The sequence below is a fragment of the Lissotriton helveticus genome, chromosome 4_1, assembly GCF_964261635.1.
Source record: "Lissotriton helveticus chromosome 4_1, aLisHel1.1, whole genome shotgun sequence".
Classification (NCBI taxonomy): domain Eukaryota; kingdom Metazoa; phylum Chordata; class Amphibia; order Caudata; family Salamandridae; genus Lissotriton; species Lissotriton helveticus.
In genome coordinates this window covers 962,408,331-962,985,046 of record NC_136063.1, presented here as the reverse complement: position 1 = coordinate 962,985,046, position 576,716 = coordinate 962,408,331, and the positions used below count along the sequence as shown (strand labels likewise).

Below are 576,716 nucleotides of genomic sequence, written 5' to 3'. Positions count from 1 at the left end.
TGCTTTCTGTTGCTTCTTTCTGCACTTATCTTGCTTTTTTCTGCACCTCACGTGCCTCTTTCTGCAGTTCTCTTGCCTCCTTCTGCACTTCACTTGCCTCTTTTTGCAACTCTCTGACCTCTTTGTGCACCTCTCTTGCCTCTTTCTGCACCTCACTTGCTTCTTTCTGTACCCCTTTTACCTGTTTCTGCACCCCTCTTCCGTCTTTGTGCAACTCTGTTGCCTCTTTCTGTACCTCTATTCCTTCTTTATTCACATGTTTTGTCTCTTTCTGTACGCTTCATTCCTCTTTCAGCACCTCTGTTGCTTCTTTCTGCAGTTCTCTTCCTCTTTCTGCACCCCTCCTGCCTCTTTCTGTACCCATCTTGCCTCTTTGTGCACCTCTCCTACCCCTTTCTGCATGCCTCTTTTTCTAGCTCTGATGGTTCTTTCTGCACCTTATGCTTCGTTCTGCACTTCGCTTACCTCTTTCTGTACCCCTATTGCCTCTTTCTGGACCTCTGTTGGTTCTTTCAGTACTGCTCTGGGTTCTTCCTGCACCTCTGTTCCAAATTTCTGCATCCCTGTTGCCTTTTTCTGCGCCCCTCTTCCCTCTTTCTGCACCTCTCTTTCCTCAGTCTACCCACCTATTCCCTCTTTCTGTACCTTTTTGCCTGTTTCTGCAACTCTCTTGCCTCTTTCTGTAGTTCTCTTGCCCGCTTCTGTACCTCACTTGCCTCTTTTTGCACCTCTGTTGGTTCTTTTGCACTGCTCTTGTTCTTTCTGCACCTCTCTAGCACATTTCTGTACCCCTCTTGCCTCTTTCTGCATCCCTTTTACCTGTTCCTGTACTTCTCTTGCCTCTGTCTGCGCCTCTGTTCCCTCTTTCTTTACCTCTTTTGCCTGTCTCTGCAACTCTCTTGCCTCTTTCTGAAGTTATCTTGCCTCATTCTGCACCTCTGTTGCTTTTTCTGTACTTGACTTGCCTCTTTCTGCACCCCTGTTGCTTCATTCTGCACTTTCCATGCTTCTTTCTGCACTCCTCTTCCTTCTTTCTGCACCCCTTGTGCCTCCTTTTGCACCTCTGTTGCCTCTTTCAGCACCTCCGTTGGTTCTTTCTGCACTGCTTTTTCTTCTTTCTGCACCTCACTCGCCTCTTTCTGCACTTCTCTTGCTTCTTTCTACACCTCTGTTGCTTCTTTCAGCAATTCTCTTGCCTCTTTCTGTACTTCTCTTCCTCCTTTTTGCACCCCTCTGGCCTCTTTCTATACCTCTATTGCCTCTTTGTGCACCTCTCCTACCTCTTTCTTCACCCCTCTTGCCTCTTTTTGTACTCTGTTGGTTCTTTCTGCACTGCTCTTGCTTCTTTCTGCACCTCACTTGCCTCTTTCTGCACTTATCTTGCTTCTTTCAACACTTCTGTTGCTTCTTTCAGCATTTCTCTTGCCTCTTTCTGCACTTCTCTTTCTTCTTTCTGCACCCCTCCTGCCTCTTTCTGTCCCTCTCTTGCCTCTTTGTGCACCCCTCCTATGTTTTTCTACACCCCTCCTGCCTATTTTTTCACCTCTGTTGGTTCTTTCTGCACCCCTGTTCCCCGTTTCTGCACCTTTCCTGCCTGTTTCTGGACCTCTCTTGCCTCTTTCTGTACCTCTGGCTTCCAGATAGTTTAAATCCTCTTGCCCTATTATGTACTAGGGCCTCACAGAGGAGGTCATGCCAATCACAGGGTTACCCCACCCATAGTGTACCCTAGTGTATGTAGGTGTTTAACTGTATTTTAAGTGTCTTTCAGCATAGCACTGGCTCTGGGCCTGGTTAGTCAGAGTCAGTTACCACCAGTACCAGTCAGTAAAAAGTTGGGGGTACAGGATGACTTTGCAACAATGCCTTTTTCTGCACCTCTTTTGGTTCTTTCTGCATATCTCTTGCTTCTTTCTGCACTTTTCCTCATCTTTCTGGAATTCTGTTGCCTCTTTCTGCATTTCTCTATCTTCTTTCTGTGCCTTCCTTCATCTTTCTTCAGATGTCCTACATCTGTAGGCATAGTCGAAATGATCATTTAAAAAAACCTTAGAAATTCAATTAAAAACCATAGATTTCAGAGATGTTATAGTTAGAAATTATCATTTAAAAAAACTTTGAAATTCACTGAAAAACATAGGTTTCAGGGATGGTATAGTTAGAAATTAGCATTTAAAATTCCTTTGAAATTCACTGAAAAATCATAGGTTTCAGGGATGTCATCAGTGATGTGATTTGAGATGTCATCAGTGATGTCACTGACCATTTCATGAATGATGTAATATGTGACGTCATCAGCAGTGCATTGCGGGAGCGCGAGTTATAGTTAGCTCAACTAACTATAACGTCCGAACTTCTCTGGTTTTGTATAAGTGAAATGTCCAACCAACTATAACGTCCCTAAAACCTATTATGCAAGATTTCATGTTTGCTGAGGCAGAATCCACCGGAGGATTACATCAAAGGTGTGAGTAAACTACGAGTCCCAGATTTCTGACAAGGAGAACTTACGCTTCAAGAACAAACCCACCAGAGGGCGTAATCTAATTGAAACATTAATTAAAGAAGTGACTCGTTGGATGTGAATCGGTCCAGGCCACGGGTCCTAGAAATAATGAGAATCTTTGGCGAAGTCTCGGGACTGTACCTCAACCCGCGGAAGTCCACACTTTGGATGCTGGGTGACCACATTGAGCTCGAGCCGTGGGCCTCGACATTACAAAGGGCGGCTGGGGGTCTTAAATACCTGGGGGTGTTTTTGACGACCTCACCAGCTATTGCTTGGGAGCGCAATGTAATCCCGGTGTGGGATAAGGTGCAACAAGAAATGAAATGCTGGTCCCGTATGCCCCTCAATCTATATGGCAGGTCCGCTATATTTAAGATGGTTGCCCTCCCCCGCCTGCTCTACCAATTGCAGAACCACCCGTACCCAATCCCGCCGCATTGGTTTCGGCAGGTCAACTCTGCTCTAGGCCAGTTTTTATGGGCTGGGGGTGCGTCGCGAGTAGCCCTACGGGCGTGTTTTCTGTCCACATACTGTGGGGGATTGGCGACGTCCGATATGTTGTCCTATTACCAAGCATCACATCTTGTAGACCTGAATGACTGGTGGTACAGTGACAGGGGGGACCCGGCATATGACCTTGAAAGGTACCTGATAGAACCGGACACCCTGTACACCGTTCTCTACTCGGCGCGGCTGAGAAAGAGACTGCCTCAAGCAACACAAGTAGTCTTCCAGATTTGGCGTCAATCGCTTCGTCGTATGGGATGGTGGGGGAAATTAACGAGGGAGACCCCACTCTGGCATAATGGGCAGCTGCCGGCACTAATGTCGCTGCGAGGCTTCGGACACTGGGACTCGATTGGAATTTCTGCATTAGGCCACGTCCTGAGAGGCACCACGCTTAAATCTTTTCAGGAACTTAGCAAAGAATTCGATGTGCCCTGCACACAGTTCTTTAGATATCTACAGTTAAGACACGCCCTTACACCCACACTTGTGGGTTTAGACACTGTGCCTGAATTTAGCCAGATAGAGGCGAAGGTGTTTATGGGGGACCTAGAAGACAAGAAAATATCTTGTATCTACCAGACACTGGTCACACATTGCTCTTCAGATTTGCAGCCACTCAGAGATCGCTGGGTGAAGGACGTGGGAGAGCTAGAAGAAGAGGATTGGAGGGAGGCCCTTGAATCCCCCAGAGGAGCGGCTATAGCTGTACGCCTACGCCTAATACAGTTCAAATATTTACATCGTGCCTATTATACAAGAGAGCGACTGTGGAGGGCAGGCCTGATTGCATTCCCGGCGTGCTTGCGTTGTGGCCACGAAATGGGTGATCTCCTACACACGGTATGGGACTGTAGTGGTCTGGTGAGATTTTGGACTGGTGTGTGGGATTGTCTGTCGGAGATGCTGGGATGGGACCTTCCCCGTACCCCAAAATTGGGCTTACTTCATGTATTGAAAGGGGTGGGAGGCAATATCTACAAAAGACACCTACTCCTACTAGGCCTTACACCAGCAAAAAGAGATGTGGCACAAGCCTGGAAAGACCCCAGGGCCCCCAAGGTAACTGGGTGGAAGAAAGGACTGGACTTTTGCATGGGACTGGAACGGCCGGTATTCGAGGCCAGAGGCTGCCCCAAAAAACATTACAAGATATGGAAAAGGTGGGCGGATTACAGGGGCCTGTGGCTGGAGCCTCCAACATCAACGGGAGGCGCTTAGGGGCAGGTGTGATGGGCATGAAGAGATAATGATATATACACAGATACTCATATGGTTAACATCCACAGTATCGAAGAGACGTTGTGCACGGGGAGGGAGGGGGAGGGAAGGGATATGGGAGTTGGGGAGAGGGGTTGGGGGTTGTAGAGACAATTTTCTTTAAGTCAATTAAATCGCTGATTCTGATGTATTGTAATTGTTACAGCTCCTCCGGGGCACGGAGTGCTGTGTCTTCTGTGCGATTTCTCAAATAAAATAAAAAGAGTTTTGAAAAAAAAAAAGAAGTGACTCGTTACCCACCTTTTTCCGCCTGCTGACATTGCAATTTAGCCCGTGACCAAGGCGCAGGAGCGCTGAAACGCGTAGGGCTGTTTATTTTAAACAAGCGCAGTGATGTCTAGTTTTGAAGAAAAAAGGATGCTGTTAAAAGTTATGGTATTCGCCTGATTTTTAAGTGCGTTCTCACCTGGGGGACACCTCTTTTTTTTTGCATAGATATATATATATATATATATATATATATATATATATATATATACACAAATAGATATTACCTAAAGGCGGTTGCCACTAGGTAGTTATAGTTAGGTCTGTTTTTCCATAGAAAGAGTGTTTTTTGATTTGGCAATACCTTTGGCCCCGTTTGATCAATGTTTAGAAACCATTGAAAAAACAAGTTCATCCACCTCAGCTCCTTCCTGGAAAGTTTTGGGGTGATCCATCAAGCGGGGGACGAGAAAAAAGGGGGGGTCGCAAAACACAAAATCCATAGACTTCTTTAGGCAAGGCTGCAACAAACACTGGAGAATGGAATTACACTTAATTTAGCATCAAGTCAGTGTAAGGTCCGCAGATTGTGCTTTTTGTGATTTAGTGTAAATCTGCTCAGTAGTTTTTGATAAATCAAGGGGAAAAAATGATTCTATATATGAACGATTCAGTCCGGGAGAGTCTCGAGAGACTCTTGCAGGAGCACTAATTTAAAAATAGAGTGTTCTGATTGGACTAAGGAGCTTTATTTCCCTTGGTGATCTCACTCCCATGGGAGTCAAACTCCTGCATGAGCGAGTTCTCTGACTGGCAGCCATTTCAGGGTTCGGGGACCTAGTCCCCTGTCCTGAAGTTAAAAAAATGTAGGAAATAGGTAGGGATTCCCTAGGCCCCATGGGGGGGCCCAGAGGGAGCCCCCCAACCAGCCCATAAAACAAAGCAACATATTCTGCAATCCCACGGGACTACCGCTGGAACGGAAATAAAATGCCGGGCAGGTCGCATTCATAAAGCTTATGCCCAGTGGAGTACTCCCGCAGGGACTGCATTCACAAAGGGGAGAGGGACTGTGTGACCCCCTTCCTGAGCCTCGAGATGCCTCACCTTCGGAGCGGAATTAGTTAGAACTGCAGCAGTTATAGTTAGAGCTATCTCAAGTAACAATAACTTGCGCCATCGTCATGCACTAGTAATTATCCCACTTATTATGTCACTCATGATATCTTCTATGGCATCATTGATATCATTGCAACATTTGATGTAAAACTATTGATAATAAAGCTGGAAAGCTGGGCATGGTGGGCAATATATATATATATATATATATATATATATATATATTTCGCTCACACTTCTCTCAGGTCACAAGAAAAGCAGCACTCAAGGGAAAGAGATGCACGGTGATTTATTCTTTCAGGGGAAAAGCACAAGATATATATATATATATATATATCCATACTAATATAATAAAGAGAGAGCCCAAACCTTTGAGGCGGGTAATCTCAGGAACCACAGCACCAATCACAACACCCAATACAGCGTTGGAAAGGGCAGTTGCAGCAGAAGGACATAGGCTATGCAGACGCCCACCGTATACATTTAAAAGGTAAAAGAACCGTGCCAGCAAAGTAGTCCCTTTTGGGCGTGTCTGCGTTGTGCTGTGGGCGTGTGCCGGGGGCGTGACAAATGCTGGGGGAGTGTGGTACGTTCCGCCCTTCATGCCATGTCTCATATCCTGTGCTGTGGGCGTGTTCTGGGGGCGTGGGCGTGTGCGGGGGCGGGAATACGGAGGAAAAAAAAGCGAGCGCTGTACCCAATATTTGATTGTTTTTTCTTCCCAGGTTCTGTACATTCCAGCTCCGGGTGTCCACCCTGCTCCCTTTAAATACCCTTGCACCCCATAATCATAACCCACCCTTACTCCTTAAAATACCCCAACACCCTTAAACATTAACCCATCTTAACCCTATAAATATACCCTGTACCCCAAACCCCAAACCTATCCCTAAACCCTAAAAATACCCCGTACCCCAAAACCCAAACCTAGCCCTGAACCCTATAAATACCCCTGTACATCAAAACCCAAACCTACCCTATAACCCTAAAAATACCCCTGTACCCCAAAATCCAAACCTAGCCCTGAACCCTAAAATACCCCTGTACCCCAAAACCAAAACCTACCCCTGAACCCTAAAATACCCCTGTACCCCAAAACCCAAACCTAGCCCTGAACCCTTAAAATACCCCTGTACCCCAAAACCAAAACCTACCCCTGAACCCTAAAAAAAACCCTGTACCCCAAAACCCAAACCTAGCCCTGAACCCTAAAAATACCCCTGTACCCCAAAACCCAAACCTGCCCTGAACCCTAAAAATACCTCTGTACCCCAAAACCCATACCTATCCCTAAACCCTAAAACTACCCCTGTACCCCATAACCCAAAACTATATCTGAACCCTTAAAATACCCAAACACCCCAAAACATATACCTCAGTACCCCAAAACATATACCCCTAAACCCATACGTACCTTATCCAAACATTAAAAAAAACATGCTTTTACTATTCATGCATTTACTACGAATTTCGTTGTAAATGTATGCGTGGTAAAAGCATATAAAATGTAATGCCATGCGTTATAATGGCATTGCGGAGTCATGGTACTTTCGAAATGAAAGTATGCGGAGTGATGGTATGCGGAAAGAAAGTTGCGGAATAATGGGTGTTTACCCTCCCCCGGTAAGTACATTGGTGGCACGGCGGCCCACATCTCCAGCAACATACTCATATTTTTTCACCACTGATTTGAAAAATGCACAGATCTCTCTCATTGATGGCCAGCACCGACATACACTTTTAGACACACCTCCCACCACAAGTTCTAGAATTGCGAACTTTAGAGCTGGGGAGCTACGTTCGATTCTCAGCATCAGCTCAACATCCTGTGATTCCAGGCAAAACGCTTTGTCTCCCCGTGCCTACCACAAATGAATGTGTTCTTCTGTAATGTAAATTGTGCTCATGCCATGTTGTCGAGTTCGCGCTATATAATATTGCAAGGAAAAAGAAAGTAGGGAAACTGGAGTTCACACACTACTGAACGCGCACTCTTAAGTGCATCAGCAGTGCACTGTGAATCGGAGCGTTTCACAGACCTGTCACAGATAAGAAATGCTATCAAAACGAAATCCTACAAAACAATATACTACTGGCCGGCAGCAATTCATACCCGGACAACGTTGGGACGGGCTGCTAATATATATATATATATATATATATATATATATATATATATATATATATATATATATATATATATATATATATATATATATATCATATACACATGCAATTACCCAGGTTCTCAAATATCCATGAATGGGCAGGAAGGGCCAACTATGAACAGAACTATAACGATACATTTTGCAACTCACATGTGGGTATCTAAGCCCTCCAAAAGAGGCCACAGCACATTACATCAACAAGGTAAGTTCAACACTAACCCTACTCCTTGCTCCTATACTTAACCACCCCTTAATACTGCTTTTTCCATATTATAACCTGCCCCAGCCCTAACAGTAACCTTACCTTTAAACCCCTAATATGACATATTGCAACACTCAAACCCAATCATTTATTTTACTTGAGCCCTAATCCCAAACATGTCACCACCCTTTACCGTAACAGTATCCCTAAAACACCACAAGCCCTAGCCCTACTGTTTTACCCTAACGTGTTACCCAGACATATATCTGTAGACTTACCATAGTAGAGATAGTGATATTCTCATTCCTTATATTTTGATACGGTGCTTACGATTCAGAGGGCCGAGGTTATGTAGTCGTAAAAGGAAGAGCAAGGAACAGTGCCATATGTACAAAGAACGGGTTCGTGCCGGTTTACATCACTTTTTGTGACTCTGCACAGGTTGAAAGTGTTGATAAAACTGGGCCGAAATTTAAAAAACGAACCACACTGCAATAATCAATATGCATCACTCACCTGAGAAAGTTTCAGTGGTGTATAATAATTAGCTGTCACCGGGCTGCGCAGTCTCTGAATGAACACGTCACGTGTGATGATCTTTACTTGGAAAAACGAATGAAGTCTAAAGAGTGGTGTCACCCAGATTTTTTTTTCTAAGCTGTGGCTGCGCGGTGAACAGCTGCCAGGCGAACAGGTTTTTTTCTGACGTTTTTTTTATACCCGAAGGTACTGACTGGAGCGCTTCACACGAGCACGAGTTACATTGGACAAGGAAACAATTTCTGCTGATTACTTACAAAGTCGGCGAGCTCCTGCGGGGTCCTGGGGTCGGTGTCAGCCATGCCGATGCCGGTGTCTGCGCTGTCTGAGTGAGGGCTGGCCTCGTTTCTCGACAAGGATCACTTTAGTCTCCTACCTTCCTTGGACTTCCCGCCTCTCCACGCTGTCTTCCCGGGGAACGAGGTCAACTGGCGGCAACCACCAGCGCCTCCCGCAAACAAACAAGCACAAGCACTCGGCAAACAGGACACAAAGGCGAGATCAACTGTCCAGGGAACGACTAGGAGTAGACCGACTCCATCCCCACCCAGCCCGACACATTCACAGGGAGGCACCTGAGAAGAAATGTAGAAGAACAGGACCGCCCTGTTCTTCGGCGTCGAGAACAAATGAATGAGGGAAGCTAAGAAATTAAAGAGGTCACCCATCCAGGAAACAGAGCATCCTGGCAGGATTAACATGGTGACGCATGTAGCAACAAGCAAATACCGTTGGTTGACACAAATAGCTTCAAACTACACATTGCCTGTTGGCACATAATATGCTGAACCGTCACACGTCAGCTAGGTAATAGTTGGTACTTACATCATCATGCTTAGTATCTGAGAGGGTTAAGTGGTTCTTGCTGGAACTCTAACCCATCAGACCTCCATAGATCCTGAAAGTAAGAGGTGAGGACTAAACCCAAAGACCCATCAAACTAGCCCTCAACAAGTGTGTAGAGATACATCCCTTTATTTTTCTTCTAGCAGTTTACATGAAACTCTACAAAGACTACTTTCCTTAATGTGACGCTCATACGCCCACCTGGGCATTGGGAGGCCGTAGTTGCAGGCAAATTCTCCAAGGCCTGGTAATACAAGGACAAATTCTTCTACCGTGTTACTGTGTTGCTGTTGTAGCAGGTAAGAAAGATACAAGAAACTGCTGCTGGCTCACTGAATGAAACTGACCACACTGCACGCAGATCAGCATTTAGGAAGTCAGTATTTTAGTACTGATTTTTCATGCCATGTGGAATTTCCACAGCCCCATCTGGTGCATTCATTTAGGAAGAGATGGCATGGGGAAGGGGATAGGCTTTCCCCCTCATCAACCATCATCACTAACAGGTTGGCAGCTGTCTTGGGGGGTCTATTTAAGCTCTGAGCCCCTGAAGCTTGCCTAGTTATATTCTTTTTTTGGAAACAACATTTTGGTCAGTGAGTTGCTACGCATCTGTATTGTTGGGTTATAAGGTTTGTCAATGTCCCCACTGAGTTTTCCACTCCTTGCAAAGCCATCAAGTTACATGGACCGATGGTACAGTAACGCTATGAGGGATGCCACCAGCCAATCGTCTGATTAGTAGGAAAGTGAGAAACACTGCAACACTGCGGAGGCAATACACTGTGTAGTAGAAAAATACAAACCTAGATATGATTAAAATCAATTTGAGAGGGTTTGCATACATATGGAAGATACAACAATTAACAAAACTTTATACTCACCAATAGAGCTTACAAGGGCTATTGACCCTGTGACTCACTCTCTGCTTCCAAGCTGAGTGGTCGCTCCCTGCTCCCTGCTGCTGAGGTATCGCTTCTGCAGCGCTTACGCTATAACTTGGTCTGCATTTAACAAGTACTGCCTGCTGTGTGCCCTCATTACCGCTGCTTGCTAGAACCGCCGCTTTGCACATTTAATAACTGAATTTACCGACTTGCCCTTTTAAAGTGCGTTTCTGCTAGCGTGACTCTGTTGCTCATTGTGTTTTGATCTCGCCGCTTTACCTGATTAGCATTCGTTTCCCCCCTAGCGCTCCTGCCGCCCTGACCCCTCCACCTCCATTTTGTCGCATTTTGTTGTTGTTGTCGTCGTCCTTTGCCCGCCCCGCCTCCCAGCTGAAGCGCCCTCGCCCCTCCCCCCCACCATCCATTTATGGCCAATGCCCCCACGCGCAGCGTCCACGCGCTTCGTACACGCCGAAGGTGCGCCAAAGGTAAGCCCGTCTACGCCCGTCCGCGCCTGGACCGCGCCCAGCGCCAGACCCCCTGCCCCTCGCGCTGCCCAGCCCCCCCGCATTACCTACGATGCCGCCACCCTCCTAGCCCTTAACCCAGGTCGCGCCCCCAACTGCGTCCAAGCCGCTCCTGGACGCTTCCATGGACCGTTCTCTTGCCTCTCCTGCAAATATAGCGGCACTGACAACATCTCCACTGCGACCACAACACAGATTACCGACCCCAACCACCTAGAATGCATCCTGCTCAACACCCGCTCGGTCCACAGGCACGCCATTGACCTTTGGTACTTACTTGACACCATCTCTCCTGACGTCGCCTTCCTAACGGAAACATGGATGAACGCTTCCTCCGCCCCTGACATCGCCATCGCTATCCCTGATGACTATAAGATCACACGCAAAGACCGCACCGACCATACAGGAGGAGGAATCGCTATCGTCCACAAGAAATCAATCCGCATCTCAACCAGCTCTGACGACAACCTCGCTAACTCCGAACACCTTCACTTCCAGATCCACATCGACCCCAAAACCACACTCCGAGGCACCCTCCTCTACAGACCACCAGGACCCCGCGCAAAATTCAGTGAAGACATCACGGACTTCATCACCCCACACGCGCTCCCCTCCAAAGACTACATCCTTCTGGGAGATCTCAACTTTCACCTTGAAAAGAACAACGATCACAACACCGCCACCCTCTTGGACAACCTCGACAACCTCGGACTTAAACAACTGGTCACTTCCCCCACCCACATCGCAGGTCACACACTCGACCCCATCTTCACCTCTAGCAACCATGTCTCCTTCAGCCACACTACGAATCTCCTCTGGACTGACCACAGCTGCGTTCACTTCACCTACAACAAGCCGAAACCCACCATCCACCTCCAACCAACTCTACAAAGAAACTGGAACAAGATCACCACCGACCAGATCTCCACATCACTCCTTCAAACCTCCCCAGCCCTCTCTTCTAACGTCAACGAAGCCGCCTCCAACCTCACCCTCTGGCTATCCAACACCGCCGACACCTTAGCACCACTGAAAAAACGTCAACACAAACCTGGTGTCAAGAAGGCCTCATGGTTCAACGATGACCTCAAGAATTCCAAGAAACTGTGCCGCTCCCTTGAAAAGGCCTGGAAAAAAGACCCATCCACCAACACCAAAGACGCCTTCAAAAGCGCCATCCGTACTCACCACCAACTGATCCGAAAAGCCAAGAAAACAGCATTCAAGGATCGACTTGACAACAACGCCCACAACAGCAAGGAACTTTTCAACATCGTCAAGGAATTTTCCAACCCCTCAGCCAACTCCAACGACATCACCCCCTCTCAAACCCTCTGCGACTCCCTAGCCTCTTTTTTCCACAACAAGATTGCTGACATCCACAACAGCTTTGACAACCAACCCGGAAGCCAACCCACCCTACCATCAGCCGACCATCCTCCCCTCGTTAACACCCTTAACGCCTGGAACCCAATCTCCACTGAGGACACCATTCGCCTGATGAATTCCATCCACTCTGGATCCCCCACAGACCCATGCCCTCACCACATCTTCAACAAAGCAGACTCCGTCATAGCTCCGCACCTCCGAGACGTCATCAACTGTTCCTTCAACTCCGCTACCTTCCCAGAAGACTGGAAACACGCTGAACTCACCGCCCTTCTGAAAAAACCAACAGCAGACCCCACCGAACTCAAAAACTACCGACCCATCTCGCTTCTTCCATTCCCGGCCAAAGTCATCGAGAAAGCTGTCAACAACCAGCTCGCCGCCTTCCTCGAAGCCAACATATCACTCGACCCCTCACAATCTGGCTTCCGAGCCAAACACAGTACTGAAACCGCCCTCATCGCAGCAACAGACGACATTCGAACTCTACTGGACAATGGAGACACAGTCGCCCTCATCCTGCTCGACCTCTCTGCAGCCTTCGACACAGTCTGCCACAGCACCCTTTTACAACGCCTCAGAAACATCGGAATCGAAGGAAAGGCACTGGAATGGATCACCTCGTTCCTCACCGGAAGAACCCAGAAAGTCCGCCTCCCACCATTCAAGTCCGAAGCCTCTGAAATCATCTGCGGTGTACCACAAGGATCCTCACTCAGTCCCACCCTCTTCAACGTATACATGAGCCCCCTCGCAGCCATCGCCCGCCAACACAACCTCAACATCATCTCTTACGCGGATGACACTCAACTGATCCTATCTCTCACCAAGGACCCCAGCACCGCCAAAACTAACCTACACGAAGGAATGAAAGAAGTCGCCGAATGGATGAAACAAAGCCGTCTGAAACTGAACTCAGACAAAACAGAAGTCCTCATCTTAGGTAAATCCCCCTCTGCATGGGACGACTCCTGGTGGCCGGAAGCCCTCGGAAATGCACCCATCCCGACAGACCACGCACGGAACCTGGGCATCATCCTGGATTCTTCACTGTCTATGAACAGACAAGCCAGCGCCGTATCCTCCTCCTGCTTTAACATTCTTCGCATGCTCAGAAAAACCTTTCGCTGGATCCCCACCGAAACAAGGAAAACAGTCACCCATGCCCTGGTCACGAGCCGACTGGACTACGGAAACACCCTCTACGCAGGTACCACCGCTAAACTCCAGAAGAAACTACAACGAATCCAAAACGCCTCTGCCAGGCTCATATTAGACATCCCACGCAACGAACACATCTCTGGTCACCTCAAAGACCTCCACTGGCTACCCGTCAATAAGAGGATTACTTTCCGTCTGCTTACCCACGCACACAAATCACTCTACGACATCGGACCAGATTGCCTCAACTCTCGACTGTCCTTCTACACCCCCTCCCGCCAACTTCGCTCTTCCAGCCAAGCCCTCGCCACTGTACCTCGCATCAACAAGACCACCATGGGAGGCAGATCCTTTTCTTACCTGGCTGCCAGAACATGGAACTCTCTCCCCGCTCACCTTCGCCTCACCCAGAATCACCTAGCGTTCAGAAAACAGCTTAAAACGTGGATCTTTGACAAATAATTCATCCTCCCCTTCCTAAGCGCCTTGAAACCCTCTGGGTATGTAGTGCGCTATATAAATTTTATGACTTGACTTGACTTGACTTGACCCATAGCACGAGCCAGATTGGGCTCCAGGCAGTACTGTCAAGGTGGGGAAGAGGAGCAGCAAGTAGGTAAGTCTTTAGCAAACCCAAGGAGATGATGGACGTGGCGCTGAATCACAGATCTGGGTTGAATCCATCATCGTTCTTTACATTGCAGCAGCAATTGAGGATAAAAATGAAGGAGCCTGAAAGGGAACATAAAAGTAAAAATTGTTCTTGGAAGAAAGGGTTGTGATTGTACAAATATGAGAATCCCAACAAGACCCCCAGTTGACAGCCGTCCGGGTGCTGTGATTACTTGTTATTCCATACCTAGTCTAACTGTTCTGACCGGAGGATCCTTTAGGGGTCTCCATATTTGTTTGGGAAGCCTAGGTCTGAGCACACAGAAAATTTGCTGTATTGGGCTGGGACTAATTCCATATCAATGCCACCAATGGAAAACTGGACACCACAGACACCATGTTCTTATTATTCTATGCTTGTGGTCTTTCTGACCTCAATACCAGGATCTTCTGCAACTCTGTAAAAGTAATTCTTGACAAGAAGGATGCTGACTCAATTGCCAGTTGAGGTGCCCCATTTTGATAGGTGCCAATTATGGGTCTCCTAACAAAGGTGGGTAGGATGAATCTATGACATAATATCGACAGACATAATATCTACATACAAAAATATCGACACAAAAATATCGAAGTCAAAAATATCGGAGTTATATCTTCATACAGGTAAGTACAAAAATATCGAAAATTTAATATCGTAGTACACAAATATCGAAATTAAAAATATCGTTTTTTTAAATGTATTAATAATAATGTAAAAATATTTAAAAAATACATATAATTTTACAAATATTAAATAAAAACATTAAAACATATTAAAAAAATTATAACTAAAACATATACTTTTAAAATAAATTAAAAACTCTACATATAAATTAATATATAAACGTACTCTACATATTGCAACAGTAGGAAAATCGTTGGACAGCGTAGGGGTAAAAATTACTATTCCCACTCCAGAGGGTGCAACAGTAGGGAAAGCGTTGGACAGCGTAGGGGTTTAAATGACTATTCCCACTCCAGAGGGTGCAACAGTAGGGAAAGCATTGGATAGCGTAGGGGTAAAAATTACTATTCCCACTCCAGAGGGTGCAACAGTAGGGAAAGCGTTGGGTAGCGTAGGGGTTTAAATTACTATTCCCACTCCAGAGGGTGCAACAGTAGGGAAAGCGTTGGATAGCGTAGGGGTAAAAATTACTATTCCCACTCCAGAGGGTGCAACAGTAGGGAAAGCGTTGGATAGCGTAGGGGTAAAAATTGCTATTCCCACTCCAGACGGTGCAACAGTAGGGAAAGCGTTGGATAGTGTAGGGGTTTAAATAACTATTCCTACTCCAGAGGGTGCAACAGTAGGGAAAGCGTTGGATAGCGTAGGGCTAAAAATTACTATTCCCACTCCAGAGAGTGCAACAGTAGGGAAAGCGTTGGATAGCGTAGGGGTAAAAATTACTATTCCCACTCCAGAGGGTGCAACAGTAGGGAAAGAGTTGGATAGCATAGGGGTAAAAATTACTATTCCCACTCCAGAGGGTGCAACAGTAGGGAAAGCGTTGGATAGCATAGGGGTAAAAATTGCTATTCCCACTCCAGAGGGTGCAACAGTAGGGAAAGCGTTGGATAGCGTAGGGGTAAAAATTACTATTCCCACTTCAGAGGGTGCAACAGTAGGGAAAGCGTTGGATAGCGTAGGGGTAAAAATTGCTATTCCCACTCCAGACGGTGCAACAGTAGGGAAAGCGTTGGATAGTGTAGGGGTTTAAATAACTATTCCCACTCCAGAGAGTGTAACAGTAGGGAAAGCGTTGGATAGCGTAGGGGTAAAAAATTACTATTCCCACTCCAGAGGGTGCAACAGTAGGGAAAGCGTTGGATAGCGTAGGGGTAAAATTACTATTCCCACTCCAGAGGGTGCAACAGTAGGGAAAGCGTTGGATAGCGTAGGGGTAAAAATTACTATTCCCACTCCAGAGGGTGCAACAGTAGGGAAAGCATTGGATAGCGTAGGGGTTTAAATAACTATTCCTACTCCAGAGGGTGCAACAGTAGGGAAATCGTTGGATAGCGTAGGGGTAAAAATGACTATTCCCACTCCAGAGGGTGCAACAGTAGGGAAAGCGTTGGATAGCGTAGGGGTAAAAATTGCTATTCCAACTCCAGACGGTGCAACAGTAGGGAAAGCGTTGGATAGTGTAGGGGTTTAAATAACTATTCCTACTCCAGAGGGTGCAACAGTAGGGAAAGCGTTGGATAGCGTAGGGCTAAAAATTACTATTCCCACTCCAGAGAGTGCAACAGTAGGGAAAGCGTTGGATAGCGTAGGGGTAAAAATTACTATTCCCACTCCAGAGGGTGCAACAGTAGGGAAAGAGTTGGATAGCATAGGGGTAAAAATTACTATTCCCACTCCAGAGGGTGCAACAGTAGGGAAAGCGTTGGATAGCATAGGGGTAAAAATTGCTATTCCCACTCCAGAGGGTGCAACAGTAGGGAAAGCGTTGGATAGCGTAGGGGTAAAAATTACTATTCCCACTTCAGAGGGTGCAACAGTAGGGAAAGCGTTGGATAGCGTAGGGGTAAAAATTGCTATTCCCACTCCAGACGGTGCAACAGTAGGGAAAGCGTTGGATAGTGTAGGGGTTTAAATAACTATTCCCACTCCAGAGAGTGTAACAGTAGGGAAAGCGTTGGATAGCGTAGGGGTAAAAAATTACTATTCCCACTCCAGAGGGTGCAACAGTAGGGAAAGCGTTGGATAGCGTAGGGGTAAAATTACTATTCCCACTCCAGAGGGTGCAACAGTAGGGAAAGCGTTGGATAGCGTAGGGGTAAAAATTACTATTCCCACTCCAGAGGGTGCAACAGTAGGGAAAGCATTGGATAGCGTAGGGGTTTAAATAACTATTCCTACTCCAGAGGGTGCAACAGTAGGGAAATCGTTGGATAGCGTAGGGCTAAAAATTACTATTCCCATTCCAGAGGGTGCAACAGTAGAGAAAGAGTTGGATAGCGTAGGGGTAAAAATTACTATTCCCACTCCAGAGGGTGCAACAGTAGGGAAAGCGTTGGATAGCATAGGGGTAAAAATTACTATTCCCACTCCAGAGAGTGCATCAGTAGGGAAAGCGTTGGATAGCGTAGGGGTAAAAAATTACTATTCCCACTCCAGAGGGTGCAACAGTAGGGAAAGCGTTGGATAGTGTAGGGGTTTAAATAACTATTCCTACTCCAGAGGGTGCAACAGTAGGGAAAGCGTTGGATAGCATAGGGGTAAAATTACTATTCCCACTCCAGAGAGTGCAACAGTAGGGAAAGCGTTGGATAGCGTAGGGGTAAAAATTACTATTCCCACTTCAGAGGGTGCAACAGTAGGGAAAGCGTTGGATAGCGTAGGGGTCAAAATTACTTCCCACACTACTCCCCCTTTAACACACAACACACTAAACATACAAAAAAACACAATTAATATAAATTTCTATTAATCAATTAATAACAATTAATATTACTAAATTGATGTAATTATAAATTAACTAATTAACACATATTAATGACTAATTAATTAACAATAAATACCAACAAATAATTACAATCATCACACCCTATCACCCTATAAACACACAACCCACTACACATAAATAAATCACATCATTTAATCACTTAATAATTATTAATTACCAATTAATTATGAATTAACAATAACAAAAACAGTCAATATATTAGCACATTAACTCTAATTAATTTAATTAAATAATTAATATTATTTAATTACCAATTAATTATTAATTAACAATAACAAAAAATTAAATATATTAGCACATTAACTCTAATTAAGTTCATTTACTAATTAATATTATTTAATGACCAATTAATTAATTAACAATAACAAAAATGTATATATATTAAAACATTAACTCTAATGTAATTACCTAATTAATATTAATTAATTACCAATTAATTAATAATTAAACATATTTACAAAAATATATTAATTAATTAATTATTATTAAATTACTTCCCACCCTATTCCCCTATAAACCCACAACCCGCTCTGATACTAAAACGCAAAATGTAAACAAATATACTAATTTTCAAACATACATTACAAAACATATTTAACAAACATATAAACAACATAATAAAGTACATAACAATAATTTTTTTTTCGATATTAGTAAATTTCGATATTTGTAACATACATACCTTAAAAAAACGATATTCTGTCTGTCGATATTTTGGACATCGATATTCTATACCATCGAAATTAAAACATCGATATTATTGTATATCGATATTTTAATTTCGATATTTTGTCTCACTACCGGGTAGGATACCTACATGCTAACTCCATTTAAGCCTTTCATACATGATTGTTCCACTCACTCCATGCAGTCACCACCCTAACTGCTTCAAATGGCGGCAACCCAGCTCCCAAAGAAAGTCTGGAAATATCATATACTATTGCAAACTCACTAAAATGGCAAGTGTCTCCTCCATGACTATTTCTAAAGAGGGTCTGGAAACGCCAGATATTACTGCAAGCTCACAGAATTGGCAAGTGCCTTCTTTTTAGTCACTGACTTTCTGGGAGCCGGGTGGAAAAGTGGAACAGTCAAGACTCCCACGACAGTTGGTGTGGTGTAAATACTTCCAGTTGAGGCAGCATGCATTATTTATGTTATGGTTATTTATATCAAATATAATATATATACAATTCAATTAGTATTAATCTTTTAGAAAATGCAGTATGAATTTGATTTTCATTAAGGATACATGCTCAGCAACTTTAAGAAGTTCTTTGTGATATCAATTAATCTTCTGCAACAGTAAGTCAGCAACTCTGTAACTTTGCGAGAACCTTGCCTTAAGACCAATAATCAGGGGGTACATTTAGCAAGGGCGTATATCAGGTAATACTCAGGCACACGCGTGTTTCAAGAGTGATCTTGTAGCAGAGTTCGAAACCTGGTTTCGGTGAAGCTACACATGAGCTGGGAATGGGGAACCCACTTCTTGACTCAGACAATGGCAGTCTTATGGTGCACGGGGAGTTTGTCGGCAGCAGTGGCATGTGATGGGGTGCTCAGTTTCCCAGTTACAGACAAGGAGGCAACATTGCAGTGGATTTTGAGCCACGTTAGTTTCTCATGTTGTTTGAAGAAGTGATGCTATGCTATTAGATTTGTAGAGCACGCTATGACTTTTAAGGGCATCATAGCCCTGGTAAAGACTGTTGAGAAGGAGGCCCGATCAATTAATTTGCCGCTGGTAAGAGATGGTCTTTCAGAGCCTTGCAGACAGCTGGACGATTGCCAATCAGTCGAACATGGAGAAAGAGAGAGTTGCAAGCTTTGGAGTTGGGCACCAATGCCTATTGAATGCTAGGTGCCTTTTATGCTCATCAATGTTGATTGAAGAAAGTTGAGGGGTAAATGTGAGATGCAGGCACATAAACCCCCAGGGCCGTAACCAAGGGCATAGGATTTGGGAGGAATGGCCCCCAGTGATGAAAACAACATAAAGTAGAAGATAAATTATTCATGAGCTATGTTGATCAGGGTCAAGGGGTCGGGGACTTTCACATGCAGGGTTGTGTAAAAAGATATGCTGCTAAATGTGGTTAGATTATGGCTTATTCATCAAATATGAATGTAATGATGTAATGCAACATAAAGAGAAAATATGTACTCGGTAAATACAGATTCGGTATTTTATAGATTCATATTTTCCGATTCGGTACATTTTTGACTCCTACATCTCATTTTCAAAAGACTGGTCGGTAACGGCCGATTTTCCCGATTTCGGGCAGTTACCGACCGGTGTTCGCCTACCTACATCTGGCCTTTAGTGTGTTAATAGGAGTAACAAATATACATGCTACATTGCAGGGCTTGTTCTACCACTTTATTCCTGTATAGAAGTATTTCATTACTTACCTTGCATTCCTCCAGTATAAAGAGAACAGGTACATTTATACAATTACACTTTTATACATTCATACAGAAATTAAGAGGGACAAAACATATAAGTGTTCTTTATTTTTATAGGAGACGGTTAACAGAGGAACATTTGCTCCCAGGACTACCAGCTATCTCCTCCGTGCCAGAAAAGCCTGTGTTTCCCCTCCTTACCTTTTTTTTTTTAACAGAGTTTTATATAGCGCGAACTTGACCCGAATCGGGTATCAGAGCGCTTTACATAGCACCAGTTGCATTACATGAGGACACATTCATTTTTTTTAGGCACGGGGAGATTAAGTGATTTGCCCAGAATCACAGGATGTTCAGCGTCATTGCCGAGACTCGAACCCAGTTCCCCAGATTTGAGGTTGACCGCCCTAGCCATTAGGCCAACTCCTCTCCTCTTCGGGTCAAGCTGGGGGAAAACTATGATCCCCCAACTGGCAACGACTTGGCATTTTCATGGTCTGTGGGTGGTATATGCTGCTGACAACAAATCAATCAATCAGGATTTGTATAGCGCGGCTACCTTGTTTTGTTTCCCTTCTTTCCCCTTGCTGGCATCACCCTCTTGTTATCAGTATATATCTTCTGACATAAGGTGAACCAGTGAGTGGGAGTTGAGGACTGGGCATCACTCCGTGGTACTTCCGAGGCAACATCAGCTACCAGCCTGACAGTCAGGACTCACTCCAGCAGAGGCCAGAAGCTGGGCACAGGTAGGTCCAGGTGAGTCTGAGCAGCTGGGCAGATGCAAGACGAGTCTCTGGAGCTTGTTATGCCCATTAGCTCAGAACAGGAGGCCATTCAGTTAGCCCTTGGAGCCACTCTGGTGGTTCTTGGTTTAATGACCAGGTCAAGTCTTCCTTCCCCAGGCAGCAGGGCAATCCTTCTTGCAGCAGGGCATACCTTCCAGCAGCAGGCCAGGGCTTCCTGCAGCAGAGCAGTCCTCTTTCTTAGACTTCCACAGGTCCAAAGATGATCTGAAGAGTTGAACTAAGGGGGCAATATTATATTTATACCTGGTGCCATCTCTCAAGTGGGAGAAAATTCTACACTCCCCCCCACATCTGGTTCTGGAATTTCCTTCCTTACCCTGTCCTGGCTGCAGTCTGGGGGGATGATCGACTAATGTGAAGTCCTTTGTGAGTGTGCTGAGGCGGCTCTTTGACGTGCAAGTGTGGTACGACAGCTCTACCTTTCTCATCAGGTCAAGATGGCCCACCATACCAACACCCAGTCTCCCTATGTAACACTGTCTGAGAGAAATACACAAAGGCCAACTTCAAACACACCAAATCATGTAACTGTGGGCCCAGGCCACAGGTGCCAAATGGTTAAGACAAGAAAATGCCAACTTTCTAAAAGTGGCTTTTTCAGAATTGTGATTTAAAATCCTACTTTACCATTAGAGAGGGATTTCAATTACAATTCATTTGAGACCAAACTTGACATTCCTACTTGCTCACAATCAAATGTCATCACTTATTAAATGCAATCAGATAACAAGTTATACTATTCGAGAGGTAGGTCGTGCAATAGTGAAAAATCACTAACAGGACATGCAGAACTTAAAAGTACATGGCCAACTTTTAAATCCACTGCACCCTGTCCTATGGTTTAGAGCCTACTCTAGGGTTGATTTATATGCAGGGTCACTGTAATTATGCAATTGCGCAGCTGCGGTGATTTTCCCAAAATTAAGATTTGGCGCATTTACCACATAATCCACAATCTGAGGAGTAATAATTTTCAGATTTTAACAAAGACAAATTTGGTTTCTAGCTCAAACGGTTCAAAAGTAACAAAAATGATGCAACACATGTTCTAGAGCAATGTAAGGCCCTTTTCCAAACTTGAATGGTCAGCTTTCTGTTGCGTATTGCTATATTCTTGTGTTAACCTGGTACTAATGGGGGTGCAACCAATGCCCAGACAGTGTTACAAAGTTTAAAAATGATGAAATAATAAAGTAAAGTAAGACTATTACAAAATGTTCTGCACTGTGCTGCATAATTTGCCCCTTCATGCCACCTAATTTACTCAACCCTGCCACATAATTTGGCCATTTCCTGCCGCATAATTCCAGTGGCCCGACTTCTATGTATTAAAATGGAAGGATTAGGGCAGCTCACTGTCTGCCATGGCAGGCCTGAGACATTTTTTAAGTGTTTCTTCAGTGTGTGGCACAATAACTGCAGTAGGCCCTCAAGTAATATTTAATTTTCACACCCTGGGGTACACATAGTACCACTTAACTAGGGACTTACAAGTAAATTAAATGTGCAATTGTGTATATGCCAATGTTATCATGTGTAAAGGAGAGAGCACAAGCACATTAGCTCTGGTTGGCAGTGGTAAAGTGCGCAGAGTCCTAAAGTCAACAAAAAGAAATTCAACAAAAGAGTCGTTAAGGCAAATTGTTTTGGGGCGAAGCTACAAAACGCGAAAGGTCCAGCACTCCCTTACCACTTCCTACTCCAGACCTTATTCTGCTGCACCTCTGAATGCTAGAAAATCGATTGAAATAATCAAAAGTAAAGTAGCCCCATTAAAGGTAATTCCATATTATGATGCCAATTAACATTCTAAAGACCAAAATATATTTTTATAAAGTTTATGCATTCAAACCTAATGATTTGCAATTATAAAGACTCAAAAGCAATGGCTTTCAAGTATTTGTTTGTAACCTTTAATTTCACTGGACTTCTTAGCACTACGGAAGCATTCACATATTAAATGTCCCAGACATAAGTCCTTTTGAGTAATACCACGTACAGGCCTAGGTAATACCAAAAATAGCAAAGTATTCTAAAACACTGTACTTCACAGAACCTCAGCTTTTCACTGGTGACCAAATTAAGCATTAACGTTATTTAATATGATAGGCAATGTTAGCTGGAAGATACAAATTAGCAATCACTTTGATTACAGAAATGGCTGTGGCCTACCGCGCACTCAAGAGTGAGAACTGTAACTTTTCAGAAAGCCATCAGCTAGCAAAAAGTCAATGGCTGCCTGAAATAACGAAAGAAAACCTGAACAAATATGACGACGGTTAACTTTGGCCCATCAACAAACCATGGCCCCAAGGCTTGTTTGACACCTTCAGTAAGTCCTGCCTTTTTAATCCAAACGCACTTTGCAGCCAGGCCTGGAGCTTGACAAGTTATATTTAGAAAAGCGAAAGAGGGCTCCAAGTCCAGAAAGGATGGGGATGTTGGCAAAATGCCTGAACTGGCCAAAGCAGTCGCACATGATATGCGGTCCTAGCAGCTATGCACAAGTCAAACGGATGCTGGCACAAGTCCACGATGTGGGTTAGAGGAAGTTCAGCTGCAGTGCTGTTGTTTTTATGGTCTGTCTTGAGCATTCACCTTCCACTCCAAAAGACACTTATAAAGTTACACGGGACAAACATTATTTAAAACATGTAGGTGCACATCGAGGCCAACCAGCACAAAGACCGGCAACATTTCACCTACACAGTATCAGTAACATTTAGGTCTGCATCTGTGGATATGTTATGTTATGTTATGTTATGTTATGTTATGTTGTGTTGTGGCGCAACGACTCACTCTCGAAGGAGTATTGCGGCACTTGGTACTGGACAAGTGGCTCAAAAAAAGTAAAACAACCATGATTTTATGAGTTGTTTTTAAACGTGGAGTAGTCAGGACAGGTGCGGATATGAAGGGAAAGCGTGTTCCAGTAAACTGGGGCGAGGTAAGAAAAAGATCGACCCCCAAATCTGGCTGCACATATACACAGGAGTTTGAGGAATGCTTATTAGCAGACCTAAGGGACCTGGAGGGCTGGTATCAGCAGAGTCTGGAGTGAAGATAGGTAGGTAGTTCGTACCTGAGAGACTTATGGGTTAAACAACAAAGCTTGAAACTGACACGTTTCCTGATGGACACCAATGTAGAGCTTTTAATGGCCCTTTCATGTTTTCTGGTCTTCAAATGCACTGAGGTCCTTGTAGTAGTGTACAGCTTTGTGTTTAGACAACACTGTTTTTAAAACTATAACAGTTCACGAATATAAATCTTTTTAAAAGGGCACTTCTGAAACAGAAATTATTCATACTTGTTAAGCAAACTTATAAGGGCCAAACAATGCATTCTGATAGGTTACGGACATCAAAATCATTACATAATATTATTAGGTTGATTATTCACAAAAACAAATTATTTAATCAAAGCAGCTCTACATTATTTTGTCACAAAATCATTCAGTGTTTCCCTGTCTGCAGTTGCAAAGCCCCAGTTCCTGTCAAGGTCAACAGATACTTGTGTGGAGAGATTTTACCTTAATGGAGCTATTGAAACTTTCTTCTCGAGTTAAACTATTTCATATATACTTAGCAGGTTCTCAGACTACTGAATATACTGGATTCTCTTACCTGTCAGTTCTACTGTCTGAAATGCCCCAATCACATCTGGCAGGTTGAGGGATACAATTGGGGTATGAGTCAATAAACCAGCACCAGCCCACCACCTGAACTCATGATGCACCTACAGTTATGCTGCTGCCCTCTCTGGTGCGAGCTAGGCATACCCAGCAGTGTAAAGAATGAAACCAGGCCCGGACTGGCCGTAGCGGGCACCGGGCAATCCCCCGGTGCGACGCACGGGTGGGGGCCGGTTTTGGGCCCCTGGGGGCCGTTTTTGCAGCATAGCTGCAAAATCGGCCCAGGAACAAAATCGGCCGAAAACCGGCCCTTGCAAAGCGCTCGGCGGACTCCCTCTGGGTAGGCGGGGCCGGCCGAGCACTTTGCCAGGGCCGGTTTTGGTTCCCAGTCCGGCCCTGAATGAAACTGAAAGCATGTTGCGTGCTGTCTTTGCACGCTACTGCTTAACTGAAAGTGAGGCAGCAGACAAGCTCAGCAGATAATGTGGGTGTGGCAGCAGACAAGCTCAGAAGATAATGTAGGTGCAGCAAAAGGCGCCACAGGAATGCAGACACGTTCGTTTGGGATGCTGCTGGGGCCACACTCACCTCATAATGAAGGAGATGAAAAGGGAATCTAAGCAAAATTTCAAAAACTCACATTTCACTATGTGGATCTGATTTGGAGGGGCAGACTGAAATATGGGCTGGCCACCTGGCCTTCCCCACCCCTGGGGCTACGACCCTGCCCACTGGGCTGCAAGCTAGAAGGCTTCCTTGCGAGCAGGATGGGCTGTCATCCACCAACCAGGGCCTGCTTAACACCAGGGCTGGACTGGCTGTAGCTGGCACCGGGCAATTCCCCGGTGCGCCTCACGGGTGGGGGCGGTTTCGGGCCCCTGGGTGCCGTTTTTGTTACAGGGCAGTTGCAAAATCGGCCCTGTAACAAAATCGGCCGAAAACCGGCCCTGGCAAAGAGCTCAGTGGCACCAACAACTCCCTCACCGGGGGGGGGGGAGTGGAGGGCGGCCGAGCACTTTGCCAGGGCCGGTTTTGGTTCACAGGCCGGCCCTGCTTAACACACAGCCTCCAGCAAAGTGGGGCTGGTTTGACTATTTTTGAAAGGGTTGATTATAGTTTCCTACCATGCCCTGATTCTTGCGTAGGCTGCCATTGTACATGTATGGGCTTTCTACTCCTCAGTAAGCACAAAATGCAGCATAATTCAAACGTATACATGTTTTATTGTTGCAAGAGTAATTGGCCAGGCCCGTTGTAGAGGGTGAGATAGGCCCTCCAAAGATAGCCCTGTGACCCACTCAAGGCCATTAAAAATCAGAAATCCATTCTCCTTTTTTAGGTCTTGCCTAGGCAGCGCATGCGCACTGTTTCTTCAAGACATGCTGTATCTACAATATGGGCTTCGAGCACCACCTTTCTTTCTTAATTGATTTCTCTTACTGTCTTTCATTTCGGACTTTTATAACCTCTCACGTGGACTACCCCTGTTACATGTGCTCTTAATCTTCATGTTATATACAATACTTTCAAGGCACTCTTTTTTTGGTTGGCCTGCCTCGTGTTAAGGTTTGTGTTTTGTTTACTTTGTGCATTCATGACTGCTTCATTTGCCATGCTTACCCTTGTCCTCCGTTACTGCTTCCCCTCCCACCCACCGTTTCTCTGCATGCTGTCTCCTTCGACTCACCCCAGGCGGCATGCTTTAGGTTTCAGCATGGTGCCTGCCTTCATAAAATGAGGCCACTTCAGTGTGCACTGCGTAAAAGTTTTATCTACACGGGCGCTGCACTTCATTTTTTCAGCCTGGCTCCCGCTTTCATGCAATGCAGCCGCTTCAGTGGGCTGCACGCTTTTCTTTTTTACTGCATGGTATAACTTTTATCTACACAGACGCCATGCTCCAATTTTCAGCATGGCACCCACTTTCATGCAATGCGGACGATTCGGAGGCTGTGCACTTTTCTTTTTCACTATATGGCATAAAGCCAATAATTATATGCATTACTTTCTCCTCCTGTTGTATTTTCTGGTTTACTAAAGCTTCGGTAAATGACGTATTTACAAACATGGCGGCTGCTGAATGCTGGTCTCCACATATCAACAGCAGGGTGAAACAGTACTGCTTTGTTAGAAGTATGGCCCGATCAACGTGGCCGAGTTTAGGAAGTGCTATATCTGCTCCGATCTGGACAGTGGTCTTGTATTACCACACATAGGATTTTTAGTTTAAAAACACACAGGTTACCTTGATTGTCTCTGCTCAGCTTTTCAGAATTGTATGTCTTTCTAAAACAAACGCGCTCTGCTGACGGCATTTGTATTTCGGAAACACACATGGCATTCACTGATTTTTGTCTGTCTGTAGGGGGCAACCTGTAAATGCTTGAGAATCAGGGCCAGACTGGCCGTAGTGAGCAGCAGCTTTTTCCCGGTAGGCCGGAAGGGTGGGGGCTGGATTTGGACCCCTGGGGGCAGGTTTTGTTACAGGGGGCGGGTTTTGCAGCAGTGCTGCAATAGCGGCCACCTGTAACAATAGCGGCATCAGGAGTGGTGCTTCCCAATCGCAGCCCCACCTCCCTAGGGCCTGTTGACCTGATTGACATGGCTGGTTTCAGTTCCCAGTCTGACTGTGTTAAGAAACTGACACCTAGACACCTTTCCCTAGGAAAATCAGGAAAAAACAGGGCTGTGAAAGAGGCGTCTTAGTGAAAGACATAAACACAGCCGCTGAATTGCTACAAAGCTTACCCAGGGTCCTAACTGAGTTATTTGCTTTATATGGCTTTCCTGGGGTTCTCAAAAATAGAACTGCTGCAAGCAGGCCTGGTGGTGTTTGCAACTCCAACAGCCAGTTCTATTTTTTAACTTTTTCTACTGAGATCAGTTTGCATTATGGGATGACTTTATTTAAATCTTAGGATTGTAAGTGGGATCCAATAGGTCTAGCATGTGAAGTGCTGTCTATGTAAAACTGGTGTCTGGTGTGACGTGACTCACTTTAGAGCTATAACTCATTTACAGTAGAGTACTGTAAGCAGTCTGGTCGAGTAATGACCTCAACAGCTCTTACATTCCGGCCTTTGGCCCCAAATTCCACTGTTTGCCCTGCATACGACCGCCAGAAATGCTGGCACAGCTGGGATTGCTGCAGTTCAGATGTTGACAATAGACGCCTATTTTGTTTTCATCAAAACGGAAATTCCACAGTTGGTGATAATGCAGTGTTTTGTTTGCAGTCTAAGGCTGTGCTGACGTACCGCCTTAACAGCGGCCGCGATTTTGCGGAAGTGTGGCCCTTCCGCAAAACGGGCAGGGCCGCGTCGGCCATTGGCCGACTGCAGCACTGGGGAGGTAGTGCTGCCCGACGGCAGCACGGAACGGGTTAATTAAAAGGTCTCTCCAGTGGGTCCTATGTGTGTACTCTTTGACGTTTCAATGTTTCTCCAGTATGAACAGTTCTTTTATATCTCAGATTTGAACCTAGTCATGTACCTAACATGCACGCACACAAGCACTCTCTCTCTCTCTTTTTCTTTGTCTCTCTCCCACTCCCTCTTTCCCAATGACACCACCTTCCCCTGTCACATCCAGTTTGCTGTCTGTATTCGGTCTCCACAGGCATTAGGTGCCACATGTACCTTTCTAGGTCATGCTGCTCCTGCTTCAGTAAAACATATTCTCAGAAACTCATTCAAGGTATGGATGTACCCAGGGGCGTAGATTGGTCATTAAGATTGGGAGTGTGAGCTTCAGATTTTCAAACAATCAGTGTGGTATATAATGTTAAAACATATTAGACAACAAGCGGGGTTACAAAAGGGGCTTAAGAGGCAGTGGGAATGGAGAGGAATGCTGATTGGTAGGAGTACCAAGTGAGAGAAAACACATGCAGAATGCAGTCCTATAATGTGCCTATTAGTGACAAAGCTTCCACGTTAAAAAAACACTAGATGTTGCAGGACCCAGGATAATGTGCTGCCTGGCTAAATACTTATGTGGTCCCAAAGGAGAGCTCTATTGGCTATGCCAATGCTTGTCTTAATGAAAAAATCACATAGCCCAACAACTTTCACCTGTAATGCTATTGGCTTGGGCTGCTTTAAATGCCTGGGGACAGGTGAGGACACGGGGGATGTCTGCTGTTACTGTGCTCATGTAAACAGATGGGGTACCTGATACACCCCCACTATATCGAGACCGCAAGCTCTCCTCACACAGTAATTACAGCCGCGGCCGGTAGTGGGAGTACTGGCCGGGCGGTGACGTGGGAGGGGCAGGGTGGGGGGTAGTAATGTATGGATTACGGACTTTTAAACGTAAGTAAACATAAAAATAAATCAAACAAATTTCGTTGCACACACTGCATCGCATTTGGTGATGCAGTGTGTGCAACAAAATTCGTTTTATTTTTTTATGTTTACTTACCTTTAAAAGTCCGTAATCCATACATTACTACCCTCCACCCTGCCCCTTCCCCTCCCCATGTCACCACCCGGCCGGTACTCCCACTACCGGCCGCGGCTGAGTAATTAAGAGATCAAAACAGTTTTATGGCAGAAGCAGTGTGAAGAATTTGCCCATTGCAAGAAAACTAAGTGAAAATGATCATGCACGCAGGATGTGTATGTAAGTAGAGGTTTAGTTATTTTTTCTTCCTGCTATGATTCACACTGTCAGTTATGGTCAGGGCCAGGGAATTATGCGGCTCTGGAAAACCAAATTATGCGTCAGGGTTGACTAAATTATTTGGCAACAAAAGGCAAATTACTTCGAACAATGTGACACGTTTTGTGATAGTATTACTTCATTATTTCTACATGTTTACATGTTATCACTGTCTTGGGAAAGGTTACACCTCATTAGTACCACTTAACACTGAAATACAGTAATAGGAACTGAAAGGTGACCAGTCAACCTTTGTGAAGGACCTTCCACAATGTAGTGACACGTTTCGCTGTGTAACTAGGAACTGTGAATCCGTTTCAGCTGGAAATAATACTTTGTTTTTAATAAAATCTACAAATTATGAAGCAGATAGTGGATAATGTGACAAACGTGGTAAACATATAAATATGCGGAATACGCTGCAGAATCTCATAATTCCAGTGGACCGCTTATGGTACCATATTAAACAAAAAACACTGATAATTGCAAAGTTTTGCACATACAGAAAGGGAAGGAGAAGTGCAAGTGCTCATTATACAAAGAAAAGCACTGGCAGCAGTCCCATGGCAGCACTGGTAACATATGCTGCAACTGTCCTGCCTACTTCCGGTCTTTTGAGCTGCTCGGAGACGGTGGAGCTTGCTAATATAATAAGAAGGAACTTAAAGAACAGACACACGACTTTAGGGCACTGGTGACTGCATTTATGCTCTCCTAACAAATTCTCTCATTTTGTCACATGAACAGACAGAAATGGATTATAGTCAAGGTCGCTGGAATTATGTGATTCTGTAGACGCAGTATTTTGTGAGTAATTATGTACTTGTCACATTACCACATAATCCATCATCTGCTGCATAATGTTCAAATTTTAATACAAAGTCATTTTAAATGGATCTAAAGTTACTAAAACACAGTGACATGTTCCTGCATAGTTTCAGGCAAAATAGATGGTGTAAGGGGTGGATGAAGTAGGATGAGAAAAAAATGTGAGAAAGTAGGATAGATGGAGCAGGGTATTGATAAGCAAAATGAGTGATGCGAGTAGGGGATGGTTAAGCATTCACTGAGTCGGGCACAGTAAGCAGTGAGCAAAGGGAGAGGCATACAGAAGGGTGAAGACAGAGAATTACGCTAACTAAGGACGACGATGATGAGCAGTAGCGGCTCCTCAAGGGATTTATTTATTTATTTATTTATTTTAGAGACTTATTAAGCGCGCGAATACCCATGGGTGTCTTGGCGCTGATGGCGATGCAGCGTGCGCAATGTAATTCCTTTTATTTCTTTATTTCGTTACTTACCTCTGTTCAGCTGTATGCCGGAGTTTACTACCCCCACCCTACCCCTCCCCGCCCCACCTCCCTCGAGGAGCCGCTACTGATGATGAGAAAGGAAGGTGGTCACATAGGGGGGTCATTACCAGATAAGAATGGTGAGGTAGTGACCAGAGAAGGAGTGTGAAGCAACAGGAGGATAGTTGTAGAACATAAAAGAGAGACTGATGGACAGGGTGGGTGATGGCTAAAGAGGAGGTGATGGAAACGGGAGAGACTGGTAGGAGGCAGGAGAATGGGAAAGAAGAGGAAGAATACTAGTCATTATTTAGGAGAGACAGCTCAATTTTGAGGTGCATACATGAGCTGTGTGTTTCTTCTCTATTCCCTTTAAGATACATTCTGCTCAAAAGACTGACAACAAAAGAGTGGTTGAGAAACTACTTTATACTGATCTCACAGCGGGTGACCGAGGTTTACCACTATGAGAGAGGGCAGAGAGGAAATGGGTAGGATACATCCTCCCGCATGAACTGCTTACATACCAACAAGTATTAGAAGAAATGGTTAGGGGTTCTGCCCACCTTACCCTCCCGTACCTGAGCAGGAGACATCCAAGGATGAAAAAGTAGCAACAAAAAAGTACTGAAGGGATCAATCTACTTTTAATTCTCAAACAAGAAACAATCAATTATCTTGTGATACGCGAATTATACGCAGCATAGGTATATAGAAATTCATAAACACATATATGAGCAAACAGCCAGAGAGGCACAATATCACAAAATGATACAATCTATATACAACACATCACATCTACAATATGTACAAATACACAAAGCACTATACAATACCAAACATACTTCTCTGTACCCTTGAGAAAAAAGAATATATACACCAATTTACGTATGTACCTCCTCTCAATTTGGGGTGGAGTATACAACAAAAAGGTAGTCCCAAACACAGAAAAAAAACCAGGGGGTAACTTATCAACCCAGCATACATTTGTGTTGGTGTGCCTTGGAAAAATCCAATCTTCATTAAATTTTTACAAGGGGCTCAGTTCAGAACATAAGGTGTTGACGCAGTCACGGTCGCGTTTCAGCCAGATGATATAGGCTTCATCAGGACATGGGTACTCTAATAACAACAAATACATATATTCACTCTATCTACATAAACAAAAAAACATTTTACAGCTGCTAGAATACAATAACTTAGTCTCCCCCACATGTGGAAATGCAGTGTCAATGGGTGATTCAGTCATGGAAAGAAAGAAACAATATAACCAATAAATGAAAATAATAAATGATCAATAATCAAGGAGACTATCAAAAAGACCCCAACCACACCTCCACGTGAACAACTCTAGTGTGCAACAAAATGTAAATGCCAGTGCCAATCCAACGAATCACCTTATACCCCAGATTGACAATGCATATAAATGCCACATACTATCAACACTAAGCACGTGTCCAAAGAAAAGTACCTATTCTTTAAGGCCCAGTCAAACCTCGGGCTGGTATCGCCGGCCCCCCACCACAACCACAGGAGTGGGTGGGGTAGGAACCACCATCTATACTCTATTCCAGCGGACTCTGCAAGAGGGGGACATATAAAGAGGCAATCAATCAATCCCAGGAGAGGAATAACACGGGGGGGATGTCACCACACCACCGCCATAACTGACAACAGGGTTTCTCACACACAGCAAGGCACACCTACCTTCAATCTTCGCGATGTCCACCCAGGTAGAAAAAAACTTTTTGAGGTGGCTCGGGTCACGCAATCTTTGTATAGTCATGCCACGGCCCCAGAAGAAAAGAAAAGACAGGAACAACACACCGTCAATCACTAGGCCCTCTCTCCTCATTTCGCCTACACCAATCTCCTCATGGGGCTAACTACAAGTCATCCTACGTGGCAGAGTGCCGGTCCAAGGCGGTTCATAAACCGAATGGCACTGGCCACTAAAAATACCTATATAGTACGTGCCTGCCATACTTAGAAAGTTTTCTTGCTAAAGGCTGCATATCGGCCTAATTCAGACCGCTAAACAAACAAATAAGGCCTCTCGAGGTGGAATAACAGTCGGGACATAGCCTATCATTCACTCCACTGTCGTCGGCACCAACCCCCCTTAATATTCTGCTCTAAGTAAGTACGAAGGGGACCTCACTGCCCGTACTGCGAACTCGCATAATTATGCGGCGAACCATGACGAAAATACCTTCAATTTATCCACAGGGGCAGTGGCACGTTCACTCAATGCTAGTTCCAACGCCTCTCCAGTCGAATCACCAGAACATCCGGGCCGGCTGACACCGCGCATTCTAAATATGCGTGTCATACGTCAGACTGCGCGCCCACCCCATAGATAACATAAACAAAGGACTATCAATCCAGAATGTTACCGGTACTTATCCACCGGCGCTCGAGAATCACAAACACTCACAATATTCCAAGTTAATGGCCAAGATCACTTCGACCATATAATGAAGAAAAGGAGGAAAAACAAATAAAGTGGAAATAAATCAAGAAAAAGGCAAAGAAATAAAACAAAAGGACCAGATGACCCAAAGTGACATCCACAAATCATCATACACCCATTGTTGCTCTTGCTCTTGCCTTTCCATTCTAATTACGACATCGTGACTATACATCCCAGGCCAAACCCACAATGGAAGGACCAGTATCAAACAGGATCAAGCAAGGTACAGATCCCTCATGATAATGTCTGGCAAAGCACGATAATTACAAATGGTACACATTAGAAAGACAAAACCAGACCACATATATACAGTGTGTGTAACAACAACATATGAACATATATTTCAATATTCAGTATCCAACCTTATCACAATTCATACTCATTCCAAAGAAACTCGGCAAAAGCGATATACAGAGTACAGTAAACAATGAAGTAGATCTAGGCATTCAGATCAATGCCCAAATTTCATCCCGCTCATTAAGTCCTTTATCGGAGGTGTGATACCTCTCTATTAATCTTGCTTCTGTGCGGTTCAGCTTGGTCTCTAATTCTGTTTTATTTTTAGCCGTGATGGTAACTAGCACTGCCCAAGTCAACTCCTCTTTATTATGGTTTGCCTCCATGTAGTGCTGCACTAGAGGGGCCCCAATGTACCTACACCTAATGCGTGATTTGTGCTGTCCGATCCTCATTTTAACTGCTTGTGTGGTTTGCCCAATGTAGGACAGGTCACAAGGACATTTCACTACATAAATAACGTTCTTGGTGTTACAATTAGAAAAGGTGCGCATCGTATGTGTATGGCCATTGATTTCGATCTCTTTCAAGTCCATAGTGTTAGGGCACACAACACAGTTCATACAGCGGTAGTGTCCTATCACGGGTGACAACCCTAACAGGCTCCTAGTATCTTTTTTGCTTGTCACCACCCTACTCGCCTTTACCAAATGTTGCTTAAGATTTTTCCCTTTTTCGAAATGCGAATAACGGTTTTGGAATGTTCAGATGTTCTATTAATTTCCAATTCTTTGAGATGATCTGTTTCACCTTATTAGCCTTTGGATTGAATGTTAGGACACAGGTTAACATTGTGCCCTCTTTCTTATCTTTGGGTGTCAGTAAACTTTCCCGAGGTGTGTACCAAGCACGTTTAAGTGCTGTTCTTACTAACTTCCTGGGGTATCCTCTATTACAGAGTTTTTTCATTAGAATTTCCGCATTATCAAAATAATCGCTTTTGTTGGAACAATTGCGACGAATACGCAGAAACTGCCCATAGGGCAAATTTTCTTTAAGGCTCCTGGGGTGGCCACTACTGAATTCTAAAAGAGTATTCCGATCAGTGGGCTTGGTGTAAAGATTAACCCCCAGGTGTCCCTCACTGTTGTAAATCCACACATCAAGAACATTTATTTTATCATTGCTTGAACTCATTGTGAATCTCAAATCAGATGAGCACGAATTCAACCAATCATGAAACCTAGTGAGTTCCTCACTGTTCCTATCCCAGATTAGGAATATGTCGTCGATGAAGCGCACCCACCTCGACAGCAAGTGCCGAAATGGGTTCGCTTCACCGAAGACATACACCTCCTCAAATTGGTCCATAACCAGATTGGCAATCTCCGGAGCAAAGCAACAACCCATTGCGACTCCCTTAAGTTGTAAGTAAAGGGAGTCTTTAAAAGTGAAGAAATTATTTTTCAGACAGATTTTAGCCAGTTCCAAAATGAATTTAGTTGGGACCTGGTGAGGTCTACTTCTACAATCTAACACTAACCTCATTACCAGCAGTGCTTCATCCTGCGGTATGTTAGTGTAGAGACTCTCGATGTCGAAGGTGACCAACAATTGCTGGCCACCATCGAACACCGAGATCTCCACCTTTTGAATAAAGTCCATAGTGTCACGCACAAAGGCCCTGGTGGTACAGGCAAATGGCTTCAGGAATGTATCGATATATTTGGCTAATGGCTCAAGCATTGAGCCACATGCCGCAATGATCGGGCGTCCCGGAGGTTTTTGGGCGTCCTTATGTACTTTCGGAAGTACATATATGGTAGGTGTCTTCTGTTCCGAGGTATTTAGGAATTTATATTCCTTTTTGCCAAGATATCCCATGTCTAAGGCTTCGGTAGTCAGATGAAGGATTTTAGCTCTCAGCATGGGGGCAGGGCTGTTGTCTATTTTGCGATAATGTGCCGGGTTACTCAGCTGTTTCAGTATTTCACTGTCGTAATCATCACTATCCCAAAGTACAATTCCCCCACCCTTATCAGCAGGTTTTATCACTATTAAGGGGTTATTCGCTAAACTGATAAGGGCTTGTTGGACTTCTTTCCAAAAATTGAGTCTATAAGAAAGTCTCTTTTTATTCAATTTATCCAATTCCCTTAACACCTGGTTCTCAAAAAATATCACTTCATCTGGCATACTAGCGGCGTAAGGGCAAAACGTGGATCTAAGTTTCAGTCCACTAACATTCCATTCTGTAGGTTGTTCTGGATCCAGAAAAAAGTTTTCAACCTGACCTTTCTGAGGAATTGTAGGACCTCCGTTTTTGTATCTACAGGATCTTGTATAATTAAAGGAACAAATGATAATCCTTTCTGGAGAACTCTTGATTCCACTGGGGTCAAAGATATTTTAGACAAGTTATAAATAGGTATCGGCTCCGAGTTCATGGAGCCATCTGTATGATCACCACCAGGGCCCCGGAGGTTGCCAGTCATATTCAACGTGGATATACTCGTTGTCGTGTCCGAAAAAAATTAGGGTCTTGCGCTTGCGCTGGCTGTGGAAAAGTTTGGAAAGGTTGGTATTGGGGTTGTCCCCACCCTCGTCTATATCCCCTACCACGCCTCCCTCCTCTATCTACAAAGGGTGGTGGGTTTTGATAGTGAGGCTGGTATTGCGGATAAGGAGGATAATAATAGCCTCCGTCACTTTGATCTGAGTCAGATGAGGAGTTAGAGAAAGTCAAAAATCTTGTTCTCGATCTTCCCTTATACTGGGTATTAAGATTCCCCGGATTAGTGTTCTTAAAGAAATCGTCCTTTAAGTAGGGATATACCAATTCTTGTTTAAAGTTTTTTATATCCCTACTTAATTTAGTTGTTTTCAAATTTACAGTATGAGGTTTGAAGTCAAAAAGAGTCTTGTCAATACTATCTAATAAAGCTTTAGTATCAACTATAGTGGAGTCACCCTGTATCTCTTCCACCAATTTTTCAATCTCCTTTAACTCTTCCTCACTGATACGTAATGCTGTGTTAATCGATAGAACTATCCAGTCCTGTGAACATTTCGTACCAACCCCACTGAAGTCAATCAAGTAGGGTTTATCCTGAAGGAAAATTACCGGAATATTTCTCACCTGTAAACCAACAGGTATCGTGTTGGATTTCAAGTGCCCTAACAGTACTTTCGCATGTAACTGTGTGCGGATATTTTTCTTCCGCAATTGAATCAACCTTTCTCCCTTGTCTGAGTTTAGTGGTCTATCTCCAGCCAAATCAGCTCCCAGTAAATATGGGATCCTTTTCAATCTATCAATTTCCTCTTCCGTGTAACTTACCAAATGAGGTTCAGACATGTTTCAAATAACACAAGAAAATTCTCAACAAAAATGATATGGAAGGCATGAGGGGAGACACAGAACAATTACGCAGCTGTACTAAGTGTGCAACAACCCCACAACAACAAACATATATAAGGCAATAAATGAAAATAAACCCTCCCTAGCTACGGACCCACATACGTGAAAACATTTAGTCATACGAAGAGCAACCAACAATGCATTATACAAGTTGCAAGAAATATGTAACCCTCACACTTGACAAAGTGTAAAGCAAAGATTAGAAGAAATGGTTAGGGTTTCTGCCCACCTTACCCTCCCGTACCTGAGCAGGAGACATCCAAGGATGAAAAAGTAGCAACAAAAAAGTACTGAAGGGATCAATCTACTTTTAATTCTCAAACAAGAAACAATCAATTATCTTGTGATACGCGAATTATACGCAGCATAGGTATATATAAATTCATAAACACATATATGAGCAAACAGCCAGAGAGGCACAATATCACAAAATGATACAATCTATATACAACACATCACATCTACAATATGTACAAATACACAAAACACTATACAATACCAAACATACTTCTCTGTACCCTTGAGAAAAAAGAATATATACACCAATTTACATATGTACCTCCTCTCAATTTGGGGTGGAGTATACAACAAAAAACAAAACAAAAAGGTAGTCCCAAACACAGAAAAAACACCAGGGGGTAACTTATCAACCCAGCATACATTTTGAAAAAATCAAATCTTCCTTAAATTTTTACAAGGGACTCCGTTCAGAACATAAGGTGTCGACGCAGTCGCGGTCGCGTTTCAGCCAGATGATATAGGCTTCATCAGGACATGGGTACTCTAATAACAACAAATACATATATTCACTCTATCTACATATACATACCAACAAGTATCCTACACACTAACAATGCCAAAACCCTTAGTGGGTGGAAAACTTGACCCTATATGGTAGACGCAATTTCTTTTTTTCATTTGTTAGACCGTCACCCCCTCTATTAGTAGCATGCTTCATCATCCTGGTCCCTAAAAACCAGGATGGGCTCCACCATATTCCAGGGAGCACTTTGGATAATTTCCTACCTTGGTCTTTAGATAAAAATACCTCATAACACCTAGGTATTCCTTTATTGGTGGTGTTCCTGGTAAGACTGAAAAGAAGCAAGAACGGGGGGCAAAATGATCCTGCACCCTATGTGGAGTCGACATGTGCTCATGGGATACTGGGCTTTCATCAGGACTTAAGCAATATAATGCCTTTGATTTAATGTCTCATGCAGTTCAATCAGTTCAGCCTAACTAGAATTGGTCACGGCATAGACAACACATGTGCATAATTAAACATGCACCATACATGAGGCTTACTCGCCCTTCTCCAATGACTTGATTGTCTTGGTCCCTAAATTTTAAGGACATATTCTCTAAATTTTAAGGACATATATGTCAGATAGAAGGAATAGGAAGCATGTTGCTGTAGTCACTCATTCATCAAAGATGCCATGTAACCTGCAGTACCTAATCTTACCCCATCTCCTCCCAAATGGCTAAGCTTTTCACCCACTATGGGTTTTCGCTTTGTTATTGTGTAGGATACCTTTTGGTATGTAAGCATGGTCTAGAAACTAGCCATAAAATTATAAGCCTGGTCATCAATCCTCCCATACTCTCGGCACAGTGGGCCGATAGGGTAGATACCAGCCTGCATTTGATGTCACTTTTGCTTTAGCTTCTCAGGTTGCTATCTTTTATTTTTCTTCCAGTTATTACCTTGCTTGTTTAGTTAACATACGCATGACTGCAGGTCTTTGTAGAATTCATATATGCTCATAAGTATGCACTATATAATCAAAACCTTAGTACTTCCACTAGTTAGAAAGTAGGATAAGATGGAAAGAGAGGAGGGTGAGGTGAGAGAAATAGAAGTATGAAGTAGAGAAAGAGACAGACACAGCAGGGAACCAGGTGGAATAAGGTGGAGAGAGAGTGGGATGAGGTGAAGAAAGGAGCGTGAGATTGTAGTATGTAGAGGGTGAGGTTAGCGGGACATCAAGGTGAGGTGGAGAGAAAGGAGGATGAAGTTGTGAGAGAGGAGGGTGACACAGAGAGAAAGGAGGGTGAGGTAGAGACAACAGTAGACATCAAGTCCATAGGTTTATGCTCTAGAAAAACACAGTTAAACCTAGTAGACAGAACCCTGCAGTAGATGTAGGTGTCAGCCCCGTCATCCTTAGGGTGGTCTTTGATAAAAGCTCGGAAGCAGGTAAAGTTGTAGAAGGAGCTTTATTGATACAACCATCAACAAGGAAAGACAGCAACTGACTCTTCAGTAGAAAACCCAACATTCTGATAATGATGTCAAGAAGGCAGAGTTAGTAAAGTTCCATTAAAGAGACAGTAAGCAAAGAACAGTAACCACAACACATCCCCTTTCCAATAAATAAAACAGAAAGAAAAACGTATAAATCTTCATAAGAATAAAAACAGGAAAGGATTAAGCTTAAGTCATGACATAATCATTGAATTTCTGAGGAAGGTGAGAAGTCCTCCCAGAAACAGGTCTTTGATAACGAGGAGAAGAAGAATCACTAGGACTGCAGGAAGAACTGGAACTGCTGTTGGGATAGAACTTAATAGCATCACACTTGGCCAATTTAGACATGTTCCAAGTGCAATTATTGTCTAAAGTGACAACATTCTTCCTGATGGAAACAATGGTGAAAGAACCAGTGAAGTTTGAAACACCCTTATGACCACACTTGGATTTCTTCACCAGAACACGATCACCCACATTCCAGTTCCTGAGTTTGACATGCATCTTAGTATCATAACGTTGTTTATATTTCTGCTGATAATTTGTCAACACTTCCCTCCTTCTCACCTCTCTTTCCACACTGTCATCACGACCCTTCTCGGGAAGCCAGGTAGGATTGAGTTTAGAACAAGCTAACCTACCCCTCAAGGCTTCAAAAGGGGATCGCTGCATGACAGCATTGGGAGTCGTGCGATGCGCCCACCACGTCTGCCTCAAGACACTGCTAAAAGAAGTTTTGGATTCCAAAGCCCTCTGTGCACAACTCTTCACAACTCTATTCATCCTCTCCGTGAGACCATTAGGTTGTGGAGAGTAAAGAGCTGTCTTCTGATGAATAATGCCAAGGTCTTTCAAGAAATCATCCATCTCTCTGGAGGTGAATTGCACTCCATTGTCAGTGAGTAGGAATTTAGGAACACCCTCTGACACAAATACTTCTTTCAAAAACTCAATCACCGTTCTAGAATTGACCACACTCATGCATTTAGAAACAACCCATTTAGAAGTAAAATCAACTAATAGTACAACAAATCTTTCATACGTAGGCTTAAGCTCAAACGGACCTGCAATGTCCAGGCCCAATTTAGTCCACACGGCAACAGGAACTTCAACAGGAGACAAAGGGGATTGACTAGTGGTGCGTGATTTGTCATTGACAGCACACAAATGACAATCTTTGACAACAGTCTCCACCATGCTATCCATACCGGGCCACCAGTACCTCTCTCTAATACGAGCCTTCGTGAGATTCTTACCTAAATGCCCTTCATGAGCTATGTTAATGACCCTCTCTCTCAAGTCACCAGGAGGTACAACTCTGTCACCTCTCATCAAATTGTCTTGAATGAAAGTCAAATCATCCCTTACTGACCAATAAGGCTTCAAAACACCCTCCAGAGCATTATAGTTGGGCCAACCATCTCTAATTACACCTTTTAGTAGTTGAAAACTAACGTCATCAGCTACACTCCGTGACCATTCCTCCTTGGAAATGCTAGACTCCAAAACCCAATTCACACAAACACCCTCAGTGACACAATCCCCTACAATAGGAAGACGAGAAAGACAATCAGCAGGTTTATTGTTCGATCCAGGAATTTACTGTACCTTAAAGTTGAACTCTTGCAATCCTTCACTCCATCTTTTCAACCTAGGCGTCATATGATCACTTTGATGACATGAAAAAATTTGTACCAGGGGACGATGATCAGATTTTACAACAAAAGGAATCCCCCAGAAATAAAATTTAAAGTGGAGTACCGACCAAAATACCGCCAAAGCTTCTCTTTCAATACAAGAATAATTAATCTCAGCTTCTCTTAAGGCCCTTGAAGCGAAAGCAACAACAACTTCTTCACCATTCACCACTTGTGAAAGTACAGCACCCAAACCCTTAAGGCTGGCGTCAGTTGTGAGAATCGTTTTGAGCTTCGAGTCAAAATGACCCAAAGTAGGCATTTCACCAATTTCCTTTTTTACCAACTCAAACGCCCTTTTACAATCAGCAGACCAAGAAAAACGTACACCCTTCTTTAAAAGAGATCTAATGGGTTCCACTAGACTGGCAAAACCTTTGACAAACTTGGAATAAAATTCCGCCATCCCTAAAAATGACTTAACCTGATCTTTGTCCACAGGAGTTGGTGCTCCTACAATACTCTCAGCTAGCTCCAGTTTGGGCTGAATTCCATTCCCAGAAATGACATGTCCCAAATATGTAACTGACTTTAAGCCAATGCGACATTTTTCTTTTTTTACAGTAAGCCCACTCTCTTCTAACTTGCTCAAAACAGACCTTAGTACTCTATCATGTTCACCCTCATCCACTCCATATAACAAAATATCGTCCTGAAAAAACATGACATTTGAAAGACAACCCAAGACCATCTTCATTACTCTTTGAAAACACGCAGCAGCTGAAGCTAAACCAAAAGGCATACGTAAAAATTGATAAGCACCCAATGGCGTGACAAAAGATGTAAGATGTCTGCAATCTTTATGTAATACAACTTGATGGTAAGCTGAAGAGAGGTCGAGTACACTAAATACTTTCGCACCTTTCAAGGTACTAATGCTTTCAGTTATATTGGGTAATGGTTGCCGATCCACCCAGATCCACTCATTCAATCCGCTTAAGTCCACACACATTCTAATTGACTTTCCACCATCCTTGGGTGCTAGAACCACTGGACTCAACCATTCAGATGATTCTATTTCTTCGAACACTCTTAAATTCAACAATTTCTCAATTTCACACTTAAGTGGCTCAAGCATCATGTTGGGTACCTCTCTCACCTTGTGCACACATGGCTTGGCAGATTTTTTAAGAATAATTCTATGCTCAAAACCCTTTAACATCCCAAGGTATCTGTGAAGACTTTTGGATAATCAGCAAAATATGTCTCAGAACTAGACACATAATCTACTTGAGGAGAAGTAGAAACATGAAGGTGCGCAGCAAGAAAATCTTCCTTCAACATAACTTGATTTCTTGGATCCTTTGCTCCTGGATCAAGAATAATCCCCAAATCATGCTGATGTCGCCATCCCAGAAGATTATCACCTCTGACAGCAACATAAACCTTACCAGAGATACATCTTCCTCTGAAAGAAGTGTTAGCTACAGTATAACCTAGTACCTCTATCTTTGACTTGTTATAACTCAAAGGAGAGATATCAGAAGGCAAGAGTTTAACATTCCCTAGACCAACCTCCTCATCCCAATTTTTTTTCCCAATTAAGGTAAAAGGAGAACCAGAGTCAGCCATAAGTTTGAATACAAATTTGTCAATCGCTATATCACAAAATGGCATAAATATGTGTTCAACATCAACCATACCTTTGCTAACACTAGAAACCACAACCGTACGTACGATATCAAAAACAGGTTCATTACTTTCTTTCTTTTTACCAGACCTGCAAACACGAGCATAATGCCCTTTGATACCACAATTATTACAAATGGTGTCCTTAGCAAAACATTGAGGAAAATTGGAAGTGTGAAAGAAACTTCCACATCTAAAACAACGCATTTTTTGATTGGTGAAGGAACATTGTTGACGAGAATCATGTTCTTTAGAAATAGTGGATTCTCTAGAGGAAGAAGGGCGTGTTTCAGAAGAACCTTTCTGAAAAGATGGATTCTTTTGAGAGGATCTACCCTTAGGTCCAACACTAACTTTAGCAACATCTTGATGACATTCAGTGAATTCATCCTCTCCTAACATATGTACAGTCAGGAGTTTTCTTTTTTTGTTCACTAACAGTTTGACTCTCATCTTCTTTATTTTTCCTTATTTCTTTGACCCATGTAGAGGTGTTCTCCATACCTTCTACAATATCCATTGCATCTTTTAGTGAAGGATTTCTTGCCAATAATTTTTCTTGCACTCTAGAACTGTTCGTGCATCGAACAAGTTGATCTCTGACAAGAGATTCAGAAAGATCACCAAAATCACAAGTGCGTGAAAGAGTTTTTAAGGCAGCAACATATGTTCCCACACGCTCACGAGCGCCTTGAATTCGAGTAAAAAATCTATGTCGCTCTAAGACAACATTTATCCTTGGACCAAAATACTGTTCCAACATAGTCATAGACATTACGAAAACATCTGCAGGTTCACCATCAGCTCCACCCACAGGTATAGTGTCCATACTATCATATGTATGTCAACCCTCAACACCCAAATTGTGTAATAAAATAGCTTGTTTTCTGAAAGCTGAATATTTCTCTCCCCCAATAGCAACCAAATACGAGTCAAACAAGTTCCTCCATCTCTTCCAAGGGAGAATGGATTCACCTTCCTCTGAAAGGAATGGAGGTGGCTGTGACATGCTAGATGTAGTAGCCATTATGAAAACAATCAAATAATGAAAAGATGTAAGTAAAACAAAGTATGACAACAGGTGAGAAAATTGTGCAAGTTCTCAAAGTTTCTAGTAAAAATACTGCTGCTTGATATATATTAATAAACTAATGTAAAATTTAGCAATAACTGTTCAAACCTTGGGTGAAAATAGTCAAAATCTTGAAGGAAATGCACATAAGAAAAAATTGACCAAAAATTAGAAAATGTTGTGCACATCAACGAAGAGAAAGAAAGTTTTGTTCTTCTTTGAATATTGCGTTGGAGTTGTTGTGCGCATCAACGTGGTAGACTGAAAATTACAAATGCGCTGCCGTGCACATCTGCGTTGTTGTCACGATAATCCAAGTAAATAAAATGCGCTGCCGTGCGCATCGGCGTGGTTGCTAAGGAAACCCAAAATGGCTGCTGCGTGATGACGTCACGCGTAGGACGTCAGTCGTCAGACGTCAGAAAGTCAGAGTTCAAATGGAGCTGCCGGAGCGTAGAAGAAAGGCGGCACTCGCGCAATGGCACACGTTTTCTGGAGTGAGGAAAAGAACGAGGCACACGCTCACCTGAAGCTGCTGGAGCGTGGAAGCGAACGAGGCACTCGCGCAGTGACAGGCGCGAAGATGGCACACGCGAAGGCAATTCAAACAACAACAGGTAACGGTTGCCTCAAGGCATTACCAGTGACTGTACCTGTTTTGTGAAATTTCGCAAGTTTTCCATTAAATCGGGAAGAAGGCACTGCAAGGCCTGCCAATGTAGAATAAAAGCAGTATGACTTCAAGTGCAGTCCAAAAAAACGAAGAGACAGACAGTCAGCCAATTCAGTGCACAGGGTCTCAGTAATGATAAATATAAATCCAATCCAAGAGAGGCAATAAAGTCTGTAGATTAAAGATCCAGACGATAGAAACCAAGTCCAAAACAAATACACTGTATCCAATGTAATCCAAAGGCAGAAAAATGAAATTTTTGAAAAAAAATTCAAATCCAAGTTAAAAACGAAATTCCAAAGGTAGGAGAATTGATGGTTGCAGGTGCTTGTCTCCAATCAAGCCTTGACCCTCGTCGCCAGTGATAAAAGCTCTGAAGCAGGTAAAGTTGTAGAAGGAGCTTTATTGATACAACCATCAACAAGGAAAGACAGCAACTGACTCTTCAGTAGAAAACCCAACATTCTGATAATGATGTCAAGAAGGCAGAGTTAGTAAAGTTCCATTAAAGAGACAGTAAGCAAAGAACAGTAACCACAACAGTCTTCCCCCAACTTTTTACCTGCTTTCTTCCACTTTTTGCTCTATCTTTTTGTTGCCCTTAGGACTCTGAGCACTTTACCACTGCTAACCAGTGATAAAGTGCATGTGCTACTCCCCTAAAACATGGTGAAATTGGTACATACCTGACTTTAGTTTGCTTATAAGTTTCTTGTGAAGTGGCATACCATATTTCAGGTCTTGTAATCTAAATGCTACTAGTGGGCTTGGCACCCACACATGTAGCCTTCCAAACCTGTCTCAGGCATGTCATTGTAAGGCCTGTGTGTGCAGTTTACTGCCACATTGACTTGGCATTTAAAACCACTTTTTCAACGCCTTAAACTCCCCTTATTATACATAAGTCATCACTAAGGCAGGCCCTAGGTAGCCCTATAGGCAGGGTGGGGCATGTACTTCTAAGTTTTACATGTCCTAGTAGTGGCAAACGGTTGCATTTGTTTTTCATTGCTGTGATACCTACTCCTCTCATAGGCTAGCACTCGGAATTCCTTAAAACACATTAACGCTGTAATTCCTGATTAGACAGGAGTAGCTAAATCATGTTTCATATCTTTGGAATGGCAATGATGAATCCTCTTTACTCGTAAAGTTGGATTTGACATTACTATTTTAGATATGCCATTTTTAGAAAGTGGACATTTCTCTGCTCTTGCTTAGCTCTGTCTGCCTGCAGCATGTCTCCAATACACATCTAGGCTGGGTGGCAGCTACAATGTGTGAATTCCCTTTAGACAGCTATGAACACAGGAAGGTTGGGAGTTGTAGTGAACTCATCTGCACTCATCTGCATTCTTATAGCCTGTCTAGGCAGGAAGGGGGAGAGGGAGCTGACACTTACATCTGATTAGGCTGTGTCCTGGCCCCATGCAAAGGGCTGCTTAACCCCACAGATAGCTTGGCAGACAGGGCTGGGATGAAAGAGGACCTGTGCACTTCGAGGAGCTGCTTTGAAGTTACCCCCACTACAAAGACATATTTGGGTATAGGTACTGGGGCTCTGACCCTAGCAAATCAGTACACTACTAGATCTGTGAAGAACTCTGCCCGGAGAATGGACCTCTGTGCTACAATCATTGCCACTCTGCTTGGCTGACTGTTCTAAGGAACTGCTTCATTGCTTTGCTATTCGGTACAAAAGGGGGGGTGATGGACGGAGCATCTGAACCAATCAAACACTCACACCCAGTCAACAGATCTGGGTTTAATCCATGACCGTTCTTTAGCCCACTCTGCCACCCCAGTTCAGACATGGCCATATGCAAATCAGTCTGACCCTGTGCCTCATGGGAACAGTCCAGCCCGAACTGCCAAGCCATGCCTTCCCTGGACCGTACAGGGCTGATAATAAACAGCCGTGCGCCCTGATTCTCCTGGAACTGTAAGCAGCTTTCGATACGGTCAGCCATGCCATTCTGCTGAACCGTATTTCGAAACTAGGGATAACAGAGCAAGCACTCAAATGGCTTGAATCCTTCCTTACTGGCCGTACTCAGAGAGTGCAAATGGGAGACCAACTATCCGGTGCTTGTGCCGTGACCTGTGGCGTTCCCCAAGGGTCTGCATTGTCCCCTCTGCTATTCAATATCTATCTTCAACCTTTAGTGGAGGAACTTACGCACAGGAACTGCCAAGTTTTTAACTATGCGGACGACACTCAACTGTTAGTCCAGCTCGAGAATACCAGCCAGGCACAAGACTCTGTAAAGAATCTGCTTAGATTCACAGTTAACTGGATGACAAACAATCTTCTGAAAGTCAACGCAGAGAAAACTGAGGTGTTGGTCATCACTAAACAAGAAAGTCCCTCGTGCGAGCTCTTCTGGCCCGCAGAATATGGGGAGGTGCCAACCCCAGGAAGAGTAGTCAAAAGCTTAGGACTAAAAATTGACGCAGACCTGTCTATGGCCCCTCAAGTCTCTGCGGTGGGAGGCTCCTGCATTGGCCTGGTGAGGCAACTCCGGAAACTGGTACCTATCCTTTCTGTCTCCACATTGCAATCTATTGTGTCCGCCACAGTTATTTCTCGGCTGGACTATGGCAATGCTCTTTATCTAGGTCCGCCACGGAAACCTCTGAGAAAACTGCAGGTAGTGCAGAATGATGCGGCCAGGCTGATTTTTTCTCTACCGAGGAGAACCCGTGTGACGCCTCTTCTCTTGAAGCTGCACTGACTACCTATCGAACATAGAGTGCAGTTTAAATGTCTCTGTATAGCCCATAAAGCCATCTATGGAGAAGCCCCTGAGTACATTAAAGACCGTCTGAGGAAGTACACCCCGGGCAGAGCTTTGCGCTCTGGCAAAGCCTGTAAACTAACTCAACCCCGATTTAACCTTAAATCCAAGGGTGGCAGAGCTTTGTCGGTACTCCTTCTGCAAATCTGGAACGAGCTACCTGCAACCTTGCAAGGGGAGTCAGCGTTACTGTCTTTCAGAAAGGAGTTAAAGACCCACCTGTTTAAAAATATAACATCTAATTGTCTGATTTGATGGCGGATGGCCCTCCGGTTGTAGCATGTTGTGTACTTTTTCTGTGAAAGCGCTTAGAGACCAGTGGTGATTTGCGCTATACAAAAACATAGTAATATAACATAACATAACCTGGGGTGAAGCAGATTGTGCATACAGCTTGCTTCTCCCGGCTCATTCGCTTTAGTCACTTTGAGGTCAGGTAGGTTGCATGTAAGAAGGTAATTTGGACCATCTGCAACCGCTAGAAGATAGCTAGTTCCCTTGGGGCCAGTCAGGCTTCCCTCCAGTCTTCATCTTCAAGATCTTCAAGATCACACACCCAGCCCTCAACTTTACAAAGGAGATGCGAGAAGAGATCTGGCACGTTGATCATTAGGGAGCGATAGATCATAGAGATTGCACTTTTGCTCAGGTGGCCTGTCATGAGTTTTACTTCACAAGGCAGTATTCAGGGACCTGTACTTCCGCCAAGGGGTAAGTCAAGAGAGCATGGCACAGTTGTAGATAGTGAAAGAATTGTGTGTGGATAGGCTATATTGTTCCTGTAGTTTTTGAAAGGACATTAGGAGCCCGCCTCAATGAACTTCGCCCAGGTTTGTAATACAGATGCGGTCCCATTGAGAGAAACTCACATGGCCAGCCACCTGGTCCAGCCAGGTTCCCCACTACAGAGGTAGTCTGTGAGGCGGCCCATACAGCGAGTGAGGCATAGGGTTGCTCTCCAGCAAAACACCATCACTCGAGTCCAGGATGGGACCATAGAGGGCAGAGGGAATCAAAAAGCCACTCGAAACCTATAGGATGTAGTTCAAGGCGGTAGGCAGGATCATCCCATCCCCCGGCAAACAATTTGTTTGCAGGGACTATGAGAGTGGCGAGATAATACCCATAAAGGTAAGGAGTGCGGAGGCGTCCATCGAACTGAGAATTTCCGGGCTAATGTGAAGGCCACACGATGTCACTCACCCACCCAAATGAAGGAGGTTAATTTTGAAGTGATTGAGCGGAACCATGCATGGTGAATAGGGTGAGGATAATTCTCTAGGACATAGAGATACCGGGACAAACACATCATTTTAAACAGAGTAATGCGTCCCATCGGGTTAAGAAATAGGTGGCTCCATTTACGTAAATTGTGTTCCATCGTCAAAGTCAGAGGGCGAAAATTGAGAGACCAGTCTGCAAAAGATAGGTTCAAAGACTGCTCGTTAAAGTACGGCATCAAGGAAGGACCAAGAGACCGCCTTGAAAGCCTTGTGGAAGTCAGTCAGGAGGAGTGCCAGCCCTTTGTACAGGTGGAGTGCCTGAGAGAGAGCCTGCTGCACTCTTCGAATACATTGGCGGGTGCTTCTACCCGGCATAAAGCCACACTGGTCAGGGTGCACTACCTACCCATTTTTCTTCATGGCCCTCCCATATCTCAAATCCTAAAGCTGGGTTTGTGGTGGCCTTTAGGGAAACAGAGCGTGTTCCTGACAAGGTGACATCATTGTAAGGCAAGAAGGGCTGGGGTGGAGCCAGACACAATTGAAGCCTGTTAGTCATCCGACTGGCTTCTCAGACACAATGAAAGGATTGTAGGGAAACAGGTTTCATAAAAGCAGGGCATCCAACTGTGCTCTCGTCCTTTAAAACAGTGCTTTAGTCCTAATGTACCTTCAAACGTGAAATAGTTTTCACCTTTCAAAGGATGTTGGCAGAGCAGGACTTCCGCTTCCTGCTACTGATTGTCGTGGAGCGCGAGGCACTCCCTGCAAACGCCATGGCAACCGTTCGAGTCTAGGCATCTTATCTAGAGTTTACTGTGAAGGTGTGTTTTCCTCAACTGCCCGATCTGTCTGGGTTGATAAGATCAAAGGCAAAGCACCCAGGAAAACGTTTAGCAGGAAGTGCAAATATATTTCAGCTGTGCTTCGAATAACGAAAACCCTTAAAGTTTGTATGTGCTTAAAAAAAAATATATTACGTTGCACTGGCCTATATTTATACAGCTCCAATCCGGAACTTTGACACCATGGAGCAGATAATGTAATGCAGGGGTTGAGTCGTCACAGCCAACCCTACGATGGTGGACGAATACCATTTAGGTGATGTCACTACGACATTCTTTGAAATAATGGTAAACAACATCACTATTTATTGTACTGTAATTTAATTTATATAGCACTTAGTACACCTGACAAGGCATTGAAGGGCAGAACACTGTTCTGGAACCCAAAGTTAGGGGATAGCCCAGTTTTATTAGTTATTGTGGTCTATGGGGATTAGTCTCGTGCACTCAAAAAAACATTCTATGTAGTCAGTTTCATTTGTGGTAGATTAAATTAATACGATTTAGGTGTGAGCATTAGTTGGGGTGGGTGTATGTGAGCTCATGCAAACGGTTGTTGGGGCTCAGTGATGAGCTACAACAGATTAGGAATTTCTAGGTTTCATGGGTCTGACTGAAAGGAGGAGAGTTGTAATCCTGTAAATGAGCTGTGGGTAATTTGCAGAAATACAATAGTAGAGAATAAAGTAAACATTCATGTGAAATGGTAGTGTGTGCTCAACCACATGAGTTATGCAAAGTACAGAAGCCAAGGAGAGGGCTAATTGAAAGAACAAAAAAGAGGTGACAATCAAAAGTTTTTAAGTAACGTTCAATTCACGTGACAGACTTTATTAATATAGAGGGAGGGGCATATTATCAAGGGGGTTTATCTCTGCTTTTTTGGCTTTAAAAGCCAAGAAAGCGGAGATAAAATTATCTCCCTGTTACCTAGCTGTCGCTAACACCAGTTAGCGACAGCTAGTAGGAGATAGCAACCATCTTGGGCCCAGCTTTGCATGTCAGTGAAATTTATCACTAATGACATGCAAAGTGGGCGTGTCAAGATGTTAGCGACTGGAAGCAGTCGCTAACATCGCTATCTCCTATTACCAACTTTTGGAGATATTCGCGCTAAGCGCGATTATCTCCAAAAGCTAACACCTGCCCCTGAGCAGTTCTTAGCCATGTTATCCAATGGTAGGTGGATAACATGGCTAAGAGCATTAGCTCGGTAATGCATGAATATCGCTGACTTTTCAGCGATATTCATGCATTTCGGCTGATTTTTATCGCTTAGGAGATAAACCTTGATAATAGCAAGGTTCCTAAGCGATACAAATATTGCCGCTAAGCCAACATAGCGATAATTATCGCTAGTTGTTGGTAATATGCCCCGGTATTTCTTCGGTCAGCGTATAATTTAAGGATACAAGACTGTGGAAAGAAACATTATTTGCATGTACAGATAGCGCTGCATTAGCATTTTGATAGGCATTAGAATCAGGATGTCTACTGTTAGATCGCCTCTCCTACTAGGTCAGCGGATCAGCTCGGTGGTTGGAAGTGAAAAGTAATACTTGGACTCATATGCAGTGAAATATTGAGAGTTGTGGGCTGCACTCAAAGGAAGCAGTAACCTCAAGATCATAGGAATGTGAGAAAATATGTGGGTAAATAATGCAAGCATTGAAAAGGAGGTTCTACGTATGCTGGAGTGAATGACTGCCGACATGAGTCCTGAACTCCTGATGTGCTATTGTGCAGACAATCACAAGTAGGGTGAGGGCAGCAAATCGGTGCAATCCAAAACAAGGATGCCTATATGTGGTGAGAAAGGCTCTGTTTAGGCACCAACATCACAAAGTCTCACCCCTCGGTTCCAGATTGCACCTTGCTTGCTCTGCATGTCTGGTGACAGGCAGAAGTTCTGAGAGGTGTTACAATGGCAATTAACAGGATGTCCCATAGGTTGGAGCTAGAGGCACCCACCCCCGTATTGTTTCAAATGAACACAGACCACTAGGTGGAAGTAGCACACAGCTGATTCACCTGCAAAGTGTAATTGTATATCATATATTAATTTAATTAAACAGCCAATGTGCAATACGTTTTAGTGACGTTCTAGTACTAGATTTGTAGATTCTCATTGGACTACCCTGAAAATAGAGTAAATAACTGTCATTTATTAAAAAATTGTGCACACTTTTGTTACACCTGCCACTTTGGCATGTTTTCCCCTGGCTTGTTTGCTTCTGACCTCCTGTTTTTGACTGTGTGCTACATTTTGTTTTGCTGATTTTACGACTCTGGGCACTTCATCACTGTATAAAATGTATCTGTAATTGATTTATCCATGATTGGCATATTTGATTTACAAGCAAGTCCCTAGTAAAGTGCTCCAGGTGTGCCTAGGGCCTGAAAATCAAATGGGACTATTGGGCCTGCAGCACTGATTGTGTCACCTACATGCGTAGCACTGCAAACATGTCTCATCATAAACTTTATTCGACAATTAAGTCATAAAAGCAATACATCAAATACACATTTCCCAATAAAAACGTCATTAAAATGTATACAATAAATATTTAAAAAGAGATTAAATTACAAGGGACTATTGCCGAATATCGAATATCGTGTATCCTTAAATATAAAATACATAAAATTCATCAAATATACAGTCCAGGGTGATATTTACACAAAGCTCAAATAGCTGATATATCCCCTATATTTACAACTACGCTAAGCAAATGGAATAGAATTCATATTGCTTTGCCGTAATTCTTTTGCCTGAATTACCCATGCTCATTTTAAAAACTTGGCCACAGCTATAGCAATTGGGGGGCTAGGGTCTGTGCATAAAATTCTTAATGCTTCTTCATGTCTGCGGGTGGCAATTAGTTAACATATCGGTTTAACCCACATCAGTCTAAGACCAGCATAGAGGGGACAAAAAAAGAGAAAATGACTTATAGACTCTTGTTCGTCCTGGCACCTAGGGCATTCGGTTGTTCATTCAGGTCTTACATAATTGTTTCGCTGGGAGATTAGGTCATCTGTCAATCTCTTATCTTGTCACGCCTTCCTCATATGCATCTCCTCAGCTCCAGTATATCGAGCATCGGACCCAGTCATCTACCTCTCTTAGCTAGGACCAGACCAATCATTAAGATTTTTCTGCTTAATTTCTTTGTCTTTTTTTAAGGGAGTAGCCCCAGCAGGCTGTATTTAGTTGTGAGTGCGATGGTCCAGCCCGTGGCTCTGTTGAGCTGTCCCAGCATCTCTTCCCAGAATTTTTCAGTTATTGGACAGTACCCCACCACATGAAAAAAGTCAGCTATAACACACCCACGTCGTACACACCCCGGGTGCTTTGCTGGGTAAATATTATGGAGCAGTTTGGGGGAACATTGTACTGTGTTGGCTTAAATCGTGCATTAATCAACACCTCCCGTACCCTCCCGTACCCCACTATGTATTTTGGTCCATTCCTTAATAGTAATCGGGTAATAGCAAAACAACGGCCATGCGTCTTCAGTTTGCAAAGATGTCACAGGCTAATAGGCCCATAGTGTCTGATATAAGTGCCTGATTAGCTTCCAGGCCCCCGCCATAGAGAGCATAGTGACTAATGTATGCGTAGGCTCAGGGGCCTCAGGGAATGAGGGCCAAAGCCTGTGCCATGGCAGCAATTTTAGCATACTGGAGAAACTGGCCAGGTTTCCATAGTCCGCAAACTTGTCATGCATAGTGATAAACATAGATGTGGGGTACAAATCAGACAGTGTAGCATATCACCTGTCAGGGCCAGCTTTAGCGCTCGTGGCGCCCTGTGCAACATTAATTTTTGGCGCCCCATGACCACCTTCTCGGATTCTCTCACTACCACTGGGCAAAAATACACCTCATCTGTCCAATCAAAAGTTAGTGCTAAATGCAGTACCCCACCTTGAGGTTGCCGCCCTCTCCACAGGTCAGCGCCCAGTGAGGCCGCACCAGTCGCACTGCCCTAAAGCCGGCCCTGTCCCTCCAGAGGTCAACAGCCATACGTTGGTCAATCAGTGCAAAGGACCTCACTTCCTATATACCGAGATCTGGCGCAAATGGCGCCCTTCTTTACTTATGCATCTTGATGGACATTATGCAACTCTGATTGTGGTCAGGCACAGCTATTATCTTTACCCCCTTCATAGTGCACCAAGTCTGTGCCTGCTGCAGGTTTGCATTGTGATCGCAAATATAATTATCAGCCCCCTATTGGTGGACCGAGGGCCCTATGCACCCTCTGAATGGAGACTACCTTACACAATCTCACAAGTCTTAATGTTTTAGGAATACATTTTTGTATGGAAAGTTCATCTGATGGGACCAATGCACATTGTGAAACCCAAGAATCTGAAGGTTGTTCCACCAAACCCTCCCTTGCACATCTTCCACTCTAGCCTCAAGTCTGTGTGCTGGCTCTTGGGTATCCAACATAGTGGGCCACAACTCTGACACATTCTTTGGTATGACTGCAACCACTGACTCATTGGCTTCTGTGTGATCAGAAATCTTGTGATGGTCAGCAACATAGTATTTATTTTGGTTTCCAGTGCCAAGCGCAATTCTCTGATTGCCCATCAAGTCAGATGAGGTTGGTTCAATGCCAGTGATTCATTCCGTGTCCTGCGCTCCATTTTCTTGGTGCTGTCGATCCTGCTGCAATGGAATATTGGACTATTTTATTGTGTTGCACTACCTCCATCTGCTCCTTTGTGACCATGTTGGTCACAGATACCAAACTCACCTCTAGGCATAGTAACTATGGGTTTGTGCGCAAAAATGGTGTGAACCTGTTAGTCTCCAAAGGTGGCAAATCAGGTGGTCATGCTGCATGCCAAGTAAAACTGTACCACCAGTTGTCAGTGCCCATTTCATTGCGAAACTTTGAATAATGGCCAAAGACTTTGGGTATGCCAGTTATGGCATATAAATATATGGCAAATGTATTGCTGTGTCCTGAGGGAGCGTTACGAAGGAGTGAGACAGACATTGAAGGGATTGACGGAAGAACAGGTAGATCCAGGAATTTGGAAATGATTGCTAGGTATGTATTAGGAATGGTGGTGGACTGTAGGTACAAGAAGTAGGTGACTAAAATTAAGGGATCATATTACTAACCGGGTATATTTCTTGCACAAGCAGAAGCAAAGGAGGTTTTTTTGTGCCCCAGATAGGGAGGGGTCTTGGCGGGAACAAGTGACTGGGTCACTTAGGAGAGAAGGTTGAGGTAAGAGATGATTCACGTTCATGTTTTGGTTAGGTTTAATTTGTAAGACTATGGGGATTTATTGCATTTATATTATAATTTGAAGACCTGTCTCATTAAAGCTGCCTTTTGCACACTATGGCCATCCGTACAAGGGCCTTGATAATGTGTCTAGGAATTCCTGCCCTTCCCTCAGCGTTATCAATGCTGGGAATACTGGTACTACAGGGTGGAATTGCCAATCCTAATGGACCCCTTAGAAATATAAGAATTATCAGGGTATCAGAAATTCTTGTTCTGATTCCCTTGGTGATTCTTCTTCACCTTGAGGTATTTCACCCAGAGACTCTACCTGCTTTTAGGAGGTGGAGTCTTTGGTTGAAATTCGCCAAGTCAGTGGTGTTAACACCAGACGCTTAATTACAATGGGGGTCTGTAACACCTCTTAAGTGGCCACGCATAATTAATTACATTGACACTCATAACTAGTCCCTTTGTGGGGTCTTTAGTGGATTGCAGTTCGGCTGAAGGAAGGAACAATACAGATTGAGCAGTATCAAACAAGGAGAGATGCAGTGAACAAAGGAGCAGTGGAAAGCGATGGGGAAGAACCACAGAATCAACAATAAGAGTAAGAACTCTAGAAAAGGAGACACAAGGCAAAGGGAGGCTGTGGACTGGAAGCTAGAAAGCCAAAGACGAGATAAAGGAGTAAAAGGAGTAGTAGCAATGGGGGGCTGGGGACAGGTGACTTTGGAGCAGGTGGTGCAGTTCTGGGACTACTCGGAACATTACTGGGTAGGAGAATGTAGGAGTATATAGGGGCGACGTTTAGTGGGTAAATAGCAAGGGTCAAGGTGACTGAGGTCTCTTTTGTGGTAAGTGGGCCCATCAGCTACATGGGGATAGTGCGCTGGTTTGTTTTAGTTTGAAAACTAAATGCTAACACAACAATGAGGGTCACACCCTGGTGTGCACTGGTGAGTATTCTCAAAATATATAATACTGATACTGCTTCTGGATCGAAACGCTCGACTTCCTATGGCCCACCGTCAAGACCACTTGCCTTCAAGAAATATAAATATTGAAGAAGAAGTGCATTCATTTATCACATCAATCAACAATTAATTATTGTAGTCCAATAATGATCAAATCCCGATGCAAGCTTCCTGTTCCTGTTCTTTATTGGCAAAACTTTTTCATATTGTTTAAATGCTTCTCAACCAAAATAAACAGAACAGTCAATGAATAGCAAAGGCTACGCGTTTCGTCCCCCTTAGGACATCATTAGGGCTCGTATTGTGTCGCTCAGCGGAAGTAGTGGTGGCGGCAGTTTTAGCCTGCTCAGTGCCTAAGAGTAAAGTAAGAAGACAAAGAGTAAAGTAAGAAGACAAAGGGTAGAGAGCAAGAGTTCTGGTAATAATGGAGCTTGGGCAGTTGAAGATGTGGGGAAGAGGACAACTCAGGACAATCCAAGAAACCAAAAAGGGGCTAGTAATGGTCCAACCCTCCAGAGGAGACTGCTACCACAAGGCTTTGATAAGGAGTGCAGGTAGAGCGGGGGCTTTAAGGTGGTACAGTGGTGGCAATGCCAGTCTCGCCTGTGTTGAGCAGCAAACAGGATATGAATAGTTGGGTCGGCTGGAGAGGGAGAAGTTCACTCTCCCATCAACGTGGGCCGAAATGTGGGTGCAGTTTCACTGCTGGGTGCCAGGAGGTGTTGTTCGAATCCGCGCAAAGGTGGATGGTGTCTATACAAAGAGGAGAAGGTCTTAAGGCAGCTCATACAGCGCTCATGGCAATTAGCGAGCTATATGAAGAGGCAGGTCAAGATTTTTACGAGCAATGCACAAGGAAAAAACTACAGCAGAAGTAAAAGGGCCGGAGACACAGAGCAAGAAGGAAGTGCAGACCAATCAAGGGTGTGAAGGGGTAGGGGGCAAAGGTGATAAAGGAGGATGGAAAGAGGGGGTTAGGATGTACAAAAGGGAGTTGACCGGAAGGAATAGGAAGCGTAAAAGTGTAAGCAGGGACACACTTGAGGAGGCTGAGTGCAGAGAGATGGAGGGAAGGGGGACTAGATATAGTGCCTTTCATGACGCAGACAGTTAGTGGCCTGCTAGGGATTTATGAGCCCTTCCAGGACGGCCCTCCTGAGGAGGGGTATGTAGAGCAAGTAAAGGGTAGGCAAGTAAGTGAGCTGGATAAAGGGGGCACAATAAGGGATTCTGCAATAAGGAGTAGTGAAGGTTTTGACATGATTGCTCAAAATATGGGGCAAGCTGGTGGAAATAGAATTTTGTGGTAAGTTGTTATTGGGATATGAGCCATTGACTGGAGAAAAGAGAAGAATATTTTGGAAGATTGACTGAGGGTAGAAGTAAGAGGATGAGTAAACCAATAAATATGATGTTGTTGAGGCGGGTTGTGCCAGCATTGAGGGAGGTGTGTCTTGATGCAGAAGTGGTACTGTTTTCCAAGGCGATGTTGTTTTTTGGAGACTTTACGGGTATCAGAGATTTAGTGTGTAGGGACAGACTTTGTGCTTGTCTGATGTGTGCAAAAATAGCAATGTGATTGAAGTATAGGTAAAAAAATATAAAACAGACCAAAGCGGGTGAGGTAACTTGGTTTTACTGAGGCAAAACCTTGTGTAAGAAATGTGTCTGCTTCAGGTGTGGCAGTTTCATTAACTTGGGTTGGACATGGTGTGATTGGGTTTTTCCACACTGGGATGGTTCTTGACTGTTGAGTTGCCAGTTGTTGGTGATGATGAGGAATGGGTTGAAGTGTTTGAATTTGTCGATGGAAGAATTTGGTACTCATTCATTTAGGATAGGGGTGGCAACAGAAGGGGAAGCTCTGAGAGAATGTTCAGGAGTTTGGAGAGAGGGAGTTTTGAGTGATTAGGTGCTATGTCCATTCAGAGAGGGTTCTGTAATAATGTTCTAGAGTATAATATGTTCTTATTGCTGTTTGTTTCCAGGTCACGTGCCACAACAGCAGAGAGGTACAAAAGGGGGTGGTGATGGACGGAGCATCTGAACCAATCAAACAATCACACCCAGTCAAAAGATCTGGGTTTGATCCACCACCGTTCTTTAGCCCACTCTGCCACCCCAATTCAGACATGGCTATATGCAAATCAGTCTGACCCTGTGCCTCATGGGAACAGTCCAGCCCGAACTGCCAAGCCTTGCCTTCCCTGGACCGGAAACAAGCTTCCGAGGACCGGTTTCTGGCATTACAGCCGTCTTCAGCCCGGCTTGCTTGAATTCAGTGGCAAAGTGAGCAAGGGACACATGTCTGAGCATACCCTGCCACACTTATGGCGGCCAAAGCGGTACAAAAGGGGGTGGGCATGGACGGAGCATCTGAACCAATCAAACACTCACACCCAGTCAAAAGATCTGGGTTTGATCCATCACCGTTCTTTAGCCCACTCTGCCACTCCAGTTCAGACATGGCTATATGCAAATCAGTCTGACCCTGTGCCTCATGGGAACAGTCCAGCCCCTTTTGTACCGCTTTGGCCGCCATAAGTGTGGCAGGGTATGCTCAGACGTGAGTCCTTGCTCACTTTGCCACTGGATTCAAGCAAGCTGGGCTGAAGACTGCTGTAATGCCAGAAACCGGTCCTCGGAAGCTTGTTTCCGGTCCAGGGAAGGCATGGCTTGGCAGTTCGGGCTGGACTGTACCCATGAGGCACAGGGTCAGACTGATTTGCATATAGCCATGTCTGAACTGGGGTGTAGAGTGGGCTAAAGAACGGTGATGGATCAAACCCAGATCTTTTGACTGGGTGTGAGTGTTTGATTGGTTTAGATGCTCCGTCCATTACCAACCCCTTTTGTACCGCTTTGGCCGACTCGGTGGAGAAGTGTGGCTCAATGGTTAGAGCGGCAGACCCTGATGCAGAGGTCTGGCCCAGGACCAGGGTTCAATTCCCCGCCTTGGCGGGTCTTGGGCTAAAAAAAATTCCACGGACCTGATAATTCTCGCCTCGGTGCCTATTCCAATCATGGAGTCCCACTCTGCAACTCTGGGCAATAGCTTGCTTAATCTCCACAACGGCCCCCACAACGCTAAGGATGCCTGGCCTCCACCTTGGGGGTGCCCAGGAGTGGACACCTCACAGGGAAAGCCGGGATGGGTTCCACAGCGGTATTCGTACAAGCACCTTGAGACCCTTGCGGGTGAGTAGTGCGCTATACAAATATCAATTTACATTTTTACATAAGTGTGGCAGGGTATGCTCAGACGTGAGTTCCTTGCTCACTTTGCCACTGGATTCAAGCAAGCCGGGCTGAAGACGGCTGTAATGCCAGAAACCGGTCCTCGGAAGCTTGTTTCCGGTCCAGGAAAGGCATGGCTTGGCAGTTCGGGCTGGACTGTTCCCATGAGGTACAGGGTCAGACTGATGTGCATATAGCCATGTCTGAACTGGGGTGGCAGAGTGGGCTAAAGAACGGTGATGGATCAAATCCAGATCTTTTGACTGGGTGTGAGTGTTTGATTGGTTCAGATGCTCCGTCCATTACCAACCCCTTTTGTACCACAACAGCAGAGGGGCTTCATTTCAGTTTGGATAAGTTGAGCTCTTCATAATAGGGACAGTGAGACAGTTTTAGCGCCTGTATTTTGGATGCGGTTAGGATTCAATGTCCTGAAGGTGCAAAGAAAATGGTGGGGGAAAAGTGGGATGAGTTGGGAGAACTATTGTTCACACCAGCACTGTGGAAATGTGTAATATTTTACTTAGCATAAGCTACAGCCATTTTGGCTGTGGTGTCCATTTCGTTTCCTTCGTAATTCTCCTGTCCTCTGCTGCTCGTATTTTTACTCTGCTTGTGTTATCTATTTTAGTTAACTTCCTGACTCAGCTAAACGCAATGTACGTGCTGAGGGTTTGTAGCTGCCAGTGCACCTGTTAACTGTCAATCATTGACTGCTGCCATAAGCATTTCTGCTCTCCCTCCCACTTTGCTGACCATGTAGTTATTCATCTGCCCTTGTTTGTTGATAACTATTTCTAAAACTTGTTCTTCCTATTTCTGTTCACATGCTTACAGTGCAGAAAACTAGTATAAAAGGGACGATGGTTTGTGAATTCAGTGTACTACCTCCTGCAGCACTTAAGAGTGCTGTGTGGATGTGGTCCCACTCATGAGTGATTATTAAATAGGGCTCCTGGTTTTATGGTATTTATTTTTTTAGCATTTCCGTCTGTGTTTATCCACATTTTTTTTTGCCCACTTTATCTGTATTTATCCAAATTTATTTTGTGTTTTGCTGTAGATGAAGTGGTAAAACTGTACATTTGCATTTTTATTTAACTCATAGATGCGCACACATACTTTGATGTCTGTCTGTTTTAGTTGTTTCAGCTGCCGCATATTATAGAACAAAACATCCACTGGTAAATATTAGCATTATACCACAAATGTATGTTGACACATGGCTTTATTTAATTAAATGTAATCCTTTCTTTTATTTCCCGGGCTGTCCATCTGCTCAGCTGTTGGCATGTAGTTCATGAAAGGTAGCACAGAGTGATTTAAAAAGAGCTAAATTTTCTGTACTTATCCACTTTTAAAAATAAATGCAGACAGAAAACAAAACGGAAAACCGGGAGCCTTATTAATAAACTTGTTATTTATTCCAAATCCAGTGCTGATCTTTATTTTGTTGGTCTTTGAACCCGTGGACAAAAGGGTGACCCTGAACCAGTGTACCCAGAAAAAGGTACATTTCCACAGCACTATGGTTTAAATACTAGGGTCGCCCGGACTTGCTGTTGTGTGTTTGATGGAAAATTATTTGGGTCTGCAAAAACATTTAGCACTGTTGAAAGACATGAAAAAAAGTCTTGAGGGAGGTGAAGAGGTAGAGTTCTTTAATATGGACTGAACTGAATACAGGAAGAGAATGGTGGCACTTAAGAAGCCAGCAGCAATTGACAGAGCAAGAAGTAAAGTCAACTGTGAAACGAGGCCTTTTTGCACCATGTTCGGGATGAATTGGATTGTTCATTGTGAGATTAAATAAGGAGAAACAGATGTTTCAGGAAGATGGTGTTCACCTTTCACTCATGAGTGTGGAGATGTATTTAGTACAGATGAGAAACATATAGGCAATTGTAGTAATCCCTTCACCGGCTTGTGCTTGTTTTCTTATCCATTTTTAGAATGTTTTGCATGTCACAGTGACAGACATTCCATCCAGTTGCTGCCAGCCCTTTCTGAGAACGATACTGCTGCTGCACAGCACCTGTTTAAATAATAAATATTCTCAAAACTTATTATTGTAGTCTCCAAATTACTACAATAATTTTGGCGACGATTGTGGCAGGTGTCTACAGGACCCACTTACCTTTGAGGAGGATCTCGGTAAACTCAGCAAAATCGGCACGTTGGAAGATGTACAACGGAGTTGCATGAATTACCGCATGATTAAAGGGCGTGTAAATCTTCTAGCTTCACAATGTGAACAAGGCTGAGGTACTGTTTTATATTGTAAGCGGCAGTAGTGTGCGTTGTTTAAGGAGCGTACGTCATCGTTTTGGGATGACTCATGGTTAAACTAAAGGAGACATCATACGTCAAGTGTGTAGAAGTCAGTGTTCGAGGCTCATTGGATGATGTCTGGAGGTTTCTGATTGGCCAAGCTTCCCAACGTCAAGTGTTGATGCGCGACGTATCTGTACTTTCAGATATCTGCATTTCGTCGGCATTTCAACGTCTTCGTCTGTCAGTCAGTTTCACGTCATACTCCATCGACATAGTGTTGTGTTCTTACCCGAACAACTGGCTCTTATAATTTTGGCAGCGTTACAGTGAACACTTGCCTGTAACTCATTTTCACCTATGGACTGCTACGGACCTGCTGGCGCATTAAAGCTTTTTCACGAGGCGGTAAAGCGGAATTGTTGCTGACACTATTTTAAAATTTGTTTCCTTTACAGGGCATTCGTTTCTTCATGTACAACATAAAAAAGTATTAGATTAAGATATGTTTAACAGCAACTGACAGTTTAAAGAAGCTGTTCTCAATTTTGGTGGTTTACCTTGCAGGTTGTTTAATTTTATTGTGTCAAACAACACTTATCAGTGCTTAAGGGAAAAGTTATATATATATATTTATTTATTTTTTTCAGCATTTTCACTTTGCTTCACATATTTCGAGGCAAAACTGTTGCATGTTTGTTTAGGTGTATGCTGATATTACTGCACTTATATTTCCCATACAATTTAATTTGCAGGTTTCTATTATCTTGTGACTTTTCCTTTGTACATTATGCAATCTGTTGCACCTCCCCCCCCTTTTTTAGAAACACCAGGTGATCCTCCAATACAATGGAAAAGGTGGTATGATGCCTTTATTACATACCTTGGCGCTATTGGGGGTTCACGTTATAGGGCAGAAAGAAAAAAATGTTTATTACTTAATGCCTTAGGATTTGAAGGAAGGGAGATTTTTAAACATTTACCTGCTTTGATTCGAACAGCTGATGATACTGAAGAAGACGAATTCTCTGAAACTGTTAAAAAATTAGAATTACGATTTGACTTTCAGCCTAGTTTAGTAGTTATTAGGCATAAGTTTTTCAAAAGAGACCAAAGAAGTGGAGAGAAAATAGAAGATTTCATTTCAGCTTTACGCGTGTTGAGTGCGGATTGTCAATTTGAAAATTTCAGAGATCAACTGATTAGGGATCAATTTATCTGTAAGTGCACTGATGAGAGCATTCAACAAAAGTTACTCTCTTTAGGGAATCCCACTCTTGAAGAAGCAATCAAAATAGCAAAAAGTATAGAACTTTCTAAAGTTTCTGTTAAGGAACTAGATGAAAAGGGTGCGTCAGGGAATACTAAAGATAAATCTGTTAATGTTGTAAGATTCAAAGAAGGTAAATCCGGTAATTACCTACGCAATGATAATACGTTTTTCAAGCAAACAAATATTTGCTTTAAGTGTGGTAATGCTCCTCATTTTAGAACAGGTCGTCCTTGTCCCGCTAGGAATGTTAAATGCAGGATTTGTGGTAAATACGGTCATTTCTCAAAAGTTTGTCAGAACGTCAAGAAGAATTCTGATCTTACATTTGATCAGAAACAAAATAACAGATCATACTCTTCATCTTCTGTTGCAAATGTGTGGACTGCAGAATCTAAGGGCGATGCTTTAGAAAAAATTGAGGATGATCTGAGAGACATGGTTGTTGTAGTTACAGATGTGAGTGTTGCGAATGATGAGTCTTCAAAATGTGTTGACCCTTATGTGGAGATTGGTATTGGCACCAACGTTTTGTTTTTGCTAGTGGATTCTGGTGCAAGAATCACTATGATTGACCAAGATAAGTTTCGTGAAGTTTGGGGGTCAAAAACGTTATTACCTCCCGATAGGTCCACTGTATCATATGAAGGTAGAACTATCGAACTTGTTGGATATTTTGAGGATACCTTAGAATTTAGAGGCAGGAACATTTTTGGAAAAATATATGTTGCCATTAAGGGACTGAATATACTTGGTTGGTTCCATCAAGGGTTATTCAAAATGGTTCTTAGACCTGGCACAAAAGATCAGGTATCCATTATCAAGTCAGATGAGTTTTGTGATGTATGGTGTGAAAGGTTTCCTTCTGTTTTTAGCAAAAGACTAGGTAGAATTAAAGGCTTTACTCATTGTATTAAAGTCAAGGATGGAGCTGTCCCAGTCAAGCATAAACTTAGAAATGTACCTTTTAGTGTGAGGGATTAGTTGGAGAAAGAACTGAAAGATTTGTGTAGTAGGGGTATCATTGAACCTATTGAATCTTCATTGTGGCTCAGTCCTTTGGTCGTCATTAAGAAGAAAAATGGCGATCTTCGCGTGTGTGTGGACTTACGCAGTCTAAACAAGAACATATGGATTGATTCTCATCCTCTCCCGAAGATATCAGATATGTTGTGCATGATTAATGGTTCCAAGTGGTTCACTAAGTTGGATCTTGCCTCAGCCTACCATCAGGTTGTTTTAGATCCGGCTTCTAGACATTTGACAGCTTTTGTTTCACCAATTGGATCTTTCCAGTATTGTCGAATGCCTTTTGGCCTAGCCTCCGCGGCTGCGGTTTTTCAGAGAATCATGTCTAATCTTCTAAAAGACATAGATGGAGTTGTTGTTTTTCAAGATGACGTGTTAGTTCATAGTGAAACATCAGAGGGCCATGACAGGGTGGTCAGTTGTGTTCTTAAGACGCTGTGTGAGGCTGGTGTTGTTTTGAAGAGGGAAAAATGTGTTTTTAAAGTACAGAAGATCGAGTATTTGGGGCATGTTGTGTCTGAACATGGTGTGGAGCCTAGACCAGGTTTAGTCAAAGCTATTGTGGATTCACCTGCACCCAATGACAAAGTTGGTTTGAAATCCTTCATTGGGTTGTGTGAGTTCTGTGCAACGTTTTTTGCCAGATTATGCTTCTAAGGTCCAACCGTTGTCTAATATGCTTAAGAAAAGTGTTCCATTTGTTTGGAACAAAGAATGTGACTCTATTTTTAGGTGGATCAAAGAGTGTTTGGTCAGTCCCATCATTTTGAAACCTTTTGATCCAAATGTTCCATGTACTATTACTGTAGATGCCAGTGGGGTTGGTTTGGGTGCCATTCTCACTCAAAATGTTAAGGGTCAGGAACATACTATGGGCTATGCTTCAAGAGTGTTGCATGGCTCAGAATTGAATTTTTCAGTTATTGAAAGAGAGTTGCTGGCATGTTGGTGGGCCATAAGAAAATGTTCACCTTATGTGTGGGGCAAGCATTTCAAATTATGCAGGGATCACAATCCTCTGTGTCAATTCTGTCTGGAGACAAATTGAAGGAGCATACACCTAGAATCGCACGTTTACCAACCAAGCTGTTACAATTTGATTTTGAAGTTTCGTTCATTCCAGGATGTAAAAATGTTAGAGCGGATTATTTTTCGAGGCATCCAATAGAGTGTGATGAAGGTCTCGTTGATGACTATGATGGGGATGATTGTTTTGTTGCGGCTGTTGTTTTGGACGAAATGTGGGCTGTAAGTGAAGAAGAATGGAGAAGAAAATTGTCTGAGGACATTCTTCTTGGCGAGGTTATCAAATGTGTGAGAGCTGGTTGGCCTAAAGAAAAGAATGCTCATATTGCCCTTCAGACTTTCGTGAAGGTGGCTAATGAGCTTTCCATTAAAGATGGATTGTTGATGCGTGGAGATAGACTGCTTCCCCCTTTTTCTCTTAGGTCTAGGTTGATTCTGAGAGCTCATGAGGGTCATTTGGGCAGTACGTTTACTACAAAAAGATTGAGGGAACATTTCTGGTGGCCTCAGATGGGTAAGGATGTGGATGTTTTCGTTGGAAGTTGTGTTATTTGTGCCAATTCTGAGAAAAGTTTGAAAGGTCGCACACCTCCTCTCCAATCCATTGATCTTCCCAGTAGACCGTGGGAGAAAATTGGTATTGATTTGTTAGGGCCTTTCAATTCTCTTCCCATGAATGCAAGGTTTGCCATTGTTGCCATTGATTATTATTCAAAATGGCCGGAGGTTCGTTTTATTAAGGAGCCCAATTCAAGTAATGCCATCGACTTTTTGAAAGACATATTTTTACGAGAGGGGTGCCCAACTACCATTATTAGTGATAATGGTGTACAATTTGTTAGTCAAGAGTTTGAAAGCTTTCTTCTCCAAAGTGACATTAAACATTGTAAAAGTGCTCTTTATCACCCACAAACAAATGGTTTAGTGGAGCGAATGAACCGTGGTATTAATAATTGTGTACAGTGGGCGTTATCTAGTCAGTGCAATGTTCAGAATGCAGTGAGATCCATGTTATGGTTTTATCGCACCACCCCTCATACTTCTACCAAGGTATCTCCGTTCGAACTTCTCAGGGGTAGGAAACCATGTTCAAAGATTTGCCCTGGTTGGATGGCCAGATGGGTTAAGATGAACACTTTGGATAACATAGACAGTTTTGTTAGAAGTAATGTTTCTCATGCACAAACTCGACAAAAAGAACATTTTGATCTTAGAAAAAGTTCAGTTTCCCAAGTTATCAAAATTGGTGATTTGGTGAGGATCAAGATTCCCACACATGCGAAGAAAGGTTTGTCTAAATTTTCTGTATCATTCAAGGTTGACAAAGTGTGTGGAAATGCGGTAAGGGTTAATAATAAAAATTGGTGGAATTTGTCAAGAGTGGTTAAGATAAATAACCAAACAGGCCTCAAGGTTTATGATCAATCAGAACACAGCCTCAAGGATTATGATCAATCAGAATACGTGTCTAGACCTGTTTTTAATGATTCTGTTGTTTCTCCTTCATGTAACGATCCTTATGACACATGTGATAATACTGTTGATGCTCTTTCTTCTTCTAGTTTACGGAGGAGTGTGCGTCCACGATTCTTACCTATTAGATACCGTTAATAGTTCCGCTTATCACCTGTGCACCTGGAACTGAGTTATTGTTCTCCAGACTTTGCTTTCTTTCTTAGGTTTTATTTTCTTTTTGTTCTGTTAGAGGAGGAGGATAATGTAGTAATCCCTTCACCGGCTTGTGCTTGTTTTCTTATCCATTTTTAGAATGTTTTGCATGTCACAGTGACAGACATTCCATCTGTCACTGTGCTTTTAAAATACTGTCAGTTGCTGCCAGCCCTTTCTGAGAACGACACTGCTGCGCAGCAGCACCTGTTTAAATAATAAATATTCTCAAAACGTATTATTGTAGTCTCCAAATTACTACAGCAATGTTGTTGGGAAAGAAGTTGTGGTGAGAATTTGGGGAGGTGGAGTGGCATAAAAATACTTCTACAGAGGATTTTTCTGAGTGGCAGGTTTGGAGAATATGTTTGGACAGAAACTTGGTGGGAGGGTGTGTGGATAAGCTCGTGGGTGGTTGACAGAGTTCAAACTTCAGTCAGGGGGTTAACAGCTTAGTATTAGGCAAAGATTTTGACTTACGTAGAGCCAAAGGGTTTGGTTCTGGGGCTTACAGTTGAAATTAAATGAAGGCTAGAGGTTTAAGGAGGCAAGGGGGGACAGGCATTTTTTATGTATAAGTTAGGTATTAGTGAGGACCTAACATTAGTCTGTATGGCGTCTGCCAAGAGTTTTGTTATGTGACGCCCAAGTGTTTCATTGAAGCCGCCTTCTTCACACACATTAATGGTGCCAGATAGTTCTTTGAGTGCACCGTTCTTGCACTGCGCTGTCTCACCCGATGGAGTGCATTTGACAAAATAAGGAGAAACAGAGAACAAAAGCATCAAACAGAAGAAGAGAGCCAGTGGAGGAAGATGAGCACTGAGCAAAAGGGCAGGATTTGAGAGAAAATAGGGGGAAGTGGAGGACAAAAGAGAATTTAGAGGAGGACCATTAAAGGGAGGATCTGTGACTAAGGAGGAGTTTCCTGGCAAATAGAGACAGCAATGTAGTGTAGGCAGATCGGAGATGGACTTAAGATACTAAGGAGAATCTATATGTGTTGTTTATTTTGCAGTTTTATATAGAGCAAACTTTTACCAAAGGTATGAGAGAACTTTGCATGAGCACCAGATTACATTACTCAAGCTACGAATTAGTAGGTCAAAGCCTACCGGACAGAGCAGCTGTCTGTTTACAAAGATGTATTGGGACATGCTGAAATGGATGTATGTCATTACAATGATGGCTTTTACAATGCATGCCTTTACGACGCAAGTTTTACAACGCAAGTCGTTATAACAACTTGCGTTGGGGGCGCTGGATAGTGAATAGTTTAATTTACTATTCCAACTCCAGTCCCCGTGGATAGTAGGGAAGGTGTTGGATAGTAAATTAAAACTATTCCCTATCCTAGAGCGCCCCCCAGCGCAAGTCGTTGTAAAAGTTGCGTTGTAATGGTTGCGTCGTAAAGGTACTACGTTGTAAAAGTTGCATTGTAAACGCTGTTCCCCGCTGAAATGCATTCCACCGATTGCTTACCATTGGCTTTTTCTGTTGTAACTCACATTTGCTTGCATTCTTTATTCTGGCTTTGTTTTGAGGCTGCCTAGCATTTCTTTGCACCTCCCATGGAGCACAGGCTCTTTACTACCTCTCTGACTGGCTCCTTGTATTCATCCACGAGTGCTCGCTTTCAGACACTGTTTTTTTCTTTTTCGTGAGACACTCCTTGCGAGTGCTTGTGTTTTCAGCTATCACCCTTGTATGCTAGTTCTATGTGGGTTGTACAAATGTACTGTATTTCTTTGAAAATGTTTCCTTAATCCTATGTGCAAAGAACTTCTCTTTTCGACTCACAGTTATCTTTCTGCAGGACTGATACTACTTATCTCTGGCACTTCAAGGTCATCAATCACACATGCCTGTGACCATGCTGGTGTCCAGAAATAAATGACAAAATAAAGAGCCCTTTAAATTTCATTTTAATCTTGACTCATATGCTGTGCACACAAAGACAGAAGTCTAATGTCAGGGTATGCCTCCTGACAAATTGGTGGTTATTCTTTCAAAAGGGAGATTGATATTTACCTTTCTTTCTCTGAATGTAAAATCGAGGATTTTGAAAAGTGAACTATGTTGCAGTTTTGCTGGGCACAGGGAACGTGAAAGGAAAGGCTGCAGTATGTATTTTTTTTCTAGCACTCATCAAAACTTAAATACGTGTTAATGAACTGTACAAATATTTCATGATATATTAGCTGTTAAGAAAGCACAAATAAAGTGTGGTGGAAGCAAAGATTTTATTAGGAAAAAAATTAATCACACACTTGGCGATGAGCAAATGAAATAATTGCTGAAACCAGATTTGCACACAATATTGTTTGTGCGCTGCATAGTTTTATCAATAAAGATGAATGTCTTTCCGAACATCCACAACATACCAGTAGTGATGATGGGGAAGAGGAGGGGATTTCTCCAGGAAGGGTCCCTGAAATATAAAATCACTGCCCAATCCTATAGGTGCGGACTGGACCGTATGGAACTCTCATGTATGTGCAACATGATGAGCCGAGACTAGTTTAATGAAGGAGACTGCTGAGAGGGGAGATCTTTTCCCCCTCCCTGCCCATACCCCTGTGCGACCCCCCCAAATTACTGATACCTCAGTAACAAACAGATAGACGATAACATGCTGCCACTCCTCTGCGCCAGTTTAAGTTTATGTTTAAGGTTTTGCAGTTTATTAAAAATAAATCCTTTCATTTAGGAGAATGATGATGCTCCCTACAGTGTGCCTGAAAGCCGCCCAGCTATATATATATAAATATATATATATATGTGTGTGTATATATATATATATATGTGTATATATATATATATTCACTGAAAAAACCATAGGTTATAGACCATATATAGTTAGGAATTAGCATTTAAAAAACCTTATTTTACTCACACAAAACCATTGAAATTCCATATATAGTTAGTTGCACTAACTATATATCGCGCACCCGCAATCCACTGCTGATCATGTCACATATTACATAATTCATGACATGGTCAGTGACATCACTGATGACATCACTGATGACATCTCAAATGACATCACTGATGACATCACTGATGACAACATCCAGTGACTGTATGTTTCTGTAAAGTTAAAATATGTCTTACATATTGAAGAATGAGTGGATGTATAAGTGTCTGGATGAAGGATTTAGTAGGTGCGTGACTGACTGTATGAGTGAGTGATTAAATGTGTCTCACTGAATGCATGGGTTAGTGACTAAACTGTCTTAATTTGTGCATCATTATGTCTGTTGTGATGTAAACTGCTGCATGTGTTGATCATTAGCTATACGAGAGGCTATATGTGTTATTAATTGGTTGCCCAAGTATTTCTATGGGAGATTGAGTTTGTGTGGGGGTGGCTGGAAGGTGTGTGACTCTGTGCATAGATGTGTGAGCAGTTTATTCACTAGGTGTATGAGTTCAAGAGTGCATGTGGAAACAGCTACATGGGCAGTTGGCTGTGTGCATGAGTGTATTGATGAGTGAATGGATATCTCAATGCTACATGTCATAGTAATTACATATGTAAAACACAGTACATGTGAGAGTTGGCATATATAAATAACTGTGCATGAGAGCCACTGAATGAGTGAGTGGTTGTATCGATCATTGTGAACTTGTATCAGGGATTGTATAAGAGAGTAAATATGTGTTAGTATATGTTTCAATAAGTAAGGTGTGTATAACTGTATAGTTGAAGAAATGGAGGTGAGATTGTTTCTTTGCATGACTGACTGGGTGTGTGAGTAACTCCATGGATGAGTGGCAGTGTGTGAGTGTCTGTATACACTGAGTGTATCTAAGGTTATATTAGAGTCTGAAGAGGTTTATCGTATTAGCACAAGAATGATGGCAAATGAGACGTCATCAGTGATGTCATCAGTGATGTCATTTGAGATGTCATCAGTGATGTCATCAGTGATGTCACTGACCATGTCATGAATGATGTAATATGTGACATGATCAGCAGTGGATTGCGGGTGCGCGATATATAGTTAGTGCAACTAACTATATATGGAATTTCAATGGTTTTGTGTGAGTAAAATAAGGTTTTTTTAAATGCTAATTCCTAACTATATATGGTCTATAACCTATGGTTTTTTCAGTGAATTTTCAAGGTTTTGTAAATGCTAATTCCTAACTATATATGGTCTATAACCTATGGTTTTTTCAGTGAATTTCAATGGATTTTTAATAGCAAATATCATAAGCTGTCGAATGTCAAGTACGTGGTAAGTGAAAACATTTTCGTGTTTATGCACACTGATCTGCTTTGAATGGTGCCCCCCCCCCCCTCATTTCTATTAGGAGTACTCTCTCTTTGCAGATAGTGAAAGGTAGTTAACGCAGGCCTTTGCCCCCGTTGTAATCCGTCGTGCCTGCTTCTCTCTCCATTTGATTGATTGTTATCCAAGTATTTACTGTTTTAGAATTAGTTCTCTTTGGTTCATTCTCTATTTACAAACAAACACAGAGTCGCAATACTCTGTTTAGTCTTTGCAGATAACGAAAAATCGTGTAAAAAAAAAGAAAAGGAATCGAGCAAAATCAGTAGGCCACTAATAGGATCTCTTTTTGACCTCGCTAAAATAGAAACATTAGGAACAACCCCTCATGACAAATACAAAACTAGTGAGATGAACTGAACTCCACACAATGATGGCTGCAAAACAGCTCGGCTCCGCCACCCACCCCGCCCAAAATAACGATAAAGAGCGGCTGCCATGATTGGTTGCGGAATGGCCACGACGGAGCTACGAAATGGTGCTGCTCTCATGCTAACCCCAGCTTCAGTCTGAAACATCCAGAAACACTGTAGACTACCAATTCGATCAGTTCCGGTAGCGACCCAATGTAACCCGGTAGAGAAGAACTAGCCCTCCCCTCTTTGACTGATGGTTCTTGTTGCCTGTCCCTTCTGTTGTCATTTAACAGAACTATTTAGCCTGCTGAAAGGGGTTGTGTTCCGACCGCTGGTTGGTGGAGACATTTTGACTATATTCTGGACCTGCGTTGTCGCGTAATGCGTCATATGACGCGCCGTGTTAGCGCATCCGGAAGTCATCCGGGGCGCGCAGCGCGTAACGTAAGCATAACAAGTCATGTGACTTGTTAATAAAACTTTTCATTGGTTCATTTTACTTTTCTTATTGTAATGATGAAAGGCTTGGTCATATGACCTAAAAATTACGCTTTTCATTACTTCCGAACATTATTTTTTCTTAAATATATGTTATAATGTTCCAGGCTAATGTACTTTCCCGGAAATTTTACAACTGTCCTGCAAGTAAAATATATTCTTTTTTCGAGAAAAAGAGCGTTTCTTCGTCCCATGACGGAGCCGTTGAGCAAAAGAGGGTCGACCTGCTGTCTTAGTCGCCTATACGCCTGAATATGAGATTCTTATCGATCACTTTATGTTGCAGGAATAGAAAACACAACAGCCCTTGACCATTTATCTTTACTGCGTTCCTTCGTATTATACCTTTTACCCTTCATGTAATTGGTCTGCTTTATTTCACTTGCCTTTTAATGATTCTAAAACAGTGACTATTATTAAAAACTTTACCAATGTATATACTACTACCATGTTTTCTTTTAAAAACCTTTATTGTGAAAATTTCATTATACAAATACGAGCCTATAACCACGTGGGCCTGCCACGGAGCAAACTGTAATCGTATATGATGAATAGACATTTACACTGTAGAGGAACGTAACGGGCGGGCCATTAGGTTGCAAGAACTAAGGTGTCTAACAGTTACGGAATCGGTGGACGTACATTTTATAATTAAAATACGACAGGGCCAGTTACAATAAAATTATCTAGATATACATTTGCGGGCAAGTACCATGGGTGACGTTAATTCGAACTTTCAACAGTACAGTAATCAATAACACATCAGAACTTAATATCAATAGGGATGTCGAAATATTCAATCAATTCTCGTCCCCGCCCGCCATGTGCTTCAAAACTGCATACGTATCTCGTGATTTCAAGGTTCTGCAACCAGTACACAACAAGGAGTTACGAGTCCCATTTATTCCGGCGCCATTTTGGGCGAGGACGGGCAGGTCCAGGATATAGTCAAAATGTCTCTACCAACCATCGACTATGATGATGTTCATATGCTGTATTTATTAGAGTAACACTCATCTGTCCACATGAAATTAATTTGCCACAATCTAAACATGTCATTTTAATCTTTCCAAAGTTCTTCTAAATATTTGGGACCGTTTTTCTTGCCTCTGAAGCTCTCAGTGCCACTTCTTTGATGAATGTACTAGCAGGTCAGGGGTTCTCCTCCAAATCTCTCTTTTATGCAGCACTATAATTAATTGGTGCCACCTCTCCATATGACGATGCATGGTATAGTTACCACAACTATATTTTTTTTCGGTTCCTCTGGAGAGTTCATCGTGGCAGATGAAGCGTGTAACGTACCGGGCATTTACCTTTTTTTGCATGTACAGGAAAGGAAAAAAAAATCGAGCGTCCGAGTTCTAAGGTGTCCCAGGGCCATTTTAGTGGACCAGGCCCAAATCCAAAGAACAGGCCGCCATTTTGAGAGTCCTCTTGCAGCCGCCTGTCGCTGTAGCATCAAGAGCAGCCGAAACTCAGCTGAATGGCAACTGAAACGGTAAAAGGGCGCCCCACTACAGCAGACGAGCCTCCACCTAGGAAGGCCCATTCACGCCGGCTCCCCCCCCCCCTTCGGGCACCCCACGCCGTTATTCGGAGCAGTATTGTAGGATGGCCACACCAGTGCGGCAACTTGCTAGACATCACCTCGGTGGTAACCGAATCTCAACGCCTTGTGGTGTCTTCTATTCAGAAAACATTGTTATGCTGCCTTCGACCTATTCGCCGCAAGTGCGCACACAACTCAACTGCATAGCTTGCTAGACACCACCTCGGTGCCATCCGGATCTTGGAATGTCAGCGCCTTTTGGTGTCTTCTCTTCAGAAAATATTGTTGCGCTGCCTTTGGCCCCATTCGCACATCAGTCCGCTACTGACGCCATCTCACAGGCTAATGGGGCGCCCCACGCCGACTTTCAGCATTGTAGGATGACCACACCAGTACAGCAACTTGCTAGACATCACCTCGGTGCCATCCGGATCTCGGCACCCCACTGCAGATGAAGTGCCTCTCAACTATGAAACCACCACGGTGACATCCGGATCTTGGCGCGTTGTGCTGCCTTCGGCCTATTCGCACATCGGTCCGCTACTGACGCCATCTCACAGGCTAATGGGGCGACCCACGCCGAGTTTCAGCATTGTAGGATGACCACACCAGTACAGCAACTTGCTAGACATCACCTCGGTGCCATCCGAATCTTGGCATCTCAACGCCTAGTGGTATCTTCCATACAGAAAATATTGTTACGCTGCCTTTGGCCCCATTCGCACATCAGTCCGCAACTTAGACATCACCTCGGTGCCATCCGGATCTTGGCATCTCAGCGCCTTGTGGTGTCAGTCAGAAAATATTGTTGCGCTGCCTTTGGCCCCATTCGCACATCAGTCCGCTACTGACACCATCTCACAGGCCAACAGGGCGCCCCACGCCGACTTTTACCATTGTACGATGGCCACACCAGTGCCACAACTTGCTAGACACCACCTCGGTGCCATCCGGATCTTGGCATCTCAGCGCCTTGTGGTGTCTTCAAATCAGAAAATATTGTTGCGCTGCCTTTGGCCCCATTCGCACATCGGTCCGCTACTGACGCCATCTCACAGGCCAACGGGGCGCCCCACGCCGACTTTCAACATTGTAGGATGGCCACAGAAGTGCGACAACTTACTAGACACCACCTCGGTGCCATCCGGATCTTGGCGCGTTGTGCTGCCTTCGGCCTATTCGCACATCGGTCCGCTACTGACGCAAACTCACAGGCCAACGGGGCGCCCCACGCCGACTTTCAGCATTGTAGGATGGCCACACCAGTGCACCTTACTAGACACCACCTCGGTGCCATCCGGATCTTGACGCGTAGTGAAGCTGCAGCAGCTGCAAATAAGCTTCAGACAGTGTTACAACCGCTGCTCAGAACTCTCAACTATGACACCACCTCGGTGCCATCCGGATCTTGGCATCTCAGCGCCTTGTGGTGTCAGTCAGAAACTATTGTTGCGCTGCCTTTGGCCCCATTCGCACATCGGTCCGCTACTGACGCAAACTCACAGGCCAACGGGGCGCCCCACGCCGACTTTCAGCATTGTAGGATGGCCACACCAGTGCGGCAACTTGCTACACACCACCTCGGTGCCATCCGGATCTTGGCATCTCAGCGCCTAGTGGTGTCTTCTATTCCGAAAATATTGTTGCGCTGCCTTCGGCCCCATTCACACATCGGTCCGCTACTGACGCCATCTCACAGGCCAACGGGGCGACCCACGCCGACTTTCAGCATTGTAGGATGGCCACACCAGTGCGGCAACTTACTAGACACCACCTCGGTGCCATCCGGATCATGGTGCGTTGTGCTGCCTTCGGCCTATTCGCACATCGGTCCGCTACTGACGCAAACTCACAGGCCAACGGGGCGCCCCACGCCGACTTTCAGCATTGTTGGATGGCCATACCAGTGCGGCAACTTACTAGACACCACCTCGGTGCCATCCGGATCTTGGCGCGTTGTGCTGCCTTCGGCCTATTCGCACATCGGTCCGCTACTGACGCAAACTCACAGGCCAACGGGGCGCCCCACGCCGACTTTCAGCATTGTAGGATGGCCACACCAGTGCTGCAACTTGCTGGACACCACCTCGGTGCCATCCGGATCTTGGCGCGTTGTGTTGCCTTCGGCCTATTCGCACATCGGTCCGCTACTGACGCCGCCTCACGTGCCAACGTATTTTCTCCGCATTTTATACCCTATGCCGCATAACAGGTCATGTGACTTGTTTATAAAACTTTTCATTGGTTCATTTTACTTTTGGTTTCCTAATGATGGAAGGCTTGATCATATGACCTAAAAACAACACTTTTCATTGGATGAAAACTTTTTTTTTTTCCCAAACGATGAAAGCCCCACCTTGTTTCTGGATGTTTCAGACTGAAGCTGGCGTCAGCATGAGAGCACCACCATCTCGTGGCTCCGTCGTGGTCATTCCGCGAGCAATCATGGCAGCCGCTCCCCACCGGAAGCCTGCGGGAGTCGGGGCTCCCAAAACTTTTGATGAATTCTCAAGGCGGAGGGGACGCTTTCGAGAATGGGGTCCAAGACCTAGCAGACAAGCGTCCGATTTCCAAGGTGTCCCAGGGCCATTTCAGTGGACCAGGCCCAAAAAGGAAACAGCCTGCCGCCATTTTGAGAGTCCTGTGACAGCCGCCTATCGCTGCACCGCAAGAGTGGGCGCAACTCAGCTGAATTGCGGCTTTTGACACAGTGGACCAAAAACGGACGGAATGGCAACTGAAACGGTAAAGGGGCGCCCCACTACAACAGATGACACTCCACCTGGAGAGGCCCGTTCACGCCGCCTCCCCCGGGGCGCCCCACGCCGTTATTCGGAGCAGCATTGTAGGATACCAAAACCAGTGCGGCAACTTACTGGACATCACCTTGGTGCCATCGTTCTGCTGCCTTGGAACTATTCGCACAACAGTTTGCTACTGATGACCCACCCCCCGCGACGCCCCACGCCGTTATTTGCTGGGTGGCAACTTACTAGACATCACTTTCGTGTCATCTAGATTTCAACGCGTTCTGCTGCCTTGGAACTATTCGCACAACAGTTTGCTACTGATGACCCACCCCCCGCGACGCCCCACGCCGGAAATCTGGACGTTGTGCTGCGTTGGGACTATTCGCACAGCCGACCGCTACTTCGTTGTTTTTCCCTAAAAATGTTTATATGTTATTACTATTTTTGTTTTCTTGTATATATTTATAAATTATTAAAGTTTTATAATCTTACTACTTTGTCGGAGTGCTATATATTTTTAATGTGACACATAATTGTAAAAACTTTGATGTACAAAGAGTCATCCCTGGAATCTTCCGCTTCAGGCTCGGTCCCCTCCCCAATCACAATACAGGATGGTTTTCAGATAATAGCAACGCTTCTGCTGTGACGGATCTCATCGAGTGTGGGCCTTGATCTACTATAACTCCTTTGAAGAGGGGTGATTCTTTACAGCTGTGGCCATAAACTACATCTGCAGGGCTAGCTGATACCCTAGGACCAGCCTGGACAATCGGACACAGAGGAAAAGGAGTGTCAGAGGGTGCGGTAGTGAATAGGGCGAAAGGGAGGTGTCGGGCGGGCACAGGGTGTGATTCTCAGGGAAGAGCAGCGCAGATGGGGGGAGGTTTATTACCCATGCATAAGACAGAGAGCGGGGGTGACCACTGCCTGGGGGAGATGCTTGCGAGGGTGGGGAGCCATGCTAAGGATCGACAGCGTGCACAGAGTGGGTCTGGTCAAGGCATCTAAAATGGCTGCCGTGCACGACAAAAGTGTGGCATTTGAAAAAAGACAAGATGGCGCAGACAATGTTTTTCAACACTTCCTGATTTCCTTCGAATCGAACGTTAACAGACGTTGGGGCATATTACCAAAGTTAAGCGATATTTATCCCTAACGATGCTTAGCAACGATTTTTTTACCGTCAGAAATTATCGCAGATAAACCTTGCTATTATCAAGGTTTATCGCAAATACGATAAAAAACGACCGCAATGCATTAATATCGCTGAAAACTCAGCGATATTCATGCATTACCGAGCTAATGCTCTTAGCCATGTTATCCACCTCCCATTGGATAACATGGCTAAGAACTGCTCAGGGCAGGTGCTAGCTTTTGGAGATATTCGCGCTTATCTCGAATATTTCCAAAAGTTGATAATAGGAGATAGCGATGTTAGCGACTGTTTCCAGTCGCTAACATCTTGGCATGCCCACTTTGCATGTCATTAGTGATAAATATCACTCACATGCAAAGTGGGGCCCAAGATGGTCGCTATCTCCTACTAGCCGTCGCTAACTGGTGTTAGCAACAGCTAGGTAATACAGATATAATTTTATCTCCGCGAAGCGGAGCGCTGTTACAGATATATATCTTGTTTTTGAACGTTAATTTCTCAAAATGCACTGAAGCACATATATTGAGACCTAGCAAAGGCACATCGGGCTACCAGTCCCTAATATTTTACCAAGTTTCGTGCAAATCCATTCAGCCGTTCGATTATTATTATTATTTTTTTTTTTGCCCCGCGGGGCCCTTTTAAAACCTCCACATCAAACCTAGGGGGTCAGCGAGGATCTACTATGCCCCCTTATGGTCATTTGCCCCTTCGCTTTGGCCTCCTCTTGTCTCTCGATCCTACCGAGAGACAAGATGGCGGCCGCTACGGACTGTTTGGAATGTTTACAGACACCGGAGAGCCAATCAGCTTCGCTTCGCAAAGCTCCGTAACGCGAAAAGTACGCGAAGCGGTGCGCTGTTACAGATATATATCTTTTTTTGAACGTTAATTTCTCAAAATCCACTGGAGCACATATATTGAGATCTAGCAAAGGCACATCGGGCTACCAGTCCCTACAATTTTGCCAAGTTTCGTGCAAATCCATTCAGCTGTTCGATTATTATTATTTTTTTTTTTTTTGCCCCGCGGGGCCCTTTTAAAACCTCCACATCAAACCTAAACGGTCAGGGAGGATCTACTATGCCCCCTTATGGTCATTTGCCCCTTCGGTTTGGCCTCCGCTTGTCTCTCGATCCTACCGAGAGACAAGATGGCGGCCGCTACGGACTGTTTGGAATGTTTACAGACGCCGGAGAACCAATCAGCTTCGCTTCACAAAGCTCCGTTGCGCGAAAAGTACGCGTACTGGAGCGCTGCCCGGTCCGCTGTTACAGATATATATCTTTTTTTAAACGTTAATTTCTCAAAATCCACTGGAGCACATATATTGAGACCTACAAAAGGCACATCGGGCTACCAGTCCCTACAATTTTGCCAAGTTTCGTGCAAATCCATTCAGCCGTTCGGGCTAAAAGTGAGGCCAACCGCCCTATGGAAAACTCAATGTTAAAAACACGTTTTGGGACCCCCCTTTTTTCTCGGCCCCCCCTTGACGAACCCCCCCCCAAATTTGCAAGGGCTGCTCAGAAACAAAATGTGCCATTTTCCTGAAAATTTCAGCCAATTCCGTCCACAAACGCCAAAGTTATTAGACATAGAATTTTCAAAAATCCCATAGAGAAAAAATCCTAACTATATATACCTACTGGCGACCGCCAGTAGGTAATATATATATATATATATATATATATATATATATATATATATATATATATATATATATATATATATATATATATATATATAAATTTCAAATTTGCCTGGCAGCCGCCAGGCACCGCTTTCCTCGAGCCTCTTTGCGAGGGCGGTCCGTGTGTAGGTAGCGAGCCTGTGTATTAATTCAAAATCCTGACTCCCTTCTCGGTAAGGAAACACACGGACAACTTCTTGCTGAAGACGCGTTTTATTGCAGATTCAAAGCAAAATTACTCGACGCGTTTCAGGAGTTCACCTCCCTTTCTCACGAGTAAAAGTGTCAGTGATTCCGATACGTTTTTTAAACAAACATGTGATTAAGTGAAAAATAAACATAGAAAGCAGACTCCCGCTGCTACCAAAACGTGATTTGATAATAAGAGGAAACTTATATAGTTAAATTCTTTTGTTCAGCCCTTTTATACATTCCTGATAATTCTCATTGCTTGGTGACAATTAATAAACGCCATTTGCATGTTTTACAATCGGTTCATGACACAATGTCAGATTAAAGTTAATAACGTTAATGTTCAAAACCCTAGACTATCGCTAGTCCATATACAATGTTATTTCCAAATTTCTTTAACCTTTCCTTATAGTCCAAGCCAAATTATTTTTGGTCCATATAATTTCAATAATTTATTCGTGCTAGGCATATTTCCTCTTTCTCGGTTTCCCGGCTTTTACGTATCCTCCTACCGACCCTCACTGTAGGGTGTATACTACTTCTTAAAACTAGCCATTAGACTAGCGTGCCTCCTTATCTATGATACTTTCGTCCTGGGAATTCCTTCCTAACCGTACTTTTGCCCAAGTGGGCTTATATTGTCAATATCACATTATGTATTTTATTTTATCCATCTACGTTCAGGCTGATACTTTTCTTCATGTCTTCCTCTTCTTCATTTCATAGGTATCTATGTTAAAACAGAAACAATATATATTAACCCCTTATCAAATAATACTCCAACACCCTGTGAAAAATGAAAAAACTGTTTCAATCATAATAGGGATACAAAATTTATGCACATCAGCCTCTAAATCCTCATTCCTAGAGTGGTTCGTATTTTGTGGTTATATTGTAAATTGGCTTCAGCACATACATTCTCTCAAACATCTGTTAGCTAAATTATCATTAGTTCTCTTTCAGAATATGAGTTAACATAAATTATTTCTCGTCCCCTTATACATCTAACCCCTCTTATTTTTCTCCTTGTTGTTCCAGGTCAATAGTGTTCCAATGTGACAATAACTCTATGCTTTAGCCTAGATGAGTTTCTAATTCCTCATCGTAGTTATGCCCAATTGGCGCTGTCGTTTGGTATTTGATAATCAACCTGGACTCCAATCTACGGAGTCTTTGTATTTTGTTGCCCCCTCTGTCATCATGTTTGATCATGTCCAGGACACAAAATCTCAATAAGTTTGGGTTCTGATGATGTTCCTCCTGAAAATGCCTCGCCATAGGATAAGCTTTGTCACAGTTTTTTATGGCTCTCAAATGTTCTAAAATTCTGATTTTGGCTTTATGTTTTGTACTGCCTATGTAGGCCTTATCACATGGGCAAAACAGAGCATATACGGCGAACTACGTATTACACGAAGTGTGTTCCTGTATCACAAAAGGTTCCATTTTTGGGGAAAGTCTTGCCTCCTTGCAGTTCTTACTATTCTTGCAAGCTTTGCAACTCCTACATGGAAAAAATCCTTGTATTCCTTTTACTCTTTCTTTCCCCGTTGTGATAGCACTGCACAACATGTCCTTCAATGATTGTGTTTTTTTGAAAGTTATTTGAGGATAAGTCTCCACATATTCTGCAATTTCTGGATCAGTCTGCAGAATTGGCCACAATTTTTTTAGGCTGCGTTTGATCATAAAAGCTTGATTGCTATATGTGGTGATGAAACGTGTTTTGTTATTTACACTGTCCTCCTCCATTTTATCTTTGCAGATTAACAGAGACTCTCTGCTTCTTTCTGCCACAATATTTTTGGCTCTGGTGATTATTTTCTCAGTATATCCCCTAGCTCTAAATCTTTCAACCATCACACTTTCTTCGTTCTTAAAACTTTGAGCAGTGCTACAATTTCGTTTTGCTCTGAGGAGTTCTCCTATTGGTATGCTTTGTACCAACGAGCTTTGGTGACAGCTTCTGGCATGTAGCAGGCTGTTGCCTGCTGTCTCTTTCCTGTGGAGGGAACTTTCCAATTTATTGTTTTTAACACTTAATCTAAGATCAAGGAAGTCTAGGCTATTCTTGGCCCATTGGCTTGTGAATTTCAGATTGAATACATTGCAGTTGAGCTCATCTACAAAGTTGTTAGCTTCCATCTCTGAGCCTGACCACACAATAAAAATGTCATCAATGTATCTGACCCATTTGATGACCTTTTCTTTGTACCATGATGACCTGTACACTACTTCCTCCTCCCAATGTCCCATGAACAGACCAGCAAAGCTGGGAGCAAAGCAAGTCCCCATAGATGTCCCAAGGACTTGCCTGTAGATTTTAGAATCAAAGAGGAATATATGTGCAGAAAAACTCCTTCCCAAAGAAAAAGAGCAGAGACCCAAGGGGAAACAGTTGGAGGCTTTTAATTGCGGTAAATGGCGGATGCATTTCTGGCAGATGATAGCCTTCGTCAGCGCCCAAAGCCTCCACGAGTGATGCAACACTCTGCTGGTAAGTCCCGCCCCTTTTTTTAAACCTGTTGTTACAAGTCCGCACCGCCCCCTGTATCTTGAATCAGCACACCTGTGTAGCGCCCAGTCAGTGAAGGGAAACTACAAGTCCCAGAGTCCCTAGTAGTAGGTCCTTGGAGATGTGGCTGGGGGGATGAAGTGATGGCTTTATCATTGTGCGTGCGTGGGGGAAGCAGGGTGTGCACTCAAAAACGAAAATCAAAATGTGATGATTTGTTAGTTCAGCTTTGCAGTCCACAAAAAAGCGCCTCCTCAGCTCCCCTGTACCGCTTCAGCTTCAGAGTCTAGGGATACATGCGGCAGGGGCTAACATGACAGTACACGCTGCCCGGCGCGAGGTTTGGATGACCTCGCAACTACCAAATTTCTTCCCGGGCTCCAAGGCGGGCTTCAGACCATCCAAACAACTTTGGCGACACAAGGAACTGCAGCAGTTCAAGCCAGTAAAGTCCAAGCCCAGGGTGAGGCGGGGGTACTCTGTGGTGCGTCTCTGGCCGACGCATAGGTATGTGCAGAAAAACTCCTTCCCAAAGAAATATATATATATATATATATATATATATATATATATATATATATATATATATATATATATATATATATATATATATATATATATATATATATATATATATATATATATATATATAAATATATATATATACATGAAACTGGGGAAAAAGTAATAGGGAAAGGAAAAACCCAGGTAGACAGTAGAATGAGCAACAAGATTTATAACAGAATGTGGTAAATTGGTCGACTATGTCAAAGCAGCCTAGGACTAAGAAAATACGATTGTTGCTGTTTAGCTATACCCTGGAAAATACTTGAGTAACAACTTGTGATGTTATACTGTTTATAGATACAAACAAATGTCTACGGTTGGTGGATTGTAATGATGTATACAAAATGCCAATAAAAATAACTATAAAAAAAGATGTGTCTCTTTCCAAATTTACTGGTCATTTCAGTGGAAAATGTGTTGTCTGTGAACAACAGTGCACTACCAAACCTTGCTTTATTTGTGACAGTGTGCTTCAAAATGTAGCATCAGCTACATACTACACACTTACCACTCTCCTGCTGAACATGTGCTACACTTGTTCTTTGTGTAATGCCTGGATTTTTCCATGCATTTCATTTTTCACTATTGTAAGGCTATCTGTCCCCATAGCAAAGCGTGGGAGTTCAATTATAACATCTTATAAATATAACTTAGCATTGGGACCAGATAGGAAAATGAAGTTTGGTATGCCTGAACTCAGAATCTAAAGATGCATATTTTAGAAAAAGTGATATTTACATTCTGAGTTGAAAATACAATTTTTAAAAAGTGTTGTTCAACCATCCTGTGTGCCTCTGCCTGTTTGTGCATTGCCTGTCTGGCTTTGGAGTGCCAGGGGCTGGGGAGGTGCAGTGGTTCCAGGAGTCTGGATGAGTTTGCACTAGGTTGACTAGGCCTGATCTGCATTTGGAGTGGTGTACCTGAATAGGACTGTACATGCCTTCCACAATGCCGGCTCCACCCCTCTGTGGTGTGTCTGGAGTCAAGGCTCACACTGACAATGGATGTTGTTGTGGACTTGCAGAGTGCCCTCCAGAACTGGTTTGAACTGGGCTCAGAGCCCCTTGCACAAAGAGAACAAGACATTTTGGGGTATAAGTATCAGACCCAAAACCCCTGAACTTTAGACTACTTCTGGAATCAAGAGGAACCTTTGTCAAGGAGAAGAGCTGGAGAAACTGAGGAGAAGTACTGCCCTTGCTGTGTGTCTGGGGCTGGCCTGCAGTTGCTGTTCCTGCAAAGAAAGGAGAAGGACTTTGCTGTGTGCTGTGTCCTGTGCTTGAGGAAAGTCTCTGGGGGCTTAAGTAGAACTTGCGTCCTGTTTTGAAGTCTAAGGAACACAAAGACTTCACCCCCAGCTCCCCTGAACTTCCTTGCTGGGAGTTCTGACCTACCAGGAGTGCCTGTGGCTGTGTGCGGCCTCTGGAGGTTGTTTCTGCTATTGGGAGCTGTAAGGCAACGCAACAACAAGAAAATCGGTGCATCGCTCTTCTTGCAACAGTTTTTCTGATGCAACGCCGCGGTGCGTGAAGAATCTCCCTGCACTACCATGCCACTGCTGAAGCCGACGCTGCAAGAATCGATGCATCGAGGGATCACGGCTAAAGAAATTGACGCAGTGCCGCTCGAAACCGCTGCATTGTTCAATGACGTATCCCGGATTTCCACGCATCGTCCTGTGTTCGCTAAGTTTTCCCAGACGGATCGGAGTCATCTCAGAATTGACGTATTTGCTTCCCCCTACAGACCGGACCTGACGCATCGCTCCCCTGTGTCCAGCGGAACTGGTGCATCGCATCCACGAAGGTCTCAGGAATCTATGCATCTCTTTGTTTTTCGACGCTTCCCATCGCTGCAGCTGTTTGGCTTGGTAAATTTTGTCACAACGACAGGTACTTTGCAAAAAATCACGCAACCATAGTTTTTCTATGGACTCAGTTGCTAAAACCTTTTGAAAGTCATATTTTTTACTGTGTATTTTGGTCTTGTTAAGTTTAGATAAAGATACTTTATTTTCTAAACAGGTGTGGTGTCCATTTGTGGTGTTATCACTGGTGTTATCACTATGTCAGTGTGAGTGTTGGTACTTATACTGTACACATTGCCTTTGGGATAAGCCTGTCTGCTTGTGCCAAGCTGCCAAGGGGGTGAGCAGGGGTTATCTAAAGTGTGTATCCCCCTTACCCTGACTAGAAGCAAGGGTCCCTATTTGGACAAAGTTACCTAATTCTGCCAACTAGAGACCCCCATTTCTAACACATGTCAATTGTGACATTTCGTTCACGCTTGAGCCCTCGTTGGTACTCTTCTTTTTATCAATCCTGTTTCTATGCTGGTCTTGAAAGAAGCAGCATACTGTAATTTAAAAATAGAATTTGCTCAAATTACTGCTGCACGCTTCTCAGCTTTTACTCCAGTATAAAGTGTTAACACCCAAGTGCTGAAAGAGAATAGTCTTCATCAATAAAGCATTATACTGTTTTATCATCTGTAATTAACAGTTCAACAAATCGTATAAGATGTTTATAAGACTCACTCAAAACAGTGCATGGACACATTCAAACGACTTTTGACAGGAATCAGACAAATACAGTGATATAATAAAATTCAATAATGCAAGTGTGTGAATAGACTTTACAAACAACAACTAGGAGAACCGACCAATATACTGTTTAGCAGCAACACTTGTAGTATTAGTCTCGACAAAGCAGGGGGGTCTTTGTCAATGACTTTTTAGGTCTTGCTGAGCCAATGCTCCGGCAAGATTCTAGTAAGCGGTCCGAAAAGTCTGCCAAAGCGGTTGATTAGACACAGTTCATGCGAGACAGGCGCGTGCACGTGGCCAGCCACGTCACACACCACCATTTGTCTGTGCCTCGCCATCAGACTTCAAAGGCTGCCGCTCCCCCCCAATCAGACTTCAAAGGCTGCTGCTCACCCGCATCAGACTTGAAAGGAATGTGCTCCCGCTCCCCGCCCCCCCCACAGCAATGCCGAGAGCTTGTTTGTAATTGCTCACATTACCAAACTCACCGTTTGCACGATTACTGCCTGCGCCTAGCCGCAACACCCTCCCTGCCCGCACTAAACTATTACTCCCTCTTAGAATAACCTCACCTTCTACACGATCCCTTTTAGTAAGCTGATTATACAATGCCCATACCTAGCCGTTATTCTTGCACAAATGCGCCTACCATCACGGCACAAAATCCTACAAGCCCAATATTTGACTTGCCTTCTCACGACTCTATTATAGCAGCACCCTTTTGGAATTCCTCGTTAAGATACCGCATAACAACCGTCGCTCACAAAAATGCACCCATAACACTTACCTGAACAATCTACCACTCGGCTTTGATAATTTAACGACAGCTTGTGCATGACTCCTGCACTTATGTGTTTTAAACGTTTGTGATAGTTTTATTACACTATCTCTCTGCCCGCAAGTGCACCGTGGATGCTTGAGGAGTGCTCCCTTTCCTTCTTCGTAAACGGCATATTGTTTACGTATCCCGGCTCATGCATGACTCCTGCACTTATGTGTTGTTATAAGCCTTTGTGATAGTTTATTGACACTATCTCTCTACCTGCAAGTGCACCGTGGACGCTTGATTAGTGCTCACTTTCCTCCTTTGTATACGGCATAGTGTTCACGTAACCCCGTCTAAATCAGTCTCGCTCTTCTTCCCCTTCTCCCATCTCGATGCCCACCCCGCCCACCTTTGGATCCTACATCGGGAAAACAATAAACTGTAAATATATGGCTATGTCCGTTTAAATTTCTGCTTGTTATGCCACATGCTGCATCTTTTCTGACATGCTCTTTCTCTGAAACACTTCTATCTCTTGTCACCAAAGTTTTTATTGATTCATTGTAACCAACTGTTGAATGTGATTACTGCCGCATATTGCTTCCCTCTCTTTTTTCCTCATGCTCAGGCACAAATGTTTTATCGCGCCCCTTCCACCCCATGCGCTTGGAAGACCTCTTGAACCTTATATGAAATATGCCGCACTCCTAAATAATTTCTTTGCGACCACTCGCAACACAAATCTTGGGGATATATATTATCAAAATGCAACCTATGAATGTATAACCTTAATGTAATGTCAATTGGTTTTTCCGTCATGTACTTTGTTGCTGTCCATATACCTCCTTCTGATGTTGTCTATATAACTTCTACATGGTTGAATGCCTATGTCACTCTATCTTCACACCCAATATTCCATCCGATAACGTTTGCACTCTCCTGTACCTTCCGTTTCCTTTCAAATTGACCTGATCAAATATGTACTATGATACACATGTCACTACTGTTCTCATGCTTCCCACCACCACCTCTCCACATCTCTTTACTCTCCTCACCCCCTCACCCTCACACACCCTCACCCTCACACACCCTCACCCACACACCCGCTCACCCTCACACACCCTCACTCACCCTCACACCCTCACCCACCCTCACACCCCCTCACCCTCACCCCTTCACTCTCACACACCCTCACTCAACCTCACACACCCTCACTGACCCTCACTCACCCTTACTCACCCTCACTCACCCTCACACCCCCTCACCCTCACAACCCTCTCATCCTCACACATCCTCACCCTCACTCACACTCACCCTCACTCACTCTCACACACCCTCACTCACCCTCATACACCTTCACCCTCACTCACCCTGACAACCCTCTCACCCTCACAACCCTCTCACCCTCACCCTCACTCACCCTCACCCACCCTCACCCCCTCACCCTCACACACCCTCACCCTCACACCCCCTCACCCTCACACCCCCTCACACCCCTCACCCTCACACCCTCACCCCCCTCACCCTCACACCCCCTCACCCTCACACCCCTCACCCTCACACACCCTCACCCCCTCACAACCCTCTCACCCTCACACACCCTCACCCTCACCCTCACTCATTCTCACTCACCCTCACACACCCTCACCAGCATAGCATAACAAAACATAGCATAACAAAACACAGCATAGCATACCATAACAAAAAAAAGCATAGGATAGCAAAACATAGCATAGCATAACAAAGCATAGCATAGCATAACAAAACATAGCATAACAAAACAAAGCATAGCATAACATAACAAAGCATAGTAAAACAAAACATAGCATAGTATTACAAAACATAGCATAGCATAACAAAACACAACGAAACATAGCAAAACAAAACAGCATAAGATAACAAAACATAGCATAACAAAACAAAGCATAGCATAACAATACATAGCATAACAAAATATAGCAAAATACAACGAAACATAGCATAGCATAACAAAACACAACAAAACATAGCATACATAATAAAACATAGCATAGCAAAGCATAGCAAAACATAGCATAACAAAACACACCAAAACATAGCATAGCATAACAAAACACAACATAGCATAGCACAACAAAACAAAGCTTAGCATAGCATAGCATAACAAAACATAGCATAACAAAGCATAGCATAGCATAACAAAACATAGCAAGGAGCAGGAGTTTGTTCGCACTCACCCTTGGGCACTGCTGTTGCTTCCTGCTTGCTGCTGCTGGGCGCTGGGCTCCTGACGCCGTTAGTGATCCCCGTTGACGGCGCCACCTACCACCTTGGCTGCCGCGGGGAGGAACTACGGTTCCCAGCATCCCTAGCGGCCGGATACCACCACCACTTCCTGTACCGTGCACCAGGAGGTGCTCAAAATGCCGGAGCTCCCTCGGTGGAGCGGGGACCTTTGCAGGAGTTTGTTCGCACTCACCCTTGGGCACTGCTGTTGCTTCCTGCTTGCTGCTGCTGGGCGCTGGGCTCCTGACGCCGTTAGTGATCCCCGTTGACGGCGCCACCTACCACCTTGGCTGCCGCGGGGAGGAACTACGGTTCCCAGCATCCCTAGCGGCCGGATACCACCACCACTTCCTGTCCCGCGCACCAGGAGGTGCTCAAAATCGCGGAGCTCCCTCCGCGTCGCGGACGCGCGCGGACGGCGCCGGGCGGAGCGGTCTGCAGTGGTCGGGCGGGCCACCCCCCTAACTTCGCTTTCCAAAGGTGAGCTCCTTACCCGTTACCATATCGGGTGATTGTGTGGCTACCGGCATGAATATTGATGTTGCAAACCATGGTGTCGATACCCCTGCTGACCTCATCACATCTTTTGAGACTCTGATCGACTCGGCTTTCAATGAGATAGTGGAGACCGAGAGGAGGTTCTCCATGGGTCCTTCTTCTATTAATATTAAATCGTGTGTTACGAACAGCACAAATGGGAATACACATGTGACCCCCGCAGTTACTGTGGTCAAGCCATCCTATCCCTCTGTAAATGTACCTATCGTCTCTGATGACGAAAATACTGTCACCTACATTGCTTCAGATTCTACCTCTTTACCACCAGTTGTGGCTCTCTCAAATATGGTTTTGACATCAACATCTTCTGTTACTCCAATGTGTGATGTCATACCTACTATCGCCACGACTTCCCAGGTCGATGTCATCACCCTGGATAGCCCGGAACATAGTAACAAACAGGAAGGGGGGAAACGTAAAAGAGGTGCTGTTAAGCAAGGTGCTAATAAAAGGAAACAACCTTTTACCCATAAGAATCAGCCCACCCCACAAAGCTTGTGGACCAAACATAAAACTACGGGGGGCTCAACAGTTGTCATTACGGAGGTTCAAGATTTATTACCTATGGATGGATCTGCTGCAGTTCCCACTGTTCATTCAAGTAGGAATTCTAACACTATATGGACCCAAACCACATTAATGGGGGATAATTATAATCTCTCAAGACAAAATGTGAATCTCATTGAAACTATAGTGGATACTGTTTTTAATCGGTTAGAAAAACAGATGATCGGCCAATTTAATAATGTTTTTAAAAGACTTGACAGATTGGACAACCTGGTTAAAAACGGAGAAACAAAAAGGAAGGGGTCTGTCATCTTGGATCAAATTAGAGCTGACCGCCTCCTAAAAGAATTGGAATCTGTAAATAATACACTGTCACAGAAAAAGCAGGAAATTACCACCATCTTGGGTGGGGCTATGAGTGTTTCTGGGACCTTAATTCCACCTATTGTCCTACCTACCACTCAACCGCTAACAATTGATGGGGGGTCACAACGGAGTAAGTCTAGTCTACCTACTGTATTAACTAGACCTACCCCTACACCTGCCCCAAGAAAAAATATTAATCCTACGATTAATAACAGTAACATCGGTCCAACTCAACCCACAATAGCATCCACAATAGCATCTAGACCTGCGGTTGCTAACAATAATAATGAGGGTAAAGGCCGTCAAGGTACAAGCAAACTGTTTAAACACCAAGGGCCGGCTTTACATCTGCCGCCGGATGCATGCCCTTTTGTTTTGGTCCTTGCAGGCATACCACCACTGAGGGAAGACCAGGGGGAATCATGGGTGCAACTGCGTAATAAATGTATTGACTGGCTGACCAAACATAAGGGTGTTGGATATGACATATCCAGAGAGATTCTTTCGGTACGCAGGGTGTCGTGGGTCGGGCCCTTGACCAAAGACAAGGAAGGCGACTGCATAGTCCTTAATTTTCAAAACCCAGGGACTGTAAGAAACCTCCTTAACAGGCATAGCAACTGTTCTGCCATTTCTACTGTTGTTACTATGCTACCTCTGAGTCACTTTTACAGGCAAATGCCAACACAACCCCGGCCCCTCCCCATGCGACCTCAGTTTTACCCAAGTCAGTTTCAAGCACCGCCTACGTACTGTCAGCAACCACCCATGCAATTCCAAACTGCTCCATTTCAATTTAAGATGTTTAATAGATATGCACCCTTGTCGGACCTGGATATGCAAGATTGACCTTCTTTGACTAATCTTGCTGTATCACCCTTGACACCTCAATTAGAACCCCAGGCTGCTCCCCAAGACGTGACGCAAGCTATGTCACGAATTGCTCCAAGTAAAAAAACCCCGATTCAGGAACAATCGTCCTTGGTCTCTGAACTATCTCTTGTCAGCTGGAATATAGCTGGCTTGAAATCCAAGTTGAAAATTGGGGAATGGTTAAATTGGGTCGATTGCAACTGTGATATACTGATGTTACAAGAAACCTGGTGTTTAACGGACCCGATGAAGGAGGGATTTTGCTGTTATAATTCAAAGGCTTCACCTTCTCATATGGGTCGGCCTAGCGGGGGCCTATCTATTTGGTCAAAAATAAAATCCGGGGTGCAAACTAAACTGATCCCCACACCGGGCAATTGTTTTATGGCAATGACGTACATTAACAGAGTGAAATTGTGTATTATTAATTTTTATAATAACGATTTTTTAACCCGTCCCAATGTTAATTTTATTTTATTGTTTGCATTTATCGATGATATCATGGAAGGTCATAAGTATGGGGTCTATGATGGCATTTGTATTGGAGGGGACTTCAACGCCCACATGTATCGTGGGAGCCCACCCTGTAAAAACGGCGAGGAGCTAAAAAACTTCTTAGCATCCCGCGACTTAGTAAACTCAATAGAAATAGCAGGTTCTATTGGAAATAGTCCAACAACACCTACCTTCATAGGTCATGGTTGTGCTTCCACAATAGACTACATTTTTACTTGCCCCAAATTAAGTGATATAACATTAAAAGCAGAAGTAATCTGTTCCACTTATAGCGATCACTATCCGCTTAGAATATATCTACATATTCCACAAAATTTGAAGGTGGTAGGGAAGCTAGAGTCCGGTCCATATAATCTGGTATTGTCAACTGACAGATTAAGATTAATTTGGAAAGGGGTTGACAACAACAATATTCTCGCAAGAGTAATTAAAAAACACCCCGAGATTGTAGAGACATGTCTGTCATATACGAGTTCTGGTAGTAATGTGGTTGACGCCTTTGGCAATTTATGTGGGGCCATTAAAAAAGAATCCTCCAAACCATTTAGGCAGAACACAGCACATGCCCCTCGTTGGTTTGATCTGTCATGCTCTAGGGCCAATAGGGACCTGAGGGCTGCTTTGAAAACTAACCCCAGGGACGTGGCAACTGTGAGAGAACTAAGATCAAAATACAAAATTGCCCTATATACTAGATCTGAGGCTTTAGTGACCAATTACTGGGAATCTCTCACGCGTACTGCCAAATTAAAGGATACTGCAGGTTTTTGGAGAGAGGTTAAGTCCTTAAGATCTTTTGGCTCTAACATTAACCCGATAAATTGTAACATAACGGGTGAGGCATGGGTAGAACATTTCTCCCAAATCTATGCTATATCTGTAACTCCCTTGGATATTGTCTCTCTACCCAATAACACTGAACCTCTTACCTTCACATTAATGGAGGTCGAGGAAGCTATAATGGACAGCGCTAGCAATAAAGCCCCTGGCCCAGATGGTCTTTCTATCGACCAAATTAAATCAGAAATTAATTTTTGGGCCCCCCTGCTATGTAATTTATTTAATAATCTGTGTGATAGATCCATCCCCGAATCCTGGGCGAACAGTGTCATCGTTCCGATATTTAAAAAAGGTGACAGGTCGGATCCCGCCTGTTACCGCCCGATCTCACTGATCGACAACACGCTTAAGGTTCTGGGTAGGGTGATTTTTAAACGGATAAGGAATTGGGCTGAGGACAATAATGTTCTCCATTGTAGTCAATTGGGCTTTAGAAGTCAAGTAGGCACAGTCGAACAATGCCTAAACTTAAACTTAATTATGGCCAAATATATCATTGTTAAAAAATCCCCTCTTTATTTAGGTTTTATGGATTTGAGTTCCGCGTTTGATTTTGTTAATCGTTCTCGGTTGTGGTCACTTCTGCTCGATTATGGTTTAGATGATTCACTGGTGTATTTTCTTTCTGATCTCCATCGGGACTTAAAAGCCAGAGTGCGAATCAATAATGATGGTGATCTGTCCAACGATGTTTTTATTAGTAGAGGAGTTAGGCAGGGCTGCGTACTCGCCCCACTGCTTTTTATTTTATACATTAATGGATTGAGCAGCACTTTGTGTAGGATTTGTAAGGATGTCCCAATTATAAACGGATCCCCCATTACTACGCTACTTTATGCGGATGACGCAGTACTAATGGGGCGTACCCCGAATGCTTTACGCATTTTAATTTCTGGGTTTGTAGCCTTTATGTTAGATCTTGGTTTAAATACCAATTTTAAAAAATCTTTCATCATGAATTGTGGCCCAAAAAGGTACAATATTACTTCAATTAAATCTGGTAACAATATTCTAAAATGTACCAACACTTTTCCTTATTTAGGGCTGATGTTCTCCAATTCGGGCTCTTGGCAGCCTCATGTTGCGCATGCTAGGAATAAAATTAGTAAGTCTATTAATTCAATTTTGTCTCTCCGACAACCTAAATTGGCTGATGTTGTTACACCCCTGCTTAATATTTACCGCACCCAATGCAAGCCAACGGGGACGTATGGTGCAGAAGTGTGGGGTTATTGTAACAGTAAGGCTCTCCAGTCAGAGGAAAACAGATTCTGCAGAAAGGTGTTGGGGGGAGTACTCAGCGCCCCTACATTTATTTGTCATAATGAACTGGGGTTGCCTTATATTGCTGATTTTATTAGGTCTAGGCCTGCTCTTTTTTGGATTAAAATCTGGTTAAATCCAGCAGCATCCCTAACGCGCAGCATAATATCTGACTGCTTGTCAAGTGATAGATCACAGTATATTCCCTGGCTAACTGCAGTTAAGAATAGTCTGGAAAGTGTGGGGCTTGGTTCGTTATTTAGCACCCCTAGTTCTATCATCCCTGCCCATAAGAATAATATTAAACAAGCATTGCTTGCCCTCTATAAAGAAGAACGTATGAGTTCGGAATCTATCAAACCTGCTGTTATTAGATATCTAAGCATTTTAGATTCTGGCGGCGATGGCATGGGTAATTTCTATAGATACCTATCACTACCTTTGGGAAAGTGGAACCGGAGCCTTCTGTTTAGGTTTCGGGATGGAAGCATAGTTAATTTGCTTAGCTTCCCCCTTGGCTACAATACCGGACTGGAAGAGCGGGACTGCCCATGCCCTCATGGTGGAAAACAAAGTCTGTTGCATTATCTTTTTTTTTGTGGTCATTATAAACTATATACTTGTAAATATTTAATCCCGATTCTTCGCAAATATAACATCAGAGATCACAATTTGGCATTAAAATTTTTTCGAAAGTTACATTTTGATGATGTTATATATACCTTAAGCTGTTTTATAAAAGCTTGTGTGAGATCGAGGGCAAGTATGGAACAAGGATAATGGACAATAGTTTTATGTAATCTGACGTATTTTTTTTATCGCATTTATGCACTTCATCAATTCATAGGAAATTGAATTTGACTTGATTGCACATGTGTTTTGCTATAAACGATTGTTTTTAGAATTTTGTGATTAAATAACCCAGTGGTTAACGTTTTACCCCCATTATGTACTCTGCACTTTATATTGGCACACCGCACTTTATGACACATATGCTGCTTAAGATCTGTATTTTATAATAATTTTTTTAAACATGTGTTTTAATCTGTTTTAAATGTATTCATTCTGTATGTACTTTTATGGATGTATTCAAAATCCGAATAAAGATCATTTGAATTGAATTGAATTGAACAAAACATAGCATAATAAAACATAGCATAACAAAACACACCAAAACATAGCATAGCATAACAAAACACAACATAGCATAGCACAACAAAACAAAGCTTAGCATAGCATAGCATAACAAAACATAGCATAACAAAACATAGGATAGCATAACAAAGCATAGCATAGCAAAACACAACAAAGCATAGCATAGCATAACAAAACATAGGATAGCATAACAAAGCAGAGCATAACAAAACAAAGCATAGGACAGCAAAACTAAACATAGCATAGCATAACAAAACAAAGCATAGGATAGCAAATCAAAACATAGCATAGCATAACAAAACATGGCATAACATAACAAAACATAGCATAACAAAACACAACAACACATAGCATAACAAAACATAGCAAAACACAACAAAACATAGCATAGCTTAACAGAACACAACAAAACAGCATAGTAAAACAAAACATATAATAGTATAGCAAAACATAGCATGGCATACCAAACACAACAAAACATAGCATAGCATAACAAAACATAGCATAGCATAATAAAACACAACAAAACATAGCATATCATAACAAAACATAGCATAGCATAACAAAGCATAGCATAGCAAAACATAGCATAGCATAGCAAAACATAGCATAGCATAGCATAACAAAACACAGCATAGCATAGCATAACAAATCAAAGCATAGGATAGCAAAACATAGCATAGCAAAACAAAACATAGGATAGCAAAACAAAACAAAACACAGCATACAAGATCACTCACCGCCACCACAGCATCCCTCAGGGGCACCACAACATCACTATACGCTACCACAGCATCACTGAACGCCACAGCATCACTCGTTCGCCATCACAACATCACTCAGCGCCACCACAGCATCAATCTGTGCAACCATTCAACAACAAGTGGTTCAAATATGTTCTCTCAATGTTTCAAGCTTTATTGCGAATGTAACAAAAAGATGTTAATATTTCACTTCTGTTCTTGGATTTTCGTCACAATAAAATACACTGAACATAATCTTCACAAAAGTTATATACAAAAGTTTAAGCTATTGCCATAATAAATTACAATAACTTTTATTTAAGTATTAATTATTTAAAAAAATTAAAAGCCATTGTTATTTGTAATATCAAAACATGGAAGTCACGTAAATACAACACATATTGCATTACAAATGCTATAGGTGTCACATTTGCGAAAGTTATAACTATTGGCACTGTAAATGACAAAGCTATTAATTTCGCTATTTTCAAAAACAAAACATAAATAAAAATGTGTCATTTACAATACCAATAGCTCAAACGTTCCTAATGCGAGACCTATTGTATTGCAAATGCTTGTTATAGCATTTTCTACTTTAACTGAGGCTGTTTCTAAGCATTCCTAATGGTTACAGATAAGAGACTTAGGGCTAGATGTACAAACATTAGTAATGCCGATTTCCTAACTGGGATTCTCCCTGAATCACAATTAGTAATTCATTATTTGTCATATATCTGAAACTCATTGAGTTTCATTTAGGGATTCCTTGTGGGTCACAAATCGACCTACCTCATGAATATTAATGAGGTAGGTTGCAGTTTGCGACATATTAGGAATCCCAGCCATAAAAGTGACAGTTACCTTCTGAGGTCAGCAGACCACCATGTCTGTACTTGCTTTATAATAAAGCAATCTTTTTGTTTTTTAAATGCAGCCCGCTTTCCTTAACGGAAAACGGAATGTGTTTAAAAAGAAAAAAATGAAACTTTGAAGTTTTTATTTTTTAAGAGTAGGCAGTGGTCCATGAAACCACTGCCTGCTCTTAAAAAAATACTTTTTCATCATTCTTAAAAGGGAAGGGGTCCCAAAGACCACTTTTCCATTTGCAAATTGGTTACCACTAGTTTTGAAATGGTGGTAAAGTATTACTGTTTCGCAACTGAAATTCGGTTGCAAAATAGTAATACATACCATACCGATTTGGTATTTGAAGGGATGCCCCTTTGAAATTCCGAAGTGCAAATGCAAACTGTGAATCATGAACAAGTTACCAAATTGCATTTTTTACATTAAAAAAATAATTTTTCTGGTTGCAAATGGCCTGGTTTTGCAAATTGGGCCCTTTGCTGCCAAAAAGATGCTTGGTACATTTGCCTTAAATGAATAGGGAGATTGTGAGACCAAACGTATTTCATTCCAATTCAATACTCAAGTTAAATGCTTTGCACACTTGACTCGCTAAATGTAGTGATAGTGAGAAAGTTTTATATTTATGAAATATGTTCACTGACATAACATTAATACACAGTCACACTTATATCGTTAGTAGATAAAATTATGTTTATTCACATATGAATTTAAATATAGCTAATGTGTGGCCTGAATTTCAAAATGAATAAATGTTTAGTTACCACCTTTGCTTTGCAACAATAACATTTTATTTCCAGTGAAATTGAAGTTCAAATGTTGTTGAAAACTATATTCTTTTTCTAATCTCTCCTATGTGAAGAAATGTTTTTCTCTTCTTTGTAATTATCATCGAATGTTGTTTTAATGAATAGCACATTGAAAAGACACCTGCAGTGTGCAGACTTGTTCCTCTATCTTATCTTGTTACAGATAGTGTAAGTTTGAAAGACACAGTGAGAGAGGCTTGTACTGTGAGAAACTTTGATAACCTAATGAGTATGTATTAGTATGTTAGGTCATTTTATGTTATGTATATTTGTAAAGTGCATTATCAGCTACAAGGATATCCTGGTGCTGAGGAGGTTTGTGTGCCTAGTTCTGCCTTTGGTGAGTTGGTTAACTGAAAATCCAGGTCTTCAGCTCCTTGCGGAATTCAAGAAGACAGGAGGATGCTCTGATGTGGAGCGGAACGCCTTTTCATGCTTTAGGAGCGATGGAAGAGGACTATCTACTCATGATTTTCAGTCAGTCATTAAAACTTTATCTGGGTTGTTACAACCTTAAAAGTATACACTACACATGTATAAAAACACAATATTTAAAAAATTTGTAAAATTGCAATTCAGTCTTTTCCCGGAGGATAACCACAACAACTTTGTTAATAAACAGTATCCTTCTAGGTTGTTAAAATCACATGGGTAAACATGAATAAACATATGTAACCAGGCCTTCCAAACACAATACATACATTAAGGTGCAATCTTATTAACATACGCCTATACCTCTATACTCTGGAGAAACCCCCTAACTCTACTCATGTATTTCCCCACAGCGCAGGCTATATCCAGATTTATCATCCCCGCCAGGAGATCTGCAGCTTGCTTCCTATTCATAGTCCTGTATTTTTTGAATAACGGGCCTAAAATCTCCATACGTATATCAAGGATCATCCTACAGTCTAATAAGATATGGGTAATATCACAGGGGGTACCTAGCGTGCATATGCAATTGCCATTACTATTTATCATGATTTTTTTTTAACCCTGGTGTTTACATAACAGGGAGTTATACCCATTCTCAGTTTTAAAACCTCTCTTCTTAAGTGCTGGTTCGGCAACCTATCCAAGTAAGGGTAGGAAAGGTCTTCTGAAATCCATGCTTGGATCATATGGGACACCGATATTTTTTGCCTGAGATACTCTTTATCGCATATGCGGAACACATCCGCTCCCAATGACCGTAGTTCTTTTTTGCCTATATTGGTGTGTCCTAACTGGGTATCTAATTCTATTCCAAGCTTCCCATAAGCTTCCTTTAGTGAGAATCGTGTTTCTTTTGCCCAAGATAACTCACTAGAGGCAATTTCCTCTCTACACCACTGTGATATTTTTCTGGGAGGCTCCCCTGTCTCCAGACGCTGCCAAAAAAACTTATTAGTGCCATCCTAGTTGTAATTGCCCAGGAAGTGACTCCCATCTCCAGTCTTGCTGCTTGAACCATTGCGGATTTTGGCAACGAGAACAAGCTTTTCAGGATCATACCCTCCTCTTTATCCCAACCTTTTTTCCCACTAAGGAGGAGAACGTCTGATCCATATAGGAATTGCGCAGGGACCATTGCCAGGTAGGCCTTTATAACCGGCCCATCTGACATGTCTCCGTAGAAGCTATTAAATCTTTTTAAGCCCTTTATAGAAGCTGTTGCCTTAATTTTTGATTTGGTTCTGTATATGGGTGGGATGTGTATGAGTAGGAGTTGTGCAGAGTAGAAGTGTCTGGGTGATTGGTGGACAGAGTTGCAACTTTTCAGTTAGTTGGGGCCTAAGCTGTGTAGTGTCTTGAAAATGTGTGTGAGGAGTTTGAAATGAGTGCTTTTGTGTATCGGAAGCCAGTGGATCTCCCTGAGGTGTGGTGAGGTGAATTTTGTGTGGGAGGTTGAAGATAGGTCTTGCTGCCCAATTCTTTGTAGCCTTCTAGTGAGTTGCTTGTTGATCACATCCTAGAGAGTGTTCCCGTACTCGAACTTGCTGGTGACTAGGATGTGAGAGACAGTTTTTTCTATTGGGAGCCATTAAAGCTCTTCTTCAGAACCTTCGGGTGTAGAAGCAGGATGCACTGACTGTGTTTACTTGTGCAGTCATGTCCAGTTTCCTATTGATGATTATTTCGAAGTTCCTTGCATGGGTCCTGGTTGTGGGGCTGAGTTCAGCTGGTCACTACTTGGAGTCCCATGTTAAGATTGTTCTTGCTGAAGATCACTACTTTTGTCTTGTTGTTGTTGAGCTTAAGACTGTTGACTTTCATCTATTTAACAACCTTGGCCATGCAGGTGAGGAACTTGTCTCTTGTTTTAGCGGCCTTGTCTGAGAAGGAGAGTATCAGTTGTGCCTCGTTGGCATAGGAAATGATGTTCATGATGTGTACGCAGATGATGTTGTGCAGAGGGATCATGTACATATTGAAGAGGGTGGGGCTGAGCAGTGAGTCACTTTTCAGATCAGTTTGCATGCTTTCAAGAAGTAAAGTGCCAGGCTGACAGCTTGTGTTCTTTCTGTTATGGAGCAGAACCAGTGGAGAGCATGTCCTTGGATGCTAATCTCCGAGAGGCTCCTGATGAGGATGGGGTGTGAGACTGGGTCAAATGCAGCAGAGAGGTCCAGGAGAACGAGGGCTGCCATGTCTCCTCTGTAAAGGATCATGCGGATGTTGTCTGTGGCGGTGATGAGTGCTGTTTCTTGACTGTAATAGGACAGGCTGCAGAAATGTATAAGACTAAGGCTAGGGGCTCGGCACTGTATGGTGCAGAACTATGGGGCCAGCTCCAAGTTGCTTCTCCCTCAATGGCAGAGAACTCATTTCTCAGGCAAGTGCTGGGTCTTCCCACTAGTGCTCCACTAATACCGCTTAGGATTGACCTAGGGATTAGCCCTTTATCAGATGTAGTTTTCTCTAGACCCCTGCTTTTTTGGCGACGCCTCTGGAGCACTCCAGAAATAGCGGATTATAAGGAGGAGTTAAAAGGCGTTATGAGGCTCCATGGTGCAGGAAAACTCCTATGGCTAGATTACATCAGAACCATCTGCCAGGCCCTATGGAGGGAAAACATGTGGACATCCCCAGAAGAGATCTGCTCTATGACATCAAGGAAGGCACTGATTGAGTCTTACAGAGAATTTAAACTGGTTCAATTATGGAGGGGGACCAAGCAGGGCTGTCTAACCTTTAAGTTTCTGGAATTAAAGCAGCAATATAGGCTTGAAGCGGCCCTAGTCTACATCCAACCGCTCCTGGCATAGAAACTTTTTCTTAAATTCAGACACGGGTGCTCCCGTTTCGATCATTCACTAACAAGTGGCAGGGCTCCCACACATTAGAGTGTCCAGGTTGTGACCGAGCTGAGGAAACTGAAATGCACTTTCTTTTCTTTTGCCCTGCCTATGGAAAGATAAGGTTGCAATAGTTACTACAATTGTGCAGGAACATGGTAATTAGACACTGTACAGAGCCGTTTAGGCTCCTTAAGTATGAAACCCTCATCCCCATTGTGTTTTCCATCTCGAGGTTTCTATACTCCATGTGGTGCACTCATAGAAAACTCTTAAAGGAAATTCTTAGTCTACCAATGATTAGACTGACGCCACTTTATGTACCTACCAGATGCTAAGTGGTATGCACTAACTGCACTGTATGTTTACCCCCACTGCAATTAATTCTACTATGAGGTGTCTTTTAATGAGGGGGTGTGGCTAGCCAGCCAATATGGCGGACGTGTCCGAGTAAGGCTCCGATGTTTAGCCCCTAATTATCCTGAAACTCACCCTGCGGAGACGCTTCCATGCCGTGTTGTAGGGGGCTGGTGACGGGATACTGCGGGGAGCCTGCGGAGAGACGCAAATCCTGCCTTGGAGCTGCGGCAGTGGCTGAGGCCGCGGAGACTGCCGGCGGCCGGTGGCGCCGCGGCCCGCAGCGGAGTGACGCGCAAAAGGCCTGGTGACCGTTAGTGACATTGAGTGCCCTCGTGGGGCGTCAGGCGTTGCTCTGAGCTCTGGCGCCCAGTGAATACCGCTCCAGTGCTGCAGGGGGATCCGAGAGGCATGACGGCTGGCAGAGATAGTTGTGAGGAGCCTCGCGTGGACAAGAGGTGTGGCGGCCTCTGCGGCTGGAGGAGGCGGAGGCCTGGTGTCATCCCATGTGGCGCCTAGGATCGGCGGAATCCTGCTGCCGACCCGTCGTGGTGGGATTGCCAGCCGGCGGCGGGCGACAGAGCCGGTGAGGAGGGAAACCGGGGTCGGATCCGGGGAGCCCCGTGGCTGTGTCCCACCGGCCTGTGGGGCCGCAGCGGAGGCGGGCAGCCTTTGATGGTTACCTGGGTGCTTGGGGACCACCGCTTACAGTGCGTGTCCGCCAAGCAGCGCAGCGACTGGTAGGCCGCACTGCCTCCAATCGGCGGCAGAGAAGAGGGCCTTGTGTCTGTGGCCTGGCACCTGGACCATTCTGCCCCGGAGTGGGGGCCCGGGAGCGTGGATAAGGCAGCGGATTGCCCCGGAGGAGGCCGCATGGAGGGAATATCCAGGGGGCCGAGGAGGGCTGCGGTGCTCACCCCTGGCCTAGACAACGTGCTGCATGTGACAGTGGGCTGTGGGGCTAGGATGATGCGCGGCGTATTTTGACTGGCAATGCTTGACACCTCTGCGCTACAGTACTCTGGACGGGGCTGTGTGTCTGCTAACTGCCGCATTGGACCTGGGCGCCATTTTGTCGCCAGCGCCATCTTGGCTGCTGTGGACCCTGGGGTGGCCGCTCTGGAAGCGTGATTGGCGCAGCGCCCGGGTAGGGTGCTGGGTGCCTAAGTTTATGCGAGGACCTAGGCCCCGCGGCGGCCCTAGCGGCCAAGATGGATACAGTGTTGGCAGCGGTGGAGCACATAGGCAACACGCTAGAGCAAACAAAGGTGCCCCTGGAGGCCCAGATAGACAAGGTCACGTCGGACTTTACTCTACTCTATGCCGATCACCGCAAACTGGTGGAGTCCGTTGATGAGCAACGCCAGTCGTTTCAGTAATTGCAGCCCGTGGTGCAGAACCATGCTTCGGCACTTCAAGATATCATAGGCCGGGTCCATGTGCTGGAAGACCGCATGGAGGACGCGGAAGGGCGCTCCCGGCACAACAACGTCCGGGTGGTCGGGCTGCCGGAAGGTGAAGATGGGAAGGACCCGGAGCGGTACACCGAGAATTGGCGGAAGGACCTCCTGACCCCGGAGGTGTTGTCACCGCACTTTGTGGTAGAAAGAGCGCACAGGGTGCCGGCGCAAAAGCCCCGACCCGGAGCCCGGCCTCGCCCGTTTCTCTTCAAACTGCTCAATTATCGCGACCGGGACGTGGTGCTGCGCGAAACAAGGAAGCTGGATAACCTGACTGTGGGGAACAGCCGGGTGTTGTTTTTCCCTGATTATACGGCGACAGTGCAGAGAAGGAGGAGCACGTACCTGGCGGTGAAAAAGCAACTGAGAGAATTGGGACTGCCGTACTCCTTGCTGTTCCCCTCCCACCTCCGAGTGATCCCCAAGGAGGGAGCCCGTTTCTTTGACGTGCCGTCTGGTGTCTGGGACTGGCTGGAGGAGACAGGGCAGTGGAAAGGCACACGACCCGTGGGCACGGAGGAGGGGGACTGGCAGGTGCAGAGAGCAAGGAGACACAGGAAGCTGGGCGCTCGCCGTGGCCGGGGCCCCGGCCCCGCTGCACCTAGCCCGGAGAAAATGCGGCTGGAACGGCAGGAAGCGCTTGAAGCGGTTGTGAACCTGTGAGCAGAGCAGGGTGCGGCCCGCAGGGCCTCTCAGACGTGCAGCGAACCAGACACGAGTGGCCCGTTGTCCCCATCTACAGTGCTCTCTGAAGACACGCCATGCCTGTTGTGACGTCGCAAACAGCCGACCTCCTCATGTGATGGAATTCGTGGCGGGCATGCAAAGGCCTTCATTTTTGATTATTCAATTGACTGTGATGTATTTCCCATGTGATTCCTGTGTGCGCTGAGGTGCTATGTTTGCTTCTTTCCACACGCGCATGCGCCGCTGCGGCAAGCTGCGAGGTGGGTTGACCGCAGGTACTGTCACAGTGCCGGGGCTAGCAGGTGCTGGGTGCTTGCTCCACTAGCGGTCTCCCTTGCAGGTGTCCCGTACTGGCCGGATATTGCTATAAGCCCTAGATACCCGGAGCATCTTCCGCGCTTCTAAGTGCTATGAATTAGGGGTATAGGGTACTGCGGTTGTTGGCAGCGCACGCACCCAGACAGCAGCTGCGCTGAGTTAGGCCTCCATTGTGAGGGGGATCTTGTTGAGGTTTGGACGTAAGCCCTGTTGGGGACTCGCCCTCCATGTTATGGTGTTTGCGATTGTTTACACGTTTCAGTTGCGGCACACTGACTTTCCCTTCCCCGCTGGCGCTTGCTGGGCCCCCCCACCTGTGTCCCTCCCTTGCCCTGTGCTCGTGCAACACGGCTTGACACATGACACACACTAACATCATGACCTGGAACATCCACGGTATGCACACCCCGTTGCGGCGCTAATCTGTGTTTTCCTACCTACAACGTCATGGGGTGGGGACTGCACTCCTTCAGGAGACGCACATGACACTGACCGAGCTAGAGAAACTGCGCAGGCGTTGGCGGGGGCAGATCTTTGGCAAAACCTTCTCCGCCCATGCGCGCAGCACTCTGATTTGGGTAAGGGCGGGTGTCCCCTTCATCTGCACGGAAACATTGGTAGATCCTGCGGGCAGGTACTCTTTAGCGGGGGGCGATTGAATGGTCAGGAAATTCTGCTGGGATCCCTTTATGCCCCGAACACAGACCAGCCTTCCAATCTTGAAGGCCTGAACCACATCCTTCATCCATATACTGGTCTCCCTTGGCTGCTTGGCGGGGATTTCAACATGGTACTAGACATGCATTTGTACAGGTCCTTCCCTCCTCTCCGAGCTGCGACAGTCGCATCAAATGCGCACGCATTTAGTGATTGGCTTGCGCACTGGGGGGTGCATGACCTCTGGCACATGCAGCACCCCATAGCTAACATTTTCTCCTACTACTCCCCAGTTCATGATTTGCATGTCCGCCTAGATCGGATAATAGGTACCCAGTCGCTGCTCCCACTCCTTGTCAGAACAGAACACTTAGGGAGAACGCACTCTGATCACAATCCCCTATGGTTTCGGATTAGTTGGGAGGCGGAGCGCCCACCTGTACCCACATGGTATTTGCAGCCTGCTGCGCTAGACGATGCTGAGTTCCGATTCTTGCTAGGCATGGCCATCCTAGCTTACTTTGAGGCCAATGAAGGGACTGCGAGTAGCGCCTCGGTGGAGTGGGAGGCACACAAAGCAGCTATTCGGGGACACTGCATGGAGGCCACATGGAAGATACGTAAACCGCTATCGGCCTCCCTGGCGCACCTGGAGTTGGAGCTCCTCCGGTATGAGAAGGAGGGCGAGGGGTCGGGTGAGCACTCGCGCAAGCTAGGTGACCTGCGCACTCGGCATGCAGAGCTTATGGAGTAACTGCGCTGCCATAATTATGCGGCTCATACGGCCAGGACTCATGCCAAGGCGGACAGGGCTGGTCGGCTTCTAGCCTGGCTGGTGCAGGGAGATGGACACGGAGCCCCCATAGGAGCTCTGCACATGGCAGAAGGGGGAATGGTATACACGCAGCGAGAAATCCACCGTGCTTTGACGGACCATTAGAATCAGTTGTGCGCTAGGTGAGTTCCTGGACGCTGTCATCTTACCGGTGGCGTCGGAAGAGCACAGGGGTGAACTGGATGCCCCCTCACCCTGGAGGAGGTGGGAGATAGGATCCGGAAAATGGCGGCGGGAAAAACTCCCGGGCCGGATGGCCTCCCCGCCGAATATTACAAAGCAAATAGGGATATTTTGGCGCCCCTGCTTCTCCAGCTGTACAACACCGCTATTGGTGACGGCTCGTTCCCCCCGTCTCTGCGGGAGGCGTTCCTGGTGTCCTTATCCAAGCCTGACAGGGACCCTACTGCTTTAGGTTCGTACAGGCCGCTGACAATGCTTAATGTGGACTATAAGGTCTTCGCCAAAATTCTTGCAGAGCGGCTTGCGGCAGTGGTCCCCCATCTAGTGCACTCGGATCAAAACGGGTTTGTGCCGGCGAGATCCACATCCCTAAATCTCAGGAGGTTCTTTAGGGTGGTGTCTGAAGCAACCAAGGAATGGCCCCGAGCGGGGTGCCTGCTAATAGACCTGGAAAAGGCCTTTGACTGCCTGGAGTGGGGTTATCTAGCTGAGGTGCTCTCGCGCTATGACCTTGGTGTGGGTTCCCTACAGATGGTTCAGCTCCTCTACACCAATCCTTTGGTTCGGGTGCGGCTAGGCCCATACATGCTTCCCCAACTCCTGTACTATTTTGTCAATTTGCCCCTTTATGTCCCGGCCTCCTTCTTTTCATCGCTCAATGCGACAATTGGGACTTCATTTGGGGCACGTCCTGGCACCGATTGGCACTGGTGAAGCTGTTCCTGCCGACGGATGGGGGTGGGCTGGCCGCCCCCTGCTTTGAGCATTACTACCTGGCTGTGCAGCTCCAATGGATTGCCCGCTGGCTGACGGACAGAGGTAGAGATGACACCGCCACAGTTGAGCCGCCGTATTCCCTGTAACGTGTCGTCAGGCTTTTTCACCCTCCGGTAGCCCCTGCGAGGCACACTCCGCTGCTGCTGGCGGTGGCGTATAAGTGCTTCCGCAGAGCCCTCTTCCTTACCCGACGGGTGCATCCATACGTGCCGGCGGTACCTTTGGAAAGTTTTCTGGGAGGCGAGGGGGTTCTCACACGCCCTATGTTGGAACACTGGAGAGAAGCGGACATCCAGATGTTAGGTGACCTCTTTAGAGATGGCGCGTTGGTGGTGTATGAGACGCTGGTCTCCAAAGATGGGCTTCCCCCTGGGGGATTCCCGTTACATCGCTCCATAGCGGCGAAAGTGACTGCCCGGTGGGGAGACGTGACCTCGGAGCCTGAACAGCACTTAACCATGCAGTACCTACACGTCATGGGGAGGGGCAAACATCTGGCCCGTTGGTTAGCCGGGTTGATGAGGACTCACACAGGGGTTCTTTTGGCTCTGCTCAGGGGTAAATGGAAGCGAGATTTGGGCCGGCAACTATCCGATAAGGAATGGGAGAGACTTCTTAAAAGCCCGGTGCGCATCCCCAGAAATCTGTGCTTCCGCCAGATACAACTTTATGTTGTTCATAGGGCCTACCTCACGCCTGCGCTCCTTAATAGATACTTTCCCCGCGCAGATGCATCCTGCCCCAGATGCGGAGAGTTAGATGCAGCGATTCTTCACCTTTTATGGCATTGCCCTAGTTTGGGCTCCTACTGGAGCGTAATAGGCGAGTTGCTCCGCAGGTGCACTGGACTTATTATACCCTTTGACTGGCCGGAATACATTCTGCATCAATTTAAGAGGCCGCCCAAAGACAGGGCGTCTTCCCGTTTTTTAGACTTGGGGATGGTGGTGGCTACGCGCCTCCTCACAAGGCGTTGGAAAGCGGGTGACCCACCAAGTGTGCAGGTGTGGACCTCCTCCATGCAGGCATGGGCCCGGGCGGAATGGATGGCCATTCGGAGGGAGGAAACGGTGGGACTCCGCAAAGAACCTATGGCCGAGCGCTGGGAGCGCATGCTAAGCATCTTGCAGTCATCTGGAGAGGCTGGGGACATGGTGCTGTGGAGAGCTAGGCAGCGCCCTCTAGGACTGAGGTGTACTGTGGGCTTTTCTCCTGGTTAAATAGGCGGTTGGTGCTGTCTTCACCTTCTGGGGTCATGTTGGTTTTGGTTGTAGGCCCAAATGTGATTGAAATGTGTGCGTGCGCGGGGGGAGGGGGTCGGCGGTGGCGGGGGTGGGGGAGGGGGGTAGGGGACTACCATGTAACTGTGTTGTTGAATATGCCGCCATTGTTTTCTTCTTTTTTTTTCCTTTTGTTGCTTATCTACAGTTGTTGTAGTAAAGTCATGTTTGTGCACAAGTCGGGTGTTGGGATGATCCACCCCCAATTCTGCCAATGCCAACAAGCTTAGTGCGTGGACAGTCATGGACCTAATTTGGGGCGGCTGCCCCGGCAATTTGCGCCTACGCCAGTATTGGGCGGTTATCCTCCCTACCCATCACACACGTGACATAGTATTCCTCACTTGTATGTTATAATGCCGCTGACTGTGCATTCACCATGCCCACTTACTGAGCTGACACTGTTGAAATGTCTAATGTACTGTGCACTTTTTAAAAAAATGCTAATAAACAGATTTGACTAAAAAAATGAGGTGTCTTTTAACCTAACAATTTTAACTGTTTTTTTTTTACCTAGAACTTCTTAACAATGCTTTTTATATCTACAAAGTTTTCTTAGTAACAAATATGTGTTTTAATATTTGATTATAATAACCATTTGCTATAATACTTGTCTCTCCTCTCCTTTCCTTACTCAATCTAGAAGTTATATTTTTTTCTCTCTTATATTGCACATTGCACTTTATCCTGCAATAATATTGTATTAGGCTTAATGATGTAATTATATATTCTATTTAGCATTGCACTATATCCCACTAAAGGACTTTGAGTAGGCACAGGGAAGTTAACTTGAGAAGGAAGTCAAAGCTTGCTTATTTGAAACGTTGCAATTTTATACTACAAAAACATTGTATATAGTTTTTTTATGATGAAATCAGGCGTCCGGGAATGTGGATGAGTCGATGGAGGCATTGTGGATGGCTGTTAGTGCTTCACTGATTGGTAGGATTCCTTTGGTGAAGGCGCAGAGGGGGCAAATTCAGGTCAAGCCCCGGAGTGGGTGGTCTTCCTGGAATCGGTGTGTTTTATACCTATTGGACAGTTTTCCTGTGAACTGCCTGTAGTTGTGCAAACTGTTCAAATTCTTTGTTTTTATTACGTGTGCTCTTGCAGAGAAAGTGTTTTTCATTTTTGCCATTCCCCTTACCTTTTGGAGATAGCCCTATACTGGATCATCCTCTGATTTATAAGACTTTGATTTAACATGATTTGCGTATTATTTGTTGCTGAAGCATTCTGATTTTTAACTGTCAACCTGATTTTTGCTTTCTGTGAGTCATTAAATTTTAATGAACATTTATGATTTGATATTAAAATATTCCCTGCCCTTTTAGTGGAGATTAATGTTCTTCATATAATATTTAATGTATTGATTTGTTGACCAGGCTCAGGTGTAGCAGCGGCTCCTCCGCTAAGGCGGAGGCGCGTTGCCCAACTGCTTTTCCAGTACAAAAAAGGAAAAATAAAATGATAATAACACGGTGATTTTATAATTCTATTCTTCCGTGTTGAAGCCTGTTTTGGGGACGGGCTTGGCTGTTGTCACAGCCAGCAGAGGGAGGAGTAGGAAATGTAAACTTAAGTGTGCATGACGGTTTGGGCCGGACAAACAGTCATGCGCACTTATCATGTACCACACCAGGCTGAATTGCACAGCCTGGGTGGAGAACGTGCACAGGATCCCAGTCCTTGTCTGAGTGCTGAACCACGGTGCTCAGACCATGCTGGTGACAGCAGCATCGTATTTGGGTTAGGGGAGCCTGTGTGTTTCTTGCTTCTGGGAGGAAAGACGATGGACAAGAGACAGCAGCATGCAGAGGTGAGTGTTTTTTTTCTTTCTTTTTCACCCCACGCCCCGCCACCCCCGTCCCATATCAGACGCCACTGCTCAGGTATGGAAACCAAAATCCTTAAAGGATTAACACTGCTCGCGGTCCATCCAGAGAAGCACTTAAGGGTTCTAAAATATGCGTAAAGAAAAGCACTCACAATAGCAAGTAGAGAAGGCTTACCCCAAGGTGTGGTAGATGGTTAGGGACTAAGTTACATTTTAACTCTGTATTGCCAAAACTGTGTCTTTTCTGAGGTTTAGGGTATAATTTAGAAGGTAATATTGCATGAAACCCTCAAAATAACTCCACACCACTCAGGGACCAATTTATGAAGAGTCTCCGCACTTGCGGCGGGATCTCAGTAATGAGAAACTGCAGTGCGGAGATATTGCTACGATTGCGGAGCAGCTGCCAAGAGTGCTGGGATCCTACCACAACTGCGGAGCTTCTGTCACGAGTGCGGAGGCTCTTTTTGAATTGGGCCCCATGTCTACAAAATGTACATGATTTGCTCCACCTACACCATGCATGCCAACCCACCCGATACATACAAAAGGGGATGATGGACGGAGCGTTTGAGCAAATCAAACACTCACACCTAGTCAACTGATCTGGGTTTAATCCATCACCATTCTTTAGCTCACTCCACCACCCCAGTTCAGACATGGCCATATGCAAATCAGTCTGACCCTGTGCCTCATGGGAACAGTCCAGCCCGAACTGCCAAAGCCATGTCTTCCCTGGACCGGAAACAAGCATCGTGGGACCGGTTTCTGGCATTCAGCCGTCATCAGCCAGGCTAGCTTGAATCCAGTGGCAAAGTGAGCAAGGGACTCACGTCTGAGCATACCCTGCCAACCCACCCGATTCAGGCAGGCAACTACCGATTTCAAGGTTAGTCTTCCGCCTCCCCATCCCTGCATGCAACGACCCGATTCTCGGGCGGGCTTCAGACTCTGCAGGGACTAGTCTTGTGTAACTCTGGTTATGCACTGCCAATAACTTGCACCTGCAGGCAAGTAAGTGCACAACATTTTTGCCACAATCTCTCTGCCTGCCGTAGCGATTTAATTCTGCACCTGAAAGGTAAGGAAAAAAAGTACATTTGCATTTCTGATGACCAATTGACCCGATGCAAGCTGCAACAGAAGTTAATGGGAGAATACATTCTCCCAAATATTTTTTATAAATCGCCCACTTTCTGCTTCCAAAATGTTTTTATTCACCTCCCTAATGCCCCCCCTCCCCACTCACTCTGCTGGCATGAAAGTAGCAGCCCTCAGCTACACCTCAGACTATACTTTTGTTCACCGGGAGAATGTTTGTATCACTAAAAACCATTGGCAAAGCCAATACTACCTCGCACGTTTTGTTTGTTTTAGAGACTTGCACAAGTGCCACCTTTGCCTACGTAACGTTTGTTATTGTGCTGGAGTGTCTGCCTTCTATTGCAGTATTATACCTCTACTTGTATTTTGTACGTTTTTGTAACCTGCACCCTTATCACTTTTTTCTCCTATATTGCACCGATTGCTACCTGATGTATTTTGGTTGCTCGCTAGTGTCACTTTTGATCCATGTAACTTATTGTTTGCTTTTGTATTTTGTTCCTGTATATCATTATTGGTCCTTCTGTGAAGCGCTCTGACACCTTCGGGTAAAGTCCTCGCTATATAAAATTGCATAAATAAATAAATAAATATATATATATGTCACAAATGTGTGAGCTATTGGCCTTGCCAATGCTTGGTTTTTTTTACAGCAAGGGGCGATTCAATGGTTCAACTAGGATCTAGAATGTTGAACGGACGCTGGGACTAGACCACACATCTCCTCAATCAACACAACCCTATCATTCGTTCACAGTCTAACGCGAAGGCCACCTAATAGGAAATGAACAGAGCTAACAGCAGCCAGGAGCAGGGGGGGGCAGAGGGGAGGGTCAGGCACCCAGAGGGGAGGGGCCGGTGGCAGAGGGAGGCGGGGCTAGGGAGCAAGAGTTGCAGAGCAGGAACAGGGCGCTGTGTGCAGATGCGAAGCAGAGGAGCCGGATCTCTTAAGGACGGTGTCCCTTCCTCTCATCCCCCGTGCACCCCCTCTTCAGAGGCAGCCGGACAGGCCACCCCCGAGCCCCGGGTTGAAAGAGAGGTGAGAATACGAGCAGAAGGAAAAGGGGCGATGCCTCCACTGCCCGGGGAAGGAGAATTGAGGGCGCCCCGGGTGCTGTTGACTCTCTAGACAAAGCTGCCACTGCGATAATCCCCCCTACACAGCCGCTAGCAGCTGGCCGAGCCCCCCCCCTCCCCGGTCTGGGCACTGCTTGTAAAGCCTGCGGCGGATAGAGCACAGAGGCGGTAGCAGGACAGCACTGAACCGGCATTACAGCCCCGGCTGAATGTGCGCGCAGCCCCCTGCTCCGCATTGTTGTTGTTTTCCTCTTGCACCCAGGCGCGCGGCTGCCGACCCTTCCTTGGACACCCCCGCTCCCACCACGGTGCCTTCATTCACGGTGCCGTCTGGCTGTCATGTGCTGGCTGTCATGTGCGTAGCGCGAGATACATTCTGTCTGTGCTGGACATGTCGCTGGTGCTGCCTGTGTGTCATGTGGCTGGTGTGTGTGATGTGGCAGAGGCGCTGTGGGTGAGTGTGTGGGATGTGGCTGGCTGGCCCTGTGACGTGCGGCAGGTGCCTCTTGGCGTCTCAGTTGTTAACTCTGTGGTGCAGTTCCTGCTGACTGCTTCGTTGTGCCTGCCTGCTGCTAGGTGAGATGGTGACCAGTGGGAGCTGTTCACATTGACACCGGCACGTTAACTTAACTGTTGTGACGTGGTCCCCTCTGATGGGCTGAGCCGGGAAGTCAGATCACACCCTTCGCCATGGGGCTAACTTTGAATATACAGCGCGCAGGCGTTGCGTGGGCTGGTTTCAGAGAAGGACAAGCTTGGATAACTTTGATTGAAAGTTGTGAGGGCAGGGGACTGACTTTCTGTGGACGGCTGAGCCCACTTCGAAATGCAAGGGGCTTATTTCTCAGCATTGGAATATACTGGAGTGATGGTTTGTGTTTGAACTGGGCAGGCTTCACCCGTTTGAATACATTATCAGGGTTTCTTGTGACTAAGGGGATGTTGAAGTGCAGATAGAGACAGCAAGGTAGCTCTGTGCGTTAATGCTCCGTTAGCTGAGATTTTTTGTGGAACCTACAAATCTAAAAGATTGAATCTTTCCAGGGCTGTCATTCTATCAGATTTATGAGGACAAGAAAATCTGTGTTGTTGACTTGGGTGATTGAGTCTAAGGTGAGATGAATAGAGTGGAAAAAGAATAACTAGGTAGGATGAACGCCTTATTCCAGGTCTCCAAGAACATTGCTTTCAGCCCTGAACTGTTCACTTTGCTACCATGTGCAACGGCATCTCCTCCATTTAGGGTGGAGGAGTGTCGCCCCATTGCTGGAAGTGCAGCAAACATTAAACATGAAATGGTAATTAAACCATTTTATTCCCATTTTATTTTTCATCCTACCAGCCAAGCAGAGTCAAAGGGTGGAGAGGGGGCCAATTTAATGGTGACGGATAGCAGCAGGGATGAGTGGTGGGTACAGGCGTCCTGCGACGGGCAGTCTGACATGCACACTTTATTTCTCTCCATCCCGATCTGTGTTGCACAGCTGGGTGGAAAACCGGCACAGGCTCCCAGTCCCTTAGTGAGCGCCAAACCAGTCTGCTCCAACCAATCCTGGCAGTTCTCTCATGCTGGTTAATAGTATTACCAGCATGAGAGCAGCATCTGGATTGGTTAGAAGAGTTCACTAGACTCTAGGAGCCTATGCTGGAGCCATGGACTGCCAGGACGGAAGCTGAGTACCAAGGCTTTTAATTTTTTTTTTGTTTTATGTACTGACTCACTGACAGGAACTGTACAAAACTCTCAAATCCAGAGCTCACATTTATGGCCCGTTAAAAACACTGTTTGGAACAGACTATGATTGAGAGATTTGGCACTGAATCCAAAGGCATTGCAGGTTTCTGTCAGTGCCTGTCACTGGGACAAAATTCTCCACTGTGCTGCCCTATCAATTTAGTTTGACAGCAGCCACCACTGACCAGATGTGTCAAACTAATTAGTTTGATGGAAGCAAACCAAGACTACAACACCAAGAATGCATTAAGTTGGCACATAAAAGCCCAAGACTGGAAACATTGTCCATAATGACATGAAGTGAGGTGGGTGCCCTATATATGGGAGGACACCCACCTCACTTTTCAAGTGATCTTTCCCCAGAGTTTCTTGTCCTGCTGAAATATATACCTTTTCAATAATGATATCTTGTTTCCTAAAAAGCATTGTATGGCTTATATCTGTTGTTTCTAAATGCTCCAATTAGCTAGTATAATTTTGTACCCAATATATTGTACAGAGGTGGGGGAGCCAACAAATTAACAGGGAGAGAGCTAAGGTCATGGGCCATGCTCGGGTCTAAGAGCCTGTGCATGAGCTGAGACCTGAAAATAGTTGGGAGCCAAATCATGCAACAAACATCATGTGATTTTTGATTCTTTGCTGATGATGTTAGAGGGTGGGTGGCAGGAAGAAGCCACATTAAAACTTAGCTTGTTTCAGGCTCAAAGGTCCGAGAATACTTGAAGGTGAGAAAGGCCCAGTTCAGTTTAATAATAGTGCAAATTGGCATCCATTGTACCTTGGGGGTAAGGAACTGTAAGAGGAGAAAATTAATGGGACATATAATAAGGTTCTATATTTTAATAAAGGTTGAGAACCACTATCGGAACCCGCAAGCAGGGGCTACTGGGCCTGAACTTCAGAGTTGTGGCCTTTTCCTTCCGGGACCTGACCTACTACTGTCTCTGAGTAATTGGACCAAATACCCCTTCAGCTCTTGACTGTTAGTGGTAGCACGGGTCGAGCAGTCCAAGGCTCCTCATGGGAGGTAACTGCAAGGTATGAAGGCTCACAACTCAAAATACCCAGTGTCCCCAATAACTGGATTTTCCAGTACTAATATTAGTATAAAATCAGTATTTATTATTTATGCAAAATGCAACACATTAAATAAGTGCACAGTCTCCTCTTAAGGGGAGCACCCTTGCTCTGAACTGGACCATATTCCCCCAGCCAGTCCCTTCACCTCTCTCCTTCTCTCCACTCAGATTCTGCACCCCCAGGTGGAACTCGGGAGGTGTCCCCAAGTAGGCCTAAACTAGCATGCACATCAAGGGGTTTCTTTAGCTATAAAGTCAGCTCTTGGGTGCAACACCGGCCCTTTAACACAAGCCTATACAAAGGGCATTCAGCCCTGTTTCATTCTTACACAACTGTGGTCTCTTAAGTGCCTGGGAATCAGAGGCTCTTCTTCCACAGCGAGCAGTGTTAACTGCGTTCAGTGGGGGCAACGCTTATGAGACTGCCACTGTTGGTGGCAGCCTTTTGGTGCAGAAGTACCTTCTTCACGTACCTTTGAGTTAATTGGATGAACAGCAGCTTTTGGTAGAGAGACTTGTGGTCTTGTTCCTGAGTTCGGCAAGGGTCCCAAAAGTCCTTCTGGCCCTTGTCTGGAATCCGAGGTTCACAGACATGGGACACGGTCCCGTTCTGGATGGATCGTCCAGGCAACGGCCCCTGCAGTCTTCAGTGGCCCCCCTCCTTGCACAACAGGATGGAGGTGAGGTCACAGACAATGGCACCAGCCCACAGTCTCAATTTCATGGACAGTGACCCACACAGTCTCAATGGCGAGGGGGCCGGCCCTAGCAGTCTTCGGATGGCCCCGTCCTAGCATATGGGCGTTCACAAACACAAGCCTCAGCCCCAGTGACACAGGGAGCCAGCTCCCAACTTCGTTGCAACCCCATAGGGTGCTACCAACTTCCTCCAGAGAGCAGATGTCTCTCTTGAAACACAGGTCCCAACTGGACCGGGCACCTCACACATTGCTCACCTGGATCCACTCACCAGTATCCCGGCTAGGCCTCCCTCGCCCCAGGCTTTCTCCTCTTCCTCACATGATCCACTGGTCTTGGTAGACGGCATTCTAAGTCCTCTTACCCTCCTAAGAGGCCCCTGGACTTGGCACAGGCAGGCAGAATGCTGGTGCTCCAGGTACAGCACAAGTTTTCTTGGCGATGGTCCCTCACCCATATGGGAGACTGATAAACCTTGGCAGACCTTGGTCCCCAGTCCTGGTTCCAGCAGCAAGAAAGTCTTGGTAATCTTCCCTTTCCTGATGAGACAGTGCTGTTCAACCAAGTATGCGGCATATGTTCGCACTTTTATAGTCCAAAATCAGACATATATGTGCTTTAGTGTCTGGCCTTTGGAGTTCATGTTGGGGTGTCGGCTCCTTTCAGGCACCTTCTCCTCTCCATTGTCCTTTGTCAAAGGGACAGTCTGCCACAGCAGGAGAAGCTCAAATTCTGATTGACCCCCATCCTTGTTCAAGGTAGTAAACTGGGATGACACCTAGCTACCAGCCTCCTCTGAAATATGACCCATAAAGTTTCAAAGGACTAAGCCATCCTCTCTACCAGGATCCCTGATAGTGCCAACTTTATCACTCCCATCGTCTCCCCGACCCTGAGCCCATTCCCCACTAACTATTCCTGTAATCAAAGAGAACTTTGATGTGCACAGAGATTGTTCTGCTCTTCTTCCTTCAGCATGTGTCTCTCTCCAGCCCTCAGGAATTTCAGCAATATAGATCTCTTCTCTGGAGGTTGCAGTCCACACCTCTCAAGCCTCTCCAGGCATTGAGGTTCCAAAATGGAACCTACAGGCCTAAAAGTTATGTACCATTCACAGGGCGACTCATGCAACCCAGAACACGCACACCAGTATCACATGCCGTACGGCGCTACGTGCACTTCATGAAGGCCAATGGTGCGTTAAGTACACTGCCACAGAACGTGCACAAGTGGGCCAGTGGGCACCACTACAGTGATACAGGTAAAAAGGCCTGTTCTCATTACACATTCTACTGAACACAAAGAAGATATGCTGCCACCACTATGCGCTAGTCATTTAACACCAGTTAAGGGCAATGGGCCTCTATCTTCATGAGGGTAGCACTTGGTGTGCCCCTCCCAGTCTAAAGAGACTGCGTTACCATGAGAGAGGCCTAGGTCATGACTCGCATGCTTAATCTGTCTTTGCCCATGACCAAAAATTATTAGGGATCCAGATACCATTGCAGCTGGGGCCTTCAGGGCAGAGGTGCTCGTCTGTCACCATGCAGGGGACATTTCCGTTCCAACAGCCACAATCTTCCTGGGGTGCCATGATCCACAGCTGAATATATGGACACTCCAGTTTGGAGAGTGCCATATTTGTCTTTGTGAAAAAGAGTGATCAGACAATCACGTTAATCACAACAAAATAGTAACATCCAAATATTCTGTCATACTCTAATTCGGATTTCACTCTAAAGAAACAGCCCTTTAACTTTTTATATTTTCTGCTAATGACAGCTGCCTTCAATAATTTCCCACTCTGGATAGGCTATGTCTCAAACACACACAAGGAGATGGGAGGAATGCTTGCAAATCATCTCAGCCACTGACTGGTGCTCTGGGTAGGATTCCAACCCTTTGTTTTTTGCCTGCTGTGCGACTCTCGACAGAGGTAGCTTTATGCTATATTCAGTGCAGCTCTTGGGAACAGTCCATGCCAAACTGTTAGACGAGGCACCCTCCAGAAGTGAACGCAAGCAATCCAGTTCCATTATCTTTCCTCCTCCCTGTCCAATGTACCAGTCTGGTAAGATGAAAATTCCTCCACAAAATTCATGTAAGAGTTGCAGAGGACTTCTGGGTCCTGTATCTGCATTTCTGAACTTCTTGGGCTGGCTGCAAGTTTCCATATATTCAGGGTCTGCTGCAGGACTGGCTAGCAGAACTTCAACAGTTCGTTCAGGATTGTTCACAGCCAAGAGAAACAGGCAGCACTTAGCTCCATTTTACGAAAGCACCGCAGCAGCAGGGTCCTTCCAGCTCTGGCTCAGTGAAGGTGTTCAAAGAGCTGGGTAAGAGCTCCAACTTATATTACCATGTCCTGACAGTTTGGGAGCAGCCAAACCAAAATACAATGAACATGTCTGTTGCAATTTGAAAATCCAACTAAGTAGCTGTAGAAGATTTAACTCTTCAGGGGGACGTTTGAGAATATGCATGCAAGAAAACAACTACTAGCTCAGCATCAAGGCCTATTCCTAGTTGAGTCAAAGGAAACAACAGCCTTGACCCGCCACTACAATTACGTATCCAACGCCCGATATCCATGCTTTACCACTTCATGAATAATTTCCCAGATCGTTGTCAATGTCCGCATGAGACTCTTTGCTAAATGGACCTCCACCTGAATCTGTGCTCACGCTTGACACGTGATTTGCCCTGTGTATGTGTTAAGAATATTCTTCCTTTTTTTCTAGTGACATCCCTAGGTATCTGTTCTTCTCGCAGCGGAAAATCTGCTGAAGAGTGTCTGCCCAGCGTCGTTGTCCAGTGCTGGGGCATGGTTAGTCGGTGATTGGTCACATAGACACCTCCTTGTGTGTCCTTTCTAGCTGAATCTGGGTCCTCCTTGTTGATCTAAAATAGTTCCCAACATGTCTACAAGCATGATTGTCTTCTGCCACTCCCCACTTGAGCACCCCACATATTCGATTGTAGTTACGACAATTACGCTTATTTCTCATGCAAGGCAGTATTTGTTTAGCCACCACTGTTACTCTGGCCCAACGTTGTTCTAGTTCGTTAGTCCTTTCTCTCCGGGCATCTTCAGGACCCCCACTCTCTCACCTGGTTCATTAACGTCCTTATAATTCTCCAGCAGGGCTTTATTGAGTTCTGTTCTTAGGGAGCACATTTGGTGTCTTTTAGACCATTTTCCATGTCATCTGTATTAATAGCATCCATGTGGTTTGCAGACACACCTGGCTGTTTCTATGTTGTGCTCTGCATAGATCGTGGCCGAGCTCTAGTTGTTGATGGGTTTGGATGCAGCCTGCAGGAGCATTTACTTGAACGAGGGTTCCTACCTTCCTCTCCCTCCCTCCAGTCATGATAGATGAGAGCCAATTCACCCCGCTTAGTGACGCACCCTGCTCACTCTCAGTACATTTGCACCTCTCACAACACCCCTCAAACTCACTAGACATTAAAAATCCTCAACAACCTACTACTATTGAGTTACCACCTGTATTTGTTTTGCTGCTTTTGGAGTGCAGTTGAAATGTCCTATTGGCTTGTGCCACCGTCGTCCCAATCCTGCTTGATCCAGTCTCTTGGGATAGGCCTTAGCAATGTTTCATGCCTGTTTCAGCACTGCCCTGGTAGTAGCTGACTTCTATGTCTTTGACTATGATGACCCTGGTCTCCAAAGAACCCCTCTTCAGGCTTGCATCTGCTCTGTATCTATGCCCGCTTCTGTGGTGTTTGTCTATCTAGTTCTGCAGTCTTGTATTTCCTTTGGTCCTCAGCATCTTTTTTTTTTTTTTGACACTGAACCCTGTCTTTTAGTAGGTTTGGATTCGTCATTGTCTGGTATTTTCTTCAGAATGTTATGGACGTGTCCAGTGTGCTAGGGCTATTGATAGCTATGGGTTGAGATAAGAGACTTGTATGATTCCAGCTGCCTCTGGATACATATGTGTCACCAGGCCCCAGCTTTTTCGGGTTCTTCTGCCCAACATTCTCTGCTGTTGCTGGAAGACTATTGATGGCGCGAGATTACCAGTTTAGGATATTTCTAAAACACCATACTCACCTGGGCCCATAAACACACACACACACACACATACACATACACATTAAACCAGTAATCTATTTTCTACCTATCAGGAGTTTTATTTTCCTTATTATGGTCTATACCTGTACACCATAACTTACCAACTTCTTGTCACATCTAAAATTTCTATTTCCTGAGGCCAACGGATCAGGTAGTTAGAACAATAGGTATAAAATAACAATTTTACTTTTTCTCATGGAATAACCACAGACTCGGAAAAGTTTTAAACACTTTATCTATGCAATATTTTGAGAGTCAAATACCAGTACAGATCAGTAAATAATTTTTCAAGTAGAAATATAATGATCAAAGGAACACATCTTTAGAGACTTAGCAACATTTCTAGACATTGGTACCTGAGAAGGCTGAGAAAGGGAAAACAGTACATACCACACAGATTTATATTTACCTAGAATGTTGCGAGGACCAACCCCTGGCCAAGGGCTGGACAAAGAGATGGGCTCCCGACTAATCCGGTGCCAACAGGTCAGGACAGGTGCAGGACAGAACAGGTACCCTCCACTAAGTGCAACGCCAGCGTCACACCCCTTTCTGCAGCTACTCTCGTTCCTGTCTAATGGACAGAGTCTTCTCCTTCAGCAATCTCCCTAATCTTCATCAGAGTGCTCAACTAGCCCTCTGATTTCCGTGGTCATCCACGATCTTCTTCAGCGTACGTTGGGTCAGTGACAAGTCTGTGACTAGTCTGACAAACAAATTGACTAAGCCTTCCGTAGTTATACTATTTTCCAGGGTATGTACCACCCCCCAAATATTGCAATTTCTGTGTATTCCCTTCATTTGATTGGTCAGTAGGACGGGGAATGGTCATCACACCATACTAATATGAAGTAATTTCTTTTTAGTTTAAAATTGTTCTATGTTCCCACCCATAAATTACTTTCCCATGCCTTTATTCCTCCCAGCAATATTCACATTATTTGATATACAATGTATAACAATTTATTGAGTCTTCTTCCTTTGTTCGGGTCAAAAGGTAAAGTTCCCAAGCGTTTGGCTGGTTAGGAAGTCCTTGGCAGTGGTTCAATGTCGCGGCATGGAGTTTCAGGAATCCAAGTGCGCATGTGTAGGGTTCAGACAAGATGGAGAATCCAGTCACCCTTCAGGCCCAAATACGAGCTAATAATAAAGTCAAAGAAGGACAAGTTAGAATACGAAAATAAATGAATACGCTTTATACCACTTATTCCTACTCGAAACCCATTATTTTATTTGAACTATAGCATTAATAGATTAGCAAAGCATACGAGGTTTAGTTCAAGCAAAGCATATGCATTAGCATGTGACATTTAATGCGGCCATATTAGGCACTAATGCGCAGCTGCAAAGAATTCCTACCAAAAGCAAAGGACGTCTTACTACGTAGATGCAGTAGACGCATGCTCAGAAGAGTTCCCCCGTTTTTGGCAGCCATTTTAAGACACTTGAGTTACTTGTTAGTTAAAGCACATAGACAAGCTTTCCCTACATAAAGTAAATGTTGTGTGGTGCAATTAGTAGTACTTACAAAACATGTTGGTTAATTTATTACACGTTATTTCGAGAGGAGTGAATCCAAGCAAGTTTCTTTACATATGAAACCTTGCTCCATCACTACTTTATGTTTATCAGCAGTGTGTAGCAGTGAGTGAGCGAGCAGTCCCTTTCTGATTTATTGTTCAGATTGGGGATTCTCATTCCTGTTTGCGGTGTTCTCTGGCGTGCCACTGGCTCACCACGACCACTGGCTCTTTTGTCCGAGCCTGGCCAGTCGCAGCTGCTCTCCGTGGGCATTGTCTGCTTTCTCACCAGTAGTAGCCTTCCTTACGATGTTCAGATCTCATCCCTGGCATCGGTGCAGGTTGTTCATGTAAGCCAGCGCAGGAGGGTACCTTCTTTCTCAGGCGATTGAAAGTGATTTCTTCACTGATCCTCACTATATCTCTTCACTTGTAGGATCGCAAGAAGTTCAGATGCCCAGCAAGCGAGACCGTATCATTCAACTTATTGCCTTTCTGTTTACTTTTCTGTTTGGGTGGGAAAGAACACAAAGGAGATATGTCCTAGGTCACCTTAGACCTGTGCACGCCTGTAATAGTTCCATATTACAAGGTTTTTGCAGTCTGAACCTTATCACTCAAGTCGCTTGGATACACTCTGTGTAGGACACAGCTTACTGGAGCAAATTCAAGCTATAGCCCGTAACCAACCGGAACTGTTGGTGAACTGTTGTTGAAAACGCATAAAGTGAACCCTTTTCAGGCACTTCTTGATCATGTCACCTTCAATAGCTCAGCAGAAAGCACAAATTTTAAATACCATTTCTCAGTGGTCTTTACCAGGAAAAATATTTGTTTACTAGACATTGTCATGTCAATTTCAGCAGATTTTCACCTGATCTGTTTAGGTGAGTCTCATTTGTTCTGTTTATTAATTTTATTGACTTTTCCTGAATATTTTATTTAATTTGACAATATATGATGGACAAATAAGCAATGTTAAAAAAGAAGGATCATTACATTTACGACTTACAGTAAAATATGAAGGAAGGAAGAGATAAAGGAGAATGGCCAGAAAAGAACATCTAGAATAAATGGAAATAATATATAGTGTAGTTGATTGTATAGAAATGAACAAAGAAGGAAATTTTCATCAACATTGCTGCAAAAATCAAAAGTAAACCAGTGTCTGATAAAGTTAAGGATAGTAAACAAGCGGTTGGTAAAAGTCTTGATTATTTTGTGAAATTTGAAAATAATTTATGCCAAAGAGACTACTATATTCATGACCCTGACCGAACAATCAGTTTCTTGTGTTTGTTGCTTTTCCAGTCTTTCAGGTTTTTTATATTGCCTACTGAGACGCCTTTGTAAATCTAAAGGTCAAGCTATTTATCTTGTAATTTTAAGTGACTTAAGTTGTTTAGAAAAAGAGAAATAGGAACAAAATAAAGTTGGCTCCCACATGTTATTCCTTACTCTTCTTAACCTCTTGAGACCAATCACTCATTATCGGGCATGAAACAAACCTAGGCAGGTAACTGGCTTCGTTTTAAATTGATCTCCAACAAGGAAAATCATTTTTGTAAATGTATCCTGAATAATTTCAGTGGGACTAGTCATTTATTAAAAAGATTGGTGAGCCTGATTTATCGGCCAAACTACAGTTTTTTCGAAACCCAACTTTATCTTTCCTCAGAAATCTTTTTGGGCAACTTAAAGCAGCTCTGTGGACAAAAAAATGCCAATGGGAATATGCTTGAAATTGCCACACCTTGTGCTACATAGCCCAAGTTTGTCGCGGGCGAGCAGCATCTCAATAATCAAGTCCCTCGAGATCAGTTTGTTGCTCAATTGGTCCACCTCTTGATAGCCTTAATTCCAATTTCTTATCATAGCACATAATCTTAAGGTGATCAAGTGAGGGTAGGAAGGGAAAGGAAGAGCGAGGAAGTAGACCTGCAGAATAACATACATTCCTTCTTCACAATTTGGATCTGTAACAATTACGTACTATATATATACTGGATACTAGATCTCCTAGGGGTCTTAACACCAGTGTGGATTTCCACACACACTTATTATCCTAATTTTGCCTTTATGTTTTTCCTTCTAACTTGCCAGGTTGTCAGCGGTCAATGTACAACCCAACTGTATCCTGCTTAACAGTTGTGGGTGTTTGATAACATGACTCTGTCTTTAGGGCTCCCAGCAATCAACATAGGCATAGTTAAGCCATCCTGATGAACTGAAAATTCCAGCTTGCTAGTTGTTGCAGTTGACCCGTGTTTGTTAAGATTAGTTCATTAAATCATGAAATTGTAGCCCAAGTTTACCATCGTAGGGGCTTGTATTACAACACTTTAAACTTATGTGTTTACACTTTGACACTTATATTTTCTTCTCTTGTTTCACTTTAATTTACATGAATTGGTGGGAAGGTGGGATTTTAAACCCACTGGTTATTACAAGAGTTTGAACAGTTTTCTTGTGTCAGGTACAAAATATATATGAGCAGGTGATTTTACCCACTTGGGTTGTATCATTGTTATTATATTTTTTTACACAGGCATTATGACATTATCCAAAAATGCGAAAACACGGGGAAAATCCATTATAGAGTGTGTGACACTTGACAGTATTGTTTTTTGTCTTAAGATCACTGTGATTGTCTCCGTTGTTTTTTAAGGTTTTTTTTTATAAATGATTTTAATAATTATGAAATCAAATATTCCCTTCTAGCATTGTTGGTGTTTCTGCTTGTGTAAATACTGCTCGTGTACTATGACTAAAACTGTTTACTATGTCTATTACCTCACATTGGGAACCACCTATCATGTTTCACTATTCCTTGCACTTGCACTTTAAAAAGGTTGTGTCGCTCCCTTAACATCATGTGATCAAGGCCTCTGAGAAGGCCGAAACGTTATGCTGGTGGCGATTCTCGAATCCCCAAAAATATTTATTCACCTCAGCCTGGGTCAACTTTCGTTTTCTGAACTGGTGGTACCTGGTGGCCACGCGGGTATGCTGGTTCGTATGGGACGAGTGCGAGTCGTGTATATATCGTGTACCACTGACAAAGGCAGTAGCCGAAACGCGTCTGGTGCTCTGAGGGTCTAATATAAAACCTTTGATCCTCCTCCCGTGAGTGCTGTTTCTTCTTTGGGGAAGGCAAGAAGGAAGTAGCTACGATATATATATATATATATCTGTATTTATATTTATATATTTATATTAAAATAACCATGGGTTGACCTTTGACCACAGAGAAAGACCAGGGCCCAGATGTAGGTATCCAACTACCGATTTTCGGCCGTTACTGACCGATATATGGATACCGAGATGTAGGTCAGCTTAAAATACAGATTCAGTAATTTTACCGAATCGGTAATTTTACCGAATTGGTAAAATTACCGAATTGGTAAAATTACCGAATCTGTATTTTAAGATGTAGGTGGCACTGTGAACAGTGTCACAGGGCTTTAAGGATTCGTTATTTACCACCAACTATTAGTTGGGGGTAAATAACGAATACCTGTGTATATGCAAATCTGTGCATGTACACCTGTGCCATGTGGCACACATACATGCCCTTAGGGAATGTATGTGTGCCACATGGCACACAAGCCCTAATCAGGGGTGCAACAGGGTGTCAAAGTTACACCCTGCCACCCTTGAATTTTTCGGTATTTACCGAATCGGTAATTACCGATTCGGTAATTGACATTCATTCCTATGGGCCTCCAGGCCCATAGGAATCAATGGCAAATAACGATTCGGTAAATACTAAATCTTACCGATTCGGTATTTTTTACAGAATTTTTATCTAAATTGCAATTACCGATTCTAAAATATTTAATCGGTAAAATTCGGTATTTTAGAATCGGTAAAAATGATTTACCTATATCTAGCCCCAAGTATTTTCACTGTTTCTCTAACATTCCGATTGAATACTGCAATACAAAAGGTTATCTTTCTGAGCTTGTAGTACTATTTTCCACCTCCACTCACAAAGAAATAAATACCTACCAAATAAACAAAGAAGCCTAGCCTCACAGGGATTGAACCAAACCAAGACTGAAAGTACCCCTGTTTAGAATATCGAGAAGAAAGAAATAGATTAAGCACTCTCCTAGACAATATATTCCAAAAGGTGAAGACAATTATCCCTTCGTATGCCATTCCGGCAACAGCTTGATGAGCGACTTACAAGGAGCAATCCTTCACTCTGGTGCAGTCTCAAAGATTTAGAAGATAACAGAAGCTTACGTGGTGCAAAGCACCCCAGGACCTCTGAAAAGACGGCAGTCCGAACTCCTACATCAACACATGTATATTCTGCCTTGTGCTGAAAGCAGAAGCAGTCTTTACTGTTACCGGTTCAAGTGAATGCTCATGAGAACTGTAGTCCTGCATATCTGATCACTCGTATCTTGAGGTTTTCCAGTTAATTACAGAATGATTATTCAGATACCCACATTACGCCTCCTCCCACTAGGCATACCCATCCCACTTAGGGCAAAAAGTGTTACAGCAAAGAAACTGGGGTGGCTTAGTGGGCAAAAGAACAATGGATTTAACCCAGATCTTTTGACTGGGGGAGAATGTTTGCATTGCCAACATTCTTTCCATCATTTGTTTGCTGTAACACTTTTCGCCCTAAGTGGGATGGGTATGCCGTTGCATCAATGAGCAAGGGTGTCGTCCGCAGTAGCTGTGTTGCATTGCACCGCAGAAGCGCCTTGCATCCACGGAGAAGCGCAGCCGCTGTTGTCGCATCACTGAACAAGGGTGTAGCATCGAACGGAGCGTCTCGGATAGTCGGAGAAGAGTGTCATCGCCAAAGCCGCTGTCGTCGCATCGCTGAACAAGGATGTCGCTGCTGCAGCTGTCGCAACGAGTCGAGACATCTCGCAACATCGGAGAAGCGTGTCTCATCAAGAAGAAGACGCCATCTTTGTTTCATCGCACCGGATCTTCATCGCATCATGGCATTACTAGCCGCACGCCACGGAAGCGCAGTGAGAAAACGACGCATCACCATTCCTGCGAGCCAGTAACTGACGGATCACCTTCCCTGCAACTCTTTCGTTGAATAACATTACGCATCCAAAGGTACATTGACTCAAAGTCTCGCATTTTAAGATCTAAAGAGAATTAAGCTAATTCTACCATTTTTAAGTATAGTATTGTGGATTTTTGTCGTTTGTGGTCTTGTGTTAAATCTATATAAAAGATACTTATTTTTAATATACAACTTGTGTGGTGTTCATCTGTAGTGTTGTCACTGGGTTACTGTATGTGTTCGCAAATGCTTTACACACTGCCTCTGAGATAAACCTGTCTGCTTGCGTCAAGCTACCAAGCAGGGGTTATTTTAGGAGTGTACCCCCTTACCCTGACTAGACGCAAGGGTCCCTATTTGTCACAGGTACCTACCTATGCAATTAGAGACCCCCAAATCTAACACCTGCTCACCTCTTTATCGGTAGGCTGTAATCAAGGCCGTTCCAATCGGAGGGATGGGAGAGATTACTGATATCTACAGATGGCGGAACATGTAACTAAGCTTATGTCATAGAATGTCCGAGGTATTGCCAAATTTGAAAAGCATAGATGCATATCTGAAACGCTACAAGGTGTCCATTGAATTATTAACGAAATTCTCATATGGGGAGAATGCACACCCTGCCTCCGAAATTGTTGGAGAGGGCCATTGTATGCCACCTCGTACTCAAATTACGCCTGTGGTGTGTGGATTTGGGTGGCCTCTGGGGTGCCCTTTCTTCATACGGATCAAGTTCTGGGTTGGGAGGGTTGGTACATAATATTACTTGGGACCCTAGACAGCTGGGAAGTCTGCCTAGTAAACGTTCATGCACCTAATAATGATTGCCCCAACTTTTAAACTAAGGTTGTGATGGCTGCCAAGCCCCATCTTGCTGCTGACATTATGATGGTTGGTGACAGCAATTGTGTCCCAAATGGTGCTCTGTACCGAAATCCATCCAGACTGCATACTAAACCCCATCTGACTGGAGCTTTATGTGACTTAATATGAGAACTGCAGTTTCATGACATCTGGGGGGACCGACATCCACAAGAAAAACAGTTTTCATGTACCAACGCTATTGTGGGAACCTTCAGCCGACGTGACCATTGTCTGGTCTCCAGTGATATAACCCAAACGGTGTTAGGGATCTCATACCTGCCCCGATATCGTTAGGACCATTCCCCTGTCCTTTTAAGTTTTGGGAAGGCGCATAAACGTCCGGCGATACACCTCTGGCGGGTTCAGGTGAAGGTGTTGATGGATCCTCCATTCGAGGCCATGGTCTTCGGCACACTTCCGCATTACTTTCATAAGAACTGGGCCCCTTGGGAAGTAGGATTATGGACTGGGAGGCGAAGAATTATGTTCTCTGTGGGGTTTGTCTCAAGACAGCCGACCTATGAGGTCAAACAACAATTAGAAAGGGACATTAGTGTGTAAGCGCGATCTGGGAGACATAGTGTAGACTTGAAAAGCACATACTCACAGCGTATTGCCAACTCCACACAGAAGGAGATAAAACTGAGGCCTTGTGGGCCTGCTTGGTGGAACATGAAAATACCTGACAATACATGATCATGCAGGACGCCTAGTCTGGGCGCAATGGTCCATGAACAATGCCTTTTAGTCTTATTTGAGTAAAACCTATGCTAGACAGTTAGCATGTCAGTTAGATGACGTCAGGGACTACCTGGTGGAGGTCTCAGTCCCATACCTCACCTCTGATGACCGCGACACACTGGATAGGTCCATCATCCGTGAGGAGATATTCGCTGTGATCCCTGATTCAAAAATGGCAAAAAGGCAGGGTAGCAACTGCCTTCCAGCTGAGTTCTACTGCTTATACACAAGCCGATAAACTCATTGAGTTTTATGAGGAGGCCCTCCAGAGGGGTTGCCTCTCACCCACACTGCGCAAGTCCCTGATAGTGATGGTTCACAAGCTTGGCAAGGATCGGACAGTGGCCCCTGCATACAGACCTATCTCCCTCTTGAATGTCGATGTCAAACTCCTTGCCTCCTTCGTCTCTCCCGTCCCTCATAAATACAGATCAATTGGGATTCATCCCACAGAGATGCACTCCATATAATTTGATTTGATTTTGGTTTTGTATAGCGCTTGAATGCCCGAAGGCTTCTTGGCACTGCTGCTCTCTTGAACAGTGCTAGAGGGACATTGTTGCTGCTGATTACTCAAGTGTGAACATCCAGTTTTTTATAAATTTCCTGAAGGCCAGGAGATCAGAGCATTTGCGTATGTCCACTGGTAGACTGTCCCAGAGTGTAGTTGCTTTCAATAGAACGCTCCTACCACCTTAGGTAGCACGCTTTGCTCTTGGAAGGGATAACAGAATTGCGTCTGATGATCTGAGCTTTCTGCCTGGAGAATACCAGGCAAATTTTGCAAGAAAGTAAGTTGGTCCTAAGTTATGCAGTGCTTTAAAGCTTATGCATAAGGTCTTAAACTCTAGTCATTTTACTATAGGTAGCCAATGCAAATTGACCAATGTTTGTGCCGGCCAACTTACATTTGGGAATTCCGGAAAGAAGTTGCGCTGCCTCATTTTGCAGTGTTTGAAGTTTTTGTAGCGACTTTTTCCGGATGCCAATCAAGAGAGCATTTCCATAGTTCAACTTGGCCAGAATCAGTGAAGTGACAACTGTGTTTTTTAAGCTCATTCGGAATATATGGACAGAACTTCTTTATAAATTTTAGTGTGTAAAAAAGCAGAAGACGAAAGTGCTTTCACTTGATGGTCATCGAAAATAACTCCCAAGTTCCTTCCTTTCTGTTCTGGCTTTGGTAAGGGTCCCATATTCTGAGGCCACCAAATTAGTGACCAAAGGGATCTGTTATCACCGAATAATAGGACCTCTGTTTTACGACTTTTAATTTTAGGCAATTAGTTTTCATCCAGTGATCAATTTTGGACATACAGGAGCCGAATTTATAACCCACTTCTTCCTGTTCTTTGGAAATTGACACCACAATTTGGGTGTCATCGGCATAGGACACTACTGAAAAGCCTAAGGACATTATCAGTTTGACCAAGGGGCCGACATACAGGTTGAAGAGGGGGGGGGGGGGGGGCTCAATGAAGAACCCTGCGGAACCCCACATGGCAAGTTGAATTGTTTTGCGTGAAATTGCCCAAGGTTACATCGTTTGTTCTGTCTGTTAGAAAGTCTTTAAGTAGGGTCAGAGCTACGCCTCTTATTCCCAATTCCATTAGTCGGTTGGTCAAAATAGTATGGTTGACTGTGTCAAAGGCTGCTGAGAGATCGAGTAGGATCAGGACGGCTTGACCACCACCGTCCATGATCCACCTAAGTTCTTCTGAGGCGCTAAGCAAAGCTGTTTCTGTGCTGTGAGCCTTCCTGAAACTGTATTGGGAGGGGTCCAGCAAATTGTTGCTATCAATACAAGCCATTAGTTCGTTATTTAGAGCTTTTTTCAATAGTTTGGCCGGGTAAGGGAGTCTCGAAATGGGACTATAACTGCTCAGTTTCTTAGGGTCAAGATTGCTTTTCTTCAATAGGGGCAGGATAGATGCTGCCTTCCATTCGGAGGGTATTTGTCCCATACTGATCACTTTATTCAGGATTTTTGTGAGTTGTTTTTCGAAAACCCAGGGGGCTAGGTTTACAATTTGTGGGAGGGAAGGTTCTAAAGTGGACTCCGATTTGCATGACATTATACGTTTCAGAACCTGCTCTTTGTTAAGGGAAGAGAACCTATTCAAAATTGTAGGGGAGTTGTTCAGTTGGGGCATAGATTCTTCACTGTGATTTAAGATGAATGAATCAAAGACATTTGTGACTTTACTTTGAAAGAAACTAGGGAGGATATCACAGAAAATGTTATCTGCTGTGCCATCAGTTTTTGTGATCATTTTTGATAATTTTGTTATTGTACTTAACGGTTCTTTAGTTGAATTTTCTACTAGGGGAATTTTTTCAGTGTAGTACTTTGTTTTCTCTTTTTGTATAAGGGTCTTTTATTCGGCCATGGCTCTTTTATAAGTCTCTCTATCTGGAGGATCATAATTGGATCTCCATGTTCGCTCTAGTTTCCCGCATATAAGTTTTTGAGCCCTCAGGCACTCGGAGAACTAGGGCTCAGACGGGGTGCTATGACAATTTTTATGCACTTTTAGGGTCCTAAGATATCAGTAGCCTTTTTACCCAAGTGGTGTATCTTTGTGTGGCTGATTCAACATCATCATCGGCTCCATTTATGGTGGGAAGTGTGTCTAGTAGGGTCTTTTCGAGTTTGTCTCTATTTATTTTACCCCATGCACTGAACTTTTGGGTCCCTGAGGATGTTACCATAGCTGCTTTTTGTGGTTGTAATGGGTTGATGGAGAAAAATACAGCCTTATGGTCTGACCATAACAGGGGAAGAGTATTTGTACTGCCAGGTAAGAATTGTTTGTGAAAATCCGTCCAATGTATGTATGTATGTATGTATTTGCATTTGTAAAACGCTCTGTAACCCTACGGGCATCCTGGTGTGACCCACTGTGTGGGGCCCTCAATTCTTTGGTCCAGTTTCAAGGTCTCCATGACCTCTAACAGTTGGATGGAATCATTGTCCTTTCTGTTTTCTAGGTGGAAATTAAAGTCGCCTAGTACCAGGTAATCCGAGCTAGTGACACTGTGCTCTATCAGGGTGCTGGGGGGGGGGGGTAGCCTGATACAGTAATGTTTTTATTTATTTATTTATGTGTTTTATAGAGCGTGAACTTGACCCGTTAAGGTATCAAAGAGCTTTACAGGAAAGCAAAGCAATATACAGACAGACTTAGAATCAACCAGTAACAGCTCGAGTAGCAAGGGGGAGGGGTGCCGGATATATAAGGGAAAGAGAAGCATGTATTTACAGTTTACAATACCAATTACTCAAGACAAGATACCATATTTACAGATTACGTTTACAATTATTCAAGACAGGCCCCAAGTTCCTGATGGGGTAACAAGGTAGTCCGAAGGGAGGTAGTGGACGGCCATAGATCGGGCCATAGTGGTGGTTGAGGCAATATTTAGCTGAGAAATTTGCCCATAAGGAAGGTTTTGGCATCCTTTTTGAAGAGAGTCAGAGGGGATTCTTCTGATGTCGTGTGGGAGAGAGTTCCATATTCTTGGAGCAGCCACTGAGAAGGCCTGATTGTAAGTTTTTTTCCCCCCAAAAGCGTGCAGGTTGGAGCAAGAGGTCTCAGGCAGATCGGGAATTTCTGGTTCCTACGGAGATCACAAGTTTCTGTGTTAGATATGCAGGGGAGTTAGAGTATAAAGCTTTGTGTGTGATGCATGCTAGTTTGAGCTGTCGTCTTGCCTCCAGGGGAAGCCAGTTGAGAACTTTCAGGTGTGGGGAAATATGATCGTATTTCCTTGTGCCGGTATGTAGTCTGGTGGCCGCATTGAGGCAGGCTTTAAGAGGTGCCAGGGAGATCTTGGGTAAACCCGAGAGGGTTGAGCAGCCGTATTCCAGTCTAGAGATGACGAGTGCTTGGACTGCCATTTTTAAGTCGGGAGCATTGAGGAAGGGTTTCAATCTCATAAAGTAGCTCAGGTGGAATCTGGCTGTTTTGACCATCGAATTGATGTGGTCCCGCATGTTCAGGTTGCTGTCAAGGGTAATTCCCAGGGATTTAGCCAAGTTCGCAATGGTCGCAGGGCAATTTAAGGCTGTGATAGCCTTAATCCATGATTGAATCTCGATGTTCTATTTAACGAGTAACTTTTGGTTAATTCAATTTGAAAGGAGATGTTTTCGCAATTTGCGACATTCGTGCCTGGGGTATACTTTATTGTTATTCAATCTCTAATGATGATGGCTAATCCCACACCTCTTTTTATCTTCCTCTCAACTTGCACTATTTTATAACCTGAGGGTATGGCTTCAATCAGGTCTGGGCCTGAAGCTTCATCCACCCATTTTTCTGTAATAAATTTTATATCTGATTTATGAGTATCGACATGGAGCGCAAGTTCGTGTCTATGCTTGACTAGGGGCCTTGCGTTTATTAAGGAACATTTAGAAAGATTACTTTTCTGAGTGCCTTCTTTTGTCTTGTGTTCCCTAATCCTGAACTGCCTGATTGGTAGCTCCGTGAGGGATAGCTTGCAATTGGGGCAAGTGGTTGTGTTTAGGTCATGGTCCGACTCTAATATAGAGCAGTCTGGTTGTTTACCTGCTGCTCAAAGTGCTCAAAGCTCTCCACTTGTATAATGTATTGAATGCCTCCTTCCCGGGGCAAATTATGCAGGGTTTCCGGCCCTCGACGCGATCTGGTTGCGGATGGGCGCGGACGGGATTGCGTTTGGCGCGCCAGTGGCGTGCGTCCACGACAGGCTGCTCATTAGTAGCCCTCCCTCCCCCACCACTAGTTCGCTGACTAAGATGGCGGACCCGCTCTTACTTAAGGGTAACATCACCGCCACATGTAAAGAGTCAAAGTGCAATGTTCAATAATTAATTCAAACAGATTCATATCAGGCAAGTTTAAAAATGTATAAAAGCTTTAAAACTGAGCAAGTTTCAAAACGCTGTAATCGCAATCAGGGGCAGGTTTACAGTCTCCCTGGAGATTGGGCCGAGACTGCGCTGCGTGGACGCGACAGGCTACTCATAAGTAGCCCTCCCTGCCTCACCACTAATTTGCTGACTGCTATGGTGGACCCGCTCTGACTTATGGGTACCGTCACCGCCACATGTAAAGAGTCAAAGTGCAATGTGCAATAATTAATCCAAACGGATTCTAATCAGGCAAGTTTAAAAATTCATAAAAGCTTTAAAAGTGAGCAAGTTTCAAAATGCTGTAATCACAATCAGGGACAGGCTTACAGTCTTCCTGGAGCTGGCTGCTCATAAGCAGCCCTCCCTCTCCCACCACTAATGCGCTAGATGACTTTACCATGTCCATCATGCCTCGCAGCAGCTTAACCATGCATTTGCCTTAGCTTAACATTGTTAGATATTGAACAAGCGTTCGACTCCCTAAGCTGGACGTACCTCTGGCATGTGTTGAGGAAAGTAGGGATCGATCCTAAATATATACAGTGGATCCAGCTGCTATACACTGACCCGTGTGCATGAGTGCGCTTTGGAGGAGAGGTCTCTGTCTTGTTAAGCCTGTATAGAGGAACCAGACAGGGATGTCCTCTGTCACTGCTCCTGTTTGAGCTGGAGATGTGCAGGACAATTGGTCCCCTGGAGGATTACAGTAGGGGAGACCACTCATGTCTCTCCCTTTACACAGATGAAACCTTGATTTATCTCAGGCAATCAATATACTCTGTACCCATACTTCTACAAGTGATGCAGGAATTTGGGGAAATCTCTCGATTCCATGTGAATCAGACAAAATATAATTTGTTCCCGCTGGTTTCCCTGACTGGGGTGTCGATTTAGGGGCTCCAGACAATAGGGCTTCCTTGGGAACTGAACATAGTCTGATATCAAGGGATCCGACTGGCGCCCACTGAAGGATCATTCTTGGAGCTTAGTATCTGGGGTGAAGGGACTGCATGCATCCGTGAGGATTTCGGGAGATCTACCTCTCTCCTTCATGGGGAGAATCGCACTTGTATAAATGATAATGCGCTCTAGATGTCTCTATGTGCTCCAAGGTATGCTGTACTCAATCCCAGGGCCTAGGCAGTACTTTCGCTGGCCTCATTGTTGATCTGCTGTGGGCTAATAAATGTAAACGTGTAGTGCTCTCTACTTTGAACTGGACATGGAACCTGGATCTGGAGGTTCCCAACATAGAGCTCTAATTTATGGTGGTGTATGTACAACACAGAGTTCACTGGCTGGACCCTGGTGACTCATGGGAAAAAAAACGACTGAGGCACACCCTTGTGGACAATGCGCTTCCTGTGTTGTTGGGGTCTCAGGTTCCCCTGACACGCCTTATTTTATACGACAAGTGTGAGAGATATGGGAGGAAGCGGTCAAAAGACCGATCCGGTGCACGCCTTATGCCCCGGACCTTCCACTATGTATTCTGCAACCATTTCAGAAGTTAGCGAGTCTATGTTGGTACAGAGATGAAAGGATGGGGCGTGTAATACTTTAGGACACTTGTACCCTGAGGGGAGCTTCGTCCCATGAAACAACACCGTGGAATCCTTTACCCCTGGCACAGTACAATATCTACAATATGCTAAAATCTCTGCCACAGCACAAGAGATTTGGCCCACCTTTTCGGGCACCCCATTGAGTTCCAACACCCTAGTAACACTGTTGTGAATGGCAGGGGGCTGGCGCTTGATTTCACATTTCTATAGGGCTCTGCGCAGCGACCTCCCGATGGTGCCCCTCTCCATCCAAAATAAATGGTCTAGGATACTAAATGAACCAGTGACGAGAAAGGAATGGATACGTATACACGTACGGATTCGCATTGAATAGCTCCAATGCTAGATTTAAATTAATCCAATATATACTTCATTCACCAGATGTATCTCTCCCCAAAAACCTTGCACGCTATTTACCCTGTCCAATCTGATACTTTCCCCTGCGGAAGCCTGGTGGCAGACTTTATACCCATGGTACGGTACCGCACGGTCCTATCTCCCTATTGTCAGGCGGTATTAGAATATCTGAGTAAGGCTATCGGCTGGCAAATACAACTGGAAATGTGATAGCCATTTTTGGGTCTGATCCCTTTCCCTTCCAGCAGGCAACTTAGTAGGAAGTTTGTTTTACTGGGCTTAATATTAGCAAAACGCGGAACAGCTATAAAGTGGAGGAGTGCAGAACCACCTAGATATGTGGATTGGCTTAGAGACATCTCTGAATGGGCGATGGCAGAGGAAATCCAGATAGAAAATGTCTGCAAATATGAAAAAACTAGAAGAGGACTTAAGAGCATGGGCTGCCACGATAGCTGACTTGAGAGAACCTCCTAAAGAGATTTCTCCTAGGGAACCGATTGAAAGAGAACATGTCTGAATGGTGGATTAAAATATTTAAATGCCCCTGCCTGTATCGTCCTTCCGGAATGTTGTGCATTTTACCGTCTAGAAAAGGTTTACTCAAGAGGCGGGGATGTTGGGTACGTTTATTTGGTCTTATTGCTGGTTTATTCATGTTGACTTTTAAAATAACTTTGATGCCTTGCACTATTAACGATTGTATTCTTTGAAACCACAATAAAGATAATTTAAAAGTTCAACTTTGTCGCACACTGTTTTTAGAAGGGTGCATTATATGTGCACTTAGGGTTCTTACAAGGGACATCAAAGAGGAAGCCGTAGGAATAAGAACTATCCTGGCCACATTAAAAGTTCCAGATAGTAGTTGTGTTAGAAGCAAGAAAAAACAGTGCACAGTCACACTATGAAAAATCACCTTCACTACTGTGATAGGAGGTTTAGATTTTATTAAAGACACGGAGACGAAGATTACAACTGTTCTTTAGTGAGGAACATAAGCAACAAAAACCGTAATAAACTTGTATGTTGAAATCTTTCTATTAATTACGCTTTTGTTACAGGGGGCCGATTTTTTATCTATGCTGCAAAACCGTCCCCGTAACAAAAATAACAAAAACAGCCCCCCAGGGGTCCGAAAGCAGCCCCACCCTTGCGGCCATCGGGAAAATGCCCGGTGCCCGTTACAGCCAGTCCGGCCTTGACTTAGAGTTGTGTTGAATAGCCCAACAATGTCCCGAACCTTCTCTGCATCAGAGGTTTCTTCACCATCACAATTCCATCTTTCGTGCCAAATGCCAGAACTCCTACCTGGAAAGCACAAAGGTCTGATTTCTACCACAATCACCATTTTATTCTGATTGGCTGAGACTGTAGCACCGCCATTACGTCCCTCCGACTCCTGCACATCCCACACCACCGCCATGTCTTGCGAGCAGCATATAGACTTTTCTGGCCACCAAAGCAGCATCGCCCTCCTGCATACCTAACAAGTCACCCAGGACAGTTTTAACTAATCGTGGAGAGAATCAGTCCGTATTGCTTCAGGCACTCGCAGCACTCTAAGGTTAGCTCCTCTGCACATGTTCCCGGTCTGCTGTAAAGGGTCATTTTTCGTCCTCTCCACCTAGAGCTTCCCCTCAGACATGATGCAACTCCAAAGACTCCAAAAATCAAGATATCCTCCAGTCTGCTTACAGGGAAACCTAGGCATTGCCTAGCAGATAAATAACCCTTTGACTCCAACCACAAATTATGGGGCGATTCAGTGACTGTCCAGATGCACCTGCCTCATCTGTGAATTCCATTATTTGCATAAGAGGTCCCATAACGTCTACAGGTTTTTCTTGGCACCTTTTGACTTCCTCGTCTATCCTGTTCATATGATTCTGTCCCTATTCTGATATAAAGGTAGCCATGGAAGGTTTAATGTAAGTCTGTTCGAAGTTTTTTTTTTATGGTAGGGATTGGTACTCAGATGTTTACTTATTTCATCTGGTCCATCGGATTGTGAATTCAGTGGTCAACAAAATCAGCAATAGTCCGTAATGGAGTTCATGCCGCAGACCTCCGATTTGTGATGCCTTTTGTGCTTCTATAGCACAGGAATGACATCTGACTTAGCACTCCTATCAGGATCTACAAAAGTGAAAAAATGTGCTATAGCCAAAAAATTGATAATGTCATCTTGGAGCACAGGGATATTGATGCCGCCTTCCTGAATTTGAAAGGGTATATTTCCTGTAGGATCTCTTAGCAACTTAGAAGAGACCTGCTTCACAGCTGTCTTGCGCTTCCTGATCAAGCATCAGAAAAGGTCTATGTCTAAAAAATGAGATGAAATAATTATATGTTTCTTCTTTTTTTAATCTCTTTTTGCCCCCTTGGTTGAACTAGATGACTGTACTGTGGCTTATACATGCGCGTTTACTGCCTGTTGGTCTTTATTTCCTCCACCCTTTCCAGGAAAGAGCTAGAGGAGGAATTACTAGAAGCCACCCTGGGACCAGTCATACTCTGCTTTTTGAAGCCATTCTTCTCAGTGCTTTCCAGTCTTAGTATTGAGTGATGGAATGAGGCCACCAACTATAATAATCGGCATTGAAAATCATAATTCTGAACACCTAACATTGCGTGAGCCTCCCTCAGTCCCCAAATAAATAAATAGTTAGCTTAGATAAAGTCTGTGCAGCTTCAAATGTATTAGCAAAACAAAGAGACAAACGACAGATCAAGGTGCAGCTCAACCAGTCCACAAGTACAATCAATAATGAAGTGGTGCAACAAACTTCCTGCACCCTTCGTCCAAAGGTGCAAAACACAGTCACAGTTTTTCAGAAGAAGGCGGAAGGTGCACTCGTTGCAAAGTCACACACATAAGCAGTAGTTCCAAAAGGTTCTTCTTTTATTAAATCAATCCTTAAAATCCGGCACTCAGCCAACACGTTTCGTTCCCAGTAGTGCCAAACGAGAACTTCATCAGGGCTCTTAAATGTCCAACCAATCGGAAATGGTAGGCTATATGCTTGAAGAAGTGGAGTCCTAAAGGGCACAATTCGCCTGGGACAAAGTAGATAAAAATCTTATACCATAAAGTTTGAAGAAAGGCTGTAGAATGGTCGTAAGGGTAGTATGTTCAAGTCACCACTTATTTGTCAATAAATCCTAACTAGTGCTCTCTCAGATAGGATTTCATACAACGGCATGATAACCGGCAACGCAGCTTCAAATGTGTCTTTCTTTGAATCATATAAAGAAATAACATTGACCAATTTGCTACTAAGAAATTTAAAACAAAATGTAAACAGAAATCAAGAAGGAAAGCTGCCCTGCACAAGACTGGTACATGCGGAGGGATCTGAATTCTTGACACCTAGTCACTTGATTTTCAGCCAGTAGGACAACTGCTGCAACTGACCGCTTGTGATTTGTCAAAGCGCTTGTCGCAGGCAATACCAGGTCTTCGACAGGGTGAAGGCTCACTACTGCTGTACTGTGTGCGCTGCTCCTGATCGCTAAATCAAAACCCAAACACTCCTTACAAGACAGAAAAACTACAATTAGACAAAAAAGAGCATGCAGCAATCAATAATTAATATGCCTCCCCGTATAATGGGCTAACCCATTCAAACCAATCGTGCTGAGTGCTGTGACCGCAAGTCTGAAAGGACGCTCGCTATACCATCTAGTTGAAGGGATATGCCACTGAATAAATGTGCATATAAAACATATTCATCTTAAAAATGAAACACAAAATAAAATTTAACAAAATGTTCGTTTATTAAACGAATACAACAAGGTCCTCATTTTGTAGAGCAGCAAATAAGGTGACTTATACAGGGAGGCCTGCTACATGATCGATGGACTGCTTGCGACATCATAGACAGGAAAGCACTAGTGCTTACATAGAGTTCTTAACTGTGGAACAATTTAATTTTTCTATGTTAAAATTTTCATTACTGTTATTGCTGCTAGTTTATGGAATAAAAAAGAAGTAAAGAGGAATAGCTTGATTTTGAATCTCAAATCCTGCCTTATTATGTTATAGTCCCCAGGTTGGGTCAGCCTATTCAACAGAGAAATCCGGTAGATGTTGACATGCTTATAAGTATGGAAGGCGAGCATCTATATATGATTTACAGAATCTGGTGTATTGAGCGTTTTACAGGAGGACAAGACTTTTCTAATTCTCAAAATCAAAGAAGTCATGAGATACTTTCCTTGAGAAGTCTAAAATGGTAATATATGAGAACTCTAGTTGCCGTAAGATGGTGATTTGTGAAATAAATAAGTAGGCATGGAAAGGTGAAGTGCTTATATTTCCAGCGGTCGTGTGGACATGGTAATTACTAGAAGACTAATGGCGGTTTACAGCCCCAGCTCAAATGTGATTAATCGCTTTCTTCCCTCCACCCCTCCCCACTATTTTCCCATGTTATTCCATGAGCAGGTAAAAGGAAGATGTTAAATGGCTGTGATGTAAAGGAGACCTAAAAAGAAAACTGTCTTTTGAGCTAAGTCTTTCAGAGGCAGAAATTTGCATACCTTCTTTGTTCAGGAGCTAAGGACTTTCCTATAAAGATGCAGGCATCTGGGAAAATATTAAATGCCCATTACGAATTTTGTTTAACAATATCCCGGTGAAAAAGCGGAGGGTGGATTGGCGGTTCCTGACCTGGAACTTTACTATATAGCAGCACAATTACAGGTTCTTACACAGGCGGTTGCAATAGAGTTTCGGGGGCCTGAGTCCTTGAGAGATAGAGGGATACTGAGGCATGTCCTATCTTTTATCATATTGCAGCAACAATTGGACCTTAGAGATCGCTCTTTGGAAGAGAAAACACTGAGGTTGTGCTGGAATCGGAGTCAGCGAAGTTCAGGTGTGCTGCACCCATATGCGCCTGAAAATCCACTCGGGATGGTAACAGCATTACCCCATGGTGGAGACTGGACGTCACTGTTGGAGTGGGAGCAGTCAGGGATCCAAGTACTCGGGGACTTATATGAGGATGGAGAGCTACTACCAAGTATTACAGGAGAGGTATGATCTCCCTAGGGGAGGATTCCTGGTGCACGCCGCTCTGGTGCGTGCCATTCAGAAGCATTGGAAGGGGGGATTGATAGAGCCTAAAACAACTATGGCATGTCAATATGTGGTGATGGCAGCAGGAACGTTTAAAGCAGTTACATGCCTATATTCGCGAATGCTGAACGAGGGATTAGCTCCACTTGATACACTACGACTAAAATGGGAGGCGGGCATTGGAAAGCCCATACCGTAAACTGTATGGGTGAAATTGCAAAAAACACAGTTGATGGACAGAATGTAGAACAATGTCATACATTCACCCCAGTACAAGGATCTGGGCCTAAATCCATCGTTTTTTTGCACTCCACACCACCCTGGTTTAGACACTGGCTATATGCAAATCAGCTCTGACCCTGTGCCTCATGGGAACAGTCCAGTCCGAACTACCAAGCCATGTCTTTCCCAGACCGGAATCAAGCATCCAAGGACCGGTTTCTGGCTATCAGCCTTCATCAGCCTGGATAGCTTGACTCCAGTGGTGTGGAGAGCCTGGGACTCACGTCTGAGCATCCCCAGCACACTCAGGGTGAAATTGCAAAAAACACAGTTGATGGACAGAATGTAGAACAATGTCATACATTCACCCCAGTACAAGGATCTGGGCCTAAATCCATCGTTTTTTTGCACTCCACACCACCCTGGGTTAGACACTGGCTATATGCAAATCAGCTCTGACCCTGTGCCTCATGGGAACAGTCCAGTCCGAACTACCAAGCCATGTCTTTCCCAGACCGGAATCAAGCATCCAAGGACCGGTTTCTGGCTATCAGCCTTCATCAGCCTGGATAGCTTGACTCCAGTGGTGTGGAGAGCCTGGGACTCACGTCTGAGCATCCCCAGCACACTCAGGGTGAAATTGCAAAAAACACAGTTGATGGACAGAATGTAGAACAATGTCATACATTCACCCCAGTACAAGGATCTGGGCCTAAATCCATCGTTTTTTTGCACTCCACACCACCCTGGGTTAGACACTGGCTATATGCAAATCAGCTCTGACCCTGTGCCTCATGGGAACAGTCCAGTCCGAACTACCAAGCCATGTCTTTCCCAGACCGGAATCAAGCATCCAAGGACCGGTTTCTGGCTATCAGCCTTCATCAGCCTGGATAGCTTGACTCCAGTGGTGTGGAGAGCCTGGGACTCACGTCTGAGCATCCCCAGCACACTCAGGGTGAAATTGCAAAAAACACAGTTGATGGACAGAATGTAGAACAATGTCATACATTCACCCCAGTACAAGGATCTGGGCCTAAATCCATCGTTTTTTTGCACTCCACACCACCCTGGGTTAGACACTGGCTATATGCAAATCAGCTCTGACCCTGTGCCTCATGGGAACAGTCCAGTCCGAACTACCAAGCCATGTCTTTCCCAGACCGGAATCAAGCATCCAAGGACCGGTTTCTGGCTATCAGCCTTCATCAGCCTGGATAGCTTGACTCCAGTGGTGTGGAGAGCCTGGGATTCACGTCTGAGCATCCCCAGCACACTCAGGGTGAAATTGCAAAAAACACAGTTGATGGACAGAATGTAGAACAATGTCATACATTCACCCCAGTACAAGGATCTGGGCCTAAATCCATCGTTTTTTTGCACTCCACACCACCCTGGGTTAGACACTGGCTATATGCAAATCAGCTCTGACCCTGTGCCTCATGGGAACAGTCCAGTCCGAACTACCAAGCCATGTCTTTCCCAGACCGGAATCAAGCATCCAAGGACCGGTTTCTGGCTATCAGCCTTCATCAGCCTGGATAGCTTGACTCCAGTGGTGTGGAGAGCCTGGGACTCACGTCTGAGCATCCCCAGCACACTCAGGGTGAAATTGCAAAAAACACAGTTGATGTACAGAATGTAGAACAATGTCATACATTCACCCCAGTACAAGGATCTGGGCCTAAATCCATCGTTTTTTTGCACTCCACACCACCCTGGGTTAGACACTGGCTATATGCAAATCAGCTCTGACCCTGTGCCTCATGGAAACAGTCCAGTCCGAACTACCAAGCCATGTCTTTCCCAGACCGGAATCAAGCATCCAAGGACCGGTTTCTGGCTATCAGCCTTCATCAGCCTGGATAGCTTGACTCCAGTGGTGTGGAGAGCCTGGGACTCACGTGTGAGCATCCCCAGCACACTCAGGGTGAAATTGCAAAAAACACAGTTGATGGACAGAATGTAGAACAATGTCATACATTCACCCCAGTACAAGGATCTGGGCCTAAATCCATCGTTTTTTTGCACTCCACACCACCCTGGGTTTGACACTGGCTATATGCAAATCAGCTCTGACCCTGTGCCTCATGGGAACAGTCCAGTCCGAACTACCAAGCCATGTCTTTCCCAGACCGGAATCAAGCATCCAAGGACCGGTTTCTGGCTATCAGCCTTCATCAGCCTGGATAGCTTGACTCCAGTGGTGTGGAGAGCCTGGGACTCACGTCTGAGCATCCCCAGCACACTCAGGGTGAAATTGCAAAAAACACAGTTGATGGACAGAATGTAGAACAATGTCATACATTCACCCCAGTACAAGGATCTGGGCCTAAATCCATCGTTTTTTTGCACTCCACACCACCCTGGGTTAGACACTGGCTATATGCAAATCAGCTCTGACCCTGTGCCTCATGGGAACAGTCCAGTCCGAACTACCAAGCCATGTCTTTCCCAGACCGGAATCAAGCATCCAAGGACCGGTTTCTGGCTATCATCCTTCATCAGCCTGGATAGCTTGACTCCAGTGGTGTGGAGAGCCTGGGACTCACGTCTGAGCATCCCCAGCACACTCAGGGTGAAATTGCAAAAAACACAGTTGATGGACAGAATGTAGAACAATGTCATACATTCACCCCAGTACAAGGATCTGGGCCTAAATCCATCGTTTATTTCCACTCCACACCACCCTGGGTTAGACACTGGCTATATGCAAATCAGCTCTGACCCTGTGCCTCATGGGAACAGTCCAGTCCGAACTACCAAGCCATGTCTTTCCCAGACCGAATCAAGCATCCAAGGACCGGTTTCTGGCTATCAGCCTTCATCAGCCTGGATAGCTTGACTCCAGTGGTGTGGAGAGCCTGGGACTCACGTCTGAGCATCCCCAGCACACTCAGGGTGAAATTGCAAAAAACACAGTTGATGGACAGAATGTAGAACAATGTCATACATTCACCCCAGTACAAGGATCTGGGCCTAAATCCATCGTTTTTTTGCACTCCACACCACCCTGGGTTAGACACTGGCTATATGCAAATCAGCTCTGACCCTGTGCCTCATGGGAACAGTCCAGTCCGAACTACCAAGCCATGTCTTTCCCAGACCGGAATCAAGCATCCAAGGACCGGTTTCTGGCTATCAGCCTTCATCAGCCTGGATAGCTTGACTCCAGTGGTGTGGAGAGCCTGGGACTCGCGTCTGAGCATCCCCAGCACACTCAGGGTGAAATTGCAAAAAACACAGTTGATGGACAGAATGTAGAACAATGTCATACATTCACCTCAGTACAAGGATCTGGGCCTAAATCCATCGTTTTTTTGCACTCCACACCACCCTGGGTTAGACACTGGCTATATGCAAATCAGCTCTGACCCTGTGCCTCATGGGAACAGTCCAGTCCGAACTACCAAGCCATGTCTTTCCCAGACCGGAATCTGTATGGGGACATATTCTGCGCAGGGCGTGGAAAAGCACCAGAAACGCACGATTCCAACTGGTGCATTTCTTTATAATACACAGAGCATATTCGACACCTGGTAAGATCATGAAATATTTTAACGTTGATAATGCGGTATGTCCTAGATGCACTAGGGTGTGAGTGGAATTAGAGCACATGCTATGGGAGTGCCCGAACTTGGGGAGCTACTGGGGTGAAGTGGGTGAGCTATTGAATTTAGTTACAGAGCGCCAATTAGACTTTGACATGGCCACATGCATATTACATTGGTTCCCTCATACCTCCAAGACGAAGGTGACAAGTACGTTTATAGATATGGGGCTGGTGCTGGCAAAAAGGGAAATAACAATGCACTGGAATTCAAACGAGGGTCCCAGCAGTAAGAGGTGGAGGGCTGAGCTGGTTAAATGGGCTAGTAGTGAGGGGGCTATTCGCTTTCAACAGGCGCAATGTATGAATAACGAGAAGGCGCTGGACGCGGCAAGAGCTTGGGAGGAGCTGGTTCAATCACTGACCGGCCAACAGTCAAGGGATGACCGGTAAAAGAGTGATCAGGCACACGGAGGCCACAGTAGCACCCAGTAGGGGAATCCTGGCTTTCAGTCAACACGAGTCCTACGCACTATACTATGCAGATACATGGAACACACCGGTGAAAAGGGGGGGAGGGTGAGGGAGTTATCATTTTCATTAGGTTAGGAATAGTTTATAGGCAGGATTGGTTAATGTGATGCTGAGCAAGTGGTAATTGCGAAAATGAGCAGAATGATTAATACACTGTAATGTGAATGTTGTGAAGGACCGTTAACCAGCAAGTTAGCTGATATCGTAATTGGGCCAACTGATTAATGTTGAAAATAATAGATGGGTATTTGTTGATTGCATAGAGGATTACTTGATTGACGAGATGTAAAACAATAAAATATGTTTTTTTTAAAAACCAATATCCCGGTGAAGGATCCTCCGGGTGCTGGATTGAACCCGGCAAAACCGAATAAGTTTCCGCTCACATTTCTCCCTGCTAAAAGCAAAAGGAAAAGTTATGCATTTATGGGCGCGGAATGAAGGGAAACCTGCAGACCAGATCAGGTAAATCTGAGTTGTGCATATTTCCCATGATTCTGGGCCTGGAGGCTCCTAAAAGCTTGTGATTGGGGTAGAGTTACCAACTGGATACTATATTTTCGACCTAGGTATTTCCAACTCCAATTACCTGGTCACTTGTTATGGGAACCTTAGAAGTTAAGCCAAAAAATATTGCTATAATTTGCTGCTAACGTGGGAGTAGGCCCTAACTAGGCACATAGTGTGGTTTATGAGAGCAGCACACAAGGACCTCAGAAATCGTAGATCTGTGAAGTGGCATTTGTTTCGCTTCTTCGTCCACTGCATCCTCATCTTACTTCTCTTTTGTCCACTTGCCCTTTCCAGCTTTTCCCTTTTTTTTGTAAACAAACTTTATTCAGTTTTCCTTTACCATATGCATGACCTTCCATATTTCTTGTGCATATTACCTTCAAGTATACAGCATTGTGTAATTTTAAGGATACAGTATGTCATATTCACAACCCGGACTACTCCGTCCATGTCTTCATCCCTGGCTTCTTCAGCATTATTGTCCACAAAGTACATTAATCTAAGACGTTACAACCTTTAACTCTATCCCGTAGGTCAGAGCCACGCTGCTCTAAGGTTGTTCATATTTGGACTCCTCCCCTCCCCTACTAAGGCCACTAAAAACAACAACAACTCCCCCCTTCCCTGGTCCCCCCTCCGTCCCTTCCTCCCCCCTCCCTTCAGACATGTTGCTCTCCCTTATATCTCTCTTGTCGCCCAGTATGCATTCCTACCACCCTATTGAAATCCTTATGTCAGTAATCAGGGTTCCATCCAGGAGGATGCTCTCACATCAATTGCTTCACCCAACATCCATCCCATCCACGCACCAGAGGCAATATTCCAGTGCTGGAGGGTGAGTTCCCCACCCGCAGAAGGTCAGTCATCGTCATCAGCCGGGCTCTTAAGTAGGTCCACCATCGCTATCCAGGCCCTCGCCGTTTCCAGTAATTTATCATTGTTGGTCCTCCGGGCCATCTGTAGTTGGAAAATCCCCTCACAATCCGCCCACTTTATAAATTCCCGCAGCCATCATGCTGTATCAGGAGTAGTGACTGCTTTCCAATGACTAGTAATCTCCCTTTTAGCTAGGACTAATCCTAAATCTAAGAATTTACTGGTGATCTTGTTACGGGCAGTGTGGGGAAACCAGTGTAACAGGCAAACACCTGGAGTCAGCTGCAGCTCCCTATCTGTCACCTCCTTTAGTCTGGTCAGGACCTCACCCCAAAACCTGTGTAGTAGTGGACATTCCCAGAGCATATCAACAAACGCAGCATTTCCAATTTGCACCGCGGGCAAGCTGTGTGAGATCCGAAAAACTCATTTATTTTGAGAGGAGTGAGGTACGCCCGATGGAACGCGTAAAATTGTATTAGCTGGAATATCGCATTCCGGGAGCATTTCCATGCCCGCTCCATCAACATCCCCACGGCTTTTCCTCTATAGGTGTCCCCAAATCCGCCTCCCACTTAATACGCAGCCCCTCTAAGGGAGTCCTAGATACCTGTGTAACTTTCTTATACAGGCAGGTAACCGCCTTGATCTTCCCCGCTGAGGTGACCACATATTGACAGGGGAGGAAGGTCTGTGACTCCTCCATTCCTTTCTTCCAGTATTTACGCATGGCTGCCGTCAATGCTGCATGCAAGAGAAAGTCTTGGGCGGGCAGTTCATATCTTTCCATGAGGTCTTAAAAAGGTATGAGGACACCATCTTCATAGAGATCCCCAATATTGGAGATCCCCAGTTCTTCCCAGTCCGCAACCTCTGCCAATCTCCTCCAATGCGCTAATGCCTCAGAGAGCCATACTGGAATCTCAGGCGCGTACGAGGGACCCACCTTAACTCTCCTATTGGCTCTATTGTCGCACTACCCACAGATCCCTCGGTACCTCTCTTTCGCGTACTGGCAGCTGGAGTAGAATCCAAGCAAGTTGGCGAAGACCCAGGTCCATACCCCTCTGGTCCGTCTCTACCCTCAACCTCCCCGCCATCCACTGGGCGAGCCATTGAAATTGGGCTGAATGGTAATATGCCTCAAAATTAGATGCTGCAAACCCTCCCTCCTGTCTAGGGTGCATCATAGTATTCAGCGCCACTCTGCACCTCCCTGGGCCCCACAGAAAACTCGTTACCATAGAATTTAGTTGGACAAAATATTTTCCAGGTACCCAAAGTGGTACCGCACCAAAATAGTAAAGTAGACGAGGCAGAGTTATCATCTTTAGCAACGCCACTCTCCCCGCTACTGATAAAGGCAGAGTCCCCCAGAAACCAAAATTACTCAAACCTCCAGCTTTTCCCTTTACGCTTGCCATTACTACTGTCATTGTTTTTCTACCCTTTTTCAATGTTTACCTCTCTTTCTTCCCTACCTGCTTAGCTAGTTACCCTTTCTTATCTGCCCACCTCGCCCCCTCGATTGCCTCTTCTTCCCAGCCCATTTCTGTTAAATCCCTCCATTTCTGAATTTCCCCCCTGCATTCTTTCTCAGTTCTCCTACCTTCCTTCTTCTTAGCTGCTTGTTTTCATACCCTTACTGATGTGGCTGTCTAAGGCATCGCTGAGCAAAACACAATTAAAGTGAATTGATTACTGCTTAAGATGCCAACTTGGAACTGAGCCCTTATGTGTGATCTAATTTTATAAATGGTTGTGTAGAGGTTTGACTGAGATTTCCCCCTGACTCACCCTTTCAACTTCCATCCAGTCATTATGCCTCTGGTAATTCTTAGTATTTTGTAGATGACTTATGTTCAGCAGGAAACTAAATGTTGACCACACCTTCATCTCACATTCACAATGGATTTGTTTTTTTCAGCTTGCAGTAGGATGATGTGACAGCCATGGCAGCAGGGTGACATTACAGTCACCTGAAGAAGCCCTCCGCAACTGATTGTTCCCTGTCTGCGGCATGAAGATGGAAGACAACAGCTGGGAATGGCTTGTAGAGATGCTGCACCAGCTGGTTTCCTGGGGAGCAGCTGGAGCCATGATGTTTGGTGGAGTGGTACCATACATCCCACAATACAGGGATATTAGAAGGACTCAGAACACGGAAGGCTTTTCGACTTATGTCTGTCTTATGCTCCTGGTCGCCAATATTTTACGAATACTGTTCTGGTAAGTAAGAGTTATTTATTATTTTTTTTTGTATTGTGTTTTATTACAATATTTTTTTACTGTATTGTGCTTCTTTAGTCACTGTCATTTTAATAAGTAAGTCAAAGAAATGTGGTCAGTCTCCATTCCTTTCCAAACTAAAAAATGTACACACAATTAACATGCATTGATTTTCAAATATAGTCCATTGAAATAGACTTTGGGGCAGAATAATAGTCGAAACAGCACGGACAGAATATCTTACCATTTCTAGCTTCTTATGAATACAAATTTGGCACGAGGCCAGTGTTCCTTAAAGTGTGACTTTCAAATGTGCTCCTCAAAATAAATTAACCTACACTATGCAAATAAATCTGAGGACCAATTACTGGTATTACCCAACAATATAAGTATCCATTTTTATTTGTATCCGTTTGTTCATAAAGTTCTACTTGAAACATGAGCTCCTCTTCCTTGTATTAACAACTTAAAAAATATATGACAGAAAAAAAAACATGAACCACAGCATTGATTAAAATATATACCTTCAGTTTCCTGTCCCTACTTTACTTTGTGTAATAAGGGGAAAAAAACTGGACCACATACAGACGTCTACTCCCAAACCCGCTCCTTTGTGAAAGCCTGAAACGTCTTCCTTGACTGAAGGGCTAGAGGGCACAAGTCTCAGTCCCAAGTTACTCCATCACAAACATTACGGAAATCCTGACCAATGTATTACCATTATTTCCTATGGAACTTGTAATGCAGCGGACAAGATATCAGTCACCTTTGTGATGGAGTAACCCATGTGCCAAACTAACTTAGGCCCTAAATTAGTTGTAGTGAGCCACCCTAAATATATCAGTATTTCAAGGGTACTATGACAAAAGGAGCCCTCTCGTGTTTCAAGCATGTCTCTTTTCATACCAACAAATTTCACGTCACATAGATTTGAGAGATTCACTTAACTGAATAAGTTCCTATATGCATTATGTTTATTTTATGATGCTGTGTAAACAAATTCTAGCTTAACTCAACAAGGTTTGCTTTCCCACCCACAGATGCCTGAACATTCAGTGCACCAATGCTTGAACGTGACAGTACAGGTTATTGTAGCCCCACACAACCCCACTCAGTACATAGTTGATATTCTGTCTGTGCTTCCTGGGTTACTAACAGTCCCTTAAAAAGGGATCAGGGACACAGTGGTAATTCAAACCCAATTGCTTGCATTACAATATCATACACAAGTAATGCACTAAGGGAAGGACACTTTACATTTAACTTGCATCCAGAGTTTCTTAGGAATCGGCACGCTGCACACCTGTTTACAGCAAGATCCTGATATTATCAGTAGCTGGGAGAGTGGTCCTTTGCCCCAGATTATTGCTCAAGATACTGTCAGAAGATTCTGACGGAGAATGGCAGATTGCTGTACTGCTTCAGTATTCAGTACTTTGCCCTATGCAAAGTAATGACATTGGGCCAAGTCTGATAGGAGAGGAGCTCAGCCCAGGTAATGTTTTTTTTTCCTTTTGAGGGAATACTCTCTCCCTGCTTCTGATAAATACATCGTCTTGCTGTACACAGGTATGCAGTGCGCTGATTTTATGTGAAGACATGAGGCTAGCATTATACATTTAACTTTTATTTACTCCTTCTGAGTAGCAAACTGTTGGACCTGGGGTCTCCAAGTCACATAGGGTAGCTTGGCACTAAGTAGGGAGGCCTAACTCAAAGGTACATGTGTTAAGCTTGCGTCACACCCTTCAATAACATAACGTCCATCCACTCAAAAATGACACTACACCTTGATTTTGTTATAAAAGTAGAAAAGCTTTATACTCTCTTATGGTAGTTCCTCGTCTTCCTTTTAGACGCCTTTATGACCACATTTACAACTCAAACAGTGCAATTACATTACCTGTTTTACAAATCACCAAAATCATTCTTGACTCTATAGTTCACTATTTTAACCCCACTCAGGTAGGATTATTAAAATCCTTTCCGCTTCAGTTTTCAATCTACCCGAGCATGAACAGTTGACATTTATTACATTGCACACTTATAGTTATTCTTGGTCTTAATGATACACTTGTCCCTCAGTCGTAAGGAACCCAGTGGGAATTCCCCGGCCTTTAGCTCAGTTATTCTTTAGATTCCCGTGAAGCAGGTCACAACTAGACAGGACCCCCGTCAGGTAGTCAGTTCACAACAACCCCTTGGGTACTGAAAGGTCAATTGGGCTGATCATCCTATCAAATAATTTTGAATAGACAGGACAATGTGCACTAGATAGAATTCTATAACTGGGGGGGAGTTTACACGCCCCAATTTACATTTGAAATGGTTAACAAATTGTACAGTAGTTATGCAGGTTTTAGAGCCAGACTTCTCATTCTCCTATACGTTAACAGTACATACAGTTTCATGGAGTAGCTTCTTCTAGTGAAAAGTTCCTATTAGCATTTCATTTCAACCCTGCCGCCTCGTGCCTGAATTCAGACCCCACTCTCACTTTCAGCACGAGACAGCAAGTAAAGCGCTTTGGCACATTCCTATGCGACAATCATTCACCAAAGACGTTATGCTTTAGCTTCCAGGAACAGTCACGGTCTTGATTCACCTCCTGAAAGGAGGAGGAGCCGCTCCCTCTTTCCCTCCCAAGCTTTCGCTAACGCGCTGAATCTGTACCTTCACTTTAGCACGGGTTCCCAGAGCCTCGCCTGTGGGTTCCTCAACTCGCTAACCCGCGGCAGGCTCTCACAAGAGTAACAAGTCTCACCGGCCCTGTCGCCTCACACTCTGACCTCTCCCTGGTCCTTGTGGTACTCAGAGCCGGTAATGCGGAGGCGGAAGCTCGGCGCACAAAGGCGGAAGCCTCGGACTCCAGGCAACCCCGCCCCACGCCTTCCCCGACGCTGCCTCAGTTTCCTGCCAGCATGAATCAGCTTCATCTCGCGGCACCAGCGGCTCACTCAGGTATCAGGCCCCTCAGCCGCCACACCACAGAACCCTATTCCGGCTTCCCGCTCTCAGTAAGTGGACCGGGCGTCCCTGTGGTGAATGTTACGGACTGTTTGTGTGAAAACAGGGGGGAGTAAGGGTTAAGTTCCCGATCTGCCTGTGTTTAAACAGTAGACCTTCGGAGTCCCGAGCAGGGCCCTGTGACTTTAAGGCTGCGCGAGGGTCAGTCGGATTCTCCGTTTCTCCAGGCCACTGTAGGCATTAAGGGTCAGTTTCCCCAGGCTATCCAACCGCACTCACCGCCTTGGATAATGTCCTGACTTCCCTCCCACGTTCTGGTTAGTGCCATCTCCCTCCTGTGGGATGAACAGGGGGGAGGAGGGGGGTTCGTAGCTCTCTTCCGAATTGGGTCAGGTCAACAGAAAGAAGGGCAGCAACAGCCGGAGAGGCAGCAGCCCCTGGAGACAGTCAGCTTCTTCCGTGTAACAACCTCCTCGTCCTGCAGCCTGGACTCCAGTTCCCTTCAGTGTCCACTAACTCTACCTTCACAAATGGCTGCCCAACATTCCGCCTTATATAGGCTGACCCCAGTTGGTCCAGAAGATTCTGGAATGTCCCTATACTAACCTATGGGTCCGTTCTCTGAGGTGGAGGTTGTGGCAGATACTGGCCACCATTTTGTGGGTTTTCCTAAATCTAGTCAGAAAGGCACCCAGGCCTCAGGGGAAAAGGACTATGAGGTCAAAGAACACCTAACCCCTAGGTCAACACCTCAAAAATTCAGTGGGCATAAAAAAATGAAGGGTCTTGAGGGGCAAAAAGGGGACATAAATAAATAATTAGGAGGGACTACCCAAAGGCAGACAGGTCTAACACGCGTCCCCCCCCCCAGCTGAAAGTGGGGAGAGCTACCCAACCCCTTGGGAGTCCTCATCACTAAGGCGGAAATACCTAGAGAGACCGTCTGCATTGGCATGGTCCACTCCAGGCCGATGTTCCACCCGGAAGCCATTCCCTGTAGGGAGATGGACCATCTCAACAGCTTGGGATTCTCCCCCCTCATTTGCATCAGCCAACGAAGAGGTCGATGGTCAGTCTGAACCAGGAAGTGCGAGCCAAACAGGTATGGCCGCAACTTCTTCAGAGCCCATACCACTGCAAAGGCTTCTCGCTCAATTGCACTCCACTTTTGTTCCCGGGGAAGCAGCCTCCTGGACAAGAAGACTACAGGCTGATCCAGACCCTCTTCATTGAGTTGCGATAACACTGCCCCAATGCCATGCTCTGATGCGTCTGTCTGGACAATGAACTCCTTGAAGAAGTCTGGAGCCCTCAGGACCGGTGCTGCACACATTGCCTGTTTCAATTTCACAAAGGCTTGCTAACAAGCCTCTGTCCAGACTACCCGTCGAGGTTGTTTCTTGGATGTGAGCTCTGTGAGGGGCGCTACAATAGTGCCATACCCCTATCAAAGCGACGGTAGTAACCTGTGAGGCCCAGGAAAGCTCGGACCTCAGTCTGGGTCTTGTGGGGTTCCCAGGCCATGATTGCCTCAATCTTTGCCTGGAGGGGCTGCACTGTTCCCCTACCCACCAAGTGGCCTAGGTACACAACCGACCCCTGCCCAATCTGACATTTACTGGCCTTGATTGTCAAGCCAGCCTGTTTCAGGGCCTGGAGAACAGCTTGCAAGTGACGCAAATGGTCCTCCCAACTGCTGCTGAAGACGGCAATGTCATCCAGGTAAGCAGCGGAGAAAGCCTCCATTCCAGAGAGGACCTGGTTCACCAGCCGCTGAAAAGTGGCAGGGGCGTTCTTGAGCCCAAAGGGCATCACACAGAACTGGTAGTGTCCCTCAGGCGTGGAGAAAGCTGACCTTTTCTTTGCTCCATCTGTAAGGGAGATCTGCCAGTACCCTGAAGTAAGGTCAAAAGTACTCAGGTATTGGGCAGCTCCCAGCCGGTCAATCAATTCATCCGCCCTAGGGATCGGATGACCATCAGTCTTGGTCACTGAGTTCAGTCCCCGGTAATCCACACAGAACCTTAGTTCTGGAGTGGTGCCCAGTGGGGCAGCTTTTGGTACTAAAACCACCGGACTGGACCAGGGGCTACTGAAAGGTTCAATAACTCCTAGCTCCAGCATCTTGGTAACCTCACCGTGGATGCTGGCCTTCACCTTGTCTGACAGCCGGTAGGTCTTTGACTTCACTGGTGGGCTGTCTCCTGTGTCCACATCATGGGTACACAGGTGGGTCCTTCCCGGGACAAGGGAGAACAACGAAGAGTACTGCTCCAATATCTGGCGGCAGTCCTCCCGCTGCTCAGGAGTTAGGGATGGGGAGAGAATCACTCCCTCCACCGACCCATCCTTTTCCTGAGACGAAAAAAGGTCAGGTAGAGGCGCGCTTTCCGCTTCCTCTCCTCCATCAGTCACCATCATCAAGATGACCTCAGGCCTCTCATGGTGGGGTTTGAGGCGATTAGCATGCAGCACCCGTAGGGGCTGTCGAGGGGTCTTAAGATCCACCAGGTAAGTGGCCTTACCCTTCTTCTCCAACACCTCAAAGGGGCCTGTCCAGCGATCCTGGAGAGCACTTAGCTCTCCAGGCTCCATCACCCACACTTTCTGGCCAGGCTCCAACTCCACCGGGTGAGCGTTGTGGTCATACCACTCTTTCATTACTGCTTGGCTGGCTTCCAAGTTGTAAGAACTTGCTTCCACAACTTTGCCATTTGGCTCCGGAAAGCCAGCATGTAGCTCACCACATCCTGGGGAGGCTTCCTGGGAGACTTTTCCCATCCATCCTTCTCCAGGCTGAGAGGTCCACGTACAGGGTGCCCATACAGAAGCTCGAAGGGGCTGAAGCCCACTCCCTTCTGCGGCACTTCCCTGTAGGAGAATAGCAAACCGGGCAGGAGGACGTCCCATTTCCTCCGCAGGCTCTCAGGCAGACTTCTTATCATGCCTTTCAAGGTCTTGTTGAACCTTTCTACCAGTCCATTGGACTGGGGGTGGTACGGAGTGGTGAACCGGTAGGTCACTCCACACTCCTTCCACATTGCCCGCATATATGCTGACATAAAGTTGGTTCCCCTGTCGGACACAACTTCCTTGGGGAAACCCACTCGGGTAAAGATCCCCATCAGGGCCCTAGCCACAACAGGTGCAGTGACAGTCCTCAGAGGAATTGCCTCTGGGTACCGCGTGGCGTGATCCACCAGAACCAGGATAAACCTGTGACCAGCGGTAGTTGGTGGATCCAATGGCCCCACGATGTCGATGCCCACCCTTTCAAAGGGGGTGCTAACGACCGGAAGTGGTTCCAGGGGAGCTTTCAGCTTCACCCCTGTCTTCCCACTGGCTTGACAGGATACACACGTCCGACAGTATGTGTCAGAAGCCACTTTCATCTGAGGCCAGTAAAAGTGGGGGACAAGCCGGGCAAAGGTCTTGTCCTGACCTAAGTGTCCTGCCAAGGGAATCTCATGAGCCAATTCTAGAAGAAAGGCTCGGTATCGTTGAGGGACTACCAAGGCCTGGGATGAACCGGGCAGAGGTACCTTGGGTTCACTGTAGAGGAGTCCGTCCTCCCAGTAAATATGGTAGTGCCCTGCAACGTTCCCTGCTGCCTGGGCTTCGGCCTGTCGCCTCAGTCCCTCAAGGGTAGGGCACTCCTTCTGGCCCTTACAAAACTCCTCCCTGGTAGGCCCTCCCTCCACATGCCACTCAGCAGGGATGGGTAGGTCCTCCAAGGAGACTACTGTCCCCTCCACGGACTCCTGGCCCACCACCGCAGGTGGCCGATCTGTCTCATGGGGCGTGGAAGCCGAAGCAGGCTTCTCCTGACTTCGGGTCTTTCCCTTTTTGGCAGCGGGCTGGGCCATTGTTCCAGGCTCCAGCCCAGGCGAACTCCCTCTCCGGGCCGTCGCAGACCTTGTGCTTGCACAGGCCCAGTCAGGTGTACCCAGCATCTCCGAATGAGTCCGGTATTCCACCTCCTTCCAAGCATTGTGCTCCATGTCATTTCCCAGCAAACAATCGACTGGCACGGCAGGGCTTACGGCAACTCGAAGTGAACCTGCAACCCCTTCCCACTCAAAGGGAACCTCGGCCACAGGGTAGTGGCCCAATCTGCCGTCAGCCATCGCGGCGGGGTGGAGTACATGTGGAATCACCTGCTCTGGAGACACCAGTTGACTCCTTACCATTGTCATACTGGCTCCTGTGTCTCTCAGAGCCTCCCCTCTTTGGCCATTGATGGTGATCCATTGCCCATACTTGGTAGTATTTGAGGGCACCTAGATCTTAGTAACCATCTCCCGATCTCCCAGGGACACTAGGGTGACGCCCGCCCACTCACCCCTCTTATCTAAGGGCAACTCCTCCCCGAGCACTACACTAGCTACTCCCGGGGCTTTTCCTCCGGTGGGAGGGGGTGGTCTCTTTGGGCACTTGACATCTCCCTTATAATGTCCAACACCACCACACTCAAAGCAGTGGACAACCCTTGGCTGCTGGCTTTGGCCAGGATGAGGGTTTCTGGGCTGGTTAGCCTTAGGGGTGAATCCTGTTCCCTTTCCCTGGAAACTGTTTTGGGGACCTTTTGAGAACTCCCGCTTTTTATCTCCCCCCCTCCTTTTTCTGGGGGGCGCTCTGTCCAGCCCTTTGGGAATCCCCTCCAGTCCCCTTTGAGGACACCCGGGTACTTGCCCAGATGTCCGCCTCCTCTGCAAGCTTCCTGGGGTTGGTCAGCTTGCTGTCCACCAGGTGTTGATGCAGCTCGGGAAAACATTTCTCGAGTAGGTGCTCTTTGAGAATAAGGTCGTACAACCCCTCATAGTCCCTCACCTCGCTGCCTTGTATCCAACCCTCTAGGGCCTTCCTTGCATAGTCCAGGAAATCCACCCAATTTTGTGTGCCTAATTTGTGACTTCCCCTGAACTTTTGCCGGTACTTCTCTGGGGTCAGCCCAAACTTCCTAATTAGCGCCACTTTCATGGTGGGGTAGTGGGTCTGCTCTTCCTGTTCCAGGGCCAATAATGTGTCCCGTCCAGTAGGAGGCATGTATTTGTACAAACCACCCCCCAGTGTTTTTCCTGGATCCCATGGGCTCTTAAGGAGACCTCATAGGCAGCCAGCCACTTGGCGATGTCATCCCCTGGGCTGTAGCTGGCAACTATATCTTTAGGCAGGTAGGGTCTGGATTCCCTGGTCAGTTCTTTTGTTTCGCTGCCACCATTTGGAGAATTGGAGGGCCCTAACAGTAGGGCCTTGAGTTCTAGCTCCTTAAGTTTCAACTCATGAGCCATCCTCTGTTCCTCCCTCTCCTTTTCTAACCTGGCTAATTCCCATTTTAGCTGTCTTTTTTCCTCCTGTCCACTAGTTCAGCTTCGGTTAAGCTTCTCACTGAGACACTGCTGCCCTCCCTTGAGAAGGTCCTAGGTCCTGGGAGTAGGTTTTCCATCTCAGGATGGAACAATCCCTCTACCCCTAAAACTGTGTCCCGATCCGTCCCCTCTTCCTCCTCCTTTCCCTCACCATGTGCTGCCACCCAAGCCCTCAAACTGGTCTGGAGTTCCCCCTTCTTGGCACCACGCTTAAAAAACACTCCCATCTTCAGGCAAAAATCTCTAAGCTGGGCTACAGAATAGGTTTCCAGTTCCTCCAGATCAAATTCCATTTTGCTTATAAGAGATATAGGGACAACCACTCGGGAAGAATTGGTTTAAAAGGGCAATTTGAAGCTACCTCCACCCACCACCAGGAGCCAATTTGGAAAAAGCAAAAGAAGTAATTGGGAAGTCCGCCAAGAGAAAACTCCAGGTGTAGGCCTGTGGAGTACACTTTGCTACTTCAGAGTGGACGCAATCACAGTTCTGATCCCACCGCTAGACACCAATTATGTTGGACCTGGGGTCTCCAAGTCACATAGGGTAGCTTGGCACTAAGTAGGGAGGCCTAACTCAAAGGTACATGTGTTAAGCTTGCGTCACACCCTTCAATAACATAACGTCCATCCACTCAAAAATGACACTACACCTTGATTTTGTTATAAAAGTAGAAAAGCTTTATACTCTCTTATGGTAGTTCCTCGTCTTCCTTTTAGACGCCTTTATGACCACATTTACAACTCAAACATTGCAATTACATTACTTGTTTTACAAATCACCAAAATCATTCTTGACTCTATAGTTCACTATTTTAACCCCACTCAGGTAGGATTATTAAAATCCTTTCCGCTTCAGTTTTCAATCTACCTGAGCATGAACAGTTGACATTTATTACATTGCACACTTATAGTTATTCTTGGTCTTAATGATACACTTGTCCCTCAGTCGTATGGAACCCAGTGGGAATTTCCCGGCCTTTAGCTCAGTTATTCTTTAGATTCCCGTGAAGCAGGTCACAACTAGACAGGACCCCCGTCAGGTAGTCAGTTCACAACAACCCCTTGGGTACTGAAAGGTCAACTGGGCTGATCACCCTATCAAATAATTTTGAATAGACAGGACAATGTGCACTAGATAGAATTCTATAACTGGGGGGGGAGTTTACACGCCCCAATTTACATTTGAAATGGTTAACAAATTGTACAGTAGTTATGCAGGTTTTAGAGCCAGACTTCTCATTCTCCTATACGTTAACAGTACATACAGTTTCATGGAGTAGCTTCTTCTAGTGAAAAGTTCCTATTAGCATTTCATTTCAACCCTGCCGCCTCGTGCCTGAATTCAGACCCCACTCTCACTTTCAGCACGAGACAGCAAGTAAAGCGCTTTGGCACATTCCTATGCGACAATCATTCACCAAAGACGTTATGCTTTAGCTTCCAGGAACAGTCACGGTCTTGATTCACCTCCTGAAAGGAGGAGGAGCCGCTCCCTCTTTCCCTCCCAAGCTTTCGCTAACGCGCTGAATCCGTACCTTCACTTTAGCACGGGTTCCCAGAGCCTCGCCTGTGGGTTCCTCAACTCGCTAACCCGCGGCAGGCTCTCACAAGAGTAACAAGTCTCACCGGCCCTGTCGCCTCACACTCTGACCTCTCCCTGGTCCTTGTGGTACTCAGAGCCGGTAATGCGGAGGCGGAAGCTCGGCGCACAAAGGCGGAAGCCTCGGACTCCAGGCAACCCCGCCCCACGCCTTCCCCGACGCTGCCTCAGTTTCCTGCCAGCATGAATCAGCTTCCTCTCGCGGCACCAGCGGCTCGCTCCGGTATCAGGCCCCTCAGCCGCCACACCACAGAACCCTCTTCCGGCTTCCCGCTCTCAGTAAGTGGCCCGGGCGTCCCTGTGGTGAATGTTACGGACTGTTTGTGTGAAAACAGGGGGGAGTAAGGGTTAAGTTCCCGATCTGCTTGTGTTTAAACAGTAGACCTTCGGAGTCCCGAGCAGGGCCCTGTGACTTTAAGGCTGCGCGAGGGTCAGTCGGATTCTCCGTTTCTCCAGGCCACCGTAGGCATTAAGGGTCAGTTTCCCCAGGCTATCCAACCGCACTCACCGCCTTGGATAATGTCCTGACTTCCCTCTCACGTTCTGGTTAGTGCCATCTCCCTCCTGTGGGATGAACAAGGGGGAGGAGGGGGGTTCGTAGCTCTCTTCCGAATTGGGTCAGGTCAACAGAAAGAAGGGCAGCAACAGCCGGAGAGGCAGCAGCCCCTGGAGACAGTCAGCTTCTTCCGTGTAACAACCTCCTCGTCCTGCAGCCTGGACTCCAGTTCCCTTCAGTGTCCACTAACTCTACCTTCACAAATGGCTGCCCAACATTCCGCCTTATATAGGCTGACCCCAGTTGGTCCAGAAGGGTCCAGAAGATTCTGGAATGTCCCTATACTAACCTATGGGTCCGTTCTCTGAGGTGGCAGTTGTGGCAGTTACTGGCCACCATTTTGTGGGTTTTCCTAAATCTAGTCAGAAAGGCACCCATGCCTCAGGGAAAAAGGACTATGAGGTCAAAGAACACCTAACCCCTAGGTCAACACCTCAAAAATTCAGTGGGCATAAAAAAATGAAGGGTCTTGAGGGGCAAAAAGGGGACAAAAATAAATAAATAATTAGGAGGGACTACCCAAAGGCAGACAGGTCTAACACAAACCATTAAAAGCTTCCAGTTAGAACTTTAACAACATAACAATGGTGACAAGAAGTTCCATCCTCCATAAACAGTGTGACCTCCATTTGCTCCTCTTTTGTTTGGCGCTTCTGAGCAGATAAGTATATGATGAAAATATTCACTCTAGATGTTAGTTAAGCTACTCCATTCCCCCATAGTATAGCACATAGAAATTGGCTTTAGGATGTTAGGTTCTCCGATGATATTTCAACAATGGTGGAAATGTTCATATTATTCTCATTGTTAGCAACGTGCATTAGTTTTGTTTTAATAATATTCTTTGTGGTTATTTTACATGTGCTAAGCAACAGGATCAGACTGTTGAAATAAAGGACCTTTAAATATAAAGTGTCTTTCTATTAGTGCAATATTGGTGTGTGATATTATAAAACCCCAAATTGGTGTTGAATTACCACTGCGTTCCTCACCCCTTTTTAAGGGACTTTTAGTAACCCACAAAGTACGAACGCCACACCAACTATATATTGAGTGGGGTTGTGTGGGGTACAATAACTTGTACTTTCGTATTCAAGCATTGGTGTACTGAATTAACTTTAAAAGACACACAATTGATGGACGGAATGCAGAACATATCAAAACATTCACCCCCAGTCAAGAGATCTGGGTTAAATCCATCATTCTTTTGCTCACCATGCCACCCCAGTTTAGACCTGGCAGTCCGGGCTGGACTGTTCCCATGGGGCACAGGGTCAAGACTGATTTGCATATGGCTGGGTTCAAACTGGAATGGCATGGTGAGCAAAAAACCGATAGATATAGGCCCAGATCTCTGTACTGGGGTGAATGTATGACATTGTTCTGCATTCTGTCCATCAACTGTTGTTTTTGCATTTGTCACCCCGAGTGGGACGGGTATGCTCAGACGTGAGTCCGTGCTCTCCATGCCACTGGAATCAAGCTATCCTGGCTGATGAGGGCTGAAAGCCCGAACCCGGTCCTAGGATGCATGTTTCCAGTCCAGGGAGGGCCTGGCTTGGCAGTTCGGGCTGGACTGTTCCCATGGGGCACAGGGTCAAGACTGATTTGCATAAGGCTGGGTTCAAACTGGAATGGTATGGTGAGCAAAAAAACGAAGGATTTAGGTCCACATCTCTGTACTGGGGTGAATGTGTGACATTCTTTATTCTGTCCATCAACTGTTGTTTATGAATTAACTTCAGGCATCTGTGGGTGGGAAAGCAAACCTTGTAGAGCTAAGCCAGATTCTTACTTTGCCCATTAATATTTGTTCGTAAATTTACATAAGATAATAAATAGAAGCTAGAACATTTGCTTTATATGCAAGCTTGTAACCCCAGGCCCACAAGTTTACTGTTAGATAACCAAGTCTCAGTTAGGTTCTTTCTAAAACAGCTGCTTTGATTGGTTAGAAACATGTTTTGTTAGCCTTCTTGACGCCATTATTTTTATTTTACTATTGTTTATTTCTAAGGAACTCAGTTTAGCATAACTTGCAAAAGTATTTTATTGTAATTTGTAGATACTAAGAGTTCATGGCAAACATGCATCATTGGCATATGAAAGAATGCTGGTTAGTTACATTGATTTGGGACCTGCTGTGCATTAAGAATCTATTGGATTGAGTAAGAATTTGGTACACCTAATATGTGGAAGGGGCTGTTAAAATACACAATTTAGCTTTCTGTGCCTTTCCTCATTTTCTAAATGGCAAAGCTGACCATGTAATCACCCCTCTGATGGTCGTATTATTTAATCTATCCTTTTACACTTACTATATCCTCAGAGAGCAAAAACACTTACTTTAACTTGAATAAAAGACACATCTTGATAGCACAAAGGTGAATAATTAATGACTACATTTTGGATAATGTGATAGTATGACAATTGCTATATATATATTCTTGGTTCCCTTTGTTGATATTCATATCTAGTTATGATGAAGACACACTTTGGTTGAAATTTTAATTGACAAACCGGGTCAGTCAGATGAACGATCCCTCGTCATACTCTTGTTGCTTGAACTATTTGTGGCTTTAGACATTGTAGAACATGCTCTTCCCATGCTCCGTCTAGCTTAATTGTCCTGCATGCAGGGCATGGCATTTGAATGATTACAATGTTTCCACTATCATTGGGAACAGCATCTGTGGATGGGACTTTTTGTTTCAAATCTAGTGCATTTGGAATGCTTAAGTGCACAGGACTGGTTAAGTGTCATGAACCTTGAGTTCAAATGAGGGTGTCGCCAGCAACCCCTGCAGCAAGGTGTCATTCGTTGAGCTCCATCCTGGAGGGAAGCCATCTCCACTCATCTGAGGCTAAACTGGCTTGTAACTTCCCCCAGATCAGATCATGGTAGTGGGGGCAATGACGCAAGGGGTCCAGTGGCTCTAACAAACTTTTCAGGTAGAATTTAGGTAGAATTCAGGTAGAATCAAAAAGGCAGAGCCAGTCCATGCAGCACCTCTCCAAGCCTCACAATTGCAGCCACATTGGCTTTGGCAGTACCCTGTGACCTGCGACCTGAGGATTTATCATGGCCCAGAGCAAGCTTGTGAAAACGATGCAGCATGCTGAGTCCCCTCAACCACCACTTTCTCTGACCCCAATAGGCCTACAGCGAATGAGGCGATTTCCGGCACTGACACCAGTTGCTTCCTGAGCAAAAAACTGGTTGGCTTTTCAAACTGGCAAGAGAGCGTGACTCCTCCCAGAGGTAAGACTGCGTCCAACACCAGAAGAGATGCGTGACCCTGTGAGGAGGGCACACCCGGCGATTCCCCTTGTAGTAAATGGAGAAGCCTAGAGCTCTACAAACCTGGGGAATGAGAAAGTGACACTGCCTGGGCGGCCTCGGGTGTAAGTGGGGATCTGTAGAAGCAGTTTATACATTTTGTCCCCTAAGCCTAAGATGAAAGCCGGCATTAGTGGACCCCCAAATAAGTGTTGATTGGAGCATGGATTTCACCTTAGAGGTGAATTCTGGAAGGCTCACCCCATTGAAGTGGCAAATGACGACGTATGAAGTAGCGATCTCTTGTCCTGAACATAGAAAATACTTAATGCTTGTATAATGATCAGACAAAATTAAATTACTGGTATTGTATTTTGTATTGTAATTGCATTTACATAGCGCTTACTACCCCTGATGAGGCATCTAAGCACTTTTTCGGTGAGTAGCATGCTACTCCGGGACCCATAGAGGATTAGTGTTGAATTAGTATAGTGAAACATGCAAGTACATTTTAAGTGGTGGATAGGTTAGTCAGTTATTTGGATTTGGAACGATAGCAGAAGGATAGAGGAGGAAAAAGGTTTGTATTTATATAGCGCTTGTTACCCCTGATGGGGTGTTGACGCACGTTATTCAGGAAGCCCATAAAGGATTAGTGGTGAATTAATATGGCGAAATATGAAGTCATTTCAACGGTGGATATTAGTCAATTATTTAGTGTCAGAACCACAGCGGAGGGATAAAAGGGGAAGAAAGTTTTGCATTCATATAGCACTTGTTACCCCTAATGGGTGTTGAAGTGCTTTTCTGGAGAGTAGCCCGCCACTCCGGAACCCATAAAGGATTAATGTTGAAAATTAGTATAGCAAAATATGAAGTAATTTGAGTAGTGGATATGTTATTCAGTTATTTGGATAGAGAAGGGTATGTGGCGGGATAGAAGAGGAAAAGAGGTTTGTATTTATATAGCGCTTGCTACCCCTGATGGGGTTTTGAAGTGCAAGTAGCACGCTACTCTGGAACCCATCAGGATTAGTGCTGAATTAGTATGGTGAAACATGAAAGTAATTTTAGTGGTGGATATGTTAGTCAGTTATTTGGATTGAGAAGGGTTGTGTCATCCCTGTCGTGTACACGGGTGACTGTAATACACGATAAAGCAAATTTTAAACTCTGACCTGCATACCGGCCAATTGCTATGAAAGATGTGGTTGGCAATGGTTGGCTAATGTAGATACTGGGACGTTGGAGCATGCGCAGTTTCCACGCATGCGCAGTTGTAATGTGTTGCGAGACTTAAACCCGCCCCAAACGCTCAGGAAATGCTTCGCGTTTAGCCAGCTGTATCCTGTCTCGTTCCGGGTCACGGTTAAGGCGTCCGAGGAGCTAGCGGTCCGTTGGGGAAGGAGTTTGTGTCTTCCCGCGTTGTTGAACCTGTGCGTGGTATCGTAAGTCTTAAGAAGCGGCTTGCTTCTTGGCTAGTGTTCTAATTTAGTTTCGTTCTCTATTTGTTTATACCGCTTTGGATTTATAGCGGTTTTGCAAGCCATAAGGATTTAGCTTGCCTGGTGTGTACGCCACGTTTCTTACCACTTTGCTCTGAGTGGTGTTAATTTGGATATTGCTTTACCGTTCTTGGTGAGCTTTGATGGTATTTTTGTACAGCGTTCATAAACAGTATTACTGGTGAGTTTCACAGAAAGAAGAGATTCCTTAGTTACCGTATTATTTGGGCTTTACTGATAGTGTCCTCTTGTATTTAGATTTATGTTGCATTGGATAGACCATATCAAGGCTGATATTGGAGACCCAGATTTTTCCGCTTTATTTCTTTATCATCTCCTTCCACTGTCTAGAAGGTAAAGGTACATCACATTACTATCATTACATTGGGAACAATAAGGGAGGGGATTGTTTTCACTCCTTGTTATTATATTTTACTACAGAGCCATTCACAGAAGATAGACCCTCCTCTGAGTGGAAGAAGATTGTGGAGTAGTATTGTTCTTCCCCTTCTTACCCTTGTTTTGTTCCCCTGTTTTCCCCCTTGTTACTTTTTGGGTGTTGGTGTTTCGTCCTGACTCCCGGATGGTGACAGGGGGAGGCTGGGTGCATAGCATCGTGACTCCAGGACACTTCCGAGACAAAGAAGGAGCGTGCATGACAGAACGCGAAGCCTTTATCGAATTGTCTCCCAAGTGTCATGGAGCTCACGTTACAGGATGTAGCGAATATGGTGGGAAATCTCCAGCGAGAAACCCAAACCATTACAGACAGATTAGAAGCATTAAGCGTACATAGAGGAGAGGGTGCAGGTACCAGCAATCAAAACCCTGTAGTTCAAGTAGTTACACCTCACACTATTCCTCTGGCGCCCCCTGAGAGATTTTATGGGGATCCTTCGAAATGTGCAGCATTTTTAACACAGTGTCAGCTGCATTTCCTATACAAATCCCCCTGTTTTCCAACCGATCAGGCTAAGGTAGCCTTTGTTCTATCATATTTAGGAGGTTCAGCAGCAAACTGGACGATTCCCTTAATAGACAAAGATGATCCCTTATTATTGGATTATGACGCCTTTCGTAGAGAATTGCATAAGATGTTTGTTAAACATTCATTTACTCATGCAGCGGATACGGAGTTGTTAAATTTGAGACAGGGCTCAAAAGATCTTATCACCTATATTTCCACATTTAACAGATTAGTTGTAGAGGCTGACTGGCCTGCTGATAAACGTAGTGCCCTTTTTTATAAAGGCCTACGAGATGACCTTAAGGATGCGTTAGCTCACGTAGTGGATCCTCCTGCTACATGTCCCGAATTAATTGACCTGGTGGTGAAACTAGATCATAGGCTAGGTGAAAGACATAGAGACAGAGTACGTTATGAGTACCCTAGATTTAACCCTAGAGAAAGGAAAGTGGAGACCTGAAGCAAAATCCGAGGATCCAGAACCAATGCAAATAGGCAGTATCAAAGGGACTTTGAGTGAGACAGAGAAACAAAGACGTAGGGAGAACAGGTTGTGCCTCTATTGTGGCAAGGCTGGACATTTCCTAAGGGAAATTCGCCCAAAAAAACTCAAACAGTTCCGCAAATCGGAAAACTAACAGACCCGAAGGTAACCGAGACCTTACCGCCGGGTCCATTGGTTCACATGGTCTCATCATTAATGACAAATGAAGGACACTTCTTTATCACTTCCGTATTGTCATGGCTTTCTAATTCAGTTACACAACCCATCATGATTGATTCAGGAGCTTCAGGCAACTTTATGGACTATCAATGGGCAATTACCTATGACATTCCTAAGGTGCAAAAAGGAATCACAGAGGAAGTGTATACCATAGATGGGAGTCCGTTGAAATCTGGGCCTATCACGCATTCTAGTATCCCTTTGGATTTGAACATAGATTCCACACACTGGGAGACTCTTGCTTTTGATTTAATTGAATCACCTCAATTTCCAGTGGTGTTGGGGCTTCCTTGGTTGCGTCTCCATAATCCCCAAATAGATTGGCAAAACACTAGAATCACCTTTGGGGTAGGGTGTAAACAACACACATGCATCAGTAATACAGACCTTCATGATTCCTCTGCCCAAAGTATTGCTATGCCCATAAAAAAGACGATTTCATTGGTCTCAGCCACCCCCGAAGAACCATATTTTCGGTAGTACAGCCTGACAACGTTTTACCCCCTGTGTATCAGGAATACAAGGCAGTTTTTGATAAAGAACAAGCAACCATCCTGCCTCCCCATAGAGTATACGACTGCCGTATTGATTTGCAGCCAGGCGCACGTATACCGACTAGTAGGGTGTACTCACTTACGGAAAAAGAAAATCTGTATTTAAGGGGATACCTTGATACCATGCTAGATCTTGGTTACATCAGACCCTCTAGATCTCCAGCTTCATCAGCATTATTTTTTATCCCTAAAAGGGAGGGAGGTTTACGCTGCTGCATTGATTATAGACCATTGAACGCCATTACTATTAAAAACAAGTATCCCTTACCACTCATCACCTCTCTACTCGATCAAATAAAGGATGCGAAATGGTTCACGAAATTAGATCTACGTGGGGCCTACCACCTCGTCCGTATTAAAGACGGAGATGAGTGGAAGACGGCGTTCTGCACCAAGTTCGGTCTGTATGAATACTTGGTAATGCCCTTTGGGCTTTGTAATGCTCCTTCAGCATTCCAATATTTCATTAATGAAGTGCTGAAGGAGTATCTTGACAATAGTGTTATCGCATACATTGATGACCTACTAATCTATTCCAAAACCCTTGATGAACATATAGGTCATGTAAAAGATGTCTTACATCGGTTGCAAAGCAATTACCTTTTTTGCAAACTAGATAAATGCTTCTTCCATCGCCACCAGGTCGCTTTTTGGGGTTTCTTATATCAGAGCAAGGTCTGAGCATGGATCCACAAAAGGTCAGCGCTGTTTTAGAATGGCCTCCTCCCAAGAATGTAAAGGAAATCCAACAATTCATTGGATTCTCGAATTTCTATAGGCGCTTTATACACCAGTTCTCAGATCTTGTAGCTCCTATCACTCGCTTGCTGCGAAAAGGAGTCCCTTTTCAGTGGTCAGAGGAAGCAGACAGGGCATTTAACACGTTGAAAGAAGCGTTCACGAGGGCCCCCATTCTGAAACACTCTGATCCGTCTTGTCCATATGTGGTGGAAGTGGACGCCTCGCAAGTAGCTGTAGGGGGTGTCCTTTCGCAAGCGGATGCTAACACTGGAGAACTTCATCCAGTGGCCTACTATTCACATAAGTTGACTCCAGCTGAGGTGAATTATACCGTAGGGGAGAGGGAGCTCCTAGCTATCAAGAAAGTGTTGGAGGAATGGAGACAGTATTTATTGGGCACAAATCACACGGTCACGGTATTAACAGACCATCGCAATCTACAGTATCTAAAGTCTGCTAGAGCTTTGTCCATGCGACAACTAAGATGGACACAGTTCTTCAATGAGTATGATTTTAGTATAGATTTCAGGGCTGGCAGGCAAAACGGTAAAGCAAATGCTTTATCTCGTCTGGGGTTTGAGCCATTTCCTAGTGAAGATACGCCTCCTTGTATCATCGCTCCTCAAAGAATAATCGGAGTACTTACTACGGAAGAGGACTTTCTTCTACAAGTAAAGAATGCCCAACAAGAACCTACCTCTCAAGCAGTGTTACACCAACAGCAATCTCTGGTTAGGTCGGACCTTCATTATGTGCAGGGAGGATTGTTTATCCCCACGATACCCCTTCAAAGGCAGGTGATGGAGTGGTGCCATTCTCATGGTATCGCAGGACATCCAGGATATAAGAGAACATTAGAGTTAATCAAAAGATACTGTTGGTGGCCTCATATAGCTAAAGACGTACAACAGTATGTTCAGACTTGTCACGTATGTGCTCAAGGGAAGGCATCACACGAAGGCTTAGTGGGCCTGTTACTTCCCCTTCCCACGCCTTTAGCTCCCTGGCAGTCTGTATCTATGGACTTTATCGTAGAGCTACCACATACACAAAGGGGGAATAACACTCTCTTAGTCGTAGTGGACATGTTTACCAAATCGGCTCATTTCATCCCATTAAAAGGTTTTCCCACATCTTCTGTTCTAGCAGGTGTCTTTCTACAAAACATAGTCAGACTTCATGGTCTTCCCTCTATGTTAGTCACTGATAGAGGCTCTCAATTCATATCCAACTTTTGGAAACAGTTATGTAAGTCTCTGAAGATTGAAGTCCGCCTCTCATCGAGTCATCACCCCCAGACGGACGGACAAACAGAGCGGGTGAACCAAAGCCTTGAGGAGTTCTTGCGTTGTCAACTACTGCAAGAACAGAAAGAGTGGGATGAGCTGATTTGGTTGGCAGAAATGTCATACAACAATAGTCATAATTTTTCTACACTATTCACCCCTTTTTATGCTTCATACGGTTTCCATCCTAAAGTCCTGCCCTTTTCTCCTTTGAGGCCTTGTGCCATTCCAGCTGTACAGGATTTAGTCACACACCTTCAAACAGTGCATTCTACCATCCATGACAACCTAGATAAAGCCAAATCCGATTACAAGAAGGCAGCAGACACGCATAGACATACAGGACCCACTTATCAAAAGGATGATAAAGTCTGGCTTTCTACCAAACATCTTGCCTTAAAGGGAGCCTGTAAATTTAAGCCTAAGTTCATTGGTCCTTTCCCATTATCCAAATCATCAATCCTGTAGCCATGAAGTTGAAACTACCGCCATCAATGAAGCTACACTCTGTTTTTCACGTTTCCCTGTTAAAACCTGTAGTGCCTGATACCCGCCTTCCGACAACCCCTCTTCCTGCTGTGGTAGACGCTGGTGATGAATACGAGGTGGGAGCTGTTATTGACTCCAGAAGAGTGCGTCGTCGCCTCCACTATCTGATACACTGGAAAGGTTATGGCATTGAAGAACGATCTTGGGAACCCGCCAGCCAAGTACATGCGCCTAGTTTATTGCGAGCTTTCCACAGGCGATTCCCCCACAAACCCAAACCAGTGGGGGGCATTGTGGGAGGGGTATTCTGTCATGCCTGTCATGTACACGGGTGACTGTAATACACGATAAAGCATATTTTAAACTCTGACCTGCATACCGGTCAATTGCTATGAAAGACGTGGTTGGCAATGGTTGGCAAATGTAGATACTGGGACGTTGGAGCATGCGCAGTTTCCACGCATGCGCAGTTGTAATGTGTTGCGAGACTTAAACCCGCCCCAAACGCTCAGGAAATGCTTTGCGTTTAGCCAGCTGTATCCTGTCTCGTTCCGGGTCACGGTGAAGGCGTACGAGGAGCTAGCGGTCCGTTGGGGAAGGAGTTCGTGTCTTCCCGCGTTGTTGAACCTGTTCGTGGTATCGTAAGTCTTAAGAAGCGGCTTGCTTCTTGGCTATTGTTCTAATTTAGTTTCGTTCTCTATTTGTTTATACCGCTTTGGATTTATAGCGGTTTTGCAAGCCAAAAGGATTTAGCTTGCCTGGTGTGTACGCCACGTTTCTTACCACTTTGCTCCGAGTGGTGTTAATTTGGATATTGCTTTACCGTTCTTGGTGAGCTTTGATGGTATTTGTGTACAGCGTTCATAAACAGTATTAGTGGTGAGTTTCACAGAAAGAAGAGATTCCTTAGTTACCGTATTATTTGGGCTTTACTGATAGTGTCCTCTTGTATTTAGATTTATGTTGCATTGGATGGACCATATCAAGGCTGATATTGGAGACCCAGATTTTTCCGCTTTATTTCTTTATCATCTCCTTCCACTGTCTAGAAGGTAAAGGTACATCACATTACTATCATTACATTGGGAACAATAAGGGAGGGGATTGTTTTCACTCCTTGTTATTATATTTTACTACAGAGCCATTCACAGAAGATAGACCCTCCTCTGAGTGGAAGAAGATTGTGGAGTACTATTGTTCTTCCCCTTCCTACACTTGTTTTGTTCCCCTGTTTTCCCCCTTGTTACTTTTTGGGTGTTAGTGTTGCGTCCTGACTCCCGGAGGGTGACAGGGGGAGGCTGGGTGCCTAGCATCGTGACTCCAGGACACTTCAGAGACAAAGAAGGAGCGTGCATGACAGGTTGGGGAGGGGTAGAAAAGAGGGAAGAGTTTAGAAAGGTTTGTTTTAGGGGATCAGTATAGTAAAACAGGTGTCAGATGATGCAAGGAGGGGTAGAGTAGGAGAGGCTCTGGAAAGGGTTATTTGGGGGATCGTGGTAGTGGTATGGGGTTTGGGATAAATGAGAGAGTGGATGTAGAGGATATATTGATATATGTATAGGATGAGAGATTAGGTAATGCATTGGAAAGAGTAGTAGAAAGAAGTTTGAGATGAGTCAGAAGGTTGGGCTAGAAGATATATTGAGCGAAGGATAGGCTGAGAAATAGGATAGTGCATTGGAAATGCTAAATTAGAAGAAAGTGATAAATATATAGATCCATAAGTACATTGAAAGTATATAGATACATAAAGGAGGTAAGTATATTGGGCAGCATTTCTGGCCCAGGTCCTGGTCAGTCTCGAACAGGCTCAAACAGGCAACTGACCTTGTCCTCTCTGTCCTAGGCTCAAACGGGCAACTGCCCTTGTCCTCTCTGCCCTTAGCCTCAACGCCTGGGCTGAGACGCCCTAACCCTGGCCTTTTATAGCCCAGAATTTGTAAAGCACGAACAATTACCCGAAGCCCTAGTAATCAGGTGACCCCTTCAGCCAATGGGAACCCTAGCCCTAACACTATCCAATCACTACACTAGCCCTAAAAGCTAGAACCAATAGGAGGCCAGGACCTTACAGTCAATCTTAGCCCTAGTCCAAGCAACCAATCAGTTCAAAAACCCTGATCTCTACGTCCAATAAAGGCCCTAGCTCTACCAGTAGTCCCAACACAAGTCCAAGCAACCAATGGCACAGGAAGCCCTAGTCCCTACTTCCAATAGAAAGCCTAACCCTACTCTTAGTCCCACAACTAGTGCAGCAACCAATCGCACCAGAAGCCCTAATCACTAATTCCAATTAAAGGTCTAACCCTAGTCCCACCCCACTCCCAACAACCAATTACATAGGAAACCCTAGTCCCTACTTACAATAGAAATCCTAACTCTAGCCCTAGTCCCAACCCTACATTGATTGAATGACAGACCCAGAAACCCATCAGAACCCTCAAATAACCAACCAATGTGGACACCAACCCTAATCCAATAGAAACACCAGATACAACCACCAATCAGTGTACACAAGTACCAACCACTAGCAGACCATATACGGTCCCAGCGACCTCAACCAAGGTTTGCTGGCCAGGGAGTTGGAAGCGGCTTCTCCTGTTCAGAATCTCCTAGGAGACAGACAGGCTCAATCCACACTGGGCTTCTGCAGATAAAGGCCTCACTAACTTGAAATATAAGATTGCTGTTTGAATAAAACTTTACTCCCTCTCCTGGCCTAAAAACGAAGTGCACAGTCCCTAGTAAACACAGTTTAAACCGCTCACATAAGCACCCTCTGATGTAGAATATCACTGTTGCTGGAGGGGGGGGGGCAGGGGGGCTGGTTTCACTGGCTTCTTAACACAAAATGGTGGCTGGGGGTGCACTGTTTTAACATACAGGTCTTAGCATTGAGCAAAGGAGAAATTTGGAGGGAAAACTGAATTGTCATCAGGATTGAGAGGGATAAACTACAGAGTTTGGACTACAAATCCCACAATTCAACACGTTAAATGGAACCAATCATGAGCAGGAAAAAAACAAGTTTAAAACACAAAACAAGTGATAAAATATGCAATCACAGGCAGGTTAAAACTACAATTTTAAACTGTAACAACCACAGCCTAATTAGACTCCCAAGCCTATCATGGGGGTGAGAGAGAAACTGAGACCCTAAAATATATCAACAACAAAGAGGGATGCATAAAGGGGGTCAGTGCAATACCAGGTTCAGGGATAGCTTACGCTCATGTGCCAGAGACAATGTGTGAACTAGCAGAGGCCTAATGCAAAAGCGCTGCCATACACAAACTAGCTCCCCTTTGGGCAAATTAGATTAATTTCTGTCTGCGATTATAGCCACCTGGGATGCACTAGAGGGTATGGTTAATGCAGCTGCTGTGGTCATGGACTGCTGCGAGAAGACCAGCTGTAAAAGATGGAGAGGGTCAAAATGATAGAAGATGCCATCGGTGAACTGCGCCCAGCCTCAGACATAGATTGTAGAACTTGAAGAGGGAGTGAGATTTCTGGAATATAGAGCAGATGAGTTGGAAGGCTGCTACAGCTGTTGTGGCAGTTCCTGAGAGAGCTGACAGAACTGACCTGGTGTCATTCTTCGAAAGTTGATAACAGAGACAGGGGCCATGACTGCCATTGGGTGCTCCCTTCCAGCCATTTGTAGTCCTTATCAAGACAGGAACACAAGTTTCCAGAAAGCTAGACTAACAAGTCCTTTTAATACGAAAAACCAGTCTGTCCTGATATTTCCAGATTTTGGCCCAAAAAAGACAACCACCTTGCAGTCAGTACCAGTGTCAGGATCTGGGGGCGAACTGTAAAGCAGCTTATATTCCTAAACAACTTGAATTCCCCAGTGGTTTCACCTTAAGAATATATCACCACTATCCCGCCAAGCCAGACCCTCCCTGAATTAAAACACAAGCAACCCAGGATCGGTTTTGCCCTAGTTAGGAGTTCATCAGCAGGGTACTGCTTGGTTCCAGTGACAGTGTGCACGGGACCCACGCCTGGGCATACCCGTTGCGCAGTTTACAGACACTCTGGCCTGCAGTGAGGAATTTGCTGAAAACCTTACATTCATAGTGCTGAGCCCAGACCCCCTTCCTGCGGGTCTTCCGCCCGTCTCTTTTCTGTGAGGATCCCATGCAGTCTCAGGTATTCTAGGAGGACTTGCAACAGATCTATTCCCTTTGCTAAGATGGACAGGGTAGTGTGTGGAGGAATATGATCCGCCTCCTTTTCTACACCTGGAGCTAAGCATTATGGGACCACCTTAGATCTGTGATGTCTGCTTTGGGCCCTTCTTCCTCATCCCACATCGAGGTGCTGCTGAGGGTTTCAGCAGCAAAGACTAATACAAATTTAGTGAGTGTGGCCCCTGTGACATGGTTTCTTTTCAATTCCTTTAGCAATAGTCAAGTGCAGCCTCCTGTTTTGCTTAAGATGCTCCATGGTGTTCACTTCTGGGCAATGAGTTGTGACCTCATCCCCCACCCCACTTAGGAAGGACCTGAAGTAGATGTATAGCTGCTTGGTACAGCTTGGTCGGTTTTGTTACCACTACCTACTGTCTCCACTCTGTGTTCTGAACTGGCATTCAGTGCTCTGTGTTCGTGATTCTGCCATTTATTGTCAGCAGGATAGCAACCATGCTAGGCGGCCTCAAACTTCAGGTGCCCTGGCTATCGTAGCGTCAGCTTCACTCATCAGCCATTTTCGTCTCTGTCTTTAAACGACATTTCACCTCTTAAGAACGCAGAAATTACCATTTCGGTGAACGTTACTATTTGTCCAAATTATCCACAGTACAACAAAAAATACTTGCATGTCCAGTTGTGGTCACTAGATCTCAAAAGCTGTTGATAATCGTGCAAAACCTTGCAGCAGACTGATGATTCTAAATTCATTTTTATTCTCAAACTTTACTTTCAGCAACTAATTTGACCATATGTATTTATTTCAAACAGGAATGGTGCGCGGTTCCCCAGTGCTCCAGGCAAAATAGCATTTTTGCCTGCATAAAGCGCTCTCCCTGCAGTAATGCAACAAAAGGTCGGAAAATGGCCTTATATTTTTCTTAAGCACCAAGTTTGCTGTCTTTGTTCTTGTTTAATGTAGGTGCCCCTGCTCTGAATCCATATTGTTGAAATAAGTTGCAAAATGTCAAATTGAAGGAAAAACCTATTTTATTGTTCTTTTCGTAGAAGTGTGCCTGCACAGCTTTCATGCAATATTTTACTGATAATTCTGTCTCCGCTTCTCTGCCTACCAGCCAAAACCTCATCCTCATCTCCAAATGCATACAGGGCCGCCATTCAAAAAGCGCCGGACACATTTTGGGGCACTTTTATAGTTTCCACCTGGTTACCACCTAATCAGAATCAATTGTAATTGTATTTCCCAAAATGCCCTTTTCTTGTGACTAGTCCCAATTAGGAAATGCTATGTTCATGCAGTTAGCGAATCCCAAATAGTAAATCCCAATTTGCGATTTCCTATTTTTTCAATTTCCAAAATGTGATTTCTACAAGGTAGAAATCGCATTTTGCAGCACTCCAAATGCGTTTCGTACATAGAAAAATGGCGTTTGCATTTCTTAAGAGGCTGAAATAGCGATTCGTACCATTAAGAAATGCAAAATCCATTTGTACATATTGGCCATAATATTTTAATTTATCTAGCATATGTTGTTGAGTTTGTGTACGTATTTTATTTTGGTTGTCAATGGGGGAATGCAAGAATGAGTTAGTGGCTGGCTGAATGGAAGCATGAGTGCAAACATGAGTGATACAGTGTGCATAATGAGTTACTGAGTGTCTCAAACCATAAATGACAGAAAAGGAACTTTCATTTATAAACCAGACGCATTGTTAACGCCAATGCAGTTGTAGATTTCACATTAAATAATTTTTCACAGTAAAGCGCCCTAATACCAGAGGTCCAGGTGCACTGTATAAATCTTAAAATAAAATAAAAGCTTAGGGGTCCATTAGGATGGTGGGCGGATTGCCCACGCCAGGCTGGCGGTAGCCACCGCCAGCCTGGCGGGGGCAATCCGCCCGCCATCCTTCCCTGTATTCCCCCCGCCATATTAGAATGGCGGGGGGGACCACGGTGGAGCAAAACACCTCCCGCCACTTCTCCGCCCCGGTCGCATTGCGGCCGGGGCGGAAAATGATTCATATGGTGGCGGTGTCAAGCAGACACCGCCAGACATATTACGATGGGCTGAGGGTGATGCCTTTCCGTGGCGGCAATGCCGCCACGGAAAGGCATGCGATCTTCACTCTGGGGGCACCCTGCGGGCCCCCAGAGTGAAGGAGGGGGGGTATTGCACATACCCCCCTTCATTTGCATTAACAAAGTGGCAGGCACCGCGCGGTGCCTGCCGCTTTGTTAATGCAAATGCAGAAATGCATTTCTAGCATTGTGGCGGGCGGTGCTGAGAGCACCGCCCGCCACAATGCTACAAATGCAGGATGTGCCCGCCACTGTGGCGGGCACATCCTAATGCTGGCGTCGGGACCCCCGCCCTTAAGGCGGGCGGTCCCGTTTACCGATAGGGTGCCGCCCGCCATCCTAATGGACCCCTAGGTCTCTAGTTTAGTAAAGAACCTGTCCAATCACCTGCTTGTAAGACAGTGTGGCTTTTTGCTGAGGGGAGAGTGTTGTGGAGTCACTGAAGTTAACCAAGATAAAAGGCATAAGACCTGCAGAGTTCCGAAAGAAACAGGAGTTTGAGTTGAGAGTCAAAGGTAATGTTTAAATTGTTCAGTGACTTTGAGGAGATGTGGAATAAATAATGTATTGGTATTACTTTCTTAACATCAAGAGACCTTTACTTGCGAAAAAGCGCTTTATGAAAATCTTGGAACATAACATTTCATGATGTTACTGATGTATTCAGTTTATAAAGCATTGGTGCAGGGGTTGAGATGTAGAAGGTTTGCTCTGCTTCCTCTGGAGTTGAACATGTTCTACTTTGAAGAGGTGCTCTGCCGGTCTTACATCCCAGTGGGTTTTGGTTGCACTCAAAGTACACAAAGCCCTCCCAAGCCAGTGAAACAGAAGGTTCTTCTCACCGCCCACAACCTATAGGATTTTGTTTTGCAGACTTTAAATGGTGTCCAGTATTATATTTGTAGTCTTTCTGCTTTATATAGGATCAAGAATAAATGCATTGGCATAATGGCCGGGCATGATTGTGCTTCAAGGTGCTGCTTAACAGTTTACTTTCACTTCATTCATGCAGTGGTTTAATACTTTCACATTGAGTATTGTTAGATATGACATGGTATTTTCTTGCCAGAAGCAGTGGCAGTATTCTTGTAATGTCACAGCGAACTCTTTTAAACTTCACCGACTTTTTTCTATTGTAGAAATAAAAGCTGGTTTTGCCAGACTGCTAAATAGATCATTTAAAATTCCTTACATTACATTAACATTGTATAGCCCTCACCAAATATAGTAACATTTGAATCTTAAATCCTGGGAACTCAATACACATTCAAACTTTGTGTGTCGGTGTGGGGTGACAGGGGGACGTGTGTAAGTCTTTATTCACTGAAAAAAAACCAAAGGTTAAAGTGGCATATAGTTAGGCTGAAATTCGCCTGTAATAATTTACTGAACTAAGTGTAACTTGCGCCTCTGCCATGCACTGCTTATGACCTCACATATTACATCACTCATTACATGTTCATTTTTCACAGATGACATCTCAAATTTTAGGACTCGCAGACTCAGTTATGCGTCCCGAAAAAATCATTAGGAAACCATATAGGTGACAGGGTAGGGATACACTGGTGCCCGTGGCCTGGGGTCCTCTGGGGGACGAAAATGTTTTGTTTTTTTTAAAACGGTACCGTGGATCAGAAGAATAAATCTGCAGATCAATAGCAAGATTAGCAAAAAAGGACAGGCTCCTGTCTTTTTCAGATAAAAGCTCATTCACAGTGGGCCCTGGCCCAGAAGGGGGTAAGTTGGCACATTGGTTTTTTTTTCGGGGTGGGTTTGGGCCTGGTTTTTTTTTTCGTAGTGGGTTTGGGCCTGGGTGTGCACCCCCTCCCACGCCTGAACCATTTAAAGGCACCCGAGACCCTATTCCTTGGACCAATGTAATTTTTGTGGGCAGGGAATTTCAGACCCCCCACTCCCTGAGCCATTTAAAGGCCACTGGGAACCTACCCCCTGGGGCCTATGCTCTTATTTTAGAGAGCGGTGTGCATCCCCCACTCCCTGGGACCCCTATATATATATATATATATATATAAGTGAATAACTTTAGCACAGAAGGAGATTTATTTCAACAAGGTAAGACGCGTTTCGGCGGCAGGACCGCCTTGTTCACTACACCCTACTCCCTGGGACCCCAATATCTATCTATCTATCTATCTATCTATCTATCTATCTATCTATCTATCTATCTATCTATCTATCTATCTATCTATCTATCTATCTATCTATCTATCTATCCCACTATTAAAGCAGCGGGCCTCTCATAAATTATTCACGGCTCCTTCCTTGGAGCGCCCCATAATGCCATGCAGGGGTGTTTTTTAAAGAAAAATGATAGTTGCTGTGGTGTTGCCGGACTGCAAGGAGCACAGCAGCCCCACCAGGACCTTTTTAGGTTTCGTCCTGGCGTTGCAACTGCGTAGCAGTTGCTCCGCCCAAGGGCGAAATCTAATGTTAGCTCTATAGTGGCGACTTGAAACCGCCCCTTCTTCCATTGGCTAGCTCCATAAATGGAGGCTAGCCATTGGAAGAGATTGGCCGTCAATCACGTTTTCCAGAGAAAACGCGATTCGGGGGCCTTTCTGGGTCTTTTTTTAAGCGCCGCCCCTTGTTGCCGTGTGTCCCGGGCCGCGCTGTGATTGGCTGCAGGCCCGGGACACCCCAGTGACGTCATTTCCCGGGCCGCGCTGTGATTGGCTGCCGGCCCGGGACACCCCCGTGACGTCAGCCAATCACAGCACGGCCCGGGACCTGACTTGACTTTTTTTTTTTTGTAATGTCGCACTCCAACGGGGAAACCTACACTTACCGTGATAACAAATGTTTCTGTTTCCTAACACAATGGTGCCTATTTTGTCCATTTCAGAAGAATCGGCTGGTAAATTGGGCGTTCAATTAAAAGATTAGGAGTTCGATCCTGTGAGATATAGGTTGCACACAGGTCCCTGCAGTTTTCTCTTAGAGACTCGACCACAGATCTATGACAATGAATAATAGTCTCCCATAACCACTCTCGTCTTGTTGCAAGCCACGTTAGGAGTCACAGAAAACGCACGTCATCTCACCAGTGGCGTAACGAAATTTGAAGCCTCCCCCCGCAAAGTACACGGAGATGACATCCTCCGACCTCACTTCGAAGCTCTCCCCTGGAGCTGGAGGTGTGTTTGTTACGCCACTGTATCTCACCCACTTTATTGTCGCTTTATGTTAGGCATAAATAAGAGTGTTTTTATTTTGTGTGTTTCATGTTATGTTAGGTTTCAGTTGTATGGTACTTTTTTTTAAATCAGTTTCACGGTCTCGTGGCGCTATTAGCAGTGTGGCGACGTTCAGACTGGTTCCGGTGCGTGCCCGCGCAGGCCGTGAAGCCTTGTACTCGTTATTGTTGAGTCTTTCTTCCAGTTATGTGATGGAATTGAAAATTCCTAAACCGTGTGTGTGTGATTTTGTGACCATGCTGAGGCAGCCTCGCTGGGGCGCAGCCGTCCGGCCGAGCCTTGAATCTCGAGGGAGGTGGTGGATGCAGGGGGGTAGCTTGTGCGCCATCTGTGCCTCTCAGATGGACCCTGCATTAGGTGCCTCAAAGTGCTGCGTTTCCTGGACGCAGCTGCAGCACCGGTGGAAGCTGGAGGCAGTTTAGCTCTCCAGGGAGGAAGAGGGAACGCATCTGTGGGGGAACCTTTTCGGGAGGTGATGTCTTTCTACGTTAGATTTTAGAGCTCCTTTGTGGAATAGTATCTGAGCTAGAACAAAATCGTTCGGCCGAGCCTTGAATCTCGAGGGAGGTGGTGGATGCAGGGGGGTAGCTTGTGCGCCATCTGTGCCTCTCAGATGGACCCTGCATTAGGTGCCTTAAAGTGCTGCGTTTCCTGGACGCAGCTGCACACCGGTGGAAGCTGGAGGCAGTTCAGCTCTCCAGGGAGGAAGAGGGAACGCATCTGTGGGGGAACCTTTTCGGGAGGTGATGTCTTTCTACGTTAGATTTTAGAGCTCCTTTGTGGAATAGTATCTGAGCTAGAACAAAATATATCGTTTTCCATTCGGTTTCTTAAAGCATGATGTTGGTTGGAGTGAAGAATATATTTATTAAAGTACCACGTACTTTCGGTTTTGTTTTTCAGTAACACAATTGTATCTTCTCCAGACAGTGTGTGTTGTGTATCAGACATTCTGCCCTTGCTAAAACCAGTGGTCGAAGTGGGGGAAAAAAGTAGGGGAACTGTGGGTGGAGAATCGGGGGGCGGGAATAACCGAAGATTGGATCAGTGGGCGGAGTCAGAAGTGTGGCTAGAAGTAGCAAAACATACCAATTTTTTGTACGTTTAGCATTTCACTGACCAGTTACAGCTTATAACGTTATTTAATTCAAACAATGGATAAGAAGTAGGGGAACGGACTGAAATATTTTTTTAAAGTAGGGGCACGCCGTGCCCTTCCGTCCCCTCCCACTTCTACCACTGGCTAAAACATCATAGCAGCTTTCGAGATCGCGACTTTCCTCGTGGAACCGAGGTTACCATCACAGACTAGTGTCTGATTCACCTTGTGCTGATGCATACTCAAGCTACAGAAGACTCCAAAAGGTGCATGATGTCTAGTTGCACGCGCTGTAGTCGAACCAAGGTTCTAATCCCAATTAGAATGGCATCCTGACATACGACTGAGTCATACGACTGAGTCATGATATGCTCAGTAGTTTTCTGCCCTAACGTAGAGTATCTTTCACAGGCTTGTGAGTTTCCCGATTGTTAATGACTGGTCTCGAGAACTAAGCCTCTGCCCATGTGATAATCACTCAGAACAAACCACAATTCATGTGATCTTTTTCTGTAAATTTTATAGCCATTTAAGGAAAGTATGGATTGTCCCAATACTAAAAGCGCTTGGGCTGAGACAATGCTGTCCAGCTTTTCTGGTGTTACAGCTTCTGGATGATATACACAGGGCTTGGAGAGTAGGAATGTTTTTTTAAAAAGTATATAGCCACAGGAAAAGTATCATATTTTAATTATGTAACTCAATATTATGATTGCTTGCATTGTGACATTTTATTGTATATAGGCCCTGTATATGATATTTCTATCATATCTTTTGTATGAATTGTCTTTTTAATGTACTTTTATGATTGTCTTAAAAAGCAATCGAATAAAGCGAATTGAATTGAACTCCACAGAACATTCAATGAGAGTTGACACATGCAAGTGTCTGAACGCCCAAAACCTACTATGGAAATGTTTCTTCAACTTAGTTTTTGACCCTGCTCTTGAAAGATCCCATCATACCACGAATCCATCACTGAGAGCCGTAAACTACTGCATGGAAGCACAAGGGCTGGTGGATGTGTGGTGGGCAACCCAACAATATTTATAGTCATACACTACTATTCGTCCATTCCTGGACCCCTTAAAAGAATAGACTTTTGATTATGGTTCAGACTCTTACTGAACTTGGGATTTGAGATGCACCATTTAACAGGAACATTATCTGATCTTGAGCTACATCTTGAACTTCCACTGAAGTCAAGGATCGAAAACCACTGCAGATTTCCACCATAAGCCCTTAGAGAAACGATATTTAAACATGAAATCTCCTTTGCAATAAATGAATACTTTGGCCTGAATCAGGTCACGGTGTCACAGTATTACACTTTCTTGAAAGGCGGGCGGTTATTTTTAAGCAGGCAGTTATATTAAAGGCATTGCAAGGTCAGCTGGCCATGCAAGAGGACCAGATAGTTCAACTGGAGAGGGAAGTTGTGAGACAATGCTTGGAAGGCAGAGGTGGATCTAGAAGATGCAAAGGCGGAATTTACAGAAACCGTGATTATGGAGGTGACTTTCCTGGGCAAACATGCATGGGTTAGAGAATGAGAGAGATTCGGGCGCCATTTAGCCTGGTCCATTGAGCAAGGTGTTATGCAAATATGGTAGCAGAAATTCATAATGAAAAAAAGTGACAAACTGAACACATTTTGGAAGTTTTCACTGTGTAGCATGAATAGCTTTTCTCTCTGCAAGCAACAGCTGCCTCCTAGAACATTGTGCAATAATATGTCTCCCCATTGGTGAGGGTAAAGGTTAACATTTGCTTGTTTTGGTCATTCTCAATATGCAAAGGCACTAGCTGGGGTGCCCCTTGTGTCTCCTCCTCTTTGAAATTGCTATAGAACCTCTTACAAGTACCCTCCTCATTGAGGGTTGACCTTCACCACCACAAGACTGAAACTTCTATGTATGCAGATAAAATATCGCTCTTCATTGAACACCCTGCAGTCAATCTCCCACAAGTGAGCTTTAAGATTGCGAAATCAGAAATAGTGCCACAGACTTCCATTACCTAGCCTGTTGACTTGGTTATTCACAGATTTTGTTTGTTTTACCTAGATTGAAAGACACAGATCAGAGACAATTATGATCCAGCAGTTGAAAAGCTCTTTATACAGATTGATCAGTAAATTCTCCTTTCATTGTTGCCTGCAAATTCCAATCTCCCTCCTTTCCAGATGAGTCTCCCTAAATCTATACTGTTGACTGGAATCATACAACTGGAAGAAACCCGGTGTCGGTGGCCAAACTGTGCGATTGTTTAATATGACTCAAAATGATGCTCTGTTCCAAGCTATGAAAAATTGGGAAAGAGATATTGGGTACGTCTGACCGGCAGAAAAGTGGCATATTGTTGCTCACAAACTACTCATGCATATCCATGGTTAACAGACACAAATTATTGGATTTTCGATTTCTACACAGGCTGCGCTTTACTCCAGCTTTGTCCATGAGATTGACATGAACACAGAGCACGAGGGTACAGATGTAAGGCTGCGCATGTTAATTGTATTAATCTTGCATCGAACTGCCCTGAAATAAAAAACTTTGGGATAGAAGTCACTCAGATGATATTGCAGATTGTGGTTACAACGTCACGTGAGTTTTGGAGTATGGAGTTGATCATCCCTGCTTGGTGAAGATGCTAACAGTTTACTGTTACAACTAGCAGAGCGGTAGGTAGCAAAGGGTGCAACCCCAGAGATTGAGAGATCACTGTATGATGTAGCATGTTGCAAAACGAACCCCAAAATGTACACTACTCTGCATTCAGGCATATGTGTAGCATTCAGGCTTCAAGATAAGTAAACCTCTTTCTGGAGATCTTTTAAGGCTGGGGTAACCAGTTGCCTCAGGGGCTCCATCCAGTGTTTAGTGCTATCATATGGAAATGGTGTGCGCTGATTGAAGGAGAGTGATAAGGATATTGTAGTTTTTTTTTTTTTTTAAAAAGGCTGACTCAGCACTGCTATTCTTTCACAAGATAACACAGATCTGCTGGTGACCACATACATGAAGCATGTGATTGTTGTCATTGTTGTATCATAAGATTGGGCTAATTATACCCTGCATGCTCTAATGGTTGTGAATCCATGAAATACAGTTGAAATTATAAAAGCAGCCATACTACAGAACACTTTTCAAAATAGATCTGTCGCACCCATGACCATGTATCCTTGACAAAGTTACTCAAACATGGCTCTTCCCAAAACCACAGCAATGGAGCCATAAGAATCCAGCAGCTAACCTATGACGACGTGAGGACAATCAACCACCCTCGCCCTAAATCTGCTCCTACCCAGATCTCTATTTACTTGGACTTTCTGTCCAACTAAGACCAAGGTTTTGAAGAACATTAGGACAGAGTCCATCCCTTACACCATATAAACCCACAACACAACGATGGAGGGATAAACCTTCACTCCTGGATAACAGCAAAACTTTCCACAACCAGAAAACGGATGGACATAGACGTTCAGAACGAACACAGTCATAACTGTACTCCTTTACGGTTGCATTAATCTAACTCTTAAATTCCTGCTAACAACAGAGTGCAAGTCCATCGGTTGAGCATATCCAGCACATGAACATAAAGCCCAAATATCCCAGCCCAGGTGCCCATCTGTTGATCGCTCTCCATTCAAACAATATAGTTAGGGATTTAGCTTGTCCCTCGCCTTTAGTTTCCCTCTACTTACTGGGACAACTCTTACTTTCCCAGGGGAAACATCCGTTACACCGCAGTGTTTACACCGCGGGGCCTTCACGACGCAGCCATCACAGCGCAAGTTGTTACGACTTGCGCTGGATGGCGCTCTTGCTCAAGGAATAGTTTAATTTTCTATTCCAACACCTTCTCTACTGTTACGTGGGCTGGAGATGGAATAGAAAATTAAAATAATCCACAATCCAGCGCAAGTCGTTGTAACGACTTGCGTTGTGATAACTGCGTTGTATTGGTAGCGCGGTGTAAACACCGCGTCGTAACGACATACATCCCTTTCCCAGCCAAAAAGACCAGGACAATACTGCGGCTTGCAGTGCATACTTTTTCAACAAATGTAGCTGACTCCCAGTGACTTCTTAAAGGGAAATTCCTTATCCTGCTATCACCATGTCTTCATAAACCTACTTGGACTCTGGTCTATGATAGAGAACTAAGAAGATTTGTTTGGAAGACCATCTCAGGATCTAAGCATGAGTTGCAATGTCACACCACTGTCAGATCTCGAACTAAGTGCCAGTTAACAATCACCAGTACCAGTCTTTAACTGTTTAACCCCAGTCACTTTTTTAGTTCTCAACATAAAAGCCACCTCTACTCCAAGCCCTCCAGATACTTTCAGAGTGACTGGTGACTCTGTCGAAACCACACTCAAAAGTGACTTGACACATTACCATGTGATTGAATGCTAGGTTAAAGGGCAAATCGCTGCATAAACATAAAACATTGACTCTCATTTAGGCCTTTAATGTCCTGACTAGTTCAGTACCATCATAACCTACACAAACTACCAATATCATCTGGGCTTCTGATCAGACCCGGGATCCCAACAATATGGAATAGATAGGCTTGTGAAACTAAACGAGGGAAAGGTAAGACCAGCACCCTCACCAAATACACATATCTGCATGCTATTGGGATGATTCTGGCCACAGCGAGGAATGCTGTGCATATTTTTGTGTGACATGTACTCGTGTGTACAATGTGATTAAATCGTAATGGGCATCGACAAATTTCAAAGCAATTAAAGAATATATATATATATAATTTCAAGTGGGAATACCAACTGCTGGTCCCTTAACATCCCACATTGCCGAAAACTGCACACTTCAGGTAGGCATTCTACACTTCGCTTGTCTAACATGCTACAACGGTTTTCTGTGCCGTTTTATAGCTAGGACAAGTTTTTAGGTTTCTCCTCGTCGAAAGCTGCGCCGCGCAGCTTTTCGGCGCAGGCGAAATCTTATGAGAATAATATGTGGGCTTTGTTCCGCCTCTGTCTTCCATTGGCTAGCTCCATAAATGGAGGCTAGCCATTGGAAGAGAGAGGCGTCCGTCATTGTGCGAGGCGATTGGTGGGCGTTCCCGGCGATTTTTTTCTCATCCTGCCCCTGTCCGTGCCTTTCCCGCCCCCCCTCCCGCTGTCCGTGCCTTTCCCGCCCTCCTCCCGCTGTCCGTGCCTTTCCTGCCCCCTCCCGCTGTCCGTGCCTTTCCTTCCCCCCCTCCCGCTGTCCGTGCCTTTCCTCCCCCCCTCCCGCTGTCCGTGCCTTTCCCGCCCCCCCTCCCGCTGTCCGTGCCTTTCCTGCCCCCCCTCCCGCTGTCCGTGCCTTTCCCGTCCCCCCTCTCGAAGGAAGTTCCAACGGGACCTCGAGCTAAGACAGGTTTGAGCCTGCTCGTGCTTTCAAAAAATCGCCCACCTCAAATATTAATATATATCCTCAATGTTTTCACTGTAGTCCTTCAAAAATCACGGGTATGGGCAGTGAATAAAACTAGTCCTATTTTTCTGTCTATGAATGACCGTCCCTATTATTTGGCACGAAAATCTGTTCACTCTTGTCATGGGTCCGGTTCTACTATGGAACCTAAATAGAAAGTGTAGTTCCTCGAGAAACTGACTTTATTTTTGAAGCCTAAGTTAATATTTGTTGTCAATTAGGTGCACGGTACGAGGCTGCAGCGCAGTCTCCGTCCTACATAGGCAGATTTGGAACTTTAGTACTTTCGGCCGTTTAATGAACTTTATTAACTGCCCGTTTAATTAACTCTATTAACTGTAGCCCTTTATGCGAATTAAAATGCCCTCGTGCCAAAACTAAAAACAAAAGTTTAAAACGAAATGCAGTCAACACAGCCTTACTCGAGCTGCTTCTGCAAAAGCCAATTCTAGCGCCGCAGGACCTCAATGGCAACGAGTGAATCGATCCTCGAAGCACCAGTCCAGCCCTCCAGCTCTCCAGCGCTCCGCCTCCAGTCACCAGGCACGTCTCGCACGCCACGTTCTCGCTGCTGGAGCTGTCTGTTCTGACATTTGGCATAGCTCACTTCCGGTTGAAGATGGCGACTTCCATGGCAGGTCAGGCAGTAAAAGTTGCCCGTAACTTAGCAGCAAGGAGGTGTTTTTTGAGCAGTAGACAGGTAAGAAAAAGCTCCATCTACATAGACCGTGCTGCACAAATCTATCTGCAAGCAGCAAATCACAGATTTAAATCTCAAGGTAGTAGGGGGGGGTAAGGCAGCAGCTTTGGGGGTGCAGGGGCACTACGTGAAAATGTCGGGCTAGGACTGGCCAGGAACCCGGAGTTTAGGCAGCTCTGGCTGTTACGCCACATCATCTCCCCTGTATGATTTGTGCCGGGGGACACAGGCATCTGCTGGTCAGTAATGCCCTCCAGCTTTGAGAGAGGCTTATCGGGGCGAACAGAAGGGTCTTCTTCGGAGAAAGGTGATGGTACAGCCATTTAATGGGAACGACGTGGGCAAAATCAAACGACCAGGGCAGCCTTACAGCCTGAGACCAAAGACAGAGCTGGACACCAAGTAGGATTCTGTTTCAGAAGATATTTTAACTATTCTTAAAACGGTCTGCCCAATGCTCCAAGTCTTTTCAATTGTAAACCCTATAACATGATTATGTTGTGCAAATATGTGGCATTTTTTTATCAATTTTGAGGCTGTAAGTGTATATGCACCTCCAGTTTTACAAGCCATTGCCTTTACGCAAGTTTGAGCTATTGCCAATGTAAATGACAATGTCATTTCATTATCTGATTTCAAAACCAACACATAAATACAAATTTTGTCATTTACAATGCCAATAGCTCTATCTTTTCCAAAGGCGAAACCGTTGCATTGTAAATGCTTGTTTTTATCTGTAAGTCTCCTGTTTCACTAAAATTATGACCCTGGGAGAGCTTACCATTATTTTTAAAGCAGTCCGAGCTGGAACTTTATGCTCTACAGCTGGTGAGCGAGGACCTCTTGTGGTTGGTTGTATTCATTTTGTTGCCGAAAGAGTGATAAAGAAAGTCTCATAGCTCATGCATACATTTTAGAGGTTTTTTTTTTTAGAATAAAAATGCGCCATTTTGAATATTTTTGTGAAATAATTGATATGCATTACCATGAGTATATTTATAAGGATTACTATGGAATATGGTTTTTGATAAATTATTGGGGGGGCTTTTGGACAAAGCCAACAGGTCAGCTTTATATAGATTAACGTGCTGGCTTAGGTTTAGATAGTCTGAGTGCACATCTATTGGCATTGGCTGGCTATAACATACATTCATAGTAAATCTCCCTTAGATCGCAGGCTCAATGTCCTAAGTGCTCTTACAAACCTATTTACCTCTGTAGCAACAACCTGTGGGGGCCTTGTATCTCGTAATTGACATGCACTTGCTCCAGATCATCCTCAGGGTCACATGGCCTGCTGCTAGAATCAGCTGACTGTGTGCAAAGCAGCCCCTTGCAAACTGTCGTTAAATTCTTTCTTCTGAACACTTTTCCTGACAGTTCGCTTTTATTAGCTGTAAGGAGTAAGCATGGTCGGATTTTGCGGATCCGCGGATTTGCGGATCGCGGATCCGCAAGATCCGCGGATTTGGGCAGATGAATGAGTCACTGATTTTGAGCTTCAACTAGTTCCAGCGACCATGTGTGTGTTATGCAATCGCCCCGAGGGGCGCAGGGGTCCCTTGGGTGAGCTGTCCATCATAGTGGGTCAATGGCGGGAAGACGGTGCACACCGCGAGTGTGTGGGCGGGGCTTCCATGCGAGTGCACATGCCTCTTGTGTGTTTAAAAGGTCTGAGACCGATCAGAGCTGTAGATGAAGCGACAGAAGCTCCTGGTCACAGGAACAGTAAAGGGATTGCGCTCGTGAAAGTCAAGGATGCAAAGGCCTCTATCCAGCATCACAGCTGATTTCCGACGGTAGATTTGGGAAGAAGGCACACCTGCCCAGCCTCGATGACGCGCACGACTGTTTTTGGGCTGATGAATGAGTCACTGAATTTGAGCTTCAACTAGTTCCAGCGACCATGTGTGTGTTACTATGCAATCGCCCCGAAGGGCGCAGGGGTCCCTTGGGTGAGCTGTCCATCATAGTGGGTCAATGGCGGGAAGACGGTGCACACCGCGAGTGTGTGGGCGGGGCTTCCATGCGAGTGCACATGCCTCTTGTGTGTTTAAAAGGTCTGAGACCGATCAGAAAGCAGTAGATGAAGAGACAGACCCTCCTGGTCACAGGAACAGCAAAGGGATTGCGCTCGTGAAAGTCAAGGATGCGAAGGCCTCTATCCAGCATCACAGCTGATTTTCGACGGTAGATTTGGGAAGAAAAGAAAGCACACCAGCCTGGCCTGTTGTAACTATTTTACGATGGCGCCAGCGCCATCCTAAAATAGTTACTAAATTAGCTTCAACAGGAAGCTCTAATAGATAAAATCGAGCACCTACTTTATTTTATCTATTAGAGCTTCCTGTTGAAGCTAACTTAGTAACTATTTTAGGATGGCGCTGGCAGCTTGCCGGCGCCATCGTAAAATAGTTACAACAGGCAAGGCTTCAACTTTTGCCCCCGGATCCGCCGCTCGCGGATTTGCGAATTCTCGGTAAATTCGCGGGAGTTCGCGGATCGCGAATTTACCGAAAATTCGCAAAATCCGCAAGCGGAACGGATTTTGCGCTCATACCTAGTAAGGAGTAATTTGGAATTTGTTCATTTAATGTATTGCTAGAGTTTAGTGAAGGTGGGCTCGACTCTAACTGCATGTTACCACCAATATAAAAACACAAGGCTGGCTTTGAAAAAGTGGCTTTCCTTGAACAGTCTACTCTATAATGTTTCTGTGCAAAACATTACAGGCTATATGTATTTCCACATTTCCCATTTTAATTCCACACACCTGCAACCAAAAGACCTCTTATACGAGGGTGAAATGTTGAATGTTGGTCCAGGTCTTAGAAGGTATACAGTACCCAATTTACATACACATAAAACATATTGCGTGCTACCTGGAAGCATCATCAAATTAGAAAGGAATTTGATAGTCAGCCCCCTGCAGGTAACTCCTCATTGGTAGGCAATATTAAGCAAAGATTATTTTCTTACTCCTGTAGTGAACTTTCTTACACCACAGAGAGATGCACTACTTAATAAAATAATGCACATCCTTTGAGCCAAAAACACAAAATGCAAGGGTTCTACACTTACACCACCCACAGTAAGAGCCCCCGCCTGACCCTTGGCATAACTCTTTCGGCATCTACACCTTTTTTTCCTTAAATTAAATTTTTTTTTTTTTTTACCTGTAGATGTGTTTTTCCAACACTTTGCTTCCCCAGAACCATGTGGCTTTCCTTATTAGGAAGAAAACTTGTGGTTGCTCCTTTTACTTCATTGTGCCTTTGCGCTGTGGTGTTTTTATTGCAATTCCCCTAGGAAGGTTTGTCCTGAAGAGATACACCAACCTAAGTAAATTCTGTTGCTGCCGCCAGCTTGCCTCCACGAGGTCATTGCCTTCCGTGTTGTGAATAATTATTTCTCTAACCTCACTCAAAGTTCAAAGGTAGACTGTAACCATAGTGGAAAAAAACAATGTAAACACACCAGGAGTGCGCTAAGTTCATGCTGTTACGCGGTCGTTTTTGCCAAGAAAATGGAACACACCATTAAGGCTAAACATTGATTTCCTCCCAAGCCACATTTTTTTCCAAATGTATTTTATTTGTAAGATTGTCACACATTAAATATGAATTTGTACTAAGATATGCAACCGCTATCCAGATCTCACAAAAAACAAGATACGTGTTGAGAAATCGAAATCTCAGCCACAACTTAATTTGTCAGATTTAGATCTTTCTCCATATGCCACCCAATGTGCTTTATTTACTAATCACTCAATATCTTTAAGATAATAAAGATGAAGAATTAACATCAAATGCTAGTATATTCATAATACCCACCTGAGAATACATTTGTAGGAATTATAGTAAGGTTCTTAAGTAAATGACAATCCTCAGAATGGGTTTTATTTGCAAATTATGAGTCTATGCGATATTTCTCTGAAACTTGTTGAGTATATTCATGTAACTTAAAGTGCAGAGACTAGACAGAGCCATGTTTTCCAGTGCTTTATGATGCCATTTTCTGCCAGATTTCACTTGATCCTGAACATGATGCAAGTTTATTTTTAAGCTTCCTCTTCTATTTTAAGACTATGTGTAGTTAATGCAGTGCCCATTTTGTCGACCTGATTTTACTGATGGGTCAGCAAGTCAGTCCAATGTACAGTTGAATATGTCAAAATATAATAACTTTGCTATTATCAGGCTCCTGTGAAAATTGATTTTATATGAACAACAATAAAGGATCCCCTTACAGGGAGGCTCCGAGTTGTACTTTGTCTTACTAAATATTTGCAACTCTCAGTTTACCCTAGGAAATACTCTCAAGCCACACTGTGCCATAATGAATACTGGTACGTTACATGCTACACTATGAATGCTGGTATCAGCACACTGGCATAACTTTGCTCGTCCAGTGTCTGCATTTTTTATATCCAAGTGAGCCTGAAAATTGACTTATTCTGTCTCTATTAGAGCTAAAGTATTGCACCTGATTTGGAGTAGTAAAACTCTGTCTATGGCCAACTAGATCAAATAAAGCAAAATTCCTGACAGTGTTTCCTTACATTGGTGTTCCGTAGAGACATTTAGCTTACTTCAAACATAAGCAAGGCACCCAGAGGGGAGTGAAACCAAATCACTCAAAACTTAGCTTGACATATACATACCCACCTGGACATTGTGAAAAGGTTGCTGTCGGCCCTGCGCTCGGAGTCTGACCTGTTGCCGGGTTGTGCCTGCTCTGCTTGTTCTGCCGCTACCTCTCGCCGCACCCGCTCCGCGGGTGCCGCTTCGCGGCTTGGAGGCTTGGAGGAGGGAGAGGTGAAGGCGGCACGCTACATTGGGAGGCGCCTGGAAGGAACAAACTCGCCGGCGCTAGCAGGGACTCAGAAGACCAGGAGTCCCTGCTTCCCCAGCCCTGAGAGCGGACGTGCCCACCTTGAGACACGCCCACCGCCTGTCCAGCTGAAAAGGCGCGTGTCTGCATTAGCCGCTGGGACCCACCTGGACATTGTGAAAAGGTTGCTGTCGGCCCTGCGCTCGGAGTCTGACCTGTTGCCGGGTTGTGCCTGCTCTGCTTGTTCTGCCGCTTCGCGGCTTGGAGGCTTGGAGGAGGGAGAGGTGAAGGCGGCACGCTACATTGGGAGGCGCCTGGAAGGAACAAACTCGCCGGCGCTAGCAGGGACTCAGAAGACCAGGAGTCCCTGCTTCCCCAGCCCTGAGAGCGGACGCGCCCACCTTGAGACACGCCCACCGCCTGTCCAGCTGAAAAGGCGCGTGTCTGCATTAGCCGCTGGGACCCACCTGGACATTGTGAAAAGGTTGCTGTCGGCCCTGCGCTCGGAGTCTGACCTGTTGCCGGGTTGTGCCTGCTCTGCTTGTTCTGCCGCTACCTCTCGCCGCACCCGCTCCGCGGGTGCCGCTTCGCGGCTTGGAGGCTTGGAGGAGGGAGAGGTGAAGGCGGCACGCTACATTGGGAGGCGCCTGGAAGGAACAAACTCGCCGGCGCTAGCAGGGACTCAGAAGACCAGGAGTCCCTGCTTCCCCAGCCCTGAGAGCGGACGCGCCCACCTTGAGACACGCCCACTGCCTGCAACGCCCATTATAAACAAACTGCCTGTCGCTCAGCGGGACGCGAGCAGGACGCCGAGCGAAGCCCGGGCAAAGGGCGGGCCGTCTGTGGCCGTCCGGGGCAGGAGGGGGCAGGGCCACCCCCCTTACATCCACTGTACAGGTCTCAGCTCGTGGTGCTTCACTGTGGGCCCGGAATCCAGCATGTCAACCCGTTCCGGTAAGGCCTTGAGGGGTGGCGGTGAAAGTGCCCCAGGGGGTGTCATGTTCGGCTCTATGGACAAATTCCTCACCAGGGTGGCGGCTGTTATTGACAATGAGATCGCCATATCAGAAAGGCGCCTCTCTTTTGACTTCCCCCCTTCCAAAAGTCCTTCTTCGGTATTAGCGATGTCCTCCGCAGTCTCCATTTCCCCTGCACCCTTGCTTGGGGATTTAACTGGGGATTCACATATTGTACCACTAGAGGTTGGAACAGATGGGGCTGAAAGTTTGCTGATTGATCCTCACCTCGTCAGCCCTTGTACCGTGGTTGTGGAGTCCCGCCCCGACCTTTCCACAGCCAGCTCTCCTGGCATTCTGTCCCAATCCAGCTCTGACGCTCCCACACCCGATCCACAACTTCTGTCCAAGACTCGATCTAATCAGGGGCCAATGAAAAGGAAAGGGAAAAGGGCGACCATCATTCGAAAGGGCTGTCACTCCACGCTTATTAAGCACGCCAGGTATCAGCCCCAGAGGGGCCCTACACTCTCAGGTGCCGGAGGACCTGCATCACCTGGGAACTCTAATGCCCCACAAATTGTAGCTGATGCAGTGCTACCCCCCCTGCTGGTCCCAGCAGTACCTGACCTAGCCAACGAGGGCTTCTCTCTGGAGCCGATCGAGAAACTGGTCAGGTCTCTTTTGGTACCACTTATCGACCAAGTCAAAAGTTTGGGGGACAGGCTTGACCGTTTTGAACAGGTTACCAGGGACAATTTCTTTTCCCTGAAAACCCTGTTCAAACTACAGCCGAAGCCTAGCGAGGATAGGACAGTTAGGAACACTGGGAAAGAGGTTTTAGTGAGTCATCCTCCTGGAGATCAGTCGACACTGCCGCCCAAGCCACCAGCCTCTGAGAATGCTTCTTCGGTCGCCTCCCAGGCTGGTCCGAGGCAGACAAGGCCGAATGTCTCCACTCATGCTGCCCAACTGCATGCTATTCCTCCCCCAGTTGTAACAACCCCTGTGCCTAACCTGGGTCATAAGAAACATCAGAAGGGAGGGACGGGGCCAATTTCACAACCTGGGGCCACTTCACACGCCAAATCCGGTGGTGCAGCGACAACCCTTAAGGCTAAACCCACCACCCTTCCGCCCAAAAACCCTTCTCCACTGGCTTTTTCGCAGAAACCAACACGTAAGTGTCCCCCAGTCAACCTCCCCCCTGAGTGCCACCCGTTTGTTGTTGTCCTCACCAAAGTCCCCCCTATTAAGGATACCCAGCAGGAAAATCATCAGGCGCTAAAGAACAAGGTCATCCATTGGCTGAAAATCAACAGGCCCCTCCCTCCGGGAGTGGATGGCCTAATTCTTGGCGTACGCAGGGTGGGTTGGATTGGACACGGGAAAAAATCTCTTGAAGGGGATTGTGTGGTGGTTAATTTCCAAGACGCAAGAGTCACCCATTTGATATGCTCTCAAGGGCGATCCGCGGCTGGAACGGGTGTTGATGCAGTCGACTTAACATTCTTCTACCCACGGACCATCACGACCACTCCTCCCATCCATCTTGGACAACTCCCCTATAATAGCATTCCTGGGGGTCAATTTTTCTTAGGTAATACCGTAACGCAGGCGTGTACAAGCCCCATTCTACCCTTTTGGGGAGCGGGGGGTTGTTGACTTCGTGAGGATGTCCATGAGCTTTTCGCGAATAGGAGGGCCGGAGCCGCTCCTCCTGTCCCTGCAAAAGCTCACAGCCCTTCGCCAGTATTAGAAGACCAGGTTGATGACGAAACTTTAGGGGAATCTGGGGAGGTGAGGGTGCCACCCGACTTCTTAGTTGGGCTATCACTCGTGGGTGCCATAGGATCACCAGCTCCCGTCGAGACCTGCGGCATTGCAGCTGTGACGGACCCACTCATCAGGGTTCTCAGCTGGAACGTAGCAGGCCTTGAGAGAAAGTTGGCACTGCCCAACTGGGACTCACTTGTGGAGCAATACTCCATATGCCTGTTCCAGGAAACATGGTGTAGGGAGCCCCTACACAAGGCAGGATATTCTACCTACTTCTCACCAGCTGTCCCTTCGGCATCTGGTAGGGGGCGCCCCTCTGGCGGGCTCCTCATCTGGGTGGCCTCTGAACTCAATTGCAGGGTGGTGGTGCGGGATACCAAATGCCCGGATTTACTTAATATCTCCCTGAAAAACCCACAGGGTCGAGTCATTTTAAACATTTTTAACATCTATGCCCGAGGTACAAAGGGGGGTAGAGAATCCCCAATTATAGCTTGCCTGGAAGCCCTGCTGCGTTCGTCCTCTTATAAACATTGCACTCTGGTGGCAGGCGATTTAAACTGTACGTTTGAGCCCCTAGGCCTCGAAATCTCGCAAGACCAAGAGGCATATGATAATAGGTGGGGGATACCGCCCTTAGATCTCAGCCCCATTAAAAAGTGGACAGAGGTGGCACTTCAGTTAAACTCCATAACCATGGAGTTTGGACTAAGGGCCGCTAATGGCAGGACAGGATCAGATAAAGCAGGAGCCCACACATACAACAGGCCTGGACATTCGTCTAGAATTGATTATTTTCTTCTAGACGTTAACCTGTGGAGCATGGTCAAAGATATGGCGATTTCACCCTCCGTTGAGAGTGATCACAATCTCCTCTCACTCACATTGTCTGCTAGATGGTTATCTGGCACTGAGAGTAGAACTCTCTGTAATTCCATCCCGGATTCGACAGCAGTTTCTAATTGCTGTCGACGCCTCAAATGGGCAAAACTGTCTCTCTCAGAGGAGAAGACTAATGCCATAAGGCAACTTCTCACCACAGCTATAGACAACCCTGTCCCTTGCGAGGCCGGTTGTTCCTCGAATGTAACTACTAGGTTCTGTGCCCTAATGCAGGCTATCAGTGACCTTTTTATAGTACCGGTTAGCACCAACAGGAGGAATCCCCGTTTAAGGGCTAGACAGGGCTGGTTCAACGATAAGTGCAGGGAGGCAAAGTCGCTTCTCATCGAAGCAGTCAAATCCAAAAAGCCCATCAGGACCAGGGTGGCCAGAAGACACTATTCCCTTTGTCAGAAAAACGCAAAGAAGGAGTGGGAGGACAACTACTGGCAGGACCTCTTGGCAGCCAGCAAAAGGAGAGATGCCAAAGGCTTTTGGGACTTGGTGGGAAACAGGAGTCGCCCTGATGATACATTGAGAACCTGTAGTATTAATGCCCAGACCTGGTTCACCCACTTCCAATTACTCCACTCACCCATCGAAGGTCAGCTCAATGATCCCTTTACTCTCCCGCCATACATCCTAGACAGAGACATGGCCTTGTTCTCTGCACGGGATGTTACAAACCAGATTAAAACCCTGGTGCCACTAAAAGCTGCTGGCCCGGACGGTCTCCCAGGAGATATCCTCCGAGCCTATGCAGATGAATGGGGGGTACTGATTTCGGACCTTCTTAATGCAATCATTATGGGTGGTGCGGTCCCAGATTCCTGGAAGGGGGCCGTGGTAGTACCAATCTTTAAAAAGGGGTGCAGGGACCTTCCTGGGAATTATAGGCCCATAAGCCTAATAGATTCGAGTCAGAAACTGGTGGGGAAAGCTATCCTGGGGAGAATTTTAGAATGGGTGGATGACAATCACGTCTTGTCCGATATGCAAGCCGGTTTTCGGTCAGGTACCGGAACTATAGAACAAGTGTTTAGGCTTATGGTATTGTACTGGAAGGTGGTGGAGCTAGGCAAAAGCAGTCTTTACCTGGCCTTTATAGATCTAAAGACTGCCTTTGACCTGGTCCCGAGGGAGGAACTCTGGAGGGTCTTGTACGGTTTAGGGATGCCCCCGTACATACTCAACCTGCTCATCAAATTGCATAATGACACCTTTGCCCAGGTGAGATGGGGCCTAAATGGGGAATTGACCGATAAGATCAGGGTCGAGAGGGGAGTGCGGCAGGGCTGTGTGTTGGCTCTCACCCTATTTTCCCTTTATATTAATGGGGTGGTAGAGCACCTGCTCCGCGAACCAGCAGACGCCCCCACTCTGGGAGGCGTAAAAATTCCAACACTACTGTTCGCGGACGACACTCTCCTCATTTCATAGACGCCCCAAGGTCTCCAGAAACTTTTGAATTCCTTCCAGCACTTTTGTACCACCAGAGGCCTTGTTATCAACGTGGACAAGACTAAGTACTTAGTCATGCACCCCCCCCGCAAATTAGGCCGTCCCCCGGTCCTGAACTCAACTCCCCTTGAAAGAGTGGCAGAATTTGATTACTTGGGTATCCGCCTAAGTGACTCAATGACCTGGACCGCTCATATCAATAAAATGATAATCGGCCACAAAAGGGTGGGAGGGGCCCTCCTCAAGGAGTACAGCAGTTCTACCAAACATTGTGTTGCCCCACTGATCGACATTTACAAAGCACGAGCTGTCTCCGCGTCACTCTACGGAGCCGAACTGGGGGACAAGGTAAACTGGACTCCTTGAGCAAGGCCGAGAATAAATTTATCAAAGATCTCCTTGCCATCCCGTCGAGCACTCCAACAGTTCCGGTACTAATGGATGTAGGCTGCAAAGCAATTGGGGATCAGGCACGACTTCGCCCTCTCCTGCTGTGGGCCCGCCTGTGGAGGGTTCCGGATCTAAAACCCTACGCTGACGGGTTAGCAGAGGTGATGCGCTCCACTGGTTGGCGGAAGATCAAATGGCTCAGGGAAACCAATCAACTTCTAATGGAATTAGGCTTGGAATCCTGTTGGCTTACCTGTTCAGCCCCCCCAAGGGACTACCTAAAAAAACTGTATTGGGATTGGGTCTCTGCGAAGCGCACCAGTAACCAGCAGCACTGCAAAGCCACTGCAGCTTTTCTGCTTATTAAAGATGTTGTTGTACAAGAGCCCTACATGGATTTAATCACCATTGCCATGGACCGGTCCTTGTATATCAAATTCCGATTAGGAACTTTACCCCTCGCCGACCTTTGCTCCAGGTGGAACAAGTCAGTGCCCGCATCACGTCATTGTGCTCTATGCTCTGATAAACCAGAGACTGTGCCACACTTTCTATTTGAATGTCCGGACTATGGGCGCCCCAGATCACGATGGCTTAAACCAATTTGCAGAGAACTGGGCACACGCCAGCACACGGTGGCCCTCCGGATACTTTTAACCAATACAGCCCCTAACATTGTTTGCGCTGTTTCCAAATTTTTAAAATGGGCTTGGTTGATTCGACTTAAAAGATTGGCCGTATCGATTTAATGCTGTTTTAGATAATTTATTCTACTTAATTGTGTTTTTATCTCTTTTATAATTAAATGTACAGTCTCTTTTTTCGACATGCTTTTTATTTTCTGTAAAGCTTTTATGATATATGCATATCGAAATAAAGCAATCAACCAACCAACCAACATAATGCTAAACAACAGAAAGTCCTGTAGGGGGTGGAAGCCCACATTGTTTAAAAAAAAAAAAAGAAGTGATTGGTTTTTGCTACAAGCATTAGGACCTTTGTCTAGTCCTTGTATAATTTTAGGATACATAAGCTTTCTATACATAATATGCAGCAGAATGTTTTAGAATTCATTGTTTTCAACTCATATTTCGATGATAGCTTATACAACCTTTATTATCAACATCAAACTTTCCCATTTCCTTAACTTAATGTTGCCCCCTCCCCACCCACTCACCCCACTCGGCTCCGTAGACCTCTCACCATAGTATTTCTAGAGTTCTCGTTGGAACTTTATGTTGTCCTCTGTTTCCCATCATAGTGTTGTGTTCTGATTTCCTCTCACGTCTATATATGAGTGTTATTTTGGGGTATATTTAATAGGTGTTGTTATTGCTGCTTGCATTGCTGTCCATGTGGTTAAGCCTTCTTCTAACTTTTCGTCGTGCCTGACCTTTTTCATACGTATTGCTTCTGCTGTCGCCCATTCACATAAGTCCCCATGCCACATTTTTATGTGAGGTGGATTGGGGCTCCTCCAGGATATCGCAATTCGTCTTTTCGCCAGTATAAGGCCTAGCATTACTAATCTCCTACTTAACCTTTTGTTTTTGGGGGTAGGAGAAGCACACATTGTTAATAAAAAAAAAAGGTCAAGAGGTCTCCCGATCTACAAATTTATTTTTCAGTATCAGTGCAGAAGAAAATACTCTACTAACATTCTTTGATGAAGCGGTGTTGAAATAAAAATCAATTATTCTGTGATAACCCTGTGCTTAAAAACGTTGCTGCTAAAATGGAAAAAGGCTTTTTCACTTTCTAACTTAGCACGGATGGCAAGGTGCTAATCCTCTGCTTAAAAACTCTGCTAGAAAAATAGACACTTGATGTTAGCCTATTTAGAGGCTCTGTGGTTTTGTAGAGCACTCCCTATGATGAGCTGCTCTCCACGCACATCTATCTATCTATCTATCTATCTATCTATCTATCTATCTATCTATCTATCTATCTATCTATCTATCTATCTATCTATCTATCATAGTGTACACTGTGATTGTAGGGAGATTAGGTGGTGATTCAAATTTGTGTTAGGGAGATTCTAGAATTCAGTTGGGGCAACGGGAAAACAACGTCGTGCTGGTGATATGCACAGCTGATGAATACTTGTCAGATTGTCAAGGATTTCTACAGACAAGCACCTAACTACAATAACACAGTTGCAATGACATTTGTGTGGAAGTCAAGAGATCAGATCTGATCTATTAAAGGACATTTTTCTCATGACCCATTGTTGATGGTTCTTCTAGGTTTGGAAGACATTTTGAAAGCCCGCTCTTGTGGCAAAGCATCATCATGATCCTCACCATGTTGATGATGCTGAAACTGTGCACAGAAGTACGGGTGGCGAACGAGCTGAACTTGAAGCGTCGCTCCTTTGCAGGTAAGTGCTGTGACATCGAGTTACCTAACACTTACACCCAACAAAACTCACCCTCTGTTTCCCAAAGTATGCAGCCTTTCCTCTCAATGTTTTTTATTGCAACTACAGTCAAACTTATTGTTATATATTGTTGTAACGTTTTATGCAACATCGTTGTGACAGCTGAGCCCATTTGTGTGTTGAGGAATTTAATACAGTTGTTAGCTTAAAGTGATTGGTAGTAGGGAGCTCAAAGAGAGTTGCAGAAACAGTTAACATCTATGACAAATATATTTGCTAATAGCAAATGTTCCTGGTAATCTTGATGGGAACCAGTAACAGGAATTATCAAACTCATCACGATTATGAGATTGTGTTTCTCCCGAATTCTTTGGATGCTGAAAACAGCCAGGAATTTCCCAGTGAAATACTGGGCAAACAAATGAAGGAATTGGCGTAGAAACACTGATTCTCACATGCCATTCCTCAGAATCCTGTAGTCTGGACTATTTTTGTACCCCACTCAGGTTATATATGCTTCCAGAATATATTTCTTACTTGGGCCTCCTGGAGTATAGGTCATCAACCGGGACTCTCCAGCAACCTTCTGTCCTGGGCTTTTCTTTTAATCTGACTCCGGGTGTAACCCATCTTCTTGCAGTCAGCCTCGAGGCCTCTGTGCCAGGTGTTTCTTGATCTTCCTGTTTTCTCTTGAGGGTTCCAGGTCAGGGCTTGCCTGGTGGTGCTTGATGCAGGCTTACAGTGGGTGTGACCTATCCAGTACCCAGCGTCTTTTCATGATTATTAATGAGCAAGGAGTTGGAATGGCTGCTGTCATAGGTTGTTTATGCTGATGGTGTTTGGCCAGCAGATTTGGAGGATTTTCCTCAGACAGGTGCTGATGAAGCTCTGGACTTTGGTGATGGTCACTGTTATCCTCCTACTTTCTGCTCCATACAAAAGGACCGATTTCATGTTGGCGGTTTAAATCCTGATCTTGGTGTGTGGCATTCGGTCCTTGAAGCTCCAGATCTTCTTTAGCTGAATGAAGCCAGCCCTTGCTTTGCTGATTCTTGCCTTTATATCTGTGCCGCTCTGCTTGTCTATGATACTGCCCAAGTAGGTGAAGGCCTCATCCTCTACCAGTGCATCACCTGCAAGAGTGACTGCAGTTGTGCTGGCCGTGTTAGCCTTCAGGATCTTGGTTTTTCCCCTGTGAATGTTGAGGCCAAGTTGTGCTGATGTGGCTGCCAACTTGCCGGTCTCCTCTTGCACCTGCAGGCGGGTATGGGATACTAGGGAGAGGTCTTCAAAAGTCCAGGTCGTCGATCTGTGCCACTGGATCCCATTTTTTTTTTTTGCTGTGAATGTCTTCATGATCTAGTCATTGGCCTGACTTGGAAGGCTACAGTGAGTTGCCCTTCATGGACTATCTTGCAGGTCATTCCCTTGAAAGAGTTCCTGATAATTCGTATGACTTTATCTGACAAACTGTAGTGGTGGAGGAGTTTCTAAAGGGGTCACTTTGTGTTGAATGCCTTCTCATAGTTGATGAAATAGACATAGAGGGGGGAGTTCCATTCCATCGACTGCTCAATGATGATGCACAGTGTTGTCATCTGATCTATACTGGATCTATTGTTGTAGAAGCCAGCTTTCTGATCTCGCAGCTGAGTATTGACTTGTTCCTAAATTGTGTTCAGGATTACTCTATTGAACACTTAGCCTGGAGGAAGACTTATCCAGGGGTTCTCCCGACTCAAATTCAATAATGCCTGCTTAGGAGCAGCAAGGCCCCAGGGAAAGTCAATGTGGGGTCAGTATAGGCTGCACATGGTCTGCATGCTGTGGGGGCCCTCAAGGCAGTAGATGAAAAAAATGTCGAGGCCGGGGGGAGGTGTCTGTAACCAAGTAAGGGGCACCTCCTGCCAATGCCTTCCCCACTGACCTGTGATATAGAGTAGCAATGATAGTTGTGGCCATATCGTCCCTGTATTCAGGGCTTTAAGTGGGATGAAAAAACGAGGGGGGAATCTCTTAAAGGGGCGTGGCTGATGTAATTAAGGGTGTGGCTTAAAAACACCTACGCTAAAAGTGCAGCCTGTCTGGCATTTTGCTGCTTCTATCATTGCATCCAGATATATAATACAATAAGTAATATTACATCTACAACAAGCAAGGATTATTGGTTTTGCCAATGGTTGTTAGTTACATAAAATAAATAGGCAACAACTATGGCTTCCTTGCATATAATATAAGACTGAAAGAACTATTACGACTCTCTCTGAAGTTACCTCAAAGGCAGTGAAGGGTGGTACTGCTGCTGAGTTATAAAAAAAAGTCTTTCACCCTGAGGGTGAGAGCAAAAATGGAGAGCCTGATAGGGATCCTTCTCAGGACCTGGTTTTTAAAACTACTGGTGCTAACCACTTGCAGGACCTGGCCCACTTAAAGCCCTGCCAAAACAAAACGGATACTACTGGTCTGACAACGAAGTAAAATACGACCAAAAACAGTGTCTATAGCAGCTGAACCTGTGTTAGACTGGAAAGGAAACCCATCAGCCCACCACTTAAAGCCCTGCCTGTACCGATGAACTGTGGTCGAAAGTCCCTCCACTGGCGCGTTCTGGCCTGGGAAGTCCACATCGGCAGGGCGAGGCTGAGTGGGTGGAGGTGATTACTGGTGCTCGGTGACCCCAATCTGCCGTATGTGTGGTGGTGGGCGCAGGGTTCCTCAGCCGCCGCACCGAAACAAGCAGCTTCTCTCCGGCATGCTCGGAGGATCGGTGTTGGCAGGGTGGGTCGGGCTGTCAAATGCAGGCTGAGGTAACCGATAATTATACCCTGCCATTGTATGAGCCGCAGCACTTCAAGGGGACCCGCCAGTCATTTGTGGCATGCCTCTGGGTCGGCCTCCTTCTAGTATTATATGAGCAGCCTCCCACCGCTCATGGTTGGGCAGAGCTGAGAGGGCAAAGGCAGTTGGCGGTATCTGATAAGCCTAGGTGTTACTGCTCGGGTGGTAGTGCTGTGAGGGGCCTGCAAGGCTTTTTGGCATGCCTCGGGGACAGCCGCATCGGTGGCAATTGTATCGTGGCTTGTTAGATGGGCATGGAAGATTACAAGCAGAGCATTGGCAGCATTAGGTCATTCAAACAGATCTTCGTCATAGCCTACAGACTTAGTCTTAGCAAGAAGGCAGCATACCGGTTCCACACTGAGAGTGCACCACAGCAATATGGTCCATTCTGGTCCAAGAGATGCGTGTGTAAGGACGGGCACGTCTAGCAGATATTCACACAGCCAGACATTTTGGCAGGTCTGCTGCCAACCTGTGAGAATTCCAGAGCACCCTTATAGTTCACACTTCAGCTAACCATGTAATGACTTAGCTTCCCTCCTACTAGAGGAGTCATGGCTAGGTAAGTTTGGTACTGGAACTGTTGTTCCTAAAGAATGAAGGACAGGGAAGGAGAAGTGGGAAATGTAGTTGTCCTTTGTATGCAGCAGTATCTTCATTCCTGTAAATGCCATTTTTACTCTAAAGTAAATGTTTGCAAACATGCTCACATAACAATAAGTGCACCAGTAAATATTCGTGTAGCCCTTTTCTGTAACTCATTATAATGTGTGCTAAAGGTTACTCTAGAAGCAGTTCCAGATTTAATATTTGCAAACATATTAATTAAAAAAAACATGAAGAGATCGCCATCTTCTCTATGCCTCTTGTCTTCAATTTGAATGTTGAAGCTGGAAGGCAATTCCCATGTGTGCTCCCAGTCACCCCCAAACTATAATCAGCTGCTACCAGTGGGGGGGGCTCTCCACCTTAAACTACCTGCGGGGTGGGACTGATGGAGGTTCTTCTCATTCTCAGGCCCTGGGAGGTACCACATTTGCAGTTTGAAGGGTCACTAGGCAACATGGACCCCCCGCAACCACTACCAAACAACCCCCCAAAAAACAGGCGAGCAAATAGAGACCAGTAAAAAGTGGAGGGGAGGGAACAACAGCTGTGTTGGGTCTCTACTTGTGTCCCTGCACAATCTGTGGCAAGACCAGCGCAATGTGGCGTAGCAAGGGGGGGGCGGTCCGAACCAGGCGGCACGAATTTTGGGGGCAGCTGCCTCCACCGCACCCCCTCCTTCATGTGTCCGCAATGCAGAAACCAACAGCATCCCCCCCTTTCACGTGGCAGCCGCTGGCGACAAAAGCATTGACCGCCACAAGGGTTAGCTACGCCACTCTCAACACTAGAAGGTAAAACAAAGAAAGCTGCTTACACTGTGTATATCAGCAGTCAGTACATTCACAGGTTAACAATGAAGACCACTTTGAGGTAAAAGAGAGCAGGTGAACCCATCTTGTTATGGTACTATGATCTCACCGAGCCTCAATCTCAATATAGGATGTCAAAAATGCATCATTATAGGTGCGTTCTTGAGGCTACTCTCGAGAGGTATAGTTTGACTTATTCATGAAGAGCAACCCTTAGAACCACAATCCAAATATTAAACAAAGAATTAATAAAAAGGATTAAAACAATAATCCTAATGCAAAAACAGATGCACGAATAAAACCATTCACTTGCAGGCAGACCTAAAACTCATTGTGTATTTTGCACTTCAGATCAAAGTGAATGTGGACAGGGCAAACCTTGAGTTACAGAGGTTGTGTGTGAGTCCACCAAGGCAATGTGGTGAGGTGGGAAGAAGAACTAAGCACCCTGCTTAAATACTAGATGCAGGCAACAATAAGCTAGCAGTGTCCCATGGGGACCCAGACTGCCTGTCCAAGCCACACTGCTCTGAGCGGGGAAACGGCCATTACAACGAAGCCTTTACAACGAAATCGTTAACCACGCATGCAGTACAACGCATGCGTGGTTAACACGAAAGCCTTTACCACGCATACCTTTACTACGAGGTTTGTAGTAAAGGTATATGTGGTAAAGGTAAAAAGAAAAAAAAGGGGGGCTTGGGGGGGTCTCCCCCCCAAAAAAGAAACTCACCTGAAGTCACGTCGGGTATCAGCGTCGTTTAAGAGAAAACGGAAAATAAACTTCCGCTTTCTCTTAACGACGTATGACGTCACCACGCTAGTAATTGTGGTAAATGTAATGCGTGGTAAACGAATTCCGTTGTAACGCATGCGCGGTAAAGGCATGCGTTGCAACGGAATTCGTTGTAACGTCATATATTCCTCTGAGCGGGGCACCTACTTTTGTCAACCTGTGCTTTTTTCCAGGTGTGGGCCTAGCTTTTTCATAGGAGATTAACTCTTTGTAGTGAAAAAAACACACATTTTTGTATGGCTCTGTCACATGCTTACTTGTTGTTTTCTCATGCTGCATGCCGGACACTCTTGTTCTGGGATCACTCACAGCCTCCGAAATTCTAATTTCTTCTCCTCTCAAGTTTTACTTCTTTTTTTATTTTTTATTAAGGTTCAACTCTGCCCCTTGGTACTGAAAACGTACATGGGGCTGCTAGCAAATGGCTTTTCATAAACTAAATTAGGCTCCTCGGTGTACTTGGTACATGCCGCAGTCATTGAGTTACAAACCAGTGTGGATCTGGGAGCAATGATATTGTGCAGAATTTCCTTCTAGACGGTCAGGATCAGATGCAACAAAATTGTTTGCACTAAATCAGAATGGTTAACCATTGGGCTCTTTTTCTTAGTTCATTATCTGGCATGTTGGCCTCTGTCTAAAAAAAATAAATGAAAAAGATCATCTTACCGAGGTGGTGTTAGACTTAAGGGTTCTTTCATTTCAACAGCAGATTAGTGCTATTTTAAGGGTACGTTTCCATTTTTGCCACAGTATAAAATGTGCCTTTGTTTCTAGGCAGGTTGCCTTTTACTGAAAGTAATAAGCTAAAGGTGCTGTACTTAATGTACACCAATATTGGGTGATCTTACATCTGTGTCTGATCAAGCAGGTCCCACTTGCATGCAGAACTTCTAGATCATAAGTGCTTCCATTAGACACTATTATGGTTGAGGGTTGGGCAGTTTAGAGAATTAGAAGTTTAGAAACGCGAATAAGACTTGGGTCTGCATGTTTGCCTATTCTCTGTACCATTTTGTTAGTAGATTGTGTTGATTGCGTTGATTTTGATATTGGCAGCAGCAAGCTGACCACAAGATGTTCCATGTAGTAGTATCCACAATAAAGTTTGTTTTGGTATCACACTGAAAATCACATTTTTGAATGGTAGTGTGACATATATGTGTGTATATATTGAGAGAGAGACGCACTGTCAGTGCATCTCATCATCGTTGTATCATCACATTTTTATGACAGTCTGGTTTTATTATCAGATTGTGTAACACATTTATTTTGTTATCACTCTGTTTATCAGACTGTTACTCTGTTATCACACTGCTTATCTCATGCCCTTTCGGTCGTATACTCCATCATTTCTTATCAGGTCACCAAGACAATGATTGTTTTTTCTTTTTTTGCTGTTAAGGATTGAAGCATATCTTTAGACTGATAGTACCAGTAAAAAAAGAGACTTGTCGGAATAAAAATCAGAAAATGGTTTCAGAATTTAGAGTTAGTGGTGTGCAGAGTTGTTTACCTCCCCTCACACTTTGTAATTTAATTTTTTTTGTAAGAGAACATTCGGAGGCACAATATCCTGCCAAAACCCCCCAGCAAAAACCCATATTTATTGGGAGAATTGTCTCCCAGAAGGTTTTTTTAAGTGTGATTTTTTCCATGTAGGTAAAGTTTTCCAAAGTTGACAGACTTCACATGCGACATTTACATTTTGCATATCTTCTTATTCAAAGATGGTGTAATGTAGGTTTTCTCATTGACCTAAAGAAGCGCAGTTGGCATAGTGTAACATTATGAGCCATTAGTAAACCTCCGTGTTATGCAAGCAAATCTACAGAGACAATGTTGTAATTCAAATTCAACAGAATGGTCATAAAATATTTCTGAGTGATTTCATAAAATTGCACCAACTGAGCCCTGAAATATTTTTTGCCGCAGTACTGTGTGCGGCGTTTTGGGGATTCCCTCTTGGGAAAAATTACTTGTTGTCAATGGTTTAGCTTCTTCGTGAATGAAGTATTTCAATGAAATCCATAGCTTTGGGACAATTCTATGGTTATGGAACATAGGTGGCCAACTTTGCCAGTTGAAGAGCCCCACTCATAAACCCAGTGAACTGTGGTGCAAGGATGTATCAACTTAAGAGACAAAAAAGGGAGGGGGCAAAACATATTGTCTAGGACACCAACAAATCTAGAGTCAACTATGCCAAGAAAATCTGTTAGATTGCAAGAGAGCACAGCGTTTTATGTAGGGGCCCTGCATTTCCCTGGCAATGACAAGAAAATGTTAATATTATTGCACTATATAAACTTGTGCTAATAGTCTTTGTTGTCTTTTGACACCTCAAATAGAATACATTCAATACAGTATGGGCTGCCAGGCAGTAGGAGAATGTATGCACTCCACAGCTGCCGTCAAGCTAGGAAGCCAGGCTGTCGAGTGAGATAGGCCTCGAGCAATAGAATATGCCATGTCCTTCGTCTACAGTACCTGTGAAGTGTTACATTGCTGTAAATCTCGCAGTCTATTTTCCAAGTTCAAATAAAGTTTATTGATAGTCATATAGTTAACTTGTACAAAGTAAAGATAAATATGAAAAAAGAAAAATACACAGTAAAATAAGTGAAATAGTCATTCAAAAGGAAGTGCCCTACAAACATAACCAGCAATAGTAGAGTATACAACAATTATTTAAATATAATGAACAAAAGGATGATATAGATTATAATAATAGAAATTAGATAAAGCAGCGAAGGGAACTCATGGAGGTTTAGCGACTTCTTGTTGAAAGTGGGTTAAGGGCAAGGAGCGGAGAGCAGATGTATCAAAAAATGAGGTAACTGGGTCCCACAACTGTTTACGGTTAGGGGCCAAAGCGAGTGGATAAACATACGTTGTGTCTAGCCTACGATTATAACATATAACGTACCACCATGCCTGATACGAAAGTTTAGTGTGATCCTTCCAAGTCTTAGTAATCTGTTGAAAAGCGACTGCAATGAGTAAGTCTATTATTTTTATGTTGAAGGTGCAGTGATCCCAAATGGGGGAGATACTACCGAGAAAGATATGAGAAATATGGAAAGGGTGCTTGGTGGAAAAAATATTATTGATTTGAGACCAAACCTTGACCCAGAACGTGTTAACCGGTGTACAAACAAAAAGCAGGTGTAACAAATCCGCGTGAGGGGCAGAGCAGGTCCAACATGTATGTGAAAGGTCAGAGTATCGTTTGCTAAGAGTAAGTGGGGAAAGTAAGAGTCGATTGTAAATGAAAAACAAAGTTTGAATAGTGTTTGCAGCCCTGGAGGATTTCCGTATCTTAAACCATACCTTGTCCCAGACCGCAATAGGCCATGAGACACCCATGTCCACTTCCCATGCTTCTTCAACTCTGGTCTTTGTACGTGGTGATGCTGGCGCGTGTAGCAAAGCATAAATCTTGGACGCCCTAGTACCTCTAGTCAGTAGAGTGCGCAATTGAGATGTTATAGAAGATTCCTGAGGGAATGTGGATGGCAACGTTATGTGCGAGTCATATGCCGACTGAAGTGCTTGTGCTAATTTGAGATATTTAGCACGAAAAGAAGAGGGGAGATGAAAAGTTGCAGCGGCTTCTGAAAAAGGAATAATGCGAGATTGATGGAATAATTGATGTACCCATATGAGACCCCGACTTCTCCAAGACTTCCAAAAAAACAATTTATTGTTTATTAAAATCGATGAGTTATGCCATATAGGTTGTTCCAAGAAGGAGGAAAATAAAGGGGATGGTAAAAGTTTAGACGTGTATTTGAGAATCGGAGTTGAAACAGATTGCGGTGGACGAGAAAAAGAAAGGTACTCTAGGAAAGAGAAGGGAGAAATATACGCCAATTCTAGCGATGTCCACAAGGGAGAGAATGTGGAAGAATCCTCAAACCATCTGGATGTTTGATTTAATAGGAAGGATTTGTGATACAGAGAGAAATTTGGAAAATTTACCCCACCCTCTGCCTTCGGACGCGATAATTTAGATATAGACATGCAAGCCTTTTTATGCCCCCACAAGAAAGAGGATAAGATGGAATTGATTTTCTTGAAATGGTATAAAGGGATAGAGAACTGAATATTAGAAATTGTGAATAAAACCAAGGGGGAGAGCATCATTTTAATGGTGTCTAATCTGCCCCACCAAGATAAATATAAAGGGTGCCACTTTGTGGTAAGGTCTGTCAACTTTTTTAGGCAGTCTTCCATGCAACGAGAGACCGTACCTGAGAGAGTAGGAGTAAAATGAAGACCCAAATACTTTATACATTTAGGGTTCCATGTGAACCCCGAAGTAATGAAATCTGATTTATAAGTAAATTTAGTCAAGGGTAAAATCTCACATTTATCTTTATTTAATTTGTATCCAGATACAGAGGCAAATGAATTGACTTCAGTCAAAAAGGCAGGTAACGAAGTCGCGGGCTCAGATAAAAATAATAGGACATCATCAGCATATGCCGCCATTTTAATTGTGGACTGCTGAAACGTAAAGCCCTGTATGGCAGTATTTTGGCGGATTCGCAATAGGAAGGGTTCTAAAGCTAGATTGAATAAAAAAGGCGAAAGAGGACATCCCTGACGAACCCCTCTACCAAGGGAAAAATAAGAGGAGACACCACCATTTGCCGCAATAGCAGCTCTGGGATGCGAATATAAAAGAGAAATTAGGGTAGAAATTCGTGGGCCCAAGCCGAACCACTTCAACGTTTGGAAAAGATATGGCCACTCGACTCAATCAAAAGCCTTTTCCGCATCTAACGCTATTGCAGCGAGGGATTTAGAAGAATGTGAAGTCTTAGAGAGAATATCGAAGAATAATCTGGTGTTGTCTGAAAGCAATCTGCCCTTGACGAAACCAGACTGTTCCTTCCCCAATAAATCTGGCAAAAAGGATTCTTAACGGAGAGCTAAAGCCTTAGAAAAAATCTTGTAGTCAATATTGACTAAGGAAATGGGCCTATAGTTTTTACAGTGCTGTGGGTCTTTGCCTGGTTTGGGAAGAATACATATGAGAGCGTCGGAGAATGATCCTGAGGAAGAACCGGAATCTAGGAAAGAGGAAAGAAGTGCATGTAATTTTGGGATAAGTAATGTCGAGAAATGGAGAACAAATTCTACTGTAAATCCGTCTGGACCTGGGGCCTTATCTTTTTTGAGAGATTTCAAAGCACAAAGAAGTTCTTTTTGAGTTAGATCTGATTCTAATGAAGAGAGGTCGGGAGGGGTTGTGAAAGGAGACTCAATTTTGGAAAAGGGGGGTGGTGATGGACACAGTTTCTGAATGATGCAGAATACTCTTACCAAGTCAATAGATCATGGTTTTAATCCATCACCGTTTTTTAGCTCACTGCACCATCCCAGCTCAGAACCTGGCTATATGCAAATTAGTCTGTTCCTGTCCCAGTGCATGATGGGAACAGGGCAAACCAAACTACCAAGCCAATTCTTATACTGGGAAGGAAACAAACTTCCGGGGACCGGTTTCTGGCATCACAGCCTTCATCGGCCCGGCTTGCTTGAATCCTGATGGTGCAATGAGCAAGGGACTCACGTCTGAGTATACCCTCCCACACATAGTGTGGATAAAACCGATTTTGGAAAAGGGGGGTGGTGATGGACAGAGTTTCTGAATGATGCAGAATACTCTTACCAAGTCAATAGATCATGGTTTTAATCCATCACCGTTTTTTAGCTCACTGCACCATCCCAGCTCAGAACCTGGCTATATGCAAATTAGTCTGTTCCTGTCCCAGTGCATGATGGGAACAGGGCAAACCAAACTACCAAGCCAATTCTTATACTGGGAAGGAAACAAGCTTCCGGGGACCGGTTTCTGGCATCACAGCCTTCATCGGCCCGGCTTGCTTGAATCCTGATGGTGCAATGAGCAAGGGACTCACGTCTGAGTATACCCTCCCACACATAGTGTGGATAAAACCGATTTTGGAAAAGGGGGGTGGTGATGGACAGAGTTTCTGAATGATGCAGAATACTCTTACCAAGTCAATAGATCATGGTTTTAATCCATCACCGTTTTTTAGCTCACTGCACCATCCCAGCTCAGAACCTGGCTATATGCAAATTAGTCTGTTCCTGTCCCAGTGCATGATGGGAACAGGGCAAACCAAACTACCAAGCCAATTCTGAGCTGGGATGGTGCAGTGAGCTAAAAAACGGTGATGGATTAAAACCATGATCTATTGACTTGGTAAGAGTATTCTGCATCATTCAGAAACTCTGTCCATCACCACCCCCTTTTTCCAAAATCGGTTTTATCCACACTATGTGTGGGAGGGTATACTCAGACGTGAGTCCCTTGCTCATTGCACCATCAGGATTCAAGCAAGCCGGGCCGAAGAAGGCTGTGATGCCAGAAACCGGTCCCCGGAAGCTTGTTTCCTTCCCAGTATAAGAATTGGCTTGGTAGTTTGGTTTGCCCTGTTCCCATCATGCACTGGGACAGGAACAGACTAATTTGCATATAGCCAGGTTCTGAGCTGGGATGGTGCAGTGAGCTAAAAAACGGTGATGGATTAAAACCATGATCTATTGACTTGGTAAGAGTATTCTGCATCATTCAGAAACTCTGTCCATCACCACCCCCTTTTTCCAATATCGGTTTTATCCACACTATGTGTGGGAGGGTATACTCAGACGTGAGTCCCTTGCTCATTGCACCATCAGGATTCAAGCAAGCCGGGCCGAAGAAGGCTGTGATGCCAGAAACCGGTCCCCGGAAGCTTGTTTCCTTCCCAGTATAAGAATTGGCTTGGTAGTTTGGTTTGCCCTGTTCCCATCATGCACTGGGACAGGAACAGACTAATTTGCATATAGCCAGGTTCTGAGCTGGGATGGTGCAGTGAGCTAAAAAACGGTGATGGATTAAAACCATGATCTATTGGCTTGGTAAGAGTATTCTGCATCATTCAGAAACTCTGTCCATCACCACCCCCTTTTTCCAAAATCGGTTTTATCCACACTATGTGTGGGAGGGTATACTCAGACGTGAGTCCCTTGCTCATTGCACCATCAGGATTCAAGCAAGCCGGGCCGAAGAAGGCTGTGATGCCAGAAACCGGTCCCCGGAAGCTTGTTTCCTTCCCAGTATAAGAATTGGCTTGATAGTTTGGTTTGCCCTGTTCCCATCATGCACTGGGGCAGGAACAGACTAATTTGCATATAGCCAGGTTCTGAGCTGGGATGGTGCAGTGAGCTAAAAAACGGTGATGGATTAAAACCATGATCTATTGACTTGGTAAGAGTATTCTGCATCATTCAGAAACTCTGTCCATCACCACCCCCTTTTTCCAAAATCGGTTTTATCCACACTATGTGTGGGAGGGTATACTCAGACGTGAGTCCCTTGCTCATTGCACCATCAGGATTCAAGCAAGCCGGGCCGAAGAAGGCTGTGATGCCAGAAACCGGTCCCCGGAAGCTTGTTTCCTTCCCAGTATAAGAATTGGCTTGGTAGTTTGGTTTGCCCTGTTCCCATCATGCACTGGGACAGGAACAGACTAATTTGCATATAGCCAGGTTCTGAGCTGGGATGGTGCAGTGAGCTAAAAAACGGTGATGGATTAAAACCATGATCTATTGACTTGGTAAGAGTATTCTGCATCATTCAGAAACTCTGTCCATCACCACCCCCTTTTTCCAAAATCGGTTTTATCCACACTATGTGTGGGAGGGTATACTCAGACGTGAGTCCCTTGCTCATTGCACCATCAGGATTCAAGCAAGCCGGGCCGAAGAAGGCTGTGATGCCAGAAACCGGTCCCCGGAAGCTTGTTTCCTTCCCAGTATAAGAATTGGCTTGGTAGTTTGGTTTGCCCTGTTCCCATCATGCACTGGGACAGGAACAGACTAATTTGCATATAGCCAGGTTCTGAGCTGGGATGGTGCAGTGAGCTAAAAAACGGTGATGGATTAAAACCATGATCTATTGACTTGGTAAGAGTATTCTGCATCATTCAGAAACTCTGTCCATCACCACCCCCTTTTTCCAAAATCGGTTTTATCCACACTATGTGTGGGAGGGTATACTCAGACGTGAGTCCCTTGCTCATTGCACCATCAGGATTCAAGCAAGCCGGGCCGAAGAAGGCTGTGATGCCAGAAACCGGTCCCCGGAAGCTTGTTTCCTTCCCAGTATAAGAATTGGCTTGGTAGTTTGGTTTGCCCTGTTCCCATCATGCACTGGGACAGGAACAGACTAATTTGCATATAGCCAGGTTCTGAGCTGGGATGGTGCAGTGAGCTAAAAAACGGTGATGGATTAAAACCATGATCTATTGACTTGGTAAGAGTATTCTGCATCATTCAGAAACTCTGTCCATCACCACCCCCTTTTTCCAAGAAAGGAGACTCAATGTTAGAAAAGAACTGACAAATGTCCTGGGTCTTGGAAGTCGACTCGGATGAATACAATGTTTTGTAGAATTGAAGAAATGCCGTAAAGATGTCATCATCTTTATTACACAGTGTAGAATCTTGACCATAAATACTTTCTATATTAGTCCTATTTTTCTTGACTTTCAAATAGTTTGCCAATAGTTTGCCGGCCTTATTTTGACCCCCATAGAATTTAGCACTGGAGCGCAGTAGGAAATTGGAAGCATTGTTTGTAGTATCCTTATTAAATTGTAATTTAGTGGTTATGAGCTCATGCAAACATTCCTTAGACTTAGAAGCAAAGTAAGAATGTTCCAATTTCTTAATCTTGGAGAAAAGGTCTTTAGTGATTTGTTATGCCTTCGTACGCTTACGGGAGACGTAACTAATAATAAAATCCCTAGCGGATGCCTTAAAGGCATCCCACACAACAGGAAAGGAAACCTCGTTGGATTTGTTTCGTAAGAAAAAGTCATGAAAGAAGGCAGTGAAGGAGGAAACAAAACTAGAATCAAGAAGAAGGAAGTTATTGAATCGCCATTTCCTAGTAAGGGAGGGTTTCTGCAAAATGTCAAGGTGTATGGAAACTGGTGCATGATCCAAAATCAAAATAGACCCAATGTCAGAAGCAATGAAAGATTGTGAGAGATGATGTGAAATAAAAAAGTAATCTAATCTAGATTGAGTCTGGTGAGGCGGAGAAAAAAAAGAATACTCTCTTAGAGTGGGGTTGCATAGTCTCCAAGCATCAATGAATTTAAATTGATGAATGAGTCGCGTGAAAGACTTACGTGACTTGTGGGGAGAGTAAGTGCTGGTAGAGTGCCTATCTAAAAAAGGGTCAAAGACTTTGTTACAATCTCCCGCCAAAATACAATTATCCTCATAATGTTGAGTAATGTGAGGAGATAGTGAAGTCCAGAAAGAGGCGTCTCCTGTAGTAGGGGCGTAAATGTTTAGAAGGGAGACTGGAGTATTATTGACAGCAAATTTGACTGAGACCCATCTGCCTAGTTGATCTGCGGAATTAGCGACTATCTTGACTGAGAGGGATTTATGAAATAAAATGAGAACTCCATTACGCTTGCCATTGCCTGGGGAAAAAAAAACCTCCCCAACCCAACCTCTTTTTAGTTTAACAGACTCTTCGGGCGAGAGATGGGATTCCTGAATACAAGCAATGTCCTTTTTAAGCTTGGCTAGATGTGTTAAGACTCTCTGTCTCTTTATGGGAGAGTGCAAACCTCTAACGTTCCAGGAAACAATTTTTAAAGGCATTGAACAATACATGAAAAAGATATACTAAGCTGGTTAAGGTAGAACATCATTAAAAGAGAATTAAAAGTAAGAGTATAATATTCAATACAATGCAATAAAAGTAAACTACAAAAAACTCTGAAGGTTAATAAATATCTAACATACTGAATACAACGTATTTGTAAGAGGGAAAAACTAAAATTGATCAGTACAAAGCGTTCAACATAATAACTGATTGAATAAAGACTATAATCATGAACACTTAAACCATGCAAAAAAGCGAGTGATCTATAATACGAGAGAAAGAAGAGAACAAGAAAAAAAGAAAGAAAACAGAAAAGCGTCCAGGTAAAGATATGAGAGATGGAGGAAACTGAAAAAAGACTATAACCAAAGGGACGAGAAGAAAAGAACAGCAAGAAATGCAAAAGGTACAAAAGAAAGATATGAAGGGAAAAACATAACTTACAGAACATCCAGGACATATACAAGGAGGGAAGATGGAGGCCACATAGAACAATGACGGGATCGGAACTCGTGAGGGAGGGCGGGAAGGACGGGCGACTCGGCAGACCCCTTGAATGAAATGAGGGGAAGAAACACGCAGGGCAATAATCTGTAGAAATGGGAACTAAATATCAGAAGAAAAACATAAACAACTAGAGATTGAAAATAGTAAGCAGTATAAAGCATTGTCTAAAAGCTAACATTCAAAAGCAGTAAATGCATGAGAGCAACACCTTGAATCAACAAGGAAAATCAGGTAAAATGAGACGTAGATGCAACATCCATCGCAGTAGAACTATGAGAATAGAGAAAACTTTTCAGCTTCAATGGGTCATCATAAGTGGTGGTTTTGTTGTTAAGAGTCACCTTAAAAAGGCAGGGATGGAATAGACCAAAACGTGCTCCAAGCGAGCGCAGTTGAGGGCGTAGGGACAAAAACTCCTTGCGTCTGTCAGCGGTAGCCTTGGCATAATCCTGAGAGAAAAAAAAGAGGATTACCCAACCATATAATTCGCTTCATAGCTCTTGCAGTTGATAGAATTTTGAGCGAATCAGTATATTCAAGGAAATAAATATTTAACACCCCTTGGTTTCCTAGCAGCCGAAGCGGACGTCTCACTAGGAGGAGGGCCCAGCCGGTGCGCCCTCAGTATATTGAAAGTGGTGCTGTCCGGTAGTGAAAGAACTTTTGGTAGGAAAGTCTTGAAAAACACAAGGGGATCTGACCCCTCTGTTCCCTCCAGAAGACCATAAATTTGAAGATTATTTCTTCTATTCCTATTTTCTAAACTTTCGAGTTGCTTATGCATGTCCAAAACCTGTCCACTTTAGCAATTTTTCAATGATCGTTTGGAGTGTGGATCTAGTTTCATCAATCAAAGGGCGCAACGCCCTTATCTCCTCCAGTAGGATATCCATGGGGACCGTGCTAGGCTGCTTTGGGGGAGGAGAAAGATCTTTTTTTAACATTTTCGCAGGACCTTTAATAGCAGAAGATATTGACGGGGTTGATGATGGCGATGAATGTTTGGATGATGACGCAAGCGAATCCTCCATTGTAAGGCACTGATATCTGGAGCTCGTATGTATTATACATTTAAGTGATGCAACTGAAGGTTTATGCAAGTCTTTGGATAACCTGCCCATCAATGAAATAAATAGCCCAAAAGGAGCCCAATTGCAAAGCAATAAAGAGCTAAGTATAACGCCTCACACAACAGTGTATATGTATAAACAAGAGCTGAAAAAAGTAAATGTAACACCAAAATAATAGCTTAAGTAGGCATGCGAGACTATACTAATAAAACAAAACTAAAACACAGCAAAATGTAATAGTAAGGCATACTGCGAACAAATACCGCATAAATCAACCACTTCCTAAGAAAAAAGGAGGTAAGGAAAAACATGTGCATAGATGCTCAAAATTACATTATAAAAAAGCCACAGTTCAGTGAGTAATACAATACATAACATGTGGAGAACATTATGAAAAATTCGCTGGACTGAAAGTCAATGAAGTATGTAGAAGTCTCAAAGCGCCATCTTGAATGAATAGGAGACACTTGGCGCCAAAAGTTCAGGTGAGAAGATGGAGATTAGGCAGCAAGCGTAGACAAGTGCGCATTTAACCAATGGGGCTGTAGCTGGAGTATAAGACAGCGGCACAAAACCAGCAAGGGCGTGAGTCAGTTCTGAAAATGTGGTAAATAGTAGTTAATAATTAAACATTCTCCTCAGGCATATGTTAGAAGCTGCACCGTGAAGCAGGCTGTTTTAATGAAGATAAAAAGAAAGGTGAGAGTTGCCTACTGAACAGGCATACAGCGTAGGATATTAGATATTTGGCAGGAGTGACCATTAATTCTGAGATACAGCATTAGATATGAGGCAAAGCTGGCAGAGAGCGCAGCCCTCAACAATAAAACCGAGATGCTGCTAGGGCCGAGCTCCGTCAGCGGGTCTCATGAAATGGCGGCCGCGTCTCCTCAGAGGTATGCTGAAGGCGTTTTATAGCGAGCCAGAAGTTGCGCACACACAAGGAAGCTTGTTCAGGAAAAGAGAGTCAATAAAGCGTTAAAGCCGGAGAAAAGCGGCGTATGAAATTCCACAAGCAGCATGAATGTGATATCCGGAGTGCCGCTAGGAGCGAGGCTCCATCAGCGGGGTTCGGGAAATGTCGGATTCAGTCTCACCATGCTCGGTTAAATGCGTGAGGTGGGCAAAACTGGCTGTCTTGGCCCCGTAAGTGCCAGCGGATGATACGCCTCGGCTCCTCAAGGTTTCCCACAACTGCTCCCGTGTCTCATCATCTCCTAATCGAAGGAAGGAGTCTTGCCAGGCCCTCCGTCACCACCGCCTCCCGGGAGAGTCACAAAGGCACCGCCATCTTCTGCGGGCGCTAGCCACGCCCCCGTACCGCAGTCTATTTTCCAAGTTGTCTTGTTTTGATAACCTTGCTAAAAAAACATGTTTTTCATGTGCCTCTTAATATTACCGTTCTAACTATTTCTAAGTACTTTAAAAAGCTTTTTGTGGGAACTTTTCGTAAGTCACTAGGCTCAATTGTTATACAGAGCTGCTTATCACTGGTATCCAGGGCTTAACCTTACTTTTGCAACCAAACTCCATCACCAGGTCAACTTCTTTAGCTCCTCGCTCCCATGGTAGCTAAATTAAGCTACTCACAGATTACTCGGGGAAATGGTGTAGGCCTAGAAACTCAATCACCGGATGACAAGTAATGCACCTTGATTTTTCTGCACTATTACTGCTTAGGTGCCTTCTGGTTTCAAATCAGTATGAATGCTGCCTCTACTTGTAAGTACTTTTCTGTGATAGGCGCTTCAGCTGTGACCCCCTTGGGCCATACTAAGCCACTTAATATGCCCTTTTGATTTTCCTAGGGTAAGATTTTGGCAGCAAACATCACTGTCCCTATGGACGCTTATACAATCAACGTAGTCCACTTCAGAACTGTATCAAACACTCTTGTCTTTAGTTTTACATTGTGATCATCAGAAAAGCATGACTAAAGGAGTTGCATCCCCTCTTACGGAGGGACAAGAACCATATAGCGTGTCGCCCCTAAGTGGGACGGGTATGCCCAGACGTGGGTCCTGTGCATACTGTGTCACTGGAACCAAGCTGTACCCAGCTGATGAGCCCGTAACTAGTGCAATACAGGTCCTGGATTGCTTGTGTTCCGGTTCAGAGAGGACCTGGCTTGGCAGTTTGGGCTGGACTGTTTCGAATGGAGCACGGTCAAGAGTGATTTGCATAAAGCTGAGTCCAAAATGAGGTGACATGGTGTGCAAAATAACAAGGGATTGCGAAGCAGCCCGAGTATTTACCAGTGGCTGCGATTAATTCAAGCATTCCATACATCACTATTTTTGTATACAATTATTAAAAACACTAGAAAACACTAAAAAAAAAACCTCTGGATTTCACAACAAATAGAAACTGAAAACAGGAAAACGTATTTATATTGTGGACCACTTCCCCATCTAAACCTCTCCTCAAGTGGCAACGTGAAATTCTATTCTGTCTACAGGCTGCTTAGAGCGCCCGGAAGAAGAAGGTTTACTGACCTTCACAAACTGCAGTCCAGGTGCACAGGATATTGTACATTATTGGTAGGGAAAGAGGTATTCGGCTAGCAGAGGCAAAGATAAATGTATATGTTAAAGGATTTTAACTGTCTTTGAGGAGAATGAGAGTCCAGGCACAGCAAGCATCCATGTATGGGAAGCGAAGCAAGACGCCTGCACTAAATTGCCCTTGTAGGGATGAAGCCAAATATGATCTGTATGGTCATGTGGTTTTGTAGTTGTGTCCTTCAAAGCAGAAATATCTACCGTAAACTAAGAAACCAAGACAGAAGGGCAGGAAATATAATGTGGTAATAAAACTAAACAGAAATGTTCGTTTACAAATACCAAGTCGAATGCTGATTCGGTCTGATGTTGGCTGTGTTAAAAATGAATCCTTTGTAGAGCATGCAGCAATCCTGGTGTTAGGAGTTGTGAGTCTTCCTGTATCTGTCTTTGTGGCAGAAGTATGGGGGGGAGGTGCACATTTCATGTGGATCTTTGTGAAGATTGGAGAAGTGTTCTATTCTGTTTGTGAAGAAGGTACGTGTATCCTATTTTTTGTGTCTTGCTGCATCCGTCTTTGTGGAAGAAGGATGTGGTGAAGGTTCCATGCGTCATGTTGTGAGCATTACATGTCGGTGAAGGTCCTACAGAGTATCCTTCGAGTCTTCTGCTGTGCATCCTGCTCATATTGCTCCTGTTGGTCTATATTAGGGATTCAAATAAGGACATAAATTACTAAGAGTAACTGGATAAGATCTAACTTTCTTGAAGATGTTGTCTCGTGTTCTTCATTTTAGACTGCTGTCTTCAAGTTGAACAGCTGGGTTGATCTGTGTATGTCTACAATGCCAAAAGCGGACTCAGATTTGCAGAATAGTCTGTCTGTAATATTTCGCAGTAACTCATTGCATGTAAATTTATCTCCTGTGGATGTCATGAAAACCTGACAATGGTCCAGCTTTCGTGGATCAGCATTGCAGAGCCTCTGCTGTAAGCAAACACTAGCCAAAGGGTTAAGGTGTGGAAAACAGGACATTTTAAACTGGATGAAACAGTTATACAGTACGTTTTAGTTTTACTGCCTGGGGTGGGTTTCAGAGATATTGGCATGTGCTGTTATCAAGACATACTAATCATTCTGTCCTAACAAGCAATAAATATGGCAATATTCCAATCCGGTAACAGAGAAATATGGAGTAATAATGCATTGCTGATTGATTCCTATATCACACATGTTTCTTTTGTCTTCTCTTCCTCCCCGTGCTTGACTTTTTGTATGTGTAGCCTCAGATAGTAAGGACGAAGAATTCAAACCTCCCCCTAGGAGATCCTTTCTGGGTATGTAGAGCGCATGAGACTGTCCTGTCTGTGTGTCCCATTGCATCTTCTAGCATGGTAGCAGTTGCACTGCATGATGCATGATGGCTAACTTTGCAAAACCTTTCCCTTTGTGACTGCCACTAACAGCATATGCTGTGTGTCATTTCCTCCTACAGAAGTCCAAGCAAAAAAGTTTTTAACAGTTTTGTGCTGTTATTTAGCAGGTATAAAAGCATTTTAACTTACATTATTTCTAGTGCATGTCCTTGCTTACTTTACTTACCCTTGCTTGTTTTGATCAGAATTAATAAAAACACTTTGTTAAGCAACTTGTACTTGGCATCTGGGCTGACAAGGATGGGGAAGTGTTAGTGGGGTTGAACTGTGCTGACAAATGGAGAAGCAAATAACGGATTTAGATGACTGTGTCAAGAGGATACATTTGTGTGCTGTTTCTATTGAGTTATGTAATTGGTATTACTGTAGAATGTTTGTGGGGATATTTGTAGTGAACTCCAATTTATTTTATTTGGAAGCGGATAATTCTCAAATCGGAGTATTTTTTATTTATTTACAAAGCTTGTACAGCGCAACAGCTACCCAACAAGGGTTTTTTCCGGCGCTTTAGCAACAGACAAGGTGACTCCGGTCCAGCCAAATCAGAACCGCCATGGTTTCAGCTGTCCGCGAAAAGTGATCAATGAAGTGTAGGATCTTAGGTGTTCAAGGTTTAGGGCCCTGTGCCCAAAGGAGCGACCTCCCATGCGAGATCATTTAAACCTGAGAACAGTACACAAAGTGAGGTTACTGGAGCACAGGCAGCGAGCAGGCTGATACAAAGTTATCAGGTTAGTGATATGGTGGGGAATAGTTCCTGCCCTTACTTTAAAAACATAGCATAATGACTTTAATTTAATGTGTTTCTCCACCTTTAATCAATGCAACTTGTGAAGAACAGCAATAGCTAGATCAACCTTGCAGCAGCATTTTGCACCATCTGTATACGTCTCATGGAGGCTTTGTTAGCCCCCAGGTACAGAAGGTTGCCATGGTCAAGTCAGGATAACTGTCTGGGCGACAGTTCTCTGAGCAGATTCAAGAAGAATCCATATAAATGTGTGTAACCATTTCAAGGTCGTGAAACAGTTTGCGACTACCTTTGCCACCTGGGGCTTCATAGAGCACTGAGAATCTACTAGAAAGCCAAGATTCTTTGCTTTGGGAGCAGAGACAGGGGTGTCACTCAGAGCAGCCGGCCAGTGTTGAGGTCCCCAGAAGGACACATTGTTTTCCAGCACCAGCACCTCTGTTTTTCCTCCATTCAATTTAAGAGAGTTGTTGTTCTTCCAAGAGGCTTCATGAGTTAGGCAGGAGTTCATTGACCCAGAATTGTGATCCTGTGCAGATGATAAAGAAAAGATGATTTGGGTATCATCCTATAGGAGAAAAGACTCCACCCCCAACGTTCCACCAGGTCAGCCAAGGGGCAAACATAGATATTAAAAAGTGCTGGGCTTAAAGCAGATCTTTGCGGGACCCCGGCGGTCAGAGCATGGCACATTGGCGAGGTGTTACCAGAGAAAACCTGAAAGGTTTGGTGCTTTAGAAAAGAAGACAGCCATCAAAGTGCCATTCCTTGAAGTACCAGTTGTGCCAGTCTTAACAGTATCATGGGACACAGTATCAAAGGCAGCGCTTAGATCGGGTAAAATCAGCGCTGCTGTCTCACACTCATCTAGGAGCTGTCTAAGATGTTCTGTGACCCCAAGGAGGGCGGACTCGCTACTTTGCCCAGCTCTGAACCCAGACTAGGAGTCTTGTAAAAAACTTTGACACTCCACAAAAGCAGAGAGTTGTTAACAGATATTTTTCTAACATTTTAGACATAATGGGTAGCAGAGAAATAGGTCTTTAATTGGACCAGATGGAAGTTAGATTTCTTCAGAATGGGAAGGACCATGGAGTGCTTCCAAGTCTAAGGGATGACTCTGAGCCGGTGAGAAGAGTTACCAGATGAAGCATAACGTCAGGATCCAGCTGCCAGAGCTGGGCTGAGGAAAGAGGGTCTTTGGGGGAGCCAGATCTTCTCGCTTGTGCAAGGGAGACAAATAAAGGTAGGTCCAGGGAATCCCATGTGTCCCATGTCTGGGGGACAGGAGGGGTGACTGAGGAAATAGAGTCCTCAGACGCTGATGGTGCCAGGTGGCTGTAAGGCTGTGAGGATTCCCCTCTGGCCTCCTTCAAGGAGTGTTGGATATCATGTACTTTGCTCTGAAAAAAAGAGCGCTAATTCCTCACAGTGAGCCTATGCTAATGTTGATTCGGGGACAATCCTACAAGATTCCGAATATTCCGTTTCTATTCAAAAGAGCATTCTAGGACAATTTTGGGCCAACAAGATCAGATCGGATTAGAATGCAGCTCAAGCCATTATAAAGAGACTATGATAGCGTTTCAGAGACAATTTTATATTTGAGCTTAGAGGAATCATCATAATTCACCCTCCATGCCCTTTCCAAAGTCTTAGCTTCTTGTAATTCTTCAGAAAACTGCGTGGCCGAAGGGTGTATTTTGCCTTTGAAATCCCATCACCCTCCTGGTGATGGGATTTCAAAGGCAAAATATGGTCTAAGGGACTTAAGAGCCAGTCCTCTATTTGTAGCTGATCCAATTTAACCTCATCCTGCAGACCAGGAGCCGTTTTTCTCAGTTGGCTGTTAAAAGCCCAAAGGTCCAGCTGGACTGATGCTAAAATTGAGGGTGTGCTTGAAACCAGAATCACACCTATATCAGACAATGTGCAGTTCTGTAACGCAAGAGGTTGGTAAAACATTTACTTACATGGAATTTCTCCAGGTTTTAATCCTGTACTTCAAATAGGGATACTTATGGGTAGCATCTGCTACCCTTGGCTCTTCTCATTCTACCTGTGATCTCTGTAACCATGAAGACAATAACAGGAACAAAAAAACATCTAAGAGTCATGTTAATGTTGCATAGTTTCTCTCCTTGTACTTAGCCTAATCCATCGGCAGCAAGTAAGGTCCTGAGTGTCTAAGTTGAGAGAAGTGCCCAACCTTGTGATGTTCTTGGGAGTCAAAGGGTATGTTATTGTGCTACCTCGAACATTATGGTGATTCGACCTGTGTTGTTTTAAAGTTTCTTGCTCAATGCCAAAGTTCATCGCAGCAACTGTGAACAAAAGCGAGAGTCCAGCCCCTGCCTTTCCCTCCCTCTCTGTCCATCACTCTTATCGAGTCTTCCTCTCTCTGCTTCTCTATCTCTTTGCCCCTTTGTATAATCTCTATGCCTGCTTCTCCTCATTTCCCTCGCTCTCCCTTTGTCACTTTTCCGGTCTCGTGTCTTTTTCTTCCCATCCTTGGTTTGTACTCCCTCTTCTTTCACTCTTCCTCTGTCTGCTTTCCCCCATACCCCAGATGACATCTGGGCAGGTTGAGGGGAGTGAGTTACCCAAGAGGCTACATTCTCACTTTGTGGGAGGGGGTAAGAAGTAAACCAATGATGCAAGGATGGCAGATGTGCTGGACAGCTTCACTTCGTCATTTCTCCTTTCACCAGTTTTGAGGCCTATATGTGCAAATGACCGGAAAGCAAAATAGCACTGTACCATATCGAAGGTGTTGGAAGGTTGCGTATATCAAGTGAGGATTTACAACTTTTGATTACATGTTTCCATTTCACATGTTTACATTCTAAGCATAGGAAGTTAGAGATTTGTGATCAAGTGCCAAGGCCGGAGTCAAACCCAAGTTCCTAGGTCCCAAAGTTGACAGCTTAGCCACTAGACTACATCTCCTTCTCTTCTCTGTGGTAGAGCCAACAAGTAGAGGTAGAGCGAGCCACATGGCACTAGATATAGCTGGTGGGAGCCCACGATGGAGCTCATGGTGAGATACACTGTGGGTTGCTGATGGTGAATATATTTCTTTTTTGAATTGATGGATGCACTTCACCTCACTCCTCCAATGGAAGCAAGAATGACTTTTATTTGTAGCTATTTGTATGTATTAGTAGTTTTTCTGCTTCTCAGTGAACTACTGTTTGTGGAAATCTGCCATTGGCAGATTTTGATTCTCACAAATACGTCATCACACTTTTGGCAAACTTCTTTCACTTGTAGCCATTGGTAGAGGCTCTTCGATTTCAAGTGTCCATGGCAGACTTGCCCCTCCTCGGTTCAATGGACTTCAAGTCTATCAAGCTACACAGGCTGCAAGGTTGACAAAAGGATAGGGCATTAAGAAGGGTAGCTTAATAATAAGTGGAGTATATTGGGAGGCTGCTTTCTGCATGCCCAGTAACCAAGCTGGGTCACGCAAGGACACTGACTCAAGTGAGAACAGCCTCCTCTTTTTGTTTCAGGTGTCTGGAAAGTCTTCAAGATCCAGAAATGCTACTAGATTGGTGGGCACAGCTAGACACTACATAAAGAAACCTGTTTGTGCAATTCCTATGCCTGAAATGCGCCAAGGATAACCTGTGACTAACCCAGCCTACTCCCACTTTTCATATTGGATGACACCACCAAACTCTGTCAGTCTGAGTTTCAGGCCTCTAAAACCTCATATGTAGCTGCCACTAAATTCTGAGATTGCTGAGGCCTTGGTAATAAGAGCTCTGATAGTTTTAGTCTTCCCTAGAGGTATGTCCTATGACAAGTTTGAGCAAGGGAGGGCCTTTATGTGGGCAAGGAGTCAGAAGAGCTCTCCAATTTCAAGTCACCACTGGAGTGAGTAAAGATTGAGTTAAGCAGTTCCTCTACCTTCCCAAGAAGGAGCATTAATATAGGAACGCTGATGTAGCGATCTCTCTCTGATCTGCCAGACCACCCTTGTACCAAGACAATTAAGAAGAAATATCTTGCAAAATAATTATAGATCTAGTAGTTTCAGCAAAATTTGTGCAGGCTTTAATCAGAGGATTTTTAACATTGACTTGTAGACTGCTTTGTGTTCACATGTAGTGACGAGGCCTGTACACTGACATTCAAAATGCAGAAGTGAGAACAAACATTTTCTATCTGTGTTTTAATAAGCAACATAAGAGCAGCAGATTCCCCAAGTCATCATGTCAGAACATAACTTAAATATGCCATGGGAGGGAGGAGTCGTAGAGATGGCACTCTGAGTAGGCATGTTTCCTTTCTGCCCTCTGCCACGAGGTGTACAGCATGCCCTCATCAACAATAATGACACAAAACTAATGACAACTACTGAATTATCTTGAGGGACTTTGCCTGCAGATGCAGAGTGCTGGGGTTGTATTGGTGGAGATTGGGCCTGTCCACGTGGATGCCATTGCTGGTACTCAAGATGGTGGCATCAACTCAGTGTACAGAAAAATAATGCCAGTGGAGGTGGTCAGTTGGCAACTGTATGTGATGGTGGGGTTTTGGATAGGGGCCATGGATGTGACTAGAAGCTGGCAATCCGTGGCTCTTCACTGTTAGTGCTTTGGAGGGGTGAACTGTGCATCCGGAGGCGATGGACCCCAGGGGCTAGCGCCCACGAAGAGTAGCAGGTAGAGAGCCATGTGGCCCGCTCACTTCCCCTCAAAGAGGCGACACGTGAACTGCTGTCTGAGCCCCACCCGGTGGAAGAGACTTGAGGTACCGAAAGCAGCTCCAAACACAGATGAACCAAAATGCAGAGTCAAGAAAGTAGCCAGATGGAAATAAATTGATGAACTGATGCAAGAGGCCTGACTCTCGGCTTTTCCTTAAGGGTCCTTATATAATTTTGTCTGTCACTGATAAAACTGCTAGAGTGCCCTGGTGCCGATGTATTACTACAGCCAGTCATATACAAAAGTTTGCTACACTGGACATGTTCCGTAGCTAAATGCATAGGTAGCCACACAAGATGGAGACATAAAACTGGTGATTATTGAATCATAACCCTACGTCTGCATGTGAGACTGAATACATACGCTGTTGAATGCCGCCTAAAAATAGCCTGCGACAACGGTTGACGCACCAGGTGCAGAAACGTTTAAATGCAGTGCCATTCTTGTGCTCCGCTGTGATTGAGACGCTGGCCCCAACCATGTCTTCCCTAAGTCTGACTTCCAGAATGCACTTCAAGTGCTAAGAAGTGAGCTCCGGGATATCCTTAGGGTGCAAATGAAAAGGGGTAGACAAGAACTGAAATCTTCACTAGGGTCCAAGATAGAGGAGTTGTGTCAATATGTAGATCCAGTTCGCACAAGGATTCTAGAAGACCCTTACAGAGTCCATAGAAGGAAGAGGTACTGTTTGTAATTCAGAAAATACTTGGAACCACCTATGATATTCATGGGTATTCTATCTTACAAGATCTGTCCCAAGTTACCCTTTTAAAACGGCAGCCTCCTGCTCTTGCGGGCCTCATTTCTCCGTATTTCCCCACACGGTCCCTCAGGTCTGAATCTCACCATCTGGCGATTAAGCCTAGGTTCAGACTGAGTAGGATGGGAGGGCGCTCTTTTCGTGTTCTGGCGGCTGATTTATGGAACTCCCTCCCTGTACACATCCGTGCCCTGGATAGCCTTACTCTTTTCAGACGCGCCATTAAAACTCACCTGTTCGCTTCTGTTAATTGATCTTTCTTCTTTTCAGCTCTGACCTGTTGTGTTGTGGTATCTGATCAGGCGCCAGGACGCCCCTTCGCTGGGGCAGCTGTGCGCCGAATAAAAGTTATTGACATAACATAACATAACATAACATATTGAAGGACTCGCCCGTGTGATATCGCGTTTGACTAGGTAGTTACAAGTCGTGCAACAGACGTGGTGAAACTCACGAAAGCTTTGATAATCAGACTAACCACTTCGTACCTGCAATTAATATCCTGAAAGACCATGAACACAACTGGACTACAGTGTGGCTCTTTGCGTAATGTGTGGTAGAAACAGTGATCGGGGGTGGATGGGTGGCAGAATTGGAAAAGGGTTCAAGAACGCAAAGCATAAAAAAAATGATGCCAATTCCGTGCCCTCTTGAAGAGGAGGAAATGTGCAGCAAGTTGTCCCAATGAACACACTTTGTTTTTGAGCCGCACATATTCAGAGGGTTAGGTGGAGAAAAGGAAATTAGATCTGTAAAAACACCCCTCCTCCCCAACCCCAAAAATAGTAGTCACTCACAGCAGTAACTATGGGCATAGTTCGCTTAGAAATTCATTAGGTGGGGAATTCCATCCTTAATCCCTGATTGGCTGGCAAATTTCTGCAGAGCGCAGCCTACAGATAGACTCCTCACAGAGATAACTTGGTATTAATTTGTGGAATGGGAAAATCCTCGTAAAGGATTCCCCCACATGTTAGGATATCAGTTTAACGCCAAGGATAAGTGAGAGGGTGGGTTAACTATCTTTGTGTTTTTCAAGATTAGGGTGAATGTCTGGGAAAATACAGGGGATCACTGATTACGAGGTGCAGATAGTTGTCCAAAATTCTCCCTTTGTGGCAGGATTGGAGGCCCCTACTGACCAACCCACTTCTATCTATTCCCACGTGGGAAAGTGTGGCATCCTAAGGTTCTGTACTTGTTGCTCGGTGCTAAAGAATGTAATGATGTCAGTCCTATCTGATATCAGTTAGAGCCTGGCTTCGATCTGTGTAACAGCCTCTTTGTGGATGAGATCCTATTCCTGGAATAAACCTTATTTCTAATTAAAACTGAGTCTGCTGGATTCTTACAGAAAGTCTTTACACATAATAGTTAGGCCTGAATTAACCCCGACCCAAAAAAAAGAGGCAATATGGAATTTTGTCAATAACCGGATATCTAACCACACAAGAACACAGGTGGAATGAAGCACAAGTGTTAGCCACTAGCTTATTTTTCTCCAGCAAAGGAGAAGAATAAAGGAATTTGTAGCATCCAAGTCCATACATACATATAATGATGTAACCGAGAATACTACAGAATTGTCATATTTCAATATTAAAAACAAAGAAAGACAAGGAAGTATGTCTGCGTTTAGCTAATGTCTGCCTTGGAGTTTCAGACACTTACAGAAGGAATAGTATATCATGTACTCTCATCTCAGGAGCTTCTCTTAGCTCGGTTTTTTCACACTTTGATACATTTTCTAAACAGGACATAATGCTTACTGGTGATTTATTCATGTACTGAATGGAGAAATGCAGCGGTCTTAATCAAAGATGGTAGCGACAGAAGCGCTCTCCCCAAAAAAACTGAACTCTGTGCTACCTGAACTAGGCCAAAAAGACACTTGGAGGGAGAACCACCCAGAGACACGGATTATATTCATTTTTCTCACATGGATCATATGTATTCGCGCATTGATATCATATTCCTGAGCAACGCCCTCATGCCACTGGGTGAAAAAGTGACAATTCAATGTATAACTCTCTGCAATCATGTGGTGGCTAGTGTTGACATCCGTCTTGGTCTACGAATCTGAAAACACCCCTACTCCCTCCTTGGCACTTGCTGCCATTGCTACTTGGAGATAGAGACATGAAAACAGATCTATCCCAAAAAATAGAAAAGTACTTTGAATTGAACAACAATGAGGAAGTATCACCTTTAGGTATCTGAGACGCTTTAAAGCCATTGTTAGAGATCAATGTATTTCGATCCTTGCAAATTTGAAAAATAAAAACATAAATTAGAAGCTCAGAAACTATTGCGCCATTGTAAACTGTTATCATAGAGGGTTCACCTGCGAGTGCTCCATATTAATACGGCGGTGCTCTCGTTCCTACGTTTGACAAAACACCCCTATATTTAAAAAAAATCTCCTTGCCAAAAAACTGTGTCACAAAACGTAATTCAGGTACATTTCAGTAAAATGGTCTGCTAAAGGGTGGGCGCTTACAAGAAATGAAGACAAAAGTGAAGAGTTTAGAAAATTTCAGAAAAAGGTATACACTGACAATAGCTCTTCAAAGATCGGTACCTAGACTGGATCAAACTCCCTCCAGTCTTTGAAGTAGAAAGGAAAACCTTGAAAGCCATCATCTCTGTGCCAGAGATATGGAAGGCCATCAATACCTTAAAAAGACAAAGCCTGAGGCCAATATAGGTCTACGGGCACTTTCAATAAAACCTTTGTGACCCTTCTAACCCCCATATTAGAAATCCTAATTGACTCTTTTGCAACTCCAGGCAAAAAGTCTGCCTCTATGGGCGATGCCAACATCACAATTATACCAATTATACCTAAAAAGGGCTGTGTCCCAAAGGTACACTCATTGTATAGGCTGATCACATGTTTACATTTAGACTTAAAACTGTACGCGAAAATGTTTGCGGAACGACTTCACTTAATTTGCGGCAACCAAGCAAACACACAATAATATTAGAACGATGATGCACTTGACTGTAAAGGCGCAGAGAGAAGCCCTCCTGATGATCTTGATCTTGATAAGCCTATGAATCGATGGATGGGCCCTTTTTGAAATGTCATGGCGTAGATCGGCTTTGGTCCTGTGTAAAGCCATGGTTATAGCTCTCTATGTCAGCCTCACTGCCACCATCACATTGAATGGCTTAAAAGCCGAACAAGTTGGCCTTAAAAGAGGTACTCGACAAGGGTGTCCTGTATTGCGCCTACTTTTTGATTTAGATTACACAAAAGGGTAAACCCGGAATCACTGGGACCTGGGTACTTGACAATATATAATGGGGTGGTCCCAGTATTTATAACATCAAAATGTGAAAGGTCGAGGCAAAATGTAAAACAACAATTCAAAATATACAAATCATAGCGGACTTTGAGTTTCAGTGTTATTTAATCACACCGAAACTGATCAGAGTTTCTTCAGACAGAAAAAATCACATTGTACATTTGATTTATATCTAGTAACATAGCAGTGCCCAGGGAAAGGGGTGGGGGAGGGGAAGGCTGTGATTCTGGTGAGGTAGTGGGATGGAGAAAAGTGCAAATCACAAATACTGCAAGCACAAATTATTAATGTACCAGAAGGGAACATGAATCAAAACAACATACAATTGAAGTACACAATGTCTGTACTTATATGCCATGTAACATATAATTTCTCAGTAATTCAAGTACTGTAGATAAGACTGGCATTTGGTGATTGTCGACGTTTCGACCCCCTTGAAGACGTAGGTCTCCTCGAGAAACTTACAGTTGGGGTCTTCCTCAGGACGGTGAGTAGAGTGGGGTTACGGGGCACCTAAGGAGAGAAAGTATGGTTTTTCACAACCCTAGCGGATATAGTGGAAGATTAAAAACGTCCCAGGGAGTAGGCGTACGACGTATAATTACCGTGAATGGGGAGACCGGGTCCTCTCACATTATATATTACTTTTTGATTTAGGCATCGAACCGCTAGCAGAATATGCTCACCCATGAGCGAATATGGAATAATGTTTGGCCAAGCAGTCCCTTTATGCAGACAAAGTCATCTTGATGTCAAGTCCTTACTCCCAGCTCAGTTGGTTATAAAATACACATGGGCAAGTCCACCTTTCTAAATCTCACACCCCCAGATGACAGAGCTCGAGAGTTAAAATCCAAATTTCCCTTCCCCTGCCCCTCTAATACAGTAACTACTCGGGCATTAAGATAACACCACAAATATCCCAAGTGTATGAGGACAATCTCCCTCCACTTCTAGCTGGCATTAAGAAAGACCTAGATCCATGCACAAGCACTTACCTATCCTGGGCCGGTGGTATTAACTCCCTCAAAAATAAATGTTCTACTGATAGTTTTATAGCTCTTTTAGGCCCATTGACTGGAGATTTCTTCTTAGATCTATAAAGTTGTGAGATTTGTTTGGAATAAGTTGAGACCTAGAACATCGCTAGGGCTGTTACAGAAACTAAAAGTTAAGAGGGAGCACTCGTTCATATTCCCTGCATATTATGTAGCAGTCTAAGGATGTAGGACGGATCGCCACTGCCCGCATGGCGGTGGTGATCTGCCCCACATCCTTCCCCGCCCGCCACCCATTTCCCCCCGCCATATCAGTATGGTGGGGGTACCGCGGCGGACGGTCTTCCCAGGCGGAAAAGGGTTTAATATGGTGGCGGTGTCTGCTAGACACCGCCATCCATATCAGGATGCAGGCGGGAGGCAGCCTTTCCGTGGCAGGGTTGCCGCCACGGAAAGGCATGCGGATTTTGAAGTTGGGGGCCCATTGCAGGCCCCCATGATGTTGGAGGTGTGGGGGGGCACATGGGGGGTACCTATGGTACCCCCTGCATGTGCATGCACAACATGGCAGGCACCACATGGTGCCTGCCACTTTGTGCATACAAATGCACAACATGCATTTTTGGCATTGCGGCGGGTGTTGCTGAAAGCACCGCCCGCCGCAATGTTAGAAAAGCAGGATGCGTTCGCCAGTGTGGCGGACGCATCCTAATCTCCGCCACGGGACCGCTGCACTTATGGCGGGCGGTCCCTTTTTACGTCAGGATGGCTGGCGGACCTAATTGTGGATTTTTACATAGTGGTCTAAGTCTGAGTCAGACAAATCCTGGGTAAGCATGGACCACGGAAAACCACTTTAGGACATTATTTGCCTCAACAAAGAGGCAAGGCCCAGAAATGTGTTGTTCTCCTGTAAGTATAAGACTTGTACTTTGAAATGAGGTTGCAGAAAAGTCAGGCATGACCATGTTCTCCTATACATTCACTCATTTTCGTTTTAACTGACGTTCTCTCCTGCAGGGTTGGAAGGCCATTTTGACTTGTGGAGAGTAGTGGGTTGTAAATTGTTATCTGATCTCTTCCACAACTTAAATATTAAAATATTTCGACTCATTAAAGCAGATTGTCAAGTGGCGGGGCTCACACGTTCACCAATGGGTCTTGTAAAAATGATCTGGTGCCCCCCCATGAGGGAATATACCAACTTTGAAAAATCGATAGGTAAACTGATGGGGACAAAAGGTATTATACCTAGGCTGTGTTCACTAATAACCCAGAACATACTAGCTGGCCATTTATGAGTAAATGGGAAAAATATGTAGGAAAGTCAGTTGATAGCAAACAATAGGAGAATTTACACAAAGACATAAGCAAACGTGCAGTTTGCATTACAAATAGGGAAATACACTTTACGACTTTCCACAATTGGTGTTACATACCAGTGTGAATACACCATGTGTTCCCTTGTGCAGCCTTCATGTGTTGGAGGAAATGTGGACACTCACACCTCACATCTAATAGAACTGCCCTAAGGTTCAGCTCTTTGAATTAAACAATTTCTAGATTTCCCCTTAGCATTTGGACCATGAGTCTTCATGCTGGGACTTAGACTTCCTACATATAACAACATACCAAAAGGGGATTGGCATGTGGAGCTGCAATGCCTAAGGGCTTTCAACCAAGTAGTAGCTTGTGAGTGGAGAGACCTGGTCACCAGAATACCCTCAAACAGTAGTGGAGATTAGTGATGGAAAAGCTATAATTAATCAAGAGGAAATGTGATATCCCTTTGAGGATAAATAGGGTCCGCTATTAATATACCCGTTGGAAGGCCTACTCAACACAACTTTATCACCTAGATGGAGGATTTGGGTCTGTTTTGATAAAGTAAAAATTGTGAAGTTTGCAAGGCACGAAATACTGAAAGTGGAAACCATCTTGGAAATCAGTCTGGTAATTGACAATTAATATGTCAAGGGGTATGAGGAAGTAAGGGCTTTGCGAAAGTTGAATATTTTGGCAACTGTAATTTCTAGTTGATTTTGACACACGTATCTGTCTCCATTGTATTAACTTGTTGAAACTAACAAAAAGACGTTAGAAAAAACATAATGCCAGTGCAGTGCAACACACACCAATAACTTCTTTGACAGGAGATTTAGAGCCTGATTTAGAGTTCGGCGGATGGGTTACTCTGTCACAAAGCAAACACAGTAAAATGATAGACGGAGCTTTGAAACTTTTCAGACACTCACCCCCTGCCTCTATTAGATCTGGCTTAAATCCATCATCATTCTTTAGCTCACTTCGCCACTCCAGTTCAGACCCAGCCATATGCAAATCAGTCTTGACCCTACTCCTCATGGGAACAGTCTAGCCCGAACTGCCAAGCCAGTTCCTCCATGGACCGGAAACATGCATCCTGGGATCAGTTTCAGGGTAACACCCTTCATCAGCCAGGCTAGCTTGAATCCAGTGGCAAAGTGAGCAAGGGACACACGTCTGGGCATACCCTGCCAACTTAGGGCGAACAAAACAAACACAATAAGATGATGGACAGAGCACTGAAACTTTTACGACACTCCTCCCCAGTCACTATTAGATCTTGGTTAAATCAGTCATCGTTGTTTAACTAACTTCGCCACCCCAGTTCAGTCCCAGCCTTTCGTAAATCTTTCTTGACCCTTTTCCTCATGGGGACAGTCCAGCTTGAACTCCCAAGCCAGGTCCTCCCTGGAACGAAAAAAAAGCATCCTAGACAGGAATGGCATGGGGAGCAAAAAAACAATGGATTTAGGCCCAGATCTCTGTACTGAGGTGAATGTTTGACATTGTGATGCATTCTGTCCATCAATTGTTCTTTTTGCATTTGTCACCCAGGTGGGACGGGTGCTCTTCATGCCACTGGAGTTAAGCTATCTTGGCTGATGAGGGGTGAAATCCCGAAACCAGTCTCAGAATGCTTGTTCCAGTCCAGGGAAGACCTGGCCTGGCAGTTCTGGCTGCACTGTTCCCATGGGGAACAGGGTCAAGACTGATTTGCATATGGCTTGGTTTAAACCGGAATAGCATGGGGAGCAAAAAAACGATGGATTTAGGCCCAGATCTCTGTACGGGGGTGAATGTTTGACATTGTTCAGCATTCTGTCCATCAAAGGTTGTTTTTGCATTACTCCGTCACAAACCTGACAGATATCCCGTCCGCCGTATTACAAGTGCATTATATCCAATGACACTTGGAATATGGCGGACCTGAAATCCGTCACGTTGGAGACAGAGTAACCTGTCCGCCGAACTCTAAATCAGGCCCTTTTTTTAGTTAGTGCTACTGTTTCAAGCCATAAGCCATGAAATCATGTCATTGGTGTTTAAGACTTTTTTCTCTGTGTCGATTTGACCAAAATATGTATGTATTATATTATATCTTGGGAACTGGAGAATATAGGTTTGAAACTTTCTTCTAATAACATATTGCGCTCTATAGAGTAACATTGCATCTTATGTGGAAGCTTTGGGAAATCAATATTTCTTTGATTATTGTCTTTAAGGTGGTATTCCATGTTCTTAGCCTTTTCCGTGCTCATGACGAGCTCAGCTCGTCATGAGGCACGGTGCTCCGGTGCTCATGACGCGCTGAGCTCGTCATGAGCCGTGGAACGCTCACACGCGAGGATAATTCCCCTGCTGTGCTCAAATGGTATGAGACGTAGAGTTGTATGTGTACGGATATGATCTAAGAGGAGATAAATCCAAATCTATAATGAACTATAAAACAGGAACTTGGGCTATATAGGAGGCAGGTAGGGGTAAATGCGGGCAGAATTCGCCATAATGTCGAAAGGAGGGGATCGGAATCAGCGTGTCAGTCGTGTCTCACGGAGTATGTAAGCAGGAGATCGGGGGGGGGGGGGGGGGACATCGCAGGCTGCACATGAGGCAGTGCAATATTGGGGGGGGGAGGAAGTCCCCAAGTGTTCGTTAGGCGTGGCATTCCGGTGTAGTGTCCAGGGCTCCTGTTGCAGTGTCTTTTACGGTGGCGTGCGTTCGGGAGTGGGGCAGGTAGTCGTCAGTGTGAAACTGTAAAACACATATCAAACGGTGTGCACTGCACACTGGTCAGCTGGGTGGCGTATGGTGCATCATGCATGATTCGCAGGTATGCGCATTAGGGAGCGGGGAGGGGGCGGTACACAATATCTCGCATAACTCCCTGTTCTACACATTTCTGCCGGAAAGACTGTAGTATTGCTTCCCATTGTTGTGCGATGGGGAACTTTCTGAGCCCTGCCGTCTCCTCCCGCTTCAGGACAGAGTTCTCAGCCCTTGCCCAGTTAGTCAGCGACAGACACCAGTGTCGGAGGTGTGGGGGCGTGTCCGCTTTCCACCGCCTGGTAAGTAGTCTTTTAGCCGTGATAAGCCCAAGATCCCAGAATCTAGTCTGGACTTTGTTCAGTCTCGTGCGTTTGTACAAACCCAGTATACAGGCCTCCCACGTGTGCGGCACTCGTTCCTCGGTGCAGTGCCTTAGTAGCCCGGTCACTTCATCCCAGTACTGCTGGAGAGCGGGGCAGAGCCAGAGCATGTGGAGGAGGTCTGCGTCTAGAAGGGAGCAGCGGCCGCAGGCAGTGTCTGTGACTGAAAAATACTTATTTATCTTGCCCGGGGTGAGGTATGCGCGGTGCAATATGTAAAACTGTATGATTTTGAAGTGGGGGCTGCGGGGGATGTTCACTGGGCCGGCTAGGATCATCGCCCACTCTTTATCCGTCCAGTCCCTCCCCCTGTCAGTCGCCCATTTTTCCCTCAGGTGTATGGTAGTCGGGTGTGTGTGTAAAAGGAGTGCTTGCGTTAACCAATGAATAATGTGTGTGCCGTTGCTCATGACATGAAGGTACTGCAGGAAATGATGTGTTGGTGGCTCACTCGACATGTCCCCCCAAGCGGTAGTCAAAGCATGAACGAGGGATGCGTGAGTTAGGAACTGTCCAGCCGGGAGGGATGTGTCTCTCGCGAGGGTTGCAAAGGGAAGGAGGGCGCCGTCAGAGTAAAGGTCGCTCAACGTTTCCACCTCTGCGGTGACCCAGCTTTCCAGCCTCCCAGTGGTCAGGGTCCCCGCCGCTGTCGGTGTACCTAATAGTGGCAATATCGGCGCATATGGAGTCGTCGCTTGCGTTAGACGCAGGCAGCGGAGGAAGCATCTGCGCGCCACCGCGAGTAGTAGTTGCGGCGGTCGGGGAGTCCGTGTCAGCGGATGGAACAGGACGTGGATTTGGAGTAGGGACCAGACAGTGGTGTCCGTGGCCGTGTCGCCCAGGTTCTTGCCTCCCAGCCAACCTGACACCCACTGCATTTGTGCCGCTAAATAGTGGAGCTCCATGTTGGGAACCGCTAGCCCGCCCTCCTCAGTGGGCATATAGAGTTTCGTCAATGCAACTCGAGGCCGACCCTTGTTCCAAATGAGGTCTCTCTGCAGGATCTCGAGATCCCGGAACACCCGGGTGGGTACATACGTTGGTATGTTCGCAAAATAATATAACAGCCGCAGCAGGACTATCATCTTTGCTAAGGCTATGCGACTTGGGACATTCAGCGGTAATGCATTCCAGAACCCTACCTGTGCTCGGGTAGAAGCGATCGCCCTCATCAGGTTTCCTTCCAAAATGTCTATGGGGTCTCGATAGATGTGTATCCCGAGATATCTGAACGTGGTGGGGTACCACTGCAACCTCTCACCTCCGAAATGAATGTCACATTCGGGAACATTCGGGCTGAAGGAGTATACCCCCGATTTGGCCCAGTTTACTCGCAATGCCGACATCTCCTCAAAGGTGTCGAAAATGGTAGTGAGGGACTCCGGGACGTCGCTCAGGTCTCTAACGTACAAGAGAAGGTCATCAGCATACAATGACACTACATGTAGTCCGTATGCCAATGGTATGCCCCAGTCATTTCCTTGTGACCGGAGTATTGCAGCCAGGGGTTCTACTGCCAAGGAGAACAGTAAGGGCGACAATGGGCAACCCTGTCTGGTGCCTCTCCGCACACGAATGGGGTCAGAGAGTAACGCGCCTGTGCGGACTCGGACCGTGGGTTCGCGGTATAAGAGTCCGACTAAGGCCAGATAGTCGTCCCCTAGCTCGAACTTCTCCATGACCGCTCGTAGGTAGGGCCACTCGACCGAGTCAAACGCCTTCTCTAGGTCGAGTACGAGGCACCCTGCTCGTGGCCACTGTCTAGTGGCGTATTCCTGCAATCGGAACAGTCGTCGGATGTTGTGGGATGTGTGTCTCGTCGGTACGAACCCATTTTGGTCATGATGGACCAGCGCAGGAACCATAGGGGCCAGCCTGCGAGCAAGCAAGAATTTTGTAATCTGTATTCAGGAGTGCGAGAGGACGGTAAGAGCCCATCTGTGTGCCATCTTTGCCAGGCTTCAGTAAGGAGACAAGGGTTGCCTCATTAAGTGTCGGGGGTAATGCGAAGTCATCTACCGCCGCAGAGTACATCATCACCAGGCGCGGGATCAGTGTGTCTGAGGCAGCTTTGTAGAACTCGGCCGGCAAGCCATCTGGTCCCGGAGTTTTGCCATTCGAGAGGTTAAAGATGGTGTCGCGGAGCTCCTCGGGATCCAACGGTGCCCCGAGGTCATCGTGCTGTGTCGGTGGTAGGGTGGGTAAAGGTACATCAGATAGATATTCCGTGATGGCAGTCAGTGGTACTCGTAATCGGGAGCGATACAGGCCTGAGTAATGATCCGTGAATGCCTCGTGTATTTGGCGCTGGGAGTATAGTAATTCGCTGTCCCTAGCCTGTATGGCCGATATTGGGGCAGATCGATCTTCCCGTTCGATCAGCCAGGTCAACAGTTTGCCTGGTCTGTCGCCTTGTCTATGGATCCGGGCGGAGTGTGCTGCAAAGTTGATACTTCGTAGACGGTCTAGTAGGTGGTCGTGTTTCGCCTTAGCTTCCGTCAGCCGGGCGTGCGCGTCCTCCTCCACAGGGCATTCCAGGTCCAGCAGTTCCGACTCCAATCGTGTCAGGTCCCGCTCAATTTGGCGTCTCATGTGCCCCTGCGTCCCCAGGCAGAGCCCCCGAGTCACTACTTTGAAAGCATCCCACTCAGTTTGGGGAGAGGACGCTGTGCCAGCATTGAGATCGAAGTATTGGGCCGTTTGTGCAAGCATGGAGTCGCGGAAGGTCGCGTCAAGTAAGAGGTCTGGTTGGAGGCGCCATGTGGGAATGGGAGGGTGTGGGGCGTCCCAAGCAATGGCCAGTGTGTGTGGATTGTGGTCTGAGTGGGTGCGGCACATGTATTGGGTATCCAGGACCAGTGGAAGAAGATCGGGGGAAACCATGTATCTGTCCAAGCGGACATGTAGTGCATGCGTGCCCGACCAATATGAGTACGTGCGTGTCGCTGGGTTGCGGGTCCTCCATGCGTCATGTAGGTGCCATTGCTGGGCCCAGTTGTGGAGAGCCTTCGTGGTGTTGTGTGCCGGGGCGTTAGGTGGGGGTGCAGTGGATCTGTCTAAGTGCACGTCCAGGACACAATTGTAGTCGCCCCCAAGGATCCATGGGAGCCCATGCCAGGGTGCCAGCGCCGTGGAGAGGCATTCAAGGAAGCCTCCCTGATCAGTGTTAGGGGAGTATATGGAGGCAAGAACAACAGGATGCCCATCAAGCCTGCCTTTCGCTATTACATACCGACCCCCTGTGTCTATCTGTGTATCCATGACTGCCCAAGGAGTGCCCGGCCTTATCCAAATGAGTGCCCCACGGGCATAGGAGGAGTACTCCGTGGCATAGATCTGTCCGCGCCATCGTTTGCGTAGCGCGTGTACCTCAGCTGTATTTAGATGTGTTTCCTGTAGTAAGACGACATGAAATTTATGGCGACGTAGGTATGAGTATATTTGGTAGCGTCTCGACGGCGTGTGCATTCCCCTCACATTCCATGTGCAAATCCTAATTTCAGCCATAACAACTGTCTCGGTAGGAGGTATCCGCCTCCCCTGTCTCCCATTCCCCATGTGCTTGTCTCCATAAAGCCCCTCTCCTCCCCCCTCCACTCTCCGCAGACACAAATTCCGACATTTCTATCAACAGTGTAGGCAATTCTCTGAGGTGGGAAGTGGGAAATGTAACAGGGTGTACTAACAGTACTAAGTAGCAGTAAATACCAAAAGGTCGGTAACGGAACATGTCGCCGTCCAAACACGCCAAAACGGCGACATTTTAATGTTCAAGTCTAGGGGGCAGCTTGAGCTAGGAATCAATGAGGCAGTTTTTCAATGTCCAATCAAGTGAGGTCGATCTGTAGCCCTTCCCCGGACTACAAGTCATTCCCTCCAAATATTCAAACGTGGCTCTCATGGAGTTAGTGTTGTCGCCAACTGTGTGGCCGGTATGTTAACCATGTGTGTACGTTAGGGAGAGGCAATCTGTACTCCCCGGTGTCACGAAGCATGGATGCTTCTGTACGAAGCGGGCCGATGCCATGACATGTATACAATCCCACCCACGTATCGCTCACATAGCGTCCATACCTCTGGGTGAGTACTCACTGCGGTAGGGTCTCTCCGTCTGTTACCAAGGCGGCGAGGGATATCACCGGGTTCAGCCCTGGTTGAGGCGCCTCCGGTATGGTCTGTCCGCTAGTCCCATCCCCGCCGCCCCGGCAGTATCTGATGATTGCATGCGTTGTGCTTCATTGGGGCATGTCGGCCGTCTGTGGCGTAACATCCGGGAGTTCCGCCCATCGTTGAGAGTCCGGTATCCCGTAGACAGCTTCATCGTCGCTTTGAGCCATCTGCGGGCTCGTGGCCTGATCATTTTCCGAGGTCGGTGAAGCGCTGAGTTGGGAGACCCTCCGGAGTGCGTCTCGTTGTTCTTGGAGCATTTGGTCTAGTGGTGGGGAGTGGTGAGCCGTGTTGTCCAGGCGGCTAGGTTTGTGGTCTTTGTTTCTACGCCGGCGTCGCGGCACACGGCTTCGAGGTCTTGGCTCAGGAGTCAGTCCGTTCCTGGGTGCTGTGTCCGTTCCGCTATCGAGCCAGTCGCTCACCTCCACGGGGCTGTTAAAGAAGTAGGTTTTGTCTCTCGCCACCACTCTCAGCTTTGCAGGGAAGAGTAGAGAATACTTTAGACCTGCCTCTCGCAGTCGTCGCTTCACTTCCAGGAAATCATGGCGCTGACGTTGTACCTGTATGGTGTAGTCTGGGAAGAACATCACCGTAGTGTTGTCGATTCGGACTTCCCCGAGCCGTCTGGTTTCCCTCAGAATAGTGTCCCTGTCACGGTAGTTCAGGACTCTGAAAAGCAGCGGCCTCGGGTTGGAGCCAGTAGTGTAAGGTCTTGTGGGTACACGATGTGCCCTTTCCACCACGAACTGCGGCGAGAGTGCGTCTTCCGGTAATAGCTCACGTTCTAGTCTGCTGGAGCGACTGCTCCAATCGTTCCATAGCGGCGAGCATGGTATCTAGTCGTGAGGTTACTTGGTCGGCCGCCATCTTGTGTAGTGACCTGTCAGATTTTCCCTTCAGCGGGGCCCCTCCGGTTCCAGTGCGGGTTCTCACCCCTCCGGACATGTGCGAGGCGACTCAATCAACGGTGCAGTTCCGCTGAGCCCTGGGGCAAGGCGATCGTCGACTCCTGGTTTGGCAGTGATGATAGCCCGTTGGGGGGTGTTTCCGGTATCCGTTGTCTCGGGGCAGGGCAGCTGGCCCCCTAGGCGTCTGCAGCGCTGGTGGCGGGTCCGTGTAGTGGTGTGCCGTGGCAAGCCGATAACCCTTGCCACGGGTGGCTTGCGATCTCAGCATCCAGCCAGGCCCTCAGCTGGGCCGGATCTCGCAGGTGCAAGGGCCCCAGTCAGTCTCTATGCCAGCGGGGGGGGGGGGCGGTCTTCAGTTCGCGGGTGCCAGAGATCTTGGGGTTAGCAGATTGCGGCGAATGGCCCCTTCTTGATCGACCTTTGCAGAGTATTGTAGCTGTGGCCTGGTGTCTCCAAGGGAGCGTGTGGTTGTGCCCCCGCCCCGGGCCTACTGCGTCTGTCCCGTGTAGGTTCGCGGTCACTCAGGGTTGGGACCGCGTCTTGAATTCCGGGAGTCAGCCGCCACTGCGTCTGACTGGCTGGTTCATCCCATGGGGGGCCCGGGGGGAAAGCAAGGGGTCCGAATCTGGTAGTACCCTCTCCTCACGCAGCTTGACTCGTAAAGGGGCTCTGGGTCTGGTGCGTTCTCGGTGCCGTCAGCACGTGGGCTCAGGTGGCATGCGCTGCCCCTCGTTAATGACCGCCCCTCGCAGTCTCGCCGTGGTTGCTGGAGGCGGGAGACCTGGCGGGGGGGAGTTTGTGGCTGGCCCGCTATGGCAGGTTATTGGGACCTTCTCACCTTCACTCCCGGTCTCCCCCGCGGGCGTCGGCTGCGTCCCCACAGGTATTCGGGCAAGTGGGCCGGTGGCCGTGGCTCTTGTCCAGACGTCCGCTGCACGCCAGCGGTTCGCTAGGCGCTGCCGGTCCAGGCCTTCCACAACCCCTCTGCTGCGGTGGAAGAGAGGCAGCAGTCAGGAAGTTTCGACGGCCCCCGGGTCCAGGGCCCCATGTATTGTAGGCTTCTCAGGTCGCGCCGCAGGGCCCAGGCAGTGGGTCCCGGCCTCAGGCCACTGCAGCTTTCTCCGCTGACCTGGTGGTCACAAGTCCCTCCCGGACCGTACCGCCGTCCGGAGCACAGGTAGGCAGTCCGGCATTCACTTCCCCGGCCTGGGCCACCGCTTGTGCAGTATTCCTCGTTTACTCTCCATACCTCTGCATCTCGCCAGGCAGGTGCGTGTAACTTTTCTCCTGCGGCGGGGGGGGGGAGCACAGGGGTCAGTATGCCCGGGGGGGTCCCGAGGCCCGAGCCTCGGCGCGTGTAGGCACAGGAGATTCCGGATTGTAGGCCTCGCGGTGGGGCCCAGTCGTCTGGCCCAGACCACGGCCTCCCGTAGCCCTCCCCGCCGCTCAGGTGCCAGCCAGTCCCGCCAGGGAGTTCCAGGAAAGTCCGGTGATGTGGAGATGGTGCTCAAAATTTAAAAAAAGTCGGCCAGGGTGCCGAGAACAGGTCGCTGGAGGTCCGCCTGCATTTTCAGGCCGTTTTGAGGATAATTACCGGAGAATTAGCCCGGGGAAGGGGAAGCTGAGCACGGAGCTCTACTCGGGCGCTGCTGCCTTCATTGCGTGCCTAGCCACGCCCCCCCACGAGCACTGTGCCTCATGACGAGCTGAGCTCGTCATGAGCACCGGGACGCTGTGCGCGCCCCCCGCCCTCCAGCACAGCGGGGGAATATGCCCCGCACGGAAGGGGTTAATGCTTCTACTAAGATTTTGCCATTCAAACATTGCAGTAAAGTATCCTGCTTTGTTGGTGTATGTGCCCTGGCTTAAAAGCAATGTTTTCAATTAGTAGTTCTAAAACTAACACACACACATGTGTATAAAGTCGACTAATGTTACCAGAAAGAACAAAAAACGTAGACTGCATATTCAGACACTTTAATGTAGACTAATACATCTGCATTGATTTGCTCGCCTGTTTTCGGGATGTTTGTCTTTTTAGAGTCAATCAGCAGTGCTATTGACAGCAACTCTTTTCTGACAGCTACTTTTGACAGGGATGATCTGTGTTAAGCAACAAAACATTTCCTACTGCCATTTAGTCAGGAAGTTTCCCTGTGAGAAGAAATTTATAAAGTTAATAATACAATGCTGAATGCCCACAATACTTGTGTTTTTATGATCTCGCCCAATAAGTGAGAGACCTTGATAAAACGTTATACTTGAAAGCCCAAATGTACAAAGCCCTTTGAAAGCTGTTGAAACCAGACATGCAGTAATTGCTGTAGTTTCGCTTTGCAAAGACATCCACAATATATCACTTGACTTTACAAATTGTAGCGTGCACAACACAAAAGCCTCCTACCAGTGAGCATTGGTAGATTTGTGGCTCCTAGCTTGTAAATCTCAATCACATTTACCAAATATTAGCAGTTCATACACGATCATGTTCACTTTCTGTCAGGTGGTGGAGGCAACATAGGAGAAGACTATTCCACCCATTACCTTTAAATGTTAACCCTGGCCCAAGAGCTGCAACGGCGGGGTGCGTATTCTTATAAGGCCTGCTTTCAATTGTCAGCCTTTGCCCCTGGAATTTGTTATCAGAGGAAGGGAGTGGCAGTGGCACTGCTATGGTCTACTTAGTACTAACCAAGAGTTAAACCACTTGCCCCGCCTTCCGCAATGACTTTTTTTCCCCGGTGGCTTCTTCCTACATCTAGGCCTGTCGGGCAGTGGCGTAATGGAAAACAATGGGGATCTCCTGCTGAACATGGTCAGGGACCCCTGAGACTCCCATATCTTATGGATATTCAGAGTCCTCTGGCTGAAGGAGGGCCTATGGTACGCCCCTGCTCTTGGGCCGTGGAGCCCTGCACTAAGCTGCCAGTCTTGATAAACATCACTTTGACATTTAACCCATCTAGTGAAAGGTCATTCTTTTGTGATGCTCAAGCACATACTGCTCCATTGAACGCCAGACCTAGTGGAGTGGTGTGGCTCACTGGTTAGAGGCGCCAGACCCGGAAGCAGAGAACGGCCCGGGACCAGGGTTCAATTCCCGACGCGGCAGGGTCGTGGACCAGGGACAGCGGACTCGATAATTTTCGCCTCGGTGCCTACTCTAACCAGGGACCACACTCGGCAACTCTGGGCATTAAGCTTGCCTCATCTCTACAACGGCCCCCCACAGACGCCGGGGATGCCTGGTTTCACCTTGGAGATACCCAGAAGGGACCATCTCACAGGGAAAGCCAGGACGGGTTCCCCAGCGGTCTTCAGCGCCAGGACGCTTACGGGCAGCAGTGCGCTTTACAAGTCCCACACATTTACATTCACATTTAAGGAGTAACATCAAATTACTTAAGAATGGAGCATTTTAGCAAATTAAGCTTTCTTCAAACTCAAAATACTTACTCCCATTTGGAAAAATATTTGGAAATAATTAACTTGCCGGAAAGTTGTTCTCTTGTTATTAGCTGACAAATATGAAACCTTGTTGACTACATTAATACATATTTGTACACATATTTTCAAAGAAATATATGCCTCTTCCATCCAATGTTGGGCTTTGCATTATGTGGGAAGCAAAAATCTGCTCAGGAGTGGCTCGCCCATGGAGCTGTTGGGGGTAGTCTCACCGTCCCAGAAAGGAAAGAGGAGGAGCAACTGAGAAGCCTGGTGTGCTGCTCTCCCACGAGAAGCTAGAAAAGGAGTGCACAAACACACAGCTTGCGAAAGTGGGTGCCTTCAGTTATCCCTTATTCTGCATGCCTTGTGTATATGTGCATGTGTGAACATGTGTCTGTCATTCTGTATCTGTATGCGTGTTTGTGTCTCAGCGGTGAGAGCGGGTGGGAACTGCCAAAAGTGGTGGCTTTCCCCAGACTCATGGCATGACTTGTCTCACTGAGATCTCCAACAGCAGCTCAGCCCAGCCCAGAGTCGCATCCTTTTTCTCTCTTTAATAGAGCATTCAGAAGGTCAGATATTAACTGAAGGAAGTAGGGATCTGTGTGGGACAGATCAAGAAGCAGCCATTGTTAGCTGCACATGTCCCTGCTCCCACTGCTGCCTGCCCCCAGCAGCAGTCACTGACCTCTGCCATGTTACATCCCATATGCTCACTGCTTTTAAGGGAGGTGCTTAGGTCTTTTGAAGACTCTGAAGGCAGACAGCTTATGGCTGCACCTGTTCATTTCCTGACCTATGGTGAAGCGTAGCACCATGTACCTTGGTGTGGTGAGCCGATAGTTCCCACCACATGCTGCGACACAGCGGTCACCAGAGGATAAAGCAGTAACAAGAACCACTGCGGAGGTGTCCGGCTGGGGACCAGGATGTTCGCCCGGTAGGCAAGTGATGAGGGAGAGTGGCAGAGAGATGCAAAAACATGTGTGAGTGTGTTATTGTGTTTGTGTATATGTTATTGTTTAGAAGTGCTCATGCCTATATAAATGATTCTTCATGGCTGAGTAAATGTGTCTGTATATGTGAACTTTTTTGTGTGACGTGTTTGTGGGGGTGTGTGTGTGTTTACGTGGGAAGAAGGTGGTTGGCAGTGGCTGAATGATGTTGATGGCACTTTGGGCCCGTTGGCTGTTCCTGGCACAATAATGGCTCACCCCTAGATATGTGGGCGTTCTTGACATCATTTTGGCTATTCCTGCCACAATAGTGGCATAATATTATTATATTGTGAACATTCGTGACAACATTTTGGCTACTTTTAGGACAACAATAGCTCATCCTAGACATTGTGCCTTTAAGTTCTATGGACTTACTCTACAATAGACATACTAACAATTCTGCCTCCCTTTTCTCTCTCCGCTATATTGACCACTAGCATCTTTTTCTGGTTACTCCATTGTATGTGATGTCAGGTCCTTGCACTGGATATGTGAGCATCACCGTGGGGGAGAGAGGCGCTCTTTCGCCAGTTTGCAAAGAAGAGATGATTGGAATGGCGATTGACGCTGAGCAGTCCACCGTGTTTAGGGTCGTTTTCCTAAGCCAACAGTATGTGAATGTCATCGCACCATTCCATGGTGTAAGTATATTACTGTAGGAATAGTGAAGAGCACAGGGTAAAAACATCCTCACTTTATCTTGTCCATGCTCTGCACTCCCTACATGCAACAATAATACACAAGACTGAATAAATGAACGTGTGCACCTAAAAGCATCACAAATAAATACAAACCTTGAAATTACATTTCCTACTACATTGCACTACTTGTTGTTATTATTGACAGAGTGCTGGCCTGGCAGTTCTGGCTGCACTGTTCCCATGGCGAACAGGGTCAAGACTGATTTGCATATGGCTTGGTTTAAACCGGAATAGCATGGGGAGCAAAAAAACGATGGATTTAGGCCCAGATCTCTGTACAGGGGTGAATGTTTGACATTGTTCAGCATTCTGTCCATCGAAGGTTGTTTTTGCATTACTCCGTCACAAACCTGACAGATATCCCGTCCGCCGTATTACAAGTGCATTATATCCAATGACACTAGGAATATGGCGGACCTGAAATCCGTCACGTGGGAGACAGAGTAACCTGTCCGCCGAACTCTAAATCAGGCCCTTTTTTTAGTTAGTGCTACTGTTTCAAGCCATAAGCCATGAAATCATGTCATTGGTGTTTAAGACTTTTTTCTCTGTGTCGATTTGACCAAAATATGTATGTATTATATTATATCTTGGGAACTGGAGAATATAGGTTTGAAACTTTCTTCTAATAACATATTGCGCTCTATAGAGTAACATTGCATCTTATGTGGAAGCTTTGGGAAATCAATATTTCTTTGATTATTGTCTTTAAGGTGGTATTCCATGTTCTTAGCCTTTTCCGTGCTCATGACGAGCTCAGCTCGTCATGAGGCACGGTGCTCCGGTGCTCATGACGCGCTGAGCTCGTCATGAGCCGTGGAACGCTCACACACGAGGATAATTCCCCTGCTGTGCTCAAATGGTATGAGACGTAGAGTTGTATGTGTACGGATATGGTCTAAGAGGAGATAAATCCAAATCTATAATGAACTATAAAACAGGAACTTGGGCTATATAGGAGGCAGGTAGGGGTAAATGCGGGCAGAATTCGCCATAATGTCGAAAGGAGGGGATCGGAATCAGCGTGTCAGTCGTGTCTCACGGAGTATGTAAGCAGGAGATCGGGCGGGGGGGTGGGACATCGCAGGCTGCACATGAGGCAGTGCAATATTGGGGGGGGGGAGGAAGTCCCCAAGTGTTCGTTAGGCGTGGCATTCCGGTGTAGTGTCCGGGCTCCTGTTGCAGTGTCTTTTACGGTGGCGTGCGTTCGGGAGTGGGCAGGTAGTCGTCAGTGTGAAACTGTAAAACACATATCAAACGGTGTGCACTGCACACTGGTCAGCTGGGTGGCGTATGGTGCATCATGCATGATTCGCAGGTATGCGCATTAGGGAGCGGGGAGGGGGCGGTACACAATATCTCGCATAACTCCCTGTTCTACACATTTCTGCCGGAAAGACTGTAGTATGGCTTCCCATTGTTGTGCGATGGGGAACTTTCTGAGCCCTGCCGTCTCCTCCCGCTTCAGGACAGAGTTCTCAGCCCTTGCCCAGTTAGTCAGCGACAGACACCCGTGTCGGAGGTGTGGGGGCGTGTCCGCTTTCCACCGCCTGGTAAGTAGTCTTTTAGCCGTGATAAGCCCAAGATCCCAGAATCTAGTCTGGACTTTGTTCAGTCTTGTGCGTTTGTACAAACCCAGTATACAGGCCTCCCACGTGTGCGGCACTCGTTCCTCGGTGCAGTGCCTTAGTAGTGTTAAAAGTTAGGCTGAAAACTGTCAACATTATCGGCGCCCTCTTGCTCTCCTCAAACCTTTTGTGCGCGTAAAACAGCCGCCATTTTTGGACACCATGGCTTCCCGGCTCTCGCCGAGAGCCAGCGCGTCTCTCTCTCTCTCTCTCTCTCCCTCCAAACTTCGCTAGCAACCCCCTGCTTGCACCTGCCTTGGGTCATAAACCCCTCTTCGGCGCTGCTCTGCCCCAGGCCCTCATCCTGTGCCCAGCGCGACATCTCCCTGCTTCCCCGTCATGACCTCCGGCCCTTTTGATGCAAACCCCCTTTTTCCCGTGTGCCCGTCTGTCTTCCCGTTCCCAGGCCGACACCTAGCTCTGCCGATACCATACTCCTGCCCCTCCCCATACAATAGGAAGCTTCCCTCCTCAAAGGACCCCCGAGATGATCAAAGCCCCCCATCCCACGAGATCCGATCGAAACCCGCACACTCCGTGAATCGGCGGAATACCCAGCTGCGCAATGATCATCACCTGTTGTGAACGGGGCGGGGACTTCCACTGTAGCCTTGCATGGGAACGGGCTGGGAAGGGGGGGTTCTGAGGATGTCTTTTCGTACATCAAAGTATCGACGAGAATGTGTTACATGTAATAAAGAGATAAACTCATGTATAAGAGGCCAGGCCTCCGAGATGCAGTTAGAGCACCTCTGAACGATACCTTCTGTCCGTTTCGTTGTGTTCTCCTCCGGAGAGAATAAAAACCTTGTTTCCTGCCTTCCAGTCTCCAGCGCCTGCCTCTTCAATGGTTTAACTTCTTGGTGGGTTCGAGAGGCGACATCGCCGGGCAATAATTAAGGATCTTATATTCTGGTTGGTAGTGCCCCCCAGTTAGAAATTCCACAATTGGCGTCCCAAGCGTGGGGCCCATCAGCGACCCATGGATCCAGTGGGAGAGGTCCTGACGACAAAGTGAACGACTGCAACGATCGGGAACGCGTCTGTCCGATAGACCCTCGTCTGACAGCCGATCATCCGAACTTCACTGGTTCCGAACAGACCTCTCTCGAGTGATCTACGGTCCTGACTGGGAACCATCAGGAGTGCCGCGAGGATAACGAAGAAGAGAGGACGATCGGGCGCTGGATTCGGAAGTCAGGAAACTGTCCATGCGGTCCGGGTAAGGTCGTGTTACCACGACAAATTGCGAAAATTTGCTTGATTGTTAAATACTAGTATTGCTCCTTTTTGTTTAAATTAGAGATTCACTGTCTGCAAACGGAGAAACAACAGGCTCTCCCTTTGCAAGCAGTGGAGGATAGGTAGGGCAGACAACCGTGCTTATTTTTCTCCCCCACTCAATAGTCACCTGAAACTGAGCTGTTGTTCACAAACTATTGTTTCCTGGAGATTCCCTGTCTGCAAACAGGGAAGAGACCACCCTTTTTGCAGATAGTGAAAAAGGTAGGTAACGCAAATCTTTGCGGACCTACTCACTCTCCCCATTGTTATTTGTCGGTCTTTTGTTATCTTGATCCACGAGGGATTCACTGTCTGCAAACGGAGAAACAAAGGTCTCTCTCTTTGCAAGCAGTGGAGGATAGGTAGGGTAGCAGCCGTGCTTATTTTTTTCTCCCTCACCCTATAATTGCTTGAAACTGAACTGTTGTTCGCAAAATTATTGTTTCCTGGAGATTCCCTGTCTGCAAACAGGGAAGAGACCACCCTTTTTGCAGATAGCGAAAAAGGTAGGTAACGCAAATCTTTGCGGACCTACTCATTCTCCCCATTGTTATTTGTTGGTCTTTGGTTATTGTGATCCATGAGGTATTCACTGCCTGCAAACAACGTAGAATAGAAATATTCTGTCCAGTCTTTGCACCTAGTGATAAGATAGGCAGTGCTGACTTTTTAGTCCCTCGTTACGAGCCGTCATGTCTGTCTTCTCCCCACTGATTGGTAGCCTGTTTAGCCCGGACCGCTTATTAGAGATGGACCATCCAGCCCCACTGGAAGGCACCCCTAATAAGGACATGTTCATGAAGCATGGATTGACCGCTATTGCCTATAGTAAACTATGGCATAAATATACAAAACAGGGTCAAGAAAGTCAATGGCCCCTGACAGGATCCTTCGATGATGATAAAATAAAAATGCTAGAAACTGCCCTGGGTAAAAACAAGACAACACCCACTATGCTTGATAGCTTCGGCATGTGGCGAAAAGAAACTGAACAGCGTAAAAAGAAAACTGAGAGTAGGTTGGAAAAAGAGCTGCAAAAAGCAGCCCACCTAGCTGCTCAGAAGCTAAAAAAGGAGATAGAGGAAAGAGAGAAAGCTAAACAGAAACTAGAAAGGGAAACGCCAAGCCAGTGTCCGGTTAGAACCCCCCCCATGCTCTACCCTGATTTACCCTCAAAACGACAAGCCAATGAGGACCTGCTGTTAGGTCCCCCTATCATCTACATGCCCCCTCCATATGCCCCTTCTCGGCCCCTGGCGCAGCACGCGCCACCCCCAGGTACAATCGAGGGTACCGCCGCAGCGTCGGCCCCAATGGCCTCTGTGCCAGCCGAACCCCTTGTATTAAAACCCACATCAACGACAACGTTAGACGAGCATGAGACTCGAGGGGCTGGCCTTGCAAGAATAAACAGGCTAGACAAAGATGAGCGAGCGGGGATCGACAAAATAGCAAGGACACTGGTAGAAAGGAAGGATGATGAAGAGTACATCACAGATATGTTCGGCTCGTATACAGGGAGTCACAGACGACATTTTACCGTACGACTGTGTTATCATGTCTTGAATGCATACGAGGACCGATATCGAGACAAAGGTCCCGAGAGCCTAAGGACTCTGTACCGGAAGGTCGATATCGGGGATGAGGGCGAGTGTGATGTGTCGGACCTCCTTACGCGTACGCTTGAGGTTTTCCGCCACCTCACTGAACGAAAGCCGGGAGCTAAATCCGCGGCCCCCGTAGTGACCGAACCGCCAACCGAGCAATCTAACACCATGATGCCGATACGTGAGGCTGCCCCTTACTGGGTTCCTCCTCGGGGTACGGGGACTCACGATGATGCAAACAACCAAGATGCGAAGGGAAGGGTAGTATACAACTGGGTCTACCAGCCATGGGACCGGCAAGAGATACTGACATTCCGGAAGTCTCTACCCGACCTACGTAAAAACCCCACTGCCTTCTATACTGAATTAGGTACAGCCCTGGGTTCGACTATCATGACCCTGGCCGACATCGACTTGTTCTTCGGGTTATGTCTACCAGCTGATGTGTGGAAGCAAATCCGGAAAGTCGACCACCTTGAGCTGTTCGGACATACCTGGCCACAACTCGATGACTTGGACAAACAACGGGGACCAGGACAAAAGCCGTTGAAATCCATTCTAGACCTCCCAGATAAAATTGTAGAGAAATTAAAAACCCTAATCCCAGAAAAGAAAGTGGACTGGTCGATAGTAACAGCCTGTCGCCAAAAACCCCAGGAGGATGTATCGGAATACTTCTCCCGGTTTGAAACGGTGTTCTCCGATTACAGCGGCCAGGACATGACCACTGCAACCGGACACCATCTGTTTGTCCAGAATTATGTTAAGGGCCTATCATTGGACATCTCTCAGAAACTACAGGCCAGCGAGAGTAGTTGGGCAGCCTCCAAACCTACGGCGATTCTTCAAATGGCCCAATATTATGAACATCAGAAAAATGAGAACGATAGGGCGACAGAGAAAAAGAAGAAAGACTTAAAGGAGAGGGTGATGATTGCCAAACTGCAAGGGGTGACTATAGGACGAGACCAATACCGGGGAAACTACCAGACAAACGCCCCTAAGACTGCATTTCCCCAGGACCGCACTCTGACTCCCTACAGTGGACGCACAGACCTTAGAGATGACCAGTGCGCTTTCTGCAAAGAGACTGGCCATTGGAAATCCCAGTGCCCAGTTCTCCTGGAAATGATCAGGAACAGAGACCCCAGGGAGGTAGCAAACGGACCGAGACCTAGGGGAACACAACGAGGGCCCCCAAATGACGCGACTAATGTCAGATCAAGCAGACCGAATACGTTCGATCGACCCAGACAGAACCAATATCAACAATCTGACTATGACGACACTCACACCTTTGCATAGGACAGCCAAGGGCGAGGGAGGGATCCAGTCGAGCTCTATGTTGACCAGCAGGGCCCTTATGTCACTGCTAAGGTCCTGGGTACCAAGTCTCCATTTCTGGTAGACACTGGCGCAACACGTAGTGCGTTATCTAAACGACTGATTCCAAGGGCACCCTTGTCTGGCTCACTCATAACATCGACAGGTTTCGATGGAACGCCCTCCACCAACCCTTTGTCTGCCCCGATTCTCTTTGACGTAGAAAACAACACCACCGACACCACGTTCTTGCTCTCCTCCAATAGCCCTGACGCCATTATGGGACTTGACTTACTGAAACACTTCCGAGCGACGATTAGGTGTTCTCAAGATGGAGTTCGAGTGTTTCTTTACGACAACCCCGTTCTGCTTAAACATTGTTCCCCCCGACACATGTTTTCCATCACCGACGTCGACGCGTCCCTGCTTGACACCCTGCCTCCGTATCTGTGGGCCAAAGCGGATTCGGACGTAGGGCGTATGTTAATTGACCCAGTGCACATTACTGTCCGACCAGACGCAACACTCCCAAAACTCCCACAATATCGGATATCGCCAGAGGGCGAGAAGGCATTGGTAATGATTATCCAGTCATTGATAGACGCAGGAGTGGTAGAGGAAGTGGTTAGCAACGTTTGCAACAGCCCTATCTTGCCCATTATCAAGAAGCAGGGAGAGGGAGATGAGAAAGCATACCGTTTCATCATCGACCTCCGAGAGATCAACAAAGTGGTAGTACCCCAGTACCCTGTGGTCTCAGACATCACCACCATCCTGACCTTGATTCCATCCACTGCAACCACCTTTTCCGTCATCGACCTCAAGAACGCATTCTTCTCCATCCCCATCCACCCAGACAGCCGATATCTCTTCGGCTTTACTCTAAAATCCCGCTCATATAGGTTTTGCCGAGCCCCTCAAGGCTACACGGAGAGCCCTAGCATCTACAGCCAGGCCCTCAAAAGGCAACTAGACCAAGTCCGGTTACCCGACGGGGTGGTGTTGGTACAATATGTCGATGACATCCTCTTGGCAGCCGACACCACCCCTCTAGCGGTTACCGCCACCATTCAACTCTTGCACTTCCTCGCGGAAAATGGCCACAAGGTCTCCAAGAAGAAGTTGCAATTCTGCCTACCCCAGGTCACTTACCTAGGCCACCTTCTGTCCAAAGATGGAAGGAAACTCACCCCTGATCGAATCCAGACCATTCTAGACACCCCTGTCCCTAAAACCCAGAAGCAGGTTCGCTCCCTATTAGGCCTCACCTCCTTCTGCCGACAATGGTTGCCAAACTTCAGCCTCGTTGTAAAACCACTGCTCTCCCTCTTAAACAAAGACGTCCCTTTCCCACTCCCTTGGACTCCTGAGTGTCAAACCTCCTTCACAGAACTACGAGATGCCCTTTGCTCAGCCCCTGTCCTGGGTACCCCTGATTACAGAAAGCCCTTCTCCCTTTACACTCACGAAAGGGAGGGGTGCGCTTTATCTGTCCTGACCCAGGCCATCGGTCCTAAGCAACGACCGTGCGCTTACTTCTCTGCCACTCTTGACCCTGTCGCCAGAGCCTTGCCTGCCTGCCTTCGAGCTGTAGCTGCTGCTGCAGTCTCTATCCGACAGAGTGAGGGGATTGTACTCTCGAATTCCCTCACGGTACTGGTACCCCATGCAGTCGACACCCTCCTGAACCAAACCAAGACGCAACATCTGACGAGTGCACGACTGACTGGATACGAACTAACCTTGCTTGCCCCCCATATCACCCTGAAAAGATGCACCACACTGAACCCAGCAACTCTGTTACCCCTGCCAGAGAACGACCCCAATGTGCACCCCGTACATGACTGCGTGACTCTTACGGACGAACAGACCAGGAGTAGGGTCGACCTCAGAGACACAGCTTTCCCTGACCCCGACGGGGAGTTGTGGGTGGACGGTTCTTGCATCAAACTCTCCGATGGTACCACTTCCGCTGCCTATGCAGTCACCACAGCTCGAACTGTAGTAGAAACAGCCCGCATCACCCAGCGATCTGCTCAGGCAGCGGAACTGATTGCTTTGACGAGAGCCTGCATCCTGGCAACAGGAACCACGGCGAACATTTACACCGACAGCCAGTACGCCTTCGGGGTGGTTCACCATTTTGGGCTCCTCTGGAGGGAGAGAGGATACTTGACCTCACACGGCACACCCATCCTGCACGGGGATTTAGTCTCCGCCTTAATCGAAGCTGTCCTCCTCCCCAACAAGCTTGCCGTGATCAAATGCCAGGCACACAAGAAGGTGACAGACATTATTGGACAGGGAAACGCACTAGCCGACATCACCGCCCGAACGACAGCAGAAAATAGAACGACAACACGTATGTACGTGACCAGGTCACAAGCAGAAAACTGGACTGACACCAAGGACACAATTAGAGACATACAAATGGCTAGGACACAACATGAATTGACTGAATGGGCACGGGTGGGATTGAAAGACGATGAAGGCTGCTGGCGGACAAAAGACACGAACAGATGGTTGCTACCTGATTCATACCTGATTCCCATATTATCCATGGCACACTCCCCAGCCCACATAGGATCAGCCCCCATGATCGAACTTGTCTCCAGGGTTTGGCACAATGACAAGATCCCAGATTCCGCAAAACGCCTGGTCCAACAATGCTTAATATGCCTGCAACACAACCCCGGGAAGGGAACTGTAGTACCCCGGGGGGGATTTGGGGTCCCAAACCACCCATTTGAAGTCCTGCAGATGGACTACATCCAGCTAGACAGATGCCAAGGCCTGAAATATGTACTTGTTGTGGTATGCGCATTTAGCAAATGGGTGGAAGCATATCCGACCCGTGACAACACCGCTATGGCCACTGCAAAGGTCCTGTTAAAAGAGTTTTTCCCCCGTTATGGCCTCTGTCGTGTTTTATGGAGTGATAATGGCCCCCACTTTGTAGCCAACGTTATCCAGCTCATCCTAAATGGGCTGGGTATCAAACAGAAATTCCACGCAGTCTTCCACCCTCAATCTGCTGGGCTGGTCGAACGACACAACGCCACACTAAAGCTTAAACTGGCCAAAATAGTGGCTACGACGGGCCTGAAATGGCCAGACGCCCTCCCATTGGCATTGCTATCGATGCGCTCTACCCCCACCCGACATCACTTAACCCCTTATGAAGTTGTCTTCGGCCGACCCATGAGCGTCTGGTCTGCCCCGAAACCAACGTCCATTCATGACGTTCCGGATGTCCTAATGTCTGATTATCTGTACAAATTGACTGAAACTTTGTCTGTCCTTCATCAGCAGGTGCGGCAGGCCATCCCCGATGCTTCCAGGGGTCCGGGTCACGCCATCCAGCCGGGGGACTTCGTGCTGATCCGAAACTTTCAGCGATCAAAGAGTTTGGAACCCCGGTGGACGGGCCCCTGGCAAGTGCTGATCACCACTCGGACCGCACTTCGAGTGGAGGGGAAGAAACACTGGCTGCACGCTCACCACTGCAAAAAGATCTCTCCAGCCCTGGCCACGACAGACACCGTCAACACCCAAGAAGAGCTCCTGAACCGGGACCGACCATCGTTGAGCTGCTACCCTGATACAGAGACACTTGAACTTTCAAAACATCCTGACCCCACTGTGCCATCTCGAGAAGGGTATTTCCTGCGTCGAAAGGAGGGAGCTTCGGCTAAGTAGGCCACGGACTAGGTTAGAGAATCTCAGAACGGTGACCCAAACTACCAAGGGTTACCTGGAGAGAAGCTAAAACTGAGTCTGTGGTCCTGCCCACTACCGAGCACCTTGAAGACGAAGATGATGGAAGCGCCAGATAAGAAGATGATGGAAGCGCCAAACAAGAAGCCGACTGAGACAACAGGAAATACCCACTACAGAAATCCGAGAACAGACAGACTCCATAGCTCAAAGACAATCGCACTCTTCATCGTAATCCTCCTCTGTTTTCTCCTCATGACTACGCTCTGGATTATGGAAGAACACACACCTGCTCACGAAACATTCCTAACCACTGCTCAGCCTACCACCATGAAGGAACATTATCTAATTTCGCTCTCTCCTCAACTAAGAGAGAGGCGAAAGGAGTTCTGGAACAACTCTTTCGTACAGCTACTTCACCAGCACAATCTTGCCACCAACGCCACCAACTGCTGGATCTGTGGGTTGCTACCCCATGCCACTGGACATTCAATACCATTCATCCCTTCACCCTTCTCCGTCCACGGCTCCTGCCTTGCCTGGCTGATCCTCCTGCAAGAGAGCTATACGGAAAATGCCACCTCCAGCAGGGCTGCAGCACATTCTTCTCATGGGGCCGGGCGAAACAAGACAAAGACACACTTCTGCCCGCTGAACCCCAGCGACTCGATCCAAATGGACATTCCGGCCAAAGAACGAATCGAAATGCAGGTATTCAACAATCCAACCAGACCCACCTTCTCCTATCTGCGGAAACGAACGGCTGCCACTCTGACTGTAGCCCTGACGGTCATCAACGTCACAGGCCACATGTGTGTAGAAGGACTTGGGACACAGCTGGTGGGTCACAGCGCTTGCCGCTTTACCAGAACTTTGGACTCCATGGATCCACCTTCCTTTGTGTCCTCCCCAAACATGTATTTCATCTGTGGCACGAAGGCCTACACCTGGCTCCCCAAAGGCTGGGGGGGCACTTGCTACATCTCCTTCGTCCTTCCTCCAACTTATGTGGCCCCAGCGAATCACCACAGGCAAAAACGAGCAAAAGACGTTGAGCAAGCCGACTCAACAGGAGCACAGTTCCTCGATGCTATGAAAGGACTCGTCCCCCTCTGGGGCCCGATGGCAAACAGCCGTGCCATCCGACATTTGACTCAGGCAGTCGAGACAACCATGAACATCACAGCGGGCATCTTTGCCAACAACACTGCCGAGCTCCAAGCGGTCCGTTTGGTGGCCCTTCAGAACCGCCTCGTTCTAGATGTAGTTCTGGCGGACCGTGGAGGAGCATGCCGCATTATTGGGGCCAGCTGTTGTACATACATACCGGACAACTCACCCTCAGTGTACAAAGCCATCGAACATCTTCACAGACTCTCCTCGGAAGTTCACCAAGAGCAAGAAGAATGGTCGCTTGGTGGTTGGTTCTGGGACACCATCAAAAGTTGGGGCTGGAGACTGCTCACCATTATCCTGATTCCCGTAGTTGTAATATGTGGCCTATGCTTAGGAATTCAATGTTTGCCACCTATGTGTTCTTTATGTGCGAGTTGTATTTTTCCCAAAACTGTGGACATTGGAAGCGAACATATGAGGGCATTATATGATACCGAAGTTAGGAATTCGATGAAAATTGACATTGAATGAGCAAGTTGGCTAGATATGTTGAAAAGGGAGGACTGTTAAAAGTTAGGCTGAAAACTGTCAACATTATCGGCGCCCTCTTGCTCTCCTCAAACCTTTTGTGCGCGTAAAACAGCCGCCATTTTTGGACACCATGGCTTCCCGGCTCTCGCCGAGAGCCAGCGCGTCTCTCTCTCTCTCTCTCCCTCCAAACTTCGCTAGCAACCCCCTGCTTGCACCTGCCTTGGGTCATAAACCCCTCTTCGGCGCTGCTCTGCCCCAGGCCCTCATCCTGTGCCCAGCGCGACATCTCCCTGCTTCCCCGTCATGACCTCCGGCCCTTTTGATGCAAACCCCCTTTTTCCCGTGTGCCCGTCTGTCTTCCCGTTCCCAGGCCGACACCTAGCTCTGCCGATACCATACTCCTGCCCCTCCCCATACAATAGGAAGCTTCCCTCCTCAAAGGACCCCCGAGATGATCAAAGCCCCCCATCCCACGAGATCCGATCGAAACCCGCACACTCCGTGAATCGGCGGAATACCCAGCTGCGCAATGATCATCACCTGTTGTGAACGGGGCGGGGACTTCCACTGTAGCCTTGCATGGGAACGGGCTGGGAAGGGGGGGTTCTGAGGATGTCTTTTCGTACATCAAAGTATCGACGAGAATGTGTTACATGTAATAAAGAGATAAACTCATGTATAAGAGGCCAGGCCTCCGAGATGCAGTTAGAGCACCTCTGAACGATACCTTCTGTCCGTTTCGTTGTGTTCTCCTCCGGAGAGAATAAAAACCTTGTTTCCTGCCTTCCAGTCTCCAGCGCCTGCCTCTTCAATGGTTTAACTTCTTGGTGGGTTCGAGAGGCGACATCGCCGGGCAATAATTAAGGATCTTATATTCTGGTTGGTAGTGCCCCCCAGTTAGAAATTCCACAGTAGCCCGGTCACTCCATCCCAGTACTGCTGGAGAGCGGGGCAGAGCCAGAGCATGTGGAGGAGGTCTGCGTCTAGAAGGGAGCAGCGGCCGCAGGCAGTGTCTGTGACTGAAAAATACTTATTTATCTTGCCCGGGGTGAGGTATGCGCGGTGCAATATGTAAAACTGTATGATTTTGAAGTGGGGGCTGCGGGGGATGTTCACTGGGCCGGCTAGGATCATCGCCCACTCTTTATCCGTCCAGTCCCTCCCCCTGTCAGTCGCCCATTTTTCCCTCAGGTGTATGGTAGTCGGGTGTGTGTGTAAAAGGAGTGCTTGCGTTAACCAATGAATAATGTGTGTGCCGTTGCTCATGACATGAAGGTACTGCAGGAAATGATGTGTTGGTGGCTCACTCGACATGTCCCCCCAAGCGGTAGTCAAAGCATGAACGAGGGATGCGTGAGTTAGGAACTGTCCAGCCGGGAGGGATGTGTCTCTCGCGAGGGTTGCAAAGGGAAGGAGGGCGCCGTCAGAGTAAAGGTCGCTCAACGTTTCCACCTCTGCGGTGACCCAGCTTTCCAGCCTCCCAGTGGTCAGGGTCCCCGCCGCTGTCGGTGTACCTAATAGTGGCAATATCGGCGCATATGGAGTCGTCGCTTGCGTTAGACGCAGGCAGCGGAGGAAGCATCTGCGCGCCACCGCGAGTAGTAGTTGCGGCGGTCGGGGAGTCCGTGTCAGCGGATGGAACAGGACGTGGATTTGGAGTAGGGACCAGACAGTGGTGTCCGTGGCCGTGTCGCCCAGGTTCTTGCCTCCCAGCCAACCTGACACCCACTGCATTTGTGCCGCTAAATAGTGGAGCTCCATGTTGGGAACCGCTAGCCCGCCCTCCTCAGTGGGCATATAGAGTTTCGTCAATGCAACTCGAGGCCGACCCTTGTTCCAAATGAGGTCTCTCTGCAGGATCTCGAGATCCCGGAACACCCGGGTGGGTACATACGTTGGTATGTTCGCAAAATAATATAACAGCCGCAGCAGGACTATCATCTTTGCTAAGGCTATGCGACTTGGGACATTCAGCGGTAATGCATTCCAGAACCCTACCTGTGCTCGGGTAGAAGCGATCGCCCTCATCAGGTTTCCTTCCAAAATGTCTATGGGGTCTCGATAGATGTGTATCCCGAGATATCTGAACGTGGTGCGGTACCACTGCAACCTCTCACCTCCGAAATGAATGTCACATTCGGGAACATTCGGGCTGAAGGAGTATACCCCCGATTTGGCCCAGTTTACTCGCAATGCCGACATCTCCTCAAAGGTGTCGAAAATGGTAGTGAGGGACTCCGGGACGTCGCTCAGGTCTCTAACGTACAAGAGAAGGTCATCAGCATACAATGACACTACATGTAGTCCGTCTGCCAATGGTATGCCCCAGTCAAATTCAAATTCAAATTCAAAAGTCTTTATTCGATTGTAGAACATACAATCATAAAAGTACAGTTCGTAAATACACATTTTAAAAACAATTCCAGACAATACTTCATGTGGCAAATAGAGGACACAGAATACAGTACAAAAAAGAGAAGGTACAGCGGGCACTATGAGCGTGAGCAATATAAGATTAAAAACATAAATTACTATATTAGTTAAAAAACACCTAAAATATTCACAGCGTAATTATCCGTCCATACTTTTCCTAAAACAAATAGCTTTTTTAAAAAAGTTACAGACAAATAAGGTACAGTCACAATTCAGTAGTTGTAGGTAATAAAGTGCGGGCTTAATTTGTAAATTTGCCCCAGTCATTTCCTTGTGACCGGAGTATTGCAGCCAGGGGTTCTACTGCCAAGGAGAACAGTAAGGGCGACAATGGGCAACCCTGTCTGGTGCCTCTCCGCACACGAATGGGGTCAGAGAGTAACGCGCCTGTGCGGACTCAGACCGTGGGTTCGCGGTATAAGAGTCCGACTAAGGCCAGATAGTCGTCCCCTAGCTCGAACTTCTCCATGACCGCTCGTAGGTAGGGCCACTCGACCGAGTCAAACGCCTTCTCTAGGTCGAGTACGAGGCACCCTGCTCGTGGCCACTGTCTAGTGGCGTATTCCTGCAATCGGAACAGTCGTCGGATGTTGTGGGATGTGTGTCTCGTCGGTACGAACCCATTTTGGTCATGACGGACCAGCGCAGGAACCATAGGGGCCAGCCTGCGAGCAAGCGCGGAAGTAAGAATTTTGTAATCTGTATTCAGGAGTGCGAGAGGACGGTAAGAGCCCATCTGTGTGCCATCTTTGCCAGGCTTCAGTAAGGAGACAAGGGTTGCCTCATTAAGTGTCGGGGGTAATGCGAAGTCATCTACCGCCGCAGAGTACATCATCACCAGGCGCGGGATCAGTATGTCTGAGGCAGCTTTGTAGAACTCGGCCGGCAAGCCATCTGGTCCCGGAGTTTTGCCATTCGAGAGGTTAAAGATGGTGTCGCGGAGCTCCTCGGGATCCAACGGTGCCCCGAGGTCATCGTGCTGTGTCGGTGGTAGGGTGGGTAAAGGTACATCAGATAGATATTCCGTGATGGCAGTCAGTGGTACTCGTAATCGGGAGCGATACAGGCCTGAGTAATGATCCGTGAATGCCTCGTGTATTTGGCGCTGGGAGTATAGTAATTCGCCGTCCCTAGCCTGTATGGCCGATATTGGGGCAGATCGATCTTCCCGTTCGATCAGCCAGGTCAACAGTTTGCCTGGTCTGTCGCCTTGTCTATGGATCCGGGCGGAGTGTGCTGCAAAGTTGATACTTCGTAGACGGTCTAGTAGGTGGTCGTGTTTCGCCTTAGCTTCCGTCAGCCGGGCGTGCGCGTCCTCCTCCACAGGGCATTCCAGGTCCAGCAGTTCCGACTCCAATCGTGTCAGGTCCCGCTCAATTTGGCGTCTCATGTGCCCCTGCGTCCCCAGGCAGAGCCCCCGAGTCACTACTTTGAAAGCATCCCACTCAGTTTGGGGAGAGGACGCTGTGCCAGCATTGAGATCGAAGTATTGGGCCGTTTGTGCAAGCATGGAGTCGCGGAAGGTCGCGTCAAGTAAGAGGTCTGGTTGGAGGCTCCATGTGGGAATGGGAGGGTGTGGGGCGTCCCAAGCAATGGCCAGTGTGTGTGGATTGTGGTCTGAGTGGGTGCGGCACATGTATTGGGTATCCAGGACCAGTGGAAGAAGATCGGGGGAAACCATGTATCTGTCCAATCGGACATGTAGTGCATGCGCGCCCGACCAATATGAGTACGTGCGTGTCGCTGGGTTGCGGGTCCTCCATGCGTCATGTAGGTGCCATTGCTGGGCCCAGTTGTGGAGAGCCTTCGTGGTGTTGTGTGCCGGGGCGTTAGGTGGGGGTGCAGTGGATCTGTCTAAGTGCACGTCCAGGACACAATTGTAGTCGCCCCCAAGGATCCATGGGAGCCCATGCCAGGGTGCCAGCGCCGTGGAGAGGCATTCAAGGAAGCCTCCCTGATCAGTGTTAGGGGAGTATATGGAGGCAAGAACAACAGGATGCCCATCAAGCCTGCCTTTCGCTATTACATACCGACCCCCTGTGTCTATCTGTGTATCCATGACTGCCCAAGGAGTGCCCGGCCTTATCCAAATGAGTGCCCCACGGGCATAGGAGGAGTACTCCGTGGCATAGATCTGTCCGCGCCATCGTTTGCGTAGCGCGTGTACCTCAGCTGTATTTAGATGTGTTTCCTGTAGTAAGACGACATGAAATTTATGGCGACGTAGGTATGAGTATATTTGGTAGCGTCTCGACGGCGTGTGCATTCCCCTCACATTCCATGTGCAAATCCTAATTTCAGCCATAACAACTGTCTCGGTAGGAGGTATCCGCCTCCCCTGTCTCCCATTCCCCATGTGCTTGTCTCCATAAAGCCCCTCTCCTCCCCCCTCCACTCTCCGCAGACACAAATTCCGACATTTCTATCAACAGTGTAGGCAATTCTCTGAGGTGGGAAGTGGGAAATGTAACAGGGTGTACTAACAGTACTAAGTAGCAGTAAATACCAAAAGGTCGGTAACGGAACATGTCCAAACACGCCAAAACGGCGACATTTTAATGTTCAAGTCTAGGGGGCAGCTTGAGCTAGGAATCAATGAGGCAGTTCTTCAATGTCCAATCAAGTGAGGTCGATCTGTAGCCCTTCCCCGGACTACAAGTCATTCCCTCCAAATATTCAAACGTGGCTCTCATGGAGTTAGTGTTGTCGCCAACTGTGTGGCCGGTATGTTAACCATGTGTGTACGTTAGGGAGAGGCAATCTGTACTCCCTGGTGTCACGAAGCATGGATGCTTCTGTACGAAGCGGGCCGATGCCATGACATGTATACAATCCCACCCACGTATCGCTCACATAGCGTCCATACCTCTGGGTGAGTACTCACTGCGGTAGGGTCTCTCCGTCTGTTACCAAGGCGGCGAGGGATATCACCGGGTTCAGCCCTGGTTGAGGCGCCTCCGGTATGGTCTGTCCGCTAGTCCCATCCCCGCCGCCCCGGCAGTATCCGATGATTGCATGCGTTGTGCTTCATTGGGGCATGTCGGCCGTCTGTGGCGTAACATCCGGGAGTTCCGCCCATCGTTGAGAGTCCGGTATCCCGTAGACAGCTTCATCGTCGCTTTGAGCCATCTGCGGGCTCGTGGCCTGATCATTTTCCGAGGTCGGTGAAGCGCTGAGTTGGGAGACCCTCCGGAGTGCGTCTCGTTGTTCTTGGAGCATTTGGTCTAGTGGTGGGGAGTGGTGAGCCGTGTTGTCCAGGCGGCTAGGTTTGTGGTCTTTGTTTCTACGCCGGCGTCGCGGCACACGGCTTCGAGGTCTTGGCTCAGGAGTCAGTCCGTTCCTGGGTGCTGTGTCCGTTCCGCTATCGAGCCAGTCGCTCACCTCCACGGGGCTGTTAAAGAAGTAGGTTTTGTCTCTCGCCACCACTCTCAGCTTTGCAGGGAAGAGTAGAGAATACTTTAGGCCTGCCTCTCGCAGTCGTCGCTTCACTTCCAGGAAATCATGGCGCTGACGTTGTACCTGTATGGTGTAGTCTGGGAAGAACATCACCGTAGTGTTGTCGATTCGGACTTCCCCGAGCCGTCTGGTTTCCCTCAGAATAGTGTCCCTGTCACGGTAGTTCAGGACTCTGAAAAGCAGCGGCCTCGGGTTGGAGCCAGTAGTGTAAGGTCTTGTGGGTACACGATGTGCCCTTTCCACCACGAACTGCGGCGAGAGTGCGTCTTCTGGTAATAGCTCACGCAGCCAGTCTTCCACTCGTTGGGTCGGTCGGGCACCTTCCCATTTTTCCGGGACCCCGACGAACCTGATGTTATTGCGTCTCGCTCTCCCTTCCGCATCTTCAGCACGGTCTTCTAGGTATTCCACCCTGTTCAGGAGATCTTGTACTTGTTTATCAGTTTGCGAGACTGCGGGGCCCAAGTCGTTTACTGTTCTCTCCAGTGTCTTCGTCCTATCGGCCAGTTTCTTGTGGTCGTCCCTTAGGTGGGTGAGGTCTATAGCGACACTGTCTATTTTGGATTCCAGAGACGTTCTAGTCTGCTGGAGCGACTGCTCCAATCGTTCCATAGCGGCGAGCATGGTATCTAGTCGTGAGGTTACTTGGTCGGCCGCCATCTTGTGTAGTGACCTGTCAGATTTTCCCTTCAGCGGGGCCCCTCCGGTTCCAGTGCGGGTTCTCACCCCTCCGGACATGTGCGAGGCGACTCAATCAACGGTGCAGTTCCGCTGAGCCCTGGGGCAAGGCGATCGTCGACTCCTGGTTTGGCAGTGATGATAGCCCGTTGGGGGGTGTTTCCGGTATCCGTTGTCTCGGGGCAGGGCAGCTGGCCCCCTAGGCGTCTGCAGCGTGGGTGGCGGGTCCGTGTAGTGGTGTGCCGTGGCAAGCCGTTAACCCATGCCACGGGTGGCTTGCGATCTCAGCATCCAGCCAGGCCCTCAGCTGGGCCGGATCTCGCAGGTGCAAGGGCCCCAGTCAGTCTCTATGCCAGCGGGGGGGGCCGGTCTTCAGTTCGCGGGTGCCAGAGATCTTGGGGTTAGCAGATTGCGGCGAATGGCCCCTTCTTGATCGACCTTTGCAGAGTATTGTAGCTGTGGCCTGGTGTCTCCAAGGGAGCGTGTGGTTGTGCCCCCGCCCCGGGCCTACTGCGTCTGTCCCGTGTAGGTTCGCGGTCACTCAGGGTTGGGACCGCGTCTTGAATTCCGGGAGTCAGCCGCCACTGCGTCTGACTGGCTGGTTCATCCCATGGGGGGCCCGGGGGGAAAGCAAGGGGTCCGAATCTGGTAGTACCCCCTCCTCACGCAGCTTGACTCGTAAAGGGGCTCTGGGTCTGGTGCGTTCTCGGTGCCGTCAGCACGTGGGCTCAGGTGGCATGCGCTGCCCCTCGTTAATGACCGCCCCTCGCAGTCTCGCCGTGGTTGCTGGAGGCGGGAGACCTGGCGGGGGGGAGTTCGTGGCTGGCCCGCTATGGCAGGTTATTGGGACCTTCTCACCTTCACTCCCGGTCTCCCCCGCGGGCGTCGGCTGCGTCCCCACAGGTATTCGGGCAAGTGGGCCGGTGGCCGTGGCTCTTGTCCAGACGTCCGCTGCACGCCAGCGGTTCGCTAGGCGCTGCCGGTCCAGGCCTTCCACAACCCCTCTGCTGCGGTGGAAGAGAGGCAGCAGTCAGGAAGTTTCGACGGCCCCCGGGTCCAGGGCCCCATGTATTGTAGGCTTCTCAGGTCGCGCCGCAGGGCCCAGGCAGTGGGTCCCGGCCTCAGGCCACTGCAGCTTTCTCCGCTGACCGGGTGGTCACAAGTCCCTCCCGGACCGTACCGCCGTCCGGAGCACAGGTAGGCAGTCCGGCATTCACTTCCCCGGCCTGGGCCACCGCTTGTGCAGTATTCCTCGTTTACTCTCCATAAGTCTGCATCTCGCCAGGCAGGTGCGTGTAACTTTTCTCCTGCGGCGGGGGGGGGGGAGCACAGGGGTCAGTATGCCCGGGGGGGTCCCGAGGCCCGAGCCTCGGCGCGTGTAGGCACAGGAGATTCCGGATTGTAGGCCTCGCGGTGGGGCCCAGTCGTCTGGCCCAGACCACGGCCTCCCGTAGCCCTCCCCGCCGCTCAGGTGCCAGCCAGTCCCACCAGGGAGTTCCAGGAAAGTCCGGTGATGTGGGGATGGTGCTCAAAATTTAAAAGTCGGCCAGGGTGCCGAGAACAGGTCGCTGGAGGTCCGCCTGCATTTTCAGGCCGTTTTGAGGATAATTACCGGAGAATTAGCCCGGGGAAGGGGAAGCTGAGCACGGAGCTCTACTCGGGCGCTGCTGCCTTCGTTGCGTGCCTAGCCACGCCCCCCCACGAGCACTGTGCCTCATGACGAGCTGAGCTCGTCATGAGCACCGGGACGCTGTGCGCGCCCCCCGCCCTCCAGCACAGCGGGGGAATATGCCCCGCACGGAAGGGGTTAATGCTTCTACTAAGATTTTGCCATTCAAACATTGCAGTAAAGTATCCTGCTTTGTTGGTGTATGTGCCCTGGCTTAAAAGCAATGTTTTCAATTAGTAGTTCTAAAAATAACACACACACATGTGTATAAAGTCAATTAATGTTACCAGAAAGAACAAAAAACGTAGACTGCATATTCAGACACTTTAATGTAGACTAATACATCTGCATTGATTTGCTCGCCTGTTTTCGGGATGTTTGTCTTTTTAGAGTCAATCAGCAGTGCTATTGACAGCAACTCTTTTCTGACAGCTACTTTTGACAGGGATGATCTGTGTTAAGCAACAAAACATTTCCTACTGCCATTTAGTCAGGAAGTTTCCCTGTGAGAAGAAATTTATAAAGTTAATAATACAATGCTGAATGCCCACAATACTTGTGTTTTTATGATCTCGCCCAATAAGTGAGAGACCTTGATAAAACTTTATACTTGAAAGCCCAAATGTACAAAGCCCTTTGAAAACTGTTGAAACCAGACATGCAGTAATTGCTGTAGTTTCGATTTGCAAAGACATCCACAATATATCACTTGACTTTACAAATTGTAGCGTGCACAACACAAAAGCCTCCTACCAGTGAGCATTGGTAGATTTGTGGCTCCTAGCTTGTAAATCTCAATCACATTTACCAAATATTAGCAGTTCATACACGATCATGTTCACTTTCTGTCAGGTGGTGGAGGCAACATAGGAGAAGACTATTCCACCCATTACCTTTAAATGTTAACCCTGGCCCAAGAGCTGCAACGGCGGGGTGCGTATTCTTATAAGGCCTGCTTTCAATTGTCAGCCTTTGCCCCTGGAATTTGTTATCAGAGGAAGGGAGTGGCAGTGGCACTGCTATGGTCTACTTAGTACTAACCAAGAGTTAAACCACTTGCCCCGCCTTCCGCAATGACTTTTTTTCCCCGATGGCTTCTTCCTACATCTAGGCCTGTCGGGCAGTGGCGTAATGGAAAACAATGGGGATCTCCTGCTGAACATGGTCAGGGACCCCTGAGACTCCCATATCTTATGGATATTCAGAGTCCTCTGGCTGAAGGAGGGCCTATGGTACGCCCCTGCTCTTGGGCCGTGGAGCCCTGCACTAAGCTGCCAGTCTTGATAAACATCACTTTGACATTTAACCCATCTAGTGAAAGGTCATTCTTTTGTGATGCTCAAGCACATACTGCTCCATTGAACGCCAGACCTAGTGGAGTGGTGTGGCTCACTGGTTAGAGGCGCCAGACCCGGAAGCAGAGAACGGCCCGGGACCAGGGTTCAATTCCCGACGCGGCAGGGTCGTGGACCAGGGACAGCGGACTCGATAATTCTCGCCTCGGTGCCTACTCTAACCAGGGACCACACTCGGCAACTCTGGGCATTAAGCTTGCCTCATCTCTACAACGGCCCCCCACAGACACTGGGGATGCCTGGTTTCACCTTGGAGATACCCAGAAGGGACCATCTCACAGGGAAAGCCAGGACGGGTTCCCCAGCGGTCTTCAGCGCCAGGACGCTTACGGGCAGCAGTGCGCTTTACAAGTCCCACACATTTACATTCACATTTAAGGAGTAACATCAAATTACTTAAGAATGGAGCATTTTAGCAAATTAAGCTTTCTTCAAACTCAAAATACTTACTCCCATTTGGAAAAATATTTGGAAATAATTAACTTGCCGGAAAGTTGTTCTCTTGTTATTAGCTGACAAATATGAAACCTTGTTGACTACATTATTACATATTTGTACACATATTTTCAAAGAAATATATGCCTCTTCCATCCAATGTTAGGCTTTGCATTATGTGGGAAGCAAAAATCTGCTCAGGAGTGGCTCGCCCATGGAGCTGTTGGGGGTAGTCTCACCGTCCCAGAAAGGAAAGAGGAGGAGCAACTGAGAAGCCTGGTGTGCTGCTCTCCCACGAGAAGCTAGAAAAGGAGTGCACAAACACACAGCTTGCGAAAGTGGGTGCCTTCAGTTATCCCTTATTCTGCATGCCTTGTGTATATGTGCATGTGTGAACATGTGTCTGTCATTCTGTATCTGTATGCGTGTTTGTGTCTCAGCGGTGAGAGCGGGTGGGAACTGCCAAAAGTGGTGGCTTTCCCCAGACTCATGGCATGACTTGTCTCACTGAGATCTCCAACAGCAGCTCAGCCCAGCCCAGAGTCGCATCCTTTTTCTCTCTTTAATAGAGCATTCAGAAGGTCAGATATTAACTGAAGGAAGTAGGGATCTGTGTGGGACAGATCAAGAAGCAGCCATTGTTAGCTGCACATGTCCCTGCTCCCACTGCTGCCTGCCCCCAGCAGCAGTCACTGACCTCTGCCATGTTACATCCCATATGCTCACTGCTTTTAAGGGAGGTGCTTAGGTCTTTTGAAGACTCTGAAGGCAGACAGCTTATGGCTGCACCTGTTCATTTCCTGACCTATGGTGAAGCGTAGCACCATGTACCTTGGTGTGGTGAGCCGATAGTTCCCACCACATGCTGCGACACAGCGGTCACCAGAGGATAAAGCAGTAACAAGAACCACTGCGGAGGTGTCCGGCTGGGGACCAGGATGTTCGCCCGGTAGGCAAGTGATGAGGGAGAGTGGCAGAGAGATGCAAAAACATGTGTGAGTGTGTTATTGTGTTTGTGTATATGTTATTGTTTAGAAGTGCTCATGCCTATATAAATGATTCTTCATGGCTGAGTAAATGTGTCTGTATATGTGAACTTTTTTGTGTGACGTGTTTGTGGGGGTGTGTGTGTGTTTACGTGGGAAGAAGGTGGTTGGCAGTGGCTGAATGATGTTGATGGCACTTTGCGCCCGTTGGCTGTTCCTGGCACAATAATGGCTCACCCCTAGATATGTGGGCGTTCTTGACATCATTTTGGCTATTCCTGCCACAATAGTGGCATAATATTATTATATTGTGAACATTCGTGACAACATTTTGGCTACTTTTAGGACAACAATAGCTCATCCTAGACATTGTGCCTTTAAGTTCTATGGACTTACTCTACAATAGACATACTAACAATTCTGCCTCCCTTTTCTCTCTCCGCTATATTGACCACTAGCATCTTTTTCTGGTTACTCCATTGTATGTGATGTCAGGTCCTTGCACTGGATATGTGAGCATCACCGTGGGGGAGAGAGGCGCTCTTTCGCCAGTTTGCAAAGAAGAGATGATTGGAATGGCGATTGACGCTGAGCAGTCCACCGTGTTTAGGGTCGTTTTCCTAAGCCAACAGTATGTGAATGTCATCGCACCATTCCATGGTGTAAGTATATTACTGTAGGAATAGTGAAGAGCACAGGGTAAAAACATCCTCACTTTATCTTGTCCATGCTCTGCACTCCCTACATGCAACAATAATACACAAGACTGAATAAATGAACGTGTGCACCTAAAAGCATCACAAATAAATACAAACCTTGAAATTACATTTCCTACTACATTGCACTACTTGTTGTTATTATTGACAGAGTGCTCATAGATCAGAATCCCCTAAAATATCAGTCTTATAGGTGAATAAACACTACAAAGGCAGAAAAGAGAGAAGTGGACTGGATGCAAACCCTAGCACCCAACAAAGGGCCCAGATAGCAGGAGTTGTGGTTGCAACCAGGTAAGGGGTCTGAGACTGAACTGGGGCGCACGTAGTTTGCTAGCAAGAATAAAGGTTGCCGGGACAAAGAGTGAGTCCTAGGATTGGCAGGCAAGCTGGAGAGGGTCTGAGCCTAAATAATTTCGAGCTATGCCATTGTAGGATCCCCTCTAGGACCTGTCTGCAACAGTAGAAAAGGCAGAACAATCTTCCTTGTGCAGCAGGCTACAGCCTGAGGCCTCCACTGAGATGCTGTAGGATGGTCAGTGAATGCCTTTGGCACAAAGTGCTGCAGAGAATTGGTGGTCTCTGGGGTTTCCTCACAGAAAGGACTTACGGCCATTGAGAAGAGTCATCCCCATGAGGTCTATCCTTCAAGGAGCAGCCTTCAGACGATTTGGGTTGCTGAAAATGGTGGAGCATCACTAGACATTGCAGAAGCAACAGCATTGGTAGGAGAAAAAAAAATGGGAGCAATGCCTTTGTATTCACACTCCTCTTTCCAGTGATTCCAGTCGGCACAAACAGCCAATCCCAGAGGAAGGCGTACTTTACAATCCACTGGTATTCCAAACGTGGTTTGCGTTGTAAAAATTGCGTCGTAAAGGCACTGCGTGGTAAAAGTTGCGTTGTAAAGGATGTTTACCATTCCAAACACAGCTTACATCTGTCTTCTCATTTTAAGAAGAAAACAAGAGGCCACCAGATCATGGTATCTTCTGTGTGCTGAATTTCTTTCAGTCTGGAATAATTTCATGAGATCACTTGACCATCTGTCAGCAGAGACCAGTCCTGAGTAAGAACCCAGTCCTCCTTCGTACATGCAGCACGGAGGGTCACATCCAAAGGTCACCGCTGGGTGGTTGTCTTCTGCGGTCTGTGGATCAGGACAGTAGAACAACTGGAATGCGTGGATCCTTCTCCAGTACAGTGGACTGAGCCCAGAATCCGGAAATTTGTAATATATGGTGGTGACCCCGTTCACATCTACCCAAATCAAGGGTATGAACACAGTCCAGAACTTTGACAGAGATGCATTCCATGGATACAGTCTTCTTCTGGGTCACTTATGGGGGTCACCTGTTAGCCCTCATCTTTCCTGACCAACAGGCCTGCAGTAGTGAAGGTGTCCCGGTCTTAGGTCTGGAACCAGATCCTGCATTGTACAGGTACTTAGTTGTTTGGGTGAACCGGTCAGTTTAGTCAGCTAAAAAGCATGATTCTTTTAAAATGAAATGCTGCAAACAGATTAGAACATTACCTAATATATGATTTTTTTTGCCATCTGCCCAAAAGTGCAAACATCTTGGCCCAGAATTAAATCTTACTTATTTTAGTATGCTTGTTTAAAATATTCATCTTAATTCTATAAACACAAGAGTTTGTTTTTCTTTATGCCTGTACATATTATGGTGTTTCCGTGGTATATCTATGTTTCCATATGCAAGAAAGCAAAGTTACTTATTTGCCTCCTCCTGTGACCCACTAGGAATAATATAATGACCTCCATTCTAGAATCTAAGAAGGCGGTGAATACAGAATGTGACCACCTGCCATTGCCTAATGCAAGTGAGGACATTTCCTCCACACTTCATGCTTCTCTGCCCTTTCTACAGACACGTTAGGCAAAGAAGCCTGAAGCAGTTAGGGATCGATTAGGATGGCGGTTGGAAAATCCGACCGCCTTGGTAGCGGGAAAACACCACTCGCTAGGACCGCGGCATAACCACCGATCCAATTAGTATGCTCCACAGTCGAAATCCGACTGCGGCGGGCGGATAGCGGCATTTAACATTGCGACGGTTCCTGCTGCCAGCAGCACCGCTGCGATGTCCAAAAAAGCATGTCCTGCATATCCCTGCACTGCGTGGCAGGCACTGCACAGTGCCAGCACTTGGTACAGGGACATGTAGGGGGATACCATGGGTACCCCCCCAGTGCACCCCCCCCAAACACTTTGGGGGCCCGCAATGGGCCCCCGGAGTCTATCTCCGCATGCCTTTCCATGGCGGTTCCACCGCCGCGTTTAGGCTGGCTACCCCTGGCATCATAACCATGCCGGTGGAGCCTGGTCCTGCACCGGCCCCATTTTAGCAGTCCAGCTCCGCCCGCCAGGCAAGCATGCAGGCTGCTACCGGCAGAAAAGCGACGGGCAGAAAATCGGGGACCAGCAGTTTTCTGTGTTGTGATCGTGGTCGGATGATCGCCGCCGGCCCGGCGGCAGTCATCCGACCGCCATCCTAATGGACCCTTTAGTGAGGAAACTGGCATTGGGTGCTGTGATAAGCTGATGCTGTTCCTGCTGAGAGATCAGAGCCCTGAAACCACTGCTAAAGTAGCGTCTTTTCTCCAAGAAGCATGGAAGCTAAGAGCTCAGCGGGGAATGAAATGAGTGATAGATCCAGAATTGTTAATCCAGAGTTATTGATACAAAAAGGTTCTGGGGGTTGGGATCTGAGCATTTTCATGCTTTAAGGCAGCTCAATGCCCACTCTACTATCGCACTTAAGGATTAATGCTTCTTGCTTACTTTTTAGGCCTCGCCTGTGAGAGCACAAGCAGTCTGGTTGTTAAAGAGCTATTGTAGGCTCACCAAGAATTTACAATGGACTTGCAGCCCCACTATCGATTACCATTTTGTTGGCTTTAATGTCATGATCATTTTCTTGCTTTGTGTGTGCTCGCTTGCATTGGCTTGCCTTCCTCTTCTTATATGTATCACGCTCATGGAGCATATCCTAGTTACCATCCTTTAATTGTCTGACTTGTATCCTTCCACTGCTCGCTTTTAGGGAACTATCTTTAATCTTTTTGGTTAAGCACCCAATGAGTGTGCATGTGTTTTCCAGTTCTCTCCCTCTGGCTCTCTTCGCTCTCTCACTTCTGTGCTTTTCCCCAGTTGTACCGTCTTGCTCTCACCCTTGTATGCTGCTTTTTCCCAGACCCCTCCACCCCCCACCCACCTGGCTTTATTTTTATTTTATCCTGCTTCCCCCACCGACTCCTCTAGTACCCCCTCATGCCACCATGAGGGGTTCCTTTCTTTATTTTTTATTTCTATTTTTTGAAGGGGCAGTCAAAAAATTGTTGTGCCTCTCTGCCTTAAAAAAAGTGCTTTCATGCTACTCCAATTTAATTTACTTTAATTTACGGATCAATCCCAGATCAGTAGGTAAGAAATCTTATGCACATATCATTTTGTAGGAGCAAAATGTGTGTGATTGTGTAATGCAGGCGTATGCAAAGGTCATCGAGCATTTGCATGCCTCCGTGGTCATGCCATCACTCCTTTCTTAGGTCGAGCCTACAGCAGCGCATGCGCTGTTGCTCGACTTTTAGTAAGGGCTTTTCAATGCCCCACCCAAAAGCGTTTCCTGGCCTAAAGCTTGCGTGCATGTGCACGTGAATGCGTGCAGCCTCCATCTGCCATTCTTATCTCATTAAACCTTGCTCTGCTTGCACTACCTCCTCACTCCCCCCTCCTTTCTCCACCGCCCTTCTCTTCATGCTTTTATTCACACTAAACAGCCACCCAATGGCACTGGTGACTTGTATTTCCTTTTTGGCAGCGCTCTGTATTCATTTAAAAATAAAGTCTTGCTGTATCGTCCCATGTATACGGAGAATTCAGCTTTTCAGAAAGTTCCATTTAACCATTGCTGTGTGAATTTGTCATAACTTTGTTCTTTTAAAAACACTTGTAAATATGGCGACCAACTCGGTAAAGTTTCCTGTCTTCAAAAGAAACAAATGTTTGTTTTTTACCAAAATAGCATTACTGCAACGACATTGCGAAATGAATGACCAAAGTAAAACAAGAAATCGTGTCTACTCGATATTTTGTTAAATACATACAACGCATCCCTGTTCTATCAGTAAATAATTCATGACAAACTAAAGCATCGCCCTTCCAAGATGTCGGTCGCAATTGCGCCTATATCTCTAGTTAAAAGGGAAAAATGACTACAGGTGCCAACTAAACACGGAAGTCTCAAACTGACACTTTTATTAATATTTACTAACGGAACTCGTACTCATAAAGGTTTGATGTTGAATATTGTTCCTTATATTTAGAAACACAATCATGAAAATGTGGATAGTTTGTACAAGAGTAGTACATACCAGTTTTCATAACGTGTTACAAATTGCAAACCATGCTTAACTATTTAAAATGGGATAGGCGTGCTATATGAAGTTCTAAATAATAAGTCGGATTTTGTGTTACTGGTGTGCTCAGACACTCCGATTTTACATCTGGGAAACACAGTTTTAATATTGGTGGGTTTCTACATCTGTACTCGCAAATTGTTTTATGTCAGTGGTGAAAATCTATCCTTCGTTTCATTGCTTTACATGCAGTTCGCCTTTTACACATTTAAAAAGCTGAATCTGTTCTGGCAGACTTAGTGGATAATAGACATGCTGCATTTATAATATATTTTGGCTTTAGGGCAGCTGCTGTTGAGATCTTTGAGTATGCAGAAATGTCCAGAGTATGGTAACCCAAAGATAATCATAGTGGAGACTGCACTTGATAGAGAGCTCTGCCAGCTTTCTTTCTCATAACAGGTGTTACTCATGAAATAGCATAGCAGTGATAACATAACGTGTAACCTGCAAATCACTGATGTGTATTCTATATTGAGAGCTTAGTGGGTTACTTACTGCTTTTGTCACAGAGACACCATGTTACCTGCAGCTCATACATTGTAACCCTTATTATATAACACAGCGTGTTATAAACCACTATCTGAGAACCGCCTGCAAATTTATACTACAACACTTTTCATTTATTTAACTATTACGTCTGCCTTAGACGTTCAGCAGTCCAAAACAACGTCTCTGTAGTTCAACAAATGGACATCGCGTGTTTCAAGCACCAACCAACCTCCATACCCCATGAGGTTTTTCAAGACTAATAAAAATATTTAAACTTGAAATCATATTTTCCTCTCCCCCACCATTCGTTTGTGTTGCTTTTATCCACCATCTCTCACCCTCCATCTGTGCATGGGAGCCCACAGAACTTTTTACGGGAGAGGGAGGTTGGGGGGGAAAAATGTTAACGTCCTCACCATCCTCCGACATGATGTGTGCCAGGTGGGTCACAAGAAACACTGGGGCGCATGAGAGGCCATGGGGGGGCAGGAAGCAGGCGGCATATGACACCATAGGGTTGTTGTGCCACAGCCATCTCTTTCTTTTGTGGCACCCCAAAATCCATACCCGCCCTGGTCCCTAAAATTTCACCCTAGCATCCCAAAACCCATACCCACCCTGAACCGTAAAATTACCCCTGCCCTCCCAAAACTCATACCCACCCTGAACCCTAAAATTATGCCCCTGGCACCCTGCTTGGTCATCGCTGCCCCACTAACCCCTTGTTGCTGATGTCACCAGATAGTAACTTCGTGCAGGTGAGGAATTCAGACATCTTTTTGGCAGGATGCTACGGAAATATCTTCCCCAGTCTACTCAGGGGCATCTGCTACGCTGAGTTTGTGTTATGTTTTTATACTCATTTCTGTGTCATTGCATGACTCTCCTAGTTTTACTGTTTTCTCTCTCTGACCGTCTCATTTTGACGACAGCGCGGGCTCAGACTCTAGTGCACAGGTTGGGAGACCCTTAAGTATGTATCAGGCACTGCCCTAGTTTTGGGGCCCGCCAGTGGTGAGAGGTAGCTGCGAAAAGTGTCTCTGCTGTCGGCAGCCAGGTGCTTTCCTCACTTTGTCTTTCTTTGGTCCTCACAGAGGTCTGAACTCCCTGAGGCTACATTCACCACACAAGCGCAGTCACGGAGTCTTAGTCTAGAGCACACGGGTAAGGCAGGCACAGCCTTACTCCACAAATCACACTCTACGCTGTGAGTAGAATATGAGGCACTCAGCAGGGATACCCTATCAGCATCGCCACTGTAATTATGAGGCAGGGCGGGATAAAAATAAAGCGGCAGAGTTGAGTGAATTATGCATCAAGAAAAAGCAACTTATGTGGCACATTTTGTGACAGTATAACTTCATTTTGTCATTTTTAAACTTGTTAACACTGTTTGGGCATTAGTTGCACCTCATGTGTGCCAGTTAAACACCCAAATATATACCCAAGCTGCAGAAAGTTGATCAGTCAACCTTTGCAAAGGACCTTCCACTGCCTGGCAACATGTGTTGCTGTGTTTTTACTAACTTTTGAATGGTTTGAGCTAGAAACAATTTTTTTTGTTAAACTCTGCAGATTATGCGGCATATGTTGCATTATGCAACAAATGAAGCAAGTGTACAATTACGCCGCACAATTGCATAGTTCCAGTGGCCCTGCCTATCAGTCACATGGATGTAAACTTTCCGCTGTGTGGCTATCTATAGCATTGGGCGGAAGAAAACATTAAGGGACCCAAAAAATATTTTTAAAGAACACATCCCTGATTTGCATGAGAAATCTGTAATGTTGCGGCAATGCGGGCAAGTGCCCAGAACGAGTTGCTCTAACCCTCAATGAGTAAGAGTCGGAAGGGCTGCATGATCATTTCTACTCATGGATACATCTTATATAGGCCTCCTTGTTGCTCCTCCTGCCTGCTCTGGACTACAGTGGTGACTACACATGGACTCAGCCTCTCTCCTCTTAGCATCCAGACTTCCTAGCCCATCTGGATATCCCCCTCTGTACTGACTTATGTCTATCACTTCATTTCCATTCGTTTTCTGTTTGTGTTATCTTTCTTGATAAATGCAACTTAATAAATCAAAAATCATCCATTGATATCCACCATTTAATGACAGAGCAGTGCCTATGTTAAAATATAGAAAAACCAAAGGAAATGATGGACGGAGCATTGACAATACAAGCACTCGCCCCCAGTCAACTGATCTGGGTTTAATCCATCACCGTTCTTTAGCCCACTCAGCCACCCCAGTTCAGACATGGCCATATGCAAATCAGTCTGACCCTGTGCCTCATGGGAACAGTCCAGCCCGAACTGCCAAGCCATGCCTTCCCTGGACAGGAAACAAGCTACCGAGGACCGGTTTCTGGCATTTCAGCCTTCTTCAGTCCGGCTTGCTTGAATCCAGTGGCAAAGTGAGCAAGGGACTCACATCTGAGCATACCCTGCCAACTTATGGCGAACAAAGAAAAACCAAAGGAAATGATGGACGGAGCGTTGACAATACAAGCACTCACCCCCAGTCAACTGATCTGGGTTTAATCACTCACTTTGCCACTGGATTCAAGCAAGCCGGGCTGAAGAAGGTATGGCTTGGCAGTTCGGGCTGGACTGTTCCCATGAAGCACAGGGTCAGACTGATTTGCATATGGCCATGTCTGAACTGGGGTGGCAGAGTGGGCTAAAGAACGGTGATGGATTAAACCCAGATCAGTTGACTGGGGGTGAGTTCTTGTATTGTCAACGCTCCGTCCATTATTTCCTTTGGTTTTTCTATGTTAAAATATACTCGTTTATTCAAATGTGACTATTCTTTCTGCTTAGTAATTGACTTAACAGCAACTGTTCTAGGCAATCCATCACTATAATCCAATAATTATTTGAAAAGACTTAGCCACAATCTTGTTATTGTGTCAGAGCACGCTATAAAGTCTGAGGTCTCCTGGCGCTTCTGACTAAATTATAAGATGGAGGTGGGGGCAGAAGGGTACTCAGAAGGATCTAGAAAAGAGCAGAGTCTCCAGGTATTGTCTAGATGTGACGTGCAATGAGATGCAGAGGAGTTCACCTAGAAGAGAGTGTCAAAAGGACCGTGCAGGAAAATGGAGCACAGCCTCTGCGTCTTGTTCTACTGAGCCCTGGGACGCAGAGGAGCTTCAGACTAGAACAGAGAGTGCGAGTTGGAGAGGACCAGTGGCTGGAGCACCATGTGTAATGCATAGTAGCATGGGCGCCCACAGGGGGGGCAAGGAGGGGCGCTTCAGGGGGGTAAGCGTCCCTCCTTGCCCCCCCCCCGCGGACTCCCACGCATCTGTGTGCCTTTGCCCTCCTTCCTCCTCTCTTTTACTCCTGTGGCTTTTGCCCTATGGTGGCTGCCATGAATAAAGGGTGGTGAGGCGGGAGGGAGAGCGCAGGAGGGGTCGCCCGGGAGGTCGCTTGGAGGTTTTAGAAATAATATATTATTTTTAAAATAAAAAGTTACCTTCAGCCGACAGCCCCCTCCAGTGTCGCAGCGCCTCTCGTCTTCTTCCTTCAGCTTCACCCTCTGGGATAGACTCCCATCCAATCTCCGTGCTTAGTGTTTAGCCATGCAGCAGTTGATGTAAGGATATTGTGCTGCATAACTAAATACTTATAAGGTCCCAAAGGCGGGACCTATTGGCTATGCCAATGCTTGTGTTTTCTTTCAGCCGATCCTGCAGAGCACTGGTGGCGAAACAATGTTTTATGCCAGTGCCTACAGCTTTCCCAAAAGGCATTGACAAAGCCAATGGATCCCAAAATCGAGACTCATTAGTTTGGCCAATGCTTGTTGTGTGCATGCCTCCTGATTATGGCCGTGTCCATGCACAACAACCTGCCTGGAATAGAAACAGCTGCATTTTGACAATAGTCATTGAACCTTGCCTAAGAAATGAAGTGGAGAACCCAGACTTGTAATAATTTGGGAATCCCAGGTTGCTTGGGGGTTCTATTCTGCACACTAAAGACTTTAAGTTATCTTGAACTTGTATTGCTTCCTTATAACTCAAAGTTTCCATACCGCTTAGCTTAATCTTCAGCAGGAGATAAGTTAGAGCTCACATACCTCATACCACCATTTCTTAGTGATTGGCATTTGGCCATTGAGGGGAGGAGATGGGAACAGGGAAGGCTTCTGCCAAGATTTAATGCCGGCACACGTTTGGATGGACAGAGTTCCTGCAGTATTTATAGAGGGGGGACTCTGCTCCCCTTCCACAGGGCCGAAGGTCTCAACTTGCTTCCCAGCATGCATTTACTTGCATTTATAAACACTGCATTGGTGTAACCTAGTCTGTGTGTGGCCCCAGCCTTGGTCCATACAAGTTACAGAGGTGGGGCGGTAGGGCGGTGTAAGGGGAGATTTCCAGGGACGATGGATGCAGAGGGAAAATTCATTATTTATTTAATTTTCCCCCGGCATCTTCCCTCGAAATCGCCCCTTACCCAGCCCCACCGCTGTTACCTGCCCGGACCGCGGCTGTGTCGCCCCCTTGCCCACTGATAGCCAGTGGTGTCGCATGGGCGGGGCCACAGGAGCCGTTGTCCCGGGTGCAGAATTCATAGGGTTGCAAACAACTTGGGGGTGGTAAGGATCTTAATACTGGACTGGTGGCTGTTACCTGCCCAGACCGCGGCTGTGTGGCCCCCTTGCCCACTGATAGCCAGTGGTGTCGCATGGGCGGGGCCACAGGAGCCGTTGTCCCGGGTGCAGAATTCATAGGGGTGCAAAAAACTTTGGGGTGGTAAGGGTCTTAATAGTGAACTGGTGGAAGGGACTCAGGAAGTGCTAACTGTCCACAGGTTAAGGGACGTAATACTTGCCTTGCCCCGGTGCTGGCAACCCACGCTACGGCACTACTTGTAGCATCCTCTTTATTTGTAAGCGAGCTTTAGTGGGTGGGGAGTTATCTTTCAATCTTACGTATTTTATCTGAGAAGTAACAGAGAGCTTCACACCATTAACCCTTCTATCACTCAATGAATTTCAAATGTGCAGCGCTTTTGTGCTTTGAAGCTGGATACAGAACACAGGCAGAGAACAATCGTGCATTAACAGCACGCTTTACTGTTCAGAAAACCCCATCAAATTTTGTTTACACTCTAGACCCAGTGTAAAGATGTTTATACCAAGTTCCACACGTCGATGTCCTTTTCAGTCATTTCTGTGTTCTTTTTTGGTGAATGAGCTGTTTTTCAATTTCAAGCTTCTCCTTATTGGTCTTATTGCTACTCTGTTGGTACTGTGGTACATAGCAATTGGGGGAGGAAGGGGATGCGTGTTGGCATACTGAGCGTGTTCCTATGTCTTAAGGTGGAGGAAGAAGCCTGTATATAGTATTTGAAGTTGAATTCCAGGGTTAACGTATTGTTTGCTTTTAAATTCAGTCAGGTTTTTCCCAATCCATTTGCTGGTTTTACTGAGGCATGATTGCTGTTTGGGAGGTGTGCGGCTGTGATAAAACGTCGATGCAGAGCTGTATCTCCGTGTCGTGAAGGTCTAATGGCGTGCAGGGGAGCCGTTAAGTTACGTTAAAATGAATGTATTATCGCGTTCTGAGTAGACCCTTTTTCCTCTTAAAGGTGGTGCCGTTTTGCCCCTTCATGAGTACATGCTCACTGTTGCAAAACCATTTCCCAGTATTATTCGTAAAGGGGTGGGGGAATAATTGCATCTCATCTCCTGGTAGCAATTACCCCCCCCTTCTCGAATAATACTGAAATGTATGTACCTTGTAATCAAAACCCGGTAAGTAAACCTAACCTGCCAGTAGAATGTATGCATTAACCTCTTTTCGCCACTTGATGGGGCTGCAGGATTACATATATAAATGCTGGTTTTCTCTGTCCACAAATGTTCAGCGTCTGTGAATGGATGTGTCTGTCACCCACTTGCCCTTTGAGGGTAACACCGACACCTAGAGCCTCTGTGGCCAAAGAGAGGGGCTGAGGCACCGTTCTAGCCCCCCCCCCCATCCCACACCCCCTGTAAGCCCGACGCCTATTAATATTTGTGAGATATCAAAGTCTGGGGAACCCCTTTCCTCACTACATTCTGGGGAAGGAGGGAGGGGGAGGGGGGGTGTGTGTCTGTGTCTGCGTGTCTGTGTGTTTCGGTGTGTCTCAATATGTGTGGTTACTCCACCGATTCCAGCATTCGTTTGCAGTAAGTAGATAACTTGGTCTGGCACGTGCCGCCGAAGGCGAGCCTGGTGCATGTGCACTGTTACAGAATGAATTCATGAGGAAGGTTTTGGGGCGACTGAATTTTAAAAGAAGGTTTACACTAGGGGCTGCAGATAAAACTCGTGGGGCCTCCTACAATAGGCAATCATGAATATTTATATCAGTAAAAATAAAAATTGCGCATATAACCCGTTATTCAGAGCAACTGCACTAATAAATGCTCATTCACTGATTTAGTACTACAATGCAATGGTCAGCTTTGAGTTTATTACCACAAGACTGTTAAACTGACATGCTGAAAACATTTTTACTGGATCATACATTGCATGTAAGTATTTGTTTGCACAGAGAAACCACTCTACTAATAGCCATATCTCTTCAGTGTGATTTTACCTGGTTTTCCTGGTTTTTGTGAAATACATTTTAAAAAAAAACCAAATACACATGACAAAAATGCCCTGGCATAAACCATACTTGGACTATTCATGCTATATATTTCCATTGTGAGGGAGGGAGGTGGAATAATAACGTACTTTAGGTTTTGCGTCTAACGAATTATGCCATCGTCTCACATTCAACATAGGTAATAAATAGCATACAGCAATCTCAACACCTGCGTATCTCCTATATCCATAAACATACAAACACAAAAAAATCTCATATTTAATCACGCTCAAACAATTTTAACAAAACACACTGGATACTGTGAATTAATCTGCATGAAATATGTGACCACATTTCCTATTTTGAATTATGAATGTTATTTGTTTGAAAATTTTAGGTGATAAGAATAACTGGCTAGGAACCCCGTGTTCATTCAATCCTGCTTTCCCAGTTTGACCAAAATGTGTAATCCTGGGCAAATACTTTTCTTTACAGTGCCTCTTTTACCTTGCTCTTTACATTTGAGAGAGTGTTGAAATATAATTCATTTCAGGGTGTATGGTGTACACAAACTTGTCTTGTACGTGGTTCAGCTACCTACAGACTACACTGTTCTTTATCTAAAATAACAGCAGAAGTTATTATATAAGTCAACATGGCCACTAACCTGTTTGTTAACTAATGGCAAAATCTTCAGTTCAGGAAGATTTATGATTAAAAACGTTCACTACTAGTAAATGCTATTCGCACAGTGATGCACCTTATGTGCTTGAACATTGAAAAACGTGCTACTGTAAAAGGCACATTTCAACTTTGTACCGCAATATTGCAGTAAGTGCACTTCTTGGCAGCAAAGAGCTGCTCTCCTGCTCCCAAGCTGTTCACTCCCTGACTGGTCTCTCTCAGCTCCAGTGGCCCCGTGGGAGGCACCAGCAGACACAAAGCAACAACAGGATTTACTTGTCCGCAATGGGGCCCAGTCAACCTTCACAGTGCTGCTGTTTTCAGCGGCGGCTCCTTCTCAATGGCGGAGGAGCGTCTCCCCACTGGCTCAGAGCCAGCAGCCGAAGAGTAAAATTATATTTTATTTTCATTTCGTTTTTCAGGCGCTGGCTCAGCCATGCGTATGTAGGGAGGCGTGTGCCAGGCCATGGGAGGGAGGAAGAATGAAGTGCTATGTGCACTTCTAAGTGTGCATGTCTGTTTGGCCAGCGGTCTAAGGCCAGCCAAACAGACATGCGCATTTAGGTTTCTCCACCCAGCTGTAGAATACAGCCGGGTGGACAAACGGCACAGACCACTCGTGCCTGAGCGTAGCATCAAATCAACCCACTCAGGCCAATCCCAGCACTGCTCTCATAGGATGAGAACAGCCCCACTCACCACTGCTCTGCTATTGCTGCTGGGAGCAAGGTGGGAGAGTATCTTTGGGGCAGGTGTTGGCGGGTTGGGCCAATGCCACAGAAGAAAATTGTAGGAAAACACTTTCCAGTACTCTGATGCCGGCCCATGTGCACCTATGCCCTTCAGCTGCTGGTCGAGCATTGCCTAGTTATACATATGGGGGTAGCATTTCACAGTTAGAAAGTGGCCATTAAAAAGTGGTGAGGCTTCGAGACCCACCTACCCCCACTAATGTGGGGGCTTTAGCTCTCACTGTCTGTGATTATTAAACAAGTCTCTGCTCATTCCTGGCTCTCACAATAGTTGTCACTTTCACAGACCTTTCAACTTTAGAGCGGCACATTTTCGTTGCTCAGAATATTCCGTTTGGTTATACCCTCTACTTTCCTACAGCTATTGCTATTGCGCCGCTATGTATTGTAAGAGATTTGGATTGGATAATGAGGCCTCTAAGACGGACACATGGTGGGCAAAATGTGCCAGAATTGTAAGTTAGACGCTACTATCTACCCTGCTAGCGGACCTATGGAGCAGAGAAGACTCAATAAGACTTGGGGACCATTCATAGATTCACTGTCTTCATGATGGCACTGTGTTTTAACTGCGCTACACTCTTTTCATAAGTATTATATAGTGTGCGATTATCTATTTTTCTCCTTTCTCAATAAACAATTACCCATAGTAAAATAACCTGGTAAAAATAATAATCTTACGCACAGTTCTCTGAAGCACCTGGGGTGCTTATTTGTGTTGAATGGAAAGTAATATCTAGTGTGTGTAAAGGTGCATAAATCTGAAACTGTCCAGAAGGTTAAACTTTTCTGTAAAATGTGAAACAAGTATGGTAAGCCTGCTCGAAGCCATCAGGGAGATTCCTCAAGTCACCAGGAACAATCACATCTTGAGAAGCAATCGGGTACTCATTTTCAAATCATCCTCTCATCATCCAATGCGATCACCACTTTTGAAGTCATCAGATACTCATTTTGAAGTCACCTTCAAATCATCAGACCCATGTGTCTGTGCTTTTCCGATGGCTTCATGAGCTTGATGAAGTCTAATGTTGTGGAAATGATTTCTACGGTAGTTGGATGATCATCCGATGACTCTGGGATGGCTTCTAAAGTAATCGTCTTAGACATGAGTTGGCGCACGTTGCCATGGCTGAGACATGATGCTTAAATACCTATTTCTAATGTTTGAAAAGATAGTTTATGTTTTTCTATTATTCTTGTGATTATGGTTCCATTTGCCTATTAACAAATGGTAATTTTTAAAATAACAGTCTTTGTGCGTCTGCTCCTGTGTTCGTGCTTTTGGAGATGCATTGCTTCCGGAACACAGCATGTCAGATACAAGAGCCTTGCCGTACTGTTAACCTAAATTCTTAGCATGTCAGTGAACCTCTAGGGCGCCTTCAGGGCGCCAAGCATATTGTATATAAAACCACAAACTATATAAATCATATAAAAAAGGTATGTTATGTTGGATGTACAATGCAGAATTAGAGCAGTTAATATCCCTTCAGAAGGCGAGTTAGTGGGCCTTATTTTAGCGCTGTGTGACAAATGCATTGACCTGCTTTTAACCTCATCCATGCTGTTGACGAGCTCAGCTCGTCATGGAGTACAGCTGAGCTCCACTCATGACGAGCTGAGCTCGTCACGGCCGTTGAAACGTTTGCACGCGGGGCTAATTTCCCCGCTGTGCTGAACGTTCTAAAAACGGGTGCGGCCGTTACGAGCTCAGCTCGTCATGAGGACAGCTCAGCTTTGCCTCATGACTAGCTCAGCTCGTCACCAGCATGGGGGGCGCTGCGCGCTGCCCCCCCCCCCCCGCACAGGAAGGGAAAACACCCCGCAGCGAAGGGGTTAATGTCGGACAATATTGGAGCAAAGTGGTAAGTATAGCAAGCAAGCCTAATCATATGTCTTACAGGTAAATGTCAATGGAAATTTATGGTATATTCTGATGCTTCAGTGTTTGCAGTTGGAGCTTTTTTTGTTGCAGCAGTAAATCATGTGTATAATATCAGGTAGTTTGTGCGCCTCAATAAAACTGTCCATGCATCTTAGCCCGTTAGATGGGCTTTGTTAGTAAATAAAATGCTCCTATATTTCAAGAAGCTGCCACAATCAGGACAACTCTTAAGAAGGCCATCTCTCTATTAGGGAGATTACTGATCTTGCTGTGGCTACCTAGTGTGGCAGTGGTGCTGCTAACATTTGCCTGGGCTTGTAATGTGTCATTGGCACGGTTTATTTGTCTGCTTTTCTCAGCATGCCGGCGGTGTTGCTGTGATAATCCAGGGCTGCTTTGTATGCCACTGGCCCTGCTCAAGTAGACCAGGGACCAGCCATGAGACGCCCTAGGGCATTTGTTGCGCTCTACAAATATCATAAATAAATAAATAAATAAATATTACGCATTGTCATTGTTTGCGCCTGGCGCACCTTTTGATAGGTGTGCCAGGCGCAAGCAATGACAATGACCCCTATAACTATGAATGCGCTGCTCCCAGGCCAGCCACGAACTCGTCCTGCCCTAGGGGGCAGCACATTCATGTGATAACACAGAGCGTCTTCTGGCAGCCGCTCCATGTTTTCACTGTGCAGGTGGCAGCCCGCCTTCACTTTTAAAGGGGATTAGAGATCCCCTTGCAGGCGGGTGTAGTCAGTGACTGCACCCGCCTGCAAGGGGTTGTCCCTTTTTCCCCTCCAGAGGGCTGCTCTCAGGAGACGCACTTACTGTGAGTGCGCCCCCCTGAGAGCTTCTTTGCCTCTGCTCCTGCACCTGTAATATGGCGCGGGTGCAGATGCAAAGGAATTCCCGCATTTGCATAGGGCACGCCCCTATACAAATGCGGGAATGCCTCCTGAAGGTAGCGCTGACACACTTAAAGCGGTATTACTGAAGGGGATGCATGAGCTTCTGTGCCCCCTTCAGTAATACCAAAGGGCCCCGGGGGCATGCAAAGCGGGCGCAAACACCTGTTGCGCCCCCGGGCACTTATTGTAATACGGCACCAGGACTGCTATTGTACCTGGGGCGCTGAAGAGCACAATACCAGCTAGAACTGGTGAAGGTTACTGTTTATCGTAGGGATACAAATCTTGCAACCTCAGGGGGCATGGTGTTCCCTTAGGTTATGCTATTATTATTGAATAGGCTGCCGTTCTGTTAAATATTAACACATTAAAGGGCACATTCATGTGAGGGTTTCTAAAACAAATCATGTATTTTTTTCCAGTCAGAAGGAAACGTCATTAGAGAGGCCTGTGCTTTAGTTAAGGCAAGCATTTCTATTGTACCTGGAATCCCACAAAACAGATACTTCTATGAGTTCACTGAATTGCAAGGTTCCTCCTATGTAGGCCTTTTAGGCCTTTAACTTTCCGGGCTAGTCAGTTGAACAGTGACGGATGTTTCCTTAAAGTTGGTTGTGGGAAAGAACCTTAACTTCAAATAACACGTATAATTTCCATCTAGTGTCATATTCATCAACAATAGAAATAACACTTTCTTTTCAATATGCATGGATTGCTTAATAATGCAGATGAATTGCCCACAAGCTATCGGATTCTACGTAGCCGTCACCTATACTTTGTATCATCCTCTGAGCTACTGGGGCTGTGGGTGTTCTGAAGTTACCTTGTGCAACATTACTGCAAGAAAGTATCAAAACTGTAAAGTTTTGTTTAAAGCGGGTTCAAAGAGTCCGCAACTTTTAATCACGATTTAGTTATTTTGGCGAGCATGCTTCATTTCTTTGATGGTCGGGGAGTTCGGCCTTCCTCTTGTGTGTTGCACGGTCTCAGTTCGACAAGTTGCCGGAGACGTGTATGTGGTTGGGAACAGAGAGTTGGTTTGCTCTCACAGCTTGAGTTACTTGGTTTCAAGAGGAGGTCAATTGTCCTTGGTCATGAGAGTTGATTGGACAACTGCTGGAAGGCTCACTGGCCTTGTGGAAATGTCAGCACCCAGTTGGCCTAAGTCATGCCGTGATGGGTAGCTGGCCGGAAGCCACACAAAATACTTGGTGGTGGTCGCACTTCATTTTCATTGGTCCCAAGAAGGCTAAAGAGCTGGTGTTAATGCACTGACTGAACTGGTTTTGTTCAAGTATCTGCAAGTCAATGCAGGTGCGATTTGGGGGTGGCACATTCATGGGGACATGGCATTATTTTTTTGAATGTGCAGTGGGAAGAGAAGGATCTTGTGCAAGCCGCCACATTTCATCAGCAGTCTTCCCCAATAGCTGTTCAGCTTTTCCTGCAGCACTCAAGCACAAACTGGATTGGACTGAGCAGCAGTCTCTTCTCTCCAATGTTTCTAGAACTTGTTTAACAGGACTCCTGACTGTGGCACTTGGTACAGATGGTCCTGGAGTGCTTGGCTGAGTTTAGACAGGATTTCTAAGTGTGCAAAGCCCTCCCTCTCCACGTCTGCTTCCAGGCTGCCCCAGGAGCATGTCTCTCTTTCAGTCCTGGAATATGGATCCTGCTCCTTTGGTCGAGGAGGCAAGCAGGATATCCTGCCTCAGGTAACAGCCTTTCTATGTTCAGGTGTACAAAGCTCTTCCAAGTCAGAAGGTGAGCTCTTATTTGGTTAAACGTGTCAACTTATGTTGCGAAATAGTTGTTCAAAGGCCAACTGCACACTAATATTTAAGGTTGTCCCAAAGTTTCTGGAGTGAACTAATCATTCCAAGGTTTAATCTTTCTTGTAGGCGTTGTACAGTTTTATGTATCCAGCTGCCAGTGGCACACCTGCTCTTTATTTTCTTTTGGGATGTTAGGCATCCCATAATACGCTCTTGGTTTTGTAGATTGGAGCCAGCGGAATGCTTGCCTAACGGGTGCTATTGTTGGGGGGATTTTCTGGCACCCGAGGACGCCCATTGTATGGCTTTTGGCAGATGGCCCATCTGTGGAGGTGTGCAGCAGTGGCCATGGCCACAGTCCTTTTCTCTGGTTTTGCACCCGTTAGACTGGCCTGCAGGAACTGGCTCTATCCAGTGAAGCTGAAGGCCAAGAAGCCTTCCTTCTCCATTCAATAAGACCTGTACACTTGGCTTTACAGTGATTTCCGTAGGAGAACAAGGAGAGCACCAGAGTTGTACAAACGGGGAACATGGAGACAGCAGCAGACCTTGTGAAGCACTCCAAGGCTTTAGGGGATGCATACCTACAGGTGGGGCCCATACTGGGTTTACTTCACGTCTCATTAAACCCCTCCTCCCCTGCTACACCCTCTCTATGCCCCCATTTCACTCTGGGAGAACAAGGAACTCAGGCCATGAATAACTAGCCAGGAAGAGCCAGTAGGTGCTATCCCTGCTGGAGTGTAAATAAAAAGACCTCTACCCGGCAACTATAGACCTGCTGCCACCGAGCACTGGCTATGGGGACAATCCTCATGATAAACAAGAGTACCACTTTACGTGTGCCTCCATCTCTTAACAAAGTCTTGCACAGTGTTTGTGAACAGCAACCAGAAACATTTGACCCTCCTTTCAAGGGACTTGCAAGGAAAACATACTATGCCAGTCAGACTGTGAGAATGAGGAGCAAGACGGAAGGTGTCTAGTGTGTATACAAATGGGAAAGAATAAGATGGGCCAACCAGGCTACTGGGTCCTATCAAGGAGCCCTCTATCAGCAACTTCGTATGGAGTCTCGTGGCATGTTGTCTCTGGGGATAAAACGTCAGACTCAGGTCTCATAAGATTAATCAGCCACTTCATAGCTCTCCTTTATGAATGCACAGCCCTTGCCTGCTGTATTTATGTATACATACACTGGAACTAGTCCAACTTGAGGCTGGCTTTGGAGCAGCCCTTTAAGCTCATTCATCTGAAGTGTTGTTTCCTGCACATCCTGCAAAGTTCTTTTAATTGAGGCAGAGAAAATCCTTCATTTCTCCTACGTCGAAACTTGCCCTTGGACTCAAAGAGCTGCCATCTTCCCTCTCCGGAGACGACTTCCGTCACAGCATGTTTGCCCAGAGATCTCTCGGTAAAACGCATGGCGCTTTTATACTTCATAAAGCAGAACCCTTGCGAGGCTTCGCTTTGAAAGGCGCCTAATTAAAGATCTGGCGGAGTAAAAGAAGATGTGGGAAGTGGCATTGTTTGTTTTTCCTCGTCGCGTGCTCCCTCTGGAACAGTCACTCGGAGTTGCTAAGCAGACCGAAAGGACACGCTGCCACTTCGTTTAGACTCCGACTGGAGAGCGCGTCCTTTACTTTTATTTCCTCATCATTAGTGGTGCGCGCACTGTCTTCCTTTCTCTTTTCATCTTTTATCACAGAATGACCCTAAAGATTTTTTAACCACATTGGTGCTAAGGCAATTCCCGCTAGGTGCTGATATTTTTATTTCCCATTGTTCATGACAAGGTCAGCTCGTCATTAGCACAGCTCCAGTGTACTGCATGACGAGCTGACCTTGTCATGAGCATGGAAGGGGTTAAGGAAGAGGCACGCGGAAGGACTCAAATGCAACAAACACATGCTGTACTCGTGCTGCAGCTCTCACAATAACTTCCTGGGTGGTTGTGTTATCGGAATTCTGTCTTAAATGCAGGTGAATCAAGACATTAACTGGCTCAGGGGTATGCAACTGTCTCAGTGAGGAGTTACCCAACTATACAGGAGTTTGAAGCACGCATTGTGATATATTGTGGGGGAAGAAGCCTAATGACCTTGATGTGCAATGTCCCTTTCACAAAGCAGTTAATAGGTAGCAGCCTACCAGACAGCCCAGCTGTCTGGTTGTGAAAAGACCTTTTGTTGGCATTCTGAAAGCTTCCCTGGTTATACATTCTACCCATTGCTTAACATTAGCTTTGTGGTTTGTAACTCACACTATTTGGCTTTCTACTTGCTTGTTTTATTTGTATTAGGCTGTCCGACATGACTTTGCACGTCTCCAGGAGCAATGCTAGTTCACCATCGCTTCATGTATTCTTCCACAAGCCCTTACTTTCTGTAAATAGGCCTTTAAATAGTCTTCTGCTCTTGTCACATTTGATGTGAGTTCAGAGACAGGGATCAAATGTAAGGCTCTGCCTTCCGAGGGAGCTTGGTGTTTACTTTTCTTTCTCTGACTTCAAAATGAAAGGATTTTGGTGATAATATTTCTGGTACTGGGAAAGAAACTTTTTTTTATAGCACACAATAAAATGTAAAATATCTACAAATTAACAGTGCTAATATTTCAGAGTATATCAGGATAATGAAAACACAAATGAAGCAAATGTTTTTGTAATTTGGAAGTGTGGTGGAAACAAATATTTTAATACATTACAATATCATTACAGAAGGTGATGCCATTTCCACACATTCTCATTTGTGAGCTGTATAGTTGTATCAGTAAAACTGTATGTGCAAATGAAGTGTTCATTTCAATTGAAAATGTGTTGTCTGTAATGGCAGTGAACTTCCACACCATGCATACTCCACTATACGCCAATCCACTCTACGCTTCTCCACTCCATTCTAGAGCACTCCGTGCCACTTTACTACACTCTACACCACCACACTCTATGCCACTATGCTCTAGGCCACTCTTCTCCATTCCACAACCCCACTCTACTCCACTCTACTATATGACTCGACTACACTCTACAACTCTACTACACTCTATGCCTCTCCATGAAACTCTACTCTACGTCATTCTACAACACTCCCCTCTACAACACTCCACTCTACTCCACTCCATTCTACGCCCCTCCACTCTACGCCCCTCCAATCCTCCCCCATCCACTCCTCCCCACTCTACATCCTTCCACTCTACATCCTTCCACTCTATGCCCCCAACTCTGCTCCTCTTGATAATGTTGATCATAGTTTGTTTTGGCAAAATCTTTGCAAATGGAGAATTTCCAATCGACTTATGAGGGCTATTAATTTCACTAAACACAAAGACCTGGGCAAGCATTTAATTGGGTCCAGGGCTTTAAGTGGGCCGGGTCTCACCGGTGCTGAGCACCGGCAGTTTTTAAAGAGGGCCTCGAAACAGGTCTCTGTTTTTCGCCCTGGCACAAGCGGTCCATTGTTTCCCATACTGCAGTGACAGCAGGCACAGGGATGTGCCCGTGTTCACAATGCTTACTTCTCACTAGTGTAGAAATTATGGCATGACGTCATGCCATGTGAGCGTTGTAGGGGAAGGGAAATCCTTTAAGGAGAGTAATTTTCTCTCTGGATTTCCCGTCTCTTTTTGAAACAACAAGCCATAGTTCCTGCTTATTTATCTTATGCAACTAAGGACTATTGACAAAGCCAATAGTCGCGACTTGATGTAGGTATGATGTTACTTGTATCGTATATCTGGATGCAATTACAAAAACAGCAAAATACAAGTTGGGCGGCACACTATGCTAAGCACAGATTTTTAGCTTATGTGTTTTTAAGCCACCCCCTTAATTATATTGGCCACGCCCCTTTGAGAGACCCCCCCAGTTTTTTCATCCCACTTAAAGCTCTGATTGGGTCCAATATTAATTATTACAGAAAAGGTCTTTACAAATAAAGGCCTAAAGCACGGCGGTTTTAGCTTCTCAAGTTACTGAAGACAAATTAATTTCCCCCCAAATTTGGTAATTTGCTTTTCCCGCTATTACAATATTCCCGATATTACAATATTCCTGATGACACCATTGTAATCGATCATATAGCCACTGACCCACAAAGAGATCTTCTGGCACTAGAAACTTTCAACTCAACAAATAAACTTGTCATCAGCAAAGAAAAAAAAGTTGTGATGTTGTCGGCAGGACAATTGTAAAGACGATTTCATGGTCAGTAGGAAGTGTGAAGCTGGAGAGGGCCCCAGCACAAAAGTAGCTTGGTATTTGATTTTGGAATAAATGTGGCATTTGGGTTTGTTCTGCCATTCTGAAATCTAAGGCTCTTGCCCTAAAGTGTTGTTCTCACGTTAGAGTAAAAAACTGTCGGGACCCTCTGTAGTCCCAATACTGCATATCAGATCCTCCAAACTGATGGCAACTCGTGATTAAGGTGTGAATAGCTTTTATAGCAAATTGTTGTCATGGGCCGACATAGCTTAGCATTGTTCCTACAGAATCTAGTTTGTAAAATCTGATTCCACTTACCTTGCACAAGTGAGACTCTAATTCAAGTTGTACAAACACACAAGTGAATGAAGCTTCTTTTGCCAGCCTCTGCTTGAAACTAGGCTCAGCTCCCCACGGATCAACAGTTGATATGGTCTGAAATGAACAAAAGTGATAACCAGCAGACTAATCTGTGGAGGTGTTTACCTAGAGCTCTCTGTCCAAAAACCTGTAACTAATGGATCTCAGCTTTGTTCAACTTCCATTCACTAAAATGAAAGTACAACTTCCATTCATTATGACGAAAGCTCAACAACCATTCACTGCGACGAAAGCCCGACTTCCATTCACTACGACGAAAGCCCAACTTCCATTCACTAACACGAAAGCCCAACTACCATTCACTAAGACGAAAGCCCAACTACCATTCACTATGACGAAAGCCCAACTTCCCATAACTACAACGAAAGCCCAACTACCATTCACTACGCTGAAAGCCCAACTACCATTGACTACGACGAAAGCCCAACTACCATTCACTACGACGAAAGCCCAACTTCCAATAACTACGACGAAAGCCCAACTTCCAATAACTACGACGAAAGCCCAACTACCATTCACTAGGATGAAAGCTCTAATAATGAAACCAGCTAGAACTGTTCAGTTCCATGAAGATTTATGAGGTTCGAAGGGAAGATGTGATATTTGACTGGCTGCTCTTACGCATGCAAATACGTGCAATCTTTCTTGCTGCTCCCCACCTCTATCCAGCAAAAACAAAACTGACTAGACCTTGGTTTTCCCTTTGAATGAGTGAGTGAATGAATGAATGAATAGCAGGATTTCTTGAGCACATTGCAACTACAGGGAGTGTCGAGCGCTAAAACAGGAAATAGGAACTAGAGGCTAAAAGAAATAGAGAGTGAAAAACCATGTCTTGAGTTGTTTTCTGAAAGGCCTCTCACTTTCAATTTCAATGTGTCCATTATTAGGGTTTAGGTCTGACAGGAGAGATACAGAGTGGATTTCATCGTCCCATATTTGCTAGACTGTAAAAGAGTTTGTCGTTCACATTTTATTTATATGCCAGCAATTATATATACCACGAAGGACCCTTTTGAATCCCATTTTTAATTCCTTGGCCAAAAGAAAGTGCACGGAGGCCATTACAGCATGTCTTAAAGACAGCGGCGGCCTTCACATTCGAGGTCGTTTCGTTTGTTGCATTTATAGACTTACCTCTTGGCAGATTTAACTGATTTTATTATGCAAAGCTTATTTATTGTAACCTTGTTACCATGTGGTGTTTTGCATTATTTAACTTGTGGGTTGTACTGATTTTTCATTTTTATTCTTTTAAGAAAAGTATTTAACTAGAAAGAGTGTCCGCCGAAAAACTAGCCTGCTCTTTCCTGCAGCAAATAGTTCGGCTCTCGGCATGTCTTTAAATCCGGCAAATTCAAAGGTGCTATCTTTTTTTTTTCCTAAGTTGTCAGAACATTTCGTTTCCAGTGTCAACCTGTCGTGGCATTGTTCCCTAATGGGCTCATTTTGTTCTGCCAGCAGGTCACACCGCGCACTGTAAAAACTAGCTTGCCGTTCACGCTGCTAACAGTGTGCTGCACACATTTCTGAGTGCCTGTCCTGCGGTGGGATTTTCGAGATTTGTTGCTGTGGGTTTCTTTGAACAGTGAACCTGCTGTTCTGTGGAATGTCGCGGCGCATCCAAACCTAAAAGGTATTTTGCTTTCTTTCACAAAGCACTGTGGTGTTTGATAGTGAGTAGAAAATACCTCGTGTTTTATACATTTATGTTAGCTTTTTATGCCATTATTAGCCTGTTTGGGTCTGTCCCCAGATTTTATCAGATCATTGTATTGAGCCATAAAGGGGAGGAGAAGTGGTGAGGCTGGGATCACACCAAGTGTTATTTGCTCCACATCAGGTCTTTTCGTATGTTCACCACTCTAGTGCAACCTTTCTATGGCTTTACCCCCTGTCTTGCGCACCTTTTCCCATCCCTGCTCCATGTATCCCCGCATCCCCCCCCCCCCGAACCCACTGCATCTCTCCATGCCACATAGTGATTTCGATAATGTAGCACCCCTTCATTGGAACACACGCCCACCCAGGCCACGCCCAACAATTGTGGATATTACTCTCACACACCGCTCCCTCCAACTTTAGGATCCACCGACACCTCTGGCAGTTCACCCAATTCTCTTTCCACAGATTGAAAGCCCTCGGTTAAGCTTCATCGATAAATGAATATATATATATATATATATTTCAACCACTCCCGACTCTTTCTCCAGAAATCGGACTCCGACACACGGGTAAGCTTCACCATTAAGCTCTTGTTTATTTATCCGCTTGATGCGTTTCGGCACACCTGCCTTTCTCAAAATATATATATATTTTTTTGTAGTTGTACTAACCCCATCCTTCCTTCTCCCTGGTTACTGTTGCCAGTAGCTGTCAAGAGCCTCATGTATAATTTTGCTATGCAATTTATGTGCAGAATTTATGTTTGAAGTGTAAAGGAAATACATCAATTAAAGTGTAACAGTGGGCATGCCGGGATTATGGCCAGGTCTCCTGGCTCTGCCGTCACTAACGTAGGCAGGAGGACCAATGAACGACGTCACCTCCTTGCATGTTATCATGATAAGCCCAGGTATTGCAATAGTGTCCTGGATTCTCTAAAGGAGATGCTATGGAGAAGGGCTCTGGAAGTGAGTGGCTTTCAAGCACGGGGCTTTTTCCCGTCTTGTTGGAGGACTGTTGGATCAATGAGACGACAACACAGATGCTGTTTGTGTACTCAACCCACTGTCACCTACACATTATTCATCCATTGCAGCAAGGTGCCGGGCTCTCTTCAGTACTGATGAAATGGTCGTTGACTGATGGCGTTCCAACTACCAGCAGTCAAGGCTTGAACACTCGGGCCTTACGGGTCACCCTATGGCCAGGATGCATTTCTTGCACTAGATTTAGAATACTATTTGGTATGACGTCTCTGCGTCCTCCATCGGATCTTCCTGCAGATTAAGAGTCCCGAGGACAACTAAGAGGGACTTAACCAAATGTATGCCTTGAAGTGACCTACCGTAATGATTTCATGAACATGGTTTTAGTCTGAATCCCAGTAGTTTTCTGGATCAGGTTGTCTGAGTGACTCCATCGAAAGTAAAACCATGAGCAGTCACTCAATCAAAAGCACCCTTAAAGTCATTCCCACTTGGAATTGAAACTCCATGTTGCCCAGACCAGCAGCTGATCTCCCAAGGTGGCTCTGCATTGCTCATGAGATAATAATCCTAGTAGTAGATGATATCCTTCCTTCACATCAATGCATTCTCAAACACAAATGAGAACCTTGGAATGTTGAAGACTATAGAGCCCATTCGCTATATACACTGGTATAGGCACGCTGCCATCAACATTTCAACGCCCTAGTCCACCGCGTCAGTCTATCACACTCCTCCAGGTATGGTGTTGTGCACGGATGAGAGAGACCGACTCTGTGGGTGAGGGGACAAAGCGAAGGCCTGTCCTTCGGCGTTAGCTGTCACTGGCTGGCAGTAGATTCTTTTATAACCAGAGCCTTGAGAGGAGATGTGGGTAATTTTTTTTCTCTTTCTGTGGTAAGTAGAAGAGAATCTTGGCTCAAATTGACCCATTTTCGCAGGATTTGCATCCGCCTATCACGGCTGAAAAGAAAACCTGAGGACCCAAGTGAAATGACTGTCCTGCACGGGCAATGATCAGTTTTTGCAGCTTATCTCACAAGAACAGGTTGTGAGCAACTGAGAAATCTGCATGTGTGTCACAGTCTTTCCAGCAGGAAGGTCCCTGTACACCGGTCTCCGACTCCTCTTCATTCACTTACCCGCCTTTAAATGTCAGGTGCCGCGCGTCTCAGTCTGGGGACACCGGCCTGCTGGGTAAATTCTTTTCAAGAGCGCTCTCAGCGGCTGGGCAATATATTTGCTTTCATGTTAATTACATTAGGTTAAAGTTCACTGTGGGATTTTATGGATCGCTTGATATCCTGACCTTTTGAAAGCAATTGGTCCCCAGGATTCGGGCTGGCGTATTAAAGCAGGCCTTGCTACATCTTTGCACTGAGAGATTAATACCTAGGCCCCATTCTGAGTACTGCTTGGCAAAAGAATGTCATTGGAAGAGAACAGCGTTTAATTCATATAAAAGACTCATGGTCACTTAGGAGGTTTTCAGATGCTCCATCATTAAACCTTTTAACAAAATGCATTTTAGGGCACCTTGTATTTGGCATTATCTTTAAAGGCCTTATTTACCACAGTTTTTTTCCAGGTGTATGTCAGAATGGCGCCTCCAAAAGGTGTAATTTGCGCATGCATTTTTTAAATCTGGTTCACTAAGGCATAACTATGTAATTCTGCATGATATCTATTTATAGATACTTAACATACACACATGCATTAATTTACACTTCTGGCTGCTCCTAGTGGGTATCTAAGAAGTGGTTAGGGAAATCCAGTGTAAAGCAACTAATCATCCACTTAGGTTTCATTTAGTTGGTGCTCATAAACTAATGCATATTTATTCCTCACACGTTTCATTTATTTATTTATTTTATTTTAGGCATTTGTACAGCGCAGCTGTCACCATTGCAGGCATCCTGGCGCTGATAAGATCAGAGGAAACGGAAGTGATCACGGGGAGTGTGAGCTTTCACGCAGTAACCACGGGGAATAACCAGGTTTTAATCCTTCTTCTGAATGGGAGGAGTTCAGTGATGTGCCTAATCTCAGCAGGGAGCTGCCACCTCAAAGGATCTGCCTCCGGATCTAACTTTCCTAAATCTGGGTACAACTACCAGCTTGGCCTCAGAGGATCGAAGCTGTCTGGTTGGAGTATACCAGGCAAATTTCGATTGTAAAGGGGCTGGGCCAGTTCCATGGAGAGCCCTAAAGACTATGCAGAGGGCCTTAAATTGTATCCTCTGTCTCACCGGCAGCCAGTGCAGTTTGCCCAGAGCGGACGGCCCATGAGATCTTCTCGGAAGCCCCAAGGCCAGCTTAGCAGCTTCTGATTGGACCCTTTGGAGCCTATCCAATAAGAACCCAGGGGATCCTAGCAGGAGGGCGTTTCAATAGTCCAGCCTGCTAAGGATGGTACATCTTACCACTTGGGCGCGAGCATGGGATGGTAGGAGAGTCAGGACTTTTCTTAGGGAGCGGAGGATGGCAAAACAGCAGGCAGCCGTCTTTTGAACATGCGTCACCATACTGAGCCTTTGATCCAGCATGACCCCTAGATTGCGGACTGATTCCACCGGCCGAACTTTGGTCCCTGTATCGGGGGGCCAAAAGTTGTTTGGAAACGGTCGAGAAATCTTAGTTCTGGCACTAAAGAGCACCTCCGTCTTCCCTGCGTTGAACTGGAGGGAGTTGTCCTTTAACCATCGAGACGTGTCACGTAGACAGTCATGGAGGACCTCCACAGATGTTGAGTCCTCACCTTCCAAGGAGAGGGTCATCTGCGTGTCGTCAGCATAGTTGACAATCCTGATGTTAAAGCTTTTAATGAGTGAAATCAGAGGTCTGAGATAAAGATTGAAAAGGATTGGGCTGATTGCGGAGCCCTGAGGAACCCCATGTGATATCAAGGAGAAACCTGACTGAAAAGGTGGTATGGACACTGCCTGCTGCCTATCCTGCAGGAATGATTGGAACCACTGTAACGCTGTACCTCTTACTCCCGCCTCAAACAGCCGCCTCAACAGAATCTTGTGGTTCACCGTATCAAAGGCGGCAGACATATCAAGCAGGATCAGGAACGCTGCCTGCCTTCTGTCTGCGCGCCTTTGAAGCTCGTCCATAGCGGTGATTAGAGCTGTTTCGGTTCCATGGGCAGGCCGGAAGCCAAATTGAGCCCCATCTAGTAATTGATGACATTCCAGATGGTTGGAGAGAGTGTTACTAACTAAACGCTCCACAATCTTGGCCGGGAAAGGTAGCAGGGAGATGGGCCTATAGTTTTTTGAGCAGTCTGGGTCTAGGGAAGGCTTTTTTTAGCAGAGGCGATACTAACGCCCGCTTCCATTGAGCTGGAACGGTGCCAGTCGCTAGTGATTGATTACAAATTAGGTGGAGTGGGGGAAATAATTCCTCCTCAAATTCCTTCCAAATTTTTGGGGGCACAGGATCCAGAGGGGACCCAGAGGAAATCCCTCTGGCTAGCTTAGTGAAGGCCTCGTTCGTAAGTGGTGGGAACTCGAGTAGCATTTCTTTCATAGCCAAGGCTGGGCTTGCCATCTGGCCCACAGGAGACCCAAGTCTCAAGTCAGAGGAAGGGACGAAATCCAGGGGATTTTCCAAGTCCCTAAGAATGAGTTAAATTTTTTCTTTGAAAAAAGCAGCAAGGTTCTCGCACAAGTCTTGGGACGGGACGATCGCGTTCCTGGAACACTCAGGGTTAGTGACACTATTTAGGATGTTAAAAATGCTCCTGGAATTGTTGGTGGAGTTACAAATCAAGGAGGAATAGTATTCTGCCTTAGATTTTTTAATCAGGTTCTTATATACACGGACCTTATTTTTCCACTCCTCTTTAAAGGAGTCCATATAGTCACGTCTCCACCTTCTCTCGGCTTGTTTGCATCCCTGTTTAAGGTTTTTTAGATTGTCATTAAACCAGGGGGCAGAGTCCTTACCCTTACAGCTACGTGTTTTAAAGGGGCATGAGCCTCAAGGACCTCTGTGATCCCAGTGCAAAGAGAGGTGTAGTTTTCCTCTATATTCGGATCCCCATTAAAGAGCAGCTCCCTATGGAACACCTCCCCGAGGGAGTGCAAACGTGTAAGAGCCCTCCAGTCTCTGCACTTAAATTCCCTATTCGTCACAGGAGCCTTGTGGAGACCACCGTTCATGTGAATAAAAAATTTAACGAGTGAGTGGTCTGTCCACTCCATAGGTAAGGTTTCCCCCATCGCCACCAAGTTAGGGGTCGTTTCAGCACATTACACCCTAAAGGATCAGGCGTAAGTGCTACTGTGTTTACCGGGCAAGCTGTGGAAAGGAGACACTTGTTGGGAAAAATATTTAAAACTGAAAAGATTTCAAAAGTTAAAATAGAAAAGTCTAAAATGTTCTACTCCTAAACATGCGAATTTCACAGAGTGTAAAACGTGTGCTTGCAAAGTAAGAATAGCAGGCAAATATGTCTTCTTGTGAGTGCTGTAACCCTAACCATGTTTCTTCGAAGATGGGTAAGCGACTCCTTTTTGAGTTGGAGAATTCTGGAAGTAAGCCAAACAAGTGTAATTTGCATCTATGCAAGGATGCAGTTTACACCTGGAGCAAGTTGCCCCTTTCTTAAACCCGTCCCCGTCTCTTTCTTGCCCTGTATGAAAGCGGATTTAAAATCTTTGTTTCGCAAAAAGCACTCCCGTCAAAGCCATTTGTGGCAAACTCTAACCAGAGGCATTTAATCCATGATTTTGTTTCCTGTAGCTCTTATTGTGGGAGAATCTTGAGGCTGCGGAGGCCTCAAAATCAAATTTAGAGCTTGCAGGTGCCTCAGTTGCTATTTTATTTAGTGTTTCCTTCAAGCATCTTTGGGGTGGGATATTTAAGGGAGGATGCCATGATTTTAGGGAATTCGATGGCTATGACTACGCAAGCTTACATTGCGGGTTTGAAAGCGTTCCTTCGACCGGCAACAGTACACCACAAACAGTGGTCAGGTTGGCTCTATAATATTTCCACCATTAATGTTCGAAGTGCCTCCCGCGAACACGCCTAACTATCCTGGAAATGCCAAAAGACAGATCAATGAGCTGAAAAATGTACTAATAAAAAAGTGTTGACTTCTCCTTAGGTTACCTGCCAGGATGGCCTGTGTAATGAGTCAGTAGTTTGCATGGAAGAGAGGTGTGAGTGATATCTCAACTATGTATTAGAGGGATCAGACATCTTCTTACCATGACTTCATGCTTCGTGTTAGCTTGTTTGAACCACCATCTTGGACAAGGCAAGTGCTAGTACCACCGGGAAACCCTTCCTTTACCTCATTCCTTTTACTGATCTCGCAGGTTGTCACATGGGCAGCATAAGTTGCTCATTAGGTCCTAATTTTTTTGTCTGACGTTAGCAAAGACATTTTTACTAAAGTTATTTGTATAATATACTCATAGGGCTTTTAGCCAGACCTCTTCATCCATTGGTCGATTATTGTGTCATTCACATTTTTCTTCCACTCACTACAACATACAGCATGGAGCAGTGGCTCAGGCCATTTTAGTCTATGACCAACTTCACTGTGACTGATGACATTATGCCCTTTCACAAGGGGCACATCCACACACAAAGTAATTCCCCTGAGTGTCAGAGAGTACCATAGAAATGTCTGCTTTTTGAGACCAAAAAATAATGTTGCTTTCAGTCAGTCTTTTATTATTATTATCTTTTAAGATGGATGGGGGCCTGGCATCTTCCCCAACAAAGATTTGCTGAAAAACATGACAAAACAAGCACCAACAAAGCCAAACGTCATCTGACGTTTTAGCTTTTCTAATACTTGTTTTATTTGCATTCTTGTGCTTGCAGTACTGCATTTATATTGGAGAAAACAAACGTGAAAGTACCAGAGTGCAAAGGAGAAAAAAGAGGACTGCTTGATTACCCCACAGATGATAGCAGGGCAGTGCGACCGGTGCAGCCGCTGTCTTTGGTGGGCAGCACCTTGTTTAAAAATACCTATTGAGTTTATAACATGTCAGCTTACTTGTGCGTCTAGCAGTTTTCAGGTAACAATAAAAATGTCAAGATAACTCAGGTGATTAATGTTCCTACTGGTGAGAGATCAGAATTTTGTGTAGTGGCAGTTTTGACTCATCCTAAAGCAGTGCTGATGGTTACTGTGACTGCTGCAAAGAACGTGTACCTTGCAGATCAGAGTACTGAGTGGTAGTAAACTATGAGTAGTGCTATAAAAAAAATTAAGTGTATGACAGAGAGATGCTATGGAGAGCTGAAGTGCGCTGTTGGAGTGTGGTAGTGAGGGAATTCTTGAAGAAAGAGGTTGTGGGGTGGGTGGGCGTGGTGCCTAAAAAGACTATTGCACTGGACACCACCAGCGCTAAAGTCGCCACTGGATTATATGACTCTACCTCGCTCTCTTGGACCTTTCTTTGCCTTTTCTGTCTGCTGCTTTTTTCCTGTCTGCTGTTTTCTGCCTCTATTCTATGTTCCTTACTTGTCTTAGCACCTCTCCTTGCCGTTGTCTGTCTGCTTTTCTTTATTCCTTTCTTTGCCTTATTTTGCCTTTCTATACCATTCTGTCCTCATTTCTATACTCCTTTCTTTGCCTTATCCTGCCTTTATTTGCCATTCTGCCTGCTTTTCTATATTCCATTCCAGACTTCATAGCCCGATCGCCATAGACTCCAAAGACTACATCTTCCTCGGTGACCTCAACTTCCACTGCGACGACTTCAACAACGCCAACCTTCTCGAAAGCGTGAACAACAGCAGACTCGCCCAACTGGTCATCAGCCCTACTTACATCGCAGGGCACATGCTTGACCCCATCTTCACTTCAATCAAAAGTTCAGTCACGTCTCCAAGCTCACTTGGACAGACCACGCCATCATCCACATCAGCATCACCAGCCCCCCAGCCACTGCCTTCAGGCTTCGCAATGCACCCCACTGCAACAGGAGTAAAGTATCCAAGAACCAGTGGCCAGATGCCCTCAAGACCTACAACGCTGAATCTGCTAAGTGGAATGGTTATGCCCAGACATGGGTCCCTTGCTCACTGTGCCACTGGATTCAAGCTAGCCTGGCTGAAGAAGGGTGACATACCCTGAAACCAGTCCTAAGATGCTTGTTTCCGGTCCAGGGATGACCTGGCCTGGCAGTTCGGTCTAGACTGTTCCCATGGGGCACAGGGTCAAGACTGATTTGCATATGGCTGGGTCCAAACTGGGGTGGCGTAGTGGGCAAAAGAACGATGGATTTAACCCAGATCTTTTGACGGGGGAGAATGTTGGCATTGTCAGCATTCCGTCCATCATTTGTGTGCTGTAATACTTTTCACCCTAAGTGGGATGGGTATGCTCAGGCGTGGGTCCCTTGCTCACTGTGCCACTCGATTCAAGCTAGCCTGGCTGAAGAAGGGTGACATACTCGGAAACCGGTCCCAGGATGCTTGTTTCTGGTCCAGGGAGGACCTGGCCTGGCATTTCGGTCTAGACTGTTCCCATGGGGCACAGGATCAAGACTGATTTGCATATGGTTGGGTCCACACTGGGGTGGCGTAGTGGGCAAAAGAACAACAAATTTAACCCAGATCTTTTGACTGGGGAGAATGTTTGATTTGTCAGCATTCCGTCCATCATTTGTTTGCTGTAACACTTTTCAACCTGGACCAGGCTGTCATAAATTTCACCACCTGGATCACCAACTGCGCTGACAATATTGCCCCAAGCAGACACAAGATATCCACCAAACAGGCCCGATGGTTCAACAAACATCTGAGAGCCCCGAAACGCGATTGTAAGCAGCTAGAAAGGAAATGGTGCCGCAGCAAAGACACCACAGACAGGACCCCCTTCAAGATGGCCCTCAACCACTACCACCGGCTTCTGAGAGAAACTAAAAAGATCGCCCTTGCGGTCCACATCAAAACCAGCTCCAACCACAGCAAAGAATTCTTCAGCTTTGTCAAAAAGTTCTCCAACCTCACCGCCACCAAAAACCATATCACCTCATCACAAGAACTGTGCGACAAAACGGCAGACTTCTTCCCCAACAAGAACTCCACTTGGGGAGAGGTGTGGCGCCGCGGCCAGGGCGACTGACGCTGGAATCTGGGGACCACTGTTCGATCCCCGGCTCCGGCGGCAGGTTAACCCAGCACCATGTGACTCTGGGCAATAGCTCGCTTAATCTTCCCGACGGCCCCCAGCGCCTAGAGACCCTTATGGGTGATTGTGCGCTTTACAAATGTGGACTTTACTATCTACAAATTTACAAAAACTATGAACCCCAGCTCACCTCCACTGACTTCTTCTACCACACACCTACAAAAGCCACCCTGGGCCACCCGTGCACCAACTGGGACCTGCTCACCCCACATGACACCACAGCCATCTTGAACTCGGTCCCCTTTGGAGCCCCTACGACCCCTACCTGCACCACATCTTCAACCAGTATCCGCAGCGAGCCCACCAACATCTTCCATGCCTCTCTGATCTCTGCCCCTTTCCCCGAAAGATGGTAACACGCAAAAGTAAAACTCGTTCTTAAGAAACCTTCCAATGATCCTAGCGACCTCATAAACTTCAGGCCTATCTTCCTGCTCCCCTTATCCCTACAAAGTTCTGGAAAAGGCCATCACAGCCAACTCACGCAACACCTGGAGGACAGCTATATTCTCGATACCTCCCAAACCGGATTCTGTTCCGAACAACGGCGCCAAAACTGCCTTTATCGCAGCCACCGATGACATTAGGATTCTCCTTGACCGAGGAGAAATTACTTCGCTGATCCTCCTCAACCTTTCATCAGCATTCAACACCATATCCCATCACAACCTGATCATGAGGCTACATTACATTGGAATTCAAGGAAATCCTTCCAGTGGATTACCTTCTTCCTTACCGGAAGAACACAGAAAGTCCGTCTATCACAATTCACCACTGAATCCAAAGACATCAACTGCAGCATTCCTTAGGCCTCGTCCCTCAACCCCACTCTCTTCTACACCTACATGACCCCTCTGGCTAACATCGTCAGAACCCACAGATTAAACATCAAATTCTACACAGACGACACCCAGCTCATCCTCTTGCTCTCATAAAACTCCACCACCACAAGAGCCAACTTCTGCAGATGTATGACAAGCATCAACGACTGAATGAAAAACAACTGTCTGAACCTCAACACTGACAGAACAGAAGTGCTAATCTTTGGCAACAATCCTTCCTCATGGAATGACTTGTGGTAGCCAGCAGAACTTGGACACTCACCCACACTGACGAATATGCAAGAAAACTCAGCATAATACTGGACAGCAAGCTTACCAGGATATTCCAGATCAATGTAATCGCCTCTGCCTGCTTCCTCACACTCTTCATAATACAGAACTTGATCTTTAAGTGGCTCCCCCAGGTCCTAATCTCCAGCCGTCTGGACTACTGCAATGCAGGACTCACCACCCCCTCCCTGAAGAGACTTCAGACCATTCATAACACCGCAGCCAGACTCCTTCTCAACCACCCCAAACCGACTCACATCACCCCTCGACTTATGAAACCCCTCTGGCTCCCCGCATAGAAGAGATGCCAAATCAAGATGGTGATCCACACCTAACAAGGCCCTGCACAACCAAGGTCCTGCCTACATCAACCTTCACATGAACTTCCATCAGCCCGCCAGATACCTGAGATCTGCATCACTGTCCCTCGCTCACACCCCTCGCATTCACTGGAGCAACAGCAAAGGATGTTCCCTCTCCGACCTCGAGGCGAAATGCATGACCAAGCCAACTGCAGTCAGGGCTTAATTTGATTTTAAAAAATACACACATAATTAATAATAAATACATATCAACAGAAGCCCTCGGTTCTTTTCTGGAGACTTCCGCTGTTGCTGTCGAATGGAGGGGTTGCGGAATATTAAAGATGTCTAGTCTTCATTCGTCATCATGCATATTTCTTCCAACCCGCCACACTTCCTGTCATTATCTTTTTTTTTTTTACATATTCTTTTTGAGCCCTGTTTGCTCTCTTTGTCACAATTTTCTTATCTTTCTAGTCCTCTTTCTTTTTGCCCTAATTGCCTTTCTCACTCTTGCCCTGTGTCAAAGTCTAATGACGTAAAATAAGTCACAATCCCCAAAAACGAATGCTGATGTCCACTACCTACAACCATGCATACAAATTAAGCTCTGCAACCACTATGTCCACCGATGGAGCACACAATTTTTTGTTGACTTCCCTTTTGGCTGATGGTCTAAAAAAAAGCCTCTTCCGCCCCCTCAGCTGAGAGTGAGTACCCATCAGTGGTTCTTAGAGAGCCACCAGAAATAGGGCACCCGTTCTCAACTCCCACATGGATATTGGAGTGCGTGGCATCATCTGGGGAGGGGAAGGAAACCTCCAGAGGGTGGTGGGGAAGGATAATAACTCAGTTAGTTAACAAAATAAATTGTGAAGGGTCTTATCAGTGCTGGTGGAGGAGGCTGGCAATATGCCAGATATTTTTTTGTACGTTTTTAAGGGGCAAGGGGTGGCCAAAGAGTGGGCGTCTCTACCACAAAAAGAACAGATGTATGTAGTATTTTTTAGATGCAGCCAGGAGGAGGGATGTGGGACTGAAGCCATTTTGTACAGGCCTCTCCCTGACTCTGTAAGATCAACTGGGCAGGGTGAGGCTTTGGGGAGCACATGCAAACATAAAATTGTAGCAGGACTACTGCAGAGTTTTCCACCTCTGGGTTCCAAGTAAAATTATAGACCACTTTAAACATTGCTATCTATGTCTGCTTGATGCCGTTATTACCACTCATACGCATCTATAATTCGGTATGTTATGGATGGATTCCATCCATAGTCAGTTCAATATACTTTATTCGGCTTGTTGGAACAATCATAAAAGCGATTACAGAATTATTAGCATACTTTTAAAATCTATAACACGACATAAAGACATATTCTAAAATCATTAAGAGCTAAAAAGCAAATTCATAACAGCATGGTAAGATCTTGCATTTTGTCTATTTATTGATCAGTTAACAGGGACAATTCCTTTTCTAGCACTAATTGCTTTTAAAATGTATGACTCAACATAAAAACATATTCCAGGATCATTCAGTGCAACAAGCAAATTCATAGCAGCATGATACGATCTCACATTATGTTTTATAAAAATAGGTTTCAGATAAAAACACCTAAAGTACAGGCAAAAGTTACAGAAAAGCATAAAGTGCACTGTGCTTTTTGTAGAGAGCTCATCACAGGGGAAGGTGTAGAGTCAAGGGGGCACATTTTCATTACAGGAAAAGCAACTAGGTGATGCACTATACCTAATCTCAATTTAGTCAATACATAACGGTGTGATGATTTAGTCACTGTAATTAGATAATCTTGGATTCCTCTTCTAGATTCAATTGTTTGATAAAAAAACTCAATTTTTCTCTGTGGCTCTCATGCAGGTTTCTATTTTATATGCTAGAAATGAGTCCTTGATCTCCCGTTTGCTTAAAGTAGCCACCTGCCCCCGGTTAACAAAAATCTGTATGTCGAATAATTTACTGTATATATCACCAATGTATTTTAACCATGGGATGTGGGATTTTTTTCTCAAAGAGTAAACAATCTTTGATGATCGATCTATTTAAAACAGTCTCATCTTTAGCCCAGCTAGATATCCATACAAGCAGCGGTCGCATAGGTGTCAAATCTGCTAGGTATGTCAGATCCACCTGCCGATGTATTGGCTCAGTAGGTGCTGAAGGCGGCAGGCTTAGAAGACTTTTTAAAAAGGCTTGTTCTTCTTGTTGCAGGGTCTGGCAGCAGTTATAACCTCAGACCCCTGCTACATATAGGGCATAGCGACACATCTCTCCTTATATATCATCAACATTTCCTTTACGGGGTTGTTCCCTAATTTGGATGCGAATCTAAAGACCCCATGTGCGCTCTTAGTCATCTTGGAACGGACATTAGATAGTTCCAGATTCCATTTCCCATTCCTTCCAGAGTCGTTATCAACAACAGACTTTTCAATTTTAGTAATTCACTACTCCAATTTTAAAACTGTGAAAAAAACAAACCCCTCAGTGACGTCACAATAATCTCAAGGAAACTCTCTTGTAACTAGATGTGCTCCCTAAAACCAGTCGAGGCTTCACTAGGTCACAAAATGGCACAGCTTCTGAAAGGTAAATTGTGCTTTTTTTTTACCGCACAATATGAAAAGCAGAACAAAAATACCCTGCTGTGAGAAACCCTAAGACGATTGTATTAAAAAAAAAAAAACTGCAAATAATTATTAACCTTTTCGAGGCCAACGTCACGGTGGGTGCATGCGTCGGATTCGGGCGCACCCCGGCGGAATGTCTACCTCGGCGAGAACATTAAGGGGTCGATTAGGATGGCGGACGGATTGCCCCCGCCGGGCCGGCGGTAGCCACGGCCGGCCCGGCGGGGGCAATCCGTCTGCCATCCTCACAGAAAAGATCCCCGCCACATTAGGATGACTGGGGGGTCCGCGGCGGACGGCAAAACCGTCGGCCGCTTTTCCGCCGGTCGTGAAGTGCTTACATATGGTGGCGGTGTCTGCGAGACACTGCCAACCGTATTACGATGCCGGCGGTCATATGCCTTTCCACGGCTGCATCGCCGCCGTGGAAAGGCATACGGTCTTTGCTTTGGGGGGCCGTTGCGGGCCCCCAGGTTGAAGGGGGGTGGGGGTGCACATCGTTTCAAAGTACAACCTGGCAGGCACCGCGCGGCGCCTGTCATGTTGTGCTTTGAAACGCACAACATGCATTTTCAGCATTGCGGCGGGCGGTGCTTTCAGCACCGCCCGCTGCAATGTTAAAAATGCAGGATGCACCCGCCACTGTGGCGGGTGCATCCTAATTCGGCACACAGGACCTCTGCCCCTGTGGCAGAGGGTCCCTTCCTACAACAGGATGGCGGACGAACTTTGTCTGTCCGCCATCCTAATCGACCCCTAAATGTCTTCCAAAAATATTGTACAGTTAACAACTAAAAGTGCGGCAATTCATAGCAATTACAATAAATATATCCTTTTTCAAATACGTACGTCGCACCATAATTTTATTTTACCCATAACAGAATAAAGTAGCGTTTCTTTACCGTATATGTGACCCATACGTAACATTATATTGTATATGGATAGCTGTCACCACAGAAAGTCATTTTACCTCAGGTGTCCTAGAGACGTAATAGGTAACTTTAGCTTCGCTCTCGTTGTCGATAATGGAAGTGGGACCCCCTTCTGTGGAAAACATGCCTATTGTTGACAGCTGCCTTTGCGCAATTCTATGTGTCTATAGGAATTCCTGTGAGCACGATTCAGATGAGGTTTCTATACAATAAACGGACAAAAACAGATTTGCTGCTGTTGTCTTCGCTCGATTCCTGTACAGCTGTCTCTCCAGCTCGCAGGTTTCATGGAGACTTTTTCATTTCTCTGCGCCCTGCGGGATCTCGCAGCCAATTAGCCTTCCGCCTCCTACGTTTAATGCAGGCTTTTGTCAGTTGCTTTTATTGTGGTGGAGCCGTGCAGGGGAGATAATTCCCACTTTTTCTGTCATCATACTTCACTTTCAGCTCCAGCGCCTCACTGATCTCGGGAAATTCAAAGGCAACCCCACACTCTGCACCCACCACTGTGCCGCTGACAAGTCCCAGGGTGTCACTGCTGCCTTCTTGTCTCTGAGACAAGAGCAGGGGCCCGTGTAAAGTGCTGAGAGATGCGTTTGTACACCGAGATCTTGTCTCACGGCATAGATTTAACTCCGTTTTTACCATTTAATAAACATTCAGCAGCAATGTGCCACACCAGTCATGGGCCTTGGCTATCAGGGAACAAAGCAGGGCATTAGGAAATATTTTAAAAGAGATAACATTTTCTTTTACTTCTTAGTTATTATAGGCATCAAGAAAAGTACTTTCATTAAGATGAACAAAAATCCTGTTTTTATAGTCCAGAGTTTGCATAAAAGGATGCAGTCACCAGTAAGTCATACTGAGTGCAGCGTTCCCAGGCCACACATTCTCAATTCATATTTCATATCCTGAAGCCAAGAGCAGACCAAAACAGGTGTTGTGTTGTCAGAAATTAATCAGAATAACTGAAGGGAAACAGAAGGTCCTTCGAGTTCAACTTCATCAAAGTTTCTAAACAGTGGGCACTGTTCAAGTGGTAATCCCCTGGTACGCAAACTTAACAACATTTCCAAATTTCAACCGTTTACGGATCGTTTTTCAGTGAAGGAAGAGAGACTTTCTATCTTGTCCTCGAACACCCTGATCTCAGCTGACAAACTTTCTTTCTACCCTATCTGACTTATCTAAAACGTTGTCTGGTTCTGAAAGCTGGGTCCGAAAGGCGCTTACGTCACACTGTAACTTTCTGATGAACTCTTCTAACTGCAGATTCCTCACCTTGTGAATATCCGCAGGTACCAGTCTGGATCCGGACAATTCAGAAAGCTGTAGGTGGTGTGACTCCTTGTTGAAACAGTTCTGCTCTGGAGGTGAAGACTGGAGCTGCATATAAGCACCACTTGTGTGCAGTGACGTCAGTTTCTTTCTTTCCATTTCTTCAGGAGGTGATCCAGATCTCTGATTCTTCTTTCTTCACTCACTGAAGGGATTCTTTTGCAAGTTTTCCAGGGTCTACAAGACGTCCAAGAGGGACTCTGCCCTTTCCCGACATTCTCTGTCTCCAGAGAAGGCGCAAAGGCTACACCATACTTCCAAGTCTCACTCCATTTCCACTGAGGAGCCATTTCCATCTTTCGTCCCATGCACCCAGAGTTCAAAGGCCATCAGTGACGTTGCAGCGGGCCGAAGCCTTTTAAAAGGCTATATTGAACATCTTTGGCATGCCTACTGCTTCATCTGGCTTGCCTTTGTGCCCCATGTATCTGTAGGGACCTCCAGTCAGGTTACCGCCAGAGGGTTTGCCCTCTTCCAATCTGTGCCCCTTGAACATGCATTGAGTTCCATACTGACATCAGGGCCAGCTTCAGTCCCGGTGCTGAAATTCTCTTGGATGTCGACACCCGCACTGATGTGACTGGCCCCAGAACAGGAGCCACAACCCATCGTGGTATCTGCTCCAAGCAGGCGTCATCATGACCTCGATCGAGCCCATGTCCAGATCTGGACGTGGTGCAAACAATACTGGGGTAGAGGAGTTGGCATAACGCTAGGGCGGTCGACTTCAAATCTGGGGAACCGGGTTCCAGTCTCGGCAAGGACGCGCAGCATCCTGTGATTCTGGGCAAATCACTTAATCTCCCCGTGCCTAACAAAAATGAATGTGTCCTCATGTAACGCAGCTGGTGCTCATTTAAAGTGCTCTGATACCCCCATACCTTTGAGTCAAGTTTGCGTTATATAAAACTCTGTTTAAAAAAAATGCTGAATCCATCGGACTCCGACACAAACACACTACTGCGTAGCTGTCCACAGACACTATGTCAGCTTTTTGGATTGGAGTCCAACCAGAGTGAGCCATATGGAGACAACAATGGTGAGGATGAGGAAGTTTGTCTCACCCTATGATGAAGAGAGTTGGTACATTGAGTAACAGTCTGCACATCCTTTTTTGTCCTTGTAGGGGATTGTCCAGGATTTGTCATATAGACCTTGTCAAGCCTCATCATCAGCACAACAGACCCTCCCAGCACTTTTGATTCCGGGTCATGGCCTCAACAGGTATTAGCGATCAAAATCGAGGGTTAGGGATTGAAGAGGTAGTGCTCGCAAGAGCACTAAGGTGGATGCATCCTCCTCCATGCAATGGTTTAGAAAACAAAGAGATCCACCTCAAAGTGGTTCGGGTATGTCTAGAGGTACAAGGCATACACAGTATTTGTTAAAATACCCCTCACACACCAAAAGGGCCCTTGGTGTCATGCTTCATCATTGGGGTCGTCCCGCCCCGCTGCGGGACAGGGCGTGCTGCGACTGGCGACTACGCTGGAGCACTTGGTTTTTGTAAGTGCTATGTGAGGTGTATTTGTAGTGAGTGAAGTAGGGTCAGGGGTGAGTGAAGAATTGATGTTAAACAGATATTAACCTGGCCATCAGAGGCAGCGTTGGTCCCACCCCTCTGTCGAAATCCATGAAACTAATTTAGTGTACCCTTAGCAGCACAAAGGCATCCAGTAGGAGGCAGGATAAGCCTCTCCAGATTGGCCAACAGGGCTACAATCTGCCATTCCTTTATGACCCACCATTCATGCCACCTACACCGGAACAGCTTTTGGAGGATCACCTGTCCGTCTTATTACAGGAAGTACCTTTTGACCAAAGGAGCCAAAGAGAGGGTACCAGCCTCAAAAGGGGAGACTGGGTGTTATTCTTGCTACTTCCTTGTATCTAAGGAGGATGGAGACCTCTGCCCTATCCTAGATGTTCGCTCTCTCAGTGCCTTCCTACCTGAAGGAAATCTCAAGATGCTCACCATGGGCCAAGTTCTATCAGCCCTCAATCCCAGGGACTGGATACCAGCATTTGACCTGAAGGGCGCTTATTTTCACATCCCGATCTGCAGGCTCACTGGTGCTATCTGAGGTTACAGATGGTCCATGAGCACTTTCAGTTTGCTGTGCTCCCTTTCAGCCTCACCAGGGGCCCTCTGGTGTTTAAAAAGGTGGTGGTGGTAGCTGCCTATTTGCTGAGGTCAGGGGTACCATACCTCCCCTATCTGAACTACTAGCTATTGAAGGTGGGCCTGCCACAGTCAATCGTGGACCACCTCTAGACTTCGGTGAACCTCTTGACACCATCGGGTTTCTCAATCAACCTGCAGAAGTCACACAACTCCTTTCGCAGAGGCTCATTTTTATCAGAGCTATCCTGGATTCAGTGCGCTTTAGGGCATTTCCTCCAGATCAAAAAGTCCAGGACAATGTAGCTATGATCTCAGTGTTTCAGCCTCTGTCCTCTTTTTCCATGAGGGTAGCTCTGAGGTTACTAGTCTCCTGCATCCTGCTCGCTGGCCATTCCAGATGGCACATGCAAGCTTTGCAGTGGGACCTGAAGTCTCAGGGGGACAAGTACCAGGAGAGGCTGTTGAATTCCATTCAGGTGTTGGAGGAGACTGCAAAAAATGCACAGTGGTGGCTACTTGACGGCAATTGGTCCAGCAGCAGACCCCTTACTCTGCCTCATCCAGAGTTGACCGTGGTGACGGGTGCTTCACTGTTGGGTTAGAGAGTTCTGCTGGTTGAGGGGGATGACAGAGGACTCTGGTCTCAGGCAGAGCCCTGCATCTCCTTGCTGGAGGTGCGGGTGATTAGCTTGACATTAAAGACCTTCCTGCCAACCATCAAGGGGAGGCTGGGGCAGGATCTCATGGACAACACCACCTCCATGTGGTATTGCAACAGACAGGTGGGGTGCAGTCCTGGGTCCTGTGCTAGGAGGCTCTATGCTTATGGAGTTGGCTGAATTGTCAGGGTCTTTCCCTGATGGTACACCACACAGCAGGATCTTTAAATGCTAGGGCCGATAAACAATGCAAATAATGCCTGCAAACCACGAAAGGCAGTTACATCCTTTGGGCGCACAGGATGTCCTCCAAAAGTAGGGAAAACACAGACTTTATGTTTTCGCGACTGCTGAGACCATGCAATTTCAACTCTTATGTGTGCTGAAATCCTTAACAAGATTCTCCTTTGAAGATGCATTCTGCATGGAGTAGAGGATAGGACACCTCTACACCTTTCCTTCCCAGAGTTCTGAACACTGTCAGGATCAACTGGGCTCAAGTCATCCTAATGGCTCCAGATTGGGCTATGAGATTTTTGTACCGTGGACTTGAGCATCTGTTCTCCAAACAGGCTGCTGCTTCGGGAGGAACTTCTATCTCAGCAGTATGACAAGGTCTTGCACCAAGGGGTGCACACCCTGCACTCCCATGTATGGAGATAGAGCGATAACAATTAATCTCCTTTGACCTGACTCCCAAAGTCATTGATGTCATCCTAGAAGCCAGCCACCTTTACATGAAATCTGTGTATGCCAGATTCCCAGATAAGTTTGTGGCTTGGTGCGGTACCTGCCGGACAGACTCAAGGCATGCCAAACTGTTGAATGTATTGTTTTTTGTCTTTTGCCCAGCAAGTACTTGCAGTGGGTACTGTTAAAGGATATTTATCAGCCTTTTTACATTTGCTGGACCACCCAACCTTGTTTAAAACACTGATTGTGGTGTGTTTCCTTAAACATTTGCAACATATGTTTCTATTTAAGCCCTTTGTGATGCCACAGTGGGCATTAAATCCAGTTCTCACTATTCTCATGTGTACCTTCTTTCAACAAATGCGCAGTTGTCCGTTTTGACTCCTAGCCTTAAAAATGGTCTTTCTAACTGCGATAACATCTGTACGCCAGGTGAGTGAGCTTCAACCCTTCTCGGTCCAGCCTTCTTATGCCACCATTCTATCTGTCGAACTGGTGTTAGGGACTCGAGCAGCATTTATGCCGATGGTGGTGACGACTTTTTACTTCAGATAAGCCATCACTCTTCCAAAGTTCTTTGCTCCACCTCATCCCTCGAAAGAGGAAGAGAAACTTCATTGCCTGTATCCCAAAGCAGCACTGAGTTCTTACATTGATCGTACTAAGGAACATTGAGTGGATTATTGTTGTGAGGTTAATAGGCCATGTGCACAGAGACTCAATTTTACATGCTCACGTTTAAAGTGGCCATCTTTTTAAACTGTGACTTTTAGCACACATTTCCTTGCGCACCTGTATGACATAGTTTACTCAGAAAAGTTTGCTTACAAATACATTTCTTCGTAGGCACATTATCATTCAGTAGAACAGTACTGGGTCCCCTGCGCAAACTGTCCTTGTTCTTTGTTGTCTGTTCGGCGACAGCTCTGGGTGGTTAGAATAAACAATGACAGCCAGACCAAAGCTCAGGCACAGCATAAATGGGCCCAGTTTTAATATATAAACTGCACCTCGCCTTTGTTCGTCAGAGGAGCGTTTCGATGGATTGTCGCGGTCGGCTTGTATCTGAATTTTATCCCAGCTGAATGAAATCACTATCCTGAGAGGGACACCACCTGTTCTACACCAATATAAACTGCCAGATTGTACCCAAACATAGGTAAATGGGGATTTAGACCACTCTGAGTTATCTGTCAGAAACGCATCCACCCTATGCCCTCTAGGATAGGCAAAGCTAGGTAGGAGTACAATTACATGTATTCAAAAACTTAATGCAATAATCATAATGGTTGAATTATTAATCTTCACCATTCTTGTAATGTTGGTGACTGTGTTTTGTTTTCTGCTACTAATAATTGAAGCACACTTATTTTACACAAGAATCCATTTGCTTCAATCAATGTTTGACATGCCAATTTGTGTATTTCTTGCTCTCTTTGGGCACGCCTGAGTTAACAATGAAAGGGTATATCTGTTGCCATGATTTTCGTGGGGGAATTAGGGTTGTCATGTTCTGAGGCTGCAGACACCATCAGGTGCCCTGTAAGGTTTAGGGGTCCTTATGGCGCACTGTGAGCTAGCCAGGAACTAGGTCAACATATTCTGATGGTATGAGCGGCCACAGTCCCACATAGTTTTGATATTTATGTTGCCCAAACGCACAGTCTTACAGAATTAGTAGGAACTGCACACCATGGCGCCCAATGTTCTAGGTCAGGTACTTATTTATTGGGTCTCCTGAGTAGTTTTCTTACGTGTGCCCAAAGCCCCAAGTCACCATCTTAACAGAGACGTCCGAGGTGTTAGAGAAAACACCTCCGCAGCAAAATAGAGTGCCCCAATTTCTGTCTATAGGTTGTTCAAGCTTTAACCTTTCACAGGAACACCCCCCTATAGTATACCTTCTCTGAAATCTGTATATCCAAATGTGTAATCCAGTACCAGTGGTAATACCACTGAACTGCAGACATGTATTAACACAAATGCTACAACAACAAGGGCTTCCTCTTATGGAGGGGATGTTACCTTTATGGTAAAGGGCCACAAAGCAAATAAAATAGAGGTATTCTATTCATGGGTAAAATTTCTGGTAGCAGACGCCAACACAGGAAATGTTCCCACATACAGCGAAGCACCCATACCAAACAACTACAGAGCTTATGAAGACTTAGAAATTGCATTAACATTTCAGGAACACATAAATTGGTTCCAAGGTGCCCTCCTACATGTTTTAGAAATGTCAGACTCGGTCCCCTCAGCAATGAAGGGGCAGCATGGCCAGTGTAGCCAGCTTCACTCCATATCCACAAATAGTAGTTCTCACAGCTACAGAACTTCATAGACTTTACACAGGTATAGTTGGACTATACAGATGCTTAACACAGTTCATTATGCAAACAATCACAGTAACCCCAGAGAGGGCTGTTAAAGCTGCACCACGGCAATGCCAGCAATTAGTGCAAAAAGGTAAATTGATGGACGGAATGCTGAACAATGTCAAACATTCACTCCCCAGTACAGAGATCTGGGCCTAAATCCATCCTTCGTTTGCACATCATGCCATTCCAATTTAGACTCTGCCAGGCCAGGTCCTCCCTGGACCGGAAACGGGCATCCTGGGTCCGGTTTAGGGGCATCACCCCTTATCAGCCAGGCTGGCCTGGCTCCAGTGGCATGGGACCCACGTCTGGGCATACCCTTCCCACTTAAGGCGCACATAGCAACATCACAAAATAAAATGATTGTTAGTAGTCCAATATAGTAAACTGTTATGAGGCTTTGTTGGGGTTAAAATTAAGTAAAATATCCGAACAAAATGATTTGAGAGCCACACCCTGTAAAAAAAAAAGAGATAAAGAGTAAAAGTAGGTGGCCATAATAGCGGTTTTGTGTGCATTATGGAAAGTATTGATAGCAATGAGTAAGTATGGATAAGTTACCACAGAGAGCGTCTGGGCTTACAGCCAGGAATAAGAAAGTCTGAAGAGCCCTGAAAGCTACTAAAGTGTGAACAGTATGACATGTTAACCAAGTAGAATCTCAAACCATTCAAGTAGATCATTGTGTAGATACGTGTATCACATGTATTATTGTACAATACGATGTATTAAAGTTTCATAGCAAAAAGGCCTAATATTGCTAGATTTTACTAAGTTCCGCCTTCATATTGAGTATCAGTCCTGTTCTTCTTAGCTTGCTGTTCCATCATGCTCCTGATTGTCCCTGTTGTGTTGCCACCTCTGTCTCTTGCTAATGCAGTGAGATGGTCGGATGTTTCTCATTGTGTAACAGTCCCCCTTGTTCTGCCAATGGGTACCTTGTATTCTGGTTAACCTAGCTCTGAGGTGCTCCTGCAACCTATCCCTTAGTGCCTTAGTAGTATTGCATATATACATTTGCCCACATTGACATCTGGATACATAGACAACATATTTCGTATTGCAGTTAATGAAATGACAAATATAATAGTTTTTGGCAGCATTGTACCAAAAGGTGTTCATTTGAACATTTCATATTTGCATGTGTTACAAGATCTATAGGTAGAACCCAAGTAGTCTGGATAGGAGCCAGGTAGATTATTCCATGTTATGGTCGAGAAAACCATAGCAGACTGTTTAAGGAATTGCATGTCCTAATTTGAATGTGATGTTGGGTTTGGTAAGAGCTCTTGTTTTATAAAAGAGCCGGACAAAATCTTCCAATGTGTTTTTTGAGAATATGGTATATTGTAGCAGCCTATTAATCCTTTGTTGAGAATGCTGCAGTTTAAAAGGGGGGGGGGGGTGAATTCCTGGCTATCCGTGTTAGTCAGTTACTGCAGACACAAAATACATTGATGTGTAATTATTATGTTGAAGGATGTCAATCTGTGCAGAGGATTTGTTGGACCTTGGGTCTTCAATCTGTTGTGCATTCTCTGTATACGATGAGCTTACCTAGTGTGAAATTAGCAGTTAGCTCTACTATTTAATTGCAGAATTTACAATCAACCTGAATTGGTGCATATTTGTTGCTAAAGCTGTCTCTTGTTTCAACTTCCCAGAACTTGTTGAATCTTCCACTTGGTTAGCATTGGTGGATAGCTGGGTTGTTGCTTGGTTTCCTGGACTGGTTGGAGTGTATGCATGTGACTGGATAATTTGTGTCAATTTCCATGCATATTCCTGGGATTCTTTGAATCCCTAGAAAATTGGAAATCTACACCAACCATGACCACTAAATGTGAATGTGGTGAAAAGTGTATTAGTACTTACCAAATAAGGGATGCTAGGGGCCACTTGCAGTAAAACTGCACCAGCTGCAGTTAAATAATGGTATTTGCAACCCTTTTACTGAGAAGTGCACTGATGTAGAGCGCGGCTAATCACCCATAAGGGTCTCAAGATGCTGGGGGTGGGGGAGGCGTGATGGGGGGGGGGGGGCTGCAGTTCAGTCTCAGGAGTCAGATCTTTAGGTCCTTCCTGAACGGAGGTGGTGACCGTGATTGCATGAGGTGCAGAGACAGAGAGTTCCAGGTCGTCACAGCAAGGTAGGAGAAGGATCTTCCTCCGGCCGAGGTCTTGCGGATCCGTGGGATAGTGGCTGGGGCCAGAAGATACTTGGCTTTTATAAGTTAGATGCAGCTTGAGTCCAATGTTCCAGTGCGCATAGGACTGACTTCTGGGCATGTATGTCACATCTAGCACATCTCACTTAGAAGCACAAAAACAGTGATGGAATCCACACGTTTGATTAGCTGTTTACAGGAACGGAGGTGGCAAGAAACAACAGCAGTGAAATCCACACCTAAATGTCATGCTCTCCCAAATAACCTACATTTATCGTAAACCTTGCAACTTATCCTAATAGGTTGATAAAATCGCTCCGCACGCTACGCCACTGGGCATAAGACCAGAGAGCAGAGTAGAGCAGAATGTACACATTAAGCAAGGGAAGACATCGCACCTGGAGGAAGCGTTCATGCGCATTCTGGTAGGCCTGGTTTCCCTTCACCCCTTATCTTCCATTTGTAGCAACCCTTGCTTGTTCTTTTTTTTTTTTATGTCTGGCTATAATGACTTTTATCCCCTGATGCCTTTTGTAGTTCATTTGGTCATCTCATAGTATAAAAGGAGACCCAGTTTATTCATTCTTTTTCGTTTATCTGAAGGTAATGCTTAGAACTGTAATAAACGCAAAACACCATAAAGGGTGACAGGGTTTGGGGGAAAGTGGAGCAGGAAAACAAATAGAATTAAACTACAATTAGCAAAGTAAATGGAAGGGTGAGAATAAAAATAATGTCAGGGTGTAATTGTTGCGTTAAGAACAACAGCTTAACTCCTTCCGTGCTGATGACGGAGCGGTTCCGTCATGGCGCGTCGCTGATTTTGTGCCTGCGCGGCGCGTTCTATTGAGCGGGCGGGGCCATGACGGAACCGCTCCGTCATCAGCACAGCTCAACCGAGGCTGGTGACTGAGCGGTTCCGTCACCAGCATGGGCTGCCCCCCCGCCCCTTAGCACTGCGGCGGAATAGCCGCCGCAGCGAAGGTGTTAAGAGTCTGATGTACTAACCGTCTGGTCACAAAGAGTGGGCGCAAATTGCTCAATGGCTCAGCAACCAGTCGTTAAATTTGTGCTGCAACCTATGTACTTTAAGATTGCATCACAAAATTTAAAGTTGCATGGTGATTATAAAAATGACATGCTTAATAAATAATAATTAGGCAGGCCTTTATTTGTGAGACCCTCTAATTTTCTAGAAGTTATAGGGATGATGACTTGTATGGATCAGCAGGCCCCCATCCCTCTCTTTGCATTTCTAAATGGACGATATGTTTTTTAAAGCAGTCCCTGTTTTTGTATCACAAAAAAATGTGAGAGGGGTCCCCCTTCACCAAAGGGACAGGACACCAAAACGACAATAAGTTAAAAAACAATTTCACTTTGTATTGTTTAGGCACAAATCACTTATACCTTCTACCATATATCTAACACACACACTTGTATCACCAAAGAATGTCATAAAGTCCACAAAAATAATATATGATTATTTTATTCAATTTGGTTCTACTAAAAAAGTTTTTTTCACAAAATGCTTTAAAAACAGATTCCAATATTGCACCTTCAATAAATTGCACATATAAATATATATATTTTTTCCATATAACACATCAGTACATAAATTCAATACGGAAGAATAAAATAGACATGTCATTAGATGCAGTACTCCAATGAACATTCCATAATCAAAACATCTTATTGCACAACTTTTTCTTTTGACCAAAATTGATTAGATGTAGTGCTTTTGTTAGAGCAGCGCTACGTGTTTCGGTGGTTACTGTTGTTTCTACCACCTTCCTCAGGCAGAAATACTTTGTAACTCCCAATTATCTTATCAAAATTGGTCATATAATAAAAATCGGTTCAATTAAACCTCTGGCTCATCAAAGTGGATGGACCATTGATATAGCGTCCCTTTATTTGCGATAAACTGAACTCTCATAAAGCCTGTAAATAAATGATGCAGGGGAAGATTATCATGTATACAATTCAGTAGGTTTGTACTTGTGGGATAGGCTAGTCTCCAGATACTCGAAATCTCTTATTTCTTTTGCTGCATCAGTCTTCTTATATTAAAAACAGGTTGCGTTTTATTGGGACTGAAAAGTCTCCAACATGCACCCTTCCAACCTTCTCTGAACGAGCAATCATTTTATATGCAGAAAATCCATTTGAGACTATATCTGGGGAAGCAGTGCTTAATTTGAGCCCGTGGTTTCCGGTGCTCAGCACCAGCACTTAATTGTCAACACCAGGGATTATGATGGTCTGCCAAATGGTGGTGCTTGGTATTTAATTTAGAGACGAGCACAACAACAGTTGATTGTCAATTCAACAGTGGCATAGCTAGGCCTTATGCTGCCCGTGGCGCCCCTTGCTTTTTTGGTGCGCGGTTGAATGCAAGACCGGAAGGGGGGTTGCTGGCGGTTTCTGCGGCCACCTCCCTACAACAGTTGCAGGTAAGCGTGGGGGTAGCAGAGGCTGCTGCCCCAAAGCTTTTGCCATCTGGTGCAGACAACCCCCTTGCTACGCCACTGCAATTCAATCTACCTTAAAATTGACTGATACCTGCCCCCAAGCCTATCTTATATCTTTGGGATTAGTCTGAATTAACCCACTTGAAGGAGTGTAATAGTTAGTTGTTGTGTTGGTACGGTCATTGGCAGTGCTGACAGGGCCGATGGGTGGTACAAGCTGCAGTGCCCTCCTGACAAGGGCCCCAGCACTTATTACTTCACAAATTTAGCACTGTGGGGAAGCAAGCAGCGGTTCCTTGGACCTCTGCCTGCTCCCCTTGAGCTTACCTGACACCACTTCCCTTATCAAATGAATCACTACCTCCTTCGAGTTGTTGGTAACTGATGTGTCCCAAACCATTGACCCCAACTACTGCGAGTCACAGTTCGGGGGGACGCTCCTGTTACACACTTACCTAATTGCAAAAGAAGAACATGACACCATGACAGAGTAGAAATGGGAATGGATGAGTAATAACTATCAGCAATTCAGCAGGTTACTAATTTCGCATAGATGAGAGCGGAGAGTAACGCCTGGCAAACACATATCAGTCATTTCAGGAATACAGGAACATTGTGCCATTTGACTGAACTCCCAGATTCCTCCGATATCTTCCAAGAAGGAGTCTAAAATAAGCATGCAAGCTCACTGTAAACACGAACATTGTCTAAAACACATGGTGGTATAACAAATGAGCATTTTTTCTTCAGTATCTGGTATAGCCTATGGAATGCCGGTAAACCAGAAGTATGGCAGCGGCGGGCGCTAGGAAAAAACTAACTGGAACTCTTGACGATTTTATCGTCCGCACTAACTCTTTAATAGACCAAGGAATTGTATTGATGGAAAGGAGGGTTTCCCAAGAACTAGTAGCAGCAAAAAGGTCATCCTTGGGCCATAATGGTTCTGTACGTACCCCCAATACCTCCCCAAGTATTACTAACTCTGCACTGATCCATGCTGAGCTCCATAATGCCACCTGTAGCCAGTCAGCAACAGCACTGGACCTTACACCCCCTGACGCCCAGTCCTCGTCCCAAACCCAATCTGTCTCGAGCTCAACAGCCATTTTGGCTGACCCCAAAAACGATAACTCCACTATTCGAAAGAGGGGGAAGCGGGAGGGGGCTATCCCTAAATGCAGGCAGCCCAAAACAATTATCACCAACACTAAAAATGCCAGTGAATTAAATCTCGGAAGCACTGACATCCCTACTAGAGAGAGAGAGAGAGAGAGAGAGAGAGAGAGAGACAGTATAGAAGAGGTGAGGGAACTTAACGGAACACCCAATGGGAGTAACACTGGGATAGAAGAGACCCGACCCGAGGCCTTACGATTACCACTGAGTATACTCGATGATACCATCCTGGATAGCACCATGGCTGTTATCCTTGAAGATAGCCTTGAAGATAGCCCTATAGTTGACATGTCAGGAGCCCATAGATAAGGAGGCACAGTTGGTGGGGATGAGCCCTTAGCCCTCGCCCTGACTAATATTATTAAAATCTTACTTGCTCCCCTAGAAGCTAGGCTTCAAGGAATAGAAAAACTGCTTCAGGATTTACACAAGGACCAAAGACCCCAGGCAACACACCGCGCCAATAGGACAACCCATACAATTGCCCCAGCCAGTAACCCCAAACAAGCTAACAAACGACCAGCAGCAGCGAAGAATAATATACCTAAGACTCCACTGCCGACCTGCCCCAATCCTGTGCCCAAAAAAGGGGGCGCCCAGCCCCACGCATTAGCTGAGCCCACAAACCAAACTAAGTTGAATAGTCATGCTGCCCCCACTCCAAAATCGGATTCAACCCTCTCTGCTAAGAGACTGAAGCGTCGAAATATCAACTTACCACCAGACGCCTGTCGTTATGTAATCGTTTTGACAGGGCTACCGGAATTGGCCCCGACATCTTCAGAACCCTTTTGGGCGCTTAAAAATAAGGTATCCCATTGGCTAGCTAACATTCATCCATTATCACCTAATACCCGTAGTAACATCTTAATGGTTGAGAGAGCCCCCTGGGTGGGCCCCAGTAGGAAAGTACTGCAGGGGGATTGTGTTGTAGTGACTTTTGAGGATCCTCGCACTGTGGAGCACGTTTGCATGGGGAAACCTGGAACCAAGGGCACTGCGATTGTGGCTAGACCACTGTCCTATTTTTACATGTCTGGGGAGCAGCTGGATAATGGCTGGAGTTGGCTGAGGGATACCAACCATTCCTGGGGAGGGAGGAGGCATGAGGTGCGTAGGGATTTGAACTGCTTCATCCCAGGTGGCGGGGGAGTAGAGGGATGGAATTTGGTACAGCGTAGAGGAGGGTGGCCTAAGCACGGTGGTAGTCAGAGTAGCGATGAATGGTATGGCCCCCAGTTTATTCAACCTCCCATCCCTTGTTACAATCGGTACAGCGCACTGGAGGCTGTCGATTGACTCATGGAATCTCCAGGATCTTCCCGGCCTTCTTTAGTTTCCATTAAGACCATAGAAAACACTACCAGTAGTCCACAGAGGTTACACATAGATTGTGGTAATCCACTGCCAGTGCCTCCTTTCTTGGTAACTGAGGATGATGATAATCATAAGGCCCAAGGTACCGACCGTACCCCATGTGAGAGAAGAACCGAGATGGACCATTTTACCCCGCTGGATATAGGCATTTCTGGGCCTGAAGAGCTTATAGTTTTCGCTAACCACAGTATCCCGACTTCCATTGATGGCCATGGGATTGCACCTGTTACATTAGATACCAATGGTAAGAGTAGAGATTTGAGCGTTGTTTCTTGGAATGTCGCAGGTCTTGGGAATAAAACAGCTCTTCCCGATTGGAATGAACTAATTGATAGGTATGACCTGTGTATCTTCCAAGAAACATGGTGTTTGGAACCAGTGTACAAGCCCGGCTATTCCACCCTCCATGTCCCAGCTACTTCCTCTAGACGGGGTCGCCCGTCTGGCGGTTTGCTTGTCTGGGTTAAAATTTCGTTAAACTGTAAGATCTCCTACTCTCCTAATATCTCCCACGATATGATGAGGTTAACGATTCGGGTTCCCCAAGCCCCAGTGATCCTGGAAGTCTTTAACATCTATGCCAGAGGTATACGAGGGGGTGGTAAATCCCCTACCATTGCCCTACTTGCAGATTCACTTTGTAACTGTTCCCCAGATACTTTGCCGTTAATTGCTGGCGACTTCAATTGCACTTTTGAACCGTTAGCTGCCGACGGCGCGGTAGGTTTACTGGAGGAAGATGCGAGATGGGGAATCCCGCAACTGACGACTATGCCGATTAAAAAGTGGACACTAGTTGTTATCCAAATGAATGCCTTGGTGTTGGAGCATGCTCTGGTAGCAGTGAATGGGCGCACACCGTCTGATTTCTCTGGTGCATGCACCTATAATAGGGTTAGCTGCCCCAGCAGAATTGACTACATCCTGGTTGATAAGAGATTGTGGAGATATGTGTCAGATATGACAGTTATTCCTTCTATCCATAGTGACCATAACCCTCTATCCATTAGCCTGTGCAACCTGATAACTGTGGGGAACCACCTGTCCAGTTATAGACTAACAATGGCGACTAGAGAAATAGTACCCTCGAACTGCAAAGGGTTCATCAAATGGCATAAATTTACCATCAATGAGCAAAAGACAAATGCGCTGGGGGAAATTGTAAGAGATCAGACCAAGAAGCTTTCTATACTCTGTACTGATGATCCCGGTTCTGTCCAGGTCAACAAGGTCTATGAGGAGACAATTGACAGGATGGCCGCTCTCTTCCTTGATGGATGTGGGGCAAGCCAGTCGAAGCCTAGGAAGCCCGCATCCAGGTGGTATAACCATGAATGCAGAGGGGCTAAGTCCAAATTGATCTGTGCCATCAAAACCCGAGATCCAACTGAGGTTCGTTTAGCCCGAGCCGTGTACAGGCGTGCATTATTAGTGGCTAAGAGGGCCTGGGATGACTCCCACTGGGAAGAGTTAAAACTGGCCAGTCAGAACAGGAACGGGGAACGATTCTGGGCTCTAGTAAGAAAAAACAATGATTGTGGCTCAGATCCATTACCCAACCATATTACGGACAGGGAATGGTTCGACCACTTTAGGAAACTGTACGAAGGGGTAGAGGTTGTTGAGGACATTGAAGTGATAGCGGAATGTATATTACCCCAATACGATCCATTCCCATCCATCGATCCTATAGAGCAGAGTGAGGTAGAGTCTGCGATTAGTAAAATTGTCCAAGGTAAGGCACCGGGCCAGGATGGCATCCCTGGCGATCTGTTCCGTGCCAGCACTAGGCAATGGGCTAAATTCTTCTCCCTCTTGACTAATGCCCTCCTCCTTGGGTCCCCAGTCCCAAACTCTTGGAGGGGGCAGAAGTGATTCCTATTTACAAGAAGGGGCCAAGGGGTGACCCTGCCAACTATCGTCCGATCAGCTTGATCGATGCTGGTCAGAAGGTGGTTGGCAGAGTCCTTCTGCAAAGAATCCTCTCTTGGGCAGAGGAGAATAATATTATCTCCCCCTTCCAGGCGGGTTTCAGGGCCTGCACTAGCACTGTAGATCAGGCTTTCAGGCTGTTACTACTTCATTAGAAGACAGTCTCGATTAGCAAGGGTGGTCTGTACTTGGCCTTTATCGATCTGAAGACCGCGTTCGACCTGGTCCCCCGAGGGCGCCTGTGGGCGGTTCTTCAAGAGATGGGGTTCCCTCTGCCCATCCTGCACCTGTTGGCCCGCATGCATGATGGTGGGGCACGAAGGAGCAGATAACTGATAAAATCGCGGTGAACAGAGGTGTCCGCCAAGGATGTGTTTTGGCGCCGACCCTCTTTTCCTTATTTGTCAATGGGGTGGTTTCCTTTTTATCTGATATTGATGCTGACGCCCCAAGTTTGGCTGGTGTAAAAGTTCCCGCCATGCTCTTTGCCGACGACACGCTGCTAGTCTCTAAAACACCCATGGGGCTCCAAAAATTGTTGGATCGGTTTTGTGTCTTTTGTAATTCAAGGGGCTTGGTTATTAACACTTCTAAAACCAAGCTCCTCTATTTTAATCCCAGTAGGAAAGCACGCTCACTCTTAATGAAGAGCCATTAGAACAGGTTAAAATGTTTGACTTTCTTGGGATTAGGATATCCGACCAACTCAAGTGGAATCCTCACATCGAAAAAATGGCCCTAAACCATAAACGGGTTGTGGGCGTCATAAGCAGGGAGCATAGATCTTCAGTATCAAGACCCATAGCTCCTGCCTTAGAGATCTATTCCGCTAAAGCAGTAGGCAGTGCACTGTACGGGGCAGAGCTCTGGGGTTTTAATAATGTTGACTCCCTCGTAATGGCTGAAAATAAATTTTACAAGGAGCTGTTGTCTATCCCCAGGAGTAGCCCTAGCAAGCCCATTCAATATGATCTTGGACGCAGATCCATTAAAGATCTTATAATTCTGCGCCCGCTTCTTTATTGGGCCCGCCTGTGGCGCACACCAGAGCTAGAGTGCTACGCAGACGGCCTTAAAGAAGTTATGAACCTGCAGGGGTCTCACAAAATTGTCTGGCTCTCTAAAATGAAGGAACTCCTTAAGGCCACTGGTTTATGGGTCGTGTGGGAGTCCGGTGCTCCAATATCTAAACTGGAAGTCAAGCGGGCCTACTGGCTGTGGGTCGACGCCCAAGAATCTAGAGCGGATAACTTGGGTAGACTTACTGATGAGTTTCGACTGCATAAGACCGTACCCCTGCTTGAACCCTATATGGACTTCATCAGAAAACCCAAAGATAGGGCCTTATATGTTCAGTTTAGAATGGGAACCCTACCAGTCCGTGAACGCACCTCGAAATGGAAACTCCCCTACCAAACGCTTGCCACCTGCCCGCACTGCAGCACTGAGCTGGAATCCATCCCACATGTCTTTTTTGTTTGCAGTGCTTACGAAAAGCCCAGATCCAAATGGCTAAAACCTGTCTGTCACCTACTTGGGACCAGTGGCTATGCCGCAGCGCTAAGAATTTTACAATCTAACCCTAATACAGTATTGGCGTGTGGGGTAGCCACATTTCTTAGCTGGGCATGGGTGATCAGATTTAAAGCTATGTGATGAACTTCTTTTTAGGTAATTTCTCGTACTTTTCTTATTTTTCCTAAACAACTCAAAGCTGTAAATGGTTTAATACTGTTTTATCTTGTCTTTTTAATTATTTATTAAGTGCTTTTATTAACAACATGAATTGTATTTTTATTCTCTTGTGCTTTTAAGATATTTCTATATCGAAATAAAGCTTTGTACTACTAAAAAAAAATGAGCATTGGCAAAGTCAATAGCTCCCGCCTATGCTAGAGCTCTTGGATTTGGCAATGTGTTTCAGCCATAATTTAGACCACGGCTCTAATTGGATAGGCAACACCCCTTCAAGAGGTTTGCCATGCCCCTTTTAGAGCACCCCTAGGTTTTTTCCCCACTTAAAGCACTGCCTGCAATACTGAGAAAAAGGGGCAGGGGGTGTCTGGTAGTGGATTAAAGAAGCAGGAGGAGGATTCAAGATTATGCAGCCCTGGTTTTCAGCCTGCTGGTCATGGGCATCTGAGGAGAGCTTTGGACACCGGCACTCTTTCTTTTACAAACTAGGCACTGGGGACAGTCTGTAGATGAACATCTGCAAGAGATAACACCATAAAATATAATATACTGCTATGTGCTAACGAAAGGACATAACCTGCTCCATTTAGATTATCTGGTCAGTAGTTCCGTGCAGATCGTTAACCACTTGGTAGCAAAACCATACCCTAGGGCCCACCTCAAGGCATGGAGCATGGCTGGACCTTTGACAAATGGGCTGACCATTGCCGAAGGAGGAAAACTCTTGTAGAAACTCGACACTGCGCCCAATGACCGTTTCGGTGTCCAGAAGGGCCTTATGAAAGACACATGGCTATCCCCTCATCTAGCAAACTCACTGCTTCATTCACCCACAGGGTGGCCATTTTGGTTCCATGCAAAGACAAATACCTAGGGGCAAATTTACAAGCCCCTTGCGCCACTTTTGCATCACTTTTACCATGTTTACCACCTACTGCTACAAAAAGTCCACTTAGACTTCCAGTAAGCAGGTAGCACACTAAAGGTGACCTGAGAATTCTGACTGTAATGCAGACAGTAGTTGAGCAACAGCGCCAGTGTGTGCCATCGAGGGTTTGTTTACCTATAGGTCATGAGGCCGCTACTAGATGCACAATTCGGTTTTCTGGATAGTTTGTCAGAACAGGTAGTGTGTCGTGGGTTCCTGTGGGATGCTTAGTGGGCATTGATTGTAGGTGAGCCCATTGGGCCTGAACCCTTTCCCTGCCACTATGAACTACCCAGTCCAGTATAGATTTGTGAATGCGGTGTAATCCTCGGTAAAACAGCTGCCATCAGAGAATTACAATGTCCCTTAGAACTGCAGTTATAGAGATATAGGAATTTGTCCCCTACGTCACAAACGCACGCAGAGACATACACAAACGCCTCCCTCCACCAGCTGAACAAAAATGAAAGACCCCTGTTCTCCTGCACCCTTTACGGGCATTAATATGTACCATTCTTGTAAAGATCTACTTCACGCAAAATGCTGTGTTGTCGTGATTTGAATGAATCGAATATCAGTGAAATATCTATCCAACCTCACACAATCACTTGATATACAAATAAAATAGCCCGTTATGCATAGCACAAATAAGACACACACAAACAAGCCTGAGCCTGGACAGGCCTTGTTTTTAACATTCTCCATGCCAAATGTAGAAGTGCGGGCACTCACTGTCACAGATTGCCTAGTGGGCCCCTGAGAAGTGCCGGTGTTCTAACTAGCTGATCTTCCCCATCTGTTTGGTCTCCCCCTAGTCAGAGGGGAGATTAGAAATACAGCTTGAAGCTAACTATTTGATCTCCCCTGTCTGTTTGGTCTCCCCGAGCTATAACGTGTTTTGCTCGGGACTCTCCCTTTAAAAGTACTGGAGCCCTGATGGAAAGTGCTGGCACTCTTCCTTTCAAATCAAGGAATTGCAGCTAAACAGCACCTGACAGCGCCTGCGCGTCTTGTCATTCAGTGGCAATAAATGATGAATCAATAAAGCATGTCAGTGGGTATCAGTCAAAAAGTGAAAGACAGTTCCTGGCCCTGTCGTCATTACCGCATCTGCTAATATCTGACAACAAGGTGTTTAGATGTTATTGTCTGCAGTAATTCGCGCCTATTCCGAGTTTTGCCCTGGAAACGGATATATATATGCAGATGTTGGTGCTTACCGCTTGGTAATGTATTTTCCAGGCATGTTTCACTATGTAGTCTTCATTTATAAGAAGGTGTGGACTTTTATCGCATCTGGTTATTACTAGGTGAAATCAACATCATACTAATTAGAATCGCGGTTTACCTTGGCACTCCTAACAATGCCCAAAGTCAGTTTTTGGACTTCAGTAACTCTCAGAAAAACCTGGTTCTATTCTTGTTTGCATCAAGTGAATGCCTGTATTCATGGATACTGTTGTTTGACGTTGCTTTTAGATAGAGAAGGGCGAGCCAATGAAAGCTCGAGCCAGGCTCGGGCCTCAGCTCCAGGTATTTTTGGAACCTCAAACCCATAAGGAGCCGTGCTTTTATGTGGCTTCTATCTGCCTCCCTCTACCAAGGATGCGTCCTTACGGCCAGAGCTGCCGAGTGCCGACTTTGTAACTGAATAACTGGGTTCACATCTTGGCGTCTGCTCAACATCCTGTGATTCTGGGCAAAGCACTTAATCTCCCCATACCCATGAACAATGAATGTCACTTTGTGTAATGTAACTGGTGCTCCTGTAAAGTGGTACAAATTCGCACTGCAGAAAAATGTACAAATTCGCACTGCAGAAAAATGCACAAAGGAAAAAATAAAGAAGGCTTAACATAAGGAAAGACAAATAGATACCCAGCTACTGGCTGAGTAGCATGAAGTGAAACAAGAAACCCTGAATAAATCACTGCTTCCCCGCTTAAATTGTGTGATCTTAGGCAAATATTTCATTTCACCAAAACGCTTTTTTTCTTCATTATCCCATATGAAAGCACTTTTAAATATGCAAGCTCAGAATATGAGGTGTACAAAAACCTACTGTGTTTTATATAATAGACCTATACTGTCACTTTGTAATAATCTGGGCCAGGTACAGGATTTACATGGCAATTGTCTTGTCTCTTAGTTCACTGATGGTTCTTGCTTGAACACTATCAGTTTTATAAAGCACATCTCAGTGAAGTGCTATAATGTGACGTACTAATGGCAGAGCTCCCCCTTGTTAAAGAAATTCACTATATGAACTTTAAAAATACGTTATCATAATTTACGTGGTTTGTTGTATGATTTCCATAGCAAACATGTTCAGGGCTCAGCTCGTGCGTGGTTCTAAGATCCGGGTCAGACCGTCGGCTCGGTCTCCCTGTTTGTTTGTAGAAGTGCAAAAAAAGTTGTTTGAGGGCTGCTTGGTGCAAATTGTGCTGTGTTTAACGGAGAAAGACTGCCCTTCTGATTCGTGTATCGATCGACTGGCTGAAATCAATCCGGTACTCAGCGGATTCGCTTGTGTCTCTGAGGAACTATCTGATATTATTTTGAGTTTTCGTCAGGGTTCTTTGTTTTTATGGTTCTAAGAAAGCGCCTACCACATTGGGAGCTTCTGTAAAAGGCGCTTGCAGTTTTGCTTTTAAAGCATATGTCCTGTTGCTCGCAATGAAAGCAAACTACGGAGCCCTGTGCGGCGAGGTACACGCAGGAAAAAGCAGAAACGCAGGGATTCCTGGTGACCTTGCTCGCGCTGATTTTCTTGAGTCCTTTATCCGTTAACGTTTTTTATTGCACGTGCTGGCTTAATTACTCCGGGGAAATGTCGGTTAATATTGTGAAGGGCACCTGCGAAAGACGTTAATTCGATCAAGATTACAAAACTCTCGGCAAACTCACTTTGCCCCTTGGCTTGTTTAGAAGATAATGATGCCCAACCCTCACACCTGCATTTTAATTGAGCAGGAGGGAGGGGAGGAAAGTGGAGCAGCCGGTGGTCTGAAGAGGTATGTGAAATATTGGACCGACACCTGTTTTTAGGTTAACACTGTTGGTGGCTATTTCCATCCGATATTTAAAGCTCCACGAAGAAAGGGATGGCACGCAGCTGTGTTCTAGGGTGACTTTGGCATGGGTGCAAATTCAGGACGGTGAGTGTAAAAATTCAGGACAGAAGGTCAAAATTCAGGTCAACATTTCAGGACAGGAGGTCGAAATTCAGGACAGAAATTCAGGGCAGGAAGTCAAAATGCAGGACAAACGGTAAGTTATACAGACACATCAGAACAGGTAGCACAATAGTATATAATTAAGTAAATAGACAACCACTTAAGTAGAAATGAAAAGAAGTTAATATTAGGTTGAGACAATTGTGCACCTCATGGTTTTCTAGCCTCCCTGGGAAACGCCCAATGCCTGGTCTGGCCAGTCTTGCTATCACCCTCCAATGGTGACCCTCCTCTTCACATAGACCCTCTCTCATGTGTATTTATTTTATAGTGCTACTCATCCCAAGTAAGTAGGATAGGGTGTCGGTGTGCGTTACATCACACCCATATTATATAGCGACAATGACTCATAAATGTGAAAATCAATCTATAGGAAATGTACTTAAGATAATGGGGGTTACAAGCTGTAATCATTCTTTCATCCATCATTCAGGATTTCACCAGTCATTCGGTCCGTCCATCTGGTGCCCATCCATATCAATATTCATCCATTTGCAAACCTGTCCATCATCTATCCTTCCATCCATCCATCCATCATTCCACTCATCCATCATTCCACTCATCCATTACTCCATCTACCCTTTCACTCATTCATCCCTCCATTCATCCTTTTACCTTATCCATCCGTACAGTGATCCATCCACTTTTCCACTCGTTTATCCATTCACTCATCCATCCAGACAGCCATCTACCCTTTCACCCATTCACCCAACCTTTCATCCACCCAGTTACTCATCCTCCCACCCATTCACCCTTTCAGTCATCCATCCTCCCTTTCTCTCTCCAGCCCCCTTTCATTTAACCTTCCATCCACCCATCCATCTACTCATCCATTCATGAATCCATCCATTTACCCTATCACTCATCCATTCATCCTTTCACTCATCCATCCATCAATTCTCTTATCCATCCACCTTTTCACTCCTTCACTCATCCATCCATCCTTTCTCTCATCCATCCACCCTTTCACTCCTTCACTCATCTATCCACCCTTTTCTATCCACCCTCCCTTTCACTCACTCATCCAGCCTTACATCCACCCTTTCACTCACTCATCCATCCATTCACCCTTTCACTTCTCAATTCATCAATCCATCCATCAGTTCACTTATCCATCCACCCATTCACTTATCCATCCACCCATTCACTTGCCTGTCATCCACCCTTTCACTCATCCATCCTTTCACTCATCCATCCATCCTTTTACCCTCCCATCTACCCTTCCACCCATACACAGCCGCGGTCGGTAGGGGAGTAACTGCCGGGGCGGTGACGTGGGGAGGGGGAGGTGCAGGGTGGGGGTTAGTAATGTATGGATAATGAGGTTTGCAAGTAAGTAAACATTTAAATACATCAAACTAATTTCGTTGCGCGCACTGCATTGCATTTGGGGATGCAGTGCGCGCAACGAAATTCGTTTGATTTATTTAAATGTTTTCTTACCTGCAAACCTCCATTATCCATACATTACTAACCCCCACCCTGCCCCTCTCCCTCCCCACGTCACCGCCCCGGCAGGTACTCCCATACCAACCGCGGCTACCCATACATCCATCTATTTCCCTTTTCTCTCATTCATCCTTCCACTCACTCATCTGTCCATCCTTTCTCTCATTATTCATCCATTCGCCCTCTCATTTATCCATTCCCCCTTTTACTAATCCATCCAGCCATCCATCCACCCATCCCTTCACTTACACACCTTTTCACATTAATTATGAGCTGAGCCTTTTGTCTGCTGAGTTGCAGAAAGAAGAGGCCCATCAAGGACTACACTCCTGCTGTAGTTCCTAAAGCAAGGGGTGGGGCAGGGAGTTCTCACTATGCCCCTGTACATAGGCAATCTGAAAAATTGGAAGTCACGAGTCATGCATGATGCACAGTGCCACAGTGACATGGTGTTGTCTTCCGGGGCTTTAAGTGGTATGAAAAAACTGTGGGGTCTCTCAAAAGGGGGTGTACGATGTAATTAAGGGCATGGCTTAAAACACCTAAGATAAAAATCTGTGCTTAGCATAGTGTGCTTGTTGGACTTGGCCCTTCTGGCAGGTTCACCCCTAAACTTTTTGCTTTTAATGGTGGCCTAGTGATGGGGATTTTTGAGGTTCTGCGCACTTTCACTGTGTCCCAGTGGAAAGTGCGTGCGCACTCTGAGTGCATGTGATGAAATAGGCCTGCCCTCCCATAGGAATGCATGGGGAATGTATGTGTCCCTGGTAGTTCCTGATGCGTGGGGTGTACAGGCTCGAGTCTGGTATGTGCGGACTCGTGTGATTGAATGCTTCGCAATGATGAATGTGGCATGATTGTGTCGTGTGTGGAAGTGCCACTTCTAGGAGTTGGCATATTAGTGTAAAATGTGCCTGCTGTGTGATTGGCTGGAGCTGGCTGGGATGCCACGCTCCATGAGTCATGATGGGTCTGCCCGGTGGTGAGAGTGGAGATTAGCATGCTGATAGCTGGGGAGGAGTGCACCTGTGTCCTGGATGAGGTTGGGTTTTCCCCCCACACAATGCTGGCTCCGCCCCCTGTGGTGTGTCTAACGACCCTAGCCTCCCCAGTGAATAAAAGGGGTGGTTGGGCCATCAAGGGTGCTCCAAAACCAGCTGCGACAGGTTTCTCCCCCACCCACCCTGCACCTACAGACAAAGGGATTTTCAGTATAAGAAGGGGCTGTGTCCCCATGAATGTTATTCTTTCCTGATCCTACTTGAGGGGGGCAGCTGCTGCTGCTGGTGCCAGGAGGAACCGCCACTTGGGACTGCCTTCCTGCCTGGAGGGCCCAGTGAGCTGGCCCCTGGCCCAGCCTTGCCCCCCCCTTGCCTTGCTCTGCAGAGGGACCTTTTCCTGGACTTGTGCTGTCCTATAGCGCTGGGAGCGCTTTACTTTTGCTTTAGCTCCTGGAAGCGCTCGATTTTGACTAGTGCTTGAGAGCGCTTTATTTGGCTGAGGCCGGTGCCCACCCGGCATTGTCCGCCCTGATCGAGTGCCCACCTCGATCTATTCTTTACTTTAAACGGAGCCGGTGCCCCCCCCGGCATTGCCCCTCGAAATCCACCACGTTAATCTTAGCAGCGCGCCCCGGAGCCTGGAGGCTCGCCCAAGGGGTCGCGCTGCCATTGGCTGTCAGACCGGAAGTCAGGCAGGCCGAGGGTGGGACATTAAGACAACCGGAAGCGGACGGGAGCCCATCCCGTGCTCCGGTGAGAGGAGAAGCCGGCATCTTGTGTGTCGTACCCCCGTCCCCCCCCCCCCCCGGCTCCCAAAGCGAGGGAGAGCCCCGGAGGGAGAGAGGGAGAAGAAGCAGAGAGAGCCCCGAGGAGCGGGAGCTCTTGTGAAGCCACAGCTGCCGGCCCGCTTGCAGGAAAGGCGGGAGTGAGGGGGAGCCTTGGAGGATCCAGAAGAAGACCGCCGTCGCAGCCTCCGTCCCCACCGCCAGCCGGAGAAGAGAGAAGCTGATAAGTGCTGGGGCGGGGGAGAGCACGGCGAGCGGCAGAGTCCCCCGAGAGGGACTTCAACGGAGGGGAGACCCTTTGAGCTGCCCCGGTTGGCAGAGGGCAGCTCCGACGAGCCGGGCATTTCCTCAGAGCCCGAGGGCTCCGGCAGCATTCGGGCACTTGCGAGTCCCCAGAGGGGGGACTTGAACGGTCGGCCTCATTTCTTTAACGAGCCCACGAGGCTCCGGGCTCCGTTGTTGTGAGAGCCACGAGGGCTCCAGAGGCATCATCTTGTCCAGAGGCCCACGAGAGCCATGGGGGCCTTGTGTGTGCAGCTCCAGAGGCTGAAGGCGGCCCATTTTGGTTATTTAGAGCCCACGAGGCTCCAGGGCCCCACAGTTGTTCTTCGAGCCCAGAGAGGCTCACAGCCCCCATTGTTTGATTAGAGCCCAGTGAGGCTCGGGAGGGCCACATTCATTTCTTAGGGCCCCGAGAGAGGCTCCAGGCGCCACAGTTATTTTGAAGAGCCCACGAGGCTCAGGGGGGACATTTCCTTTGTTCAGAGCCTGCGAGGCTCCAACGTTGGCCCCATCAATTGCTACACAGCTGCCCAGCACTTTGTGGGCAGCTGCCACGTTTAGGCCCCTGACACTGGGACACAGGGCGTCCTAGCCCTAGAGAGGCCAGTTGGCCTAGGGACTGTCACAGGTGGTGACTTCTGTGAGTTTGGCGCAATTGTTCTTTTGCTGCACCTCTGAATGTGTTTTTATGCGTCATGTGCCTTGTTCCTTACACCTCTGAATGTATGTTAGGCATCATGTGTTTTCCTTCCTTTCACCGCTGAATGTATGATATGCATCATGTGTTATGTGCTTATACCCCTACAGGTATTGTAATACTTAGGTGGTTGTTCTCCTAGTACAGGTGGTGCTAGTGAGGTCCTGGTTACCAGTGATTACTGGTTGTGTGCTATTTTGTGCTACAGTGATTTTTATTCCATGTTCTGAGTGCTAATTCTACCTAGTGCTAAGTTCTAAAAGTGCTGGTTCCTGACAGTGGTCCAGGTGGCCCTGTCTTGTACATATCCCCTGTAAATTCTGCCCGTGCCTGTGGGCACATTGTAAAGTGTGTGTTTTTATCTAATGTGTTTTGGTGTAATACAAAGGCTATTTTTATATAACCTTGTGTGGAGTTTCCTTTGTGGTGGGCCTTGGGTGTTGTTGCTGGGGTACGTGCGCAAATACTTAACTCACATCGCCTCCGAGTTTAGCCTTGCTGCTCGCGCCACGTTACCTAGAGGGTGAGCAGGGGTTATATTGGCGTGTAACTCCCTTGCCCTGACTTAGGAGTGGTGGTCTCTGACTGACTTTGGCGCAAGCCCTGGCCAGCCAGGGATCCCATTTCTAACAGTGCTGCCCGACTGGTAATTTTCTGCTTCTGTCATTGCATCCAGATCTATAACACAAGTAATGTTACACTTACAACCCAGAACTATTGGCTTTGTCAATGGTTGCTAGTTGCATAAAATAAAAAAAGCAGCAACTATGGCTTTGTTGAATAGATCATTGAAAATGCGTCAGTTTTAAAATGATGAGACAGTGAAAGACCCTTTACCATTTAAAAAAAAACTTGTTTCACAACCTTTACATGAACTGGATTTTCACCTAGCAGCATGGGCTTTTTTGTACATTTCTTCCACCTGATTGAATGTCCAGCCCTAGACCAAGGCAGGAGGAGGCCCACCACATGCAGTAAGAGCACAGAGTGGCACATTGTCATTCTGTATGTGGCAATCAGCCGCAGACAGAATGACAATGGGGGGGTTGGGCTGCTCTTGTGCTCAGAGGAGTGCGAGGTGGCACCATCAGGGAGCTGAGGCTTCTGACAGGGGAACAGTGATGTTCCTCAATGCCCAAAATTACGGACTTAAGTTGTCCGTAAAAGGGATTGTCATGGACAATGGCCATGAGATCCAAATTACGGACGGTCCGTGAAATTTACGAACGGTTGGTCACCCTAGTGTGAACCCCGGATGCCTTCACATCCGCAGGGGCGTCTAATTCCCAACATGTATTTGTTTTTGTGTGGGTGGCCTACTTGGGGATGTCTCGCTTGAGTATCGTCTCTCTGTGTGTAGTTATTGTTCTGTTTTGGGATTAAACTTCTTGTGTTGGCCTGACTCCTGTCGGCGGCCACAAAGTTATGGATAGCAGTGATTTTCCAAAGGTTCGCTGGCAGTGATAATGACTTTTTTCTTTTTAATAAGATTACTGTTGATTACTTAGTGGCTCAATTTTGAGTGAGGTCTGTGTCTTTGTTGGCTGATTGAAAATCATTTTTATGTCCAGCCTACTAGACGGTACAAGCTGTTTGCAAAAAGACAGAATGTAGGCTTACAGTGGGCATAGAACCCGCTCATTCCTTACCATTGACTGGCTTTATTGTCACTCTCATCTCATTGCTTCTTATTTGTTAGCTTGTTTGGGCTTTACTTCCTCTGTTGGTGTGTGAAGGATAACCGCATTTCTGGTGTCCTTGCACTGTTCACTTTTCAGGCACTACTTTTTTACTTTTAGTTAAGTACTCCGCAAAATGTTGTGACCAGAATCAAAATTGGTAGGAGCACAATTAATAAGAGTATCAAACTTTGTGTTTTCTGTTAGGTTGGTTGTTGAGAGTGCAATTTCCCTGTGTTTGACTTTACATACATGATTTCTATGATTTTTTTATTTTTGATGCAGATGTCTTAAATTGAAGTTCGAGCGTGACTCCGCTAGGATAACTCTAACCCAAGTGAACTAATGTCATTTTGTTATAGTTAAACTACCCTGGTTCTTAGGGTTATGGGGTTGACTCCGCAGGTTGCTACTATCATAGACTTTGGGAGCATTGCTCGAGTTGGCTAAGCCACCTAGAACCCTCGGGTGGAGCACATCTCCTTGTCTATACCATGCATAAATCTTTTTATTTGCTTTCTCCGCCTTTTGGCATTCTTTCAAATCTGTACTGAGCTTTCCTCATAGACATTGAAGGAAGTAGACATTTCCCCTGCAAATGAGAGAAACACCTCTGCCCCTGCACCCAGTCCTGTAGAAACTGTGAGCCATTTAGGAAGTAGTGTACACTATATGCAACCTGAGGTCGCAGTTTTTAGGATCAGACTGTAGGAATTCATGGACCTCTGATGCACCCACATCAGGTGAGGGGTGTCATTCCCTACACCTGCCTGCAGAGGGATCCATGCCCACCTTTTCAGAATCGAGCTGATCTGTGTGAAATGAAAGACGAGATGGCAGTTTAAAAAGTGCTTCTTTGTCTTTAACGGCTGCACTGTCAAGGGCATAGCGTGTTCAGTGTGATTTGGAGTGGTGGGGTGAGCTTCAGACTTCCCAACAATCACGCTAGGACATATTGTTAAACACATTATATGAGAAGCAGGACATAAGAGGGGCTTAAGTGGCAGTGGAAAGAGAGAGCAGTGCAGATTGTTAGTGGTACTTAAAACTCAATCATTTCAAACGAATCAACATTTTTTAAGGAATTCAAAACATAGATGAGAGAGAGCATGTGCCTATTGTCAGTGTGGGCATGTAAAAATCCCAGGTGAAATTCGACAGACACTTTACATTACCAACTGAAAGCACTTGTACCAAACTATTAACTGCAGAATCTATTTTTTAGGGGAGTGTAATATCCCCCATTACCCCCCCCCCCCCGGAGCTGTAATCCTGCCCACGTTCCTCATTGGAGAAGTGAGTTCACACCTGCATTGGCGACAGCACGTTTTGTTTTTAGTCCTTAGAATGGCTCTAGTCGGTGCCAATCACACCCAGTGAGGGTGTGCCAGAAAAGTGTACTACAGCCGCAAGAGGAGACGATGAGGATATTGTTAGTGGTGACAGAAGGAGGATCCAGGCACTGTGACACCCTGCCTTGTATGGTTGTTCCCTGATGTCACATCACAACAACTGTGAAGTGTCAGAGTCTTCTCCTTTGTATTATGGCAGTGTATGGAACAATATTCAACTCATAGTAAATTGGAACTAGCGCAAAAAATGAAATGACAAGCCATAAAGAGTGACCTAAAAAACAGGGAGGCGGTTTGTCTGAGAAGGTAGGTATGTGGCAAAATATTTTTAAATTATGAGATTCTAACTCTAACTCTGACGCCTTCGCTTGTGATAGAGGCACCCTTGTTGTTCGTCTCCTGTTGAAATGTTGAACCTTGCTGTTTTTAGAATAATGACCCGAAAGAGACTGCATGCAGTGATTAAGCCAGGGCTTAAAGTGGGATGTGATAACTGGGGGGGTCTCTCAAAGGGGCGTGGCCAATGTAATTAAGGGTGTGGCTTAAAAACACGTAAGCTAAAAATCTGTTCTTAGCATAGTGTGCTGCCTGACTTGTATTTTGCTGTTTCTGTCATTGCATTCAGATATATGATACAACAAGTAACATAATACCTACAACAAGTCAGGACTATTGGCTTTGTCAATGGTTCTTAGTTGCATAAGATAAATAAGCAGCAACTATGGCTTTTATATAATATTGAAAAAGCTTCCACTTGAGGCCCTGGTTACACCACGACAATGTTGCTGCTCCTGAGTTTCAAAAAGAGAAGGGAAATCCAGAGAGAAAATGACTCTCTTTAAGGATTTCCCTTCCTCTACAACACTCATCTGGCATGACTTTATGCCATAACTTGAGTAGTGAGTAGTGAGCAGTGTGAGCACGCGCACATTGATGTGCCTGCTGTCATTGCAGTCCAGAAAAAACTGACCGCCAGGGCACAAAACAAAGGCCGATAGAGACCCGTTTCAAGGCCTCCTTTAAAAAACTGCCGGTGCTTAGCTACGGTGAGACCCGGCCCACTTAAAGCCCTAGGTATAGCAACGTACAACATACATCCTTAATCTGAAGTGCTTTGCAGTAGAGGAGGCAACACCGTGTAGCTGTGTACATTTTCAGAAGAGAGACCGTTCTCATTTAATTTAACCTCGGTGCTCAGGTGTCTGTTCCATAACGGACTGAACATAAATTGGTGTTTGTTGCTGCTGTGTTTTTTTAGGAGCAATAAAGATGATGTGCATAATATTGGCCTCCGAGGCTTGCCATAAAATTGGCTTGTAGAAATTCAAAGATAGTTATGTTAACTTCTGCAAAACCTTCTTCTACCAGTGGGTGGCAGCGCGGTCATGTTTAATTCTCGCTTCAGTGTACTGTTTCAATCCAGTACATTCCTTTTTATTTCACATTTTTTTATTGAAAATACATTTTTACATATATACAGAAAAAGAACAGTTGTCACAATTCTTGGCAGTTTCAACAAATGTGAGAACCGGTGGCTCCACAAAAACAAAGTTCCCTAGATTGCCAATACATTTCTAGTTAACGAGAATAACCTATAGTTTTATTTTTTCCAAGAAATCGTTAATTTTCCCATTTGTGTTTATGAATTGGCGTTATTTCCTTTGGAATATTGGAAAATGGGAATGTTTTAGTTGGTGATTTTTCTCTGGTGCAACATGAAATTTAATTTGTCTATGCCTAACGGGCTTGTTCGCGACCATCCAATACAAAATCTGTTTCCAAAGGTTTATTATGCTTAGTTATTGAATGAACTCTCCCAGTTCACTCTTTTCAATATGGTTTTGCTAAATCCAGTTAAGGTAGTAAGTAGAGTTTCTGTTTCTGACTTTGATTAGGTCAGCAGAAAAACAAATGGCGTTCTGCTGGTTATAAATACCAACATAAGCAAATAAACTTAATTCGACCCCAGAATTCCTCCGTGCAAGTGGAATTTTCTGAACAACGGATAATTGTGTCCATAAAGCTATATGTTAATTAAAAGATCCAGTAGGAACCATGTGTACATAGGGAACGCAATTGCCAGCAGTGTTTATTTGCAGGGGAAAACCGAATAATTCTATCATGAACTCTCGCGGGATTTCATAGTCCCCAATGTAGTCATCTAACATATGCATAAACCTTGGGGCCCATTCATAAAAGCATTTGAGTATGGGAAGGAATATTGCAAGAGAACTGTATTACATACCATTACATGCCTTGCACTGCAAGTAAACATGCAAAAAGGCCCATTTCTGTTTGGACTAATTGTATATGATATTTCCTGAATATTCCCATTTAATTGCCATTTTAGATGTTTTGGGGCCAATTACCAAAGGTGTAGAAGAGTACGGAAAGAAACACTACAGGGGTACTTAAAATACTTCAAAATACCTTTGAAAATGTTATATTCCTATGATATCTCCCCAAGTGATAGAGTCATCATTTAAGAAGACCCAAACTGTTAAGGGTGGCACATAATGTGGTAAAGTTTGTCTGCGTTTTCCCCCTAGGAAACGCTCTACCTCCAGTTTGTCGAGGGAAAACAGATGGGCGTCCCATTTTCTTTTAAACTCCGAAAATGTAGTAAACAGCGAAAGCACTGAGGAAAAAAACACTGGTGTAAAGAAAGAATCCTTTTTGTACCAAAAATACAAAATAAGCAATCACATGATTTGTGGGAAAAAGGACTGACGTTTCTCATCACTCTTACCAGCTGTCTCGTATCATCTCCACACAGTCCCCGGCTACATCTGTGTGGGACTCTATGTAACCTGAAGTGACCTGCCCAGCTTTCCCAGGCAAAATCACCCCATCCTAAACAGTATCCCACTTCCACCCATCCTGCACTCTGGCCACCCAGAAGGACCTCCTTCTTGCCCTCTCCCCTTTAACTGGCTTATCATCAAAGTGCCACGTGTTCCGCTGCCTGCTTACACCCACCCTTCCCCAAGCTCACAATCGTCTACCCCTATCACTAGTGCTTTAAATGGGCCGGTACTGTCCGGTACGGAGTACCGGCACTTTTTTATTTTGAGGAAGAGAGTACCGGCACTTTTCAAGAGAAATTCAATCCCTTTCATTGGAGAGTACCGGCACTTCTCAGAAACAAGCAGGTACTCTGCCACAGAGTACTTGCACTTCTATTTTTCCATTTAAAGCTCTGCCTATAACGCACAATCCAAGGCATTTGGTCCGGGGAATTTCCCTGTTGAAATGCACTGTATTTGTGGGGCTGAATGAAGCCATGTGGAGATTTGGGCAGAAGAAAGCAAAACTAGCCAGTTGGCCAGGTTGTAATGTGCTAATGCATTTATCGTTGGTAAAGTAGAGGAAGACACATGGGAGGGAGTCTGCAAGAGTGGATTGAGAGGGCTATTATGGCAAAGTAGTCCTTCATGCAGTTTAATAGAAGCACTTGAGTGACGGCAGAAGGATACACTCAAGCAGTCAACAGCATTAGGTGAAAGGTGAATACTCCAAGGGCTGAGTCATGACCTGATTGACAGTCTCGAGACAATGGCTGAAAGAGACGGGTTGAAGAAAGCCAGCGGTTGAAAGGAGCAGAATGACAGCACGCTCAGTATGTTGTTTGCAGAAAGCTTGTTTGACAGCGGTGCTTTCAAAATCCAGACCTAAAAAGTAAGGTGACAAGGAAGAAGCCTAAGATAGAGAGCAGAGATGGAAGAAGTATGAGGCAGCTGGGGTCCTGCCAATTCATTTCACGTTAAGAAAGGCTCTGCGTTTGTGGAGATTGTGATTTTGGGACTCTGACTCGTCTTATTTTTTATTTCCCACAATGTGATGAGTTTAGAGCTAATTCCTTATAAAAATTGATGCTCTGATTTACGTGTATAATTTTTTTCACAAACTTGGTATTAATTTATCTGGTGCTTCCAAAGAAATTGTCCTTGGCGCTATAATGTTTTGTATATTGTGCAAACAGTTTAATGAACTGTATGGCATGCGGTGGTTATTTAGTTTTAATTATGCAATGTGACAATTATGTTTGATTGCTAGCTCTATTGCAAACCTAGGACTCGAACTAGAATTACAAAATATCATAGAAATCAATGTCTGTGCTCGATGTTTTCTCCATTTTTTCTTTCCATATTAATATTTTCACAAAGAACTAAATACCTCTCTGAGACCGCCTGGGGGCTTAATCGGCTCAGAAAATTCCATACAACCCTATTTTTTAGTATGCTATGGTTTATTCGTGACATACCCAGGGGTCTGTATTCCATAGCTCAAATACATTTGTACATTTTTGTGGCAATAAGGCCAGCCATCCCTAATGCCATTACAGCCTGCATGGAGAACACACCCAGACTCCCATTCCCTGGCTGAGCACTGAACCACAGTCCTCAGATCAATCTCACCCCTTTATTGCAGCGTTGTCATTGGCTCAGGGGAGCCAGGATGCTTTCTGTTCCACCCCTAGGGGAAAGACCATGAAGGAGAGACGGAGTAGAGGCACAGTGATCAGGTACTTTTTTTTTCTTTCTTTTTTACACCCCTTACCCCATCCCGCCCCATCGCCCCTGATCCGTGCCTGCCCGCCACTGCCTTCATGTGATATAGCAACTGCTACTCTGCCATTGGCCTTATCCCATTAATAATAACGTCCTGCCAAGCCATCATCAATTCGCCGGAAAGAAATCACTAATTAGCCCCTCTTTACTGAAGGTAACTAGTGAGAGTGTGCAGCTGTGCTGTGAAATGACAGGGCAGTTTAGGAGGCGCCATCTTGTACGCATACCCGACGCCAAAACACTTAATTTTCACCTATAGAATTAATTTCAGAAGCCTCCATAAGGTTGCGTCATGACCCCAGTTTGATAATGGGAAAGAGTTCATTGACCAAGAGTAATGGAGGCACCACAGGAGTAACAATATATTTTTTTAGGTCTGTCTTGATAGCGCAACTGTTGGCGAACTTCATGCAACTAAATGAAAAGGAACTTTCAAAACCAGCACTGAGAGATGGACGTTGGCTCTGCCCACATGTGGCTTATCTTGAGTGTAACAATTTGGCAGATGTTTGGTGCTTCGACTGCCAAAGAGTGATTGTATTGCATTTTTGTTTAGTCAAAAGCTTATACTTGATAGACAAGTACTGAGTTCTCTATGGTGACAAGCCAGTGATCAGAGCTATTGGCCTGATCTGTTGATTATGAAAAGTTATGACAAAGACAGTAGGTCTGACCTATTTATTGTAAAAATAATTCATTAAAACTATTAGGCATTTAAAGGTGGATTGTTATCATATGTCTGTGTTCGCTGACAGATTAAAATGTTTGCGCCTGCGGTCCTAACTTCATCAAGTTGGAACTGGCGAACATTTGTCCCACAGAGGATATAAACGATAAGCAAAGGGGAGGGGCAAGCTGAAATGCACAAATTAGAAAAGACGGCAGATACTCTAGGTTATTTTTGTACCTGGTGAAAAAGTTAGTTCATATGCTTGTGGGCGAGGGAGTGTAAATAGCTGACTGGAAGAAAAAGGAATAGAGTACACCTTTAAAAAAAATAAAACAAAATAAAAACGCCATCTATAGTGAAAAACAGATTGGCTGTAGGCATACGCTACATGTGTTGTGCTATGCTGTTGCCCTGCCTGGGTGTTGTAGAGGCATCACTAGCTTTACCTGAGTCGAGAAGTCAGATTTCATTATCCCCCCCCTTCCTCATAGCACCGGCTGTGATATCCCTCTTGTGATATTCTGACAGTGAGCGTGATTGTGTCTCTCTGACGTCAGCTCTTTTAGGACATTGTTGCACCGCCTGCTCATTGTGGTTTTGCCCACATGCATTCAGCTGGACAAGGAAACTGTAGCATCCTCAGGTCATGTTAATATGTTCCCTTTCATCCTGTACCTAGCTGCTCAGCCAGTGTGAGTGTTCCGTGTAGAATGTTAGTGTGAGTGGAATGCTTGGGTGCCTGGTGTATGAGTGTTGGAAGATGGGCTGAGCAGCTAGGAGGCTGCTCGAGGTGGGGCTCTGCATTCACTCTACTTATGGACTTAATAAACTACAAGAAACTCAACTCGGCTATGTCTACTTTGTCACCTGAACACGTGAGGCCAGCCCACTACAGAAACCTTTGCAGTTGGGACTTCAGTCATTCTTCGACACTTTCATCATTGCGGCACTATCCGATTTGGATAACATTAGCAATAGCAACCAATGAAAAATGTTTCTTTTGGATATGTGATTGGCGACTAGGGTGTTCTTCTAACTCTTCTTTATTTGGACCCTTAATCAGCCGTGCAAGCATAAACCAGAAGTAAAATCAAATCTGAACAATAAATACAAACAAAATGCCATTCTCCATACTTTTCAACCTTATATTTTTTTTTACTGTGGGTTGCTAGAAGGAAGGTTGAGAAAATTCCTTGATGGGGGCAGGGGGGAAGGTAGTGTCAGGGCTCTGTTATGCCGTCATTTCTTGAGCTCCTGAGGAGTGGCATCATCGCTAACCAATATTAGCACCTAGTATAGAATGTTGTAAGCTGGTCAGCCAATCCGAATCCTCCCTTTGGGCTGTAGCCAATGTTGTAGACCGGGCCATGCCCTTGGCTGCCAGCTTCCTACCTGCCAGCTTATTTTTTAGGTTTCTCCTGCACAGTGCTTGCGCTGTGCTGAAGAAATCTATTGTTTTTAATACAAACTTAAAAAGGACTTACATCCCACCTCCTCTCTTTCCTAGCTTCTCATTGGTTCCTGTTCATTCCACTGACCTTTTCTCCATTTCTATTAGCTGTAGAATATTTTACTGCATTTACCAATCCTTATTCCTCATCTGTTTCTCTTATGAGTTTCCCGCTGCCAAAATACTGATAACATCCACTTTGGAGGAACTATATTTTCATAAAGATTTGCCTTTTACTCATGCAGCATTTTTATATAACAATTTATCACCCGGAGTGATTAAATGATTTGCATAGGCTCACAGGATGTTGTGTGGCGCTGCCGAGACTCGAACCACGATCCCCAGCTCTCTTTGTCAGCAGCTCTGGACGCTGCACCACATCCTCTAAAACTCCTGTGTTATTTGTCAGGGCGCTCTTTCCCATTGCGGGATGATGTTTGATGAAAACACCTCTTTATTTATTACGTAGGCAAAACCGATGCATTACCATTGCTTGTTTTTCCCCCGTCTCCACGAGTGAGGAAAAGGCTCCTTTCCCGTTCCGCAGCACTGCTCCTCTGCCTCTCCTTCATAAGCCAGTATCTCTGTTGCACTGTTTGGCCCCTGCCATTCCTTCATTAATGGGTAATGTAACCCCCAACATATATTGAAAAGTTGAAACCTACACATTAAACAAACTGACATGTTTATTTTCTTCTAATGCGTGTTTGGGCTTGCATCCCTATTAGCGAAGCAAGGGAAGCGGGCTGCACAGTGTGATAGAGAGGCCATCTTGGGAAGAAAAAGAACAGGAGCTGCATTGCTTGAGGCCTGGGCAAGAGCAGTTTCTTCCCTTGAACACTGTGATCTAAATTCACCACTAGATGATGGTGCTAATAGCTTTACTGTATTTACCTGGGTGTGGTGCCCTCCCTTCATTATGTGCAGGCAATTGTAGAAAGGGTAATTAACTGCGGATTCAGACAATAACCATTAAATATCTGAGGCCACTTGCCATGTTTCGGCGGCTTACAAAACCTTTAGTGGACTTCAACTGTGCAAGGCAGCCACTCATGAGATGGACACCCACTTTGCCTTGGGGCTTCTGTCTGACATTTGTGTCCACTGTGTGATAGCCTCTTCGGCTGGTGGTTGTTTGAAGATTACTGGTACGGTGCGACAAACAGTAGCACTTAGTCAGTTGGCAGGTCTCTCTTACCACGGCTATCCAAAGGTATTTTAGTTTCACTTGTATTTGTATTTATAATGACATACTAGTCTCCCCAAGCTTTTCCTTCTTAGGAGAATTGAATACCTTGTCTGTGATTGAAATAGGCTTAAACACAGGTCCTACGTTTTTTGACTAGCCCATTTTAAGGTCTCGCCTAGGCAGCGCGCACGTGCTGCCCTAAGAGGGTCTTTAGCCATCGGTCTGCTCCTTTTCCCCACACTCGTGCTTGTGCTGGCATCCACCTTGCAGGAGTGAGCAGCGGCGCGCGTGGTAATTGACTACATATGTCTCACGCTCCCGCAAGGCGGATGCCAGCACAAGCATGAGTGCTTGTAAACAGCTGTTTGCATTTGCCTGGCGGCCCTCGCTATCCCTTGTTTACTACGTGCGTTTCCCTTGATCTTAGCACTTGATCAGAGCAGCACGCCTCACTTTATCTTTTAACATTACCTGCCATCCGCCTTTCTATTCTATTTATTTACATTGGCATCATTTGCAGGTTGGTCCCCTTGTGCTTCATGTCTTTTTTTTTTTTTTACTTTAGAACGAGGGACGCTATTAGCCCTCTGAGCAAAGCAACTCAAACCGCAGTCTGCTCAGGCAGCCATAGAGCATCTGAGAGACTGCACTGCTGTGCACTGTGCAGCACACTTCTACCCTAATGTTGAATTTTTGTTGAGACTAATTAAAAGTTTACTTGAAATCTGCCAGGTGGTACTGGGGCCAGACGAGCCAGCCAGGGCTGAGCTGTGCTCCTTGGCTGTAACACCGCGGTGGCATTCATGCGAGTCACATGACTGCAACATTGTGTCCATTTACCAAGACAGAACTTAAGTCCGCACTAGTGGGCGAGCGGACACAGTTTTGTTTCTAAGTTTAGTTTGGCAGCACGCAGCTACTTGCACCACTGCATGTGTCACCCGTGCCTCCCCTCACGTCATGATGACCCGCTACCGGACCGATTGCTGGTGGCTCGTCATCGAGGCTGTGGCTCACAGTCACTCTCAGGTCGGTAATATCCGACCTTTTTGAAAATTATATTTAATTCTATAGCATCTGCCGAAGCCTGTAACTCAATACTCTCCTCAGGCTGCGCTTTTGCCACAGCCGGTTGGGCAGAACGCCTCTTAGCTGACAGTGACTGGGACCAGCTGCTGGAGACTCGTTATAGCCGTGGTTCACAGTCACTGGAACTGTCAGGTCTCATTATCCTTCTTGCTTAATAGGTTGTCAAGTGAAGCAGCGTAGTGTTTCTTCTGTGTTGCTGGGTGCTGAATAGCACACCTTTATTGATTTTCCATGGTGAGTCTAAACAGTTAGTCCTACATCTGTGGCTGTCCCAGTTTTTGTTTCAGAATATTGGTCATCATAGGTTCTGTGTAACCCCCACGCTCCACATAGTGTTTTGTTTGTCTGCCCTTATCCAGGGCAGATTAGGCACGGATAGTCGATTGATTCCCAGGCTCAAAATGGCTCCTTGCAGGCAGGCTCCATGCCATCACATTGAGCTACGCTGCTGGCTTGTGCTCTGTTGCCTGCTCTCTCTACAATGTAAGAGCTCATTTCATGCGAAGAGATCTTGCAGCTAGCGAGTAATGTGCTGCCTGTTTTTAACTCGGGTCCATGATATGTCTCACCAAGCTCCGTTTCCATATTACTGAGACTGGTTTGTGGGGTAGGACACACATAGTGCCATATCTTGGTGTAGCAAATGACCTAGGTCTGAGACTCGGTATCCCCTTCCAAATGTAACAGTCAAAAATGCAAAAGCACCAGGAAGGTGGATGGCACAGGTATTCTTGTAAAGTTAGCAGGAAGTCCTTTGTTTGCCAAAACCAGCATACACAGATGAACCCTTGTTGACCTTCTTTATCACTTGTGTGTTATTTTTGTGGGGTACGCACACAAGAACCAATAAAGCCATTTATTATTGTCAAGCACTGTTGTGTGAGTAGTGAACTACAGCGTGCCTGGGTTGTACACAGACAGACACATCCTGCAAAGCATAGCACTGCAGCATCGCTAAAGGACCTGACCCTCAGTGTAAGGACGCGTGGGCAAAATAAATGCACATGCCATTATGTGATGTGGCCCTGTCCGAAGAGTTCCAGAGTTTGTAAAATGAGGGTGAGTGGTAAAATGTCACTGTTTGCTCACACAGCTAAAACATTACAGGAGTTGAGATTTAGGAGGCAGCTGTAATAGGAAGAAATTCATTTGCAAAATCAGGTCTCACCTACAAGAACACTATTGGCTTTGTCAATGTTTTTTTATCCATGTTGTACAGCAGTATAGCGGCTGTGCAGCATGACTGAAACTAAAAAAAAACAAGCATTGGCATAGCCAATAGGTCTCGCCTTTGGGACCTTATAAGTGTTTATCCATGCAACAGTTGATGTTGTTGCACCAAGAATATTGTGCGGCATAACTAAATACTTAGAAGGTCCCAAGGGGGAGACCTATTGACTATGCAAATGCTTGTTGTTTCTTTGTAGCTCTTGGAGTAAATATCAGTGTTGATTCCATTACAGTTAGTTCCGCTCCCTCAGTGTGCGCTTTAAAATAATTGTCTTGCATGTCTAGGGCTGCTTTTATTCTAGATTCAATCACATTCCTGTCTTGCAAAGACTTATCGCTTCTATCTTTCTTAATCATTTAACTAGGAGCTGTGTTTTAAACGGGTTGCAAACAAATTAGCCATGTTGTCGCCCTGTAACAATGCCTTTTTGTTAGTTTCTCCACTATTAACACTGGGATTTTCCCTTCATTCGTTTCCGTTTTGTAACAGAAAAATGTGACTGCTGCTCCTCCCCTTTTTCAGTTTCTTTAGGTCATCAGTTCTATCGTTAATGTATGAGTTTAACACATTGTTACAGCAAAATGTATTAATTTTTGTGGACTGTTTTTTCTGTTTGTAAATTGTGTCCGGTTGCATGGGAATGCATTATTTTTGCTAACTTCTTTTGTTTTTTCAGTTTTAAAAATTGTCTGTGCTTAATACATTGTTGCATGGAAACGTATTGTTTTTATGGTAGGTTTTTGATTTTCAGTTTTTTTAAAATGTGTCAGGCGAATGCGTTGTTGCATGGGAATGTATTATTTTTGTGGACAGTTTCTGTTTTTCAATTTTTTTAAATTGTCAGGTTAATACGTTGCTGCAGGGAAATGTATTGATTTTTGCTGGCAATTTTTGTTTTTCAGATTTTGATATGAACAGCTTTTGGCACTGGAGCCGGTTCATGGACTACCTTCAGTGCGTGTTGAGTTTTACCTTCGTGACGGGATACATCACCTACCTCTGCCTGGACTTTGTTCTCTTCGTAGAAACACTAGGCTTCCTCGCGGTCTTCACCGAGGCCATGCTGGGCATTCCACAGCTGTACCACAACCACCAAAACAGATCCACAGAAGGAATGAGGTAAGATGGGAAGGCAGAGCTACAGTATTTTGCTTTAAACTGACTAAGGTCTGGTGAAAGAGATTTCCATTCTCTTTTTCAAGACTTATATGCAAGCTTGTGAGTGGTCGGCTGGAAGTACTGGGATTCAGGGATAATCCAACCTGCTTCCTGTTCAGTTAGGTCTTCTGTATTTTTATTAAGTGAATTTCAGGAGCCTTGATGCAGTGTGCTATTACTGATTTACTAGTTTCTTTTTTGGTACAGGGCAGACATCTTTGCTCTTCATACTCATTAACCCCTTCGCTGCGGCGGCAATTCCGCCGCAGTGCTAGGGGGGAGGGGGGCCGCGCGGCGCTCCCATGCATCGACGGAACCGCTCCGTCACGAGCCTCGGGCGCGCTGTGCATGTGACGGAGCGGCTCCGTCACTGCCCCGCCCGCTCAGTGGAACGTCCAGCGCAGGCGCGAAATCAGCGCCGAGCAGGCGCCGAGCGCGCCGTGACCGAACCGCTCCGTCACCAGCACAGCGCGACCGAGGCTGGTGACGGAGCGGTTCCGTCACCAGCATGGGAGGGGTTAATAAAACCTCGAAAGGGCCTTGTGCACTCCTTGATGATAAACAAAGTGCCTTTCCAGCATCATATGTAGTTTGTTCCCTTTTTAAGTATATTGAGATTAGAGCAATGTGATTTAGGTGTTGATCCACTTGCTGTGCCACTCCCAAGGCTGCTTGCAGATAGTGAATTCTTTGCTTCTGTCAGACATTTTGCTTGGTGAACCTGCTCTCTTCACAGTCGTAACGCATCTGTTTGTAGGTGTCGTGCTTCTCCCAGCTGAAGGCGTGATTTCCCCCTGTTCCTAATCCTGTGATTGTCTGCTACCCTATTCGTCCCATTATTTGGGTCTAGTTGAGGTGAAGCCGCCAAGCTCTCTGTCTGTGCACTGCCGCAGTGTCCTCCCATGCTGCATGACATCAGTGGAAAAACCGACATATTAGTGGGGAAATGGGAGTAGCCGAAGACGTGCAGTCAGAGCAGCTCATAGTCGAGGAGGTTCATTTGCGAACAGGGGAGGTTTGAAGTCATGGGCAGTAGCGGCATCATAATAAAGCTTTCAAATAATTGCGGTGCGGATGACCTTTTTTTGTTTGTTGCAGTTTTCTTTAGGGCAAACGTGACCTGAAGGTATTGGAGCATTTTACATTAGCACCAGTTACATTACACAAGGACATATTCATTTTTTTTGTTTTTTAGGCACAGGGAGATTGTCATTTGCCCAAAATCACAGGATGTTGAGCTGACGCCGGCCTCAAACCCAGTTCCCCAGTTCAAAAGCCAGCAGCTCTGGCAGTTACACCACATCCTCTCCCCAACTAATGGCCTGATTATGAGTTGGTGTATTTTATTGCATCCAATAAAAATCAAATGCCCAGGTGTTGAGAATTGATTGGATGTGATAATTATCGCTAGTCTGACTTTCTGGGGAATAACATACTATAAATACCAGGTCTTTTTTTATGCTGTCAACCCCTTCGGCGCAGCGTAACGTGCCCTACGCTGATGACGAGCTGAGCTCGTCATGTAACGCGGGTTTTTTCAAATCACAGCGCGCAGTGGGAAAACCGCTAGCGCGCATGCGGTTAAATTTCAACAGTTGTGACCTGGCGGAATTTAACAAAGGGTGTGATCTTTAGCACACCTGGTCATATCTGAGTGCGATAAACATCACACTACTTGTAACTGCAATTCCTGTGCAAACAGTTGCTTGCGCTAACTGTACCACGCGCAAACATATCCCTTGCAGTTTGTTTCCTTTACACTGAGTTGTTTAAACTGCAGTCCCATTATTGTCAGGTGTTGCTTAGAACACTGCGAAGCTGCAAACCGTTATAACAGATCATACTTAAAACAAGGCCTATAATATTATATATTCTCTTTAAGTGTGTTGCTGTAGTAGACTTCAATGCTAAAGATAATTTATGTTTCAAGAATACACTTTTTAAAAAGATTTATGACTTTGTGACAAAATAAGGTTTTCTGGTGTGAATAAATATCTCACAAAATTTTTCTTTATATTAAATCAAGTTAATCCGGATTCTGGACTACTGTTTAGGGTGTCTTTCTACCTTTCGATCTTTTTGTCTTCCTTTTCCTGTAGATTATTCTAACGACTGCTTTCAATCAGGAAAACAAATTACTGTGTTCATTTGCATCTTTTGCAACAGGAACGCAGTAAATCACTCCTAATCCTGCTGTAATTACCTTGCAGGCAGATCAATATTCCTAATTAGATAAACTCTTGGAATAGGTTACTTAAGTTTGTGCTAGATCATTGTAAGTCTTGTATGTATTTCAAGCAGGTAATACCTCTTGGCCTGAGGGTGGATCTACATACCAGCAATGTAACCAGTCTGTGTGTTTGCCGCTCACACACTGCATGGATGACTGGTCAGTCTGGGTGGATACCCGCATGCGGCAGGCTGAGGAGTGAGCTCCTTCGGTCCATCTCATGCTGCATCTTTACCCTTGTCTGACAAGGTTATTAGAGCATCTAATAGAAATATGGGCAAAGAGGGTTCTGGATTTGTGTGCCAATGACCTATACATTGTTTAAAAAAACAAGGGAAACCCAATAAGCAATTGGTCAGGGACCTTGGGTGCGTATATATTTCTAAAGACAGGAGTCCCTAGACACTTTAAAGATACTAAAGGTAATAAATATAGACTAAATAGGTTCAATTAGATTGGTAGCGTGCCTCAGGATCTATCAAGTTGTGCAAAGGAAAAATACGTCGGGATAACTGAGTTGGACTTCCTCGATGGGAATGCGGCCAGGCGAGTCGCAGTGCAGCAATGGCAAGCGGCGGCTGACTTCACTATGGAAGACAGAGTGTGGTCCTGGCGAAAAGTGGCTTGAGACACACGGTCAGTGTCTCAAGCCACTTTTAGTCAGGACCACACCGTATGGACACAACCCGAGAGAACCTTGGTCTTCCATAGTGAAGTCAGCCGCCGCTTGCCATTGCTGCAATGCGACTCGCCTGGCCGGATTCCCATCGAGGAAGTCCAACTCAGCTATCCCGACGTATTTTTCCTTCGGATAGATCGATAGATCCTGAAGCATGCTACTAATCTAATTGGGCCTAGCAACCTCGCCCTGCCGTTGCCCATATACCGGCGCTAACTCGCAACAATTGCTGAATGTACTCGGACATGAATAATGTATTGTCCTGAGCTAATTGTACACAGGCATGATTAACATAATATCCTGACGATGATCCCTCTATCTTGTTCCAGGGATCGAAATGCCGTCGACAATTTGTACACCATATGCATGTAATACAGTGTGTAGCCTATTCTGCAATGGTGTTTCTACGTTATTCAAGTCTGCTATATTCTGTTTTACAGATTCGTTTTCCTTGCCTGAGCCATTTCCCTAATTGTTGTTTGTCAAATTGTGGTAGTAAGACGCTGGCTGTGTCCCACTTGAATTTTGTATGAATTTGTTTCTATGTACCTCTTGAATATTAAATTCTGTCCGGCTGGACAAAGAATATAGTACCTATTTAGTCTATATTTATTACCTTTAGTATCTGTAAAGTGTCTAGGGACCCCTGTCTTTAGAAATTAAATAACCTATACATGACAGTGATGGCATTACACCTGTTTCACAATGTGCAGTTCTCCAATGCAATGAACTGCTCTGCGTTGTCTGTGGCGTAAAGTGCGATGTGCTAGTGCAGTGCACCGTGCAGTGCTTAGTTTGTAAAAGAATAAGTGCAGGGGCCCAACGTTTTTCATAAAAGCCTATCCCTGGCTCTCTCAAATGCTGGGGCTGCTGATTACCAACGCCATCTAGTCTTGATTCCACCTTCTGCCTCTTGCTTCAGCCACCTGCACTTCCCATTTTTTAGGTCTCGCCTGTCGATGCGCATGCGCATCGAGCAAGCGAGACTATAGGGGCTCATCCAGACTTTATCTAACTTGCAAGGAATCGTGGCGATTCCTTGCAGTGCCCGTGACTTTTAAGCTCAATGCGCATGTGCATTGAGCTTAAAAGCGCGTGCACAGCCGCCCGCATTCCTCCGACACCTTTTGAAGTGAAGCTTAGCTTCACTTCAAAGGCCCGGCTTCTTCACACCCACATGCCGCTCTGCCCCGCTCCGCCCCCTCCCCTGAGTCATCCTGCCTGCCCAGACTTCTCCTCCCCCCCTCCGACGTTCCCCCCGCCCCCTCCCGCCACGCAATGCCGAGCTTGTTTTCTTTCTACCCCTTTCCCTAGTCTTTCTCTCGCTTTCCTTGTCTCACGCATCTCTCTCAATGTGTACCTCGTTACATCTATCCATGTCTCTCCCGCTCTCTTCCCATTTGTTCATATGTTGTCATCTGCCAATCTTTCTCCCTACCTCTTCATTCGTTTTCCGTACATTTAGCCCTCAAACCAAATTCCTGTCTACTCGTGCCACCTGCTTTTTATCTGTCAACCTCTCGCCCCACCTCTAGCTCGCTTTCTTCTTCTGTTTACCCCCTCCGTCCCCGTCTCTCTCCATCCGTCAACCCTCCCTCACCCGACCCTCCCTGCCCTCTCTATCCCTTCCGTGGCTTCCTTTCGCAGTTAATGATTGCGGTATTTTCCGCACCTTGGTTAGCCTCTGCTCCTGCTGTGTCTCTTACTGTGTGGATGCAGCTGTAATTATTCTCCAGGTTCACATCCCTCGAGACCTCTGGGTAAAAGTGCTGCCTATAAATAAATATTCGATGTCTCTGCAGCCCCTCTCCTTCCCGCTATACGCTTTGCAGGTTTCTCGCCGTCTCTCCGGATCTCTTTATCACATTCCGGTCCCTCTCCATATTGCTGCGTATTTTGTCCCTTCTGCCTTGCTCTGTCTTTTGTTCACCTTCTTCTCTCTTTTTGTTGGCTCTCTCTCTCCCCCTCCCCAGCCGCCAGCACCTCCCCTCTCTCTCCCTGCAGTTTCACGGCCACCAGGCTCACATTTCTCCTCCCCCCTCCCCAGCCGCCAGCACCTCCCCTCTCTCCCTGCAGTTTCACAGACTTTCACGGCCGCAGGTTGTCTCGTTTTTTTTGTGTTTTTTTTACTTTAAACACAACCCCGGGCTTGTTGTTGTTTTACCTCTGTGACCTGCTCCTAAATGGACAGTGCACGTTATGTATTTATTTAAACAACGCCTTCTGGTGGCATAGTTCACAACCTCGAGTAGACTGCACTGAGTGCAGTGAAGTGCACTGAAGGGTCGTGGACCGTGAACAAGCTGTTGTGCCATCCGGCGCTTCCCATGAGTGCGTCACGTGACCGTTGACGGGCAGCTTTCCTTTTAGATTGGCTTACTTTCTAGGATTAGACACCAGCAACTACATATGCTTATAGCAGTGGTTTGATTTTCTTCCCATTTAGGTCATATGTTTCTTCTTTCTTAGAAGTTTATACTGTCCTAAGACCTGGGAGGAGCTCGCATCCTTAACAGTCCTGGTTTAGCTTCGGACTCTATTTGCGAGGTTAAAGCACGGAATCGAAGCGTACATTTTGGTTTAGCGAGGGATTGTATTCCTTCAGTCTCCTTACACTGCCACAGATGATTCACATGAGAATTGACCTGTCTGTAAGAGGACACTTCTGAACACCTGTGTATATCTCTCTGCCCTGTCTCTCTCTCCCCTTATGACCTCCATGCTTGTTCCCCTCTCACTCACTATCTCGCTCCACTGCCCTGTGTCTCTCTCTGCCCTTGTTTCCCCCTTCCCTGTCTCTCTCTCCCCTTCTGACCTCCATGAGTTTCTCTCTCTGCCCTAGTTTCCTTCTCTCTCTCGCTCGCTCCCCTTCTAATCCTTGTGTGTGTGTCGCTCTGCCCTGGTATCCATTTCCCCCTCTCTCTCGACCCCCTTCTGACTTCCAGCGGTGTCTCTTTCCCTCTACCCTGGTTTCCTTCTCCCCTTCTCTATCTCGTTCCACTTCTGACCCCTTGTGTATATCTCCCTCCGCTGCCCTGGTTTCCATCTCACCCTCTATTCCACTCCACTTCTATGTGTGTGTACCTCGCTCTCCTCTAGGTTCCGTCTCCCCTCCCTCAATGCCTCACCCCTGTGTGTCACTCTCTTCCTTGTTTCCGTCTCCCCTCGCTCGGCCTTGACGACTGACACCCCGTGTGTCACTCTCCCCCTCTGCCTGGTTTCCGTCTCCCCCACCCCGATCTCTTCCTACACTTCTTCACTTTGCTTGAGAAACATACAACCTTTTTATCCTTTTAGGCTGTTGTTTGCATTTGCTTAAAACAAAGCATTCTCTGTGGAACTTTTGCTTGTGTTATACTGATTTTAACGTTATTGTATATTTTTATTTTCACTGTTGCATACGCTTTTTTTTTTTAACTAATGAAACCAAGACCTTTCGCGTCAGTTGTTCACTTATTTGCATCTCATTGATGCTGGGAACGAAGAGATTAGTACCGCAGGCAGCAGCAGTGCAAGCTTTTATTTTAAAAAAAATTAAGCCATTTGTATTTGTTATATGAATACATCTAAGTCACGTACATACAAAACATGGTGCATTACAAATGCTATAGGTGTCACATTTGAAAAAGTTAAAAGTATTGGCATTGTAAATGACACAGCTATTTTTCTATTTTCAAGACCAACACAAAGTCATTTACAAAACCAATAGCTCCAACTTTTCTAATGCGAGACCTATTGCATTTCCAATGCTTGTTTTAAATTCACTCTTGTAGAACGTTTTTTTCCTGTTATTTAGGTCTCGCCTACAGACTGCCGTCATTGTTGTTGGAGACCTCATGTTACCAGCATAGTACAACATACCTACAGAGTGTGGGCGTTTGGTGAGCCCACTTCAGCTATGGACTGTAGACATTTTTTTTTTTTTTTTTTAAGTTTTATATAGCAGAACTCGACCCATAGGTATTGGAGCGCTTTACATGAGCACCAGTTGTGTTACAGACTGACACATTCATTTTGTTAGACACAGGGACATTAAGTTTGCCCAGAATCACAGGATGTTGAGCGTCGCTACCGAGACTCGAACCCGGTACCCCACATTCAAGGACAACAGCTCTAGCCTTTAGGCCACAACCTGTCCTGAATTGCCTCTGCCTGGTCGGGCTCTCTTTACATCTGTGACATTTCGTGGAAGTTTACATGGAACTGTAGCGCCCTTTGTAGCCTCTCCACTGTGGCGCTCCTGTTCCCTCTTTGCAGGATGTCTGCATGTGCCCGTCTTGTGTCAACAAAGAATCCCCTCTCGTGATCACTTTGAAGTGACTGCATATTTTTATGCAAAAATGAACTAACTGTGAAATCTCAAAATTGAACTTTGCTGTTCAATCTTGAGATTTCACAGCTCGTTTTTCTTTACCGCAGCGAGCATCTTGTGTAGCTGCCCCCTACTTTACAGAGAGTTTTTAGACAAAACAGTTTGGTAACTACAGGTGTAGAGCGTTTTCATGAGAAATTCCATTCAGAAAAGGTACAAGACATACAGTTCTAGATTCAGAGTTGACTGCTTGAGAATTCCGTCTTAGAGCTGCCAAGCAAGAAAGTGAGGCTGAACACACCAGAAGCTGCATGGCCTGCATGACATTGGTGAACACGGGCAAACAAAATGGCACCGGCTATCTCGTTAATGGTACACGTCAACAGCCTTTCACCAGTACTGTGAGCAAGAACCCTTGTGCTTCTAGCTTTGCCAGTGTTTGTTTGATTATGTCACAAGCATCGTGAAGGGAAAACGATTCCAAAATGACTGGCAAGCATCCACACACCTCCTGTGGCCTTCTTGCAATAGAATTGGTATTCCTAGTTTTGTTTAGGATGAAAATAAGAAACCCAGTTACAAGATGGCTGGCTACTGTATCATGTATATACCACGGTGATGAAATTCAACAAGCACTGGCAGATCCAAAACCTAGATCATCATCTGGATGAGAACATTGGTAAAGCCAATGGGCTGCCAACTAAATAAGAAAGGCAAACGTATTGATTTTTGCCAATGCTTGCTCCTTTCATCACTGTTTTTCTGTCTTTCCGTTCCCCTGTCTCTTTTCTGACTTTCACCCTTTTGTTCTGGGTCAAAATAAGATGAGTAGAAATATGTTGCGTTCCTGAAAAAGTGAGTCCCGGTGCCAGTGCTTAATTTGTAAATAAATAAGTGCCAGTGCTAAAAGGTATGGTTCAGGTGGCCACTGAAGCTTGCACTGCCAACTGAATCTGCCATAGCGCCTCATGCCAGCATAAATAAACACTCCCTACTAAACATCACAGTCCCATAAATGTGACTGGGAAATTCCCGGTCAACCAAAAATAGTAAGAACGCCCTAGCATTAGATAAATGTGTATATAGTTGTTAAAGTTACATCGTGGTGGGCTGTGATAAGTAAGTGCTGGTGCCCAGGACTAGAAGCCATCGGCTCAAATTAAGCACTTGGTGCCCCTTACCTGGAACTATTGGCACAAGATTAACCCATGTCAACAAGTAACCAACTGGTCCCAGAAGGCCAGTTCGCCATAATACAGGGGTTAGTGACATTACAAAAAACTTTGACACCACAGGGTTGAGCCATTGTTCCACACGTATGCCCTGAGCTGCAACCAGTTTGTTGGTGAGGATTTTAGGTAAAGGTTAAAAGTGTAAACAGGGGCGTCAGTCTCATTGGTTTCTCTTCTTGCTGCTCGCTTCACCGCGCCTTAGACCAGGGGTTGCAATGACATGGCCAGGGGGGTATCAGATGGTGCGGAGAATGTAGCCACTTCTAATCGTGGCTGTCCCTAATTGATTCTGAGTTCATAGATCTAATGAATTGACCACATTTAAATTGGCAATGCAGTGTTAGTTGGTTTTGAAAGTCGAGTGGCTCTGTTCTGGTCCTTTCAGGTTAAAGCCCGTCACAGGATCATACAGAACGTTCATGATCATTTCCCGACTTGCATGGGGGCAACGTAGTGTCTGGTCTGTCCAGGTATCCAGTTGTTCGTGTGTCTGAAATGTGTTTCTCGTGTGTGTTGTAAGTGAACAAGTTTTAACCCTTTATTTGCTAAAACCATAGGTTTTATGAGGTTTTAAGTTCCCATTCTGAATATTTAAATATATATTGGGATTCAATAACGAGTCAAAATTATTAGCGGTTTGCACATTTGCTTTCCCCTCTATTTGACATGTTTAGGCAGCTTGTCCTAAAGACAGCCGTTGTATGGCTGAACCTAGGTGCTTGAGTCAGAGTTGCTAGGCTAGCTGCATTATTCTGCAGCACCTGCAGTTGTTTAAGGAGAGAGAAAGGTTGTCCTCTGTACGTCCTTGTATGCATGAAAGCCTTCATTCAGTTAAGGCAAAGTGACCATGTTTCGTTTTTCAGAGGTGACGTAGGTCAAAAGCCTCCACACTTTTTTAGGTGGAAGGTGCAAATTACATACACCCGTGAATATTTGTCTGTCCTTTTGAAGATGACCCTGAATCTTCTCGCCCGGGTTCTTCACTGCATTTAGGGTGTCAGGGGACAGACCCACAAGTTCAGAGCAGAGGTGCGAAAGCCAGAGACCCTCACTGCTGCCAGTCACCAAAATGTCTGTTTGATTTGAGTTTAGCTTCAACCAGCTGCTGCCCTCTGCTCCCTGACCTCCAACATGCACTTAAAGAAGGTCATGGCGCGTGCCCCAGTTTCCCAGAGTCACAGGGATCTGTGTAAGTGTGAAGCATCAAAAGATGCAACAGGGCATGTTCAAAAGATGTGGCAACAGTGCACGCCCCTTGGGAACTCCACAAGCGATAGAACTGATCTTAGAAGTAAATGGGAGTGAGAGTAACATAGGCAGGACTGGCCATTCTGGCACCCTGATCCCTGTGGTCCGCAGACTAGGAGACTGCTTTCAGAGCTGGATCAGCTGCCAAGACTCAACCATGATAGCCACAACTAGTGGCAACCTTTTGCAGTGTGAGGATGGTTTTAACATTTTTGCCTAGTATTGGTTTTCAATCCGGCCCGACAATCATCCTCTGGGTGCGTTTCTTAAAATTCCCAGCACTATATAAGAGCTTGGATCGTCACCAGTGGGTCTTGGGTATGGCCACCATAATGGGTGAGTTTGTTAATTACCGCAACCTAGCCACGTGATCTCAAGCAACTGTTAAGTTCTGAGGCTGAATTAATCCCGCCTAAATATACCTTTAATAGATTGGGCTATGAGTCGCGAATCGACTACATCATGGTCTCAACCAGGGACTGGGGGAAAGTGAAAGCTTTTGGTGTAATCCCCAGACTCGATAGTGACCACAATTTGCTTTCATTAAAATATGAGCTACTAGGCCCACAAATAGTCAAGGTTGATGAAAATTCCGCACCCCAGGTGGACCTTGCACTATCCAGCAATAGGCGCAGAATAAAATGGGCTAAACTGCTGGAAAACCAAAGCAACATCGGGAGACTTTATGCATCAGTCGTCCCCGCCTTGGAAAAAGTTGAGCGCTGCATGCACCACACAGTTAGTGAATCAGAATCCGATCCCACGGGTAATCCTGTGGTATCTAATTCCTCCCTATATAACCCGGCACAAATGATCGAACTTGGCACCATTCATTCTGAGTTATGCACTAACCTTGCAGAGGTGCTGAACCCAGTGGCCAGGTTAAATAAGTTCAAGCAGAAAAGAGCCACCTGGTTCAATGCTTTCTGCGGGGCAGCAAAAGCTGCACTGATGAAATCACTTAAAGCGCGAGACACTATTAGTGTAATTAGGGAGAAACGATTAGCCTATAAATTAGCCCTCCGTACTGCCAAAGTAGATTGGGATGAGGAGAATTGGACCAAAATGACAGCTGCCCTTGCATGCCGAGATGCACGGACTTTCTGGCAGATCGTCAGGCATGGCTCAGCTGAACCACTTGCAGCAGTAGAGGCCAATATAGCACCCTCTGTCTGGGAGGAACATTTTAAAAATCTATACAAATCACATAGTAGTGACCAGGTGATGACCCTTCCTGTAGATGTGTCGTATTCCTCCAATGACAGTGTAGCCGACATGGACGGATTTAGCATGGAGGAGATTACCACGGCAATTACGTCCCTGGCTGCTGGAAAGGCGCCGGGCCTTGACAGGCTCCCAGGCGACCTTTATAAACATGAACCAAGGATATGGGCTCCCTATCTCAGGGTGTTATTTAACTCGATCCTGAAAGGCATGCCAATCCCTCCGACTTGGCCGGGGGCAGAGATAGTCCCCATCTTTAAGAAGGGATCGCCTCTGCTCCCGGCCAACTATAGGCCAATAAGTTTGATTGACGTGTCTCAAAAACTTTTTGCAAAGCCACTGTTAAATCGCTTACACGAGTGGATCAGGGATTTTAATATCCTGAGCCCCTTCCAGGCAGGTTTTGTAGAAAAGTCAGCCCATATCGCACCCGATGCCCAGGCTGCTGGTGCAGGGCGACTCTTCGTTTCCATCTTGAATAATTACCAAATAAAGAGACGGGCGCTGGAGGCAGGAAAACAAGAACAGAGTTTATTACTCCAGAGGAGAGCATGTCATTTGGGACGCTCGCATAGTGTCTTCGGGAGGTGCTCTAACAAGTTTCTCTGAGGCTTCGTCTTTTATACACAGGTTTATGACACACACATATCCTCCATTACAATCAGGACATTGTAAAGTACAAAGATATTCCAACACGTGGCTACAGTAGGGGCCCTTATCCTCCATACAATAGGAGGGGGCTGTCATGCAGCTGAGTGTGCTGTTGATTCCGTTGGAATGTGTGCTCCTGATCGAATCTCAGGGGGTGGGGTGGTCATGATCAATAGTGGCTCCTTTCAAGAGAGGCGAGTGCATACAGTAGTGGGCAATAAACTGCATCCTCGGGCTAAGGGATGACCAGCGGTCCGTGCAAACAATTAGGTTCAGAGGAAGAGGTCATCAAAGGAGGGGTATTCATGGAGGGACAGGAGGTGTTGGTCAGGCGCGGGGTGTGATTCTCAGAGACAGAGTCATACGGGAGGGGAGGGCTCGTGACTTGTGCATGTGATAGCGGGGGCGGTCAGGGTGCATGGGGGAAGCTTGCAGGGTCAGGGAAGGGGCGCTGGTGATCGATCGCAAACTGGGAGACCATGATACCTAAAATGGCTATTGTGTACGTGTGTGCATGGGTCTATGCTAGCGGGATAACACAGTCAGTGTTTTAGCGATATTAGTTCTGCTTACAACAAGGGGTACAGTGAACACAAATGAACGCCGCTTATGTATATATATAATGCCAATTTCAACAGTCGCCGCTTTTAAACATAGCTAGTACATTTGTGTTTACTCCAACTGATGGAGTGTACATATAGTCATGTGGGGCCAATGAAATAACGTTCGTCGAATGCTAGCAAATTGCGTGTAGCCATATGCAGTCGATACAATTGGCGGAATACGGTACATATGAATTTACATTCGCTGCGTTATTCATAGGTCGGCATAACACGTAGTCGAGGGCAATCAGGAAAAACCGTTCCGACATATTGTAGACTCAGGTTCTGACTTTCTTTTCAATTACATCAACATATAGTAAAAAGTGCTATATGAGACCTTTGGACTTAAGTGACCAAAAACATTTTGAAAGCAACAAGAATTGAGAGAGAAAGTTCAGGAAGGGGGGGTCTTAGTGAAAATGTCTTTTTCAACGACGAACCACTACTGGTAGACTCTGTTAGTCCGTTTTTCTTTTTGTTGGCGCTTTTGAGCACCGGCGGTGGAGCTATAAGTCCAGCTCGGAATCATCCTTACGCGTTGCAGGGTGCGATCAGTCCTCTGCTGTTAGATCACAGTCCTGTTTCCTAACTCATTTTCTTAGGGGTGCCTCATGCTGGGCACCTGCGTGTCTTTCTTTTTCCGTGGCAAAATCCCAGTCCATAGTCAAAGTTTATATGAAAGAGTTTGTTGAATAATCGAGGGAAGAGAGGGCGGAGTGGGGCCAGATCTTTGAACATACCAAGGGACCAAGGGAGCAAAAGACTACGAGCAGGCGAGCCCAACAGTCGGACTCAAAAGGGGACGGGGGACTTCAGGCACGAGTGGGTCAGCGAGTCGAGGGCTTCAAGGCAGCCCTTCATTCCTCCATCTGCTGAGTTTGAACGTTATGCCTCGTCCCGCGTCTCATTGCTCTGCGGCTCCACCTTTGGTTGTGGTCACACGTGTTCCATGATCTGTGGCCAGGCTGTGCGTCACGTCCAGCTCCTCTCCTCCGGTAATTGGATCTTTGAATGGGTAGAAAACAAGTTTTAGAAAAACTGGCAGGAGAAGACATTTATACATCTCAATTCCGTCCCCAATCCTATGTAGGTGGGGAATAAGTTCATCGGTCACAGTCAGAAGTCGTCATTTATGGAGTCTGTAGGAGTGCATTGCTTATGGAATTCATAACTCTGTTCGGTGCTCATTCGTGACGTACGTGGAGAGAAATTGGACCTTTATACACAGTGTATTATATCAAACTCAAAATCGAGTCCTTTATGTAGAGACTCGCCCTTCCCTTTAACCCAAGCATCGACAATCTTACATCTCCCTTCGGGGTCGGCTGACTCTTGTAAGTGGGGCGTTATCGTCATGAAGAAGGGGGAGGGGGTGGACGTAAAACATGGCTTTCCTGGGAAATGACCGTTAATCAAGGTCGTCAATTACGTTTCGTGGGTAGCTGACATGAAGCTGGGGTTAATCTGGGGAAAGGGGACGGTTTGGACAGGGAGCCGGGGTCGATCGGGAGAAGTGGGGTATTCTGGACATCCACATTTAAGTGCAGGGGGGTGGGACAATCGGGGCATTGGGGATCGTATTCCTACCGAGCTTGAGAAACAGAAGGCCATTGACGTTATAGTTCCCTTAGAAAAAACCAGATTAGGGGACATCCGTCGTCATACCTGTCCTTTCCTTTATTACCAACTCGGGTTTTATTGTTTTGCAGAAAGGAGAGGTAGTAATATGGCAAGTCACAATTGTTTTGGTCAATTTTGCTGAACACCTTTGTGTTCGAGGAAAATCCAATAATGTTTTTGTGCCGGAGAGGCACAACGTCATTATACACGAATCTTTTTACCTTTTTCTTCTCTTTTAACCGTCGGTTGCCCTTACTGGTGGCTTTGATTGTACACACTTATGCCTTGGGCAATTGGTCATGAACTAACCTGGTCGGGCCAATGCTCACGGTGGTTTATTCGAGTCATTTTTAGCAAATGCGTTTCCAGGCTGGGACAACAGTTGGTGTCAATTGGAGAACAATGGGGCAGCTTGAAGCTACATGTCTAGGAGGGTGCGAAGAAGGATGCAGTAGATTTTAAATGTACCTCACCTCAAAATATTCCTTAACCTTCCCCATTCAATTAATTGTGGGATGCTTATTCATTAGCGCACGTCATTTTAGTTGTACTATTCGGGGTGCCAAGCGAAGTTATATTTTGTGGTTTTCCCTTCAGGCTGCCCTCCCAGGCGCTAAGTTCAGGGACAGAAAATAGTCATGGTTTGCTAGTTGCGGTTAGGTACCATAATCAAACCCTTTTTCCCGTCTCTTCGTCCGTTAGATCACCGTTTTCATACACTGGTCGATATTCCGATGCGACCTGCAGAGAGAGGGAAAAAGAAGGGGCAGGGGCTACATGGATAGACACATTTAGCGTGCATAAACCCAGAAAGGCTTTTACTTACTGCATACTCGGCCTATCTCCACGGGATGCAGTCCCTGCCAACTGGGCGTTCAAGCCCGGGTGGACCGTTAGTGTGACTCTTTTTATACAGGTAGCACATAAAGTATAGGCTAAACACCAGGATCTTTAGTGGTTGGTTTTTGGCTGTACAAAAAGGAAAAGCGCACACAACGAAAACTTGGACCCTTCATTTTTGCAATATTTCTCCGTACTATATATTTTTTAATCCTTCAAACAGTGGTCATTTATTCGAAATTTACCAATTCACACGTGACAACTATGTTTGCTTTTTCCAAAAATCTTTAATAAGAATGTCGGTGCATAAATATGGGCCTACAACCCCGTGGGCCGGCCACGGAGCAGGCTGGAACTGTAGATGCGGGGATACTTTATTAGTAAAAACTTTAGTGGAGTCAGTGGTCGTTTATTTCATAATAAAAGTGCGAAAAGCGCAATAAATCATGTCGAGACTTCAGTGTGAGCGAGTGTCATAAGTGTTGGGCTTCCAACTTTCAATAATCATGATGTGCGAAACTTGAACAACAATTCATTGTCCGAATGTTCAATCAATACCCATCTGATGTCAATTTACCGTCTGAACACATAATCAGTACCCATCCAATATCAATTCATTGTCCGAACCTATAACCAGTACCCATCCCATATCAATTCATTTCCCGAACTGACAGTACACATCCTGAATCCATTAATTGTCCGAACACGTAATCAGTACACATCCTATATCAATTCATGTGGTTAAGAAAACCTCCATACATATCTCATGACACCAGGGCTGAACAATCGGGGTACAACAAGGAGTTGAAAGTTTCATTTGCATCGGCGCCATTTTGGGTGCAGTCAGGCAGAACCAGGCATAGTCTAAATGTCTACTAACTCGTGGTTGGCCCAGAGCTTCTTTTGGCAGTCCAAAAGTTCCGTTAAAGGGTAAAAGAAGGGATCGGTGGCCTGAACCATCAATCAAAAGGGGAGGGAGGCAACAATGTTCCTACCGGGTCATACTGTGCTTTCACCGGAACTGATCCGAACTGTGGTCTGCAGGATTCTAGTCATTCAAACTGAGGCTGGCGACAGCATGGAAGCGTCGACGTCCTGCGGCTACATTTCCATTGTTTCGTGGGCAATCATGGCAGTCATTCCCCATCGGGGGTATCTGCGGGGGTCAGGGACTCCCGTGGCTCCTCTAGAATCTTCAAGGTTGCGGAGAACTATGGTGGTGGAGTCAACAAGTGACCGGGCCATTCCTTCATGCTGGGCCCGCTCTTGCCAGGTCGATCGCCATTTTGAAAGTTCGGCAGCTACCGGCGATCGCGGGGTCAAATGAGCGGACGGGCTCCACCCTGCCGGGCGAGGCGTCGCAGCATCGCCACAGTGGAAGAACCCTTTTCCGGGCGCCTGGAGCGCTGAGGGTGCAGCTGGGAAGCCTCCACCTGGGGAGGCGGGAGAGGCTTGTACGCACCGCCTCTCCCTCCCAGTGCACCCCACGGCGTCTCGCTTGACATTTGTTATGGCCGGACCAGGCGATGAGGACGAGGGGGGGGGTTGGAGGCATGTGCAAGACATCCCCCCCCCCCCAGTGTTGTTGCGGCCATTACGGAAGAGAAGAGAAATGTCCCGTCCGTCTTCGGGCCGGGCCTCTGGTTAATGGCGGCCAGACGCTCCTTGCCATGACTGGGAGAGAGAGAGGGACAACCTGCGACTCTCCAGTGTTACCGCCACCGCGGCCGGATCCCGTCGGCCTCGGCCTCTGGTTGATGGTGGCCGGACAGGGAGAGGGAGGGGAGGGTCGAGGACACGGACATTCCCTCCCCTGCAACTCTCCAGGGTGGTCGTAGCAATCCCCCTGGCCGGGTCCCATTGGCCTCGGCCTCTCCTCCGGCTACACCCTACGTGATGATCTCCTGTCGACGGTTGGCAGCAGGACCCGCCCTATATGTGTTGTTTCCGGCTGGGCGTAGCCGCAACCCTGTTGCACTTTGGAAGTTTCCAGAATTGGGGCGGATGTCTGCTGACTTGTATCTTTCCCAGTTTTGCCGTTATTTGGGCGTGGCAGGCGGTGGGACAGACATGTTTGGGGCAGTGTGGGGCAGTGAAGCCTCGTTGCCTTGTGACCGTTGCAATGTCACGCTTGGTTTCTCTTACTGTTTTCAGGTTTCTTATTATGGACTTTTTCTAACGTTTCTTGTTTCTAGGACAGTCATAGGTTTTATCATTAAGTATTGTTATCGTTTCCTTTGTTCGTTATTTAATAAAAAGTTCATCAGTGGCCTACTGATTTTCGTTTTCCTATTCCTTTCTTTCCAGGTTGTTTCATGCTAAAGTTTCTGTTAACAGGGTATAGTGATCACTTCGTTAATATTTTATATATGTCCTTTTCACTAGGGGTGCTCTCTGGTCGGGCCAGATGACCTTCCTCTAGTAAATGGTCCGGGTGAGACTGGCGTATCAATCAGTGGGGAGTAGATAGGCATGACAGATTACAACAGGGGACAAAGGTCCGCATTACCTACCCTTCACTATTTGCAAAGACTAGACAGAGCATGGCGACTCTGTGCTTGTTTGCAAATAGAGAATACCTCCAAAAAGAACCAATTCCAAACAGTCAATGTTCGGACAATCAATCAATCAATGAGGAATGAAATAGGTACGACGTGTTAAAGGTTTGCGTTACCTACCCTTCACTATCGGCAAAGGGAGAGAGAATATTCCTATTCTTCCCCGTTTGCAGGCAGAGAAGATCCTTAAGAGAACCAACTTCGAACAATTCAATGCTCGATTCAATCAATCAATCAATGGGGAGAAAAATAGGTATGACGGATTACAATGGGGACAAAAGTCTGCATTACCTATCCTTCACTATCTGCAAAGACTAAACAGAGTATGGCGACTCTGTGCTTGTTTGCAAATAGAGAATCTCTCAGAAGCAATCAATAAGTAATACTAGTATTTTCAAACAATCAATCAATCAATTTCGCGATTTGTCGTGTGTCACGACCTTACCCGGACCGGACCATGTGGACAGTTCTTCGCCTTCCTTTTTTCCAGCGCCCGATCGGTCTCTTTTCTCCATGTTTTTACCGCAGCAGTCCTGTGGGATTCCAGTCAGGACAATAGGTCACTTGAGAGAGGTCCGTTCGGAATCGGTGAAGTTCATTCAATCGGCAGCCGGACGAGGGCCCTCTCAAGGCAGGTATACTCCAATCATTTAGATGTTCACCCCATCGTCTGGACCTCTCTTACCGGACCTTATGTCGCTGATGGGCCCCACGTTGCCAATTTCAACAGTTTCAGGGAGAAGGTCTCTACCATCGATCAGGTCTTTCGGCTAGTCCTCATTTACTGGAAAACGGTGCAGTTGGAGGGTGGCAGCCTCTATACTGTATTCGTGGACCTGAGGGCGGCGTTCGACCTGGTCCCCAGGACGAAGCTGTGGGAGGTCCTGGCCAAACTGGGGGTTCCTGAAGGCGTATTGAATATGCTAGTTCGCCTTCACAGTGCCAACTTCGCACAGGTGAGATGTGGCAGGATGGGTGTATTGTCTGAGAGGTTCCCCGTTGGCAGGGGGGTAAGACAGGGTTGTGTGCTTGCACCGACCCTGTTTTGCCTCTATGTCAACGGGGTTATCTCTCACTTGGAGGGGGTACCCAACTCTGATGCTCCAAAATTGGCTGCCACAAGGGTGCCGGCTATCATGTTTGCCGACGACACTCTGTTGCTATCAAAGTCGGCAATGGGTATCCAGCGCATCCTTGATGGCTTTGTGGATTTCTGTGAGGCCCATGGTTTGGAAATTAACGCCATCAAAACTAAATTCATGGTCCTCAATCCCCCACAGAAATTCCATTTTAGCCCCAGCATTGCACACAACAGGCTTGAGAGAGTGAAAACCTTCGAATATCTGGGCATCATTTTAAATGATAAACTAACCTGGAACACTCACCTGGAGAAGGTCCTACTCAAACTGACCCAACACTCGGGGGGCATCATGAAGCTATTGGCGAACAATAAATCCTCAATCAGGCCCATTGGTCCTCCAATGCAGATTTACAAAGCTCAGGCCAAGGGGGCTGCTATCTACGGGTCTGAGCTCTGGGGCCATGTTGGAACATCAGACCTCCTGAAAGTGGAAAATAAATTTATTAGAAATCTTGTTGGACTACCACCTAGCACGCCCCTAGTTCCCCTCAGGATGGATCTAGGTTTATGTCCGCTAGACGACGACTTGGCTTTCCGCCCGCTGGCCTTTTGGCGCAGACTATGGACAACCCCAGAATTGGCCAGTTACAGACAAGGACTCCAGGAGGTCCTTGCTATGCCGGATGTTGGAAAAATCAAATGGCTCAATTTCATCAAACTGGAACTGGAGGGTTTGGGTCTGTCTAAAATGTGGTCCGATCCCTTGTTTACTTGCCAACGCATATCAAAAAAGGAGCTAGCTAAGACATACCGTGACAACAAATTAGCCTTGCTCCTCAATCAATCCAAACTTGGGATTTTGACTGATTCTTTCATCTCCTTCAAAGCCACTTACAACTTTGAGCCGAGTCTGGATAAAGTTTACCCTCCTCTACTTAGGAAATTATACCTACAGTGGAGACATGGGTCCCTCCCTATCAGAGCATTTACAACTAAATGGAGTGATGATGCAAACAGTACCTGCCCGGCATGTAGATCCTCGGAAGAAACTGAACTTCATATTCTTTTTCTCTGCCCAGTCTACCGAGAGATCCGCAAGTACTGGATTGTCCCTTTATGCAGGAACCTAGGTTTTGTGAAATGTATGGCCGCCTTTAGAGTCCTGAAAACTGATTTGACTGAGCACATTGTGTTTGCGGTGGCTAAGTACCTGGGTGCTGTCTGGCCCATTAGAAGGAAATGCCTCAGGGCTGGTAACTGACTTTTTTGTACACAGGATATGCTTGCGTAACAAGGCACTGTGCAAAGGCTTGTTTTAAAAACATTTTATCAAATATCAGTTTTAAAATGTATGTTTCTAACGTCTTTTATGGTAAACTCTTACCGAAATAAAGATATTTTGAATTTGAATTTGAATTTAAGGAATGTCGGTATGTATGTTGAAATCACCTAAAATTAGTGGCATTCTTCAAGTCACAAAGAAATTGGTAGCATCATACAACAAACAAATATATAATGAAGTGATGAGCAGGCCCTGTGGCTGATGTACAATAATTTTAAAAAGGGTGGATTTTGACAAACTTGGAGAGGCCAAATCACTGCATCAACCACCGAAGGTAGAGAGATAGAGAAGTGGAGATGACATTTTTGAAAATTACAGCCAAACCACCACCACGATCAAGTTGTAAACTAGAATATCCTAATGTGACTGCCTCAGAAATGTCTGGTACTGACCTCTCCTTTTATGACCAGTATATCTAAACTCTGAGGGCATGAAAACTCGAGAACTTGCATACATCAGTCAAAGCACATTTGAGATTACCATTTGAGATTATCAGTTTTGCAGATAAACAGGATCATTCCGGAACGCGGTTCTGGCAGCTATGTTTGAGCCGGACCAGACAGCCGGACCAGACATCCGGTCCAGCCTCTATGAAATGTCCTTACTTTACCCGCTGCATTTTGCAGACACAATCAGTTATTCCTACACATTTTGTGCTTTGCTTTCAGAGCTCCAACCTGCAGGGACAAGGGAGGTTTCTATTTTTTTTCCAGCTGGGCCCAACACAAATGCCTTACTTAAAAAGCCATCAGCACACCAATTGTTCAAGTCTCATTATGCTTGAGGGCTATCTGGAGTTTTAACAACTTAACAAGAATACCATCAAGGAAACAAAGAAATCAGCTGGAAGTAAATTATGATTTGGAGGCAGCTTATGAGTTTCCAAACTCTATGTGTAAGAGATGTGAGTACACTGTAAGAGTATGTATACACTGTACACTGTATATATTTGTCTATGTGAGTAATCACACAAATAACCATTTATATAGCACTTGCCAAAAAGTCGTTATTACTACCCAAAGGAAACCGTTTCTGCAACCTTAAATTAACAAAAGATTAAGAAAAGCCGTATGGTTCTACACTTATGCCTTGCAGTGTGAATGCAGCTGTTTGATACTCTTTTATATCTCATTGGGCTATATTATTTTAACTTGTGATCTGCAGGAGACACAAGAATCTCTGCAGCAAAAGCAGTAACCCACTGAGCTGTCCACGTAAAGTACAACTCTGAGACTGACATGATACACTTTGTGCTTTGCAGCAGGCAGATTAACTTCTGTGCTCTTTATGTTATTTCAAAGCTGTGCCTAGACTAAACACAGATTCCTCAATCAAGTGCATCAAGCGCCAGACTCATCTTAACCATTTTTATGCTATTAATTCCTGAAAAATTCTGGTTGCACAGAGGTCTGTGCTGCATGTGCATTAACCCATAACATGCGCTCTCCTTGTGTCGAGTTAAGTAAGTCAGAACAGTTATGCTGCCACATTTTTTCCTTGCTGCTCATTTCTTTGAGACAGAATTAAACAAAAAAAATGTGCTAAGTTAACTGTCGGACTCTGCTTTTCCTGACTGCTTCTCCTGACTCTGCTTCTCTTGACTTTGCTTCTCTTGACTTTGCTTCTCTTGACTCTGCTTCTCTTGACTCTGCTTCTCTCGACTTTGCTTCTCTCGACTTTGCTTCTCTCGACTTTGCTTCTCTCGACTTTGCTTCTCTCGACTTTGCTTCTCGCGACTTTGCTTCTCGCGACTTTGCTTCTCTCGACTCTGCTTCTCTCGACTCTGCTTCTCTTGACTCTGCTTCACTTGACTCTGCTTCTCTTGACTCTGCTTCTCTTGACTCTGCTTCTCTTGACTCTGCTTCTCTTGACTCTGCTTCTCTCGACTCTGCTTCTCTCGACTCCGCTTCTCTCGACTCCGCTTCTCTCGACTCCGCTTCTCTCGACTCCGCTTCTCTCGACTCCGCTTCTCTCGACTCCGCTTCTCTCGACTCTGCTTCTCTCGACTCTGCTTCTCTTGACTCTGCTTCTCTTGACTCTGCTTCTCTTGACTCTGCTTCTCTTGACTCTGCTTCTCTTGACTCCGCTTCTCTCGACTCCGCTTCTCTCGACTCCGCTTCTCTCGACTCTGCTTCTCTCGACTCTGCTTCTCTCGACTCTGCTTCTCTCGACTCTGCTTCTCTCGACTCTGCTTCTCTTGACTCTGCTTCTCTTGACTCTGCTTCTCTTGACTCTGCTTCTCTTGACTCTGCCTCTCGTGACTATACCCCCTTTTCTGCTGCCACCAGTTGACCACCAATTTATGGGATCTGAGAGCATATTTTTTCCATTTCCACCATTGGATATTACCCGTTGGGTAGGAACAATAAGACAAAATAAGTCTGTAGTAATGAAATGATGAAATGTTGCAGAACTTTGCCAAAAAAGCCTTACATTCTCTAGCCGGGAATCATGGCCCAGTTTTTAATTAATGAAGTGTTTACTATTGTTGCTTCGATATTGCAGAGAAAAAATACTTAAGGCCGCTTCGGGATCCGAGGTGTAGCCGAAGTCTCTCTAGCTCCTAGTCACAGATGGACTTGGCAGCTTCCTGAAAGTGCAAAAGCAGCGATTGATTGACTGAGGGCTTGAAGTTGGCTAGTTCCCTGTGGGTCTCGGACCCGGTAGTAATTAAAAATGGACATTGAAACGGGTCTCTATCAGGCCTTACACCCATGTCATTAACGTTGCAGGCAAAACTAATCGACTTCTGAACAATTAATGTAGAAAAAACGTTACGGTAATTCGGTTCAGAGATTTAGTTACTCTTTGTTTTACGTTGTACCTAATTTTGCATTCGTTAAGAGAGTTTGCTATTTCCAGGTGCTGTGTTTCTGTCTTTTTTTGCATAGCATATTACTCTTGCATGGTGGATACTTTGAAATTAGTCGCCGCCAGTCTCTTGAAATTAGTTAACGGACTATGGTTGAGAGCTCTGGATGGGAGGCTGAAGGCAGTGCGAGTTTCTCACAGTGCCTGTCATTTAGTCAGAATGCTGTTCAAAATACATGGAGAAATTAGGTCAATTTGACCAAACAGGACATCTCCAGTAAGGAAGTTTATTACTTTAAGTATCGGAAACTGCGACCACTAGTACATTGTCCTCCTGCATCAACTGCCAACCTCAACATTCCACCCCATGTCTTTGTACAATGTTCCATGCAACAGTTCCAAGCATGGTTGTCACATGGAATCCCACATATCTTCCCCCTTCAACAAACAAAGAATTCATAAAGAAATACAATATAGATTTAGCATATGTATTAAGCAATCAAAACATTGGAGAACCCTATATACGTATATATATGAGTTCTGATAAAATTATACACATAACAAAATTACAGAGCAAAATAAAACAGCCAAAAAAACAAACTGGATCATAACCAATCTTATATTACCCTACTAGACCGAATACGACAAACTCCCCACCCCCCAAAAAAGAATCGGTTATTGAACCCTATTTAAGTCAACTACATAATCTGTGAAACGTTCACGCATTTGCTTGACTATCCCCCGGACTTGTTTAGTAGGGCTTTTCATTGATGTTATCCTACACCGCACCAGCCAATTCTAAACGTGCTTGTATAAAATCAAGTTTTTCAGGGGAGATTCACAACCAGGTTATCTTTATTCCAAAACAACAATCCCCTGCACCCGCCAACAGTGTATATTATATATCATTAACAGTAACAAAAAACACTCTTGTACCTCTGTTAAAACAGTCACTTCAGTTTAACCTTGAAATCCTTAGCCAACACGTGTTTCATCGCAATTAATGGTTCTGCACAGCGACTTCTTCAGGGCTATAATCGCCTGTGTAATTATCACTGGAGCTCAAGAACCCATTCTGGGTCGGAAATACAGTCTCTACCATCCTGCTCTCTACCTTCCACTTTACTCTGCCTTGCATCAGACACACCATATTCTGTTCCTAACATCTCCTCTTGCCATCCTCTCCTACATTCCTCTCTCAAGAAGTACTTTTACACATCAGCTATTTTCATCTTATTCTACCACCATTCTATGGTCCTTTTCTTTCTCATACATTCATCTTACCAACCCACTCCCACACACGCATTCTCAAAACCCTCCGCTCTCACTAAAACTCCCACCACCAGTACATTGCCTTCCCTCAAATCCTCATTTTTCTTGTAAACCCTTTTTTGGCCCTTCTCATATCTTTACTTGCTCCCTCTTCCCTATGACACCTGTACCTCCCGTGCACCATGCCTTCTCTCTTTCATGGTACTTCTTTTTTAACCACTATATACACCCAGAAAAACATACACACACACAATAGCTGTGTTTCTTACACTCTGGTTTGTTAACAACTTCTTGTGGGCATTCTGAAATGTTCCCTGGGAATGCATTCTGCTCGTTGAGGACCATTAGCTTTGTCGTTTGTGACGCACATTTGCTTGCTTTGTACTTGCTTGCTTTATATTTGTTAGGCTTTACAGCTTGAGTTTGTCTGGTGGAGCTTTTCCTTTTTTACTGTATCCTTCTGAGTGCTCGTTTTCAGTAAACAGACCTTTAAATCTTGCTCCTATCTTGTCATATTTGCTGGGTATTCAAAGACAGGTCAAATGTCAGGCTGTGTCTTCAGAGAGAGCTTGGTGTTTACTTTTCTTTTTCTGACTTTAAAGTGAGAGAATTTATGTGACATTCTTGCTGTGAAAGGAGCAGTTTTTTTTGGCTCACAATAAAAATGAACTGTGCTAAACAAATAAAGTTTCTTTTTTTGTAATTCTGAAGTGTGATGCATACATATATTTGAATAGGATTAAAAAACATCAATACACTAGGTGATGACTTTTCCACACATTATCATTTGTGCGCAGTAAAACTGTCTGTGGAAATGTAATGGTCATTTGAATTGAACATGTGCTGTAGGTAATAGAAGTGTGCTACCACACCATGCATACTCAACACAGCACTTCTCCACTTCACTTCACTCCACTCTACCCCACTCTACGCTGTGCCCCTCCACTCTACGCCTCCCCACTCCAGCCCACTTACCCCAATCTACCCTACTCTAATTTACCCCATTCCACTTCCACTCCAATCTACCTTACTTCATTCCAATCTACCCCACCCCACTCAGTCTACTCCAATCTATCCCATTCCACTCTACCCCACCACACTTCACTCTCATCCACTCAATGTACCACAGTCTAACCCACTCCAGTCTACCCCTATCCACCCCACTTCACCCCAATATAACCCACTCCAATCCAGTCTAATCCGCTCCACTCCAATCTACCCCAATGTACAAGACTCCACTCCAATCTACCCCACTCCAACCCAATTTACCCCACTCTAATCTACCACATTAAAATCTAATCTCCATACTCCAGTCTACACTACTTCAATCTACCACAATCTACCCCACCCCAGTCTACACTACTACACTTCAATCTACCCCACTGCAATCCACCCAATCTACACCACTCTACCCCTATCTGCCCCACTCCAATCCAGTCTTCTACACTGCATTCCAAGCTACCCTACTCCAGTCTACCCCACTCCAGTCTACCCCAATTTACCCCACTCCAATCTACCCTACTCTGCTTTACCCTCATCTACTCCACCCCACCCTACTCCTCCAATCTACCTTACTCCACTCTAATTTACCCCACTTCACCCAGTCTACCCTAATCTACTCCACTCAAATCTTTTTTACTCCGCTCTACCACACTCCACTCAGTGTGCCTCAATCCACCCCACTCCAATCTACTCTACTCCACCACAATTTACCCCACCCCCTCCACCCCAACTTACCCCACTTTAATCTACCCCATTCCACTCCTGCAATCTACCCCACTCCTGTCTACCCCAATCTACTCCACTCTACCCCACTACCACAGTATACCACACTAAACTCTAATCTATCCCACTCCAATTTTCTCCAGTCTACACCACTCTAATCTATCACAATCTACCCCACCCCAGTCTACACCACCCCAATCAACCCCACTGCAATCCACCCAATCTACCCCTATCTGCCCCACTCCAATCTACCCCACCCCACCCCACTCCACTCCAATCGAATCCACTCAATGTACACAATCTAACCCACTCTAATCTACCCCACTCTACTCAACTCTACCGCTCTCTGCCCCACTTCACCCTACTCTAACCCACTCCACCCCAATCTTCCCCACTAATCTACTCCACAAACCACTCCAATCAGCCACAATCTAACCCATTCCAATCTACTCCACTCTACCCTACTCCACTCTACCCCATTGCACCCACTCTCCCACAATCTACCCCACTCCACTCTCCCACAATATACCCCACTTAATCTACCCCACTCAATTTGCCCCACCTCCATTCTACCCCACTCAGTATGCCCCACTCCGCCCCACTCCAATCTACTCCACCCACACCAATTTGCCCCACTGCACACAAATTTACCCCACTCCAATCTACCCCATTCCACTCCTGCAATCTACCCCACTCAGTCTACCTCAATCTACTCCACTGTACCCCACCTTATTCCAATCTACCCCATTTCACTCAATATATCCACTCCACCCCACTCCAGTCTACCCCAATCCACCCCACCCTACACAACTTCACTTTACGCTAATCTACTCCACTTCACTACAGCCTGTCTACTCTACTCCAATCTACCCCTCTCCACTCAACCCCATACTACCCCAGTTTACACCAATCCACCCCACTCCAATTTACCCCACCCTACCCCACTCCTATCCTGCCGACCCCACTACAATCCCAATCCTCCCCACTCCCCTCAGATCTACCCCACTCCATTCCAGTCATCTCCACTCTGATCCAATCTACCCCAATCTACTCCTCCATAATCTTCCCCAATCTACCCCTCTCCACTCTACCCAGATTGACTCCACCCATATCTACCCTACTCCACTCCAATCTACTCCACTCCAATCTACTCCCACCAATCCACTCTAGGCGCATGCAGCATCGCTGGTTGTTTACTGACACCGCCCAATACCACCAGCTGCGAGCACTCTCAGGTTCTTGTGGGACACTTATGGAGGGGTGGGGAGGTGTTTAAAAGTAAGCAATTATCTCACAGCTCCCACAGCAGCCAGGGCCGGACTGGGAATCAAAACCGGCCCCGGCAAAGTGCTTGGCCGGCCCCCGGGAGGAGGTCTGAGCTCTTTGCCGGGGCCGGTTTTCGGACGATTTTGTTGCAGGGCCGATTTTGCAGCTATGCTGCATAAACAGCCCTGTAACAAAACCGCCCCCCAGGGGCCCAAAACCATCCCCCACCCTTGCGGCGCACCGGGGGATTGCCCGCAACGGCCAGTCCGCGCCTGACAGCAGCTCTTTGACAAGTGCGCACTGCGCGCCGGTGTGAGCCCAATAAATGCAACCCGGGGTGAAGGATTCCTGGTTGGGAAAGTGTGTGGTAAGGGCGGGGATGGAAGCAGGTTATCCTTAGACGTCAGCTTCTAAGCGGTGCTCGCGGTGTGGTCTGTCTGTACGCCATGTTTACACTGAGAATCCCTGGGTTCTGAGTGATGGATGGCATTTTGTGGGCCCGCGCTGTACCAGGTAAGAGGTATGAGGCAGCTGTCACTGCAGTCAAAGGGCGCTGACCAGAGATACTCATCTCTCTTCTTCCCGCCAAAAGCATCCAGGCAGTATATTGAAGGGTCTCCACATTTACTCGCCCATGGGTGTTTTGTAATCAGTGGTGCAACAGGTGCAGTGGCACCGGAGCCAACCGGTCTGAATAACCTCCCATGCGCCCTGATTATGGCTACCATGCTACACATTTGAGATAAGGGAGGTCCGTTTCTTTCCTTGCATTAGGGCCCTCTGGCGCTTGCTACGCCGCTGCCACCTCTACTGAACCATTCAAATCCGGGGCAGGGGCCAGTGGTGGGTGCCAACAAACGCCAGCGGGAGACCCTTTTCACTGGTGTTTCAATCTAATAGAATCCTAGCACATCGGTGGATACTACGTAACATTTTTTGGTGAAACAACAAATTAAGGAAGTGAATGGATCTGCTTCCTCAAATGCCTACATTCTAGCTAATGTGGGAACAGTATGGTATAGCACACGCAATGGAGCACAAAGCTTACGTTCATACCTCAGACGTGAGACACTGGAGCCAGGGAGACAGCTGGAAAACACATGCACTCATGGAGTGCTTAATAAAATAAAGAAAAAATTAGTGGCTGAACAGTAAGCAGCGGAAGCACACAAATAGTGAGGCCGAGCTCCCGAAGAGGGGCATACACAATAAGGGGGAAGAAACCTCACACAAGCTAGCAAATAAAAAGCAAGCACATGAGAGGTTCAATAAAGCCAACCAATGGTAAGCAACAGATGTGATCTAAGCCCACTGTAAGCTGACAATGGGACTTTTAGCAAACAGACAGCTTGGGCTGACTAGTAGATGAGACCTAACAAGCATTGACAAAGCTTATAAGTCGTGTCTTTGGGGCCTACTTGCTTTACCAATGGTTTTTAGTGATGCTGTACTGTATCTCAGAAGCTGTGCAGCATGGCTAAAGAGGAGAAAATAAAAAGCCTATGATACAGTTGACCACATCATTTTGTAGACAAGTGTACCACATAGGCACATGCCTATAAAATGATGCAGGCACTTTTTTTTCTTCTTTTGCCTATCGATCTGAGTTGGATGGGTAAATAAAAAGGAAAAAAGCATGAACCTGTTTTTAAAGTATATGGGGGAAGCAACTCTAAGGGCGGGAGAGCAGCAGCAACACTAAGGGCAGGAGAGCGGCAGCAATATGTTGGGAGCGGGCTGGGGAGCAGAAGCAATATGTAGGAGGCAGGTGGGCAAAGTAACACCGAGGATGTGGCCTGGGAAGAAATACACAACACAAAGAGAGAGTAAAATGGAACTCAGGAAGATGAAGAGCTCCTAGGTCAGACAGAGCAATGTGGAGCTGGGAAAGAGAAGCACATGCGCAAGAAATCAACGTGAGTAGAGATGCACACAAGGGTGAGCCCATCATGAAGATGGTTAGGGAGAAGCATATGAGTCAGAGAGAGCAGCAGAGATAGCGGTGGAGGGGGAAAAGAACTATATGAGAAACGTAGCTGGAAAACGCATACACTCTCATAAAGTGTCTAAAACAAAAAGAAAAAAAACAGTGTTACAAAAGTAAACTGTGGAATGTCACAGATAATGAGGTCATGCTCCAGGGGAGGGTTTAGCACAAGAAGATGAAGGAATATAAGGCAAGTAAATGAGAATGACAATCAAGTCAACCAATGGAAAGCTCTGTTTGGGCTTCAAACTCATTGGAAATTGAAAATAAACAGGGCCACTGGAATTATGCGATTCTGCATTCTGCATAACCATGCATTTGACACATCATATATCTGCTGTATAATTTTCAGATTTTATCCCCAAAAAGTATTTTGGCTCACTGGTACTAAAAATGGAGGGTCATGTGTTGCGCAGTGGAAGGCCCTTCACAAAGGTTGACTGGTCACCTTTGAGTTGCCTTTTGCTATATTTGGGTGTTAAACCAATACTAATGATGTGCTCAGAAAGTGTTAACGTGTAAAAATGTCAAAATAATTGAGCAATGCTGTCATAAAATATAATGCATTATTCTACATAATCTGTATTTTCTTGCTGCAGTATTTAGTCAGCCCTGCCGCATAGTTTGTTCCTCCCTTGCTGCATAATTCCAGTAGTCCTAATAATAGCTCTTTTGGCAAACAGACAGCTTGCTCTGTCTAGTAGGTTAGAACTAAAAAAAACAAGCATTTGCAATGCAATAGGTCTCTCATTTACGTAAGTTTAAGCTTTTGGCATTGTAAATGAAAATGCCTTTTATTTGTTTTAAAAACGAAAACAAATAAAAGGCATTGTAATTTACAATGCCAATAGCTCAAACTCGCGTAAATGCGAGCCCTATTGCATTGCAAATGCTTGTTTTGTTAATCTTGTGTTTGTTCCACCGATGGCGCCCTGCCTCTTTACCCAACTCTTTGATTGGCTGGTTTCTTAGCTTACTCTGTTCACATTTAAGAAACTTCTTTTCATGCTACACTTTAAACCAATCTTTTGTACTACTTTATTTTTTAATTTGACGATCCATCTTCGATGAATAAATAAAAAAGAACAAAAAGACACAATGTGGCAGGGGCCACATCATACCACTGATTTCATCTGTAGTGCACTGCATACTGCAAGGCCACAGTCTCCAACTCAGGTGACCTGCATGCTAAATGGTGGCCATGCTGGAATTTTAAAACAATGCAACGCTATTTACCACAAGCCATCTACCCTTTGCTATGTTTAATTTATTTTTTATTACATTCGTATGCATGGCCTGTTTTGAAAGCAGTATGTTTTATGTGTTTTTTCCCTTCATTCCATTAGTGTATCTTATACATGGTGTTTAGTGTGTGTGTGTATGTGTTATTGTAATTGTGTAAGTGAATGGATGCAAAAATCAGTCAGCAGGTGACTGGATGGATGCCTGAGTGCATAGTGATAAAATTGCATGCATGACGACTTACTGAGTGCTTATACTCATCAATGACTGAAGAGGCCCTTTCATTTAAAAGCCAGACCTACTGGCATTGCCAATTCTAGTTTCTTTGTAGGTCTTACTCCTTTTAAGAAGAGACGTTGAGCGCAAACCTTATCTGCACTGAAAGAAAGTACACCCAGAGTATTTATTCAACTATTAGTAAGGGTGGCCAAGGCAGTGTACGTGGTTGCAGAACTGAAGTTGATACTTTTTCCTTTAGGCGTGTCATATCTCAGTTGGACATGATAACCTATGTTTTCCTTGGGATAAGACCGCATGTCGATATTAGCTACTGTGTGTGAGCAGGGTAGAGAATTATCGCTTGGCATAGTTTGTCCGGGTGCTCTTTTGAACGAATTGCCACTTGGCACCTGTGTTTTTCCGCCTGCTCTGCAGAAGCCACTGGTACCTTTCCTCCTGGGAGAGGACACCAGTGACACAGCGCTTCCTCGTCTCCTGTGTTTCTGTGACGTGATATAGTGGGTCTGAACTGAAGCTCTGCATGTTTATCCTCCCTCCGCACAATCAGTGCTCTCAGGAAGTGCACTTCCCAGCAGGGTCATGCCGTTATTACAGAGCTCCGTGTACAGGATCTAACAAGCCGACTCCGAGACTGATGACTCAGTGTAGGGTCCCCGGGAGCTTCAGAGATGATCTGAAGCCGACGGGGAAGCGCCCTGCACGAAAGTGAAAGCACGCCAGCCCTACGTGGGTAAAGGAGATGTGCACGCGTACGGAGTACACATCTCCTGTCCGTATGCGTGCACATCTCCTGTCCCCCTTTGCCCACCAAACCGACAACAATAGGTCTCGTCAAGGCGAGTAGCGCATGCATGCGCTGCGTCGCTAGGCGAGACCTAATAAGCTCGTAGCATCTTCCCACCTCTCACCTGCAATCAGCAATTGCTTACATGTGGGATAAATCTTTCCTATAACTTGAGTTACGGAACGGAGGAAAATAAGGATAAAGAGTTACATTTTAAGTAGATGCCTGCTAAGCAGGACATATTTTGAAGTAAATTATTTGTATATATTGTGCGTAAATACTATAGGTGTTTTCATGGTTCGACCCTTCTATTTTCTTACAGTTCAGATTCTAAATCCATGTTACATTTTAATCCCTCTTAATTATGCTGCTGATCTTGTCGCTATCAAGCGGCAAGTAAAGAAAAAGACAGACTGTAACTGGAGAATTAATCACTAGCGTGACCGCTACCCTGTGAATAATTCCACTTGGGCCAGGTTGTTCTCTTGCACAAAAGCAGTTAATTGCAGATAAGGAGAAATAATCTTGTGATTAGTGGAGATTAGCCATCGAATTTCTGCCCTTCCAAGTATTATAACATTTTCTTTCTTGCCTTAATCCCAGAGCTGCTATTTTGCGTCGCGTTGGTTGAGCTGTGAGTATAATGGCTGCCTCGTGTGGTGCTGTATTGTGCTCGCCTTTGCGCATGTGTGCTTGTCATGCTGACTATAGTCCTTTTTAATACAGCTGGATGCTAGTTTGCGGGGTTTCGTGAGTGGCCGGTGGAGAAGTCGCCTTTTTGCAAGATTTTTAGTCTTGCTTAGTTTCCCTTTGGGCTGAACGTTAAAGCGCAATGATTCCAGAAATATGATTGCCATTGCCCACTGGCACTCCAGTGAATTTATGAGCTGGCATGGGTCTTCATTCCTGAGCCGGCTGATGGTACTTGAGAAGAATAATTTTCATTTGCAGGTTATCAGCACATCACAGCAGTGACAGTGTGGCTATCCTTGTCTGGGTGCCTGAGTAATTTTTTAGGGGGCAGGCTACTTTGGAGACGTGCCTCCTCCAGGGTCTTCGAGCGAGTGGAGAAGACCAAGGCCTGCTGGGTCAAGAATTGGTGGGTTTAGGCAATGGGGCGGAATATGAGGGGTTAAGTCTGTAGGCAGTTAGGGTGGCGAACCTCTTCGGATGAGTGCACACCACCTACCAGGAGATAGTTAGGGTATTGGACGAACGTTCATCAACCGTCCCTACCACCCACCCTTTAGTTAGGGGCTTGAGAGTGGTGTAGTTGCGGCTGTACAGAAGATGAGTGGTTGGAATGGAACAGGTGCATTTATCAAACGTTTGTGTGATTTGAGGGGCGGACGACGCTTATGAGCAGGTGCAATGCAGTTTTAAGACAGCAGGTAGGACAGGCATAAGGTTGGTTATGCTGCTGTATGTGGGAAGGGAGTCACAGTTGTTTACAGCTTAATAGGCTAAGTCGGGCATAAGATGTGGCCTGAAGGGTAAAAGGTCTGCTTGTAGTGGCGAAAATACCATAGGGTTCTCTTCAGTGGACGAGGGGAGGAGTCACAAGGGGTGACGGTCAGGTGAAAATGATGTTTCTTAGTGTAGTTTCCCACTCTTAGGCTGTATGACATTTGGTACGGTTTCTTTCATGTGTTGTGCAGCTGTCTCATTAAAGTGCCCTTTTTCACACGTTTAGGTGGTTTTTAGAATGACCCATCTCGCCCGTTATGCATTCTCACTTCTGAATAGAGGAACCAGTCACAAACATGTCTGCTTTGTGCGTGTAATCTTTTATAAGCTTGATGATTAATTGAATTGTCAATTTTCCATTGTATTGGTATGCCAGCCTCTAGCAAAGGGAGAATGCACAAGCGCTTGCTGCGTGGATATTTTCATTTAATGTTCTCCTTCCTCTATGATCCCCTGTTGCTGTCAAATAAAGTCTGTATGCCCACAGATGATTGAATGTTGTTTTAATGAGTATACAAGAATGAAAAAATCTGCCACTGGAGCAGGCAGTAGCCTGCATTCAGAGAATTCTGCCAGCATTTTACTTACAGATATACTAGTTAAAAGTATTTTGCTGAGATTTATTATGTACATTAACATTGAGATAGACAAAAGATGTCAGTAAAATTTGTTGTGTAGCGATAATATAATGCATATGATATATAACTGCATGCTGAAAGAAAAATTAAAAGAGTTGGGAAAACCTAAAGTAAAACAAAAATGAAGAGACCATATATAGGTCTACTCGTGTAACATCAAGTAATAATAATAATTGGAACACATTTGTAGTTACAAAGTAGAAATATATTTATCTTAAGTATTCCATATAAGTGATTTGATTGATGATGTTTTTTTGGACTGGCTAAAAGAAAAACCATCTCCTTTCCGTAGATATAAAATCCAATCCCACCATACCTGTACAGATAAAAGCTGAGTGGATTTCCAATTCATAGTAATCAATTTAATAGCACATGAAACCAAAAGATCAAATAGTTTCATATCCATATATGCTACAAAAAGACGTAGGGTAGATGATTTACGCACAGCAATTTAAAAAGTTAGAGGAATGTTAATGTGAAGAATTACAGAAAGTTTATCCTAAACATGAGACCAAAATTGAGAAATAATTTGACTTTCAAAGAGCATATGTTTGAAAGTACCAGGGTCCAAGTTAAAATGCCAACAACTTGAATTGTCACATAGAAGCATATCATATACTTTAATAGGAGACCAATAGCAGTTATTTGATATAAATGAGTTAGCTTGACAAATAGAGGAAGGTAACCAATTGAAAATATTACAAAGCCACATTTTGTTTATTTGTAGTGGGGTATAGTTAGAGCAAAAATTGGAATTCCAGAATTCACACAATTCAATTAGGTGGAAAGACTCAGTAAATATCAATGTTTTATATTTTGTGGTAGTAATATGGCCAGAAAAACTATTGATATTAAAGAAAAGTTCCATGTCCGAGCAGTGAGGATGAGGAATAGAGGATTCATAAGCATTCCGTATTGCATTGAATATTATAAATATTTTCAGTAATCAGAACAGGAAAAGTGGAATTTAGCTTGTATATCTGAAAAGGACAGAAACCTATTGCTGTGACAAATGCCAAAAATTTAAAATATTCCTGCATTAATCCATCTATTTCAATAGGAGACTGGTGTATGTAGTTTGGATTTAGAGTTATACCATAATGAAACTTTTTTTAGAGGACACAATCTTGTTGCTAATTAAAGTGTCTACAGAGGCGAAGGCAAGTTTTGTTGCATAAAGAATTGGAGAATGAGACCTTAGTTTTCGATGTTCCATGGTAAGGATTGCTGGGAAACGAAAAGGTGCAGCAATATTCTTCTCTATAAGCACCTATTTGAGAATTAGATAGGCTTCTGGGTTTGAAAATTAATGAACTCCTTGTGCAGTTAAAAATGAAAAGTTATATTTCCTAAAGTAAGAATAACAAAAACCTCCTTCCAGTGTAGAGTAATGTAATATTTTATATTTAATCCGTCAAGGTTTATTATTCCAAATTAATTTATGTGGGACATTTATTAATACTTTTTATTCCAAGTCTGTTTTTTTTTTTTTTTTTTTAAAGTTAACACCCATAACAGGGTCACATAGACACAGCATTAAGCCTACAACCCTAATCAGGGCCCATTGGAAATGACACAGGTAGCATTGATAATACAGCTAATATCTGTGGAGTTACCATTTTTGTAGCTTCAAGCTTGCCCCACCAAGACAAATGTAAAGATGACCATTCGTTTCATTTCTCCGATATTCTGGATACAGTTCTTATCAACAGTACCCTTTATTGAATTTTGAAAGTAAATTCCTAAATACTTGTTCCTGGATGAGTTCTAGATGATGTTAGTGCCGCTTAACGTGGAGGTGTACAATAAACCTTTGGGGGGGGGAGAGTTCAGTTTTATTAATGTTCAGTGTATAATGGGATACCAAAGCATAATCTTCAATAAACGTAAGAATAATGGGTATGGAGGTGTTTAAGTCATTAACATATAACAGGATATGGTCTACATAAGCTGAAATTTTAATAGAGATATTATGAATAGCAATCACTTTATTTTCTGCCTAGTTGTGAAGGATTCACAGCAAAGGCTCAAAAGGTTATAAAAATAATAGGGGAGACAATGGACAATTAGGATTGTTAATGTTATGTACGAAAGCAATAGATTGACAGACAAGCCTAGTGTTGTGTTCTGACAGCCTTCCTTTCATAAAACCTGTTTGGTCCAAAGGAATAATATAATCCTTTAATACACGAGACAACCTAGTTGCAAGATCTTGGCATATATTTTACAGTCTTGGTTAAAAAGAGAAATGGGGCTGTAGTTTGGAAGTCATTTGTGTTTTTTAGTGGGTTGGGAGAACTATTATTGTAGCTTCTTTAAAAGATCCTTTAACAGAAGTGTTGGCATCAATGTCCCGGAATAGCAATAAAAGCACCATAGATAATTTACCAGTGAAAGTTTTGTAGAATTCCGCTGGAATACCGCCAGGTCCTGGTGATTTTACTTATAATTTAAGGATTAGCTTGCAGAGCATGCCTTTGCTATAGTTTTTTTTTTTTTAATTATTTTATTTATGTAGCTTTCAGAGAAAAGGTACAGTATCAACAACATACCCCCCCTCCCCCACCCTCCGATTGTGCAGTACATCCCATGAACTTCAGACATCCGTCCTCACAGTTACCAATGATTACACCGCCAATTAGCCAACAACCCATTAAGTAGGGCAGGCGGCGATGTAGGTACATATGTGCGCATACTCGTGTCATGCTGGCGATGCCCGAAAACACTAGTGTCAAAGCTTACAGCATCAGGTTCCTCATTCAGGAAAAACACTAACATTTCTAGGCGTGCCAGGCACATTGTCCAGCCCTCTAGGTCCCCTGATGTTCTGCTGCGTCGGTGCTATCAGCCCGAGTCGCTATGCCTTTGCTATAGTTAAAGGGGCATCAAGGGTAGTTCTATCAGTGTGAGATAGTGAAGGTAAGTTGCACTGGTGGAGAAATTGATTAATTGTTGCTTCTTGGGCATCCTGAGGTTTGCTATATAAATTTGAATAAAACTTTTGAAATTCTCTAGCTATCTCTGCGGTAGATAATGGCAGTTGTACTTTGGAATTTTGAATAGCATGTATCTGATTTGCGGCTTTTTAAGTTCGTAAATAGTAAATCTACGAGCAGCTTTATCAGTATTAGATTGGAAATTGACTTTTTGTTTTCTGAGATAATGACCTGCCCTCTTACTAGCAAAGTAGTATTCATAACAAAGATTTTGCAATTTTATTTTAGTTTACATATCTGAAGAAGCTATAAAATGTTTTTCAGCTACGGCAATTTGTTGTTCTAATGATAGTAGTTTGGCATTAAATGTCTTATTCTCATTTGCTATTATAGAAATAAAGGAGCATAACAGTATAAGGAAAACATTATTTGGCTTTAAGAAAATTTGAGACTCTTTGGTCAAATTGCTCCGTTATATCACAAAAGTTGTTGTAAATTGGATGTTGATTAATTCAGTGATAATTCATGATACATCATTAATGTTTTTTGTGTAAAAAATGTGTTATTGTGTAAAGTCTTTTTCTTGTGTAAAAAAAAGTTTATTTTGTGTACTTATAATGTAATATGTTGAGTATGTCCTATAGATAATGTGGATTTCAGTTAGTGTTGTAAAAAATTGTATATGTGTCTGTAAATGTTACACAAAATAGATTTTTTTCTCCTTTTTATATATGAATTTTGGTACATATAAACTTTTAAAAAAATTCAAAGCAAATGGTATAAATAAAATACCGGTACACACAAGATTCAGGTGTTTTTGACCAATAAGCGAGAATAATGTGAGCTTAAAATAGTAGTGGTACAGGCAAACCTTTTTGTTTATTGATGATATATGGCTCAGCCTAGACCACATTCCTGAAGGGCCTAACTCCCTAGTTTTTTTCAAAATTATAGAAATATTGACACCTTTTATATATGCCTTAAAAGCATCCCAGTGAATAACTTTGGTGGTATCATCAGTTTTGTTTAAAAAATAATAATTCATAGAACCTAATAATGTGTGTTGATTTGAGTCAGAAAGTGAAATATCAGTGTTCATTCTTCATCTGTGTGTTGGTTGAGGAGTGTCATCTAAATATAAAGAAATTAATGCATGGTCTGATATAGTGATGGGTTCTTTTTAGGTCTCGCACCTGCGAACCGGATCGCGAAAGCGATCCGTCGCTGCGAGACTTATTGTGATCATTTCAGTTTTCAAGGGCTCAAGGGGAACAGACAAGAGACAAGAGATGTGAACGCGCAGATCTTCGACTTGGATTAGGTCGCGCGCGCGTCAACTGTGAAGAGCATGTCAGTTTCAGTTTTACACGAGCAGTTCTACATTTTGTTACTTTGTTGCAGGCTGGTTTGTGAAGAACATGTCAGTTTCAGTTTCCCCTTGCCGACTGTGTGCAAACAGCTTCTGCATACAATTTTTTTTAATGGTTTTTTTAATATAATGTGCGTGTTTTAATACAAGTGTGTTGAAAAGTGGGTGTTTTCGATAATTAGTCCGTAAAAAAGTGTTTGTGTTTAACTACAATAATAATGTGTGTGTTTTCAATACAATGAGCATGTTAGGAACTGTTTGTGCTGTACAGTGGAGTGCTGCGTTGTAGAGTGCAGCGCTGTATAGTGGGGTGGTGTGTTGTAGAGTGGAGCACTGCGCTGTAGAGTAGAGCGCTGCGCTGTAGAGTGGAGCGCTGCGCTGTAGAGTGGAGCGCTGTAGAGTGGAGCGCTGCGCTGTAGAGTGAATCCGGCACTGTAGAGTGGATGCTGCGCTGTAGAGTGAATGCCGCGCTGTAGAGTGGAGCGCTGCGCTGTAGAGCAGAATGCTGCGTTGTGTAGTGTTGCGCTGTAGAGTGGAGTGCTGCGCTGTAGAGTGGAGTGTTGCGCTGTAGAGGGGAGTGTTGCGCTGGAGAGTGGCGCGCTGCGCTGTAGAGTGGCGCGCTGCACTGCAGACTGGACCGCTGCGCTGTAGAGTGAGTGCTGCTTTGTAGAGTGGAATGCTGCGCTGTACAGTGGTGTGCTAAATTGGGAAGGTCTGCGCTGTAAAGTGGAGTGTTGTGTTGTGCTGCGCTGTAGAGTGGAGTGTTGCGCTGTAGAGTGGAGTGTTGCGCTGTAGAGTGGAGTGTTGCGCTGTAGAGTGGAGTGTTGCGCTGTAGAGTGGAGTGTTGCGCTGTAGAGTGGCGTGTTGCGCTGTAGAGTGGCGTGTTGCGCTGTAGAGTGGCGTGCTGCGCTGTAGAGTGGCGTGCTGCGCTGTAGAGTGGAGCACTGCGCTGTGGAGTGGAGCGCTGTAGAGTGGAGCACTGCACTGTAGAATGGAGCGCTGCGCTGTGAAGTGGAGCGCTGCGCTGTAGAGTGGAGCGCTGCGCTGTAGAGTGGAGCGCTGCGATGTAGAGTGGAGCGCTGCGATGTAGAGTGGAGCGCTGCGATGTAGAGTGGAGCGCTGCGCTGTAGAGTGGAGCGCTGCGCTGTAGAGTGGAGCGCTGCGCTGTAGAGTGGAGCGCTGCGCTGTAGAGTGGAGCGCTGCGCTGTAGAGTGGAGCGCTGCGCTGTAGAGTGGAGCGCTGCGCTGTAGAGTGGAGCGCTGCGCTGTAGAGTGGAGCGCTGTACAGTGGAGCCCTGCACTGTAGAGTGGAGCGCTGCGCTGTAGAGTGAATGCTGCACTGTAGAGTGAATGCTGCACTGTAGAGTGGAGCGCTGCGCTGTACAGCAGAATGCTGCGTTGTCTAGTGTTGCGCTGTAGAGTGGAGCGCTGCGCTGTAGAGTGGAGCGCTGCGCTGTAGAGTGGAGTGTTGCGCTGTAGAGTGGAGCGCTGCTTTGTAGAGTGGAGTGCTGCGCTGTAGAGTGGAATGCTATACTGGGGAGTTCTGTGCTGTAGAGTGGAGTGCTGCATTGTGTAGTGCTGCACTGTAGAGTGGAGCGCTGCGCTATAGAGTGCTGCGCTGTAGAGTGGAGCGCTGCGCTGTAGAGTGGAGCGCTGCGCTGTAGAGTGGAGTGCTGCGCTGTAGAGTGGAGCGCTGCGCTGTAGAGTGGAGCGCTGCGCTGTAGAGTGGAGCGCTGCGCTGTAGAGTGGAGCGCTGCGCTGTAGAGTGGAGTGTTATACTGGGAAGTTCTGTGCTGTAGAGTGGACTGCTGCGTTGTAGAGTGGAGTGTTGCGCTGTAGAGTGGAGTGTTGCGCTGTAGAGTGGAGCGCTGTGCTGTAGAGTAGAGCGCTGTAGAGTGGAGCGCAGCGCTGTAGAGTGGAGCGCTGCGCTGTAGAGTGAATGCTGCGCTGTAGAGTGGAGCGCTGCGCTGTAGAGCAGAATGCTGCTTTGTGTAGTGTTGTGCTGTAGAGTGGAGCGCTGCGCTGTAGAGTGGAGCGCTGCGCTGTAGAGTGAAGCGCTGCGCTGTAGAGTGGAGCGTTGCGCTGTAGAGTGGAGCGTTGCGCTGTAGAGTGGAGCGTTGCGCTGTAGAGTGGAGCATTGCGCTGTAGAGTGGAGCATTGCGCTGTAGAGTGAGTGCTGCTCTGTAGAGTGGAATGCTGCGCTGTACAGTGGTGTGCTAAATTGGGAAGGTCTGCGCTGTAAAGTGGAGTGTTGTGTTGTGTAGTGCTGCGCTGTAGAGTGGAGCACTGCGCTGTGGCGCGCTGCGCTGTAGAGTGGCGCGCTGTGCTGCAGACTGGAACGCTGCGCTGTAGAGTGGAGTGTTGCGCTGTAGAGTGGAGTGTTGTGCTACGCTGTAGAGTGGAGTGTTGCGCTGTAGAGCGGCGTGCTGCGCTGTAGAGGAGCGCTGCGCTGTGGAGTGGAGCGCTATAGAGTGGAGCACTGCGCTGTAGAGTGGAGCACTGCGCTGTAGAGTGGAGCGCTGCGCTGTAGAGTGGAGCGCTGCGCTGTAGAGTGGAGCGCTGCGCTGTAGAGTGGAGCGCTGCGCTGTAGAGTGAATGCTGCACTGTAGAGTGAATGCTGCGCTGTAGAGTGGAGCGCTGCGCTGTAAAGCAGAATGCTGCGTTGTCTAGTGTTGCGCTGTAGAGTGGAGCGCTGCGCTGTAGAGTGGAGCGCTGCGCTGTAGAGTGGAGCGTTGCGCTGTAGAGTGGAGCGCTGCTTTGTAGAGTGGAGTGCTGCGCTGTAGAGTGGAATGCTATACTGGGGAGTTCTGTGCTGTAGAGTGGAGTGCTGCGTTGTGTAGTGCTGCACTGTAGAGTGGAGCGCTGCGCTGTAGAGTGGAGCGCTGCGCTGTAGAGTGGAGCGCTGCGCTGTAGAGTGGAGCGTTGCGCTGTAGAGTGGAGCGCTGCTTTGTAGAGTGGAGTGCTGCGCTGTAGAGTGGAATGCTATACTGGGGAGTTCTGTGCTGTAGAGTGGAGTGCTGCGTTGTGGAGCGCTGCGCTGTAGAGTGGAGCGCTGCGCTGTAGAGTGAATGCTGCACTGTAGAGTGAATGCTGCGCTGTAGAGTGGAGCGCTGCGCTGTAAAGCAGAATGCTGCGTTGTGTAGTGTTGCGCTGTAGAATGGAGCGCTGCGCTGTAGAGTGGAGCGCTGCGCTGTAGAGTGGAGCGCTGCGCTGTAGAGTGGAGCGCTGCGCTGTAGAGTGGAGCGCTGCGCTATAGAGTGGAGCGCTGCGCTGTAGAGTGGAGCGCTGCGCTGTAGAGTGGAGCGTTGCGCTGTAGAGTGGAGTGCTGCTCTGTAGAGTGGAATGCTGCGCTGTACAGTGGTGGGCTAAATTGGGAAGGTCTGCGCTGTAAAGTGGAGTGTTGTGTAGTGCTGCGCTGTAGAGTGGAGCATGGCGCTGTGGCGCACTGCGCTGTAGAGTGGCGCGCTGTGCTGCAGACTGGAACGTTGCGCTGTAGAGTGGAGTGTTGCGCTGTAGAGTGGAGTGTTGCGCTGTAGAGTGGAGTGTTGCGCTGTAAAGTGGAGTGTTGCGCTGTAGAGCGGCGTGCTGCGCTGTAGAGTGGAGCGCTGCGCTGTGGAGTGGAGCGCTGCGCTGTGGAGTGGAGCGCTGCGCTGTAGAGTGGAGCGCTGCGCTGTAGAGTGGAGTGCTGCGCTGTAGAGTGGAGTGCTGTAGAGTGGAGCGCTGCGCTGTAGAGTGAATGCTGCACTGTAGAGTGAATGCTGCACTGTAGAGTGGAGCGCTGCGCTGTACAGCAGAATGCTGCGTTGTCTAGTGTTGCGCTGTAGAGTGGAGCGCTGCGCTGTAGAGTGGAGCGCTGCGCTGTAGAGTGGAGCGCTGCGCTGTAGAGTGGAGCGCTGCGCTGTAGAGTGGAGTGCTGCGCTGTAGAGTGGAGTGCTATACTGGGGAGTTCTGTGCTGTAAAGTGGAGTGCTGCGTTGTGTAGTGCTGCGTTGTAGCGTGGAGCGCTGCGCTGTAGAGTGGAGCGCTGCGCTGTAGAGTGGAGCGCTGCGCTATAGAGTGGTGCGCTGCGCTGTAGAGTGGAGCTCTGCGCTGTAGAGTGGAGTGCTGCATTGTATAGTGCTGCGCTGTAGAGTGGAGTGCTGGGCTATGAAGTGCTACACTGTAGACTGGGTTCTGCGTTTTGTAATGCTGCGCTGTAGAGTGGAGCGTTGCGCTGTAGAGTGAATGCTGCACTGTAGAGTGAATGCTGCGCTGTAGAGTGGAGCGCTGCGCTGTAGAGTGAATGCTGCACTGTAGAGTGAATGCTGCGCTGTAGAGTGGAGTGCTGCGCTGTACAGCAGAATGCTGCGTTGTGTAGTGTTGCGTTGTAGAGTGGAGCGCTGCGCTGTAGAGTGGTGCGCTGCTCTGTAGAGTGGAGCGTTGCGCTGTAGAGTGGAGTGCTATACTGGGAAATTCTGCGCTGTAGAGTGGACTGCTGCGTTGTAGAATGGAGCGCTGCGCTGTGAAGTGGAGTGCTGTAGAGTGGAGCACTGTACTGTAGAGTGGAGCGCTGCGCTGTAAAGTGGAGCGCTGCGCTGTAAAGTGGAGTGCTGCGCTGTAGAGTGGAGCGCTGCACTGTAGAGTGAATGCTGCACTGTAGAGTGAATGCAGCTCTGTAGAGTGGAGCGCTGCGCTGTAGAGCAGAATGCTGCGTTGTGTAGTGTTGCGCTGTAGAGTGGAGCGCTGCGCTGTAGAGTGGAGCACTGCGCTGTAGAGTGGAGCGTTGCGCTGTAGCACTCTGCACTCAGCAACAATCTGCACTTTGTGTTCAGTGGCAATTTGCACCTTGCATTCAGTAACAATCTGCTGTCTGCGCTTAACAACAATATGCACTGTGCATTTAACATTGTACACTTAATAGCGATCTGCACCCTGCACTCATTAACAATTTGCACTTTGCACTCAGAAACAATCTGTGCCCTGCACTTAGCAGCAAACTGCTCTCTGCACTTAACAATAGGCACTCTGCACTTAACAACAATGTGCATTTTGCATTCAATACCAGTCTGCAGTTTACACTACTATGTACTTTGCCCTTAACAATACATATCGCTCTATTACATACAACTCAACAGCAGACATCCACTACAACACATACCATCTATTACAGCATACACCACACTACAAGCTAATTCTTGAGACAATAAAAAAGCTTTCTAAAACAACAATACGTTTGTTAAGTAAGGCACATATAGCTTCAATGAAGGGCAAATGCTTAAACAATTGTAAGGCATACAGCTATTTACATCGAGATGGCACTTCCCTGTTGTTGCAAAATATGTTTTTGCTTAGACATTTAGTTTCGTTCTTAGCCGTGCTTACACATTTAGTTTCATTTTCAGTCATGCATGGACAGCTGGCTTCAATTTGGACACACGAAACTGTTTCAAACGACAACATTTGCCCATTTAGATGCTATATATTCGTAGAAACTTTCTTATAACATAAAAGCCATTTTAGCACAAACAAAGCGTTTTTAAACTGCGTACATGTAACTCAGACATGAATTTTTCTTTAAAAGGACTTAGAACATTAGGTGTGTTTTAAATAGCCTTTAAAAATAACTACAATTCTTCTGAACACAAAATGTTAAGATATCATTCTCTTTATGTGTTGCAGTTTACGCTTTCACGGCTGCAAAATACATAAAGAAACACAAAATAAAAGCTCAAACAACTGAAAGGTATATTAGCAATTCCATCCTATTCATTAAGTGCTTTTGCAATCTCACTTAAACAAAATAACTTCACATTCTCATTATTATTCTGTATTGCAGTCTATGACCACGCAGTTTTTAAATCACAAACAGTCTTACAAACCAACTAATGCTCAAATTAATATGCCATATTGTTAGAAAAGTACAATTCATTTACACGTTATTAATACTTATTACGTATACACTGTTCTATAACTAATCTACATTGCACATTCCTTTACAGTGTGCGCGCATCTTACTACAGCATGCGCCCTCACAGCGTGCACCTCTAGACAGTGTGCACCACTTTATAGTGGAAATTTCCTACAATGCCCACCCCTCTACAATGCGCACCTTACTACAATACTTATTCCTCTACAGCGTACATCCTGTTACAGTGCGCAACATTATAGCACGCACCCCTTTGCAGTGTGCACCTCTCTACAGCTTAGGCGCTTCTACAGCATGCACTACTCTACAGCGCATGCCCTTCTACACTGCATGCCTTTTGAAGCGTATGGTGTTTTACAGCGTGTACTACTGTACAGTGCACAACGCCTGCAACACCTACTCCTCTACAGCAGGCACCTTACTACATTGCGCATCTCTCTACACCATACATCCCATTACAGCGCACATCCCGGTACAATGCACATTCCTGTACAGCGTGTAACACTATAGCGTGCATCACTGTACAGCGCGCAGCCCTTTACAGCACAGACGCCTCTACCACCACTGTAAAATGCACACTCCTGTACAGCATGACACACTTCAGCGCGCACCCCTCTATAGCACAGACGTCTCTACAGGGCGCATTTCTTTACAGCATGCACCCTTCTACAGGGTGCACTTGGGTACTGCATGCATCTTTATACTGCATGCGCCTCTATACTGCGTGCGCCCCTTTACAGTGTACATTGCTCTAAAGCACACGCCATTGTACAGTGCACACCACTCTACAACGCATAGTATTGTACATCGCACATTTTCTACAATGCACAGCATTCTACAATGGACACCACTCTACAAAATGCGCACCTGTAGAATGCATAGCACTCGACAACGCACAGCACTCTACAATGCACACTTTAAAGCGCACATTGTTCTACGACGCACCTAATTGTACAATGAGCACTACTCTACAACATACACTACTCTACAACACACACCTATTTACAGCGCACACCACTCTAGCACGCACACTAATCTACAGCACATATCACTTTACAATGCATACCAATCTAAAGCACATATTAATTTACAGCGCATATCGCTCTGCAACATGCAGTCCTCTACAACACATAGCCCTTTACAGCGCACAATGCTGTACAGTGCACATCCCTGTATAGTGCATAAACTTCTACAGCATATAGCCTTTTACAGCGCATACCATTGTACAATGCATGTTGTACTACAGTACACGTCATTTTACAGCGCACGCTCCTCTACAATGCATGCTCCTTTACAGCGCATGCCCCTTGACAGCGCATGCCTAATTACAGCATATGCCCGTTTACAAAACATGCCCTTCTACAGCACACATTGTTTTGCAGTGCATACTACTATACAGTACATACAATTCAATAGCACATACTGCTCTACAGTATGCAACACTACAGTGCAAAACATTCTACAGTGTGCAACATTTTACGCACATATCAATCTACAAAGCACTACTCTACAACGTACACCGCTCTACAGCACATTCTACTGTACAGCATACATCACTCTATAATACACATCACTCTATAACATACAGTACTTTACAGTACATATTACTGTACAATGCACCACAGCTCATGGTACAAAGAGCCAAAGGTTTGGGTGCCCATCAGGTATTGCAGCGCCGACCTGACAAGGGGAAGGCTCATATGATGAAGCATGACACCTAGCTTTGGGTGTGTAAGAGCCCTAGTTACGATAAGGGAATCCCCCCTCCCTTGTCCCTGCAAACACGAAGTGGTCCAGTTGGACTCACTATGCTTTGGCCCCTCTTGGTCCTCTACCAACCACACACAGAGGAACTTCTTACTCTCTTTGCTTACTAGTCATTTTGGGGCTTGTACATGGACGTCGTTAAACACGCCCCCCCAGTCCCTCCTTTTGTTGAATAAATTATTAAAGAGATATCCCTCAACAACATAGGTAGCTGCTTATTCAGTATACCCAAAGACATGCCGCGCACTGCTCCAAGCATACGTGCCCGTGTTTCTAAAACTAAAATGCTGTAAAATATGTGTGTGACGTGCAGCCTCACATACAGACAGTTGCACACTGTACTATCTATGTAATGTGCAGCAATATAGAAATAAATAAGGAAGTCAGCCACACAGACTGAAAATCGTTCCCTTATTAGTTATATGTATCATGTGTTTGGGGTACGCAAGATTCAGAGCTAACAGTGCACTATTAATGCATTTTTTTTAACATAACTGTCCCTTCCATACCTGGTATGGGGTAGTAACGGCTATATATATATATATATATATATATATATATATATATATATATATATTACCTACTGGCGGTCGCCAGTAGGTATATATAGTTAGGATTTTTTCCCTATGGGTTTTTTGAAAATTCTATGTCTAATAACTTTGGCGTTTGTGGACGGAATTGGCTGAAATTTTCAGGAAAATGGCACATTTTGTTTCTGAGCAGCCCCTGAAAATTTGGGGGGGGTTCGTCAAGGGGGGGCCGAGAAAAAAGGGGGGTCCCAAAACGTGTTTTTAACATTGATTTTTCCATAGGGCGGTTAGCCTCACTTTTAGCCCGAACGGCTGAATAGATTTGCACGAAACTTGGCAAAATTGTAGGGACTGGTAGCCCGATGTGCCTTTTGTAGGTCTCAATATATGTGCTCCAGTGGATTTTGAGAAATTAACGTTTAAAAAAAGATATATATCTGTAACAGCGGACTGGGCAGCGGCCCAGGACGCGTACTTTTCGCGCAACGGAGCTTTGTGAAGCGAAGCTGATTGGTTCTCTGGCGTCTGTCAACATTCCAAAAAGTCCGTAGCGGCCGCCATCTTGTCTCTCGGTAGGATCGAGAGACAAGAGGAGGCCAAAACAAAGGGGCAAATAACCATAAGGGGGCATAGTAGATCCTCCCTGACCCCCTAGGTTTAATGTGGAGGCTTTAAAACGGCCCCGCGGGGCAAAAAAAAAAAAATTTTTTTTTTGTTTTTTTGCGTGGGTAGCGCCCGGTCCGGGAACCGGGAAGCTTTCTGGGCAGCGTACTGCAATGAAAAATGAATGATAGACTTTTCAAATACTGTTGTTAATTGATTGTTGGTTTTGTTGATTATTTTTTATTTTTTTTTATTTTTTAAGGATTGTTTATTGTGTTTAATAATTTATTAAACTTTCTAACGCGGCACGTCATATGACGCATTACGCGACAACGCAGGTCCAGAATATAGTCAAAATGTCTCCACCAACCAGCGGACGGCACACAACCCCTTTCAGCAGGCTAAATAGTTCTGTTAAATGACAACAGAAGGGACAGGCAACAAGAACCATCAGTCAAAGAGGGGAGGGCAAGTTCTTCTCTACCGGGTCACGTTGGAGCGCTACCGGAACTGATCGAATTGGTAGTCTACAGTGTTTCTGGATGTTTCAGACTGAAGCTGGCGTTAGCATGAGAGCACCACCATTTCGTAGCTCCGTCGTGGCCATTCCACGAGCAATCATGCTAGGCGCTCCCCACCAGAAGCCTGCGGGAGTCGGGGGCCCCCAAGACTTTTGTAGAATCTTCAAGGATGAGGGGACGCTTTCGAGAATGGAGCCCAAGCTCTAGCAGACAAGCGTCCGAGTTCCAAGGTGTCGCAGGCCCATTTTAGTGGACCACGCCCAAATCTGAAGAGATGGCCGCCATTTTGAGAGTCCTGTGGCAGCCGCCTATCGCTGCACCGCAAGAGCGGGAGCAACTCAAGTACATGGTGAGCGAGACGCTGTAGTCGAAAGAGCGGGCGGTAAACAGCTGAATAGCGGAAGAGGCACAGTGTAGCAAAAGCGGGCTGAATGGCAAATGAAACGGAAAAGGGGTGCCCCACTACAGCGTGTCTTTAGGTGAAACGGATTGTGGGACAAGGTGAAGAATGGAAGAGTCACCAAAAGGAAAAAAGTTCCGCTTGACCCCGGGAGCCGGCCACCTATGTCGGGGGCGATCTCAGGCCACACCAGGGCAACACGACTTGGGGAGGGGGCCGGAGCCAAGCGCCCCCTCCGAGTCCGCGACATGACACCGTCCCTCGGGGGCCTCCGTCAAGCGGTTCAGGGTGGCACCGCATCACAACAGCCCCCACTTACTTTAAGAATAGTGAAGATGAAGCAATTGCAAATAGGCTTCAGACAATGTTACAAGCACTCCTCAAAACTTTGAACTTTCAGAGTGCATGAGTTGGGACAGCGAGGGGTGATTTGGTTTCTCGGACTGTTTTTCTGGTCTCTCACCACTGGCATACTTTAACGTTTTCTTGTTTCTAGGACATTAATAGGTTTTATCATTACGTTATGTTATCGTTTCTTTGTTTGTTGTTTAATAAAAGTTCATGTTCATCAGTGGCCTACTGATTTTCGTTTTCCTATTTTTTTCTTTCCAGGTTGTTTCATGGTAAAGTTTCTGTTAACAGGATACAGTGATCACTTCGTTATTATTGCATATGTCCTTTTCACTAGGGGTGCTCTCTGGTCGGGCCAGATGACGTATCTCTAGTAAATGGTCCGGGTGAAAAAGGTGCATCAATCAGTGGGGAGTAGATAGGCATGACAGATTACAACGGGGGAGAAAGGTCCGCATTACGTACCCTTTCACTACTTGCAAAGATTTTCCTACGTTTATTTGCAAACAGGGAATACCTCCAAAAAGAACTAATTCCCAAACAGTCAATGTTCGGACAATCAATCAATCAATGAGGAATGAAATAGGTACGACGTGTTAAAGGCTTGCGTTACCTACCCTTCACTATCTGCAAAGGGAGAGAGAATATTCCTATTCTTCCTCGTTTGCAGGTAGAGAAGATCCTTAAGAGAATTAACTTCGAACAATTCAATGCTCGATTGAAACAATCAACAAGGGGTACTGTGAACACAAATGAACGCCGCTTATGTACATACGCATTGCTATTTTCAACAGGTTGTTCCTAATGTTTCTATTTTAGCGAGGTCAAAAAGAGATCCCATTAGTGGCCTACTGATTTTGCTCGATTCCTTTTGTTTTTTTACACGATTTTTCGCTATCTGCAAAGACTAAACAGAGTATTGCGACTCTGTGCTTGTTTGTAAATAGAGAATGAACCAAAGAGAACAATCAATCAAATGGAGAGAGAAGCAGGCACGACGTATTACAAAGGGGGCAAAGGGCTGCGTTAACTACCCTTCACTATCTGCAAAGAGAGAGTACTCCTAATAGAAATGAGGGGTGGGGGGCAGTATTCAAAGCAGATCAGTGTGCATAAACACGAAAATGTTTTTACTTACCACGTACTTGACATTCGACAGCTTATGATATTTGCTATTAAAAAACCATTGAAATTCACTGAAAAAACCATAGGTTATAGACCATATATAGTTAGGAATTAGCATTTACAAAACCTTGAAAATTCACTGAAAAAACCATAGGTTATAGACCATATATAGTTAGGAATTAGCATTTAAAAAACCTTATTTTACTCACACAAAACCACTGAAATTCCATATATAGTTAGTTGCACTAACTATATATCGCGCACCCGCAATCCACTGCTGATCATGTCACATATTACATCATTCATGACATGGTCAGTGACATCACTGATGACATCACTGATGACATCTCAAATGACATCAATGACCACATCACTGATGATATCATTCATGTGACAATACAATGCATCTCCTCACGTTTTAATATAACCTCTGTTTCACCCAGTGTTAAATACAGAGTATAATTTTTGAAACCATTGACACACCAATACTAGTTACTACATACGTACTCACTGATTCCTACGTCTACACACACATTCACTCATTCACCCATACAATCATTCATACATACAATCACTCATCTTTACAACACTATCATATGCACTCATACACCTATACAGACACTTACACTCTGCCACTCATCCATGGAGTTACTCACACACCTAGTCAGTCCTGTAAAGAATCAATCACACTTCCATTTTCTTGTCTATACAGTTAAACATAGAGCACCTTACATTTTCAAACATACACTAACACATACTTACTTTCTTATACAATCATTGATACAAGTACACATTGATCGGCACAGAGTCACACACCTCCCAGCCAGCCACACACACACTCAGTCTCCTATACAAATACTTGGACAATCAATCAATAACCCATATAGTTAATCATATAGCTACTGATCAACACATGCAGCAGTTTACAGAACAACAGACATAATGATGCACAAATTAAGACAGTTTAGTCACTAACCCATGCACTCAGTGAGACACATTTAATCACTCACTCATACATTCAGTCATGCACCTACTAAATCCTTCGTCCAGACACTTATACATCTACTCATTCTTCAATATGTAAAACATATTTAAACTTTACAGAAACACACAGTCACTGGATGATGTCATCAGTGATCTCATCAGTGATGTCATTTGAGATGTCATCAGTGATGTCATCAGTGATGTCACTGACCATGTCATGAATGATGTAATATGTGACATGATCAGCAGTGGATTGCGGGTGCGCGATATATAGTTAGTGCAACTAACTATATATGGAATTTCAATGGTTTTGTGTGAGTAAAATAAGGTTTTTTAAATGCTAATTCCTAACTATATATGGTCTATAACCTATGGTTTTTTCAGTGAATTTTCAAGGTTTTGTAAATGCTAATTCCTAACTATATATGGTCTATAACCTATGGTTTTTTCAGTGAATATATATATATATACACTTACAATTAAAAGCACACACTTACTTTACAGCTCAGTTGTCAACTCTTTGCACTGATGCTCAAAAACAATAAATATTTGCCACAAACCTTGGAGTGATTTGATCAATAAATGCCAATTTCCCAATACCCAGCTCCCAACCACCCTTTACACTTGCAGATTAGCCTTAACAATTGCAGATTAACTTGTTGTAGTACATTTGAATTTCTTTCAGTGTTCCCATACAACAGCACTCAACCTCTACACAGCACATTCAAAGCACGGCAGCGAGAACATTACTTAAGTTGCAAAAGTGTATAAGTGTTAGGAGTTGCAGTTCGCCTCCGTTCTGCAATAAAACCGGTTAGCTGAGCTCGAATCTGGAATTATTCTCAGGGTCTGAAGATATCATGGAGGTGATTTATCTCAGCCTTTCATCATTTTGTGTTCCATACATTCCGCTCAGTATAGTGTCAGAAAAAGGGGTTCATTTCAGATCCCTGTGTGCAAGCAGCTGTTAGGAGCGCACTTGTGCGTGCTCGGAGTTCACTAGTCTATGCTGAACAATCTGCATCTGTTCACGCCAGAAGTGCGTGCGTGTTTTCGGTATTACCCCCTGGCTGATAACTGAATCACAAATTTGCTAGCATTCGCGACAAGAATTTGCAATTCTATTAAGGACACGGAGGCGAGGATTATGCTTCTCAAACTTTACTGCATCAACACAGCAGCCAATGAAAATATATCATTTTCTCCAGTAAACAGTAAAATTACTACATTTCCCATGAACACCATGGTTATAGGCACGCCCCCACAGTCCATAAGAACCCCCAGCGTGCACAACACATCCTCTTTCTTTGAGGCGATAAGTCCATAACGTGAACCAAACAAACAGTCCATAACATGAACCAAACAATCCTCCAACGTGGAAGAAGAACTTCAGGTCGTCATCTCGACGTCAGTCGTCTGTCAGTCCGACTTCTTATCCGATCCTGAAATAAAGGAAACAACACCACCGTAATCCTTGCATAAAAGGGTGGGTAAGCTTAATACATACAGTACATTAAGCCGGGTGGGATAATCCTCGCCTCCGTGTCCTTAATAGAATTGCAAATTCTTGTCGCGAATGCTAGCAAATTTGTGATTCTATGGCAGGACCGGAGGCTTCAGATTATGCTAGTTTAACGCTGATTAAATACAACAGAAGTAATGTCTCCCACCGGCTTGTAATAAAACGTCTTAAACGTTGAATCAGAGGACCAATCTGCACAATGCATAATATCTTGGATACTGGATCCTAAACCATATGACTTGGACGCCATCGCGCCTCTAACTGAATGAGCACCAAAAACATTTGTATCAACACCGGCTTCCTTCATAATGAACCGAAGCCATCTAGCAATAGTGGCCGCCGCCACTGGTTTAAAGGGCTTCTGAATAGCAATCAGTAATTGTGAACAGCCCTGCGGCCGCAAGGCCTTTGTACATTCCTCGTAGGTCTTCAAACAATGGACCACACATAGTTTTTCATTGTCAGGAAAAGCATTATAAGATATATGTCTAGACATTGTTTTAGTACGACCCGTAATATGAAAAGAGACCCCTTCCGGGGTAAACACTCTACCTGTTACGTCGAGCGCTCTGACGTCTGAAGATCTTCTGCAAGAGGATAGACAAAGCAACATGGCTAATTTAGCCCACAATTGCTTCCTGGACAGGAGAGAATTAACCGGCCATTTGTCGAGCAAAGAAATCACAACTGAGACATCCCACAAACCCGTATATTTGGGTTTGGGAGGGTTAGCCACCCTGATGCCTTTCAACAACTTACAAACTACCGGATGCATGCCCACCGGTTTACCATCCACCAGGGCATGCCCCGCCGAGATGGCCGAGCGAAAGTTGTTGACCGAACGATACGCTAGGCCACCTGTCGCCTTCTCGGATAAAAAGTTCAACACTTGGGATAACTCTGCCCCCACGGGATCCAGATGTCGTCCCACGCACCAATCCACCCAGTTCTTCCAGGCAGCGGAGTATCGCTTCCTGGTGGAAGGTGCCCAAGCCTGCTTGATAAAGTCTGCAGTCTTGTCCGAAATTCCTGGCATTTGCCACTGTTCCCTGAAAGCCTCCATGCCATCAGGGATAACCTGCCCTCCAACAGCAACGGGTGCTGTTCCTGACGAGGGCCCTGCAACAACCACTTCAAATCCGGCAGTAGCCGGGGGCGGTCGCAGCTCCACTGTAACAACTTGGGAAACCACGCTTGTGACGTCCACCACGGAGTCACCATGACAATTTCCGCCGCTTGCCGTATCACCTGAGTCATTACTCTGGGAATTAACAAAAAGGGGGGAAACGCATACTGGATCCCCGCCGACCAATCTTGGAGAAAGGCGTCCGTCGCTTCTGCCATCGGATCCGGTCTCCAGCTGAAGAACCGGGGAAGTTGATACGTCAACCTGGAGGCGAACAGGTCCGTCTGAAAAGGACCCCAAATCGCCTGCAACCAGAGAAAGACCTGGGGAAGCAGCTTCCAGTCGCTGTAATCCCTCAAGTGTCTGGAATGCCAATCCGCCACTTGGTTGGCCTGACCCGGGATGTACTCCGCAATGACTGAAATCTGGTTCTGTAGACAGTACTGCCAAAACTCTTTGGCTATCTGGACAAGAAGAGACGACCTCGTGCCGCCCAACTTGTTGATATACCTCACTGCGGACACATTGTCCATGCGCAGGAGGATGCAACACGATGTCTGCTTCGGGGATAACGTGCGGACCGCGAACGATCCCGCCAGTAATTCCAAACAGTTTATGTGAAGTTCCAGATCCTGAGACGACCATCTGCCGCCTGTGGAAACCTCTCCACAGCGCGCGCCCCAGCCCCATCTGCTGGCGTCCGACTCGATTACCACATCTGGCCGCGACCCGAAGATCGCTCTGCCGTTCCAGGCATCTACGTGTCCTAGCCACCACTGAAGTTCGTGCCGAACTTCGTCCGTAAGCGGAACCGAGTCCGTATACGAGAGACCCTTCTGAAGGTGTCTGATCTTCAGACGCTGGAGGGCTCTGTAGTGCAAAGGACCCGGAAATATCGCCTGGATAGAGGACGCCAGGACTCCTACAATCCTGGCCAGTGTTCTGAGCGAGACTAACTGCCTGTCCAGCAGTTTCCTGATCTCCTTCTTCAAGTCCCTCAACTTCGCCTGTGGAAGAAGCAGCTGCGCCGTGAGGGAGTTGATCGTGAACCCCAGAAAGTCTATCACCTGAGTCGGGGTCACTACTGACTTCGCCAGATTGATCACAAATCCCAGTCCTTGTAACAAGGAAGTAGTCATGGTCAAGTGTTGCTGCAACACTGACCGGTCCTGCGCCATGATCAGAATGTCGTCTAGGTAAATGATCATGCGCACACCCCTCTCCCTGAGGAAGGCCACCACTGGTTTCATTACCTTGGTGAAACACCAGGGAGCCGAGGAGAGACCGAAAGGAAGAGCTAAATACTCGTACCACCGGCCGCTCCACTGAAATTGCAGGAACCTGCGGTGAGGATGAAAAATCGGAATAGAAAGATATGCATCTTTCAGATCTAATCGCACTAACCAATCTCCTTCTTGCAACAAATCCGCTAACATGTGGATACCTTCCATTTTGAAATGGTTGTACACCAGATGCTGGTTGAAATCTCTGAGGTTGAGTACAAGTCTGTTGCCACCTCCCTTCTTTTGGACCAGAAAGACATTGCTGGCGAAGCCGCGAGGGCTTCTCTGGCAAAGAGCGATCGCGCCCTTCCTCAGCAAGTCTGCCACCTCTGCTTCTATAAAACTGTGATCTAGTTGGGAAAAATGGAGAGGTGGCGGGGGAAACGCTTGCGCCGGAGGAGAGTAGAATTCCAGCTTGAACCCCTGAACAGTCTGCAAGACCCACACATCCTGAGTTAACATTTGCCATTGCCGCAGACAATGCCGCGTGCGACCCCCCAAAGGAAGAAAAGACACATCTGTCAGACTCACCGGAACTTTGGTGGGACTTGAAATTCGCCCTGTTGTTTCCCGACTGGAAACGGCCCTTGTTGAAGCCTCGGCGTGAGGGATAGAATGTTCCTCCGCGGGTAGAGTCCCACTCGCCGCGGCCGCGGCCAAAATCCCCTCTCTGGGAGCCTCTCTGGAAACCTCGGCCTGACGAGCGACCCCCGCCTCGCCCGGCCCTGTTGAAAACACCCTGCGTGAGGGCGCGTTTGATACCACTCTGGGCCTTATCCAACGCGGTGAAGGTGCCAACATACTTGGTGACGTCCTTCACGAACCTGTCTCCGAAGAGACACCCACCGGCCAGAGGGCCAGGTTCAGCTTCCGCCAGCTCCGTCAAGTTGCTGTCCATGCGCATTAGTAAGGACTTGCGCCTTTCCGAAGAGACGGCGCAATTTGCGTTACCCAGAAAACAAATGGCGCGCTGAGTCCACTCAGCCAAGATGTCCGGATCTACAGGAGTCGCACCCTCTTTGGCCGCTAAGGCCATCTCTAGGATCTTCGGCAGGGGCCCAATGTCATCCAACATCTTGTCTTGACAGCCTCGCCAGGCCCTGTCAAGCCCCCTCTTAGGGTCCTTCGAAAATTTTTTCAGGAAAGTGAGCATACTGGCATCTATCTCCGGTGTGTCCGCGACACCGTCCGGAATATCCGGACGCGGACATTCCGACCGCAGCCGGTTGCGCACCTCTCGAGGGAAGCTCTTACGGAGGTGGCTGTGAATGTAATCAGACACGTCCGCTGGCGGGACCCAGTCCGAAGACCGAGGGTGGATGATATCTGAAGGGTCAAAGTGGAAGGCCTTAGGGGCCTTGTCCTCCACAGGCTTGGAAGCCGGTCTGGCCTTCTTAGGGGGCGGAGGAAGCTCCTCCGAAGTATCAGTATCGGTATTGGTATCAGTGTTAGTGGTGGTGGTATCCGTGTCCACCACCACGGGACGTTTACTTTTCGCCTTGCCGCCAGAACGTGGCTGACTAGCGCATTCCTTCACCGGAAGGGAAGCCAAGGACTGCGCATGCGGCCATGACTGGCGCTCCTCCGGAATTGAAGTAGAGGTAGACGGAGCATCGCGCTTCTGCTTCTTGCGTTTATCGTAGCCATGACGCTTCGCAAAGCCTTCCAACTGCTTACGAATGGGGCGCAGGGCCACTGCGAGTGCTTGCTGCACAGTCTGGGGGACCTTCGTGTCCATGGCTCTGTCAACTGAAGCTTGGACCGAGGCATCCAAAGCTTCAACAATAGTATCCTCTAGAACAGCATCCTGCTGCCCTTCATTAGTAACCTCCCCATCTGCCTCTTCCTCCTCAGGGTATTTAACCCACTCTTCCATGTTATCAAACTGGCACTGAAAATAAGGGAATAACCCTGGCAGCCTTTGGGGGTGGTGGGGGGGGTCAGCCCACTGCACACAGTCAAAATCACACAAACTGTACCCAAACCCCCTCAGCAAAGCTGTAGTCAGGAAGGCCAGTGGCCAAGGTCCTCAAATTCAGAGAGCGTGTGCCCACTCTGGACTTTCAATTATCCCACCCTGCACAGGCGATCTCACAAGAGGCAAGCCGGTGTGTAGAAAGCGCAAAACGCGCTTTCCAGGAAGCCAGGGGGACGTGCCGAGGCGCGCCGCCCAAAACGCGACCAAAATACTACCAAAACCAGCCCAAATGGTCAGCGTCCTTGGGCGCGCGCGTCGGCCGTGAGCCACCCGGCCTGAACGCGGGGCGCATTAGGGAGCCTCCGCGCGCCTTCAGGCGGCCGGTAACGGGCCCCAGTGATTAGCGCGGATTGCCCCTTGCCGGTCAAAGACCGTGGAAAAACACGCGCTGACAGCCGCGCTCTCCACAACGGAAGCAGCGCGCTGACAGGCGCTCGCTCCAAGGCGGGAGCAGCCCCTTGTAGGAGACGGCCCAAGCAACGAAGCGCAAGGTGAGCGCTCGAATCTACAAACACCGAAAATCACAAATGAGACTATATATGCCACCAGGGAGAACCCCCGTCCTCAATTCAGGAGCGGAACCACCCGCATTAGGCAATCAATCCATACTTTTCCCAAGACACCCCCAAAGAGACAAGCAGAGTGAGGGGACAGGGAAGTGGCACTTAACTCTGTCTTGAGCAGCAAAGAAAGAGGATGTGTTGTGCACGCTGGGGGTTCTTATGGACTGTGGGGGCGTGCCTATAACCATGGTGTTCATGGGAAATGTAGTAATTTTACTGTTTACTGGAGAAAATGATATATTTTCATTGGCTGCTGTGTTGATGCAGTAAAGTTTGAGAAGCATAATCTGAAGCCTCCGGTCCTGCCATAGAATCCATGTGAGTCTGTCATGACTAGGAAAAGTGGACGGCAGTCAGACATGTTTGAACTGGAAACAAACCACCAGTCTCTGTGCCCTTTCATCATTCAGAACTCTTGTTCCGCACACCCTTTGTTCCATTGTCCTTACCCTTCTGCCCTCTTTCGTACTGTTTCCTCCCTGTGCTTTTCTCTGCGCTATTCGCTTCTCTTCGCCCTTTATGCTTCAGTTCTCTGTGCCCCTCTACACCCTCGGATTCTCCTGACCTCTGTAACCTTCTATTCTCAGCGTCCTTGTACCTCTTCCTGCACCATGCGATGCTCTGGGTCTCTGGGCCCTTCAGTTCTCCTAGCCCCTGCGCCTTCCTTCTTGGGACCCTTTGGGCCTCTCTCCCTGGGGCCTCCAGTTCGGTCTCCCTCCTGTACTCTCTATTTCTCTGTGCCCACGACCCATTCGTCTCACTCTCTCTCTTTCCTTGCATCCTCTGGTACGCTAGGCCCCTCCTCCACCCTTGGCCTTGGGTTCTCTCACCCCCTCCCTCTGGTTCCTCTGCATCTTGCAGTTCTCTTACTTGAGCCTTCGGATCTTCAGTCCCTTTCTTTCTCTGTGGCCCCACTCCCTTCAGTACAGTGGGCCTATGCAGCTTTTGCCCCCCCCACCCCTACAACTTTTGGTTCCATTTGCTCTCTTTGAAGTTTTCTAAACACCTCCACCCTTCGGTTCTCTGCTCCTTGCACCCTTCGGTTCTCTGGCCCCTCCACCCTTCGGTTCTCTGGCCCCTCCTCCCTTCGGTTCTCTGCTCCTTGCACCCTTCGGTTCTCTGGCCCCTCCACCCTTCGGTTCTCTGGGCCCCTCCACCCTTCGGTTCTCTGCTCCTTGCACCCTTCGGTTCTCTGGCCCCTCCACCCTTCGGTTCTCTGCTCCTTGCACCCTTCGGTTCTCTGGCCCCTCCACCCTTCGGTTCTCTGGCCCCTCCACCCTTCGGTTCTCTGGGCCCCTCCACCCTTCGGTTCTCTGCTCCTTGCACCCTTCGGTTCTCTGGCCCCTCCACCCTTCGGTTTTCCTCACCACTGGGCCCTTCAGTTCTCTTGGCCCCTGCACTCTTTGGATCTCGGGGCCCTTGCGGCTTTCGGTTCTCTCTCTCCCAGCGCCATGCGCTTCTTTGGGCCTCTGAACCTTTCAGCTCTCTTCTCCTGCACCCATCGGTCCTGGGACCTGTTATGGCTGTCTGTCTATCTCTGCTCCCGCCGGCCCTGGGTCCCTTCTTGCACCCTATGGTTCTATGGCCCTCCTGTACCCTACGGTTCACTCTCTCTTCGCCTCTCTCAGCGCATCCACTCTTCCGTTCTCTTGCTCTCCTTGCAACCTTTGGTTCTCCCCCCTGCATCTTTCGTTTATCTTGCTACATATTTCGGTTCTCACGTCCGTTTGGGTCTATAATAATAAGAAATAAATGGGGTCTCTCTTTTTCTCTCCTTACATCCTTCGGTTCTCTGGGCCTCGGAGTTCTTCCGTTCCAGGAGTCCCGTCGCGGCCGGCAAGAGGGGGTAAAGGGGGGGGGAGGGAGCTCGGCGCGAGTGTGGGGGGAGCGACAGAGTAATGTAAATACAATTTCAACTAAACTTACCTTAACACCTTCCTCCAACTGCGTCCTTCGGATCACGTGCCACCGCTCCTGCTGCTCCTAGGCAGCCTCCCTCCCGCTCCCCTAAGCCACACTCACTGCATGTGGGGGGCGTGGGGCCCCTCAAGAGATTCATTCCCGGTCTGATCTGGGCGGCGCGAAGAGGGGCCCAGTCCTGAGTTAGAAATGGCATCTGTTACGCCAGGGCCCGGGCGTGCGCATGCGCACCAACCATTTCATTAATGAAGAGGCCATGGCATGCGCGCACTGAAGAGGCTTGGTTGCTACCTTTGCTGAGTGAGGGGCCCCCTGAAGCGCGAGGCCCCCGGGGCCCCCCCACACTGCGGGGGCCTGTGTTACGCCCCTGTGGAGAAGGGGCAAAGTCAGCCACTGTCCGATGGCAGAACACAGAGGGACATATTCAGAAAGGCATATTGGAATATATGAAGCAGGTAATTACTTTTACATGCCATTGTGAACTGTCTCCAAAAGATTAAAAAAAATAATAATGATACACACTTGGTGCACATAAAAAGCTCTGCACTCTGTGTGTGCACTTTCACTAATATGGAATTGGACGTTTGGGGCCGTTTCACAAAAGTGCAATAGCATGTGAAAGAGCATTCGTGCATTACTACTTCCTGGCCTCATAAATGCCTTTGTAAACAGACCTCTCTATCCTGTAGTATGTGCCTCCCAACAGCCTACACCGAAAATCAATTGGTGCTGGGGTGCGTGCAGGGCGGCTGGGGCCTCTCAAAGTATAAAGTCCACTCTGTCGAGCAACTGTTGGATGAAAAGTCCCATGCACAACCAGAAAGAAGCATCTCTTATTAGGGCTCCAAAAGTTAACGTTAAAAATCTTTATTCATGCCATTTTCACTTCATTCTTTTTCTTGAAATTATCAATATCAGGATTTCCGTCCTTTTACAGCATTCTTTCCATTTAACAATAATTTCAGCTCTAGCTCCTCCCCAGACTCTTGACAGGCATCCCTTCCACAGAAGTTTAAGTGAGTCATGCATTAAACTGAGGCAACGCCCTCCACAGACTTTTAAATCACTCATATTAAAGAAGCATTTGCAATGCAATAGATCTCGCGTTTACGCAAGTTTAAGCCATTGGCATTGTAAATGACAATGCCTTTTATGTTTTAAAACCAAAACATAAATAAAAAGCATTGTCATTTATAATGCCAATAGCATAAACTAGTGTAAATATGAGACCTATCCTCTCCATCCATCCATCCCCTCCACTCCACTCCATCCATCCATCCATCCATCCATCCCCTCCACTCCATCCATCCATCCATCCCTCACTCCATCCATCCATCCCCCACTCCATCCATCCATCAATCCATCCATCCATCCCCACTCCATCGCTATCATCTTGCAAATCATCTTTATACACCAATACAGACTTTGTTAAAAATGTAATGCAACACATTGTCATATACAATGCCAATAACTCAAACTTTAATGCTGCGAGACCTATTGCATTGCAAATGCTTGTTTGGAGTTAGAGATTATATGAGTTCAATTTCTGTAAAATAGATAGTCTATACATGCATATGTAGAATGTGCATTGGAAAGGAAGGTCAAATCTTTATCAGTAGGGTGCGTAAGTCTCCAGTGGTCTACTAATTTAGTATTTGATATAAATGCTTTAAATAGAGCATATGATTTTGTGGGGTAAAAGTTGACTGTGGAAATTCTATCCAAAAGTAGGTCAAAAATCATATTAAAATCTCCTCCCATAATAATAGGGACAGTGCCTATAGCAAGTATTTCTGATGAAATTGATTTCAAAATTTGGAGATGATCTCTTAGTGGAAAGGACATTTATCAATTTGGAAGTGAACATGAATATAAGGACCACCTGAATCAGAATTCCGGTTTACAAGGGTAAATTGCATTTTGTGAGAAAAAGGATAGGCACTCCATTTTTTGCTTTTTTTTTTTTTTTTTTTACAACAAATGGAGGAGTACCCCCTGGAAGAGTGACAGAGAGAATCTCCGCACCCGGAGCTTAAGGCTCTATGGAGCACAGTGTGTCCAACCTTATGTCAGGACAAAGCATGTCCTTTTTGAAGACCCCTCACTCACCAACCTGGTTGGTGACATGCTTCATCATCGGGGTCCCACCCCGAAGGCCGAGTGCCAACAGGGTGTGCTGCGACACCTGATTACAGTGGAGCGGGTTTTTCTTTTTTTTATATGTGCAATGATTATAAAAACTAAGTGGGTTAAAAAGGGAACAATACTACTCAATGCAAGACTTTATTCCTGAGTGATTGCTCCCCGATAAAATTACTATGTGACATCAGTGTCTAATTAGGTAGACTGTGATGTCTAAGATGTGTAGTGTTTATTAAAAATAGCGAAGTGTGCTATGTGATTTTAAAATTAGGTCTACATGTTTCAACCATCTTGCGATTGTGGGTTTTCGTCAGGACTGAAGGAAGTGATCTGGGTGGTACGCACACGCTAAGGTGCGTCCAGTCCACGATCAAGTGAGAATATAAGGCCCACAACCGAAAACCTACTTGGTTCCAGTTCGGTACACCCCGAGGGACTTCAACGGGGTGTACCGAACTGGAACCAAGTAGGTTTTCGGTCCGATGAGCAGAAGCCACGAGTGACGTGAGCATTTCTCTTGGAACCTGGACACCCATGTAGCGTCTTACAACGCTGTCTCAGTTTTTCTTCCAGAGTGGGGAGAAGACTTTTGTATTTTTGTGTAGGTCCATAATTTTGTGGGCCTTATATTCTCACTTGATCGTGGACTGGACGCACCTTAGCGTGTGCGTACCACCCAGATCACTTCCTTCGGTCCTGACGAAAACCCACAATCGCAAGATGGTTGAAACATGTAGACCTAATTTTAAAATCACATAGCACACTTCTCTATTTTTAATAAACACTACACGTCTTAGACATCACAGTCTACCTAATTAGACACTGATGTCATATAGTAATTTTATCGGGGCGCAATCACTCAGGAATAAAGTCTTGCAGTGAGTAGTATTGTTCCCTTTTTAACCCACTTAGTTTTTATAATCATTGCACATATAAAAAAAAGAAAAACCCGCTCCACTGTAATCAGGTGTCGCAGCACACCCTGTTGGCACTCGGCCTTCGGGGTGGGACCCCGATGATGAAGCATGTCACCAACCAGGTTGGTGAGTGAGGGGTCTTCAAAAAGGACATGCTTTGTCCTGACATAAGATTGGACACACTGTGCTCCATAGAGCCTTAAGCTCCGGGTGCGGAGATTCTCTCTGTCACTCTTCCAGGGGGTACTCCTCCATTTGTTGTTCAATATTGAAGCAGGGGACCAGGAGTTCCTTCCTTACACTGAGTTTAACACCCTTACTCTCTCACTTTGTTTTGGTATACTCCATTTTTTGCTACCTTTTGCTGGTGAAGAGACTATATTACCCACCCATGAATTATTCATGGAGGCCAAAATGTTGTCAGCAATATGGGTCTCTTGAAGAAAGCAAATTTCAAACATTACATGTATGCATGTAATCTAGGATTTACCGCCTTCATACTGGATGACATAAACTTTTAGCATTTAGTGAAGCAATGTTTAAATTATTGCTGCTAGCCATAATAAATTAAAGTGAATCGATAAATTACAATAGAATTGAAGGACATTGGAGGACAAGAAAAATTAGTGAATGCAGAACCAACAAGTAGCTCTTAAATAAACCCAGCAAACACAAGGAGATGATGGACAGAGCACTGAAACTTTTCAGACACTCACCCCCAGTCACAGAGCTGGGTTGAATCCATCATCATTCTTTCGCTCACTTCACCACCTCAGTTTAGACACAGCTATATGCAAAGCAGTTTCGACCCTGTGCCTCATGGGAACAGTCCAGCCCAAACTGCCAAGCCAGATCTTCCCTGAACCGGAAACAAGCATCCTAGGGCCGGTTCCAGGGTAACACTCCTCATCAGCCAGGCTAGCTTGAATCCAGTGGCAAAGTGAGCAAGGGACCTACGTCTGAGCATACTTTAATAGGAGACCAATAGCAGTTGTTTGATATAAATGAGTTAGCTTGACAAATAGAGGAAGGTAACCAATTGAAAATATTACAAAGCCACATTTTGTTTATTTGTAGTGGGGTATAGTTAGAGCAAAAATTGGAATTCCAGAATTCACACAATTCAATTAGGTGGAAAGACTCAGTAAATATCAATGTTTTATATTTTGTGGTAGAAATAAGGCCAGAAAAACTATTGATATTAAAGAAAAGTTCCATGTCCGAGCAATGAGGATGAGGAATAGAGGATTCATAAGCATTCAGTATTGCATTGAATATTATAAATATTTTCAGTAATGAGAACAGGAAAAGTGGAATTTAGCTTGTATATCTGAAAAGGACAGAAACCTATTGCTGTGACAAATGCCAAAAATTTAAAATATTCCTGCATTAATCCATCTATTTCAATAGGAGACTGGTGTATGTAGTTTGGTTTTAGAGTTATACCATAATGAAAACTTTTTTTTAGAGGACACAATCTTGTTGCTAATTAAAGTGTCTACAGAGGGGAAAGCAAGTTTTGTTGCATTAAGAATTGGAGAATGAGATTTTCCAAAAAGGATCTGCAATTCTGTCCTTCAGTATTCTTTGGTAAATTGAAAATGTGCAAATTAGTTTGACGATTTCTATTTTCGAGATCTAAAGCTGTTTCTTCATAAGCGCTATAAGGATAACTTGAGGTGTTAATTGTCAATCACAGCCTTATTATCTCTAATTTTGATGATATTTTCCAATTTCTTCATATTGAGTTCTTCCATATCCTTCTTAATATGTTTAATGTCACAACATATGGCATCTGTATTAGTGAGTATGGTAATAATTTCTTCCAAGTTTTTTTACATTGATTCTAGATGCATCCCATGTGAGGATCTGGGTGTACTGTATGAAATCGCTGTGGGACTATCATAGAATACACTTAACAATACCATCTTTGGTTCAGTAAGTATTGTTTACTTAACCATAGCTCAGCCCTGGGTAGCTCTGGCTGCAAACAGTAAGGACTGGCAAAGGAACTTAGCGTGAAACATGTAACAGCAACAAATAGCAGAATAACAAAGTCACACCCCTATAAAAGAGAGGACAACAGTTTATAAAAATAGAACATATTTGAATTATTTTCAGAGATCGTTTATCACTTTTAAATGCTACTTCAAACAAGCATTGATCACCAAAAAGTTTGTAAACTTTTCAAAAGTTTGAAAGTGTTTGAGAGATGCAGGTAGTGATGCTCAAAGGGATGCTCCGGTTTTGGTGCTGTTGATGGTGGTGTCTCGGTGGTGGTTTCTTGAACCACAGGTGTTGTGCGGCTACTTTGGCCACGGAGATCGGGGTCCCTCGAAATCCTCTACGTTGCACTAGTTGGACAGCCGATGGTGCACTACTGGTCATGCTCACCGCGGTTGGATGCAAACTCTTTGGTGGAGGCTGGTGTCTTTTGAGTGCTATGAATCCGGACTCTGATTGTACTCCCTGGTGCAAGTTTTGGTTATCTCGGATTTGTCCCTTGTTATGCCTGGTGACTGGTACCGGCAAAATATCTGGAGCTGGTTCTAGGGGATCAGCCGACTGATCCTTTGAGTCACTGCTGTTGGTGAAGGCGGGAAATTGACTTTTCCCCATGTCAAGAGCTGCAGGCACAGGCCCAGTCTCGCTAGCCCAAAAGAGCAGCAGGCGCACTCTTCACAGCAGCTCAGCCTCTCTTTGTGCAGGGAAAGGCAAGAGGGCAGTCCTTCTTTGGTCATCTCTTCTCCATTGTAAACTGAGAGGCAAGGTGACAGGGGTACCATATTTGTCCAAGTAAAGAGCCCTGAGGGGACCACATGGTCACTAGCCAATGGGCTACTGGGTCTCCTCCTACCTAGTGACAAGTGTCCTGTGATATGTGGCATCTAACCATCCCATAGTGCCCCATTTTTGCCCCTTTCAAAATGGCATGATCCTTCCTTGGTCGTCAGGAGCATGGTGGCCCACTATAGAGGTGTGGCTACCAATAGGCTACACGCCCACGTGGAAACCAGTTTGGGCACAGATTTCCCTTCCTTGGCTTTGTCTCCTAATTGTCGGCAGGAACCCAAGGCATCCTGCTCAGGGATGTGTCACAAGAAGCCCTTCAATGGTGGCTTCTCCTTTGAAATGCCTTTTTCGGCTAACACCCTGAGTGGCCTTCCTGGTAGAGGAGGTAACACCTTGCTCTACTGCAACTGCTTTTGTTCCCGGCTCTGGGAGTCGTTCACACGTCTACCCAGGTGGTCAGAAATCTGTCTGCGTGTCAGGGCCTTTGTGAGGCCTCTGGATGAGCTGGAGTGCAGGGGTGCAACTTTCTAAAAGTTGCTAACTTTAATAGTGACTTTAAATCTGGCCTGGGAATCAGGTCAGGTTTTTACTCTACCTTGTTAGGTACTCCTATTCAAGAGTTAGCCAGGCTGGGATGCCAGCTGGCAACCCTGAGTTAGCCAATGAGGCTAGTAACCTTTCCACAGCAGAACAGCAATTTGGAAGTGTTGCTGCTAATTGAAAAACTATATGTCCTACTTAATAGTATATAGCTCCCTACCACATGGCTCCATAGGCCTTCATTAAGAGAAGTGGTAGCTTTACGTTTAAGTGTAATGGAAAAGTCTAACTAGTAGTGCAGAACACTGCCCTCTCAGTCTGCATTGGCAGGCTGGGGTCCATTTTGTCTGTGTCACATGCATGGTGTCACAAACCGTGCTGCAGCTCTGGGTGAACACTCTACCTTACAGTCCCTGGGTACCTGGGGTACCATCTACTAAGGGCTTATAAGTAAGTCAGTACTTGCTAATTAGGTGTATCCAATCAAACATACTTTGATATAGGGTTAGAACACTGTCATTGAGGTCTGGTTAGCATCAGAGTCGAAAAACCAGCACCCAATAGTCCAAATGGGGCAAAAGGTGGGGAGGAGGGGGCGTTAAACTTGCAAAAAGCCTGTTTCCTTACACGTATCGACCATTTTAGTTTTTGCAGAAGGTGGGGAAGACACTTGTTTGCGATTTTTGGCGAGAAGCTGTGGAGATTTAGCAGCCACCTTGTGTGTGATATAGAGAACCATCTTGGTTTTAACACAATGCAGTTAAATACGCAAATGCGAGGTGAAAACCATAGACTCCAAGTACTAATGATTGAAAGGACTAAGTAGCTGGTAAATGGAATACATGCGGTGAATAGACCTTCTTTTTGTAATTGCGAGACACCAAAATCAGCAGATTCCACCTTTAAGAAGGAGAGCAAAATAATGGAAACAGTACCTTTAAGAAAGAGTAAGAGGTTGGTAGGACCGCCTTTCTTTAACTATACTTTCCTCAGGTAGTCTTCAGCTGTGCAGTTACCTTACAGGATGGACAAAAGAAAAAAACAAAAGACTCCAAGGCTATAAAAACCTTGTGGAAGCGGGTAAATTTAAGCCAGGGGGTGTTATAAAACAGAATATGTGCGTAGAACAAGGACAAATGCTGCTAATCATCGTAAATAGCAGTCTGTGATGGAGCTCAAAGCGCGTTCCCCATCTTGTATCCTGCACTCTCTCAGCAGCCACTGCTAACTATACTAACGCCAATCAACACAAGGCTGTGGGCAATACTCAGGGCAGCTGGAATTATGTTATTCTGCAGCCGTGGCATTTCCCGCATAACTATGGATTTGCTGCATTTGCCACGTAATCCATCATCTGCTGCATGATCTGGAGATTTTTTATAAGTTTTTATTGAAATTAAACAAATATACAGAAAAACAAACCGAAAAACACCAGGCAAAAACACAGTAGTACAGTATCATGAGGACATGTGGGCAGAGCTCCAAGGGAAGATGAATGCATTGCAATCGGATAGTACGGGGATAGGGGCGGACAAGGAAACAAGCGAAACCATCAGCAACAAATGAAGAATGAATGTCAATTAGGGGGACGAAGACACATCAATGGTCACTTCCAGTGGGGGAGTACATATATTACCACGATAGGCGTTCCATTGGGACCAGATTCTACCCCATTTCTTGGGCCGTCCCCGGGAAAGGTACTCAGTCTTCTCCCGGAACATGCACCAGTCCATGTTTACTTTCCACTTGGAGCTGGGCAATGTCCCTTTTCGCGACCATATTTCCAAGGGTCGCCCATACAATCTGTGCTGAGCCGTAGTCATTGGGTTCCCGAACATTCAACAAACAACGCCTGGCCTCGGGCAGCAGGGACACACCCGTGACAACTTCCATGACATCATGCACTCGGGACCAGAACTTAACCACCTCCGTACATTCCCACAAAATGTGGAGAAAGGTACCAGACATCCCACAGCCACGCTTACATAACCCATCCAAAGAAAAACCCATTCGAACCAGACAAGGCCCAGTGACATACACTCGGTGAAGTATCTTAAGCTGGACGAACCTCCAACGAGCAGGAATGGCGACCTCCTTGGGCGAGGACAAAGCAGCCTGCCAGTCCTCATCATCCAATTCCAGTCCGTCCGCACACCACGCGGCCCGGAGGCGAACCAGCAAGTCAGCACTGTTGTTGATGAGTTTTTTATAAATCAATGAGATCGTGCTGTCGGGCACATGACCATCCAAGATGCGGTCCTCCAGAGGGGAAGACTCAGGAATATCATCACCCGCAGCAAACACAGACAACAGAGCATGACGGACCTGGGCGTACCTAAAGAATTCATTGTCACCAAGCTCATACTCCACTCGCAGCACGTCAAAGGACTTGACAGTACCCTTCGACCACAAATCGCCCACTCTGCTGATACCAATCATATCCCATTTATCAAATCCTTTCGTTTTCCACAGATGGCCCAAACATTCCGAGTCATACAAAGGGGTGGCCCGAGTGAACCTGCCACACCAACCCAAGGCCGCATTTGCATCACGCCACACTCTCACTGTAATCTTAGTGGGACCGGTCAGTGTTCCACGGAGTCTTCCAGAGTACAACGATCTGCTGAAGGTCCCCCCTGGCAGAATAAATGTATCCATGGAGAACGCCGGGGCAGGGCCTGGTGCGTAGGTCGCATGATTAATAGCACTTAACTGGGACGCCCAGTAATAACGTCTGATGTCCGGGAGGGCTATACCGCCATCATACCACGGAAGCGTGAGTTTAGAAAGAGCAATACGGGCACGTCCGTCCCAGACCAGTTGTCTCTGCAGGCTCTCCACTGCACGAAAATAGCCCGAGGCAATCGGGTCAAAGGAATTCTGAAGCGCGTACAAAAATCGAGGTAGAGACATCATTTTGAAAAGCGCCGCTCTAACGAGGGGCGACAGAGCCAACCTACGCCAGCGAGCTACATCGAGCGTGGGCCGCTGAAGGGGAGGTAATAAATTAAGCTCGTAGCGCCTAGAGGGGTCCAAGGAAACATAAATCCCCAAGTACTTGAAACTGGTCTCCGTCACGTGAATCGGAAATCTACGCGGCAGTGGAGGGAGATCTCCAGCCAAAACGTAGACGCAGGATTTTGCCCAATTAATAACAAGACCGGAATTCTTTCCAAAAGAGGTCAGAACATCAAAAAGTACGTTAAGGGACTTTTTAGGGGAAGTGAGATATAGGAGGATGTCGTCCGCGTATAGCGAGACTCGAGCCTCGAAATCAGGAGACCATCGGATGCCCCTCATAGAAGGTTCCCAACGGAGCCACTCCGCCAGGGGTTCCAGAGCGAGAGCAAAAAGCAAAGGAGACAGCGGACAGCCCTGCCGGGTACCCCGTCCAAGCGTAAAGACGCAAGACACTCTTAGATTAACAACTACCTGGGCCAGGGGAGTCTCATAAAGGAGTTTCACCCAGGCTATGAAGCCCGGCCCAAACCCGAATTTCGAGAGGGCCGCCCAAAGGTAGGGCCATTCGATAGTGTCGAAGGCCATGGTAGCGTCAAGAGAAGCCAAAATGGCAGGTTCAGTAAGCTTCCCGGCTCTCACGAGAACTCCGTGGAGTCTCCGCAGATTCAAAGCAGTGTTGCAGTGTGGGATAAAACCGGATTGATCTGGATGGATCAAGTCCCCGATCATAGCAGTTACTAAGCGATTAGCCAATAGTTTAGCCAAAATTTTGGGTTCGGCATTGAGTAAAGAAATAGGTCTGTACGAAGTACAACGATCCCGTGGCTTACCCTCCTTAGGAATGACTACGATAGTAGCGAGTCGTTGGTCCAAGGGGAGGGAGCCAGAATCCAGAGCCTCGAGGAACATGTCCCTTAGGTAGGGCGCCATTTTGTCGGGTCGCAGCTTGTACAATTCAATGGGCAAACCGTTGGGGCCCATCGCCTTACCCGAACGGAGGGAACGAATAGCCACCGCAACTTCATCCACTGTAAGCGGAGCATCCATGATGTCTCTGTCAGCGTCGGAAAGACAAGGCAAAGCAATGTCCCGCAATAGCAATCGGGAGTCCTCCTCGTCCCTATCACAAACAGAGGTGTACACCGTCTCAAAGTGGTCTGCAAAACACTGAACGATCCCAGCTGGGTCCGTGACACACTCATCATCAGGCCGCTCAATCACAGGGACCACACGATTAACCCTCTCTTTCTTGTCCAACCACGCAAGCAATTTACCCGCTTTGTCACCCACATCATTCAGTTGTCCCTGCTGCTCCCTATACATCGCTTTCGCAGCATCAGTCACAAGAGCCTTGTAGTCAGCTTGTTTTAAAGCAAGGGAGTGCAGCTTCACACTAGAGACGCCCAACCGAAGATCGGCCTCCAAAGCGGCTATCTCAGATTCCAAACGCACAAACTCCACACTTGCAGCCTTCTTAGCAGCAACAATCAAGGATAGGGACTGACCTCGTATAACAGTTTTAAATGCCTCCCACAGCGAAACAGCAGAAGAAACAGACCCCACATTTTCGTCAAAATAATGCTCAAGAGCTTTTACAAGTTCCGAGCGGGTCTTGGGGTTGCGAAAGTACCATGGATTAATAGCAGCCCCTCTTCCCTCATCGCCTGCCCCGACCTCATACCGGAGCCACAAAGGGGAGTGATCAGAAATACCCCTGGGGAGCTGACGGATTTCCCTGATGGAGGAGGATTGGACCGCTGGGATTAAGAAATAGTCCAATCTAGAAAGGCTACCGTGTGCCCCAGAGTGGAAGGTGTACTGCAACTGTGTAGGGTGTAGTAGTCTCCAGGCGTCCACCAGCCCGAAGGTCTCTAGCAAGTCACTCAACCACATTTGTGCCCTGGGTAGATCTCTAGGAGGATGACGATCAGAGGTGCCAGAAACAACCGAATTCAAATCCCCACCCAAAATCAGAAGGCCCTCAGGAAGGTCCAAAAGGACTCTACACAGATCAGCATAGGTTAAAGCTTGCAGACCCGGGGGGACATAAACTGAAAGTATGGATAGTGTCTTCCCCTCCCACCTACCAGTGAGCACCGCGTAGTGCCCCCTGTCGTCAAGTTTCACCTCGTCAACTGCAAAAGGGAGAGAGGACCTAATGAGAATACCAGCCCCCCTGGACCCAGAAGTAAACCCCGCATGGGCCACCAACCGATAACCGCGCCTATTCATTGCCTGACATGCGCTGCCTATTAAATGTGTCTCCTGTAGGAGGACAATATCGGGAGAATGACGTCTAAGGAATCGCAGAACAATACTTCGCTTAATTCTGTCCCCTAATCCATTGACATTCCAGGATAACAGTCTCAACTCGCCACCCCCCATCCCCGAAAAGTAAACAGAGCAGGACCCACATAGAACCCCACGATCAGTGCAAATGAAAAAAACAATACGATGCCTCGCGAGTAAACAGGAACACACACACACACACACACACCCCCACCGCCCCCAAACTTGAACGTGTTACTCCCCCCACCCTGCACCCCTGCGTACGACTAATAAGCCACCCCAACTTGCAGTGTGCCTGTCGCCCCATTTACTAAACTAAGCTACGCAAAGAACCCAGGAGGAGGAAGAGTCCCCATTCACCCCCCGCCACCCCCAGGCTAATATAGGCCCAACAGAGACCCAAGTCCAGACTCAGCTGAAACAGCAGAAAAGTTCAGACGCCAGGATCCCCAGGTACAAACCTCACTCCGCCACACCCCCGTCGGCGCCTTCGGGGTGCCCAGTATGCTCATCTCTCATAGGCAGAGAGTCAAGCCAGTCACTGACATTTTCAGGTCGATCAAAAAAGAATACACGTTCCCGATATTCAATCCGGAGCCTGGTAGGGAACAACAAGGCGTACTTGAAACCCAAGTCCCGCAATCGTTTCTTCACTCCCTGAAATCCAAGTCTTTGTTGTTGGACAAGCGTGAAAAGTCAGGATAAAAAGAAACGGAGGCATTTTCAAAGTTCACATTGGCCCTTGTCCCGTGAGGCCTGTAGAACAGCATCCCGGTCTCTAAAGTGGAACAACCTGGCAATAATGGGCCTTGGGGGAGCACCCGGCTTAGCCTTTTCGCCAGGGACGCGATGAGCGCGCTCAACCGCAAAGAACTTGCTGAGTCCAGCGGGAGAAAGATAGTTGGTAATCAAGTCCTCCACCAAGAGGTCAACCGCCAGGATCTCTGGATTCTCCGGGACACCGATAAGGCGCACATTGTTGCGACGGGCCCTATTTTCGTAGTCCTCGAGACGACGAGCCATCAGGTCATGCGAGGAGCGCAGATTACCGATCTCAGCCTGGGCCTCTGTGACATCTGCAGTAAGACTAGAAGTCTTCAAGCCCAAGGACTCAAAGCCTCTCGTTAGTCTTCGCTAGATCCGCTCTAATCAGCGTAATGTCAACGGCCACCGTGTCGATCTTGGAGACTAGGGCCTCGTACTGCTGTCCCATAGAGGCCTGCATGTTGGCAATGGCACTCATGACGTCCTGCAAGGATGGTTCCGAAGACGATGAAAAGACGGTTTTAGGATTATCCGAAGCGCGGCCCGCAGCGCCAGGCGACCCCTTGACCTGCGAGTACTGATCCATAATGTTCGTCTGGGTTTGGCCACCACGGAGAGGTGCCTTGGTCTTGCGCTTCTCAAGAGGCGGTCCGGAGGCCACATTGGAAAAGGGACCCCGAAGGGGTCCTCGCGACCTGGTGAAAATGGCCGGTCGTGGAGTGTCCAGACAGTCAACAAGACCAGAGTAGATGGTTGTAGGCACAAAAAGGGCCGGGCTGCGGGCAATCAGTCGGACCAGTACCGAACAGCAGGGAGACAACAGGCCAGCCGAAGGTGGATCAGGGCTAAACCTCTGCCAACAAGAGCCGGGAGCAGAAAACGAAACCGAAAGCCAGGAGGGGCCGACCAGAGGAGACCCCTTCAGCCGTTGTTGATCGACTACTCCGCGGCCTGCCAAGCAACCGAGCCCCCGGTCCGCCTCGGAGTGGGCCGTAAAAAGTAAAGACGATACAAAAGTGGACCCCAGCGTCTAAATTCGATTTTTCAAAGGGTACGAAGATCAGCAAGGATGTGCGAACAGAAGCCCATCCTCGAAATCAGGATGTAGTCAGGATATCCATGAAGGGCGGCGCGGGTCCGGGGAGCTCTGTGCTCACGCGACCATCTTGGATGCCCGCGAAGCTCCTCCCCTGATCTGGAGATTTTAACTCCCAAAAAAGTGTTTCTGTCTCAAACGGATGAAAAGTTACTAAAAACATGGCAACATGCGTTTCGGTTCAGTGGAAAGCCCCTCCCGAAGGTTGTTTGGTCATCTTTCAATTACTTATCTCTGTATTTGGGTGTTGAACTGGCACCAACAGTGTGACATGTTTGCCAGACATTGTTGGCAGGTGTAGAAGTGACCAAAGAATAAAGTACTAGTACCAGCAAATAATTTGCCTTTTCTTGACACATAATTTAGTCAACCATGTCGCACTATTCAGCCTTCCCTTGCTGCATAAATTAATTGGCCTTGATAATCCTACACCCCTCTTACACCCCAGATTTGTCGTGCATTTAAGTTCCTCTGTCTTTTCTTGCGTCTTTCATCAGCCACCCGTGTAGGTAAGAGAGGTGAGGCCGGGTGGGGTGGGAATTTTAATTATTTATTTCATTTTCCCTCATGGTCGTCTGTCAAATCCTTACAATTCTGACGTGTGAATATAGCACAGAGTTTAAAAGGATCAAAACATATATCAACCTAGCCATTTCTTGTGAATTAGAAGGGGAGGCAAAGAGGCCTTTTTTTCTCCTTCATTCGATGGGACCCTTCCATTGGTTTACAATGTGCACAGTGAACCCAGTAATGATCTGCTTGGTGATGCACAAAGGACAAATATTCACGGAAACCTGATTTCCACAAATTATTGTTTATGAGCTATAAAGTATTATCAGTAATCGTATACATCCTCCCAAATGTAGTGGCTATTTCAACGGAGAATGTTCTGGCAATATCTGACACTGCACTACCACACGATGCTGTATATTATATTTCCAACAGTGTACTCTAAGATGCAACACCAGCTACATACTAGTACATGCCAGTGGGTGATGGTGGTGGGCACTGGCACTGATTTTAGGGCACCATAACTAATTTTTCACCTTCGAGCTTTGACCCCTAGCAAGAGAGAAAGGTAGAAAAGAAAGAAAGAAGGGTGAAGCGAAAGACCAGAATAGTGTGACAGGGTGGGATAAAAAAGAAGCTGTAAGAGTGTAAAGAGACCAGGGATGTATTATACATTATACCCTAGAATTGGCATGTGTGCCTGCTTTGTGCGCCCCTGGGACACAGTGATATTACAGAAGGGGATGCAGAAGCTTGTGCATTTCCTTCTGTATTACTGTAAGCGCTGACGCACATGTCCATGGAGGACCTGGCTTGGCAGTTCGGGCTGGACTGTTCTCATGAGGCACAGGGTCAAGACTGATTTGCATATGGCTGAGTCCAAACTGGGGTGGCATAGTGGGCAAAAGAACGATGGATCTAGCCCTAATCTCTTGACTGGCGGGGAATGTTTGAATCATTCAGCATTCCGTCAATCATTTGATGCAGTTACACATGTAGCACCAGCGCTCGGCGCCGTATTAGGGACTTGGGTGCAGGGGCACCCATGCCCTACGAAGTGCTGTGAAAGTGCACAACAAAAGGATGTGCACTCTCAGTGTGCTTCATAACAGCAGCTCTCTGGAGGGCAGAAAGGGTGTTCCAGGGCCCTCCAGACATCAGACTAGAAATGTGCATTTATATTAAGCCCACACTATTCATGTGAGCAAATTCTGGATTGCTCGTGACTTAATTACTTGTTGCTTTCATGTGTGTACAATGCATTCATGGATTTGAATTCTGCTGCAGCAGATTTAGCCTTTCATCCTTCTGAAGTCAGTAAATGATGGTCATTTGTGATGGTAGTACCTGTTGGTTTCAGGCTTACCAATTCGAAAACCTATTATAGCTAGAGCTCCACGAACAAAAACTGACAAAGCCAAGACGTCCAGGTGTTATGAAGTGTACGTGTTGAATATCGATGTACACATGCTGCCTCCGTGGATCCGGCTGTTTCCACGACACCAGTGTTTCGAAACAACAAACAAAAAACTAGCAGTACTTGCGTACCAAAGCCTGCCCTCCCCACGAGGGGTTAAAAATCAATACATGGGCTTGTGCTTCCGATGGGGCTTACTAATTAAAATAATTTCCAAATCACTCACAGACTGGTGGTGATTTTGTAGGTGGGGCAAAAAGTTACCTGAAAATGGCAATCTAATTGCTGTCAGTCCTTCTACCTCACTACAGCATTGTCGGCACACTTAACGTAGGTGCAGCATTCAAACCTGTCATTAGACAGCCACATTGCAGGGGATCCATTAAAAGCTTAAGGGAGAGGTGTGGCACTGCAGCCAGAGCTGCTGACTCCGGAGCGCCGTGCTCACGGTTCGATCCCTGGCACCAGCTCAGCTCAGCACCATGTGACTCTAGGCAATAGCTCACTTAGGGCCATATGTATCAACAAACTCTTTTGCGATTCCTAAATAGCGATTTTTAAGGAATCGCTATTTAGGAATCGCAAAATGGTATGTATGAAGAAATTCGCTATTTTTTAGCGATTCCTTAATCTTGCTTATTTGCGAATTCGCAATTTTGCGAATTCGCAATTAAGGAATAATTTCCAATGCATTCCTATGGGCCAGGAGGCCCATAGGAATGATTGCGAAATAATTCTCAAATTGCAAATTCGCAATTTGCTAATCGCAATTTGAGAATTATTTCAAGGGTGCAGGGGTGTCTCAAAGACACCCTGCTGCACCCCTGAAATGTACATGTGTGTGCATATGGCGCACATACATGCCCTATGGGCATGTGTGTGCATCACATGCCACTTTCAAAAATGCTAAAATGTGCATTTTTTAAAGAATTCGCCAGTTACCATCAACTACAAGTTGGTGGTAATTTGCGAATTCTTAACCAAAAGTTTAAAGTCCTAAAGCCAGTTTAATGTCCTAAAGACGTGCTGTGGCTGAACCTGGGCGCTTAAATTGCTAGGCTAGCTGCATTAATCTGCACAACCTGCAGTTGTTTAAGAGTGAAAGGCCGTCCTCGGTGCATCGCTTTATGCAGGCAAATCTTCATTCAGGCTGAATCGACAATGTTTCGTTCTTCATTAGTGATGTAGGTCAAACTCAACACATTTTTTAAGTGGAAGGTGCAAGTCAAGTCCAAGAGATTTATTGAGCTCACATGAGACCCAAGGGCCTCATGGCGCTAGCGTAAAGATGGATGCAGTGGATACGCCCGTGAATATTTGGCTGTCCATTTGAAGATGACCCTGAATCTTCTCGCCCGGGTTCTTCCCTGCACTTGCGGTGTTAGGGGACAGACCCACAAGTTCAGAGCAGAGGTGCGAAAGCCAGAGACCCGCACTGCTGCCAATCACCAAAATATGTGTTTGATTTGAGTTTAGTTCAACCAGCTGCTGCCCTCTGCTCCCTGACCTCAAACATGCACTTATAGGAGGTTATGGCGCGTGCCCCTGTTTCCCAGAGCCACAAGGATCTGTGTAAGTGTGAAGCATCAAAGGATGTAGCAAGGATGTTAAAAGATGTGGCAACAGTGCACGCCCCTTGGGAACTCCACAAGCGATAGAACTGATCTTAGAAGTAAATGAGAGTGAGAGTAACATAGGCAAGACTGGCTATTGTGTTACTTTCTCAGTAGGCTGCAAAATTAGGGACTCTTTTTTAAGCAGATGAGGCTGCCATGAACCACGAGACTGGCTTCAATATTTTTGGTAGGGCTAAGTTTGGTTTCTAGTATGACCTTGGATGGCCCAAGGCCTCCTGTTCAACTAATTGTAGCACTGCAAGTTACAGAGATAGTAGAGTTTCTCTTAGATGCATGCCTCCTTAAATTCCGTGTCTTGATACAGTCTGCTCCGCCCTTTGGTCTGGATGAGAATAATCCATGCAATTATTTTCCATGGAATCCTAGATGTTTTCAAAATATACAGCCTGATTCATCATTCTCCCGTTTTGCGTGCCCCTAATAGCGATTCATAAGGAATCGCTATTAAGGACTTGCAAAACGGGATTCATGTAGGAATTGCATAAAGAAATGCGATTCCTACACATTCCTTATTTGCGATTAGCAAATTGCTAATCGCAAATAAGGAATAACTCCCCATGCATTCCTATGGGCCTACAGGCCCATAGGAATGCATGGGGAGTTATTCCTTATTTGCGATTAGCAATTAGCTAATCGCAAATAAGGATGCGATTTCAAGGGTGCAGGGGTGTCCAAAGGACACCCTGTAGCACCCCTGAAATGTAATCTACATTGGTGTTGCACACACACATGTCCAAAGGACATGTGTGTGTGTAACATGCAACTTAGAAAAATGCATTTAAATGCATTTTTCTAAGTTTTTGCTATTTACCGAGCGGTCTGACCTCTCGGTAAATAGCGGCCCAAAATTGCATTTTCGCAATTTTAAAATGCTTCATGAATTGCATTTAAGGAATCTCAAATAGAGATTCCTTAAATACAATTCTTCGCAAATGTGCGAATTCTTAAATAGCGAATTTTGCATTTGGGATGATGAATCCCAAATGCAAAAATTGCACTTGCAAAAGGCAAGATTCTGAGAATCTTGCCCTTTGCGAGTGCAATTTAGCTTGATGAATCAGGCTGATAGTGTTTTCAGTACACTTTTAGGAGAGGCACAAATATGTTGGTGATAATTAAAAAGGGCTTGGAACGAAGTCTAAAAGGTGGGCCCAAGTTGCGCAAGATTTTTGCCACATCGCTTTCTCCTCATACTTTCTGTCTCTACTCTGTTTCTCCCTCACTGTGTCTTGCCATCTCGCTTTCTCTCTGACATGCTAGAATTCTCTGAATTACTCTTTCACATCTTTTCTCTTACTATCACTGACTCTGCGTGGACTTTTACTCTTCTGTCACTGCTTCTCACTCATTTTCACTTGTTCTCACTACATTTCTCGTTTCCCTCTTCCTTTCACACTGTCGCTGTCTTGCGCTCTCCTTTAATTTGTTTCCACTCATTTCTCCCGCTTTCTGTATCACTACCTTTCTCTCGTTCTCCACACAAATACTTGTGAAAGCAGTTACTGTGGTCATTTCCTTTTGACTAACCTATCTCACACTGCCAAACCGAGAACATGCTAATGCTGTCCTGCCATCAGTAAGGGAATATATGGACACACAGAGAAGGCCCTGAAATCTACATGCGGAGAAACACGACCGCAACTGCTACCGCATTTCCTGCTTTAACTTAGGACAAAGGAAACCTGGCTTGGTGAACCACTCAAGATGGCCGACTGTATACATTTTTTTGTAAATGTTATTTTCATTTTTTTATACTTATGTATTCTACACTTGAATGTCAGAGGTACCACCTTTTTTTTTTTTAGCAGGTGTGCTGCTTACAGGCATTTTAAAAATAAAACGTTGCCCACAACGGTTCATGCACCAATATGCTATGGGTACATTACAGCCCCCATTCCATATGCAATATTAGCCTCTTTTTGCGATGAAAATGGGAGTTTTCATCCAAATTAGGATTACATTTGTTTTAAAATAACGCACAAAGCATGCAGATTTCCTTAAGCAAATTTTGCCAGATAAAGCCTTTTGGGGTTCGTAAAGTAGAATACCGCAGTATTTTGAGCTTTGGAGCTTGGAATGGCAAAACACACGCAGTATGAATTACCACCTCACTACCACATTCCATCCTGTCTAGATGCAGTACCACACTAAAAAAAAAAAGAGCCCCAGTTATCAGAAGTTCCCCTTGCGGTATGGCGGCATCATTTTACGGCAGCATTTCAAGATTTCCGTGCATCTGCTCAATTTTCGTGAGCATTCCCCGTGGAACTAGGCGAATCATTACAGAGAGCTGGCCCTGTGTTGCAGTCCAAATAGAAAAATCCATTGCTTCACAGTTTATACATAGTTGTAAAAAAAAAAAAATCAAATGTGTCCCCGCTTTAAATTAATAGTATCATGATGTGGATTCCTTTAAATGTAATGATCTAGGCTTCTCCAGTGCTTTTCTGCTCAAGAAATGAGTTTTCTGTAACAGCTCCTTGGAGACACGAGCTAAGTGACTTCGTGAGTCGATAGACTTTTTTATCTTTTAGAAAATCTCTTATGCTATACATGTGTAGAACCAGCAAGGGGAATACAAATATTCTGATGCACTTATTACGTTGTAAATTATGGTATGGCGGCGTTTTTTCTTTCAATAAAATCGTTGTTGTTTATATAGTTGATCAGAACCATGCAGTAAGACTGCGCTTAAATATTGCAGCGCACAAACAGGCCATTGTGGCTGATACAAACTACCTCTCTCCACTCATGTGTGGCAGGGCAGGGCTTCCGGGTTGGGATCCCATCAGACTGAACACTGTCATCAGTTACATGTGGCTCAACATTAATCTGAAAAACTGGTGGGAAATAAAGCGGGGAACGTATTGTAGGACAATTCCCATCACTCAATCTACGCCCACCCTACATGGCGCCATTTGGATCCCGCTGGGCGAAACGAGGTTTCTGGGAAATTGAGATTCTCCCCCTTTGTTCATTTATTCCAGGAGTTTGAATGCGAAACGTATTTTTTTATTTCTCACAGTTAGTGTCAGGCGGCTGTTGATGAATAGCTGAAAAATCACAAATGAGGCACTCGAAAGAAAGAAACATGGAATTCAATAGCATTTGAAGCCCTGTAATCATGGCAGAATGGCATAGAAAATATGACAAGGCTGCCAGGTCTATTTTTATACACTGCATGGGCTGCTGGCATGAAATTTGCTTTATTTCCCAGATGCCCACCTTTGCTGCTAGGCTGAGAAGAGTCAAGAGCGGCTTTGTCGATGCAAACATGCCTCAAATTTGCTTATAAGCCTCTATGTGGTGTTCTTTCTAGCCATGAGAGCTACTTCCTTGGAGGAAGGTCTTCAAGCAATGTGCACTTTTTTTCTGAAACGGTACGTGCTCTAATAGCATGGGAACTACAAGGTGGATGGAGGATAAACTCTTTTCACTCACAAAAACAGGTACGGCAGCACCAGAAAAATAAAAGTAAAGAGAAACACAGAAGATATGTTGTTTACTAACGTTTAAGAAACAAAAAGGAATGCAGAATTTGGACGTCACAGGACTTCTGCCTTGCGTTTGAGGAAAGTCCTCTTTAGAGGAAGAGGATACCACACACACCTAATATTCAGCCCCGGCCCGTGCATGTAAGATCGGCGGGGCCATGTTGGGAGGGGGGGTGGGGATTCGACAGACAACTTCGAGGGAAAATGAAAGAAATAATTAGTCGTCTGTTGAAATCCCCGACCCGGCCCCACCGCTCTTACCTGTACGGGCCGCGACTGCTAATAGTGTCATGCTTCATCATCTGCATCCTCTCCCAACACTGGTAGGTCGTACATTTTTGTAAAGACGCAACCCTTTAATATTATCTCCATCTATGTAAATATGTGGAGTAAAATCGAAATTCAAATAGTAAAAATTACTTAAATTCACAGTAAAGGGTATTACAGCAGATACAGTATATTTCTAGGCACTAGTATCTATTTGATGTATACTAAGTGATTGTGAACACTCCTGAAATATTCCTGAGAAACAGAACTGTAACATGATGCAATGACTTTAAAAGGGTAAAAGGATTCAACACCATAGCCAAATGTTCTCAGCATGTGTGTCTGATCACTGTTAAACTGTGAACTCTGTGCTGTAAAATGGAGATCTGCAATCTTGCAGTTAAAATCGAGTTACCTTGTAACTGGTTTGATAAACTTTTAACATTGGTTATCCTCCTGTTTGTGAATACAGACAACTGGTAAAATAATTGATCCATAGTGGCTATTTGTTAAGCCTCAATACCGTAACAATGGAAAAGGAAATCAACTGGCCCATGCTGTGGGTAAAAAAGTTTACCTACAAGATCTACTTACCTTCTGGTTTTGGATTAAGGGTTGATGGGCCTTCCTTTGACTATGTTGTGACCCAGGATCCTAGTAACTTCGGATTAGCAGCTCTGTATTCCATAGGATAGCTCTTTGTTAAAGTGGGCGACTGCTGTCTGATCAATGGAAACAAAAGGTATGTAAGCCGACAGCCATAGTAGCACAGACGAGGATCACTCAGTCCATTGTTAGGTTTTTCTAGCTCCAGTGAACATGCAGGCCTTCTGCGTGCTGAACTTCTGGACAAATGGAGGGCTAAAGGATGACAAAAACAATAAAAGTTGATGCATGGAGGGAGGTGTTCTCACGAGGAAGAGTTCATACTCAGCTCACTTATATTTATAGATGTTAGAACTTCCTGCAGCCCTTTTCCGGGCTTTGGTGTGGGTAGAAGAGTGTTTCCAGGTGCCTTATTTGCTTTGCCGAACTCTTTATGCTTGTTGACGGCTTCCACAGAGGCAAATTGATCAGCCGCAACAGGGAAGACCGTGAGAGCTTTACCCACAGCAAAGTCCACGGAGGTTTGTTCAATATTGTTGTTCTTCCCTGAGGTGGGCTGATGTGCCAATCTGTATTCGCACTCCCTGGCACTCAGGCAAGACCTGCTCCAAATCCGTGCCAGTGCCTCTCACTAGCTTGAATTTGCAAGCAGCCAAGTTCACGGAAGAAATTTACCTCCACAGAGGGGTTTCTGAGAAAGGCACTACATGCTCTTCTCATAGAAAGTACTGAGGTGGGCAGTGCCTATCTGTCACCAGCCTTGTACAGTCTCTTGTGGCCAGCTCTGGTGGGAAATCTGGTGTATTCCCAAGATTTGAAAAGACAGAGCCATGCTCCATTTTGCACTCAATACTTAATTTTAAAAAAAAGGTTGCGATCACCCAAGGGTAACCCTAAAGACATGTACATCTACGTCAATTGCAATCTAGCTTCTGCATGCACATAACGTTAGTGAATATTTTGACAAAAAAATAAATTATAAACTTAAGAGCGCCATTTGTCCCTGACCACTGTACATAATTAAGGATGGCTGATAGGCATAACTCCTGTGTGCATCTACTGCACCTCAGACTACCATAAATGCATCCATCAGCCCGGGCTGGTTCAAAAATGTTGATGGTAAGGTGGCAACCCCTCAAGATTGTGGGGTGAAGAGAATATAAGGGAACATGGCAGATGTCCCTGGGGAGCATAATAAAGCAATGAGGGAGAGATTATAGACTCTATAAAAGGTCGTACATCTGCCCCAATGATCCTAAGCCTCTATAATATAGAGGCTTAGGATCATAGGGGCAGATGTAGACCTTTTTTTGCGGTCGCAAATGAGAATGCGGCCCGTTTGCGACCGACAAATTGGGTCTGCCCCATGCACAAACCATATTTTACGAGTCGGTAACCTATTGCTAACTCGCAAAATATGGTTTGCAACTCGCTATTAGGAAGGGGCGTGCCAAGAAGAGGCAGAGATCAGCAAGTCATCAAGGTATGAGAATACCCTAATCCCTTCCCTCCCCTGAGGATCCCAACCAAAGGGGCCAAACCCTTTGTGAAAACTTTTGGAGCAGAAGACAAACCAAGGGGAGTTTTAGGATATGCCAGAATGAGTTAGAGTATTCACTCTTTTTCAAGGATTTTTTTTCGAATTTATTGTTTCATTTTTTTGATTTTTGGATCCTTGATTCTTCACAATTTGATTCATGATATTGACGCATCATACCGAGATGGATTATGAAGACCTAATGCCCAAGTGTTACAATTGCGTAATTAAGAAACAGGATTTAACAAACATGCATAGACCTTAATATTCATCACACCCTGAGGAGGCCCCAGGCCAGAAGGCCATTGTGAGGGGGCAAAACACATGTTGGCTGTTAGATGTCCTTTTTTGTTACAGGGATCTATTGATCTGCCTATGTATCGCATGATTCAAATGTTGAAGAATCAAGCATCCAAAAATCTAAAAATGAAACAATAGATTGGAAATATATTCTGTGAAAAGAGTGATTACTCTAACTTGTTCTGGCACATCCTAAAGCTCTGCAATAGTATTGGGGAAGGGGTCTTCCATTGTGAAGAACAAGTAACCTTCATCAGGTACGCTCTATTAATGCAGGATTGCTGAGGATCCGGACCTATTACCCCTCCTTTTTCTTAAACCAAAGTGGAGTACCTGGAACTGGAAGTGCTTGCCCTCTACACAAAATCGGAGGCAACGCTGAGAAGAAGTGGTGAAGGGCTATTGTTACGCCACTGGTTCTGATCTTCCATTTGCAAGTTGTTTTTCATCAAGGAAGCTTTGAGTCACAAGATCTTGGGATTCCTCCCTTATTCCATAATGCACCAGGACAAAGGATCCACCTCCGACTTTTTTCCTGCCGTCTGGTTCAGACATTCCAGTGCTAGCTTAGCGACGGCTATGCCCAGACATGTCCTGTGCACACTGTGTCACTGGAACCAAGCTGTACCCAGATGATGAGCCCATAACTAGGCTGAAACCAATCCTGGGTTGCTTGTGTTCTGTTTCAGGAAGGACCTGGGTTGCAGTTTAGGCTGGACTGTTCCGTTTGGAGCAAGGTCAAAACAGATTTGCTTATTGCTGGATCCAAATTGAGGTGGCATGGTGAGCAAAATAACAATGGATTGGGATGAGATCCCGAGTGTTTACCAGTGGTAGAGATTATTAACTAATATCAGAGGAGCTATGGACCGTTCCAGTCTTTAAGAATATTAAGGACACGACCTCTAGCCCATTGCAACCTCCTACCGCTAAGCCTGACACACCACTGAGATAGTGTCCAATGGGAATATTTGGTTCACCTTGGATTCCTCTGACTCGGACTCCAGAGATCAACACCAAAACCCTGCTCAGGCACCAAACCTAGCAGTCTTGGGCTCTAGGCCAGGTGTTCAACAGCTCCTAATCAGTGTTCTGTTTGACTGGGAGCATCTGTTCGACCCGCAAGTTGACTCACTGCATGAGAAACAGAAGGACACTAAAACTGCTGAATCTGTGGGTGCATTGAAGATTCAAACCCTTCTGTAAACAGCAGACAAGAGAATGCCTCAAATCATCATCTCCTACTCAGCTGGAGGGTGACTCAAGTCCTTCGGTAGATGTGGCTACTGTGGCAATGGCAGAAGAAAAGAGTAGAGACAGATCTGACAAGGTCGTCTCTGCTTCCAAGCAGTGACTCGCCCATCATTCTTTCCAATCACGGAAAAATTTTCAGGGGGAAGAAGAGAATAGCATCCAAGAAATGGGTGCTTTTGCGGATAGAGCAGGGGTAATGCCTGGAGTTCCACACGACACCACCAAACTTACCACCTTGTCACCATGTAATGGGTCGCGAAAATCTACGACTGTGACAGGAAGATGTTCATGCACTCTTCACCAAAGGTACCATTGAACTGGTGCCCCCACCGATAATGCCAAGGATTCTACTTTTGTACCTGATTCCCCGATAAGACTGAACTCTGCAGCATTTCCTGAATCTAAGGATGTTAAAGCAATACGTCCTGTTGGTGCACTAACACAAGATCACCCAGCAGGGCATTATTCTGCTATTCTGTACAGAGGATCAGATGGTGAGCTTTGATCTCATAGACTCATGCTTCCAAATCCCCATACATCTAGCGCATCAACACTAACTGCGCTTTTTGCAGAGTAGACAACACTACCAATTCAAAGTTCTATCCTTTGGGGTCACATCAGCTCCTAGGTATATACCAGATCTCTAGTCATTGTAGCGGCACAAGTGCACAGAAACACTATTGATATATTTTCATACCTAGATCAATGGTGGATAAAGTGTGGCAGCTGAGAGCAATGCATTGCCCACACGAAGACAACAGTATCGCTGTTAGACCATCTAGATTTCACTGACAACACCAAAACATGCACTAAACTCTGTCACAAAGAAAGTGTACCCCAAGCAAGAGAGCGTGATGGCATTCTTTTTCAGACACCACCTCCTGTCACAATAAGGTTGGTAATGAAGCTGTTGGAGATGATGCCTTCATGCATCACAGTAGAACCTCAAGCAAAGTTGCATATGTATCCAGCGCAGGAGTGCTTAGCACGGCAATGATCCCAAGCAGAGGGCCAATCCAAAGATCTAGGGTTGGTACAGCCCAGGACTTAATGCACTCTCCTATGATAGAACAACAAGAATGAATTACGGGGCAAGAATTTTCTGGACCCGATACCACAAGTGACCATTGCCACAGATGCCTCAATCATGGAGTGGGAAGCGCCACAACAGCAGAGTCGCCCTTCAATTAGCTGAATCTCAGGGCATTCAGATTAGGGCTCTGGGCCTTTTACAGGCAAAACAGTGTTCATAAAAGCAGACAACACATTGCAGTTTACTGCATTCTGCAGCAAGGGAGGGGTAGTCACTCAGCCCAGCTGTCAGCTCTAGTCCAAATGATTTGGCATGGGGCCATTCGGAATCACATTAAACTCCTTGCAGAGCATCTGCCATGGATGGACAACAGATTGTTGGTCCTACTAAGCAGGTTGCATGAAGAGTCCATGACAGAGAGATGAATCTACACGTGCTTCAAAGATACTTTCATCAAGGGGCACTCTACCAATCAATGTGTTTGCCATCACACAAATACTGATTTCCAAAACTTCCTTTCAGGTACCCATGACAATCCATGTGGCAGATGATCAGGTCACAGATATTTGCCTACACTTTTCCTACAGTATTCATGCCACTCATTCTGGTGGCCCCGAATTTGGCAAGACAGCCTTGGTACTTCAGGTGCACAGGGATAGAGTGGTTTTAAGAACAAACCGAAATTTCATATAATTGTTGTGCCTTATTTTCATGCATCTCAAACTATTGAGTTGGCTATTTTCTTCCCACACCCTGGGATTGTGGCTGAAAGGGCTTTGCACACATTGAAGGTAAGATGGCACTCAATGTACTATATTGACAGAAATACAACCATACGTAGGACAAAGCAGGTCTGTCCCTTTTGCAAAACGTCATATAGGCAATTCTAACTCTAAAGGTGGTATTGCCAGATAGATTATTAGGTGCATGTAACCATGCTATGCTATGAACAAAAGGTACATTGCATGTAGTGCCTTAAGCACATTCTACTTGAAGGAAAGCAGCTACTATGGCCTACGTAGGCAACATTCCCATGGCAGACATTTGTAAAGCTGCTACCTAGTCAACACCTCACATGTTTGCTAAACGCTACTGTGTGGACATTCAAGCTCACCAAGGGGCTTTAGTCGACCAAATTTACAAACTCTGCTTCAAATATCCGCATCGTTTGCTCACTAGGCACTGCTTATGGGGGGAACTTCTTTACAGTGTATGCAAAGCATGTGTATTTATATCCACATGTGCTGTGAATAGAAAATGGTACTCAGCCTGTAACTATTTGCTTGTACCTTGTAGTGCTGTAGATTTGCATGCCTTCCCTACTCCAAGAAGTGAGTAAATTTCCAAGTTGTTTCCCACTTCCTATCCCTGCAGAATGTGCAGCAAACACATTCTATCTTAACGACAATCCACTAACATTACTCACTAAAGGTGAAAAACAATCTGAAGTGGAACATTTGTCCTGTTGCATTATGGACTAAGGGAAGAGCCATAAGTTCAAAGTTCAAAGTTCAAAGTTTATTATGATTTGGCTCTCAATGAGGGCCACATAAAAATACATACACATTAGTATATTAATAAGAGTTAAAAACATCACACGCCAACAGGACCAGGCACAAATTATCTACAAGTAATCCAAACATCAGCATCTCCTGTAAATTCATTAATAAATATCTAAGAACTCTTTAAAATACTTAAAAATTCTGGAACAGAACATTTCGTTAGGGGGACAATAAAGTGCAAGGAAAAACATGTTTACATTTACAATTCCCAATTGTAAACAAATTGGTTTTATCCATTTTTGACGCAAAGGGAACAATACCGGACAAATGAACAAAACATGGTTAAGATCTTGAATAGCATTATTACAATGATTGCATATGGGAGAAACTCCATACCATTTTGCTAAAAGTGGATTAAGTGGAAGTAAATTATGACGTAAAAGGTACCACATTCTACGGACTCCATGCGGAATATTCCAAGTTAAGTATTGTTGGGCTAATTTTGGTGTGTAGGTTGTAACCAGGGTTTCCTTTTCTTTAAGCTTTCTTTGGGCAAGTATATCCGACTTATAACAAAGTTCCCAGGACATACTTTTTAACTTTAGCTTTAACTCTAATGGAGAGAGCAAGAATAACGTGCTTTCATCCAATTCAAGCAGCAAGATCGCTTTTCTAAAATTCTTTACCAGCTGCGAGAACTCATTAAAGTTGCCCAATAATTCCTTTTTTAAGATTGCTCGTAAGGTGCCTGGTTTACCTCTAGCTAAACAGGCTACCCATCTTACAAGGGCAGCCAACCCCTGAGCCCAACAGCTTCGAAGTCCGAATTCCAGCCTGCATGATGTGGTAGAGCAGGCAGAATTAAATGAGGAGATTTTCCTTAGTACCTTTCCTTCCATTTTATGCATGAAACCCCATTGTTTCAAATCCACTAATTCTATTCCATAAAGGAGGGTTGCAGGAATTTTCGCTCTAAACACATCCAGGCATAAAGAGAAATGCCTCTTCCCAGTAGCTTTATACAGAGAACAAAGTCCCCTTCCATGGGCCATTGCTTTTCGTGAGCTATGTTCAATGTGAGGCTTCTCACTAAGATTAGCAGAGATTAATTTGCCTAAAAACATGTAGGATTTAACTACCTCAAGTTTTTCTCCGTTAATTAACCAGTTATAGCTACTAGATCTGCACTTCTTCTTTCCAAAGATGCACATAATTTTACTTTTAGAGCTATTAATTTTCATAAAGTGTGCATCGGCGAATTGAATCAATGCATGAAGACGATTAGCGAGACCTTTAGGGGTCAGGTCTAAAACCAGTATGTCGTCCGCATACATTAGAATCGATATACCTGTTCCTCCGATTTTCGGAGCTATTCCCTCACAATCTGCAACTGTTGTTGGTAAATCAGCCATATACAAGGAAAACAAAGTGGGTGCCAAAATACAGCCTTGTTTTAATCCATTCCGGGAAGGGATCGATTGGGAAAGACCCCTTTCACCGCCTTGTAACACCTTACACCATGTGTTCGAATGTAGAGCCTTGATTAAATTCAATAAATATTCCGGCATACCCAATGCCGCCAACTTTCTCCACAACGTAGGACGATCCACCTTGTCAAACGCTGTGGAGAAATCTATAAATGCTACGTATACGCCTCCCCCCCGTACACGAGCATATTTATCCATTATTACCTGTAACGATGTTAAATTATCTAACGTTCCATGTTCTTTTCGAAAACCTGTCTGTTCCATAGGTATAATATTATTTAAATTTGCCCAATCTGTTATTAAAACCAATAAGAGTTTAGCAAAAATTTTCCCTATTGAGTCTAATAAGGCTATTAGACGATAATTAGAGGGATTATCCCGGTCACCTTTTTTAAAAATTGGGATTAGGATACTCCCCCGCCACGATTCGGGGACTGTTTGTGTCTTAAAACACGCTAAAAATACTGGGAGGAGAATCCTGCTCCAAGAAATTATATCCTGCTTAATTATAGACATGGGTAATTCATCGGGTCCCATAGCCCCAGAAGAGCGCATGCTCTTTATTACGGAAGCAATGGAAAACTCAGTAGGGAGTTCCATTTTAAGATCACTATTAAGCCTTGGATCCCATAGGTCCACCCCTGCCCCATTTGACGCGTATAAGGTGGTTACGAATTGGGTCCAGGCATCTTCCGAAATAGCTATAGGAGTGGACGTTTTTACAGATCCACATCCTTGCCTTATTACGGACCAAAACTCTCTAGAGTTTTTGCGGATTGATACCTCTCTTAACTTGATCCATAAATTGTCTTCTTTTTCTCTTTTTAACTTGGATCTCAATCTTACCCTCCTTCTTTTTAGTGTAGCTAGCTGAGACTCATTTTCCCCTGATCTATTAAGATATTGCTTTCTGACAAGTTTATTAATCTCGATATTTAATTTTAGTAAGGGGCTAGGAGAATAATATTTCTTTTTGTGATTTCCTGTTATTCTAGCCATTGCAGTGACTTTTTTAATGAGAAATTCGAGAAACAGGAATTCCCTTCCTTGCCAGTGGTCAAGCTCCATTAGTAATTGGGTGAGGATGCTTTGTACGTTCTTATTGTTAGTAGATCCCCAATAGCATCTATCTTTCTTATAATTAATAGAAAAACCTCTATTCTTTAAAGACCAGAGGCTGGATACAGGGGGAGTTAGAGAGACAGTTAAGTTGATGACTTTAGGGTCACTCAGGGGGGTATGCGAGATCACTAAATCTTTAAGAAAAGAGAACATATCGAAGTCTGTTATTACATAGTCCAAAATGGATTCTCCCTTAGTGGAGCCATGTGTATAATTAGCTGGAGTATCTGATGGCATTCTGCCATTTATAATAATTCCCTCCACAGAGCTTAGTTCCCCAAGTAGAATCTTGCCTCTTTTATTAGTTTTTATTTTAGTGGGCAGAAGAGCTTGGGGTATGTTATATACTTCTTCTTTTACTTTATTTCTAAACACATCTAAAGAGGTATTAGACACTTTACAATTTAAGTCCCCCACCAATAATAAGTATGGAGGGTGATCGACCTCTATTTGTTGTTGTACATAGGAAAACATACGTTTTAAAATTGTGGTAAAATTATCTTCAGGGGGAATATAAGCATTTAATATTATAAGCGAGGACCGTTGAGCAATGGAGTCTAAATTGGTAATGGTTATGGCTTGGAATAGGTTACTCTCGTCTTTGTAATGTGAGAAGTGCCATTGCAATGCATTTGATAATAGGCAAGCAATTCCACCTTTAGCATGACCTTTTTTTGAAGGAGTGGCAGGGGCCTCTAAGACGAAGTAATCATTCCCTCCATATGGAAGATTTTTACACCATGTCTCTTGAATACATACCACATCTGCATTCAAGGAAAGAAGAAAATCAAATTTCTCGGGGCAATTAGACAAACCGGCGGCATTCCAAGAGACAATTTTTATACCAGTGTTAAAGATGCGAAGCTGGTTTTTGAATTCCCGAAGAGGAATTTGAAAGAACTCCGGGTAACCAGTTCCACATCGTAATGTCTTCCTTTAGGGGATTATCTGTGCTACCAGGTACGGGAAGTACCTGGGAGACCATTCGTTTACCCCTGGAAAGCCAGATCTTTAGGTCATTATTACCCAGTGAAAAATCATCCTGTCCAGAGGTCAATTTTGTGTTTCGTTCAATCGAGGATGAACACAAATTGTTATTAACAATGGGTAGCACGTCAATTCCTCTACATTGAAAGGCTTCGGCTTGCTGAAGAACTAAGTTAGCAATTATTTTCGAGTAAAATTTTACCCTTGTTCTTTGCCCATTTATAGATCTTATTGGGAGAACTAAATCAATATCGTTTGTTGAAATCAACTTTAAGCTATCTATTTCTTTAAAACAATTAAGTAGCCAGGATCTATTCATTTTTAGATCAAAGTCAAATAATGGGAGAAAATCCAGTGTTAGAGTATCCACATATAAAATAGGGCTTTTTGCAATCTGAGGTATTACATTCCTGACTACCTCCTTCTGAGAGCAAAAGGTGGGGGCAGCTGGATTAAATACTGTTGTTGTTGACAGCACGTGTATATTATCATCGGTACTTGTTGAGTGATGATGAGCCAGAACATTTACCATTGGGCATGGGGCCTCCCTCTTCATAGTTGGTTCAACCGGGGTATTCCCACATTCTTCCTTAATAGTACTTTCAACTTCCACCTTATCAGAAATGTCTGGAGGAGGGGTATACTCTCTTTCTATGTGAACAGGTGTTTCCGTTATTATTTGTTTTTGAAAGATAATTTGTCTAGGTCTTTTCTTTTTATATTTACGTATCTGTTTCCTATTTTTCCCTCTTGATTTTGTTTTAGCAGCCCGAGGAGTCCCAATGGGTCCCTCAGGCTCCTTTTTATCCAGCACAAAAATAGGAAAAAGATCATGAGCCCCCATATGTGGCTCTTCAGTCACATTTTCTTCCTGAGCAGCCAGTATTGGTTCTGTACTCTGGAGCAAGAGGGATGAGGAGGATTGATCAAGGGCCTTATGAATATCTGCCTCTATGATACCTCCCGATGGGACATTTCCCCTCACCTCAGTATTTTTAACGGAATCTTTTTGTACAGAAAGATCAAGGTTAGCAGATTTAATCAAAGGATTAATCACATTTTCAACAGTTTTCACATTTTGTGCCAATAATGCCTGCAATATCTCAGTAACCGAAGACAAAATACAATCAGAATTTACAGCAAATTTACCCATTAAAAGTAGTATTGAAGACAGAATTTGCTCTAGGGCAATAAGTGACTCAGAGATAGGTTTGTCATTGTTTGGATAGCTGGATGATGTTAAAGCACAAATCCCCGATAAATTAAGATGCGGGGATTGCATACCACTCTGTGTAGACAGATTATCGCTAGATTTAACAGAGGGGGTACTGCTATATAATAGCAGACCAGAGGGTGTTTCTCCACAGGGTGTTTTGTTAGCCGCTATATGTGATAAAGATGTCTTATCTACATATCGGCCACAGAGTTCTAAGTCAATGCTAGTAGCTATTGAGACATCACCCTTAACTTCATCCAAGATATCATTTCCCTTAAGATCATTATGGCCCAGAGTTTGAGATATCATCAAAGGATCAACGTCAGCCACATATACTGGACATAGGGGGAGATTTCCCTCATTTGTCTGACTCACGGACCCTTTTATTTCTACCATAGGTTCCAACAAACAAACTCCCTCCACATTTGGACAAAGATCTAGTTTAAAAGATTTATCTTTAACACTTATCCTAGAACTTTCTAAGGATTTATTCAAACTTTTCTCCCAAATTTGAACCAATTGCTTCTGGCCCTTCATGAGATCAATAGTAGCTTGTTTTTTCCTCAAATGAGTAGAACCCGGTAATGTACCAGGTTTCTCCATTACGACTTTCCCAGAGCGTAATTTCTTTGCCTCCATAAAGCTATTAGAGGTAAAAGTATCAGGTCCTACAACAAAATTCCCAACATAAAACTAGAGCGAAAATTTAAAATAATAAATAGCCACAGGAGATGAGGGCGTGAGACAAACCTGCAGAAGAGAATTTTGTGACAAAGGTCCTATCGGCGTATTTACATACCTTAAATAAATATATATGGTACGGCACGCAAAATCACTAAGAAAACACAAAATCCAAATAACGTGGCCCAGCCCGGCCTACCTCGGCCACTGAGGGCCACAGAGGGCCCGCCCTTTGCCCGGGCTTAGCCCGGCGCCGCCCGCGCGCGTTCCGCGGTGCGCGTACCTCAGGCGCTAATGAAGGCAGGTGAGGGGGGGCGTGTCCGGTACAGTTCGTGTTACCAGAGGCTTCTGGTCAATGTGGTCTCTTTAGACCCAGCGGTCAGTAGGCAGTTCCTGGCGAGTGTTTCCCGCGAAGCGGGAAACGCGAGCAGTAGTCTCAATCAAGCGCTGCCAAATGCGCTAACAGATGAAAAGCGCTGGGGCGGCTTCGGCGCTTTTTCTTCTCGGCTCGCTCTGCTGCTTCAAGAGCCCTGCTTCGTTTAGCACAGTCACAGCCAACAGGAAAAAAGATCTCCACACCTCAGCGCACCTCAGGCGCTAATGAAGGCAGGTGAGGGGGGGCGTGTCCGGTACAGTTCGTGTTACCAGAGGCTTCTGGTCAATGTGGTCTCTTTAGACCCAGCGGTCAGTAGGCAGTTCCTGGCGAGTGTTTCCCGCAAAGCGGGAAACGCGAGCAGTAGTCTCAATCAAGCGCTGCCAAATGCGCTAACAGATGAAAAGCGCTGGGGCGGCTTTGGCGCTTTTTCTTCTCGGCTCGCTCTGCTGCTTCAAGAGCCCTGCTTCGTTTAGCACAGTCACAGCCAACAGGAAAAAAGATCTCCACACCTCAGCGCACCTCAGGCGCTAATGAAGGCAGGTGAGGGGGGGCGTGTCCGGTACAGTTCGTGTTACCAGAGGCTTCTGGTCAATGTGGTCTCTTTAGACCCAGCGGTCAGTAGGCAGTTCCTGGCGAGTGTTTCCCGCGAAGCGGGAAACGCGAGCAGTAGTCTCAATCAAGCGCTGCCAAATGCGCTAACAGATGAAAAGCGCTGGGGCGGCTTCGGCGCTTTTTCTTCTCGGCTCGCTCTGCTGCTTCAAGAGCCCTGCTTCGTTTAGCACAGTCACAGCCAACAGGAAAAAAGATCTCCACACCTCAGCGCACCTCAGGCGCTAATGAAGGCAGGTGAGGGGGGGCGTGTCCGGTACAGTTCGTGTTACCAGAGGCTTCTGGTCAATGTGGTCTCTTTAGACCCAGTGGTCAGTAGGCAGTTCCTGGCGAGTGTTTCCCGCAAAGCGGGAAACGCGAGCAGTAGTCTCAATCAAGCGCTGCCAAATGCGCTAACAGATGAAAAGCGCTGGGGCGGCTTCGGCGCTTTTTCTTCTCGGCTCGCTCTGCTGCTTCAAGAGCCCTGCTTCGTTTAGCACAGTCACAGCCAACAGGAAAAAAGATCTCCACACCTCAGCGCACCTCAGGCGCTAATGAAGGCAGGTGATGGGGGGCGTGTCCGGTACAGTTCGTGTTACCAGAGGCTTCTGGTCAATGTGGTCTCTTTAGACCCAGCGGTCAGTAGGCAGTTCCTGGCGAGTGTTTCCCGCGAAGCGGGAAACGCGAGCAGTAGTCTCAATCAAGCGCTGCCAAATGCGCTAACAGATGAAAAGCGCTGGGGCGGCTTCGGCGCTTTTTCTTCTCGGCTCGCTCTGCTGCTTCAAGAGCCCTGCTTCGTTTAGCACAGCCAACAGGAAAAAAGATCTCCCATGACTTGAAACTACTTTGAAGAACAATATTTTGCAAATGTCTGAACCTAACACTAGACCCATGTTGGGGGAAATTCTATTAATAAAGTAAGGCAGAACTATTTTGCACAATAATATTGTTTTAATCAATCAATTGGGAAAATCAGCCCGTCTCAAACACAGACAAAAGTCTGAAGTTCATAGGTCTGGATTACAGGCAGTAGTATATATACTAAAAAACACAAAAAAACACTGATTACAAATTCCTCCTTGACGCAAATAGCAAGCTGGGCAGATAAGATATTGCCAAAACACTTAAATATTTCCAAGAATTGTGTACTTGTCCATGGTTAGCAGAAGCCCCCTCTTTTCAGGTTTTCTTTTAGTTCTCAGAATAAGGACGAGATAACATAGAATTTTTTTTTTCTGTATAGTGTGTTTCCTAAAACTAATGTACAATGTGACCGATGTATTTCTGCGGACCCCACAGTTATCTTTTTTCAGCACATCCATTTATTAGGCCATGGCCTGTTCACTACTTACATGGGTTTACCACTATCCCTCACCTGAAATGGTGTATTGGGGTTTGGGATTTTATATTTGTTTGTATGTCTTTATAAAATGTATTCCTATTATTTCCCTGCATCAGCCAATATCAGGAACTACTAGAGGGCTTGAGAGAACAGCGGAGTGCTTTGGATTTACAACATGTTCGCAGGAATATAGAACATCGAGCTAAAACTGAAAATGCTCCCTGCTCACGCTGTAAAGCACCTTTTACGTCTGCAAGGAACATTTTAGCACTGCCCTATTTTAGTTTAATGAAGGAAGTAGTTTTGTGTTTCTTCACAGCACCATATTTATTTGAATGTATCTGAATAATATAAATCCTCAGCGAGCTTCAACTGCTGCCTTTAATTGATCTAATAAGTGATCATTTAATTATGCTGTAATTAATTCTCTCCTGAATTACTGCAATTTTATCAGCTCGTGCATTATCTGAGATGTCTACTTTACAAAATCCCTCAAGAGTCTAGCATGTCTTTCAAGCTACCGAGTTTCTAAGGAGAACAAGGTAAGTCGTTTTCAGAACATGATGCCATTGAAGTCAATAGAGAGGAACACTTTGTGGATGATGTTAGTCATAATATGTAAGTGAGGCATTTTAATTATTGGGAGGGTCCAAACAATGGTGCCATATTCCAACAGAGGATGCGTTGGTAGGTACGAGCTAACCAGTGGCATAATGCAAAATGATGAGGTCCCCTGCAGAATGAGTTGAGGGGGGTAAACATCCTTTACAACGCAACTTTTACAACGCAAACCATTACAACGCATTGCGCTGGGGGGCGCTCTAGGATAGGGAATAGGTTTAATGTACTATCCAACACCTTCCCTACTATCCACGGGACTGGAGTTGGAATAGTGAATTAAACTATTCACTATCCAGCGCCCAAAAGCACTATGCGTTGTAATGGTATGCGTTGTAAAACTTGCGATGTAAAGGTAGGCGTTGTAAAAGTATGCGGTGTAACGTCATACATCCGTTGAGGGGCCCCTGGATTTCTTATGTCTTAAGATATTCATCGGCCTTCAGCTGAAAGGGGGCCCTCTGATGGGTTGGGGGCCACCCATCACCACACCATTGGGGCTACCGAAAGAATTGAGATTGCTGCAAAGTTTGAGAAGATCTTCAAAAATAATGTTACTAAATATAAACAGGACTATCTCTTTGATCTAAATAAAAGATGTTCTTAACAAACTCACTGGTTCTTATTGTATCATCTTTAGAAAGATAAAATGTTCAGTCCACTCTGCTGAGACATAAACCTGTTCCTGCAGCTTGCAAACAGATCTGTGCAGGGAGAGCTGGAACAACTGAGCTAATTTCCAACTTTGTGATTGTTTATTGCCAAAACAGAAAATGCAAACCCGAACTATTTGCTACAATCAAAAAAATATGAACGCATAAATGTTTGCATTTGTTTATTAACAAAAAGTGTTTTATTGCTTCTTCGCGTGCAAGGTAAAAGACGCACTTTTATGTTAACTTTGCATGGTTGCCTAAAACAGAGCAAGTTCAGCTTTTGTATGGTAGCCCACCCAGAAAAGACAACAGCTCCCGCCCCTACCTCTGACCTTATGAATGGAATAAGTCCACCAAGGTGATCAGATTTCTACATTTTAAGTGCACGTTCCCAAACGTAATATTTCTCCATTTCTAATTCCTGAAAATCGGGTTGGTATTTTCTACTAGCAAAATGCTATTTTTTTTGCACATAACTATATTTTCGTTTTCCCAAATCCCTTTGAGAATTGTCTCGATTTGTGTTCGAAAGAGAACATTTGCAGGAAAGCATAGCAGTGGGGTAGCAAGAATGTGATAGACCCTGGTGCAAGTAAGGAAAATAGCTTCGCACTGCTATTTGGGTAGTAAACTAGGGAAATACTCTGGTTCAACGGGCTCTCCAGGCTTATGGGTCCAGTTTAGCACTGCACCTGCCACGCTGCTGATAGTTACGTCTCCGAGGAGTATCCTCCTCTCTTCAAACAGCGGAATACAAATGCTCTGCGGCCACTGTGGGTTACTTAATCATACCAGCGTGCACTTAATCTGCCATTTATTTGCGCCAACGCACAGCTTTCACAAAACAAGCCTGCCTGGGGGTCCTAGCTGGCTACGTCACGGGACGCCCCTGCCACGCAGTGGCGCAGTCCTCCGCTTCCGTTCCTTCGCCCCAGGACAGCTCTTACCGCGTGGCTTTTTGTTTCGCTAAGTACTTGTACCTGGGATTTATAATTGCAATCAATTAGTGTGCACGTGCGAGCGCGCCAACCGTTCCCGAGTGTCGTAAGCAGGGTTGTCGGAACCGGGAGCCAGCCTCGCGGACGGTGCTATAATTAAAAGCCTTGTCGACGGCTTGTCCTTGGGGAGTGCCCACACAGCTCAAAACAATTCAGCGCAGCTAGTCGTTTCTTTTATTTGCTTGTATGTGTTTTCGTGTCTTTTTGACAGGCATGGTTCCAAACAGCGTTTAAAGATACTACAGTTTGCTAGATACGGAATCCACTGCGTTACATGATTTAACCCCTTCACTGCGGCGGCGGGGCGGCCGCGCGGCCGCCGCATGCTGGTGACGGAACCGCTCCGTCACCAGCCGCGGTTGGGCTGTGCTTGTGACGGAGCGGTTCCGTCATGGCCCGCCCCGCTCAATAGAACGCTCAGCGCAGGCGCGGAATTCGCGCCGCGCATGAGCGGCGAGCGGGCCATGACGGATCCGCTCCGTCATCAGCACAGCGCACCTGTAGCTGATGACGGAGCGGTTCCGTCATCAGCGTGCAAGGGGTTAAGGGCATAACACTGACCCCATAACACTGGGGGAGATGCGCTTCAGCCCCTTCCCCCCAATCAGCCTAAGGCCTATGAATTTCTGTAAGGTATGAGTTTCAGGATAACCAACTGCAATTCCTGTGTTTTTTTTCCCCATCCACATCCCTAATCAAGGTCGTAGCCAGCCCTCAACTCTGAATTCAGTCCTGACCCTTTCCTGCTTCCAAGAGCTCGCCATGTTTTTCCTCGGCCACCTGTGATTCATCTTCAAGTCTTCCTTTAGTTCTGGCATTCTCTTTCTCATCCCTTCTGTAAAAGCTGTCCCTTTTTTCCCCTCAGCCCCTAAACATTAGCCTACAATTTCAAACCTTCGTTTTCCCATGAGCTCTTGAAACAAGTTGACACCTATCCACTCCCGTCTTTCTTTGATGACAACAAAGGCCTACAAGACAAACAAGCAGGCTTCCTACCCCAGAGGTGCGTAATTGGTCATCATCTGTGCTAGCTTACTGATGACAACAAAGTTAGAGCTTTCATCATACTTTGATGAAGCTAGGATCTGATTTGGCCCTGAATGACTTCTTTACCAACATATTGGGCACTGGGACCCTTTCTGTCATTTTCAGTCCAGACCTCAAGGCCTCGATAAGACTCCTTTCTCTTCCCCTTCTTTTTCAACACCTGCCTGTGCTCGATCACCTCACCGATCCTTCAACCTGGCCTTCTCCTATGCAAATGATTTCCTGATCAGCTTTATAAGAGCCATGCTATATCTACCTCCAAACTAATTGTGTGTGCTTCACAGCCATTCACAAGAAAATTGGTTAAACTTCAGCACTGTGAAAACTGAATTCTTCCTACTAATGCCAGCCCTTCTTTTGACATTAGGTCCTAGTCCCGACCACCGGGCACCTCAGTGTCATCCTACACATGGCTCTCAATCTAACTTCACCAGTTAATTCTGTGGTCACAAATGTGTCTTCCACCTCTGCACCCTCAAATGTATATCACCCTGGTCAATCCCCACAAATTCGCAGCTATTAAGCCCTGCTGTTCTCTAGTCTAAAGGCATTATTTAAAGTTTGCCATATTACCAACTGCCTTTCTCAGGGCCGGTCCTAGGCCTTCTGAGGCCCCGGGCGAAAGGGAAGATGCGAGGCCCCCCTTGTTGCATATTGCGTCACAAGAAGTGACATCACAGAAAGCGACATCGCAGTACTATTGATCTTATTTGGCATCACTGAAGCTAACTAATGTGGATATCAGTAACATGGACAAAAAGTAGAGGGGATTGAAAACACGTGAGCAAATATCAATTTATTATAAAAAGTAGATAAAATTAAATATTGCAATGAAACAAGGTTGAGAGAATGAACACAATGCTTGTTGCAAAATGCAGTGAGGTCACAAACTCCAAACCAGATCGCTTGTAACCACAAAAATGTTTGAACATCTGGCCCATGGCTCTTCTAGCTGACAAGTTAAAACTTTTTGATTCTGCTGGTTTTAGTTTGAAAGTGAAAATTACATAGATTGGTCCAAAGATCGCCGACCTTGCACCAGGAAGCTTAGCACCTACAACAGTGATTACTCAGGATCAGGCACGTTGCCCATTGGGCTCAAAGGGCTTCAGCATCTTTTTAATTGAGATTTTTCAAACAAAGAGTACAGGCACAGTATAGAAGAAAGAGGAGCAATCGCATAGTGGGGTATGAGGACTGTGAGACGGAACAGCATGCTTTGCTATCAAGTTGTAGAGTCAAGGTACCATCATGACGTAACATAACTTAGTAACATTTAATCTTAGTATCCTAGGTCATAGGTGCTTGAGATGAGTAAGGAGCTATAAGAGGACTGGCGAGTGTTGAAGCGCAGAGAATTCTAGAGGAGGCCACCTCACCTACCGGTAGTGAACAGCAATGTAGAGCAGACTTTTTGTGCAGTGGCGAGCGTTACTATTACGTAATCTTTAAGGGTGTGTAATATACCGACCTTGGAAGGTTAAAAGTGTTAGCTTGCCTAGGCACGATTTACGTGTAGGAACCGCAGGTCAGGAGTGAGCATCTGATTTACTGACACATCTTGCCAGTAACGCATAAAGAGCATCTTCTGGTCCATGCCGTACTTCAGGACTAGAGGATAAAATGCATTTTGAAGCAATATGGTTGAGAAGTTGATAGCATGGCCATCGAAATGATCACTGCAAGAAGTCACTCAGCACCACCACAGCACCACTCAGCACCACCACAGCATCACTCAGCGCCACCTCAGCATCACTCAGCACCACCACAGCACCACTCAGCACCACCACAGCATCACTCAGCACCACCACGGCACCACTCAGCACCACCACGGCACCACTCAGCACCACCACAGCACCACTCAGCACCACCACAGCACCACTCAGCACCACCACAGCACCACTCAGCACCACCACAGCATCACTCAGCACCACCACAGCATCACTCAGCACTACCACTCAGCACCACCACACCACCACAGCATCACTCAGCATCACCACAGCATCACTCAGCACCACTCAGCACCACCACAGCATCACTCAGCACCACCACAGCCTCACTCAGCACCACCACAGCATCACTCAGCACCACCACAGCATCACTCAGCACCACCACAGCACCACTCAGCACCACCACACCACCACTCAGCACCACCACAGCATCCCTCAGCACCACCACAGCACCACTCAGCACCACCACAGCATCACTCAGCACCACCACAGCATCACTCAGCACTACCACTCAGCACCACCACACCACCACAGCATCACTCAGCATCACCACAGCATCACTCAGCACCACTCAGCACCACCACAGCATCACTCAGCACCACCACAGCCTCACTCAGCACCACCACAGCATCACTCAGCACCACCACAGCATCACTCAGCACCACCACAGCACCACTCAGCACCACCACACCACCACTCAGCACCACCACAGCATCCCTCAGCACCACCACAGCATCACTCAGCACCACCACAGCATCACCACTCAGCACCACCACAGCACCACCACAGCACCACCACAGCATCACTCAGCACCACCACAGCACCACTCAGCACCACCACACCACCACTCAGCACCACCACAGCATCCCTCAGCACCACCACAGCATCACTCAGCACCACCACAGCATCACCACTCAGCACCACCACAGCACCACCACAGCATCACTCAGTGCCACCCCAGCATCCCTCAGCACCACCACAGCATCACTCAGCGCCCCCCCAGCATCACTCAGCGCCATCACATTATCACTCAGCACCACCACAGCACCACTCAGCACCACCACAGCACCACTCAGCACCACCACAGCATCACTCACGGCCTCCACAGCATCACTCACGGCCACCACAGCATCACTCAGGGGCACCACAACATCACTATGCGCTACCATAGCATCACTGAAAGCCACAGCATCACTCGTCGCCGCCACAGCATCACTCGTCGCCACCACATCACTCCGCGCCATCACAGCATCAATATGTGCAACCATTCAACAACAACTGGTTCAAATACATTCTCTCAATGTTTCAAGCTTTATTACAAATGTCACAAAACGATTTTAATATTTCACTTCTGTTCTTGGATTTTCTTCACAATAAAATACACTGAACATATTCTTCACAAAAGTTATTTACAAAAGTTTAAGCTGTTGCCATTATAAATTACAATCACTTTTATTTAAGTATTAATTAATTAAAAAATTAAAAGCCATTGTTATTTGTAATATCAATACATCTAAGTCACGTAAATACAAAACATGTTGCTTTACAAATGCTAAAGGTGTCACATTTGCGAAAGTTATAACTATTGGCATTGTAAATGACAAAGCTATTAATTTAGCTATTTTCAAAACCAAGACATAAATAATAAAATTGTCATTTACAAGACCAATAGCTCAAACTTTCCTAATGCGAGACCTATTGCATTGCAAATGCTTGTTTAAAAGGTCCACTATACTTAAACGGCAAGGTGCTGTTCTACTAGTAATTTATGAACGTGGTTTCCACTGCAACTGATTTTGCTTCACTTACTTTTTCACGTCTCTGCTTCCTGCCCAATAGCCACCGATGGCTACAATGCCCACATTACAAAGATGATAATTTTGTAGTCCAGGACAGGCTCATTGGAGGCATACATTGCCACCTTCACTAACTTGCCAAATGTATCACCAATATATAAATGAGTCCTGCTTAAAACCTACACTCTTTCTGCGCTTTCTGAAACAGACACCGAAGGCTACAAGGCCCAGGGAAGGGGGCCCCCACACCATGACCTTCCAGCTCGACACAGTGCTATGAGGCCCTGGGAGGGGGCCCCCCTCCCCTGGGCCTTCAAACCGTAACAAGGCACTTCCCAAGACACTGCAGAGAGCTCCTCAGAGAGCAAAAAAAAAAAAAAAAAAAACGTCAGCTGAAGGGGTGTGCTTCAATTGTAGCTGTACCTAGCTTAGATGGCAACAGTAAATATATTTTCGATGTGTATGTAATATTGCCCCCCCTGTCAGATCAGTACAAGTCAAATATTGCTTATGCATACATTTTAAGATACAAGACACTGCCCTACCAAGATTCGAAGTATAACAAAAGCCAGTTGATCTGGCTGCTCCCTCCTCCCCTCACCCACCTTCTCTTACCTGTGTCCGGCTGGTGCTCGAAAGAAACAAAGGGGCCTCTGTTGCTTGGATACAAAATGCCCAAACAGAGCCGAGAATGGCCGGTACTTAACCAAGGCGCCCGAGGCGCTGCCGGGGGCCCTGAAGTGAGCTGTGAAAGTGTGACCTTTCACAGGGGCGCGAGGCCCCCTGTGTTTTGCTGAGCGCGAGGCCCTGGGCGGCTGCCCACACTGCCCATGCCTAGCGCCGGCCCTGGCCTTTCTAGCCCCAGACAGTAGTGGCTGGCATCTACGGGAGAGGGGGTGGGCATGCACACAAAAAATAAATACCAGGCGAGCGCAACGTTCTTCATAGAAACTGGAAGCCCGTGACCACTCAGGGCGCTGCTCTCATGCTGTGAGAGCTGTGCACTGTTCCGCGGGAGCAGCCTCACTCGGTGCTTCACAGCACCCTGGAGGCCTGCACCGACTCTTACCCAGCTGTTTTAAGACAGCTGGGTTACACATGTTTAAAGTGCGCTTTTGTGGCTGGCCGTCTCAAGACGGCCGGCCAAAAAGACGTGCCCACTTTAAACATAAGTTCATAGACAGCCCACCCTGCTCCTGTCACTCAGCTCCTCCCCTGTCCTGACGCTTGGCTCAGGACGGGGATAAAAAAAAATGGTAATAACTTACTATTTCATTTTTCATTGTGTTTTGGGGGGATTTTAAGTGGGCCAATGGAGGAGCCGCCCTGGCCCTAGACACTTATAATAAGCAGGATGGGATATCCTCCACGACTTGACAAAGTATCCCACACACTAAATTGGGCTCTTATTGAAATATACTCTGTGTCAACCTTTCTTCCTTCCTCGTTTGTAGGCTCCAGCAAAGGCAAAACCTTGCCACCGGACTTCTCCTAGGGCTAAAAACAAACCATATCTCCCCTTTTTGCCATCTCTCCGTGGGGTACAGTTGAGAAGTAAATCTGATTCAAATGCTTGTTCATCGCCATCATCTGAGCTTTTTAGCAGCAAGAACTGGCACTCCTCACCGCTACATTCCACTGTTGTAATTCTGCAGTCCCCCTCTACTCTTCTTCTGACTGTCTTTTATCCCCAGATGAACAGCTGAGAGTCATACGTTTGTGGCCTAAGCATTTAAATTCTTGACTGTTCTACTGACCCGGATCTGACCTGTTCTAGACTGACCAATTTACAGAAAGAAACTAAAGTAATAGGCTTTTCTAACTGTAATATTGCACGATGTGCTGCCCTTTTGTCTCTCCTTGAGCGGTATTGCTGCAATACGTAAAAAGCAATACCATAAAAATAACACTTCTTAATTATTAGTTCTAAATCTCTATGCTTCATTAAAGGAACCATTTCCAAAGATTTGTTCCCAGAATATATTGAAGTTAAAACAGCGTGAAAGGTATTAAGGGTTTGGGACGTTTTTTCCCTAAATGGATTGTGGTAGGTGCTGTGTGAAAGGGGTTACGGGTATAGGAGCAAGGGTAACACGTTTGCAGTTAAAGGCTTGAGGTATAGGGGTTGGGCATTAAGTGGTTGAGGGTTAGAGGTATAATGTTAAGGGTATGGATTTAACAATACGTAGTTCAAGCCTAATGGTATAAGGTGAAATGTATATGTTTGAAGGTTTGGGCTTTAGGATTAATTATTTGAGGAATAGGTGTTGGGTTTTAGGGTCAAGGATACATTAAATAGATTTTATGAATTCTATGCCGCTGCACTGTATGCCACTGCACTCTACACCACTGTACTCTGCAACACTCTATGCCGGGGCACGCTACAACAGTCCACTCTATTACACTCCACTGTATGCCACTCCATGCAACTCCGCTATATGCCACTCTAGTATACAACACTCTATTCCAATCCACTCTGCGCCACTCTTCTCCTCTCTTCGCGATTCCACACCACCCTTCGCCATTCCACTCTGACACTCCACATCACTATCCTGTACACCACTAACGTTTAATCATGCCAAATAGCAGCCTTGCCAAAACACATTGGCAAAGGCATTAGCTCGTGCATAGGCAAAACCTTTTGGCTTTGCCAAATGCTTGTTTGGCTGGGAGATGGTGTTGGATACATTTGTTAGAAAATACCTCTTAATACCCCATTATCTCTTTATAGAATAGCAGCTTATACTGACTCAAGAAAGCGGAGAGATGGTTTAAAATACCTTGGGTTTTATAGGGTGAGTGAGGAATTAGACCTGTTCATTGAGCATTAAGTCGCTGTTATGTTTAGGATTTGCGTTTTCAAGGCATTCTGTGAGCTTTTTGATCCCCTGGATCAACCTTCAATGTTAAGTTAGACCATCAAAGATAACTCTTCAGTGCTCACGTTTGAAGTCAAAGCTGATTCATAGTCTTTCTCTGAGTATTGTGCTCACACTTCTGTTGGGAAGAGGGAGTTATGATTTACAGAAAGTCATTGTCTTTGTTGAATAGGATTTACTTCATCATGCATTAGCTTGCACCTCTCTACTTTCGATTTATATAATTCTCTTAGAGTTGGAAGTTTTAAGAAGTTAGCCTAGATGTATAGCAAAAGAAACTAATGATGGACAAAATGCTGAACAATGCAAACATTCCCCCCAGGCACAAAGATCTGGGTTTAATCTATTGTTCTTTTGCTCACGACGCCACCCCAGTTTGGACCCAGCCATATGCAAATCAGTCTTGACCCTGCTGCTCATGGGAACAATCCAGCCCAAACTGCCAGGGGCATCACACCTCATCAGCCAAGCTAGATGTATAGTCATTACACAGCCCAAGAGTGATCCATACCTGGAGCAGGAATTATAAACATTTCCCAATAGATTGACATAGGAATAACTTGGATTATCTAGGATAGCTAGTGGTAATAAGGTTGAAAACATGAAATAGGCTCAAAACAATCTTATTGCCAGAAGACTTAGTGCAGTCATTACAAATACTTGGTGGAGCAGAAGAAATCCATTCAAAGCGAATACAAAATTGGCATCTCAGGCAATAGAGACCCTTCTACTATTGAAATTCAAGGGAGATTACATTTCTCCCACAAACCTTTTACACCGGGAAATCCCAAAACTCTCACCCCTTGAGCATCTCACCTCAAACTCTCCCTTACATCTGGGCCTAAAGTGGGCTAGGCTTGCTAAACCTGAGATGATTTAGCAAAGTACCTTTTCTTCTGGAAATATTTCCTACTAATGGTTTAGAAGGGAGGATATTGAAATGCTCACCATAATAGAAGTGGCTCTCCTGCTATAACATAAATTCACAATTAATTTATTAAGATATGTTAACATTTAATTTCCAGTGGCATCTTCATAATGTTTCAGATGGACTGGCCTTTATCCATGCAGATTGCATCAACATGTTTATCTGATTTTTTAGGAACCTTTTCCGAATGTTACCCTTCACATGTAAGGAAGATTCCAAAAGGGCCTTTTAGGACGTTGTTCTCTTAGGAAGCAGACTTAGCAACGAGTCTTGTTTTCCTAATTAACCTAAAGCAACCAAAAGATCTTCCGATGATCATAGATTTCAAGAAGCACCCTTGGGATTATTTGAAAATCTCTTACAACTCAGAAATTTGCTTAACATTTGGAGCACATTTTCAGTTTTTTTGGTGCTTGAGTCCTTGAAATTAGGCCATTGGGTTTTAGGTATGGCTTTGGAGACAGCTTTAGTTGGCTCCCCAGCCTTCCATAACAAAACAAAAATCATACTTAAAAAATATGAACGTATGTGCATACATAGAGGGGCTTTGAGTCGGCCCTTTATATCCATTTGTCTGTGCACTGGTCATTCACACACCACAGCAAATAGCATGGGTCAGCCAACTACAAACCTTGTTATTTTTGCACTGTGAGTGACTGCAATTTGATTGAGCACATATTCACTTCTGCCTAAAAAACAAGTGCACTTCAGTGCCACAACTGGTTGGACAATACTTTAGTTTGCCAGTGTTATTTTCATTCTTTATTTTTCACTCCACAAATGTAAGCTATTCTATTGTGTTACAAAGCCAATGGAACTTTTTAATTTGTGTTTTAATTTAGCTGTTCTACATGCTCATCTTTGCTAGGAAAAACCCGCACAGTTCTGTTACAATCATAAATTATGGTTATTTGTAGATTTTCTTTTTTACCTTTTATATAACTACAATCTCCTCTGGGCAGCACCTCGAGACATGCTGTTTCTGGGATATGGATTTGAAAAAAACAACTATCTTTTTCATTGGTTCCTGTTGCTATCCTTCAGAAATGTTGGCTTTTTATTGGTGAATACACTTAGTAGTCGCTCCTTTTGGAATTTTGTATCCTCCCATGAGGACTGCCCCTCTTACATGAGTTCTTACTCTTCAGGTTATTTATACTTAGAGAGAACTCTTTTTTAGTGGGCCTGCCTCTTTGCTTGTTAACTGTTCTGTTTCCTTGTGCAATTAAACTTGGGTTGCATCTCTTTATCTCCCTGTGCACACCCACCCTTCCCTCAACACTGCTTCAGTTGCTTCATGTCCCTTAATCTCCCCGTGCCTCCCCCTCACCCCTCCTACAACACTGCTCACAGACCCCTACCACCCCTCAGAGGCCACTTCTGTTTACTTGTTTTTTTGTTACTTTATAAACGCTTTTATTTATATAGTGCACCTAACCGTGGGCTCGGGGAAATTAGACAATCAGCCAATTTCCACAGGATGCTGAGCCTGACAGCAGACTCGAACACGGATCCCCAGCTCACCAGTCGGCAGCTCTCAGCGATGTGTCATATCCTTTGTCTAACCATGTTACAGCGTGCAGTACCATATGTGGCCAAAAGAGGTCCCAAATGTCACCTAGTGACAGCCTGTCGTACTGCATCCTCACAACACTGCTTGTTTTTATTGGTGAATGTCCTGTGTGATCTGTTTGTCCCTACCCTTGCTTTCAACTGAGTAAGGTGTAGCCTTTCACTCCTGATGTCATGAAACTACTTTTTGTGCTTCTTTTTGCCATATTATCTCTTCAGCACTCCACGGGAATGCATGCCTTGTTTTTCAGGTCATGCTCTTTGGTTTCATTTCCCTATCCCCTGCCGATATCTCTTCCCTTTGTCCCTATTGATGCTCCTGAGTGACGCTTCTGCAAGCTGTTTTAGAACATCTTGAATTCTTTCATTGTAGAGGTGTATAGAAGTTAAGGCTTTCACTCCACAATTTAGTTCAGAAGCTTTGTTTACGGATTTAGAATGCTGCATAATTGAAACTTTGGTTCGAGTCCTGCTGCTGACAAAAGTATGTGCATTTATACATTTTAATGACATGCTTTTTAAATTGACAACAATGTGATGCATAACACTTTTCAAGACAATGCACCCTGGGAGAAGTGGATGAGCGCTCTCTTCTGCCCCACAGGATCTCCTTTTTGCCCACTGAGACTCTGAAGAGTATCCGCATTGGAGTAGTCTTGATGAAAAAAGAAAGCCGACGTCCCGTCGTGACCGCTTGCCTACCTTGTCTCATATTGCCGTGCCAAGGCCCAGGCATAGACATCACTTCTCCTCATTTGAGAGGGCCATAGAGGTGCTATTGTCTTTCGTGTATTTTTGTTTTTGTTTTTTACCGAATGAGCTTGAATGTGCATTGTCCAGCACGCATGATGCAGATAAACGCCTTCTGGCATCGCGCCCAAAGCCGACGAGACGCTGGTCCTCCTTTGTGCCAGAATCTGATTCAACGTGGGACATCAAACACGTGTCATCATGTGTCCAAGCGTCTTTTTATTATCATCAACTTTATGATACCGTCGGCCTCTGGTGTGTTAGGGCAGCTGCTCGTAGCCTGCTTGCACATCAGACTCAGCCGGAGCTTGGCTGAGCAGAGCAGCCGCCGCCCGAGGTGTGTCCGCCTCATGGCACGTGTCTAACAGCATTTAAATTATAACAATTTTATTAAGTTCAGAAGGACCTTGGAAAAACATGCTTTCCGCAGGGAGGAGCTATTGATGAAGGTCCCAGGCCCCTCTCTTACTGTGAAAGTGTTTCATATTCTGTCTTGTAGGCTAGTGTAACAAGCATGTGCAATGCAATTCGACTAGCATCAGTGAAACATTGCAAATGCTAATGCTTGTTATTTTATTTTATTTATTTGTTAAAAAAAATCCCAGCAGTTGCATACGTAATTAAAGAAGTTCCACAAAGCAAGGAAAGGGTGTAGTACCAGAGGCTGTAACTAGGTGTCCCTGTGGAGTAGTAAAGGGTCCTCTAATAGCCACATAAGGTACTTCAACGGTAGTGCAATTTTAAATAGAAAAATTGCAGCTGAGCGTACATTTTTCATTTGTTTTTATTGGAAGTGAGATTTTTGTAAGTGTGTGTTAAAAAATGCACCATTGTTTATTTAGCAAATAATTGCTTTGTGGAGTATCTTTTATTACTTATTCTGCTGCTGGGATATATTTTAACCCCCCGAAAAATAACAAGCATTAGCATTTGCAACGTCGATAGCTCCAAGTTTCACTAATGCGAGACCTATTGCATTGCAGATGCTTGCTATCCTTGACCTCGGTCGGAATGGAAAAAAGGCACTGGTGCCCTGAAGATAGGCCTTCATTGAACTTTCTTGTTTTCAGAGATTAAGATGAAGGTATTCAGTTGACAGGGCCACATACAAATGCAACCTGTTATTATATTGCAACAAGAATTCTACTGTGAATTTCCTGGCTGGAGGGATGCTGGCATTTACATTTCAAAAATCCAGGCTCATGTCAAGGTATGCCAATGAACCCTCGGTCATGATATTATATTTTGTAAGCCACTCACTAAGCGAACTTTTTTATAATTTGTATACCGTGAGCACATTTTTTGCCCGAGGTTTATCCTCATCAAAGAGTTTCACATTGGCTCTTCTTAAAGTAATTATAAGATATGGTACCAGTGCATTGTATTACCTCCACGATCATAGTTTCATTCTTCATCTGCTTATGACTGTCTTTATAAAAGAAATTTAGATTCTAGGGTCCAGTCTCATGTACCATTGATGTGATAAACTACACATATGAAGTGCTAACACACTGAAGAAGTGCTTTGACGATTCTCCACATTTACCTCTTTCTGGACTCCTTTTTTCCTTCAATGGTGCATCCATATACCCACTGTAATCCATAGTAAGGGAGGCAGGGGCACCATACAATTTTTGCCTCAGTTTCTACATACCACTAGTTCAGTGTTTCTTAACCTATGTTCCGCTGCCCCTAGGGCTCTGTGACTCCTACTCAAGTCTGCGACTGCTTTCACGATTAAATAATAGAAGATTAATAAAGTACATATACATAAAAAAGCAAAATGTAAAATTAAAATGCTCTGTAAACGTGAAGGAGTTTGAAACTGGAGGCTACATTTTAATTACGTTGGTATTCCTAGCTTGATTTGTGGTAACAGTGCAAGTGCAGGAAAGCAGGTGGAGTCTCCACGTGAAATATCAGGCAGAAATGAGGAATTACACCAGGAATCGGGTGAGGAATTACTGACTCCCAGATAGTTCCTAATTTCCAAAGGGACCCTCAGGGTTCCATTCATAACAACCATTTACAATGCAATGGTCTCGGCATTATTAAAGGTAGAGCTATTGGCATTGCTCATGACATTTTTTTTTTGGGTGTTTTTTAAAAAAAAAAAATCATAAAAAAATGGCATTGTCATTTACATTGCCAATAGCGTAATCGTTAAATAAATGGCATTGTCATTTACAATGCCAATAGCTTAATCGCTCGCAAATGCATGGCCTATTGCATTTACACCCACACAGAGCCACACACACAAATCCACCCACACACACACACAGAGCCACCCACACAATCTGCACTCTGCACTCACAATCTGCACTCTGCACTCACAATCTGCACTCACAATCTGCACTCACAATATGCACTCTGCACTCACAATCTGCACTCTGCACTCACAATCTGCACTCTGCACTCACAATCTCTACTCTGCACTCACAATCTGCACTCTCAATCTGCACTCCGCACTCACAATCTGCACTCTGCATTCACAATCTGCACTCTGCACTCACAATCTGCACTCTGCACTCACATCACAATCTGCACTCTGCACTCACAATCTGCACTCTGCACTCACAATCTGCACTCTGCACTCACAATCTGCACTCTGCACACTGCACTCAGTCTGCACTCTGCACTCACAGTCTGCACTCTGCACTCACAATCTGCACTCTGCACCCACACTCTGCACTCACAATCTGCACTCTGCACTCACAATCTGCACTCTGCCCTCACAATCTGCACTCTGCACTCTGAATCTGCACTCTGCACTCACAATCTACACTCTGAATCTGCACTCTGCACTCACAATCTGCACTCTGAATCTGCACTCTGAATCTGCACTCTGCACTCTGAATCTGCACTCTGCACTCTGAATCTGCACTCTGAATCTGCACTCTGAATCTGCACTCTGCACTCTGAATCTGCACTCTGTACTCACAATCTGCACTCTGAATCTGCACTCTGAATCTGCACTCTGCACTCTCCACTCACAATCTGCACTCTGAATCTGCACTCTGCACTCACAATCTGCACTCTGAATCTGCACTCTGCACTCTGAATCTGCACTCACAATCTGCACTCTGAATCTGCACTCTGCACTCTGAATCTGCACTCTGCACTCTGAATCTGCACTCTGCACTCACAGTCTGCACTCTGCACTCACAATCTGCACTCTCAATCTGCACTCTGAATCTGCACTCTGCACTCACAATCTGCACTCTGAATCTGCACTCTGCACTCACAATCTGCACTCTGAATCTGCACTCTGCAATCTGAATCTGCACTCTGCACTCACAATCTGCACTCTGAATCTGCACTCTGCACTCTGAATCTGCACTCTGCACTCTGAATCTGCACTCTGCACTCTGAATCTGCACTCTGCACTCACAATCTGCACTCTGAATCTGCACTCTGCACTCACAATCTGCACTCACAATCTGCACTCTGCACTCACAATCTGCACTCTGCACTCACAATCTGCACTCTGCACTCACAATCTGCACTCTGCACTCTGAATCTGCACTCTGAATCTGCACTCTGCCCTCACAATCTGCACTCTGGACTCTGAATCTGCACTCTGCACTCTGAATCTGCACTCTGAATCTGCACTCTGCCCTCACAATCTGCACTCTGGACTCTGAATCTGCACTCTGCACTCTGAATCTGCACTCTGAATCTGCACTCTGCACTCACAATCTGCACTCTGAATCTGCACTCTGCACTCTGAATCTGCACTCTGAATCTGCACTCTGCACTCACAATCTGCACTCTGAATCTGCACTCTGCACTCTGCACTCTGAATCTGCACTCTGAATCTGCACTCTGCACTCTGAATCTGCACTCTGCACTCACAATCTGCACTCACAATCTGCACTCTGAACTCACAGTCTGCACTCTGCACTCACAATCTGCACTCTGCACTCACAATCTGCACTCTGCACTCTGCACTCACAATCTGCACTCTGCACTCTGAATCTGCACTCTGCACTCACAATCTGCACTCTGAATCTGCACTCTGAATCTGCACACTGAATCTGCACTCTGAATCTGCACTCTGAATCTGCACTCTGAATCTGCACTCACAATCTGCACTCTGCACTCACAATCTGCACTCTGCACTCACAATCTGCACTCTGCACTCACAATCTGCACTCTGCTGCTACCCAGCGTGCTAAAATGATAACCGATCTTGTGCTAGAAACGATTCCCATCCAGTTTAAGTCAGTGCAACTCCAGACATACTCGTGTGATATTAACACCATAAAAAAACTGAGCATGCAACTCCAATAGTCATGCTAATGGGTGCTACAAGAGATGTGAGCCTCGTCCGGAATTAGCCAGCTCCTTCAGTTGCCAGTGCAACCAGAAGCCTAGCTGACTGCTGTCCTGTGTTATCAAGGCGCAGTAGGAGTGCTTTATGCAAATCCAAGCATTGCATTTAGTGGCCAGGGGAGAGCGCCCCTAGACCGAATGAGTGATAAATTATGCATCAAACAGTTCCAAGACGGCGAATCACTGAGATATGTACAGAGCGACCATCTTACAATGGTATTGTGCAAAGTGCACCATTGATCTGCTGGTATGGTTAACTTTTTATTGCAAGCATGTGCCCACCTTTTTAGACCGTAATGTTTGCTTTCATCCATGCTCATTCCTTGCATTTATCTTGCATATGCTTGTGTTGCTTCGCCTCTCAGCACTCAGTGACGTCTGGGTGCCTGAGGGCACACTTATCACACAACAGAGTTGTGCCGCGAGTCGAGGCACCAAAGACATCTTGTGCTGATCTGTTACTGACATTTATTTCTTGCAGTCGTGGCTCAGCGTCAATCCGGTCATCTTCAGTTCGAACATTGTTTCCTAGCACACTGTTATAAGTATAGAAGTTGCCAGAAGATCTGACAACATCTGAAGTGGAGTGCATCCAAAGGCACGGAAAGAAAAGAACGCATGTTTGTGCACAGGAGTGGTGCTTATATACAGCAATGGGGTGGGGGCTGAAAGGACGAGCAGGTGGAGAGAGGCGATGTCAGAGGCCTCTGTGCGAGCGCAGCCTGTCTTTTCCAGTGGTGGGGGCTGCAAATGGAGCGGTGGTGTCAGATGCCCCTCTGAGATCTCCGCAGGGGATTCCTGCGGTGGGGGCTGCAAAGGGAGCGGCGCTCCGAGGCAAGAGTGCGGCAGAGCGGGGGGGGGCGCAAGGCGATTGGGAGGAGAAGCAGAGCGCTAGAGAGTCGCGTCCACCATCATGGCGAGCTTTGGGCAGGAATGGCTGCCTCAAAGCTCAGAAATTTTCGGAATCGGGCGCGTGTTTTTATGTTTGAGTGACGGATGACGTCACAGGTAGAAAGAAGGCAAAAAAACACGCCCCCGATTCCGAAAATGACCGGGCTTAAAGGGAGTGATGCCCCTCTCCTCCAATGGCTGGCCTCCGTTTAGGAAGCCAGCCAATGGAGAAGAGGGGCGGGTTCCAAGCCCCCTAACTCAAAAACATAAAATCTTCGGGACTCCGCCCACTGCTTCAGAGTGCGACGGTCCCTCGACCTAAAAATGGCCAGTAAGTCTGAGAGAAACAGACTTACTCCACAGAACTCAGATTTAGGCCTTTTTTACTATCTGCTTAATATGCAAGCATAATTCTGGCTTCTTCTTTGTGCTCTTGATCTTAATGCAGGGGCGACCAGTATTAGTCTAGGATGGCTAGATCTTTACCAGGTTTTCCAGAACAACCACATGCCAGGTTTTCCAGAACAACCACTGACTAAGTAACTGAGTGCCATTTAGAATCGCTGTTTGTACATTTATCTTTTGTGTATATCTTGAAATCTTGGGATAAATTTAGCTCCCCTGAGCCTACGCTGGATGCCGCTGCATGAGGGTTTGACCCATACATTTGTAGCTTCCCTTTTAAAGCTTTGTTTTAGCAATAGTCGTGCACCAGGTTATGCAGAGTGCAGCTGTTCACCTTTCAGTCAAACTCTCTCTCTGGGTGTGAAATTTGGTATGCAGTTTCCGTTGGTAGTCCTGAAATGATGTTAGGCGCAAAACCTTGTATTAAAATGGATTTGCACCAGAAATTGTGAGAGATGTACTTCGAATGACATTAAAGAACCAGCCTGCCATACAGCGCACTCCTTATAGTTGCAAAAGACCTCTTGTCACCATCCAAAGATCTTATTGTGAGCTTAAAGCCCACCCACTGCTTGCCATTGGTTAGCTTTATTGTCATTCATTTCCTTCCTTCTATTCAATGTATTGCACTTTTTTCTTCTTGCTTAAGCACTCACAAGAGTGCCTGTGTTTTCCAGCTCTCTCCCTCGTTTCTCTCACTCCCTCTCACTCTGTGTTGCTCAATTTTGCCTGCCAGCTTTTCTCCCCCTACACTACTGTCTCTCATCTCTCTTTTTTGCCTAGCCAGTCCACAAGTGCATGCATTTTCTATCTGTCTCCCTTGTGTGCTTCTCTCCTTCCATCGCTCTGTGTGGCTCTCTCTTGCCTGTATGCTTCTCTCCCTCCCACCCAGTGCTGCTCTCTCTCGTCCATGTGCTTCTCTCCCCCTCCATCTGTGTGCTGTTTTTCCCCTTAAGTCCCACTCACTCACCTACTCCTTCATTACCACCTACCTTTTTTAGACCTCACCTAGACAGCACATGTATATCCATGGGGACAAAATCGAGATAAAAGCATACAAACGCATAAACATGCACAATTGAACACATAGGTCTAACGCTTTTGTAGGTCTCAGTTAGACTTAGGTCTCAGCTAGACAGCGAAAAGACATATTGTTTACAATTCATGTGTCATGGCTTGTTGTATGCACCGGGCAGGTACCCCTTTGGTGTGTAGCAGCTGGGTGCCTGGAACCAAGCATTTCAAAGCTTGCATTCTCCAGTTTCCACTCAGCAATGCATGTTCATGTTCCTACAGGGGGTCGTGTTTACTTGTTGGCAATAAACAACTGCTGGCAGCAGCGATGGTCCACATGCTTTTTATTTCCCTTCCGCATTTGATTCGCACTTGGCTTACTGGAGAAACCACAGCCAAGCCTGGACGTTTCTTTATTCTCTGCAAGAAGTGCATCCGTCGGATAACTCAGCGGGTGAATGCATCTGATGCTGAAATCTGCAGGCCACCCCTCCAGCATAATTATTTGTGATTTCTCCAGTGATCACAAGCCACCAGGCTCATTCAAGAGTTCCACACAAAGTTTGGAACTTGTGCCCATAAATATTTGTTATTCACATACACTTCCAGCTTAGGTGTTTTTCCCTAGGCATCACTGCATTGCCAACAATTAACCTGGGTATGAATGGGTCATTAGGCAAAATGTTTCTTTAATGGAAAAAGATTTTCCATGAACAGTTTTGTCCTTTTTAAACCTCCTCCGCTTGTGTGACAATTGGCAATATCGATGACTTTTTCCTCACTCACTGCACCACTTAGATCTGAATCAGTCAAGTGTAAAATGAGATGTTGGTAAGTGTGGAAAAGGCCTTTACAAGGTATGAAAATAACTGAGGATTTTGAACAGTGTGGGTACTCACCTCATTTGGATTTCATTCTACTGCAAATTCTTTTGAAACGCGCATAGCTGCTGACTCCCCTGTCAGTTCTGCATGTGACATTTGATATTTTATAAATGTGAAAGTGTGGCAAACACATGGAAAAAAGCTAGGTGCACCTTTAAAAAGCTTTGTTTCTGTCAGGGCTCTGACAAAGACCACTCATTCTCGGCGGAGGTTGGTGACACACAAAAATAGTGTGGCACACAGTCAAGCCCACAAACACACACACATACAGTCACAATCAGAAAGACAGCCTTGTTTTTCAGGTCATGCTCTTTGGTTTCATTCCCCTATCCCCTGCCGATATCTCTTCCCTTTGTCCCTATTGATGCTCCTGAGTGACGCTTCTGCAAGCTGTTTTAGAACATCTTGAATTCTTTCATTGTAGAGGTGTATAGAAGTTAAGGCTGTCACTTCACAACTTAGTTCAGTAGCTTTGTTTACGGATTTAGAATGCTGCGTGACTGAAACTTTGGTTTGAGTCCTGCTGCTGACAAAAGTATGTGCATTTATACATTTTAATGACATGCTTTTTAAATTGACAACAATGTGATGCATAACACTTTTCAAGACAATGCACCCTGGGAGAAGTGGATGAGCGCTCTCTTCTGCCCCACAGGATCTCCTTTTTGCCCACTGAGACTCTGAAGAGTATCCGCATTGGAGTAGTCTTGATGAAAAAGGAAAGCCTGACGTCCCGTCGTGACCGCATGCCTACCTTGCCTCATATTGCCGTGCCAAGGCATATAAATCACTTCTCCACCTGTGAGAGGGCCATAGAAGTGCTATCTTCTTCCGTCTATTTTTGTTTTTTACCGAATGAGCTTGAATGCGCATTGTCCAGCACGCATGATGCCGATAAACGCCTTCTGGCATCGCGCCCAAAGCCGACGAGATGCTGGTCCTCCTTTGTGCCAAAATCTGATTCAACGTGGGACAACAAACACGTGTCATCATGTGTCCGAGCGTCCTTTTATTATCATCAACTTTATGATACCGTCGGCAGGGGCGCAACTAGGTCTTAATTTCGGGGGGGGCTAACATGGCAAATGAAGGGGCGTGGCTAATGTTAATCAATGGGGCGGGGCTAAAATGGCAGATAATCAGGATCGATTAATGCTCAGGTCAAGCGGAGAAAACATGCAACCCTAAAATTTCTCCCTCTCACCCCAAAACCCATTACCACCCTGAACACTGAAATCATCCCCCTAGAAGCCCAAACCCCATACCCGCACTGATCCCTAAAATTACACCCTTACCCCCCAAAACCCATACCCACCATGAACCCTAAAATTACCCCTGGCACCCCAAAACCCACACCCACCCTGAACCCCTAAATTACCCTCCAGGCCCTCAAAACCCATACCCGTCCTGAACCCTAAAATTACCCCCTGGCACACCAAAACCCATTACTCCCCTGAACCCTAAAATTACCCCTGGCACCCTAAATCCCATACCCACTCAGAACCCTAAAATGACCCCCTGGCACCCCAATCCGTAACCCACCCTGAACCCTAAAATTACTCCCTGGCACCCTAAAACCCACACCCACCCTGAACCCTAAAGTTACCCACTAGCACCCCAAAAAATGAACACTACAAACTTACACTACATTTGCATATTCGGAGGGAACTCTCCTCTTTGACGTTTCCTTGTATGTAAGTCAAAAACAACATTCACTTAGAGTAACCTAGATATGCAGGCAGTAGGTAATGCTGTGCTGAAGAATGCATTAAAGTTACTGAAACTTACATAAAAACGGCTGCCTGCTCTTCTGATACTATTCAGTTGAGTTGGGCTGATCAGCAGCACTGCGCCCTGGCATCCAGCCCCTCCCGAAAATCTCACAGTGTGGACAGGTGTGGGTCAAATGTTTCCTGGTTTCTCCTTGCCACGGCCTCCTCTGCTTCTGCGTTGTTGGTGCCCTTGGATGCAAAAAGAGAAATGGCCCTGTTCACCATTTATCTGGTGAGCAGTGGCCTGGATGTGAACTCCCTACAAGTGCACAGACAGCAAGGTGAAAGGGATGGCAGTGCAGGTGAAGCTTTTCCTTGGTAAATTAATTCCTGCTGGCGTCATAGCCCAGGGTTTGCTGTCTGTGCACTTGTATGGAATACACATCCATACAAGTGCACAGAAAGCACACCCTGGGCTATGACGCCAGCAGAAATTCCTTTACAAAGGAAAAGTGTCACCTGCACTGGCCGTCCCTTTCCCCCTGCTGTGTGCATCTTCCCACTCCCACCCCATGCTGAACACATCAAGTGCTTAGGTGAAATCCCTGCCTTCAGGCAAGGATATCACCTCGGCGCCAGTAAAGGAAAACAAGAGGTGGGGGCAGGGGGTTCACTGAAACTGTTCAGAGGCTGGCTGGCTCGGGCTGCTGGGCCTCTCAGAAAGCATCATAAAAATGACATTCTCAGCTCCAATGAGCAGTCATTTCAGTGCGTGTCAAATTAGCCCGGGCTGAAGAAGACGACGGGGGGGGGGGGCTGAAGCCCGGTGAGCCCAATGGGTGTTGCGCCCCTGACCGTCGGCCTCTGTTGTGTTAGGGCTGCTGCTCGTAGCCTGCCTGCACCTCTGACTCTGCCGGAGCTTGGCTGAGCAGAGCAGCTGCAGCCCGAGGTGTGTCCGCCTCACGGCACGTGTCTAACAGCATTTAAATTATAACAGTTTTATTAAGTTCAGAAGGACCTTGGAAAACATACTTTCCGCAGGGAGGAGCTATTGATGAAGGTCCCAGGACCCTCTCTTACTGTGAAAGTGTTTCATATTCTGTCTAGTAGGCTAGTGTAACAAGCATGTGCAATGCAATAGGACTAGCATTAGTGAAACTTTTAGATATTGGCATTGCAAATGCTAATGCTTGTTATTTTATTTTATTGTTAAAAAAACATCCTAGCAGTTGCATACATAATTAACCCCTTAGCTGCGGCGGCTATTCTGCTGCAGTGCTAAGGGTGAGGGGGGCCGCGCAGCGCTCGCGTACTAGTGACGGAACCGCTCCGTCATGGCCCTCGGGTGAGCTGTGCTTATGACGAAATGGTTCCGTCACGGCCCCGCTCGCCTAATAGAACGCTCAGCGCAGGCGCGGAATTCGTGCCGCGCAGGCGCAGCGAGCGGGCCGTGACGGGACTGTTCCGTCACCAGCACAGCCCACCCGAGGCTCGTGACGGAACGGTTCGCAAAGGGGTTAGGGAAGTTCCACAAAGCAAGGAAAGGGTGTAGTACCAGAGGCTGTAACTAGGTGTCCCTGTGGAGTAGTAAAGGGACCTCTATTAGCCACATAAGGTACTTCACCTGTAATGCAATTATAAATAGAAAAATTGCAGCTGAGCATATCTTTTTCATTTGTTTTTATTGGAAGTGAGATTTTTGTAAGTTTGCGTTTAAAAATAAACCATTGTTTATTTAGCAAATAATTGCTTTGTGGATTAGCTTTTATTACTTATGCTACTGCTGGGATATTTTTTAACCGCCAAAAAAGAACGAGCATTAGCATTTGCAACGCCAATAGCTCAAAGTTTCACTAATGCGAGACCTATTGGAATTGCAAATGCTTGCTATCCTTGACCTCGGTCTGAATGGAAAAAAGGCACTTGGTGCCCTGGGCGAAGATAGGCCTTCATTGAACTTTCTTGATTTCAGAGATTAAGATGAAGCTATTCAGTTGACAGGGCCACATAAAAATGCACCCTTTTATTATAGTGAAACAAGAATTCTACTGTGAATTTCCTGGCTGGAGGGATGCTGACATTTACATGTCAAAAATCCAGGCTCATGTCAAGGTATGCCAATGAACCCTTGGTCACCGGCATGACATTATATTTTGTAAGCCACTCACTAAGGGAACTTTTTTATAATTTGTATACCGTGAGCAATTTTTTTTTTTTTGCCCGAGGTTTATCCTCATCAAAGAGTTTCACATTGGCTCTTCTTAAAGTAATTATAAAATATGGTACCAGTGCATTGTATTACCTCCACGATCTTAGTTTCATTCTTCATCTGCTTAAGACTGTTTTTATAAAAGAAATTTAGATTCTAGGGTCCGGTCTCATGCACCATTGATGTGATGAACTACACATACGAAGTGCTAACACACCGAAGAAGTGCTTTGACGATTCTCCACATTTACCTCTTCCTGGACTCCTTTTTTCCTTCAATGGTGCATCCATATAGCCACTGTAATCCATAGTAACGGAGGCAGGGGCACCATACCATTTTTGCGTCAGTTTCTACATACCACTAGTTCAGTGTTTCTTAATCTTTGTTCCACTGCCCCTAGGGCTCTGTGACTCCTACTCAAGTCTGCGACTGCTTTCACGATTAAATAATAGAAGATTAATAAAGTACATATACATACAAAAGCAAAATGTAAAATTAAAATACTCTGTAAACGTGAAAGAGTTTGAAACTGGAGGCTACATTTTAATTACGTTGGTATTCTTAGCTTGATTTGTGGTAACAGTGCAAGTGCAGGAAAGCAGGTGGAGTCTCCACGTGAAATATCAGGCAGAAAAGAGGAATTACACCGGGAATCGGGTGAGGAATTACTGACTCCCAGATAGTTCCTAATTTCCAAAGGGACCCTCAGGGTTCCACTCATAAAAATGCCCAGTAAGTCTGAGAGAAACAGACTTACTCCACAGAACTCAGATTGAGGCCTTCTTTTTTTACTATCTGCTTAATATGCAAGCACAATTCTGGCTTCTTCTTTGTGCTCATGATCTTAATGCAGCGGGTGACCAGTATTAGTCTAGGATGGTTAGGTCATTGCCAGGTTTTCCAGAACAACCACTGACTAAGTAACTGAGTGCCATTTAGAATGGCTGTTTGTACATTTATCTTTTGTGTATATCTTGAAATCTTGGCATACATTTAGCTCCCCTGAGCCTACGCTGGATGCCGCTGCATGTGGGTTTGACCCATACATTTGTAGCTTCCCTTTTAAATCTTTGTTTTAGCTATAGCCGTGCACCAGGTTATGCAGAGGGCAGCTGTTCACCTTTCAGTCATACTCTCTCTATGAGTGTGAAATTTGGTATGCAGTATCCGTTGGCAGTCCTGAAATGATGTTAGGCGCAAAACCTTGTATTAAAATGGATTTGCACCAGAAATTGTGAGAGATGTCATTCGAATGTCATTAAAGATCGAGCCTGCCATGCCCGTCTTCCCTTTGTCCAACTTAAGATCCTTCACCGTATATATGTTACTGGTGCGAATGGGCTATTCTCTGGATGGGTTGTGTAAACGTGGTTGCGGCATGCCTGGAACCTTTCTTCACATTCTGTGGGAGTGTTCGGCGGTGGCGGGGTTTTGGGCCCGAGTGCATGCGGTGATGAGAAGAGTTACCGGAGTGTCGTTGTTGCCCGAGGCTAGGCGCTGCCTGCTGAACGTGTGGGAGCCGAATGATTACACTGCTGCTCAGATCCGTTGGGCGACCCTTGGTAACATGATAGCTAAAGAGACATCGCACAGTTGTGGGGTTCCCAGAGGTCGCCCACGGTCTTGGCGTGGAAGGAGGGCATGGATTGGTGCATGTTTAGGGAGAAAACGGTGTATCTGGCTAGGGGTAGACCTAGGAAATGTAACAGAGTCTGGTCTCAGTGGAATGCCTATCGTGGGAATATCTGTACTCCCCGCAAGACTTATTACCTGATGTTTCCTTATCCCCCTAAATGACGTTCCATGTACTGTCTAATACTATGAGTGCTGCACTGTTTCCTCACTGAACCCCCCCCCCCTCTCGACGGATTATAAGTGTATGATTTTTCCTGAATATTCGGAGTAACACTCTATGTGGACACATGATCGCCTGTACTGTATCTAATGCCTTGATTGTTGTTGTTATATTTTATTTTTCAAAAAAAAAAAAAAAAATATCGAGCCTGCCAGACAGCGCACGCCTTATGGTTGAAAAAGACCTCTTGTCACCATCCAAAGATCTTATTGTGAGCTTAAAGCCCACCCACTGCTTGCCATTGGTTAGCTTTATTGTCATTCATTTCCTTCCTTCTATTCAATGTATTGCACTTTTTTCTTCTTGCTTAAGCACTCACAAGAGTGCCTGTGTTTTCCAGCTCTCTCCCTCGTTTCTCTCACTCCCACTCACTCTGTGTTGCTCAATTTTGCCTGCCAGCTTTTCTCCCCCTACACTACTGTCTCTCATCTCTCTTTTTTGCCTAGCCAGTCCACAAGTGCATGCATTTTCTATCTGTCTCCCTTGTGTGCTTCTCTCCTTCCATCGCTCTGTGTGGCTCTCTCTTGCCTGTATGCTTCTCTCCCTCCCACCCAGTGCTGCTCTCTCTCGTCCATGTGCTTCTCTCCCCCTCCATCTGTGTGCTGTTTTTCCCCTTAAGTCCCACTCACTCACCTACTCCTTCATTACCACCTACCTTTTTTAGGCCTCACCTAGACAGCACATGTATATCCATGGGGACAAAATCGAGATAAAAGCATACAAACGCATTAACAGGCACAATTGAACACATAGGTCTAACGCTTTTGTAGGTCTCAGTTAGACTTAGGTCTCAGCTAGACAGCGAAAAGACATATTGTTTACAATTCATGTGTCATGGCTTGTTGTATGCACCGGGCAGGTACCCCTTTGGTGTGTAGCAGCTGGGTGCCTGGAACCAAGCATTTCAAAGCTTGCATTCTCCAGTTTCCACTCAGCAATGCATGTTCACGTTCCTACAGGGGGTCGTGTTTACTTGTTGGCAATAAACAACTGCTGGCAGCAGCGATGGTCCACATACTTTTTATTTCCCTTCCGCATTTGATTCGCACTTGGCTTACTGGAGAAACCACAGCCAAGCCTGGACGTTTCTTTATTCTCTGCAAGAAGTGCATCCGTGGGATAACTCAGCGGGTGAATGCATCTGATGCTGAAATCTGCAGGCCTCCCCTCCAGCATAATTATTTGTGATTTCTCCAGTGATCACAAGCCACCAGGCTCATTCAAGAGTTCCACACAAAGTTTGGAACTTGTGCCCATAAATATTTGTTATTCACATACACTTCCAGCTTAGGTGTTTTTCCCTAGGCATCACTGCATTGCCAACAATTAACCTGGGTATGAATGGGTCATTAGGCAAAATGTTTCTTTAATGGAAAAAGATTTTCCATGAACAGTTTTGTCCTTTTTAAACCTCCTCCGCTTGTGTGACAATTGGCAATATCGATGACTTTTTCCTCACTCACTGCACCACTTAGATCTGAATCAGTCAAGTGTAAAATGAGATGTAGATAAGTGTAGAAAAGGCCTTTCTAATGTATGAAAATAACTAAGGATTTTGAACTGTGTGGGTATTCACCTCATTTGCATTTCATTCTACTGCAAATTCTTTTGAAACGCGCATAGCTGCTGACTCCCCTGTCAGTTCTGCATGTGACATTTGATATTTTATAAATGTGAAAGTGTGGCAAACACATGGAAAAAAGCTAGGTGCACCTTTAAAAAGCTTTGTTTCTGTCAGGGCTCTGACAAAGACCACTCATTCTCGGCGGAGGTTGGTGACACACAAAAATAGTGTGGCACACAGTCAAGCCCACAAACACACACACATACAGTCACAATCAGAAAGACAGCCTTGTTTTTCAGGTCATGCTCTTTGGTTTCATTCCCCTATCCCCTACCGATATCTCTCCCCTTTGTCCCTATTGATGCTCCTGAGTGACGCTTCTGCAAGCTGTTTTAGAACATCTTGAATTCTTTCATTGTAGAGGTGTATGTAAGTTAAGGCTGTCACTTCACAAGTTAGTTCAGTAGCTTTGTTTACGGATTTAGAATGCTGCATGACTGAAACTTTGGTTTGAGTCCTGCTGCTGACAAAAGTATGTGCATTTATACATTTTAATGACATGCTTTTTAAATTGACAACAATGTGATGCATAACACTTTTCAAGACAATGCACCCTGGGAGAAGTGGATGAGCGCTCTCTTCTGCCCCACAGGATCTCCTTTTTGCCCACTGAGACTCTGAAGAGTATCCGCATTGGAGTAGTCTTGATGAAAAAGGAAAGCCTGACGTCCCGTCGTGACCGCATGCCTACCTTGCCTCATATTGCCGTGCCAAGGCATATAAATCACTTCTCCACCTGTGAGAGGGCCATAGAAGTGCTATCTTCTTCCGTCTATTTTTGTTTTTTACCGAATGAGCTTGAATGCGCATTGTCCAGCAAGCATGATGCCGATAAACGCCTTCTGGCATCGCGCCCAAAGCCGACGAGATGCTGGTCCTCCTTTGTGCCAGAATCTGATTCAACGTGGGACATCAAACACGTGTCATCATGTGTCCGAGCGTCCTTTTATTATCATCAACTTTATGATACCGTCGGCAGGGGCGCAACTAGGTCTTAATTTCGGGGGGGGGCTAACATGGCAAATGAAGGGGCGTGGCTAATGTTAATCAATGGGGCGGGGCTAAAATGGCAGATAATCAGGATCGATTAATGCTCAGGTCAAGCGGAGAAAACATGCAACCCTAAAATTTCTCCCTCGCACCCCAAAACCCATTACCACCCTGAACACTGAAATCATCCCCCTAGAAGCCCAAACCCCATACCCGCGCTGATCCCTAAAATTACACCCTTACCCCCCAAAACCCATACCCACCGTGAACCCTAAAATTACCCCTGGCACCCCAAAACCCACACCCACCCTGAACCCCTAAATTACCCTCCAGGCCCTCAAAACCCATACCCGTACTGAACCCTAAAATTACCCCCTGGCACACCAAAACCCATTACTCCCCTGAACCCTAAAATTACCCCTGGCACCCTAAATCCCATACCCACTCAGAACCCTAAAATGACCCCCTGGCACCCCAATCCGTAACCCACCCTGAACCCTAAAATTACTCCCTGGCACCCTAAAACCCACACCCACCCTGAACCCTAAAGTTACCCACTAGCACCCCAAAAAATGAACACTACAAACTTACACTACATTTGCATATTCGGAGGGAACTCTCCTCTTTGACGTTTCCTTGTATGTAAGTCAAAAACAACATTCACTTAGAGTAACCTAGATATGCAGGCAGTAGGTAATGCTGTGCTGAAGAATGCATTAAAGTTACTGAAACTTACATAAAAACGGCTGCCTGCTCTTCTGATACTATTCAGTTGAGTTGGGCTGATCAGCAGCACTGCGCCCTGGCATCCAGCCCCTCCCGAAAATCTCACAGTGTGGACAGGTGTGGGTCAAATGTTTCCTGGTTTCTCCTTGCCACAGCCTCCTCTGCTTCTGCGTTGTTGGTGCCCTTGGATGCAAAAAGAGAAATGGCCCTGTTCACCATTTATCTGGTGAGCAGTGGCCTGGATGTGAACTCCCTACAAGTGCACAGACAGCAAGGTGAAAGGGATGGCAGTGCAGGTGAAGCTTTTCCTTGGTAAATTAATTCCTGCTGGCGTCATAGCCCAGGGTTTGCTGTATGTGCACTTGTATGGAATACACATCCATACAAGTGCACAGAAAGCACACCCTGGGCTATGACGCCAGCAGAAATTCCTTTACAAAGGAAAAGTGTCACCTGCACTGGCCGTCCCTTTCCCCCTGCTGTGTGCATCTTCCCACTCCCACCCCATGCTGAACACATCAAGTGCTTAGGTGAAATCCCTGCCTTCAGGCAAGGATATCACCTCGGCGCCAGTAAAGGAAAACAAGAGGTGGGGGCAGGGGGTTCACTGAAACTGTTCAGAGGCTGGCTGGCTCGGGCTGCTGGGCCTCTCAGAAAGCATCATAAAAATGACATTCTCAGCTCCGATGAGCAGTCATTTCAGTGCGTGTCAAATTAGCCCGGGCTGAAGAAGACGACGGGGGGGGGCTGAAGCCCGGTGAGCCCAATGGGTGTTGCGCCCCTGACCGTCGGCCTCTGTTGTGTTAGGGCTGCTGCTCGTAGCCTGCCTGCACCTCTGACTCTGCCGGAGCTTGGCTGAGCAGAGCAGCTGCAGCCCGAGGTGTGTCCGCCTCACGGCACGTGTCTAACAGCATTTAAATTATAACAGTTTTATTAAGTTCAGAAGGACCTTGGAAAACATACTTTCCGCAGGGAGGAGCTATTGATGAAGGTCCCAGGACCCTCTCTTACTGTGAAAGTGTTTCATATTCTGTCTAGTAGGCTAGTGTAACAAGCATGTGCAATGCAATAGGACTAGCATTAGTGAAACTTTTAGATATTGGCATTGCAAATGCTAATGCTTGTTATTTTATTTTATTGTTAAAAAAACATCCTAGCAGTTGCATACATAATTAACCCCTTAGCTGCGGCGGCTATTCCGCTGCAGTGCTAAGGGTGAGGGGGGCCGCGCAGCGCTCGCGTACTAGTGACGGAACCGCTCCGTCATGGCCCTCGGGTGAGCTGTGCTTATGACGGAATGGTTCCGTCACGGCCCGCTCGCCTAATAGAACGCTCAGCGCAGGCGCGGAATTCGCGCCGCGCAGGCGCAGCGAGCGGGCCGTGACGGGACCGTTCCGTCACCAGCACAGCCCACCCGAGGCTCGTGACGGAACGGTTCGCAAGGGGTTAGGGAAGTTCCACAAAGCAAGGAAAGGGTGTAGTACCAGAGGCTGTAACTAGGTGTTCCTGTGGAGTAGTAAAGGGACCTCTATTAGCCACATAAGGTACTTCACCTGTAATGCAATTATAAATAGAAAAATTGCAGCTGAGCATACCTTTTTCATTTGTTTTTATTGGAAGTGAGATTTTTGTAAGTTTGCGTTTAAAAATAAACCATTGTTTATTTAGCAAATAATTGCTTTGTGGATTAGCTTTTATTACTTATGCTACTGCTGGGATATTTTTTAACCCCCAAAAAAGAACGAGCATTAGCATTTGCAACGCCAATAGCTCAAAGTTTCACTAATGCGAGACCTATTGGAATTGCAAATGCTTGCTATCCTTGACCGCGGTCTGAATGGAAAAAAGGCACTTGGTGCCCTGGGCGAAGATAGGCCTTCATTGAACTTTCTTGATTTCAGAGATTAAGATGAAGCTATTCAGTTGACAGGGCCACATAAAAATGCACCCTTTTATTATAGTGAAACAAGAATTCTACTGTGAATTTCTGGCTGGAGGGATGCTGACATTTACATGTCAAAAATCCAGGCTCATGTCAAGGTATGCCAATGAACCCTTGGTCACCGGCATGACATTATATTTTGTAAGCCACTCACTAAGGGAACTTTTTTATAATTTGTATACTGTGAGCAATTTTTTTTGTTTTTTGCCCGAGGTTTATCCTCATCAAAGAGTTTCACATTGGCTCTTCTTAAAGTAATTATAAAATATGGTACCAGTGCATTGTATTACCTCCACGATCTTAGTTTCATTCTTCATCTGCTTAAGACTGTCTTTATAAAAGAAATTTAGATTCTAGGGTCCGGTCTCATGCACCATTGATGTGATGAACTACACATACGAAGTGCTAACACACCGAAGAAGTGCTTTGACGATTCTCCACATTTACCTCTTCCTGGACTCCTTTTTTCCTTCAATGGTGCATCCATATAGCCACTGTAATCCATAGTAACGGAGGCAGGGGCACCATACCATTTTTGCGTCAGTTTCTACATACCACTAGTTCAGTGTTTCTTAATCTTTGTTCCACTGCCCCTAGGGCTCTGTGACTCCTACTCAAGTCTGCGACTGCTTTCACGATTAAATAATAGAAGATTAATAAAGTACATATACATACAAAAGCAAAATGTAAAATTAAAATACTCTGTAAACGTGAAAGAGTTTGAAACTGGAGGCTACATTTTAATTACGTTGGTATTCTTAGCTTGATTTGTGGTAACAGTGCAAGTGCAGGAAAGCAGGTGGAGTCTCCACGTGAAATATCAGGCAGAAAAGAGGAATTACACCGGGAATCGGGTGAGGAATTACTGACTCCCAGATAGTTCCTAATTTCCAAAGGGACCCTCAGGGTTCCACTCATAAAAATGCCCAGTAAGTCTGAGAGAAACAGACTTACTCCACAGAACTCAGATTGAGGCCTTCTTTTTTTACTATCTGATTAATATGCAAGCACAATTCTGGCTTCTTCTTTGTGCTCATGATCTTAATGCAGCGGGTGACCAGTATTAGTCTAGGATGGTTAGGTCATTGCCAGGTTTTCCAGAACAACCACTGACTAAGTAACTGAGTGCCATTTAGAATGGCTGTTTGTACATTTATCTTTTGTGTATATCTTGAAATCTTGGCATACATTTAGCTCCCCTGAGCCTACGCTGGATGCCGCTGCATGTGGGTTTGACCCATACATTTGTAGCTTCCCTTTTAAATCTTTGTTTTAGCTATAGCCGTGCACCAGGTTATGCAGAGTGCAGCTGTTCACCTTTCAGTCATACTCTCTCTATGAGTGTGAAATTTGGTATGCAGTATCCGTTGGCAGTCCTGAAATGATGTTAGGCGCAAAACCTTGTATTAAAATGGATTTGCACCAGAAATTGTGAGAGATGTCATTCGAATGTCATTAAAGATCGAGCCTGCCATGCCCGTCTTCCCTTTGTCCAACTTAAGATCCTTCACCGTATATATGTTACTGGTCCGAATCTGGTGCGAATGGGCTATTCTCTGGATGGGTTGTGTAAACGTGGTTGCGGCATGCCTGGAACCTTTCTTCACATTCTGTGGGAGTGTTCGGCGGTGGCGGGGTTTTGGGCCCGAGTGCATGCGGTGATGAGAAGAGTTACCGGAGTGTCGTTGTTGCCCGAGGCTAGGCGCTGCCTGCTGAACGTGTGGGAGCCGAATGATTACACTGCTGCTCAGATCCGTTGGGCGACCCTTGGTAACATGATAGCTAAAGAGACATCGCACAGTTGTGGGGTTCCCAGAGGTCGCCCACGGTCTTGGCGTGGAAGGAGGGCATGGATTGGTGCATGTTTAGGGAGAAAACGGTGTATCTGGCTAGGGGTAGACCTAGGAAATGTAACAGAGTCTGGTCTCAGTGGAATGCCTATCGTGGGAATATCTGTACTCCCCGCAAGACTTATTACCTGATGTTTCCTTATCCCCCTAAATGACGTTCCATGTACTGTCTAATACTATGAGTGCTGCACTGTTTCCTCACTGAACCCCCCCCCCTCTCGACGGATTATAAGTGTATGATTTTTCCTGAATATTCGGAGTAACACTCTATATGGACACATGATCGCCTGTACTGTATCTAATGCCTTGATTGTTGTTGTTATATTTTATTTTTCCCAAAAAAAAAAAAATATCGAGCCTGCCAGACAGCGCACGCCTTATGGTTGAAAAAGACCTGTTGTCACCATCCAAAGATCTTATTGTGAGCTTAAAGCCCACCCACTGCTTGCCATTGGTTAGCTTTATTGTCATTCATTTCCTTACTTCTATTCAATGTATTGCACTTTTTTCTTCTTGCTTAAGCACTCACAAGAGTGCCTGTGTTTTCCAGCTCTCTCCCTCGTTTCTCTCACTCCCACTCACTCTGTGTTGCTCAATTTTGCCTGCCAGCTTTTCTCCCCCTACACTACTGTCTCTCATCTCTCTTTTTTGCCTAGCCAGTCCACAAGTGCATGCATTTTCTATCTGTCTCCCTTGTGTGCTTCTCTCCTTCCATCGCTCTGTGTGGCTCTCTCTTGCCTGTATGCTTCTCTCCCTCCCACCCAGTGCTGCTCTCTCTCGTCCATGTGCTTCTCTCCCCCTCCATCTGTGTGCTGTTTTTCCCCTTAAGTCCCACTCACTCACCTACTCCTTCATTACCACCTACCTTTTTTAGACCTCACCTAGACAGCACATGTATATCCATGGGGACAAAATCGAGATAAAAGCATACAAACGCATTAACAGGCACAATTGAACACATAGGTCTAACGCTTTTTTAGGTCTCAGTTAGACTTAGGTCTCAGCTAGACAGCGAAAAGACATATTGTTTACAATTCATGTGTCATGGCTTGTAGTACACACCAGACAGGTAACCCTTTGGTGTGTAGCAGCTGGGTGCCTGGAACCAAGCATTTCAAAGCTTGCCTTCTCCAGTTTCCACTCAGCAATGCATGTTCACGTTCCTACAGGGGGTCGTGTTTACTTGTTGGCAATAAACAACTGCTGGCAGCAGCGATGGTCCACATACTTTTTATTTCCCTTCCGCATTTGATTCGCACTTGGGTTACTGGAGAAAACACAGCCAAGCCTGGACGTTTCTTTATTCTCTGCAAGAAGTGCATCCGTGGGATAACTCAGCGGGTGAATGCGTCTGATGCTGAAATCTGCATGCAACTTATAAGACAGATTTAAATATGACAGGTGAGGCAACTATTTTTACCCTTCTAGGTCAACACTCTGAGGATTAGGCTCGTTATTTACAACAAGCATTGGCAAAACCAATAGTTCCCAAAGGTGAAACCTGTTGGCTTGCCAATACTTAACCCCTTCGACGCACATGATGAGCTCAGCTCGTCATGAGTTACGCCTCTCGTACACTCATGACGAGCTGAGCTCGTCATGAACCGCGGGTTTTTTTAAAACTCAGCGCACCGCGGGAATCTGCACCGCAAGCATGCGGTTAAATTGTGTGCTCTTGGGCTGCATAGCTAAAAGACATTCACATTGACAAAGCCATGAGCTCTCGCATTGCCGAGTCCTATTGGATTTGCCAATGCTGGTCTTTGTTATGCTAAAAAAAAATCTTTATTTTTTATGACACTGGCTAGTACCACCAAAAGTAATTGGCAAAGCCAACAGATTTCAAAGGTGAGACGTTTTGGTTTTGCCAATGCTTGTTTTGTAACAGAGTCCATTGGGTCTAGAGTGATAGGGTTGAATAAAAAATATGGTTAAATTGGAACCTTATACATCGTCAACCCCCTCCAGCTGCCTATGCTTTTCCCGATACTTGACGCATTGAACTTTAATTAGAACATAATTAAGTGTGTATTTCAGTCATGCTGGTGGTATGATGTCAACAGATTAGATTCCCTCTGCTGTGAAAGAAAATGTATCAACTTGAAATGCATGCTCTTTGCTTCAGCTCCCTTGATCTAGCTATAAAAGACACCGCCCATTACATCAGGCCCAATAAATAGCTGAGTAAATCAAAAATAGTGACTTGGACCATTCAAGAACTGTGTTCTAGATCAGCGGAAAGTTAAAGAGTTTTGTTACAAAAAATGTAAAATAGGCAATACAAAGTAAATCAGTACTTGCCGTGAAGGCACAGATACAGGAATACAAAATCAGAAATCATTCGAAGTATCTATAATTGCAGGTCCTATAAAGAACACTAACAACATTTCTTTTTTTTTGTTTAAGATATTTTTATTAGCATTTTTGGAGTAAATACAATACATATGTCATAAAAAATTGGAAACAAGAGAATATTCAAAGAGAAGTACTAAAACATATGCAATGAATAATAAAACAAAGAATGAAATGATCAGAGAAAGAAGGCAGAAAGGGAAAAAGGGAGAAACAAGAAGAAAAGAAAAGAAAGAACAAAAGGAAAGAAAGGCCAAGAGAAGGGAAGGGAAGAGAGAAAGAGGAGAAGGGAAAAATAAGTGGGAAAACTGAGAATCAGTCAAGAAAGAGATTTGGAGGAAAGATAAGTGGTAAAGGGGAACCAAAGGAGATCAGATTTAATTTTCAAGGGGACAGAATAGGACGAAGCGATAGCAATCCTATGTTCATCACAAACAAAATTCCACCAGGTGTGAGTAGAAATTTTAGAATTATCTTTCCAACATGACAAGATAACTTTAAATGCAAGAGAAATAAACAAGTCCAACAATCTCGCAGAAGAAGAGATAATATCTACATCAGATGACAATGATCCTAGGAAAATAGCCTGTAAAGATAACTGGGTAGGACAATTAAATACTAGCATACATGTTTTCCAAACTTCCTTCCAGAATGATAAAACATGAAAACATTCAAACAGTAAATGTTTAAGGGACCCAGTTTCTTTAGCACAGGACCAACACAGTAAAGAGGATGTTGGGGAGAATTTATGAACAGTTACAGGAGTGATAAGAACTCTATGATAAATGAACAATAACGATTGGGTGATACGAGCAGCAGGAGAAACTTTAAACAATTTGGACCATACACGATCCCACATCAAAATAGAGAGGGACATATTAAGGTCCGTTTCCCATGCAATCTCAACAGCTGATTTAGAACGTTCTGAACTAGGTGACAGTAATAGGGTATAAACGAGGGCAGCCTTAGGTTGTTGGGAGGAAAATAAGGGATAAAGGGCAGAGGTAGGCACAAAAGATGAGAAGACATCAGGAGTTGTAAGAGAGGCTAAGTGTGACTGAATGGCAGACGTAATAATGGTATAATCAGAGAGATACGATGAAGGTAAATCAAACAAACTTTGTAATTTCGGAAAAGGAATGAGAGAATTATTATCAAAAAACTGATGAACAAACACAACATTCTTCTCTTTCCAATGCTTAAAATAAAATGATTTACCTTTATAACGAAGAAATTTGTTATACCATACAACAGATAATAGAAAACATTGTAACGGAGAAAGATTAGAGGAGAAGACATTGTGTAATACAGTTTGGGAAAATGTCAAGATAGGGTATTTAGTCAAAAAAGAACAGTTTGACATAAATACAACATGCTGAAAGGAAAGATCCTTCAACAGAGAGCGTTCTAGAAGAACCCAGGTAGGTACAGGAGTGTCATCAAAATCATAGGCTAAAGAAAAGGATTGTTTGATCAGGAAAGCAGAATGGTACATTTTAAAGTTGGGAAATCGAACTCCACCTTCATGTTTAGGACGAATCAGTTTCTGTAGCGCTATTCGAGGATGCTGATCATTCCACAAAAATTTAGTACAAATAGAGTTTATGCGGGAAAAATAGGACATGGGAATTTTGAAAGGAAGCATAGACACCGTATAAAGAACATGAGGAGTAATCATCATTTTAATTGAGTCCAGTCTACCCCACCAGGAAAGAAATAATGGGGACCAGAGTTGAAGAAGGGAGGAGATTTTCTTTATAAGAGAATCAAACGTAAATTTAAGGGTATCCTTCAAGGAGGAAGCGAACCAAATGCCAAGGTATTTAATTTTAGAGGGACACCAAGCAAAATCAGTATTATTAAACATGTATTGGTAGCAAAGTGAATTAAGTGGGAGGACTTCAGTTTTGGACAGATTCAATTTATATCCCGAAACAGAGGAATATAAACGGACCTCATCCATGAATGGCGGAAGGGAGGTTTCAGGATTGGACATGTACACCAGCACATCATCTGCATAAGCGGACAATTTAGTTTCAGTAGAAGCCAATTTAAAACCAGTGATGTTAGGATTAGAACGAATTCTCTCTAAGAAGGGCTCAAGACAAAGAATAAATAACAGGGGAGAAAGGGGACATCCCTGACGAGTACCTCTAGACAGGGAGAATGACTTGGAAAATTGGTTGTTGACAAAAACACTGGCACGAGGAGAGGAATAAAGGAGTTTAACCATAGAAATAAAAAAAGGACCAAAACCAAACCAGTGTAGGGTACGTATGAGATATTGCCAATTGATGCGGTCAAAAGCCTTCTCAGCATCTAAGGACAGTGCTGCTAAAGGAACTTTAAGAGGTTTGCTGTGTGCAATGACATTAGAGAATAAACGAGCATTGTCCGCAGCAAGCCTCCCCTTCACAAAACCCACCTGATCCGTCTTGATAAGGCGGGGGATAAGGGAATCAAGGCGAGAAGCAAGTATTTTAGCAAAAATTTTGCAATCATAATTTATTAGGGAGATAGGGCGATAGTTTTTGCACTGGGTGTGATCTTTATCAGGTTTTGGAATGATGATAATTAGTGCCTCCAAAAATGACCCAGAAGCCTTCGCACTACTAATAAAGGAGTTGAAGAGTTGGAGGAGTTTAGGGGCAAAAAGGGTATGAAAGGAAGAATAAAATTCTACAGGAAGGCCATCTGGACCAGGAGCTTTTGAGCGTTTGAGGGAGTGAATGGCTCGAGTTACCTCCTGTAGTGAAATTTCCTCTTCCAGGAGCGCAAACTCATCGGGGAGGGATGGGGGAGGGGGAAGGCCCTCAAAAAAGGAAGATACGTTTACATCAGAGGGATGGGTGTCATCAGTATACAGGGAATGATAATAGGAATGGAATACATCAGCGATGTCCTCATCAGCTGTAACCAATTTATTTAGAGAGTCATTGAAGATGGGGCCAATATTCTTACGTTCAGATTTAATTTTCAAATAGTTTGCTAGCATTTTCCCTGCTTTATTTTGGCCACCATGAAATTTGGATTTAATTTTGAGGAGGGTGTTACAAGCCTCATTGGTAACAATCTTATTTAGGTCTGTTTTAGCTAAAATCAAATCATGAAGGGAGGAGGGGGATTTAGAGGAGAAATATAAATGCTCAAATTGCTTAATCTTACGAAGTTGGGCATCATACTTTTCCCTATTCAATTTCTTTTTTTTAGCAACATAGGATATGGTAAATGCTCGGAACGCAGCTTTAAAAGCATCCCAATTATTAGGAATGGAGGTATCAGATGGATCGTTAAAGGTAAAAAATTCTGTGAAAAATTCCGCACTTTCCTTCAAAAAAACTGCATCAGATAAAAGAAAGGCATTACATTTCCAGCGACTAAATTTAGAGGATATAAGGGACAGATCAAGTGAGGTAGAAACAGGGGCATGGTCAGAAATAAAAATGGAGCCTATGGTAGACTTTTGAATAGAGGGGAGTAAGGATTTACTAATCAAAATGTAATCAATTCTAGAGCGGGTGTGATGAACAGGGGAGAAAAAGGTATATTCCAACACATCTGGGTTACATAACTTCCAAGAATCATATAAAGGACGTGAGGCAATGGCAGATTGGAAACTTTTATGGGTTTTGTCAGGTTGAAATTTACTGGAGGATAATCTATCAGAAAACGGGTCAAACCATTGGTTCAAATCACCTGCAATGATAAAATCAGGGCAGTCTATAGAAGAAATCAGGGTTTTAATAGCAGTCCAAAACTTAGGGTCAGGACGTACCGGGCCATAAATATTGAGTAAAACCATTGTCTTATTATGGATAACAACCTTAGCCATTGCCCAACGTCCTTCGTCATCATGTTGAGAAGATATAATCTGTACATTCAAAGCCTTGTGAAATAAAATAGCAACCCCTCCTTTTTTTAGACAAGCTGGAGAGAATACAACCTGACCCACCCACTGTCTCTTCAATTTGATAGATTCGACATCAGAACAATGCGTTTCTTGAAGAAAAACAACTTGAGAACCAATTTTGGATAAATGAGACAATACCTTTTGACACTTGACAGGGTGACCAAGACCTCGCACATTCCATGAGACAAAATTACACACCATTGAGGAGGGGGGTGATGGGCGACACGTGGAGAGAACACATGGCAAGGGAGGCACTACAAAAAAGGAAATAACAATGACATAAAAAACGAATAAGGGAGGTTCTCAATAAGCTCAGAACACAGACGTAAAATCTGGTCAGAAGGACAAAATACATCACGAAGTAGAAGAATCGTAAAAGAGATTGCAAGGGAGATGAAAGACATGTATCAGTGAAGATGAGGAAAGGGAAGGAAGAAAGTGGAGAAGAGAAAAAAGAAATAAGGGGAAAGGTAGAAAAGAGAACAGAGAAAAGGTAGAAGAAAGTAAACTGATCAAGGCACGTATGCCTGATCGGAGAGAAAGCAAAGAACAAAAGCATCAGGGGTGAGGATACACCGGTAGAGGAGACAACCCCATGAGCAACCGAGAAAAAGGACATAAGAAAATGGTGAAAAGAAAAGTGTAAGAGCGAATGGTAGGATAACAGAAATGAAAGATTGAGATAAAAAATAAAAAAGATACATACAGAAACAAAGGAGAGAAGTACACATTAATAGAAATAGAGAAACAGGAAACGACTTGTTAGAGCAACAAGAAAAGAAAACAAGCAAAGATGATTAAGCCACAGTATCCATCGTCGACGAAGAAGCACTTTGGAGATAAGCATGGAGCTTTTGAGGATCATCAAATGAACGGGTTCGGCCATTGTGTGTGATCTTGCAGAAACACGGGTGAAGAATGCCATATTGAATGTGAAGTTGTCGCATCAGAGGCCGTAGATTCAAGAATTCTTTACGTCTGGCATTAGTCGCAGTCGAGAGGTCTTGGGAAAGGAAAATATTATGGCTGGACCACTGGAGACGACGTTTCATCCTGGCAGCTTTTAAAACAGACATCAGCTCTGTGAATTCTAGAAAAAGCATGATAATGCCACGAGGTTTGTTTGAGGCAGAGTTCAGACGGCCAAGGCGATGAGCTCTTTGAATGTTCAGAGGGTGTGACGCAGGTTGGAGATCCAAAAGTTCTTGTAGAAATTTTTGTAAAAAAGACACCATATCAGGGCCTTCCAAATTTTCCGGAACACCATAAACGCGGAGGTTGTTTCTTCGATTGCGATTTTCCAAATCCTCCGTGTGCAGCTTAAGTTTGTGGATTTCTTGCTCTTGGAGAGGGATTTTATTAGAGACATCTTGAATATCACTGACCCTTTGCTCCAAATTTAATACTTTGCCCTCCATAAGTACCCAACGGTCTTCAATCTGTTTGAGCCTGTCATTAGTTGCACTCATAAAAGGTTGGAGGCCTCGAACCTCCTCAAGAATTGAGTCCAGAACAGGATTAGAGGAAGACTTAATGGGAGAGGGCGGGTAATTTTTAAGCCTTTTTGGTTTGGTGCCAGTCTGCGACAACTTAGAGTCATTGGCCATGAGAAGAATGTGAGCAGGAGACAAAAAATGCGGCCAAAAATGAACAGCAAGAAAGACACTGCACTGTAGATAGTACCAAGGAGGAGGAGCATATACACTAAGCCAGTTAGAGGAAAATCGCAGGGCGCTGAAAAAATGGTGGCACTGAGGTAGGAGGAAATATGATAGCCAGGTTCAGCGTTAAAGTTCGAAAAAACAGATATCCATCCTCATAAATAGCATTAAGAATTTGCAGAACATGAGAAGAGTAAGGCAATGTGGTCAAAACGACAGTACTCGTGACATAGTGGAAGGGAGAAAGAGATTCAGGTCAAATACGGCATGAGGAAAATGGCACCTTTTCCTGACAGAGAGCACAGAGTTAGTCATAAGCATAAATAGGAGGCAACCAAAATGGCCAGGACCAGCAAAAAAGACGTCATGGTGGTGCAATATAAGGGCAGAGCTGAAGAATAATGCCCATTATAAGGAAGGGAGATGCAGCAGGTAGCTAAACGGCGACACGGGCTCAGCGCACAAAATGGCGGCCGCCCGCGTCGCGGCTGAAGGAAATATTACCGCTTCGCATTTAGAGTTCTCCCTGCACGAAAATCACTTCCGACGGCCACATCTGGGTCGCGGTGCCTTCCGCCGTCAATGGAACCGCTTCCGATGTCCAAAGAGCAGGATACCACGCTCTCACGGCATCTGTGAGGAAAGTCCGTCGCGGAGCTCACGGGAAGAGCGTCTTCTCCGTCCGGCGCGCAAGCCACGCCCCCCCCCCCCCACTAACAACATTTCTAATAGGGGAAAAGTCACTCAATAATCAGACAGGATTGTGAGAAATATTAAAGTCTTGTCTCCATTTCAAACTACACAGTACACTTTTTACCCATAAACATTAAGGAAAAACTGACGATTCAGCATCAACAGCACATTTTAGATAAATCTGAAAAGAGATCGTCACAGTAAAATCTATAACACTAGCCTACTTCTAAGAATAATCAAGTATCTTCCACGGCAACAGACCTGCAGAGATGCAAAACACAATATGAAACATTTTCTAACAAAGACTAATACATTAATGTGTTAGCATACTGGTATCAGAACTTCCAGCAGAAGTGTCCTTCAAAAAGTCACAAAAGGAACAGGGTGTAAAGTTGTATTCGCAATAACCCTCGCACGTGCCCATCCTGTGGAGACATCCCCCTGCCCTCCCTACCGCCCGTCTACCCTCCTTCCAGTAAAGATAGCCAACAATGCGTGTCCATATAGTGGTCGTTGTTGGCCGCAGTTTTATTAAAATTACACATGCTGGTTATGCTTTGGTCATTTGCGAACTGCATAATATTGGTCATAACTCATACATGTCAGAACATATAACAGGATGGTGTTACTCATCAGTTTGTAAATGGTACCAACAACCAGCTCCCTTGTCAGTCCTTGGTGGTCCTCTCTGTAGGTTATTTCCGGGATCACCATTGGTTGGTCACCCACGCCTTTTGCGTGTAGTGGAGGGGAGCTTTTTCTTCTGGAGTTAGGTCCCCCAGCTCGCTACCTTTTGCGCCCTGCCGTTCGGCCGGGTCTGGGCCGCGAATGCCGCCTCCTCCTGCTACTCCCCTCCTTGGTGCGGCCACCTCACCCTGCGTGCGGCATCCAAAAGTGAGTGGCCCTCCTCCTACACACCGCCCTCCGGTGTGTTTCCTTAGCCAACCATTGTACCAATTTCCGCCACGCCGCAGGGAGGCTTACGTCTTTCTGCGGCTCACCCGCCCCCCCCCCCCCCCCCCACTCAAGGTATGCAGCTTTTTTTTTTTTATATACATCCTGCGAGGACCATCGCACCCCACAGGTTGTCCCAGAAAACTCTCATCCCTCTGTCTGAGAGGTGGACCCCATCCGGCCCATAAAGTTCAGGGCGTCCTGGGTGAATCTGTCCGTGCCTGATTGATTCCAGCCCGTTCGTTTTGCAGAATTTATACATCGCGATGTTCAATTTTCTCCTGGCATTGTCCACCGCCTTGTGGGAGTCAGCACCTCTCCATTGCTTCCTGCTGACCATTTCGGACCAGATGACCGTCGTGGGGCCAAACCATGCCGATATCCTGGTGAGATCCGTCTGGATGGCTTGTCCCACTGCTTTGCGCCCCAGTTGCGTCAGGTCGTTGCCGCCGAGGTGGATGATGAGGACGTCCGGATGCCATGCCGAGTCTGCCAGTAGGTCTTCCAATGAGGTCAGCAGCTGCTTCCACTTCATCCCTGGAAGCCCCAGCCAGCGGATGTACGTCGCTTTGGGTTTGTTCTCCATCTTGTGCCCCGACTGCTGCCACCAGGACTCCATCCTGGACACGAAGGAATGGCCCACCACCCATACTAGATGCGGACGTCCCCCTGCTGAGAGAAGAAAGTAGCATAAGGTGGCCTTCTGCGCACCGGTTGACTGTCTGCAGTGTGAGAAGAAAGTAGCATAAGGTGGCCTTCTGCGCACCGGTTGACTGTCTGAAGTGTGGGGGGGGGTGTGGTGGGAGAGGAGGGCCCCCGACACCCTGCCGTACGGCAATCCCAAACTGACTCCCCCCCTCCCCCCCTTCCTCTCTCTCTTTTTTTTTTTGTGTGTGCCCACTCTGGCATCACACCAGATGAGGGCGGATGTATGTCTTATATGCCTGAGACCGCCATCTGCCCACTGCCTGGATCTTATCCTCTGGCATGCCATGCTGCGATGCCGAGGTAGCCGCGCCGATCCTGAACGAGTGGGGGGCAAAAGACCTTGAATGGAGCCCGGCTTTGGCCAGACTCTGTCGCATTACTGTAGTAAATTGGAACCTGCTCAGGTGCTCCCATCCTGATGCTTAAACAGTGGGCCTTCCCCTGCTGGGCGGGTCACCATGTAGCTCTGCAGGCAGCATACCGCGCTGAGGCCCGCCCCCGGAATGCATTGCAACCGTATGGTCACGCCCTTCCCTGCTTTGTCTGTTTTTGACCGTCTCAAAGTTATTTCAACTGCCCTTCCCAAAGGCCTAATGTCAGCCGCCTGAAGGCACCGCGGGGCCGGGCCTAACTTGTTGGGAGCTACCAGCTCGCTGATGCGGAAAGCGCCAAAGAATGCCGTGGTAAATGCCGCCCTAAATAGGGAAAGCTCAAAGCTGCCAGCTGCCACCCCTACCAATGCGCCCAGTAACTGGCCCAGTTTATCAAAGTCTATGGGGCGCCTAGTGTCCTTTTTTACCCCTTCTGCTCTTCTCCACCCTTTCAATGCTGTTTTTAAATACAGGGATGCTGTGGGGTCCTCCCCTGCAACTAACTTGGCGAAATGGGCGATGGCGGCTAGATGAGCCTGCGCCCATGACCTTGTCTTTTTGGTATTGAACGCCCACTGGACAAATTTCTCTACTGCCGTTCATGTTCCTGCCCTGTGGTCCAGTGACTGTATGCCCCCACTCTCATTACTGTGGCTGCATATTTCTTGTATCTCTTGGCTGCATCTGGGGTGAGCGCATGCATAACTAGTCTGGACAAATCTATCCCCCCAGGTCCCACAGGTATGCTGGGAAAGGGGTCATCTCCTTGTACGCCCCTGGTACCAGTTCTCTGAATTGCTGCACCTGGGATCGCGACAGGGTGTCCGCTGCCGTGTTCTCTGCCCCTGGTACATGGCGAGCCTTCAGCTCCAGGTTCCCCTCCAGCTGCAATTTAATTAACTGTCGCATTAGCCTCAAAGTGTCAGGGCATCTCGCTGCGCCTTTGTTAATGGCCTGCACCACCCCCTTGTTATCTGACCACAGGGTCAACTTCATGTTTCTGAGCTCCTGCTTCCAAATTGTCAGTGCCACTATTATTGGGAAGAGCTCTAGGAATGTGATATTGCTGGTTATGCCCTGCGCATGCCATCTCTCCGGCCACTGGCTCGCACACCAACGCTTCCCCAGAATTGCCCCGAATCCCAGGGTCCCTGCTGCATCTGTGAACAGGGCTATCTGCTTGGCTGTGACCCAACCTTCTCTCCAGATTAGTATACTGTTAAAATCCTGAAGGATATTATTAGTAGGTCTTGTTTAACACCCGCTCCCAACCGGATGTGGTAGTGTTTGCGGGTGACGCCTGATGTCAGCTGTGTCAACCGCCTGGAAAATACCCTGGCTGCAGGGATCACCGTAGCTGCAAAATTCAGTTTTCCAATCACCCCTTGTAATTCGCGGAGTGCGGCCTTGCTCCGGCCCAGCAGCTTCCTGACCTCTTCCCTGAAATCTCTAACCTTGTCTGCTGGCAGCCTGGCCGTCCCAGCTGCGGAGTCTAATTCTATTCCCAAGAAGGTAAGGCTGGTAGTTGGCCCTGTCATTTTTTCTGCCGCTAAGGGGACCCCCAGTGTCCTGGCCAACTCCTCAAAAGCTGCCAGCGTGCTCCCACATGTGGGAGACCCAGCTGGGCCAGTGTACATGAAGTCGTCCAGGTAATGCAGTTTCCCGCCCTCCGGGTGCCTGTCGTGGAGGGCCCACTCCAGGAATGTAGCGCACTGCTCAAAGTATGAAAACGATATGGCACAGCCCATGGGCATGGCTTTGTCAACAAACAAGTCCCCCTCCCACTGGAAGCCCAAGAGGTGAAAACTAGAAGGGTGGACGGGCATTCGATGTCCACCTTGGCCATAAGGGCCCCTTTACCTGCCGCCTTTACCAAATCAATTGCGTCATCCACTGATGCATACCCAACCGAGCAAGCCTCAGGGGGATCCCGTCATTTATGGAGGATCCTTCGGGAAAGGAAAGATGGTGTTTGAGTCTGAATTGGCCTGGTTCCTTCTTGGGGACCACACCCAGGGGGGAAACAACTATGCCCCCATGTAATTTTGGTGGGAGTGGGCCCTCAACTCTACCCAGTGATTTCTCCTTGGCCAATTTGGCCCGCACCACTTCAGGATGCTGCATAGCTGATTTTAGATTGTTTGCTCCCTCCAGCGGCAAGTGGCCCCTAAATGGAATCTTGAAACCTTCCTCAAATCCCTCCACTAGGTCCGCCGCATCTGCCCTGTTCGGGTACTTGTTACCCACCCTGCGCAGCTGTTGTGTGTTAATGGGGGACCTGGCCAGCTGGCAATCTTGGATGTCCTCAAGTCCCCCCCCCTCTGTCGCCTTAGGGTTACTGCTTCTTACTCTTGTCTTTCTTGTCGCCCTTTGACTCACGCTTGCTCCGGCATGTTGCCGCCGGATGCCTACCTCCGCATGTGTTGGAATTTACACGCGGAGCCCCATGTGCAGTCCCCGGCGTCAAACTTCCAGCATATGGCCGTGGTTCTAGCGGGAGACCGGGGTCTCCCAGAGGCATGTTGTGACCTGTGGAATGCCCTGCCCCTACCCTTGTGATAGGTGCTCCGAAAGGACTGGTCCCCCTTTCCCGCCCAGGCTTTCACTTCCTTTGCCGCTAGCATTTTGTGTATAAAGCCTGAGATGTCCTCCTCATTCCACTCCATCTCAGGACGCCTCTGCATTTTTAGTCTAAAGCCTTTGTCATACTCCAGCCACGCATCCCCGGGGAACTGTTTCTGCGCCCAATGGATGTTGGCCTCGTAGAGCCATAAGTCTGCAGCGCAGCGCGGGAACTTCTCAACTATAATGCATGCCATGATCCTAAAAGCATCCAACCAGTTTTCAAAGCTCCTCTCTTTCCTGGCGCTGCGCCTTTCTTTCCTGTCTTCCTCTTTCCTGTCGCAAGTTGTGAGGTCCAGCCCTTCTAATTGGATCTCAAGCAGGGAAAAAATGTCTATGAATTCCTTGCGCCATATCCTCTCCTTGACTGCCAGGGGGATGAGGCACGCTAAACCAGTGGCCTTGGTTGTTAAGGATGCTGGCCCGGGGGATGGCCTGAGGTAGGAGTCGCCACTTGGAACCTCCCGCATTGGGTTACCTGATGTACTACCATACCCCCACGCTGCGACCGGGGACACCTGCTCGCCCTGCCCGGAAGGCCCCACTTGCCCCTGTACTCTCGCCTGTCGCGCCCAGCCTGGGTCGATCAAGTGCCATGGAAGGCTTGCTGCCTCTTCTGCGCGCTGCTCCCTTGGCCCCCCTGCCCCGTGCCGTTAAGCCATCCAGGGGTCAATGATTTAAGACACTCCTTCACAATGCTTGCAATATGCTCACCATTTGCTACGCCGCCGGTCATCTCGCCGTTGTCTGCTGCGTCCGCTGGCACGCCCCCTTTTGCCGCTCCGTCCTCTGGGGGTTCTTCCTGGGTGCCTTCTTCTGGGGTGGGCATTTGCGCCTTTTTGGTGAGGAAGGGCCAGCCTCGTCCTCCCCATTGCCTTCTGGCGCGTCGCCTTTCGCCTGGTCTAGATGCGGCTGTAGTCATTCACTGCCGTGGATTGCTGACACCTCCCGTAGTCTTCTCAGCAGCTCTGCGACCTCTTCTGGTTGGCCGTCTGCCATGGCTCGATGCTCCAAGGCTTCCAGGGCCTTTCCCCTGCTGATATGTTGCCCTGTGCCCGAGCCGTTCGGCCCCTGGGTGACCTTTGTCGCCTGCTGCTGCCCCAGCAGGTCACTGCGCGGGATGCCCCTGGTTCGCACCGCTTTGGGCCTAATGTGTCCCGAGTATCCCTCTTTATGGCCGCCCGAGCGGTACCGCCCGATGCGTGCACTTTCCCGGGCCTCGAGCAGCTGCTTCTTATTTCCCGGGGAAGGCGGGGCGGCTCACTCGCTCAGTTTCTGCCTCGCCCGCCTGGCCGTAGAAACCTGTCCCACTGTCCCGGCCCTCGCGCTCTCTGCTGCGGAGTGACGGGAATTATTCAACTCAAGGGTCCGGGATTATTTCGTGACAAAAAAAAAAAAAGGGGGGCTTGTGCCGCCACCCGGGGTCGAACCGGGGACGAGCTGTTTCGGCTGCTTCCGGTTACTGCTCTGCCCGTCTGCAATCACCTGGCCCGCTCGCTCAGCCCTCGCGCCCTCTCTCCTTTGTGGGAACTGCTTACCGGAGGGCCGAGTGGACGCTGGCTCACGGGCGGAATGCGGGCGGCTCCTGCTTGTCGCTGCGGACCTCTCCGCCGGCAGCGAGCCCATGCGCGCCATTGGTGAGCACCCGGTCTTCTTGCCCCGCTTCAGTTACACCGATGACCTAGGGCCGTACAGCCGCTTTTTTCCTGGTTTCCCGGCGTACTTCCGCGATGGGTGGGGGGGCAATTCCTGCCCTCCGTCCAGCGGCACTATGCGCGCTGAGGCGGCTGGGCCTTGGACCTCCGCACTCGTTTCCGCTCCCCCACGTGGACCCGCAGGTTCCGTGCCTCTCGTCGGCACCACGGCGCTCCAGTCGGGAGATGCAGGGAGAGCCTACCCAAGTAGAGAGAAACAAAAACCTCGGGCGCACTACTTGAACCGGTGATCCAGCGATGGTCAGCTTCTACGATAGTCCTTCGGCAGCGCTTCGCCTTGGCCTCTGCAAACTGTCCGTTGGTGCGCCGCTCTCCCTGCTCCCGACGAAGTTGGTGAGCTGCCCTGGAGAGCGGTGCCTTATATTGCCCATATTGCCTATGTGGTTGCAGGTGAGAACCTTGATTGGGGGGTTCAAACGTTGCGCCGCGTACCCATTGGCTGCCCATTTGGCGCCTTCGGGCACCGTCCACTTACGGGCGGCTTGGGTGCGAGTTTTTTCCCCCCTTGGCTTCTGGACGCTTTGAAGCGCCCAGAACCGGTTCTCCACGTGGGCACGGCGCGGGTTATGGCGCCGGCCCTTGAGCCTCCCCACCCCCCCTTCGGGGGGGGTGCGGCGGCCTATGCAATACCTGCTCTCTAAAGAAACAGTCTGTTGTGTCACATTGAATTGTGCTCTGTGGACACTGTGAGGAGAGAGAACTTGCAGGAGGGCGCTGATTGGGAGGGGGGAATGATCAGGAGCAGAATGAGCAAAATACAAAAAACTGCATCAATTTTAATAAAATTGTGCCTTCACGAAGAATGTAGCATAACTAAACTGCGTTGTTCATCACACTTATAAATATGTCTATTCATTATTTTCAAGAACATCATTAATTCTTCCGTTGTGACTATATTCATCATAACATTTATTAATTTAGATCACATTATTTTATTACTCAAAATTGCCCCTTGGAAGATGGCGCCCGGGTCGATTTCCCCCTTTGCCCATGGTTTAAACGGCTCAGACTGTCTGTACATAGCTGAAGTGGGCCAAGTATCACAGGAGTGCCCGTATTCCTGAAGAAAAAATGATGAGATCCAGAAAGCGTTGATCTTATGCCACCCCTCCAGCATAATTATTTGTGATTTCTCCAGTGATCACAAGCCACCTACCTCATTCAAGAGTTCCCCACAAAGTTTGGAACTTGTGCCCATACATATTTGTTATTCACATACACTTCCAGCTTAGGTGTTTTTCCCTAGGCATCACTGCATTGCCAACAATTAACCTGGGTATGAATGGGTCATTACACAAAATGTTTCTTTAATGGAAAAAGATTTTCCATGAACAGTTTTTTTCCTTTTTAAACCTCCTCCGCTTGTGTGACAATTTGCAATATCGATGACTTTTTCCTCACTCACTGCACCACTTAGATCTGAATCAGTCAAGTGTAAAATTAGATGTAGGTAAGTGTGGAAAAGGCCTTTCCAATGTATGAAAATAACTAAGGATTTTGAACTGTGTGAGTATTCACCTCATTTGCATTTCATTCTGCAAAGCGCGCATAGCTACCGACTCCCCTGTCAGTTATGCATATGGCATTTCATATGTTATAAATGTGAAAGTGTGGCAAACACATGGAAAAAAGCTAAGTGCACCTTTAAAAAGCTTTGTTTCTGTCAGGGCTCTGACAAAGACCACTCATTCTCGGCGGAGGTTGCTGACACACAAAAATAGTGTGGCACACAGCCAAGCTCACAAACATACACACATACAGTCACAATCAGAAACACAGCCACACAAACACACAATCAAAATATATATCGGGAGTCAGGAAGGCACCGCATTTAACAAATAAAACATTAAAGTTTCACTTAGCCTGCAGCTTGGCCTCATGTTCTCCACTCCGTGGTTTCGATTCCTCTTAGACTGAGGTGACGAGCCAAATCAAACTACCATATCCAATCCAGATACTGCTCTCATGCTGTTAAACTGCATGAATGAAGCGTCTGGATTGGCTGGAGCTGACAGGCTCAGTGCTTCAAAATGCACTGGAGGTCTATGCCTGCTCTCCAACGTAGCTGTCTAAGACAACTTGGTCGGAGAGTTTGAATTGTGTATGTCAGGCTGGCCATTGCAAAATTGCCGGCAAACCACCATGCATTCTTCAAACTGAAGGATCCACTCCTCATTGCTGCCAATTAGCAGCGATGAAGCACTGGCACCGCCACGCCCTCACTCTCCTGAAAAACTGGCAAAATAAAATTGTAGTAAAATCATTGTATTATCATTTGTTTTCCAGCTTTCTGCTCAGTGGTGGGAATGGGGGGGGCAGCGGCGATGCTTCTCCTCTTGCATGGAGGAACCACCACTGCTCATTATTTCTCATGCATTTGAGCACCTCTTCCCGCAAAAAGCCACTCATCAAGAGTAATTTCAGTCAGTAGTTAGCACTGGGACCTTGTATTCATGAAATCACTGAACACCAACAGCTATCCTTCCAGCCTCACTTTAAGCAGAGGTGTCTAGCAGGACTCCAAAAGAGCTGGACCTATGCCAGAATTTAGGATATCCATACAAAATATAATGACATACGAGATGTTTGAATGGGGCGAGAACCCACTAAACTGTCTTGCCTGCAAATCACTTGGAGCCCATGCAGGTGGAGAAGGGGGCCGCATCTGCGTACCATGCTATAAAGTGCTTTGGATCTCCCATGGCGTGAGAACGCATCTGCGGCACAGAATGCTTGATTGGGGCAAAGACTCATTGCACTCTGTTGCCCAGAAATCACTTGACGTACATGCAAATGGAAGGGGCCACACCTGTGTACTGTGCTATAAAGCTCTTTCGATCTCCCACAGCGTGAGACCACATCAGCATATATCTCCTGTGGCGCAAAACAATTGAGTAGTGTAAGGACTTATTGGACTCTGTTGCCTACAAATCACTTAGATCACATGCAGGAGGAGCCGTATCTGTGTTCCGCCCTAAGAAGCACTTTAGCTCTCCCTTGACCAGGGTGAAGACTGAGCCAAAAGGGGGCCTGTCTGCACCCATCTGAGCCCAGAAGAGGTTGGGATTAGCCCTCCCAGGTGGTTCTTCCCCTTTGTTTTCTATCTTTTTTTACAACTGTGGGTAAACATAAGTCCACAGGCAACCCTCAATCCCCTGAGAAAACCTCTACGATGGACAATTCCTTGGCACAAGCATGGGGTGTAATCTTAAATCTAGACTCAGACATTGTCGCTGGGCAGGACATGGTACAGCTACTCCCGCCGGATCTTACAGGGTCATCTCTTATTGAACTGGCAGTTAAGCAGAAAAAGAAGGCTGTCTGTTTGCCAAAAATGCAGGGAAGTGAACACCTGTGACACTTGGTTTAAATTCACAGCCTTAGTGACACATCTAACAACTGCGCTTGGGGTCAGTCTACAGCATGGGTACTCACAAACTTTCTCTCGGGGGCCAAATTTACAGTGTGGTTTGTGGCCGAGGGCCGCACTGGTGGGGGCGGGGTCAGAGGGGGAGGGGCGGGGCTAAAACAAAAAGAAAACCTGTGACCATGAGGTTGCACACAGGTCCCTGCAGCAGATGCCTTCATCCACTGAGCCACCAGACCCAGCATACATACATCTCTCTCTCCCTCCTGCCCTCCCTCTCTCTCTCTCCCTCCTGTCCTCCCTCTCCCTCCTGCCCTCCCTCCTGCCCTCTCTCTCCCTCCTGCCCTCCCTCTCCCTCCTGCCCTCCCTGTCCCTCCTGCCCTCTCTCTCCCTCCTGCCCTCCCTCTCCCTCCCTCTCCCTCCTGCCCTCCCTCTCCCTCCTGCCCTCCCTCTCCTGCCCTCCTGCTCTCTCTCTCCCTCCCTCCTGCCCTCCATCCTGCCCTCTCTCTTCCTCCTGCCCTCCCTCCTGCCCTATCTCTCCCTTCCTCCCCCTCCTGCCCTCCTTCTCCCTCCTGCCCTCCCACTCCCTCTTGCCCTCTCTCTCCCTCCTGCCCTCTCTCTCCCTCCCTCTCCCTCCTGCCCTTCCTCTCCCTCCTGCCCTCCCTCTCCCGCCCTGCCTCCCTCCTGCCCTCTCTCTCCCTCTCTCTCCTCCTGCCCTCTCTCTCCCTCCTGCCCTCTCTCTCCTTCCCTCTCCCTCCCTCTCCCTCCTGCCCTCTCTCTCCCTCCTGCCCTCCCTCTCTCTCTCCCTCCTGCCCTCTCTCTCGCTCCTGCCCTCCCTCTCTCTCTCTCTCCTGCCCTCTCTCTCCCTCCTGCCCTCCCTCTCTCTCTCCCTCCTGCCCTCCCTGTCCCTCCTGCCCTCCATCTCCCTCCCTCCTGCCCTCCCTCTCTCCCTCCTGCCCTCCCTCTCCCTCCTGTCCTCTCTCTCCCTCCTGCCCTTCCTCCTGCCCTCCCTGTCCCTCCTGCCCTCCATCTCCCTCCCTCCTGCCCTCCCTCTCTCCCTCCTGCCCTCCCTCTCCCTCCTGTCCTCTCTCTCCCTCCTGCCCTCCCTCCTGCCCTCCCTGTCCCTCCTGCCCTCCATCTCCCTCCCTCCCTCCTGCCCTCCCTCTCTCCCTCCTGCCCTCCCTCTCCATCTCTCTTTCCATCCAGCTCTCCCTCTCCCTCCCCCTCTGTCATCTCACTGTGTGTGTCTGTCTGTGTCAGCCTTCAGCCCGGGCTGATACAGCTTCCTCAGCGCACACACAGAAAGATCCCTATCTGGCAAGAAATTTCTCATGACTAAAATGCAGTTTGCGCGCGCCCTTCTGATAATTACAGGAGTGTCCACACGACTGTGAGTGAATGGACACCGCATCAGGGTGATTAAGGGGGGGGTGGGGGGCCAAAGAGACAGCCGTCCATCAGTCGCACCAAAGTACTTAGCAGGTCGTTAAAAGACCATTTACATATTATTGAGGCTTTGTTGTAGTGCCCCTGCATCTCCACTCTGACAAACATCTCGCCCGGCTCCACAGAGCAGAGGCGCTAAGGGGTGAAATACAACAAAGCCTCTGCTCTGTGGGGGCCGGGGAGCGGTGATTATCAAGGTCTCCGAGCCCAGCACTGCTGCGGCGGTGTTTGCCAACACTAATAAATTATTTTTTTAAGCACAGGCACGATTGTCTCGAAGGTCCGCGGGCCGCCAAGGAAGGCTTGCCGGGCCGCATCCGGCCCGCGGGCCGTACTATGAGTACCCCTGGTCTACAGTCTGTACTCAATAAGCTTCGGCTCCCAATAATGTTAAGACTGGATAAGACTGAATCCGCTCCTTCAGCTTGGTAACAGTGTCAAGACCTTAACTGGGAACTGGTCTGACATGAAGAAATCTTTATAGAATGCTAGTACTAGATCACAAAAGACTGTTGCTTATCCACACTTGGACCAAGCAGTTGCACCGTGAAAACGCACTAATACCAGCTGTAGTACAAATGTCCCTAATGTCGCCAGCCCTAATATGACTACCTCAGGCAACGGGGGATCCCTGTTGGCACTCCTCCCCTGAACAATCCTGCTTCTGCAGTGTATGTAGGTACCTGCTCAGGCAAGTTGGCAGTTTTAAGCGTTCACCTGAAGGATCTCCTTATGTATTGATTTTGGGTAATGTCCTGCCATAGTATCCCCTAGTACGAATCCCATACCATGCAACACGCCGAAAACGGTATATCTGGATATAGTCATCACTGAAAATATGCCTCACTTCCTTAGCCTAGTAAACTGGAACATTGCAGGTCTGAAATTTCAGCAGATGGGTTACGTCTATTAAAAAGTTTGAAACAGTACTCTTACAAGAAACTTGGCATGTTTCAAATATACTTTGTAATGGCTATAACTGCAATCATACATCCGCCATCCCTTCTCCTTTTGGACAAGCTAAGGGTGGTCTGGCTACATGCTTTAAGCTTCTACTGATGGATTAGATCATAGTTTTACATATTTATTGTCATTTTCAAGGTTTTTGGGCAACATCTTCAGCAGATTTTTGTTTTATTCTATTCATTTTTACAAGGATGATTTCTCTCGTTCAAACATAAGCAAATACCAATCTTTGTTTAAATTTGTGGATAAATTGTTTAGTCAAAATTGATTGCTTCTGAATCGGATACATCTTGTGCTCGGTGGGAATGTTAATGCAAAATTGCAAGTAGGGATTTCTATTTTGGACCAGTAGGGCCCCCATTCTATGCAGAGTTCCATTTTGAATTATTGTAACTCCAGGGCACTTGAACTTTTTAACTTCAATAATGAACATGACCTGGTGAGTTTCAAAGACTTTTGCCCATCTGCGTCCGACTGTCGCCAGGCGCCAGGCACCCTGTCTGTTTACCCTCAGATCCAGATACTCGCTCTAAACTTAGATATTCTAAAACAGACCTTCTGCTTATAAGGGAAAACCACCATCACCCAAGTCACTTATGTTACGGTAACAAAGCACATCACCTAAATTACCTAGAAGGTTTCTTTTCCTGCCCATATTGCAGCTTTCAGCGCATAAATCCAGTTGTAGCAGCACCAAGATGAGATGATACAAAAGGGTTGTATAAACTTAGCACTGACACAAATAAATTAAAGTCCAAGAAAGCAGCTGATTTGACTTTGAACCCTGAGCGCACTCTTACCCCCACCCCCCCACCCCCCCCCCCCCGACAAAGCTGTAAAAGGCTTCCTGGGAAAGTGAGATTACTCCCTAAACGTGCGACTGAAATCTGGGATCTCCTAAGCTCAGAAACACCTGATGTAGGTTTTTTTAACTGAGACATGGCTTAAAACTACCAGCACCCCTGCCATCCCCATCGCTATACCAGAGGATTACAGGATCCAAAGACTTGACAGGCAGATCAAAATAGGAGGAGGGATAGCCATCATCCATAATGATAAAGTGAAAATTACAACCCTAGAACAACGTAGCAATGAGAAGATCGAAATCCTGATTTTTAGGATGGATCTTATGCCACAAAATAGCTGGAAAGGGGCACTGATATACTGCCCACCAGGCCCCATAGCTGATTTTTCTCTCCAACTCATGGAGCTGATAGTCCCGTATGTGATCTCCTCCAGCAACTTTATATTGCTGGGAGACTTCAATGTACACAGTGAATGCCTTGATAAGGCAGAAATATAATCTTTTTTGACTGACCTATCTACACTGAACCTCACAAAAATTAATGATGGTCCAACCCATACAGCAGTGCACACCCATGACATCATTTTCTCTAACTCACCTCTCCACAAATGTGAAGCCCCAAAGCCCTTAAGCTGGTCTGACCACGCACTTATTGACTTTCGAGTGCAGGGACCCAGAGAATTAGAGCTGCTCGCCCGGCCTACTCAATCTTTGTATAGACAATGGCATAAAATCAATTCAGAAACCTTCTCTATGGTTTTCACACCTTTGGGGGATTCTGCCCCTAGTAATATTGAAGACAGTTTAGCCCACTTCAACAAACCACAGAAACACGATCTAATAAATCCAGACAAACCCAGGCAGCCTGGTTCAATCCTAAACGTCATAATGAAAAAAGCTGGAAAGAAGATGGCGCTGAACCCATCTCATGGAAGATAAAGAAAAATACAGGTCAGCCCTCACACTTTACCACAAAAACATTAACCAAACTCGAAAAGCTCATATAGCCCAACAACTAAGCCAGGCGGAGAACACCCCCAAAGCCCTGTACTAGATCCTGAAAGCTTTTATTAGCCCCAAAGCCTGTGATTTGGAAGAAAACTTCTCTCAGTCTCTCTGCGATAAAATAAGTGATTATTTTATGCAGAAAATCAACACCATCTATAATAGGATCACTGCGGTAAGCTGTTCACAGCCGGTAGACATCATAACATCACCCAACACAAGGGTAAAATCATTGTTGAATTTTCCCCTTTTATCCCAAAAAGCCACAGAAACTCTAATGTGTAAAGTAAAATCTGGTACGCCTCTTGACATCCCACCTGCAAAAATCACAGCTTCTCTTGCCAAACTGTTGTCAGACCCAATCTGTTCCCTTTTGAACCTATCGTTGAAGGAAGTCCACCTCCCTTTAACATGGAAGGCGGCTCAGATCATTCCCATCTGTAAAAACACCAAAGCCTCTATGGAAGACCTCTCAAATCTTCGTCCCATTTCTCTCCTCCCTTTTCTTAGCAAAGTCCTGGAAAAACACGTTAATAAACATCTATCTGACCATATCGAATCGGCAGGCTACCTCGATCCACCTCAATCGGGTTTCCGGCCAAAACATAGCACAGACACAGCAATGGTGGCCGTCACTGTTAACATCAGGCTCGCACTAGATAATGGCCAACCTACCCGCCTGGTGCTATTAGATCTTTCCGCCGCATTCGATACAGTCGACCACCAGACTTTGCTCAGGAGATTGAGGGAAGCTGGGATCAGAGGAGTGACACTGCAGTGGATGACTAGCTTCCTCTCTAATCGCACCCAGACTGTCAATCTGGGTACGTACCGTTCCAGCACGAAGGAACTGACCAAGGCAGTACCTCAGAGCTCATGTTTAGGCCCGACTATGTTCAACATCTTCATTACCATCTTGCCCTCACTACTGAGGAACTACAGGTTTATCCCGATATCCTATGCAGATGACACCCAACTTACCTTCTCCTTCAACAAGACCTTCCAGGCGGCCCAAGCTTCCTTCTCTTCCGGCATGCTGGCCATTTCACAGTGGATGAGAAGCAACTTCCTACAGCTGAACGCCGGAAAGACTGAAATCATGCTCCTTGGAGAGACCCTATTACTTTGGAAACCAGATTGGTGGCCCATAGAGCTTGGAACAGCTCCAGCACCAAAATCAGTGGCAAAGAACCTAGGGGTGCGTCTTGAACAGACCTTAACCATGAAAGAGCATGTTACACACACTGTTGGCTCATGCTTTCATGTGTTGGGCCTACTGAGAAGTGTCTTCCCTTACCTCCCTGACTCCTTGCGGAAGACCCTCATCCAAACCCTAGTGTTGAGTGAGTTAGATTATTGCAACGCCTTATTGATTGTGGCCAACAAATCCTCTCTGAACCGCCTCTAGGTGGTACAAAACACTGCAGCACGTCTAGTTTCAAATACCCCTTACCGATCCGCTTCTCTCCGACTTCTACAACAACTCCACTGGTTACCAGTGCGTAAACGTGTGAAGTTCAAGATCTGCTGTCTGACGCACAAGGCAATATGGGTAAATGGACCTTCCTACCTGGCGGAGAGGCTCCACCAATATACCCCCCAAAGGGACCTTCGATCTGGTTCGAAATCATTGCTCAATATTCCCAGAGTTAAGACAGCACGGACAGGAGGAAAGGCCTTTTCATATCAGGCACTCTCCTTATGGAACCAACTCCCCATAGCTTTAAGGCAATGCCCAGATCACTTGAAATTTAGGAAGGCTTTTTAAACTGCCCTCTTCTAGATCAGCCCTCTGCGACATCTTCTTGTTCAAATCCGCGAGCACTGAGATACCCCTTGGAGAGTGATTCAAGCGCTATATAAGCTCATAAACTAAACTCATAAACTAAACTTGAAGCAGCAGCCAGTTCCACACCTCTTTTGGAAGTGGTAGCTTTTCGGTAAATGATTATATTTTGTTCTCTTGGGGTTTTTTAAAATATGTCTCTACCTGCAGGATCACTGAAAAGGCTGTTAGTGATCACAATCCGCTTATTCGAACTACTGTTTCACACTTATTAAATATTTGTAACATACCAAAAGATAACTATCATCTTGCTGACACTCCCAACGGCCTTAGGCTAACCTGGAAACCTGAGGATCCTACTGCTTTTCTAAGGTTTGTGATCCATTGACATCCTGAGCTTTTTCAATCATATTTGTCGGAAACTGTTACCGGTAATCCATTACAGCTACTTTACTAATCATTTTTCGGAAGAGTAATCAATTGCTACTAAGTCCTGTGGGTAAACTGCATCATTCCAAACCTAAGTGGTTTGATTCTATTTGCTTGATCGCAAGGATACGGCTCTATGCGGCTTTGAAATCAGAACCCAGGGATAAAGGAAAAACAGCAGCGTGTTGTGTGTTATATAAGGAGTCTTTAAAAAAGAGAAAGTTAGAAGTTAAGAAACAAAAATGGGGCGCTTAGTCTCAGCATGTGATTCAAAGAATTCTAAAGCTTTTTGGGGTGTAGTTAGAGCTGTTCGTGGTAAAGAAGACTAGCTAGCCTGAGTGCTCAGATCACATCAGAACAGTGGGTCACCCATTTTTCACATATTTACTGAGCACATGTTACTGCTAAAGATTATACCATGGAGTTTACACAAGCAGATTCAGAAAAGGTTTTGGCCATTGAGCTTCAAGAGGTTATTTGTGCTCAGTATGGGAGTCTCTCGGGCAACGCTCCAGGTCCTGATGGGGTACCCATAGATGTTTTTAAGTGTAACATCGAGTTATGGGCTCTCTTACTTACAAACATCTTAAATACATTTACATATAAGCATATTGCAAGATCATGGTCAGTATCTACTGTAGCACCTATATTCATAAAGGGGTACAGGCAGCAACCTAGATGCTATAGGCTAAATTAGCTGATCCTCTTCGACTGTCAAAGTTCTTGGAAGGGTCATTTCAAATAAAATACAGGTTTGGAGAGAGGAGAACGAGGTTGTTGGCACCTGTCAATATGGGTTCCGCGAAGGGCAGGGTATCCAGGAACACTGCTTGAATCTTGGACAAGTACGCCATAGCGAAGTACTTCCCTGTGTGCTTGGCCTACTTGGAACCCTCTTGTGTGTTTTACTGAGTAAATCGATCAAAACTTTGGGCGATCCTATTACAACAGGAACTAGATGGCACAACGGTTCTTTTTTTTGCCGTCCTACATTCAGAATTAAAAGCCCGAGTATACTTTGATTCCAATGGTGTATATTCATTCTCTTTCAAACTCAGTTGAGGGGTACCACAGGGTTGCATGCTAGCACCCATTTTCTTTCTTCTTTCTATTAAAAATCTAAATAAATATCTGTCGGCATGTGGGCTGGACGTGCCCACCATTAAATCTGTGCTGATACCTGCCTCATTATATGCAGACTACACTGTTTTATTATTGCGTACTCCGAAGAGCCTGGAGTCCTTGGTAGGAGCTTTGATAAACTTTAAGCTTGAGCTGGATTTAGAGATCAACTTCAGTAAATCAAAGGTGATGGCTTGTGGCCCAATGTACCCCTTCAGCAGATGGGGAGAAGTTGATGGAAGTTTCTAATTTCCCATATTTAAGGATTATTTTTGACACTTCAAATTCATGGCACCCCAATTTGACAGCAAGGAGTCTTAAATGTAGGCAGTCTGTGGGTGCTCTGTTTAATCTCTAAAGAGCAATTGTTAATAACCCCTGGTCTCTACTGTAGACATATACAAAATGCAATTTTTACCAAAAGCATTATAGTGCAGGAGTTTGGGGTTATGCCAACTCACGCATCGTGCAATTAGAGGAAAATCGTTTCCTTCTCCGTTAACTGTGCCTACCTCCATCATTTACTAGTTAATGTGTCTCAAGGAACTCTGTTTTCCTTTCATTGACAATCTTATTAATGTGGCCCCTTTGCCACTTTGGCTCTCAATTTGGTTAAATCCTCATGCAAGCTTTATTAGTCAGGTTATTGACGGCTGTTTAAGTTGTGACAAGGGCCTCATTATACCTTTGCTCTCTTATGCTAAATCTACCTTTGTGACAATAGGGCTCGCAAATCTTTTTTATGAACCTTTCAACATCTTAAAACCTGATGCATTGCATGTGAAGAAAACGTTCCTGGAGAACAGGCGTGCAGACGGGGAGAGCACAGACCTGCAGAGACACTCTATTAGGAGCTACTCACTGCGCGTTGAAAATAGCTTTGGGCATAGAACCCTATTTATTGATGGTGTCTTGTATTTGGGGGTGGGCTCTCCTGCCTCACTTTTGGACAGGGGACATACCTTGGCAGTTGTGTTTCCCGTTGGGCCAATTTAATAGCTCTGACCTTGATGTTCGTCCAAGTGATAGTCAATCAGAGCATTCACTTTTGCCTTTTACTCTTCTGTCAATTTTGTCTTATGTATGCTACGCGCTTTTTTATTGGGAATATGTATTTTTTGCTGTTGACTCCTATTTAAAATCGGCAGTGAAAAGCAGTAAACGGATGCATTTAAAAAATGTGTATTCATGTATGATCTTAAACTGTTTTTCATGTATGTGCTTTTATGATTATAAATAAATAATAAAAAAAATACATGGAAAATCAATGAATCTATTTTGAATAGTTATCTGGAAAATTTGACCTCACTCGTGCCCTTCTGGACATACACTGGACAATTCTGTTTTAAAAGGATCTTTATATTGAGACCCTGCCGCTCTGCATGTGGCTTTAAATCTCCAAAAGGTATTGGTTGAGAAGTTGATCCCGTGGTCACAAATAGGACTCTTTTGTCATAATGCTATTACACAGATCATCAGCCACGTTTTTTTTTTTTACAGTTTCAACTGATTTATATCCAGCATTTTTCTGCGTGCTTTTTAAAACAATTTTTTTTAGGTATGGCCAGATATCACAGTTATTTGCCAGATTAGATTTTGTCAGTGCCTTTCTAAAAAAAATAATATCTACATCACACGTCCTTCGGGTGAGTAGATAACGCTCATCTCATTCTTTAGGCTCTTTTCTACATCATTCAGTCTCCTAATAAGAACTTCCATTGCACTGCATGAGGCACTGTTTTATATCTCAGAACTACTATGAACTGTTACACGTTTTGCCACATACATTTTTTTGTCACACATCAATTCTTTAGATATTCAGCTTTTCTTATTGCAGAAGATGAAAGGAAGGCAGTGAGGGAAGTGTTGAACTTTAGTCATCCAGACAATGAACTCATAAAACCCTACAAAATAGCTATGGTTATATCAGAAACCAGAATTGTGGGTGGGGGGAGAATATGAGGTGTGGAAACAACATTAGAGCAGGGGGTTGTAAGCAAAAACGGGGCACAGAGGGAATGGCGTGGAGAAAACCAGATTGCAAATGGGCGAGAGAGATTAATATTGAGCATGATAAGGGGGTAGTTAAAGGTGAGAAAGCAAAACGGAGGAGAAGCACACAAGGCTACGCGCATCAGACCGGGGTGCCAGGGAAAAGCACACAGTGTGGAATTTTAGTTTATGAACTGAACATCATCTGCGCCATCTTGTCCATTCCTCAGACTCACGTATGAACATACACGACAGCCATTTTAGGTACCATGATCTCCCTGTTCACGATCGATCATCAGCGCATTTCCCTGACCCTGCAAGCCTCCCCCATGCACTCTGGCTGACCCCGCACCCACATGCACAAGTCAGGAACCCTCCTCTTCCACATGACTCTGTCTCTAGGAATCACACCTCGCGCCTGACCAACACCTCCTTTCCTTCCATGAATGCCCCTCTTTCGATAAATACACTGACCCTTTCTTTCATGAATACCTCTCCTTTGATGACCCCTTCCTCTGAGCCCGATTGTCTGTACGAACCGCTGGTCATCCCTTGGCCTGAGGATACAGTTTATTGCCCACTACTGTATGCACTCGACCCTTTTCAAAGGAGCTACTATTGATCATGGTTTCCCCACCCCTTGAGATTCGATCAGGCGCACACATTCCAAAGGAATCGGCGGAACACTCAGCTGCATGATAAGCCTCCTCTTATTGTATGGGGGGTGAGGACCTCTACTGTAGCCACGTGTTGGAAAGAGCCGGAACTGGGGGGGGGGGGGGGGGGGGGTACTGGGTATGTCATCTGTCGCTACCTCACAATGTCTTTATTGTAATAAAGAACGGTCTCATTCATAAAGCAGTGTATAAAAGGTCGGGCCTCAGAGAGGCTTTCAGAGAGCACCTCGAGACGATACCTTGTTGTCCGATCTGATGTGTTCTGCTCCGTCGGAATAAACGTGTTTCCTGTCTTCCTGTCTCCAGCGCCTGCCTCTTTATTTGATAATCTTCATAAGGTATTAGAGGCGTTTAACGCCGGGCAAAATTACTTAAGAAACATCGACTAAATCGCCTGACCATTTTTACTGACCTTCAACAATTGGCGCCCAACGTGTGGGGCCCATCAGCGACACGTGGATCCGGTGGGAGAGGTCCCAACGACAGAGTGAACGACTGCAACGATCGGAAGAGCTCCTGTCCGATAGACCCTCGTCTGACAGCCGATCATCTGAACTTCACTGGTTCCGAGCAGACCTCTCCCCGAGTGATCTACGGTCCTGACTGGGAACCATCAGGAGTGCCACGGTAGCAGCAGAGAGTAGAGGACGATCGGGCGCTGGAAGCGGAAGACGAGAAACTGTCCATACGGTCCGGGTAAGGTCGTGTAACACGACAAACTAAGAAATATTTGATTGTTTGATTGAAAATACTAGTATTACTCTCCGAATTGTTGCTTCTCTTGGAGATTCTCTGTCTGCAAACTGAGAGGGATAAAAGTATTCTCTCTTCCTTTGCATGCAGCGAAGGGTAGGTAACGCAGGCTTTTGCCCCCGTTGTAATCCGTCGTGCCTATCTTTTCTCCCCCACTGATTGATTGTTTGCCCGAACATTGTTTGTTCGAGGATTGTTTTTTCTCGAGAATTCTCTGTCTACAAACGGGGAAGGGTAAAAAGTATTCTGTCCTCCTTTGCAGATAGTGAAGAATAGGTAGTGCAGGCTTTTGCCCCCGTTGTAACCCGTCGCGCCTATTTCTTTCTCGCCACTGATTGTTTGATTGAACGAACATTAATTGTTCGATATTGGTTCTCTCTTTGGGTATTCCCTATTTGCGAATACTGCAGAATAAAAATATTCTGTCTAGTCTTCGCGAAGTAGTGAAGGATAGGTAGTGCAGACTTTTGTCCCCGTTGTAACCCGTCATGCCTATCTTCTCCCCATTGGTCAGTAGTTGGATCAACCCGGACCGCTTATTAGAGATGAACCATCCAGCTCCATTGGAAGGCACCCCTAATAAGGACATGTTCACTAAACAAGGACTAGTCGCTATAGCTTATAGTAAGTTATGGCATAAATATACGAAAAGGGACCCCGAAAGTCAGTGGCCACTGATAGGTTCCTTTGATGATCATAAAATAAAAGCGCTAGAAACAGCTGTTAGAATAAATAAGGCAACACCCACTATGCTCGATAGTATCGGCATGTGGCGCAAAGAAGCAGAGCAACGAAGGAAAAGAGAAGAAACAAAAATAGGGAAAGAATTACGAAAGGCAGCCCACCTGGCAGCGAAGGAACTAGATGAAGAGATAAAAAGGAGAGAGGAAGTTAGACAAATGCAAGAATCAGGGTCAACAGGCCAATGCCCTGTTAGGACCCCCTCTACGCTCTACCCAGAAATGCCCTCCAAACAACGGGCAAACGACGAGTTACTGCTAGGTCCTCCGATCATCTACATGCCCCCTCCTTATGCCCCCTGCCAGCCACTGACACAGCATCTACCAGTCCTGAGTGCGGGCGAGGGTGACCCTAGCGCTAGTGCCCCGGCTCTTACGGCCTTCGCACCAGCCACCTTGGTAACAACATCAGTTGAACTCGAGACTAGCAAGCAGTTAACGGCCAGACCAAACAGGTTGAGCAAAGATGAGCGGGATGGGATTGATAAGATAGCAAAGACACTGGTAGAACGGAAAGAGAGCGAAGAATATGCGATGGATATGTGCAATTCACATGCCGGTAGCCACAGGCGGCATTTCATTTTACGGTTCAGCTACCACACCCTGAACGCATATGAGGATAGGTATCAGAATAAGGGTCCTGTTAAAATGACGGCTCTATATAGAAAGATCGATGTTGGAGATGGGACTGAACATGATGTGACGGACCTCTTCATGCAAATACTTGAAGTCTTCCGCCACCTCACTGAACAGAAACCAGAGGTTAAGCTCACAGCCTCTGAAACGACTGAGCCCCCATTAGAAGTAGCCAACACTATGATGCCTATCAGAGAAGCCGCCCCTTACTGGGTTCCCCCAAGAGGTCAGGGAACCAACGACGATATTAACCACGCAGATGCAAAAGGGAGGGTTGTGTACAACTGGGTTTATCAACCATGGGATCGACAAGATATTTTAACCTTTAGGCAAACCCTGCCCGATTTAAGAAAGAACCCGACAGCATTTTTACCGAACTAAGTACAGCCTTGGGCTCAACCATAATGACTCTAGCGGACATTGATTTGTTTATTGGGTTATGTCTGCCGGCTGACGTGTGGAAGCAAATCCGGAAGGCCAACCACACAGATCTGTTTGGACATACCTGGAATCAACTCGGTGAACTAGATAGGCAGCGAGAGCCCGGTAGGAAACCTGTAAAAGACATACTGGAACTCCCGGACAAAATAGTGCAGAAGCTAAAGAGATTGATCCCAGAGAAAAAGGTAGACTGGTCGATAGTCACGGCTTGCCGCCAGAAACCCCAGGAAGACGTATCAGAATATTTCTCCCGATTTGAGACAGTGTTCTCCGACTACAGTGGCCAAGACATGACCACCGCAACCGGACAACACCTATTCGTGCAAAACTACGTAAAAGGGCTATTACAAGAGGTCTCCCAGAAGTTACAGACACGCGAGAGTAGTTGGGGGGGCCTCCAAACCTGCAGCTATCCTTCAGATGGCTCAGTATTACGAACACCAAAAGAACGAGAACGAGAGGGCGACTGAGAGAAAGAAAAAGGACTTAAAAGAACGAGTGATGATTGCACAATTACAGGGAGTGACTAGAGGAAGGGAACAGTATAGGGGAAACTACCAGTCGAATGCCCCTAGAAATCCACGCCCTAGAGAGCGCACACCCACACCCGGCGCTCCACGAACAGACCTCGATGAGAACCAGTGTGCGTTTTGCAAAGGATTTGGCCACTGGAAGTCTCAGTGCCCGGTCCTCCGAGAAACAATTAAGAATAACGAGACAAGGGATATGGCAAATGGCTCCAGGACAAGAGGGCAGGGACGAGGGCACACCCACGACACCAGCAGTAACCAACCTGGCAGACCGAATACATTTGACCGCCCCGACAGAATCAGTGCCAACAGTCTGATTGCAACAATGCCCACGACTCTGCATAGGACTGCCAGGGGCGAGGGAGGGATCCAGTCGAGCTCTGTGTTGACCAGCAAGGTCCTTACGTCACCGCTAAGGTCCTGGGTACAAAGTCTCCATTTTTGGTAGACACTGGAGCGACACGTAGTGTATTATCAAAGCGACTGATTCCAAGGGCACCCTTGTCTGGCTCACACATTACATCGATAGGTTTCGATGGAACGCCCTCCACTAATCCCCTGTCTGTACCTATCTCCTTTGACCTAGGAAACAACCCCACGGACACAACATTTCTGCTCTCCTCCAACTCCCCAGACGCCATTATGGGTATTGACTTGCTAAAACATTTCCAAGCTACTATTAGGTGTTCCCCAGATGGAGTCCGAGTCATCCTGTACGACAACCCGAGCATGTCCAGATCCTGCCCCGCACGACATATGTACTCTATCACTGATGCTGACCTAACCTTGCTCGACACCCTACCCCTGTACCTATGGGCCAGAAACGACTCGGATGTAGGACAAATGATGATCGACCCTGTACACATAACTGTTCGACCAGACGCGATACTCCCGAAACTCCCACAGTACTGGATATCGCCCGAAGGCGAGAAGGCATTGGTAGCGATTATTCAGTCCTTGGTAGATGCAGGAGTGGTAGAGGAAGCGGTTAGTAATGTTTGCAACAGCCCTATCCTACCCATTGTTAAGAAGCAAGGTGAGGGAGATGAGAAAGCGTACCGCTTCATCATCGACCTGCGAGAAGTCAACAAAGTGGTAGTGCCACAGTACCCCGTAGTCTCAGACATCGCCACCATTCTGACCCTCATCCCGTCCACTGCCACCACCTTCACCGTTATCGATCTCAAGAATGCATTTTTCTCTATCCCCATCCATCCAGACAGCCGCTACCTCTTCGGCTTCACATTAAGAAACCGTTCGTACCGATTTTGTAGAGCTCCTCAGGGCTACACTGAAAGTCCCAGCATTTACAGCCAGGCCCTCAAAAGACAGCTGGACGCCATCCAGCTACCAGATGGAGTGGTGTTGATCCAATATGTCGATGATATCCTTTTGGCGGCCGACACCACTCCACTTGCAATCACGGCCACTATCCAACTCTTGCATTTTCTTGCGGAGAATGGCCACAAAGTCTCCAAAAAGAAACTGCAGTTCTGCCAGCCTCAAGTGACATACCTAGGCCATCTCCTGTCCAAAGAAGGGAGGAAACTTACGCCCGACCGAATCCAAACCATCCTAGACACCCCCATCCCAAAAACAAAGAAGCAAGTCCGTTCATTGGTGGGCCTTACCTCTTTTTGCCGACAATGGTTACCAAATTTCAGTCTCATCATAAAACCCCTACTTTCCCTGTTGGCCAAAGATGTTCCCTTCCCACTCCCTTGGACCCCCGTATGCCAAGCGTCCTTTAAGGAGCTGCGGGATGCCCTTTGCTCGGCACCCGTCCTAGGAACACCAGATTACTCCAAACCCTTCTCTCTCTTCACTCACGAAAGGGAGGGATGTGCATTGTCTGTTCTAACTCAGCCCATCGGCTCCAAACAACGCCCTTGTGCCTACTTCTCTGCCACTCTTGACCCAGTCGCCAGAGCTTTACCTGCCTGCCTTCGAGCAGTAGCCGCCGCTGCTGTCTCTATCCGTCAGAGTGAGGGAATTGTACTTTCAAACTCTCTCACGGTGTTAGGACCCCACGCAGTTGACACCCTTTTGAACCAGACCAAGACGCAACACCTGACTAGTGCACGACTGACGGGGTACGAATTGACTCTACTTGCACCCCACATCACTCTGAAGAGATGCACGACTTTGAATCCTGCCACACTGTTGCCCTTGCCTGAAAATGACCCCGATGTGCCCCCTATACACGACTGTGTGACCCTCACGGACGAACAGACCAGAAGTAGAATTGACCTTAGAGACACTGCTTTTACAGACCCTGATGGAGAACTATGGGTAGACGGTTCTTGTATCAAACTCCCAGACGACACCACCTCAGCTGCCTATGCGGTGACGACAGCCCGAACAGTAGTTGAAACAGCCCGTATCACGCAACGATCCGCACAGGCAGCAGAGCTAATTGCCCTCACACGAGCATGCATCATAGCAGCGGGAACCACGGCGAACATTTACACGGACAGCCAGTATGCCTTCGGGGTGGTTCACCATTTTGGGCTCTTGTGGAGGGAAAGGGGATTCCTGACGTCCCACGGCACACCCATTCTCCATGGAGATCTAGTCTCCGCCCTGATTGAAGCAGTTCCCCTCCCCAAGCGATTAGCAGTGATCAAATGCCAGGCACACAAGAAGGTGACAGACTTAGTTGAACAGGGAAATGCACTAGCCGACATCACTGCCCGAACCACAGCTGAGAATAGGACGACGACACGCATGTATGTGACCAGGTCACAAGCAGAAAAATGGACTGACGCAAGGGAAACGATTAGGGACATCCAGTCGGCCAGCACACCTGACGAACTGACTGAGTGGGCATGGGTGGGTTTAAAGGACGACGAAGGCTGCTGGCGGACAAGGGACACAAACAAGTGGTTGCTGCCTGACTCATGCTTGATCCCCATACTGACTATGGCACACTCCCCTGCACACATAGGTTCTGCCCCCATGATTGAACTCATTTCCAAAGTCTGGCACAACAACAAAATCCCCGACTCAGCCAAACGCCTGGTCCAGCAGTGCCTTATCTGCCTACAACACAACCCGGGAAAGGAACTGTGGTACCCCGGGGAGGGTTTGGGACCCCCGACCACCCCTTTGAAGTCCTTCAGATGGATTACATCCAGCTGGAGAGATGCCAAGGCTTGAAGTATGTACTAGTCATTGTATGCGCCTTCAGCAAATGGGTGGAAGCCTATCCAACCCGTGATAACACTGCCATGACTACTGCCAAAATACTACTGAAAGAGTTTTTCCCTCGCTACGGCCTTTGCCGAATTTTATGGAGCGACAATGGCCCCCACTTCATAGCTGAAGTTATCCAACTAATCCTGAAGGGACTGGGAGTAAAACAAAGGTTCCATGCGGTCTTCCACCCCCAATCCGCTGGCCTAGTTGAGCGACACAATGCTACACTGAAACTGAAACTGTCAAAAATAGTGGCCACCACAGGACTTAAGTGGCCAGATGCCCTCCCACTGGCATTGCTATCGATGTGCTCCACTCCCACTAAGCACCACTTGACCCCCTACGAGGTGGTGTTTGGGCGACCAATGAACCTCTGGACTGCCCCCAAACCAACCTCCATTCACGACGTCCCCGACGTCCTGCTGTCAGATTATTTGTGCAAATTAACTAAAACGTTGTCTGTCATTCATCAACAGGTGCAGCAGGCCATCCCCGATGCTTCCAGGGGCCCCGGTCACGATATCCAACCGGGAGATTATGTTCTAGTCCGGAACTTTCAACGAGCGAAGAGTCTGGAACCCCGGTGGACGGGCCCCTGGCAAGTACTGATCACCACTCGGACGGCTCTTCGAGTGGAGGGAAAGAGGCACTGGCTGCACGGTCATCACTGTAAGAAGGTCTCCTCGACCCTGGCCACGACAGAAAACGTCGACACCCAAGAAGAGCTCCTGAACAAAGACCGACCGTCACTGAACTGCTATCCTGATACAGAGGCACTTGAACTTGCAAAATTCTCTGACCCCACTGTGCCATCCCGGGAAGGGTATTTCCTGCGTTGAAAGGGGGGAGCTTCGGCTAAGTAGACCACGGACTAAGTTAAAATCTCAGAACGGTGACCTAAAACAACTAAGGGTCACCTGGAGAGAAGCTAAACAAAGTCTGTGGTTCTGCCCACTACCGAGCACCTTGAAGATGAAGATGATGGAAACGCCAGACAAGAAGATGATGGAAGCGCCAGACAAGAAGATGATGGACACAACCGGAAATACCCACTACAAGAACCCAAAGACTGACAATTTGCACAAATCAAAGACAATCACCTACTTCATCCTTTTCCTCTTTTGCCTCCTCCTCATGACTTCCGTCTGGATCTTGGAGGACAGCACACCCGCTCATCAGATATTGCTGGCCACTGTACAGCCAACCACCATGAAAGAGCATCACTTGATCCCCCTTTCGCCTCAGCTCCGAGAGAGGCGTAGGGAGTTCTGGAACAATTCCTTCGTGCAAATGCTGCACCAGCACAACCTTGCTACAAATGCCACGAACTGCTGGATCTGCGGGTTGCTCCCGCATGCCACTGAACACTCCATACCTTTCATCCCTTCTCCTTTCTCAGTTCATGGCTCCTGCCTCGCCTGGTTGATCCTCTTGCAGGAGAGCCACAAGGACAACGCTGCTTCTGGTCAGACAGAGTCACACTTCTACTATGGGTTCTGGCTGAACAAAACAGGAAGAACGTCTGCCCCCATTTGTCCTGCGGCCTCAGGTTCCGCCTTCCTTATGAACATCCCTGCCAAAGAAAGAGTCGAAATGCAAGTGCTCCATAATCCAGCCAGACTCACCTTCTCCCACCTGCGGAAGCAAACGGCTGCCACCCTGACCGTGGCCCTGTCTGTCATCAATGTCACAGGACTCGTGTGTCTCGAAGGCCAGGGAACGCAATTGGTGGGTCACAGTTCCTGCCGCATCACCAGAACATTGGTCTCAGTTGATCCTCCTTCCTTTGTTGCTTCTCCGAATATGTATTTTGTTTGTGGCACCAAAGCTTACACCTGGCTCCCGAAAGGTTGGAGGGGTACGTGCTACATCGCCTTCATTCTTCCTCCCACGTATGTGGCCTCAGCCTACCATCACCGGCAAAAGCGCGCCGGAGACGTTGAACAAGCCGACTCCACCGGAGCACAGTTCCTGGATGCAGCAAAGGAACTTGTTCCTCTGTGGGGACCAATGGCAAACAGCCGCGCTATCCGACACCTAACTCAGGCAGTAGAAACAACCATCAACATCACGGCTGGCATCCTCGCTAACAACACGGCTGAGCTTCAGGCAGTCCGCCTGGTGGCTCTCCAAAACCGCCTTGTTCTAGATGTGATTCTGGCCGACCGTGGAGGAGCATGCCGCATCATCGGCTCCAGCTGTTGCACCTACGTGCCAGATAACTCGCCTTCAGTCTACAAAGCAATTGAACACCTCCACAGACTATCCTCAGAGGTTCATCAAGAGCAAGAAGGATGGTCGCTTGGAGGCTGGTTTTGGGACACTTTGAAGGACTGGGGATGGAGATTGTTTACATTTATACTGATACCAGTCGTGGTACTGTGTGGGTGCTGCTTAGGTATTCAATGTCTGCCACCTTTGTGTTCACTCATTTCTAACTGTATGTGCCCTAAGACTTTGGACTTCAGACCTGAACACATGAGTCCCCTCTATGAGATAGAGATACGTGGTCTTATGGGGATAGATCCGAATTGACAAGCTGGCGAGACATGTTAAAAGGGAGGACTGTGGAATTTTCGTTTATGAACTGAACATCATCTGCGCCATCTTGTCCATTCCTCAGACTCACGTATGAACATACACGACAGCCATTTTAGGTACCATGATCTCCCTGTTCACGATCGATCATCAGCGCATTTCCCTGACCCTGCAAGCCTCCCCCATGCACTCTGGCTGACCCCGCACCCACATGCGCAAGTCATGAACCCTCCTCTTCCACATGACTCTGTCTCTAGGAATCACACCTCGCGCCTGACCAACACCTCCTTTCCTTCCATGAATGCCCCTCTTTCGATAAATACACTGACCCTTTCTTTCATGAATACCTCTCCTTTGATGACCCCTTCCTCTGAGCCCGATTGTCTGTACGAACCGCTGGTCATCCCTTGGCCTGAGGATACAGTTTATTGCCCACTACTGTATGCACTCGACCCTTTTCAAAGGAGCTACTATTGATCGTGGTTTCCCCACCCCTTGAGATTTGATCAGGCGCACACATTCCAAAGGAATCGGCGGAACACTCAGCTGCATGATAAGCCTCCTCTTATTGTATGGGGGGTGAGGACCTCTACTGTAGCCACGTGTTGGAAAGAGCCGGAACTGGGGGGGGGGGGTACTGGGGATGTCATCTGTCGCTACCTCACAATGTCTTTATTGTAATAAAGAACGGTCTCATTCATAAAGCAGTGTATAAAAGGTCGGGCCTCAGAGAGGCTTTCAGAGAGCACCTCGAGACGATACCTTGTTGTCCGATCTGATGTGTTCTGCTCCGTCGGAATAAACGTGTTTCCTGTCTTCCTGTCTCCAGCGCCTGCCTCTTTATTTGATAATCTTCATAAGGTATTAGAGGCGTTTAACGCCGGGCAAAATTACTTAAGAAACATCGACTAAATCGCCTGACCATTTTTACTGACCTTCAACAACAGGCCAAAGAGGGAAGCACAGAGGAGGAGGAAGAAAAGTACACCAGAGAGACAGGTGCAAAACATGGTTCTGGTGGAGTGCTTAGGACAAAAGAAACGAGCTGTTTTCTAAAAGTGAACAGTGGAAGAACACAAATATATAGTAAATGCTCAAAGGGGGGTTCAGACACAATATAGACAAGGAGAGCTATTGAATAAGAAGCAGACAAATGAGAGTGACAGCGCAACCAATGGTAAGCAATGGGTAAGCTACAAGACCCACTATGTTTTTGGTAAGCTCACTGTACGTCTTTCTCAACCAGACAGTTGGGCCGTACGGTAGTTTTCAACCTAAAAAAGGCATCTTCTTGAGAACAGCAGTCCACCACACCAGCAGCTTGAAATCTGTTTCTTTGGTTCTGTTGGAAGGATTTATGGATGATCAGTGTTAATGATGTGCATTCAACCTAGCATTTTGAATTGAGTTTCTGTTGACTGTCAAGTCTTCTAAACATGCTGATGCAACTCTTAGAACCTTAAAGAGGACGCTGTTGTGTTCATGCAGAAGGACATGAGGAGCTCAATGTCACTCTGTGTGAAGCTTGACGCTTCACAATGAGTAGAGTAGGCCACTATTGATTAGAATGTCTGCAATTTCAATGGAGGGCCACTCTATGCCAGGTCCATTGAGCACACTTCTTCATCTTAAAGCAGTTTTGAGGCACGTGGTGGTCTTGAGCATACGTTGACAGTGCGACAGGAAAGTGTTAAAACTTATGTAGGTAAAAAAAAATAATTACAGAGTTGACTGAATACGGTAACTGAAGAAGAGGGTAAAGTGGCTAGGCTCTCGGTGGACATATACCGAATGTGATGGCAAATGGTGCTCATCCAACAAGTAACATTGGGCATAACTTTGTAGGATGTATAGACTATCTTACTGTAGGCTTGCTGCTTATTTGACAATGTTTTTTTTTCCAGAATGTATTTGCAAGTTGCACCCGGTAAGCACATTAGGCATTTAATAGGGTTTAAAGACTATTGGCGGAAGGAATATCATAAGTAGTTACCTGCACCGTGCTGCCGTTCGTCCGGTTTGTAAAATGTTCCTATATGTGAATCCTAAAGGCTTGTATCTAGGGCCTTAGACCTCAGGTCCAGAAGCCCCCTCCTTAATATTTTGCAAATTTCATCAGCCTCTAACAGTACATTTATTACAGAGGAAGAGGGCATGCTCCTCCATTTAACTACATTACTGGAAGATGCTTTCTCCTAAGTGACCTTCAAGAAGAGAGACACATAATAAAGTTGTTTAACCTAAGATACTAAACAAGCATTGGCAATCCCAATAGATCTGGCTTGAACGAAGGTTTATGGTAATGCAAAGCTTCACAAGTAAATGCAGGAGAATTTATATGTATTTGTTTGGAAGCAAAGGGCTGTAGAATACTATTTGTTTAGGTTAAAAGGTCAGGTGGCAGTTGCACTGTCAAGCCAGACCTAAAAGTCCATGTAGGTTAATGACTGCCCTCCTCCCATCTGTGCGGCTGTCAGAGAAATACAAATACCATAAATTACCTAGTTCTCTTAAAACGCTTTATTAGCATTACAAAACCATGTGTGTGTCCCTGAAAGTTCAATGTAAGGCAGCTGGATAAATAAACAAAATGATCACAGCTGCGAGGAAGCAAGGCACTTTTTTGTGCATGCATACAACTCCTGCCCAATCAAAACATGTACTCCTGACAACCAACATGTTGGCAGAACCAAAGCCCCTCTATAGTTATACTTAAATAATTGTCTGGTGGAAGCTGCGCTGTCAAGCCAGACCATAAGCACAGTATACTTTTGGTGCTGTTATGCCCAACTTAAATAAAGACAGAGAAAAGCAACCAATATACCATGGACCGGAGCGCACTGAAAGCCTCTTTTTTCAGTAGATAAGGGCAGTATTAAATTAAATTAAATTAAATAACATGAAGTATTATTCTCTGCCACCATAAACTGCCACTTAAAATGGCATGGTCTGTTTTAAGAATATTAACCCTGGCCTACACAGCTGTGCTGTGTTACTTTTACACGGATGGTGACAATCTGCTGATGTAGCCATTCTTGCTGTGACTTCGTTTGTTGTAATTATTTTATTGAAGGACGTCTCTTTCTTGCTGCCTGTGGAAGATTTTCTGCCCAACTATCCAGCACACTATGGTGTTGGGCACTGATCATGTACCATGCAGGTTATTTCCAGTTGTAAGTTAGCAGTAGGTCTTTCACAACCAGACAACCTTCGCTGTCTGGTAGGCGGTACCTAATTAGTGAGCCAGTTTGTCTTGATGTTTTCAACTTTAATGCTTTCTATGCAGTGCCTGGCTGCTCCAGTTCTGCTCTCTACGCAGATGTATTCTCCTCTAGAGTGCTTGGCTGCACCCAGTTATGAATCCTGCACAATTTCCAATTGCTCTGCTTTTTCGCTCTTCCATTTAGAAGCATGACGGCTGCCCTTATTTTCTGAAAGAGGTGGGCAGCTGGGCCAAGCCACCACGTATTCAAGCTAAACCAGAATAAAGCTCGGTTAAGCTTTCTCCAGAACAAGCAACAGAACCCAGTTATGGTGGTTCCTACGTGTAACTTGAACAAAGATGTTTCCACACATGAACCTGACATAGATCCCAGAGGTGTTGGTGTTTTCTTAAATGCGAACTGCTCGGGTCAGACAAGGAGAGTTGGAAGCCCTGCTCCAGGTTCATGAGATCATCAACATCAGATCCGCCCCAACGGTCCTGCAATTCAGAAAGGATCTGAAGACTCGCCTCTTCAGAGTGCACTGCAGTCCTACACAGTAGGACGCAGGACTCACAAATATTGTACCCCATTGGGAAATATCCTGATTCGTATGTTGGTGTCTCCTGCCGTTGTTTGGCCTTCTTTTGCCTACAGCTTGGGGTAGCACTCAAGAACTTAGATCCGCAAGAACACCTAAATCACTGCAACAGAATTTAGGGCTAGATGTAGGTAATTCCCATTTACAGACTCTTAAATACCGAATTTTACCGATTCGGTATTTAAGAGTCTGTAAATGGGAAGGGGGCAGATGTAGGTAATTTTAAAATCTGAATTACTGAATCTGTAAAATTCGGTATTTACCGATTCTGTAAATACAGAATCGGTATTTCCCATTGATTCCTATGGGCTTTGAAGCCCATAGGAATCAATGGTAAATACCGATTCTGTATTTACAGAATCGGTAAATACCGAATCCTGCAAGGGTGCAGGGGGTGTCACTTTGACACCCTCTAGTACCCCAAGTACAGGCTTGTGTGACATGTGGCACACATACATGCCCTAAGGGCATGTCTGTGTGTCACATTGCACAGGTGTGCATGCACAGATGTGCATGCACACCTGAATTCGGTATTTTACCACACAATAGGATTGTGTGGTAAAATACCGACTCTTAAGGGCCTGTGGCACAGTAAAGTGTGCCACCTACATTTGTAATTACAGAATCGGTATATTTACCGATTCGGTAATTTACCAAATCGGTAATTTTGCCGAATCGGTAAATATACCGATTCTGTAATTTTAAGCCCCCTACATCTGAAAACCCGTTTCCGACCGGTATTAGGGCTCCTACATCTGGCCCTTAGAGTCTAAACAAGAAACCAGTCCATAAACGAACATTTAATTTTTAGGTTACACAATATGACAATAATCCAACCACTGCACAGCGAGGAAAAGTAAGAACAGGTAATATCGTATATTAATTCTAGAAGGTGGCTGGTGTGTTATTTTATGAGTCAGTCCTGAAGAGGGTGCCTGACAGGAACCCTAGGAGCCCTATGCTTCCTGTTGTGGTCGGAGTTACTGCTTTTCTTGTGCATGTTCCTCACAGTTTAAAGTTGTTTCCAAAGTCTTTTTATGGCACGGCCCAGAATCTGTTTACTCTGTGTGTTTCTTCCCATCAGTCGTTAGGATAGATGGAGTGTCGCCTTTACATAAACACCTGTTGCTAGGTGTTATTGGAAACTGGAGTTCAGCCATCACAAGTTGTCATATCCTGGTGGCTCAAATTATACTTCGGGTTTAAAAAAATTTTTTTATTTACATTACTTGAGTGGTGAATGAAATCTGAACGCTTCTTCCTGTGCTGGTGTGTAAATCCTGCAGCATGATTTGTCTTCTATTTTTATGTCACTGAGGGATGCATCTGTGCTCAGTGCTCATCTCAAGACCTACTCTGTGAACATAGTTTTATGTAACAGAATTAAATAACATCACGGTTGGCTTGTTTGTGTTTATCTACCTAATCGTCTCTCTAAAAATAAAATAATGATAACAGTTTGATAAATTTATTAAGTTTTTCTTTTACAGATTGTCCCCACATTGATTTAGAAAATATACTTAACGTAGCAGTTTGCAAGCGGTCAATTGTAGATATAATGTCTTGTTAGATCTGGTGTTAGCCCAGACCATTTGATTTAATAACATTACTTACTTGTTAGTGCTTTTGAGCCAGCCATCTTCATCAATTGTTCATTCAAATATTTTTTCCTCTCACTACAGCCTACACCCTACAGTATGGGGCAAAGGGTCAGTCCATTTCAGCCATTGGCTAACTTCATTGTGAGTGATGGCATTCTGTTTGTTCAAAGGGGGCGGGGTGGTTGTAAGGGAGAAATGGGAACAATAAAGAGACTCAACATCTCAATAGCGTCAAACCATTTAACTGTATCCACAGATTCTCACAACGCAGCAAGCATGAATACAATGTGGAAAGGTTGTAAAAGTTATAAGAATATATAAAAATGTCCACGTTAGAAATCAGTGGAGGAAACCTGGTTTATTGGCAATCAGTGGAAATCCACAAATAGATAAACCCAAACCTGTGCTTAGTAAACATACAACAAAATGTATTTCTTCTATCTGAAATAGGTGTTGTCTACTTTTGTTCAGCTTAATGCTGTTAACTGGTATTAGTTTGACAGATTCTTTGGCAATGGTAAGACAAAGCAGTATGACATGCTCATGCAGCCTGAACTTCAACTGTATGTTCCTCTAATCATGTGGTCGAAGGACATGTTCGTGCATCTATGTAGCTCTCTGGGGTTCCTTGTGTGAAACGCAAACATCTAAAACCCGTAACTGCATCTGCATGGGTGATGGATCGGATGAACTGGTAGGATCCAACGGCAAGCAGGCCTAAGGGTAGAATTGTTGTGGTAGTGCTATGAGCTCAGGCAGCAAGATCATAGCCAAACTCTCACATCTCTCACCAGCTTAACCTGCTGCACCTGTCCCCAATGTTGTCTTTGCAGGCCCTGCTCTGAGCTCCCTAGCCCCATTCCCTGAAAGCTGGATACTCCTGCTCGTGATTCACCATCTCCCCAACTACTGCTAACCAAGAAAACCATGCTAAGGTATTTTCCTGCCCCAACAACCTCCCCCTTGTCCAGCCATCATATCAAACATCACCAACAAATGCTCATGTCAACACCAGACCTTCTCACCCTACAACTTAGCCAAAAGTCAGCCTCAACAAATATTACGCATTGCCTAGCCGCGATAAATGCACCCGAGCTGCCCTAAATAATGTAACATCCACCTCTGCAATATCATCATGGGGCAACACTTTTATGCCTGTCAACAAACAAAAAACTCTCAAAGACCTGTTGAGCTTGCATCTCTCCTTGTTAATAGCAGTATGTTTAACTGCAGCACGCCATGCTCTCCTAGGCACAAATTTGGTCAATGCTAGACACATGCTCACCCAAATCGTCTGTAACTTCGTCAGGTCCTCTTTCATTGCTTTCAGTAGCAATAGGCCCGATAATTTAGCAAAGTCGTTCTCGCCCAAATGAATAACTAAAAGATCCGGACAGCCCACTCCAAGAAACAGCTCCGCTAATATAAGCAACAGTTCCCCCATTGCCTTCCACTCCTAGCTCACCGATACACTTCATGTCGACTGCTCAGCAGTCCTAAAGAGCAACGACAGAGGTGACTGCCAGCAAATTTTACTGCCCACCGTACTAAAGAATGAACCACAATTCATGTCACAGTTTTTGCTCGATTCAGGTCTTTTACATAACCTACAAAAGAATCGTTTAAAATAGGTAACCAGAAATCAACTTCAATTACCTATACATCCAGGACTCACCTTACATAATGCTCTGAACATCTGGAGTCCCACCTCCCATTCCAACTAATGTCTGCTCTCTGCAAGACGAACCTTGCTGCGTTTGAGGCAACTCCAATCCAAAATGAGTGTCTACTGAAATTTTTCACATCCAAAGTCATAGATGTTAACACCTTCCTGAAAACTCCTAACAAGTTAGCTGTTGTAATTTGCTCGCCATCAGCATCACTAAATATTCTACACAAGCTCAGACCTTGACTATACATAGCGTTTCCATACTGTTAAAGGACAAACCTTGCCCACCATATATTTCTTTAAAATTTTCCATCTCCACAAACTCCTCTGATATTTGTTTGAGAGGTAGGGTTTGTGATATGCCAGGAAGTGTGGCGCCTTGCTCTGTTTAGGTTGTGTATGTTCACTATATATGTAACATGGTGCAACCAGGATAGGGGAGATACCCTATAACCCCTGTGTATGTGTGGGCAAAAACCCGCACAATTTGAGAGAAACAAAACCCGGAGCACACGTTATTGGGTATATATGCTAATTAGCAAAGTTTGTAGTATCACAAATATTTCCATAAAAGGTCCATTCAAGATTTTTAGAAAGTCTTCAATTCATTTAATCTTTATTATTGACAGGCACACCCAGCCTCCTCTGATATGTTTTGAATCTGCAACGCCATATGTTTAAAAGCTCATCCTCCAACACCACTTCAAGATACTTCAAGCCAGGCATGCCCCTAAAACCCAGCAACTCAGACACCCTAAATACCCCAAAAATATACACACCATGCAAATATTAAAAACATAAAAGCCTTAACTCCAAATTGGTCATAACAGAAAAGCAATATTTCTATTGACTGAAGTAGCAAAGAAACTACTCTGGTTTCCCAATTTTTCCCCGCCACCATGAACCTTGGACCACCTCTGCAGTACCCTCCTTACCATTCCCCCCCATCAGCTGAGTCATAACCCCCAAATAGCTTACCATAAAAGGACAAACCTGCCAGTTTCCCAGAAATGGTAACCTCAGACAAACCCTTGTCAATTAATGCTAACACAAAACGCATCACATTCACCCGACGCTTCTCCAAACCACTCTTTCCACTACCTCTCTGCTACGCACCACTCTAGAAACTCCATTCATGCCTGATAGACTTATTCCCTCTGAGACCAAATGTCTGGTAGCAATCCGGTCTTCCACTCTGGAATTCAACTGATGGAACCTTCAACACTATAAACGAGATGAAACACCAGTTATGTCATTGTTCACTCCAGTTCATGCCATGCCTTAAAGACAATATTCTTATGCAGACCACCCCCCCATAAACTTCCTCAAGGTCTTCAGTACCCTGAAATCTGTAGCCTTCTGGTTGTTCACCAGCCGGGCCTCTGTCATGTTTTCCACATTAAACATCACTCTCCTGTTTGGTATCTTCTTTCCCCAAACATCAAGAGCCACTAACAGTCTGAACAATTTCAGAAACACAATCCTCATGCACTAAGACAGCCAGTGCGCTGGCCAATGCTCTACACACCACTGTCTGTCCCAAAACAGACCAAAATCAGCAGCACCCGTCGCATCTGAAATATTCTGCACATGCCAATTAGTTTCCTCCGCCCCGGAGAGCATGCGCTTACCAATAAAACACTCCAGAATATGCTGCTGTACTCTGAAATCTGCCCTCAAGGCTAACATGAATCTAATTCTATAATGCGGAAGCATAGTGCACGACATAGGCAAACCAATCCTACTGCAGAGCTTCCTCCCAGCCCTTACCACTCTACAAGCAAAGTTAAGATGAACCAAAAGACGCTGGACTTTACGCAGCTCTAGCTTCCGTGCCGCACTCTCCTCTACTACCAAAGAAACAGTTTTCTTCACTTTGTCAATCGGCAATCTAGTTTCCATCATCCGAGTATCAAGTTCAATGCCTAAGAAAATAAGAACATTGCTATGGCCCATTGTTTTTTCCCTAGCAAGTGGTACTCCAGATTCATCTGCCAAATCCTGAAAAATGCACAAAACCCTGGCACACTCGCTTGAACCGCTCTTACGAACAAACAAAAAGTAATCTAGGTAACCTAACCTAAATTCTTTCTGACTACCCATTGTAAAGAAAAGAAAAGTACTGAAGAATTCAGACACGAGCAAGAAATCGCTCAGCCCATCGGTAAAACTATGTCTGCATATATCGCTCCATAAAAATGTATACCAAGCATCTGAAAATCCACTGGGTGAACCAGTAATATGCAGAAAGCCTATTAGATATCACATTTTGCCAATTCCGCACTGTGACCACAATATCTCACCAACCTAATCGCATCATCCACCATGGCATACTGCACCAATGCTATGTAATCATTCTGTTGTTCCTTCAGGTCATCATAAATAATGTAGCAACCTACAATCCCCTGGATTTTTCTTGGGGACCGAACCTAATAGAGTTACTATTTGATCAGGTAATGGCTATGCAAAATATGGTCCAGCACCACTCCCCTCTTGCATCTCTTTGTTCAATGTATCCTTCACCACCTCAAGAAGTCCTTAGTGATTTCAGATTATCCACCCAGAATTGCTGCCTGGGGCCCTGGTTACGTAGCCTAATACCAAACTTGAAACCTAGGTAAAGTTTTGAAACTGATTCCTTTTCAGGATATTACCCCAATCCTTGTGACATTTTTTCAACTTAACTGGAGTAGGTACCCTTATGGAAGGTTGAGCCTTGCTGCCCCTTGATTGTAAAAGACCTCCCCTGGTCACCCTGTGGCAACTGCGGGAAACATTGCGTAAGTGGGCGTCTGCTTCTGCATCCTGAACACACAGTTTGAAACCTACACAATTGGCGGAAACACGCCCTTCTGTTAAATCTCACAACACACTCCACCCGTAACGTGTGTTGTCTTTTTCCAAAATCCCGCAACCCAGATGAGGGGCACCCAAAAAAGAACCGATAATGCAGTAGTAAACCACCTGCAGTATGTGCAACTGGTGCTGGGCGTGTGGGCACCATCCACTGCAACCACAATTCAGAGTACACTTTGCCCCAAGGTTTTTCATGATTTATGCTCTCTTAGGCCCTGAAGTCCTATTATATGCATGTATTTAAACAAAGACATCACTCTCTCTGTATAGTGTTCCCAATAAACACAGGCGACAATTAAAAATGCCAATGTCCAATAGTCAATGTTAATCAGCACTCGTGCCTTTCCAACTCACATTCTTTTTCCATAGAGAGCTGTTTTGCTTGAATCTCCACATGAAATGCTTTAAAAAGTCAACTCCCCTTTCCAAATGTTCACATTTGTTTTGTTCAACAAATGGGCCCCAAATGCCATGGTTAAACTCACATAAGGCAGCTTTTTATCCTTACCTAATAAAGGCACTTCTTTTTTTCTCATCCACATTCTTATCCCCTTATGCCTTAGCCTGACACTGCCCTTGTGGTAATGTGCTCTCTATAACACCCACTGAACTCCTTAGGTTTACCATCTGTATTCTTCGCTTGTGTTCCAGAAGACTTATATGTCCTCTGAATCTGTAATGACCCCATCCTCTTCTCCCCCTGATTTTACCTCCCACTGCTTTCCCCAGGAGGCCCCTACAACCCATATCTACCACCACTCCGCATGCCTGGTGGTAAATGCCTTGTCCAGCCTCCATCCAGCCCCCAACTTCTCTCCTATGTTAAATTATTTCTCTTTGCCGTCTGCACCATGGGCTGATGAGCCTTGTCCACTCTTGACGCATGAAATGCACCAAGTCTCTGATCACTGGTAGCCTGTTCATTCCCCTTGGTATGTTTTACTAGTCCAACTCCAGTCCCCCTATTCTCCACCATCTCCCCATCTTCATCTTCATAATTGTTATGCGTTTCCCACTTACAAAGATAGGACTGCGTATTAGTACAACAGGATTACAGAATGTAGGGACTAAGTTCATCTACAGCATCAGCGGCTGTTGGCCCAACTCTGAGCTAGCTGACAGTGCAGCACCCGAACCTCTAACTCTTCTGCGGTGACAAGAGCATTTTGACAACCTCAAACATGACCCTTTGATCCCCAAGGGAATCATGGAAATAGAGCTAACCCTTTCGTTGATTACTCATGCATGCCATTGATAGCCATAGGAATGATATAAAGGGCGTTTTTAATAAATTTATTGAAAAAATTGCATTCTTGCGTAGAGTGAATGAGCTACATTGGGCAGATGAAACAAAGCAGCGTTCCCAGCATTATGACCATGGTGAAAAAAATTAATAATCCAACCAAGGCAGTCTATATATTTTCCTACTCAGTACTATCCCTATTCTTAGAGCATAGTGGGTGAATCCTCTGCCAAATCTCTTAGGATAGACTGAGACCCCATACCTGAATGACTATGTCTGTAGTGGATTGGCAATCCCTCTCTGCAGGGTCAAGATGTAAGATCAGCTTTAGCAGGGCTTCATGTCGAACATAGCGGTTGTCCCAGATTTGTCATGGCTGAAGTGTCCCCTCTGACCCATAAATGGACAAGGCATTATTTGTATAATAAAATCACTGTGTCAGAAATACAGCTCTAATGCAATTATGTGTCTAGATGTTAGAAGCTGCCTCTGAGGGCAACTTGAGTTCTGGAATATCTCGTAGTGTTCATAGCCTGGAACGAGGAGTACAGATTATGTAGCAGGAAAGGCTTCCTAAACAAAAAGCTACATGTACCGCGGCTTCACTGAAGAATATCATGCAAGCAAATATGTAAAAACAATGTAGCTAAATGAAGTTTGCTAAAATGTTTAAAATATTAAATTAAAATGGAGGACCAATGTGGGTCAAGAGGGCATCAACACATGATCAAAAAGCAAAGCATCCTCTTCCACCACCACTCACACCCAATGCTTCGCCTTCACCTACATTCCTATCATACACTGTCCATTCAGCTGTGTTCTTTAGTGAAGGTAAAACCTGTAGGCTTTACTTCTTTGATGCCCGAGGGGCCACAAGCAACCGCCTTCTCACTTTTGGCGTATGTATTTGGGCCACAAGTAACCCATCTAGGGACTGTTGCTCATCATGAGTCTCTGATGCTGGCATTATGGAGCAAAGCACCACCGGCTACTCCTGCCCAGGAGGTCCCATGATTCATGGACCCCAAAAGCAGCACAGCCCTTTCTCAATCCCCACTTTCTACCTGCTCATCTGGAACCCAGATCTTTGTTCTCCACCGTTACTCATCTTTGCCCCCTCACTTGGCCCACCTCCTCTCAAATTTTCTTATGACATACAACACCTCGCCTCTTGCCTCACATAGTTGCTCCCATTGTAGCTCAAGACCACTAACCAGAACAGCTCCTGTCTACCTGACAGTAGTCCCTTCAGCTTTTTTGTCTGCTTAAGATCTCAGTATTCCCTTCCACCTCATGTGTGGTCTCTCCATAGTCCGCTAAAAGGGGCCGCATATCCTTTTTAACCACAACTCCCAAGACTCCTCCTGGGCGTAACAACATCACTCCTTGCAGTAGTGTAACATACCGCACTCTGTGCCCCCTGCTGCTCTTCACCCAACACAGCGCTCAAAGGCCTAACCTTCTGTGCGCTAAAACGGCCTAAAGGCTTGCTCTTTCCTGCACTCAATACAATCTGAGCAAAGGGGAGCAAGCTGTACTGGCTTCTGTGCTATGACGTCAGAAGGAAAGACAATTTTGTCAGGTGAGCACTGCTCCTCACTGAAACTATAGGTCTCAGATTTTGCCGGCCTACCCATGGCCACATTCCTCTTCCTCTGCCCCTCCACACCCCCTCAGTGATGAACACATGCTGGCCATCACCCTCTCAGATGCCTGCAGCTGCAGGTGAGCCATTCCCGCCCATGATTGCCCAACCATCCCTGGCCAAATCAACGATCCTCCTTGCCAACTGCACATAAAGTGTGCAAAGCCTCTCTTACACCTTCGCTATGCTCCATATTCACAACGATTTGAAGCACTATCGAAACCAGGCTTCTCCAACGAGGAGCTTGTGAGCTACTGGTAGCTCTCCAGCTACCTGTCAGTAGCTCTCCTGGTGGTATCCCAGCCTTCTTAATTGAAACTCTTTGCTTGGTTAAATGAACAAATGTATAAGTAAATTGTGCATTCCAAGGCGAATATGAGTGTAGTGTCAGAACTCATAAACTGTTAGGAGGAAAATGGCAGAATTTCCAAACTACAATTTAAGGTGAATTTTGAGTGATACATCATGTCCAGAGGCTTATTACTAATATGATTACTTTTTTGTCAAGGGCACTGCAGCCGTAACTGGCATGTATTACCTACGTAAAGCCATTCCAAATTGACAAAGCCTTTTTTACGTTACTGCTGGCAACCGTCTTGATGCACTGAGCAGTGGCGTAACAAAACCTCGGGGGCTCTCTTGGAAGGTACATGGAGGGGCCCCCTCTGTACTCAATTAGCCCCTGGAGCTTGGGGGGGGGGCTCGCACTGTGGGGGCTGCAGGGGCCTGTGTTTCGCCACTGGCACTGAGGTGATTACTGCTGGTAATCCTGAATATGGTGGTCACTAATGTAATCTTGTCTAATGTCACTATTACTATTGGTGGGTCACGATTATTTTCAATTAACATAAGTAGCTCTTATTACACAAAGGTTTGGGGACTCCTGATCTAAAGCTACTACAACTTCGCTGCCCAATGGATCAAGTCAGCCAAAGAGATCGGCCCTTGACCTCTTATACCATTTGTCACCCTAATTAGACCCCGCCCAGCACCTATAACAACCTATCTATCCCTCAGCAGGGTCTGTGGATCGTTCCACTTGCCCAAGTCAGCCTGGGGAGAGGCGGGCATAATGGCCAATACCCCACCATTGAATCAAATAACAAATGTGTACAATGTTCCACTATTTTTCCTTCTCTTTCGCTTCCACTTTCCCCTCCTCTTTGTTGATCTCTTCTCTGTCCACCTTATTCTCTCCTTCCTTCTTCCTATTCTTTTCACTCTTACTTTATCGCTTCTGTACTCTTTTACCCTTAGTCCCCTCTTTCTCCAATTTTCACCTCTCCCCATCCTCTCCCAACTCACATCCATCCCTCTTTCCCTGCTACTTCTCTGCCATTCTGCCTCTATTTCTCTCTCTAGTTCTTTTCCTTTCATTTCCCTTTCCTGCCCGTTATTCTTTCCCTTTTCACATCCTGTTATTCTCTCTCCTTTCTTTCTCTCTCACGTTCTTGTGCTCTACTCCATCTGACTTCACCCCTTTGATCCTTCACTTCTCGCGATACCTCCGGTACCCTCTCCCACCCGCCCTCGCGCACACATTACCGCCTCCTATCGTCTGGTGGAACGCTATTACTTTGAGCTGGCTTTTCTGATTTACTGCTGGTTGCACAGGACGTGAACACTCCTAATTTGTAAGCGCATCTCTCCAACCGGCAGAAGATGCATCTTCCGGGCTGTCGACTGGCTGGTTAGCTCTGGGCCACGTGACTTCCCCAGGAACATATTCTTCACTTCCGTCTTCACGCCTGCTTGAGCCCACTTGCCTGTGCGTTTATCATAGAACATTAGGAGATACGGAGCGAGCAACGTCGCAGCAGTCTGCGAGTTGGCAGCCTCACAAAATGCTCCTGAAGGTATTGAATCTGTCTTAGCCATTGCAAACCGGAAACTAGTCTTCTAGAAGCTGACACATCCTAAACGCCACTGATCTCATATAAATAGTGAGAGAAAAAGCTTTGAACTGAGTCCCAGGTAGATGAAGCGTTTTTAACAAAGTTTAAAATGATGACATTAACTACTGAAGCTTGTTGGGAAAAGGACTTCAGTTTTGTGAGTGGTGTCAGGGCATGCCTATTAAATTTTTGTTTGTGTAATTTGACACTGTACTTTGCAGTGCTTAAAAATGTATATAGAAAGAGTGGCACCACCCACAAGAGCATTTTAGGCTTGGGTTTGACTGCATCACAGTCAAAGAGACCTATTGCTAGAAGTATACATATGGCGGTCTTTGAATTTGAACCTTTCAGCCATTGGCTTTTTCCAGCCACCATCTTTCAGCCATTTGCCTGAGACTTTGTCATTCGGTCTTGTCTCAGTCAATGGTGTATTCATCAGTCTCCTTATACTACTGGCTTCTTGGGTATATGCTTCCACCTTCACCGGAGTGCTTGCATTAAGCTGCATGAAGGGACTACTTTACAACGAAAAACTCTATCCACTTCTGATGACTCGTGTGTCTGCACGTTTGCACGTTAAACTCTGTCCTATTGGCTTTGGCAATGCTTGTTAACAATTAGGTGGATGAGCTTCAAATGAAACCACGGTCTCCACCATACCCACAATTCCCAAGGAGAGGAACTACTGGCTAGTATTTCAGAGTTCTTGGGACACCGTGGGCCGCATTCACAAACACTTTGCTCTGAAGTAGGTATGACTTAGCTTACCCCTGAATTCTTTTTTGTGGGCAAGAATTATAGTAAAACCATCGTGAATCAGGTACACTGGTTTGCAGTTTGAGTCTATTTTCAGTGGTGAAGCAGGTGTGTACTGTGTGAAAGTTCACAGGGAATGTTTTCTCCCAAAAACCTAATACTATTTTTTAGGTGTTTGATATCGTGTGCACCTATCTCAAAAGAGAAATGAATCCATTTTTATAGCTGGATGAGTATTGTAAAGGTTTGCATAAAAAACTATGGCCCCAGTCGACAAAGATTTTGCTGTGAGTGATTTTTTCATGTTGTTCTTCTAGCCTATTCCTGGAATTCAATAGTAAGCCAGGAGTACTACAGTATATCACAGCAAACTGTTTGTCAATCGGGTCCCATGTCCTGGGAATTTATGTTATAAATCAGTGTTATTAGGTGTGGTAGTCAAATGTGGTTGCATGAAAGCAAACTAACTCTGTAACTCTCACACAGCAGTACTTTGTCAATTAAAAGCCCAGAACTGACAATATGGCACCTTGATGCCATGGAGCCGTGACAACCCAAGAATAATTTTCTTTTATGAACCATCTCCCACCTCTGTCCGAGCAAAAAGCCAATTTATAATAGGGACTGTAGATCTTTTCCAACTGTTACTTCACACAAGTCCTATTGCTTTTATGAGGATCCACTCTGTTCAGGCATGCAACACCCGTTGGGCTACAGCCCTATCCCTACCTCTGACCTGATGTGTGATGTCTATGCTGGAGATGTGGCCTCAATGACCGCGACATACAAAGGATTTTTGCAGGTCATCGAGAGGTTGAAGTGCAGTATGAGGACTGTACTCCTAAGTGCAAAGCTGGGTGGGGCTAGAGATGTGGCTAAAAAATAACAAACTATTCTGCGAACCCTTTGTTCGCTTTCAGCGTGATTTAATTACATATAAAATATAACGCCCAAGCCTTAATTGAAAAATAAATATAAGTTAAAGTAATCAGTGGGAAATGCATTCTTTTATGAAAAAAGTTCAGTTGGTTAATGCCATACCTGCAGATGTGGTGGTGCAGCCAGGCAGTCAGAGAACTCAATGCTGAAAAATAGTTATATGTGTATTTATAGTGCTATGTGGTCCCAGCCTGCGATTTGAAAGCAATGGAAATACTCATGTAATCATTTTAAAATTGTATTGCACGTAGTGTAATATAGGCTGACTCAAAAGGTGCAAAGAGATTCATGGCCCAATTTAGAAACTGGTGGACAAGGAAATACACAACAGAGTAACCTGCCGACCACACCCTCAGTCCACCCACCTCATTTAGAGACACAAAGAGCTTTAGAATTCAATCGTCTGATCTCCCATTGGCTCCGTCAATGGCTTTTTCCTCCGATGGAGTAAGGGCCACCAGAGGAAGGACATAAAACCATCCACCCTACTTAGGGTGGATGGTGTAAAGTCTTTTTTTCTTGGTCCTCACTGCTAGGAAATACCTGGTGCAGGACATGAAAAAAACAGTAATGACCCCAGGGTGGGGAGGACATTAGTTTCTTGGCTTTAAAAAACAAAACTTTGAGAGTTTGTTTTTGAAAAGTAAAAAAAAAAGTTAAAGTTCTGGCAAATGGTTGTTAAATAGAGGACTTACGTCAAAACGGACGGCAGCTGTCCACCAAAAGTTTTGTACATTGAAAGAATCCTCTGTGATGGCGGTTCTAAGCAATTTGCAGCGATGACTGCTGGGCTGGCGGTCATCTCTAAATTTGGCAGATGGCAGACCATCAGGGTGGCAGAGGTAATGTTCTTTGCCACCCTTGTGGCCTGAACTCCATCCGAAAAAGCTTTAAGTCAGGCCATACTCTTTAAGATAAAACAAGTGTGTTAAAAATATATATTTATATTTATTTACAATTAGACTTTACCTAGTCCAAACCTTTCTTTCTCCATAAGGGTCCACGAGGGCACACTCCAGAAATTAGCTGATAACACCCTTAAATTACCTCTCAAAAAGAATATCTATTTGTCATCGTGAAGTCTCAAATGGCTCAAGCAATTAGAAATATATACCCGTTCCCAAGCAGCCTTTTGATTTGCTAATTAATCAATTGCACATATTTACATTTCTTTCAGGTAGCAGGCACCATAGCAAGAAGGCTTGTTTCTTCTTTCACTTTCTGCCTCTACCTTGACTTCACCTAGCAGGAGACCCACTCCATTCACTTTCATCCATAGGTACCTAATCCTAAAGCAAACCATATTGTTTTAGCTGGAAAATCCAGCAGGTAAAATCACTGGTGGAAAATGCTGCATTATAGCTGTGTCCCTTTCCACGAGGAAGCATGGCTTGTTTATGACACGGTTTCAGCAGCTTCAGCCATATCCACACACCAAAACACTTCGAGCAAAGGCCAGACTGCACTCACACACTTCTCTCCATCAATCAGAATTGAATACTCAAGCAGCCTATCTTAGATTTTCTCTTTAAATTCAGCTACGATCTGTTACATCAAAATCACGTTTTTGACACATTAAAGAAAATATGCCAAGGACCAAGTGTAGTTTTACATCCAGTGTCTCAAAGGTGTTGGATCGAGTTATGTTTTTGTTGGTGCTCTTAAACAGGCTTTACACTTTGTCAAACATTGACACGTGAAAAATTCCTTTTAAGGAAACCTCTACATATAGCAACACCTTGAGTGTGTGCCACGTATTAAGTGAGGTCATTAAGTTTACTAGTGACTAAAAGAAGCAATACTTTAAAACAAAGTAGAGGCAAGCCTTGTCAGTACGTGATAAGTGCTTCTGTGTATTTGTTTAAACCTTTTGCTTCGATGCTAAGATGCTGGTAAGAGAGATGGGGTTTTTTCAATTTGCATTTGTATGCACGTCTGCCAGGAAGCCTTAAACCATTCTAATAAACATTTTAACACCTTTACATGTACTTTCTGAAAGCAGGCGGTACCTGACAATAGTGCATGTGGCCCAAAGATGAAAGGGTTTCATTATGTTTTTATCAGCCGCCCTTGTTGCTCTAGCGCCCACATCATGTCACTGACACAAGAGCAGGGCAAAGAGGCTCTCAGGCGGTGTGTTAACTGCCCAGTTTTGGAAAAAGCTCACAAACAGTGGCCTTCTCCTCAATGTTGCTGTTCGGAATAAGACAAAAACCAACCTGTAAACAACTTTCAATGTGTGAGGAGGTAGCGGGGCCTCATACTGAGAGCTACCTAGGAGCCCCCCTGCCCTCCATCTAGCAGACCAGCCCCATCCCACCCCCTCAAAAAACCAAAGGGTCACTGAGGCTGTCACCGATGAACTGGGGAGTTTTCACACATCATAATGGACATTGTGTGCTACAGCCGCAAAAGACAAGCTGGAAGTCCACTATATGCAGTGGTTTTCAGCTCGCCCTGCCTACCACCATGTGATTCTGTCTGCTGTGTGACCTGTGAAAGGCGCCGAAATGGTGTGACACACAGTGGCACCGTGTGAGTTGGCACGTCTGCTAAGAGGTCCCAGGGTCCTCCATTGCACACTCCTGCAGAAAAGTACTCAAAAGTCAGCCAGGTCTGCCAGCAGTGAAAAGACCCAACAGTGGCTTTAAACCATTACCCAACCCTTCACTGTTGCCTTCTCCCAGTATAGGTGCGTTCTCTGTGAAAATTATCATTTTTTTTGCAATCGGACATACTGTCACAGTATGTGCTGGATGCATCTGACGGGGTGCTCTCTGCAGCAGAAGGGAACCCCACACCGTAACAGTAATACTCCACCGGATGTCTAGCTTCAGCAAGAAACACAGCCTAAATTGTTGACAACTGGCTTGGTCATTACGTCAGGATTATTGATTGGTGTTAGGGCAGCCTTGAGTGCTTAGAGGAGAAAGCGTGATGTAGTCATATGGGTGGAGAAGTTCTAGTCCTGCTCTCAAGCATACCTAGATACACAGATCATGGTTGATCAGCTACTCAGTGTCTGGGGATCATAACTCCCTACAACTAATTGATATGGACTCGTCATTTGTCTGAGAAATGGTCATCAAAAGTTTCTTTAATCCTTCTGGCTGTTACGTTCAGATCTGTAATTAATGGCATCGTCCTGACGGGGAAGCCTACAGAGCTCTTCTGAATTTAAGAATTTTAGAAAATCCTTACAAACCAATGTTCAAAATAACACAATTACATGAACTACAGGGAAAGTAGATAAACCCATATTTAAAACATTCTCTTCTTTTGTTAAGTCTTTGGAAAACAGATTTGCTCCGATTGAGTTTTGGTGGCTTTTTTTTGCATCTCCTGGGAAAATAGGCAGGTATGGGCCCCATTCTGTGCCATTTTGTTTGCCTTTGCCAGGCACCCTGCAGCCCCTTATTCCTGCATTTTCATAGCTGTCCTTTCTTCTGCTCCCTAACCAGCAATAATAGACTAAAAACACTGTTCTATGACAGTGTATCCCGCGTAGATTCCTGATTGCTTTCGGCATCCAAAGATGAATGAAGAAAGGTAGCTGTTTGAATCATACACTATCAGAGAACCATAGTTGTGCTTCTTAGTCAAATCTTTCACTGAAAGCTAATACTAGTCTAGGAAGATATTCTAGTTTGTCCACTATGGGCTTCATAACTTTACGCAGTTCCAGTTCATCTGGATACATTTGTAAAATCTCATTTTAAAGTTACAATTCTACATATTTCCAATTTCAAGTCCTACATTTATTTAATTGTCATCTGCTGTTTGCAGACGTTTTCTCTGCATGCACAATTAATAGATTCATCATGTTCATGCTTGTCTCAGTTAAGTGTGTCGCCCTCCACGCTGTGAGATACGCTCAAACCATCTTTGCCCTTGGAGGGTCATATCGGCTTGTTATTGACACCTCTGAAGATCTTTCCTTAAGACTTGGTCTCACTGCCTCTGATGATCATATATACCTGTGTTATCATGAGTGGAGCTTTACTAGCAGGAGGGTGTTTTTCATCTGGCAGGAGTGGTAGCATTAGAATACAACCTGCCCCCTATGCCTCGTGGAAGGCCTTCACCCCAGCAACTTGGCATGTGCCTCATGATAAACATTTTCTGGATATTGTATTGTATTGTATTGTATTGCGACTTATATAGCGCACGTATCACCCGAAGGTATCAAGGCGCTTGCTTAGGGAACCCGTCCTGGTATTCCCCTGTGAGATACCCCGGCAGAGTATCCACAAGGTGAAAGCCAGGCATCCCGCCGCGAGGGGCCGTAGTGGAGATTAAGCAAGCTATTGCCCAGAGTCGCAGAGTGTGACCCCGTGAGTCGAATAGGCACCGGAGCGAGAATTGTCGAGTCCGTGGAATTTTGAGCCCGAGACCCGCCGAGGCGGGGAATCGAACCCTGGTCCACGGCCGATCTCAGCTTCCGGGTCTGCCACCTCTAACCACTGAGCCACGCTTCTCCACATTGCCTGATTTCCACAAATGTAGTCTTATAGCATCCTTACCGTTTTATGGAAAGTATTGTGGCTGAATGGCATGGTGAGATGCAGACTTGTGACTCTGTGATCATATCTCTCAAGGCTTTTGGTGGGAACTTGCACAGACGAGTGATCTGCGGGTGAATGTATTCTCTCTCGCCTTTACTGCCAATCTTCCCTCTCAATTTTCCCTGTTGCCATGAAGTCAATGGATGGTTGCCCTGTTAACGGTTATTTTTTTGTGCACCTCTGCATATGTTTGGAACAGTCTTGGCATTTGCATGCACCTGGAGTCTAGAGGTTGTTAGGCGCTATGTAAATATAATCCGGATTCGTAGTTCCATTGTTCAGCGAGACGAATTTAGATCAGTCTGTGGAGGAAATCAAAAGAAAGTTACCCATAGATCTAGCCCCAAATTAAAGCGGTGATAATCTAAGTTTCCTTTGAACTTTTTGTCTCGCATTGTAGCAAAGCAAAATGGAAAATGATATTACAAGATGACATAAAAGGCACACATATGGTAATATCTGGAACCAGTCCTTTATATTTTGTATTACGTTAAAGTAATAAACATACTTTGCAGTTATTCATTTCTTAGGATATTCTACTGGCACTATTTCAACAAAACATACTCTGGGCAGAGGAAGAAAGTGAGTCCTTCTTTGTTGGTCATAAGGCCTGAAAGGTTCTCTTGTGACCGACCGGAAGAGATGTGTTATTTTCACCCTGAGTTGCTCAATTAGAAGTCTCAAGGGGATATCACTCACTAATCGTTGGCATGCTCCTTCATAGGGTTCCATCCTCCCACATGTGAAATCATTCCAACTCATATGGTCTTTTCCTGTGTGGGGTGAGGACGGAGCTTCTACACCCCAATCTTGTCTGATGGACGAGGCCACCTAGTTCTGTGGTGCCCTAATCCTCTTGTTGGTATTACAAAGGAAACAGGAGGGGGGTTTGATTAAAAACCGCCTACCAGTTCATGTACACAATTTAGCCTCATCACTAGTTGGCTGGGTTGAAAACTATATTTACAAATCTTTTACTTAAAAATTGTTCAACTTTGGTAATTTGAGACACAAACCTATGGACAGAAGCATCTTGAAACGAAGAGTGTACAAGATGAGATATCCATTTAGAGAGGAGACAATGAAGCTGGTTATATTTGGCAATGCAAATGTTTTTCTTAGATGACTGAAATCTATATGCAGGTTTAGGGCCCGTTTTCGAATGAATTTCCATTTGTTTGAAAAAAAATCATTCAAAGATGGCTGCCATGGCCATCTCTGAATGGGTGTTTTTGTACACACATTTAGAACATGAATTCAAAGCTGCAACAGGTGTATAGCAGATATCTTTGACTGGTTAAAGTGAAATCAAATAAATTAGTTTTGAAAGGATTTCCATGTATGTGCATGCACACAAAAGGGCACCATCTTGGAATGTTTACAAATTTTTAAGATGACTGCTAACCGATATAGGGGTGGGAGTACCGAGGAGGGAGAAAAAGTAGCCCATATATATGCACTGCAGTGCCAGGTGCGACACTATCAATAAAAGGATATATGTCAGTCTTTCAAAACATAGTGAGACCGAAATGTACCTTGGGATATAAAAAATACAAGAATAAGGAGAAAAGCCATCAAATCGGGAATGTGGCAGTGAGCTAGAGAAGAAACTATCTTATCAAGAGGAAGGGCTGAGTCAACACCCACTCTATGTATTTTATTGTTCACAGTAGGTATTCGACAGCACAGCTAAAGCTACCTGCAGCAATGCCTGCAAATGAGACAGTTTTCATTAAAAATGAGAAAAGTGAAATGTTATTAATCAATACCATATAAAACAAGCATTTGCAATGCAATAGGTCTCGCATTAGGAAAGTGTGAGCTATTGCTATTGTAAACGACAATTTTTTTTTAATATGTGTTGGCTTTGAAAATATATAAATTAATAGCATTGTTATTCACAAAGCCAATAGCTTACACTTTCCTAATGCGAGTCCTATTGGCTATGGGAATGCTTGTTGGTAGCGAGCAAGGACAGTGCTGTTATGGTGCTGAGTGATGCTGTTGTGGTGCTGAGTGATGATGTGGTTGGGCTGAGTGATGTGGTGGTGTATTAGATTGATGTGGTGGTGTATTAGAGTGATGTGGTGGTGTCCCAGAGTGATGTGGTGGTGTCCCAGAGTGATGTGGTGGTGTCCCAGAGTGATGTGGTGGTGTCCCAGAGTGATGTGGTGGTGTCCCAGAGTGATGTGGTGGTGTCCCAGAGTGATGTGGTGGTGTCCCAGAGTGATGTGGTGGTGTCCCAGAGTGATGTGGTGGTGTCCTAGAGTGATATGGTGGTGTCCTAGAGTGATGTGTTGGTGTTGTGTGGCGTGCAGCAGTATGAGGCGTGCAGCAGTGTGAGGCATGCAGCAGTGTGAGGCATGCAGCAGTGTGTGGCGTGCAGCAGTGTGTGGCGTGCAGCAGTGTGTGGCGTGCAGCAGTGTGTGGCGTGCAGCAGCGTGCATCGTGCAGCAGTGTCAGGCGTGCAGCAGTGTGAGGTATGAGGCATGCAGCAGTGTGAGGCGTGTGGCAGTGTGAAGCATGCAGCAGTGTGAGTAATGCAGCAGTGTGCAGCGTGCAGCAGTATGTGGCGTGCAGCAGTGTGAGGCGTGCAGCAGTGAGAGGCATGCAGCAGTGTGCAGCATGTAGCAGTGTGCAGCATGTAGCAGTGTGCAGCATGTAGCAGTGTGCGGCGTGCAGCAGTGTGAGGCGTGCAGCAGTGTGTGGCGTGCAGCAGAGTGTGGCGTGCGGCAGAGTGTGGCGTGCGGCAGAGTGTGGCGTGCGGCAGAGTGTGGCATGCGGCAGAGTGTGGCATGCGGCAGAGTGTGGCTTGCGGCAGAGTGTGGCGTGCGGCAGTGTGCGGCGTGCGGCAGTGTGCGGCGTGCGGCAGTGGGGGGCGTGCAGCAGTGGGAGGCGTGCAACAGTATGCAGCAGCGTGCAGCAGAGTGTGGTGTGCAGCAGTGTGTGGTGTGCAGCGGTGTGTGGCGTGCAGCAGTGTGTGGCGTGCAGCAATGTGTGGCGTGCAGCAGTGTGTGGCGTGCAGCAGTGTGTGGCGTGCCGCAGTGTGAGGCGTGCCGCAGTGTGAGGCGTGCCGCAGTGTGAGGCGTGCCGCAGTGTGAGGCGTGCCGCAGTGTGAGGCGTGCCGCAGTGTGAGGCGTGCCGCAGTGTGAGGCGTGCAGCAGTGTGAGGCGTGCAGCAGTGTGGCGTGCAGCAGTGTGTGGCGTGCATCAGTGTGCTGCATGCATCAGTGTGCAGCATGCATCAGTGTGAGGCGTGCAGCAGAGTGAGTAATGCAGCAGTGTGCAGAATGCAGCACTGTGAGTAATGTAGCAGTGTGCAGCGTGCAGCAGTGTGAGGCGTGCAGCAGTGTGGCGTGCATCAGTGTGAGGCGTGAATCAGTGTGAGGCGTTCAGCAGAGTGAGGCGTGCAGCAGTGTGTGGTGTGCAGCAGTGTGCAGCATGTAGCAGTGTGAGTAATGCAGCAATGTTCAGCAGTGTGAGGCGTGCAGCAGTGTGAGGCGGGCAGCAGTATGAGGCGTGCCGCAGTGTGAGTAATGCAGTAGTGTGCAGCATGCAGCACTGTGAGTAATGTAGCAGTGTGCAGCGTGCAGCAGTGTGAGGTGTTCAGCAGTGTGGCGTGCAGCAGTGTGAGGCGTGCAGCAGAGTGAGGCGTGCAGCAGTGTGTGGTGTGCAGCAGCATGCAGCAGTGTGAGTAATGCAGCAATGTGTAGCAGTGTGAGGCGTGCAGCAGGTGTGAGGCGGGCAGCAGTATGAGGCGTGCGGCAGTGTGCAGCATGCAGTAGTATGAGTAATGCAGCAGTGTGTGGCATGCAGCAGTGTGTGGCATGCAGCAGTGTGTGGCATGCAGCAGTGTGTGGCGTGCAGCAGTGTGTGGCGTGCAGCAGAGTGAGGCGTGCAGCAGTGTGTGGTGTGCAGCCGTGTGGTGTGCAGCAGTGTGTGGCGTGCGGCTGTGTGTGGTGTGCAGCTGTGTGTGGCGTGCAGCAGTGTGAGGCTTGCAGGAGTGTGAGTCGTGTGGTAGTGTGCAGCATGCAGCAGTGTGAGTAATGCAGCAGTGTGTGGTGTGCAGCAGTGTGAGTAATGCAGCAGCGTGCAGCAGTGTGAGGCGTGCAGCAGTGTGAGGCATGCATCTGTGAGGCGTGCATCTGTGAGGCGTGCAGCAGTGTGAGGCGTGCAGCAGTGTGAGGCGTACAGCAGTGTGAGGCATTCAGCAGTGTGAGGCATTCAGCAGTGTGTGGCGTGCAGCAGTGTGCAGCATGCAGTAGTGTGAGAAATGCAGCAGTGTGCAGCAGTGTGAGGCAGGCAGCAGTGTGAAGCGGGCAGCAGTAGGAGTAATGCAGCAGTGCAGCGTGCAGCAGTGTGAGGCGTGCAGCAGTGTGTGGCGTGCAGCAGTGTGTGGCGTGCAGCAGTGTGAGGCGTGAGGTGAGGGGGTGAGAGAGGGTGTGTGAGGGTGAAGGGTGAGGGAGGGTGAGGGTGTGTGAGGGTGAGGGTGTGTGAGGTGTGTGTGTGAGGGTGCAGGGGTGTGTGAGGATGAGTGGGTGAGGGTGAGGGGGTGTGAGGGTGAAGGTGAGGGGTGTGAGGGTGAGGGAGGGTGAGGGGGTGTGAGAGTAAGGGAGAGTGAGGGGGTGTGGGGGTCTGAGGGTGTGTGGGGGTGAGAGGGTGAGGGGGTGGGTGAGGGGGTGTGAGGGTGAGGGGGTGTGAAGGTGGGTGAGAATGTGTGTAAGGGTGAGAGGGTGTGTGAGGGTGAAAGGGTGTGTGAGGGTGAGAGGGTGGGTAAGAGGGTGGGTGAGGGTGTGTGTGAGGGTGATGGGGTGTAAGGGTGTGGGGGGGTAAGGGGGAATGAGGGTGAGAGGGTTGTGAGGGTGAGGGATGTGAGGGTGTGTGTGTGAGGGTGAGGGGGTGTGAGGGTGTGTGAGGGTGAGGGTGTGAGTGTGAGGGTGAGTGAATAGTGAAGAGAACACAAAGCTAAAGAAGCACTAGAACGACAAGAAGCAATAGCCTGCAGGGTAAAACTAATACAAAGATCAAGATCAGGCAGAACCAGTGACAGCAAGTTGAACATTTTTGTCAAAAGTACATAATTATCAGCTATACAAAAAGTGTCATCAATAACTAGAAGATGAATATGGAGGGGCAACGATTGTGTCTGGCATAAATTGCATTTATTTGGCTAAATTAGTCAATTGCCTTAAAGAGGTGCATTAAGTGAATGTAAAGTTTGTAAATGTCTGGTCTGGTTTAAGTCGTAAGAAAACGTGTTCTCCTTGTCTCCTGCGTGTGGGAAAAGCCTTCAAGGCAGCGCTGGGAGGGGGGCTGGGCAACCATGCCAGCATTCCGATTTACGAGCAGATGGTCCTGTTTATGACCTGCGGAGCACGAAAAGTGGCTGCTGGCAAATGGCTTTGATGTTCTTGTCTTGCTTTGTGGGAGGGGTCGGGGGAGCGAATTGCTGTGCACGCGCCTGGCTCTCACATGAACTGTATGTGATCCGCAGTGGGTAGACTTTTGAAAGCAGCGTACTATAATCTCGCCGAAAACAATGCCTACGCATTGCTTCAGCGAGACCTAAAAAGCATTTCAATTGAGATGCTGCACAAAATACTGTAAAATCAGAAACACTTTTTGTGTTAACCTTTGGTTTATCTGATCTAGGTGAAATCGCTGAAGATAGATGATTGAGTGTCCCTTCTCCATGGTCCTAGTGCTTCAGTGCTGGTTAATCCAAGAACCAATGGCTTCAAACCAAATCCATCCTATTGAGTATACAGATCGTTTTTTTATTGGCTGTTTCTAGACTAAGCCTTTCAGAGATCCCTTAAATGTGTCTTCCGTTCTTCTGTGGTGGAATTGGCACCCAGGGTGGCATCATCCTCGTGGAAGAACACCACTTAAGAACCTTCCTCTCATGTCTTCTTCACAAAATCATACAGCCGAGGGAATCCTATCGCCTTCCTTCTGTGGAAATAAGCTTTCCCTCAGCCAAGGGAGAGGATGCCATAAGCAGACCAAGTACAGTCAGCTCCTTTGATAACAAACACACTACACTTCTGCGCTATGCTGAAGGGATCAGTATGGACATGGAGAGCAGGGGAAGAGTAAAATGGGCAGCCATGAAGATGTGGCGAGTGGCTGGAGGAGGTGGGATGTAGGTGGCATATAGGAAGGTTCTTAAGTGGTGTTCTTCCAGGAGGATAATTCCACACTAGGTGGCAATTCCACCACAGAATAGGTAGAGCAACAGAAATAGGGCACAGGTTGGGAAGTAAAGGTTGGAAGTAAGTATGCGGAGAATCAGTGTATATAAACAACTTTCTCTTTTGAGTTTTTCACAGCACCAACATCTATGAAAAGCTTCAAAGTTCCTATAGATTTAGAATTGCAGGTATAAAAAATCCAAAAAGTAACATGAGTACATTAAACGTGAGTAGCAGTATATATTGCATGGTGATTGTTGAGGCAATCAACTATTATATTTTATATGTAGAAAGTCTCATATCTCCATAGCCATTGAAACCGACTGAATTGTGTATCTGGTCCAGGATGGATTTATGTTATTGCAGTCCAATGTGTTATGCAAATGTGTTGCTTGTCCTGGTGAGAAGTGCTGTTGTGAGCATTGTCACAGCCAACTACTCTGCTTATCTGTGCTGTGGTTTATTTGTAAAAAAAAATAAGCGTCGGGGCTCTCGCCAGGAGGCAACTTGCACCAGCCATTTCTCTTGTTAGCGCCGCCTAAAACCGACACAACTACTTACCAAGAAAGTTGGAGGGGGTGTGGCATAATGACAAGAGCTGCCAACTTCGTAGCTGGGGAACCTAGTTCTAGTCTCATCGTTGGCTCAACACCCTGTGATTCTGGGCAAATCACTTAATCTCCTTGAGAATTATTGTGTCCTTAACTGGTGTTCAGGGAAAGTGCCGGTGTTTAAGTGCTGGTGCTGAGCACCAGAAACCACTGGCTCAAATGAAGCATTGATAATGTGTTGATTAAATGCAAGGTATTCTAATATGTTCTGTTGAGCGTTTATGTGTTTCTTGCCACGTGGGCCTTAACGATCTTTATGGTTTGGTGGGAGACTTGTGTGTTTGACTGTTGTTTATAAATAGCACAAACTTGGCCAGAGGGGCAGCGGTGCATTGTGGGTGTTTGCATCTAAAAGCTTGATTACGGAACCTATGCGCCCTTTTAAAGACAGAGCTACTGCTTACTGCTGTACATGTGCAAGTGTGAGTGAAAGAAAAAGTGCAAAACTGTCAAAGTTCATGACATGGGATGATGCTGTAGTGAAATAAGATAAACAATTAAATAATAATAACACCATCCACAAAGAGTTTATGTAGTATGTGATGGGCGCATTTTAATTCTTACCTACTAACGTTGCTTTTCTTTCTGTTTTTTTCCTTCATTTTTTTACTTAAGTGTAAAAATGGTACTGATGTGGACGAGTGGAGACACCTTCAAGACTGTTTACTTTATCGTCAATCAAGCTCCTTTCCAGTTCTCCGTGTGCGGGCTGCTGCAGGTTTTTGTGGACATTGCCATCCTGCTGCAGGTTTACTTATACAGTGGGCATCCTCAGAAGTCGGTGCTGCACACCCCACACAATCCCAGTGCCAAGGCCCTTTGATTCAGACTGCGCGTGCTTTCTCCAGCAAGCCGCGCGCCACCAGTGTTCAGAAACAACCTCTCCGTTGCACCCCTGTAGCGGGGTTCAGGCTCATCCTGAAAACAAGACAAGAATGCTGCAAAATGTATTTACTTCATGTCTACTTTTGCTATTATGTTTGGGGACTACTTTTTTTTTTTTTTTTTTTACAATTTTACTGAACATTTTCACTGGTTTTGCTCTATTCTTAAATTTCCACGTACTGTATGTACATTTGTGTGTGCATGTTTAATGTATATGGGTAAATGTGTGTGTATATACTACCTAGGTGTGTTTCTCAAAGCCTTTTCTGCTCATAATTACAACTTCTCTGCACAACACACCTTTATAACGGTAAATTGATAATCCTGGTGAATGAAATTCAGATTAGTGGAATTTTTACTCTGACAAAGTTCATTTGACACTATGCACATGCCACTTTTATGGTGGAATTTCCGCAATTGCAAATTTCTAATTCAGGAGCACAGTGTTCCCTAGACGGGCCACTTGCAAAAGTGGGCGAACAGCCACAAACGCATGAGTTTGTGGGTATGCATGTACCTCTTGCATAACATTCCCCATCCTTAAAAATCTTGTAACCTTGCTCCTGTCAGAGTGTGTGGTATTAAGGTTTCTAGGATGGGAAATGGGAGGGAATTACCCCATATTCATTGGGGACGTACGTAAAGGGGCTTCTCCACAGGCTAAAAAAGTTTTACCCTATTAAGAAAACACAAAAAGCTCTATGCACAATTGCACATAACAGGAATGTTCACCTGCCAGCACCTTGGAATGTTTAAGAAAATCTACTTGCATAGTCTTCCTTCAATACTGATGGAAACCATTGTGAATTTCACGAAAGTCGAAAATGTGCTACAAACAGAGGAGTAATCCCATGGGAGCAAATTTCGTACTTTTTCGCAGTTCCCCATGTGAACTGAGTATGATATAAATGTATAATAAACAATATTTCTAAGTTATTTATAGACAAGAGACAAGAAAAATATTCAGCAAAGTCTAGTATGGTGCCTGAGTATGAGAAGAAACTGGTGGCACATAACGGTAAATATTGTCCCCGATATGGCAAACCTTCCACTCATCTCTCGCTGTACCAAAAGAAGTGTGCTAAGGAAAAAATGGCAATGTGCAGTCGGGTTACTTATCCAAAAAAAAAGTTAATCGAATGAAGGTAATCATAGTAAAAAAAATGTAAGGGTCGAAATAATTGTGTACGATGAATATTTAATGGATGAAGTTCAAATGCTTTAATTCTATTGGTTTTGTCCCTGCCAAAAAAGAAAGCGTTGTGTAGCAACACTGCTCTGTTTGTAAAATGAAGCATTGTACACCCTTTCACAGTCTTAAAGATTACAAATAAGGTAAGGCCCCTTCAGTCTTAAGTTGACTCTGCTTGTATATCACAATATTGAGGAACCAAATTTCTGCCTTCAACAATAGCAACTATATAATACCAAAAACTACTGTATTGTCAATATACACTTCTATAGGTAGGTATAGAGTTACTATTCCTGAGATCTAATCTGTTCTTAACTGTTACTGTACCGCATTAAGAATTATACATCTTTATCCATACACAATTACCTTGATGATGTACTTGTAGTCAATAATCTATATTAGATTATTGCAGGTTGGTGTTAAAAACTCAATATTGAGGTAGTACACTGATAGCACATGCAAGCAATTGTTTCTTCAGGCATAAGATAATATTACTGGATCACCCCTACAACAGGGACTCCCCGACATGCCCTAGGGACAAAACACTAAGATCATTCCTATCGGAGATTCACAGGTCGTACTTTCAGCGCCAGAGTCTGCCATTGGGTCTGCTACTGAAAAATGGCAGCACCCTGTTGACCTGTAGACATTGTCAAACTTATCATTGACAACTGTTGCTGAGAACTGAATTTAATGGTGTTCAAGCCTTTGGTACTAGGTCTATGTGCTCGGTTAAAAGTAAAATTGGAGTGGCCTTCTTACAAAAAGTTAAACATGGGGCTCAGTGGCTCCAGAAAAGCATATAAATCCAGGTAGAACAAAGGTGTTGCTATGGCCTGGGCTATCCTTGTGTGACCCTGGAGAGTTGGGTCACCCAGCATTGGTCTCAGTCGCCACAATGACTCATGAAGGTTGGACACTGGTGATGTAGGTACCATGTTTCTTCAGGTACAATGTTTCTTCACTAAGAGTGTGCAGAGGAAGGCTTTATTACTGTTGTGGGGGCTGGGGCAAAGTTGTGGCTATTACTTAACTTCCTTATTTGGGTGATAGTAACCCAGGGTCAGAGTGGCAAGCCCTTATAGAGCCTCAAAACATTTCTTTGTGGGATGAGGCAATAGAACTACTAGAACCTGCCAAAATTAGGTTTCTGTCTTCTTCTAATATTTTTCCCACGGCCTCCCAAGAAGGTCTGCATCTCAAGCCTTTTGAATGTTTAGGGAAGAGTGCCACTTTTGTCTACTGTAGGGTGTACCACAGCCTTTGGGAATCCACCTCTATAGGGGATTTGACCTTCATTAAAGGTTACATTGCTTCATTGGCCCCTGGAAGAGCACTAACTAGTATAGTTGAAAGACAGGAGCCTTTTTAAGGGTCAAGCAAACTCTCATAGCAGTGCATTTAAGGGGTTTGTGTGCCAAAAAAAGTTCTCAGAGTCCCACTAAACAGGTGCCATAGATTTCTGGATTCCAAGAGGCCAACAGTTTCAGGAACCCTAAGCCCCACAACCTTCTCAGAAGGGTGTACACCTAATTTGCCATAAAACCCACATGACTCTTTGATTCCATGTTGCAGGACACTGACCCTTGAGGTGGGCTTCAATAATTTGGATGAGGAAGATTGTTTCAATTCATCTCCACCATGCACTGATGGACTGTACAGTGATATGCCTTGGGCTGAAGGAATCAGAGCTCACAACACACCAAGGAAGATTAGACAGATAAAGTGTGCCCTGATGCAGGAGTACCTTTGAAATGTGAAGGCTAAGCTGTGACAAAATCAAAGGGACTTAATTAGACTTTGGCAGATGGGATACTCTGTCACAAATGTGACAGATGTCCCATTGTGCATTATAGCATATGGCACTTGTAATACAACAGACCGGCTATCCTCCAACTTTTGATGGAGTATCCCTTCTGCCAAACTTTAAGTAAGGTGAAAAATTATCCCACTATAATCCCTTATATCGGTGATGACAAACTTAGTCATTCAGTAAATATCATGAGGGGGAAGAAGTTGTTATAAGTGGATAGGTCTTACTTGGCTCCCAAACAAAAATGAGTAAAAATCGAAAGAGTGGGATCTGTGTCCTAGTCGAATCCCTTAGGAAAAAATCTGTGGGACCCTCAACAGCTATTTTCGGTTAGTGGTATATGCTTTGCCACTAATGTACTAGTAGTTGATAGCATCATCATCAGGTATTTTTCCTCCAACAGGACGTGATCTCTCGTGCTCGAAGATATTCTTGTGGGGATCCTCGGCAGAGTGAGCAATATAGCATGATCTCTTGTCTAGTATTAATATTATAATAAACACTAGACAAGGATAAGGTTAAAAGAGAAGTGAATGTGCATCATGGATGAGTCATGTATCCATCACATCACTAGGTGAGGTCAAGGTCTACATGTTTCAGCCCTCCAGTGCTCATAAAGGGCCGGCGTCTTTTGTCTGGACCACTAGAATTATTCTTTTTGGAGGATCCCTTAGTTTTCGATAGGTCACGTGAAACACTGTTCCCTAGGTTTTTTTTAAAAGGTCCTGGTCAATGTTTGCTCCCAGTATGGTGAGAGCACTGTTCTCTTCTCATTATTCCAAATGGTCCCCATAGGTATGAGAGGAAGTCGAGGCTGTTGAATTGTGTTCCCATGTCCGGTTGATTCCTCCTGTCCTGTCCAGGACACAAATCCCAATCTCTTTTGATTTCTACTCAAACGAAGTTATTCTTCATATAAGAACATTACGTTTTTTATCCCATCGCCTGCTCATGCAGTGGGGTGAAGAGGCAAAAGACCAGCATTACAACTTTTCTCTTTTTGGTTAAGTGATAAACTTTCCTTGACTCACACCATTTCAAATGCATCCCTAGATGGATGCAAAAATGCAAACATTTAAAAAATCCTGCCATTCACCTTTCAAAGAATATTTGATTCGAGACTGATGGATGCTGAGTAGGCTGTGATTCTACCGTATAGACTCCACAAATAAACGTGTCTGAGTTCAAGCTACCTAACAAGAGGGTCTCTGGGGTCACTGCAAAGCCGACAAGTCCGTGCCTTCTTATGGTTTTTGCTTTACCCATGGCGGTACTAGACAAGACACATTCAGTGGCAAGATGCAGAATTATCAGAAATCTTCAAATGGGGTTCTTTATTTAGTTTGCAAATGCTGGCCCAAAAAACAAATCTTGGCATGCACTGCTGGCAATTAGTAAGCACTTTGCTCCAGTAGTGGTGTAGGAGTTTCTCTTTTTGTCTGTTGATGGGGTGGACTATGAAAGACCCTTATGTCGATCTATAGCCTGCTACTGACTTGAACTGTTGAAAAGTTCTGGGTCAATTTTAGGGCCAAGCTTCATGTGGGCAAAAAATAGATCACTTGACTTCGATATTCTAAAATGTAATTTATTTTTGTTGCTGCTGAAAGCTTTTGCTTTTCTCATGTGCAGGTAAAAAGATGACTGGTGTACTCTGAAAACATAATGGTAATGATTTACGAATGAACTCGGCTTCTCCACAACATTGTAGATCTGCAGTAGAAATTTCATTGTGGGTACACTAGAAGCCCTTTCTGGCTCATTAGACCTTCCTGGAACTTAGGATGAAGTGCCATTCTTCATTTACTGAGTTGACAGATCAGGCATAGGTATGAAGTTTAGCAGATCTTCTCTGGCAGGGACCGGCACCTGCTGAAATTGAGATAAAAAGTGTTTTCTAATCAGGATCATCACATCTACTATAATGATTTAGATCCTCTCCTTTCTTTCACTGGCAGAGGTCAAATTCCAGGATCCACTCAGAATTCTTTTTGCTTAAAGTTATTTCTGATTTTCATGTATGTCTTGGAATTTTCCTTTCATTTTCGAAATCCTCCTCTTGATACTGAGAGGACCTTTGATAACCTTGATTTCTAGAAGCTTGCAGGTTCACTTTGGACCACAGAGTCTTTCAGGTGATTGGTAAACCTTATCTCACCTCACCTATAAAAAAGGCATCCAAATTTTTAACTTGCATATATTTTGAAGTATGTTACTTAGTGTCCCAGAACTTCCTCCAAAGTTTTTATTTCGTACAGAGTTAGTGCAAACACAATTGTAAGAGTTTTTCAGCTGCATCTTTCACTGTTGATGATTTGAAAAGTGGCAATGCTCTACAAACAACTTTGCAAACACTACATTGATCCAAAGTAGCTCTCCAGGTTGAATACACAATGCTTTAAAATATTTTTACACTTTTTGTTTTTCATGAGATTCCACCTCTTTTGTAATTTTCTGATCTTCTGTAAATTCCTCCAGTAGTATACAAGGGCTTGGAGCGTGGGAATCAGTCTGTTTTACTCACCTCAGAGACTGTCAGTATTGCTGCTTCCTCCTGTTAGATGACCGAACAATTATCCCGGTTTTGTTTTCTAATATGTACATAAACAGTGTTGATATAAATGAAAAGAAATGGAAGGGATCTATGGAAAGCTGCGCAGGTGCAACAAGTGTGAGACCTGGTATCATATAGGTCCACCTGTGTTATACATGTACGCCCGTTTTCAAACTCTTTTTTTTATATCTGCTGTTCAAAAAATGCTCTGGTCTCCACCACAGCTCAGAAGATCCTCTTTGTTTTCTAAATGAAGGGGTGGTTGAACTAAGAGTAGAAAAATCATGAACGTAAGTAATAGTACTTATTCAGTAGGTAGACTTTTCCACCAATACCGATCTCTTTGTTATTGACTGGTAACATTTTCAGCTATTAGGGTGGGCACCTATCAGTGAAAGAAGGTAAATTCCATGGATGGCATTCAATGGTGGAATTGTGCTCATTCTGACCTCTGCGGACCCTTATTGTAGTAGGTCTGAAATTCTACAAATGCATATACAGAGTGTCACCATTTACAAAAGTTTGAAAGTTCCCCCCCTAAACGCATCCTGCATGACATATTTGCAGTATACACACACTTAGAGGGATTCCCAAAAATGTTCTGTAGAAAAGATGTTCGTAATTATCCCTGGCTCTAGCCCTTATCGTCACAGTCATGCTACTTAAATTCTTATCGCTTGTTAGGGTCAACAGTGTTTATGACGATGACGTAGAGGGTAAGGCTAACTGAGGGTTTCCTACCAGAGTAGAAGCAGCCTCTCACATAATTCACAATGCGGCCACTCTTCATGAAATCAACAGGGCAACACTATTGCCCATACCTTCTGAATCCAGCTCTGAAAAAGTTTGAGTTACGGCCTGTGGTACCCGGTCATCAAAGTCTGCTTGCCTTTAACCTTGAACAGTGTGTGCTGTACACAACGAAACAATGTTATTACTTGGAAAGTATTCTATAGAAAAGAGCAGATTAGTAAAAGAGGACCACTTCCTGGCCTAGTGACACAGTGACGTTTCAAAAATCCTTTTGCTCACTTAAGAACACAAAAGTACACTTGAGAATCCAAGTGACTGGGCCTGCTTCATAGACTCACAGACCAGAACTGACTCCGCCCACACAGATGGAGCTTACCACATTACAAATGCTCGACTAAGCACATTTTTTGCAGTTGGAAGTTCAGGGTTAGTGATGGGGTGGCCAAACGGACTGTACTTTACGCCAACAAACTGTGTTCTGAAAGCGTAACAATTGATTTTTGCCCCAAATATGTGTATTTAACTTAAGTGTGCAAATTTGGTGTGAAAAATGTCCATTCACTGTCCTATGTTCTGGGATGATTGGTTTGGATTTTCTCTAATGGAAAAATGTCTTTCATATGGAGAAATTACAAACCAATTATAAATTAAAATATTCATTGTACCATTGTTGCTCCTGCAAAATGTCTGCAGGATTAAGTACATGGGAGGAAGAGCACGCACAGATGTGTACTATTTTCATAGATTTCCAGACACAAACTAGAGATTTTTGTAAATCCCTAATATGTGAAATAACACAAGATACAGGGGATTCTTTTATTTAACAGTTTCTACATGTTTTTAGGAACCAGACCAATGGTACTTATTTATATCCTCCAAGTAACTGCGAGCCCGCCTCAGCCCACCATTGGGACAATGTCTCATTAGCTGCCGTCAAAGTCATGACAAACCTCACCGTCCTGGGTGTATGCAGGAGACAACCAGGAAGTGCAGGTACTATGTGTGTACCACAAAGTCCTTTCGAAGCCCATGCCTTTTCTGATTAGTATGTTTTTCATGTCAAAAAGCGCCAGTTTTCTCGCTAAATCTCTTCTCTGAAGGAGGTTAAGAAGACAAGCCAACCTGTGATTATAGATGCATGCACACACAAATGTATGTTTAGTGGATGTCATTTAATTTATATTGTGTAAAAATTAATATATCGAGATTGGTGTTTCTCATGCTCCTTTACCCTCTTATTTTTATTGAGGTTTCCGCTTTTTTGTATGTGAACTCTGTACACATGAAGGACATGTATGTATTCAATCAGGTACTCTTTGAGGAAATTAAAGTTGTGTCAATGAGGGTTATATTATTATATTTTATACCAAAAAAAACAATATTGTGCACGTTTTACAAGGGTTTGTTATCTGGTGATGATGACATAATCCTAGGCCTGTCTTCATTAAAAAAAATCTGATGTGGGACACACTGAAGTCTCCACATTTAATGATCCACTTTGATGTTCTTTATCTGAAAATATTGTAATTTATGCATAAAGTACCCATGTAAGAGAAGTAACCTTCAGCTGTTTGTGTGGAAACCGGACAGACCGCTGGAAGAAAGGATTTGTTCATTGTTAGAGGACACTAGCCCGCTGTATTGCCATGTCTAAGGCTAAAAACACCAACTGCTTGCTCAGTGTGAGAGGACTGTAAAATGGGCGCATTAAGCAGTGCTGATGCCAGGAGCTAACGCCCTTATTGACAAAACAACGTCTTGCTGTCCTTGTAATGATTAAATGCCAAAGCACTCGCATTTTCCTTGCTTAGCTTTGATTTTTGTTAACTTGAAATGTAAATGCTGGAAGGAGAAAAGTTGGAACGAAGTGCCAAGGTGACGTCTGAGAACGTCCGTGGCACGAAGCCAAGAGCACTCAAATGCATTTAAAAATGCATATTTATTCCCCCCCACTTCATGTTGTCATCTGTGGCTGCCAACTTCTTACTTTGTTCATGAGGGCGTTTTCCAAGAACTACTTGTAATCCTAATCAGTGTACTGCAAGATGTGCTATTTACTCCACCACTCAGAAGCTACTGGTGTTGGGAGCTGTATGAATTAACTTATGAGCACAGTTCTTTTTTGTAACTCGGGGAGGGGATACACATACTTTATTATGGTCTCCTATTTATTGCCAGTTTTGATTTACTGTAATGAGCACTGTATGATTTTTTCATCTTAGTCACTCTGGTTTACATAGCGAATTCAGCATTTATGATATGCATATCTAAATCAATGTGTTCCCTTCATGCTAACAGATTAGGTACTGTACTTTCAACCATGGTGTTGGGATAAAGAAATGTCAAGCTACGATGCATTTGACTTGGTTATAATGTGAGTGTTGTCACTGGGCAGTACATTGGAACACAATTTTGAGACATTGAAGAGCTCGCCTGACATTCACGAAAAATCCTTTGTATATGTGTATGCTCTTCTCCTACCGCTGCTGCCCAACAACCAATCAGGCACTAACTAAAAGGACACACCCTTTCACTTCCTGCCTCCCCAGCCCGTCACCCTTCCTAGTGAAAAGGGAGGTAGCTCCATTCATAAGATGGTGAATGACACAAATATCATTTGAAAAAATAGCTGCAAGAATATAGTTTTAAAAATACTGAGGAACAGACTGTAGCAGGTAAGAATATTGTTTTGTTTGTATATAATATTGTTTTTGAAATGTATTTTACTTTAATGAAGCTGTATGAACTATTGTTTCTAAATAATCTTAAATGTGCTATTTGCATTAATTGTAGGTATTAGAATGACTATAATTGATTATTTTTTCAGTAGTTTTTTTCATTTAATTTGTATTTTAAAATTTAGTTGTTGGGTTTGCAAGGGAATAGTATGGAAAGTAATTTAACTTATAATTTTTTTTCTTTTAAATGTATTTTTATGTTAATTATCTATTTAATTGCTAATTAATTATCTAACTGATTTATTCGAAAGTTGTTACTTTCATTATTTAAGTATTTTGAGATTCTTACAGAATGGTAATTTTCTGTAGGTTAATTATTCATTAATACTTTAGCAGCAGGTGTTGAGTTTGTAGGGGATTATCATGGGAAGATATTTAAATCATACATTATAGTTTTGTTTTTTTAAACCTTTATTTTTCAGTTTTATAAAACAATTAAAAAATAAATCAGTAGTCAATGATATGCACGGTGAGTGATAGCAAACACATAATGGAATATGACATTTCGCCAGGCAGGGCCATGGGCACTGGAAGTGCAGTCCCCAACCTGGGGAATTCAGGCATAATGTGCTTGCATCCCACCCCTCTCGTCAAGGCGTATCCAAATTGAGCATTCCGTGTGATATTTATGTGCAATTTAAACTTTGTTCAATTTAATTTCTAATGTAATGTCTTTCTTCAGGAATAGGGTGGAAAGTTAAATGATGAATTATTGTTTTATTTTAAATTAATTTGTAATGTTCAATATATTTTTATTTTGCAATTAAGTGAATTATGTATTTGTGTGTCAATTGTTGTATTTTAATGAATTATTAATTCTCTGAATGTATATTTAATACATTTGTTAAATAAATATATTATTGGTTTTACTTTTATATGTTTTGTTCAATTACTATTTTAATGTTATGATTTATAATTTATTTTAAGGTATTGTAGTATGCAGTTTTGCTTGGATAGTAGGGAGGGCCGTGTATTTATTTTTAATGACACAACTTTTTAAATTTAGACTGCTTAAGTTTTTGTTTATTTGAAATGTGTTGTGATATTTTTATTTTGTTAGGTATTTAACTTTTTTTTATATATATATTTGAAATTGAAATTATATATTTATCTATTCCTAAGTCCAAAATGTTCCCTCTGTTGATTAAGTTGGAGTGGGAATAGGTACTCTGACCCCACCGAAGTCCAACACTCTAAATACTGATGCTTAGATTTAAGTGGAAATAGTAAAGCTAACCCCGCCAAAGTCTAATACTTTCTCTATTGTTGCTTAGATTGGAGAGTGAAAAGTAAACACAACCCCTTCAAATTCCACCACTTTTCCTGCTTTTGCTTATGTTGGAGTGAGAATAGTACATATAAAGCAAACACACGGAGTTGATCATCTCCTTGTGTTTGCTCAATAGTAAATATAACCCTTCAACAGAACAATAATTTCCATATATATGCTTAAACTGGAGTTAGAATATTGAATCTGACTTACTTAAGGTCCCACACTTTTTTCTGCTGTTGTTTATGTTCAGGTAAATTATGTTTTTGGGTTGTATGTCAAGCTTTGAAATATTTCTTAGTTCTCCTAGTAAATCCCTGTAAAACTTATGGCCTTTTAGTAAATATATGGCGAGGGTTGGACTTGCCATTTACAGTTGCTTATTTCAATGCAATTTGGGGACGGATTTGAAGCATTTTAAATGACTACTTTTACATTCTTATCCAACCGTGCTTCTCAGAGGTTTGGCATTTGGTATGGTATTGATCCTGCTTGACATGTGGAAAGAAAGTTACCTGTGGAGCGCTGCTGTGTCCACTTAGTCATATTTGGTGATTATCGTCATCATGCAGCTCAGAAAGTTAGCAGATCCAAATTTACTTAGTGAATGAAGGTGGTCTGCTTATATCTGTTTATGTGATGCAACTCAATCCTAACATAGCCAAATCAGCCTTCGAAGTCAATACATTGAACACTGTTATAATGGTAAGGGTAATCCAACTCCTCTAAATGCAAAAATTGCAGTGGTAAATACTACCTAAAATTCCTTATAATTTTCCAAAAGGCCTTTTTTAAATTTGTAAAGTTATTCATAATATATTTGGTGTAGCGCCTACAGCAAAGACATATTCATTTTACAATGTGTAGCAGGTCTTCTGGCATTTAGTTTCCCTGACAGCTGTATTTATTTTTATATGTGATATGTGCTCAGTATTTTACCTCTGTCAGCTGCTTCTATTGGGTTGAAAACATCCCCATATGAAAATGTCCTTTTAATCCAGGCAAATACAACATGTGGTGCTTTGGTATCTACTGTGACAAAGATGAAGTTTAGACAAGTTTCAAGTTTATTTTTTGTCTTTTTTTTATTCATGTTACGGAACTTGGAAGAGATTTACATAAAAAGAGAACATTCAAATAGTCTTGTATATAAAGATGTACCATGTACATATTCTCTAAAACAGGGGTCTCCCACCTTTTATGTAATAAGAGCTACTTATGTTCAATGGAAATCATCCCGAGCTACTACTGTTCGTGATGTTATAGTGACCACCCCATCCAAGATTGTTAGCAGTGATCACATCAGTGCATGAAGCAGGGTTCAGCCCTAATGTAAAAGAAATCCAAATTGACAATTTAAAATGACTGTACATGGGTAATAAATAAAAACCTTAGCTGCAATCACTTTGGCACCAAGGTAATACTACGAGTAATAAACCTCCCCAACTCAATAATAGCTTTAAAAACATTTTGAAAATGCAACAAGTTTTCACCAAATATCAGCTTATGAGTTCTGAATATAGACACATTTTCATCTTGAGTACACATTAAAAATTTCAGTATACTTATATTAATTCAACTAAGCAAAAGCTTCTGTATTAGTAGGCTGGTCTATACACAGGTGATCTATTCACAGGTAGATGGAGAGCTACTGGTAACTCACTAGCTACTTGTTGGAGAGACCTGCATCTAAAGCTTCCCAATTTCCATAAGAATCATTACAGACCATACCAAATCGTAAAAGAAATCCCCAGCATACAATAAAATCAATCCAAATTTAAAAAACATGTAAATAAGTTACACATTCTATAACAAAACAGTACATTGGGGGGTGGAGGGGTTATAATGTAACTGCAGAACTTCCAAGAAGGTTCACACTGACAACTTCAAAAACATAGGCCTTAGCCATTTTCGGCAGTACTGTGCAAGAGCTGGACAAACAAAATGGTTGTGCTTCTAGTCTTGGCTCCCCTTCTGACAAAAATTACATTCTGCAGAGGTTTCATACTATTTAGCTGTAAAACAATCATATCTAACTGCAGCAAAATCAAAAAACGTTTCGGTCCGTCAGACAAATTCCATTTTATATAAGATTGTACTGTACTCATTAAAATCAAATCTTTTATTTTTGATATCCCCTCTGTTTAAGGCACACCTCACTATACATGCACTAGTTTAAGGCCTGCAAGGTCTGTTTTAGGGTAGCCATTAGTTGTAACACAGGGAGTGAAAGGACTAAGAGCCTGATTATGATGGCAGTGGGACCGCTGGCGTCCTTGGAAGTCCCACCGCAATCCGGCCCATAAGACCGATCGCCGCATAGTAAAGACTGCCGTGTCCGACAGGATCAAGGATCCCGTCAGGGTGGTGGTTGGATTCCTATTCCCTGCAAAGAGGGCAGTGCCTGTTCAGGCACCGCCGTAGGGATTAAGATGTCCCTTTCCGCCTGCTCTTTAATGGCGGTTCACCCTCCATGAAAAAGGCAGGCAGAAAGTGACTTTGGGGGCCCCTAGCAGGGCTCCCTTCCCCTCTTTTCCCTCCGCTATTGGGACTGGGGGGGACACAAATACCTGCACCATGTGTGTGGCAGGCACAGCATGGTGCCTGCGTCAGTGCAGGGATGTTTTAGATGTGTATATTTTGAATTGCGGTGTGTGCTGCAGCCCACAGCACATGCCACAATGCAAAATATACAAATAGCAACCGCCGTGAAGTCGGTTGCATTGTAATGCAGGCAGCGGGACTGCCGACTTCTAGTCGGGCGGTCCTGCTTCCACGTCGGTGTTGGGTGGACTAACTACGCCCGACATCGTAATCACCCTCAGTTTGAGTCCAGCCCAGCCTGGGCTGCAGCATATATGAAATTTCTGTAGACCATAGACTGTCTTTTCCCTTTTGTCTACAATCATTTATTTTCTCATTAAATACCTTATTGTGTCTTCTTCACTCCAAGCTTGTTTCCGGTCCAGGGAAGGCATGGCTTGGCAGTTCGGGCTGGACTGTTCCCATGAGGCACAGGGTCAGACTGATTTGCATATGGCCATGTCTGAACTGGGGTGGCAGAGTGGGCTAAAGAACGGTGAAGGATTAAACCCAGATCTGTTGACTGGGTGTGAGTGTTTGATTGGTTCAGATGCTCCGTCCATCACCACCCCCTTTTGTAAAACTTTGTTCGCCATAAGTTGGCAGGGTATGCTCAGACGTGAGTCCCTTGTTCACTTTGCCACTGGATTCAAGCAAGCTGGGCTGAAGACGGCTGAAATGCCAGAATCCGGTCCTTGGAAGCTTGTTTCCGGTCCAGGGAAGGCATGGCTTGGCAGTTCCCATGAGGCACAGGGTTAGACTGATTTGCATATGGCCATGTCTGAACTGGGGTGGCAGAGTGGGCTAAAGAACGGTGATGGATTAAACCCAGATCTGTTGACTTGGTGTGAGTGTATGATTGGTTCAGATGCTCCGTCCATCACCACCCCCTTTTGTACCACTTTGTTCGCCATAAGTTGGCAGGGTATGCTCAGACGTGAGTCCCTTGCTCACTTTGCCACTGGATTCAAGCAAGCCGGGCTGAAGATGGCTGAAATGCCAGAAACCGGTCCTCGGAAGCTTGTTTCCGGTCCAGGGAAGGCATGGCTTGGCAGTTCCGGCTGGACTGTTCCCATGAGGCACAGGGTCAGACTGATTTGCATATGGCCATGTCTGAACTGGGGTGGCAGAGTGGGCTAAAGAACGGTGATGGATTAAACCCAGATCTGGTGACTGGGTGTAAGTGTTTGATTGGTTCAGATGCTCCGTCCATCACCACCCCCTTTTGTACCACTTTGTTCGCCATAAGTTGGCAGGGTATGCTCAGACGTGAGTCCCTTGCTCACTTTGCCACTGGATTCAAGCAAGCCGGGCTGAAGACGGCTGAAATGCCAGAAACCGGTCCTCGGAAGCTTGTTTCCGGTCCAGGGAAGGCATGGCTTGGCAGTTCGGGCTGGACTGTTCCCATGAGGCACAGGGTCAGACTGATTTGCATATGGCCATGTCTGAACTGGGGTGGCAGAGTGGGCTAAAGAACGGTGATGGATTAAACCCAGATCTGTTAACTGGGTATGAGTGTTTGATTGGTTCAGATGCTCCGTCCATCACCACCCGCTTTTGTACCACTTTGTTCGCCATAAGTTGGCAGGGTATGCTCAGACGTGAGTCCCTTGCTCACTTTGCCACTGGATTCAAGCAAGCCGGGTTGAAGACGACTGAAATGCCAGAAACCGGTCCTCGGAAGCTTGTTTCCGGTCCATGGAAGGCATGGCTTGGCAGTTCGGGCTGGACTGTTCTTATGGGGCACAGGGTCAGACTGATTTGCATATGGCCATGTCTGAACTGGGGTGGCAGAGTGGGCTAAAGAACGGTGATGGATTAAACCCAGATCTGTTCACTGGGTGTGAGTGTTTGATTGGTTCAGATGCTCCGTCCATCACCACCCCCTTTTGTACCACTCACTGGTTGGAGGCGGCAGACCCGGAAGCAGAGAACGGCCCGGGACCAGGGTTCAATTCACGACGCGGCAGGGTCGTGGACCAGGGTCAGCGGACTCGACAATTCTCGCCTCGGTGGGTACTCTAACCAGGGATCACACTCGGCAACTCTGGGCATTAAGCTTGCCTCATCTCTACAACGGCCCCCCACAGACGCCGGGGATGCCTGGTTTCACCTTGGAGATACCCAGAAGGGACCATCTCACAGGGAAAGCCAGGACGGGTTCCCCAGCGGTCTCCAGCGCCGGGACGCTTACGGGCAGCCGTGCGCTTTACAAATCCAACACATTTAATTTACATTTCGTAAAGACTTACCCACAGCATCTAGAAGAGTGGTCTCACGAAAATTTCCTGGCTGTTTTTGGTCTCCCTTTTTAAATTATAGAACAATTATATTTCTGGTCCAGGAGTGGGGGACTTTCTTATTCTCATAACAGCTTTTAAAGACCGAAAACAATATTTTAGTTCAAAGGCTTACTGCCTGTTTCAATACCGAGATTGGGACATCATCCAGACCCATTGCGGTAGATAAACGCATTCACAAATGTCTAGTTTAGTTTCCTTTATTGATGGTGAGTTATAGGTAGAAATACTCCATTCCGGCCAGGGAATTTATCAGGTTGCGTATATAGTGGAAATAAAGTGAATCCAGCTATCTTTCTCAATTGTTGAGGGGATGTATCTAACCCTTATCCCACAACCTTCTGGTACTAAAGTCCAAAAGGTTCTCGTCTGCCTCTTAGCTACAACCTCTCTTAGGTCAACCCTTAGCCGGTCACTAGACTCTTTTTTAGGCGTCCCTTTAAATGGCTTCTTCACCTCTTTTATAGAGACAGCCTGATGTTCCTCTCAGATGAGTATAATATAGATTGTTTCCTTACTAAACCATTTATTTCCCTCTTTAATAGGAGGAGGAGGATTGAAAGGGAAATAGGCTTGGAGTTACCCTTCACCAATCTTTGAGTCGAATTTGTAACGATCTGCTTCATAAACATACTAACACCATACACATACAATAGGTCACCTACCCAAGAGTGAGTTATAAGTCGCATTTTTTAATTTACCCTTTCGGATAGAAATCATTCTGTGGTCCCACTGTGTTCACCCTGTTTTTGTAATCAAATTTAGAGGAGCCACAGCAAACCCCCAAGAACAGACTAGAGAACTGTTTTTAGATCGCTCAACAAAAAGGACAAGGAACATCCAACCACCACATAATCCAAAATAGCCTCCCTGTCGGAGATTTATGCATATTCAATGCTGGAGAGTCAGGTGGCAGTCTTCCGTTAGCAATTAAACAGGCACTGCTACTCAAATGATCTAGAATAAACTTCCCTCATTTGTCAGTTCTTACATTAATCAGGAGTAAAATGGGGGAATGCACAGTGCCTCCTCTTTTTTTTGCATTACACAATGGATATAAAGCATGATTGGAGCTTTTGCAATTTAAGTCTTCTTCCAATATTTCATATGAGACCACCTCCTTCTCTAAGAAACTTTTGAAAAACGTAAAAACCTTGTTCACAAGTTTGTCATAGGAAGCATCAGGTGGAATAATAAATGTTTACCAGTAAGAGAGGTGAAGACCCTATCTTCCCACCAGAGGGCAATAATGTTTCTGTTCTAAAGGAATTAGAGAAATCTCTATAATGCATATTTCCACTTAATTTTATTAGTCATAAGAATCGCTACCCCCCACCGCCCCCCTGAATGGCCTTTCCAAGATACCTGGCTTTACAATCTAAAATAAACAAATCTTTGCACTGGAGCTTACTATAGCACCAGGTCTCGTGGAAACAGATCACATCTGTTTTTAATTAATTTAAGGATTGCAACTTCTCTCTACTATATTTTTTCCCCTGCTACATTCCAGGAGACAACTTTTAACTCATTGCTAATTGTGTGGGCATCATTAAAAAACTAAACATGAATGCTCCATTTAGAACAACTGCCAACCAGTCAATTTTTTTATTTCATCGTTTGCACATTCAGCATGAATATTTGCAAATTGCCTGAATGACACCCATCGACCATTTTTTCCAAAGTGAACTTTCCTCCCTTAAGATCTACCAGAGGTTCCCCATTAGAGGGATAATAGAAGTTAACCCCCCCCCCCCCCATTTCTTTGCCATAAGAACAATCCTTTCTCCTGCTGGCCTACTTCAAACAAAGGAAAAACATCAACACCTTCACATTGCAAACCTTCACAGTTTTTAGCATTGTGTTCACAATGATCTTTGAATGAAAAATTACCCTTGATTTGGTTCTTTACCCAATGTGAAATAAAGTAACCAATGAAATGTCACTCCTTTGAATTCAATTTAGTGTCTTAATGTCTGTAAAACAAGCAAGTAAAGATTCACGATTCAAAATATAATTGTAGTCAAAAAGAGCAGTAAAATCTAACATTCAAACATCAGCATTACAGAGAGGCAAACGGTTGACTTCCTGCTCTAGTAATGCCGAAGAACATTTAATCTTGCAGAGGTCCACAAACGGAGCAGCTGCTGTATTAAGAGATTAATGGCATGAAATTAGCTGACAGTCGGGAGGCACTACTGCTAGCTCAACAGCTTTCCTCTCGAAAGAGGGATTTATAGTTAGAGGTTGTAGGCCCACCACCAGAAGTTCTAATTGGTGTTCTTGACTCAAGCCCTCTAGGCTTTGGGGGACATCTACCCCATCTCTATATCATATTTTTTTGTGACCCTTGTTTGAAATTCGCCAGTTCGGTCTTTCAATTCCTCTCTGTTTCTTTGTCTTGTTTTTGGACTCGGGTTGAGAGGAACATAGAACATCCACACTTGATTCCTGCATAAATGTAGATTTAAAAATGGAAAAACCTTCATGTTCCATATTCAAGGCCTTCATGGAGGTTCCAGCTACTTCAGGATTGACCAAGCTAGAGTTAAAACTATATCTTATAGAGCGAATGGGGCCTTCTACTATGGGGACATCTTCAGAAGTTTCTTCACATACTTTACTGCATCTTTCCAACTTGTGAGCCAAAATCCATACTTGAGATTCGAAAAATCACAGCTTTGGGATCACTGTCTAAATTTACTTCTGAAGCCACCCCAGTAGAGACCATGTGACCAGTCTCACAGAAATTGTTTTTACTATCTTTCCCTTATCCTCTTTTCCACAATTTAATACCCTCAATATCGCGGTAACAGTATCATAAATAATGTCAGACCCCCCTACAAATATTTCTAGTAAAGCTAAAATAGAACATAAAGTTGACTATATGCAAAACAAAGAAGCTGAGACCTTTGCCTCCTGGTCAAAAGGATTCTACGACTGATTGGCAATTAATTCCAAATCTGGCATGGCCAACATTTGAGATATTAATAAGGAGTGTTCCGAGGGCGTACTGCTGAAAACTTGCATGCCAGTGGTCAATGTCATTGGGGGCGTGCCCAAGCTATGTGGTTTCTCTTGTGGCCTGCATTTCCTACATAATTCTAGATCTATGTCAGGAATGGTAAAATCTCATTCAATTTATAAGATGTTTCTTTTTCTTGAGGTGGATCCTCTAGAGGCATTACTGTTGACTTATCTGCAACAGAAAACTTATCCGCAATGTGGCTTAATGTGCATGGCTATAAAAGAGAACTGGCCCCACTTTGCCTCAAAGTGGGTTTTGTGCTATCATTCAGCTCCTCCGGGTTATATTCCCTCTACCCCAGAGGGAGAAAATCTGGTTCTTGCCTTGCAGCGCATTGATATGGGCGGGGGGGGGGTCTCTATTACGCATCGGGTTAGACTTGGTTCATGCTCTCCCCATAATCAAACACCCAGATCTCAATGTCTTTGCCATCATTATGGTTGTTATCCACCGTTACAAATGATGTTAGCACACTTCTTGCAGGGGAGAAATCAGGTAGCCACAGTATTCTCTCCTGATACTATGTTACCAGGCACTGATATGATGAGGGAGGAGAATAAAACTGTGCTTATTGCAGAAACATAGTACATTGGGCCCTCCCGGTTATGGAGGGACCCTTCACATGCAGGTCCTGGCAATGTCGGAACCTGAAGTTGGAACCGGAACTCGTAGACTCTACGCCTTCAGATCTAGCCACATGTTAACACAACCTTGAAGCTGATGCTCCTTTCCAGACTCCACGAAAAACTACAGGGGCAAACATGTGCATAGCTGGTCCGGCTTTCTAAGTAATGTTAGATCCTTGCCAAAGCACTCAGTCCCAATCTGGGACCTACTTACTTCTAAGAACTCCAATATTGGTTTCCTGACTGAAACATGGCTCAAACCTAGCTCCACCCCCGCCATAGCAGTGGCACTCGTGGAGGGTTACCGCATCCAAAGACTGGATAGACATCTGAGGGTGGGTGGGGGTATTGTAATCATTTACAAAGATTCTATTAAAGGTCCTATATTTGAGCAATGATGCAATGATAACATTGAAATTCCAGTCTTTAGAATCGACTTGGGTCCCCAATACAGCTGGAAAGGCAGACTCGGATATCGGGCCCCAGGTCCCCCTGCAGATTTCTCACTCCAGTTAATGGAATTAATAGCCCCCCATGTCATCTCTTCAAAAAATGTTGTGCTCTTTGGAGATTTTACCGTACACAGCGAAAACACAGCAAATTGGGATGCCTCTGCGCTCCTGGCAGACTTAGCCACCCTTGATTGACCCCCTCTTCACAATAGGAAACTCCATCATCTTCAGCCACACCACCGAACTCCCATGGACTGACCATCGATGCATCCACATCACCTTCAGAACATCCACCATCCACAGACACCAGCACCTGCTCCCACGAAAAACCTGGACCAGAATCACAGATGACCAGCTAACCTCCTCACTCAGCAACTCCACCCCAACCATCGCGGAAGACGACGACCCCAACACCGCAGCCCACACCCTGCACAGATGGATCTCCGACAGCGCCAACACCATAGCCCCACTCAAGAAAAACAAGAACACCCACGCCAAGAAAGCTAGATGGTGTACCACCGAACTTCGAGAGTCCAGACGCACTTGCCGCTGCCTTGAAAAGGCCTGGAGAAACACCAAATCCACAGAAGCCCACAACAACTTAAGAGCCGCCACCAATGCCCACGACCAACTCATCAGAGGAACAAGAAAAAAAGCGATTGAAGACAGAATCTCCACTCATGCACACATCAGCATAGAACTCTTCAACATCATCAAGGAGTTGGCCCAACCCACCAGCGAGTCCACCGACATCCCTCCCTCACAAGAGCTCTACGACAAACTCAGCACCTTTTTCCACCACAAAATCAGAAGCATCTACGACAACTTCGATGAAGACAACCAACACACTGAACCCTCACCAACCACCCGACACCCTGAAAGCAAAGATTGACAACTGGACAGCCCTCACCACTGAAAACACTCCAAAGACAATGAAGCCCCCACAGACCCCTGCCACACCACATTTTCAACAGAGCCGCCAACACCATTGCACCCATGCTCTGCCACACCATCAACCGCTCCCTGGCAACCGCTTTGTTCCCCAATGACTGGACACACGCCAAGATCAACCCCCTCCTGAAGAAACCCTCGGCAGAACCCACCGACCTCAAAAACTACAGACCCATCTCCCTACTCCCGTTCCCAGCAAAAGTCATTGAGAAAGCCATCAACAGCCAACTCGCCACATTCATCATAGAGCACAACACCCTCGACGACTCCCAATCCGGCTTCAGAAAAAAAACACAGTACGGAAACCGCCCTCCTCGCTGCAACAGATGACATCCGCACCCTATGGGACAAAGGAGAAACAGCAGCCCTCATCCTCCTCGACCTCTCTGCGGCATTCAACACAGTCTCTCACTGCACCCTAATGCGCAGACTCCACGACGCAGGGATCCAAGACAAGGCCCTCTACTGGATCTGCTCCTTCCTCTCTGGCAGAACGCAGTGTATCCACCACCTGCGGAGTCCCCCAGGGGGCCTCCCTCAGCCCTACGCTCTTCAACGTTTACATGGCTCCGCTCGCCCCATCGTCAGAACCTACGGACTCAACATTGTGTCATACGCAGACGACAACCAACTCATCCTCTCCCTATCCAACAAACCCAACACTGCCAAACACAACTTTCAAGAAGGCATGGAAGCCGTCGCCAAATGGATGAAAAACAGCTGCCTACAACTAAACACCAACATAACGGAAGTACTCATCATGGGCCCAAACACCGACGCCTGGAACGACACCTGAGGGCACCCTGCCCTCGGAAGCCCACCCACCCCCACGGACCACGCACGCAACCTGGGAATCATCCTGGACTCGGAGCTCAAAATTGACTGCCAGACCAACTCTGTCTCGTCGTCCTGCTTTCACACCCTCCGCCTCCTACGTAAGACCTTCAAATGGATCCCCCTCGAACACAGAAAGACCGTCACTCACGCCCTGTTCACCAGCAGACTCTACTACGGCAACGTAATCTATGCCGGCAAAACCAAAACCTCACCAAAAGCTACAGAACATCCAAAACGCCGCCGCCGCAAGACTGGTCATCAATCTACCAAATAAATAACAAAGGAGGGAGAGAGAGATTAGGTCTAAAATTGATTCGTTCTCCCTGGGCATATACAATTAAACAAAAGGAATCCACTCCTTCAGAAAAGGTGTTTCCTACAATGGTGGGGGACACCCTGGTGTTTTTTGGTACCCCTCACACACCAACAGGCCCCTTGGTGTCATGCTTCATCATTGGGGTCCTCGTACCCATCTACGGGGTACGGCGTGCTGCTACCAACGACTACGCGGGAGCACTAATATTGACTATGTGTGGTGTAAGTGAGGGTTTTTTATATTGACTATGTGAGTGAAAAGAGGGGTTTAAAAAGGTTGATGTTAAAAAATACCTGGCTCGTTAGGTAACAAAACACTTTAATGGACCCCCGGGCTGGTACTATTAAAAAGTAGTGTGAGGAGATTTTTTATGCAAAACAATGTGCATTAGCTCCTTCTGGTGTGCGTCAACATGTTTCGGTGCGGAGCACCTTCTTCAGGACTGGGGTACACAAATCCCCACCTTACTCACGTTTCTCTACTTTTCAGCTAAGTTGTAAAAAAGTTAGATAAATAGTGCAGGTATAACAATGTACCTAGTAAGTAGCTGTTGATGTGCTGACCTGTAAAAGAAGGGGATAACATTTTTTTTGTGGTGGTCCGCTTCTTTTGAAAAATCAACCAAAGGAAAAAGTAACCTGTGGGTGCGGTCAAAATAGTGCGGCTTAAATATCTAGACAGTACCACATGCTATTCATGAATATCGTGCCTAAAAGTGAAAAAAGGGGGGGACATAGACTGGACTCACAAACATTGAAACATAAAAACACACTCTAAGTTAGGGCGGGTATTAGAAATCATTCAGTGGTAATAGGGTGATGCTACCGCTGTTGAGTAACATGTGACTTCAGCTTCATATGATACCATGCGTAGTGCCAACATACTGGTCTGAGGTAAGACTGTTGCTCCATGAGCCTGACTTCGGGGTCTCTCGTGCCAATCTGCTGCCTAAAACAGAGGTAGGAATTAGAGGCTTGCCTGTACTCACATAGTCGTAGTGATGGCTGCTCTAGTGGTGGTTCTCATACTCACGAGGATTCTAGCGAGGAAAATGCCTGCTGACTTCCCCTTCCGCCGGCTCCGATGATAATGGCCAGTCAGAGTCTCGCTTAGCTTATATACTCTCCTTCACTCGTGTGAATTGGCTCAAATTGGTAAATTAGGGGGCCGGATAGGCCCAAATATGGGTTTGTCGGTGGATGCGTGTGTAGTGGCTTAATTGGCAATTAAGTAGCCGGAAACATCCTAATAAGGGTTTATCTGTCTTATGTTGCGGTTAGATGGGCAAACGACCTATTGGAGCGCATGCGCCTGTGGAGACTCACTAAGTGTGTCAGCCCGTCTCTGCCAGGGTCAGTCCCGAGGGAACTGACTTCACAGCCGCTACGGGGCCTGCGCACTAGATGAGTAGCTCCTGCGCATGCTCCTGCAACTTGTCATGTCGTCTCTGCGGCCTCTGTTAGATCACGCATGTGCGGTGTAGCCAGTTTTCTGAGCTGCTCACTGCTGTACAGTAGATGCTGTGTAGCCCGTTTGTAGAAATTGCTCATTGTTACAACGTGATTATAGGTAACTTGATGCGTGCCTTCATTCACGATTACTCGTTGTATTGAAGTCTATCACTGTCCCCTGACATAACGCTGGGGTTAGACTATGTGGGGTGGTATCAATGGTGCAAAGGTGTCAGATAAGCACCCGGTCTGCTGCTGGCGACATTGAATCACGCAGCAATCTGCTCATTTGCACAAGAGTTGTTTTTCCTCCTACACAGGGAGGTGCCCTATATTTAAAGGTGCAATGGTGTCAGATGAACACCCATTGTGTTAATAGACATCTTTAAGTCATGTAGGGATGCTGTTAGTTGGTGAAGCCTAGTATGGAACAGTTACAGGGTTAATGGGTTAATATCACTACCAGATAATTTCCGAACCCGGTATCCCAGTGAACTTGATGTGTCACTGTAATAAAAATGATGAGACCTTCACACCAGGCGCAGTCTTCAGATAGGTTTATTCCAAGTTAGGAGAACAGCTTAGACAACCACCAACTGCCCACACAGACAGTCCAGCTCCAACTGACCAGAGCTGAGTGCAACATTCTATATTCCAGAAGCTCGCGTGCTAGAGCGCACGCAAGCAGCATATAACACACCTCCCCCCCCCAAACACACAAAAAACAAAATAAAAAAACTAAGAACAAACATAATCTTTCATTTTTGCAGGTGGACGCGGGATACGTGCACTCCTTCTGGGTACCGCGTCTGCAGTTCTTTGCACAGACTCACCTTGAACCGCAGGTTCCAAATCAACGACATCCACCAAGCAATCAGAGTCATAAAAATTCTCCTGCGGACCAAGAGTGGTAACCACAGGTGCATCAGAATTAATAGGCAGGGACACCTGTGAGTTTTGCATAGTATCGAACTCATCCAAAAACAATTGTTCATTATCTTCAGCACAGGCATAAGAAATACATTTCCTACGATTCATCAACAACTTCTCAGGCCTAACAACAGAGACACGTCTGAAATTCCAAATTTTCCCCCCTTCAACACGTACCGCCTTGCTAAAAACTTCAATCACTCTGACCGGATCTGACCACTTAGCCCAATTCCTGGCAGACGAACTTCCAAATTTCACGCGCACAAGGTCGCCAACTTTGACCTTGTGGCGTGAAACACTTTTCATAGAACATTTACCCATTTTCTCTTGATAAATCCTGATCCGTTCACCCATTTCCTTGGCATTGAACGCAGACACTACGGGACCATTGGATTTCAACCACCAAGGTAATAACTTAGAACCAGGTTTGCGACCTCTTAACAATTCGAAAGGGGAACAACCCGTCACCGAATTGGGTGACGTGCGATATGTAAGCAAGGTGGCACTTAAAGCTTTTCTCCAATTCAAATCATTCCTGACCGCTAGCTGAATAGACTCTTTGACCACTCTATTAAAGCGTTCGGTCTGGCCATTAGCTTGAGGATTATAATTGGAAACCCTCTTGTGAGATATGCCGTGATCTTTAAAAAATGTTTCCATCTCACTGCTGGTAAACTGCGTTCCATTATCTGAAATAACCTCAGAAGGTAGACCCTCCCGACTAAAAACATTGTTAAGGAAATCAATGACCTGCCTGGAGGTAATTTTTTCAACAATTTTGACCTCTGGCCATTTCGAAAAATAGTCTATTAGAACTAAACCGTAGACCTCCTTGCAACCAGGCAAATTTAAAGGACCAATGATATCGATCCCTAACCTCCTCCACGGCCCTTCGGCATACTCAATAGGAGTGATTGAGGAGGACAATGGTTTCACACTCTTGTCACTATTGGAGCAAGATACGCAATTCCTGACCCATCTATCCACAAAGGCATCTAAAGAGGGCCACCAATAGTACTCCCTTAACCTCCTCTTGGTGGTGGACATGCCCATGTGACCCTCGTGAGCAATCTTAATCAGTTTTTCCCTGACTGACATAGGAGGAATGATTTTGTCACCCCTAGTGATAATGTTACTATAACACATGAGCTCATCTTTAACCTTAAAAAATGAACTTAAATCACCTGACAACTTCCTTTCTTCAGGCCAACCCCATTTAAGATAAGTGTTGACCAAACCTAAAGTATTATCCTCAGACATTGCTTCTACCCAAAGATTTTCACTGATGACTTCTGAATCATCCCCATTGATGTCTTTCATGGTGTAGGCTACGTCACACTCATCAAAGTGTTCAACTTCGTGATGGGGTAAAGCTAACCTTGACATGCAGTCGGCATGCACATTGAGTCTACCCGGGATATACTCCACGGTACATCGATACTCCTGTAGTTTGGCCGCCAATCTGGCCAAACGAGCTGTAAGGATCCTTCCACCACCCGCAGCCAACATACTTACTAACGGCTTGTGGTCAGTTCTAAGCACAAATTTTGTACCCCACAAAAACTGTCGGAAATGCTGGGCTGCCCAGGTGCACGCTAATAGCTCTTTTTCAATCGTGGAATAGTTACACTCAGCACCTTTCAATGTCCTTGAAGCATAGGAGACAATGCTTTCTTCACCCATACCTTTCTGCATCAGAACTGCACCCAACCCAGTATTGCATGCATCAACAGAAACAATACATTCTTGACCCACAACAAATGGTTTCAAGAAAGGAGCAGAACAAATTTCCTTTTTTAACACGTCAAATTGCAGTTGCTGTTCATTTCCCCACACAAACTTTGCACCTTTTTTAAGTAACAGTCGAAGAGCAGCCACTTTGGAAGCATAATTCCTCACAAACTTGCTAAAATATTCAGTTAAACCAAGGAAAGAAAATAGTTGATCCCTATTGGTAGGGGGGGGAGCCTTTGAAATACTGGAAATATGATCAAATTTGGGTCTTATTCCTTCCTTGGAAATCTCATGTCCCAAATAATCTGCCTTCTCCTGTCTGAATTTGCACTTAGTCAACTTGAGGGTCAACCCTTTAGATTGTATCCCTCCCAACACAGCTTTGAGATTCTTATCATGTTCCAGAACATTGCTGCCAAAGACCAAGATGTCGTCCTGGAATGCAATAGCCCCTTCACATTCATTCAACACCTCCTTCATTAAGCGCTGAAACACTGATGCAGCACTGGCAAGGCCAAATGGCATCCGTAAGTAGCGAAACATACCCTCAGGCGTTACAAAGGCTGTTAAATTCCTCGAATCCTCATGCAAGACAACCTGGTGGTATGCACTAGCAAGATCTAATGTTGAGAATACGCTTGCACCAGAGAGGGTGGAAATAAGCTCATTGATTTTGGGTAGGGGATGCATGTCAGACCATATCTCTTTATTAAGGCTTCTAAGGTCCACACATAAGCGGAGCTCGCCATTAGCTTTTAAAGATAAAACAATAGGGGAAACCCAAGGAGAAGACTCAATAGGTTCAATGATATTGGATTTAACTAGGTCATCAAGAATCCCTTTCATTTTACTACGATAGGCTAAGGGTACATTCCTAACCCTATGCCTTACAGGTACCGCATTGTCCTTAAGAATGATCTTATGTTTGAATTGGGCGTACTCGCCTAACTTCTCATTAAACACTTTTGGGAATTCCTTCTTGATGCTATCTACAAACTCACTGTCATTAGGGGCTACCATGCAAACTGGCCATGGAATAGTTGGGTCAATATATACAGGAGGTGAGGCATTGGGATCTAGCTTAATGCCCATCTCTTTCTGATGGGGCCAGCCTAGAAGCGATTCCCCTTTATTGGCAATATATATTTTGGCTTGAGTGAACCTGTCTTTAAATTCAACCTTCGCCCAGAAGAACCCAATTAATTCAATCTTATGGCCAGAATAGCTGCCAGGTTTGATATCAGGACTCGTGAATTCTCTATTAGGCCACAATTCTTCAAACACATCTTTCCCAATTATGGAATACCAGGCACAGGAATCTACTAGCATGGAGATCTCTTTACCGTCCACATAAAATAATGCAGAAGGAAAACTTTTGCATTCGTCAGAGGATACACAAGATATACAGTTGAACTCACTAAATTCTGCATCAAACTCTTCTTCATCTACAGAAATACAATTAACTTTTTGTGGTGAACGACACATTTTCCCAAAATGGACAGTCTTTTTACATTTTACACAGATCTTATTTAAGGCAGGACAGCTTTTAAAATTCCCCACATGCTCAAAACTTCCACATCTGTAACAGATTATAAAAGAGCGTCTATTGTTAAACCTATTTTCTTTCGTGAAGCCTTCATTGAACCTGTTATCTCTCGTGAAACCTTCCCTTTTAAAATTGGAAACAACAGGTTTCTTTTGAAATGCTTGACCTCTGACAACGGAAACTTCAGGTACGGCTTCTTGGATCTTGACTGACATGCTTTGACTCTGACCTCTTATCTCAGACACGAACTTTTCTGACTGTTCGATCCCTTTGGCTATATTGACTACAGCTTTTAGTGAAGTCTCCGTCCCTAACCACAATCTTTCCTGTATCTTCTTGCTCTTTGTCTTCATCATTATCTGGTCCCTAAGCACCTGTTCATAATTAATTGTTTCGAAGGCACAGGAACCAGCAAGAGCACGTAACGCAGAAATATAATTCTCTATGGTTTCGTTATCCTTTTGCGCCCTTGAGTAAAATTTGAAACGTTCCATTACCGTGTTCACCTTTTTCCCAAATCTAATGGTAAGTTGCTTGACCGCAATTTCAAAAACATCTGTTTCAGAGTCAGAGTCTTCCAAGGGAGGTAAATCAGATAACTCCTTTAGTCCTTGTCCCCCTAAAGACAAGCGTAATAAATCTAATTTTCTTTTTGCCGAACAGCCTTCCTCCTCTAAAACGCTGACATAGGCCAAAAACATGGGATACCACAAATCCCAATCCATTTTCGGGTCTCCTGCCACTGGTAAAAATGTGGTGGAACCATAATATTAGACATTGCTTTTTTTTTTTAAGTTATGAACCAAACTAATTAAATGAATTTCTTTTTTTTTTTTTAACAACAAAATTATTTTCCTAAATGTAAATAAGTATTTCTTATTAAGCACTACTGCATTGTTCAACTCGAATTTGCAGAATAAGTCACAAAAACACCTTTTGACTGTGTAATTCAAAGTTGCACGGTGTGCTTCTCAACTCTCCCAATCTAAAATGGCCGAAGGACAATAGAAACGTCACTCCCAGAATGCTCTTCGACTTAGACGATCATCCGGAGAGCTGATGCTGACGTGTGGGAGAGAATGGAGGAGTCAACGTTCTACTGCGCAGTCAAAATATGTGAGTAGCCTTAACCGCCTAACTTCTATTCCTCTTCATTTGCGCACTCCCCATGTCGTTAACTATTCTCTTTTTGTGTGGTTTACACTCAAATATCAGCCGCGGGTGCCATCAAGTGCACAGATTGTTAACTGCCGCTGACACAAACACCCGCTTTGAACACCGACACCGGCGCTCACTCTTCAATTCTGTCACGAACAACTAACACTGCCGCAGGTGCTATCAATGCACATACTGCCTTCCGTAACCCGCCGCTGGCGCTATCAATGCGCTTTTAGTAAATGAAATTTAAAAGTCTTACTTCCCGCTGGAACTCATGTGAACGCTGTTCTCCTCGAAGACTCGGTTTTTTTTTGTAGGTTGCTCCCAACGTCGCCAGTATGTAATAAAAATGATGAGACCTTCACACCAGGCGCAGTCTTCAGATAGGTTTATTCCAAGTTAGGAGAACAGCTTAGACAACCACCAACTGCCCACACAGACAGTCCAGCTCCAACTGACCAGAGCTGAGTGGAACATTCTATATTCCAGAAGCTCGCGTGCTAGAGCGCACGCAAGCAGCATATAACAGTCACCTAGAGATCATTTTCGTCCGGAGTGATCTTAGAAGGTATTATCACAGGATCCTGCTGCGAAACCTAGTTCTACACAAATTGCCCCCAAGGAATGTCATCATTCAGGCCAGTCACGTCAGTGTTGAGGCGAAACACCCATCGCTGTTCCTTCAGTCAGTCAAATACTCTTTATTCGATTTATAAAATCATAAAAGGCATAAAAACATTTTAGTACACATATAAAATAATTTGATACATTTTCATAATCAACTCGTACAATACAATGAGTCAAAAGGTTAAAAACACGTAAATGACATAGTTAAAAGTTTGTTATGTCACAGGCCGTGGGGCGTTATGTAGTTTAATCCTAGAGGCCGCCACTAAAAAATTAGCCACACAAAATGTAATGCGGATGCTGCTCAGAGACTGAAGGAAAACTAGTGCCGGCCTCACTTGCGCAAAGCCAGCCTCCCTCAAAATAGGCCACAGGTATTTTTTTCTGATGTCCGAGAAGAGCCCGCAGAACATTACAAAGTGCATTGTGTCTTGGGTTGAAAATTGGTCACAAGTGCAAGGGGAGGCTAAATCTGGTTTGACCCAAGTAGGATAGTTGCCCAAATAAAAATGAATCAAATTAAATCTAAACATTATCAATAATAACCTATGAAATGGCTTTGTGACAGTTATACGGTATTGCTCAAGTGAAGAAGAACCTAAAAGCATATAGTGGGATCGCACAGTGGGTTTCAACATTTCCCTTTCCTCCCTGGCTAGGCTAGCCCTTTCCATGAAAAGTTTTTTGACCAAATTCACATCCGCCTTCCTGATGCAGGATGGTGACAGGAAAAGGTCTGGGCGTCCCAGATATTCAAAGGATTTTCTCAGATACTCCAACCAGGGCACTTTGTGGGAGTGGTCTAAAGACATAACGTCTGCTAAGATCACGTGATTAAGGTTTAGTTCCTTGTAGAGCCAAATCTTAAGCCAGAATGTTAGCGGTGCCAGGTTAAGCCTGTCGGTGACATAATTCAGGCCCAACTCCGCATGAGTCGAAAAAGTCGGAGTCGACTGGGGCACCGACAACAAGGAACGCAAGAACCTATTTTCGACCCTCTGGATTGTCTCTAAGTTTACATATCCCCATAGGGCCGACCCATACATCGCGATCGAGATGCATTTAGCATTATAGACCTTAAGCAAGGCCTCCATGGGCCTTGCACCCAACCTTTTTGTGAAACCCATGAGAGAAATGGTTGATCTAGCCACGGATAGGCTCTTTGCCCTTACCTGGGGACCCCAAGAGCCCCTCTCGTCAAAGAGCACCCCCAGGTATGGGAACACTGCTACCCTAGTAACCGCCTCGCCCTTACATTTAAAAAGTTTTGATTTACCCCTGTTCCTATGAAAACCGACCACCATGGTATGGGATTTATTAGCATTTACCTTTAGGTCCAGCCTGTCCATGAATGCCCCAAATGCATCGAGTAGAAGCTACAGGCCATTACCAGTCCGGGCTATAAGACTGCGTCGTCCGCGTATAGGAGAGCAGGAATCTTTGCATCTCCTATACGCGGAACGTCCCCGTCCACCTCCTCCAGATGTTGACCCAGGCCATTGCTGTAGATGGTAAAAAGGAGGGGGCCAAAATACAGCCCTGGCGCACTCCACGCATAGATTTAAAGCGGGTAGTGCACCTTCCCTCATTTGTGACCCGGATTTGGCAGAACAGCTCTTGATGGAGAGATGCCATAAATTTAACTAATGCCCCATCTATACCAAGTTCCAGGAGGATTGCCCATAGTTTGGCCCTATTCACCAGATCGAAAGCCGAGGAGAGGTCCATGAAAGCCAAAAACAGCGACCCCTCCTTGGCTACCGTATACTTGGCAATCAGCATGTGCAGATTGGAGCACTGCTCCAAGGTACCTCTGTTCTCCCTGAACCCATACTGGATGTTTGATAGCCCACCGCATCCCTCGATACTGTCCCTTAACTTAACCAGGAGTACTCTGCCTAAGATCTTTATAGCAGAATCTAGGAGAGAAATGGGTCTATGACACCCTGGCTCGTCACGCCGGCCTTTTTTTAAAGATCGGCACTATGATTGAGGTAGCCCAGGAGGCAGGCAAAAAATTGCTGTTAGCGGCATTAAAGACGTTAGACAAAATACTGGCCCAAAGCTTCGGGGAATGTTTATAAAAATCCACTGGCACCCCATCCGGTCCAGAGGCTTTGTTTTTAGTTGACTCTGAGATAGCTAGCTCCACCTCTGCTTCATTGAAGGTTACTGGTCCGGCTTCAGGGACTATACATATATAGCCTGAGGCTTCTGAGTCCATGTCACCGTAGACTGCTCTAAAGTGGCTCAGCCATTTGTCATCAGGGATGACACAATCCATAGCACAATTGTTCAAATCCGAGAAAAAAAGGCTCATTAATTATTGTCCAAAATTTGCTGCTATTACGAAGAACGTCTACTGAGAGTAAATTGTCCCAAGCCGCTGCCTTTATATCGTCCTTCCGTTGTTTAGTAGCTTGCTTGTACTCTCTCCGTAGCAGTGTGATTACCGCCTTGTCCCTCGGATTGTTTTTTAGGGCTGACATAAGTGCTCTATGTGCTTTTGAGCACTTAGTATCGAACCATCGACTGTGATTAATTGCTACCTGCCTTCATTTGGCCGTCAGATCTGTGGAAATGTGTGTGCATATGGATTCAAATGCCCCCATAATTTCATAGTTTGTTGAGCTTGAGTCCCCACAAGTGGCCATATAACCCTCGATTTTTGGGAGGAGGTCTGCGTAAAAGGTTTCAGGGACCACGTTTGCCCACTTTATCCTTCTCCCCTGATCCACGGGGGGTAACGCTGACCCAATCTTAACAGGGCGTGACATGGGTCCCATGGAATCCCCCCATTTCACTTCAAGTAGGACGGGATTATGATCGCTAAACGGGGAGACGACTGTAGCATAGAAAACAGCCCTATATAAAATCCCCGAGGTCACAAATATGTAATCTATGATGGACCCAGAGTCAGTGCCCTTGTAGGTATTAAGTCTCATCTTCCCATCCGGGGTCATTGGTTCAGATAGGTTAAAATTAGCCAGCAACTCTTCTAGTGCCTCTCCTGCCTTGGTGTGCTGAAAATGATGGCCCCTGAGTTAAGGGGGCCCATAGGGTCGCCTATACTACATATGTTATGGCAGGGGTGAATGTTAAAATCGCCCAATAGGACGCACTCATCATTAGTATTTTTATCTTGACCGACTGAAAGTAAAAAGGATTCCAGGGTGGCAATATGGTCATTATCGTTTTCCCTATTCCAAGAGGTATAAAAGTTGATAAAGAAGGTTTTCCTGCTAGGGGAAACCTTCCTTTCCACAATTAAAAGATTTGGTGAGCTACTATTGATTATTTTTAAAGTTCCCTTAAGTTTCAATGAAAAAAGGAGAATAAGACCTCCATTGGCTCTACCCGTAATGCTAGGGACTGCTGGGACGGCAAAGCTTACAAAACCGTCCAACCAAAAACCAAGCAAAGTGTCCCATGTTTCCTGCAATGCTATAATATCGTGACTAATAATGAAGCTAACCCATGCGTCATTTCCTCTTTTTGCTCTAACCCCAGCTACATTCCAACTGAGGATTTTACAATGGGGGCCTCAACCGTGGGTGCAGGCCTCGTATCCGCCAGTCAATCGATTTCTTCTAGACCCGACAAGGGGGCAAACCGATTGCTCAGGACCGGCCCGCGACCCACAGCGGGGCTGTATACCAAGTGGGGAACAGGTACCAGGGTTACAGTGTCTGTCCTTAAAGTATTGGTGCGGTCATGCACATTTGAACGTATCCCTCCCGATACTGGGATTGACCCCCGCCTCCGTGTGGATAGTCGGAGGTCACCATAAGGCTTTACTAGGGGGGGATAAAAATAACCCAAGGGGACAGGTCTCAACTGGTCTTTTACTGAGATATGAGAACCGTCCCAGAACAGTCTGTCTGCCAAATTGGCCCTGTCAAAATTAATTAGGACGCAGTCCCCCTGGACGGACTTCGCACGCCTCGCTATCCAGCCCACCCTCCTTGCAAAGATGATCCTGTCAGAGATGACAGCCCCGCTACAAACATCATCACACCAGAATCTAGCCCTTGCCATGAGGTCTGGGATGGATTCAAGCTCTCCCTCAATAAGTGGAGGTACCCCAGTGAAGATAGCAACAAGGGGGGCAGCTTCCGGTGGTAAATCCAGGTTGACCTGGCTAGGTCTTACCCTTTTGTTAATGGGAACGTTAGGTTGTTCAGTTGAGTGGGCAGGAATATTGGGATATGGTGAAGTTTCCTCCAAACCTGTATGGATGGTTATAGAATCCCTTGTCCTGTCGCTAACTTTGGCTTGCACCACCTCACCGTAAGGTGGTCCCGATTCCCCTATTTTGGTCCCCTCATTACCACTGTTACCATTCCCTTTGAACCCCACATTGTGCGCTTTTAAGTGCAAAGTGTGGTCGTGTACAAGTCTATCCAGGAGTGAGCACTTCTTTAAAAGTCTTTCCAGGCAGGTATTCAATGTGTCCACGATGTCCTTTGCAATACCTATCAGTAATGGCTCAATCCGGGCAGAAAAAAGGGCCTCCATCTGGTCTCCCAATGAGTCTGATGCCCCAGGTGGCACAACCGGGGCGTTCTTGGGTTTTCCCCGTTTCCTCTTAAGTGATGGTTCGCACTGCTGGACGCTAGGGGACACAGGGAGCGTGACTGAGCACTCTGGGAGTAAGTCAACACTAGAGATAACCGGTGGGATGGGGTTAGCGATGATCACCTCCGGAACGAGGGGGATATGGGGAGCTACGGCAGGATACTGGGTGTTGGGGGTAGTGGGTAAAGATGAAGATGTCAAGCCCAGCTCATGTTCGGCATTCGCAATCTCCTTAGTAAGTGCCCCCACCGCAGAGGAGAGGTACGTTAAGATGGAGATCGAATGTTTAGGTACCTTGGCTTTGCTTCCCCCCTCCTCTACATCGTTGGCTTTCTTACGCTTACCCATCTTTCGTTGTCAGAGGGCTGGCCCTGCCCTGCCTCCTCCTGCCCCGGACGGCCACAGACGGCCCGCCCTTTGCCCGGGCTTCGTCCGCGCGCATCCCGCGGGCCGGAACCAGGTACTGGTTATATCCTGCTTGTCAGGGGCGTGGCCGGGTAGCGATGGTGCCTCTCGCGCTCACCCCGGTGTGTCCTCCCTGCTTGCTGCTGCTTGGCGCTGCGTCTCCCGCAGAGCAGGAGACGTGAGGTAGATTTAAAGGGTCCGGTTTGTCAGGGGCGTGGCCGGGTAGCGCTGGTGCCTCTCGCACTCACCCCGGTGTGTCCTCCCTGCTTGCTGCTGCTTGGCGCTGCGTCTCCCGCGGAGCAGGAGACGTGAGGTAGATTTAAAGGGTCCGGTTTGTCAGGGGCGTGGCCGGGTAGCGCTGGTGCCTCTCGCGCTCACCCCGGTGTGTCCTCCCTGCTTGCTGCTGCTTGGCGCTGCTTCTCCCGCGGAGCGGGAGATGCGAGGTAGATTTAAAGGGCCCGGTTTGTCAGGGGCGTGGCCGGGTATCGCTGGTGCCTCTAGCGCTCACCCCGGTGTGTCCTCCCTGCTTGCTGCTGCTTGGCGCTGCGTCTCCCGCAGAGCAGGAGACGTGAGGTAGATTTAAAGGGTCCGGTTTGTCAGGGGCGTGGCCGGGTAGCGCTGGTGCCTCTCGCACTCACCCCGGTGTGTCCTCCCTGCTTGCTGCTGCTTGGCGCTGCGTCTCCCGCGGAGCAGGAGACGTGAGGTAGATTTAAAGGGTCCGGTTTGTCAGGGGCGTGGCCGGGTAGCGCTGGTGCCTCTCGCGCTCACCCCGGTGTGTCCTCCCTGCTTGCTGCTGCTTGGCGCTGCTTGAGATGCGAGGTAGATTTAAAGAGTCCGGTTTGTCAGGGGCGTGGCCGGGTAGCGCTGGTGCCTCTCGCACTCACCCCGGTGTGTCCTCCCTGCTTGCTGCTGCTTGGCGCTGCGTCTCCCGCGGAGCAGGAGACGTGAGGTAGATTTAAAGGGTCCGGTTTGTCAGGGGCGTGGCCGGGTAGCGCTGGTACCTCTCGCGCTCACCCCGGTGTGTCCTCCCTGCTTGCTGCTGCTTGGCGCTGCGTCTCCCGCTGTTCCTTCTCAAACAAACCCTGCTCCGAGGGCAGCTGTTCAATGACAGTCCATCTGATGTCGTTGACGCAGTGTTGATATTCCAGGAAATATGAGGCCATTTTTATGGTGCTCTTCTTGCAACGAATGTTGCTCTTATGCTTATTTAGACGCACTTTTACAGGTCTGGTAGTCATGCCTATGTATTCTAGGTTGCATGGGCACCTGATTATGTATACTACGTTCCTGCTGTTACAGTTTGTTAGCTTTCGTTGGTCCAACGTAGTGCCATTTGCGAAGGTCAGCTGTTTGCTTTTTTGAGTCAGGTGGCAACTGGCGCAGTTCCCACACGGGAAATGTCCCTGTACCCCATGTAGGGAAATTTGTTGCTGTTGCGCAGGTCTAGGGCGTGTGTGGACGAGAATGTCTTTGAGGTTCTTCCCTCGTTTATGAGCAAACATAGGTTTTTCAATCTCCAGGGCGCCGCATGTGAGCACGCGCCAGTGTCTGTTCACGATTTTTGAAACCTCGTTGGACTGAGAGCTGTATGTCGTGACACACACTGGTCTTGTGGGTTTCTGGTTGGGTTGGACCTTGTCTTCCAGTAAGGCCTCTCTATTGTTGTTCCTGGCCCTCTTTAGTGCCGTGTTGATGATCCTGTCTGGATAACATCTCTCCTGTAATTTGTTTAACTTGTGTGGGGGCGCACAGAAAAGAAGTCCAAAAGAACTGTCGATTTGGGAGTATGAAAGAATCCTTTATTTAGTATAATTCATTCTTTAAAAAGCAGTCACAGTGCAATTAGCAACAGAGTCAGCCAACGCGTTTTACTCCCTACTAGGGAGTTTCTTCAGGGCGAGATAAAAGTAACACCGGTAACGTATGCATGGATCCTCCAGAGTCGATGAAAAGATATATATAAGCTTGAAGTGGTTCCTAATCTTCCTGTTGATTTACATTTTTTCTATTTTCTCCTTAAAGTGTTCATAGACCTTAGCAGACCCTAGTGATATTCGCAACTAAGGGATTCTACCAAACTATACTGAGAGGTTCCGCTAAGTTCTATTAACACTTTAAGGAGAAAATAGAAAAAATGTACACAACATTACTAAATCAACAGGAAGATTAGGAACCCCTTCAAGCTTATATATATTTTCATCGACTCTGGAGGATCCATGCATACGTTACCGGTGTTACTTTTGTCTCGCCCTGAAGAAACTCCCTGGTAGGGAGTGAAACGGGTTGGCTGACCCTGTTGCTAATTGCACTGTGACTGCTTTTTAAAGAATGAATTATACTAAATAAAGGATTCTTTCATACACCCAAATCGACATTTCTTTTGGACTTCTTTTCTGTGCGCCCCCACACAAGTTAAACAAATTACCTGGGATCTGGTAAACACAGCGACGCCAATCAGCAGCTGACGTCGAGGGTGGCTGCACAGACACTTACAAACTTTTGGAACTGGGTTTAATGTGCGGCATCGTAAGGTTCGCTGCTACATTGTTTGGGCAACATCTCTCCTGTAATCTGTTTTTCAGATCATTTGCTTGAGATTTGAAGTCATTCACTTGTGTGCAGTTGCGGCGGAGGAATTGGCCATACGGTAAGTTATTACACAAAACTGGGAGTGGAGGGTCAAAGGGAAGAAGAGATTAGAGACCCACTACAAGTTCATTTCCCCAACACTATAATATGAAAAACACACAAGAACTTGTGAGGTCTATCAGCCAAATATATTGGCCCAACTGGCATGTGATACACTATGTCAGTAGGTGCTACAGTCACCTTAAGGAAAATTCCTGAGCCAGAAAGAAGAGAGCATGAGTCACATGTGTAAGGAATGAACCTTCAATAATCTGTAATCATAAACTGGTCAGCAAGATACAGAACAGCCTATTATGGATAACCATCAAACAAACCAAGTGGTCCGTCATATCATCTGGCCGTCCATACTGTGACCTGGCCGGTCCTTAGATCATCAAGACCCAATGCCTTACAGTAGATGCTGGATAGGGTCCACAGTACGCTATGAACCACCAATTGTTGGCCTAACGGGAAGAAGAAAAACAAATGATGTGATAATAGGCGTAGGAGTAATACAACCTGTGCCTACAGTACAGTACTCATCCTCCTTGTCACTTGGATTCTCAGCGCTGAGTATCCAAGTGACAAGGAGGATGAGTACTGTACTGTTTTTCTTCTTCACTGGTTGGTTGTATATATTTCACACAGATTTGTTACAGTAGCAACATTTAAGAGCAGTGGCCCTGATGAAAGCCAAGGGACGTTTTGCCCGTTAGGCAGAAACATGTTGACCCTTATGCGACAGTCATTCTTTCCATACTGTCGATTGCACTGTTCCTGTTCTTTTAATTAGGGGATGTGCCTTATTTTCATTAAAGAGTTGTTTAGACATATCACCCTATTTTAGAATCACCACACCTTTTTGTTATGTTGCACTGTGTTTTCACCACTTCTAACCATCATTTACTGGCCAACAATTGGGGGTTCATAGCGTACTGTGGACCCTATCCAGCATCTACTGTAAGGCATTGGGTCTTGATGATCTAAGGACCGGCCTGGTCACAGTATGGACGGCCAGATGATATGACGGATCACTTGGTTTGTTTGATAGTTATCCATAATAAGCTGTTCTGGATCTTGCTGACCAGTTTATGATTACAGATTATTGAAGGTTCATTCCTTACACATGTGACTCATGCTCTCTTCTTTCTGGCTCAGGAATTTTCCTTAAGGTGACTGTAGCACCTACTGACATAGTGTATCACATGCCATACGGTAAGTTAGTCCGTAGGTGGCGGGGATGGAAACTGTCGTATCTGAGGAGGCAGTTCCTTGCTGTCGGTTTGAAGTGAGTATTGGTATCCCGTTTGCCATTTCTGTGGAAAATGTTAAGGTCCAAAAAACACAGTTTTTCATTTGAGACTGAGAGGGTAAATTTCAGAAACCGGTTCTGTTCGTTCAACCATTCCATGAACTGCGTCACCGTTTGGTGATCCCCCTCCCAGATCACAAACACATCATCGATGTATCTCTTCCAGCATAGGATGTGTTGTCTGTAGGGGTTGTTAGTGTGTAAAATCTTGCTTGACTCCAAGTGATGGACATAGAGTCCGGCCAAGCTGGGCGCAAAGGTGCTTCCCAAACTTGTACCGTGGCTCTGTAGGTAGATTGTCTCGTCGAACTCAAAAAAGTTTTTGGTTAGCGCCAGTGCTATGCACTCAAGTACCACTCCTCTCAGGGTCTGGTATTTCCAATTGGTGCTATATAGGACCTCTTCAATGATGGACAAGGTTTCATCATGTGGGAGGCTTGTGTATAGACTCTCCACATTAAGGCTTAATAATAGTTGGTTTTGAGGATTGAAATCGAGGTCTTTCAGTAGTTGCAACACAGATTTTATGTCCTTTAAATAAGTGTCTGTCCCTTGTTTCAAAGGGCGTAGGAAGGTATCTGAGAATTTCGAGAGGGGTTCGAGAATGGACCCTATGCCTGAGACAATGGGCCTTCCCGGAGGGCATTCCAGGCTCTTGTGTATCTTCGGGGTACAGTAAAAATATGGTATCCTTGGTGTTTTCTGGAATAAGAATTCAGCCTCTTTCTTAGAGAGCCAGTCGTGTGCCAGAGCCTCCTCCACCATGCCCCCAATCGTTGTTCTTAATGACTCGGTTGGGTCCTGGGGTAATACGGTGTAGTTTTGTCGATCTGACAGCAATCTCAAACATTCCTCCTTATATGCTGCTGTTGTTTGGACCACTATAGCTCCCCCTTTGTCGGCAGGCTGGATGGTCATGTCCTTATTTAGTCATCAATGGAGCGCACACCGCTAGCCCCTCCTCCGGATCGCCCCTCGGGACTCTGGTACTTGTCGTTCTTTAGTGGATCACCCAGGTGGGTGCAAGTCGGTACTTGTTGGACTGATGAATCTCTAGACCCGATACATGTCCCGGGTTTTAGGATATCGCCCGAGACATGTCTCGGGTTTCGGGATAACTTCCCTCATCAGTAGAGAAAGATCGTTAGGGGTGGAAGAGAAGGCCGCCACACAACAGTCAAAGGCCTCGATGCCAGAACCTGCACGCAGGTGCGTCGTCCAAGAGCCCGTCGGCCCAAAGCTCAAGGGAGCCATATTGTGTTTAGTCATCAATGGAGCGCACACCGCTAGCCCCTCCTCCGGATCGCTCCTCGGGACTCTGGTACTTGTCGTTCTTTAGTGGATCACCCAGGTGGGTGCAAGTAGTTACTTGTTGGACTGATGAATCTCTAGACCCGATACTTGTCCCGGGTTTTAGGATATCGCCCGAGACATGTCTCTGGTTTCGGAATAACTTCCCTCATCAGTAGAGAAAGATCGTTAGGGGTGGAAGAGAAGGCCGCCACACAACAGTCAAAGGCCTCGATGCCAGAACCGGCACGCAGGTGCGTCGTCCAAGAGCCCGTCGGCCCAAAGCTCAAGGGAGCCATATTGTGTTTAGTCATCAATGGAGCGAACACCGCTAGCCCCTCCTCCGGATCGCCCCTCAGGGCTCTGGTACTTGTCGTTCTTTAGTGGATCACCGAGGTGGGTGCAAGTCGGTACTTATTGGACTGATGAATCTCTAGACCCGATACATGTCCCGGGTTTTAGGATATCGCCCGAGACATGTCTCGGGTTTCGGGATAACTTCCCTCATCAGTAGAGAAAGATCGTTAGGGGTGGAAGAGAAGGCCGCCACACAACAGTCAAAGGCCTTGATGCCAGAACCGGCACGCAGGTGCGTCGTCCAAGAGCTCGTCGGCCCAAAGCTCAAGGGAGCCATATTGTGTTTAGTCATCAATGGAGCGCACACCGCTAGCCCCTCCTCCGGATCGCCCCTCGGGGCTCTGGTACTTGTCGTTCTTTAGTGGATCACCCAGGTGGGTGCAAGTCGGTACTTGTTGGACTGATGAATCTCTAGACCCGATACATGTCCCGGGTTTTAGGATATCGCCCGAGACATGTCTTGGGTTTCGGGATAACTTTCCTCATCAGTAGAGAAAGATCGTTAGGGGTGGAAGAGAAGGCCGCCACACAACAGTCAAAGGCCTCGATGCCAGAACCGGCACGCAGGTGCGTCGTCCAAGAGCCCGTCGGCCCAAAGCTCAAGGGAGCCATATTGTGTTTAGTCATCAATGGAGCGCACACCGCTAGCCCCTCCTCCGGATCGCCCCTCGGGACTCTGGTACTTGTCGTTCTTTAGTGGATCACCCAGGTGGGTGCAAGTCGGTACTTGTTGGACTGATGAATCTCTAGAACCGATACATGTCCCGGGTTTTAGGATATCGCCCGAGACATGTCTCGGGTTTCGGGATAACTTCCCTGTCGGGTCTAGAGATTGTTGGTTAGTTCCCGGATAGCCTCCTGTTCCAGGCGGCTGGTGTTGTGAAAGACACTCTGTCTGGACGAGTCAAGTTCCTTTAGGTCTTTCATTACTGCTTCCTCAAATGTCAAGACTTCTATAGGTAACGACGTGTCTGGTGGAGCGGACCACCACAAAAAAAATGTTATCCTCTTCTTTTACAGGTCAGCACATCAACGGCTACTTACTAGGTACATTGTTATACCTGCACTATTATCTCACTTTTTTACAACTTAGCTGAAAAGTAGAGAAACGTGAGTAAGGTGGGGATTTGTGTACCCCAGTCCTGAAGAAGGTGCTCCGCACCGAAACATGTTGACGCACACCAGAAGGAGCTAATGCACATTGTTTTGCATAAAAAATCTCCTCACACTACTTTTTAATAGTACCAGGGTCTATTAAAGTTTTTTGTTACCCAACGAGCCAGGTATTTTTTAACATCACCCTTTGTAAACCCAACTTTTCACTCCCATAGTCAATATAAAAAACCCTCTCTTACACTACACATAGTCAATATTAGTGTTCCCGCGTAGTCGTTGGTAGCAGCATGCCGTACCCCGTAGAGGGGTATGAGGACCCCAATGATGAAGCATGACACCAAGGGGCCTGTTGGTGGGTGAGGGGTACCAAAAAACACCAGGGTGTCCCCCACCATTGTAGGAAACACCTTTTCTGAAAGAGTGGATTCCTTTTGTTTAATTGCATCAATCTACCAAGACACTGCCACATCTCCCAGCACCTGCGAACGCTCCACTGACTCCCCATCGAAGCTGGAGTCACCTTCAAGATGCTAACCCACGCTCACAAGGCCCTCCACGACACCGAGCCAGCATACCTGAACAGCCGACTCAAATTCCACGCACCTCAAAGGACCCTATCATCAGCTCCGCTCACCTACGCCGTGGGCCCCCATGCCAGAAAGACTAGATCAGGAAGCCGCTCATTCTCCTTTCTCGCGGCCAGAGCATGGAACGACCTTTCACTCCACCTCAGACAGACAACATCGCTCCTCATCTTCAGAAGAAACCTCAAAACCTGGCTCTTTGACAGACCCCCTCTTTGATGGACTGGAACCTGCGACCCCCCGCGCCTTGAGACCCTTATGGGTGAGCAGTAGACCTTAACAAACACTTGATTGATTGATTTATTGATCTCGGTAAGATCAATGACAGACCCACACACTCAGCCGAACAAACACTAAATCTAATTTTTTCCAACTCTTCGAACATTCTATGCAAAGCTCCCTGCCTACTAACATGGACGGAACATTCATAAATAGATTTTGTAATAAGTGGCCATAGGCTACACAATGCTCCCCCTACAATTCATCTTTGCTCGCTCAATGGCATAAAATCACTCGGGACCACTTCCAGGGTATAGTCCCATCATCCAGGATTCTAGAGTCAGATAACGTGAAGGAATGCCTGACCCACTTTAACTCTACAGTTAGAACTGCCATTGATCATCTGGCTCCTTTAAAATGGGGCCCTAGCCCGGGGAGGCACCCCCAGACTGCATGGTACTCCCCCAATCTACGAGCCGAAAAACGGCTCTGCAAAAACCTGGAACGATGATGGTGCCACTCCCATGATGTGCAGGACAAATAGAGATATAATATCGCTCTGGCTCAATACCAGAAAGATATAAAAAGCGCACGCAGCACCCATGTTGCGATGCAACTCGATCAGGCAGGGAATAACCCTAAAATGCTATATCAAATTCTCAAATCCTTTACCAACCCAAAGGCTTGCGACAAAATAGCTACACATTTCACAAAGAAAATTCAACTAATCTATGACAAAATCACCCCAGCTGGGAAACATCATCATGATTCTACACTTTGCGACCCTCACATCCTATCCAATGCGCAGACACTAGAAAACGTCCCTCCTCTTGCCGTTAGCGACGTAGAATCACTACTGAAAACAATTAAATCAGGTTTCTTTACTGGATGTTATTCCAGCTAAGATCACAGCATCGCTCTCCACTCAGCTGTCCTCTCCCATCTGCTACATTCTCAATCTTTCGATGAGAGAGGGGCCATCTTCCTATCGAATGGTAGGCGGCGCAAATAATCCCCATCCGGAAGAACAATAAGGTCCCAGTGTAGAATCATCTATCCAACTATCGCCCAATTTCTCTGCTACCTCTCCAGAGCAAGATACTGGAAAAACACATTAATAAACATCTATCTTACATATCAAAGCTACAGGCTGCCTAGACCCATCTATGTTGGGATTTAGGCCCAGGCACAGCACCGAGGCAGCTTTGATTGCTGTGACCGACAATATCAGGCAGTCCCTGGACAACTGACAAGCATTACTACCGCTGCTGCTTGATTTGTCAGCCGCCTTCAACACGGTTTCTCACCAGATACTACTCAGGAAACTCAGAGAATTGGGCAATCCAATGGCTAGCCTACCAATGGATGTTGAGTTTTCTCTCTCACAGAACTCAGATGATCAACTTAGGCCCCTTCCGCTCTAAGACCATGGGACTATCTAAGGGAGTACTCCAGGGCTCATGTATTAGCCCCACTTTATTGAATATTTATGTCGCTCCCTTAGCGGGATTACTCAGGAATTTGGGTTTCATTCCAATCTCGTATGCTGATGACACCCAGCTACTACTCACTTTTGACAAACATAATCCCAGCGTTCAGTCCACCTTCTGAAACGGTATGAAGGCTATTGCCAGCTGGATGAGGAACAACTTCCTCCAGCTCAACGTGGGGAAAACCGAGATCATGCTGTTTGGAGAGGACCCTTTGTTGTGGTCCCCAAGTTGGTGGCCTGAGGAGCTAGGTGCCGACCGACTCCCAAGACTGTGGTCCAAAAACCTTGGCATATGCCTAGATCAGAAACTGACAATAAAGGAGCACGCTGCAACCACCACAAGCTCCTGTTTTCATGTGTTAAGCCTCCTACGGAGGGTATTTCCCTTCCTTCCTCTGACCACTCGGAAAACCCTCATCCAGACATTGTTGTTGAGCCGCCTGGACTACTGTAACGCCCTTCTGATCGCAGCTAATGAGTCATCACTGAGCAGACTACAAGTAGTCCAAGTTTTGAACACCCCCCAGAACAGCCTTTCTCCTGCTG

The 576,716-nt window shown here is 45.6% G+C and overlaps 1 protein-coding gene across 2 annotated transcripts; it reads left to right on the top strand.

Moving 5' to 3' along the window:
• Window positions 1–108,649: 108,649 nt before the first annotated feature.
• SLC66A2 (solute carrier family 66 member 2) lies at window positions 108,650–541,439 on the top strand. Of its 2 annotated transcripts, XM_078687576.1 has the most exons (6): window positions 108,657–108,795; window positions 144,154–144,455; window positions 193,753–193,886; window positions 214,013–214,066; window positions 340,795–341,011; window positions 533,064–541,439. In XM_078687576.1, the coding sequence occupies exons 2-6, from the start codon at window positions 144,247–144,249 to the stop codon at window positions 533,269–533,271; spliced, it is 822 nt and encodes a 273-aa protein (XP_078543702.1). In that variant the 5' UTR covers window positions 108,657–108,795; window positions 144,154–144,246; the 3' UTR covers window positions 533,272–541,439. The 2 variants fall into 2 exon arrangements, with proteins under 2 accessions (XP_078543703.1, XP_078543702.1); XM_078687577.1 differs by lacking the exon at window positions 214,013–214,066 and having other exon boundaries at window positions 108,650–108,795.
• The last annotated feature ends 35,277 nt before the right edge of the window (window positions 541,440–576,716 follow it).

Coding starts and splice junctions, on each gene's coding strand:
- SLC66A2 (XM_078687576.1), top strand. CDS start 144,247: ATGAAGATGGAAGACAACAGCTGGGAATGGCTTGTAGAGATGCTGCAC. Junction 144,456..193,752: donor ATTTTACGAATACTGTTCTG/GTAAGTAAGAGT, acceptor TGGTTCTTCTAG/GTTTGGAAGACATTTTGAAA. Junction 193,887..214,012: donor GAAGCGTCGCTCCTTTGCAG/GTAAGTGCTGTG, acceptor TTGTATGTGTAG/CCTCAGATAGTAAGGACGAA.